The sequence below is a fragment of the Phyllobates terribilis genome, unplaced genomic scaffold (assembly GCF_046119375.1).
Source record: "Phyllobates terribilis strain yellow unplaced genomic scaffold, ASM4611937v1 Scaffold_1__5_contigs__length_1240528914, whole genome shotgun sequence".
Taxonomy (NCBI): domain Eukaryota; kingdom Metazoa; phylum Chordata; class Amphibia; order Anura; family Dendrobatidae; genus Phyllobates; species Phyllobates terribilis.
In genome coordinates this window covers 406,342,048-406,918,763 of record NW_027362761.1, presented here as the reverse complement: position 1 = coordinate 406,918,763, position 576,716 = coordinate 406,342,048, and the positions used below count along the sequence as shown (strand labels likewise).

The 576,716-nt window shown below is 43.6% G+C and overlaps 1 protein-coding gene across 2 annotated transcripts; it reads left to right on the top strand.

The window, feature by feature from the left end:
* The first annotated feature begins 192,105 nt into the window (after positions 1-192,105).
* Positions 192,106-562,131, top strand: HSD17B4 (hydroxysteroid 17-beta dehydrogenase 4). 2 transcript variants are annotated; one of them, XM_073676923.1, is made up of 24 exons: positions 192,106-192,273; positions 202,388-202,441; positions 279,489-279,596; positions 287,093-287,152; positions 290,308-290,329; positions 310,443-310,489; positions 318,998-319,082; positions 327,625-327,812; positions 331,857-331,948; positions 334,174-334,198; positions 336,700-336,828; positions 370,922-371,028; positions 382,080-382,316; positions 384,277-384,328; positions 413,756-413,827; positions 422,143-422,246; positions 445,726-445,791; positions 507,677-507,746; positions 511,379-511,485; positions 516,302-516,388; positions 519,067-519,156; positions 524,638-524,776; positions 554,423-554,550; positions 561,004-562,131. In XM_073676923.1, exons 1-24 carry the CDS (start codon positions 192,219-192,221, stop codon positions 561,091-561,093), a joined length of 2,214 nt encoding a protein of 737 aa, XP_073533024.1. In that variant the 5' UTR covers positions 192,106-192,218; the 3' UTR covers positions 561,094-562,131. The 2 variants fall into 2 exon arrangements, with proteins under 2 accessions (XP_073533024.1, XP_073533021.1); XM_073676920.1 differs by lacking the exon at positions 192,106-192,273 and adding an exon at positions 202,020-202,157.
* The last annotated feature ends 14,585 nt before the right edge of the window (positions 562,132-576,716 follow it).

Sequence of the window (576,716 nt, the reverse complement as noted above, 5' to 3'; positions counted from 1 at the left end):
TTTTGATCAAAAAAAGTATACAAGCCGTCCCACCAGCGGCAAGGTGACCCTAAATTGCTTTACATTTATATATAATTATGGTAGGGTATGAGATATATTTTTGTCTTGCTTCTTTTTTGCTAGTGTGAACATGCCTCTGTTTCTTGTATGTCTGCCGTCTTAGACCTCAGTTCACATTGTCTGGTTTTTTGACTTGTTTGCATTCTGTGCAATTTAAGGGTGTGGCATGCCCTTTGTTGAGCTGATTGGTATATATGTAGCTTACCACGGGCCTAGGTGGTCTGGAGTTGGGACCCGGTCCTATTTGTCTGCCCTTTTATATGCATTACTTCAACTTTGATATACAGTAAGGTTTTTAATATAGGCAGTATAGGTACCGTCCCAATTTAGGGTCACCTTGCCGCTGGTGGGACGGCTTGTATACTTTTTTTGATCAAAAATAGTTCACTAAGTACCCTATATTTATTATGCAACTTTGCTTTACATTTATATATAATTATGGTAGGGTATGAGATATATTTTTGTCTTGCTTCTTTTTTGCTAGTGTGAACATGCCTCTGTTTCTTGTATGTCTGCCGTCTTAGACCTCAGTTCACATTGTCTGGTTTTTTGACTTGTTTGCATTCTGTGCAATTTAAGGGTGTGGCATGCCCTTTGTTGAGCTGATTGGTATATATGTAGCTTACCACGGGCCTAGGTGGTCTGGAGTTGGGACCCGGTCCTATTTGTCTGCCCTTTTATATGCATTACTTCAACTTTGATATACAGTAAGGTTTTTAATATAGGCAGTATAGGTACCGTCCCAATTTAGGGTCACCTTGCCGCTGGTGGGACGGCTTGTATACTTTTTTTGATCAAAAATAGTTCACTAAGTACCCTATATTTATTATGCAACTTTGCTTTACATTTATATATAATTATGGTAGGGTATGAGATATATTTTTGTCTTGCTTCTTTTTTGCTAGTGTGAACATGCCTCTGTTTCTTGTATGTCTGCCGTCTTAGACCTCAGTTCACATTGTCTGGTTTTTTGACTTGTTTGCATTCTGTGCAATTTAAGGGTGTGGCATGCCCTTTGTTGAGCTGATTGGTATATATGTAGCTTACCACGGGCCTAGGTGGTCTGGAGTTGGGACCCGGTCCTATTTGTCTGCCCTTTTATATGCATTACTTCAACTTTGATATACAGTAAGGTTTTTAATATAGGCAGTATAGGTACCGTCCCAATTTAGGGTCACCTTGCCGCTGGTGGGACGGCTTGTATACTTTTTTTGATCAAAAATAGTTCACTAAGTACCCTATATTTATTATGCAACTTTGCTTTACATTTATATATAATTATGGTAGGGTATGAGATATATTTTTGTCTTGCTTCTTTTTTGATAGGCAGAAAGTTGCCAATTAGTGGTGGGGACGGATTTACACAGAATAGGGGGACTACACAGCATGAGACAACTAGTTCTCTAGTGATAATCTCCTGCTGATAAAACTCTTATTTTATTGAAACTACAACAAGCAGCCAAGTAAGTGATATAAAGCTAGAATCAGGGTCTCAGCCCCTATATCATGCTGCTCTCAGATTAAATAGCAAGCAGGATTGATTGTATATCCAAAATTAATGACAATGAAATTACAGTGATACCAAAAATCAAGTTTTTTAACCAAATTAGTGATTTAAAAAAAAAGTATTTTGTGTAAAAAAAATTTAATTGGTTTGTGCTGCCACTGTCCGGGCTGCCATTTTTCCATTGGTGGAGCTGTGAGAGGGCTTGCTTTTTATGTGACAAGATGGTCATTTTATTTATATCATTTTGGGGTACTTCCTATTTTAAAGGTAAATCCTAAATGTCATAAACCTGGACAATCTCTTTAAACCTCAACTGGTGATGTGGGGTTTCCTATGCCCCAGTGTTTAGAAAACTCTTATTTTTACAGAAAATGCAAAGATCACGTTTGTTTTCATCGTTTTCTTATTGGCGATTGATTACACATGAGTATAAGAATTTTTTGACACCCACAAATGGATGGAAGCCAGTGAGACACGTATCCTCATACCAGCATTTTTCAATGAATGGCAGCCGAACAAAAATTCCCTGGGGTGTGGCAAACCCTACCTGACCAGTTGAGGGTTAAATTCAGATCCAGAATAGATCCCAAAATAAATTCAGACCCCAGACCAGATCCCAAATTAATCGAGATTCCAAAATTAATTCAGAATTCAGATCAAATCCCTAAGGTAATTCAGACCCTTGACCAAATCTTTAAATAATCTTTCAAACCATGATATAAAACAGTTTTGATGCTTAATCAGTTCGTACCCCAAGTACATAGCAAGAGGACCAAGCCATAAAAAATAGTTACTAAACAAATTAAACTTTTAAAAAACTATTCTGCTTGTAAAAAATATTCTAATTTCACATAACTACTCTATTAAATTATTACAAAGAATATAACTTCTCTAGAATGGTCATTTATATCATGAAAGCAAGGAACACTGTGTGGATTTGGCCAGGAAATTAACCAAAATTGCTCCCAGCTTCTGGACTCCCGGGCTGTCATTAACACACAGGAGACTGGGAGAGTGCAGCCTCGGTCCTCGGTTACTCACTCTCAATTTGGTTTACTCTCATTGTAAGTACAAATTTGAATATTGTTAATTATTCATTTGATTTACTTCCCACAGAACATCGCCTAACTTAATGAATGCTAGTATCTATTATTAAAGTATAAAGAGAAGCCAAAATATCAGCAATGGAAACTATTTCAGCACATCGTGGAGGTGAAGCCAAATCCTGTGTTTTTACTGGCAGGGTTTATTTCTCTATGATTAGGATGGGACTACAGCTGCAACATATCTGTCATCTAGACAAAATTTGTTCATAATCTGCTATTTACAAAATATATAAAGAGGATTGGTGGAATAAGTACAGCAATAATGTCATGGTTACCAGGTGACCTAGGCCATACAATTGTAGCAGCATTGAACAAGTTATTGCCGGCACTGGATGGATTCCTATACACATCCTAGATCTCTGTGTGGACCATGTTTTCAATGTAAATGATTGTCCTAATTCATCAAGTTTTTCACGCCGGTCTTGATTAGAGGGCATGCTGGAGTGAAACGCACATGATTATGAATTAAATGAGATGTGGCGTTCCGCCCCCACTGCACCTGTGTCCTTCCCCAGCTCCACCTATTTTGTCGGATCTGGGAGAAACTGGCGTGAATACGCCCAAAATCGCAAACAGGAAGAATAGCAGAGAAACAAAATAACACAAAGCTCTAAAAAAAGATCTTCTGAAACTGATATTGCTTCATTTCTGGATTGTGGGCACATACCCTAAGGCAGATTGGACAGTTTTTACTGGAGCACATGTCCCCCCAACATGTTTCACCGTAGATACGGCATCCTCAGGGGATGAGACTATAGGTAGAATGGTGTCCGACCAAAAAATCCTAATATATAGCCTCTGTGCTGCATACTAGAGCCAGTGCGATTCACGTACAGTATCTTATTGCAGGAAGTGACTTACATCAAAAAGTTAATTTATTTCAGTTCTTCAATACAAAAAGTGAAACTCATATATTATATAGAGTCATTGCAAACAGAGTGATCTATTTCAAGTGTTTATTTCTGTTAATGTTGATGATTATGGCTTACAGCCAATGAAAACACAAAAGTCATTATCTCAGTAAATTAAAAAACTTTATAACAACAGCTTGAAAAATGTTTTTACAATCCAAAATGTTGGCCTACTGAAATGTATGTTCAGTAATTGCACTCAATACTTGGTTGGGGCTCCGTTTGCATCAATTACAGCATCAATGTGGCGTGGCATGGAGGCGATCAGCCTGTGGCACTGCTGAGGTGTTATGGAAGCCCAGGTTGCTTTGATAGCAGCCTTCAGCTCGTCTGCATTGTTGGGTCTGGTGTCTCTCATCTTCCTCTTGACAATACCCAATAGATTCTCTATGGGGGTAAGGTCAGGCGAGTTTTCTGGCCAATCAAGCACAGTGATACTGTTGTTTTTAAACCAGGTATTGGTACTGTATTTTTGGCAGTGTGGACAGGTGCCAAGTGCTGCTGGAGAATGAAATTTCCATCTCCAAAAAGCTTGTCGGTAGAGGGAAGCATGAAGTGCTCTAAAATTTCCTGGTAGACGGCTGAGCTGACTTTGGTCTTGATAAAACACAGTGGACCTACACCAGCAGATGACATGGCTCCCCAAACCATCACTGATTGTGGAAACTTCACACTAGACCTCAAGCAGCTTGGATTGTGGCCTCTCCACTCTTCCTCCAGACTCTGGGACCTTGATTTCCAAATGAAATGCAAAATTTACTTTACATTTACTTAGTGTCAATGACTGCCTTCTGAACATCTGTCAAGTCAAGAGTCTTCCCCATGATTGTGGAGCCTACTGAAATAGACAACAGATCTTAGAATAAAAATAAACTCCACTAAAAATAAACTGGATGTGTTTTAAAAAAAAAAAGTTCCTGTGCTGAGATAATCTTATAAATGTGCCCCTGCTGTGTCCAGTGTAATGGCTGTGTCTGACTGTACTGAAACATGGTCTGATCATACCTCAGCTCCTGGCCAGGGGAGGAAGCTAAAGAGTATACAGACATTACAGCATGGGATCACAGCTGATTCTTTCTTTGAGGTAAACTATTATTTAAAAACTGGCAGTGAAATGTTTTACTCACAAAAAGAATCAGCTGTAATCCCATGCTGTAATGTCTGTATCCTCTCCATTGCATTCTCCCCTGCCCAGGAGCTGTGGAATGATCTGACCACTTTCCAGCACAGTAAGACACAGCCGTTACACAATACATACCAGGGCACATTCATAAGATTATCTCAGCATAGGAACATTTTTTCTAAACACATCATGTTCCAATTGTGGAAATTATTTTTATTCTAAGATTTGTTGATGAAAATGTACTTGTTCGTGGCACAACCCCTTTAAACAGAATAAAGGTGCAAAGTATAGCAAAGAAGCAACAAGGTGAAAATCTTTAGCTCAAAGCTCACCGACTGGCACCAAACATCAATACAATGTAAAGAACATCTAAATGAATCTATCAAGAGCAGGAAACACCTACTGTGGGATAAAATATAAAACTGCACCCAAAAGGTAATAGGTGGACAATTGAAAACACCTGTGCTAAGCTTGACAGACTGCAGCTAGAAAACAGAGCCCAAACACCCAGAGAAAAGGTGTGTCTCCTGTGGCTTGGCAGAAAGAGAAGCCAACCACAAAATACAAGCTCAAGAAATCAAATCCATGAACATGACAATTTAAACAACATGGTGGAAGAGTATGTGTCCACATGTTTCCACATACTGAGTGATGCATTTGGCCCATTTAATTTCTGGGTCTCCAAATGGGACACATGGACCGAGCTTACCCTTTACGCCTTGGAGGTGCTGGCCTCCTGTAGCATCGGCGTCTCTGCCTCCTGCCAGGCAGAGACGCCATCCCTCTCACCTTCCCGCTCCCCGCGCGGCGTCCTCCAGCGCTCCTCTTCCTGCAGCGGCCGGCGCGCGCTCTTTCCCTGGCACTGTGCGTAGGGCGCGCGCGCGCTCCCTCTCTCTTAAAGGGGCCGCGCGCGCCGTCCTAAGGAGTCCCCGGCCAATTGCCGGAGGACCTCCCATATATAAGGCACCTCCTCCAAAATGGAGGTGCCCGAGCAAAAGTTGTTGCACAAGTATACTTACCTTTGCTTCAGCCCTCAGGTCTCGTTGCCAGCCTGACTACCAGTCCTGTCTGCCAGCTTGTCTACTCTCCTGCCCGACAGTCTGTCTCCGGTCATCCGCCAGTCTGTCTATGGGCAAGTCCACCTGTTTACCAGGAAGCACCTGCCAGTTACCTGCCTGCTACCTGCCGTGCCTGCTAACCCGCTCACCTGGGAGCGCTCACCTGCTACCCGTCTGTTACCTGCTAGCCTACCTGGAGGCTCTGCCGTCACTTGCCGTGACCACCTGCCTGCTAGCCTAGAGACTTCAGCCTGCTTGGCCATCACTTGCCGTCAGGGCCGGCTCCAGGTTTTTCTGGGCCCCGGGCGAAAGAGTCTCAGTGGGCCCCTTTAACACATACCACGATTCATGATGCAGAGATACAGCGGAGAAATATATATATAGTACAATGCAAAGATTTCACTTCTTACATTACATGAGTGATATCTATTGTAAATTCCACAATAGCTCAGAAACCGGTGAATCGCTCCACACAGAATACTGGCCCCCATACAAGGCTCCATACGGAATACTGGCCCCCATATAACGCTTCATACAGGATACTGGCCCCCATATAACGCTCCACACAGAATACTGGCCCCCATATAAGGCTCCACACAGAATACTGGCCCCCATATAAGGCTCCATACGGAATACTGGCCCCCATATAAGGCTCCATACGGAATACTGGCCCCCATATAACGCTTCATACAGGATACTGGCCCCCATATAACGCTCCACACAGAATACTGGCCCCCATATAACGCTCCATACAGGATACTGGCCCCCATATAACGCTCCACACAGAATACTGGCCCCCATATAAGGCTCCATACGGAATACTGGCCCCCATATAACGCTTCATACGGAATACTGGCCCCCATATAAGGCTCCATACGGAATACTGGCCTCCATATAAGGCTCCATATGGAATACTGGCCCCCATATAAGGCTCCATACAGAATACCGGCCCCCATATAACGCTCCATTCAGGATACTGGTCCCCTTATAAAGCCCCATACAGGATACTGGCCCCCATATAATGCTCCATACAGGATACTGGTCCCCTAATAAAACTCCATACAGGATACTGGCCCCCATATAACGCTCCATACAGGATACCGGTCCCCTATATAACACTCCATACAGGATACCGGTCCCCTTATAACGCTCCATACAGGATACCGGTCCCCTTATAACTCTCCATACAGGATACTGGCCCCCATATAATGCTGCATGCAGGCTGTTACCCCCCACATAATGCCCCATACAGGCCCCCCCCTTTTAAAGCTCCATGCAGGCTGTTACCCCTCACATAATGCCCCATACAGGCCCCCCCCTTTTAATGCTCCATGCAGGCTGTTACCCCCCACATAATGCCCCATACAGGCTGCCCCCCCTTATAATGCTCCATGCAGGCTGCCCCCCCCTTTATAATGCCCCATGCAGGATGTCCCCCCCCCCTTTATAATGCCCCATGCAGGATGCCCCCCCCTTCTCTTTATAATGCCCCATGCAGGCTGTCCCCCCCCTCTATATAATGCTCCATGCAGGATGCCCCCCCCTTCTCTTTATAAAGCCCCATGCAGGCTGTCCCCCCCCCTCTATATAATGCCCCATGCAGGATGTCCCCCCCCCTTTATAATGCCCCATGCAGGATGCCCCCCCCTTCTCTTTATAATGCCCCATGCAGGCTGTCCCCCCCCTCTATATAATGCCCCATGCAGGATGTCCCCCCCCCTTCTCTTTATAATGCCCCATGCAGGCTGTCCCCCCCCTCTATATAATGCCCCATGCAGGCTGTCCCCCCCCTCTATATAATGCCCCATGCAGGATGTCCCCCCCTCTATATAATGCCCCATGCAGGATGCCCCCCCCCTTCTCTTTATAAAGCCCCATGCAGGCTGTCCCCCCCCCTCTATATAATACCCCATGCAGGATGTCCTCCCCCCTTTATAATGCCCCATGCAGGATGCCCCCCCCTTCTCTTTATAATGCCCCATGCAGGCTGTCCCCCCCCTCTATATAATGCCCCATGCAGGATGTCCCCCCCCTCTTTATAATGCCCCATGCAGGATGTCCCCCCCCCTTCTCTTTATAATGCCCCATGCAGGCTGCTCCCCCCCTCTATATAATGCCCCATGCAGGATGTCCCCCCCCTCTATATAATGCCCCATGCAGGCTGTCCCCCCCCCTCTATATAATGCCCCATGCAGGATGCCCCCCCCCTCTTTATAATGTCCCATGCCTCCATACATTAAAAAAAAAATCAAATACTCACCTCCCTCCTCCTCACCTGCTGCCCGCTGCCCGCCGCTCGGCTCCGAACTCCAGCGTTGTCGGTGTCTTCCCGCTCAGCGCTCCCTGTGACGACTCAGGGGAAGGCGCGGTGTAAAGACGTCACCGCGCCCTCTGACCTGAGACGTCACAGGGAGCGCAGAGCAGGAAGACAGCGGATCTGCGGAGGCACGGGGAGAGGTAAGTATCGGGCTGCCGGGGCCCTGAGCAAGCGGGGGGAAGGGCAGGCGCTGACACCGCTCTCCTCCGCCCATAGCCCAGCGGGGTGCGCGACCGCCAGTGGGCCCCTCTGCCTGCTCAGGGCCCCGGCATTTGCCCGGGTGCGCCGGGTGCTGACGCCGGCCCTGCTTGCCGTGACCACCTGTTAGCCTACCTGGAGGCTCCTGCTGTCACTTGCTGTGACCACCTGCCTGGTAAACCTAGAGACTACCACTTGCTCTGCTGTCACGTACCCTGACCACCTGTCAGCTAACCAGAGACTTCTGCCTGCTTGCTGTGTCCATCCGCCATACCGGTCAGTCCCAGCCATCTGACCCGTGGGAGCCACCTGCTCTCTTACAAGGTCGTCCCCAGAGTAGTACCTGGTCCCTCTGCCCGAATCCTCCCTGGTCACGGAGTCGTTAGCCGCCGTCCGACCAGGGTCGGTTCGGGTTGATACTTAGTTACGCCCCTCTGGGTCCCTCCTTGCACCGCAGCACAGAGGTTCCACCACCCGGACCCGTAACAGTTTGCTCGGGCCATGGAACCCGGTGGCACCCAAGCTCCCTCGCTCTCTGACCTATACCACGAAGTCTCCTATCAGAGATCTCAACAGGAATCCATCCTGAACCACCTGCGGAATGTCAACTCCCATCTGTACACACTGACTGCTCCGTCAGTACCCGCCTCTAGTTGCACGACTCGCACCCCGGCATCGCCGCTGCCCATCAATACCATGGTATCCGGCCCCGGTCCCTGGCTTTCTGCTCCGCCTCGTTTTAGTGGAGACCCCGCCTTGGCTCGAGGTTTCATAAACCAGTGCACCCTGCACTTTGAACTCTTGGCACAACAGTTTATCTCCGACCGGGCCAAAGTGGCATTCATCATGTCCCATCTCACTGGGGAGGCACTGGCTTGGCTAAATCCCCTGTGGGAGAGAGGGGATCCCTTGGTGTCCGACCTGTCGTCTTTCCTCACTGCTTTCTGGAAAGTCTTCGATGAACCGGGACGCAAGACTTCATCAGCCTCCTCTCTGCTATGTCTCCGCCAAGGGAGTCTCACCGTGGGCCAATATGTCATACGGTTCCGCACCCTCGCTTCTGAGCTTGCCTGGGATAACGAGGCCCTGGTGTCCGTCTTCTGGGAGGGCCTTTCCGGTCGGATTAAAGACGAGCTCACCGGTCGGGACATTCCTACCACCCTGGATGACCTGGTGTCGCTGGCTACCCGGATTGACATCCGGTTTCAAGAGCGCACCAAGGAGACCACCCGTGAGAGAAGGTTTCCCCGCCTTGCTCCTACTTTCCAGAGACCTGTCTCCTCATCTGTACTCCCCGGGCACACTCACCCGAGCCCATGCAGATCGACCAGACCAAGATGGTCAAATCTCGCCAAGAGTCATGCCGAGCCGAGGGGAGCTGTTTCTATTGTGGCAGTAAGGAGCGCCTGATCCGTTCCTGCCCGGAGAGGCCGGGAAACTCCAGTGTCTAGGACCGCTCGGAGAGGTCGCCCTAGACAAAAGTAAGCCCTCTCCATCCCTGACTTTGTCTGTCTCTATCTCCTGGGGAGAGAACCGTCACTTTGAACTCACCCACCTGGATTCTGGAGCTGCTGGAAACCTCATTTCCCAGTCCCTGGTTTAGAAATACGGTATTCCCACCAAGTCTCTGGCTGAACCATTGTCAGTTGCCTCCGTGGATGGAAGACTCCTTCCGGTGACCATCCTGCTCGTCACGGAACCCATAACCCCGCAGTTGGGAATGCTGCACTCTGAGAAAATCTCCTTCTATGTGCTACCCGGACTCTCTCACTCCCTATTGCTAGGCCTACCTTGGCTCCAGACACATGAACCCGTGTTGAACTTGCAATCCGGTGAAGTACTCCGGTGGGGGGCGGCCTGCCATAAGACCTGCCTGGTGCCGGTTCGTCCACCACCTACCCCAGCTAATTTATCCGGTCTTCCGGCTCCTTACTGGCCCTATGCTGATGTCTTCGGTAAAAAGGAAGCAGAGACATTGCCACCTCATAGGCCATATGATTGCCCGATCGACCTGGTACCTGGCGCCACTCCACCCTGTGGCCGTATTTACCCGTTGTCTGCGGCCGAAACCCGGGCCATGTCTGAGTACATTGAAGAGAATCTGGCTAGGGGATTCATCCGGAAGTCTACCTCCCCGGCTGGAGCCGGATTCTTCTTTGTCAAAAAAAAGGATGGCTCGCTACGCCCCTGTATTGACTACAGAGGACTCAATCAGATCACGGTAAAGAATAAATACCCCCTGCCACTCATGTTTGACCGCCTTAAAGGCGCCAGGAACTTTTCCAAGCTGGATCTACGTGGAGCATATAACCTTGTCCGTATCCGGCAAGGAGACGAGTGGAAGACGGCATTCAATACCCAGGACGGTCACTATGAGTACCGTGTGATGCCCTTCGGTCTCTGCAATGCTCCCGCCGTCTTCCAAGAACTGGTCAACGACATCTTCCGTGATCTTCTTTACTCCTGCTTGGTGGTATACTTGGACGACATCTTGGTCTTCTCTCCGGATCTTCCCACACACCGGAGGGATGTTCGTCAGGTCCTGCTTAGGCTCAGGCAGAACCACCTCTATGCTAAATACGATAAGTGCCTCTTCGAGCAGACCTCTCTTCCATTCCTGGGCTATGTTATCTCCCAGACAGGCTTGCAAATGGATCCCGAGAAACTCTCTGCTGTCCTAAAGTGGCTCCGTCCGGAGGGGTTGAAGGCGATTCAGCGATTCCTGGGCTTCGCCAATTACTATCGTCTCTTCATTCCACACTTCTTGTCTCGGACGGCTCCCATATCTGCGCTCACCCGTAAGGGAGCAAATCCCAAGATATGATTGCCTGAAGCCGAGGAAGCCTTCCTTTCCTTAAAGCAAGCCTTCTCCTCTGCCCCAGTACTGCACCGTCTGGACTGCAATAAACAATTCTACCTGGAGGTTAATGCTTCCTCCTCCGGAGCCGGAGCGGTGCTCACCCAAAAATCTTCTTCCGGGAGAATGGTAACCTGCGGCTTCTTCTCCAAAATCTTCTCCTCGTCTGAGCGCAACTACTCCATAGGAGACCGAGAATTGCTAGCCATCAAATTGGCGCTGGAGGAGTGGCGCTACCTGCTTGAGGGGGCTCTTTACCCGGTGATCATCTATACGGATCACAAAAATCTGGCATATCTCCAGAATGCCCAAAGACTCAATCCGTGTCAGGCCCGGTGGTCTTTGTTCTTTGCCCGCTTCGACTTCATCCTACATTTCCGCCCGGCGGACAAGAATGTCAAAGCCGATGCCTTGTCCCGATCCTTCCTGTCCTCCGATCTAGAGGAGGAGCCTATGCACATCATCGATCCTTCCAAGGTGATGAATGTGGCCCCCTTGGATGTAACTCGTCTTCCACCCGGTAAGACTTTTGTAGCGGTTCCAGACCGTGAGAAGGTTCTTCGCTGGGGTCATTCTTCTAAACTAGCTGGCCATGCTGGCCAAAAGAAGACCTTCCAGCTCATTACCCGGCATTACTGGTGGCCTATCCTGCGTAAGGATGTGGTAGACTTCGTCTCAGCCTGTTCATCTTGTGCCCGCAACAAAGTTCCCAGACATTTACCAGCCGGTCATCTCCTGCCTCTTCCCGTACCTGCTGCCCCGTGGCAACACATTGCTATGGACTTTATTACCAATCTCCCTGTTTCTGCCGGTTGTACAGTCATTTGGGTGGTCGCGGATCGCTTTTCTAAAATGGCCCACTTCATTCCTCTGCCTGGTCTCCCGTCTGCATCTGAGCTAGCTAAGGACTTCTTTCACCATATCTTTCGTCTCCATGGCCTACCCCTCCACATCGTGTCGAATCGAGGGGTTCAGTTCACCTCACGCTTTTGGAGAGCTACCTGTAAGCTGCTGGATGTCACCCTGGATTTCTCCTCCGCTTACCACCCTCAGTCCAATGGTCAAGCAGAGTGGATCAACCAGATCCTTACCAGCTACCTCCGGCACTTTGTCAATGCCCACCATACTGATTGGGTAGACCTCCTATCATGGGCCGAATTCTGTTATAACAATCATGAGAGCGAATCCACTTCCAAGTCCCCGTTCTTTATTGTCTATGGCCAACATCCCCGGATTCCGTTCCCCGTCTCCGCTTCTGTCGACAACCCTGCTGCGGAGTCCCTGGTCAGTGATTTTTCCACTATTTGGGAGAATACTAGGTCTGCACTTCTTCAGTCTTCCGAGCGGATGAAGAGATTTGCTGACAAAAGACGTCTGGATCCGCCTCAATTCCGTCCGGGAGACAAGGTTTGGCTCTCCTCCAAACATGTGCAGCTCAAAATACCCTCCTACAGGCTGGGTCCTCGGTTCATCGGTCCATTTGAGGTCCTTAAACAGATCAATCCAGTGGCCTACAAGTTGAAGCTTCCACCCACCCTACGCATTCCCAACTCCTTCCACGTATCTCTCCTCAAACCTGCTGTCTTTAACTCTTTCTCCAATAATTCAGGTACTCCTCCTGCTCCGGTTGCTGCTGAGGTAGAGAATACTCTGGCCACCAAGAGGGTAAGAGGGAGAACCTTTTTTCTGGTGGATTGGAAGGGGTTTGGCCCAGAGGAGAGAACTTGGGAACCCAGGGAGAACATCCACGCCCCGCTTCTCCTTGAAAAATTTCTTGCCAGCCTAAAAAAGAGGGGGTGTAAAGGGGGGGGTACTGTAGCATCGGCATCTCTGCCTCCTGCCAGGCAGAGACGCCGTCCCTCTCACCTTCCCGCTCCCTGCGCGGCGTCCTCCAGCGCTCCTCTTCCTGCAGCAGCCAGCGCGCGCTCTTTCCCTGGCACTGTGCTTAGGGCGCGCGCTCGCTCGCTCCCTCTCTCTTAAAGGGGCCGCGCATGCCGTCCTAAGGAGTCCCCGGCCAATTGCCGGAGGACCTCCCATATTTAAGGCACCTCCTCCAAAATGGAGGTGCCCGAGCAAAAGTTGTTGCACAAGTATACTTACCTCTGCTTTCAGCCCTCAGGTCCCGTTGCCAGCCTGACTACCAGTCCTGTCTGCCAGCTTGTCTACTCTCCAGCCCGACAGTCTGTCTCCGGTCATCCACCAGTCTGTCTATGGGCAAGTCCACCTGCTTACCAGGAAGCACCTGCCAGTTACCTGCCTGCTACCTGCCGTGCCTGCAAACCCGCTCACCTGGGAGCGCTAGCCTGCTACCCGTCTGTTACCTGCTAGCCTACCTGGAGGCTCTGCCGTCACTTGCCGTGACCACCTGCCTGCTAGCCTAGAGACTTCAGCCTGCTTGGCCGTCACTTGCCGTGACCACCTGTTAGCCTACCTGGAAGCTTCTGCTGTCACTTGCTGTGACCACCTGCCTGGTAAACCTAGAGACTACCACTTGCTCTGCTGTCACGTACCGTGACCACCTGTCAGCTAACCAGAGACTTCTGCCTGCTTGCTGTGTCCATCCGCCATACCGGTCAGTCCCAGCCATCTGACCCGTGGGAGCCACCTGCTCTCTTACAAGGTCATCCCCAGAGTAACATAGTAACATAGTAACATAGTTTATAAAGCCGAATAAAGACTTGCGTCCATCAAGTTCGACCTGTTAGCTCTGTAATTGCTAAAGTTGATCCAGAGGAGGGCAAAAACCTCAAATGATTTAGCCAATCTTCACCTGAGGAAAAATTCCCTCCCGACTCTGAAACCAGCAGTCAGAATAAATCCCTGTATCAACCTACTATTTTATTCTATTTTTAAGTATATGCTGAAATCTGCCTGTTATCTAGAAATGCATCCAGTCCCCGCTTGAAGTGGTGTAGTGAATCCGACATTACCGTCTCCTCACTCAGTGAATTCCATATTCTCACTGCTCTTACCGTAAAGAACCCCTTCCTATGCTGGTGCTGAAACCTTTTCTCTTCCAGTCTTAGTGAGTGCCCTCTTGTTACCGTAATATCCCTCCTTTTGAACAAATCCCGGGCAAGGTCTCTATACTGTCCCCTAACATATTTGTACACATTTATTATGTCCCCCCTCAACCTTATCTTTTCCAGGCTGAATAGTTCTAGTTTTGCCAACCTCTCTGGGTATTGCAGTCCCTCCATTCCCTTTATTAATTTTGTTGCCCTCCTTTGTACCTTTTCAAGCTCATTTATATCCTTTCTATATATTGGGGCCCATAACTGAGCACAGTATTCCAAGTGTGGTCTGACCAGTGCTTTGTACAGTGGAAGAACAATGTTCTCATCCTTTGCAGCTATACCTCTTCTGATACATCCCATTACCCTGTTTGCCCTTACAGCAGCGGCCTGACTTTGGGCACTCCAATTTAGTTTGCTATCAATCAAGATGCCCAAGTCCTTCTCCATCTCTGAATTCCCCAATGATTTCCCATTCAGTGAGTACTGGTGACTTCCATTTTTCCTTCCCATATGTATGACCTTACATTTCTCCTCGTTAAACCTCATTTGCCATTTAATGCTCCACCTACCCAGCTTATCCAAATCCCTCTGTAGGTCTGCACTGTCCTCTTTTGTATTAATTGTTTTACATAACTTTGTGTCATCTGCAAATATTGATATTTTACTATTTATCCCGTTGACTATGTCGTTAATAAAGATATTAAATAACATTGGGCCTAGTACAGACCCCTGTGGTACCCCACTAGTGACGCTTACCCAATCTGAGTATATTCCATTTATAACCACCCTCTGCCTTCTATCTGCCTGGTCCCTCTGCCCGGATCCTCCCTGGTCATGGAGTCGTTAGCCGCCGTCCGACCAGGGTCGGTTCTGGTTGATACTTAGTTACGCCCCTCTGGGTCCCTCCTTGCACCGCGGCTCAGAGGTTCCACTACTCGGACCCGTAACACCTCCCCTGCGGAAAGTGTACTGTCAGAATTTATGTTTAGCACGGCAGGAGGTGTGATCACAGACAGGTGCATACGCCTGTCCACAGCCAATATGGACAAGCTCATATTCATTAAAATGAACCAGGCATGGATCCTACAGGAATTGTCCATACCTTTGGCTGAATAGAGAAGTATACCAGCCGCATCCAGCCATTGTTAGACTGTGCAGCAGTTTATTTGTTCTAATTTCAATTCACAATGTTTTGGGGCCTCCCCAAATTAAAATAAAAAAGAGGCTGTTTTGCTGAGTAGCCCAACAGAGGCTTTTTTCAGTGTACTCAGACAGACACAGGTGCAGGGTATAACTATTTTTAGGCCCCCAACTCGTACAGACACAGCAGCAAAATATAATTATTTTTTAGGTACACTACTTGTACAGAGAGAGCTTCAGAGTACACAGAGGCTTAAGGCTCAGTACTCCCATAGGTAGTGGTGCAGAGTACACACAGAGGCATTTGGCACAGTTCTCCCAGATGCAGGGTTGCAGAGTACACACAGAGGCTTAATGGCAGAGTACTCCCACAGGCAGGGTGGGAGTAGATTTACTCGTATAGACACAGCAGTAGAGTAAAATAATTTTTTTTGGCCCACATATCGCAAAGAGACGGCTGCAGAGTAGATTCATCTTTTAGGTATACTATACGTATAGACACAGCAGTAGAGTAAAATTATTTTTTTTGGCCCACATAAGGCAAAGAGACAGATGCAGAGTAGAATTATTGTTTAGGCACATTACTTGTATAGACACAGCGGTAGAGTCAAATTATTTTTTGGCCCAAAAATGGCAAAAAGACGGCTGAAGAGTCAAATTATTTTTTAGGCACACTACTCGCAAAAAAGATGGCTGCAAAGTAGAATTTTTTTTCAGGCCCAGTACTCGTACAGACACAGCTACAGAGTACACAGAGGCTTTTGCAACAGTACTCCCACCAACAGGGGTGCACAGTACAAATGTAGCGCCCCGAGGGTTTGGTCGCTACAGAGGTATTGCATCTCACCCAGAGGTGTGATATCTCACTTCCAGGTAAGGATGGAGTGTGGCTCAGTATCCTAACACCCACATGCACTACACCACATTTCCGGGGGGCAGGGCGACAATGCTCCCAAGAGTGAGCACAACTGCCCCTGTCCCTGGCTGGAGTGGGGGGAGGGAACACCTAGAAAGGGGGAACCCGGTAGTGTGTGGGTGGGGAGAGTAGATTCTGGGTGCACTGAAAAGTAGGAGTATATAAGGTGGGCACCATCTTGGAGTCAGAGAAGAGAGAGGGGAGAGCAGGGAGAGAAGAAGGCTGGGAGCAGGGGCTCTGCTCCGCAGGCAGGCCAAGTCTCAAGGCCTGAGCCTGGAGAGAGAAAACAGAAAGGAGAGGAACGGAGGAGGCTCCAGGAGTGGAGTGAAGGGACCCCAGGGGTGCGGACCAGCCAGTCGCCACCGTACGCCCGCCGCTACCAGAGTAGGGGGGTCAGGCCAAGAAAGGGAACCGGATCCCTCATCTAGTGGAGGAGAGCAACTACCCTCAGCTAGTAACTGGAGGCCGTGGCACGGCCCCTCACTACACCCATTAGGAAGGCACCTTATAGGACCCAGGGAAACGGAACAAACGTTTGCCCGCCAAGGCCTGAGGCAGCTGGACAGAAACGTGGTCAATTGTGGGGTACAGTTGTGACACCTCTTCTCGGAAGCCCCTATTTACCCTGGGAGATAGGGGACTCTGAGTCTGGTCCTGTGATGGAGAGATGGGGTGCAGCCGTTGCCCGGACCCGCTCCGTGCCCAGGGCCGTCACATTAAAAAGGATGGTATGGGCTTATCTGGGTTGAGTGGCTGGTTACGACTACGCCACCTGTGGCACCTGATGAAGGCCACCAGTGCTGCGACAGTCCGCCGAGGCATGGTGTTATAGCAGCCGACGTTGTTACTACTCTCCACAGGCGGAGCAGGGCCTCAGGGCAGAGGGACAGGATGACGGGGGTAGTAGTCTAGAAAGTCTGCGTAGTGCGGTGTAGCGCAGAATAAAGAGTCCAGAGGCCATAGGGGTGAACTTCCAAGGCTTTACTCACATAAGAGATGGCAGAAGGAAGGCGACTCCCTGCTCCTCGCGGAGTTCTGCGGTCACCAGAGACGAAGGGGGTCCGACAACTTCCGAGTAAGACCAGTGTTCAATCAGGACCCTGCACCAGAATGTTCCTAAACTACAGACCGAGTGCTTTCCTGTCCGTGTGTGTAAATAGGCCGGGTCTCCCTCTGAACTCCTCTCAGAAAAAGGGCACGGGTGGCAGCTCCGCTCCTTCCGATACCCGGTGGGATCCTCAGGGCCTACCGGGCTTCCCCGACCAGGACATGAAGTAGCAAGGTCGGGTGTCGGGGGCCGGTACCCCTCTTGCAGCCGGAATCCCTCTGAATAGATCAGGTTGGCGAGGACAGGTGGCATATACCGCTCCGTCTGCATCCTCCCTGGGATCCATTTGCGGTGGAGCTACACTCCTAAACTCCGGGCCTTCTTGGTCGTGGTCCTTGACCGGGTTGAGACATTCTTTGTCTACAACCTGCCCCTCGACCCAAGGCCAAGGTACGAGGGCTGTGTCTCCATCCGCTGCAGGTCCACACAGGATCCACGCTCGGGGTGGGAGATCACAGTAATTCACAGTTCAAAGACCCGCAACCAAAAATGGCTTTTTATTAAATATGAAATTTTAAAGTGTCACTAAAATGTGAGTCCTCCACCCTCACCCACTAAATGGTTCCCCTAACTCTTGGTTCCCCAGTCTCCCTGTAACCAGGAGGGCAGCACCTAGTGCATTCTAGCCCCCTCTGGTGGAGAAATGTGGTGTTGGATGTGGAGGTTGGGTCCTGACCATCGCACTGTTCTTACCTCAGAGGAGGAACACTACACTCCATTAGAGAAGTGTAGCATCCTTGTGGCGGTCGAACCCTCAGGGGCGCCACAGTACGACGGGCCAGAGAAAGGACACACGAAGGGGGTCCTGAAAAGCATTCCAAAGGTACCTGGGAGTTGGCCGAGCCCCTCACCTGGTGAGCACAGTACGATGTGGGCAGCCATTACCTGCAGAAGTGGCTTGGAGTGTAAAACTGTGAGTAAGGACCCTGGACTGCATCACTGGACTCACTGGACTGAGGCTATACTCCTCCCGTGGGGAGTTATACTACCCTCTGCTGCGCACACAACATCAGCCTCAGCGGTCTGCCTCACAGCGGCGGTTCTCAGTGACCGCAATCCACGGGTGGCGTAGTCGGACATTTAAACATTAAAAAACCTAATAAACAGATCCGCCACTGGTTTGACCACCCTGAGCCATGGGACCGGGTCGCCGCCACGGAGACTACAAACCCCCAGCACTACACAGAGACCCGGCTCCGGGTATTCCCCCACACACGGCCCAGGGGGCGCGTCAACTTTGGCATAGTCGGCAGGATTCAAAACCAACCCGTTATCATCGGGTATTGTGTGCCTAGAGACTGTTTCATTGTATTGAATGTGGCGCCCGCCCCAGAAGAATGGGCGCCATCATGTGAGCCCCAAAAGACAACAAGAAGCCACCTCCCATCGTGGGCCAGGTCCCAGAATGGCGCCAAAGACGGAGCCCACCCCCAACGGCCATGAGTGCGGCTGTAGAGATGTCCATCAACGTGGGGGGGCTGCCCCTGAGAGTGATTGTCAGCAGATTGCCCCGGGACCACCCCCAACAGGGGCGGAAGGGAAAAAAAACCGAAGGGCAGGGCGTGGTTTGGATCAGTCTTGGCAGACCACACCCGGAGATGGCGGGGAGCGCCAGCCCTAGTACCCTTACCAGTGGCCTGCTGCAGGCCGAAGCGGCTCCGTGCAGCCTCGCGGAGCTGATGGCCCAGCTCCCTGGAGAGGACCCTGAATTCCTCCGGGCTGGGCTGGAGGATTTGGACCGGAGGATGGTCCAGGCGCAGCGGGAGGCCATCGCGGGGTGGAAAGAGGAAATGGACCGGCGGGTCGTGACCCGGCAGCAAGTGGCGCTGCCAGCACCCGACAGCGGGCCTGCCCCTGAGGACAGAGAGTGACCACCGGAGGCTGAGAGTAGCGCCACAATGGGAGCAGGTAAGGGGACGCCCCTGCTACAAGCCCTGGCGCCACTAGCCTGACCCTGGACCGCTTCGCGGAGCCGATCGCCCCGGGAGTTGCTGCACCTCCTCCGCTCCCGCCACCTACACCTAGGCCCCAAGCCCCGAGCGCAGCCGCCGGACCACGCCCCACGCCGTGCACCTTGATCCCGGGTACGGCCGGAGGTGACCTGCTCCAGGCCTGGTCGCAAGGCCTGATGCCCCCATGCGCCTCCCACAAACTAGCGCCCCCGGTCCCAACACTACCACTCCTGGGCACGGACTTATATAGTCAAATTACCGGTCCTGATGGAGAGCCGGTCCCTTACTACGAGGATGGGTTCGCCCTTGCCATGGAGGGACCCGTCCGCGGAGGCAAAAGCCCCGCTTCCTCCGCTCCTGCCCGCTCTGCAGCCAATCACCATTCCCCAGCTCCTGGATGAAGAGGTCCAATTTGAGTGGGATCAGACCGGGGAGGACCTGATGGGGTTCTCGCAAGAGACGCAGGCGGACGCAGCCCGCAGGCGAGAATTCTGCCGCCGGGAGATGGCGCAACTGGAAAAGGAGAGGCAGGCGCGGCGCCAAAAACAGGAGCAGCTACAGGCCCGGAGCTTGGAGGAAAAGACCCGGACCCGCCGAGACTCCCAGGCTGCATGCGGTCCCAAAGTCACCGGGATTGTGGTCAGGTTCCACCAGGAGAAGAGGTGGGGGTTCATTCGGGACCCGACGACGAATACAGACCTCTTTGTCAACCGGAGGGATGTGGAGAGTCGTCTGCCCGCGGGTCACCCGAGACGGGATCTGTTCCTGGGGGATCAGGTGTCATACACCCGACACCCAGGCCTGCGGGGGTGGTACGCCCTCAACGTTCAGCGGGTAGAAAAACACCGCTACCCTGAATCCTGCTACACGGAGGACTGAAGAATATGATGAGCAGGAACATCCACAAGGGGGACACCGCTACTAGAGAGCAGCAGCACGAACTGTATATAGTTACCCGTCAAAGTAGAAGAAAGAGAGTTTCCAGTTATGTCCGTTTGGGGATTATAAAAAGTTCACCCGGTTCGGGATTGTTGTCTGTTTATTTGTTAAAGTTACCCGAAAAGGGTCTGTGAACTATCCGGCTGAGGACTGGGAGCAGCCAATCCTTTCTATCCGGCTGAGGACTGGGAGCAGCCAATCCTTTTATACGGCTGAGGACTGGGAGCAGCCAACCCTGGTAAATAGTTGCACTTCTTAAAGTGCCCCCTATTGGTTTTATAAACTCCTACCTCAACAGACACCTGAAGGTGTTTGAAAGTTTGCACTTAGTAAAATTGCACCTTGTTGGGTGACATGGACACCTGGTCGCGGCAAGGACTGTGGCCTGGTAAAGAGACTTCGCCGTTGAAATGTTGCTGATAATGTTTCATATTTTCTACTTAAAAGAATGTTTTATATGTGTATATTGAAAGTCATATCAAGGAAAGAGTAACCGTAAATGAAAGGAATGTTATATATGTTGATAAAAAGAGAAAAGTTTTATGACAAGTAACGTTAAAAAAAAACCAAAAAACTTTAATTCTGCATGTCTTGAAATCAATTGTCTTTTGCTTTGTTCCAGCCCGCGGACGTGCAGAGATTTACCAGGGGGGAATGTAGCGCCCCGAGGGTTCGGTTGCTACAGAGGTATTGCATCTCACCCAGAGGTGTGATATCTCACTTCCAGGTAAGGATGGAGTGTGGCTCAGGACCCTAACACCCACATGCACTACACCACATTTCCGGGGGGCAGGGCGACAATACTCCCAAGAGTGAGCACAACTGCCCCTGTCCCTGGCTGGAGTGGGGGGAGGGAACACCTAGAAAGGGGGAACCCGGTAGTGTGTGGGTGGGGAGTGTAGATTCTGGGTGCACTGAAAAGTAGGAGTATATAAGGTGGGCACCATCTTGGAGTTAGAGAGAAGTGAGGGAGAAGAGAGAGAAGAAGACTGGGAGCAGGGGCTCTGTACGAGCTCTGCTCCACGGGCAGGCCAAGTCACAAGGCCTGGGCCTGGAGGGGAAGAAAGGAGAGGAGAGGAATGGAGGAGGCTCCAGGAGTGGAGTGAAGGGACCCCAGGGGTGCGGACCGGCCAGTCGCCACCGTACGCCCGCCGCTACCAGAGTAGGGGGGTCAGGCCAAGAAAGGGAACTGGATCCCTCATCTAGTGGAGGAGAGCAACTACCCTAAGCTAGTAACCGGAGTCCGTGGCATTGCACGTGTTACAGCCCCTCACTACACCCGTTAGGAAGGCACCATATAGGGCCCAGGGAAACGGAACAAACATTTGCCCGCCAAGGCCCGAGGCAGCTGGACAGAAATGTGGTCAATTGTGGGGTACGACGGGCCAGAGAAAGGACACACGAAGGGGGTCCTGAAAAGCATTCCAAAGGTACCTGGGAGTTGGCCGAGCCCCTCAACTGGTGAGCACAGTACGACGTGGGCAGCCATTACCTGCAGAAATGGCTTGGAGTGTAAAACTGTGAGTAAAGACCCTGGACTGCATCACTGGACTCTGAGTCATTACTGTTGCTCCCGCGCACCATCACCCCCACCATCTGCACTCACTGCCCTGAGGCTATACTCCTCCTGTGGGGAGTTATACTACCCTCTGCTGCGCACACAACATCAGCCTCAGCTGTCTGCCGCGCAGCGGCGGTTCTCAGTGACCGCAATCCACGTGTGGCGTAGTCGGACACTTCAACATTAAAAACCAAGTAAACAGATCCGCCACTGGTTTGACCACCCTGAGCCACGGGACCGGGTCGCCGCCACGGAGACTACAAACCCCCAGCATTACACAGAGACCCGGCTCTGGGTATTCCCCCACACATGGCCCAGGGGGCGCGTCACAAACAGAGTTTTAAATGCACTGTACTAGCACAGGCGAGGTTCCAGAGCACACAGAGGCTTAAAGGCACAGTACTGCCACAGGCGGGGTTGCAGAGTACACACAGAAGCTTAAAGGCACAGTACTGCCACAGGCGGGGTTGCAGAGTACACACAGAAGCTTAAAGGCACAGTACTCCCACAGGCAGGGGTTCAGAATACACACAGAGGCTTAAAGGCACAGTACTCCCACAGGCGGGGGTGCAGAGTACACACAGCGGCTTAAAGGCATAGTACTCCCACAGACGGGGGTGCAGAGTGCACACAGTGGCTTAAAGGCACAGTACTCCCACAGGCAGGGGTTCAGAGTACACACAGAGTCTTAAAGGCACAGTACTCCCACAGACGGGGGTGCAGAGTACGCTCAGCAGCTTTTTGTCACAGTATTCCTACATATATGGGTGCAGAGTACACACAGTGGCTTTTTGGCAAGTAATCCCACTGAGACAGGTGCAGAGTACACAAAGAGGCATTTTTGCAGAGAGTACAGTCTAATTCTGTCCCCCACTCCACCTGCGTCCTGTCCCCACACTCATCGTAGGGACAAAGGTTTCTTGCAACACCCAGGTATGGTACATTTCTGTGCCTCCATTGTCTGCAATGTAATAATATTCTTAAGGGAAATACCATCCATCATCCCTATTCTGGAAAAAGTTATCCCATTAAAGGCTTTTTCACATGTGATTCTGTAGCATCGGCGTCTCTGCCGTCTGCTAGGCAGAGACGCCGTCCCCCTTACCGCCGCGCTCCTGCGTCTTCCGGCCTCCCTGCTGCTGCTGCTGGTGCACGCAGCTTCGCGGGCACTGTGCTTAGGGCGCGCGCATTCCCTCCCTCTTAAAGGGGCCGCGCGCGACGTCCTAAAAAGTCCCCAGCCAATGGCCGGAGGACTCTCCCTATTTAAAGCACCTCCTCCAATATGGAGGTGCCTGTGCAAGGTTGTTGCTTTGTGATGCTTACTTTGCTTCAGTCCTCAGATCCTCTGCAAGTCAGTCTTGTCTGCCAGTCTCATCTTCAGTCCTGTCCGCCAGTCTGACTACTTTCCAGCCCGACAGTCTGCCTTCAGTCCAGTCCGCCAGTCTGTCTATGGGCTCTGCCTGTCTGCTTACCTGGAAGCGCTTGCCTGTTACCTTCCGTGCCTGTCAGCCTGCTTACCTGGAAGTACCTTCAGGAGATCGTGAGTTGCTGGCCATCAAATTGGCGCTGGAGGAGTGCCGCTACCTGCTGGAAGGGGCTCTGCACCCGGTAGTCATCCACACAGACCACAAAAACCTGGCCTGTTTACAAAATGCCCAGAGACTCAATCCACGTCAGGCCCTGTGGTCTCTGTTCTTTGCCTGATTCTGCTTTACTCTACATTACCGCTCTGCGCACAAGAACGCTAAAGCCGACGCTCTGTCCCGATCATTCCTGTCCTCCGACCAAGAGGAGGAGCCTCTGCATATCATCGACCCCTCCAGAATAATGACTCTGGCCCCGTTTGACCTGTCTCGTCTTCCACCCGGTAAGACATTTGTAGCTGTTCCAGATTGTAAGAAGGTTCTTCTCTGGGGTCATTCGTCCAAATTAGCCGGCCATGCTGGCCAGAGGAAGACCTTCCTGCTCATCGCCTGGCATTACTGGTGGCCCTCTCTACGGAAGGATGTTGCGGAATTCGTTGCGATTTGTTCCTCCTGTGCCCGTAACAAAGTTCCCAGGCATCTTCCCGCTGGTCGTCTCCTGCCCTTACCTGTACTTTCCGCCCCGTGGCAACACATAGCTATGGACTCTATTACGGATCTCCCTGTTTCTGCCGGTTGTAGTGTCATTTGGGTGGTCGCTGACCGCTTTTCTAAAATGGCTCACTTCATCCCTCTGCCTGGTCTCCCGTCCGCATCTGAGCTGGCTAAGGACTTCATCCAGCACATCTTTCGTCTCCACGGCCTTCCCCTCCACATTGTGTCTGATCGCGGGGTTCAGTTCACTTCGCGCTTCTGGAGAGCTATGTGTAAGCTGCTGGATGTCACCCTGGACTTCTCTTCTGCTTATCATCCCCAGTTCAATGGTCAAGTGGAACGTATCAACCAGGTCCTCACCAGCTTTCTCCGGCATTTCGTCAATGCTCACCATAACGATTGGGTTGAGCTTCTGCCCTGGGCCGAGTTCTCCTATAACAACCATGAGAATGAGTTTTCTTCCAAATCCCCGTTCTTTGTGGTCCACGCCAACACCCCCGGATTCCATTTCCCGTATCCGCTTCTGTGGACAATCCTGCGCGGGGTCTCTGGTCAGCGAATTTTCTACCATTTGGGAGAACACTAGATCCACACTTCTTCTGTCCTCTGAGCGGATGAAGAAACATGCCGATAAGAGACGTCTAGATCCACCTCAATTCCATCCGGGAGACAGGGTCTGGCTCTCCTCCAAACATGTTCGGCTCAAAATACCATCGTATAAGTTGGGTCCACGGTTCATTGGCCCGTTTGAGGTTCTCAAGCAAATCAATCCCGTGGCTTACAAGCAAAGACTCCCGGCCACATTACGGATTCCCAACTCCTTCCACGTATCTCTCCTCAAACCAGTTGTTCTTAATTCTTTTGCTGACAATCCAGGTACCACCCCAGCTCCGGTCTCCGCCGAGGACGTCTATGAGGTAGAGAACATTTTGGCCACCAAAAGGGTAAGAGGAAAGACCTTTTTTCTGGTGAATTGGAAGGGGTTTGGCCCGGAGGAGAGGTCTTGGGAGCCCAGGGAGAACATCCATGCCCCCCTTCTTCTTAAAGAATTTCTAGCAGGCCTAAAAAAGAGGGGGCATAAAGGGGGGGGTACTGTAGCATCGACGTCTCTGCCCTCTGCTAGGCAGAGACGCCGTCCCCCTTACCGCCGCGCTCCTGCTCCGGCGTCTTCCGGCCTCCCTGCTGCTGCTGGTGCACGCAGCTTCTCGGGCACTGTGCTTAGGGCGCGCGCTCCCTCCCTCTTAAATGGGCCGCGCGCGGCGTCCTAAAAAGTCCACGGCCACTGGCCGGAGGACTCTCCCTATTTAAAGCACCTCCTCCAATATGGAGGTGCCCGTGCAAGGTTGTTGCCTTGTGATACTTACTTTGCTTCAGCCCTCAGGTCCTCTGCAAGTCAGTCTTATCCGCCAGTCTGATCTTCAGTCCAGTCCGCCAGTCTGACTACTTTCCAGCCCGACAGTCTGCCTTCAGTCCAGTCTGCCAGTCTGTCTATGGGCTCTGCCTGCCTGCTTACCTGGAAGCGCCTGCCTGTTACCTGCCGTGCCTGCCAGTCTGCTTACCTGGAAGTACCTGCCTGTTACCTGTCGTGCCTGTCAGCCTGCTTACCTGGAAGCACCTGCCTGTTACCTGCCGTGCCCGCTTGCCTGCCTTTACCTGCCGTGCCCACCTGCCTGCTTACCAGGAAGCACCTGCCTGTTATCTGTTGTGCTCGCCAGCTTGCCTACCCGGAGCACCTGTCTGTCTATCAGCCGAATCAGCCTGCCTGACTACCTGGACCACCTGTCAGCCTGCCTGCCATGCTCTTCCGCTGTACCGGTCAGTTCCTGCCTTCAGACCCGTGGGAGTCACCTCCGCTCATACAAGGTCGGTCCCAGAGTGTCACCTGGTCCCTCTGCTCGGTCCCTCCCTGGTTCATGGAGTCGACTGAGCCGCTGTGCGACCCTGGTCAGGCCGAGTAGATACTTAGTCACGCCCCTCTGGTCCCTCCTTGCACCGCAGAACATAAGTTCCACCACCCGGATCCGTAACAGATCCTACCAATGCCATCTATCTGATCAAATGTCCGTGCGGTCTCTTGTACATTGGGGAGACTACCCAACATAGAAGAGACCGCATATATAAGCACAACTCTACAATTCGGTGCAAGAACCTGATGCTGCCTGTTCCACAACACTTTCATATTGCGGTATCAGGTCATTGAGCAGATTAGCCCGACAAGACAGAGAGGGCACCTTCTTTCAGTGTTAAAAAAAGCAAGAGGCCTACTGGATTCACGAACTCCAAGGACCAAGGGGTCTGAGCAGGGATTATGACCTTCAGGCGTTTATGGTCCACAAATGGCTAAGAGACGGCTGCAGTGTAGATTAATCTTTTAGGTACACTATGCACATAGACACAGCAGTAGAGTAAAATTATTTCTTTTGGCCCACATATGGCAAAGAGACGACTGCAGAGTGGATTCATCTTTTAGGTACACTATGCGTATAGACACAGCAGTAGAGTAAAATTATTTTTTTTGGCCGACATATGGCAAAGAGACAGATGCAGAGTAGAATTATTGTTTTTGTACATTACTTGTATAAACACAGCGGTAGAGTAAAATTATTTTTTGGCCCAAAAATGGCAAAAAGGCGGCTGAAGATTCAAATAATTTTTTAGGCACACTACTCGCAAAAAGATGGCTGCAAAGTAGAATTTTTTTTCAGGCCCAGTACTCGTACAGACACAGCTGCAGAGTACTCAGAGGCTTTTGCAACAGTACTCCCACCAGCAGGGGTGCACAGTACACACAGATTTTTAATTGCACTGTACTAGCACAGGCGAGGTTCCAGAGCACACAGAGGCTTAAAGGCACAGTACTGCCACAGGTGGGTTTGCAGAGTACACACAGAGGCTTAAAGGCACAGTACTCCCACAGGCTGGGTTGTAGAGTACACACAGAGACTTAAAGGCACAGTATTCTTACAGGCAGGGTTGCAGAGTACACATGACGCGCCCCCTGGGACATATTCCTTTTTGAGGGGAATACCCGGCACCGGATCAGATGGGGGGTTGTAGTCTCCGAGCGGCTGTGACCCGGCCCGTGCCCAGGGCGTCAAGCTCAGTGTTATGTGGCAGTCCTACAGATGTTATTAAGAGTTCTTTTGTGTCGACTACGCCACCCGTTGTGATGCGGTCACTGTGGCCGCCGCTGCAGCAGGGTCCGCTGAGGCTGATGGTGGGTGCGCAGCTTGGTGGCATAACCCCCAACGGGAGGGGTATAGCCTCAGGGGGGACAGGTGCAGAGGATGGGGGTTGTGGTGGTGCAGTGCAGACGGCAATGAAGACAGAGTCGGGTTGTGCAGTTAAGGGTGTTTACTTACTGCAGATGTTGTACTGGTCACTCCAGCTTCGAGTGACCACCCGAGCCGTGCTGCGTCCACCAGGTCCTGGATCCAGCCAACCCCCAAACAAGTCCGGAGCGTGGCCCTGAGCTCTCCTTCTGTCCCGTTCTCTGGCCGTCCCCACCAGTGATCCACCTAGGTCCAGCTCCCTCGGGCCTCCTGTTGGGACACCCTTGGCCTTGGGTTCCCTGACCCTTCATGTGGTGTGCCTTCGGGGTGGATGTGATGGGTGACCGTGACAAACGCTGCCCACGGTCTCCGGTCTCTGGCTGGGGTGTGTTTTGCCCCCCACCAGCTTGGGTTCCGGTACCCTGTGCCGACTCTTCACCCGGGGATTTAAGTTGGGATCTTGGAGTCCTTTTCTGCTGTTTCCCCCTCTGGGTCTCTCTCTCTCTTCTCCTCTCTCACTCTGGGTCTTTCTTCTCTGCTCTGCTTGCTGACTTGTTCTCTGCATCTGACCCTGATCTTAGTTGGTGCCCACCTTATATACACCCTCTATGTGTGAGCTCAGGTGACCAGCACCCAATGAGCTCCTATCTTTACCCAGGCTGCTCCCCCTATCTGCCCCTACACTACTTGGGATGTACCACCCCCCTCCCACTCCAGCCAGGAACAGACTCGGTCGTACCTGCACATTTCTAAGTGGGAGTACCGTCGGCCTGTTCCTCGGAAATGGGATGTGTGTAGTGCATGCAGCCTACCGAGCTCAGTTCCACACTCCATCCTTACCCGGGAGTGGAATATCACACCTCTGGGTTGAGGTGCAATACCCCTGTAGCAGCCGAATCCTCAGGGTGCTACATTCCCCCCTGGCAAATCACAGCACGTCCTCGGGCTGTAAGACATAAATAACACCAAAACATACATTTTTTTTTTTTTCATGAACATATAAAACATCATATATTAGCAAATAAAACATTCTCGTCGCCTCTGGCTCCTCCTCCGGTCACTGTGCAACGTGTGACCGGGTAAAGTGCGACAGTCTCTCTGGACAACTGGTTCTCCTATAAAACCAGTAGGGGGCGCTTTAGGAAGCGCAACTATATACAGGGGAAGTTGGCCGCTCTCAGTCCTCGGCCAGGTAAAGGGAAGGGAATGGCTGCTCACAGTCCTCAGCCTGGTATGGATTACGGAATAACGGGTAAAAAGTTCACTCATGCTGGTCCCAACGGGGACTATATATATGTAGCAACAGTTTCTTTAGTACCCGGTCGGGTAACTATTTACATCTACTGCTCTGCCGCACTCAACGGCGTCTTCCTCCTGCTCTTTGCTTGTAGCTGGTTGTAACTTCAGACCCGTCCGGGTCCTCTTGCTCCTCCTCCTCGCACCGCAACTCCTCCTCCGTCAGGCGGTGTACATGGAGGGCGTAAGGTCCTTTGGCACACTTGTGCCGGGTGAAGGTGACCTCGTCTCCGATGTAGAGGTCACGACCTCTGTGCCCCTCCGGCAGATGGGACTCCACGTCTCTGCGCGTGACAAAGACGTCGCCGGGGGTGTTGTTGTCTCGGATGAAACCCCACCCATACTGCTGGTTGAACTTGATCACTGTCCCGATGGTGCGGGGACAATGCGCTGCACGGGGGTCCCTCCTGGTCCGGCTCTTCTGCTCGGCGCTCCTTATTTGGGCCTGTTGTTCCCGGACCCGCCTCTCTCTCCGCTCCCTCGCAAACTCTTCGAGCTGCTGTCGGCAACACTCAGCACGCTCCGCTGCAGCTGCCCTGGTTTCCTGAGTGAACCCCATTAGGTCTTCTCCGGTGGGGTCCCACTCAAATTGGGCCTCTTCAAGCGGGGGCGAGATCCGTGCCACGGGCGTCGGAGCCGGAATCAGGGGTTCATCCAGGGGTCTTAGTTTCTGCTGCCGTTCCAGCTCATGGTATCCTTCGGGCCAGATGAAGGGCCGCCCGTCCGGCCATGTGAGCTGGCTGAACAAGTCCTCCCCCAGGTGTGGCACCCTTGGTTTTACGGGTGCGGGCGCGGTGGTGGTGGCGCCCGGGTTGCCCAGGCCTTGCGGCCAGGCCTGGGGCACCTGGAAGGTGAAGGGCACCGTTAGGACGGCGGCGCCCTGGGCTACCTGGCCTTGCGGCCAGGCCGGAGGCTCCGCGGAGGTAGGGGGCGCTGTTGGTGATGCGGCGCCCGGGGGTACTAGGCCTTGCGACCAGGCTGGTGGTGTTTCCTGCTTTGTCACGCTCCGGGTCGAGGCGCGTGACGTCACAGGGGTCGCTTCGGCGGCTTCCGGTCGGGGCCTAGTCCATAGCGGTGACATGGCGGCTACGGGCACAGCAGGGGGACTTTCGGGCTCTGCGACGGGGAGCTGGGGCAGGTGGGCGGTTTCCCGGCTTGGGGTATAGGCGTCCCCTTTACCTGCCTCCATGCGTTCGGCTCCGTTCTCGGCGTCGTCTCCGGCCTTTGGTCCTCCCGCGCCATCCTCAGAGGCGGTCTGTTTCCTCTTCCAGGGTAGCGTGCTCCGTTGACTGGCCTCAGCTTGCTGGGCCATCTCCCGGCTCCATTCCGCCAATATCTCGCGCTGTACCCGGGCCATCCTCCGTGCGAGGCCCTCCAGGGCAGTCTGTGCACACTCCCGGTCTCGGGGGAGCTGTGCAAGGACCTCCACTAGGCCTAGTGGGGTCGTGGTGTCTAGCAGGCTCCTGACCAACGGGTCGGTGCTGCTCTGCTCTTCTTCCAGCAGGCTCCTGGCCAGCGGGCCGGTGCTGCTCTGCTCTCCTTCCTCGGTCTTTAGCAGACTCCTGGCCAGCGGGCCGGTGCTGTTCTGCTTTCTCTCCATATCCGGGTAAGCTCCTCCGCTACTCCTCGTTAGACTTCTTGCCTCCGGGTGCGCTCGCTCCAGACTGCTCCAGGCGGCACCCATCTTCGTTCTTTTCTTTCGTCTCCTCCCACTTAGAGGGCGGTCCCGGGGCAACTCGGTGACTGTCAGCTCCAGGGGCTGTTCTTTCACGCTGACAGACACCTCCAGCATCACAGTCTCTGTTGGTGGGGGCGGTTTCCACTTTTGGCGCCATTTTCTGTCCTGGCCCACGATGGGAGGTGGCCTCTTGCCCTCCTTTGGCACGCCCATAATGGCGTCCGCTGCTCTTCCAAGGCGGGAAATCTGCGGATTTGGCGGGAAGCGTCGCCCAGTGGCGGGAAACTCTGCAGATGGCGGGAACAAGCTGGAAATGGCGGACAATCGGCGGGAAACGACCTGTGATGGGGTCCGATGGCGTGGACCCTCCGGAACCGGCGGGAGACTTCTTTCTGAGGTAAACTTGCACTTTTCTTCAGGCACGCAGTACCCGGGTGTTGCGGGCACGTAATCCTGCTGACTACGCCAAAGTTGACGCGCCCCCTGGGACATATTCCTTTTTGAGGGGAATACCCGGCACCGGATCAGATGGGGGGTTGTAGTCTCCGAGCGGCTGTGACCCGGCCCGTGCCCAGGGCGTCAAGCTCAGTGTTATGTGGCAGTCCTACAGATGTTATTAAGAGTTCTTTTGTGTCGACTACACCACCCGTTGTGATGCGGTCACTGTGGCCGCCGCTGCAGCAGGGTCCGCTGAGGCTGATGGTGGGTGCGCAGCTTGGTGGGATAACCCCCAACGGGAGGGGTATAGCCTCAGGGGGGACAGGTGCAGAGGATGGGGGTTGTGGTGGTGCAGTGCAGACGGCAATGAAGACAGAGTCGGGTTGTGCAGTTAAGGGTGTTTACTTACTGCAGATGTTGTACTGGTCACTCCAGCTTCGAGTGACCACCCGAGCCGTGCTGCGTCCACCAGGTCCTGGATCCAGCCAACCCCCAAACAAGTCCGGAGCGTGGCCCTGAGCTCTCCTTCTGTCCCGTTCTCTGGCCGTCCCCACCAGTGATCCACCTAGGTCCAGCTCCCTCGGGCCTCCTGTTGGGACACCCTTGGCCTTGGGTTCCCTGACCCTTCATGTGGTGTGCCTTCGGGGTGGATGTGATGGGTGACCGTGACAAACGCTGCCCACGGTCTCCGGTCTCTGGCTGGGGTGTGTTTTGCCCCCCACCAGCTTGGGTTCCGGTACCCTGTGCCGACTCTTCACCCGGGGATTTAAGTTGGGATCTTGGAGTCCTTTTCTGCTGTTTCCCCCTCTGGGTCTCTCTCTCTCTTCTCCTCTCTCACTCTGGGTCTTTCTTCTCTGCTCTGCTTGCTGACTTGTTCTCTGCATCTGACCCTGATCTTAGTTGGTGCCCACCTTATATACACCCTCTATGTGTGAGCTCAGGTGACCAGCACCCAATGAGCTCCTATCTTTACCCAGGCTGCTCCCCCTATCTGCCCCTACACTACTTGGGATGTACCACCCCCCTCCCACTCCAGCCAGGAACAGACTCGGTCGTACCTGCACATTTCTAAGTGGGAGTACCGTCGGCCTGTTCCTCGGAAATGGGATGTGTGTAGTGCATGCAGCCTACCGAGCTCAGTTCCACACTCCATCCTTACCCGGGAGTGGAATATCACACCTCTGGGTTGAGGTGCAATACCCCTGTAGCAGCCGAATCCTCAGGGTGCTACACACACAGAGGCTTAAAGGCACAGTACTCCCACAGGCAGGGGTGCAGAATACACACAGAGGATTAAAGGCATAGTACTCCCACAGATGGGGGTGCAGAGTACACACAGAGGCTTAAAGGCACAGTACTCCCACAGGCGGGGGTGCAGAGTACACACAGAGGCTTAAAGGCACAGTACTCCCACAGGCGGGGGTGTTGAGTACACACAGTGGCTTAAAGGCACAGTACTCCCACAGGCAGGGGTTCAGAGTACACACAGAGTCTTAAAGGCACAGTACTTCCACAGACGGGGGTGCAGAGTACGCTCAGCAGCTTTTTGTCAGTGTTCCCACATATATGGGTGCAGAGTACACACAGTGGCTTTTTGGCAAGTAATCCCACTGAGACAGGTGCAGAGTACACAAAGAGGCTTTTTGCAGAGAGTACAGTCTAATTCTGTCCCCCACTCCACCTGCGTCCTGTCCCCACACTCATCGTAGGGACAAAGGTTTCTTGCAACACCCAGGTATGGTACATTTCTGTGCCTCCATTGTCTGCAATGAAATACCATCCATCATCCCTATTCTGGGAAAAGTTATCCCATTAAAGGCTTTTTCACATGTGATTCTACCAATGTCATTTAGCTGATCAAATGTCGGTGCGATCTCTTGTACATTGGGGAGCCTACCCAACATATAAGAGACCGCATATCTAAGCACAAGTCTACAATTCGGTGCCAGAACCTGATGCTGCCTGTTCCACAACACTTTCATAGTACGGGCCATACAGTAGCCCAATTTAGGTATCAGGTCATTGAGCAGATTAGCCAGACAAGACAGAGAGGGGACCTTCTTTCCAAGTTAAAAAAAGGAAGAGGCCTACAGGATTCACAAACTCCAGGCACTAACACCAAGGGGTCTGAACAGGGATTATGACCTTCAGGCGTTTCTATGCTTCAATTTTTGGATGTATATTCCACCTTCTTCTACCATCTTACCTACCTGACTCCTTAAGTTGCTCTTCTGGGCTCTCTTTTGCTATTTATATATTTCTATTATTATTATTTTTACCCCCCTAGGGGTTCATGGATTTACAGTTGTAAGGTTACACTGGTTATTGTATTACTTTTACAGTGTGACCTTTGACAGGAGTTATTGAACCAGTCAGCAGTCTTAGCCCTGCACGTGGGCTTTCTATAGAGGCCTGTGAGTATTATTAACGGGTGATTTTTCTAGGTCTTATTTTTTCATATGTTTTCTTTTCTTTTTTATTCTTCCATTTATCTCCATAACATCAGTGGGATTATAGATTTCTATTAACCTGCTATAGCGAAATAGGTATCTAACATGTTTTTCTTTCTTTTAAACTCACAACTAGTGATGAGCGAGTATGTTCTGTTAACCCTTTCGCCGAGTATGCTCGGACGAGCACCGAGTAGCTACAGCTGCTCAGTGTTATGTTTGAATCACTCCCGTGTGCATGATTTGCGACTGTTTGACAGCTTTAATACATGTGAGGAATGTCTATTTCTTACACATTCCTCACATGTATTAAAGCTGTCAAACAGTCGCAAATCATGCACACGGGAGTGATTCAAACATAATACCGAGCAGCTGTAACTACTCGGTGCTCGTCCGAGCATACTCGGCGAAAGGGTTAACAAAACATACTCGCTCATCACTACCCACAACCAATGATATCCCAGATCTGACTGTGACTTTGGGCACCAACCTTGAATGAATAACATATTGCTTTTTCTGGATTGCTCATCACTTACACTCCATGTATGTGCATTTGACCAGAACAGGTTCTGGACATTTGAATCTAATCTCTCTCTAATCTCAGCGCATATGCACACTTAGCCTGAGCTGGCCTGATCTTGGCCCACTATGTGTGGCTGCCTCCATAGTGATAATGCATCCTGCGCTGCTCCTGGACCTTGGTCACGCCTCTATAACTACGTCATTCAGCCCATTCTGCTAGTCAACACTCTGGCGCTTAGCTATGCCCCCTTCAGTCGGATTGGTTCACCGCTCTCACGCCTTTTTTTCCCTCGGCCTCTGACCAGACACGCCCACTCACAGCGGACTGGCCGACCAAATACACGCTATTAGCATTCCCGAGTCTTTTAAACCCTGACAGCACGAGCCTCATTAGTGCTTCCTGTCTAAGCGGTGGACACCACAGACGTTTACCTAGCGCTACAGCACACATTATTTCACCATCCAGAGGGTATACACTGTGTGCAGAATTATTAGGAAAGTTGAATTTTAGAGGATTATTTTTATTATTGATCAACAACTATGTTCTCAATCAACCCAAAAGACTCATAAATATCTAAGATTAATATTTTTGGAAGTTGGAGTGTTTTTTTTTTTTAGATTTGGCTATCTTAGGAGGATATCTGTTTGTGCAGGTAACTATTACTGTGCAGAATTATTAGACAACTTAATAAAAACCAAATATAATCCCATCTGCCTTGTTTATTTTCACCAGGTAAACCAATATCAGTGCACAAAAGTTAGAAATAAACATTTCTGACATGCAAATACAAAAACCAAAAAAATTAGTGATCAATATAGCCACCTTTCTTTATGATGACACTCAGCAGCCTCCATCCATAGATTCTGTCAGTTGCTTGATCTGTTTTCGATCAACATTGCGTGCAGCAGCCACCACAGCCTCCCAGACACTGTTCCGAGAGGTGTACTGTTTTCTCTCCCTGTAAATTTCACATTTTATGATGGACCACAGGTTCTCTATGGGGTTCAGATCAGGTGAACAAGGGGGCCATGTCATTATTTTTCCTTCTTTTAGACCTTTACTGGTCAGCCACGCTGTGGAGTAGTTGGATGCATATGATGGAGCATTGTCCTGCATGAAAATCATGTTTTTCTTGAAAGATACCGACTTCTTCCTGTACCACTGCTTGAAGAAGTTGTCTTCCAGAAATTGGCAGTAGGTCTGGGAATTGAGCTTCACTCCATCCTCAAACCGAAAAGGTCCCTCAAGTTCATCTTTGATGATACCAGCCCATACCAGTACCTCACCTCCACCTTGCTGGCGTCTGAGTCGGAATGGAGCTCTCTGCCCTTTACTGATCCAGCCTCTGGCCCATCCATGTGGCCCATCAAGAGTCACCCTCATTTCATCAGTCCATAAAACCTTTGAAAAATCAGTCTTAAGATATTTCTTCGCCCATTCTTGACGTTTTATCTTATGTTTCTTGTTCATAGGTGCTTGTTTTTCAGCCTTCCTTACCTTGGCCATGTCCCTGAGTATCGCACACCTTGTGCTTTTTGATACTTCAGTAACGTTGCAGCTCTGAAATATGGCAAAACAGGTGGTGAATGGCATCTTAGCAGCTTCACGCTTGATTTTCCTCAATTCATGGGCAGTTATTTTGCACCTTTTTTGGCCAACACGCTTCTTGCGACCCTGTTGGCTATTTGCCATGAAATGCTTATTGTTCGGTGATCACGCTTCAAAAGTTTAGAAATTTCAAGACTGCTGCATCCCTCTGCAAGACATCTCACAATTTTGGACTTTTCAGAGCCCATCAAATCTCTCTTCTGACCCATTTTGAAAAAGGAATGGAAGTTGCCTAATAATTAAGCACACCTTATATAGGGTGTTGATGTCATTACTCAACACCCCTCCTCATTACAGAGATGCACATCACCAGATTTACTTAATTGATAGTTGGCTCTCAAGCCTATGCAGCTTGGAGTAGGACAACATGTATAAAATGTATCAAAGTGATCAAAATACTCATTTGCCTAATAATTCTGCACGCGGTGTATATACAGAACCTATGCACTAGTCTCTGTTCATAATTGGATCCAGGGAAAATGTGCGTTTTTCTCCATTATGGCCACATATGTCCTTATGGTTTCATCTACAAGGTTGTTTTGTTCTGGGGGGATTCATATGCACTATGTAATCAATGATGTCATCACTGTTACTCCCTGCACCTGCATCATCTACTAGGTTGTTCTTTTCTGGGGGACTCATATACACTATGTAACAAACGATGCTATCACGGTTACTCCTTGCACCATAATACCATGATATCAAGTCACGTTGCTCATGTCTATCTGTTTCCATGGACTGGGGATCCGGTCACTCGGACTCCTTGAGATTGTATAGGTAATTTTTCCACTCCATATCTTGTGTCTTTTTTCTTTCTTATTTTCTTGGTTATTGCCTTCCTTCCCTCTGTTTTTTCATTTTTTTAATTTTCCCTCTCCCCTTCTTGTTTCATTGTCCATCCTGTCACTCTGAATAGTTGGAAACAATATGATACAATACAAAGGCATTTTCTTTATGCTTGGGCTGGTGGATATTAGTGAATCCTCTCTTGTAAATTCTGTTATATGATGTATACATATGTTTTTCTATTCTGTTTTCATATTTTGTGTTCTTTTATTATTATTTTTTGATAAAAACAATTCATGTTGAATGTATTACATGAGTGCAAAGTGTCTTTTATGATTTAAGAAATGGATTGGGATCCTACTTGTGCCTTGGGTCCAGAAGTGCCTTGCCTTCTTTCATATGCTGTCCCTACACTAATCAGAGCAGAATAGCGGCGGTAACCGTGATTCTGCATTTATACAGCCTGGGTCACGTGGTGCGCTGGCCAATCACAGCCATGCCAATGCTTAGCATGGCCGTGATGGCTCAGGAAGTCACCCACAGCCTAAAAGCTGTGTTGCAGCTTTTCAAATAACTTTATTTGGCATCCAAACCCGTAAACTGGACATTCGGTAAAAAGTCCGTGTACGGATTGGTACCGGACACTAGGTGTCCAGTACATACCCCAAACTTTACAGTTCGGGTTCGCTCATCCCTAGTGCATAGCTCTTATGGACTTTGGCCAAACAATAGAATGTTGCACTTTGTGGGCATTCCAGCTCAAGGAAAGACATTCTCCTTTTTATCTATGAATATTATTCCCAATCATTGTAACAACAGCAAATGTAGGTCCTGTAAAAATGCATCCATAGGAGCTCTGCATAATATCTCATAATAATTCCATTTGGATAAAATATTAAGGCACATTTGCTCATATAATAATCTATTCAGCACCATGATATTGTCCCTTGTGACAGATGGTTTAATAATTATTGACTGATCTATATCAAGCTACAAAAGGAATTGCAAATTTGTCCTGGATAAACTAGAGCCAGCCTGATGTTCAACCCCAATATTACTTAATGAAAGTGGCACTAGTTCTTCAAAAATACCAATATGACTTGTGTCATACACCAGAGAGGCCCTTTGTTTTTGGCTTTTAATCCAGTGAAGGGTCCTTCTCCCATTTCTCCCTTACCTTCTCCGAAAGGTCCTCCAAGATATGGAGATTAGGTATGATGACACAGAATTTAATCTTCATTATCCAGATGTCTATTTTCAGTAGGTCAGAAGACTGTCATATTGTCTTAATGTTGAAACTTGAGTTGATGTTTGTTGTAACTTATTGTCTGTTATCTCTGGAAGACAGGGACGCATGGTCATGGAACAATGGATATTTGCTAAATATGTTGATTACCATTGTATATGTGGCTTGATGAATTGCAGAGCAATTGAGGACAAACTAATTGATTAAAGGCTCAAAAAAGAGATGAGTCCCTGCCACCTCCCCCTTGACCTGCGGATGATGACCTGAGTCATAGACGTAAATAAAAAAAGGGATTTCTATCATTCTGCAAAAAGAATCAGAGTGAATTGCCAGAGAAACAGCTAGGACACATGGCTTCATCAAGAGGGACACAGATTTGGATTCTACAGGAAGCCAGCTTATGGGACCACAGCCCTGGCAGGAGGAATACAGATCTTCTCCATTGACTATCACAGAACCCATGGATACATTTGGGGAAACCAGGTTGGGACCCTGCGCTTACCTGGTCCCATAGAGATGTTTGGGGTAGCCAGATTGAGACCCTCCAGTCACCTGGAACCCATGGATACGCTCGGAGAAAGCCAGGTTGGTACCCTCCGGTCACCTAGCCCCTATGGATATGCTCGGAGAAGCCAGGTTAGGACCCTTGGGTCTCCAGGTTCATGGATATGTTCAGAGAAGCCAGGTTGGGACCCTTAGGTCTCCTGGCCCTGTACCTGAATGAACTGTCAGCTTCCTAAGCTTATCCTTGCTTTCTCTCTGGGTGCCTGCCAAAAGTGGGGTGCCATTGGTGGGGGTAGTTGGCCCTGGAAGCAACGGAGTCACAACTGCTCTAATCCTAGCGAGTCAGTGGAAAGGTGAGACTTTGTAATTTTGCACCATCTTGTGTATTTGCTAGGACTGTTCTATATGTTTATTGTCTGTTTGGTAGTTCAATAAAGTATTGCCATACTGTTTTACCCTCACCCTGGGTTTTCTGAGTAGTATTTTGCCCACGGGAGACCCCTGTGTTTCCACATTAGGTAAATCTTTTTCCTCAATACTAAGATCCCTACATTTATTGCGTTCCATTGGTTTCATAAATATAGCCCAGCAAAGGGCAAAATAAATTTTGATTCTAGTAAATTGTTGCAACTTGCAAGAGATATACCAGAAATTAAGTGACCAGAAGTTAAGAGCTACCACTGTTTATTACCTGTACTTACTTCTTTATCTTCCCACTCTTATTCTTTCACCATGCTTATGACGCGCCCCCTGGGACATATTCCTTTTTGAGGGGAATACCCGGCACCGGATCAGATGGGGGGTTGTAGTCTCCGAGCGGCTGTGACCCGGTCCCGTGCCCAGGGCGTCAAGCTAAGTGTTATGTGGCAGCTTTACAGATGTTACTAAAGTTCTTTTGTGTCGACTACGCCACCCGTTGTGATGCGGTCACTGTGGCCGCCGCTGCAGCAGGGTCCGCTGAGGCTGATGGTGGGTGCGCAGCTTGGTGAGATAACCCCCAACGGGAGGGGTATAGCCTCAGAGGGGACAGGCGCAGAGGATGGGGGTTGTGGTGGTGCGATGCAGCCGGCAATGAAGACAGACTCGGGTTGTGCAGTTAAGGGTGTTTACTTACTGCTGATGTTGTACTGGTCACTCCAGCTGCTAGTGACCACCCGAGCCGTGCTGCGTCCACCAGGTCCTGGATCCGGCCAACCCCCAAACAAGTCCAGAGCGTGGCCCTGAGCTCTCCCTCTGTCCTTTCTTCAGCCGTCCCCACCAGTGATTCACCTAGGTCCAGCTCCCTCGAGCCTTCTGTTGGGACACCCTTGGCCCTGGGTTCCCTGACCCTTCATGTGGTGTGCCTTCGGGGTGAATGTGGTGGGTGACCGTGACAGACACTGCCCACGGTCTCCGGTCTCTGGCTGGGGAATGTCTTTGCCCCCACCAGCTTGGGTTCCAGTACCCTCTTGCTGACTCCTCACCCGGTGCTCTAATTTGGGTTCTTGGGTCCCTTCAGTCTTCCCCCTCTGGGTCTTTCTCTGCTCCACTCTCTCTCTCTCCAGGGCTGCTGTTTCCTTCTCTCTCCTCTCCAACTGACTTGTTCTCAGCGTCTGACCTTGTCCTCTGCAGCTGACTGACCCTGATCTAAGTTGGTGCCCTCCTTATATATCCCTCTATGTGTGAGCTCAGGTGACCAGCACCCAATGAGCTCCTATCACTACCCAGACTGCTCCCCCTATCTGCCCCTACACTACATGGGATGTACCACCCCCCTCCCACTCCAGCCAGGAACAGGCTCGGTTGTACCTGCACATTTCTAAGTGGGAGTACCGTCGGCCTGCTCCTCTGAAATGGGATGTATGCAGTGCATGCAGTCTATCTGAGCTCAGTTCCACACTCCTTCCTTACCCGGGAGTGGAATATCACACCTCTGGGTTGAGGTGCAATACCCCTGTAGCAGCCGAATCCTCAGGGTGCTACATTCCCCCCTGGTAAACCACAGCACGTCCTCGGGCTGTAAAGACATAAATAACACCAAAACATACAAAATTTTTCATATAAACATATAAAACATATAAAACATTATATATATAAAACTTTTCATATAAACATTCTCGTAGACTTCTCTTGTCTCTGGTTCCTCCTCCGGACACTGTGCACCGTGTGTCCGGGAAAAGTGCGACAGTCTCTTAGAAAATCTGGTTTTCTATAAAACCGGTAGGGGGCGCTTTAGGAAGCGCAACTATATACAGGGAAAGTTGGCCGCTCTCAGTCCTCGGCCAGGTAAAGGGAAGGGAATGGCTGCTCACAGTCCTCAGCCTGTAGGATGAAGGGGTTAACGGGTAACAGTTCACTGGTCCCAACGGGGACTATTTTAGCAGCAGCAACAGTTTCTTTGGTACCCGGTCGGGTAACTATTTACATCACTTGCTCTGCCGCACTCAACGGCGTCTTCCTCCTGCTCTTTGCTTATAGCTGGTGGTAACTTCAGACCCGTCCGGCCATGTGAGCTGGCTGAACAAGTCCTCTCCCAGACGCGGCACCCTTGATTTTGCGGGCGCGGGCGCGGTGGTGGTGGCGCCCGGGTTGCCCAGGCCTTGCGGCCAGGCCTGGGGCACCTGGAAGGTGAAGGGCACCGTTAGGACGGCGGCGCCCTGGGCTACCTGGCCTTGTGGCCAGGCCGGAGGCTCCGCGGAGGTAGGGGGCGCTGTTGGTGATGCGGCGCCCGGGGGTACTAGGCCTTGCGACCAGGCTGGTGGTAATTCCTGCTTTGTCACGCTCCGGGTCGGTGCGTGTGACGTCACAGGGGTCGCGGCGGCGGCTTCCGGTCGGGGCCTAGTCCATGGCGGTGACCTGGCGGCTACGGGCACAGCAGGGGGACTTTCGGGCTCTGCGACGGGGAGCTGGGGCAGGTAAGCGGTGTCACGGCTTGGGGTATAGGCGTCCCCTTTACCTGCCTCCATGCGTTCGGCTCCCTCCTCGGCGCCGTCTCCGGCCTTGGGTCCTCCTGCGCCATCCTCAGAGGCGGTCTGCTTCCTCTTCCAGGGTAGCGTGCTCCGTTGACTGGTCTTTGCTTGCTGGGTCATCTCCCGGCCCCACTCCGCCAGTATCTCACGCTGTACCCGGGCCATCCTCCTTGCGAGGCCCTCCAGGGCAGTTTGTGCACACTCCCGGTCTCGGGGGAGCTGCGCTAGGATCTCCGCTAGACCTAGCGGGGTTGTGGACTCTAGCAGGCTCCTGACCATCGGGTCGGTGCTGCTCTGCTCTGCTTCCGGCAGGCTCCTGGCCAGCGGGCCGGTGCTGCTCTGCCCTCCTTCCTCGGTCTCTAGCAGACTCCTGGCCAGCGGGCCGGTGCTGTTCTGCTTTCTCTCCATCTCCGGGTGAGCTTCTCCGCTACTCCTTGTTAGACCTCTTGCCTCCGGGTGCGCTCGCTCCAGACTGCTCCAAGCGACACCCATCTTTGTTCTTCTCTTTCGTCTCCTCCTACTTCGAGGGCGGTCCCGGGGCAACTCGGTGACTGTCAGCTCCAGGGGGAGTTCTTTCACGCTGACAGACACCTCCAGCATCACAGTCTCTGTTGGTGGGGGCGGTTTCCACTTTTGGCGCCATTTTCTGTCCTGGCCAACGATGGGAGGTGGCCTCCTGCCCTCCTTTGGCACGCCCATAATGGCGTCCGCTGCTCTTCCAAGGCGGGAAATCTGCGGTTTTGGCGGGAAGCGTCGCCCAGTGGCGGGAAACTCTGCAGATGGCGGGAACAAGCTGGAAATGGCGGACAATCGGCGGGAAACGACTGGTGATGGAGTCCGATGGCGTGGACCCTCCGGAACCGGCAGGAGTCTTCTTTCTGAGGTAAACTTGCACTTTTCTTCAGGCACGCAGTACCCGGGTGTTGCGGGCACGTAATCCTGCCGACTACGCCAAAGTTGACGCGCCCCCTGGGACATATTCCTTTTTGAGGGGAATACCCGGCACCGGATCAGATGGGGGGTTGTAGTCTCCGAGCGGCTGTGACCCGGTCCCGTGCCCAGGGCGTCAAGCTAAGTGTTATGTGGCAGCTTTACAGATGTTACTAAAGTTCTTTTGTGTCGACTACGCCACCCGTTGTGATGCGGTCACTGTGGCCGCCGCTGCAGCAGGGTCCGCTGAGGCTGATGGTGGGTGCGCAGCTTGGTGAGATAACCCCCAACGGGAGGGGTATAGCCTCAGAGGGGACAGGCGCAGAGGATGGGGGTTGTGGTGGTGCGATGCAGCCGGCAATGAAGACAGACTCGGGTTGTGCAGTTAAGGGTGTTTACTTACTGCTGATGTTGTACTGGTCACTCCAGCTGCTAGTGACCACCCGAGCCGTGCTGCGTCCACCAGGTCCTGGATCCGGCCAACCCCCAAACAAGTCCAGAGCGTGGCCCTGAGCTCTCCCTCTGTCCTTTCTTCAGCCGTCCCCACCAGTGATTCACCTAGGTCCAGCTCCCTCGGGCCTTCTGTTGGGACACCCTTGGCCCTGGGTTCCCTGACCCTTCATGTGGTGTGCCTTCGGGGTGAATGTGGTGGGTGACCGTGACAGACACTGCCCACGGTCTCCGGTCTCTGGCTGGGGAATGTCTTTGCCCCCACCAGCTTGGGTTCCAGTACCCTCTTGCTGACTCCTCACCCGGTGCTCTAATTTGGGTTCTTGGGTCCCTTCAGTCTTCCCCCTCTGGGTCTTTCTCTGCTCCACTCTCTCTCTCTCCAGGGCTGCTGTTTCCTTCTCTCTCCTCTCCAACTGACTTGTTCTCAGCGTCTGACCTTGTCCTCTGCAGCTGACTGACCCTGATCTAAGTTGGTGCCCTCCTTATATATCCCTCTATGTGTGAGCTCAGGTGACCAGCACCCAATGAGCTCCTATCACTACCCAGACTGCTCCCCCTATCTGCCCCTACACTACATGGGATGTACCACCCCCCTCCCACTCCAGCCAGGAACAGGCTCGGTTGTACCTGCACATTTCTAAGTGGGAGTACCGTCGGCCTGCTCCTCTGAAATGGGATGTATGCAGTGCATGCAGTCTATCTGAGCTCAGTTCCACACTCCTTCCTTACCCGGGAGTGGAATATCACACCTCTGGGTTGAGGTGCAATACCCCTGTAGCAGCCGAATCCTCAGGGTGCTACACTTACATATGCCATAACAGTTTTTGCTCCACTAATCCTTACTCTATTTCGCTATCCCAGAACCCAAGCACTCTCCAAACAAATAATTTTCTCACCTTCCCTCTTGCCTCTCCACCTGACCTCATCTGCAGACATGCTCCTCAACTTCACATCCCTTCTACTAAAACACAAAGCAAGCCAGGCACTATCCTTCTCCCACCTCTTCTCCCTCTCTCGGCTTCCCTTCACTACTCCGCTGATCCTTTTTTTCTGGAGCAATTTGGAACTCCCATTCCGTCTGCAAATAGCTCCATGTCATCCACAACCTCTTAGCAATTTATCCTTCCTGGGCATCTTCGAAACAAGGCTGATGTCCATTGACAGGGTCTCACCTGTCACTTTGTGTTACAGTGGCCTTCAATTCATCCACACTCCTCACTTTGGCAATAGACTCGGTGGTGGACTGGGTCTTATCCTTTCTAAAAACTACACCTTCAACCCCATCCCACCTGTGCCCTCCCTCATTCTCCCTTCTTTTGAAGTGTATTCTGTTTGTATCTACTCTCTCTCTAACCTACAAATGGCTGTCATATCCTGACCCCTGGGCCTGGCCACTGCCTTTATTGTCCACTTTTCCACCTGGTTTGTACACTTTCTCTTGGCTGATATTCTCACCATAATCATGGGGGACTTCAACATCCCTACTGACAGTCACCTGTCTGCAGCCTTCAAACTCCAGTCACTTGCTTCATCCTTTGGTCTTACTCAGTGGTCCTCCGCAGCCAACCACACAGACGCACATACATTATACCTTATCTTAACCTACCTTTGCTACCTATCTAACCTTACAACATTACCTCTCCTCCTATCTGACCACAATTTACTCACTTTCTCATCCCTGTGCTCCTCACTTGCCACCCACCTCAAGCAACTAGTGCACCCACAACAGAAACGCACACCTAGACATTTACACACTCTCTGACTCTATAAAACAGCTGTCCTCCATATCTTCTCACCCAGATCTACCTCTCTGGCCCAGATGTCACTTCTCTGCTGTCCAGAATCCCATCATATCTAGCAGCCATATCCTCCTTCTTCTCCTCCCACTTCCTCAATCTTAATGTGGACAAAACTGAACTCATCATCATTTTACCCCCATCTCGCATATTTTCCCCACCTGACCTTTCTGTCACAATAAATGACATCACACTTTCCCTGTACCGGCAATCCGCTGCCTCGGAGTAACCCTTGACTCAGATCTGTCCTTCAAACCCCACATCCAAGCTCTCGCCACCTCCTGTCGCCTCCAGCTCAAAATATTTCCAGAATCCGTGCTTTCCTCAACCCTCAATCTACTAAACTGCTTGTGCATGCCCTCATTATCTCCCGCCTCGACTACTGCAACTTCCTCCTCTGTGGCCTTCCTGCTAACACTCTTGCACCCCACCAGTCTATCCTTAACTCTGTTGCGTGACTAGTTCATCTCTCGCCTCGCTAGCCCTCTGCTATCCCCCTTTGCAAACTCCTTCACTGGCCCCAATTGCCGAGCATATCCAGTTCAAACTACTAACACTGACCTACAAAGCCATTCATAACCTCTCTCCTCCATACATCTCTAAACTAATCTCCCAATACATTTCCTTGCGTAATCTCCTGTCCTCCCAAGACCTCCTTCTCTCCTCCACACTTATTCGTTCCTCGCCCAATCGCCTCCAAGATTTCTCCCGAATATCCCCCATCCTATGGCATTCTGTGCCTCAACACGTCCGATTATCCGCCACACTTGGATCCTTCTGACAGAATCTGAAAATCCATCTCTTCAAACAAGCTTACAGCCTGCCTTGACCTTGCCTGCTGCCACCTCAACAACACCGGAGCTACCGCAACCTCCCAACCTACTGTCTTTTTCCCCATTCCTGTAGAATGTAAGCCCGCAACGAAGGGTCCTCTTCCCTCTGTACCAGTCTATCATTGTTTGTTTACTGTAAGTGATATCTGTATTTGGTATGTAACCCCTCCTTATGTACAGCACCATGAAATCAATGGCGCTATACACATAAATAATAATAATAATAATAAATAATCTTTTCTCCATGGCACAGACAGTGGCACCTTTTTCAACAACTCGACAATCTCTTCAGCTATTGACTAGGTCGCCCCATTCGTGCATGGCAGAGTGCAATGAATCAATAGACGACCTTGACACAACAACCTCACAAAAAAGTTTTGGCAAGTGTCCAGGGTTGCGGTGCGGGACTGAAAGAAAACACACTCACAAGAAGACTTCACAGCATTCAAACAAGCAACTTTCACATTCAAGTCAACATTCACCTTTACTAAACAAGACTACTTCACAACCCTGGTATCCTCTTTATCCCACAACCCCAAACAGTTACTCAACACTTTTAATTTCCTCCTCCGCCCTCCCTCATCTCTGCGAAGACTTTGCCACATATTTAAAAAATAAGATTGACCAAAGAAAAGTCTTTACTGTACAACCATCACAACCCCTACGTTTAACAGACCATTGCCCCTCACCCATAAACTTCCTCCACACCATCACTGAAAGAGAGTTTTCTCATCTCCTCCCCAAATCCTACTTCACCACTTGTGCACTTGACCCCATCTCATCCCATCCCATCTCCTCCCCAATATCACCACCACGCTTATTCCGGCCCCAACCCATCTCCTCAACCTGTCATTAATTTTTAGTACCTTCACTGCTGCTTTCAAACATGCCACAATCACACCGATCCTGAAGAAACCATACATCTACCAGATCTTTACATCCAACTATCGTCTCATGTCGCTGCTTCCATTCGCCTCCAAATTCCTCGAACAACATGTCCATGCTGAACTTTCTTTGCACCTCTCTTTGCACCTCTCTTCCAACTCACTCTTTGACAGCCTACAATCTGGCTTTCATCCCCAACACTCAACAAAAACTACCCTGACCAAAATTACAAATGACTTACTGCCAAAGCTAACAGGCAATTCTCTATATTCCTCCTTCTAGACCTGTCCTCTGCCTTCAACACAGTTGACAACTCCCTCCTACTACAAATCCTCTCTTCCCTTTGCATCAAAGAACTTGCCCTCTCCTGGATCTCCTCATACCTTTCTAAATGCACATTTAGCATCTCCCACTCCCACACCACATCCTCATTCCGTCCGCTGGTGTCCTTCAAAGCTCTGTCATTTGACCCCTACTCTTCTCAATGTATACTTTTGGCCTGGGAAAACTCATGAAGGTCATGGCTATCATTACCACTTTTACGCTGATGACACTCAGATCTACCTGGCAAAGTTGTCACCTTTCAGCAGACCAGAATCCCAGAGTGTCTATCAGCCATATACTCCTTCTTCTCCTCTTGCTTCCTAAAACTCAATGTGGACAAAACTTAACTCATCAACTTTCCTCCATCTCACCTCACCCCCCTAGCCAATCTGTCTGTCATAATAAATTACATCATGCTTTCCTCTGTACTGGAAGTCCACTGCCTCGGAGTAATCCTCGACTCTGCTCTGTCCTTTAAACTGCACATCCAAGCCCTTGCCAGCTACTGCTGCCTCCAACTCAAAAATATTTCCAGAACCTGTTATTTCCTCAATCCTGAACCTATTAAAATGTTAGTGTATGCCCTCGTCATCTCCCGCTCTAGACTACTGCAACATCCTTGTCTGTGGTCTCCCTAGTAGTGATGAGCGAGCACTAAAATGCTCGGGTACTCGTTGTTCGAGTCGAGCAAATTAGAATGCTTGAGTGCTCGGTCCGAGTAATGAGCCCAATGTAAGTCTATGGGAAACTCAAGCATTTTTCCGGCCCCCTCCCAGAGGTCTGCAGAGGGCCTAAAAATTGCCGAAATTAATGGGAACAGTGCTCAAGTAACATGGGAACAGCATGGGGAAGACACCTGGAAGCATCTCTGGGTCCCAGGTCACTGCTGTCAACAATATTGTCAGAGTATTGTACCACTTTTACGGACTCACAATAAAACATACAAAAAGGAAACCAAAACGTTAAAGAACATCCTTTCCAAGGTAATGACTTGTATATAAGGCAAAATAAATAACCAAAAACAAAAATGTTCCTCCACACCTTGGGCTATGTATTTGATGCGTTTTTGCACTTTTGCATTGCTTTCAAAAGTGAAAAATACATTCACTGGTAAATGTCATTTTAACATTTTACTACCTTATCTGGTCATGTGGTGTGTGAGACATGATCAGACACATCCTGTTTCATTTATGAGGGAGGGAGTCTGAAAGTCACAAAGCCTATTTTTATAGGGCCATAGGGGCCCTTACTATTCTTAAAGGGCCAGCAGTCGGCCCTCACTATTGTTAGAGAGCCATCAGCTGGCTATGATTTGTTGTTCCCATTATTAACGAGTGGGTCTCCTATACTGTTATTGCATATGCAGTGACTGCAAGGGCTGCCAAAATTTAGGAAAAACCCAATACCAATTTAAAGACACATAGAGGTGGGCCTCAGTAATGACATGTTCCCATTAGAAAGGAGCGGTTCTGCTATACAGCTATAAGGTATGCAGTGAGTACAACGGCTGCCTAAATTTGGGAAAACCCCAATACCAATTTAAAGACACATAGAGGTGGGCCTTAGTAACGACATGTTCCCACTAGAAAGGAGCGGTTCTGCTTTACAGTTATAGGGTATGCAGTGAGTACAACGGCTGCCAAAATTTAGGAGAAACCCCAATACCAATTTAAAGACACATAGAGGTGGGCCTCAATAACGACATATTCCCAATAGAAAGGGGCGGGTCTCCCATACTGTTCTTGCGTAAGCAGTGATTGCAATTGCAGGCAAAAATTTGGAGGCACTCCAATGCCCCTTGCAAGAGACGTAGAGGAGGGCCTCATGAAAAAAATGTTCCCATTATTATGAAGTGGGTCTCCCATACTGTTTGCCTATGCAGTGAATGCAACGGCTGCCAACAATATGAAGGCACTCCAATGCCCCTTGCAAGAGACATAGATATGGTGATATAGTAGATATAGTGGTGATATGGTGGTGGAGGATGAGGATGAGGAGAAGGAGGAGGACAAAAGCAAATAGACAAACTCAGCATATACCCATGTTTGAGTGTGAAGACAGAGGTGCATGGGAATAGAGTTAGACCTCCCCAAAAAAAAGACAATGTATTTGAGTTTATGTTACGCTGCTATCATTCGGTGGTGTTGAGAAGTCTGGCCCAATCCAGTCCTTGTTCATTTTTATAAGAGTCAGCCTGTCAGCATTTTCAATTGACAGGCGGATGCGCCTATCAGTTATAATTCCCCCGGCGGCACTAAAAACCTGCTCTGACAAAACGCCAGCGGCAGGGCAGGCCAGGACCTCCAAGGCGTAGAGAGCCAGTTCATGCCACGTGTCCAGCTTGCATACCCAATAATTATAAGGCACAGAGAAATCACAGAGGATGTTGGTACGGTTGGAAAGGTACTCCTTCAGCATCTTCCCAAACTTTTCCCTCGTGAGACAACCCCTCGCATCAGGGCCTGTAAGTTAGGAGGGTCTGAGAAAACTGTCCCAGAACTTTGACAGTGTTCCCCGCCTCTGCTGGATTGGATTTGTGTCTCTCTCGCCTGTACTCCTTGGATGTCCAACGAACTGTGACCTCTGCCGCCAGCGTTTTCAGATGGGAATTTTTTTAATAATTCCACAACAAGGGCATTTTGGTACTGACCCATTTTAGCAGACCTGTCGGCCACGGGAATAAGAGATAGAAAGTTCTCCTTGTAGCGTGGGTCTAACAGTGTCACCAACCAGTAATGACTGACACCCAAAATTTGGAGAATGCGAGGGTCACGGGAAAGGCAGCATAACATAAACTTAGCCATGTGTGCCAGACTGCTAAGAGGCAAGACTTCCGTGTCCTCACCAAGAGGATGACTGACCATGCTCTCCTCCTCATCCTCCTCCTCTTCCTCCTTCCTCTCCTCAGGCCATCCACGCTGAACAGATGGTATGACAGTTGTGCGGGTAATACCGTCTATAGCACAGGAAACTAGCTCCTGTTCTTCCGCCTCCTCCTCTTCCTCATTGTCATCCAATCCACATTGGGATGAGATGAGGCTGGGCTGTATGGAATCACCCTGTATGGTTCCTTTCTCCATCTCATCATGATCCACCTGCAATGCCTCCTCTTTAATTGTGAGCAGCGAGTGTTTCAGAAGACAGAGAAGCGGGATGGTGATGCTAATTATGGCATCATCGCCGCTCACCATCTTGGTGGAGTCTTCAAAGTTTTGGAGGATGGCACAGATGTCTGACATCACTCCTGAGGTCTTATGTGTGGAGGCTGACCTGAATACCAAGGCCGTGTTGATGCTGGTAGTCAATAACTGTCCTCTGCTGCTCACAAATCCTTCCCAACATCTGCAATGTAGAGTTACAACTCATGGGGACATCGCACAACAGTCGGTGAGTTGGAAGCTGCAAATGCTGCTGAAAAACGACAAGGGCGGCGGAAGTTGTAGCAGACTTTCTAAAATGGGCACACACGCGGCGTACTTTGATAAGCAGATCAGGCAGAACCGGGTAAGTTTTGACAAACCACTGAACCATGAGGTTAAGCACATGGGCCAGGCATGGTACGTGTGTGAGTTCGCCTCGTTTAGAGCCGCCACCAGGATCCGGCCATTGTCTCCCAGGACCATGCCTGGCTGTAGGTTCAGCGGTGTCAGCCACAGATCTGCCTGCTCTTTCATAGCTGTCCACAACTCTTCAGCGGTATGCGGCTTGTCACCGAAGCATATTAGCTTCAGCACAGCCTGTTGCCGCTTGGCCGAGACAGTGCTGCAGTGCTTCCAGCATGTGACTGATGTGGTAATTTCGGAGATGGTGGCTGAAGAGGAGGAGGAGGTGCAGGAGCTGTAGAATGTGAGGGCAACCCTGATTAACCCAGGGCCCGCAATCCTTGGCATCGGGAGGACGTGTTCCGTCCCAAGGCCCGACTGGGTCCTGGCTTCCACTATATTAACCCAGGGTACCGTCCCAACCCACAAGCACTTGTCCACGTGCCTGTGGGTAGGTGGATTTTCCCAGTAACTGCCTTGTTAAGGGCACGGCTGATGTTGTGGGACACGTGCTTGTGTAATGCAGGGACAGCTGGAGACCGAGTACCAATGGATGGCCGCCATCATCAGGTTGCGGAAAGCTTCCATCTCCATGAGCCTAAAAGGCAACATTTCAAGCGCAAGCATTCGCGAAATGTGTGAATTTAGTAGTGTGGCCTGTGGGCCGTTGGCTGCGTATTTACGCTTGCGTTCCAAGGACTGGGGAAGGGATAACTGAACAATGTGCTGGGACAAGTACATGGCTGCTGATGGTGCTAGTTGAGAGTGTGCAACGACAGGTGCAGAGCGGGAGGCATCTTCGTATGCGCCATGGACAGGGTATTGGCGTGCATGCACAACAGCGGAAGAAACAGTGGTGTCACCCGCAGACACTGTTTCGTGAGCCTGGCATTCGGCCCACCTAGTTGGGTGCTTTGCTGTGCCTGATCATGCTGGTGGTGGTCAGGCTGGTAGTTTTGCTACCCCTGCTGATGCTGGCCTGGCAGATGGTGCAAATGACCTTTTTGGGGTTATCTGCAGAGTCTTTAAAAAAAACAGACTTGAGAAGACCTAACAGTTGTACTGGCAACTTCAGTCGTGTTGATGTTACAGGGAACGCTTGCCCGCCTTGTGTCTGCGGCCAACACACTGCTTGTTCCTGCCTATTGTGGTGCTATGCCTCTCTCCCCCTGTGTGCTGCTGTCCTCACTCTGCATGTCCCCCTGCCAGGTTGGGTCAGTGACTATATCGTCCACCTCCTTGTCTTCCACTTCCGCACCCTGGTCCTCATCCTGACTTTCTGGCAATTGTGTCTCATCATCATCCACCTCTTGCGACAATAATTGCACTTTCCCACCGTTACCTTCATGTGACAGTGGCTGCTCAAATATTTGGGCATTGCTACACGCGTTCTCCTCTTGCCCGAATCTATAAATGAATAAATGAACAGCTCTCCAGAGTGTCCAAGTGTGGGATCAGTTGTCTCCGGGCATTTGGCATGGTGGGAGGAAGGAGGATCAGGGTGAGGAAAATGTGGTCCAGACTCATGGCTACTGAGACTTGACCGTGTGGAAGACAGGGTGGTGGTGGTGGTGGCAAAGTGACTGGAAGCATTATCTGCTATCCAACCAACAACCTTTTGACACTGCTCTGTGTTTAATAGTTGTGTTCTGCAGTCCCCTAGTAAGTGGGACAGGAAGGTCAAGCGGCAAGATGTGGGTGTTTGTTGTGGCACAATTTCAGCTTGCACATGGCATCTGCATGCACCATCACCATCACGTCCACTTCCCCTTCCCTTGCCACGCACCTTGCCCATTTTAAATGGAAGACAATATTTTCCACGTTCACTACAAATGGCTGGATTGTAGCTGCATTTACATGTGGTACGTGTGACGGACAACCACGGTTTTAAATAGCGGCCCTGTAGTTTACTATTCTTCACAGCGAGCATGTGTGAACAGCTTCACTGACACACTGCAACAAACTGTAAATGGAAGACAGAAATGGCTGAATTTGGACCGCAGTTCTATGTGATACGTCTGACGGACAACCACGGTTTTTAAATAGCCGCCCTATAGTTTACTATTCTTCACAGCGACCACGTGTGAATAGCTTCACTGACACACCGCTACAAACTGTAAATAGAGGACAGAAATGGCTTAATTTAGACCGCAGTTATATGTGATACGTCTGACGGACAACCACGGTTTTTAAATAGCCGCCCTATAGTTTACTATTCTTCACAGCGACCACGTGTGAATAGCTCACTGACACACCGCTACAAACTGTAAATAGAGGACAGAAATGGCTTAATTTAGACCGCAGTTATATGTGATACGTCTGACGGACAACAACGTTTTAAATAGCGGCCCTGTAGTTTACTATTCTTCACAGCAACCATGTGTGAATAGCTTCACTGACAAACTGCAACAAACTGTAAATGGAGGCCAATATTTTCCACGTTCACTACAAATTTCTGGATTTTTATAGCTGTAATATGGAAAAGACCTATTCTGTAGTGCTAAAGAGCAAATGGAGCAGAAAAATGGTGTACTCTGGATTGCTTTTTAAGCAAATTATCAGGATTAAGATAAAAAAAATTAGCCCTGGCCCCTGATATCTGGGGCTATGTCTATGGATATCCGTAAGAGCAGCAGCAGCTAGAACGTGCAATGAACACTATTGTGCTGTATAGTGTTCACAAATTTCTCTGCCTGCCTAACTCCTGCTATCACCACTGAATATATGCAGCTGGATTAGGCCTCAGAAGGACTGTTAGTTTAGATGGATATATAGATATCCTGAGGAAGCAAGAACGAAAACGCGCGTTCGGGGTCTGGGTTGGAGGCTTTCTTTGGCACCTGAATATGGGTAATGAAACTATCTATTTCACTAAATGTTAGACACTGCTCTGTTGATCTGTTTGTGGCATTGGTTTCAGTTAATACTACCATACAGCATTTCAGTTCCCTGTGTGCTACCAGGCACTTGTTTATATCTCGTACGTGAGGCTCTATATGCTGGAAGTTTGATACCCCCATGGAGATTGAAACTATTCATATGTAATTAGTGTTCCCTGCATATATGGCCCACTAGGTGGCACGTATGTGACTTTACAATACTGCTGTGTTACCTTGCATTCTGCCCTTTAACTTGCTGTTAACCTTGCTATTAATATACTCCTTGTTGCCAAGTGGATTCCCCTTGCCCATATACTGGGTATTTATACTGTCTAGCTTCATACATATTTCTATTTTTTGTATGTGAGTATGTAATGTTTTTAATATATTACTTAATAAAATATTATTTTTTAATGATGATTATGAACTCAATGTTCTCCGTATTTTGTAAATTGGATTTATAGATATGTTGTGGAATACCTACACTAACTAATAAACCCAACAAATTTCTCTCTGACTCAGCAGCAGCTCTCCCTACTTTGCCTGTCTCCGGGGTAGACTGTGATGAGCCTAGTTTCACTGGGTCTTAAATAGACCCGATGATGCTGTGCGGCAAGTCAATCACTGTAGTTCCACAACTGACATGGCTATGGCATTACAGTGCATGACAGGCAATCCCTGCATATTCATTGGCTCTCTAAAGAGCCATAAACATGCAGGATGGGGACCCGAGTTCTTGCCCGAGCAAGCCTGAAATACTCGCTGAGCTTGTCGAGGACCGTGATTCTCCGGCGAGTACCGAGCAGTGGCGATCATGTTAGCTTATCACTACTCCCTAGTAATACGCTCACACCTCTCCAGTTCATCCTTAACTCTGTTGTCCAACTAATCTACCTCTCCACATGCTATTCTTCTGCTTTTCCCCTCTGCAAATCCCTTCACTGGCTTCCTATTCCATAAACATATAAAGTTCAAACTGCTAACACTGACCTACAAAGACGTCCATAATCTGTCTCCCCCATATATTTCCGAACTAATGTTCTTACAGTATGTCTTCCAAAACGCAACCTCCAAAGACCTCCTGCTCTCCATACTCATACGTTCCGCACCTAATCACCTCCAAGACTTCTCTCTAGTACACTCAATCCTCTGTAATTCTTTGCGGCAACACATCTTATTATCCGCCACACTTGGATCATGTACAGTACCTTAGAATCAATGGTGCTCTAAGAAATAATAATAATTACTATAAAAAAGTAATAATAATAATAATTCTACTACTACTAATAATAATCTTACTAGAGTTAAAAATTCTAGGAGAGTTACTGAGGTGGCTTCTCTCTATACACACCGGGTTTATCCTGCAATTCATTATTGTACACTGCAACAATATGAAAATATTGTTGTGGTTCTATTAATACAGTAATTAAAAAAAAACATAGTGTAAAGGTGATGTCAAAGCAGAAAAAGAGAAGATCTATTTCAATTGAGATGAAAAACACCCACTGCCGGAAAAGAAGAAAGTATACTGACAGAGGACAAAGGAAATGGTGAAGAGGAATTCATTAATTGACGTTGTTCTTCATTTTTGTCTGGATACTCAACAAATATTTATTGGTTATATAACTCGGAAGCACCAACTACTTTCTGACCAGAATGGTTTTATACCAGGGAGAAGAACTGATTCATTTTAGAAGAGTGTTTGCAAAATATGCAAAATATACAAATAGGAGAAGGAGCCCACCGCTCTATTCTGGTATTAGATGCCACAAATGCTTTCAACAGGGTGGAGTGGGAGCTTTATGTGTGCAAGATATTAGAGAAGTTTGGTTTTGGGGAGAATTTTATTAGATGGAACAAACTATTATACCATTCATCACAAGCCAGAGGGACAAGATTTGGAGGCCCCATCTCTCCTCTTCCCACTATATTTTGCTTTGTTTATTGTACTGCTTGCATTTAAAATCAGGAAGCATGAGGAAATTAGGGGCTTTGGCAGCAATGGAGAGGGGAATAAAAAAGTCTCTATGCAGATGATAAACTGCTATGTTTGACAGAGATGCTCATGCACCATAGAGGTGATCAGGTCTTTTAGTGCCTACTCTATCTTAGATATCAACTGTAGTAAATGAGTTTTGTTACAACTTGATGAAATGAGAATTACAGATTTTAGTAAAAAAAATAATGGTTTGGATATTTAAAGATAGTTACCACAGGGGAGGTTCTGTATATCGTTAATTAGGGTAAAAAGATGTTGATGTGGATGATGCTGCTGTTATCTAATGCCTATAGAATATCTCTGATTAAGGTGATGATCTCTCTCCTCTAGTTCTTTATATCCTCAGTGTCTGCCCGGTATGGGTGATTAAGACATTTTTTATGTTAATAGAAACTCTTCTGAACAATCTGATTTGGTGGCAAGAGAGGCTGAGCATAAAAAAGAAAATCTTTGGATTGCAGCATGATGTCTAGCTTTTGAGCTTCTATTTAAGTCCTATTTAAGTGATTTCTTAATAGAGAACAGGTGTGTAAGTAATCAGGCCTACGAGTGGTTAGATAAATAGAACTCAGCTTCCCAAAGATGTGATAAGCCACAATTAATTTATGTTTTAAGGTGGGGAAAAAATCACTTTCACACAGGGCCCTGTAGGTTTGGATTTCTTTTTCCCTTAATACTATAGACCTTTGTTTAAAAACTGCATTTTGTGTTTACTTGCGTTATCTTTGCCTAATATTTAAATTTGTTTTGGGATCTGAAACATTTAAGTGTGACAAACATGCAAAAGAATATGAAATCAGGAAGGGGGCAAACACTTTTTCACACCATTGTATTATACCGAATGGAGAAGAAAGCTGACAATACTTGTAAACTGTGTAAGAAACAAGGGCAGATTTGATACATTTATCAGGGGGTATAAAAATATAGAAGGCAAACTGTGGATTTAGATCTCTATTAAGGTCAATTCAGCAATTGTAAACTGCTGATGGCAGAGATCAAATGAGGAAGAAGAAGAGCTCTAAAGGAGGAATCTTTATATAGCAAGAGTGGATTTAGTTACGAAATGGATAGGTAAAGAATTTAATATTATGGAATATAAGAATTTAATGGATGTAAGACAGTTATAAAAGACGAGAGGGTGTATTTAAAATTTTTAAAATTGGGAGAAAATTTGGAGAACATTAACACTTGAGGAAGAGGGATAAACAACCGCCAATACAACAGTGAGGTTTTTTTTTTTTTTTCATTATTAGTTTATGTACAAAAGATTATATCAACAATTGTAAATGGGCAGGAGTGGGGAAATCAGAACGATTGTTCTTTTTGTCTGATTTCACTTTTTGTATTTGTACAATATGTTTTGTATATTTAAATAAAGTTATAAAAATAACAACAGCAAACAATCAAAGCATTCCACTGACGTCACAAATGACTGGACGATATAGAACACCCCGTCATCCAGAGTTCCGTTGAGGGGTTTTGTAGGCGTTTGTAGAGAGAGGAGCGTTGTGAGTGACTTTTGCTATTATAATGAGAGTAAAGCGCGTTAAGCGTATTGTAGTTCTCTCTGACACCAAGGACAGCAGCGATAATGACTTCCATCAGGTGAGCGACACTTTTATATTTTTAATAATACATTTGGGATAAAAATAACAGAAAACGATGGTGGGATCAAACATATGGCTCCAGAAAGAGGGAATATGGGGGGAGAGTTTGCATCATGTTTGCAGAGTAAAGACTGCCCTCCGTTGTGGTATTTGTGACAATATGTCCATGTACAGGATGAATAATAATATTGTATGAAGACAAGTAAATGTCACCACCATCCCTATACATATCCTAACCATAAGTATCCCATAAACCCGTCATACTCTGCACATGAAATAAGCAAAGCCCAATGGTAACCACATTCATATAGGCGTCTAACTGTAAATCAGGGGAATATGGACCAAGATTATAAATTGGAGATCTTGATGGTTATAAATTCTATCTAACATGTTTGCCATTTTTTCAGTCTCATCCACGAAAGAGGCCAGCACCGAGGTCTCCAAGCCAGGATAACACCAGTGGCTTCAATTCGGGCTCGATTCCGAATATTCCAGGTACTGTGCTCCGATCCAGTTAATGCTCTGATATATTGGGGCTTCATTATAGTCATTGGGCGCAGATCACATGCACATTGTGATCAGGGATTGGATTTATGTCTTTTGAACGACTACAGTAATGAGTTCACATGAAATGTTTCTTTTCAGCATTTGGTCAGGAATATTCCTGCTGCCATTCTAAAGTCAGACAGAAATGGGATTTGGGGATTTCTTCTTATGGTGGCCATACACAGTGCAGGTTACTGTAGCAGAGTATAATCGTCTACCCCATGTACATATAGGGGTAAACTGGATACAATATTAGGGTTTATATCTTTTCTGTTGAGCCTCAGTTGTTGCTATTACAATATTCTAATAAGAGATTTATGTTGTGTTGCCCCCACAGATCTGATATTACCAACTTCAGATAACAATCCGGACAGTACCACCTGGTAAGACACACGTCTCCTCCATTACTAGATATCTGATGGGGATTAATGACCAATGGTGACTCATATTCTGTTACATTTATTTCACAGCTCCGATGAGATCATTTTGATATCTGATGATGATGATTCTAATAGAGCAGGAACGTCCACATCTAATAGTAAGTTATAATTTCTAGATACAATCCAGGCTTATGTTATAGTAGAAAGAACATTGAATTTTCTGTATTGTCTCAGATCAGTTTCCAAATCTAATGATTAAAAACAAATTATAGATGGGTCTGTGCATTTTTAAATTAAAGATACATTAAAAGGGTAATCCTATTTTAGACATGTTTTATTGGTGTGGGTCCATGTCTGAGACACTTCTATATTGGAGAACATTTCTTTTCAGCATTTGGTCAGGAATATTCCTGCACCCGCTCTAAATTCAAGCAGAAATGGGATTTGGGGATTTCTTCTCATGGTGGCCATGCACAGTGCAGGTTACTGTATGTGGATGTGATCTTTTTCCCCATGTACATATCGGGGTACACTGGATACTTTAGTAGGATTTCTTTGATGTTTACCCTCAGTTGTTGCTCTTACAGTATTCTAATATGAGATTTATGTTGTGTTGCCCCCACAGATCTGATTTTACCAACTTCAGATTATGACCCGGACAGTACCACCTGGTAAGACATATGTCTCCTCCATTACTAGATACCTGATGGGAAATATTGACCAATGGTGACTCATATTCTGTTATATTTATGTCACAGGTCCGATGATGATGTCATTATTGATGATGATGATTCCAGTACTGATAGATCTTCCACATATAATGGTAAGTTATCATTTCTAGACACAATCCAGTGTTATGTTGTTGTATTAAGAACAACAACTTTTCTGTACTGTCACAGATCAGTTTTACAATATTCTAATAAGAGATTTATGTTGTGTTGCCCCCACAGACCTGATTCCACCACCTTCAGATCATTATCCGGACAGTACCACCTGGTAAGACCCACGTCTCCTCCATTACTAGATACCTTATGGGGAATAATGACTAATGATGACTCATATTCTGTTACATTTATGTCACAGGTCCGTTGACAACATCATTATTGATGATGATTATTCGAGTACTGATGGGTCTTCCACATATAATAGTAAGTTATCATTTCTAGATACAATCCAGGGTTATGCTGTTGTAGTAAGAACAATGAGTTTTCTGTACGGTCACAGGTCAGTTTCCAAATTTAACAATTAAACACAAATTCTAGATGGGCCTGTGCCTTTAAACCCTTAGGGTCAGGTCAATTTTTAGTTTGTGTGCTTTTGTTTTTTCCTTTTTCTTCCTTGTGACATAACTTTTTATATTTCCATCCACATTGCCGTATGAGGGCTTGTTTTTAGTGTGATGAGATGTTCTTTTTCATATCTAGTAAAAAATCCTATAATCTCAGCTTCCATTTATTTCCTGGCAAGCATTATCAGAATGAGTGAGATTCTCGAGGGTCCACCCTCCGGCCATTAGAGACATGTTCACTTCTGATCTTGTACTACACACATACATCATTAATAAGGATAGATTACCTGAGCAAAAAGTGGGGTAGACGTCTGAGAAAACTCATGGGTCCTGTTGAGGTTGAACCCCATTATAATTTCAGAATCTGTTCCCAGTGGAGGATCCTGGGGATCTCTGGTGGTCTGACCAGCTACGTGTTCTGCTCTGGTCTGATCCCATATTCATAGTGTTATTAGCTCTCTACACTCCATATTTATAGATCCCTCTCTAGTATGGACCTGCATACTGACATGTCTGATTTGAGCCTTATATAAAGCATTTTGACTCTTCCATATTTCTGTACAGATAATTTGCCATCTGATAGTGAGGAGAGCTCCACTACAGAAGAGAGGTGAGTTATGCCGGACACATCTATATCTATATAAAACCAGGACCTCAGTAAGAAATGTTTCCTGTGGATTTATATATGTTTCTTTATCTTCTCCAGAACACAGCTATGTAACATCTCCGGCTTTATCCTGGAAGACATTACTTCTCCTACTTCCATCTACGTTACCCACTTCCAGGTAACAAAGGAGGAGCTGGCGGAGCAACTGTACCAACTAGTCAACAGCACAGTCTTCGAGAATAAGGTATCTTATCATCGGTATCTGGGAAATACATGACTTATCCATTATCTCCACCTTCAAACAGTTATTTCTATTGCTCTAACTTTTTGAAGAGCAATCTAACCCCTTTGTCACGGTTCTGACATTTAGTTATTGAAAATCTCAGGTAAATCTCCCTTAGTTTGGTAAAATTTGTCACCCTCTTGTGATCTGTGGGATGTGTGGAGACCTTACATGATCCACCATGCAGACACAAACAGATTAGAAATTTAGGCTTGAAGGTCACAGGATTTTTACATTTATATCTAAAAACCATTTTGTTGACATATGAACAATTTTGAAAAAGTTTATTTTTGTTCTCACATCTTGGACTTCTCCGAGACCAGTGCTGTAAATCACACATCAGAGTTGGGTACTTTGTTAGATTGAGGTCAGAGAGTTTAGAGATTTAATGGAATTTGTTTCCTTTATTTTAGCTCTCTGAGAAAATGGACATTCTGTGGAATAAGAGGCTGACAACAACAGCCGGTCAATGCCTTCAGCAGATGGAGGAGAACAACCACCGTGCCTCAGTTATTGAGCTTTCTGATAAAGTCTGTGACTCTGCCGGTAGGTTTCACATCACGTCCATCCTGCAGCCTCATAAGAAAACTGCCAATTGGGATGTAATACATCTTATATACTCATCGTACATACTGTCATAAGAAAAACTAAGTACACCCTTTTTGTATTGTAATGTTTTACATATCAAGACAAAGTAAAAAGCATTAGGTCCTCAGAAGGTCTTAAAAGTAGGGAAATACAATCTCAGAAAACAACATGATAAATAATACCGCATCATTATTTAATAAAAATTAGGCAAATATACAAAAGAAGTGTGTGAAAAATTAAGTACACCCTTGCTGCTACTTCAAGTTGTCGCTGCTAAAGATAATTCTAACAGCTAGTGATTCATGGGGTGTACATATTTTTCACTCACTGCTTCTGCATTTTGAAGTAGTTTTTGGTATAAATAATGGTGTGATTTGTCATTTGTGTTGTTCATCTCAGGATGTATTTACCTAATTTGAAGACCTTTTAAGGAACAGATATTTAATATTATGTCCTGATATGTAAAACCAAAGAGTTCAAGCAGGGTGTACTTAGATTTTCTCATGTCTGTGGAAAAATATTTAGATTTGAGAGTCCTCAGTGGTTGATACCTTTAATGGCTAACTGAAAATGTCTGTACAAACTCTTATTTTAGAGCGACTACTATCCACGCTTGTGCACGAGATGTGCCATGCTGCCTGCTGGATAATCGATGGTGAAGCCAGAGACAACCATGGCCCGTTATGGCAGGCTTATGCAAGAAGGGTAAATTATATCCATCCTGAGCTGCCAGAAGTGACAAAGCATCACAGTTATACCATCCACTATAAATACAACTATCAGTGCTCCCAGTGTGATAACAAGTAAGTAGATTTTAGGATTCATCGCGTCATGAAACACAATCACTGTGGAGAGACGTCAGAGCGGTTCTGTTGGTAGAAGGCTTTTATACTTTACTACTATCAGAGCGGACTGACGTCTGGGGCTGTAGGGATAAGGATGCTACATATTATATTTTCTGTGCTGGGATCAGCTCTTAATATATATGTTTCAATTTGTGCTTTTAAACATAACTCATGGTATTAACCAACATTCATTCTAGTCTGGTAACCAATATTCCTCTTGTCTTTGTAGATTCGGACGTTTTCGACAGATTACTCAGGATAAGTTGTATTGCCGTCGCTGTGGAGGCCGATTACAACAGTCCACCAGCTAAACATGTAACTATTCTTCAGAATATTTAGTATCTAATTTTGTTTCTTTATAATTTAAAGTTCAGATTTTTTTTTATATTTTTCCTGAGTAGCCACACAATGAGTATCTGTGCTCATCACCAGCACCAGCAATTAGCAGCAAACATTCAGAATTCATCCTCGTAGGTTACCAGATAAATACTGGTTACATTTTCCATGACTTGCTGGATATGGAATGATTGACAATTCCCATCATATCTACAATGATTTCGAAATTCTCCAATAATTTCAAGCTTAGTTGGATGTAATCATTTTTCATTATATTTTCAGGTTCATTATATGAACATTGACTATATAACTTTTGCCATCTCATCTCCCCGTGATGGAGGTAAGAAAGAATCCTCCATTATTGTCAACTATCAATAATAAGTTATTTTTAAAATATTGAGAATACTGAGTCTCTAATTTAGTCTCTTATTGCCTTATATTATCACAAGGTGCTAAGAGCAAACATTCAGAATCCACCTATTCTGAGACGACGAAGGTTATAAAACTACTGATCAGGAAGAATCGCCAGCACACTATCTGACGGATGAGGTAAGACCCTCAAACATTACATGTTACATAGATCTATTGTGAATACACTCATCATAGTCTTTTGGTTAATATTGCATTTTTCTATCATATCACTAATATTTTCAAATTCCTTTTTCCAATTTCCAAATTGTCCTTTTTTTGTAGACAATTTATAATGCAATATTGTTATAATTTCATGTTCATTTCAACTTCACTGATGTCTAAAAATATAATGTTAAAGTCACCTTTACTTTAGTTTGTTACATTTGACAACCAGTATATAGTGTCAATTGTTTTTAAAAGATATCTTTTAATTGTTTTCAGATTAATGAGAAAGGCGGCGTATTGCTTCTATTCAGGCATGACACATGGCTATCCTGGAAGAAACAGGCGAATACCTGCCCCGGCTGCGCTGAGAACATTATCAGATGCAGTTTCCCGGAGAATCTCTACATGTGTTTTTTTCAAAGCTGCCCAGCAATGAATATGGCGTTGGACATTTGAACATTAGTCGTCATAGATTGCTTTGTTTTTTTTCCACATTTTTCTGAATTAAATATAAAAATCATTAAAAATAAATATATTAATTCTTTATAGCTTTGTATTTTTGTTCTTCAAATCAATAGCTTTTACTAAACATATTACAATCGATTTTGTCTACACGTGTTAACGTGTTATTTCGCCATCATCTGCCTCTAACAGCTGCGGATGGAGAGTAGCTCTGTCTGCGGGCATTAACCTGTTAAATGCCACTTTAAATCAGTGTTTCATGCGTGCCGACAAAGGGGCGCGCCATTCTATGCGCCCATTGGTGCCCCCATGATCGTAGGGTGCTGATAGGTTGCCATTGTGGCCGGGGGTCTGCTGCCGACCCTCTTGCCTGATATGACGCTACTCCTGTGAAAGTATAAAAAAAACTACCGCACTCCTTTAGTGGGTCGGATCACAAGTGGGGTCCAAAGCCAGTAATAAACAGAGAAACCTTGGCACTCATAAGACTCAATCATTTCTATTGAAAGTTTTAATAAGGAGAAAAAGTAAAAAAACACAAACGTTTTGGTCACAGTTGAGCTTCATCAGTGTACAGTATTGTGTAATCGGTGAGCTTGTATAGGACAAGTGCCCAGTTGGTGTGGGAGCTCTAGTGCAATTAGGAGTAGTACAGGTAGTCCTATTAGTTAGAACACTGTTACTTCCTGTTGGCGCACACCGGTTACACAATACTGTACACGGTTGAAGGTCAACAGTGACTAAAACATTTGTGTTTTTGTACTTTTTTTCCCCTTATTATCCCCTTAGCTGCTGGAGAGGGGATAGTAGTGCATTACAGGCTGATTGTCAGGGTTTATAGACTTACGGTTCTTGCTGCAGAAACCTAAAACCCAAATACTCCCTTTCAGGGCTGCATCTATTCTATTCAATATACAGTGGGTACGGAAAGTATTCAGACCCCTTTACATTTTTCACTCTTTGTTTCATTGCAGCCTTTTGGTAAATTTTAAAAAGTTCATTTCTTTTCTCATTAACCCCTTTCTGACGTGTGACCTAATAGTACGTCTTTGTGACCTGGGCCGATTGGACCAATGACGTATTATTAGGTCATGGTCTTTAATGCATTACATTTCCGGCGCCATCTTACCACAGGGTAGATGGCGCCAGCAATTCTGAACAGCCAATCACAACATTCTCACTGTTTCCAGCAATCAGATTGTCGTAAACAACGATGTGCAGCCTAGGATCGATGCTCCGAAGAGCACCGATACTAGCCTGTTGCTAGGAGACCCCAGCCTTGACCCCAAAGTGCTATGATCGGTGCAATCGCCGATCACATCGATCGTACCAATCGTAGCGTGAACGCACGGTGACAGGGCGGTCATGGGCGGTGACCGGCTTGTAACCCACCTGTCACCGCCCCATGACCCTCTGCAATGTGATTAAAGCCCCCAGACTGTTCTGATTGGAGTGATCGATGATAACATCGATCGCTCCAATCAGAGTACCTGAATACAGGTGACCGGGCGGTCACAGGGAGGTGTCACCTCCCGGTGACCCCCTGTGATGCGTGCTCTGCCCCAGCCATGTCTGATTGGTGCAATCAATGTCACCAATCAGATGGCTGGGGCACAGCATACACCACGGGGAGTCACAGGGAGGTGACACCTCCCTGTGACCGCCCTGTCACCTGTATTCAGGTACTCTGATTGGAGCGATCAATGTCATCATCGATCTCACCAATCTGAATACCTCACCGGGAGGTGACTGGGTGGCCCGTCACCACCCTATCACCCCCCTGTGACCGTCCTGCAGACCCTCACACTTGATGAGGATTTCTACAGAGCGGTCACATCTGATCAGTCTGTTGCTGGGCCTTATAGTGCCACAGAATCTACAAGACCGTCTTCTCACCTGCTCCATTTGCTGCTGCTGCTGCTCTGGTCTCTTGGATCTTCTGCTCCGGCGTCCTGGGTCTCCTGCTCCTGACCTGCTGCAGTTCCTTCTCCAGATCCTGCTCCAGATTCTGCTGAAAAAAGAACAGAGAAGACTTTGGTAAGTCCATCTCTGTTCTCCCTTCATCCACCCCAATCCCCTCCACTCCCTTCCCTCCTTTTTTTACCCCCTTTCCCATCAGTTTTCTTTTTTCGTGCATCCTGCAGCGGCCGAGCGCTGACCAGTGACTACGTCACTGATCAACGTCCGTGCTCGCTGCTTTTCAGGATTTTTTTGTTAATTCTCTTGGTTCTGGTCTACAGCTCCACTTTCGGTCCTGGTTTCCTGCTCAAGGCTCCAGTTCCTGCTCCTGGCACCGTCTCCTGCTTTGGGGACCGTCTCCTGCTCCGGGCACCATCTCATGCTCCGGGCATCGTCTCCTGCTTCGGGCACCATCTCCTGCTCAGGGGACCGTCTCCTGCTCCGGGCACCGTCTCCTGCTCCGGGCGCCGACTCCTGCTCCAGACACGGTCTCCTGCTCCGGATACGGTCTCCTGCTCCGGACACGGTCTCCTGCTCCTGGGTCTTCTGCGCCGGTCCTGCTGCTGATCCTGCTCCAGAGTCTGCTGCTGGAAGAAGAACAGAGAAGACTTTGGTAAGTCATCTCTGATCTCTCCTCATCCACCCCAATTCCCCTCTTCCCACTTCCCACACATCCGTACGCACATCCAGCAGCTGCCGAGCGTTGATCGGTGACATAGTTCACCGATCCACACTCGTGCTCGCTGTTTGCACCACATACAGTAGTCCCTTTTTCTTTTTTTTTTTCAGAAAAAAAGTTCACACCTCCTCCTCTTCTTCCTCCTTAAGTGCTGCTGGACCGCCCTGCAGTCGTCCCAGGAAAGAAGACAAACCAGCGCCCCCCACTACTGACCCTATATGGACCTCGCCCCCCGAAAACTATGAGTCACTGATTCCTGATTTCGTGGCGGAATCAGGAATCAAGTTTGACACCACCGGCCTCACAGAAATAGACTTTTTCAAAGTCTTTTTCTCTGAGGATTTTATAAACCTCATGGTTGGCCAAACTAATTTGTACGTTCATCAATTTTTGGAACAAAACCCCTCTTCATCATTTTCTAACTGGTTTCCTGTAGATGCAGTAGAAATGATGAAGTTTTGGGGCATGGTCCTTCATATGGGGATCCTGAAGAAGCCAGAAGTTCGGCAATACTGGAGTGTTGACGTTTTGTATAATACTCCAGTGTTCCGAATGGTCATGACCCGGACACGTTTTGAGGCCATCCACAAGTTCTTGCATTACAACGATAATGCAAGGTGTCCTGCACGCGATGACCCGAACTTTGATCGCCTTTTCAAAGTTCAGCCGGTCATCGAACACTTCAACAACAAGTTTGCTGAAGTGTATGTGCCCCAAAGGGACATCTGTGTGGATGAGTCCTTAATTGCTTTTAAGGGGTGGCTTGGATTCCGGCAGTACCTGCCCAGTAAGAGGGCCAGGTACGGAATCAAGCTGTATAAACTTTGTGAGAGTACCTCAGGGTACACTCACAAGTTTAGAGTTTACGAAGGGAAGGACTCCCGGATTGAACCCCCTGAATGCCCCCCTGTTCTGGGAGTGAGTGGGAAAATTGTGTGGGACTTGGTGCATCCACTGCTGCATAAAGGTTATCACCTGTACGTGGATAACTTTTATACCAGTATCCCTCTCTTCAAGTCCCTCTCTGCGCGACGTACCGCAGCCTGCGGTACTGTCCGCAAAAATCAGAGAGGCCTCCCAAAGACGCTAATTGGGCAGATGCGCAGAAGGGGTGAGAGCAGAGCCCAATGTAGCGACCACCTGCTGGTGGTCAAGTACAAGGACAACAGGGATGTCCTTCTCTTGACCACCATACATGGTGATGGTAGCACCCTCAGCACTGTACGAGGTCCCACTACACAGGTAGGCAAACCAGACTGTGTAGTGGGGTACAACAAGTACATGGGGGAAGTTGATCTCTCTGATCAAGTCCTCCAGCCGTACAGTGCTTTGAGAAAGGCCAAGGTATGGTATAAGAAGTTGGCGGTGCACCTTGTACAGATGGCAATGCACAACACTTTCCTTCTGTCACAATGTGCAGGCCAGACTTCTGCGTCGTGCCTTCACTTCCAAAACACTAGGGGTTCAAAGTTCTCACCACACATCTAAATAAGTTCCTTAAGGGGTCTAGTTTCCAAAATGGGGTCACTTGTGGGGGGTTTCCACTGTCCGCTGTAAATTTCAGCGAGGTATCCGCGTACTCATGAGAAATTGTACAACAACTCTAGGGGTCCAATTTCTCCTAGTACCCTCGTGAAAATAAAAATATTGCGGCTAAAAGATTGTTTTTGTGGAAAAAATGATATATTTTTTTCACGGCTCTACGTCATAAACCTTTGCAAAACACTAGGGGTTCAAAGTTCTCACCACACATCTAAATAAGTTCCTTAAGGGGTCTAGTTTCCAAAATGGGGTCACTTGTAGGGTTTTTCCACTGTTTAGGCACATCAGGGGCTCTCTAAACGCTACATGGGGTCTGCTGTGAATTCCAATGAGTTTGGCATTGAAAACGTCAAATGGCGCTCCTTCCCTTCTGAGCCCTGCCGTGCGCCCAAACAATGGCTTTTGTGGCGCCCCTGAGGGTTCGGTCGCCACAGTGGTACTGCATCTCACCCAGAGATGTGGTATCTCACTCTCAGGTAAGGAAGGAGTACAGCTCGGGACCCTAACACCTGCATCCAACACATACCCGCAGTGGGGGTAGGGTGAGATTGCTCCTAAGGGAGAGCACAGTCCTGGGTCCCTAGCTAGGGGGGCAGGAACTATGTAGTGGGTGTGGGTGGAGGAAGTAGCTTAGGGGAGCACATGAGAGGAAGGTATAAATAGAGAAGCCATCTTGTTTAGAGGAGTTCAGTCAGATCAGAACAGCAGTGAGAGAACAGTCTACAGTGAGTGGAGCAGGGCTCTTCAGGAGAAAGAGGAGAGGGAGCAGGAAGGGCTCCAGGAATGAAAGAAGGGAACCCAGGGGTATGGGCAGTGCGAGAGGCCACCCGTACGCCCGAATCTACCAGGGGGTGGAGGGGTCAGGCCACACAAAGGGGACTGGTCCCTCCACTAGCGGAGAACTTTATGCCTTAACTAGAAACCGGAGGTTGCAGTATTTTATGTCCTGTAGCCAACAGTCCATATCAGTCTTACCAAGAAGGTAGCTATAGAGGACCCAGGGGACGGAACAGACGTCGCCCAACAAGGCCCGCAGGTACCGGATTGGGACACTTGGTATGAGGTGCAGGGAGACGGCCAGAGAAAGGACACAGAAGGGGGTCCCGTTAAGTACTCCGGAGCTATCTGAGGGTTACCCGAACCCCTCACTGAGTAAGCGCAGCAAGACGAGGGAAGTTACACTGGTGTCTGTAACTTGGACTGCAATAACCATGAGTAAAAACCCTGAGGACTGCATTCCATTGTCTCTGTGAGTCTTGCTGCGCCATCAACCCCTGCACTACAACGCCCAGCACGACCTATCCCATCTACACTGCCCTGGGGCTAAGCTCTACCTGTGGAGAGTCACACCATCCCTGCTGCAGTAACATCAGCATCCAGAAGACCTGCACAGCAGCGGCGACTCCACATAGCCGCATACCACAGGTGGCGTCACGAACTTTGCACATAAATCCCCTGTAAATATTCCCCTGTTGAATGACCGCCCTGGGTCACGGACCGGGTCACCGCCACTGTGACATCTTCCCAAACAATGACCGGCCCGGCACCGAGTACCCCACGGCCCAGGGGGCGCGTCACTTTCCCCCACATATGAGGTATCAGCGTACTCAGGAGAAATTGCACAACAACTTTTGGGGTCCAATTTCTCCTAGCACCCTCGTGAAGATAAAAATATTGCTGGCTAAAAGATTACTTTTGTGGAAAAAAAATGATATTTTTTTTCACGGCTCTACGTCATAAACCTTTGCAAAACACTTGGGGGTTCAAAGTGCTCACCACACATCTAAATAAGCTCCATAAGGGGTCTAGTTTCCAAAATAGGGTCACTTGTGGGGGGTTTCCACTGTTTAGGCACATCAGGGGCTCTCTAAACGCGACATGGGGTTCGCTGTGAATTCCAGCGAGTTTGGCATTGAAAAAGTCAAATGGCGCTCCTTCCCTTCCGAGCCCTGCGCCCAAACAATGGCTTTCCCCCACATATGAAGTATCAGCGTACTCAGGAAAAATTGCACAACAACTTTTGGGGTCCAATTTCTCCTGGTACCCTTGTGAAAATAAAAAATTGGGGTCTAAAATAAAATTTTAGTGAAAAAAAGTTAAATGTTCATTTTTTCCTTTCACGTTCAATTAATTGGTGTGAAGCACGTGAAGGGTTAATAAAGTTCTTGAATGTGGTTTTGAGCACCTTGAGGGGTGCAGTTTTTAGAATGGTGTCACTTATGGGTATTTTCTGTCATAAAGACCCCTCAAAGTGACTTCAAATGTGATGTGGTCCCTAAAAAAAATGTTTTTGTAAATTTTGTTGAAAAAATGAGAAATCACTGGTCAACTTTTAACCCTTATAGCTCCCTAACAAAAAAAATTTGGGTTTCAAAATTGTGCTGATGTAAAGTAGACATGTGGGAAATGTTATTAATTAACTATCTTGTGTGATATATCTCTCTGATTTAAGGGCATGAAAATTCAAATTTTGAAAATTGCAAAATTTTCTAAATTTTCGCCAAATTTCCGTTTTTTTCACAAATAAACACAAGTGATATTGAATAAATTTTACCACAATCATGAAGTACAATATGTCATGAGAAAACAGTCTCAGAATCAGTGGGATCCATTGAAGCGTTCCAGAGTAATTATCTCATAAAGTGACAGTGGTCAGAATTGTAAAAATTGGCCTGGTCATTAACGTGCAAACCACCCTCGGGGGTAAAGGGGTTAATGTACACTCTGCACCCCATCTTGACTGAAAAAAAACAGAAATGTAGAAATTTTTGCAAATTTATTAAAAAAGAAAAACTGAAATATCACATGGTCATAAGTTTTCAGACCTTTTGCTCAGTATTGAGTAGAAGCACTCTTTTGAGCTAGTACAGCCATGAGTCTTCTTGGGCATGATGCAACAAGTTTTTCACACCTGGATTTGAGGATCCTCTGCCATTCTTCCTTGCAGATCCTCTCCAGTTCCGTCAGGTTGGATGGTGAACGTTGGTGGACAGCCATTTTCAGGTATCTCCAGAGATGCTCAATTGGGTTTAGGTCAGGGCTCTGGCTGGGTCAGTCAAGAATGGTCACAGAGTTGTTCTGAAGCCACTCCTTTGTTATTTTAGCTGTGTGTCATTGTCTTGTTGGAAGGTGAACCTTCGGCCAAGTCTGAGGTCCAGAGCACTCTGGAAGAGGTTTTCATCCAGGATATCTCTGTACTTGGCCGCATTCATGTTTCCTTCAATTGCAACCAGTCGTCCTGTCCCTGGAGCTGAAAAACACCCCCATAGCATGATACTGCCACCACCATGTTTCACTGTTGGGATTGTATTGGGCAGGTGATGAGCAGTGCCTGGTTTTCTCCACACATACCGCTTAGAATTATCACCCATAAGTTCTATCTTCGTCTCATCAGACCAGAGAATCTTATTTCTCATAGTCTGGGAGTCTTTCATGTGTTTTTGAGCAAACTCTATGTGGGCTTTCATATGTCTTGCACTGAGGAGAGGCTTCTGTCGGCCACTCTGCCATAAAGGCCCGACTGTTGGAGGGCTGCAGTGATAGTTGACTTTGTGGAACTTTCTCCCATCTCCCTACCACATTTCTGGAGCTCAGCCACAGTGATCTTGGAGTTGTTCTTTACCTCTCTCACCAAGGCTCTTCTCCCACAATTGCTCAGTTTGACTGGATGGCCAGGTCTAGGAAGACTTCTGGTGGTCCCAAACTTCTTCCATTTAAGGATTATGGAGGCCACTGTGCTCTTAGGAACTTTGAGTACTGCAGAAATTTTTTTGTAACCTTGGCCAGATCTGTGCCTTGCCACAATTCAGTCTCTGAGCTCCTTGGGCATTTCCTTTGAGCTCATGATTCTCATTTGGTCTGACATGCACTGTGAGCGGTGAGGTCTAATATAGACAGGTGTGTGCCTTTCCAATTCAAGTCATACCAGTTTAATTAAACACAGCTGGACTCCAATGAAGGAGTAGAACCATCTCGAGGATCACAAGGAAATGGACAGCATGCAACTTAAATATGAGTGTCTGAGCAAAGAGTGAAAAATTTAAAGAGGTCTGAATACTTTCCGTACCCACTGTAAATACCGCTGTTAGCGGTAGTGTAGGGATAGCTGCTTTTAGAATGGAAAGTTTACATTACAGGCTGATTGTCAGGGTTTATAACCTTACAGTCGTTGCTGCTGAAACCTATAAACAGATACTACTTTTCAGGGCTACATTTATTCTATTCAATATGAATACCACTGTTAGCTGTAATTAGTGTAGGGATAGCTGCTGGAGAGGGAATAGTAGTGCATTACAGGTCTATAGTCAGGGTTTATAGCCTTACAGTCCTTGCTGCAGAAACCTAAAACCAACAGTCCTTATCAGAGCTACATCTATTCTATTCAATATAAATATCACTGTTAGCTTTTTTAGTGTAGTGTAGGGATAGCTGCTGGAAAAGGGATAGTTTTGCATTAAAAGCTAATAGGCACGGTTTATTGCCTTAAAGTCCTTGCTGCTGAAACGTAAAACCAAAAGTCCTTGACAGGACTACATCCATTCTATTCTCTATTAATCCTGCTGATAGCTGCATTCAGTGTAGGAATATCTGCTGGAGGAGGGATATTTTTCGATTAGAGGCATATAGGCAGGGTTTAGTGCTTTACATGATTTCTATACGTATACTACTACTGCAACCTAACTGCATTGGTCAGGCAACGGGTGATGTTATAGGACAGGTGCTGGTGGTGTAAAGCGGGGACGTCACGCCGGGAAAAATAATGGTGGCTGGGGACTGAGTACTGCAGAAAGTCTCAGTGTCCACACACCTAAACAGTAAAAATTCCAGGCCAGGCTGTCAGGATATACAAGCATGTAGCATCCCTGTGTACTTTTTTCCTACTTCTACACCTGGTCCACATGTAAAGCTTCGTCTTTAATTGTGAGCAGCGAGCGTTTGAGCACATACAGAAGCTCGATGGTTACACTGATTATGGAGTCATGGCTGCTCACCACCTTGGTTGTTTCTTCAATGTTTTGTAGAACCTCACAGATGTCAGACATCAATGCCCACTTGTCAGTTCTTGTGTGCAGAAGCTGACCAGAATACCGATGGGTGTGTTGTAGCTGGTTTTCAAATACTGCCCTCTGCCGCTCTCAAAGCCTTGTCAACATATATAATGTGGAGTTCCAGTGTGTGGTGACGTTGCAAACCAGTCGGTGAGGTGGCACTTGCAAGCACTGCTGCAGCACTGCCAGACCGGCGGCAGCTGTAGCTGACTAGCGGAAATGGGAGAACATGCGGTGTACCTTTACAATTAGCTTAGGCAAATCTGGGTAGCAACACGTCCACTTCCCCGTCCGTTAACGCACGCCTTGCTTATTTTAAATTGGGTATATGATATATGTCTGCTAACTTTCCGGTTTTAATAGAGAAATTAAAATATATAGCTGTGGAAAAAAAATTAGCTTTAATCTCAAATTATCCCTCCTAGATCAACTTTCCCTACACTGAATGCAGTTAACAGTTGTGATGAAAGCCGGCCGGTGGGTGCAGCTCTCTGGCGCCCCCTTACCTCTCAGGTCAGTCAAGGTACTGCACCTAGAGAAAGTAGTGCCAGGTAGCTGCAACCAGCGCAGGGAACACGGTAGTGTGTTATCCCTTCAACGTCACTAAACCGTAACGTCACTACACAGCACAACTCGCTAGCGCCCTCTTAGCCTCAGGTCAGTCAAGGAACTGCACCTAGGATAAGCGGTCGCCAGGGAGACTGTCCTGTAACCTACTGGGTATCGGGGCCCTCTGTAGTGAGGGCGGTATATATATCTTCCTTGGCCGCGCCAGGAATATATATATCTGAACCTCCGACCGTCACTACCAGCCTTCCCCAATCCCCAGTTGGTATGCTGCCACCAGTCCCTATTTTAGATATACGCCCAGTCCGTGAATGGGCCTATATCGGGTCAGGAACCAACCCTGGGTAGCGTTTTGGCTTGAGCCGAGCTCACACGGACGTGCGTTCGTTATGCAGAATAAAAGGCAGGCCCACAATTACTTGAGGTAATTGATTATAATAATACACTAGATACACGATATACAACTAAATATACACAGGTATAAGGTCAGGCTAAACTATACAACAATGGAATACAACACACAGAATCACCACAGCATATCAGTTACCGGTTTCTTGATTTTCTTGTGACGCAGGGAGAGGATTCTGCGGTCGCAGGCACGGTTCTTTGTTACAGGCTGAGGCCTACCACCGCATGGTCAAACTGCTCCTCCCCTTGGTGGCCTCAGCTGGTGCTCAGATGTTCAGCACACCACTCTTGGGTCAAAAACTGACTTGTCTCTTGTCTGTCCTGCTATCTTACCTGCCCCGTCCCGCCCACTGCTGGTGAGGTCAGCTGGCTCAGTCTCCACCCTCAGGTCTAACTTCGATCAGAAGCCCAAATTCTATGGAACCCAATAACTTCTTCTGGGATGGTCTCATGATACCCCCAGGGGTTCCCATGGATTCGGGCCGCCGTAACCGACCTTTTGATATCAATTATGATACCATACGGTCCTCAGGAATGGCTCCGCGCTATATCTTGGCTTCCAGAGCACGTACAAACGTCTACCGCGGAGGCTTGTGTGCGCAATGGCTCCGGGACGCCGTGATATTTTTTTATTGGCCCATCCCACGCAACATGCGTGTACTATTCATGTTTCTATATCTTATGCCTCCATGCTTGTGACAGACAAAGAAACTAGTCCTATGGGACAAATGGTCAGGTACAGATAGACGAAGCACCCCCCCCTGCTGGCTGTGTTTCCTCTCGAAGTCTTTGAAGCTCCTAGCATTCAAGTGTTAAGTAGGCTTCTTATCTTACAGGAGCCTGGATGGGGGGAAACTATCTAGTTGACGTTTTAACAGAAGGTCCCAAGGGTGGGGGCTGCTGAAGTGTGGCCATCCCTGGATATGATTTATCATTACCAAGATGGCGGCTACAGGTTCATCACAACAGTAGTATCACTGGTGGACATAGACAGAAAAAGGCCCCTATGCAAGAACAATATATGGGCCCTTTGCAGCCAAAGAGCTCCTAAAATGCAAAGTGGCACCTGCTTTGGAGATATAAATGGGTCCCCTTACCTCTTGGGCCTCTGTGCGGCCGCACAAATTGCGCAAATGATATGTCCGCCCCTGAGCGGTTTTAAAGCTTTTAGAAGTAAAGCTGAATTTATTCAATGGATAAAAGGCACAAAATATATCTCTTGTGCCCCAGGATGGGTTGAAGAAGTTTCCCCCACAAGGTTCGGGACTTTTCATTCGCAAATGTCTCCCAGGAGATAAATGAAGATATATTTCAACCCCTCCTTCAGTCTATTTGAAGTCTCAGGGTGACCTGATGCCCTGAGGCAGCATAGGAGGAACTGCTACCCATCTTAACTGGAGAATTAGTAAAAAAATAGCCATCTTACGAAAGAACTATGACTTTGCTGGCAGCAAAATCATAGTTCTTTGGACAACCAAGAGGACAGACGAGGGAGACACACAACAGGTTCTAAAGAGGCGGGGGAAGACTTTCCAAGGTCTGGGACAGTTTCATTAGACCCTTCCAGCGCCAAGGCCCTGATCCGCAAGGTACTCTGACAAGGAGGGAAAGGTATCAGAAGATGGAGAAGGAGTACCTAGCCGACCTTACCAGCGTCCTCTGTGATTCCTCTGTGCAGTATAACTATTGGGTGTCCAAGCTAAATATGTGCTGTATAGAGAGCTGCTGGAGAAGGGTTAGTTTAGCATAAGAGGCAAATAGTCAGGGTTTATTGCCTTCGAGTCCTTGCTGCTGCAACCTAACACCAAAACTCCATATCAAGGCTACATCTTTTCTATTCTATTGTATTCTATTCTATTTGATTCTTGTCCCTATTAATACCACCCCATGCATTGGAACTTTACATTGCAAATGTTGGGAAGGATTTGTGAGAATAGGGCAGTTGTTGACTACCAGCATCCACAAGGCCGTCGGTATTCAGGTCAGACTCCACACATAAGATCTCAGGAGTGGACATGGATGTTAGACATATGTACCATCCTCGAAAACTTTGAGGACTCCACCAAGATGGTGAGTGGCGATGACGCCATAAATTAGCGTCACCATCCCGCTTCTCTGTCTTCTGAAACGTTCTCTGCTCACAATTAAAGAGGTTGCATTGCAAGTGGAGCACGATGAGATGGAGCAAGGAACCATACAGGGTGATTCCACACAGCCCAGCCTCATCTCATCCCAATGTCGATTGGGTGACAATGAGGAAGAGGAGGAAGAGGAAGAATAGGAGCTAGTTTCCTGCGCTATAGACGGTACTAAATGCCCAACTGCCATACCGTCTGTTTAAGCGTGGATGGCCTGAGGACAGGGAAGAGGAGGAAGAGGAGGAGGATGAGGAGGGGAACATGGTCGGTCGTCCTCTTGGTGAGGACACAGAAGTCTTGCCTCTTTGCAGTCTGACACAAATGGCTGAGTTTATTAAACGCTGCCTTTCCCATGACCCCCGCGCTTCCCAAATTTTGTGTGACACTTCTAGACCCATGCTACAAGGAGAACTTTCTGTCTCTTATTCCCTTGCAGGACAGGCCTAATAAAATGGTGCAGTACGAAAAGGCCCTTGTTGCAGAATTATTAAAAAAATTCCCATCTGAAAATGCTGGCGGCAGAGGTCACAGTTCGTTGGACAACCAAGAATTACAGGTGAGAGAGACACATATGCAATCGAGCAGAGGCAGAGGAACACTGTCAAAGTTCTGGGACAGTTTTCTCAGATCCTCCCATCGGACAAGCCCTGATGCGCGTGGTACTCGCTCAAGGAGGGAAAAGTTGAGGAAGATGCTGAGGGAGTACTTTGCCGACCGTACCAACGTCCTCCGTGATACCTCTGTGCCTTATAATTATTGGGTATCCAAGTTGGACACGTGGCATGAACTGGCTCTCTCCGCCTTGGAGGACCTTGCCTGCCCTGCCGCTAGCGTTTTGTCAGAGCGGGTTTTTAGTGCCGTCGGTGGAATTATAACCGATAGGCGCATCCACCTGTCAACTGATAATGCTGACAGGCTGACTCTTATAAAGATGAACAGGGGCTGGATTGGGCCAGACTTCTCAACACCACTGAATGATAGCAGCGTAACATAAACTCAAATACAGTGTCTTTTTTTTGGGAGGTCTAACTCTATTCCCATGCACCTCTGTCTTCACACCCAGGCATGGGTATACGCTTCCTGATTTTGTCTATTTGCGCTTGTCCTCTTCTTTCTTCGCATCCTCATCCTCCACCACCATATCACCACCATATGTACCATATCAACATACCTACATCTCTTCAAAGGGACATTGGAGTTCCTCCAAATTTTTGGCAGCCGTTGCTTCACTGCATAGGCAAACAGTATGGGAGACCCACTTCCTAATAATGGGAACATTGTTTTCAGGAGGCCCTCCAACCTCTACATCTCTTGCAAGGGGCATTGGAGTTCCTCAAAATTTTTGGCAGCCGTTGCAGTCACTGCATACGCAATAACAGTATAGGAGATTTACTCATTAATAATGGGAACAGCAGAGCATAGCCGACTGCTGGCCCTTTAAGAATAGTAGGGGCCGCCTGATGGCTCTATAAAAATAGTCTTTGTGACTGTCAGAGTCCCTCCATCATAACTGAAACAGGATGTGTCTGATGATGTGCCACACACCACATGGCCAGATAAGGTAGTAAAATGTTAAAATGACATTTCCTGGTGAATGCATTTGTCTTGTTTGAAAGCAATGCAAAAGTGCAAAAACGCATCAAAAACGCTACTTGTGAACATAGCACAAGGTGTGGAGGAGCATTTTTGTTTTTGGTTTTTATTTTGCCTTATATACAAGTCATTACCCTTGAAAGGATGTTCCTTAACATATTTCCCAGGAAAATCCATTTTGGGTTCGTTTTTGTATGTTTTATTGTGAGTCTGTAAAAGTGGCGTAATACCTCTGACAACGTTGTTGACAGCAGTGACCTGGGGGTCAGAAATGCTTCCAGGGGTCTTCCCCATACTGTTCCCATGTCATTTGAGCACTGTTCCCATCGATTTGGGCAATTTTTAGGCCCTCTACAGACTGCCAGGGGGAGCCGCTGGAAAAATGCTTGAGTTTCCCATAGACTTACATTGGGCTTGTTACTAGGTCCGAGCACTCGAGCATTCCAATTTGTTCGACTCGAACGAGTACCCGAGCATTTTAGTGCTCGCTCATCATTAGTGACGATATAAAGAAAAATATATTGCAAAAGATAGAAAAGCATCAACAAGAGCTGCGTTACGACACTTAAAACATAAATAATAACAGTCTCTCGCCCAGAGGACAAATAGTGTCCTTTTCCCTTTTGGGTTAGCACAACTCTGGTTCCACTGGGTTGATACCCCAGAACAAAGAATCTAAAATATTTTAAACAATGCTTCAACCTGGGTGGGACATCAGGTTTCAACCCCCCCTTTCCTCCCATCAATAGCCCTCTAGCAAGGACACAGTCCATGCAGGGCAAAGTTCATAAAAAGATTGCCCCAATCTCCCCTTGTGGACTTTGCCCAGAGTCCATAGCTGGTTGGACAAAGTCCATTGTGAAGGATGCAAAATCCTCTCATGGCTCAATATCCCTAAATCCAGCAGGGGAATAATAAACAAGGGTAAGGGGCAAACCAAACCTTCGACCATCTGTGGCCAACAACAAGGAGTCTTGGATTCAAGGCCACTCTGGATACAACTGGCACAACAAGTAGCTTCAGCCATCTGACACAAGAGATGCATTTGGGTCCATTTCATCCATTTGATTAGTGCTTTTTTATTTTGATGGTCCAAGCACTTGAGCCAAAACTGAGGCTGTCAGGCGCAGCCACTGCTCCCTCCCTCCTTAAGTTGATTCTGTTTGCAACCTGGACTCAGATGAGGGCAAGATGTCCGACCCACAGATACCAGCCAATTGTTTCTCACAAAGCAACAGTTGTCCTCTTTAATGTAGCCCGTGCCTTGCCTGCATTACTCTGATCTTCCGATGGCAAGGCTTGATCCTGCCATCTTCTCCACAATGATCATGCGGTCTTCGCTCCAAATTTTTAGAAGGTCATCATGCGAACCTCGCTCCAAATTTTTCGACAGTAATCAGGCAGCACTTACTCCTAATTTTTTGAGGGTCATCATATGGCACTTGCTCCAAATTTTTAGAGGGTCATCATGTGGTCCTCATTCCAAATTTTTAGAGGGTCATCAGGCAGCCCTTGCTCTTAATTTTTCTAGGGTGGGTATGATGCCCTCTTTCATCATTTTTACAGAATGTGTATGAGACCTACCACTACAATTCTCCTACATATATATAAAACATTTTTTAGAATAGATTTACCATATTTTGAAAAATAATTATGGCAATAAAGAAGAGGTATGATGTAAAATATGAATCTATACTAATATATAGAAGAAGCTGGGCGAAACACACGTCGGGGCAGAGGGACGCTGTAGCATCGGCGTCTCTGCCTCCTGCTAGGCAGAGACGCTGTCCCTCTCACCTTCCTGTTCAGCGCGCGGCGTCCTCCTGCGCTCCTTCCCTCGCTGCTGCCGGCGCGCGCTCCTTCCCAGGCACTGTGCTTAGGGCGCGCGCGCGCTCACCCTCTCTTAAAGGGGCTGCGCGCGTCGTACTAAGGAGTCCCCGGCCAATTACCAGAGGACTTCCCATATATAAGGCACCTCCTCCAAAATGGAGGTGCCCGAGCAAAGTTGTTTGCACTGTGTCTCACCTGTGTTTCAGCCCTCAGGTTCCGCTGCTAGCCTGACTCCTCGTCCAGCCTGCTAGCCTGTCACCTGCCTTGTCTGTCAGACCGCTCACCTGGGAGAATCCACCACTTACCTGCCTGTTACCTGCCTCGTCTGTCAGACCGCTCACCTGGGAGCGTCCGCCAGTTACCTGCCTGTTACCTGCCTCGTCTGTCTGCCCGCTCACCTGGGAGCACCCGCCTGTTACCTGCTGTGTCCGTTAGCCTGCTCACCTGGGAGCGCCCACCAGTTACCTGCCAGTTACCTGCCTCGTCTGTCTGCCCGCTCACCTGAGAGCACCTGCCTGTTTCCTGCGAGCCTGCCTGGAGACCCTGCCGTCACTTGCTGTCACCATCTTCCTGGCAAACCTAAAGACTGTTACCTGCCCTGCTTTCTCGAACTGTGACCCTGGTCCCTCAGCCCGGATCCTCTCTGGTCACGTTGTCGTTAGCTGCCGTACGACCAGGGTCGGTTCGGGTGGATACTTAGTCACGCCCCTCTGGGTCCCTCCTTGCACCTCGGCACAGAGGTTCCACCACCCGGCCCCGTAACAGACGCCACCATTTACTCTCGATTCATAGTGATAGCTACTGTCAGGTAATGGCCTTCCATATTAATAATTATGGTTATGACTAATCAGGGAAGTTGTGCACTTTCAACATGATTCTGAGTAGGGGACTATTAAGGATAATTGTGTCAATGACTATGCTTTACATAGTCTGCAGTTACCATTCACTCACTCCTCTGCTGAAATAGGAAGTTGAAATATATCCATACAGATATTTGGTGTGCTAATTTCTTTTCATATCTTGCCATGAATTTATTATTGACACTTTTTGTTAGTAAGATCTTTTGAAACACTTTGGGCAACACATGATAAATAATTTGTTGTTGTATCAGATATGTTGAATTTATACATACTTTGCCTTAACCTCATTGCATATATATAATTGGTTTGCGTCCCTCCCTTTCTCTTTTAGTACCCTTCTATTTTTACATGTTTTTATGTTATTTATATTAATAAAGATTCATATTTTACATCATACCTCTGTTTTATTGCCATAATGATTTTTCAAAATACGGTAAATCTTTGCTAAAAAAATTGAAAGTGCATGAAGTGATGACCCATATTTACGGTAGCTGTTTATTAGCTGGACAAATTTGAAATAACCATATACAGTATATACACATGTATACCCCCCAGGGATAATTGTTTTTCAGCCCCTGAACATAGTGCATAGACTTTACAAGTCTAGGAGTCCCACTCCTTAAAAATGGGAAAAAATGTTTAATAAGGCCCTCCTGTACGTCTCCTCCAGGGGATATTGTAGTCCCTCCATCTAATTTTTAGCAGCCCTTGCACTTTGTGCATAGGCTTTATGGCCGTGGGGTACTTGGTAGCCGGGTCGGTCCTTTTCTGGGGTAGTCACGGCGGCAGTGACCCAGTCCGTGGCCCCGGGCTGTCAAATAATTAAAGAAAAAGGGGAATAAAGTTTTTGGGATGATGTTCGTGACGCCACCCATGGTATGCGGCTATATGGGGCCTCCGCTGCGGTGCAGATCCACTGGGGCTGATGGTGACGCAGCTCAGATAGTGCAGCTCTCCACGGGTAGAGCTAAGCCCCAGGGCAGTATGTTAGATGGATGTTGAAGATGTTGCTGATGTAGTGCAAGGCAGGTGATGGCGCAGCAATTATTCAAGGACACAGTGGGGTGCAGTCTTCAGGTTTTACTCACAGTTGTTAAGTTCTCCAGGTTACAGTTACCGGTTTGTAACCGCCCACGTCGTCCTGTGTCCTCCGGGGAAGTGATCCAGCCAACTTTCAGATATTTTGGAAGCACTTGAACGCGACCCCTCTCTTATGTATCTTCCCAGGTCATCTCTCTGCGCTGGCTCTCGCCCTCCTGCCCTGCGCCTCACACACCGTATCCCAAGCCAGTGGCCGCGGACCTTGTTGGGCGACGTCCTCTGAGTCCCCTTGGTCCTATATGGCCACCTTTTCAGCGATTATGTGTGGATTGTGGCTACGGCACTTGAAGATACCGCAACCTCCGGTTTGCTAGCTGAGACTTGAAGTACTCCACTAGTCTGGGGCAGGTCCACTACTGTGGCCTGATCCCTCCACGGTCAGCGTGAACTTGGGCCCACGGGTGGACTCCGCACTCACCGTGCCCATAGGATCCCCTCTATATCTGGAGCCTTTCCCACAGCTCCTGTCCTCTCTCCAACTGGGCCTCTCTCACTGTGCCCACTCCTCAGCTCTCCTGAGCAGGACTGAACTGAACTGCTCCCCTGAGCAGAACTGTCTGCCTTCTAGATCTTTCCACCCTTCTTTTTATACGCTTCTCTCAGTGCTCCCCTGAACTTCTTCCTCTACCTACACCCACTACATGGTTCCCCCTCTCTTGGTTCCCCCCCTTCCAGCCAGGCACAAGGCTCAGCAGTGACCAAGTGCATCTTGCCCCTCCTGCTGGTCTGGAATAATGTAGTGTTGGATGTAGGTGTGTGGGTCCCGGGTAGTGTTCCCTCCTTACCTGAGAGTGGGGTGCCACACCTCTGGCTGAGATGCAGTACCTCTGTGCACACATGTATACATACACATGGTTAGCGATGACTTACAGGGAGGAAATGGGGAGAGCACCTTAGTGTTGTTTTTCATCCTCTAAGCATACTGCATAGGCTTTACCAGTCTAGGAGTTCCACTCCTTACAAATGGGGCAAAAATTTGCGGAACAATAGTAAAGGTACCCATTCACATATATATTTTTCTCCCTCTCAGCACATGCCTATAACACTGACGTCTATCCCCTCATTACACCTTTCTACTGGATTATTTCTATACCTTGGCACCTACTCAAATCCCTGGCATATGCTCATATCTTACCACAAGTAAGGAGAATACCTTCTGGGCTGTCTATGATACTCCCTGACTGTATATGAATGTATATATGTATTCATGTATAAAAAGTATTTCCTGGTTATCTAACCACTGTTTTTCTCTCTTACTTCTCGCTTTCCCCCCATTCCCTTTCTCTCACCCCTCCCCCACCCCTACTTTCTATTCTGTCATGATTTTCCCTTACTTCACATTATTTGGAAAACATTTGTAGTTTTGTATATTTTACTGCTTTTTGTTTTTATTCTGATATCTTATCTCTTTTTGCAGTAGCGATCTAATGAATAAGGCCTATGTAGTGGCCGAAACGTCTACTGTCGCCTTCACGCCTATGGTTTGATTTGTTTTTTCCTGTAAATAAATGTACACTGCAATAGCAATTTATGAGTGAGAGATGAATTAATTTTCTAAGAGGTGGTGGAGGCATTTTTTTTCTTATTTTTATTTCGGCCTTATATACAAGTCATGATTTAGGAAGAATGTTTCGTAGAATTGTTTCCTGTAAAATCCATTTTATCTTCGGTTTTATATGTGTTATTGTGAGTCAGTAAAAGTGGGGTAATACCTCTGACAACATTATTACCAACAGCGACCTAGGAGTCAGAAATGCGTCCAGTTATCTTCCCCATGCTGTTCCTATTTGAGCACTGCTTCCATCTATTTCGGCAATTTTCCTTCACCTCTTCCGGGTAGGGTATTCTGGAAAAATGCTCGAGTTTCCCTTTGACTTTCATTATACTCGTTAATGGATCCTGTCCGAGCGTCCGACCTGCTTGATTCGAGTACTGAGCACTCAAGAATTTTAGTGTTCACTCATCACTAGTAAGCATCTGTCAATGATCAAAATCTGATGTAAATAGACATTTTAAAGCAATCTGCGACCTCTTGAAATAGAGACATATCCACAGTCATGCTTTCCTTGCAATAATTTAACTTTCCAATCGCAAAACTTTCCATATTTAATTTTCAGCTGTATCAGAAACTCAGTTAAATCTCATATAGGACAGAATTGCTTGTCATCAGGAGTTCACCAATGTCCAGCAAACTGAAAAAGCTTGCGCTAGTACCAGACAGTTATTACCAGGGTTGTCGTCACCCTTTCTTCCATCTGTAGAAAGCTCTAAAAGCGACATTTAAGTGGTGAGATCCGATTCTTTAGGGGCATCCCTTTGGGTACACATTAGGTGCTGCCACCTGGTGGCCCTGTGAAGCCCAGCCACAGACTTGGCTTTCTAGTAGATTGTGATGTTTACTATTTACTGCAATACTGAAAAACTGCACCATAGTTCAAGTGTCTTCCCCATGGAGACTAAAAATAAAAAGTGAAAATAAAAAAAGTATGTTTTTAAAAATATAAAAAAATGTAAAAGTTTGAATCCCCCCCTTTTCCCAGTTCAAAATTAAAGTAAAAGTCTAAGAATATGTTGTATTGCCATGTCTGTAAAAGTTTGATCTATCAAAATATAAAATTGTATAACCTATTGTGACGCCTAGCCCTCCCTGGGAAATGGGGTTACTTGGAGCCGGGTCAGTGTAGATGTTGCGGGGATGCAGTCGTGGCCTGGACCCGTTCCGTGAGGTGCAGTTCCCCAGTGGCGACTGAACCCTCAGGGGCGCCACACTATAATATGGCAAACACCGACCCACCCCCGAAGATGCATTACTAAGCAATTAGAACATCATATAGACCCCCTAAATGGTACCAATATTAACTACAGCTTTTAAAATGGAGACATAAACCACTTTTTTTTTTACAGCTCTGAATTTTTAAAATGAATAAAATAATAAAAAATATATAAGTTTGGTATCATCATAATTGTACTGGAATCATGTTGCCAGGTCATTTTTACCGTAAAAACAATGGCGGAGTTGCATTTTTGTCACCATTTTACCTTATATGGATTTTTTTCCCTGTGTTCTAGTACATTATATGGTAAAGTGAGTGGTGTCATTCAAAACTGCAACTCGGACTGTAAGAAAGAAGCCCTAATGCAATGCTTCTTTTAAAAGTTACACAGTGGCTCTTGGTAGAAGAAGCTGCATCCTTAATATCATCAAGAGGATGCAAGAGGGTTGCATTTAATGCAGTTTTCTGGCATATTTTTGGGATGTAAAACTTTCCTTTTAAGTGATAGGGGGAGTGCTCTTACTTATGTCTTTGTGTGAAGAAAATGGAAAAAAGAAAGTTGTGAAGAACAAGATCTGCAAGGAGTTTGTATGTTCTCCCCGTGTTTGCTTGGGTTTCTTCCGGGTTCTCCGGTTTCCTCCCACACCCTAAAAACATACTGATAGTGAGCTTAGATTGTGAGCCCCAATGGGGACAGTGCCAATTATGTCTGTAAAGCGCTATGGAATTAATGGCGCTATATAAGTGAGTAAAATAAAATAAATAAATAAATATCGAACTGTGTCTGCTCTCGCATGGGGTAAGGACAGGTTCATATATTACAGTTTGACATACACATAGTTTTTTCTAAAAAATTCCATAAAAATTGCAGTGTGAACCTAGCCAAATAGATATATACTAATTTCAGTAAGTGCAATACCCAAATATCTCTGCAAACATCATTTAACAGTTATCCAGCTGCAATGCTCACAACTCTCCACAAGATGGCACACTTGAAGTAATGTTCATAAGAGTAAACGGTTGCTTCACAAATAAAGATATGCACATTTTGTACCTGTGCTATGGCAAGCAGGTGGCTTTTGGCACACATTTTATTTATGCCTTCATTGTACAGCACAGATATGAAATGTGGATGTGGTTCCCCCTCATCTGTAGACTTCAAGCTCTCAAGGGGCAGGGTCCTCGCTCCCATTGTACTGTCACTTACTTGTCATGTTTAAAGTTTTTCGTACTTTATTATGTACTTTTAAATGATTGCTATCTATTGAAAACCCAGTTTTCAGATGTACAGCACTCTAGAATTATGGGCACTATAAAATAAATAAAATCATAAAAATAAACATATCTCCTAACATTGAAAGATAAGAAAAAGTGCCCCATACAGCATCGGTTGCGCTATGTGCACTGCGGCAACTTTAATTTTACTCTAAGCCACTACTTTAAGAGTGTTCATTTTTTTTTTATATGAATCCACACAAAAATGTTGCTCCTTGTGAAACCCATTAGTGTTCCCACACAATCCGGTACCCCTTTCATAGCTCCTACAAAGCCCATCACACAATACGGTGCCCCAATAATGCCCCCAATACAGTATAATTCCCCACATAGTATGATGTCCCCAACACTCCCCATCCACTGTATGATGCCCCTAGACTCCCCACACACAATATGATGACCCAAGTGTCCACCACACTTTATAATTTCCTACACAAAGCATCATGCCCCACAGCATAATGTCAGCACACCCACACCCACACAGTCTGATGTTCCACATGAAGAATAATGTCCTACAGCATGATGTCCCCACATCCCACACACAGCATGATTTCCCACACATACATAGTATTCTGTCCCACAGAATGGTGTCCCCACAAATCCTCACAGACAGAGTATGATCCCCCACACACACCCTCACACAGTATGATGAACCCAGTGTACAAGACACAGTATAAAGTCCCACATACAGTGAGGGAAATAATTATTTGATCCCTTGCTGTTTTTGTAAGTTTGCCCACTGACAAAGACATGAACAGTCTATAATTTTAAGGGCAGGTTAATTTTAACATTGAGAGATAGAATATCCCCCCAAAAAATCAATGAAATCACATTGTATAAATTAGATAATTTTTTTTGCATTTTGCAGTGAGAAATAAGTATTTGATCCCCTACAAACCATTATGAGTTCTGGCTCCTACAGACCAGTTAGACGCTCCTAATCAACTCGTTACCTAATATAATAAAAAATGACTGTTAATCGACATCGATCTGGGGCACTATGCAAAATCTCACCTCGTCTGGTGTCCTTGATCATGAGGAAGGTGAGAGATAAGCCTAAAACTACGGGGGGAACTTGTTAATGATCTCCAGGCAGCTGGGACCACAGTCACCAAGAAAACCATTGGCAGCACATTACACCTTAAAGGTTTAAAATCCTGCAGTGTCCGCAAGGTCCCCCTGCTCAAGAAGGCACATGTGCAGGCCCGTCTGAAGTTTACCAATGAACACCTGGATGATTCTGTGAGCTATTGGGAGAAGGTGCTGTCAGATGAGACAAAAATTGAGTTCTTTGGCATTAACTCAACTCGCCGTGAAGCATGGTGGGGGAAACATTATACTTTGGGGGTGCTTTTCTGCAAAGGCAACTGCACCATACTGAAGGGAAGATGGATGGGGTCATGTATCGCGAGAGTTTGGCCAACAACCTCCTTCCCTCAGTAAGAGCATTGAAGATGGGTTGTGGCTGGGTCTTCCAGCAAGACAATGACCCAAAACATACAGCTAAGGCAACAAAGAAGTGGCTCAAAAAGAAGCACAGTAAGGTCATGGAGTGGCCTAGCCAGTCTCCAGACCTTAATCCCATAGAAAACTTATGGAGGGAGTTGAAGCTCTGAGTTGCCAAGTGACAGCCTCAAAATCTTAATGATTTAGAGATGATCTGCAAAAGAGGAGTGGACCAAAATTCCTCCCAACATGTGCGCAAACCTCATCATCAACTACAAAAAACGTCTGACAGCTGTGCTTGCCAACAAGGGTTTTGCCACCAAGTATTAAGTGTTGTTTGCCAGAAGAATCAAATACTTATTTCTCACTGCAAACTGCAAAAAAAAGTATCTAATTTATACAATGTGATTTTCTTGATTTATTTCTTTGGATATTCTATCTCTCAATGTTAAAATTAACATACCCTTAAAATTATAGACTGTTCATGACTTATATAGAGTCATTACTAACAGAGTGATCTATTTCAAGTGTTTATTTCTGTTATGCTGCGTGCCCACTAAGCGTTTTTCAAGCGTTTTTGCCTCAGAATTTCAGCAGCGAAAATGCTTAAAAAACGCTTGGTAATACGTGCCCCATTGTCCCCAATGATAATCCGCATGTGTTGTGCACATGCTGCGGAAATTTCCGCTGCAGATTATCATTGCGGAAAAATCCTCAGCATGTCCATTAATTTTGCGGACACGCATCATAATTTCCGCCATTGACTTACATTGAATTGCTTAAAATCCGCATGACTACATGTGCACATGTGGATATTAAGCAATTCAATGTGCGGATGGTACCCGGTTTCTGATGCTAAAATCACTTGGAAAAGCGCTTGATAACCCGCAGGCAGAAATGCATACAAAAACGCTTGACAAACGCTTCTACCTGGCAAGAAAAACGCTTGTAAAATCTGCATTCATTTTTCCTGCCAGGGAGAAGTGGAAAAAATATGCAGCATTTCTGCATCGTGGGCACATATCCTTAAAATGTTAGTTTATGCCCTCATCATCTACTGCCTGAACTACTGCAATATCCTTGTCTGTGGCCTCCCTGCTAACACTCTCGCGACTCTCCAGTAGAGATGAGCAAACCTTTCAAGGTTCGGTTCAGTTTCAATCGAAGTTTGTCGAACATATCTGAACCCCATTGAATTCAATGGGAGGCAAAATCAAAAGTATAGACAACACCATCAAAGGGGCACAAAAGCTGCCAAAAAGCTCAAATTAGGGGTAGACACAGGGAAAAGTGGATTCAATTGACCCACAGTTGAAATTTTATAATGGCACAGCAGCAGTCAGCCATGGGCCATGCATGAGGTATCAGAGTCTGGGCCAGCATCTACAGCTTTGAATTTAACTTCAAATTAGGAAGAGATGGGTGAGGGTTTGGAGTAGGCCAGCTGTGCTGGGGGCCCTGATACCACATGCAACAGCTCAAGCTGCATTTCTGCTTAGCCACACTCAGGTGGCACAAACATCAGTTTTGTAGACTACTATTGCTAGAAAAATGTAAGGATAGTAACACAGGTAGTTTACTGAAAGTAAGTGCAGGCCTGCCGTTCTGGGAGCCCTACTGCTACAGGCAACACACATGAAGGAGACACAACTTGGAGTCTCCACATTTCAAAAAAATTATTGCCATACATCACTAAAGTGGCATCAATTTCACCAGACTACAAATAGTATAATGGGTCACGGACACCCCTTCCACTACATGGAACACACCAGATGGAGACCCAACCAGGAGACTCCACATTTCAAAAAATTATTGCCATACACCACTAAAGTGGCATCAATTTCACCAGAGTAGAAATAGTATAATGGGGCACTGACACCCCTTCCACTACAAGAAACACACCAGATGGAGACCCAACAAGGAGTCTTCACATTTCTAAAAATTATTGCCACACACCACTAAAGTGGCATCAATTTCACCAGAGCAGAAATAGTATAATGGGGTACTGACACCCCTTCCACTACAGGCAACACACCAGATGGAGACCCAACCGGGAGTCTCCACATTTCAAAAAATTATTGATAACATCAGCAGCAGTAACAAGAGCAGGCACAGAAGACATGACAGAGATGTCACAGACTGCAATAACGCTAGATCAATACAGCAAACTAAAAACTACACCATTGCCTAGTGAGCACAGTCTGCGATTGGGGTGCATAAGTCATTGGAGATACATAACTTATTCATCTTGATGAAAGTTAGGCAGTCTACACTTTCAGGGGACAGCTGGATGCACTTATCCATCAAGAAACCACCAACAGCGCTGAAGACACATTCTGAGAGAACACTGGCTGCCGGGCATGATAAAATCTCCAATATGTGACAGGCGAGCTCAGGCCACTCTTCCAGTTTTGAAGACCAAAATGAAAACTGTTCCAAACACTCCCTGATGGCATTAATATTGAGTTTGAGATTCTTCTACACCATCCTCTCCAGTCATTCACGTGTCAGACTTGTGACTACGTGTCAGACTTGTACTCTGTTTTGCTGGTGCACACGCTGGTCTAAAAATGTGTGAAACGACTCACAGAAATTGCTTCTGCCACTTATATTGTTGCTGCTGCTAAGGTTTTTGCGTTGACGACTCAACATTCCTGGAGTTGGAAGTCTACAACTGCAATGCACACTGTGTGCCTCACTGTTGTCTTGGGGAAAACCACTCTTAAGGTTGTCTGCAAGCATGCACGCGTCCCTTTCCAGGGCCGGAAGTATCTGACAAAATTTACTCTTGTACCATGGATCTAACAGAATGGCAATCCAGTAGTAAGCACTATTTTGAATCCTAACAATACGGGCATCATGGTGCAGATAGTGCAGAAAGAAAGTGCTCATGTGTCGGGCTCTTCCATGAGGTCAAAGTCCATGGTGTGTTGGTGGAGGGATAGCACTGAAGTTTGCTTCCTCCATCCCTTTCTGCCAACCACAGACAACAGAAAGGAGATCATTATCCTCTTCTTCTCCTGACTGTTGCGCGCCCATCACCTCATCCTCCTCATCCTCCTCTTCGCTTCTGCCACAGTCACTGCAACATGTGCATTGTGGAATCCCACCTTGTCGGCACATTGCATATCAACTGGTTAACTGGTAGGTCCAAAGACATCTGTAGCAATGCAAATTGATGACCTGCAGGGTGCGAAGGGCGAAAGTGAGCACACATCAACTGTGCTTTCTTCAGCAGCGCATCCAGGCCCGGATAGTAGTGGAGATATTGCTGGACCACCAAGATGAGGACGTGAGCCATGCAAGGCACGTGTTTTAGGTTGCCTCAGCATTGGGCCTCCACCAGGTTAACACCGTTATCACACATGGCCTTCCCTGGCTCCAGGTTCAGTGGAGACAGCCATTGCTCAAACTCGGCCTGGATAGCTGTTCACAACTCTTGACCAGTGTGACTCCGATCTCTAAGGCATATTCATTTTAACACTGCCTGATTATGGTGAGCCATGGCTGTGCAGTACGGAGGTGGGGGGATTCTCTCTGCACTGTTGGAACACATGTCTCATTAAGGCTCAGGTTGAGGGCGCAAGTGGAGGCCCTAGAGGAGGTGGAGGAGGCAGAAGCTGTGGAGGAAATGTTAGATACAGAGGTTTGTCCCGCAAGCCTTGGGGATTCCAAGACTTGTGGAGCAGTCCCTTTCCCGCCTCCCCCCACAGAAACCAGAGTCACCCAGTGCCCAGTCAGCAAGATGTAACGTCCCTGGCCATGCATGCTCGTCCAGGTGTCTGTGGTGAAATGCACCCTGGCATTGATTTTTTCAAGAAACTGGAGATGTTGTCTACGACATGCTAGTGTAGCGCAGGCACAGCTTTCTTGAAGAAGTAATTGAGATTGAGCAACTGCTACTGGGGACTGCGATGGCCTTCAGCTTTCGGAAACCGTCTGTATCCACCAGGCAGAAAAGCAGCATTTCCGTGGAGAACAGGTTGGAGATGGTGGAGTTTAAGCTCTTAGCTTTAGCATGTGTAGGAGGAAACAGTCTTTTATGTGACCACAACTGCGGGACCGAGGGCTGGCTGCTGTGTTGAGACAGGGTGGAGTAGGGTGAACACGACAAACTGCTGGACTGTGAGTGAAGTGCAGGCTGAGATGTTATGGTGGATTGAGAAATATGTGGTGTGCTCGATGAAACAAAAACAGCAGGCATGTCCACTTCTGTAACAGCTGATGGGCTCTCACTCACCCCGACTGGAGCAGGTAAACAAGTAGGGGTTCTGCGGCCAGAGACCTGTGTGAGAACACTTACTACGGTGACGGAAAAGGAATAAGCAGCAGATGCGGTTGATGGGGCGGCCAATGGTTGGCAAGGCCTGCGTTTTATCGCAGTGAGATTTCCAGACTAGCGCATGTTGATCGCGCATGTGCCGGTTAATGTATATAGTAATCAAATTATTGGAATTATTATTATTATTGCAATTTATATCTGTACTGAGTCATTTTCTACAAAATTGGCAGATAACATGAGTTGGGTCCTCTTTTGCGGTCTCAAAAAAGGCCCAAGCTAGGCAACCCTTGCCATTCCTGTAAACTGCAGACCCATGACCGCTGCCGGACACAGCCACAGTTGTGACTGAGGATGCGGTACTTTTCGTGGTTGCATCACTCAGTGTCCATGAAGGACTCGTCTTCCTCCACCTCCACCTCCTCTACTGAGCTACTCAGCTGCGTGCCTCTGGGTTCAAACCGAGTGGGATCTACAACCTCATCGTCATCCTCTCTGTTCTCCCACTCTTCGGCCTGAGAGTCCTCCTCCTTCTCTTTCAGCACAGTACAGTCAGTGTTCGCCTCAGTTATCTGAGTCTCATCAGTATCACCTCCACCCCCGGGGGGAACCTACTTTGTCCAGCCCCAGATCTAACAGAAAAAAATTTTGGGCATCGGTGCAGATGCTTTCCTCCTTTTGAGTCTGTGAATCTTTGGAGCAGACCTCTGATGCCCATGGCATAGAATGTGTGAACAGCTCTGCAGACTGGCCCATATGTGGTTCCCCACAGTCAGTTGGGCAGTTGAAGAGTTGTGATGTGGGGGGAAACAAGGGGAATTAGGGTGCCACGTCTGAGGACTGTAATGTGTGTAATGTTGAGGTGGAGGAAGAGGAGGAGAAGCCACTTGATGCAGCGCTTGCCATCCAGTGGAGCACATGCTCTTCCTGGCCCTCATCTACAAGGCGTACCACTGTGCGGCTGCCAAAGAAGGGGAGTGGAGTAGCCCATCCAGTAATAGAAGTTATAAACCGATACAAAATGTGGAGACCTTATTCTTAAAAGAATAAATTTTTATTTAGACATTTTAAAAAGACATCATAAAAACAAGTAAAAAACATGGGGTGATACAAAAACAGGCATCAAGTGACACAACCAGGTGTTAGAAAAATGAAAAAAATATTTTAATATTAGAGCATAGAATTTACATACATGGTCACATTAAAATAATCCTCACATCTCCATCACATATGAGGCACCATCACAATAGAGACCCACAGCACACCAGTACATATAATTACCCAGAGAGTGAAAGCCGGTTAGTCACACAGAAACCCCCTTACGCGTGTCTCGCGTGAGCTTCTTCCAGAAGGGTTGAATCTGACTAGAGACGCTACCTAGCTAGACTAGATCTGAGGATTATATTGCCACAGTGGCTGTAAATTTAAACATTAATACTGGATCTCAATACCTGTGATGTTACCTGCACCAAATATTCCTATGCACAAAAGTGGTCTGCTTTCTGTAGCATGGTAGTAGCAGAAAGAATTTAGATTTTCAAATGAGAACCAAAAATGTTTCCAGCACCAAATATTTCTATGCACAAATGTGGCCTTGTTTCAGGGCCACGCTAGTAGCAGAAAGAATTTAGATTTTCAAATACGAACTCCTGCCTGGCCAATAATATTACCAACACAAAATATTTATATGCACAAATAGGGCCTTATTTCAGGACCACGGTGTTAGCAGAAAGAATTTAGAGTTTCAAAAGTGGACTCCTGAACGGAGCACAATATTAGCAGCACAACAGAGTTATATGCTGAAATGTGGCCTTGTATCTCTGGACCACACTATTAGCAAAAAGGATTGATCTGCTAGAAGGTCGATTTCCCAGCCACACAGAGTCCTATGTATCTGACCTAGCTGATTGACAATCAATCTCCTAGTTAGAGAGACATGTGACTTTGGCAGCTAGTGACTGACACAAGCCCTTGTGTCTGGACGTTGTGGATGGTTCCTGCGCCCTGATTGGCTGCACACATTAAGTTAAGAAAAAAAAATTAAGAATTACAGTCCGCTGCTCCTCTGACCTCTCCCCACCACCTCCCCTCATCAAACATGTCTCCCCCACTCATCATACAGCACCACTATCCTAGCCAAAGTCCTAAAAAAAACACTAGTGGAAACGTGATCATTTACTACACTTTGGCCGAATTTTGCCGATTTTGAGTAAAAATGCTCGGGAATCCGAACACGAATCCGAATGTGCAATGTTCGTGCTGACTTTGAGATTGGCGAACATATCCAGCTGATCTACCTCTCCACACGCTACTCCTCTGCTTCTCCCCTCTGCAAATCCCTTCACTTGCTCCCAATTTCTGAACATATGAAGTTCAAACTGCTAACATTGACCTACAAAGACGTCAATAATCTGTCTCCCCCATACATCTCTGAACTAATCTCCATATATCTTACAATATGCAACCTCCGAAGATATCCTGCTCTCCTCCATACTCATGCGTTCCGCTCCCAATTGCCAACAAGACTTCTCCTGAGTACACATCATCCTCTGAAAGTTTATGTGGCAACACATCTGATTATCCACCACACTCGGAACCTTTAGATGGAACTTGAAAACCCATCCTACAGCCTGCAATGACCTGCTACCACCTCAAATCCACCGAAGCTGCCGCAACCGCCGAACCTAATGTGTCCTTCCGCATTATCCTGTAGAATGTAAGCCCATTAGGGCAGGGCCCTCTCCCATCTGTACCAGTCTGTCAGTGTTAGTTTGTTCACTGTAATTTATATTTGTGTTTTGTATATAACCCCTTCTTGTGTACACAGCACCATAGAATCAATGGTGCTCTAAAAAATAATAATAATCTAAAAAAAATAAAATAATATTAATAAAAATAATAATAATCTTACCAGAATCAAAAATTATAGGAGAGTTACTGAGGTGGCTCCTCTCTTTACACCGGCCTTATCCTGCGGTTCATTAATGTACACTGCAACAATTTAGAAATATTGCTGTGGTTCTATTAATACAATTTTGTTTTAAAAAATCATAGTGGAAAGGTGATGTCAAAGCAGAAAAACAGAAGATCTATTTCAATTTATATGGAAAACACCCACTGCCGGAAAAGAAGAGAGTATACTGACAGAGGACAAAGGAAATGGTGGAGAGGAATTCTTTAATTGACGTTGTTCTTCATTTCTATCTGGAGACTCAGTGAAACGCAACAAATATTTATTGGTTATATAACTCTGAAGCACCAACTACTTTCTGACCAGAATGGTTTTATACCAGGGAGAAGAACTGATTCATTTCAGAAGAGTGTTTGCAAATATACAAATAGGAGAAGGAGCCCACCGCTCTATTCTGGTATTAGATGCCACAAATGCTTTCAACAGGGTGGAGTGGAAGCTTATTTATGGAGGATATTGGAGAAGTTTGGTTTTGGGAAGAATTTAATTGATGGATCAAACTAATATACCATTCACCACAAGCCAGAGGGACAAGATTTGGAGGCCACATCTCCCCGCTTCCTGCTTTGTTTATTGTACCGCTTGCACTTAAAATCAGGAAACATGAGGAAATTAGGGGCTTTGGCAGCAATGGAGAGGGGAATAAAAAAGTCTCTATGCAGATGCTAAACTGCTGTGTTTGACAAAAAATGACGAAATCTCGCCCACGCACCATAGAGGTGATCAGGTCTTTTGGAGCCCACTCTATCTGAGATATCAACTGTATTAAATGGGTTTTATTACAACTTGATGAAAAAATCAGACAAACGTGAAGAGAATTACAGATTTTAGTAAAAAAATATAGTTTTGAATATTTAGGAGTAACTAGCACAGGGGAGGTTCCGAGATTTTTATCACTTAGGGGAATATCGTTAATTAGGAAATGAAGACAGAAGATGTCGGTGTGGAAGATGCTGCTGCTATCTAATGTGGATAGAATAGCCCTGATTAAGATGATGGTCTTTCTCCTCTAGTTCTTTATGTCCTCAGTGTCTGCCTGGTATGGGTGATTGAGAGGATTTTTATATTAATAGAAACTCTTCTAACAATAAGATTTGCTGGCGAAAGAGGCTGAGAATAAAAAATAAAAAAATAAAATATCTCCTTTAAAGACAATATAAAATATTAACATGGCAGATGGATGCATCCCATCATGGGATAATATAAATATACATGACCTTGGTAATATACAGGACACAGGGTTCTGGAGGAGAAAAGGGTTTTTTTGGTTAAACATTTAATCCATGATGTTGAGTTGTTGCCATTTAATGTGTTGGAGACACAGTTTAGCTTAAGTAAAGTGCACGATTTTAGATATTGTCAGATGTAAGAAGTGATGAAGAGTATGAAGGAATCAAATAACTTTCACATAGAGGTATGGATTATCAGCTGTTTGGCTGTCATTCAAACAAAAAACTAATATTAATAACTTTGCATATCATATACAATATTCTATAATATAATAAATATAATATTTATAAGCCAACTGTAGATTACTTGTATATTTCATATTTAAGAAGCAGGCCAGTTGTGAAAGTATAGAGTAAATATTATCACTTTTAACTGGTTTTAAACACCTTTTATCTATTTATTTCAAATAAAGCTTAATTAATTTTATTCAATCTACGACTAGTCCTTAGTTACGCCCCCACGTTGGTATCTCCCCAATTTCCCTCTACCCACTACCCAAGCGCGAATTATACCCCTATTTGTATAAATATTACAGAGGCTCAATATATACAAAAAAAAATAATTGGGATCTCAATCAATAAAATCAGAAATTGATCCATTGATTATATTATTTTCATGAAGTATTATACAGAATGGAGAAGAAAGCTGACAATACTTGTAAACTGTGTAAGAAACAAGGGCAGATTTGATACATTTATCAGAGGGTATAAAGATATAGAGGGGAAACTTTTAGATTTCCATTGAGGTCAAGACAGAAATTGCAAACTGCTCTCTGGACGGAAGAGATCAAATAATGAAGAAGAAGAGCTCTAAAGTGGGCGGCTTTATAAAGCAAGAGTGGATTTAGTTAGGAAATGGATAGGGAAAGAATTGAATATTATGGAATGGAGGAATTTAATGGATGTAAAACAGTTATAAAATACAAGAGGGCGTGGTTTTGCTCCTCATGAAATGTTTAAAATTGGGAGAAAATTTGGGAAAAATGTAGTGGAAAACAGTAACACTTGAGGAAGAGGAACAAACAACCGCCAATACAACTGTGAGGTTTATTTAGTTTTTTTTTTCAATATTGGTTTATGTAAAAAAAAATGATCTGAACAATTGGAAATGGGCAGGAGTGGGGAAATTAGAACAATCGTTCTTTTTGTCTGATTTCACTTTTTGTATTTGAACAATATGTTTTGTATATATAAATAAAGTTATTAAAAAACAGCAAACAATCAGAGCATTCCGCTGACGTCACAAATGACTGGACGATATAGAACACCCCGTCATCCAGAGTTCCGTTGAGGGGTTTTGTAGGCGTTTGTAGAGAGAGGAGCGTTGTGAGTGACTTTTGCTATTATAATGAGAGTAAAGCGCGTTAAGCGTATTGTAGTTCTCTCTGACACCGAGGACAGCAGCGATGATGACGACTTCCATCAGGTGAGCGACACTTTTATATTTTTAATAATACCTTTGGGATAAAAATAACAGAAAACGATGGTGGGATCAAACATATGGCTCCAGAAAGCGGGAATATGGGGGGAGAGTTTAGATCATGTTTGCAGAGTAAAGACTGCCCTCTGTTGTGGTATTTGTGACAATATGTCCATGTACAGGATGAATAATAATATTGTATGAAGACAAGTAAATGTCACCACCATCCCTATACATATCCTAACCATAAGTATCCCATAAACCCATCATACTCTGCACATGAAATAAGCAAAGCCCAATGGTAACCACATTCATATAGGCGTCTAACTGTAAATCAGGGGAATATGGACCAAGATAATAAATTGGAGATCTTGATGGTTATAAATTCTATCTAACATGTTTGCCATTTTTTCAGTCTCATCCACGAAAGAGGCCAACACCGAGGTCTCCAAGCCAGGATAACACCAGTGGTTTCAATTCGGGCTCGATTCCGAATATTCCAGGTACTGTGCTCCGATCCAGTTAATGCTCTGATATATAGATGCGTCATTATAGTCATTGGGCGCAGATCACGTGCCCACTGTGGTCAGGGATTGGATTTATGTCTTTTGAACGTCTACAGTAATGAGTTCATATGAAATGTTTCTTTTCAGCATTTGGTCAGGAATATTCCTGCTGCCATTCTAAAGTCAGACAGAAATGGGATTTGGGGATTTCTTCTTATGGTGGCCATACACAGTGCAGGTTACTGTAGCTGAGTATGATCGTCTGCCCCATGTACATATAGGGGTAAACTGGATACAATTTTAGGGTTTATATCTTTTCTGTTGAGCCTCAGTTGTTGCTATTACAATATTCTAATAAGAGATTTATGTTGTGTTGCCCCCACAGATCTGATATTACCAACTTCAGATAAAAATCCGGACAGTACCACCTGGTAAGACACACGTCTCCTCCATTACTAGATATCTGATGGGGATTAATGACCAATGGTGACTCATATTCTGTTACAATTATTTCACAGCTCCGATGAGATCATTTTGATATCTGATGATGATTCTAATAGAGCAGGAACGTCCACATCTAATAGTAAGTTATCATTTCTAGATACAATCCAGGGTTATGTTATAGTAGAAAGAACATTGAATTTTCTGTATTGTCTCAGATCAGTTTCCAAATCTAATGATTAGAAACAAATTATAGATGGGTCTGTGCAATTTTAAATTAAAGATACATTAAAAGGGTAATCCTATTTTAGACATGTTTTATTGGTGTGGGTCCATGTCTGAGACACTTCTATATTGGAGAACATTTCTTTTCAGCATTTGGTCAGGAATATTCCTGCAGCCGCTCTAAATTCAAGCAGAAATGGGATTTGGGGATTTCTTCTCATGGTGGCCATGCACAGTGCAGGTTACTGTATGTGGATGTGATCTTTTTCCCCATGTACATATCGGGGTACACTGGATACTTTAGTAGGATTTCTTAGATGTTTATCCTCAGTTGTTGCTCTTACAGTATTCTAATATGAGATTTATGTTGTGTTGCCCCCACAGATCTGATTTTACCAACTTCAGATTATGACCCGGACAGTACCACCTGGTAAGACACATGTCTCCTCCATTACTAGATACCTGATGGGAAATATTGACCAATGGTGACTCGTATTCTGTTATATTTATGTCACAGCTCCGATGATGATGTCATTATTGATGATGATGATTCCAGTACTGATGGGTCTTCCACATATAATAGTAAGTTATCATTTCTAGATACAATCCAGGGTTATGCTGTTGTAGTAAGAACAATGAGTTTTCTGTACTGTCACAGGTCAGTTTCCAAATTTAACAATTAAACACAAATTCTAGATGGGTCTGTGCCTTTAAACCCTTCAATGTTTAGTTTGTGTGCTTTTGTTTTTTCCTTTTTCTTCTTTGTGACATAACTTTTTATATTTCCATCCACATTGCCGTATGAGGGCTTGTTTTTAGTGTGATGAGATGTTCTTTTTCATATCTAGTAAAAAATCCTATAATCTCAGCTTCCATTTATTTCCTGGCAAGCATTATCAGAATGAGTGAGATTCTCGAGGGTCCACCTTCCGGCCATTAGAGACATGTTCACTTCTGATCTTGTACTACACACATACATCATTAATAAGGATAGATTACCTGAGCAAAAAGTGGGGTACACATCTGAGACAACTCATGGGTCCTGATGAGGTTGAACCCCATTATAATTTCAGAATCTGTTCCCAGTGGAGGATCCTGGGGATCTCTGGTGGTCTGGCCAGCTACGTGTTCTGCTCTGGTCTGATCCCATATTCATAGTGTTATTAGCTCTCTACACTCCATATTTATAGATCCCTCTCTAGTATGGACCTGCATACTGACATGTCTGATTTGAGCCTTATATAAAGCATTTTGACTCTTCCATATTTCTGTACAGATAATTTGCCATCTGATAGTGAGGAGAGCTCCACTACAGAAGAGAGGTGAGTTATGCCGGACACATCTATATCTATATAAAACCAGGACCTCGGTAAGAAATGCTTCCTGTGGATTTATATATGTTTCTTTATCTTCTCCAGAACACAGCTATGTAACATCTCCGGCTTTATCCTGGAAGACATTACTTCTCCTACTTCCATCTACGTTACCCACTTCCAGGTAACAAAGGAGGAGCTGGCAGAGCGACTGTACCAACTAGTCAACAGCACAGTCTTCGAGAATAAGGTATCTTATCATCGGTATCTGGGAAATACATGACTTATCCATTATCTCCACCTTCAAACAGTTATTTCTATCGCTCTAACTTTTTGAAGAGCAATCTAACCCCTTTGTCACGGTTCTCACATTTAGTTATTGAATATCTCAGGTAAATCTCCCTTAGTTTGGCAAATTTTGTCACCCTCTTGTGATCTGTGGGATGTGTGGAGACCTTACATGATCCACCATGCAGACACAAACAGATTAGAAATTTAGGCTTGAAGGTCACAGGATTTTTACATTTATATATAAAAACCATTTTGTTGACATATGAACAATTTTGAAAAAATTTATTTTTGTTCTCACATCTTGGACTTCTCCGAGACCAGTGCTGTAAATCACACATCAGAGTTGGGTACTTTGTTAGATTGAGGTCAGAGAGTTTAGAGATTTAATGGAATTTATTTCCTTTATTTTAGCTCCCAGAGAAAATGGACATTCTGTGGAATAAGAGGCTGACAACAACAGCCGGTCAATGCCTTCAACAGATGGAGGAGAACAACCACCGTGCCTCAGTTATTGAGCTTTCTGATAAAGTCTGTGACTCTGCCGGTAGGTTTCACATCACGTCCAACCTGCAGCCTCATAAGAAAACTGCCACATGGGATATAATACATCTTATATACTCATCGTACATACAGTCATAAGAAAAACTAAGTACACCCTTTTTGTATTGTAATGTTTTACATATCAAGACAAAATAAAAAGCATTAGGTCCTTAGAAGGTCTTAAAAGTAGGGAAATACAATCTCAGAAAACATGATAAATAATACCGCATCATTATTTAATAAAAATTAGGCAAATATGCAAAAGAAGTGTGTGGAAAATTAAGTACACCCATTCTGCTACTTCAAGTTGTCGCTGCAAAACATGATTCTAACAGCTAGTGATTCATGGGGTGTACATATTTTTCACTCACTGCTTCAGCATTTTGAAGAAGTTTTTGGTATAAATAATGGTGTGATTTGTCATTTGTGTTGTTCATCTCAGGATGTATTTACCTAATTTGAAGACCTTTTAAGGAACAGATATTTAATATTATGTCCTGATATGTAAAACCAAAGAGTTCAAGCAGGGTGTACTTAGATTTTCTCATGTCTGTATAAACTCTTATTTTAGAGCGACTACTATCCACGCTTGTGCACGAGATGTGCCATGCCGCCTGCTGGATAATCGATGGTGAAGCCAGAGACAACCATGGCCCGTTATGGCAGGCTTATGCAAGAAGGGTAAATTATATCCATCCTGAGCTGCCAGAAGTGACAAAGCATCACAGTTATACCATCCACTATAAATACAACTATCAGTGCTCCCAGTGTGATAACAAGTAAGTAGATTTTATGATTCATCGCGTCATGAAACACAATCACTGTGGAGAGACGTCAGAGCGGTTCTGCTGGTAGAAGGCTTTTATACTTTACTACTATCAGAGCGGACTGACGTCTGGGGCTGTAGGGATAAGGATGTTACATATTATATTTTCTGTGCTGGGATCAGCTCTTAATATATATGTTTCAATTTGTGCTTTTAAACATAACTCATGGTATTAACCAACATTCATTCCAGTCTGGTAACCAATATTCCTCTTGTCTTTGTAGATTCGGACGTTTTCGACAGATTACTCAGGATAAGTTGTATTGCCGTCACTGTGGAGGCCGATTACAACTGTCCACCAGCTAAACATGTAACTATTCTTCAGAATATTTAGTATCTAATTTTGTTTCTTTATAATTTAAAGTTCAGATAGTTTTATATATTTTTCCTGAGTAGCCACACAATGAGTATCTGTGCTCATCACCAGCACCAGCAATTAGCAACAAACATTCACAATCCATCCTCGTAGGTTACCAGATAAATACTGGTTACATTTTCCATGACTTGCTGGATATGGAATGATTGACAATTCCCATCATATCTACAATGATTTTGAAATTCTCCAATAATTTCAAGCTTAGTTGGATGTAATTATTTTTCATTATATTTTCAGGTTCATTATATGAACATTGACTATATAACTTTCGTCATCTCATCTCCCCGTGATGGAGGTAAGAAAGAATCCTCCATTATTGTCAACTATCAATAATAAGTTATTTTTAAAATATTGAGAATACTGAGTCTCTAATTTAGTCTCTTATTGCCTTATATTATCACAAGGTGCTAAGAGCAAACATTCAGAATCCACCTATTCTGAGACGATGAAGGTTATAAAACTACTGATCAGGAAGAATCGCCAGTTCACTATCTGACGGATGAGGTAAGTCCCTCAAACATTACATGTTACATAGATCTATTGTGAATACACTCATCATAGTCTTATGGTTAATATTGCATTTTTCTATCATATCACTAATATTTTCAAATTCCTTTTTCCAATTTCCAAATTGTCCTTTTTTTGTAGACAATTTATAATGCAATATTGTTATAATTTCATGTTCATTTCAACTTCACTGATGTCTAAAAATATAATGTTAAAGTCACCTTTACTTTAGTTTGTTACATTTGACAACCAGTATATAGTGTCAATTGTTTTTAAAAGATATCTTTTAATTGTTTTCAGATTAATGAGAAAGGTGGCGTATTGCTTCTATTCAGGCATGACACATGGCTATCCTGGAAGAAACAGGCGAATACCTGCCCCGGCTGCGCTGAGAACATTATCACATGCAGTTTCCCGGAGAATCTCTACATGTGTTTTTTTCAAACTGCCCAGCAATGAATATGGCGTTGGACATTTGAACATTAGTCGTCATAGATTGCTTTGTTTTTTTTCCACATTTTTCTGAATTAAATATAAAAATCATTAAAAATAAATATATTAATTCTTTATAGCTTTCTATCTTTGTTCTTCAAATCAATGGCTTTTACTAAACATATTACAATCGATTTTGTCTACACATGTTATTCAGCCATCATCTGCCTCTAACAGCTGCGGATGGAGAGTAGCTCTGTCTGTGGGCGTTAACCTGTTAAATGCTTTAAATCAGTGTTTCATGCGTGCCGACAGGGGGGCGCGCCATTCTATGCGCCCATTGGTGCCCCCATGATCATAGGGTGCTGATAGGTTGCCACTGTGGCCGGGGGTCTGCTGCCGACCCTCTTGCCTGATATGACGTTACTCCTGTGAAAGTATACAAAAAACTATCGCACTCCTGTAGTGGGTCGGATCACAAGTGGGGTCCAAAGCCAGTAATAAACAGAGAAACCTTGGCACTCATAAGACTCAATCATTTCTATTGAAAGTTTTAATAAGGAGAAAAAGTTAAAAAACACAAACGTTTTGGTCACAGTTGAGCTTCATTAGTGTACAGTATTGTGTAATCGGTGAGCTTGTATAGGACAAGTGCCCAGTTGGTGTGGTAGCTCTAGTGCAATTAGGAGTAGTACAGGTAGTCCTATTATTAAGAACACTGTTACTTCCTGTTGGCGCACACCGGTTACACAATACTGTACACTGATGAAGGTCAACTGTGACAAAAACATTTGTGTTTTTGTACTTTTTTCCCCTTATTATCCCCTTAGCTGCTGGAGAGGGGATAGTAGTGCATTACAGGCTGATTGTCAGGGTTTATAGACTTACGGTTCTTGCTGCAGAAACCTAAAACTCAAATACTCCTTTTCAGGGCTGCATCTATTCTACTCAATATACAGTGGGTACGGAAAGTATTCAGACCCCTTTACATTTTTCACTCTTTGTTTCATTGCAGCCATTTGGTAAATTTTAAAAAGTAAATTTTTTTTCTCATTAACCCCTTTCTGACGTGTGACCTAATAGTACGTCATTGTGACCTGGACGAATTGGACCAATGACGTATTATTAGGTCATGGTCTTTAATGCGGTCGCATTAAATTTCCGGCGCCATCTTACCACAGGGTAGATGGCGCCGGCAATTCTGAACAGCCAATCACAACATTCTCACTGTTTCTGGCAATCAGATTGCCGGAAACAGTGATGTGCAGCCTAGGAACGGTGCTCCAAAGAGCACCGATCTTAGCCTGTTGCTAGGAGACCCCAGCCTTGACCCCAAAGCGCTATGATCGGTGCGATCACCGATCACATCGATCGCACCGATCATAGCATGACCGCACAGTGACAGGGTGGTCATGGGGCGGTGACCGGCTTGTGACCCGCCTGTCACCGCCCCATGACCCTCTGGAATGTGATGAAAGCACCCAGACTGTTCTGATTGGAGCGATCGATGATAACATCGATCGCTCCAATCAGAGTACCTGAATACAGGTGAACGGGTGGTCACAGGGAGGTGTCACCTCCCTGTGACCCCCTGTGGTGCGTGACCGGCCCCAGCCATGTCTGATTGGTGCAATCAATGTCACCAATCAGATGGCTGGGGCACAGCATACACCACGGGGGGTCGCAGGGAGGTGACACCTCCCTGTGACCGCCCTGTCACCTGTATTCAGGTACTCCGATTGGAGCGATCAATGTCATCATCGATTTCTCCAATCAGAATACCTCACTGGGAGGTGACTGGGTGGCCCGTCACCACCCTATCACCCCCCTGTGACCGTCCTGCAGACCCTCACACTTGATGAGGATTTCTACAGAGCGGTCACATCTGATCAGTCTGTTGCTGGGCCTTGTAGTGCCACAGAATCTACAAGACCGTCTTCTCACCTGCTCCAGTTGCTGCTGCTGCTGCTCTGGTCTCCTGGATCATCTGCTCTGGCGTCCTGGGTCTCCTGCTCCTGACCTGCTGCGGTTCCTGCTCCAGATCCTGCTGAAAAAAAAACAGAGAAGACTTTGGTAAGTCCATCTCTGTTCTCCCTTCATCCACACCAATCCCCCCCACTTCCTTCCCTCCTTTTTTCGTGCATCCTGCAGCGGCCGAGCGCTGACCAGTGACTACGTCACTGATCAACGTCCGTGCTCGCTGCTTTTCAGGATTTTTTTGTTAATTCTCTTGGTTCTGGTCTCCAGCTCCAGCTTCGGTCCTGGTTTCCAACTCCAGGCTCCAGTTCCTGCTCTGGGCACCGTCTCCTGCTCCGGGGACCGTCTCCTGCTTCGGGCACCATCTCCTGCTCCGGGCACCGTCTCCTGCTCCGGGGACCGTCTCCTGCTTCGGGCACCGTCTCCTGCTCAGGGGACCGTCTCTTGCTTCGGGCACCATCTCCTGCTCAGGGGACCGTTTCCTGCTCCAGGCACCGTCGCCTGCTCCGGGCGCCGACTCCTGCTCCGTACACGGTCTCCTGCTCCGGACACGGTCTCCTGATCCTGGGTCTTCTGCGCCGGTCCTGCTGCTGATCCTGCTCCAGAGTCTGTTGCTGGAAGAAGAACCGAGAAGACTTTGGTAAGTCATCTCTGATCTCTCCTCATCCACCCCAATTCCCCTCCTCCCACTTCCCACACATCTGTGCGCACATCCAGCAGCTGCCGAGCTTTGATTGGTGACATAGTTCACCGATCCACACTCGTGCTCGCTGTTTGCACCACATACAGTAGTCCCTTTTTCTTTTTTCAGAAATAAAGTTCACACCTCCTCCTCTTCTTCCTCCTAAAGTGCTGCTGGACCGCCCCGCAGTCGTCCCAGGAGAGAAGACAAACCAGCACTCTCCACTACTGACCCCATATGGACCTCGCCCCCCAAAAACTATGAGTTACTGATTCCTGATTTCGTGGCAGAATCAGGAATCAAGTTTGACACCACCGGACTCACAGAAATAAACTTTTTCAAAGTCTTTTTCTCTGAGGATTTTATAAACCTCATGGTGGGCCAAACTAATTTGTACATTTTTCAGATTTTGGAACAAAACCCCTCTTCATCATTTTCTAACTGGTCTCCTGTAGATGCAGTAGAAATGATGAAGTTTTGAGGCATGGTCCTTCATATGGGGATCCTGAAGAAGCCAGAAGTTTGGTAATACTGGAGTGTTGACGTTTTGTACAACACTCCAGTGTTCCGAATGGTCATGACCCGGACACGTTTTGAGGCCATCCACAAGTTCTTACATTACAACGATAATGCAAGGTGTCCTGCACGCGATGACCCGAACTTTGATCGCCTTTTCAAAGTTCAGCCGGTCATCGAACACTTCAACAACAAGTTTGCTGAAGTGTATGTGCCCCAAAGGGACATCTGTGTGGATGAGTCCTTAATTACTTTTAAGGGGCGGCTTGGATTCCGGCAGTACCTGCCCAGTAAGAGGGCCAGATACGGAATCAAGCTGTATAAACTTTGTGAGAGTACCTCAGGGTACACTCACAAGTTTAGAGTTTACGAAGGGAAGGACTCCCGGATTGAACTCCCTGAATGCCCCCCTGTTCTGGGAGTGAGAGGGAAAATTGTGTGGGACTTGGTGCACCCACTGCTGCATAAAGGTTATCACCTGTACGTGGATAACTTTTATACCAGTATCCCTCTCTTCAAGTCCCTCTCTGCGCGACGTACCGCAGCCTGCGGTACTGTCCGCAAAAATCAGAGAGGCCTCCCAAAGACGCTAATTGGGCAGATGCGCAGAAGGGGTGAGAGCAGAGCTCAATGTAGCGACCACCTGTTGGTGGTCAAGTACAAGGACAACAGGGATGTCCTTCTCTTGACCACCATACATGGTGATCTCAGCACTGTACGAGGTCCCACTACACAGGTCGGCAAACCAGACTGTGTAGTGGGGTACAACAAGTACATGGGGGGAGTTGATCTCTCTGATCAACTCCTCCAGCCATACAGTGCTTTGAGAAAGGCCAAGGTATGGTATAAGAAGTTGGCGGTGCACCTTGTACAGATGGCAATGCACAACACTTTCCTTCTGTCACAATGTGCAGGCCAGACTTCTGCGTCGTGCCTTCACTTCCAGAAGACAGTTATCAAGGTCCTGATATTTGGCAGTGGTGACGGAGCGGGCCCCAGTACTTCCGGAACTGAAGGACCGAGGATTGTACCAGGCCAGCATTTCCCGGGGCAGATCCCTCAAGTCGCAAAAAAAAGGTAAGTCACAAAAGAGGTGCAGAGTGTGTTATAAAAGGGGAATACGCAAGGACACCATTTATCAATGTGACACCTGCCCCGACAAACCTGGCCTGTGCATGAAAGAATGCTTCAAAAAGTATCATACTTCCATGCACTACTAAATTAATTTCTGACGTATGACAACCTGATGAACACTACACAACTCGCGTAGTGTTCGTCAGGTTGTCATATGTCAGTTCTGTAGTGTTTGTCAGGTTGTCCTACACAACTGACGCTTGACACTACATTATAAAATTAAAAATCAGCTACCACTTCCAAAAAGGGGGAACTTGTTGGGCATTTCCACTGTTTAGGCACATCAGGGGCTCTAAGAACGTGACATGAAGCCCACAGACAATTCCATCAAAGTCTGCATTCCAAAGCGTCACTCCTTCCCTTCCGAGCCCTGACATGCGCCCAAACAGTAGTTTTCTCCAACACATGGGATATCAGCATACTCAGGGGAAACTGAACAACACATTTTATGGACCACTTTACCTTGTTACCCTTGTGAAAATATTTTTTTTAACATTTTTGTGGAAAAAATGTTTTTTTTTTTATTTTCACAAGTCAACATTATGATTTTCTGTGAGGCGCCTGGGGGTTCAAAGTGTTCACCACACATCTAAATAAGTTCCTTAAGGGGTCTAGTTTCCAAACTGGGGTCACTTGTGGGGGTTTCCACTGTTTAGGCACATCAGAGGCTCTCTAAACGCGATATGGGGTCCGCTGTGAATTCTATCGAGTTTGGCATTGAAAACGTCAAATGGCGCTCCTTCCCTTCTGAGCCCTGCCGTGCGCCCAAACAATGGCTTTCCCCCACATATGAGGTATCAGTGTACTCAGGAGAAATTGCACAACAACATTAGGGGTCCAATTTCTCCTAGTACCCTCGTGAAAATAAAAATATTGCGGCTAAAAATTGTTTTTTGGGGAAAAAAAATGATATTTTTTTTTCACGGCTCTACGTCATAAACCTTTGCAAAACACTTGGGGGTTGAAAGTGCTCACCACACATCTAAATAAGTTCCCTGAGGAGTCTAGTTTCCAAAATGGGGTTACTTGTGGGGGGTTTCCACTGTTTAGGCACATCAGGGGCTCTCCAAACGCAACATGGAGTCTGCTGTGAATTCCAGCGAGTTTTGCATTGAAAACGTCAAATGGCGCTCCTTCCCTTCTGAGCTCTGCCGTGCGCCCAAACAATGGCTTTCCCCCACATATGAGGTATCAGCGTACTCAGGAGAAATTGCACAACAACTTTAGGGATCCAATTTCTCCTAGTACCCTCGTGAAAATAAAAATATTGTGGCTAAAAGATAGTTTTTGTGGAAAAAAAATAATTTTGGCTCTACGTCATAAACTTTTGCAAAACACTTGGAGGTTCAAAGTGCTCACCACACATCTAAATAAGTTCCTTAAGGGGTCTAGTTTCCAAAATGGGGTCACTTGTTGGTGGTTTCCACTGTTTAGGCACATCAGGGGCTCTCTAAACGCGACATGGGGTCTGCTGTGAATTCCAGCGAGTTTGGCATTGAAAACGTCAAATGGTGCTCCTTCCCTTCCGAACCCTGCTGTGCGCCCAAACAATGGCTTTCCCCCACATATGAGGTATCAGCGTACACAGGAGAAATTGTACAACAACTTTAGGGGTCCAATTTCTCCTAGTATCCTTGTAAAAATAAAAATATTGCGGCTAAAAATTGCTTTTGTGGAAAAAAAATGATTTTTTATTTCAAGGCTCTACGTCATAAACCTTTGCAAAACACTTGGGGGTTCAAAGTGCTCACCACACATCTAAATAAGTTCCCTGAGGAGTCTAGTTTCCAAAATGGTGTCACTTGTTGTGGGTTTCCACTGTTTAGGCACATCAATGGCTCTCCAATCGCAACATGGGGTTCGCTGTGAATTCCAGCAAGTTTTGCATTGAAAATGTCAAATGGCACTCCTTCCATTCCAAGCCCTGCCATGTGCCCAAACAATGGCTTTCCCCCGCATATAAAGTATCAGCATACTCAGGAAATATTGCACAACAACTTTTGTGGTTCAATTTCTCCTGGTTCCCTTGTGAAAATAAAAAATTGGGGTCTAAAATAAAATTTTAGTGAAAAAAAGTTAAATGTTCATTTTTTCCTTTCACGTTCAATTAAATGGTGTGAAGCACGTGAATGGTTAACAAAGTTCTTGAATGTGGTTTTGAGCACCTTGAGGGGTGCAGTTTTTAGAATGGTGTCACTTTTGGGTATTTTCTGTCATAAAGACCCCTCAAAGTGACTTCAAATGTGATGTGGTCCCTAAAAAAAATGGTTTTGTAAATTTTGTTGTAAAAATGAGAAATCGCTGGTCAACTTTCAACCCTTATAGCTCCCTAACAAAAAAAAATTTTGATTTAAAAATTGTGCTGATGTAAAGTAGACATGTGGTAAATGTTATTAATCAACTATCTTGTGTGACATATCTCTCTGATTTAAGAGCATGAAAATTCAAAGTTTGAAAATTGCAAAATTTTCAAAATTTTCGCCAAATTTCTGTTTTTTTCACAAATAAACGCAAGTGATATCGAATAAGTTTTACCATTATCATGAAGTACAATATGTCACGAAAAAACAATCTCAGAAACAGTGGGATCCGTTGAAGAGTTCCAGAGTAATTACCTCATAAAGTGACAGTGGTCAGAATTGTAAAAATTGGCCCGTTCATTAACGTGCAAACCACCTTCGGGGGTAAAGGGGTTAATGTACAGACTGCACCCCATCTTGACTGAAAAAAAACAGAAATGTAGAAATTTTTGCAAATTTATTAAAAAAGAAAAACTGAAATATCACATGGTCATAAGTTTTCAGACCCTTTGCTCAGTATTGAGTAGAAGCACTCTTTTGAGCTAGTACAGCCATGGGAATTCTTGGGAATGATGCAACAAGCTTTTCACACCTGGATTTGAGGATCCTCTGCCATTCTTCCTTGCAGATCCTCTCCAGTTCCGTCAGGTTGGATGGTGAACGTTGGTGGACAGCCATTTTCAGGTCTCTCCAGAGATGCCCAATTGAGTTTAGGTCAGGGCTCTGGCTGGGCCAGTCAAGAATGGTCACAGAGTTGTTCTGAAGCCACTCCTTTGTTATTTTAGCTGTGTGTCATTGTCTTGTTGGAAGGTGAACCTTCGGCCAAGTCTGAGGTTCAGAGCACTCTGGAAGAGGTTTTCATCCAGGATATCTCTGTACTTGGCCGCATTCATGTTTCCTTCAATTGCAACCAGTCGTCCTGTCCCTGGAGCTGAAAAACACCCCCATAGCATGATACTGCCACCACCATGTTTCACTGTTGGGATTGTATTGGGCAGGTGATGAGCAGTGCCTGCTTTTCTCCACACATACCGCTTAGAATTATCACCAAAAAGTTCTATCTTCGTCTTATCAGACCAGAGAATCTTATTTCTCATAGTCTGGGAGTCCTTCATGTGCAAACTCTATGCGGGCTTTCATATGTCTTGCACTGAGGAGAGGCTTCTGTCGGCCACTCTGCCATAAAGGCCCGACTGGTGGAGGGCTGCAGTGATAGTTGACTTTGTGGAACTATCTCCCATCTCCCTACTGCATTTTTGGAGCTCAGCCACAGTGATCTTGGAGTTCTTCTTTACCACTCTCACCAAGGCTCTTCTCCCACGATTGCTCAGTTTGGCTGGATGGCCAGGTCTAGGAAGACTTCTGGTGGTCCCAAACTTCTTCCATTTAAGGATTATGGAGGCCACTGTGCTCTTAGGAACCTTGAGTACTGCAGAAATTTTTTTGTAACCTTGGCCAGATCTGTGCCTTGCCACAAATCTGTCTCTGGGCTCCTTGGGCAGTTCCTTTGAGCTGATGATTCTCATTTGGTCTGACATGCGCTGTGAGCTGTGAGGTCTAATATAGACAGGTGTGTGCCTTTCCAAATCAAGTCATACCAGTTTAATTAAACACAGCTGGACTCCAATGAAGTAGAACCATCTCAAGGAGGATCACAAGGAAATGGACAGCATGTGACTTAAATATGAGTGTCTGAGGAAAGAGTGAAAAATTTAAAGAGGTCTGAATACTTTCCGTACCCACTGTAAATACCACTGTTAGTGGTATTTAGTGTAGGGATAGCTGCTTTTAGAATGGAAAGTTTACATTACAGGCTGATTGTCAGGGTTTATAACCTTACAGTCGTTGCTGCTGAAACCTATAAACAGATACTACTTTTCAGGGCTACATTTATTCTAATCAATATGAATACCACTGTTAGCTGTAATTAGTGTAGGGATAGCTGCTGGAGAAGGAATAGTAGTGCATTACAGGTCTATAGTCAGGGATTATAGCCTTACAATCCTTGCTGCAGAAACCTAAAACCAACAGTCCTTATCAGAGCTACATCTATTCTATTCAATATAAATATCACTGTTAGCTTTTTTAGTGTAGTGTAGGGATAGCTGCTGGAAAAGGGATAGTTTTGTATTAAAAGCTAATAGGCACGGTTTATTGCCTTAAAGTCCTTGCTGCTGAAACGTAAAACCAAAAGTCCTTGACAGGCCTACATCTATTCTATTCTCTATTAATCCTGCTGATAGCTGCATTCAGTGTAGGAATATCTGCTGGAGGAGGGATATTTTTCGATTAGAGGCATATAGGCAGGGTTTAGTGCTTTACATGCTTTCTATACGTATACTGCTACTGAAACCTAACTGCATTGGTCAGGGAACAGGTGATGTTATAGGACAGGTGCTGGTGGTGTAAAGCGGGGACGTCACGCCGGGAAAAATAGTGGTGGCTGGGGACTGAGTACTGCAGAACGGTTGCCACCATTCTGTTGCAGAAAGCCTCAGTGTCCACACGCCTAAACAGTAAAAATTCCAGGCCAGGCAGTCAGGATATACAAGCATGTAGCATCCCTGTGTACTTTCTTCCTACTTCTACACCTAGTCCACATGTAAAGCTTCGTCTTTAATTGTGAGCAGCGAGAGTTTGAGTACATACAGAAGCTCAATGGTTACGCTGATTATGGAGTCATGGCTGCTCACCTCCTTGGTTGTTTCCTCAATGTTTTGTAGAACCTCACAGATGTCAGACATCAATGCCCACTTGTCAGTTCTTGTGTGCAGAAGCTGACCAGAATACCGATGGGCGTGTTGTAGCTGGTTTTCAACTACTGCCCTCTGCTGCTCACAAAGCCTTGTCAACATATATAATGTGGAGTTCCACTGTGTGGTGACGTTGCAAACCAGTCAGTGAGGTGGCACTTGCAAGCACTGCTGCTGCACTGCCAGACCGGCGGCTGCTGTAGCTGACTAGCGGAAATGGGCAAACATGCGGCATACCTTTACAATTAGCTTAGGCAAATCTGTGTAGCAACACGTCCACTTCCCCTTCCCTTACCGCACGCCTTGCGTATTTTAAATTGGGTATATGATATATGTCTGCTAACTTTCCGGTATTAATAGGGAAATGAAAATATATAGCCCTGGAAAAAAAATTTGCTTTTATTTTTCAGCAGCACTAGACCTTTCAAATGACTGTAAGTCAATCAACCTTGCCTATGTGCCTCTAATCTCAAATTATCCCTCCTAGATCAACTTTCCCTACACTGAATGCAGTTAACAGTAGTATCACTGGTGGACACAGACAGAAAAAGGCCCCTATGCAAGAACAATATATGGGCCCTTTGCAGCCAAAGAGCTCCTAAAATGCAAAGTGGCACCTGCTTTGGAGATATAAATGGGTCCCCTTACATCTTGGGCCTCTGGGCGGCCGAGCAAATTGCACAAATGATATGTCCGCCCCTGAGCGGTTTTAAAGCTTTTACAAGTAAAGCTGAATTTATTCAATGGATGAAAGGCCCAAAATATATCTCTTGTGCCCCAGGATGAGTTGAAGAAGTTTCCCCCACAAGGTTCGGGACTTTTCATTCGCAAATGTCTCCCAGGAGATAAATGAAGATATATTTCAACCCCTCCTTCAGTCTATTTGAAGTCTCAGGGCGACCTGATGCCCTGAGGCAGCATAGGAGCAACTGCTACCCATCTTAGCTGGAGAATTAGTAAAAAAATAGCCATCTTACGAAAGAACTATGACTTTGCTGGCAGCAAAATCATAGTTCTTTGGACAACCAAGAGGAGAGACGAGGGAGACACACAACAGGTTCTAAAGAGGCAGGGGAAGACTTTCCAAGGTCTGGGACAGTTTCATTAGACCCTTCCAGCGCCAAGGCCCTGATCCGCAAGGTACTCTGACAAGGAGGGAAAGGTATCAGAAGATGGAGAAGGAGTACCTAGCCGAACTTACCAGCGTCCTCTGTGATTCCTCTGTGCAGTACAACTATTGGGTGTCCAAGCTAAACATGTGGTGTATAGAGAGCTGCTGGAGTAGGGCTAGTTTAGCATTAGAGGCAAATAGGCAGGGTTTATTGCCTTCGAATCCTTGCTGCTGCAACCTAACACCAAATCTCCATATCAAGGCTACATCTATTCTATTCTATTGTATTCTATTCTATTTGATTCTTGCCCCTATTAATACCACCCCACACGTTGCAACTTTACATTGCAAATGCTGGGAAGGATTTGTGAGCAGAATAGGGCAGTTGTTGACTACCAGCATCAACAAGTTCGTCGGTATTCAGGTCAGACTCCACACATAAGATCTCAGGAGTGGACATGGATGTTAGACATATGTACCATCCAGGGGCGTACATAGAAATCATGGGGCCCCATAGCAAAAGTCCAAATTGCCCCCCCCCCCCCCCCGAAAAAATAAAAAATAAAAAAAATTCTGCGGAGTAAGTGGAATCGTAGTATTTAGGCACTTTCACAAAAGGGCATATCTCTCAACTTTTGAAGACGGAAGTGGACATGTCTTGCGGCATGTACATAGTGAATGTGCCTATACTAAAGCCCTTTAGTGTTCTCACCCCTGTTTATCTCTGTATAGATTTAAATACCCCAAAACATGCATCCAACACACTTTATTATACCCCCACTTCAGTAAATTCACGTATTGTAACCCCCACACGCACAGTATGATGACCCCATAGTCCCCCCAAGCAAAGTATGATGCCCTCACAAACACCCACACAGTATAATGGCACCCCATATACCCACACTGTATGATGGCCCCGCAGCATCCCTCCTCGATCACACAGTATTATGGTTCCCAAAAAGTATGATGATCCCCACAGACCCACATTGTATGATGGCCCTCACAGTCGCCCACACTGTATGATTGCCCCACAGGTCCTCCACTGTATCATGGTCTCTACAGGACCTCCATACAATATGATGAAGGTACCCACAGTATAATAGCCTGCACAGGTACCCCACACACACAGTAATGTTGGCCCCATTGTAGTCCTCACCACAATTTGATGTTCCACACAAGTCCCCTCCACAATATAAGGCCTCACAGCCCCCTACAAGTCCTGACTGATGAAAAAAATATATAAAAATTAATCACCTACCGCTGTTTCCCCAATGAGCTGCTCTATGTGACTCGCCCCCTGGGAAGCGTGGGGAACCCGGAACCGGGCCTTTGGTGGGATGCTGGGGGTTGTAGTCACCGTGGTGATGACCCGGTCCCGTGGCTCAGTGTGGTCAAACCAGTGGCAGTCTATTGATATGGTTTCCATTATTTTCAAATGTCCGACTACGCCACCCGTGGATTGTGGTCAGGATGAACCGCCGCTGCAGGGCAGACCGCTGGGGCTGATGTTGGTGAGCAGCACAGGGATGGTATAACTCCCCACGGGAAGAGTGTAGCCCCACGGTAGTGTAGGTGAATGATGGGGGTGATGGTGCTCGGGAATAATAACTGTAATGCAGTCCTGGATCTTTACTCACAGTTCGTTACTCCACGTTACTCCGGCCGGCTGTAACTTCCCGCGTCGCACCATGTTCACCAGGTGAGGGGGCTTGGCCAACTCTCAGATAATTTTGGAGCGCTTCGCAGGACCCCCTTCTCATGTTCTTCCTCTGGCCTGTCATACCCCACCAGTGACCACGCTTCTGTCCGGCTGCCTCGAGCCTTCTCTGGGTAAACTTCGGCACCAGTTTCCCTGATCCTATGTGGTGCCTTCCTAGTGGGTGTAGCGAGGGGCTGCACCATATAAAATGTCACAGCCTCCGGTTTCTAGTTGAGGGTAGTTCCCCGCCTCCACTAGTTTCGGGGACCGGTCTCCCCCTTGGCCTGACCCCACTACTCAGGTAGATGCGGGCGTATGGTGGCTATCAGCCGGTCCACACCCCTGGGGTCCCTTCTCTCCTCTGTGTTCCTGGAGCCTCCTCCGCTCTTCTTCATCTCTTCTCCCCTACTCTCTCTCTCTCCTTTCAGTGCTGACTGGGCCTCACAGGCTAGACCCGCGTCCGGAGCAGAGCTCCACAGAGTCCTGCTCTGTCACATCTTCTCTCTGACTCCACTGAACCGACTTCGACCCTGAACTAAGATGGTGCCCACCTTTTGTACCTCTCCCTAGGAGTACCCAGGAACTGCTTCCTCCCTGCTCCTGCACTACCGGGTTCCCCCTTTACTAGGTGTTCCCTCCCCCCACTCCAGCCAGGGAAGGGACTGTCGTGCTCTACTTGGAGCATATCGGTCACCCTGCCTCCCCGGACATGTGGTGTAATGCATGCAGGTGTAGGGGTCCTGATCCACACTCCATCCTTACCTGAGAGTGAGATATCGCACGTCTGGAAGAGATGCAATACCTCAGTAGCAACCGAACCCCCAGGGTGCTACATATGCACCGTGTGAACGGAGGCGATGCACAGCCGACGTGACATAGTGACATCATGCTCGGTGCGCTGAGACACAGACTCATGGCTGAACGGTACAGCAGGAAGCCTTTAAGCATCTGGTCTCATAAAGAGCTCAAAAGTGGCCACATGATCTGCCGCTATTAGTGGTATGCCACTGGTACTATAGTAAGAGCTATTTTACACAGTGACATTCTTATGTACATACATATATAGTGAAGTCCATATTACGTATAGAGCTTCACTCATAAAGACAACCTTTGTCCATTTGCCCAAATATCAACATCGTGGATGAAATCCCCTGATCAGAAACTGGGCTAACCTATGTTCACACGTTGCATTTTTCAGCATTTTTTATGCAAAATTTTCTGCTGTGTTTTACAGTACCAGCAAAGTCTGAGATTTCAGGAATCTCATGCACACACATTGGTTTTTGTTCCTGACTGTTTTGTCAAAGAGCTGCGTTTTTGCACACTGCAGCATGTCACTTCTTTCAGCGTATTTCATACATAGAAAGCAATGAGGAAGTGCAAAATAGCAGCACAAAAACGCAGGCATCAGGTTTTGCAGCAAAAACCTGAGGAAGTTGAATCATGTTTTTTTTTATGCACTAAACTTTACGAGCTTGCACATGAGAGAAATATACCCCAACAAAAACACAGGGAAAAAAAATCAGCAAAACCTGCTTTTTTGACGCTGCTTCTTTACTGCCAAGAGAGCAGGTTTTGCCTGCGGAAAAAAATGCAGCAAAAGCACAATGTGTGAACATAGCCTTACGGGTTTGCAACCTGTGAAGATTGTGCAAAGAGCATCTCTCTACACTCCACTATGTTAGCACTCAGCACATCAGCTGGCTGTGAAGAACAGACTGGCCTGCCAAGAATTTATGGTTTATATATGTAAGCGCTGAGATATGCAAACATTGAATATATGACATTTCAACTTCATTACTGGTATATAGAATAATTATAAAATGAAGGGACATAGCGCATAAATTGGCTAATTCATGAGAGCCCACCAGTCATGACAAGCCGTCATAGAAATACTGATCAAAAATACTGATGTGTGAATGAGGCCTAAGGTTGATGGGAGGGGATCAGTCAGATATGGAGACAGTCACCATCTCCAATACTACAATCCCTGGCAAAAATTATGGAATCACCGGGCTCGGAGGATGTTCATTCAGTTGATTAATGTTGTTGAAAAAAAGCAGATCACAGACATGGCACAAAACTAAAGTCATTTCAAATGGCAACTTTATGGCTTTAAGAAACACTAAAAGAAATAAAGGTTAAAAATGTGGTACTCAGTAAGGGTAATTGTTTTCAGACAAAGCAGAGGGAAAAAATTATGGAATCACTCAATTCCGCACCCAGTGATTCCATAATTTTTGCCAGGGGTTGTATATGATCTCCTCCCATCAGCCTAAGGCCTCAATCACACGTGCAATATTCGCCTACGAGTGCTATCCATGGTCTTCAAGGATAGCACTCGTACCTGTGATAGTCTATGGGGCCATTCACATGTCCAGGATTTTTTTTCACAAACAAGTCAATGGGTTTGTGAAAAAAATGGACTGCACTCTGATAACATCTCAGTGCAGTCGATTTTCACCGTCTGTAAGAATAGAGAAGGTGGAGAATTGTTTTATTCTTTTATTTCTCCAGATATGAGAAAAATGGATGACACTCAGGCCACACTCTGATTAAAGTCTGATCAGAATAATCTGATAATTTATCTTGTATGAGGAAAAATGAGTGAGTGAGGTCCAATGCTGTTTTTTTTATTAGTAGTGGATCCTACCTGCCCTTTAAATTTGGTTCAGTCCCAAGAATGGTACATCTTGTCGTTATTGATGGGCTCCCATGAATTGGCAAAATTATGCACCAAGTACCTTCATTTTGCATATATCTGCGACTGTATTCTTTATTATGCAGTCACATGTCATGCTGGGTGTGGGGAAGACTTAGTGCAACACAGAGGGAAAAGGGAAACGGAGCCCAGACACTAGGGAAGGGGGGGGGGGGGTAGTGGAGACCTCCTAGTCTGGTCTAGCATCACCCTGTCTCAACTATCATCCCTATATTGCCTTCTCAGCAATCGCCGCACGCGTGCCTCCCCCTGCTCTCCCTGGCGTAAGGCTACGGCTAGGGATGGAAGGAGATGAGCACTAGTCAACCTCCACTAAACTGTATAGACAACAAGGGTGGATAAAACAGGGGGAAATGGCTTAGCTTTAGATGAACTCCAAATAAGCACATGACCTCAAGCTCCAGAGAGGACAAAGTACTGCTCCTGCTAAGCTTCACAAGTAGAAATGAATATAGCCAGCGACTCCTTCTCAGGCACACTAGGTATATATACACCCAGGCCAGAGAGCTAATTAGCAAGAGAGAGGTAGACATGACATCACAGCAGTGCCTGTTCACATTCATTTTATTCTGTCTGGGGGTGATATACATATATAGACACAGAGGGGTTGTCCAAGTTTGGGATGAAAGTCTGCAATCACTCTATATGACTGTGGTCATCTGAATCTTCACATTGCACGCTGTCAGGATTCTCCGATACCAGTGGCAAGAACAGCCGGTCACGTGGCATATATGTTTTGCATATATGTGGTCACGTGTTGATTAGACGTGCTTGTCAGCCTCACTCAGTTCCCTTGTATTGATTGAGGATGAGCACGTCTAGTCAGAATGTGACTGGAAGCATGCAAATCACATACTTGTGGTGGCATGACCGCCTGCTCTCTCTGCTGCATTGGAGAATCCTGACCATGTGCTGTGAGGATTCAGAAGGCTGCAAATGTGGCGCCCTGCTGCTCATTGGTGCCACAGATCCCAGAGGGGTGCATGGATGGACTTCTCCACAAGAGGCCCTCACACATTCACACACCTCCACCCTACCACCTCAGACCAGCAGAGGGAGCCCGGATAGGGACGTATATATACTGGAGGGTGGAGTTAGGCAGTCAGTTCCTGCTCAGACACAGAAAGAGCTCAGTCAGTGAATCTGTGGAAGCAGTCTAGAACTCAGTAAGCTCAGGTTAGTGAGCTGAGAGCGTGCCGACGCTCTGAGAGCGGCGAAGAGCAGTGTGCCTGCTGCAGTGCTTAGGCAAGTCAAGGCCTATAGCACGTGTGAAGCCTAGTGAGGGCCCCGAGTGTGGCCGAAGGCGAGTGGAGAGAGTAACATAGGGGGCAGAGGAGCTTACCAGGCTCACCCCGACTTATCTATACCGGACACCGGGTCCGCACCTACAGGGCCCTATATCCCCTATAGGGACAACCGGAACCCCTGGAAGACTTCAGGTCCCAGGATCATCCAAAGCTGATACGTACCAGAGCCAGGAGTCACGGAGGCCCCACAACCAGGGAGAGTGATCTCCAACAGAAGGCCCTACCACAAGGTCAGCAGGTGTAAGACAGAGAGCAAGTTAGGCCTAGCTCCAGGCAGGTCAGAAGCTTAGCAATGAAAGGCAAGGAACAGGAGGCCCTACACCCGCTCACTGGGGGGAGTCCTGATATGCACCCTTCACCCTGAAGTACCCTGGACCGTGCCTGAAACACCACCAGTAAAGGTACTGAAGTGAACTCTCGTGTATGTGCCTGTTCTTCTTCTGACCTGGCTGTGTCCCCTCTGTCCTGCATCCCTACACTTACACTGCCCTGAAGCCCCGCTCCACCTGTGGGGAGTCGCACCAACTAAACAGCCCAAACACCGGCCTCTGAGGACTGTCGCAGAACTGGTGATCCTCACCAGACACCACAGGTGGCGTCACGAACATTCATTATCCCATTCAATTTTCCCCCTTTTTAAAAAGAGACACCCAGGGTACGGGCCCGGGAGCCGACTACTAATGTTCAGCTCAACCCTGTGGTCCCAGGTTCAGGATCTCTACCTCATGCCCTGTGGTGACTGACAGACACAAACAGTGGCTCGGTGTGAGGGGCTCTCTGACTATTTTTTCACTGCCCTCTTCCCCAATTACCCAAGATAGTAGAACAATTTCAAACACAACCCCTCCCCCGGCCTTAACACCCGCCGCACATCCAACAGGATACAAGGTAAAAGAAACTGTTTACATTTCACACTCACAGAGCAGCGTGCTATAGAGAGCCAGACAGCGGAGACTCAGCTCCCGCCGTCTCCACAAGGCAGCTCTAATCATGATGACGCTCAGGACAGGCTGCTCAGCCTCAGCTCCTCCGGTGACTGTGCACGCAGCGTAGTGATCTAGAGGGGCGTGTCTATGTACAGGATAGCCGACACCGGGCCCCCTGAATGCTGGGGCCCCATAGCAGTCGCGTGGGATGCCTCTATGGACGGTACGCCACTGGTACCATCCTCGAAAGCTTTGAGGACTCCACCAAGATGGTGAGTGGCGCTGACGCCATAAATTAGCATCACCATCCTGCTTCTCTGTCTTCTGAAACGTTCTCTGCTCACAATTAAAGAGGATGCATTGCAGGCGGAGCACGACGAGATGGAGCGAGGAACCATTCAGGGTGATTCCACACAGCCCAGCCTCATCTCATCCCAATGTGGATTGGGTGACAATGAGGAAGAGGAGGAACAGGAGCTAGTTTCTTGCGCTATAGACGGTACTACATGCACAACTGCCATACCGTCTGTTTAAGCGTGGATGGCCTGAGGACAGGGAGGAGGAGGAACAGGAGGAGGATGAGGAGGGGAGCATGGTCAGTTGTCCTCTTGGTGAGGACACAGAAGTCTTGCCTCTTTGCAGTCTGGCACAAATGGCTGAGTTTATTAAACGCTGCCTTTCCTGTGATCCTCGCGTTCCCCAAATTTTGTGTGACAGTCATTTTTGGTTGGTGACACTTCTAGATCCATGCTACAAGGAGAACTTTCTGTCTCTTATTCCCTTGCAGGACAGGCCTAATAAAATGGTGCAGTACGAAAAAGCCCTTGTTGCGGAATTATTAAAAAAATTCCCATCTCAAAATGCTGGCAGCAGAGGTCACAGTTCGTTGGACAACCAAGAATTACAGGTGAGGGAGACATGCCAAGAGTGTGCAAAGCAGTCATCAAAGCAAAAGGTGGCTACTTTGAAGAACCTAGAATATAAGACATATTTTCACTTGTTTCACACTTTTTGTTAAGTATATAATTCCACATGTGTTAATTTATAGTTGTGATGCCTTCAGTGTGAATGTACAATTTTGTACATGAAATGTACATGAAAATACAGAAAAATCTTTAAATGAGAAGGTGTGTCCAAACTTTTGGTCTGTACTGTATGCAATCGAGCAGAGAGAGGCAGAGGAAAACTGTCAAAGTTCTGGGACAGTTTTCTCAGATCCTCCCATCGGACAAGCCCTGATGCGCGTGGTACTCTCTCAAGGAGGGAAAAGTTGAGGATGATGCTGAGGGAGTACTTTGCCGACCATACCAAAGTCCTCCGTGATACCTCTGTGCCTTATAATTCTTGGGCATCCAAGCTGGACACAAGGCATGAACTGGCTCTCTACGCCTTGGAAGTCCAGGACTGCCCTGCCGCTAGCGTTTTGTCAGAGCGGGTTTTTAGTGCCGTCGGTGGAATTATAACCGATAGGCACATCCGCCTGTCAACTGAAAATGCTGACAGGCTGACTCTTATAAAGATGAACAGGGGCTGGATTGTACTCCTCAACACCACCGAATGATAGCAGCGTAACATAAACTCAAATACAATGTCTTTTTTTGAGGAGGTCTAACTCTATTCCCATGCACCTCTGTCTTCACACCCAGACATGGGTATACGTTTCCTGATTTTGTCTATTTGCGCTTGACCTCCTGTTTCTTCGCATCCTCATCCTCCACCACCATATCACCACCATATGTACCATATCAACATATCTACGTCTCTTGCAGGGGGCATTGGAGTTCCTCCAAATTTTTGGCAGCCATTGCTTCACTGCATAGGCAAACAGTATGGGAGACCCACTTCCTAATAATGGGAACATTGTTTTCAGGAGGCCCTCCGACCTCTACATCTCTTTCAAGGGGCATTGGAGTTCCTCCAAATTTTTGGCAGCCGTTGCAGTCACTGCATACGCAATAACAGTATAGGAGATTTACTCGTTAATAATATTAACAGCAAAGCATAGCCGACGCTGGCCCTCTAAGGATAGTAGGGGCCGCCTGATGGCCCTATAAAAATAGTCTTTGTGACTGTCAGAGTCCCTCCATCATAAATGAAACAGGATGTGTCTGATGATGTGCCACACACCACATGGCCAGATAAGGAAGTAAAATGTTAAAATTACATTTCCTGGTGAATGCATTAGTCTTGGTTGAAAGCAATGCAAAAGTGCAAAAATGCATCAAAAACGCTACTTGTGAACATAGCCTTATATACAAGTTATTACCCTTGAAAGGATGTTTCTTAACATATTTCCTAGGAAAATCCATTTTGTTTTCATTTTTGTATGTTTTATTGTGAGTTCATAAAAGTGGCGTAATACCTCTGACAACGTTGTTGACAGCAGTGACCTGGGAGTCAGAAAAACTTCCAGGGGTCTTCCCCATGCTGTTCCCATGTCATTTGAGCACTGTTCCTATTGATTTGGGCAATTTTTAGGCCCTCTGCAGACTGCCGGGGGGAGCCGCCGGAAAAATGCTTGAGTTTCCCATAGACTTACATTGGGCTTGTTACTCGGTCCGAGCACTCGAGCATTCCAATTTGCTCGACTCGAACAACGAGTACCCGAGCATTTTAGTGCTCGCTCATCACTAGTGACAATATAAAGAAAAATATATTGCAAAAGATAGAAAAGCATCAGCAAGAGCTGCGTTACGACACTTAAAACATAAATAATAACAGTCTCTCGCCCAGAGGACAAATAGTGTCCTTTTCCCTTTTGGGTTAGCACAACTCTGGTTCCACTGGGTTGATACCCCAGAACAAAGAATCTAAAATATTTTAAACAATGCTTCAACCAGGGTGGGACATCAGGTTTCAAACCCCCCTTTCCTCCCATCAATAGCCCTCTAGCAAGCACACAGTCCATGCAGGGCAAAGTTCATAAAAAGATTGCCCCAATCTCCCCTTGTGGACTTTGCCCAGAGTCCATAGCTGGTTGGGCAAAGTCCATTATGAAGGATGTAAAATCCTCTCATGGCTCAATATCCCTAAATCCAGCAGGGGAATAATAAAAAAGGGTAAGGGGCAAACCAAACCTTCGACCATCTGTGGCCAACAACAAGGAGTCTTGGATTCAAGGCCACTGAGGATACAACTGGCACAACAAGGAGCTTCAGCCATCTGAAACAAGAGATGCATTTGGGTCTTTCATCCATTTGATTAGTGCTTTTTTATTTTGATGGTCCAAGCACTTGAGCCAAAACTGAGGCTGTCAGGCGCAGCCACTGCTCCCTCCCTCCTTAAGTTAATTCTGTTTGCAACCTGGACTCAGATGAGGGCAAGATGTCCGACCCACAGATACCAGCCAATTGTTTCCGACAACGCAACAGTTGTCCTCTTTAATGTAGCCCGTGCCTTGCCTGCATTACTCTGATCTTCCGATGGCAAGGCTTGATCCTGCCATGACGCCACCCGTGGTATGCGGCTATATGGGGCCTCCGCTGCGGTGCAGATCCACTGGGGCTGATGGTGATGCAGCTGAGATAGTGCAGCTCTCCATGGGTAGAGCTAAGCCCCAGGGCAGTATGTTAGATGGATGTTGAAGACGTTGCTGATGTAGTGCAAGGCAGGTGATGGCGCAGCAATTATTCAAGGACACAGTGGGGTGCAGTCTTCAGGTTTTACTCACAGTTGTTAAGTTCTCCAGGTTACAGTTACCGGTTTGTAACCGCCCATGTCGTCCTGTGTCCTCCGGGGAAGTGATCCAGCTAACTTTCAGATATTTTGGAAGCACTTGAACGCGACCCCTCTCTTATGTATCTTCCCAGGTCGTCTCTCCTGCCCTGCGCCTCACACACAGTGTCCCAAGACAGTGGCCGCGGGCCTTGTTGGGCGACGTCCTCTGAGTCCCCTTGGTCCTATATGGACACCTTTTCAGCGATTATGTGTGGATTGTGGCTACGGCACTTGAAGATACTGCAACCTCCGGTTTGCTAGCTGAGACTTGAAGTACTCCACTAGTCTGGGGCAGGTCCCCTACAGCGGCCTGATCCCTCCACGGTTAGCGTGCACTTGGGCACACGGGTGGACTCGGCACTCACCGTGCCCCTAGGATCCCCTCTATATCTGGAGCCTTTCCCACAGCTCCTGTCCTCTCTCCAACTGGGCCTCTCTCACTGTGCCCCACTCCTCAGCTCTCCTGAGCAGGACTGAACTGAACTGCTCCCCTGAGCAGAACTGTCTGCCTTCTAGATCTTTCCACCCTTCTTTTTATATGCTTCTCTCAGTGCTCCTCTGAACTTCTTCCTCTACCCACACCCACTACATGGTTCCCCCTCTCTTGGTTCCCCCCCCCCCTTCCAGCCTGGCACAAGGCTAAGCAGTGACCAAGTGCATCTTGCCCCTCCTGCTGGTCTGGAATGGTGTTGTGTTGGATGTAGGTGTGTGGGTCCCGGGTAGTGCTCCCTCCTTACCTGAGAGTGGGGTACCACACCTCTGGCTGAGATGCAGTACCTCTGTGGCAACTGGACCCGCAGGGCGCCACATTTACATGTGTATATGTGTACACATGTATACATACACATAATTAGCGATGACTTACAGGGAGGAAATGGGGAGAGCACCTTAATGTTGTTGTTCATCCTCTAAGCATACTGCATAGGCTTTACCAGTCTAGGAGTTCCACTCCTTACAAATGGGGCAAAAATTAGCGGAACCATAGTAAAGGTACCCATTCACATACTGTATATATTTTTCTCCCTCTCAGCACATGCCTATAACACTGACGTATATCACCTCATTACACCTTTCTACTGGATTATTTCTATACCTTGGCACCTACTCAAATCCCTGGCATATGCTCATATCTTACCACAAGTAAGGAAAATACCATCCGGGCTGTCTATGATACTCCCTGACTGTATATGAATGTATGTATGTATTCATGTATAAAAAGTATTTTCTGGTTATCTAACCACTGTTTTCCTCTTTTACTTCTCGCTTTCCCCCCTTTCCTTTTCTCTCACCCCTCCCCCACCCCTACTTTCTATTCTGTCATGATTTTCCCTTACTCCATATTATTTGGAAAACATTTGTAGTTTTGTATATTTTACTGCCTTTTGTTTTTATTCTGATATCTTATCTCTTTTTGCAGTAGCGACCTAATGAATAAGGCCTATGTAGTGGCCGAAACGTCTACGGTCGCCTTCACGCCTATGGTTTGATTTGTTTTTTCCTGTAAATAAATGTACACTGCAATAGCAATTTATGAGTGAGAGATGAATTAATTTTCTAAGAGGTGGTGGAGGCATTTTTTTTCTTATTTTTATTTTGGCCTTATATACAAGTCATGATTTAGGAAAAAATGTTTCGGAGCATTTTTTCCTGGAAAATCCATTTTATCTTCGGTTTTGTATGTGTTATTGTGAGTCAGTAAAAGTGGGGTAATACCTCTGACAACATTATTACCAACAGCGACCTAGGAGTCAGAAATGCGTCCAGTTATCTTCCCCATGTTGTTCCTATTTGAGCACTGCTTCCATCTATTTCGGCAATTTTTCTTCACCCCTTCCGGGTAGGGTATTCTGGAAAAATGCTCGAGTTTCCCTTTGACTTTCATTATGCTCGTTACTGGATCCTGTCCGAGCGTCCGACCTGCTTGATTCGAGTACTGAGCACTCAAGAATTTTAGTGCTCACTCATCACTAGTAAGCATCTGTCAATGATCAAAATCTGATGTAAATAGACATTTTAAAGCAATCTGCGACCTCTTGAAATAGAGACATATCCACAGTCATGCTTTCCTTGCAATAATTAAACTTTCCAATCGCAAAACTTTCCATATTTAAATTTCAGCTGTATCAGAAACTCAGTTAAATCTCATATAGGACAGAATTGCTTGTCATCAGGAGTTCACCAATGTACAGCAAACTATCTGACAGATCAGTATTCAGTGGCTAAGTAACAATCCAGAAGGAAACTGCTCTACTTGGAGAATACCGAAAAAGCATGAGCTAGTACCAGACAGTTATTACCAGGGTTGTTGTCACCCTTTCTTCTGTCTGGAGAAAACTCTAAAAGCGACATTTATGTGGTGAGATTCGATTCTTTTGGGGCATCCCTTTGGGTACACATTAGGTGCTGCCACCTGGTGGCCCTGTGAAGCCACAGACTTGGCTTTCTAGTAGATTGTGATGTTTACTATTTACTGCAATACTGAAAAACTGCAGCATAGTTCAAGTGTCTTCCCCATGGAGACTAAAAATAAAAAGTGAAAATAAAAAAGTATGTTTTTAAATATATTAAAAAATTTAAAAGTTTGAATCCCCCCCTTTTCCCAGTTCAAAATTAAAGTAAAAGTCTAAGAATATGTTGTATTGCCATGTCTGTAAAAGTTCGATCTAACAAAATATAAAATTGTATAACCTGTAATGTGGCAAACACCGACCCACCCCCCGAAGATGCATTACTAAGCAATCAGAACATCATATATACCCCCTAAATGGTACCAATATAAAAATTCCATAAAAATTGCAGTGTGAACCTAGCCAAATAGATATATACTAATTTCAATAAGTGCAATTCCCAAATATCTCTGCAAACATCATTTAACAGTTATCCAGCTGCAATGGTCACAATTCTCCACAAGATGGCACACTTGAAGTAATGTTCATAAGAGTAAACTTTTACTTCACAAATAAAGATATGCACATTTTGTACCTGTGCTATGGCAAGCAGGTGGCTTTTGGCACACATTTTATTTATGCCTTAATTGTACAGCACAGATATGAAATGTGGATGTGGTTCCCCCTCATCTGTAGACTTCAAGCTCTCAAGGGGCAGGTTCCTCGCTCCCATTGTACTGTCACTTACTTGTCATGTTTAAAGTTTTTCGTACTTTATTATGTACTTTTAAATGATTGCTATCTATTGAAAACCCAGTTTTCAGATGTACAGCACTCTAGAATTATGGGCACTATAAAATAAATAAAATCATAAAAATAGACATATCTCCTAACATTGAAAGATAAGAAAAAGTGCCCCATACAGCATCGGTTGCGCTATGTGCACTGTGGCAACTTTAATTTTACTCTAATCCACTACTTTAAGAGTGTTCATTTTTTTTTTTTATATGAATCCACACAAAAATGTTGCTCCTTGTGAAACCCATTAGTGTTCCCACACAACCCGGTACCCCTTTCATAGCTCCTACAAAGCCCATCACACAATAGGGTGCCCCAATAATGCCCCCAATACAGTATAAAGCCCCACATAATATGATGTCCCCAACACTCCCCATCCACTGTATGATGCCCCTAGACTCCCCACACACAATATGATGACCCAAGTGTCCACCACACTTTATAATTTCCTACACAAAGCATCATGCCTCACAGCATAATGTCAGCACACCCACACCCACACAGTCTGATGTTCCACATGAAGAATAATGTCCTACAGCATGATGTCCCCACATCCCACACACAGCATGATTTCCCACACATACATAGTATTCTGCCCCACAGAATGGTGTCCCCACAAATCCTCACAGACAGAGTATGATCCCCCACACACACCCTCACACAGTATGATGAACCCAGTGTACAAGACACAGTATAAAGTCCCACATACAGTGAGGGAAATAATTATTTGATCCCTTGCTGTTTTTGTAAGTTTGCCCACTGACAAAGACATGAACAGTGTATAATTTTAAGGGCAGGTTAATTTTACCATTGAGAGATAGAATATCCCCCAAAAAAATCAATGAAATCACATTGTATAAATTAGATAATTTTTTTGCATTTTGCAGTGAGAAATAAGTATTTGATCCCCTACAAACCATTATGAGTTCTGGCTCCTACAGACCAGTTAGACGCTCCTAATCAACTCGTTACCTAATATAATAAAAAATGACTGTCAATCGACATCGATCTGGGGCACTATGCAAAATCTCACCTCGTCTGGTGTCCTTGATCATGAGGAAGGTGAGAGATCAGCCCAAAACTACACGAAGGGAACTTGTTAATGATCTCCAGGCAGCTGGGACCACAGTCACCAAGAAAACCATTGGTAGCACATTACACCTTAAAGGTTTAAAATCCTGCAGTGTCCGCAAGGTCCCCCTGCTCAAGAAGGCACATGTGCAGGCCCGTCTGAAGTTTACCAATGAACACCTGGATGATTCTGTGAGCTATTGGGAGAAGGTGCTGTCAGATGAGACAAAAATGGAGTTCTTTGGCATTAACTCAACTCGCCGTGAAGCATGGTGGGGGAAACATTATACTTTGGGGGTGCTTTTCTGCAAAGGAAACTGCACCATACTGAACGGAAGATAGATGGGGTCATGTATCGCGAGAGTTTGGCCAACAACCTCCTTCCCTCAGTAAGAGCATTGAAGATGGGTTGTGGCTGGGTCTTCCTGCAAGACAATGACCCAAAACATACAGCTAAGGCAACAAAGAAGTGGCTCAAAAAGAGGCACAGTAAGGTCATGGAGTGACCTAGCCAGTCTCCAGACCTTAATCTCACAGAAAACTTATGGAGGGAGTTGAAGCTCTGAGTTGCCAAGTGACAGCCTCTAAATCTTAATGATTTAGAGATGATCTGCAAAAGAGGAGTGGACCAAAATTCCTCCCAACATGTGCGCAACCCTCATCATCAACTACAAAAAACGTCTGACTGCTGTGCTTGCCAACAAGGGTTTTGCCACCAAGTATTAAGTGTTGTTTGCCAGAGGGATCGAATACTTATTTCTCACTGCAAACTGCAAAAAAAACTATCTAATTTATACAATGTGATTTTCTTGATTTATTTCTTTGGATATTCTATCTCACAATGTTAAAATTAACATACCCTTAAAATTATAGACTGTTCATGACTTATATAGAGTCATTACTAACAGAGTGATCTATTTCAAGTGTTTATTTCTGTTAGGCTGCGTGCCCACTAAGCGTTTTTCAAGCGTTTTTGCCTCAGAATTTCTGCAGCGAAAATGCTTAAAAAACGCTTGGTAATACGTGCCCCATGGTCCCCAATGATAATCCGCATGTGTTGTGCACATGCTGCGGAAATTTCCGCTGCAGATTATCATTGCGGAAAAATCCTCAGCATGTCCATTAATTTTGCGGACACGCAGCATAATTGCCGCCATTGATTTGCATTGAATTGCTTAAAATCCGCATGACTACATGTGCACATGTGGATATTAAGCAATTCAATGTGCGGATGGTACCCGGTCTGGAGAAGAGGAGACTCTCATCCAGACCCGGGTACCATAGTACCTGTAAAAAAAAGAATTTAAAATAAAAAATAAACATTATACTCACCTTCCGATGTCCCCCGGTCTCCTGTATGATGCGTCCTGGCTCCCCGGTGGCTCGCGATGGTGTAAAAGGACCTTCCATGACATCATTTAGTCATCTGACGTCGGCGGTCGCGTAACCTGTCACATGACTAAAGGGCGTCATGAAAGGTCCTTTTACACCACTGTGAGCCATACAAGAAACCGGACGTACCGGAGAAAAGACCGAAGGCCATCTGAAGGTGAGTATAATGGGGTTTTTTTTTGTTTTTTTTTACCATTTTTATTCTTTTTTTTTTAACTATTAACTTGGTCACACTATATAAATCCATGCCGGTTGCATGGATTTATATAGTGTGACCAAGTTGTCAAGCACTTTTCCAAGTGATGCTAAAATCTCTTGGAAAAGCGCTTGATAACCCGCAGGCAGAAATGCATGCAAAAACGCTTGACAAACGCTTCTACCTGGCAAGAAAAACGCTTGTAAAATCCGCATTCGTTTTTCCTGCCAGGGAGAAGTGGAAAAAATATGCAGCATTTCTGCATCGTGGGCACATATCCTTAAAATGTTAGTGTATGCCCTCATCATCTACCGCCTCAACTACTGCAATATCCTTGTCTGTGGCCTCCCTGCTAACACTCTCGCGACACTCCAGTAGAGATGAGCAAACCTTTCAAGGTTCGGTTCAGTTTCAATCGAAGTTTGTCGAACATATCTGAACCCCATTGAATTCAATGGGAGGCAAAATCAAACGTATAGACAACACCATCAAAGGGGCACAAAAGCTGCCAAACAGCTCAAATTAGGGGTAGACACAGGGAAAAGTGGATTCAATTGACCCACAGTTGAAATTTTATAATGGCACAGCAGCAGTCAGCCATGGGCCATGCATGAGGTATCAGAGTCTGGGCCAGCATCTACAGCTTTGAATTTAACTTCAAATTAGGAAGAGTTGGGTGAGGGTTTGGAGTAGGTCAGCTGTGATGGGGGCCCTGATACCACATGCAACAGCTCAAGCTGCTTTTCTGCTTAGCCACACTCAGGTGGCACAAACATCAGTTTTGTAGACTACTATTGCTAGAAAAATGTAAGGATAGTAACACAGGTAGTTTACTGAAAGTAAGTGCAGGCCTGCCGTTCTGGGAGCCCTACTGCTACAGGCAACACACATGAAGGAGACACAACTTAGAGTCTCCACATTTCAAAAAATTATTGCCATAAATCACTAAAGTGGCATCAATTTCACCAGAGTACAAATAGTATAAAGGGTCACGGACACCACTTCCACTACATGAAACACACCAGATGGAGACCCAACCGGGAGCCTCCACATTTCAAAAAATTATTGTCACACGGCACTAAAGTGGCATCAATTTCACCAGAGTAGAAATAATATAATGGGGCACGGACATCACTTCCACCACAGGAACACACCAGATGGGGACCCAACCAGGAGACTTCACATTTCAAAAAATTATTGTCACACGGCACTAAAGTGGCATCAATTTCACCAGAGTAGAAATAGTATAAAGGGCACTAACACCCCTTCCACTACCGGAAACACACCAGATGGAGACCTAACCAGGATTCTCCACATTTCAAAAAATTATTGCCACACATCACTAAAGTGGCATCAATTTCACCAGAGTAGAAATAATATAATGGGGCACGGACATCACTTCCACCACAGGAACACACCAGATGGGGACCCAACCAGGAGACTTCACATTTCAAAAAATTATTGCCATACACAACTAAAGTGGCATCAATTTCACCAGAGTACAAATAGTATAATGGGGCACTGACACCCCTTCCACTACAAGAAACACACCAGATGGAGACCCAACAAGGAGTCTCCACATTTCTAAAAATTATTGCCACACACCACTAAAGTGGCATCAATTTCACCAGAGCAGAAATAGTATAATGGGGTACTGACACCCCTTCCACTACAGGCAACACACCAGATGGAGACCCAACCGGGAGTCTCCACATTTCAAAAAATTATTGATAACATCAGCAGCAGTAACAAGAGCAGGCACAGAAGCCATGACAGAGATGTCACAGACTGCAATAACGCAAGATCAATACAGCAAACTAAAAACTACACCATTGCCTAGTGAGCACAGTCTGCGATTGGGGTGCATAAGTCATTGGAGATACATAACTTATTCATCTTGATGAAAGTTAGGCAGTCTACACTTTCAGGGGACAGCTGGATGCGCTTATCCGTCAAGACACCACCAACAGCGCTGAAGACACATTCTGAGAGAACACTGGCTGCCGGGCATGATAAAATCTCCAATATGTGACAGGCGAGCTCAGGCCACTCTTCCAGTTTTGAAGACCAAAATGAAAACTGTTCCAAACACTACCTGATGGCATTAATATTGAGTTTGAGATTCTTCTACACCATCCTCTCCAGTCATTCACGTGTCAGACTTGTGACTACGTGTCAGACTTGTACTCTGTTTTGCTGGTGCACAGGCTGGTCTAAAAATGTGTGAAACGACTCACAGAAATTGCTTCTGCCACTTATATTGTTGCTGCTGCTAAGGTTAATGCGTTGATGACTCAACATTACTGGAGTTGGAAGTCTATAACTGCAATACACACTGTGTGCCTCACTGATGTCTTGGCGAAAACCACTCTTAATGTTGTCTGCAAGCATGCACGCGTCCCTTTCCAGGGCCGGAAGTATCTGACAAAATTTACTCTTGTACCATGGATCTAACAGAATGGCAATCCAGTAGTAAGCACTATTTTGAATCCTAACAATACGGGCACCATGGTGCAGATAGTGCAGAAAGAAAGTGCTCATGTGTCGGGCTCTTCCATGAGGTCAAAGTCCATGGTGTGTTGGTGGAGGGAAAGCACTGAAGTTTGCTTCCTCCATCCCCTTCTGCCAACCACAGACAACAGAAAGGGGATCATTATCCTCTTCTTCTCCTGACTGTTGTGCACCCATCACCTCATCCTCCTCATCCTCCTCGTCGCTTCTGCCACAGTCACTGCAACATGTGCATTGCGAAATCCCACCTTGTCGGCACATTGCATATCAACTGGTTAACCGGTAGGTCCAAAGACATCTGTAGCAATGCAAATTGATGACCTGCGGGGTGCGAATGGCGAAAGTGAGCACACATCAACTGTGCTTTCTGCAGCAGCGCATCCAGGCCGGGATAATGGTGGAGATATTGCTGGACCACCAAGATGAGGACGTGAGCCATGCAAAGCTCGTGTTTTAGGTTGCCTCAGCATTGGGCCTCCACCAGGTTAAACTAGAACTACTGATGGAGTCATTTTGACTCCTTTCGTGTTTTATTTCTCTTCTGTGACTACATTTTTCAGAATTCCGGCTTGAAACTCGGTGACTTTTCCTCAAATATGATGTGAAAAAAGATTTTGTGAGAATAAATAATTTTGGTGAAAAATTTGCGCATTTTTTTCAAAATTTACCAAGAACTACTGAAGGGAGTCATTTTGACTCCCTACTATATTTTGAGGTCCTTTTGTCACTAAATGTTGCTATAAAGTTTTGTGCATAATTTTTTCACTCTATCTTATTTACCCTGATGTTCATATAGATGTAGTTCAATTTACATGTCAACTTTTCACATTTTCCTTGTGTTTTACCTGCTTGTATTACTGTGTAATGCTGAACAAACTCTATCTGATGAGGAGCTAGATGCATTCATTGCGATATTCTATGCTCGTGGAATATCTGGCACGAACCGTCACTCGATTAGCAGTATTTGGTGTAATGACTGGGGAATACCGTTTTGCAAAGCGACAATGTCTAGGGACCGCTTTGTTGAAATTATGAGGTTTCTCAGATTTGATGAGAAATCTACTCGATCGGAGAGACTGCAAACGGACAAGTTTGCTCTATTTTCTACTGTGTGGGACAGGTTTATTGAAAATTGTATTGTGTGTTACAAACCTGGCCCATACATAATGGTGGATGAGCAACTTTTCCCAAGCAAAACTAGGTGTCCATTCACGCAGTACATGCCTTCCAAACCAGATAAATATGGCCACAAATATTGGCTAGCTGTTGATAAGAGGAGCAAATATCTGGCAAATGGCTTCCCTTATCTAGGCAAAGATGACACACGCCGTGCTGAGGACCGTTTAGCTGACCATGTGGTAATGAAGTTATTGGACCCGTTTTTGAAAAAAGGTCGCAATGTTACAACCGATAATTATTTTACTTCAGTAAAATTAGCTAAACAGCTAAAAAGCAAAGGAACAACCATCGTGGGAACACTGAACAAGATAAGGCGAGAAGTGCCTAAAGAAATAAAATCCATGAAAGAGGAATTGTACAACACTAAAGTGTTTAGAAATGAAGACAATTTTACACTTACAGTATATCAAGGAAAGCCCAACAAAAATGTTGTCATTTTGAGTTCCGTCCATCCAGATGTTGTTGTTGCGTCTGATTCCGCTAAAAAAACTCCAGAAACGGTAAAGTTTTACAATGAAACAAAATATGGAGTAGATGTAGTGGATCAGATGGCACGAAAATATACCACACGAACATGCACAAGGAGATGGCCTGTTCATGCATTTGAAAATGCCTTAGACTTTGCGGGTATAAATGCATGGATAATATTCAAGGAGATTACCCACCAAAAAATGTCACGCAAGGCATTTTTGCAAACGCTTGTGAGAGAGTTGAGTGGTCCTTATGTCACAGATAGGAAAAAGGGTTCCACGTCCCAAGTTTCTACATGCTCAGAAGTGATGGTTCAAACAAAATTTTGCCAGATCAAAGAAAAGTGCAAGAAAAATAGATCTGTCGGAAATTGTAAGACTTGTGGTAAGTCTTTGTGTGGACAATGTACTGCCATAAATCAAAGGCAATGCCTAAAATGCAAAACACCAAATGTTTAGAAGGTGAATTCTGCGCCATATTTTCATTTTTATGCTCCTCCACCTACATTTTCTCTGCTTTTTGTTCTTCAGTTGTTGTTTATATGTGTGCACTTGAATAAAAAAAAATGTTTGAAAAACGTCTATTATAATTATTGTTATTTTCTGTAGAAAAATAAGAAAAGCAGAAAAAAAACAATCAAAAGCATTACTGTTGGATCTCACAATAATAATACATTACAAAAAATATAATTATTAATAAATAACCACAAATGAAACTCTAAAAATAAACGAAAACAAGCAAGGAGTCAAAATGACTCCTTTCAGTAGTTCTAGGCGGGGTCACGAGTCCAGTAGTCCTAGTGTTAACACCGTTATCGCACATGGCCTTCCCTGGCTCCAGGTTCAGTGGAGACAGCCATTGCTCAAACTCGGCCTGGATAGCTGTTCACAACTCTTGACCAGTGTGACTCCAATCTCTAAGGCATATTAAATTTAACACTGCCTGATTATGGTGAGCCATGGCTGCACAGTACGGAGGTGGGGGGATTCTCTCTGCACTGTTGGAACACATGTCTCATTAAGGCTCAGGTTGAGGGCGCAAGTGGAGGGCCTAGAGGAAGTGGAGGAGGCAGAAGCAGTGGAGGAAGTGTTAGATACAGAGGTTTGTCCTTGGGGATTCCAAGACTTGTGGAGCAGTCCCTTCCCCGCCTCCTCCCACAGAAACCAGAGTCACCCAGTGCCCAGTCAGCGAGATGTAACGTCCCTGGCCATGCATGCTCGTCCAGGTGTCTGTGGTGAAATGCACCCTGGCATTGATTTTTTCAAGAAACTGGAGATGTTGTCTATGACATGCTAGTGTAGCGCAGGCACAGCTTTCTTGAAGAAATAATTGAGATTGAGCAACTGCTACTGGGGGACTGCGATGGCCTTCAGCTTTCGGAAACCGTCTGTATCCACCAGGCGGAAAAGCAGCATTTCCGTGGAGAATAGGTTGGAGATGGTGGAGTTTAAGCTCTTAGCTTTAGCATGTGTAGGAGGAAACAGTCTTTTATGTGACCACAACTGTGGGACCGAGGGCTGGCTACTGTGTTGAGACAGAGTGGAGTAGGGTGAACACGACAAACTGCTGGACTGTGAGTGAGGTGCAGGCTGAGATGTTATGGTGGATTGAGAAATATGTGGTGTGCTCGATGAAGCAAAAACAGCAGGCATGTCCACTTCTGTAACAGCTGATGGGCTCTCACTCACCCCGACTGGAGCAGGTAAACAAGTAGGGGTTCTGCGGCCAGAGACCTGTGTGAGAACACTTACTACGGTGACGGAAAAGGAATAAGCAGCAGATGCGGTTGATGGGGCGGCCAATGGTTGGCAAGGCCTGCGTTTTATCGCAGTGAGATTTCCAGACTAACGCATGTTGATCGCGCATGTGCCGGTTAATGTATATAGTAATCAAATTATTGGAATTATTATTATTATTGCAATTTATATCTGTACTGAGTCATTTTCTACAAAATTGGCAGATAACATGAGTTGGGTCATCTTTTGCGGTCTCAAAAAAGGCCCAAGCTAGGCAACCCTTGCCGTCCCTGCAAACTGCAGACCCATGACCGCTGCCGGACACAGCCACAGTTGTGACTGAGGATGCGGTGCTTTTCGTGGTTGCATCACTCAGTGTCCATGCAGGACTCATCTTCCTCCACCTCCACCTCCTCTACTGAGCTACTCAGCTGCGTGCCTCTGGGTTCAAACAGAGTGGGATCTACAACCTCATCGTCATCCTCTCTGTTCTCCCACTCTTTGGCCTGAGAGTCCTCCTCCTTCTCTTTCAGCACAGTACAGTCAGTGTTCGCCTCAGTTATCTGAGTCTCATCAGTATCACCTCCACCCCCGGGGGGAGCCTACTTTGTCCAGTCCCAGATCTAACAGAAAAAAATTTTGGGCATCGGTGCAGATGCTTTCCTCCTTTTGAGTCTGTGAATCTTTGGAGCAGACCTCTGATGCCCATGGCATAGAATGTGTGAACAGCTCTGCAGACTCGCCCATATGTGGTTCCCCACAGTCAGTTGGGCAGTTGAAGAGTTGTGATGTGGGGGAAACAAGGGGAACTAGGGTGCCACGTCTGAGGACTGTACTGTGTGTAATGTTGAGGTGGAGGAAGAGGAGGAGAAGCCACTTGATGCAGAACTTGCCATCCAGTGGAGCACATGCTCTTCCTGGCCCTCATCTACAAGGCGTACCACTGTGCGGCTGCCAAAGAAGGGGAGTGGAGTAGCCCATCCAGTAATAGAAGTTATAAACCGATACAAAATGTGGAGACCTTATTCTTAAAAGAATTAATTTTTATTTAGACATTATTAAAAAGACATCATAAAAACAAGTAAAAAACATGGGGTGATACAAAAACAGGCATCAAGTGACACAACCAGGTGTTAGAAAAATGAAAAAAATATTTTAATATTAGAGCATAGAATTTACATACATGGTCACATTAAAATAATCCTCACATCTCCACCACATATGAGGCACCATCACAATAGAGACCCACAGCACACCAGTACATATAATTACCCAGAGAGTGAAAGCCGGTCAGTCACACAGAAACCCCCTTACGCGTGTCTCGCGTGAGCTTCTTCCAGAAGGGTTGAATCTGACTAGGGACGCTACCTAGCTAGACTAGATCTGAGGATTATATTGCCACAGTGGCTGTAAAATTAAACATTAATACTGGATCTCAATACCTGTGATGTTACCTGCACCAAATATTCCTATGCACAAAAGTGGTCTGCTTTCTGTAGCATGGTAGTAGCAGAAAGAATTTAGATTTACAAATGAGAACCAAAAATGTTTCCAGCACCAAATATTTCTATGCACAAATGTGGCCTTGTTACAGGGCCACGCTAGTAGCAGAAAGAATTTCGATTTTCAAATACGAACTCCTGCCTGGCCAAAAATATTACCAATACAAAATATTTATATGCACATATAGGGCCTTATTTCAGGACCACGGTGTTAGCAGAAAGAATTTAGAGTTTCAAAAGTGGACTCCTGAACGGAGCACAATATTAGCAGCACAACAGAGTTATATGCTCAAATGTGGCCTTGTATCTCTGGACCACACTATTAGCAAAAAGGATTGATCTGCTAGAATGTCGATTTCCCAGCCACACAGAATCCTATGTATTTGACCTAGCTGATTGACAATCAATCTCCTTGTTAGAGAGACATGTGACTTTGGCAGCTAGTGACTGACACAAGCCCTTGTGTCTGGACGTTGTGGATGGTTCCTGCGCCCTGATTGGCTGCACACATTAAGTTAAGAAAACAAAAATTAAGAATTACAGTCCGCTGCTCCTCTGACCTCTCCCCACCACCTCCCCTCATCAAACATGTCTCCCCCACTCATCATACAGCACCACTATCCTAGCCAAAGTCCTAAAAAAAACACTAGTGGAAACGTGATCATTTACTACACTTTGGCCGAATTTTGCCGATTTTGAGGAAAAATGCTCGGGAATCCGAACACGAATCCGAATGTGCAATGTTCGTGCTGACTTTGAGATTGGCGAACATATCCAGCTCATCTACCTCTCCACACGCTACTCCTCTGCTTCTCCCCTCTGCAAATCCCTTCACTTGCTCCCAATTTCTGAACATATGAAGTTCAAACTGCTAACATTCACCTACAAAGACGTCAATAATCTGTCTCCCCCATACATCTCTGAACTAATCTCCATATATCTTACAACACGCAACCTCCGAAGATATCCTGCTCTCCTCCATACTCATGCGTTCCGCTCCCAATTGCCAACAAGACTTCTCCTGAATACACATCATCCTCTGAAATTTTATGTGGCAACACATCTGATTATCCACCACACTCGGAACCTTTAGATGGAACTTGAGAACCCATCCTACTGCCTGCAATGACCTGCTACCACCTCAAATCCACCGAAGCTGCCGCAACCGCCGAACCTAATGTGTCCTTCCGCATTATCCTGTAGAATGTAAGCCCGTTAGGGCAGGGCCCTCTCCCATCCGTACCAGTCTGTCGGTGTTAGTTTGTTCACTGTAATTTATATTTGTGTTTTGTATATAACCCCTTCTTGTGTACACAGCATCATAGAATCAATGGTGCTCTAAAAAATAATAATAATCTAAAAAAATAAAATAATAATAATAATAATCTTACCAGAATCAAAAATTATAGGAGAGTTACTGAGGTGGCTCCTCTCTATACACCGGCCTTATCCTGCGGTTCATTAATGTACACTGCAACAATTTAGAAATATTGCTGTGGTTCTATTAATACAGTTTTGTTTTAAAAAATCATAGTGGAAAGGTGATGTCAAAGCAGAAAAACAGAAGATCTATTTCAATTTATATGGAAAACACCCACTGCCGGAAAAGAAGAGAGTATACTGACAGAGGACAAAGGAAATGGTGAAGAGGAATTCTTTAATTGACGTTGTTCTTCATTTCTATCTGGAGACTCAGTGAAACGCAACAAATATTTATTGGTTATATAACTCTGAAGCACCAACTACTTTCTGACCAGAATGGTTTTATACCAGGGAGAAGAACTGATTCATTTCAGAAGAGTGTTTGCAAATATACAAATAGGAGAAGGAGCCCACCGCTCTATTCTGGTATTAGATGCCACAAATGCTTTCAACAGGGTGGAGTGGAAGCTTATTTATGGAGGATATTGGAGAAGTTTGGTTTTGGGAAGAATTTAATTGATGGATCAAACTAATATACCATTCACCACAAGCCAGAGGGACAAGATTTGGAGGCCACATCTCCCCGCTTCCTGCTTTGTTTATTGTACCGCTTGCATTTAAAATCAGGAAACATGAGGAAATTAGGGGCTTTGGCAGCAATGGAGAGGGGAATAAAAAAGTCTCTATGCAGATGCTAAACTGCTGTGTTTGACAAAAAATGACGAAATCTCGCCCATGCACCATAGAGGTGATCAGGTCTTTTGGAACCCACTCTATCTGAGATATCAACTGTAGTAAATGGGTTTTATTACAACTTGATGAAAAAATCAGACAAATGTGAAGAGAATTACAGATTTTAGTAAAAAAAGATAGTTTTGAATATTTAGGAGTAACTAGCACAGGGGAGGTTCCGAGATTTGTATCACTTAGGGGAATATCGTTAATTAGGAAATGAAGACAGTAGATGTCGGTGTGGAAGATGCTGCTGCTATCTAATGTGGATAGAATAGCCCTGATTAAGATGATGGTCTTTCTCCTCTAGTTCTTTATGTCCTCAGTGTCTGCCTGGTATGGGTGATTGAGAGGATTTTTATATTAATAGAAACTCTTCTAACAATAAGATTTGGTGGCGAAAGAGGCTGAGAATAAAAAATAAAATATCTCCTTTAAAGACAATATAAAATATTAACATGGCAGATGGATGCATCCCATCATGGGATAATATAAATATACATGACCTTGGTAATATACAGGACACAGGGTTTTGGAGGAGAAAAAGGGTTTTTTTGGTTAAACATTTAATCCATGAAGATGAGTTGTTGCCATTTAATGCGTTGGAGACACAGTTTAGCTTAAGTAAAGTGCACGATTTTAGATATTGTCAGATGTAAGAAGTGATGAAGAGTATGAAGGAATCAAATAACTTTCACATAGAGGTATGGATTATCAGCTGTTTGGCTGTCATTCAAACAAAAAACTAATATTAATAACTTTACATATCATATACAATATTCTATAATATAATAAATATAATATTTATAAGCCAACTGTAGATTACTTGTATATTTCATATTTAAGAAGCAGGCCAGTTGTGAAGGTATAGAGTAAATATTATCACTTTTAACTGGTTTTAAACACCTTTTATCTATTTATTTCAAATAAAGCTTAATTAATTTTATCCAATCTACGACTAGTCCTTAGTTACGCCCCCAAGTTGGTATCTCCCCAATTTCCCTCTACCCACTACCCAAGCGCGAATTATACCCCTATTTGTATAAATATTACAGAGGCTCAATATATACAAAAAAAAATAATTGGGATCTCAATCAATAAAATCAGAAATTGATCCATTGATTATATTATTTTCATGAAGTATTATACAGAATGGAGAAGAAAGCTGACAATACTTGTAAACTGTGTAAGAAACAAGGGCAGATTTGATACATTTATCAGAGGGTATAAAGATATAGAGGGGAAACTTTTAGATTTCCATTGAGGTCAAGACAGAAATTGCAAACTGCTCTCTGGACGGAAGAGATCAAATAATGAAGAAGAAGAGCTCTAAAGTGGGCGGCTTTATAAAGCAAGAGTGGATTTAGTTAGGAAATGGATAGGGAAAGAATTGAATATTATGGAATGGAGGAATTTAATGGATGTAAAACAGTTATAAAATACAAGAGGGCGTGGTTTTGCTCCTCATGAAATGTTTAAAATTGGGAGAAAATTTGGGAAAAATGTAGTGGAAAACAGTAACACTTGAGGAAGAGGAACAAACAACCGCCAATACAACTGTGAGGTTTATTTAGTTTTTTTTTTCAATATTGGTTTATGTAAAAAAAATGATCTGAACAATTGGAAATGGGCAGGAGTGGGGAAATTAGAACAATCGTTCTTTTTGTCTGATTTCACTTTTTGTATTTGAACAATATGTTTTGTATATATAAATAAAGTTATTAAAAAACAGCAAACAATCAGAGCATTCCGCTGACGTCACAAATGACTGGACGATATAGAACACCCCGTCATCCAGAGTTCCGTTGAGGGGTTTTGTAGGCGTTTGTAGAGAGAGGAGCGTTGTGAGTGACTTTTGCTATTATAATGAGAGTAAAGCGCGTTAAGCGTATTGTAGTTCTCTCTGACACAGAGGGCAGCAGCGATGATGACGACTTCCATCAGGTGAGCGACACTTTTATATTTTTAATAATACATTTGGGATAAAAATAACAGAAAATGATCGTGGGATCAAACATATGGCTCCAGAAAGCGGGAATATGGGGGGAGAGTTTAGATCATGTTGGCAGAGTAAAGACTGCCCTCTGTTGTGGTATTTGTGACAATATGTCCATGTACAGGATGAATAATAATATTGTATGAAGACAAGTAAATGTCACCACCATCCCTATCCATATCCTAACCATAAGTATCCCATAAACCCATCATACTCTGCACATGAAATAAGCAAAGCCCAATGGTAACCACATTCATATAGGCGTCTAACTGTAAATCAGGGGAATATGGACCAAGATTATAAATTGGAGATCTTGATGGTTATAGATTCTATCTAACATGTTTGTCATTTTTTCAGTCTCATCCACGAAAGAGGCCAACACCGAGGTCTCCAAGCCAGGATAACACCAGTGGCTTCAATTCGGGCTCGATTCCGAATATTCCAGGTACTGTGCTCCGATCCAGTTAATGCTCTGATATATAGATGCGTCATTATAGTCATTGGGCGTAGATCAAGTGCCCACTGTGGTCAGGGATTGGATTTATGTCTTTTGAACGACTACAGTAATGAGTTCATATGAAATGTTTCTTTTCAGCATTTGGTCAGGAATATTCCTGCTGCCATTCTAAAGTCAGACAGAAATGGGATTTGAGGATTTCTTCTTATGGTGGCCATACACAGTGCAGGTTACTGTAGCAGAGTATAATCGTCTACCCCATGTACATATAGGGGTAAACTGGATACAATATTAGGGTTTATTTCTTTTCTGTTGAGCTTCAGCCATTGATATTACACTATTCTAATAAGAGATTTATGTTATGTTGCCCCCACAGATCTGATATTACCAACTTCAGATAACAATCCGGACAGTACCACCTGGTAATACACACGTCTCCTCCATTACTAGATATCTGATGGGGATTAATGACTAATGGTGGCTCATAGTCTGTTACATTTATTTCACAGCTCCGATAAGATCATTTTGATATCTGATGATGATGATTCTAATAGAGCAGGAACGTCCACATCTAATAGTAAGTTATCATTTCTAGATACAATCCAGGGTTATGTTATAGTAGAAAGAACATTGAATTTTCTGTATTGTCTCAGATCAGTTTCCAAATCTAATGATTAGAAACAAATTATAGATGGGTCTGTGCAATTTTAAATTAAAGATACATTAAAAGGGTAATCCTATTTTAGACATGTTTTATTGGTGTGGGTCCATGTCTGAGACACTTCTATATTGGAGAACATTTCTTTTCAGCATTTGGTCAGGAATATTCCTGTACCCGCTCTAAATTCAAGCAGAAATGGGATTTGGGGATTTCTTCTCATGGTGGCCATGCACAGTGCAGGTTCCTGTATGGGGATGTGATCTTTTTCCCCATGTACATATCGGGGTACACTGGATACTTTAGTAGGATTTCTTTGATATTTACCCTCAGTCGTTGCTCTTACAATATTCTAATATGAGATTTATGTTGTGTTGACCCACACAGATCTGATTTTACCAACTTCAGATTATGACCCGGACAGTACCACCTGGTAAGACACACGTCTCCTCCATTACTAGATACCTGATGGGAAATATTGACCAATGGTGACTCATATTCTGTTATATTTATGTCACAGGTCCGATGATGACGTCATTATTGATGATGATGATTCCAGTACTGATAGATCTTCCACATATAATGGTAAGTTATCATTTCTAGACACAATCCAGTGTTATGTTGTTGTAGTAAGAACAACAAGTTTTCTGTACTGTCACAGATCAGTTTTACAATATTCTAATAAGAGATTTATGTTGTGTTGCCCCCACAGACCTGATTCCACCACCTTCAGATCATTATCCGGACAGTACCACCTGGTAAGACCCACGTCTCCTCCATTACTAGATACCTTATGGGGAATAATGACTAATGGTGACTCATATTCTGTTTCATTTATGTCACAGGTCCGATGACGACATCATTATTGGTGATGATGATTCCAGTACTGATGGATCTTCCACATATAATAGTAAGTTATCATTTCTAGATACAATCCTGGGTTATGCTGTCGTAGTAAGAACAATGAGTTTTCTGTACTGTCACAGGTCAGTTTCCAAATCTAACAATTAAACACAAATTATACATGGGTCTGTGCCTTTAAACCCTTAGGGACAGGTCAGTTTTTAGTTTGTATGGTTTTGTTTTTTCCACATTCCTGTATGAGGGCTTGTTTTTAGTGCAATGAGATGTTATTTTTCATATCTAGTAAAAAATCCTATAATCTCAGCTTCCATTTATTTCCTGACAAGCATTGTCAGAATGAGTGAGATTCTCGAGGGTCCACCCATTAGAGACATGTTCACTTCTGATCTTTACCTGAGCAAAAAGTGGGGTACACATCTGAGACAACTCATGGGTCCTGTTGAGGTTGAACCCCATTATAATTTCAGAATCTGTTCCCAGTGGAGGATCCTGGGGATCTCTGGTGGTCTGGTCAGCTATGTGTTCTGCTCTGGTCTGATCCCATATTCATACCCTTATTAGCTCTCTACACTCCATATTTATAGATCCCTCTCTAGTATGGACCTGCATACTGATATGTCTGATTTGAGCCTTATATAAAGCATTTTGACTCTTCCATATTTCTGAACAGATAATTTGCTATCTGATAGTGAGGAGAGCTCCACTACAGAGGAGAGGTGAGTTATGCCGGACACATCTATCTCTATATAAAACCAGGACCTCGGTAAGAAATGCTTCCTGTGGATTTATATATGTTTTTTTTTATCTTCTCCAGAACACAGCTATGTAACATCTCCGGCTTTATCCTGGAAGACATTACTTCTCCTACTTCCATCTACGTTACCCACTTCCAGGTAACAAAGGAGGAGCTGGCGGAGCGACTGTACCAACTAGTCAACAGGACAGTCTTCGAGAATAAGGTATCTTATCATCGGTATCTGGGAAATACATGGCTTATCCATTATCTCCACCTTCAAACAGTTATTTCTATCATTCTAACTTTTTGAAGAGCAATCTAACCCCTTTGTCACAGTTCTGACATTTGGTTATTGAATATCTCAGGAAAACTCCCCTAGTTTGGTAAATGCTGTTACCTTCTTGTGATCTGTGGGATGTGTGGAGACCTTACATGATCCACCATTCAGACACAAAGATATTAGAAATTTTAGGATTGAAGTTCACAGGATTTTTACATTTTTATATAAAAAACATTTTGTTGACATATGAACAATTTTGAATAAGTTTATTTTCGTTCTCACATCTTGGACTTCTCCGTAGACCCCACGACCCATACGAGGAGACCAGTGCTGTAAATCACACATCAAAGTTGGGTACTTCCTTAGATTGAGGTCAACGAGTTTAGAGATTTAATGGAATTTGTTTCCTTTATTTTAGCTCCCTGAGAAAATGGACATTCTGTGGAATAAGAGGCTGACAACAACAGCCGGTCAATGCCTTCAGCAGATGGAGGAGAACAACCACCGTGCCTCAGTTATTGAGCTTTCTGATAAAGTCTGTGATTCTGCCGGTAGGTTTCACATCACGTCCATCCTGCAGCCTCATAAGAAAACTGCCAATTGGGATGTAATACATCTTATATACTCATCGTACATACTGTCATGAGAAAAACTAAGTACACCCTTTTTGTATTGTAATGTTTTACATATCAAGACAAAATAAAAAGCATTAGGTCCTTAGAGGGTCTTAAAAGTAGGGAAATACAATCTCAGTAAACAACATGATAAATAATACCGCATCATTATTTAACAAAAATTAGGCAAATGTACAAAAGAAGTGTGTGGAAAATTAAGTACACCCTTTCTGCTACTTCAAGTTGTCGCTGCAAAACATGATTCTAACAGCTAGTGATTCATGGGGTGTACATATTTTTCACTCACTGCTTCAGCATTTTGAAGAAGTTTTTGGTATAAATAATGGTGTGATTTGTCATTTGTGTTGTTCATCTCAGGATGTATTTACCTAATTTGAAGACCTTTTAAGGAACAGATATTTAATATTATGTCCTGATATGTAAAACCAAAGAGTTCAAGCAGGGTGTACTTAGATTTTCTCATGTCTGTGTAAACTCTTATTTTAGAGCGACTACTATCCACGCTTGTGCACGAGATGTGCCATGCCGCCTGCTGGATAATCGATGGTGAAGCCAGAGACAACCATGGCCCGTTATGGCAGGCTTATGCCAGAAGGGTAAATTATATCCATCCTGAGCTGCCAGAAGTGACGAAGCATCACAGTTATACCATCCACTATAAATACAACTATCAGTGCTCCCTGTGTGATAACAAGTAAGTAGATTTTATGATTTATCGCGTCATGAAACACAATCACTGTGGAGAGATGTCAGAGCGGTTCTGCTGGTAGAAGGCTTTTATACTTTACTACTATCAGAGCGGACTGACGTCTGGGGCTGTAGGGATAAGGATGCTACATATTATATTTTCTGTGCTGGGATCAGATCTTAATATATATATGTTTCAATTTGTGCTTTTAAACATAACTCATGGTATTAACCAACATTCATTCTAGTCTGGTAACCAATATTCCTCCTGTCTTTGTAGATTCGGACGTTTTCGACAGATTGCTCAGGATAAGTTGTATTGCCATCGCTGTGTAGGCCGGTTACAACTGTCCACCAGCTAAGCATGTAACTATTCTTAAGAATATTTAGTATATAATATTGTTTCTTTATAATTTAAAGTTCAGATAGTTTTATATATTTTTCCTGAGTAGCCACACAATGAGTATCTGTGCTCATCACCAGCACCAGCAATTAGCAGAAAACATTCAGAATCCATCCTCGTAGGTTACCAGATAAATACTGGTTACATTTTCCATGACTTGCTGGATATGGAATGATTGACAATTCCCATCATATCTACAATGATTTTGAAATTCTCTAATAATTTCAAGCTTAGTTGGATGTAATTATTTTTCTTTATATTTTCAGGTTCATTATATGAACATTGACTATATAACTTTCGTCATCTCATCTCACCGTGATGGAGGTAAGAAAGAATCCTCCATTATTGTCAACTATCAATAATAAGTTATTTTTAAAATATTGAGAATACTGAGTCTCTAATTTAGTCTCTTATTGCCTTATATTATCACAAGGTGCTAAGAGCAAACATTCAGAATCCATCTATTCTGAGACGATGAAGGTTATAAGACTAGTGATGAGGAAGTATCGCCAGTTCACTATCTGACTGTTGAGGTAAGACCCTCAAACATTACATGTTACATAGATCTATTGTGAATACACTCATCATAGTCTTATGGTTAATATTGCATTTTTCTATCATATCACTAATATTTTCAATTTCCTTTTTCCAATTTCCAAATTGTCCTTTTTTAGTAGACAATTTATAATGCAATATTGTTATAATTTCATGTTCATTTCAACTTCACTGATGTCTAAAAATATAATGTGAAAGTCTCATTTGCTTTAGTTTGTTACATTTGACAACCAGTATATAGTGTCAATTGTTTTTAAAATATTTCTCTTAATTGTTTTTCAGATTAATAAGAAATGCGGCATACTGCTTCTATTCAGGCATGATATATGGCGAATACCAGCCCCGGCTGCGCTGAGAACATTATCAGATGCAGTTTGCCGGAGAATCTCTACATGTGTTTTTTTCAAAGCTGATGAGCAATGGATATGGCGTTGGACATTTGAACATTAGTCGTCATAGATTGCTTTGTTTTTTTTTCACATTTTTCTGAATTAAACATAAAAACGATTAAAAAATAAATATATTAATTCTTTATAGCTTTGTATTTTTGTTCTTCAAATCAATGGCTTTTACTAAACATATTACAGTCGATTTTGTCTACACGTGTTATTCAGCCACCATCTGCCTCTAACAGCTGCGGATGGAGAGTAGCTCTGTCTGCGGGCGTTAACCTGTTAAATGCCGCTTTAAATCAGTGTTTCATGCGTGCCTAAAGGGGGGCGTGCCATTCTATGCGCCCATTGGTGCCCCCATGATCGTAGGGTGCTGACAGGTTGCCATTATGGCCAGGGGTCTGCTGCCGACCCTCTTGCCTGTCATGACGTTACTCCTGTGAAAGTATACAAAAAACTACCGCACTCCTCTAGTGGGTCGGTGCATAAATGGGGTCTAAAGCCAGTAATAAATAGAGAAACCTTGGCACTCATAAGACTCAATCATTTCTATTGAAAGTTTTAATAAGGAGAAAAAGTAAAAAAACATAAACGTTTTGGTGTTGACCTTCATCAGTGTACAGTATTGTGTAATCGGTGAGCTTGTATAGGACAAGTGCCCAGGTGGTGTGGTAGCTCTAGTGCAATTAGGAGTAGTACAGGTAATCCTATTGGTCAGAACACTGTTTGTTCCTGTTGGCACACACCGGTTACACAATACTGTACACTGATGAAGGTCAACTGTGACCAAAACATTTGTGCTTTTGTACTTTTTTTCCCCTTATTATCCCCTTAGCTGCTGGAGAGGGCATAGTAGTGCATTACAGGCTGATTGTCAGGGTTTATAGACTTACGGTTCTTGCTGCAGAAACCTAAAAACCAAATACTCCTTTTCAGGGCTGCATTTATTCTATTTAATATACAGTGGGTACGGAAAGTATTCAGACCCATTTAAATTTTTCCCTCTTTGTTTCATTGCAGCCATTTGGTAAATTTTAAAAAGTTCATTTTTTTCTCATTAAAGTCCACTCTGCACCCCATCTTGACTGAAAAAAAAATAGAAATGTAGAAATCTTTGCAAATTTATTAAAAAAGAAAAACTGAAATATCACATGGTCATAAGTTTTCAGACCCTTTGCTCAGTATTGAGTAGAAGCACCCTTTTGAGCTAGTACAGCCATGAGTCTTCTTGGGAATGATGCAACAAGTTTTTCACACCTGGATTTGGGGATCTCTGCCATTCTTCCTTGCAGATCCTCTCTAGTTCCGTCAGGTTGGATGGTGAACATTGGTGGACAGCCATTTTCAGGTCTCTCCAGAGATGCTCAATTGGGTTAGGTCAGGGCTCTGGCTGGGCCAGTCAAGAATGCTCACAGAGTTGTTCTGAAGCCACTCCTTTGTTATTTTAGCTGTGTGTCATTGTCTTGTTGGAAGGTGAACCTTCGGCCAAGTCTGAGGTCCAGAGCACTCTGGAAGAGGTTTTCATCCAGGATATCTCTGTACTTGGCCGCATTCATGTTTTCTTCAATTGCAACCAGTCGTCCTGTCCCTGCAGCTGAAAAACAGCCCCATAGCATGATACTGCCACCACCATGTTTCACTGTTGGGATTGTATTGGTCAGGTGATGAGCAGTGCCTGGTTTTCTCCACACATACCGCTTAGAATTATCACCCATAAGTTCTATCTTCGTCTCATCAGACCAGAGAATCTTATTTGTCATAGTCTGGGAGTCCTTCATGTGCCTTTGAGCAAACTGTATGCGAGCTTTCATATGTCTTGCACTGAGGAGAGGCTTCCGTCGGGCTACTCTGCCATAAAGGCCTGACTGGTGGAGGGCTGCAGTGATAGTTGACTTTGTGGAACTTTCTCCCATCTCCCTACTGCATCTCTGGAGCTCAGCCACAGTGATCTTCTCCCACGATTGCTCAGTATGGCTGGATGGCCAGGTCTAGGAAGACTTCTGGTGGACCCAAACTTCTTCCATTTAAGGATTGTGGAGGCCACTGTGCTCTTAGGAACCTTGAGTACTGCAGAAATTTTTTGTAACCTTGGCCAGATCTGTGCCTTGTCACAATTCTGTCTCTGAGCTCCTTGGGCAGTTCCTTTGAGCTCATGATTCTCATTTGGTCTGACATGCGCTGTGAGCTGTGAGGTCTTATATAGACAGGTGTGTGCCTTTCCAAATCAAGTCATACCAGTTTAATTAAACACAGCTGGACACAAATGAAGGAGTAGAACCATCTCAAGGAGAATCACAAGGAAATGGACAGCATGTGACTTAAATATGAGTGTCTGAGCAAAGAGTGAAAAATTTAAAGAGGTCTGAATACTTTCCGTACCCACTGTAAATACCGCTGCTAGCGGTATTTAGTGTAGGGATAGCTGCTTTTAGAATGGAAACTTTACATTACAGGCCGATTGTCAGGGTTTATAACCTTACAGTCATTGCTGCTGAAACCTATAAACAGATACTACTTTTCAGGGCTACATCTTTTCTATTCAATATGAATACCACTGTTAGCTGTAATTAGTGTACGGATAGCTGCTGGAGAGGGGATAGTAGTGCATTACAGGCCTATAGTCAGGGTTTATAGCCTTACAGTCCTTGCTGCAGAAACTTAAAACCAACAGTCCTTATCAGAGCTACATCTATTCTATTCAATATAAATATCACTGTTAGCTTTTTTAGTGTAGTGTAGGGATAGCTGCTGGAAAAGGGATAGTTTTGCATTAAAAGCTAATAGACACGGTTTATTGCCTTAAAGTCCTTGCTGCTGAAACGTAAAACCAAAAGTCCTTGACAGGCCTCCATCTATTCTATTCTCTATTAATCCTGCTGCATTCAGTGTAGGAATATCTGCTGGAGGAGGGATATTTTTCGATTAGAGGCATATAGGCAGGGTTTAGTGCTTTACAGTCTTTTTAGATGTATACTGCTACTGCAACCTAACTGAATTGGTCAGGGAACGGGTGATGTTATGGGACACGTGCAGGTGGTGTAAAGCGGGGACGTCACGCCGGGAAAAATAGTGGTGGCTGGGGATCGAGTACTGCAGAACGCTCGCCACCATGCGGTTGCAGAAAGCCTCAGTGTCCACACGCCTAAGCGGTAAAAATTCCAGGTCAATGCAGTCAGGATATACAAGCATGTAGCATCCCTGTGTACTTTCTTCCTACTTCTACACCTGGTCCACAAGTAAAGCTTCCTCTTTAATTGTGAGCAGCGAGCGTTTGAGTACACACAGAAGCTCGATGGTTAAGCTGATTATGGAGTCATAGCTGTTCACCACCTTGGTTGTTTCCTCAATGTTTTGTAGAACCTCACAGATGTCAGACATCAATGCCCACTTTTCAGTTCTTGTGTGCATAAGCTGACCAGAATACCGATGGGCGCGTTGTAACCGGTTTTCAACTACTGCCCTCTGCTGCTCACAAAGCCTTGCCAACATATATAATGTGGAGTTCCAGTATGTGGTGACGTTGCAAACCAGTCAGTGAAGTGGCACTTGCAAGCACTGCTGCAGCACGGACAGACCGGCGGCAGCTGTAGCTGACTAGCGGAAATGGGCGCACATGCGGCGTACCTTTACAATTAGCTTAGGCAAATCTGGGTCGCAGCATGTCCACTTCCCCGTCCCTTACCACACGCCTTGCGTATTTTAAATTGGGTATATGTCTTCTAACTTTCCAGTATTAATAGGGAATAGGGAAATGAAAATATACAGCCCTGGAAAAAAAATAGTTTCTATTTTTCAGCAGCAGTAGACCTTTCAAATGACTAAGTCAATCAACCTTGCCTATATGCCTCTAATCTCAAATTATCCCTCCTAGATCAACTTTCCCTACACTGAATGCAGTTAACAGTAGTATCACTGATGGACACAGACAGAAAAAGGCCCCTATGCAAGAACAATATATGGGCCCTTTGCAGCCAAAGAGCTCCTAAAATGCAAAGTTGCACCTGCTTTGGAGATAAAAATGGGTCCCCTTACCTCTTGGGCCTCTGTGTGGCTGCACAAATTGCATAAATGATATGTCCGCCCCTGAGCGGTTTTAAAGCTTTTATAAGTAAAGCTGAATTTATTCAATCGATGAAAGGCACAAAATATATCTCTTGTGCCCCAGGATGGGTTGAAGAAGTTTCCCCCACAAGGTTCGGGACTTTTCAGTCGCAAATGTCTCCCAGAGGATAAATGAAGATATATTTCAACCCTTCCTTCAGTCTACTTGAAGTCTCAGGGCGACCTGATGCCCTGAGGCAGCATAGGAGGAACTGCTACCCATCTTAGCTGGAGAATTAGTAAAAAAATAGCCATCTTACCAAAGGACTATGACTTTGCTGGCAGCAAAGTCAAAATTCTTTGGACAACCAAGAGGAGAGACGAGGGAAAGACACAACAGGTTCTAAAGAGGCAGGGCAATACTTTCCAAGGTCTGGGACAGTTTCATTAGACCCTCCCAGTGCCCAGGCCCTGATCCGCGAGGTACTCTGACAAGGAGGGAAAGGTATCAGAAGATGGAGAAGGAGTACCTAGCCGATCTTACCAGCGTCCTCTGTGATTCCTCTGTGCAGTACAACTATTGGGTGTCCAAGCTAAACATGCTGCTGGAGAAGGGCTAGTTTAGCATTAGAAGCAAATAGTCAGGGTTTATTGCCTTCGAGTCCTTTCTGCTGCAACCTGACACCAAATCTTCATATCAAGGCTACATCTATTCTATTCTATTGTATTCTATTCTATTTGATTCTTGTCCCTATTAATACCACCCCACGCGTTGAAACTCTACATTGCAGATGTTTTGAAGGATTTGTGAGCAGAAGAGGGCAGTTGTTGACTATCATCATCAACAAGGCCGTCGGTATTCAGGTCAGACTCCACACATAAGACCTCAGGAGTGGACATGGATGTCAGACATATGTGCCATCCTCGAAAACTTTGAGGACTTCACCAAGATGGTGAGTGGCCATGACGCCATAAATTAGGGTCACCATCCCGCTTCTCTGTCTTCTGAAATGCTCTCTGCTCACAATTAAAGAGGATGCATTGCAGGCGGAGCACGAGGAGATGGAGCAAGGAACCATACAGGGTGATTCCACACAGTCCAGCCTCATCTCATCCCAATGTGGATTGAGTGACAATGAGGAAGAGGAGGAGGAGGAAGAACAGGAGCTAGTTTCATGCGCTATAGATGGTACTACATGCACAACTGTCATACCGTTTGTTTAGCGTGGATGGCCTGAGGACAGGGAGGAGGAGGAAGAGGAGGAGGATGAGGAGGAGAGCATGGTCAGTCGTCGTCTTGGTGAGGACACAGAAGTCTTGCCTCTTTGCAGTCTGGCACACATGGCTGAGTTTATTAAACGCTGCCTTTCCTGTGACCCTCGCGTTGTCCAAATTTTGGGTGACAGTCATTTTTGGTTGATGACCCTTTTAGACCGACACTACAAAGATAACTTTCTGTCTCTTATTCCCTTGCAGGACAGGCCTAATAAAATGGTGCAGTACGAAAAGGCCCTTGTTGCGGAATTATTAAAAAAATTCCCATCTGAAAATGCTGGCGGCAGAGGTCACACTTCGTTGGACAACCAAGGATTACAGGTGAGAGAGACACATATGCAACCGAGCAGAGGGAGAGGAACACTGTCAAAGTTCTGGGACATTTTTCTCAGATCCTCCCATTGCACAAGCCCTGATGCGCATGGTACTCTCTCAAGGAGGGAAAAGTTGCAGAAGATGAAGAGGGAGTACCTTGCCGACCGTACCAACGTCCTCCGTGATACCTCTGTGCCTTATAATTATTGGGTATCCTAGATAGACACGTGGCATGAACTGTCTCTCTACGCCTTGGAGTTCCTGGCCTGCCCTGCCACAAGCGTTTTGTCAGAGCGGGTTTTTAGTGCCGTTGATGGAATTATAACCCATAGGCGCATCCGCCTGTCAACTGATAATGCTGACAGGCTGACTCTTATTAAAATTAACAGGGGCTAGATTGGTCCAGACTTCTCAGCACCACCGGATGATAGCAGCGTAACAAACTCAAATACAGTGTCTTTTATATGGGAGCTCTAACTCTATTCCCATGCACCTCTATCTTCACACCCAGACATGGGTATACGCTTCCTGATTTTGTCTATTTGCCTTTGTCCTCCTCCTTCTCTGCATCCTCATCCTCCACCACCATATCACCACCATATGTGCCATATCAACATATCTACGTCACTTGCAAGGGACATTGGAGTTCCTCCAAATTTTTGGCAGCCGTTTCTTCACTGCATAGGCAAACAGTATGGGAGACCCACTTCCTAATAATGGGAGCATTTTTTGCAGGAGGCCGTCCAACCTCTACGTCTCTTGCAAGGGGCATTGGAGTTCCTCCAAATTTTTGGCAGCCGTTGCAGTCACTGCATACACAATAATAGTATAGGAGACCCACTCGTTAATAATGGGAACAACAAAGCATAGCCAACTGCTGGCCCTTTAAGAAAAGTAAGGACCGCCTGATGGCCCTATAAAAATAGTCTTTGTGACTTTCAGAGTCCCTCCATCATAAATGAAACAGGATGTGTCTGATGATGTGCCACACACCACATGGCCAGAAAAGGTAGTAAAATGTTAAAATGACATTTCCTGGTGAATGCATTTGTCTTGGTTGAAAGCAATGCAAAAGTGCAAAAAAGCATCAAAAACGCTACGTGTAAACATAGCCCAAGGTGTGGAGGAGCATTTTTGTTTTTGGTTATTTATTTTGTCTTATATACAAGTCATTACCCTTGAAAGGATGTTCTTTAACATATTTCACAGGAAAATCCATTTTGGTTTCGTTTTTGTATGTTTTATTGTGAGTCCGTAAAAGTGGCGTAATACCTCTGACAATGTTGTTGACAGCAGTGACCTGAGAGTCAGAAATGCTTCCAGGGGTCTTCCCCATGCTGTTCCCATGTCACTTGAGCACCATTCTCATCGATTTGGGCAATTGTTAGGCCCTCTGCAGACTGCCGGGGGGAGCCGCCGGAAAAATGCTTGAGTTTCCCATAGACTTACATTGGGCTCGTTACTCGGTCCGAGCACTCGAGCATTCCAATTTGCTCGACTCGAACAACGAGTACCCGAGCATTTTAGTGCTCGCTCATCACTAGTGACAATATAAAGAAAAATATATTGCAAAAGATAAAAAAGCATCAACAAGAGCAGCGTTACGACACTTAAAACATAAATAATAAGTCTCTCGCCCAGAGGACAAATAGTGTCCTTTTCCCTTTTAGGTTGGCACAACTCTGGTTCCACTGGGTTGATACCCCGGAAAAAAGAATCTAAAATCTTTTAAACAATGCTTCAACCTGGGTGGGACATCAGGTTTCAACCCCCCCTTTACTCCCATCAATAGCCCTCTAGCAAGGACACAGTCCATGAGGGGCAAAGTTCATAAAAAGAATGCCCCAATGTTCCCTTGTGGACTTTGCCCAAAGTCCATATGCTGGTTGGGCAAAGTCCATTGTGAAGGATGTAAAATCCTCTCATTGCTCAATGTCCCTAAATCCAGCAGGGGAACAATAAACAAGGGTAAGGGGCAAACCAAACCTTTGACCATCTGTGGCCAACAATAAGGAGTCTCGGATTCAAGGCCACTCAGGATACACCTGGCACAACAAGGAGCTTCAGGCATCTGACACAAGAGATGCATTTAGGTCTTTTATCCATTTGATTAGTGATTTTTTATTTTGATGGTCCAAGCACTTGAGCCAAAACTGAGGCTGTCAGGCGCAGCCACTGCTCCCTCTCTCCTTCAGTTGATTCTGTTTGCAACCTGGACTCAGATGAGGGGAAGATGTCTGACCCACAGATACCAGCTAATTGTTTCCGACAACGCAACAGTTGTCCTCTTTAATGTAGTCCGTGCCTTGCCTGCATTACTCTGATCTTCTGATGGCAAGGCTTGATCCTGCCATCTTCTCCACAATGATCATGTGGTCCTCGCTCCATATTTTTAGAAGGTCATCATGCGAACCTCGCTCCAAATTTTTAGAGAGTAATCAGGCAGCCCTTACTCCTAATTTTTAGAGGGTCTTCACGCGGTCCTCATTCCAAATTTTTAAAGGGTCATCAGGCAACCCTTGCTCTTATTTTTTCCAGGGTGTGTATGATGCCCTCCTTCATAATTTTTACAGAATGTGTATGAGACCTACCACTACAATTCTCTTACATATATATAAAACATTTTTTTGAATATATTTACCATATTTTGAAAAATAATTATGGCAATAAAGAAGGGGTATGATGTAAAATATGAATCTTTACTAATATAAAGAAGAAACTGGGCGAAACACACGTCGGGGCAGAGGGACGCCACCATTTACTCTTGGTTCATAGTGATAACTACTGTCAGGTAATGGCCTTCCATATTAATAATTATGGTTTTGACTAATTAGGGAAGTTGTGCACTTTCATCTTGTTTCTGAGTAGGGGACTATTAAGGATAATTGTGTCAATGAGTATGTTTTACATAGTCTGCAGTTACCGTTCACTCACTCCCCTGCTGAAATAGGAAGTTGAAATTTATCCACTCAGATATATAGTGTGCTAATATCTTTTCCTATTTTGCCATGAATTTATTATTGACATTTTTTGTTAGTAAGATCTTTTGAAATACTTTGGGCAACACATGATGAATAATTTGTTGTTGTATCAGATATGTTGAATTTATACATATTTTGCCTTAACCTCATTGCATATACAGGTGCATCTCACTAAATTAGAATATCATCAAAAAGTTAATTTATTTCAGTTCTTCAATACAAAAAGTGAAACTTATATATTATATAGAGTCATTACTAACAGAGTGATCTCTTTCAAGTGTATATTTCTGTTAACGTTGATGAATATGGCTTACAGCCAATGAAAACACAAAAGTCATTATCTCAGTAAATTAGAATACTTTATAACAACAGCTTGAAAAAAGTTTTTAAAATTCGAAATGTTGGTCTACTGAAATGTATGTTCAGTAAATGCACTCAATACTTGGTCGGGGCTCCTTTTGTATCAATTACAGCATCAATGCGGCGTGGCATGGAGGCGATTAGCCTGTGGCACTGCTGAGGTGTTATGGAAGCCCAGGTTGCTTTGATAGCAGCCTTCAGCTCGTCTGCATTGTTGGGTCTGGTGTCTCTCATCTTCCTGTTGACAATACTCCATAGATTATCTATGGGGATAAGGTCAGGCGAGTTTTCTGGCCAATCAAGCACAGTGATACTGTTGTTTTTAAACCAGGTATTGGTACTGTACTTTTGGCAGTGTGGACAGGTGCCAAGTCCTCCTGGAGAATGAAATTTCCATCTCCAAAAAGCTTGTCGGCAGAGGGAAGCATGAAGTGCTCTAAAATTTCCTGGTAGACGGCTGCACTGACTTGTCTTGATAAAACACAATGGATCTACACCAGCAGATGACATGGTTCCCCAAACCATCACTGATTGTGGAAACTTCAGACTAGACCTCGAGCAGCTTGGATTGTGTGCCTCTCCACTATTCCTGCTGACTCTGGGACCTTGATTTCCAAATGAAAATTGGAACTCTGGGACCTTGTGGAGTGCGTCAATGACTGCCTTCTGGACATCTGTCAAATCAGCAGTCTTCCCTATGATTGTGGAGCCTACTAAAACAGACTAAGGGACCTTTTTAAATGCTTAGAAAGCCTTTTTAGGTGTTTTTTTGTTAATTATTTCAATTTACTGAGATAATGACTTTTGTGTTTTCATTGGCTGTAAGCCATATTTGTTATGATCTGCTACAAGCACTAAGGAAAGACAGGAGATCTGTCCCTACAATAGAACTAAACTGGATCCCTCCGATGTAACGGGGAACCTGATCCTGCGATCAGACCCGCTAAAGTCCTCAGCTAGTATGTACGAAGACCTATAGATGCAAGGGAGGGATCCCTACAAGATCTAGGGACTGGGATAAAGTTGGACACCTCCTAGCAGAAATTGTAGCAGTAAAAGACAAACACACAGCATAGAACATAGAGGTCAGAAGACCTATCAAAACTAACAGAGAAAGGTAACAGAGCACCAAGCTAGCTCAAGAGTAGTAATACAATGAAGTACAGTAAGGCCAGGAGGGCGGAGCTGGATTAAATAGGCAAAAAAGGTCATGTGACCAGCAAACTAGAAAAAAACCAACAGGAGAGTTCTAACAGTACGCCCTCTTCTAAGAGGATCCTCCGGATCCCCTAGGCCCGGGCTTATCAGGAAACCTCCTGTGAAACACTCTGACAAGTCTGGAAGCAGAAACATCATCCGCCCTCACCCATGAGTTATCCTCGGGTCCGAAATCCTTACAAGCGACGAGATACTGCAAACTCCCTCTATACCGTCTAGAATTTAGGATGCGGGAAATTTCATATTCCCCGTCCTCCACCACCGGAGGAACAGTGGCAGAGGCGTCACCAACCGACACATCAGCTCTTTTCAACAGAGAAACATGAAACACCGGATTAATCTTCCAGGAGGTAGGAACCTCCAACCTAACAGCAGATTGGTTAACTATCTGAAGCACATTAAAGGGCCCTACAAACTTGGGACCCAATTTTTTAGAAGGAATCCTCAATCGCAGATTCTTAGAGGACAACCAAACCATGTCACCAATAGCAAACGAAACCTCTTGCCGTTTCCTATCAAAGTACCTCTTAGATTTTTTGTTAGCCTCCTGAAGATTATCACGCACATCCGTCCAAACTCTCTCCAAATCACCGGAAAAACTCTCCTCCTCAGGCACAGCCGATACCAATTTGGAGAATGACCCAAAAGACGGATGTCTCCCAGAACAACAAAAAAAAGGCGAACACCCAGCAGAAGAGGATGTATGGTTGTTAAGAGCAAATTCAGCAAGTGGCAGAAACTCAGACCACCCCTCTTGATTGTCTGCCACAAAGCAACGCAAGAACTGCTCAACATCCTGGTTCTTTCTTTCTGTCTGGCCATTAGACTCAGGATGATATCCGGATGAAAACGACAAATGAACTCCCAACCTGTCACAAAAGGCACGCCAAAAACGAGCCACGAACTGAGGTCCCCTATCAGAAACAATGTCAGTAGGAACGCCATGTAGTCTGACAATTTCCTTGACAAAGGCCTTAGCAAGTGTCTTAGCGCAAGGCATTTTGATGAAGGGAACCAAGTGACACATTTTGCTAAAACAGTCCACGACCACCCAGATGACCGTGAAACCTTCAGAGGGGGGAAGGTCAGTAATAAAGTCCATAGCCAGATGTGTCCAAGGTGCACTAGGAACCTCCAGAGGGCAAAGCAACCCCGCAGCAGGAGCATGCGAAGACTTAGATCTAGCACACACAGTACATTGACGCACCCACTTAATGACTTCCTTCTGCCATCCAGGCCACCAAAAACTGCGACCCACAAGTCTCTTGGTCTCAGAATTTCCTGGATGACCTGCCAACCGAGACGCATGACACTCAACAAACAAATCTCTCCTAAAAGTCCTAGGCACAAACAACCTCCCACTCTCCTGAGCTTTAAGAATCTCATCCTCCAAAACGGAGTCCAAAGCAGCAATCACAACACCTTCTTGTAAAATGCTCTCCTCCTCCTCCTCAGCACCGACCATGGGAGAAAAGCTGCGAGACAAAGCATCCGCTTTAACATTCTTGGTACCCGGGATGTAAGTAATGGAAAAATTAAACCGCGAGAAAAAAAAGTGCCCACCTAGCCTGACGGGCATTCAAGCGCTTGGCAGCATCAAGATAGATCAGATTTTTATGATGAGTGAAAACCTGAATGGGAAATTCAGCACCTTCCAAGAGATGACGCCAGTGTTCGAATGCGAGTTTAATAGCCAGCAATTCCCGATTACCAATATCGTAATTAAGTTCAGTCTCAGAAATTTTTTTTGAAAAAAAGGCACAGGGATGTACTCCATCCTTGCTTTCCTGAGACAACACCGCACCGACCCCCACAGAAGAAGCATCAACCTCAACCAAAAACGGCTTAGTCACATCAGGCTGCATAAGGATGGGAGCAGAGGTGAACCTCTCCTTTAGAAACACAAAAGCTTCAATGGCCTCAGAAGTCCACTGAACCGCATTAGCACCTTTCCTGGTGAGATCGGTCAGCGGTTTGACAAAAATAGAAACATTTTTTATGAATTTTCTGTAATAATTGGCGAAACCCAAAAACCTCTGTATCGATTTCAAACCAATAGGCCTAGGCCATTCCTGCACAGCTTGAACTTTAACCGGGTCCATCTCAAAACCTTCACTGGAGATAATGTAACCCAAAAAACTAATTCTCTGTACAGCGAACTCACATTTCTCTATCTTAGCAAAAAGCGAATTGTCCATTAATAACTGTAAAACCTCACGTACGCTCCGCCAATGAGACTCCAGATCCGGCGAATAAATCAAAATGTCATCCAAATACACAACCACATTTTTGCCGATCAAAGGTCTAAGGATGTCATTAATAAGATTCTGAAAAAATGCTGGAGCATTGGTAAGACCAAAAGGCATAACCAGGTTCTCAAAATGACCCACAGGAGTGTTAAAAGCAGTCTTCCATTCATCACCCTCCTTCATGCGCAACAAATTGTATGCCCCCCCGGAGATCAATTTTTGAGAACCACTTGGCCCCCACTAACTGGTTAAACAAATCAGGAATCAATGGCAGTGGGTAAGGATTGCGTACAGTAATTTTATTAATCTCACGAAAGTCCAGACAAGGACGTAAACCGCCATCTTTTTTTTTTACAAAAAAAAATCCAACAGCCACAGGAGACTTGGAAGGTCTAATGTGACCGGCGGCCAAGCTTGTCTGTATGTATTCCTCCAAAGCCTTTCTCTCAGGAATAGTAAGATTAAATAAACGACTTTTAGGAAGAGTCGCTCCAGGGACAAATTCAATGGTACAATCATAGTCTCTATGGGGAGGCAAAATTTGTGACTCCTCCTCAGAAAAAACTCTCCAAAAATCCTGAATAGGTACAGGTAATTCCCCTTTTTTCACCGCAGCAATACGTCCGTTACAACACTTGTCATAACATTTAGGGCTCCAGGACTTAATTTTATTGGTAGACCAATCCAGTACAGGATTGTGCAATTTTAACCAGGGCAACCCCAAAATTACTGGAGAAGGCAAATTATTTAATACTACCAAATCCAAATTCTCTTGATGAATACCATTAATAGTGAGGGGAAATTCACAGACCTTGTGAGTAACACTCTTCAAGGGAGAGCCATCAACAGAAACCACAGCAATAGGGGATGACAAAGGTTTAGGTTTTAATTTAAGTTTTTCCAAGAATCCCCCATCAATCACATTCAGAGTAGAACCACAAACCACAAATACCCGAAATTCAATTAATTCTTTCTGAGCAGCGGTAGTAGCAGATAGGAATACTCCCTTAATATTTAAACAGGCTATACGTGCATGACTGACCATTTTTTTTTCTTTGTTCATACGAAGCACACAGTTCTTAATGAAATGACCAGAATTTCCGCAATAGAAGCACAAACCTCCGGAAAGCCTGCAGTCTTTTTCCTGAGAGCGGGGTGCCATCGCCCCAATCTCCATCGGCTCTCCTTTGTCAGCACAGACCCTCTCAAGACTCGGAGCTGACATGGCAGAGGATTTACTCTCATTAACCCTTGCACGCAGTCTCCTGTCCACCCGTATAGCTAATTGCATTGCCTCCTGCAAGTTTCCAGGTGTGGGATAAGCAATCAGAAAATCCTTAACCCTTTCATCTAGCCCTGCAAGAAACAAACTTTTCAAAGCTGAATCGTTCCACCCCACCTGGGCAGACCACCGACGGAAGTGAGAACAATATTTTTCCACATTACCTGATCCCTGCCTCAGATGTCTCAATTCAGACTCAGCAGATGAGACACGATCAGGATCATCGTACAACAAACCCAAAGCAGAAAAAATACTATCCACTGATCTAAAGCATGGATCACTAGGTTGGAGAGAAAAGGCCCATCCCTGAGGATCTTTGCGCAAAAGTGACATTATGAACCCTATGCGCTGTGATTCATCACCAGAGGATCTGGGCCTTAAACGAAAATACAATAAACAAGCATTTTTAAAAGAAAAAAAATCTTGTTGTTCACCAAAAAATAGATCAGGCAGACGTACCTTTGGCTCCACAAAATGTGCTCCAGAACAGCTACTCACGTGTTGTTGGAGCTCGGCCACCTCCAGAGAGAGTCCCTGCAAGCGTTGAGCCAAATCTTGAACCGAGACCATGATGGAAACTGGAGGTCTTTCCTTAGAGAATTTTTTTTTTTTTTTAGGCTGGACATACTGTTATGATCTGCTACAAGCACTAAGGAAAGACAGGAGATCTGTCCCTACAATAGAACTAAACTGGATCCCTACAATGTAACGGGGAACCTGATCCTGCGATCAGACCCGCTAAAGTCCTCAGCTAGTCTGTACGAAGACCTATAGATGCAAGGGAGGGATCCCTACAAGATCTAGGGACTGGGATAAAGTTGGACACCTCCTAGCAGAAATTGTAGCAGTAAAAGACAAACACACAACATAGAACATAGAGGTCAGAAGACCTAGCAAAACTAACAGAGAAAGGTAACAGAGCACCAAGCTAGCTCAAGAGTAGTAATACAATGAAGTCAAGCAAGGCCAGGAGGGCGGAGCCGGATTAAATAGGCAAAAAAGGTCATGTGACCAGCAAACTAGAAAAAAACCAACAGGAGAGTTCTAACAATAATTATCAACATTAACAGAAATAAACACTTGAAATAGATCACTCTGTTTGTAATGACTCTATATAATATATAAGTTTCACTTTTTGTATTGAAGAACAGAAATAAATTAACGTTTTGATGATATTCTAATTTAGTGAGATGCACCTGTATATAATTGGTTTGCGTCTCTCCCTTTCTCTTTTAGTAACCTTCTATTTTTGCATGTTTTTATGTTATTTATATTAATAAAGATTCATATTTTACATCATACCACTGTTTTATTGCCATAATGATTTTTTAAAATATGGTAAATCTTTGCTAAAAAACTTGAAAGCGCATGAAGTGATGACCCATATTTAGGGTAGTTGTTTATTAGCTGGACAAATTTGATTTAACCATATACAGTATATACACATGTATACCACCCAGGGATAATTGTTTTTCAGCCCCTGAACATAGTGCATAGGCTTTACCAGTCTAGGAGTCCCACTCTTTAAAAAATGGGAAAAATGTTTTACAAGGCCCTCCTCTACATCTCTTCCAGGGGATATTGTAGTCCCTCCTTCTAATTTTTGGCAGCCCTTGCACTTTGTGCATAGGCTTTATGAATCTAGGAGTCCCACTACGTAACATTTTTAAAGGGAATCTGTCACCCCTTGGACTTATATGACTTACTAATATGGGCATACAGGTGATAGAAATGTAAATCTGTTCCTACCTGTATGCCTCATATTAGAGGTCTTGTTGCTGTGAAATTTTATGTTTTATCAATATGGTAATGATCCCTTGAGTGCCCCAGGCCTGTAAGGAAACTCCGCCTCCTGTGATAATTATCATGGCTCTCTCCTCCTCTGCACGTCACAGTGCCCTGTGATGTGCAGTTGTAGCAGCCAAATCCTGCACCTGCGCACTTCACTCTTTACACAAGGCGCACTTCTTCCTCCCATCTATGTGCATTGTACTTCAGGGATCTTATGCGCAGGTGCCATCGAGTCACTGTGACAATATAAAGAAAAATATATTGCAAAAGATAAAAAAGCATCAACAAGAGCTGCGTTACGACACTTAAAGCATAAATAATGACAGTCTCTCGCCCAGAGGACAAATAGTGCCCTTTTCCCTTTTAGGTTGGCGCAACTCTGGTTCCACTGGGCTGATACCCCGGAACAAAGAATCTAAAATCTTTCAAACAATGCTTCAACCTGGGTGGGACATCAGGTTTCAACCCCCCCTTTCCTCCCATCAACAGCCCTCTAGCAAGGACACAGTCCACGAGGGGCAAAGTTCATAAAAAGATTGCCCCAATGTCCCCTTGTGGACTTTGCCCAAAGTCCATAGCTGGTTGGGCAAAGTCCATTGTGAAGGATGTAAAATCCTCTCATGGCTCAATGTCCCTAAATCCAGCAGGGGAATAATAAACAAGGGTAAAGGCCCTGTCACACATAACGAGATCGCTAGCGAGATCGTTATTACGTCACGGTTTTGGGATCGCTGGGGAGATGTCAAACATGCAGAACTTCCCAACGATCTCGGCCGCCCCAGCGATCTAACCAACGATCTCGGCGGTTGTTGGGACGCTTTCACACAGCAACTATTTCAACGATCCACACCTTGATAGGAACTGTACTGTGTCAAATAGGCGTACATAAAATTACTTTTCCGCGCCCCCCTCATCTTCAATTGGAGAACGCTACTACATTCTGATTGGGTGGCCTTGGTTTAACACTGCGTCTCCGGTCAGATGGGATATCCACTTCGTGTCCATTAAAAATGGAAACTCATTTGAGACCCCAAACAATACTTACCTCGCTAAAGATGCCTGATTTCTTCAAAGTAGAGTCACAGCCGTAGAACGCTGGTGGGATCTGAAAAAAACAAGGACGCAGTAGCGACCACCAATCGGAAACGAGGAGCGCAGAAAAGTCCAATTTATGCACGCCTACATGTCTCAGTTCTGAATCGCTAACGAGGTCGTTGATAAGGTGTCAAATACAGCGATGCACACTGCCCTGCTGGAGAGCAACGACCCAGGAATGGTCCAGGAAGCTTTGTAACGATCAGCGATCTCACAGCAGGGGCCTGATCGTTGCTACCTGTCACACATGACGAGATCGCTAGCGAGATCGCTATTGCGTCACCAAAATCGTGACTCATTAGCGATCTCGCAAGCGATCTCGTTATGTGTGACGGGGCCTTAAGGGGAAAACCAAACCTTTGACCATCTGTGGCCAACAATAAGGAGTCTCGGATTCAAGGCCACTCAGGATACAACTGGCACAACAAGGAGCTTCAGGCATCTGACACAAGAGATGCATTTGGGTCTTCATCCATTTGATTAGTGCTTTTTTATTTTGATGGTCCAAGCACTTGAGCCAAAACTGAGGCTGTCAGGTGCAGCCACTGCTCCCTCCCTCCTTCAGTTGATTCTGTTTGCAATCTGGACTCATATGAGGGGAAGATGTCCGACCCATAGATACCAGCCAATTGTTTCCGGCAGCGCAACAGTTGTCCTCTTTAATGTAGCCCGTGCCTTTCCTGCATTACTCTGATCTTCCAATGGCCAGGCTTGATCCTGCCATCTTCTCCACAATGATCATGCGGTCCTCGCTCCAAATTTTTAGAAGGTCATCATGCGATCCTCGCTCCAAATTTTTAGACAGTAATCAGGCAGCACTTACTCCTAATTTTTTGAGGGTCATCATATGGCACTTGCTCCAAATCTTTAGAGGGTTATCATGCGGTCCTCATTCCAAATTTTTAGAGGGTCATCAGGCAGCCCTTGCTCTTAATTTTTCCAGGGTGTGTATGATGCCCTCCTTCATAATTTTTACAGAATGTGTATGAGACTTACTGTAACGGGTCTGGGAGGCGGAACCTCTGAGCTACTATACAAGGGGGCGGTCCTTGTAAGGGAGCGGGTGGCGACCAGGCAGGCAGTCACAGCAGGTGACCGGGACAGTCTCTGGAAGAACGGGCAGGAGATCACGACAAGTGACTGGGGCAGTCTCTGGGTGAACGGGCAGATGGTCACGGCAAGTGACCGGGACAGTCTCTGGAAGAACGGGCAGATGGTCACGGCAAGTGACCGGGGCAGTCTCTGGGTAAAGGGTTGGTACGACCTGTGGCGGCTGATGGTAGACTTGAGCTCCCAGGTGAGCAGGCGAGAGTCTCTGGATAAACGGGTGGTCACAGCATGTGACGGCGGAGCCTCCAGGAAGACCAACAGACAGGCGGCAGATGAGCGCTCCCAGGTGAGCGGGCAGAAGTCTCTGGACAGGCGGGTGGTCACAGCATGTGACGGCAGAGCCTCCAGGTAGGCTAGCAGACAGGCAGCAGATGAGCGCTCCCAGGTGAGCGAGCAGGAGTCACTGGACAGGCAGGTGGTCACAGCATGTGACGGCGGAGCCTCCAGGTAGACTAGCAAGCAGGTAGCAGGTGTGTGCTCCCAGGTGAGCGGGCAAGCTGGTCCATAGACAGACTGACGGGAGTAGGAAGGCAGACCGTCGGACCTCAGGCAAGCAGGCAGGTGGCTGGTGTGCGCTCCCAGGTGAGCGGGCAGGCTGGTCCTTAGACAGACTGACAGGAGTAGTAAGGCAGACCGTCGGACCTCAGACTAGAAGGCAGGTAGCAGATAATCAGGCAGGAATCTGGCAGGTAACTGGCAGGTAACTGGCAGGTAACTGGCAACGGGACCTGAGGGCTGAAGCAGAGTAGTGAACAGTGCAACAACATTGCTCGGGCACCTCCATTTTGGAGGAGGTGCCTTATATATGGTGAAGTCCTCCGGCCATTGGCCGGGGACTCCTTAGGACGGCGCGCGGCCCCTTTAAGAGGGAGGGAGAGCGCGCGCGCGCGCCCTAAGCACAGTGGTCGGGAAGGAGCGCGCGCTGCCAGCAGAGCGGGAGGAGGACGCCGGGCACGGAGCAGGGAGGTGAGGGGAACAGCGTCCCTGCCTAGCAGAGGGCAGGGACACCGGCGCTACAGTACCCCCCCCTTTAGGCCCCCCCTTTTTTAGGCCAGACAGAAATTTAGCAAGGATAAGAGGGGCATGGATGTTCTCCCGGGGCTCCCACGTTCTCTCCTCAGGACCAAACCCCTTCCAATCTACTAGAAAAAAGGTCTTTCCTCTTACCCTTTTGGTGGCAAGAATGTTCTCTACCTCAAACTCGTCCTCAGCAGAAACCGGAGCAGGAGGCGTACCTGTAGACTTGGAAAAAGAGTTAAGTACCACAGGTTTGAGGAGAGATACATGGAAGGAGTTAGGGATCCGTAAGTTGGCCGGGAGTTTCAATTTATAGGCCACCGGGTTGATCTGACTGATGACCTCCAGGGGGCCGATGAACCGAGGCCCTAACTTGTAAGAAGGTATCTTGAGCCGGACATATTTAGATGAGAGCCAGACTTTATCTCCGGGACGAAATTGTGGAGGATCCAGGCGTTTTTTGTCAGCGTGTCTTTTCATCCGTTCGGACGACTGAAGGAGTGCGGATCGGGTACTCTCCCAAATGGAGGAAAATTTGCTAACGAGAGATTCTGCAGCCGTGTTGTCCACAGAGGTGGAGACAGGAAAAGGAATCCGAGGATGCTGACCGAAGACTACAAAAAACGGGGATTTGGAGGAGGATTCGCTCTCGTGATTATTATAAGAGAACTCGGCCCATGGTAGGAGATCCACCCAGTCAGAATGATGGGCATTAACGAAGTGCCGGAGGTAACTGGTCAGGTTCTGATTGATCCGCTCCACTTGACCATTGGACTGTGGGTGGTAAGCGGAAGAGAAGTCCAGGGTGACATCTAGCAGTTTACAAGTGGCTCTCCAGAAGCGTGAGGTGAACTGTACCCCACGATCCGACACGATGTGGAGGGGCAGGCCATGAAGACGAAAGATGTGATGAATAAAGTCTTTAGCTAGCTCGGGTGCAGACGGGAGGCCTGGCAGGGGAACGAAATGAGCCATCTTGGAGAAGCGGTCAGCGACCACCCAAATGACCGTACAACCGGCAGAGACTGGGAGGTCTGTTATAAAGTCCATTGCTATATGCTGCCAGGGGGCAGCAGGTACTGGGAGCGGAAGAAGGCGACCGGCTGGCAGATGTCTCGGAACCTTGTTGCGGGCGCAGGACACACAGGCAGAAACAAAGTCTATTACGTCCTTGTGCAGGGTAGGCCACCAGTAGTGCCGGGTAATAAGCTGGAGGGTCTTTTTCTGACCGGCATGGCCAGCTAGTTTAGACGAGTGACCCCAGTGAAGGATCTTCTCCCGATCAGGTACTGATACGAACGTCTTTCCGGGAGGGAGACGATTTAGACTCACGGGAGCCACCTGCATTACTCTGGCGGGATCGATGATGTGTTTCGGATCTTCCTCGAGATCAGACACCAGAAAGGATCGAGACAAGGCGTCCGCCTTGACGTTTTTGTCAGCCGGGCGAAAATGAAGAACAAAATCAAAGCGAGCAAAAAACAAGGACCACCGGGCTTGGCGCGGGTTAAGTCTCTGGGCATGCTGGAGGTAAGCCAAGTTCTTGTGGTCAGTGTAAATTATTACAGGGTGAAGAGCCCCCTCGAGCAGGTAACGCCACTCCTCCAATGCCAGCTTGATGGCCAATAACTCTCGGTCTCCTATGGAATAATTGCGCTCAGAGGAGGAGAAGAGTTTAGAGAAGAAGCCGCAAGTTACCATCCTCCCGGAAGATGATTTTTGAGTAAGTACCGCTCCGGCTCCAGAGGAGGAGGCGTCAACTTCCAGGAAGAACTGCTTGTTGCCGTCCGGGCGATGCAGCACCGGGGCGGAAGAGAAGGCCTGTTTTAAGGAAAGAAAGGCCTCCTCTGCTTCGGGCGGCCACTCTTTGGGATTAGTACCCTTACGGGTGAGCGCGGAAATTGGGGCAGTCCGGGAAGAGAAATGTGGTATGAAGAGGCGGTAGTAGTTGGCGAAGCCCAGGAACCGCTGAATGGCCTTCAACCCCTCCGGTCGGGGCCATTTCTCGATGGCAGACAGTTTCTCTGGATCCATTCGTAGGCTGGTCTGAGAAATAATATAGCCCAAAAACGGAAGCGAGGTCTGCTCAAAGAGGCACTTCTCGTATTTAGCGAAGAGGTGATTCTGCCTGAGCCTGAGCAGGACCTGACGAACGTCCCTCCGGTGAGTCTGGAGATCCGGAGAGAAGACCAAGATGTCGTCCAGGTACACCACTACGCAGGAGTAGAGAAGGTCCCGGAAGATGTCGTTGACCAACTCTTGAAAGACGGCAGGAGCGTTACAGAGACCAAAGGGCATTACCAGATATTCATAGTGGCCGTCCCGGGTGTTGAATGCCGTCTTCCATTCATCCCCCTGACGGATACGAACCAGGTTGTAAGCCCCACGGAGGTCCAGTTTGGTGAAGATTCTAGCCCCTCTCAGACGATCAAATAACTCCGGAATGAGCGGAAGGGGGTACTTATTTTTCACCGTGATCTGGTTAAGGCCTCTATAGTCTATACAGGGACGGAGAGAGCCGTCCTTCTTTTTTACGAAGAAGAAGCCTGCTCCCTCCGGGGAGGTAGACTTCCGGATGAATCCCCTGGCCAGATTCTCCTCAATATATTCGGACATCGACCGGGTCTCAGCAGCGGATAATGGATAAATACGCCCACGGGGAGGAGTAGTACCGGGTAACAAGTCGATAGGGCAGTCGTATGGTCTATGAGGGGGTAGTGTCTCTGCTTCCTTTTTATTAAAGACATCAGCATAAGACCAATAAGGAATTGGAAGTCCAGGTAGATTAGCTGGGGTAGGAGAAGGACGGACGGGATGGACGGGAACCAGACAGGTCTTATGGCAGTCCTGTCCCCAGCGAAGGACTTCTCCGGTCTGCCAGTCAAGCACGGGTGCATGTCTCTGGAGCCAAGGTAGACCTAGCAGGAGGGCGTGAGAGAGTCCAGGCAGAACATGAAAGGAGATACTCTCAGAATGCAGCATTCCCACCTGCAGAGTAATGGATTCGGTGATGAGTTGGATGGGGCGTGGTAAGAGACCCCCATCCACGGCAGCAACAGACAAGGGTACAGCCAGAGGTTTGGTGGGGATGCGGTACTTCTCTACCAGGGACTGTGAAATAAGATTCCCGGCTGCTCCAGAGTCCAGTTGGGCTAGTTCGAAATAACGGTTCTCCCCGCAGACGATTGAAACTGACAGCAGCAGAGATGGAGAGGATTCATTCTTGTCTAGGTCGACCTCTCTGAGCGAACCTAGACACAGGCGTTTCCCGACCTCTCTGGGCAGGCACGGATCCGGTGCTCCTTACTGCCACAGTAGAAGCAGCTCCCCTCGGCACGGCGTAAGTCCTGACGGGTTTTGACCATCTTGGTCTGGTCGACCTGCATAGGCTCAGGAGAGTGTACCTGGGGAGAGACGGAGGGAGTGACGGGTTTCTGAAAAGTAGGAGCTAGACGTGGAAACCTCCTCTCACGGGTGACCTCTTTGGCACGCTCCTGGAACCGTAGGTCAATCCGGGTGGCAAGAGTTATTAGGTCATCGAGAGTGGTAGGAACGTCCCGACCGGCAAGTTCATCTTTAATACGGCCGGACAGACCCTCCCAGAAGACGGATACCAGAGCGTCGTTATCCCAGGCCAGCTCCGAGGCAAGGGTACGGAACCGTATGGCATATTGGCCCACGGTGAGACTTCCCTGACGGAGGCGTAGCAGAGACGATGCGGATGAGGTCTTCCGTCCGGGTTCGTCGAAGACTTTCCGGAAAGCCGTGAGGAAGGCAGGCAAGTCGGACACCAGGGGGTCTCCTCTCTCCCATAGAGGATTTAGCCAGGCCAGGGCCTCCCCGGTGAGATGGGACATGATGAAGGCAATTTTGGCCCGGTCGGAGTTAAACTGGTGGGACAATAGTTCAAAGTGCAGGGTGCACTGATTAATGAAGCCCCGAGCCTGGGCGGAGTCGCCTCCGAAGCGAGGAGGTGCAGAAAGCCGGGGTCCGGGGTAGGATACCATGGTATTGGTGGGCAGCGGAGCTGCCGGGTTGCGAGTCATGGCACTGGCGGTGGTTGCTGGTGGAGCAGTCAGAGTGTCCAGGCGAGAATTGACATTCCGCAGGTGACCCAGGATGGACTCCTGTTGGGACCTCTGACGGGACAGTTCATGACAGAGGTCCGAGAGCGAGGGAGCTTGGGTGCCACCGGGTTCCATGGCCCGAGCAAACTGTAACGGGTCTGGGAGGCGGAACCTCTGAGCTACTATACAAGGGGGCGGTCCTTGTAAGGGAGCGGGTGGCGACCAGGCAGGCAGTCTCAGCAGGTGACCGGGACAGTCTCTGGAAGAACGGGCAGGAGATCACGACAAGTGACTGGGGCAGTCTCTGGGTGAACGGGCAGATGGTCACGGCAAGTGACCGGGACAGTCTCTGGAAGAACGGGCAGATGGTCACGGCAAGTGACCGGGGCAGTCTCTGGGTAAAGGGTTGGTACGACCTGTGGCGGCTGATGGTAGACTTGAGCTCCCAGGTGAGCAGGCGAGAGTCTCTGGATAAACGGGTGGTCACAGCATGTGACGGCGGAGCCTCCAGGAAGACCAACAGACAGGCGGCAGATGAGCGCTCCCAGGTGAGCGGGCAGAAGTCTCTGGACAGGCGGGTGGTCACAGCACGTGACGGCAGAGCCTCCAGGTAGGCTAGCAGACAGGCAGCAGATGAGCGCTCCCAGGTGAGCGAGCAGGAGTCACTGGACAGGCAGGTGGTCACAGCATGTGACGGCGGAGCCTCCAGGTAGACTAGCAAGCAGGTAGCAGGTGTGTGCTCCCAGGTGAGCGGGCAAGCTGGTCCATAGACAGACTGACGGGAGTAGGAAGGCAGACCGTCGGACCTCAGGCAAGCAGGCAGGTGGCTGGTGTGCGCTCCCAGGTGAGCGGGCAGGCTGGTCCTTAGACAGACTGACAGGAGTAGTAAGGCAGACCGTCGGACCTCAGACTAGCAGGCAGGTAGCAGATAATCAGGCAGGAATCTGGCAGGTAACTGGCAGGTAACTGGCAGGTAACTGGCAACGGGACCTGAGGGCTGAAGCAGAGTAGTGAACAGTGCAACAACATTGCTCGGGCACCTCCATTTTGGAGGAGGTGCCTTATATATGGTGAAGTCCTCCGGCCATTGGCCGGGGACTCCTTAGGACGGCGCGCGCGGCCCCTTTAAGAGGGAGGGAGAGCGCGCGCGCCCTAAGCACAGTGGCCGGGAAGGAGCGCGCGCTGCCAGCAGAGCGGGAGGAGGACGCCGGGCACGGAGCAGGGAGGTGAGGGGAACAGCGTCCCTGCCTAGCAGAGGGCAGGGACGCCGGCGCTACACTTACCACTACAATTCTCTTACATATATATATATAAAACATTTTTTTTTATATATTTCCCATATTTTGAAAAATAGTTATGGCAATAAAGAAGGGGTATGATGTAAAATATGAATCTTTACTAATATAAAGAAGAAGCTGGGCGAAACACACGTCGGGGCAGAGGGACGCCACCATTTACTCTCGGTTCATAGTGATAACTATTGCCTTCCATATTAATAATTATGCTTATGACTAATCAGGGAAGTTGTGCACTTTCATCTTGTTTCTGAGTAGGGGACTATTAACGATAATTGTGTCAATGTGTCTATGTTTTACATAGTCTGCAGTTACCGTTCACTCACTCCCCTGCTGAAATAGGAAGTTGAAATTTATCCACACAGATATTTGGTGTGCTAATTTCTTTTCATATCTTGCCATGAATTTATTATTGTCATTTTTTGTTAGTAAGATCTTTTGAAACACTTTGGGCAACACATGATGAATAATTTGTTGTTGTATCAGATATGTTGAATTTATACATATTTTACCTTAACCTCATTCAGCGCCGGACTGGAGTACCTGGGACCCACCAGGAAAAAATCAATCTTGGGGCCTACCAGCACCATGTAGTTACCATATATAGGAATAACATAAGTCCACAAACTCTTTTAAAATGAATCAACTTTATTAACCAATAAATAACCAATATAATGAATAAATAACAAACTAAAGAAACACTCCTGGCAAAAGAGGAACACTGTTATCTTATTCACATCAGTGTGTGATATAGTGCCATAACAGAACAATAACAATAAATACTTTCAAGGTACATTCTCTTAAAGTATAAGTGCCACAAATTGAACCTGCATATACAGTGCCTACAAGTAGTATTCAACCCCCTGCAGATTTAGCTGGTTTGATAAGATGCAAATAAGTTAGAGCCTTCAAACTGCAAACGAGAGTAGGTTTTATGAACAGAAGCATAAATCTTACAAACCAAAAAGTTATGTTGCTCAGTTGAATTTTATTAATTTTTAAACATAAAAGTGTGGGTCAATTATTATACAACCCCTATGTTTAATATTTTGTGGAATAACCCTTGTTTGCAATTACAGCTAATAATCGTCTTTTATAAGACCTGATCAGGCCGGCACAGGTCTGTGGAGTTATCTTGGCCCACTCCTCCATGCAGATCTTCTCCAAGTTATCTAGGTTCTTTGGGTGTCTCATGTGGACTTTATTCTTGAGCTCCTTCCACAAGTTTTCAATTGGGTTAAGGTCAGGAGACTGACTAGGCCACTCCAACACCTTGACTTTTTCCCTCTTGAACCAAGCCTTGGTTTTCTTGGCTGTGTGCTTTGGGTCGTTGTCTTGTTGGAAGATGAAATTACGACCCATCTTAAGATCCTTGATGGAGGAGCGGAGGTTCTTGGCCAAAATCTCCAGGTAGGCCGTGCTATCCATCTTCCCATGGATGCGGACCAGATGGCCAGGCCCCTTGGCAGAGAAACAGCCCCACAGCATGATGCTGCCACCACCATGCTTGACTGTAGGGATGGTATTCTTGGGGTCGTATGCAGTGCCATCCAGTCTCCAAACGTCACGTGTGTGGTTGGCACCAAAGATCTCGATCTTGGTCTCATCAGACCATAGAACCTTGAACCAGTCTGTCTCAGAGTCCTCCAAGTGATCATGAGCAAACTGTAGACGAGCCTTGACATGACGCTTTGAAAGTAAAGGTACCTTACGGGCTCGTCTGGAACGGAGACCATTGCGGTGGAGTACGTTACTTATGGTATTGACTGAAACCAATGTCCCCACTGCCATGAGATCTTCCCGGAGCTCCTTCCTTGTAGTCCTTGGATTAGCCTTGACTCTTTGGACAAGCCTGGCCTCGGCACGGGAGGACACTTTCAAAGGCTGTCCTGGCCGTGGAAGGCTAACAGTAGTTCCATAAGCCTTCCACTTACAGATGATGCTCCCAACAGTGGAGACAGGTAGGCCCAACTCCTTGGAAAGGGTTTTGTACCCCTTGCCAGCCTTGTGACCCTCCACGATCTTGTCTCTGATGGCCTTGGAATGCTCCTTTGTCTTTCCCATGTTAACCATGTCTGAGTGCTGTTCACAAGTTTGGGGAGGGTCTTAAATAGTCAGAAAAGGCTGGCAAAAGAGATCTTTAATCCACACATGTGAAGCTCATTATTCTTGGTGCCTGAACTACTTCTTAATACTTTTGGGGGACCAAACAGAATTCTTGTGGTTTGAGGGGTTGAATAATAAATGACACTCTGAATTAACTTTTAACGTTTTTTAAAAAAAAAAAAAAAAATTTGCTGCAGTGCATTTCCCACTTCCAGGCTGATCTACAGTACAAAGTCACAATGCCAAGTTAATTCCGCATGTGTCAACCAGCTAAATCTGCAGGGGGTTGAATACTACTTGTAGGCACTGTATCTAGCATCCCAGCAGCCAGCATCATTGTAGGAGCACCAAACTTGGCCCACTGGGAAAACGTAAAGAATTCTGTAAGCATTTTGGAAGTTTGTATTGCACGTTTTCCTCTCCTCTATAATACAGTACCATTCAATTGTTAGTGAAAGGCCCAAAACAACAAATAGACACACACTAACAGTCATTCAGCAGCGAAATTACAAAAGTTTTTTTTTCAGAACAGAAGATGACATTGCATACGTATTAATAATGTCATCATAGTCTAAGTTCCTTGAAATGTCATACTCAATGTTCAACAGAAGGAGTGACTCTAAAAGCCCCTGTCCAATCGAAGACCTCAGATGATTTTTTACAATTTTCAACTTTGAGAACACTCTTTCACATGAAACCTGGGTGCAAGCAAGTGTAAGAAGTGTCTTGTAAACTGCAAAAATGTTTGTGTAAGCAGCAGAATGTAAATTGTAGTCATATAAAAGTCTGTAGCAGCAGGAAAGACAGTTTTTTTGCGGGACGAATTGTACTTTCAGATGCAATCATTTTTTTTACCATATAGTGTAGAGGGAAATGGCAGCAAAAAATTTCAAGTGCAGTAAAATTGCAAAAAAGTGCAATTACACGTTTGTTTGTTTATTGGGTTTTTTAGTCACCATGTTCACTATATGGTAAAACCGACGTGACACTGTGATGCCTCGGGTCAGTACGAGTTCGTAGATACCAAACATGTATACCTTTACTGGTATCTAAGTGGTGAAAATAAATTCACAAGTTTGAAAAAAAAAGTCACACTTTTCGCGCCATGTTCTGCGCACCGTAGTGTTCTAATTTTTTTGGATCTGGGGCTGTGTGACAGCTTATTTTTTGCGTCTTGAGCTGACGTGCATCTCTGCTGCTGTGTAGTAGTCACAACACAGGGAGAGGTTAAACATCCAAGTATTTAATATGTATTGCAAATAAAGAATGTTCCCATTCTTAATATCCAAAAAAAACAAATGACTGACAACAATCCACTATACCTAGACTAATAATACCATATAGAAGAGAGAAATACCACCACACCATGACCAGAACACATACCACCACATAGTGATCAAATACTACCAAGTACAAGGTATATATACTGCCACACCATGAGAAGACCACATATTACCACCACATAGTGACTGTCCGAATAATACCACATACAAGGGACAACTACCGCCACGTCATGACCATGGCACACAATGGCACCAGATAGTGACTGATAATGAAAATGTAAAAAAGCTCTGTATATAGAGTCAGTGTACAGATAATGTAGAGATTATCAGTGACATTATACACAGGAGCTCTGTCTATAGTGTCAGTGTAGAGGTAATACAGTGATCACCAGTGACATTATGCACAGGAGCTCTGTATGTAGTGTCAGTGTATAGGTAATACAGGGATCACCAGTGACATTATGCACAGGAGCTCTGTATATAGTGTCATTGTGTGTGTGTATAGGTAATACACATACTCACCAGTGATGTCTTTAGGTGAAGTTCTTTATCTGCAGACCGATATATCACATCTTCTATGCAGGACTTATCTCTGCAGAAAATAACATAGTTAGCTATAACTGATCACTTCCAGAGCACAATCCACACTTTTCCCAAGATTTCTACACTGCATGAAATGACAAAAAAAGAAACATAGTGCCGCACTACACAGTAACAGTGCCCCAGTGTCATTCTGTGCCTGCTCATCTGTCAGCAGACATATTTGTGACGGCAAAGATGTAGCAGAGCTGAAGACAGAAGACCTATAGATTACGTTGGAATAAGGATTTTTCTTTATTAAAGATGGAGTACCTAAATGTGTTTTATTTTTAATAAAAAAAAAAATCTGTCTTTTTTTTTTTGTTTACTAGAAATTTATGGTGGCTATGTCTAATTTGGCGTGACACCATGAATTTCGGGCTTAGTACCAGTTGATAATACAAAGCGGGCCTGGTACTAACCCTATTATTACCCAGGGTGCCACTCACCACCAGGGCCGCTGGAAGAGCCGGGTAAAGCACCAGGAAATGGTGCTATGATGAATGCGCCATTTTCAGGGGTGGCTGCGGGCTGCGATTTTCAGCGTGGGGGGCCAAGAACGCTTGGGCCTTACCATGCTGCGAATCCCAGCCCCCAGCTGCCTTGTTTTATCTGGCAGGCGATCAACATATGGCGGGAGCTGGGCAATGGGCATGATTATCAAATAATATATACCTGACAAGAGCCCATAGATTCTGCTGCCTCCAATAATATATACCTGACAGAAGCCCATAGATTCTCCTGCCTCCAATAATATATTCATGACAGGAGCCCATACATTCTGCTGGCTCCAATAATATATACCTGACAGGAGCCCATAGATTCTCCTGCCTCCAATAATATATTCATGACAGGAGCCCATACATTCTGCTGGCTCCAATAATATATACCTGACAGGAGCCCATAGATTATCCTGCCTCCAATAATATATTCATGACAGGAGCCCATACATTCTGCTGGCTCCAATAATATATACCTGACAGGAGCCCATACATTCTGCTGCCTCCAATAATATATACCTGACAGGAGCCCATACATTCTCCTGCCTCCAATAATATATACTTGACAGGAGCCCATAGATTCTCCTGCCTCCAATAATATATACCTGACAGGAGCCCATACATTCTGCTGCCTCCAATAATATATACCTGGTAGGAGCCCATACATTCTGCTGCAGCTGCCTGGGGCAACATCGGGTCCGTCCTCCACAGTGCGCACAGGAAGCAGTCCCAGGGCGATGACGGCAGTATCGCGCTGCGCAGAGGAGGCAGAGGGGCACTGCGGCAGCAGGCAGAGCAGGGAGATCGCTCTCCCTGCTTTGCAGCTGCAGAGGGCCCATCACTAATCATATCGGCATTGCTTCCGATATGATTAGCGAACCGGGGGGGCTCTCTGTTCTCTGTACAGGGCCCAGGGGTGAGAGGAGGCAGGGCTTGGGGGCATGGCCATCTGGACCCGGGGCCCACCGGGGGTTTTCCTGATCCTCCGGTGGGCCAGTCCGCCCCTGACCTCACTGCATATACAGATGCATCTCACTAAATTAGAATATCATCAAAAAGTTAATTTATTTCAGTTCTTCAATACAAAAAGTGAAACTTATATATTATACAGAGTCATTACAAACAGAGTGATCTATTTCAAGTGTATATTTCTGTTATATTTCTGTTAATGTTGATGAATATGGCTTACACAAAAGTCATTATCTCAGTAAATTAGAATACTTTATAACAACAGCTTGAAAAAAGTTTTTAAAATTCGAAATGTTGGTCTACTGAAATGTATGTTCAGTAAATGCACTCAATACTTGGTCGGGGCTCCTTTTGCATCAATTACAGCATCAATGTGGCGTGGCATGGAGGCGATTAGCCTGTGGCACTGCTGAGGTGTTATGGAAGCCCAGGTTGCTTTGATAGCAGCCTTCAGCTCGTCTGCATTGTTGGGTCTGGTGTCTCTCATCTTCCTCTTGACAATACTCCATAGATTCACTATGGGGTTAAGTTCAGGCGAGTTTGCTGGCCAATCAAGCACAGTGATACTGTTGTTTTGAAACCAGGTATTGGTACTTTTGGCAGTGTGGACAGGTGCCAAATCCTACTGGAGAATGAAATTTCCATCTCTAAAAAGCTTGTCGGCAGAGAGAAGCATGAAGTGCTTTAAAATTTCCTGGTAGACGGCTGCGCTGACTTTGGTCTTGATAAAACACAATGGATCTACACCAGCAGATGACATGGTTCCCCAAACCATCACTGATTGTGGAAACTTCAGACTAGACCTCGAGCAGCTTGGATTGTGTGCCTCTCCACTCTCCCTGCTGACTCTGGGACCTTGATTTCCAAATGAAAATTGGAACTCTGGGACCTTGTGGAGTTCGTCAATGACTGCCTTTTGGACATCTGTCAAATCAGCAGTCTTCCCTATGATTGTGGAGCCTACTGAAACAGACTAAGGGACCTTTTTAAATGCTTAGGAAGCCTTTGCAGGTGTTTTACTGTTAATTATTTTAATATACTGAGATAATGAATTTTGTGTTTTCACTGGCTGTAAGCCATAATCATCAACATTAACAGAAATAAACACTTGAAATAGACCACTCTGTTTGAAATGACTATATAATACACTGCTCAAAAAAATAAAGGGAACACTTAAACAACAGAATATAACTCCAAGTAAATCAAACTTCTGTGAAATCAAACTGTCCACTTAGGAAGCAACACTGATTGACAATCAATTTCACATGCTGTTGTGCAAATGGAATAGACAATAGAGGGAAATTATTGGCAATTATCAAGACACCCTCAATAAAGGAGTGGTTCTGCAGGTGGGGACCACAGACCACATCTCAGTACCATTGCTTTCTGGCTGATGTTTTGGTCACTTTTGAATGTTGGTTGTGCTTTCACACTCGTGGTAGCATGAGACGGACTCTACAACACACAGAAGTTGCTCAGGTAGTGCAGCTCATCCAGGATGGCACATCAATGCGAGCTGTGGCAAGAAGGTTTGTTGTGTCTGTCAGCGTAGTGTCCAGAGGCTGGAGGCACTACCAGGAGACAGGCCAATACACCAGGAGATGTGGAGGGGGCCGTAGGAGGGCAACAACCCAGCAGCAGGACCGCTACCTTCGCCTTTGTGCAAGGAGGAACAGGAGGAGCACTGCCAGAGCCCTGCAAAATGACCTCCAGCAGGCCACAAATGTGCATCTGTCTGCACAAATGGTTAGAAACCAACTCCATGACGGTGGTATGAGGGCCCGACATCCACAGATGGGGGTTGTGCTCCCAGCCCAAGACAGTGTAGGACGCTTGGCATTTGCCACAGAGCACCAGGATTGGCAAAGTCGCCACCTGCGCCCTGTGCTCTTCACAGATGATAGCAGGTTCACACTGAGCACATGTGACAGACGTGACAGAGTCTGGAGACGCCGTGGAGAGCGATCTGCTGCCTGCAACATCCTTCAGCATGACCGGTTTGGCAGTGGGTCAGTAATGGTGTGGGGTGGTGTGGCGCCCCTGAGGGTTCAGCCCCACAGAGTTATTGCATCTCATCCAGAGATGTGGTACCTCACTCTCAGGTAAGGAAGGAGTATGGCTCAGGACCCTAACACTACATCCACTACACCACATTTCCGGGGGACAGGGCGAGATTGCTCCTACGGGAGAGCACAGTCCCTGATCCCTGGCTGGAGTGGGGAGGAACCACTTAGAGAGGGGGAACTATGTAGTGGATGGGTGGAGGACGTAGATCCTGGGAGCACATGTAGTAGGAGGTATAAAAGTAAGAAACCATCTTAGATCAGAGTTCAGTTCCAGCCAGACAGTCTGAGGAGAAGTGGAAGGAGCAGGGGCTCTGCAGGAGCTCTGCTCCAGAGGCGGGCCTAGCCAGGAGGCCTGAGCCTGAGAGAGGAGAGGGAGGTGGACGGCTCCAGGAATGAGGAGAGAAGGGACCCTAGGGGTACGGGCCGTGCAGCAAGCCACCCGTACGCCCGCCGCTACAAGGAGGTAGGGGGGTCAGGCTAGAAGAAGGGAACTGGTCCCTCAACTAGCACAGAGCTACAAGGCCCAACTAGGAAACTGGAGGCTGCAGCATTTCAAGTACTGCAGGCCACAAGTCCACACCAGTACACTAAGAAGGTAGCCAGATAGGACCCAGGGGATGGAACATACGTCGCCCGCCAAGGCCCGAGGGTACCGGATAGAAGTGGCGCTGGGTGTGAGGTGCAGGAAGAGGCCAGAAGAAGTTACACAGAACGGGGTCCTGATAAGTGTTCTGGAAATACCTGAGGGTGGACTGAACCCCTCACTGAGTACGCACAGCACGACGGGGGAAGATTGCTTGGTACCTGTAATCTGAACTACAACAACAGTGAGTAAAGACCCTGGGACTGCACTATCTTGTCTCTGTGTTCCTTGCGGCACCAGCACTCACAGCACTAGGATGCCCTGCACAATCACCACCATCAGCCAGTCACGCTGCCCTGAAGCTACGCTCCTCCTGTGGGGAGTCATATCACCTTGCTGCACACACCACCAGCTTCAGCGGACTGCTCCGCAGCGGCGGTTACCAATAACCGCATTCCACAGGTGGCGTAGTTGGACATTAACATTTGTACACAGAGACTACCCCCTTGGTTTGACCGCCCTGGGTCACGGACCGGGTCGCCGCCACAGTGACTATAACCCCCAGCATCTACAAGGCCCGGCTCCGGGTATCCCCACGGCCCAGGGGGCGCGTCAGTGGCATTTCTTTGGAGGGCCGCACAGCCCTCCATGTGCTTGCCAGATGTAGCCTGACTGCCATTAGGTACCGAGATGAGATCCTCAGACCCCTTGTGAGACCATATGCTGGTGTAGTTGACCCTGGGTTCCTCCTAATGCAGGACAATGCCAGACCTCATGTGGCTGAAGTGTATCAGCAGTTCCTGCAAGATGAAGGCATTGAAGCTATGGACTGGCCCACCTGTTCCCCAGACCTGAATCCGATTGAGCACATCTGGGACATCATGTCTCGCTCTATCCACCAACGTCACGTTGCACCACAGACTGTCCAGGAGTTGGCGGATGCTTTAGTCCATGTCTGGGAGGAGATCCCACAGGAGACCATCCGCAACCTCATCAGGAGCATGCCCAGGCATTGTAGGGAGGTCATACAGGCACGTGGAGGCCACACACAATACTGAGCCTCATTTTGACTTGTTTTAAGGACATTGCATCAAAGTTGGATCAGCCTATAGTGTGTTTTTCCACTTTAATTTTGGGGGTGACTCCAAATCCAGGCCTCCATTGGTTAATAAATTTGATTTCCATTGATGATTTTTGTGTGATTTTGTTGTCAGCACATTCAACTTTGTACAGAACAAAGTATTCAATGAGAATATTTCATTCATTCAGATCTAGGATGTGTTATTTGAGTGTTCCCTTTATTTTTTGAGCAGTGTATATGAGTTTCACTTTTTGTATTGAAGAACTGAAATAAATTAATGTTTTGATGATATTCTAATTTAGTGAGATGCACCTGTATATAATTGGTTTGTGTCCCTCCCTTTCTCTTTTAGTACCCTTCTATTTTTACATGTTTTTATGTTATTTATATTAATAAAGATTCATATTTTACATCATACCACTGTTTTATTGCCATAATGATTTTTCAAAATATGGTAAATCTTTGCTAAAAAACTTGAAAGTGCATGAAGTGATGACCCATATTTAGGGTAGTTGTTTATTAGCTAGACAATTTTGATATAACCATATACAGTATATACACATGTATGCCCCCCAGGGATAATTGTTTTTCACCCCCTGAACATAGTGCATAGGCTTTACCAGTCTCCCACTCCTTAAAAATGGGAAAAAATGTTTTACGAGGCCCTCCTCTACATCTCTTCCAGGGGATATTGTAGTCCCTCCTTCTAATTTTTGGAAGGCCTTACACTTTGTGCATAGGCTTTATGAATCTAGGAGTCCCACTACGTAACATTTTTAAAGGGAATCTGTCACCCCTTGGACTTATATGACTTACTAATATGGGCATACAGGTGATAGAAATGTAAATCTGTTCCTACCTGTATGCCTCATATTAGAGGTCTTGTTGCTGTGAAATTTTATGTTTTATCAATATGGTAATGATCCCTTGAGAATCCCAGGCCTGTAAGGAATCTCCGCCTCCTGTGATAATTATCATGGCTCTCCCCTCCTCTGCACGTCATAGTGCCCTGTGATGTGCAGTTGTGGCAGCCAAATCCTGCACCTGCGCACTTCACTCTTTACACAGGGAGCACTTCTTCCTCCCATCTATGTGCATTGTACTTCAGGGAACTTATGCGCAGGTGCCATCGAGTCACTGTGACTTCTGCACCAGTGACCTCCGGTGTGCGCAACACTAAGGTGCTCTCCCCACGTCCTCCTTGCATGTCATCGCTGTGGACCATTTGTATATTTGTATACATACACATGGTTAATGATGACTTACAGGGAGGAAATGGGGAGAGCACCTTAGTGTTGTTTTTCATCCTCTAAGCATACTGCATAGGCTTTACCAGTCTAGGAGTTCCACTCCTTACAAATGGGGAAAAAATTAGCGGAACCATAGTAAAGGTACCCATTCACATATATATATTTTTCCCTCTCAGCACATGCCTATAACACTGACGTATATCCCCTCATTACACTTTTCTACTGGATTATTTCTATACCTTGGCACCTACTCAAATCCCTGGCATATGCTCATATCTTACCACAAGTAAGGAAAATACCATCCGGGCTGTCTATGATACTCCCTGACTGTATATGAATGTATGTATGTATTCATGTATAAAATGTATTTCCTGGTTATCTAACCACTGTTTTTCTCTCTTACTTCTCGCTTTCCCCCCTTTCCTTTTCTCTCACCCCTCCCCCACCCCTACTTTCTATTCTGTCATGATTTTCCCTTACTCCATATTATTTGGAAAACATTTGTAATTTTGTATATTTTACTGCTTTTGTTTTTATTCTGATATCTTGTCTCTTTTTGCAGTAGCGACCTAATGAATAAGGCCTATGTAGTGGCCGAAACGTCTACTGTCGCCTTCACGCCTATGGTTTGATTTGTTTTTTTCCTGTAAATAAATGTACACTGCAATAGCAATTTATGAGTGAGCGATGAATTAATTTTCTAAGAGGTGGTGGAGGCATTTTTTTTCTCTTTTTAATTTGGCCTTATATATAAGTCATTATATAGGAAAGAATGTTTTGTAGCATTTTTTCCAGTAAAAGTGGCTTAATACTCTTGAGTCGGTCGACAGGGGTAGGGGTACTCGGATACCGGGATGGATGGGTTGCTTCTGTGGGGATCACGGTTGGTCGGTTCCCGGTTCCGTGCCCTGGACCGTCAGTAAAGGGATGGGGGTGAGGATGATTGTGTCCTGACGCCTCCTGTGGTAACTGGTAAAGTCGGTTACCAGCGCTGTGTATGGTTGCTGAGGTGATCGGCATACGGCTTGTACGAACGCTATAGGCAGTAATGTCAAAGTAGGCACACACACATTAAGTCTTTGTTTCAGTACCTTTCTTTTACTGATGTCCGGTAACAGGTACAGTTCAGGAGGGTAACCAGGTTTTCGGTGCAGGTAGAGATATTCACTCTGGAGATTTGTGAGGCCTCCTCTAACAATGTGTGCGTTGCTTGGGATCAGTCCTGCCTTAAGCTGAACCTGCCACCTTTTACTTTTTTTGGGGTCCTTCTCCACAACAGACAATGAGGACCTTTCCTTGGGGCTACCAATTCTATATCTGGGCCCCTGGTCCTATACTTGGTCAAGTTTTTCGACTCTTTGCCCTTCTTCTTCAGGGGGAGTAGATCCTCCTGATCTGTTCGGGTTTTCTATGCTATTCCTGAATTAATAGCAATCTCGGACTCCGATGTCCGGGTGAGCTAAAGGGATAATAGTTTTATCTCTTTCTTTCTCCTTCTAGCCTCCGTCCCTCTCTCTAGGGTGCTTCACAACACAGACCTGTTTCCTAGTTCAGGGCTTCACTGGTCCTCAGCCAACCGCTCTCTGTGTCTCTCTCCTCCTTCATCCCTCACAAGACTAACTGCCGCTTTGCTGTCTCCCTGGAAACTGACTCCTCCCCTCAGACCTGGGGTGGAAGGTGTTGTGTGTGCCCAAGTGTATATCTCTCCCTGCACCTATGGATCCTACGATAATCCCCCGCAGGGGTGCCACACTCTGACAAGATTATTCCTAGCTGCGACCTAGGAGTCAGAAATGCGTCCAGTTATCTTCCCCATGTTGTTCCTATTTGAGCACTGCTTCCATCTATTTCGGCAATTTTCCTTCACCTCTTCCGGGTAGGGTATTCTGGAAAAATGCTCGAGTTTCCCTTTGACTTTCATTATACTCGTTACTGGATCCTGTCCGAGCGTCCGACCTGCTTGATTCGAGTACTGAGCACTCAAGAATTTTAGTGCTCACTCATCACTAGTAAGCATCTGTCAATGATCAAAATCTGATGTAAATAGACATTTTAAAGCAATCTGCGACCTCTTGAAATAGAGACATATCCACAGTCATGCTTTCCTTGCAATAATTAAACTTTCCAATCGCAAAACTTTCCATATTTAAATTTCAGCTGTATCAGAAACTCAGTTAAATCTCATATAGGACAGAATTGCTTGTCATCAGGAGTTCACCAATGTCCAGCAAACTATCTGACAGATCAGTATTCAGTGGCTAAGTAACAATCCAGAAGGAAACTGCTCTACTTGGAGAATACCGAAAAAGCATGAGCTAGTACCAGACAGTTATTACCAGGGTTGTTGTCACCCTTTCTTCTGTCTGGAGAAAGCTCTAAAAGCGACATTTAAGTGGTGAGATCCGATTCTTTAGGGGCATCCCTTTGGGTACACATTAGGTGCTGCCATCTGGTGGCCCTGTGAAGCCACAGACTTGGCTTTCTAGTAGATTGTGATGTTTACTATTTACTGCAATATTGAAAAACTGCAGCATAGTTCAAGTGTCTTCCCAATGGAGACTAAAAATAAAAAGTGAAAATAAAAAAAGTATGTTTTTAAATATATTAAAAAATGTAAAAGTTTGAATCCCCCCCTTTTCCCAGTTCAAAATAAAGTAAAAATCTAAGAATATGTTGTATTGCCATGTCTGTAAAAGTTCGATCTAACAAAATATAAAATTGTATAACCTATAATGTGGCAAACACCGACCCACCCCCCGAAGATGCATTACTAAGCAATCAGAACATCATATATACCCCCTAAATGGTACCAATATTAACTACAGCTTTTAAAATGGAGACATAAACCACATTTTTTTTACAGCTCTGAATTTTTAAAATGAATAAAATATTAAAAAAATATAAGTTTGGTATCATCATAATTGTACTGGAATCATGTTGCCAGGTCATTTTTACCGTAAAACCAATGGCGGAGTTGCATTTTTGTCACCATTTTACCTTATATGGATTTTTTTCCCTGTGTTCTAGTACATTATATGGTAAAGTGAGTGGTGTCATTCAAAACTGCAACTCGGACTGTAAGAAAGAAGCCCTAATGCAATGCTTCTTTTAAAAGTTACACAGTGGCTCTTGGTAGAAGAAGCTGCATCCTTAACCCCTTTACCCCCGAGGGCGGTTTGCACGTTAATGACCAGGCCAATTTTTACAATTCTGACCACTGTCACTTTATGAGGTAAGAACTCTGGAACGCTGATTCTGAAACTGTTTTTTCGTGACATATTGTACTTCATGATTGTGGTAAAATTTATTCGATATCACTTGCGTTTATTTGTGAAAAAAAAATGGAAATTTGGTGAAAATTTTGAAAATTTCACAGTTTTCAAACTTTGAATTTTCATGCCCTTAAATCAGAGAGATATGTCACACAAAATAGTTAATAAATAACATTTCCCACATGTCTACTTTACATCAGCACAATTTTGGAACCAATATTTCTTTTGTTAGGGAGTTAGAAGGTTAAAAGTTGACCAGCGATTTCTCTTTTTTACAACAAAAGTTACAAAACCACTTTTTTAGGGACAACATCACATTTGAAGTGTCTTTGAGGGATCTATATGAAAGAAAATACCCAAAAGTGACACCATTCTAAAAACTGCACCCCTCAAGGTGCTAAAACCACATTCAAGTTTATTAACCCTTCACATGCTTCACAGCAATTAATTGAACGTGAAAGGAAGTGAGCTCCAGTCCTGTGATGGCTGTCAGTAGGACTCGCATGTGACCAACCCAACTGTCTGGAGCACCCCACTGTAGACTACGAAGCTTCTTCTGGTACGTCTCAGGGGTCAGGTTGTACTGCCGGACCAGAGCCAGCTTGATGTCCTCATAGCTCAGGGTGGTCTCACTGGGCAGGTACCCAAATATTTCCAGGGCCTTACCCCTAAGGTGAAGGGTTAAGAACCGGAACCACTGGTCCTCAGGCAGATGGTACTGATGGCAGGTTCTTTCAAATACCAGCAAGAAAGTGTCCAAGTCCCCCCCTTTGTCCAGCAGGGGGAATTCCTCCGCCTGTAGCTTCGGGACTCGGATCTCAGGGGACTCGCGACTGGTTGGGGCCTGCAGCTGGAGCTGGAGCATTTTCTCATGGTGCTCGTGCTCCCGCTGACGTTCTGCTGCGGCTGCCTCGCGACGTTCCACTGCGATTGTGAAAGCCTCGTAGGTGGCCTTGTCCCAAGCCATGAGACGGGCAAAAGCAGCTTGCACAAGGTCATCCAAGCCTGCCTGCCTTGGCGGAAGGTCAGATGGTGGACGGACCCCTGCGGGGCCGACCGCTGGCGACTCTCTCTCTCTGGAGGGCCTAGGTTGGACTCCCCTTCTCTTAGAGAAACCTCGTCTTCCACCTCCTCAACACCACCGGTAGCATCGGTCACCTCCTTGGTTCTTGTCTGGTGTCACTGGCCATCCTTGCACTCTACGTTCACTGACACCGAACTGCAACCTGATGCACCCACACCGCTTACAGTATTTGCACTCTGACTGTCTAGTGCTGGGCTGATCTTAAGACCTCAGCAGCCAAAGCTACTACTGGCATACCTTAGTGTCTATAAGGATGCGTTCCACACTCACACACACTATTATCTCGATCCCACACTGCTTGCCACCAATGTGATGAAATAGCAACAGGGAGACCCCGCAGAATCTCGCAGTTGCCACCCCTTGGATGCATCCACACCCCGCCACCCGCTTGACGTCGCTATTACGTCAGACGAAGCATGTGGTACGGATCTGCCCTTTGCACCAACGTGACGTTCCACACCCCCCTGAGGGATGCTTAAAGTCAGATTGGTACAGTTATGCGTAGACACCCCCTGTCCACATGGGTACAGGGAGGCACCAGGGAGTGAGAAGAGAAGGCCCACTCAGTCACTGACATGGCACCACACTCGCCCACAACCCTGACAGGCTGAAAGGCTCCTTTCACTAGCTCCAGTGAAGCAGAGCCTAGTCGGCCTGGGAGAGCTGCCACCAGTTTCTATTAGATATAACAGACTTATAAAGGGCTAGAAACCCGTCTGGTAGCGTGTTCGTTGGACTGAGAAAAAAGAACAGCCCAAGGTTAAATTATATATTTAATCGCCTTAGGGGAACACTAAACAATACACTACATACATAAGGGTTATACATACACAGTGGTCAGAGTTGCAAATACAATAGGAGGGGTACAAAAGATATAAAGCAGTTATTAAGAGTCAATTACCGGTTAGATGGACAATCTGGCTTTCAGGGGAAGGGCTGCCACATGGGATGTTTGTGAGGTTTCTCTTTGTTGTTGCAGGACTTTTCCCACACGACTTGAGTGTCTGAGCAAAGTGTCTGAATACTTATGACCATGTGATATTTCAGTTTTTCTTTTTTAATAAATTTGCAAAAATTTCTACATTTCTGTTTTTTTTTCAGTCAAAATGGGGTGCAGAGTGTACATTAATGAGAAAAAAAATGAACTTTTTAGAATTTACCTCAATGGCTGCAATGAAAAAAAGAGTAAAAAATTTAAAGGGGTTTGAATACATTCCGCACCCACTGTAAATGACAGAAAATACCCAAAAGTGACACCATTCTAAAAACTGTTTATTAAACGAATTGCTGGATCTCACGGGCCACCATACCCTGGGATCATCACATGATCTCAGGGTACCATGGTAACCATCGCAGGGGTCCGATGGTTACTAAGGGGGTCTTGCGACCCCCTGGTAAGCACTTAAATACCGCTGTCACGTTTGACAGCGGTATTTAAGGGGTTAATCGGCATGATCGGAATCGAGACCGGCTGGGGCCGATACTGGAGGGTGTCAGCTGTCACACACAGCTGTCACCCGCAGGAAGCTCCGCCGCTGGACGGCGCTATTCACTTATTCCACAGCGACGCATTTTAACAGCGCTGTGGAATAAGTACCTTTAATGACCGTCGTAAAAATGCGTTACGGCAGTCGTTAAGGGGTTAAAAAGGATCACATGGTTACAACGCTGTAACTGAAAAAAGAAAAGAAAACAACTTATAGTAGGTATAAAAGCTAAATAGTACTCACGACATTGCATTGTATTTCATACAGATCAAATGTGTGGTTAAAAAACACACATCATCCCTTTGTTGGGAAATCTGAATTTACCATCAATTCCCTGGAGACAAACCAAATCATATGTACAGTGCCTACAAGTAGTATTCAACCCCCTGCAGATTTAGCTGGTTTGATAAGATGCAAATAAGTTAGAGCCTTCAAACTGCAAACGAGAGTAGGTTTTATGAACAGAAGCATAAATCTTACAAGCCAAAAAGTTATGTTGCTCAGTTGAATTTTATTACATTTTAAACATAAAAGTGTGGGTCAATTATTATACAACCCCTATGTTTCATATTTTGTGCAATAACCCTTGTTTGCGATTACAGCTAATAATCGTCTTTTATAAGACCTGATCAGGCCGGCACCGGTCTGTGGAGTTATCTTGGCCCACTCCTCCATGCAGATCTTCTCCAAGTTATCTAGGTTCTTTGGGTGTCTCATGTGGACTTTATTCTTGAGCTCCTTCCACAAGTTTTCAATTGGGTTAAGGTCAGGAGACTGACTAGGCCACTCCAACACCTTGACTTTTTCCCTCTTGAACCAGGCCTTGGTTTTCTTGGCTGTGTGCTTTGGGTCGTTGTCTTGTTGGAAGATGAAATTACGACCCATCTTAAGATCCTTGATGGAGGAGCGGAGGTTCTTGGCCAAAATCTCCAGGTAGGCCGTGCTATCCATCTTCCCATGGATGCGGACCAGATGGCCAGGCCCCTTGGCAGAGAAACAGCCCCACAGCATGATGCTGCCACCACCATGCTTGACTGTAGGGATGGTATTCTTGGGGTCGTATGCAGTGCCATCCAGTCTCCAAACGTCACGTGTGTGGTTGGCACCAAAGATCTCGATCTTGGTCTCATCAGACCATAGAACCTTGAACCAGTCTGTCTCAGAGTCCTCCAAGTCCTCCAAGTGATCATGAGCAAACTGTAGACGAGCCTTGCATTTCCCACTTCCAGGCTGATCTACAGTACAAATGTCACAATGCCAAGTTAATTCCGCATGTGTCAACCAGCTAAATCTGCAGGGGGTTGAATACTACTTGTAGGCACTGTATGTGCAAATCATCACTGTGCTGTCTAAAAAAATAGTACTGCAGATCGATGGTGACAATGTAAAGAAAAATATATTGCAAAAGATAGAAAAGCATCAACAAGAGCTGCGTTATGACACATAAAACATAAATAATAACAGTCTCTCGCCCGAGGACAAATAGTGTACTTTTCCATTTTGTGTTGGCACAACTCTGGTCCCACTGGGTTGGGACCCCGGAACAAAGAATCCAAAATATTTTAAACAATGCTTCAACCCAGTTGGGACATCTGGTCTCCATCCCCTTTCCCCCCAACAATAGCCCACTAGCAAGGATACAGTCCAGGAAGGGCAAAGTCCATAAAGGGATTGGGACAAAGTCCACAGGGAGAGATTGGGGCAAAGTCCATGGCTGGTTTACAAAGTTCATGGCTGGTTGGGCAAAGTCCATAAAGGGATTGGGACAAAGTCCATGGCTGGTTGGGCAAAGTCCATAAAGGGATTGGGACAAAGTCCATGGCTGATTGGGCAAAGTACATGGCGAAGGGTGTAAAATCATCTCACGACTCAAAGTCCCTAAATCCAGCAGGGGAATAATAAACAAGGGTAAGGGGCAAACCAAACCTTTGGCCATCTGTGTTCAACAACAAGGAGTCTGGATCCAAGACCACTCAGGGTACAACTGGCACAAAAAGGAGCTTCAGTCATCCCACACAAGAGATGTATTCAGGCCATTCATCCATTTGATTAGTGCTGTTTTATTTTGATGGTCCACGCACTTGAGCCAAAACTTAGGCTTGCAGGCCGCAGGCACTGCTCCCTCCCTCTTTAAGTTGATTCTGTTTGCAACCTGGGCTCAGGTGAGGGCAAGATGTCTGACCTACAGATACCCACTGATGGTTTCAGACCACGCAACAGTTGTCATCTTTAATGTAGTAAGTGTCTTCCCCGCATCACTCGGATATTCCATCGACAAGGCTTGATCCTGCCAGCTTCGCTCCAAAATTTTAGAGGGTCATCATGCGATCCTCCTCCAAATATTTAGAGGGTCATCCAGCGGCCGTTGCTCCAAATTTTTAGAGGATCATCAAGCATCAGGCAGCCCTAGCTCTTAATTTTCCCAGGGTGTGTATGATGCCCTCCTTCAAAATTTTTTAAGGATGTGTATGAGGCCAACCTCTACAATTCTCTAACATATATATACACATGTATACCCTCTAGGGATAATTGTTTTTCAGCCCCTGAACATAGTGCATAGGCTTTACCAGTCTAGGAGTCCCACTCTTTAAAAAATGGGAAAAAAATGTTTTCTGAGGCTGCAAGCGTGAGCCGAGTGTCAGTACTCTGGTCCTCTCGCATGAGTGTATCGCAACACTGCAGTGCAGAAGTTGGAGAAATTACTTTCTCCATCTCCTCTTTTGATGGTATCGGCAAGTGATATCCGAGTGCAGTTCGATGTTTCACACGCACCCACAGACTTAATTGCGGATGCAATCACAGCTTGCTGCGATTTTTTCGCATGCAAAATCGGCATGAGAAAATAATCGCAGATGTGAGCTGCACCATAGGGTAACATTGGGGTGATTTTTTATTGGATTGCACTTGTCCGATTGCATCGCAAGTAGGATTAAGCCCTAAAGCTGAGGATGCACAGGTCACATGGCCAAAGTTTGCTGATTGTTGCTGCTACTTCATGGTGCAATACAAGTGAATGGGGTTGCATTGTCACCGCAAAGGTACAAGAAAGTCACAAAAAACTCTAACTAGGTTGGAAATTGTGTGACTTACCTGTCGCGGTACCCTAGGTGTCGCAATACGACCCAATTCACTTGTATTGCGCTAAGATGTAGTAACTACATATAACAAACTTTAGCCACATGACCTTTGTTGTGGTCAAAATCGCCATGTAGTCCTAACCTTATCTGTACCATTTTGGGGTATATTTGATTTTTTTATCACTTTTATTCCATCTTTTGTGAGAAAGCGTGACATAAACACAGAGATTCTGCCTTTTGGGACGTTATGGATGGTATGAATAGTTTATTTGTATTTTATCACTTTTTTATTTACAACAACATACAATAAAAATATTTTATATGTGTGGCTATATTGTAAATGCTGTAACTTTTATTTTATCTATATATTTTTTTTTTTACGACGGAGCCGTGTCAGGGCTTGATTTCTGAGTGATAAATTTGTATTTATTGGTACCAGTTTTTGGGGTTCATGAGACTTTTTGAGTGCTTTTTATTCACATTTTTAAGTAAAAATCATAAAACAGCAATTCTGTTTTTTTTTATTTTTTTTATGGTGTTTACTTGTAGTGATAAAGAGCATCTTCATTCATCGTGTTCACTGGGAGAGATTGTTCCATGCAAGGAAATGCCAAATAGCCATTGTTTTCTTTAGGACCCTTATTATTGTTAAAAAATACATATTTCCATATTTTTACATGATTTATTAAAAAAATATATATATTTTTTTTACTTTGCTGGTGTGGTACACACCTATGCTTACACAGTGACGTGAGGAGGTTACGTATCTCTTTTCTGTGACTTGAGTGTTGGTGGTATTGTACTATTGATGTCAGGGTTTTGTTTGAGACTAGTAGTATTATGAGAATACAGTAAATGGAGAAACCATAAAGTGAGAGGTAGATTTATAATGCTGCCAGAATCCCTGCGGGTAGAACGGTACGAAGCTCATGATGCCATGTGTTCCAGCCTGAGGGCACCATTGCAAAGAATTAAAGTGCAATGCTGATGCATAATGATACACACAGACAGGCCTGCACATACAGGGTACAGAGTCATAATTATTATTATTCTAGTGGAAACCTTCAGGATCACATGATATCATCACAAGATTCGGAGCTTCACCGCTAATAACTGAAGATTAACACACAGTTTAACTTTGTCCCATATTCTGTACTATAATAAGAAAGGCAAAGGTTACTGGTATCGTACAGGGCAGCGTCCTCTGTGCTGCAAGTTTTTATCTGCAGCCTGCAGATACTTGTCTGGGACTAATGTCAACAGATATGTTAATCTGATTGATCCTCATTAGCATGTTGTTTTAACTGTTTTCTTTCCCGAGTACAAAGCTAAGCATATGTTCACACTGCATCTTTCGCCAATATATTTTTGTGCAAATAACACCAGAAAAAGTGCAAAGTGCTAAAAAAAACGGACCTATTAATTTCTATGTAAAAATGTCTTGTTTTTCATATGTATACAAAAGACAAACACACCAAGCGCTAAAAATAAGAAACGTAAAGTTTCTGGCAGTTTCCGGTAGGAGGACTTTACAACATTTTCACTTTAAAAAACGCTAGCGTCTTCTTCATTGGTTAATGCAATTAAAAAAAAATGTCTTAGAATGAGCATATCAAGAAGCCCAAAAAAACATGAAAAAAAGCAGGTAAAAAAGATCAAAAAAAGTTTTCAGGAAACAAAGGACCATAAAAAATAAGAAAGGTGCTTTAGGATTACAAACCTCTAGAGAAAATGAGAGATTCCTGAAGTGTCTTCTGCTTTCAAAATGGTTATTTTTGACCACTTGAAAAAGACACAGTGTGAACATACTCATAGAGGAGGGATGTGAAACTCAAACACACAGAGGGTCAAAATGAAAAACTTGGACAAAGACGTGGGCCAACCAGTATAATGGGCCCTACATAGTCCTCCATACAGAATAATGGGTCCCACATAGTCCTCCATACAGAATAATGGCCCCACATAGTCCTCCATACAGAATAATGGGCCCACATAGTCCTCCATACAGAATAATAGGCCCCACATAGTCCTCCATACAGAATAATGGTCCCACATAGTCCTCCATACAGAATAATAGGCCTCACATAGTCCTCCGTACATAATAATGGGCCACACATAGTCCTCCATACAGAATAACGGGCCTCACATAGTCCTCTATACAGTATAACGGGCCTCACATAGTCCTCTATACAGTATAACGGGCCTCACATAGTCCTCTATACAGTATAATGGCTCCACATAGTCCTCCATACAGTATAATGGCTCCACATAGTCCTCCATACAGAATGGACTCCACATAGTCTTCCATACAGAATAATGGCTCCACATAGTCCTCCATACAGAATAATGAACCCCCACATAGTCCTCCATACAGAATAATGTCCCCACATAGTCCTCCATACAGGATAATGGACCCCACATAGTCCTCCATACAGAATAATGGCCCCACATAGGCCTCCATAAAGAATAATGGCCCCACAAAAGGGATGGTGGCTCTGGTGTCGCGGGCCAAATAACACCAGCTTGTGGGCCAGAGTTTGGCATGTTCAGCTTAGAGGGAAGACAAGTAGCAATTTGTGTGAGAGTGGTGCTGCTCAGTAATGTGGTCCTGAGGCTCCAGCCAGACATAAACACTGAGGCCAGCTCTGGACTTAGCCCGGTCGGTTGGGGAAGTGCTTTTAGAAAGAAGTGGTTACTGAGACATTATTTTTTTAGAGATGGCTTCTGTTGAATACTGTAACCGCCAAGCTCAGTGCCACAGTATTATGTAACCGCTAAACCAGTGCCTTTATTGGGAGGCTGTACCTGTTACGCTGATTTGCTTCCAGATGTTTGTTCACATATTAGTTTTCCAAGGTGATTACAGTAGTAGAGAGCTGCTCTCCTGTATTTAAGGTCAAGACAGTTCAGTTCCCTAACCCTGTGTTTTAATCCTAAAAGTGACCCTCCACCCTGGGTCGGAAAAGGGACGTTACTGTTTACATTTATCATATATAGTCACCCTCTGTTTTCCTCTCGCAGTCTCCTCTGCTCAGATCGGCATTGTGTTTCTACTGCTTCCAAGATGGCAGCCTCAGAGGCATAGAGAGTGCAATGGTACGTCTAAACCATTGGTGGTCAGACAGAGGTGGGCCCCTGTGCAAGAACACTATATGGGCCCTTTGTAGTCCAATAGCTCATCATAATGTACAATCCCACCTGCTTGGGAGATGGAAGTGGTCCCTTATCTATTGGGCTCCTGTGCGGCTGCACCAATATGTCTGCCCCTGGTCTAAACCACACCTTCTCTGTCTTTCCTATCCCATGGCAGGAGAGGCACGGGTGCGACCAGTGTTCCCCAAACTCCAGCCCTCACGGCCTCCCACAGGCCATGTTTTCAGGATTTCCATAGTATTGCACAGGTGAGAGAATTCCTGATGTCTTGATGATACGTCTATCACCTGAGCAATCCATCAGATTCTGTGAAGATGTCTTGTTTTTTCCCCCATCCAAAATTAAGCAATCAGTAATAAAGGTTCCCAACTAAGGCCATGTTCACACGGATATTTTATGTAGACGTTAGAATGTTGCTGTTCACATGAAGAAGTTTTTTGAGTATTTTTATTCTTGAAGAGTTATTGACACGCCTGACTGAAAATAATACCGTGCGTGTGACTTTGAAGCGGATCCTGATGAAAACTTTATCAAGCTAATCAATCTCCAATCAAAAAGCTGCAAAGAACGCGACAGGAAAGAAAGCAAGAGCTCCAAAGCCCAAGACCTCATCAAACCGCTTCAGGAAAGTGACGCCTCAGGAAACACAGGGATTTTTTGAGGCTCTCAGAAATGATGAGTTTTCTAGTGGAAACAGCTCCAGGAAGCGCTGGTTCTGTGGGGAGGTTTTTGTTTCCAGTAGGTGCGTGCACACGGTGGCTTTGAGATGCCGGCAGACTTGCTGTGGTTTTCATAGGTAAAGCCGCTTCACAAAAAAGACAGTTGTCTTGTCCCTGAAGCAGCTGCGCCGACGGTTTTGCAGTTGGTTTGGCAACGGCGTGGCGGCCAGAAGGCTGCACATGTTACATGACATTTTTACATTTTTGGTGCTTGTTCATTTTTAGTGGCGGTTTCGCTGCGCTTTTTCAGGTGAATTCCAGGTGACGTCAGTGTGAAACCAATGTCATGTGCACACACAGTCCCTGAAATCAGTTCAGCATAGTAACCAATCACAGCTCAGCTCTCAGCGTTCAAACTGCACCGGACAAAATTAAACATGGTCTCTGGTTGGTTGCTTTGAAATATTTATTTTCCCAGAGACACCTGTAATACTGAAGAGCTGCGTGTCTGTCACTCCCTTATCTGAACAAGCAGGTAATCATCTCTCACCAGGCTAGAAAGGGTCACAGTGCTGCCTCCGGGTTACACATGATAACGCCCCTTATGCACCAGACAGCCAATCATTATACGTTTCCCTTGTAGCCCCGCCCAGACTCTCAGACCGAGGCTTGGTACGCTCCTCTCCAGCCGCTCTATCCCGGTGACTTTCGCTGTCACAGTTGACGTTTCTGCAGGCGAGATGGCTTCTTTGCGCTTTGATGGTCGGGTGGTGCTGGTGACTGGAGCCGGGGGAGGTGAGCGCAGCTTTACACTTCTATGTGTTGTACGTACTGTTCACAGCGGGCGGTTCTGTCTGTGCAACTTCTGGATTGTCAGTTCTTGTGGAACTACTACTCTCATCATGTTCTGTCAGACTGTACGTGCTGGGCATTGCAGCCTCCTCACTACTGGGGGTCCACGAGCTGCAGACCCCTGATGTAGAGAGACTACCTTGTGTATGAGAGGTGTTGGGGGTAAAGGGCAGGATGGCTGCGGTTATCAGTGCGGGTGATCGGCCAAAGAGCAAACTACAAAGGTGACATGACACAGCCATATAGCTTATTATTTATCACCCCTGGTTATCTAGGGCACTGAGGGGTTAATGGCAGCTCTCCTTGTGCTCTGTTTAATGGGTAACTTGTCACTAGAGTTAAAGGGGTATTATCAAGTTTGGAAGTTACCACGGGATAGGGGATAACTTCCCGATCATTGGCTGGTGGTCTGATCGCTGGGACCTCCACAGATCCCAAAAAAAGGAGCTGTGAATGGAGCAGAGGTCAATCGTGTGCACTGCTGCTCCATTCATTCTTAGGATATGGGCACAGAGCCTAAAAAAAAAAAACATGGCGTAGGCTCCCGCATCATTTTTATAACCAGCAGAGGGAAAGCCGACCGCTGGGGGCTGATATTAGTAGCTGTGGAAGGGGCCATTAGCCAACAATGTTCCCTGGCTAGTAATAGCAGCCCACAGCCTTTACTGGCTAGATTACAGGGGGATCCCAGAAAAAAGTTGACATTGGGTCCCCCTATAAAATCTAACCAGCAAAGGCTAAACTAGACTGCTGCGGGCTGATATTACTAGCCAGGGAAGGGCCATGAATACTAGCCCCCTCCGCAGCTATTATCAACCCTCAGCAGTCCCAGAAATGGCGCATCCATAATGTGACAAATCTGCCGCTTAGCCTTCGCTCTTCCCACTGCCCTGTAGCGGTGGCGAGTGGGGTAATGGGGTTGGGGTTTACGTCAGCCTTGGATTGGCGGCTGACGTGAAGCCCAGGTTAGTAATGGAGGGCGTCTACAAGACGCCCCCATTACTAACTGCGTAGTAAAGTGGTCGCCGCTTTTTTAATAAAAGACACAGCCAGAATAAAGTATTTTAGTGAAATAATAAACACACACTGTTCTACAATTTTTTTTATTACACTCCGTCCGCGAAGCCATCGACCTTCTGACAAAAACGTAAAATAACAAACAACCATATCCCTCACCTGTCTGCCGTCAACGACGTAGTCCACGATCACCGCCAACCAGTGTCCCACGGCGATCTGGGTCACTTCTACAGCAGTGACATCAGCCATCCCTGATGTCACAGCTGTAGAATACAGCAATGTATACTGACAGGGGTGTAAAATCACCCCTGTCGGTATACAGGCTGCAGAAGGTCACTGGGGTTCATCAGCTGATGAGCCCCCGTTAGCTCACCATCGAATGCTCCCTGGAGAGGTCACGTGAGCATCAGCTGATCGCTGACGTCAACCCAGGTCCTGGCAGCTCAGCATACTGCTGGGAGCGAGCCTGGTCTCCACAGTATATCACCGGTTGTCGGGAGCAGCGCATTGCCGCCGGGGACCATGAGGACACTGGGGGGCGCCGGTCAGGTGATCGAGGATTTTTTTTTTTACTTTTTCTTTCTTTTTTTTTTACCGCTGGCACGCAGGCTGGGCAGAGCAGACTACTGCTCCTCCCAGCCACGCCGCTCTCGCTTTTATCAGCGCGAGGGGTGGTGGTCGGATGAGAGGAGTTGTAGTCCTCCTCTCCCGAAACTGTGTACCACCCGCAGCGCGTTTCCGCCGCAAATTCGCAGCCATTGGCTTTAATTAAAACACAGCAAATCCGCAAGTAATAGATATTATACCTGCGGGTTTGCTGCGATTCATTGCAAGTCAATGAGCGCAAATTCGCGGCGGAAACACCCAAACAATGGTCATGCTGCTGTTTTTAACGCAATGCGAATTCGGAGCGGAAATATCCGCATCATGTGCACAGCACATCAGGATTACCATTGCTATACCTGGCAGACCTATTAACAAGCGTTTCTGCGGCGGGAAAACCACCACGAAAACGCATCAAAACCGCTTCGTGTGCACATAGCCTTAGGATATGTTCACACTAGGCATTTTTTCAGCGTTTTTATGCAAATTTTCAGTTGCGTTTTACAGTACCAGCAAACTCCCGAGATTCCAGAAATCTCATGCACACACATTGTTTTTTGTGTCCTCAGTATTTTGTGCTTTGCATGTTTTTTTTTCAGAATAGAGCATGTCACTTCTTTCAGCATTTTTTCAGTGTTTTTCACCCATTGAAAGCAATGGGTGGTGCAAAAAAGCCTAGTATGAACGTTATGCTGTGTTTTTAGTGAAAAAAAGCTAGTACTGCAGTATGTGAAACCCATTATTTTTGTGATTTTTGCCAACTTTACCGTCTTGGTCACCTGAGATGGCAGTTTGGATTAGGAAAGTTTAATTAAATTAGTGATACGTAAACAGTAAACATTGGCCGCCCAAGGTGTGAGATTAAACAATACCTGTGGCACAGGCAGGGAGGTGTGACATTGAACATTGCCTGATCAACCCAATGGCAGACCATAGTGTGAAAGTAAACCGTGTCCTACAAACTGAATTGGTCTGCCAATGTCTTAGGTAAAGTATTCCAGACCAATTCACCTCCCCCCGCTTACATTTGTAATGTGTATGTTTTCATGAACATATGCATTAGCATTGGTGACCTGTGTTCATGCTTCTATGGTGGTAGCAAAGCTGAACTTTGGAATCCTGAAAAACGCACCAAAAACACATCAAAACCTGTGTTTTTGATGCTGCTTCTTTCCTGCCAAGAGATCAAGTTTTGTTGCTGAAGAAACGGCTAGTGTGAACATAGCCTTAGGTGAGTGCCCAAGAGCAGCTCAACAGTGCTTTGACAACCACCGCTCCGTTCAGAGGAAGCGCTCGGAAAGTTCCAATCGCTGGTGGTTCAACTGCTGAGACTCCCATCGATCCCAACAAGCAGGGCTTTACCAGCAGGAGTCAGATCCCAAGCGATCAGTTAGTTATCCCCTATCCCATGAATCCATGATGACTTCCAAACTTGAAATAACACCTTTTAAGAGGCTCTGTCGGCACAGACTGACTGTTCAAACCAAGGGTAGGCCCTCGGTGCATCATAGCGTGGCCAAACATTTTCGTACACCTTCCCACCATTTCCCTTACTCATTCTCACATGGTATGGTTTCACATACTCCTGCACTGGTTAGAAGTATTTCACGATCGTATTAAACATTGCAGGTTTTTTTTCCTTGCTAGCAGTGAAAGGGTTAATCTGTTCAGTAGAAGCTCCTAGAGCATTCCTACTTGGATTGTCTCAGCTGTTCAGTGTTGGCCACTCCCTTCTGCTATATATACTCACCTCTGACACTTAGGGATTGCCAGTGTTAGGTCTTACTTCCCGGTTCAGGAGTGAGGTGTAGTTTGTGGTTGGAATATATAGCGTTTGGAGATTGTTCAAGAGATTTTCTTGGAGTTTTGTCTGTGTGCACATCCTCATCGTCTCTTATTTGGCTTCTCCTTTTTTAATCTCTCCTGTGTCTCACTCTGTTTGGTGTGTGTATTTTGTATGGTTGGTATTTTCATTTATCCCTGGCCATCTTCAATTGTTTGTTTATCTGATTAGTGTGTTCCTATACACTTCAACTTCCCACCTCCCTGGGTGGGGGACACACAGATCAGGGTAAATATAGGAGCATAGCAAGGTTCAAGAAACCGGCGTCTCCACCTTCAGGAGTAATCCGGGGGCCAGGGATAGACTAGGGAGCCCCTTGTTCTAGGGACCTGGTTAGCACCCAAAGTTCCAACACCATCGTGTCAAACACAGTACAGGGCTGATCAGGCAGGGTATATAGCAGGTTCCCTTTAAAGGGAACCTGTCACCATGAAAATGCAGTCCAATCTGCAGGTACCATGTTATAGAGCAGGGGGAGCTGAGCAGATGATATATAGTTTTCCAGGAAACGATTCAGTATAACCTGTGCTTTCATCATTTAAACCTCAGCTCTTTCTGGGATTTCCAGTCCAGTGGGAGGCCTATCAGTGACTGATATCTATTAGTGTAAGCACTCTTATACAAAGAAAACTGTCAGTCACTGGTAGGACCGCCCACTGGACCAAAAATCCCAGAAAGAGCAGAGGATTAAATGATGAAAGCACAGGTTATACTGAATCGTTTCCTGGAAAACGATTCATCTGCTTTATAACATGGTGCCTGTAGAGCTATGATTTAACTCTAGCCTACCCGGCTTTGCTACAAACCCCCCTTTTCCTCTTGGGCCTCTTTTACCTGTTCCTTTAGTTTAGTCCCACAACACAACTGATCATTATTAATAATGTAAAGGAACTAAGTGGCAGGTTAGTTCAAAGAGTGTGACAAAATTTACATAATAAAATAAATCTTTTTATTGAATACAATTAAAAAATATACACCTGTATAAAATAATAACCTACAGCAAGGAATATCATAGAAAATGAATGATGGGTCTTAAATAAATAACACATGAGCTATATAATACAAATAATTGTATGGTAACAGTGTATATACTTCAAAAGACTAGGGTAAATAGATCCCTTCGGGTTTCCATAATAAAGTCAACTGCCAAGTGCCACTAGATATAAGGACCAAGAAAATGCCCAAGCTATACTAAATATCAGAAAGAAATCCCAGCCTATGTAAACTGGGAGGACCAGCCAACGGCATAACAAAAATAAATTAGCATACTCAGCTCAATGTGAACCCATCAGTCGAGCGCCCCAATATATGTTCACTTATCTTCATCAGGAAATGTTGTGATCACAAGTCGTTGACCACTCCCACTTGTTGTGACACAGAACCAGTGTCTGCATATGTCGACCTGGGCCATGTGATAGTTCTTGGCATCTCCATGGATACATGTTACCCTCACACTCTTCCCAGGGACTAGAACATGTGGAAGTGTGGCCCTTGCCAGGGTCACCAAAGCCCCTGAGTCCAGAAGTCCCGTCACTTGGACACTGTTCAGTCACCTGACATTCTTGAGGCCCCTCTTCAGGATGAGGAACATTACTGCAGGCAGGGTAGGTGAAGTAGTAGTAGCGCTGACCCATGCCACAGTCCATCAGCTCCGAGGTCAAGGGACAATTGGCTGATATATGACCAGGGCACGACACCTCCAACAGACAAGATGTACCCCTTTAACCTGGCTATGACCCCTCCTGGGACCTTGGGCCTCTTCTTTTGGGTATCCCTGAAATGTGACCTCAGGCTCCCTTGACTGTTCGGGGAGTTCTCCACAGCCAAGTGTCTTTCCACCAGGCTCCCTAGGTCATCTACATTCTGTGGATCTCCCTGGGCAATCCAGTTTTGTATGGATTTAGGTAGTGAGTGTACAAATATGTCCAGTACCACTGTTTCCACCATTTGTGCCAGAGAGCAGGTCTCAGACTGCAGTCATTTCTGGACTAGGTGTAACAGGTCAAACATCTGGGACCGGTCAGGCTTGTCCCTTTGGTAGTGCCAGAGGTGTTTCTTTTGCCACCTGATAAACTAGGTTACCCCCAAATGTGCCCGAATCTCCGCTTTCAGCTTGCCGTACTCTTTGGCATCCTGCAGGGTAAGGTCATAGTACACTTTCTGCTGTTCTCCAGTAAGGTATTGAACAAGAACCTCTGCCCATTGCTTTAGGGGCAGTTTCTCCCTGTCTGCCACCCTGCAAAGACAGTCAGGAAAGCCTCAAAGTCATCCTCAAGAATCATCTTCTGCAGTGCCTCCCATACTGTTCGACTCACCCGGACAACTTCAGTTTGGCTGTTGGGTGGTGCCATCTCCTTGTCCTGGACCATTTCTGCCAAGAGAGCTATCTGATGCTGAATCTGCTGTAACTGCTGTGTCAGGAGATTGTTGGTTTCCTGTTGGGCCTGCTGCTGCTGGACTTATTGCTTAACAAGCTCCTCCAAGCTTTCAGACTGCTCACAATGCTGTTGCTGCCTTTACCCAGGACATCCAAACTTTACACTGCAATCTCCTATGCTCTCTGGGACTTCACACCTGCATTTCACCCACCAGTTGTAGGGATTCAAGCTCTCAGGAAGGCAGTAGGTAGCGTTCACACAATGTGATGTATATTTTTCACAGGTTGCACAGTACCAAACAAAAACATAAATCCCTAGTCTTTTCCAGGCACTAACTAAACCAGCATAGACCCTGGTTACTCATACACGGCTGTGCTAGTCCCAATCCGGTCAAACACAACAGCAATCTGAGCCTGTAGAGCCAGGATTTAACTCTAGGCTACCTGGCTTTGCTACACCATAATGAAAATTATTAAATAATTAAAAATGCTATTTTTAGCCATATCACCTATCCTCAATTAAAAGGACTTCAGTATTGTCTGACCGTATCCCTTCTTGTTAGGGCACATATAAGTAATTATACCCTAACAACTTGTTTGCTATTAGTGTACAAACTCACGTACTGGCATATAGATTCAACACTACATTATAGTTTAAAATATCAATTCAGACAGAAAAGCAAAAAAAAACACAGCACTTGTTTATATATTGAAAACAAAAAAGTTGTATATAATGCTAAGATATAAATAATCCTGATTAGGTATTATTACTTCAGTAAATAACTAATATACCATATTTTTTGGACTACAAGGCACTCTTGTAGCAAGAAAAAAAAACTTGCTAAAAAGTGTGTGCGTCTCTTTGTCCGGAGGTAGCTTCCTCTGATCGATGAGAACAACACTGACACATCATTTGTGTATGTAGCAGAGTTGTGTGTGTATGTTACATAGCTGGGCTGAGAATGCATGTAGCAGTGTTGTGTATGTGTGTACTGCAGAGAGTGTACATTATGTAAGGCTATGTGCACACTGTGCGTTTTTGCTGTGTTTTTTCCGCTCGGAAATGCACCAAAAACGCTAGGTAGTCCGTCTGCCAGCTAATGCAATGACAATCCTTATGTGCTGAGCACATGATCTGGAATTTTCTCTCAGGATTGTTATTGCTTTTAAATCCGCAGCATGTCCATTATTTGGAGCGTTTCTGCAGCGTTTCCCACCCTTTGAGGTCAATTGAACCACAACAAACCCGCAGGTATAAATATATCTGCGAATTTGCTACGTATTTGACTGACTCACTTCAAGTCAATGAGTCAAAAACGCCGCAAAAGAATGGTACCCGGTACAGACTGCCGCTGATAACAGCGAGAGTAGCGCGGCTGAGGGGAGAAGTAGTCTCCTCAGCCAAGCCGGCGTCTGTGCGCGGTGTTAAAGCAAAATAAATAAAAATCTACATTAAAATAAAAACACCTTATTCTCACCTGTACGCCGTCCTCCCGATGTCCCCCGGCGACCCGATCACCCGGCGGTACACTGACGGGAGCGCGCTCACTCCCTGCAGTGTACATTGCTGCGCTGCCGGCTTAGTTCACTGGAGATCAGCTGACCAGTTCCGGGATCTCACTTTACGGCACCAGTGCTGTGTGGGAATATTCCCACCCAACACTGATGCAGTAAATGAGGTCACCAGAGATGATCAGCTGATCTTCAGCTGATGAACTCAGGTGAACTCAGCCAGCAGCACAGCGATGTACACTGACAGGACTGATTACACTCCTGTCAGTGTACAGTGCTGTCTTCTACAGCAGTCACATCAGTGACTGATGTGGCTGCTGTAGAAGTGACCCGGATCGCTGTGGGGCGTTTAGATTACATCATGAAGGTGGAGAGGTGAGGGATATGGTTGTGTTTTTTTTTTTTTTTTTTTTTTTTTTTTTTTTACAGGAGACTAAGGCTTTGGGGATTAGGCGAATAATAAATTATTAAAACCGTGAGGCCTAGGTCCCAGTAAGTTAGTGTAGGGAGTACAATTGGGTGAGAAAGGTTGAACTTGATGGACCTAGGTCTTTATTCAACCTACGTTACTATGTGTAATTTTATTTCAATGAAATACTTTATTTTGGCCGTGTCTTTATTGTAAAAGCGTTGTAAACCTTACTACGGGGTTAGTAATGGCGGGTGTCTTATAGACCACTATGCTGTAACATCTGGACGCTGCAGGTTTGACGCTGTATAAACATGCAGCAGCTCCTGATCGTGGGCACGTACCCAAACTCACCCGCAGCATGTCAATTTCTGTAGTGGAGACGCCAGTCTCCTCTGCAGATTTTGACCGATTGAAGTGTCGTTACATGTGGTGGATCCGCATGTATTGACAACAAACATGCGGCATTAGAACACAGCGTTTTGGATGCAGCTAAAATATACTGCCTCCAAAGCGCTGCTAGATGCTGATCGTTGGGACAATGCGGCTAAACAAACAGCTGTGAGCTGTTATTAATAGCCAGGGAACATGGTTGCCTAATAGCACCTTCCAAGGCTAAAAATAGCAGCTCTCAGCTGCCCCAGAAATTAAATGAATAGGAATGCTAATGAGATTGGTTTAGCTGACACCTAGCCCTTTTGTTTGGTGATGACAAGATGTCAATCAGAACTTTTCATTTCTAAACATAATTAAAGTAAAGAGTTAAAGTGTTACTTTGTGTGTGTATGTTTATTTATTTGAATTACAACACACACGACACATTATTTAATCTTTTAAATTAACCAATATACTCACCCCAGGTCTGATAGTAATCCAAGGGTTAAAGTGATGTCACACGTTTCTTTTTTCAAATATCTTTATTTAGCTCCAAAAAGCATTCATTGCTGTACAAAAACGCATCAAAATCGCGGCAAAACGCACGTTTTTTTCTGCAACGTTTTCCCTACCAAGAGATTCAGAAACGCTGCAGATATTTCTGCAATCAAAATCTTAACGTGCGCACATTGCCTAAAGCATTGAGTGTAATATGCACATGATGCAGAGACACACTAACAGGAATCTATTACCTCATGCATTAACATTAGTGATATTGACATCTACACTTCTTTACACCACCAAGCAAGTTTTACTTAGTATGAAATGTGTTTTTTTTTTTTCCTTTTTTCTGGTGTCTAAGCCTGGGGTATGTCCTATAGTCTGAAAATATGGTGAATGGTACTTGAGTAATGCTGAAAGAAAAACTAATTTAAAACATTTTTATTCTTACTAAAGAACTCATTTTCCTGGGAATTTTTATTTTCCCCAAGCATGCCCCTTCGTAATTTTTTTATTTTCTGAGTAAACCCGTTCTTTGATTTGGTAACAGGAAAACGATTTGGTGCCTACATTTTTCAGTCTGGGAGGCAACAGTGCCCATTTTTCAAGATTCAGAATGGTTTATCGACAGTATAATTTAAAATTTCTATTTCCCTTTAAAGGGGTATTCTACCTCCAAGATTCTATTCCAACATGTAGTAGGTATAATAATATTAGCAAATACCTCCAATTAGAAATGTAATATAGTTCTTCTGATTTTCTATGTTGCTTACCCCATGTGCAGGGCATTACAGTAGCTTGGGTATCCCTGGTTGCGACCACTCATATAGTGACAGCTGCCTGTTTGTGGTTGTAACTATGGATATCTGGCTATCTAAGCTACTGCAATGCCCTGCACATGGGGTAAGCGACATAGCAAATCGGAATTCTACTACATTTCTAATTGGAGGTATTTGCTAATATTATTTTTACACCTACTACATAACTGGATAGGATCTTAGAGATGGGAATACCCCTTTAAGAGATGGGATAATATTTAATCTGATGATACTAATGTATGTGCACCAGTGTAGAGCAGCAGCTCAGAAAGGGCAAAGTTTTGTTTTTTGGTTTTACAATTTTTTTCTACTTTTTGTTTGTGAAATTGACAGAAAAAACAATGCTGTTGCGGATTGGGAGATTTCCAGCAGGTCTGTAGCTGGACTTTTACACGCACGTGGAAATTTAGAATTTTTTTTCTTTTTTTTTGGAAGCATTTGGGCCTCTCTATGCATTTCTAAACTTACCTATGACAATCAGGGTAACAGCCGAGTGTAAGGAGTTGTAGGAGTTGACAATGTGGTTGCTGAGTTGTCTGCCCGCGTATATTGAATGTCACTTATTACTTTATTCCACTCTAATATGACGGTCTTTCTTTCAGGTTTGGGGAAGGCGTATGCCCTGGCTTTTGCAGAAAGAGGAGCCTCTGTTGTAGGTAGGAATAATGCATATTTCTAGTTGTTTGTCTCTTCTGTGTGACCCTTAATCTGCAGGGACAAGCATGCAGTATGTGCTCGCAGGCAAAGTCCAGCCGGTATCAGACTGTTTGATAAGACTTTATATTGGGATTTTACTTCACTATTGGGTCATAGTGCAATGTCGGCTAAAGTCCATTGTATTACACTCCGCGAGATGGAAGCTAACGCTTAGAATTCTAGTTGTGCCTTTCTTTAGTCTTGAAATGATTCTGGAAAAACAGGTGCTGCTAAGAGGAATGGAAGAAAGCTTTATTAAAGAAGTTGTCCACTACTTGGACAATGCCTTCTCATTCCCCACGCTTGGCCCCCATAAAATAATAAAGCCTATATTCGCCTCCCGTGCCGGCGCGGTTCCCACTGTGTCACACTCGCTCGCCCCGGGACTCCCGTGCGGTTGTGGTGACACGTGACGCCGGCGCCCAATTAGCACTTGCGTCTCTGTCGAATTGCGCATGAAGAGGAAGTCAGAGATGGGCTGCAGCCTGGACTTCCTCTTCATGTTCGATTTGTCCGAAGGCGGGGACAGTGATGCAAGTGCTGATTGGGCACCAGCGTCACTTGTCACAACAACACAGGAGCCCCGGGATCCGCGAGTGCCAACACCGCTGGAATGGTGCCAGCACGAGAGGGGAGTATAGACTTTATTATTTTATTGGGGGCCAAACATTTGAATCAAGAAGGTATTGTCCAAGTAGTGGACAATCCCTTTAATGCCAGGTGTAACTATTGGTTTGCAGTTTGCCTGGCGTAAGGAAACGAAAGGTGTACATCAGTAACTGGACACGGGCATCGGTAAATGGCACAATGCCACAAGTTATACCAGATTATAGATTGAAAAGGAGAGAATGAACAGCTCAGATCTATCCGCACTCACAAAAATGGTGGTAAGAGGGCGAATATCTGCAGCGTTATACTGAGCGAGGGGGGTTTACAAAATCTCAGCCACATTCATGCTTGTAGAGCAGCTTTATGTGACAACATGCCAGTTCCTGTCACCTATGAACATAATTGCTCTGGATTTTCTCAGTTGATATCAATGGTGATAATCCACAATCACATTTGCTGGTAATGTATTATTGAGGATTTTGTTGCTCATCGCCTGAGAATCTGCAACAAAATCCGCAAGTACAAACTAAAAGTAACCATCTAGTTTAAGAACAAAAAACAAACAAACTCTGCTCGGAATGATGTAAAATAATAAGAGAAGTAATGATTACCTTCCTGACCTCATTGTGCTCCCATTTTGATATTTCCCTGGTAATCCATTGCTCAATGTATTTTCTGCTCTCACTACGTTTAGGTGACCACTGCAGTCAATCACTTGCTGTACCTTGCAGCAACACCAATCATGCTGTTCCTGTGCATGCTGCTGCACTCACTGCCCCCCTTGTTATCTGCATGTATACAGCAGGGTGTATATACTTGTACATACATCCAGCTGTAAACCCTCTATTATAGGAATACATATCCATCTATCACCTCTGAACAGAATAAAGCAAGTGTGAACAGCTGCAAGTAGCCATGACTGCATAATATACAAACAAAATAATTCGGCAGCTATCTAAGCGCTACGATATGCAAGCATTGAATATATGAAGTTTGAAATGCATTACTGCCATGTAGAATATAGTTATAAAAATGAAGGTACTTAGTGCACAAATTGGCTAATTGATGAGCGCCCGTCAGCCATGACAAGGCGTATCTTTCTTTGATGGAACCCTAGCCTAATAATTTTTTTTTTTAATCATGCCTCTGCAGGGCTAAAAGCTTACAAATTTCAAGGGCAGGTAGGATCCAGCACCAATTTACCAATGTAAAGAAGGTTGTGACTGCCTCCTTTTCTGACTGCACTCCTCCCATCAGCCGAAGGCTGTTTTAAGTTGGTGCTGGATCCTACCTGCCCTTGAAATTTCTACTCCATATTCTATATGGCAGTAAATTTCATATATTCAATGTTTGCATATGTCTTAGCGCTTATAGAGTGCTGCCGTTTTATTTTGTATCTCTCCGTCCATCCATCCTGGGGAGCAGGGGATAATCTGTATTATGAGGGCTGCTGTTCTGGTGCTTTGTGCATTATAACTATTCCCTGTTACAGTTTCCTGTAGAGGAGATCATGCTGATTCTGTCTGTAAGGCCACGGCCCCACTATCAGTATTTGGTCAGTATTTTTCCTCAGGGGTGGGAGCCAAAACCAGGAGTGGGTGATAAATGCAGAATTGCTGCACTTGTTTCTATTATACCTTTTCTCTGATTGTTCCTCACCTGGTTTTGGCTCCCACTCCTGAGAAAAAATACTGACCAAATACTGATAGTGGGGCCGTGGCCTAATGCTGGGGGAGAAGTGGGAGGTGTTCAGAAGGAGTTACAGAGAGTGTGCTCACTTCTGGCTTGCAGCCCAGCAGAAGGATTGATGGGAAATGTAGTCAGAAGGAAGCAGAGGAAGGTGAAGAAGAAGTGATGACAATGACAGTCGAGCAGCTGCCAATGGACAGGAAACTAAGCAGAAAAGTATAAAACATGAAACTTGGCAAAAACTGCCTATAGGGATCTTTAACCCCTTTACAGCCTGTGCCGTATTTGTACGCACAAGGCTGTAACCCCCGGTTCAGTGAGGGCTCCGGCGCTGAGCCCGGGCACATGTCAGCTGAATATTACAGCTGACATGTGCCCTCAACAGCCGCGGGTGGAATTGCGATCCACCCGCGGCTGTTAACATGTTAAATGCCGCTGTCAATCTCTGACAGCGGCATTTAACTTGCGCAAACCGGATGCACGTCACTTACCCCGTCACATGATCTCGGGTCACAGATGGGTTGGCATGACAACCCTGGGTCTGCAGCAGACTCCAGTGGTTATGAGCTGGTCGCTATGAGCGCCACCTAGTGGTCGGCGCTCATAGCACAGGACCATTTCTGCTGCATAGAGGTGATCTGCTGATCATCTCTATGTAGCAGAGGCGATCAGACAAGTGCTGCTTTTAGTCTCCTATGGAGACTATAGATGCAAGCAAAAAGTGAAAAAAAAGTTTTTAAAAATATTAAAAAAAAATATAATAGTTTAAATCACCCCCCCTTTCGCCCCATTCAAAATAAAATAATAAAAAAAAAACACCACATACACATATTTGGTATCGCCGTATTCAGAATCGCCCGATCTATCAATATAAAAAAGAATTAATCCGATCGGTAAACGGCATAACGAGAAAAAAAAATTCTAAACGCCAGAATTACATTTTTTGGTCGCCGCAACATTGCAATAAAATGCAATAACGGACGATCAAAACATTGGATCTACCCCAAAATGGTATCAATAAATACTTAATCTCGGTGCGCAAAAAATAAGCCCTCACCCAGCCCCAGATCCCGAAAAATGGAGACGCTACAGGTCTTGGAAAATGGCGCCATTTTTTAAATTTATTTATTTATTTTTTTTTTAAGCAAACTTTGGAATTTTTTTTCACCACTTAAATAAAAAAGAACCTATACATGTTTGGTGTCTACGAACTCGTAATGACCTGGAGAATAATAATGGCAGGCCAGTTTTAGCATTCAGTGAACGTGGTAAAAAAAAAATCTGTGGTATTGCACTTTTTTTTGCAATTTCACCACACTTGGAATTTTTTTTCCCGTACACTATATGGTAAAAGTAGTAATGGCGTTGAAAAGTACAACTCGTCCCGCAAAAAAATAAGCCCTCACACGGCCATATTGCCCAAAAAATAAAAACGCTATGGCTCTGGGAACAAGGGGAGCAAAAAACAAAAATGCAAAAACTGAAAATCCCAGGGTTACGAAAGGGTTAAGGGCAGTAATTGCGTTAGGGTAGTGGACAACCTCTTAATCCTTTTGTGAAAAATGGCATGTGCTCCATATGTGGGATCTGGGTGTATGGATCGGGCTCGAGAGCTGAGGTCACTCAATATGTACGGCAGGTACCAGCTATGTTATAGAGCTGCTGTTCAAGTGGTTAGATACAGGGTTTGGGGAAGTCCATTCTGTTTTCCACAAACCCCTTTTGCCCCCTATTCCTGGTGACATAATAGCAGAGTGCCAGTTTGTTGCCATGATAGCCAGAGGCTTACTGAAGAGATTATGACTCAGCCACAGGCCATAGGGACGGTATTATACAACGATCACAAGTCCATTATGGGAACTAAAAACCTACACATCTATAGTTATTTATAATAATTACAAGAGAAAAGTTTAAATCACCTCTTATTCCATTATGGGGACAAAATAAATTAGTATATTTGGCATTGTTGCATCAATAAAAGTTTGATTTTTGAAACAAATTTTTTTGCATACAGAGCAGGGCCCTTAAGTTAAAAATGGCAGAATTTACTTGATATTTTCTCCCCAACCCAAAAAAAAATTGATGAAAAAGCGAACAAAAACTCAAATGTGGTCATATGATGCCAATAAAATACAGCTCACCCTGCAAGCCTTGACACCACTTTATCCATAGAAATATAACACAGAAGCAGAGACCCTTAGAAGATCTTCCCTGCAGAGCGTTGCTCCCAGCCGCCTACCGTGTCCTGGACGTCACCACAGCCCCAGTATCCAGAAATGATTGGTGTTGCAGTTCCCTGAACATCACCTCCGGGACTTTTCTTTTTGGGATCCTAATGATATGCCATAAAGTCATAAAATGGATAACCCCATTAAAGTATAGGGATCCCGATACTCTTGGGTCCCTGCTGTCCTGACTTTCTTTTTATTTCAGTAAAATATTAATAATTTTAGGAGTACAACACTATCTTTGCTGCCATTATAACTTTACAGTTGAAATCTCATGATTGACATAAAACTGATTGACTTTTTTTTGTGTAGTAAAATGCAATTTAAGTAAATTGCGCGGCTGCTTTTAGACATTTACTATGTTAAACGAATCTATGATGAGTGACATGCACTTTACCTGTTCTACAAGCATCAATCATGAGACTCAGTTCTGTGATTAGATTTAGGTCTTGTCAGGTAATGATATGTACAGTTATATCATTTACTCCTCATCTGAGATTTTCCGAATTTCCTGCTTTACAAGAGGAAGAATTGTAACCATCGAGCCAAGGTGATGAAATCTCTTCTGCTGTTATTGGCAGCTGACCTCTTGTCCTAAAATCCCAAATGGCTTGCTTTTCAAAGCCTGATAGTTTAACTGTGTGAGAAAGGCCTCTAGCGCCGACCAGTAATCTTTTAATTCAGGACATTAAATGGAATTTGTCAGCAGGTTTTTGTCATGTAATCTGAGCGTAGCATGATGTAGGGGCTGAGACCCTGATTCCAGCGACACATCACTTGCAGGTCTTCATGCAGTCATTTTGATACAATCAGAAATATCTCTGCTGGAGATCTAGCAGTGCTCTGAATGCTGAGCTCTGTATTACCCTGCCCATACCACTGACTGGCAGCTTTCTGTGTACCCTGTACATTGCTAAAAAAGCTGCTAATTAGTGCTGCGGTGGGGTTACACAAAGAAGTTGATTAGGAAGCATAAGACTCTTAGTCCTCTGATCATCTCCTGCTAATAAAACAGTAAAACGCAGCTTAGTAAGTGAAACATCTCTGGGGTCAGAGCTTCAGCCCCACACCATGCTGCTCTCAGATTACATGGACAAAACCTAAGACAGAAACAAAATGAACATAAAGCCTGCTGTAAGTAAATGAGGAAAATCAATAGTGTATATAAATAATATAGGGTACTTGGTAAATACTATTTTTGAAAAAAAAGCATAAAATCCATCCCACCAACATCAAGGTGTATTGAAATCAGGAGGGTCCTAATCTCTAGTATTAAAACCTTACCATGTGGCAAAGTGACATCAATGTGAATAAAGCCCGAACAGGACCGGGTCCCAAATATGGCTACCTAGCAAATGGGAAGCTATATAAACGGAGTGTCCAGCTCAAAGAAAGGGAGGCCATGTCCGCACCTGCACCTGAAACTTAACCCCCCCCCCCCCAAAAAAAAAGTTTAAGTTTGTACGCATGCAAAATATAGGAGCATGTTCACTTTGCCCATTAAACAAAGCCTAAGATGGAAACCCTTTGAACATATACCCGGCTGTAAGTAAATAAGTAAAAGCAATAGTATATGCAAAAGCATGTAAATAACAGAGTACTTAGTAAACACCGTTTTTGATTTAAAAAAAAAAAAAGCGTCTTTTTTTCGGGTAGTCCTCCATTTCTTTGAGTTGGACTTTGTGTTTTATATAGATCAACACTGCTCTAGGCCCTGAGAAGCCCAGAACAACAAGAAGAGAAAGGGTAATATAGATTAAAATGGTCTTTATTCAAAAATAATAGTTAAAAACATAGATTTAAAACCAAAATAATAAAAGGGAACCAAATCACCCGCACATCCCTAGATCATCAACAGCAAAAATACCAAAAGGCTATCACCTTCAATGTATAGAAATGCCAATATAAATAACATATGTCAGTTCTCAAAATAATGGCTGCACAGTCTCAAGAAAAAAAGTCGCTGTGCAAAAAGGCAATAGAAAATGTGTATAGTATATAGATGTAAACACAATCACTATGGAGTTGTCGAGTAAGGTCTTAAATAAAGTGCGAAGTGCAATAAATTATATAACCGGACATAGACCATAAGTGACTGAGTGCTGCCAAATGATGCGGACCCCCTTAGCCCCGACATCTGATTCTAAGTGTCATTCACCTGCATTAGTTTGATTTCTCTCAGGCTTTTTCATACATGCACCTTATGTGAATGCCCTATGGCTGTACTGTTCCTGTAGTTGGTATCATTTGGCAGCACTCGTTCACTTATCGTCTATGTTGGGTTATATAATTTTTTGCACTTTGCAATAAATAATATTGTCATATCTATACATTGAAGGTGATAGCCTTTGGTATTTTTGCTGTTGATCTAGGGATGTTCGGGTGATTTGTTTCCCCTTTATTATTTTGGTTTAAAATATATGTTTTTAATTTTTTCAATAAAGACTCTATTTTTATCTACATTACCTTTTCTCGTCTTGTTATTCTGGGCTTCTCAGGGCCTAGAGCAGTGTTGATCTATTGCTACTGAAGAGTGGTTTAGCTATTTTTATATTTTGGACATTAGTATTACATTGTGTTTTATATAGCTTCCCATTTGCTGGGTATTCGTATTCGGGACCCGGTCCTGCTCCACCCGATTTGGGTATACCTTGACACTGCTGGGATGACTTTTACGCTTTTTTTTAATCAAAATCGTTGTTTAGTAAGTACCTATTTATATGCGCTATTGTTTTTACTTATTTACAGCAGGGTATATGTTCATTTTGTTTCTGTGTTAGGTTTTGTCTGTTTAATGGCCAATGTGAACCTGCTCCTATGTTGCATGCATACCAATTTATACTCCAGTTAATATTTTTTGGCGAAGTCTCAGATTACATAACAAAAATCTGCTGACAGATTCCCTTTAACAGACTTAAATACACAGTCCATTACATTTTAGTTAAACTCTTCCCGCCATATCAACGTTAAATACACCATCACATTAAAGTACCAGTCTCCCTGTGCCAGGAGCCCATGCGTTTACTTGCTAGGATTGATGGCACTGTGCAATCTTGCACATGGTTCCTTTGTCACACTGACAGTGCTCACGTTCCTGTACTATAACACAAAACAGAAATAATCAGTCCTGGTCACTAAAAGGAGAGCAAATTTAGAGACCACCCCCAGAGCACCTGAGGGAGCAGCACACTGGAGTGAAACCTAATTTCCTCAGCCATAATGGTATATTTTGTGCCTTCTGCCGCTTTTCTTATAGACTGCTGTAGTGGTGATGTCCATCTACAACACGTGCCTGATGAAGCCCATCACTGGCTCCTGCATTACCACCAATTTACTCTGAAGCGTTGCAGTGTGTTAGAGAGGTGGGAACGAGGTGACTAGTCCCAGAGGCCGGTCCCTGCCAGCTTGTCCCCGGCCTCTCCGTGACTTTCACAGGTTTCTACCTATACACACACGTAGGAGGACACCTTTTTTTAATAGACCGCCATCTACATACATTTTTATTTTAGCTGTAATTAAAACATGTTCTTCTTAATACAAAGGCATTCCACAAAAATAAAAACACACTATAAAGAATAACTATTCAGTTTATTACAGTGAGATTTAGTGGGTGTTACATGTACCTGTTTGCAGTTTCAATAGAGCCAAAGTTATATCATTGTAGTAAGATTTGACTATTTCTACCATGTTCATCTTTGTATGGATCCAGCGTCACAATGAGGAGGCAAATGGGGACTGAAAGGGAGTGACGCTATTAGATTGGCATAAATAAACTATCAATGCAAAAAGGAATATTCTGCCGATGGCTAAAAAAAATGCCACGCATGTTAAGTGTTTTCTGTTTTACCCTGCAGTGACTTTTTCTACTTTTTGTTTTGGCTTTTTCTGTTTTAAATGATTATTTTGCAACTGTTTGTTTTGGAATAGGATTAAAGAACGTTTTACATTTGCTTTATATTCTTGTTGGCTGAGTTTCTGGTTGTTTGTTCAGTGAGTATAAATGATCTCATTGAGGAGGCTTAATAATAAGCCCTTTTTTGGCAAGCTGCATAGCCTTCATATTCCTTTAAGAACATGCTGAATAATGTATTGGCCATTTAGGATAGGAACAGTGTGCCAAGTGCTATGCCTGATCTTCTGCCAGCAATAGAAAAAAAAATTTAGATGAGTGTATAAAAAAAAAACAAAAAAAAAACGAGAGATCTCATAAGGAAATGTTGGGAGTAACAGGTAATCCTAAGACTTATAGAGAATCTATAAATTTAGTTGTCAAAAACAGCTCTGTATGCAATTCTGCCTGCCGAACAGTTCGTCATATGCAATGTAAGGTTATGTGCACAAGGAGTTTTTTTGAGGCTGTCAAAAACCATGGGGCCGATTCAAAGCTTTTACGTTGGACAACTGGCGTAAAAGCCTTGAAAGGTGGCAACATTTTTGTGCAATGGGGAGTTGCAAAAAAAATGTTGCAACTTCATTTATTGGCAGTTTGACTCAGCTCTGCTGAAATGGGTGGGACTGGGTCCAGGATGTGGCCACACCCACCTGTCAAATTCCTGAAAAATTCTGGTGCTTTGCCCTGAATTCGGCCCCTTCTATATAAGCAAGACTGGCGTACCACGATTGTGCACTAATCCAGTCTTGATGAATCGGCCCCCATGAGTTTTCAAGCCAACACTTCCATGAACTATCATATTTTGTGGCTTTTTTCTTTTCCTGGATGTTTCCTGTAGCGGTTTTGGAAAGATTTTTTTTCCAGAAGCATTCTTTGCAGCTTTTTGATTGGACAGTGCCTAGTCTGGAGAGCTTTTCTTCAGGATCCTCTTCAATAAACTGACATACACTTTCTTCCACCAAGGGTTTTTTAAACCCTCTTCAGAAAAAAAAGCTTAAAAACACCTTATATAAACCTCAAAGTGAATTTCCCATAGAAATTAATTGGAAGAGTTTTCAGCAAGGAATTTGGAGAGGATCCCCTCAAAGAATCTTTTTGCTTAGTTTTTGTAGCAAAAACTGAGCAGAAACTCCCAAGTTTTTGAGCTGTTTCTCGCTCTCTATTAATAGGAATTGGAGAGTTTCTGCACCTAAAATTCCTCAAAAAACTTGGTGTACACACCATGTCTTTTTCAAAAACAAACAAACTCCAAAACACAAAATGAAAACACGCACAAAAAAGACTTGAAAGCGGCTAAAAAAGATGGCCCAAAAACCATGGGAAATCACCCCAAAAAACTGTTTGCGTTCAAAACCATCAGGAAACTACCAAAACACGACACAAAAGGAACAAAAAAATGCCAACATTTTTTTGAAGCAACTTCTGCTTGAAAAGCTCAGCATGTTTGCCTGAGGTTGACTTATTGCTTTGTGCTCGCTGAGAAACTGAGCAGAGTCTCTCCAAATCTCAAAATTCTCCTGCTCGGAAAATTCTGCAAAACTGTGTGCACATAGCTTTTGGCTATATGAACACGAGTCTTTTTCAAATTAAGCTAGGAGTAAACTCCAAATCCTTCTTAAAAAAATGCCATACTCCTCAAAACCTTGGTGTTTCTCCTCAGAAAAAAGACTCCCATGTGCCCAAAGCCACTGAGAGGAAACTCAAAGTTTTTAAGGAGTTTTGAGATTTGAAGAGATTTCACTCCAGTTTCTGCTCCCAAAACTCTGTGTGAACATAGTCTAAGACCTAAGTGAAGAAGAAGATGCTTTAAAACAGATGGGTAAAGTAAGGGAACTGGAGAGCATGGACAGACATTAATTTCCTCCCGACTTTCATTGTACATGTACAACACAGTGGACAGTACATTCCCTCAAACTGCTATACATGTGTGGCAATGATTCTGCCAGCTCACAACCACAAAAATCACTAGAATATATATATTGGCTGACACCCAGCCGTAACGGCTGCAATCGGTGCTAGCATGGATCACCGCTATTTAGCCCCTCTGATTCCGCTCTCAGTAGTGACAGCAGCAACTATTTTCTTATTTAAAGGGAGGGGGCTCCCTCATTGTCTGAATCTGCGCACCCACTGATTGCGCTGGGCTGATGGTCTCCAGGCTGAGTAATGCCCACGGGCTCATCCAGCTATGGTGTGTGAAAGGGAGCCCAGACACTAGGGAAAGGGGGAAATGGAAACCTCCTATTCTGGTCTAGTGTCACCCTGTCTCAACTACCATCCTATATTGGCTCTGCCCCAATCGCCGCATGCGTGCCTTGCCCTGACTTTCCCTGGCATATGGCTAAGACTAGGGGCGGGAGGAGATGAGCACTAGTCGATCTCCACTAGACTCTATAGACAACGAGGGTAGACAAGCAGGGGGTTTGCTTAGCTTTAGATGACTCCAGACAAATAAGCACACGGCCTCAAGTTCCCGAGAGGATGACATACTGCTCTTGCTAAAGCTTCACAAGTAGTAATGAGTATCACCGACACCTCCCTCTCAAACACACCAGGCATTTATACACCCAGGCAAGAGAGCTAATTAACCAGTGGGAGGTAGCCTCTGGGTCCTAGAGACAGCCTCTTATCTAAGAAAATGTCTGTAATGCCAAACGTAGAGATCTCCTGCAACCAACTGCAGGGCGACTGTCTGTCACCTCTGATACACCCGTGACAGGTGGCCTGTAAGGTCCTGCCATAAAAATTATAGCTCTCACAATATATCTGTGCGAAAGCAAATACATTTTTGTAAATCAGTGTGTTTAGCGTATAAAAGTAGTATATAACCCTAATGTTGCTGTAATCGTACCAAATAATTAAATTGTCTTCTATTTATTGCACAGGGACCAACGTAAAAAACTTGAAGACCATTTCTGAATTACTATTTATTCGTTCATTCTTTTTTCCTCAAATTGGAATTAGAAATTATTTAAAAAGATGTTATGTACTCCCAAAAGGCACCTATAAAGAGCGATGACGTAATCACTCCCCTGCACTGCCCCGTTGACTTGAAGGGAGCGTTTACTCAGAGAATATAACTTAAGGTTTTCATCCTCTTAATATATTGCAGTCACCATATTATATGGCACTGTGTACTTACAATTGCTCATTTTGCCTTTCTACCCAGTTAATTCTTCTCTTTTCTCTGCTCTATTTAGAAACAGGATGTCTCTCTTCCCTGCAAAAATAATTCCTCTCTTCAACTCCTGACCCAGCTGCTCCCTCCTCCCCATCCTTGCCAGGGACTTTTGCTGTGATTTATGATTCGTTCAGGGAAAATTGACCTCCTATTTCTTCATAGAGCTTAGAAGGATTCAGCTAGTCAGTTTTTAATCACGTGATGTCATACACCTAATGGAAAAGAGAATAATTAGCTGGTAGAAAGGAATCAGCAATTGTAAGTACACTGTGCCATATAATATGATGACTTCAATAAAAGGATAAAAAACTTTGATTTGAGTGCTTCTTTAATTCTCTGTATTGCAGTACTTCCAGTCAGCCGACTACACAAGGTTTAACTCTATTTACTTGTAGGTAAATTGCGCTTCTGATGGCGATATGTTTCATTTAAATGGAATCTTTCAGCACAAAATGACTGCTTAAAACAAGCAGCTATGCTCAGTGCACCCTTGGCGTGACCAAACCATTCAGTACACCTGCCAACCTATTTGTTTTGCATCTATCTCCTTCCCAACTCTTCCTTGATTAGCACTGCCAGAGGAGGGAAATCTACACTAAATTGTTTGGCCACTCTGTGGGTGACTCAAGTACCTGTGCTTATTTAATCAGTCTTTTTGTGTTGAAAGGCTTCCATTAAAAGGGGTAATCCGGGATTTTTTTTTTTTCTTAACCTATGGGGCCAAGAACTTACTGGCAGGTAGTTGCTAACTACCTGCTTGTACCCTGCAAAGTGTCCTGGATCAGGCATTTAAGCAGCATGACCTCTGCATTGATGCACAGTTGACAGCAGGTGGGAAGAGAAGGAGCTGCTCTGTCAATGTGACCTCACACGAAGCAGGAGAATCGCTGTCAGGAGCGCTCGAAACCGGAAAAGAGCGCTGCAGGGCAGAACAGGCAGGTAGTTAGCGACTATCTATCGTTAAGTTCTTGGCCTCATAGGGAAAAAAAATAACCCCTGTAAGGATGTATCTATGCAACCACATTGGAGACTGGTTGCATGAGAATTGCAAGTCACACGTGACTACCACTGAAGTGGGTTTCATCCTGGGGTCTAAAATGTATATTTTTTTGAGAAGGTCATTTTTTTTTGTCAGCAGGTCACAACGCACCCCCATTAACTGGTATCAGTGTGACATCAGATCTAGTGATAGTCTGTATGTCAGACACCAATCTTAAATCTATAATATATTGTACTACAATTTGGAATTACTTTTATAACTGTTTTGTTTTTTTAACGTGGGCAAACTTCTTATGGTCTGACAGACAAAAAGAAATGTGTTTTTTTTTTTTTTTTTTTTAAGGCATGGGTTGATTAAAAATAATCATCGGATGCATAGTCGCTTTTAAGCGCTCCTTCTTATCCAGCGTTTGCCCCTCTGGAGGTCTGCGCCGGCTCTAAAAGCAATGTCTGTCCTGTCCAGAAATGAACAAACAAAGTAGCACACTGTAACGCTGAGTATATAAATATGAAGTATGAAATATGAATAGCATTACTGCTGTAGAATATAGAAATAAATGAGAAATCTTAGCGCATAAATTGGCCAATTCATGTGTACCTGTCAGCCGCTATAAGGCGTTTCTCGATGTCAGGACCTAACAATGTGAATACCTCTCTAAGGGACATCCGTCTGCTTATGTGTGGGAAAGTAAGATCCTGTCCAGAGGTCTCAGCATCGCTGCAGCCTGTAATTGGCTGTGGCGATTGGGGGGCGGCTGTGTGACGATGATGTGATTTCCAATCACGGCGGACACTGTTCCTGGAGCAGTCCTAGACATCCTTAGCACATTTTCTGGATCTTGGGGAACACTGGTCAGTGAGTACGATTTATCTCAAATGCATTATTTTTTTATGCCTTAACTCCTATTTTTTTTAATCAGACAACACTTTTTAAATTGAGGTGGCTTTTGCTTAATTATTATAAATGTATGATTTATGTGCACAAGGTAGTGTTGCGTATGATTATGGCACCGGCCCACTTATAGTCTGACTACTGCGTGCTGACAAAAGCCCTGTGTGGCTCAGAAATACTCCTTGTGGACCCAGCCATACACTATTTCTCAATAATTTATTACGTGTTTTTTTTTTTTTTTTTTTTAAAGCAGTTTAGCTAAAAAATTGCTTTCCATGAAGTGTTGACTTTCTATTAACTGCTAGGAGACCTTACATAACATTTAGTAAATGCTTTTGTTGAGCGTTCTGTTAGATTATAGGAACGCTTCAATGCAATCTGCAAAATTGTCCTATTACATCATAGAAATGTGCAGGTTTTTGTGGCCAGTTCCATTGAGACTCTTGGCTGCTATTTCATAATGGTTATCGTTCAGCTCATTAAGTAATCACATCTTATCTGTAGCCCACTCTTTTCCCTGCTTCAAAGTTTCAAGTTCACGTGGTCAGAATCATTAGTTTCGCCTAATGAAGAGACATCTGATGGGATTTTATAAAGCGTGTCGCTATAAAAGTGGATTGCTGTTGAAGATGATTACTCCGCTTGTATAACTTCAGTTAATATAACCGTTATATGCAGTGAGTGTGTATATATGTATATTAGTCTGTGTGCATCCTGATAATGTGTGCTTACTATACTATAGATCTATCAGTAAAAAGCAAACTTTGTTCATTTATTGATCAGCCTTTGTCAGACTATGAATTTTTACAATATACTCCATTACCTATTTTGCTTCCTTTTCTCTCTGCCTAGTTATGCTGTTTTAATACAAGGACTCACTGCCTGAGTGTGGGAGAAGGGAACAGAAAAGCTCACATGGAGAGGGTGTTTGTAAATAGTATTGAGTATCGATTCGTGCTAGAGCAGCAGTTCAAAGCAACTTATAGAAGAGCATTAGCTAGACAATTAAAACAACGCTTTCACCATGGGATTTGAGAGAGGAGGACTCAAATTGCAAACATTCTTAATCAGATTTTCATGATAATTATGGAATGGCAGCTTGACTGATGGCTCATTTAACCTTGCGTCACACAGTATAGAGGCTGTCAGTCAAGCAGGAGGCATTGGTTCTGGATGGGGTATAGAGCTGGAGTGACAGAGGCTTCAGATCTACAGCCTCATTTGCATATTAATTCAAACACTAATTTGTCAGTAATGAAGGAACGGACTGGCCATGTAAAGGTATTGCTTGAATATTCTTTGAAAGAGCTATAGGCACATATAAATAGTTGGAGGGTGTGGGTGACAAAGGTTGAGCAATAATTCAATTTAAAATTTAATTTAAATTCTTGTACTATTGTTTCAGTTACTTACTTTTCTGAATCTTGATTTGCTGTCAGTGAATCACAGCATTATTTTGTATGTCCAGATTCTTAGTGTTCTCAAAATGATGCTTCAGGAGCATGCACTGCTTTTCCAGGGGTGTTTTTTTTTCGCCTGAAGATGGACACAATGCTGGTCCAAACTGAGCGCTGTCCCAGGCTGCTGACACAGGAACCTTTTGCCTCTGCAGCATGGAGGAAGCTCCGAGGGACAGAAGTTGGCTAGATGCATGGTGGATCACTGGTTAGCGCTGGAGTGTGTATGTTCTCCCCGTGTTTGAGGGGGATTTCCTCTGGGTACTCCAGTTTTTTCCCACACTTGTTTAGGATTTGCAGTGCCGATATGCTTTGACTTTTTTTATTTCTTGGCTTTGATTTATGCGGCCCACTGTTCAGATGGCATGACTATAATGACTGGTTCCCTTTGAGCATTACTGCCTGTTATTGTTACACTGAGGGGTAACTTGCTTGTAAGGCTGACCTGAGGGCTGTTATGGTGCCTTAATAAAGCATTGACCCCATGACCTGACAGAGGGAGCCCCCTTTCTTTGTCAAACAGCTTAGATGCTATAGTCGCTGCTGACTTTATCACACCATCTGGTCTCAAAGCAATGCCTGATTCCCTAAACTGATACTGGCAACCCGGGCACTCTGACTTTTTTTTTTTAGCTTGTAGCGCTACAATTTTATTCTGAAGCGTTGCCATAAAAAAGCAGAATATCAGAAGTTCTCTTAAACACGCCATAGGGGGAATATTAAGGGGTAATAGAGGGCGGTCCCAAGTTTATTAGTCAGTGGAGATGAGAAGAGCAACAAAGTCACCAGCCGTGGAGGAGCCAACACGTCCTGGCATTGTTTTAGGGCTGTGGGATGCAGTTGTGACTCTCAAAGAAAGACGGTGAGGGGCGGAACTACCGCCTGTGCAGCCGGTTCATTGAACGGGGGCCCCGAGGGAGAGGGGGCCCCTCCAGCCTCCAGCAGGGCCGCCATCAGGGCATGACTGCCCTGACTCTAGTATGGGGCCCGGCCGGTAGGGGCCCCCTCGGGGGCCCCCCTCTTGTGCGTCTCTCTCCTCATGGGGCCCCCGGCCCCATGCTAAGCGCCGGTCCGGGACATTTCAGCGCTGAGCTGCGCTGTTGCAGCAGCGCCTTCATGATTCCCCTGACTTCCGGTCATGTGACGGTGCCGTCACATGGCCGGAAGTCAGGAGAACCTGCTGTCAGCGATTTGGACGAGCGCCAGGATTCTGCAGGGATCGCATGGGGGTAAGTATAACAAGTTTTATTTTTTTTAAAATACAATTAACTAGGAGTGGAGAGATGGGAGAAGCACATGTGTGTGTGTGTGTGTGTGTGTGTGTGTGTGTGTGTGTGTGTGTGTGTGTGTGTGTGTATGTGTGTGTGGGGGGGGAGATGGGAGATGCACATGTGTGTGTGTGGGGGGGGAGATGGGAGATGCACATGTGTGTGGGGGGGGAGATGGGAGATGCACATGTGTGTGGGGGGGGGAGATGGGAGATGCACATGTATGTGGGGGGGGAGATGGGAGATGCACATGTGTGTGGGGGGGGAGATGGGAGATGCACATGTGTGTGGGGGGGGGAGATGGGAGATGCACATGTGTGTAGGGGGGGAGATGGGAGATGCACATGTGTGTAGGGGGGGGAGATGGGAGATGCACATGTGTGTAGGGGGGGGAGATGGGAGATGCACATGTGTGTGTGGGGGGGATGGGAGATGCACATGTGTGTGTGGGGGGGATGGGAGATGCACATGTGTGTGGGGGGGGGATGGGAGATGCACATGTGTGTGGGGGGATGGGAGATGCACATGTGTGTGGGGGGATGGGAGATGCACATGTGTGTGGGGGGGGGGGATGGGAGATGCACATGTGTGTGTGGGGGGGGGGATGGGAGATGCACATGTGTGTGGGGGGGGGGATGGGAGATGCACATGTGGGGGGGGGGGGGATGGGAGATGCACATGTGGGGGGGGGATGGGAGATGCACGTGTGTGGGGGGGGAGATGGGAGATGCACGTGTGTGGGGGGGGAGATGGGAGATGCACATGTGTGTGGGGGGGAGATGGGAGATGCACATGTGTGTGGGGGGGAGATGGGAGATGCACATGTGTGTGGGGGGGAGATGGGAGATGCACATGTGTGTGGGGGGGAGATGGGAGATGCACATGTGTGTGGGGGGGGAGATGGGAGATGCACATGTGTGTGGGGGGGAGATGGGAGATGCACATGTGTGGGGGGGGGAGATGGGAGATGCACATGTGTGGGGGGGGAGATGGGAGATGCACATGTGTGGGGGGGGAGATGGGAGATGCACATGTGTGGGGGAGGGAGATGGGAGATGCACATGTGTGGGGGGGGAGATGGGAGATGCACATGTGTGGGGGGGGGGGAGATGGGAGATGCACATGTGTGGGGGGGGGAGATGGGAGATGCACATGTGGGGGGGGAGGGGGTGAGAGAGGGGCACATGTGGGGGGGAGGGGGTGAGAGAGGGGCACATGTGGGGGGGAGGGGGTGAGAGAGGGGCACATGGGGGAATTGGGAGTAGGGGGATAATGAGCTGCACATAACGAATGTGGGGTGGGGGAGAGTAAATGATAAATGATGATGGGGTGGGGAGAGCACGGACATGATATAATGAATTGGGGCAGGGGGTGCATGTAAATATTGAATGCGGGGAGCAGGAAGTATAGAGTAGGGGGCGTTGCGGATGCAGGAGTGTGACTGGTAACAAATTGGCAGAAAGAGTAGAGGTTCTAATTAAATTATATATTAAGTGCCTATTTACAGTTAATGGGGGCACAGTGGTGGATTACAATTTATATTTGGAATGGTAGGTTGCCTAATAACTAACCATATATTGATGGTGGATGCACGTCTGTATTCAGCTGCGTAATGTAGAAGTTGGGGAATGTGCTCTAGATAACTGTGTTATTTTATGCAGAGACGAGTCCTGGCTGGAAGACGTGATGGCGGTCTGTGCTGGATGAAGGAGAAAAGCGAAGATGAAGGACTTCACCTAGAGACGTCAGCGGTGAGTCAGTCTATTACATGTACACTGTGTATAATGTCACTGGTGATCACTGTATTACCTGTACACTGACACTATATACAGAGCTCCTGTGTATAATGTCACTGGTGATCACTGTATTACCTGTACACTGACACTATATACAGAGCTCCTGTGTATAATTTCACTGGTGATCACTGTATTACCTGTACACTGACACTATATACAGAGCTCCTGTGTATAATGTCACTGGTGATCCCTGTATTACCTGTACACTGACACTATATACAGAGCTCCTGTGTATAATGTCACTGATGATCACTGTATTACCTGTACACTATATACAGAGCTCCTGTGTATAATGTCACTGTATTACCTGTACACTGACACTATATACAGAGCTCCTGTGTATAATTTCACTGGTGATCACTAGATTACCTGGACACTTACGTTATACATACCATGTATAGAGCTGCCGTGTATAATGACACTTATGGTAATATTAGTAATGTGGTGGTAATATTAGTAATGTAGTGGTAATATGTGGTCTGGTCATGGTGTGGCAGTTTTTCTCCCTTCTGTGTGGTATTATTCGGTTACTGTTGTGGTAATATGTGGTCTGGTCATGGTGTGGCGGTATTCCCTGTATGTGGTATTATTGGTCATTTAAAAAAAAAATGTATATGACACATTCCCTTAAAGAAAACTAAATAAAAATATATCTAAAAAGAGTATTGGATATTTTAAGAAAATTTTAATAGGTTAGAGTAGGGCCCGCCCAGAAGAGTCTCCTTATCGTGGTGGCGGCTTTAAAAATCTTTTGGCCAAAACAAAAGCTGATGGCTATGTATGTGGCGCCGTCACATGGCCGAACGTCAGGAGAACCTGGTGGCAGCGACGTGGACGAGCGCCAGGATTCTGCAGGGATTGCATGGGGGTAAGTATAACAAGTTTTATTTTTTTTAAATACAATTAATTAACTAGGAGTGGGGGGAATCAGAGATGCACGGGGGGGATGAGAGATGCACATGGGGGGGTGAGAGATGCACATGGGGGGGATGAGAGATGCACATGGGGGGGATGAGAGATGCACGGGGGGTGAGAGCTGCACATGGGTGGGATGAGAGCTGCACATGGGGGGGTGAGAGATGCACATGGGGGGTTATGTTTACATAACTTTGTTGCCTTATGAAGGGCAGGGGGGGCCCCCCAAAATTTCTTGCACAGGGGCCCACTACAGTCTGTGTCCGCCCCTGGAAAGACCGGCACTACTTCTCCTGAAGCATACGTGCTCGAAGAAGGGACTGCAGTCCTGACTTCATGTAGACAAAAACCCCAAAATGATGATGAACAAAGATCTTGATGCAATAAGTGAGTATTTTATTTTGATTCGGGAAGAAAAGGTCCAACGTTTCGACCAATATTTCAGTGCTGAATTTTTTCCTACAGCTTTTAGGACTACCGGCCAAAACATACCTGTCTATTTGTACATGAAAATATATAACAGTTTTCAATATGGATTTTCTGGGAAACTGACATGTTCCTTACCCTCTTTACTCTTCTTGTACTGCGATAATACAGTAGCAAAACCCAGAGAAAGGGAAGGATCCAAGAGAAACTTCAGTCTGCAGTCCTTTCGTGAGAGGGGAGATGGTGGAGATGCTGTAGGTGGCGACATACACTTTATCATTTAGTATTTTCTAGTAAAATGCTGCTGATTAGGCTTATCAGGTGAGGTGGATCTGTTAAGGTACGGGTGGACACACGGATCCCGGGCATTGATGCAGCGACCTGGAAGGCACCCGGGAAGCGAGGATTTGACACCCTCAGAAATCTTGAGTAGCAGGACCAATGAGGTGGTACCCAGCAGGGATTGAAGCTAAAGCACGATGTACACGGAAGGTGGAGCACACCAAACGGAAGTCTCAATGGTAAGACAGAGGTGTGTGGCCTAATGAGCCTTAAATAGGATTAGGAAGGTGACGTCACTGAGGCATGCTGGGCAATCTGCAACACGCTGGGCAAGCCGCAAAACCTGACGTGGAGCACAACAGGGGGCAGTGGACAAAGGTGAAAGAAGCAGAACCGGGGATATCTGGGCCAGTTGTGTAACAGTGTCCAGGAGAAATTGGATATAGTAATCCATTTTTTTTGTATACTTCTTGCAAAACTCAAGTCTGTCCCAGGCCAGAAGTTTAGGGATGTTCTTGGATGGGACTGTTGTACCAACTGCAGTGTTGGTAAGTATGGCCATAGAGAAAGCCTGAGAGTCCCACTTCTACTGCTCACATTCAGCTGTTCTTCCAAATCATTAGTAATTGGGGTTGGAAAGGGCTTGCAATTTTTTTTTTCTTCAAGCTCTGTCGGGAACAGCATTTTACATAAGTTTTCTATCATTTTATTCCATACTATTATTTCTTAGCAGAATTTCTCCCCCTGTCCTGCACTTTTCACAGATAATATAGCTTAGGAAACCTAATATGTGACCTTTGTTGAGATATTAAAGAGATTTTCAAGTTCAAAATATTGCATTCCTATCCTCCTGTATAGGTTATAAATATTTGTTTTGTTGGGGTCCCACTGTTTCCAGTGCCTCCACTACCCTCACCATGGTACTTTCTTCTGTTCTAATAACCTGTACGCCATCTAGTGACTGTGTTCAGTATTACAGTAATTCAGTGGACAATGCTACAATGCCCAGTATATCCAGTGTGCAGGTGAAGAACTTCTGATTGGGGTGCTGAGAGTGGGATCCCCACCAATCCAATATAAATTACCTACGCTAATATTAGGCTAGCAATATTCCGATCTCTTATAGGTTACATCCCATGATGAGATTTGGTGAATTTTTGGAGTTGCAGATATTTTTCAGCATTTCTGCACCTATTAGATAAATTGGGATACTCATAAATTTTTCCTGATGTTTCTTATTACATTTTTTTATTTTTTTTTTGCTTTACATGTGTTTTATTGTGTTTCTCCTTGCAGAGAGTGACGTGTTAAGCACGTCAGGTGAGGAGACTTTTAGAACCGCAATGCTCCTCTGGGAAATATGCAAATTGTCTCTTCAGAGAGGAAGAAGACTAGAACTCTAGTGCCACCTACAGGAAGTGGCAATCCTAAAAGTCAGTAGTGACCCTTTAACGAGCCTTATCACCTGACTTAGGATAAAAGCCAACCTGACGTGCTTAACACGTCACTCTCCGCAAGAAGAAGTATTACCCCTAGATACCGGTCTGACGCCTCTCATCCAGCCAAACCAGAACTCACACTTTGCACTGACGAGGGGCAGTACCCCGAAACACAGTGTCTGCAAATTAAGTTTCTGGTATTGGCTTTTTACCCCGAGTCATGTGATAAGGCTCGTTAAAGGGTCACTATTGACTTCTAGGATTGCTACTTCCTGTAGGTAGTACTAGAGTTCTAGTCCTCTTCCTCTCTGAAGAGACAATTTGTATGTCTTTTTAACGCTGCGGTTTTTTACTTTTTTTTTTTTTTTTTTTTTTATATGTCGGTTTAACTAAATCTGCTTTGTTTTTGATACTTTCAGGCATTTTTGTTTTGTCAGAACTTTATTGATCTAGTCATGTGCAGATTTCATGTGTCTTTAGTGAGTTTCTGCAGCGGAAATGAACTAAAATCGCATATGTACTTTTTACTTGCTGATTTTCTGCATCTTATGCAAGTTTATTATTATTATTATTTATTGTTATAGCGCCATTTATTCCATGGCGCTTTACATGTGAAAAGGGGTATTCATAGCAAAAACAAGTACAATAATCTTGAACACAATGTGACAGCGACTGGTACAGGAGGAGCGAGGACCCTGCCCGCAAGGGCTCACAATCTATTAGGGATGGGTGAGGATACATTAGGTGAGGGTAGAGCTGGTCATGCAGCGGTGGTTACTGCAGGTTGTAGGCTTGTCGGAAGAGGTGGGTCTTCAGGCTCCTTTTGAAGGTTTCCACGGTCGACGAGAGTCTGATGTGTTGGGGTAGAGAGTTCCAGAGTAGGGGGGATGCATGGGAGAAATCTTGTATGCGATTGTGGGAGGAGGAGATTAGAGGGGAGTAGAGAAGGAGATCTTGTGAGGATCGGAGGTTGCGTGCGGGTATGTAACGGGAGACTAGGTCAGAGATATATGGATGAGACAGGTTGTGAATGGCTTTGTATGCCATGGTTAGGGTTTTGAACTGGAGTCTCTGAGCAATGGGGAGCCAGTGAAGGGATTGACAGAGGGGAGAGGCCGGGGAATAGCGGGGGGACAGGTGGATTAGTCGGGCAGCAGAGTTTAGGATAGATTGGAGGGGTGCAAGAGTGGTAGAAGGGAGGCCACAGAGCAGGAGGTTGCAGTAGTCGAGGCGGGAGATGATGAGGGCATGCACTAGTGTTTTTGCAGATTCATGGTTGAGGAATGTGCGGATCCGGGAGATATTTTTGAGTTGGAGTCGGCAGGAAGTGGAAAGGGCTTGGATATGTGGTTTGAAGGAGAGTTCAGAGTCCAAGGTTACTCCAAGGCAGCGAGCTTGGGGGACTGGGGAGAGTGGACAGCCATCGACATTGATAGATAGGTCAGTTGGGGGGGGGTGAATGGGATGGCGGAAAGATGATGAATTCTGTTTTGTCCATGTTAAGTTTTAGAAATCTATCAGAGAAGAAGGATGAAATGGCGGACAGACATTGTGGGATTTTGGTTAGTAGGGAGGAGATATCGGGTCCTGAGAGGTAGATCTGTGTGTCATCAGCATAGAGGTGATAATGAAAGCCATGGGACTCTATGAGCTGCCCCAGGCCTAAGATGTAGATGGAGAAGAGCAGAGGTCCTAGGACTGAACCTTGGGGGACACCGACAGATAGGGGGTGAGATGAGGAGGTGGTGCGTGAGTGGGAGACACTGAATGTCCTGTCTGTTAGGTATGAGGAGATCCAGGATAGGGCCAAGTCTGTGATGCCGAGAGATGCGAGAGTCTGTAGTAAGAGGGAATGGTCCACTGTGTCGAAGGCAGATGACAGGTCTAGGAGGAGGAGGACAGAGTAGTGTCGCTTGGATTTGGCGGTTAGTAGGTCGTTGGTGACTTTAGTCAGGGCAGTTTCAGTAGAGTGGTGCGGTCGGAAACCAGATTGTAGGCGGTCGAAGAGGGAGCAGGAGGAGAGGTGGGAGGACAGTTCAGAATGGACGTGTTGTTCCAGTAGTTTTGAGGCATAGGGGAGAAGTGATATGGGGCGATAGCTAGTCAGAGAGGATGGGTCAAGGGAGGGCTTTTTGAGGATGGGTGTGATTGAGGCATGTTTGAACCATGAGGGGAAGACACCAGTTGTTAGTGACAGGTAGAAGAGGTGGGCTAGGGCTGGGATGAAGATAGTGGTAAGGTTTGGGATGAGGTGGGACGGGATTGAGTCAAGTTTACAGGTCGTGAGGTGTGATTTGGAGAGTAAAGAGGAAAGTTGATCTTCAGAAATGGTGGAGAAAGTGGTTTTGGAGGAAGAGGGTTGAGTAGATGTGGGGTGGGGCTGTGGGGGCTTTAGGCAAAAGCTTTGTCTGATGGTGTCAATCTTCTGCTTGAAGAATGAAGCAAAGTCTTCGGCTGAAATAAGAGGAGAGGGAGGAGGCACTGCTTGATGGAGGAGAGAATTGAAGGTGTTGAATAGTTGTTTAGGGTTGTGAGACAGGGAGGATATGAAGGATGCGAAATATGTTTGTTTTGCTGCAGTGAGTGTGGACTTGAAGGTAGTGAGGGATTGTTTGAATGCAATGAAGTGCTCATTGGAGTGGGACTTTTTCCATCTACGCTCGGCAAACCTGGAGGCCCGTCGCAATTCTTTAGTTAGGCTGGTGTGCCAGGGTTGTCTGTTGTTTGTGCGAGCTTTGGTATGTGTGAGGGGGGCGACCGAATCGAGAGCCGCAGCTGTTGTGGTGTTGTATAAAGTGGCAGCAACATCTGCATCATGTAAGGAACTAATGTCTGTAAGAGGGAGGAGGGATTCAGAGAGTGAGTGTAGGTCAAGGTGTTTAAGATTTCTGCGAGGATATGCAAGTTTGTGGGTTGGGGATTGTGGCCCTGGAGAGGAGAGGGTAGAGAATGTAAGTAGGTTGTGGTCAGAGAGAGGGAGAGGTGAGTTAGAGAGGTTAGATGGGGAACAGAGGCGGGTGAAGATGAGGTCCAGCGTGTGGCCGTCTTTGTGGGTGGTTGTGGAAGACCACTGGGTAAGACCGAAGGAGGAAGTGAGGGATAGAAGCTTAGAGGCAGCTGAGAGGGAAGTGTCAATGGGGATGTTAAAGTCACCCATGAGGATAGTGGGGATGTCAACGGAGAGGAAATTAAGTAGCCAAGTGGTGAAGTGGTCAAAGAAAGTGGTGGTTGATCCTGGGGGGCGGTAAATGACAGCCAGTTGTAGGTTGGAGGGGGAGTAGATGCGCAACACCGTACACTTCAAAAGAGGGGAGAGTAATTGAGGGCGGTAGTGGGATATGGGTGAAGGAGCAGTTATCTGAGAGGAGGAAACCTATTCAAGTTTATGGAGACTTCTATGAATCCCAGCCACTTTTCTGAAATTGTAAGACTTCTTTTTTTTTTTTTTTTCTTCAAAAACTCAGGTTATGTTTTTTGAGTCAAAATATTTTTTTCTGAAGGGTTATTACTGATGCAAATTGCTGTCAGCATACAATGCTAAGGCTTGTGGGCACAAGATAATGTGCTGTAATGGGTTCACCTCAGGATGACGGGTATACAAGTATATGCAGATGTCGAGTATAGTTTGATTGCAATTTTCAGAGCTCCTTAGTGTAGGGAATTCTGATTGTATAGAATACACTGTCAGCGCTTTATAAATAATATTACTGCTACTCTGCTCTCATCCTAATAGCCGTACAGTGCTTAGCAGACTTGTCCAAACACCCGAGTCTAATTTCTGGATGTAATCCAGGTGCACCTAGAGTGAACAATGGTCCTGGTCTTACATTAACTGTGTTATCAGAGTAGTCATTGTTGGGTGGTTATTTTTTATTTTTATTTTTTTATGGTCCAACTCTCATTTTGTTCACCTTGTCATTATATTTAAAGAAAGGTCTCTTGTTCATTTATTGAAACAGGAGTTTTCTTCCAGGGTATTGGTGCTTGCGTAAACTTAATGTTCTTCATTAATCCATACGAATTGCTGAACAGGATATTATGAATGAGTAATACACCTTACAGACACATGGGGGAGCTCTAGTGTCACTCAATAACACTTGTGTGCTATAAGGAAAGTTCTCTGCCTTGAGTTTTTATATTCTTGGATTTCTCAACATCTTCCCTTTACAGAGTTCTTGGTTCCTAATATTTTGTGAAGCTGAATTAGCAAATTAAGATAATTTAATGAAACAAAGAGGCGGCAGCAGTATTTTTAGTATCTAAGTGGCGAAAGGTACACTACGGTTCAAAAGTTTGGGGTCACCCAGACAATTTTGTGTTTTCCATGAAAACTCAGACTTTTATTTATCAAATGAGTTGCAAAATGAATAGAAAATATAGTCCAGACATTGACGAGGTTAGAAATAATGATTTTTATTTGAAAGAATAATTTTCTCCTTCAAACTTTGCTTTCGTCAAAGAATGCTCCCTTTGCAGCACTTCCAGCATTGCAGACCTTTGGCATTCTAGCTGTTAATTTGCTGAGGTAATCGTGAGAAATTTCACCCCATGCTTCCTGAAGCCCCTCCCACAAGTTGGATTGGCTTGATGGGCACTTTTTGCGCACCATACGGTCAAGCTGCTCCCACAACAGCTCAATGGGGTTGAGATCTGGTGACTGCGCTGGCCACTCCATTACAGATAGAATACCAGCTGCCTGCTTCTTCCCTAAATAGTTCATGCATAATTTGGAGGTGTCCTTTGGGTCATTGACCTGTTGTAGGATGAAATTGGCTCCAATCAAGCTCTCCACAGGGTATGGCATGGCGTTGCAAAATGGAGTGATAGCCTTCCTTATTCAAAATCCCATTTACCTTGTACAAATCTCCCACTTTACCAGCACCAAAGCAACCTCATACCATCACATTACCTCCACCATGCTTGACAGATGGTGTCAGACACTCTTCCAGCATCTTTTCAGTTGTTCTGCGTCTCACAAATGTTCTTCTGTGTGATACAAACACCTCAAACTTGGATTTGTCTGTCCATAAAACTTTTTTCCAATCTTCCTCTGTCCAATGTCTGTGTTCTTTTGCCCATATTAATCTTTTCCTTTTATTAGCCAGTCTCAGATATGGCTTTTTCTTTGCCACTTTGCCCTGAAGGCCAGCATCCTGGAGTCGCCTCTTCACTGTAGACGTTGACACTGGTGTTTTGCGTGTACTATTTAATGAAGCTGCCAGTTGAGGAGCTGTGAGGCGTCGATTTCTCAAACTAGAGACTCCAATGTACTTGTCTTGTTGCTCAGTTGCGCAGCGGGGTCTCCCACTTCTCTTTCTACTCTGGTTAGAGCCTGTTTGTGCTCTCCTCTGAAGGGAGTAGTACATACTGTTGTAGGAAATCTTCTGTTTCTTGGCAATCTCTTGCATGGAATAGCCTTCATTTCTAAGAACAAGAATAGACTGTCGATTTTCACATGAAAGTTCTCTTTTTCTGGCCATTTTGAGAGTTTCATAGAACAAACAAATGTAATGCTCCAGATTCTCAACTAGCTCGAAGGAAGGTCTATTTTATAGCTTCTCAAATCAGCCAAACCGTTTTCAGCTGGGCTAACATACTTGTGCAAGGGTTTTCTATGGTTTTCTAAACATCCATTAGCCTTCTTACACAGTTAGCAAACACAATGTACCATTAAAACACTGGAGTGGTGGTTGTTGGAAATGGGCCTCTATACACCTATGTAGATATTGCAATAAAAACAAGACGTTTACATCTAGAATAGTCCTTTACCACATTAACAATGTATAGAGTGTATTTCTGATTCAGTTAATGTTAGCTTCATTGAAAAAAAATGTGCTTTTCTTTCAAAAATAATGAAATTTCTAAATGACCCCAAACTTTTGAACGGTAGTGTATTTAGGTTTAAGAATGATCGTTTCTCCTTCTGGAGAGTGCCAAGCTGAAAAAAGTCTTGTATGCCATCAAATTCTCTTCTGAGAATTTTAGAATGTAAATAGCCTCATCTAAAACGAAGACGACTTGAACTATAGTGCCACTTAATAGTTGTAGCAATCATGAAATCAATCTCAACCCTTTATTGAGCCTTGCCACAAAACTTTGCTTAGGCTTCTTATCGTTGCACTCCATTTGCAGACACATGTTTGCCTCTCATCAGTGCAAAGCAAGAGGTCTGATGTTTGCTGGATGAGAGACCTCTGACAAGATTTCTAAGAAGAAATGTTGTCTCTATGGAGCTTGCCAAGCTTTGTCACATGACCTAATAGGTGGCACAAGAGTTTTAGTTCTCTTCCTCTCTGAAGAGGCTATTTGTATATTTAAATTCCCAGTGGAGCATTACATGGCCTGTATTTCTCCTCACCCCGACTTAGCACTCTCCACAAGGAGAAACGTTCCTTCTTGGACCCTTTTCAGAGGCCTATCTCCCAGCCAAATCAGATCTCCTGTTGTGCGCTGATTAGTAGGCAAACATCTTGAAACATGTGTCCGTAAATGGAGTTTCTGGTTTGGCTTCTTATGCGAAGTCATGTTGCATGGCTCGTTAAAGGGTCGATATTTACTATTAGAATTGCTACATCCAATGGTGGCGCTAAAGTTAAAGTCTTCCTCTCTGAAGATGTTATTTGCAAAGGTATGTAGACACATGTGGGCCCCCTGTATATGTTCAAGTGAATAGGGTCATCTGTAGTCTCTTCCATCGCTGTGTAGGGAAAACTTTGAAGGGGTGAATTGGACCCCCCATCTTCTATGGCAGCTCTTAGAGATAAAAATGATCCTTTCCAGAATCATGCTTGTTCACATGAAACTTATTTCTACTTGTGCAGTTGTAACATCTTTTTGCTTACTTGGATAACTTTCCATTAAGTTTTAGTGCATTTTTACGAGTATTTACTTACATCCATTTACATACATCCATTCTACCTCAGCAAGGACTAAATCTCAGTTTGTATCCGAAAGTTAATGCCTGGTTCTTTGCTAGTCATTTAATAGACCTAGGCTAAATTAGAATAGTAAAAAGAGCAATTAAAGAGCAACGAGACAGGTACACATTTTTATTGCAGGACTGTAGTGTGTGTATATGTACGTGTGTATGTGTGTGATATATAGATAGATAGATAGATAGATAGATATATATATTACAGTACAGACCAAAAGTTTGGACACACCTTCTCATTTAAAGATTTTTCTGTATTTTCATGACTATGAAAATTGTACATTCACACTGAAGGCATCAAAACTATGAATTAACACATGTGGAATTATATACTTAACAAAAAAGTGTGAAACAACTGAAAATATGTCTTATATTCTAGGTTCTTCAAAGTAGCCACCTTTTGCTTTGATGACTGCTTTGCACACTCTTGGCATTCTCTTGATGAGCTTCAAGAGGTAGTCACCGGAAATGGTCTTCACTTCACAGGTGTGCCCTGTCAGGTTTAATAAGTGGGATTTCTTGCCTTATAAATGGGGTTGGGACCAACAGTTGTGTTGTGCAGAAGTCTGGTGGATACACAGCTGATAGTCCTACTGAATAGACTGTTAGCTGCTTTTTCTTGCCATAATACCAATTCTAAGTAAAGAAAAACGAGTGGCCATCATTACTTTAAGAAATGAAGGTCAGTCAGTGCGAAAAATTGGGCAAACTTTGAAAGTATCCCCAAGTGCAGTTGCAAAAACCATCAAGCGCTACAAAAAAACTGGCTCACATGAGGACCGCCCGAGGAAAGGAAGACCAAGAGTCACCTCTGATTCTGAGGATGTTTATCCGAGTCACCAGCCTCAGAAATCGCAGGTTAACAGCAGCTCAGATTAGAGTCCAGGTCAATGCCACACAGAGTTCTAGCAGCAGACACATCTCTACAACAACTGTTAAGAGGAGACTTTGTGCAGCAGGCCTTCATGGTAAAATAACTGCTAGGAAACCACTGCTAAGGACAGGCAACAAGCAGAAGATACTTGTTTGGGCTAAAGAACACAAGGAATGGACATTAGACCAGTTGAAATCTGTGCTTTGGTCTGATGAGTCCAAATTTGAGATATTTGGTTCCAACCACCGTGTCTTTGTGCGACGCAGAAAAGGTGAACGGATGGACTCTACATGCCTGGTTCCCACCGTGAAGCATGGAGGAGGTGTGATGGTGTGGGGGTGCTTTGCTGGTGACACTGTTGGGGATTTATTGAAAATTGAAGGCATACTGAACCAGCATGGCTACCACAGCATCTTGCAGCAGCATGCTATTCCATCCGGTTTGCGTTTAGTTGGACCATCATTTATTTTTCAACAGGACAATGACCCCAAACACACCTCCAGGCTGTGTAAGGGTTATTTGACCAAGAAGGAGAGTGATGGGGTGCTACGCCAGATGACCTGGCCCCCACAGTCACCAGACCTGAACCCAATCGAGATGGTGTGGGGTGAGCTGGACAGCAGAGTGAAGGCAAAAGGGCCAACAAGTGCTAAGCATCTCTGGGAACTCCTTCAAGATTGTTGGAAGACCATTTCCTGTGACTACCTCTTGAAGCTCATCAAGAGAATACCAAGAGTGTGCAAAGCAGTCATCAAAGCAAAAGGTGGCTACTTTGAAGAACCTAGAATATAAGACATATTTTCAGTTGTTTCACACTTTTTTGTTAAGTATATAATTCCACATGTGTTAATTCATAGTTTTGATGCCTTCAGTGTGAATGTACAAATTTCAAAGTCATGAAAATACAGAAAAATCTTTAAATGAGAAGGTGTGTCCAAACTTTTGGTCTGTACTGTATATATTATAAAAAAAAATATATATGTGTGTGTGTGTGTGTGTGTGTGTGTGTGTGTGTGTGTGTGTTTTTTTTTATAATATTTTATTTCGAGGGTTTTTCGAAGTTAAACACTGGTTGCATACTGTCCAAATAAGAAAAAAAAATATATGTGCATCCATTTCATCCCCGCTGTTTCAGTGCAGCATTCCCAGACCGGTTTTCATTGTATATTGGCTGCAGTCCTCACAGCTCATATACCCCCATGTGACTGCTGAAGCTAATTACTGATTGGCTGCAGACCTCACCGCCTGTATACCCCATGTGGTGGCTGAAGCCTGTGTGAACAGACAATAAGAGAGATTCTGTGCTGGAGCTGTGCGAATGAAATGGAAGATTATCTATCTATCTATCTATCTAGTTGTGTCGCTGCTGGTGCTGGTGTTGCCATAGAATGTTAGAAATGATCTCCAGAGTCATCGTGTCCAACCCCCTGCTCAATGCCGGATTCACTTAGCCATCTCAGACAGATGTCTGTCCAGCCTCTGAAGTCTTCCATTGAAGGAGAATTCGCCATTCATGATGATGATATTGCAGCCTGTGTGGTGATTTTTAATTTACTTTGACAACCCCTTTTAATGTAATGGTTGTTATGGACAGCTACTAGTACTGTTTCTATCCAGTACGTTTGATTGGGTTGTACAGCATGCCGAGAGAGTCTGTACTGATGTTGTTTGAAATCACTGCATCCAGTACTTTTACCATGAACATCATGGATAGAAATAATGGAGCACTCAAAGGGGTACTTTGTGGAGATAAATGTATTCAGATTAACATAATTTCAAAATCTATAAAGAATTTTGCCATAGTGCTAATTTCAATTGTCAGTGTTTGCTATTTGAAACTTGTTACTGTGACGGACATGCAGCTCCTGAGTGCTGCCCTCTTCCTTTTGGAGTGCTATGTTACAGATTAGGAAGTGTGTCTTGCTACTGTTTTCTAATTCAAGTTAGCCCCCTGATGACTCTTCCTTCCATGCAGTCACAGATTTGATGACTTGCCTTGATGACTACCCCTGTTAACTACTCCTGATTTTTTTTTTTTTTTTTTTACAGCTTGTCTGTGACGGTCTTATCTTCCCTCCACGCTCCTTGACATGCCACATATAAGTTGTACAACCATAGTCTATTCCCCCCCCCCCCTTACCAGCACTGCTCTTCTTCCATACTCAATCGGTAGTTTCCTGCCCCTGCAACCTGTTTGTGCTGCTCTTATCACTCATGCTTCACGTGTCTCCCAAGCCTGAGGAAAGAATTATATGTCTTCTGCGGCATCTATCAGACATAATAAAACGCCACCAGTTCTCCTTAGTATGCCCTATTCCACAGGCTGGAGAGGGAACTTGTGAATGTAAGGGTCATAGCCTGCAGCTGTACAGCTTATCTGTGACATGCCAAGGAGTGAAGAGAAGCTATGATGTCACAGCCAAGTTGTGAAAAATCAGGTATACAGTTGTGCTCAAAAGTTTACATACCCCGGGAGAATTTTTCCTTTCTTGGCCTTGTTTCAGAGAATATGAATGATAACAAAAAACGTTTTCTCCACTCATGGTTATTGGTTGGGTGAAGCCATTTATTGTCAAATTACTGAGTTTTCTCTTTTTAAATCTTAATGACAACCAAAAACATCCAAATGACCCTGATCAAAAGTTCACATACCCCAATTCTTAATACCGTGTATTGCCTCCTCTAACATCAATGACCACTTGATGTCTTTTGTGGTAGTTGTGGATGAGGTTTTTTAATTTCTCAGATGGTAAAGCTGCCCATTCTTCTTGGCAAAAAGCCTCCAGTTCCTGTAAATTCCTGGGCTGTCTAGCATGAACTGCACGCTTGAGATCTCCTCAGAGTGGCTCAATGAGTCAAGAGAGTGAGATGGCCACTCCAGTTCCTTCACTTTGTTCTGCTGTAGCCAATGACAGGTCGTCTAGGTTTGGATTTTGGATCATTGTCATGTTGGAACATCCAAGTACGTCCCATGCGCAGCTTCCGGGCTGATGAGTGCAAATTTGCCTCCAGTATTTTCTATAACGTGCTGCATTCATCTTTCCTTCAACTTTTACCAAGTTTCCTGTGCCTTTTGTAGCTCACACATCCCCAAAACATCAGCGATCCACCTCCATGCTTTACTGTAGGAATGGTGTTCCTTTCACCACAGTCCTTGTTGACCTCTCTCCAAATGTTAAGTTTATGGATGTGGCCAAAAAATTCAATTTTTGTCTCCTCACTCCAAATTACCTTGTTCCAGAAGTTTTGAGGCTTGTCTCTGTGCTGTTTGGCGTATTGTAGGCGAGATACTTTGTGGCATTTGCACAATAATGGCTTTCTTCTGGCGACTCGACCATGCAGCCCATTTTTCTTCAAGTGCCTCCTTATTGTGCATCTTGAAACAGCCACACCGCTAGTTTTCAGAGAGTCCTGAATTTCAGCTGTTGTTGTTTTTGGGTTTTTCTTTGCATCCCGAACAATTTTCATGGCATTTGTGGCTGAAATCTTTGTTGGTCTACCTGACCGTGGTTTGGTTTTTTACAGAGCCCGTGATTTTCCATTTGTTAATCACAGTTTGAACGCTGCTGACTGGCATTATCAATTCCTTGGATATCTTTTTGTATCCCTTTCCTCTGTTTATACAGTTCAACTACCTTTTCCCGTAGGTGAGGATGTTACCTTTTAGTAGGCATCCAAACCCATTTGTGTCAAATTCTGTGCATGTTTTCAGGCCAAAATCACCAGGATATGTGAACTTTTGATCAGGGTAATTTGATGTTTTTGGTTGTCATGAAGATTTAAAAAGAGAAAACACAGTAGTTTGACAATAAATGGCTTCACCCAACCAATAACCATGAGTGGAGAAAAAGTTTTTTTGTTATCATTCATATTCTCTGAAAAGAGGCCAAGAAAGGAAAAATTTCTGCCGGGGTATGTAAACTTTTGAGCACAACTGTATATCACAGGGGTAGTCACCCAGGCAGAGCACAAGTGATGGAATAATTTTACAAACCTGCATGCACGACATCAGGCTTGGTCAGGGAGCTGGCTTGCATTACAAGCCATTTGCAAGCCACACCCGCTTTATTGAAACTGTAAAATGCTGCTTTTTTGATGCAGAGAAAACACGCAGTGTAAAAAATGCACCAAATTCTCATCGTGGGAACGTAGCATTATTGCGGGGGCTGCTGCTTTCATTCGTTCGCATTGTAACAGATGCCTTTGTAGCAACTATCTATTCTGACCTGTAAATGTGAAAAAAAAGCAAAAAACTGTTCTGTATCCATAGACTGTCCTATGAATATTCCAAATCTCTACTTGTTATGTGCGATATGTAGATCATGTGGCCATATCAGGGGAACTGCCGCTGACATTAATATGGATTGTGGTATTCTCTAACCCTCGTGTACGTCTAGTTATACAGCCTGTCTCTGAGGCACCAGCAGTTTATTCTTGCAATTAATTTGTTAGTGTCTATTGTTTTATGGGAATATCGTGTTTGCATAAAAGGCAGATTATGCGGCTCTGAGGAGCCAGGCATAGAGACCTGGATATACTGCAGTAACAATAATAAACTTCATTACCTGTTAAAATGTAAAAAGTATTGGATTGAAATAAACTTTTAAAAAATAATTTAGATGATCTTTAAAGGGTTGTTGAACTACTTTTTATATTGACGACCTTTCCTAGGATCTGATCGCTGGGGGTCCAATGCACCACTATCAGCAGTGATCAGATATTACCTGATGGAGCTGTACACTGCAGCTCTGCAACTGCTGTGTAGTGACCGCTGCCGGGTGCTGCGGGTCTGCTTCATGGTCTACTTTCCACTTTCACATTTTTTCCATCAACCGAGCATTACTAGAGCTTTTTTTTTTTTCAAGACAAACTGTAGTTTTCAGTGGGGCCATTTGAGCTACAGAACTTAAAAAAACAACAAAAAAAAAGCAATTCTGTCCTTTTTTTTTTTTTTTTTTTTTTTTTTTTTTTAATGTTTTTTTGAGCACTTTTTACTATTTATGCTATAAGACAGGGATGTCAAACTCAAATACACAGAGAGGCCAAAATTAAAAGCTTGGATAAATAGAACAATGAACTTTTTCATATTAACACAAACTTAAACTTAAAGTACATTTTAATTAATAGATCTTAGAATAGAATAATATAATGTTATATAAGAGCAGTAAAGAGCATATAGTCTTTATAATAATAGTAATAATAGCCTAATTTAAATATCTAATAACAAGGGAAAACCTTGAATAATACAGATAAAGTATGATGCCAACAAAAGTGTCCCCAAACACAGTAAGATACCCCCACAGTGAATTCCTCTACTCATACGGTATGGTGACCCCATCACAGTATGATTCTCCACACAGCATAATGGCCATAATGTCTTCCTTACAGTATAATGGCCCAACATAGTGCTCCATACAGAATAATGGCCCCACATAGTCCTCCATACAGAATAATGACACCATATAAAAATATAAATGAACTACTCACCTCTGACTGTTCACCAGCTGCTCTTGTGTCTTCAGGTCCTTTGCACATCTCGGTACAGCTGTCGCGTTGTAATGACTTCATCGCGCCGACTGCCCTGAGACATCAAACACAGAGGAGGAATGATGGGAGAGGAAGAGTCAGCTGACGCTCTCTCCTCCTTCATTGCTTTCAACTGTATCGGCATCCAGGATGCCAATTTATAGTTGAAAGTGTGATGCCAGATGGGGGACACACATGACTTTGTGGGCTAAATATACTTGGGGGATTCACCTGACATCACGGGCCAAATATACTCACCCTGTGGGCCAGAGTTTTACATGTGTGCTAAGAGAATGAGTGTTTTTTTTTTTCTATTTAATTTAGAAGTCCTATTTTAAGAGCCATTTACAGGTCTGTGGGTAGGCTTATTTTTTACATAGCAAGCTGTAGTTTTTCTCTTTTTTTTTGATCATATTTTTTTTTTTTTTTACTAATTTTCACCACACAAGAGTAATAACATTTTAAAGTACAGGTTGTTACGGACACAGCAATACAATTTATTTTTTGTGGCTTCTTATTCTCCTTAGATTAAGGTTGTTGTGGTGATTTTTTTTAAAACTGGTATTTGTGGGAGGGGGACACCAACACGCACACACACACACGAGAATGAAGCCGCACAAGCAAAAGTGTGGTTATAGCTGACCACCTACGGGTTGCAATCCACCAACATATGGTACATTAAAAAAAAAAAAAAAAAAAAGGCAGCATAAAAAAAAGTACATAAAAAAAGCAAAGAAAGTAGGCAGCACTCAATGGGAAATCCCATGCAAAAAAGCTGTGTATTTATTGGCCTATGTGAACAGCTGGTAACATTTCTGCTCAAAAGCAAGTTATCCTTTGAAATGTTGCCACCTGTTCACATGGATCAATAAATAAACTAGTTTTTGCATGGAATTTGCTATTGAGTGCTGCCCACTCTCTTTGCATGTATAGTGGGGAAAATAAGTATTTGATACACTGCCGATTTGCAAGTTTTCACACCTACAAAGAATGGAGAGGTGTTTAATTTTTATTGTAGGTACACTTCATCTGTGAGAGACAAAGTCTAAAAATAAAAAACAGAAATTCACATTCTATGATTTTTAAATAATTAAATTGCATTTTATTGCATGAAATAAGCATTTGATCACCTACCAACCAGCAAGAATCCTGGCTCTCACAGACCTATTAGTTTTTATTTAAGAAGCCCTCCTACTCTGCACTCATTACCTGTATTAATTGCACCTGTTTGAACTCGTTCCCTGTATAAAAGACACCAGTCCACACACTCAATCACACTCCAACCTCTCCACAATGGCCAAGACCAAAGAGCTGTCTAAGGACACCAGGGACAAAATTGTAGACCTCCACAAGGCTTGGATGGGCTACAGGACAATAGGCAAGCAGCTTGGTGAAAAGGCAACAACTATTGGCACAATTAATAGAAAATGGAAGAAACACAAGATGACTGTCAATCTTCCTCGGTCTGGGGCTCCATGCAAGATCTCGCCTCTTGGGGTAAGGATGATTATGAGAAAGATCTGGAATCGGCCCAGAACTACACAGGAGAACCAGGTCAATTACCTGAAGACAGCTGGGACCACAGTCTCAAACATTACTGTTAGTAACACACTACGTCGTCATGGATTAAAATCCTGCAGGGCATGCAAGGTCCCCCTGCTCACGCCAGCACATGCCAGGCCCATTTGAAGTTCACCAATGACCATCTGGATGATCCAAAGGAGGCATTGGAGAAGGTCATGTGGTCAGATGAGACCAAAATAGAACTTTTTGGTATCCACTCCACTCGCTGTGTTTGGAGGAAGAAGGATGAGTACAACCCCAAGAACACCGTCCCAACCGTGAAGTATGGTGAGGGAAACATCATACTTTAGGGGTGCATTTCTGCATAGGGGACAGGACGACTGCACTGTATTGAAGGGAGGATGAGTGGGGTCATTTATCGCAAGGTTTTGGCCAAAAACTTCCTTCGCTCAGTAAGAGCATTGAAGATGGGTCGTGACTGGGTCTTCCAGCATGACAATGACCCAAAGCACACTGCCAGGGCAACTAAAGGAGTAGCTCCGTAAGAAGCATTAAAGGTCCTGGAGTGGCCTAGCCAGTCTCCTGACCTGAACCCAATAGAGGGAGCTGAAACTCAATGTTGTCCAGCGACCGCCCCGAAACCTGAAAGATCTGGAGAAGATCTGTATAGATGATTGATCCAAAATCTCTGCTGCAGTGTGTGCAAACTTGGTCAAGAACTACAGGGAAAGTCTGACCTCTGTAATTGCAAACAAAGGTTTCTGTGCTAAATATTAAGTTCTGTTTTTCTATTGAATCAAATACTTATTTCATGCAATAAAATTCAAATTAAAAATCACTCAATGTGATTGTCTGGATTTTTTTTTTTTTAGATTCAGTCTCTCACGCGTGAAGTGTACGTACGATATAAATTAGAGACCTCTCCATTCTTTGTAGGTGGGAAAACTTGAAAAATCTACAGTGTATCAAATACTTATTTTCCCCACTGGATGGATGGATGGATGGATGGATGGATGGACCGGGCAACCCCTTTAACATTACACAACACATATCCAGAATGAGCCTTTGTAGATTAGTGCTGCATGACGGAGATACACATTATGGTGATGGCAGAAATACTGCTTCGGTACCAGTGTCATCAGCTACAGGAGCCCGGCGGATATACATAGCCAGATGGACGCTACAACTGCTAGAACTTGCTGTTCTCACTTATCCTGGCAGTATAACCCTATATATGCCACTGTCAATAGGGACCGCAGCACCTGAGAGGGAAAAGGGAAAGCACTCCCTCTGACAGCCCAGGAAAATATTATTATTAATATATATATTATAGTACAGACCAAAAGTTTGGACACACCTTCTCATTTAAAGATTTTTCTGTATTTTCATGACTATGAAAATTGTACATTCACACTGAAGGCATCAAAACTATGAATTAATTCATGTGGAATTATATACTTAACAAAAAAGTGTGAAACAACTGAAAATATGTCTTATATTCTAGGTTCTTCAAAGTAACCACCTTTTACTTTGATGACTGCTTTGCACACTCTTGGCATTCTCTTGATGAGCTTCAAGAGGTAGTCACCGGAAATGGTTTTCACTTCACAGGTGTGCCCTGTCAGGTTTAATAAGTGGGTTTTCTTGCCTTATAAATGGGGTTGGGACCATCAGTTGTGTTGTGCAGAAGTCTGGTGGGTACACAGCTGATAGTCCTACTGAATAGACTGTTAGCTGCTTTTTTCTTGCCATAATACAAATTCTAAGTAAAGAAAAATGAGTGGCCGTCATTACTTTAAGAAATGAAGGTCAGTCAGTCCGAAAAATTGGGCAAACTTTGAATGTGTCCCCAAGTGCAGTTGCAAAAACCATCAAGCGCTACAAAGAAACTGGCTCACACGAGGACCGCCCCAGGAAAGGAAGACCAAGAGTCACCTCTGCTTCTGAGGATAAGTTTATCCGAGTCACCAGCCTCAGAAATCGCAGGTTAACAGCAGCTCAGATTAGAGACCAGGTCAATGCCACACAGAGTTCTAGCAGCAGACACATCTCTACAACTACTGTTAAGAGGAGACTTTGTGCAGCAGGCCTTCATGGTAAAATAGCTGCTAGGAAACCACTGCTAAGGACAGGCAACAAGCAGAAGAGACTTGTTTGGGCTAAAGAACACAAGGAATGGACATTAGACCGGTGGAAATCTGTGCTTTCGTCTTATGAGTCCAAATTTGAGATCTTTGGTTCCCACCACCGTGTCTTTGTGCGACACAGAAAAGGTGAACGGATGGACTCTACATGCCTGGTTCCCACCGTGAAGCATGGAGGAGGAGGTGTGATGGTGTGGGGGTACTTTGCCGGTGACAATTGAAGGCATACTGAACCAGCATGGCTACCACAGCATCTTGCAGCGGCATGCAATTCCATCCGGTTTGCGTTTAGTTGGACCATCATTTATTTTTCAACAGGACAATGACCCCAAACACACCTCCAGGCTGTGTAAGGGCTATTTGACCAAGAGGGAGAGTGATGGGGTGCTACGCCAGATGACCTGGCCTCCACATCACCAGACCTGAACCCAATCGAGATGGTTTGGGGTGAGCTGGACCGCAGAGTGAAGGCAAAAGGGCCAACAAGTGCTAAGCATCTCTGGGAACTCCTTCAAGATTGTTGGAAGACCATTTCCGGTGACTACCTCTTGAAGCTCATCAAGAGAATGCCAAGAGTGTGCAAAGCAGTCATCAAAGCAAAAGGTGGCTACTTTGAAGAACCTAGAATATAAGACATATTTTCAGTTGTTTCACACTTTTTTGTTAAGTATATAATTCCACATGTGTTAATTCATAGTTTTGATGCCTTCAGTGTGAATGTACAATTTTCATAGTCTTGAAAATACAGAAATTTCTTTAAATGAGAAGGTGTGTCCAAACTTTTGGTGTGTATATTTATATGTATGTGTATATGTATGTATGTATGTATGTATGTATATATATGTATGTGTGTGTATATGTGTGTGTGTGTATATATATATATATATATATATATATATATATATATATATATATATAATATTTACATACATACATATTTTTTTTGTTTTCCTGGGCTGCCAGGATAAGTGAGAACAGCAAGTTGTAGCGTCCATCTGGCTATGTATATCCGCCGGGCTCCTGTAGCTGATGACACTGGTACCGAAGCAGTATTTATGCCATCACCATAATGTGTTTCTCCGTCATGCAGTACTAATCTACAAAGGCTCATCCTGGATATGTGTTGTGTTATGTTAAAGGGGTTGCCTGGTCCAAATTGATAAGTCTGCAGGTACTCTGTGACTGCAGACTTATGAATCCCCGCAGCGTACGCACTGTGTGCCGTGAGGATTTGCCGGTTTCTGAGCCGGGACCGGAGGGTATATGTGATTCATACATACTCCTGGCCAGAACCTGTCTAGTGGGCATGGTCTCACTCCATACACTTGTATTGAGCGAGGCTGCGCCCCGACTAGTGATGCGGCCGTCCAGTGTGTGTGTCCTCGCTGAACACAAGTGTATGGAGTGAGTCCATGCACACTAGACAAGCTCTGGCCAGGAGTATGTATAACTCATAAATACCCTCTGGTCCTTGCTCAGAAACCGGACATTCCCGGCAGCGCACAGTGTGTACGCTGGGGGGATTCATAAGTCTGCAGTCACACAGAGTGACTGCAGATTTATCGATTTGGACCGGAAAACCTCCTTAAGGGCTTGAAGGAAACTAGTGAGCCTGAGAATGCAGTCCAATCTGTAGCTTGATCTAGGCAACAACTGTCAATCACTCAGAAGTACCGCCTACTTGACCCCAAAGTCCCAGAGGTTTAAATAAATTAAGAGCTACACATTTTTTTTTTCCCACTCAAATATATTGCTTTCCAGCCGTCTTTCTCAACCACTTGGTCAATGTGCCTAGAGATCGGACAGTATTTGAAATCTGACTGGTTGCCTTTGATGATTTCAGATGAAACAGAGTTTTCCTACAGACATATTACTTGGTGGTCAGAAGATTCACACAGCGTCCAACAGCTGACATAATCCGAAAGTCCCTGGTGTGGGCGGCGGGAATACTGGCAAAGGGAGGAGCGACAGATGGCCGGAAGAGAATGGCAATTTACTAATTCATGACTCCATTCATCTTGTAGAATAGTTTATTTATAAGCTGTCTGCATATTTCACGGCTCAGTCCGATAGGTCAGGGATGCAATAACCGTTACGTTGGAACATTACCATACTTCACTACACTGTCTGTCTCGGCTTCATACAGCACAAGCCCTGAACAGCGAGCGCGGCCGTCAGGCGTACTACTAGAGCCACCTTGTCAGCTGTGCCCTGGAAAGCCAGTTCTATGCATCTCTATGTAGTCATGTAGCTTTTAATCAGTGACACGTCAGGTTACTGTGACCTTGTTTTACTGGTACATGAAATGTATGATTATTTTTCTTTTTTTCGTTCCGTTTAATGAGCGCTGCATCAGATGTACGCTCCTGTGTTTCTGCAGAGTGAATTGAAGCTTGTCATTGCAGCATCATGAGCATTCAGAGTGCTGTACATCATGGCTGGAAGGCTTCTGTCCGCTCCGATTACTTCCGTCTTATTGTTCGGAGACACAGCATCAGCGTAAGGTTAACATATTGTTTCATGATTATAGCAGTTTTGTCATCCTGGCACTGGAACTTGATTTTATAGGCTTCATTTCCTTCCTTTTCATTTTCCCCGGCTCTTGCCCCCTTTCATTTCTTTAGCAAATAGCCATGCTCATTAACCCCGTGATCCCTTTACACATTTGAATGCTTTTTCTATTGAGTTGTTGAATCACACATCACTCTTGTGCGAATTATAGAATCTAAGCTAAATGTTCATTTCTGCGAATTATGTAGTTAGGGTATATGGATAGAAATGTGCCACACAGGCAGGCACGCACGCTAGATCGCAACAGTTATTCACTGTGGATGGAACAGGCTGGGTTCACACAAGGACGAGAAGTGCCGGCTGAGACGCCCCAGCCATCAGATAGCGAAAAGGGAAAATCCACTTTAGAACTAATGGGTATTTACATGGTGTTGGGGTTTAATCCCCCCCCCCTACATATAGATAAAAAAAAAAAAAGCATTCCTAAATTGAATACACAGAGTTCCTAAAAATTTTTCCTGTCTACCTTGGAGTTATTCACCACAAGCCCACCAGGGATTATAAATATGCATAAAAAAGCAGAGCACACTTTTATGCTAGAACTGTAGAAAAAAGGCATGGATCGCACATTCAAAAATCATACCTTGATCTAATGCTGCTAGGCCAAAAATTACAAAGCTGAACATGAGGTTCTTAGTTTAACTTTGGAGGAGGAGGAAAAAAGGGAGAGAGGAGTTTAATATCCTGGAAAGCATGGTGACTTGTACACTTCCTTCAGTACTAGTTAAACTTTAGCACCAAGATTAAGATCAGGTGAGAGAAGAATATTAAGGGTTGTCCAGTTTAGGGAGCTTATTCTCTAATGCCCTGTAGGATGGGATAGGCCCTCCTTATATTACCCATACAATACATTGATTTGGATAGATGCTGTGTAATGCTCTATTTCCTCTGTTGTGGTGCCCAGTTCATCACTAGTCATCCCACCAGCAGGAAACCTTATGAGCCATGATTTGTTTAAAGCCAGAGACCCTTTTTAAAGGGAATCTGTCAGTAGGAGCAACCCTCCTAAGCAGTCTATATGGGCATGTAGCTCATAGGAAGCTGAATAAAATGATACCTTGAAAACAGCGACGATATCTTATTCCAGAGAAATCCACATTTTTGTACATAAGCTATTAAGATCTATGGACCGGACACTGCACTGCATGAGAATTTACCTCCAGAGCTTGTTTTATATGAAAGGGGACGTTACCAGTGTGAGACATGTAATGACAGTCTCCTCTCCTCATCTACATGTCTCACACAAGTGCAACCCATGTTAATTAAGGATGAACAATCCTGGTATAGAATGCATTAAACTATACACTTTGAGCTTTCCTGATGACTGCTGTCGCCAGAGATAACGCTATTAAACTGCAGATATGGGGTTAATCTGCAGGTTAATAGCGTTATTATGCTGCCCGACGTCTGAATGTAGCCGAATGCAGCGGGGAGAAAATAAATTTTATTCCCCTCCGGCAGCATTCGGTTTCAGTCATGTGGGCGACGCTGGTTTAGTCACTGCTCTGAGAATACTGTAACTGTGCACCCGTCCCTGACTGACTCAGGCTCTTCAGTAGGGCCGGCTGTCAGTCAAGGCCAGGGCGCGGTTACAGCAGCCGTTCTGCATTCTCAGAGCAATGACTGAACCCACGAGGCCCCCGCCCCCATGACTGAAAACAAATGCTGGCGGGAAGAATAAAATGTATTTTCTCCCCGCTGCATTCAGCTGCGTGCAGACGCCGGGCAGCATAATAAAGCTGTTAACCTGAAGATTAACCCCATATCTGCCGGTTAGCAATGTTATTTCTGGTGACAGATTCCTTTTAAACAAGCGTTCATTAGTTTCTTATATTGCTTGGTACTCATTCAGACCATTTATCTGTCCTTAAAAAAAACACTTTAAAGCCACAAATACTATAAAGGCTGCAATTCTTTGTTTGAATCTGAATAAACGCTTTAGTGTATATGATTAGATAATGAACATCAATATTAATGGTCTCAATTTGCATTTTTATTTTTCCCCTCCTCAACAACTGGACCCAGTATAAATGGTTTATGTGCAGAATGAGGTTTCTGTCCTTTTTTTGTTAAATTTCATGGTCTGTCTATTGCTTTGCCTGAGGTAAACTTTAAAACTAAAACAGATCAATAGCAATGCTGCTATTTATATACAGTCTGTATGGTAAAAAGCGATACCCATTAAATAGGCAAAATAAGGAGCCCAAGTTTGCTGTTTATAGCTATCTTAATTACAGAAGTAGTAAACTCCCAGTATATTACATTGACTATTTGTGTCCATAAGTACGGTAACTTGCTAAGTATCGTCTATGGTGGCTACAAATAAATGGCCACTAGGAGAGACATGAAAATATGGTAATGCTTATATAGTATCTTTATGTATCGAAATTATGGCCAAATCCTTTACTGTCTGAAGCGGCATCAGTAGGCAATGATTAAGTGTTTAAATGAAGAGAAGTAGGTCTCCTGTGTTATTTTAAAAGATTTTTTTGTGTTGCGTATATTTTTTTAAACATTTTTTTTCAATTTTTTTTTCCCTCTATATCACTATCTGAATTAAATAAAACTAAATTGGTAATCTTCCAATTTTCACACTGGCCACTGGGGCTTCTTTTAGACGTCTATATGGCCATGTAAGGTCATTGGAAGCTGAATAAAATGATATCTTGATATTTATGATCCGATGTCTTGTTCCAGAGAAATTCTCATTTTTCTCATATATAAATGAGCTGTTCAGGACTATGGGCCGCCACTAGAGATTATTTTAAACTAGATGGTGGCCCGATTCAAACGCATCGGGTATTCTAGAATATGTATGCGGCCGACCGGGTGCAATCAGCAGAGCGGTGTTTAAATTTGGCGCCAATATCGCTGATTGGTCGCAGCAAGGTTCCTTATCAGAGGCAGTATTAGGCTGTGTGCCCACGTAGCATTTTTCAAGCGTATATGCTGCGGAATTTCCGCAGCGTAAACGCTTGAAAAACGCATGTATATCCGCACCCCATGGTCCCCAATGGGATTCCGCAAGTTCTATGCACATGTTGCGGATTTTTCCGCAGCGTTTATGCCGCGTTCAAAAATCCGCAGCATGTCATTTAATTTTGCGTTTCCGCAAGCGGAATTGCCTTAGTCCAATGCATAAAAAACGCAAGGCAATTCCGCATGTGGAAAACGCGTGATAAACGCGCGAAAAATGCGCGATAAACGCGTGCGGAATTCCGCATGCGTTTTTCCGGGAGAGGACTTGCATTTATGCAGCAGAAATTTTCTGCTTCATAAATGCAACGTGGGCACATAGCCTTAGGCTATGTGCCCACGTAGCAGATTTGATGCAGAGCGTTTTTACCTCTCTGGCAGAAAAAAATGCATGCAGATTTACATGCTTTTTTTTCTGCCAGTGAGAAGCGTTCTTTCAGCGTTTTTACATGCGTTTTCGCATGCGTTTTTTCTGCCAGAGAGAAGCGTTTTTTCAGCGTTTTTACATGCGTTTTTTCAAGCAGTTTTCCAAGCGATTTTGAGCATCACTTGGAAAAGTGCTTGACAAGTTGGTCACACAATATAAATCCATGCAACCGGCATGGATTTATATAGTGTGACCAAGTAATAGTTAAAAAAAAGAATAAGAATGGTAAAAAATAAAAAAATAAAGATTATACTCGCCTTCCAGTATCTTCTCGGTGTCATCTCTGCTGCGTCCGGTCTCTTGCAATGCTCGCGGTGGTGTGAAGGACCTGCGGTGACGTCATTGAGTCATGTGATGGGTCACATGACTCAGTGACATCATGGCAGGTCCTTCACAACAGCGCGAGCATTGCAAGAGACCGGACGGTGTGGACAAAACACCGGGAGGACATCGGAAGGGGAGTATAAACTTTATTTTTTATTTTATTCTTTTTTTTACAGATTCTATGGTACCCAGGTCTGGATGAGAGTCTCCTGTCCTCCACACCCGGGTACCATCCGCACATTAGAACGCGCCAATTACGCAAGTACAGATGCAGTCTTGCGGAATTGGCGCGTTCTAATGCAAGTCAATGGCGGCGATTACGCTGCGTGTCCGCAAAATTAATGGACATGCTGCGTATTTTTGAGCGCAACATAAACGCTGCGGAAAAATATGCAGCATGGGCATTGAAAGTGCGGAATTGCATTGGAGACCATGGGGGTCGGATTACCAAGCGTTTCCGCTGCGAAAATTCCGCAGCGTAAACGCTTGAAAAACGCATCGTGGGCACACAGCTTAACATTGACAAGTAACACCTCTGTATTAGCTGATAATACAGGATCCACCAATCACAATAGGTGATTGGTGGAATCATTATTGTGAAGGCTTTACCTGCCTTCACAATGACCTCTTGCAAATTCTCAGTAGATGCTTAAATACAAAGGCTCTGTCTGTAACAGTCTTTAAGGCTGTGTGCCCACGATGGGTTTTTTAAGCGTTTACGTAGTGGCAATTCCGCTGCAGAAATGCTTAAACGCTTGGTAGAAGGTCTGCAATGTTCCCCAATGATAATCCACATGTGCTGTGCACATGCTACGGAAATTTCCGCTGCAGATTATCATTTTGGAAAAAAACGCAGCACTACCAATTATTTTGCGGAAGCGCTGCGTTTTCGCTGCCATTGACTTGCATTGGAACGCATGGATTACGCATCACTGGATCTGTACATGCGGATTACATGCGTTTCAATGTGCGGATGGTACCCGGGTCTAGAGGACAGGAGACTCTCCTCCGGACCCGGGTACCATAGAACCTGTAAAAAAAAAAGAATAAAATAAAAAATAAACATTATACTTACCTTCTGACGGCCCCCGGTGTCTTTTGTCCTGGATTGCCGGCAGATCGTGGTAGACTCAAGGACCTGCCTTGACGTCATTTAGTCATGTGACTGGTCACGCGACCGCTGATGTCGGCAGGTCCTTTCAGTGTACCGCGAGCTGCTGGCAAGCCGAGACGCATCGAATAAAGACTCCGGGGGCCATCAGAAGGTAAGTATAATATTTATTTTTTATGTTTTACCATTCTTTCTGTCACACTATGTAAATCCATGCCGGTTGCATGGATTTATATAGTGTGACCAAGTTGTCAAGCACTTTCCAAGTGATGCTAAAATCGCTTGGAAAGCGTTTGACAACCCGCATGCGGAAATGCATGTGAAGAACGCCTCACATCCGCATGTCCCTGGCAGGAAAAACGCATGTACAATCCGCATGTACAATCCGCATGCGTTTTTTCTGCCTGGGAGATGCAGAAACGCTCAGGAAAAAATCCTGATCATTTCTGTATCATGGGCACATAGTCTTACTGCTAATGTACATGTTGATTTCCTGAAGCAGGAGTCTAAAAAAGCCCCAGTGGCCAGTATGAAAATTGCAAGATTTAGAAGTTTTTATTAGTTATATAGAGTGCAATATGGACATTTTTTTAAATACAAAAAATAAATAAAATCTGATTTAAACAATAGGTAATTTTCTGATAAAACATTCCTTTTAACCACTTAATGACCTGTTATGTACGTTTTCATCTAAAAGGAATTCATGAAACAGGCTCAATCTGACCGCGGCATTCAAATAACATAATTTCTGGTGCACTCGTCGGGCTACCACAGCATCCTGACCTTGAATGGATCTCTAAGGAGCCTGTGGTTTTGGTACTAGACTAAAGTTGTTACATTTTTTTTTTTTGCGGAATGTACATTTTTTATGGACAAAAAAACTCTTTAATCATCACCCATAAAATTTAGAGTGGTTATATAGGCCATGTATAAATATAGCAGAAGAGCGTTGCTTGCTGAATCTTACCACCTGAGCGTGTAATCTAATCACTGTTAGGATTCTCCTCTGTCACACCTCCAGTTGGTCATCACATAACAGCTCCTATGTGATTTGCATACTTTTGATCACATGCTGATGACCACTCTCTTCTGCTTCACTCAATTTAGACTATTAAAGAAGCGCACTCCTCAAAGTTTTATTCTCTAAGCCTTTCTAAATGTGTTTAGTGTAGTTTAATCCTTCTTTAAGTTCTTTTTTCCAAGCTCTTCTCTGGTCTCCTACTCCATAGACTAATATTGTAAAAGCGACTTCCAGTCCGCACATACTCTGGTGTGATCTGGCAAGTCAGAATTGAACGTGCGTCGGAGAAGAGAACAGGCGCAGCACTCTACACAGGGGAGGATTGCAAGCCGTAAGTATTTTAATACAACTATGCAAAACACATTTAGAAAGGTTTAGGGAATAAAAGTTTTGTCGGGAGTGCTTCTTCAATCAGTTGAGAAAGGCGTCATCACATGTATGCAAATTACATATCGGTGGTTATCAGGGCTGTGGAGTCTGAGTCGAAGGTTTGGCTTAGCGACTCCACAGCCCTGGTGGTTATGTGACAACCGCTAACACAGTGAGGACGTTACACACTACAGTATGATGCTAGGATTCAGCATGTTATACATGGCCCGGACAAAACCGTTAATTCTGGCAAAGGTGGAGAACGACCAAATTGCCTCTGTTACAGTTTGCAAAGTTAGTTGTGGTATATTGGTATGTTGTATCACATTCCCTTTTTGATTACTCATTAGATATTTTTAATACCTATTTCCCAGGCTGGCAACTTATTTAAATATGACCTGTGTTCACACTTTCTCCTTTTAATGAAGCTTTTACTGTCCTGTTGGATCCATTTTGCAAATGATCCAAAAGAATCTTGATGGGATCAAGTAGATTTAGGCTATGTTCACACATTGCTGAAAATTTCCACTGTGGATTCCACCCTATTTCATTTACTAAGCATTGAATAGTGTGAAAACCGCAATGAAAATCCACATAATAATGAGCATGGTTCAGATTTTGTGTGGATTGTTTTCCGCATTGTGTGACTGGGTTTTTAAACCCATTTAGTTGTGTTGTACTGTAAACTGCTATGCTCTTGTGCAGAATCCGCACCGCAAATCTGTGACATGTGAACTTGGCCTTAAGATTGGCTTGTTAAGTTTCCGTTCTTGTGTACAACGATCTCAGAAAAAATATATATTTTGCCCATAGCAGTCCATTTATAAACGTTTGTCATATCGAGGTGTCATTTTCTATCATCCATCTTGGCTTGACATATCCCTAGATGAGTGGTGCAAATGACATGCTTTCGAAAATCAAACAGGATTTTGCAAGACTTTGCCGGACGATGTTTATGCTAAATGTGTCTGTATGAACACCTATTGGTTGTAATGTGGATTCCATGACCTTGTCACATTAATGTACTGATTTAGTATTGCGGTACGTTGAATTCAGAATTTGCATCTCTGTAGGTAACAAGGCCACTTTCTATCCAAGAACATTTTGAAACCACAGTCCTGGCAATTTTTTCCAGGTAAAAACAGAAAAACTGACCAGCACATACAAACTAGTGTGTATAGGTGCCAGCTAAGACAATAATTCTAAGGCCACGGCCCCACTATCAGTATTTGGTCAGTATTCAGTCAGTATTTTTTCCCAGGAGTGGGTGATAAATGCAGAATTGGTGACTTGTTTCTATTATATCTTTTCTCTGATTGTTCCTCACCTGGTTTTGGCTCCCATTCCTGAGAAAAAATACTGACCAAATACTGATAGTGGGGCCGTGGCCTAAGAGAAAATATAGCTGCACTCTGAAATGCTAAGAATAGTAAATTTAGAAAATTGAAACCACATTACTGCCATAGAAAATACTGCATTGTGTACATATGGAATATTGGAAAAAATGGAACTGCAATATTTCTAGAGAAAAATTACAGTATAAAGGGACTTTGCGCATTAAATTGGCCAATATATGTGAGCCCAACAGCCATCGCCAGGGTGTACCTCTTTGTTGGGTCCCTGTCCTGATAAGACACCTCTCCTAGATTATAAAAAGCCTACAATTTATGGGGCACGAAGGAACCAGCTAATTAAAACCACCTAAGGCTGATGGGAATAGGAGTGCACATGTCATAGGAGTTTGCTACAAACAGAAAAATTGACCAGCACATCCACACTAGTGTGTACAGGTGCCAGCCAAGACAATAATTCTAAGAGAAAATATAGCTGCACTATGAAATGATAAGAATAATAAATACATTTAGAAAATTGGAACTTCATTGTGGCAGTAATGTAGTTCCAATTTTTTTTTTAATTTATTATTCTTAGCATTTCAGAGTGCAGTTATATTTTTCCAGGTAAAAGGAATGAATAAGAAACTCCAGTCTCGTCAGGGTCCCAGAATACAATGAAGCGATGCTTTTGTGATCGTTTTAACGCTGTACCTCAACAATAATTGAATTAAGTAATAACTAGGACTCCAGGGGATAATGGCTCCTCCACTTAGTGTTACAGTAGTATGTAACAGTGTGAAATAGATGCCATATGTTTGTTTTGGCTCAAAGAATCCGGTAATTGTTCTATTTTCCATGGGCTCTTGGGAAAATGAACTTCGCTGCGCTCAGATCAAACTCTTTACATAGTAGGGCTCACTGAACACCTCATTGTCCTAATGAGATCATCCTCAGCCTGCTTAGAATATGGAGCCGCCGTACGTTCTGTATAAATGTATACAAATTATATAATGATGTGCTCGAGGGGAAGACAACCCCGGCTGTAGAGCGGAGCATGAATATTACTGATGCATTGGCATGAAGTTGTAGAAATCTCATTATACAGTAATGCTTGAGTTCCCGTGAGCTTCTAGTGATGTAAAAAAGTGAATCGTAACTATAGTTAATTATCTTATATTAAAATGGATGTATTTGTGATCCCTATTACTATTTTACATGCATTAAACATGCTGAACTTTTTGCTAAAAGAGGACCTGCCACCAGATCTAAAGTGTCCAGTGTTTGATCTTATTTTATTCCTGCTGATCCCAAGTATTCAGATTTTTTTTTTTTTAAATCTGCCATACAGTTGCAGAGATATGGGTCTTTTTATTTGGTGCTAATTTGTATGTTTATGTATAGGATCCTCTGGGACGTATCCTTAGGCTAATCTGCTTTATTACCCTGTGAGCAACGCCGCCTTTAAAGGACCATAAAAATATTAGGCCATACCTCTGGAACCGTATGTGGGATTTAAAGAAAAAACAAAAACTGGATTACTTGGGAACAGTGAGAAATGAAATAAGAGCTAGCCGATCTAAATAATATAATAAGTGGCAAATTTGGACCTGGTGACAGAACTGCGTTAAATGTGTGCTACAGCGATAAAATAGAAAAAACTTGACCTTCAGCAGAAAGTTTTAAACTAATACTTAAAATATTTCCATTTTTTTTGTACATTTTAAATGGCATAAAATGTTAGTTATTTTTGCATAATTGCTTACATATCCAGTAATAAAAAAATGGTGCAACAGCACCTCAAGTCTGGAAGATAGAAGCAGGTGCACGGAAAAAATGTCTTCATAAGCCATTTACAACATAGTCCATGAAGTGAAAAAGGCCGCCCTCCAAATTACATTAGGTTAGCCATTATTTGAAGTTCACAGGATGTGACGTTTCGGCTTGAAAAGGACTAAATGACAGCTGAAATGTTGCATCCTGTGAACTTCAAATACTGCAAACTGAATGTATTGGAGTGCTTCCGTCTTCATTACTGTATGCTTTTGTTGAAGTAGATCTTTTTACTGCTGCCTACCAAGATTCCTTTGGGTGGCCAAGTTGCTGTTTTTACCTTTGTGATAGAAGTTTTATTTTTCTTCTTGTTAACCCAATGAAGAAGGGTCTGACTATCGAATGGCCATATACAAAATTGACAGACCTGACAAAGTATCCCTGGTGATCAGGTAACTAAATGGCAGCACGGTGGCTTAGTGGTTAGGACTGTATCTTTGCAGCGCTGAGGTCCTGGGTTCAAATCCTACCAAGGACAACATCTGCAAGGAGTTTATATGTTCTCCCCATGTTTGCGTGGGTTTCTTCCCACACTCCAAAGACATACTGATAGGGAATTAAGAAAGTGATGATAAATATGTAAAGCGCTGTGGAATTTGTATAATAAATAATAATAAAGACTGATGTCCATAGACTCAAAAATGAGAATTATTGGAATGTCCTGTCCCACAAAAAGGCTAGCTATTAGTGTTGAGCGAGTAGGTTCTGTCAGAGTATACTCGGGCCGAGCACCGAGTATTTATAGCGGCTCGGTGATAAGGTTGAATCGCTCCCGTGTGCATGATTTGCAACTGTTTGACAGCTTTATTACATGTGAGGAATGTGTAAGAAATAGACATTCCTCACATGTATTAACACTGTCAAACAGTTGCAAATACTAGCTATAAATACTCAGAGCTCGGCCCGAGCATACTTGGCGAAAGGGTTAATAGAACATACTCGCTCAACACTACTAGCTATCAAATGTTTTACAAATATATTCGAAATATATATAATTTTATATCCTATTAGCAGGGAGATGTATATATCTGTATGTGTGTGTGTGTGTGTGTGTATGTATATATATAATATATAAAATAGTATAATATATATATATACAGTGCCTACAAGTAGTATTCAACCACCTGCAGATTTAGCTGGCTTGATAAGATGCAAATAAGTTAGAGCCTTCAAACTGCAAACTAGAGTAGGATTTATGAACAGAAGCATAAATCTTACAAACCAAAAAGTTATGTTGCTCAGTTGAATTTTATTAAATTTTAAACATAAAAGTGTGGGTCAATTATTATACAACCCCTATGTTTAATATTTTGTGGAATAACCCTTGTTTGCAATTACAGCTAATAATCGTCTTTTATAAGACCTGATCAGGCCGGCACAGGTCTGTGGAGTTATCTTGGCCCACTCCTCCATGCAGATCTTCTCCAAGTTATCTAGGTTCTTTGGGTGTCTCATGTGGACTTTATTCTTGAGCTCCTTCCACAAGTTTTCAATTGGGTTAAGGTCAGGAGACTGACTAGGCCACTCCAACACCTTGACTTTTTCCCTCTTGAACCAGGCCTTGGTTTTCTTGGCTGTGTGCTTTGGGTCGTTGTCTTGTTGGAAGATGAAATTACGACCCATCTTAAGATCCTTGATGGAGGAGCGGAGGTTCTTGGCCAAAATCTCCAGGTAGGCCGTGCTATCCATCTTCCCATGGATGCGGACCAGATGGCCAGGCCCCTTGGCAGAGAAACAGCCCCACAGCATGATGCTGCCACCACCATGCTTGACTGTAGGGATGGTATTCTTGGGGTCGTATGCAGTGCCATCCAGTCTCCAAACGTCACGTGTGTGGTTGGCACCAAAGATCTCGATCTTGGTCTCATCAGACCATAGAACCTTGAACCAGTCTGTCTCAGAGTCCTCCAAGTGATCATGAGCAAACTGTAGACGAGCCTTGACATGACGCTTTGAAAGTAAAGGTACCTTACGGGCTCGTCTGGAACGGAGACCATTGCGGTGGAGTACGTTACTTATGGTATTGACTGAAACCAATGTCCCCACTGCCATAAGATCTTCCCGGAGCTCCTTCCTTGTTGTCCTTGGGTTAGCCTTGACTCTTCGGACAAGCCTGGCCTCGGCACGGGAGGACACTTTCAAAGGCTGTCCAGGCCGTGGAGGGCTAACAGTAGTTCCATAAGCCTTCCATTTACGGATGATGCTCCCAACAGTGGAGACAGGTAGGCCCAACTCCTTGGAAAGGGTTTTGTACCCCTTGCCAGCCCTGTGACCCTCCACGATCTTGTCTCTGATGGCCTTGGAATGCTCCTTTGTCTTTCCCATGTTGACCATGTCTGAGTGCTGTTCACAAGTTTGGGGAGGGTCTTAAATAGTCTGAAAAGGCTGGCAAAAGAGATCTTTAATCCACACATGTGAAGCTCATTATTCTTGGTGCCTGAACTACTTCTTAATACTTTTGGGGGACCAAACAGAATTCTTGTGGTTTGAGGGGTTGAATAATAAATGACACTCTGAATTAACTTTTAACGTTTTAAAAAAAACAAAAAAAAACAACAAAAACAATATTTGCTGCAGTGCATTTCCCACTTCCAGGCTGATCTACAGTACAAATGTCACAATGCCAAGTTAATTCCGCATGTGTCAACCAGCTAAATCTGCAAGGGGTTGAATACTACTTGTATGTATGTATGTATGTATGTATGTGTATATATATATATATATATATATATATATATATATATATATATATATATATATATATATATATATATATATATATATGTATATGTATATATATATATATATATATATATATATATATATTATACTATTTTATATATATATATATATTATACTATTTTATATATATATATATATTATACTATTTTATATATATATATATATATATTATACTATTTTATATATATATATATATATATATATATATATATATATATATATATATATATATATATATATATATATATATGAGTACAGACCAAAAGTTTGGACACACCTCATTTAAAGATTTTTTCTGTATTTTCATGACTATGAAAATTGTACATTCACACTGAAGGCATCAAAACTATGAATTAATACATGTGGAATTATATACTTAACAAGAAAGTGTGAAACAACTGAAAATATGTCTTATATTCTAGGTTCTTCAAAGTAGCCACCTTTTTGCTTTGATGACTGCTTTGCACACTCTTGGCATTCTCTTGATGAGCTTCAAGAGGTAGTCACCGGAAATGGTTTTCACTTCACAGGTGTGCCCTGTCAGGTTTAATAAGTGGGATTTCTTGCCTTAGAAATGGGGTTGGGACCATCAGTTGTGTTGTGCAGAAGTCAAGTGGATACACTGCTGATAGTCCTACTGAATAGACTGTTAGAATTTGTATTATGGCAAGAAAAAAGCAGCTAAGTAAAGAAAAACGAGTGTCCATCATTACTTTAAGAAATGAAGGTCAATCAGTGCGAAAAATTGGGCAAACTTTGAATGTGTCCCCAAGTGCAGTTGCAAAAACCATCAAGCGCTACAAAGAAACTGGCTCACATGAGGACCACCCCAGGAAAGGAAGACCAAGAGTCACCTCTGCTTCTGAGGATAAGTTTATCTGAGTCACCAGCCTCAGAAATCACAGGTTAACAGCAGCTCAGATAAGAGACCAAGTCAATGCCACACAGAGTTCTAGCAGCAGACACATCTCTTCAACTACTGTTAAGAGGAGACTTTGTGCAGCAGGCCTTCATGGTAAAATAGCTGCTAGGAAACTACTGCTAAGGACAGGCAACAAGCAGAAGAGACTTGTTTGGGCTAAAGAACACATGGAATGGACATTAGACAAGTGGAAATCTGTGCTTTGGTCTGATGAGTCCAAATTTGAGATCTTTGGTTCCAACCACCGTATCTTTGTGCGACGCAGAAAAGGTGAACGGATGAACTCTACATGCCTGGTTCCCACCGTGAAGCATGGAGGAGGAGGTGTGATGGTGTGGGGGTGCTTTGCTGGTGACACTGTTGGGGATTTATTCAAAATTGAAGGCATACTGAACCAGCATGGCTACCACAGCATCTTGCAGCGGCATGCTATTCCATACGGTTTGCGTTTAGTTGGACCATCATTTATTTTTAAACAGGACAATGACCCCAAACACACATCCAGGCTGTGTAAGGGCTATTTGACCAAGAGGGAGAGTGATGGGGTGCTACACCAGATGACCTGGCCTCCACAGTCACCAGACCTGAACCCAATCTAGATGGTTTGGGGTGAGCTGGACCGCAGAGTGAATGCAAAAGGGCCAACAAGTGTTGAGCATCTCTGGGAACTCCTTCAAGATTGTTGGAAGACCATTTCCGGTGACTACCTCTTGAAGCTCATCAAGAGAATGCCAAGAGTGTGCAAAGCAGTCATCAAAGCAAAAGGTGGCTACTTTGAGGAACTTAGAATATAAGACATATTTTCAGTTGTTTCACACTTTTTTGTTAAGTATATAATTCCACGTGTGTTAATTCATAGTTTTGATGCCCTCAGTGTGAATGTACAATTTTCATAGTCATGAAAATACAGAAAAATCTTTAAATGAGAAGGTGTGTCCAAACTTTTGGTCTTTACTGTGTATATATATATATATATATAATATAAATTTGTGCTGCCCTCATCCAAATCCTGGTATGCGTGGCCCCCCTCACCCACCAATCCTGGTATGCGTGGTGCCCCTCATCCCTTTCACGCTGCACAAATACAAAAAAAACCAAAACACTTATACTCCCCTTTCTTCCCTGTGCTCCAGCGCTGTGGTGTCCTGTTCTGCCGGAGGCCGCGCGTGCCCATACCGCGCTGTCCGGCGACATTTATTTATTGCAAATGTGTCTTCAGTAAAAAGGCGCCGGATAGCGCTATGTGCATACGCCGATTCCCACGCTTTCACTGCGCTCCCGGTCTCCGGCGAGAAGAGAGTTGCTGCGGCAACGCTCCTCCCGGTCAGGTAAGTATGGCGCTGGAGATCGCGGTATGTGTTCAGTATCTGCGCATACTGTGATCTCCGGCGCCATACGCACTCCTCTTACCTGTAACGGCTCCATGCGTGCTTCTGTCTGGAGCCAGACTGCGCAGGCGCACCCTAGTCTGTTTAATGCAGTGTGTCCAAAGATCGCTATATAATCCATGGCATTTGTGCCGAAAAAGTAGTGTAATTACATAGGTTCGTCTCGGGTTCTGCTTCCCTACCTATCATACATTCTCGTAATGTCCTCTCCTGCCCAAATGGCGCCCACCCTGAAACACGTTTTGTTATGTCAGGCGAAGGCCGCCTGGTGTACAGCAGTATCTTTCTATTCCCAATGTTGGATTTGGTGGAAAAGCGGAGCATTAAACAGAGCTTATCCAGAGTGACAAGTGATCAATTGTCCATTGTCCTTCTCTCTGGTGATTCTCTGTTTAAGAGAAACAAACCTATCAAAGTTTTTATGCTTTTAATGTATTGCAGTCACCATATTATATAGCACTGTGTACTTACTTTTTCTCATTTTGCTTTTCTACCCAGTTAATTATAATGTTTTCCATTAGGTCTATGACATGATGTGATTAAAATCTGACTTGCTGAATCCTTCTAAGCTCTATGTAGAAATAGGAGGTAAATTTTCCCTGTTTGACTAGTGAGTCACTGCAAAAGTCCCTGGCAAGGGGGAGCTGGGTCAGGAGTTGAAGAGGGGTTTGATTTTAGCAGGGAAAACGTTCATCCTGTTACTCCAAGGAGCAGAGAAAAGAGAATAATTAGCTGGGTAGAAAGGCAAAATGAGCAATTGTAAGTACACAGTGCTATATAATATGACTGCAGTATATTCCAAGGTTAAAAAGTTTGATGGGTGGAGGAGTGCTTCTTTAAGTGAGAGGGCCACTAGAACATATACACTACCTTTCAAAAGTTTGGGGTCAGACAATTTTGTGTTTTCCATGAAAACTCATACTTTTGCAAAATGAATAGAAACTATAGTCCAGATATTGACAAGGTGAGAAATAATGATTTTTATTTGATGAAAACAAAGCTTGACAGAGAAAATTATTCTTTCAAAGAATGCACCCTTTGCAGCAATTACAGCATTGCAGACCTTTGGCATTCTAGCTGTTAATTTGCTGAGGTAATCTTGCGAAATTTCACCCCGTGCTTCCTGAAGCCCCTTCCACAAGTTGGATTGATTGATGGGCACTTTTTGCGCACCATACGGTCAAGCTGCTCCCACAACCGCTCAATGGGGTTGAGATCTGGTGACTGCGCCGGCCACTCCATTACAGATAGAATACCAGCTGCCTGCTTCTTCCCTAAATAGTTCATGCATAATTTGGAGGTGTCCTTTGGGTCATTGACCTGTTGTAGGATGAAATTGGCTCCAATCAAGCGCTGTCCACATGGTATGGCATGGCGTTGCAAAATGGAGTGATAGCCTTCCTTATTCAAAATCCCATTTACCTTGTACAAATCTCCCATTTTACCAGCACCAAAGCAACCTCATACCATCACATTACCTGCACCATGCTTGACGGATGGCGTCAGGCACTCTTCCAGCATCTTTTCAGATCTCACAAATGTTCTTCTGTGTGATCCAAACACCTCAAACTTTGATTCGTCTGTCCTTAAAACTTTTTCCCAATCTTCTGCTGTCCATTGTCTGTGTTCTTTTGCCCATATTAATCTTTTCCTTTTATTAGCCAGTCTCAGATATTGCTTTTTCTTTGCCACTTTGCCCTAAAGGCCATCATCCCAGAGTCGCCTCTTCACTGTAGACGTTGACACTGGTGTTTTACGTGTACTATTTAATGAAGCTGCCAGTTGAGGAGCTGTGAGGCGTCGATTTCTCAAACTAGAAACTCTTATGTACTTGTCTTGTTGCTCAGTTGTGCAGCGGGGACTCCCACTTCTCTTTCTACTCTGGTTAGAGCCTGTTTGTGCTCTCCTCTGAAGGGAGTAGTACATACTGTTGTAGGAAATCTTCAGTTTCTTGGCAATTTCTCGCATGGAATAGCCTTCATTTCTAAGAACAAGAATAGACTGTCGATTTTCACATGAAAGTTCTCTTTTTCTGGCCATTTTGAGAGTTTCATAGAATAAACAAATGTAATGCTCCAGATTCTCAACTAGCTCAAAGGAAGGTCAATTTTATAGCTTCTCAAATCAGCCAAACCGTTTTCAGCTGGGCTAACATACTTGTGCAAGGGTTTTCTAGGGTTTTCTAAACATCCATTAGCCTTCTTACACAGTTAGCAAACACAATGTACCATTAAAACACTGGAGTGGTGGTTGTTGGAAATGGGCCTCTATACACCTATGTAGATATTGCAAGAAAAACAAGACGTTTGCAGCTAGAATAGTCCTTTACCACATTAACAATGTATGTAGTGTATTTCTGATTGATTTAATCTTTGCTTCATTGAAACAAAAATGTGCTTTTCTTTCAAAAATAATGAAATTTCTAAATGACCTCAAACTTTTGAACGGTAGTGTACATTTCCTTTTTTTTGCCCTTAAGCAATACGGTTGAGACTGAATATGGTTGAGACCTGGGCAAATAATAAAACTTCGGGAACATGCCCACACAAATTGAAATCTACTACTTGAAACCACCCCAAAAATCCACAACCAAGCCTGTTAGGAATCAATATTCGCTACATGTGGATTATGTTGTTAAAGGTGTTTTCCACTTTTAGGAGACTGGACCCCAAATGATTCTTGTAATATAAAATAACGAAGCCAGTTAGTACCCCCCCCCCCCCCACCCCATCCACACCCCAGGTTCAGCACCAGCTCCCTGCACTTCTTCAATTTGTGTTTTGACTGCAATGGTGACACACATTGACGGCACACAGCCAGGGCAGCGAATCACTGATTTCAGCAGCTCTGCCAATGTAGATGCCTTGAGCCAGCTGTTTTATGCACTGTCGACATGTTGTCACCGCTGCAACCAAATCAGAGCTGAGATTGGAGCAGTGGCAGGGAGCTAGCGTGGCCGGGTAAGCGCTATGTGTCTTTGTTAGTTTACATTACATGAATCGTTTGGGGTCCACTTCTCTGAAATTGAAAACCCACATCAATCTTGGAGTTCAATTTGCTAACAAGCAGGGCTGTGGAGTCGGAGTTGGTATAAAATGGACCAACTTGGACTCCTAAAATTTATAATGAATTGGGTTCATTAGTACAATGCAGGATGTGCTGTAAATGTTTTGATAAGAATTTAGGAAAGTTATGAAATGTCCTATAAATGTTCTGTTCCTGATTTAAGGATCTGGGCTTTTAGATGAGATGAGTCTGTGCTGCATTTTATGTACACGCTCAGTATAAGGCCGGGCTGTGGAGTAGGGAGTCAGGGAAATTGAGGAATTGGAGGTTTTGCTTACCGACTTCACAGCCCTGCGTACAAATTTCATTCACTGAGGTATTTTCTGCATCTGTTTTTTTTTTTTTTTTTTTTTTTTTTTTTATATCCGCTGCAGATTTTTAATGCTAAGACTGGGGTAAGCCGAAATCCCATTGCCCTACACTATACTTTTGTTGCAGATTTAGGCACAGATTTTGCAACAAATTTACTACATGTGACTCTACCCATACTAAGAGAAGACTATTCACTTTGGGTAAGGCTGCGTGCCCACTATGCGTTTTTCAATCGTTTTTGCCGCGGAATTTCCACAGCGAAAATGCTTAAACGCTTGGTAATACGTGCCCCATGGTCCCCAATGATAATCCGCATGTGCTGTGCACATGCTGCGGAAATTTCCGCTGCGCATTATCATTGCATAAATCCTCAGCATGTCCATTGATTTTGCGGACACGCAGCGTAATTGCCGCCATTGAATTGCATAATATCCGTATGAGCACATTTGCACAAGCGGATATTATGCGAGTTAATGTGCGGATGGTACCCGGGTCTGGAGAAGAGGAGACTCTCATCCAGACTCGGGTACCATAGAACCTGTTAAAAAAAAGAATTTAAAATAAAAAATAAAGATTATACTTGCCTTCCGATGTCACCTGGCCTTCTCAGCGATGCGTCCGGCCTCTTGTACTGCTTGCGGTGGTGTGAGGACCTGCGATGACGTCATTTAGTCATGTGACAGGTCACGCGACCGCTGACTTCGGCGGTCGCGTGACCTGTCACATGACTCAATGACGTCATCGTAGGTCCTTCACACCACCACGAGCCGCCCAAGACACCGGACGCATCGCCGAGGGGACATCGGAAGGTAAGTATAATCTTTATTTTTTACCATTCTTATTCTTTTTTTTTTTTTTTTAAACTATTACTTGGTCACACTATATAAATCCATGCCGGTTGCATGGATTTATATAGTGTGACCAAGTTGTCAAGCACTTTTCCAAGTGATGCTAAAATCGCTTGGAAAAGCGCTTGATAACCCGCATGCGGAAATGCATGCAAAAACGCTTGACAAACGCTTCTACCTGGCGGGAAAAACGCTTGACAAACGCTTCTACCTGGCGGGAAAAACGCTTGTAAAATCCGCATGCGTTTTTCCTGCCAGGGAGAAGCGGAAAAAATATGCAGCATTTCTGCATCGTGGGCACATATCCTTAGTATACAGGGGACGTTTCCACAGTGGAATTCACAAGTAGATTCGCAGTGACACTGTCTGGTACTGTGCACATTTCCTATTAGTTGGAATGTGACCCATGTTTGATTCTGACCAGTGGTCCGATTGCTTCATCATCTCTCCCACTGGCTTGCACCAGCATATGTTCATACCCGTTGTCAGGTCAGAATGGAGAGCTGCTGCAGAATACCTTTCCCTTAACCCCTTTACCTCCGAGGGTGGTTTGCACGTTAATGACCAGACCAATTTTTACAATTCTGACCACTGTCACTTTATGAGGTAATTACTCTGGAACGCTTTAACGGATCCCCCTGATTCTGAGATTTTTTCCGTGACATAATGTACTTCATGATAGTGGTAACATTTCTTCTATATCACTTGCATTTATTTGTGAAAAAAAATGGAAATTTGGCGAAAATTTGAAAAACTTTGGAACCAAAATTTTTTTTTATTAGGGAGCTATAAGGGTTAAAAGTTGACCAGCTATTTCTCATTTTTACAACAAAATTTACAAAACCATTTTTTTAGGGACCACATCACATTTGAAGTCACTTTGAGGGGCCTTTGACAGAAAATTCCCATAAGTGACACCATTCTAAAAACTGCACCCCTCAAGGTGCTCAAAACCACATTCAAGAAGTTTATTAACCCTTCAGGTGCTTCACAGTAATTTTTGTAACATGGAAGAAAAAAATGAACATTTATATTTTTTCACAAAAATGTTACTTTAGACCCCAATTTTTTTTTCCACAAGGGTATCATTAAAAAAATGGACCCCAAAATTTGTTGTGCAATTCCTCATGAGCACGCAGATACCCCATATGTGGGAGAAAACCACTGTTTGGGCGCACGGCAGGGTCTGGAAGGGAAGGAGCGCCACTTGACTTTTTGAATGTAAAATTTGTTTGAATAATTAGCGGACGCCATGTTGCGTTTGGGGAGCCCCTGATGTGCCTAAACAGTGGAAACTCCCCAGAAGTGACTCCATTTTGGAGACTAGACCTCTCAAGGATTTTATCAAGGGGTATAGTGAACATTTTGAACCCAGAGGTACGACACAGAATTTGATAACATTAGGTCATCATAGTGAATAAGTTGTCATTAGTCTAGAGCGCAAGTACTCGCTACTTGAGTTTGCATCGGGTGCTCGGGTATGCAACGAGTATTGAGGGTGCTCGAGTCGCCGCCCCATATGTTTTGCAGCTGTTATACAGCCAAAAAAACCTAGCGGGGATCGCCTGCCATGCACGAGCGATCTCCTCATGTTTTTTTTTGGGGGTGTCTAATAACCGTGAAACATGCGGGCGGGGACTGGAGCATGTCACTCGAGCACACGCTTAACACTATTCGCCATATTGTCATCATTTTTTTTATTTACTTTTGTAAATATCCCAATCCTAATACAACCCCCTAACACTAGCCCCAACCCTAACCCTAGCACAACCCTAACCCTAGAGTTTATTTTTACGTTGTTCCTCGTGCGGTATAAGTGATTAGATGACTTTATTCTTCGGGTCGGTGCGATTACAGCGATATCAGTTTCATATCGTTTTTTTATGATGGACAGCTGTCACACACTAAAAGACGCTTTTTAATTTAAAAGACTTGGCTTGTTTTTTGCGGGACAATTTAACGTTTTTATTGATACCATTTTCTGCCACGTGAATTTTTTATTTCCGATTTTTGGGAGGCAGAATAAACAAAAACCAACAATTCTGGAATTGTTTTTTTTTTATTCTGTTCTGTGTGGTAAAATTGATAAGGCAGCTTTATTCTTCGGGTCAGTACTTTTACAGCGGTACCACATTTATATAGTTTTTCTATGTTTTGCCGCTTTTACACAATAAAAATTATTTTATAGAAAAAATAATTTTTTTGTATCTCTTTATTCTGAGAGCTATAACTTTTATTTTTTTGGCTGATGGAGATGTATGGCGGCTTGTTTTTTAGCGGTACCATTTTTATTTGCATTTATCTTTTTGATCGCGTTTTATTCCATTTTTTTTTTTTTTTGCTTTGTTTATTTATTTATTTTTACAGTGTTCAGTAAAGGGGTTAACTAGTGGGACAGTTTTATAGGTCAGGTTGTTCCAGGCACGGCGATATGAAATGTGTACTTTTATTGGTTTATTGATTTATTTTTTTATAATAAATAAATATTATGGGAACAATATTTTTATTTTTTGGTAATTATTTTTTTCATTTTTTTAAAAAAAATATTTTTACATTTTTATTTTTTTATTTTTTCTCGCTGTCTGACACTTTTTTTACTTTTTCACTTTGTCCCACCATGGGACTTTCACTTTTTGCAGCCTGATCGGCTGTATAGCATAGAGAGCAGCAGAGCTGCGCATGACCAAAGTAACTTCTTGCTGTCTGGTGATGTTGTCATGACGACACCGGGTCACCATGATGACATCCGGGAACCGCCAGGGGACACCAGCAGAAGAGGTGAGTACCAGCGGGGGTTAATGTGCCAGCAGCGGTGCTGGACCGCTTCTGGCACATAGCATCGGGTGTCAGCTGTGACAATCAGCTGACACCTGGCGGCGATTGGACCGCACCGCTTGTGTGCGGGCGCGATCACCGCGCGCGTAGTAGTACGTAGGTGGTCCATAAGGCCCAGGGCGCAGCTACGTACTATTACTGACAGTCGGAAAGGGGTTAAAGGGTTTTCCCACTAATAAAGTTAATTTTAACCCCTTCGCGACCTTGAGATTTCTAGTTTTTGCATTTTCGTTTTTTGCTCCCCTTGTTCCCAGAGCCATAGCGGTTTTATTTTTTGGTTAATATGGCCATGTGAGGGCTTATTTTTTGCGGGACGAATTGTGCTTTTAAACGACATTGCTAGTTTTACCATATCGTGTACTGGAAAACGGGGGGAAAAAATCCAAGTGCGGTGAAATTGCAAAAAAAAAATGCAATTTCACAGTTTTTTTTTGTTTTTATTTTTTCTTTCCACGTTCACTGGATGCTAAAACTGGCCTGCGATTATTATTCTCCTGGTCATTACGAGTTCGTAGACACCAAACATGTATAGGTTCTTTTTTATTTAAGTGGTGAAAAAAAAATCCAAAGTTTGCTAAAAAAAAAAAAAAAAAAAAAAAAAAAAAAAATATGCCATTTTCTGAGACCCGTAGCGGCCCCATGTTTCGGGATCTGGGGCCGGGTGAGAGCTTATTTTTTGCGTGCCGGGCTGTCGTTTTATTGATACCATTTTGGGGTAGATCCGATGTTTTGATCGCCTGTTATTGCATTTTATTGCAATGTTGTGGCGACCAAAAAGAACGTAATTCTGGCGTTTGGAATTTTTTTCTCGTTACGCTGTTTAGCGATTTGGATTAATTCTTTTTTTATATTGATAGATCGGGCGATTCTGAACGCGGCGATACCAAATTTGTGTATGTGGGGTTTATTTTTTATTATTTTATTTTGAATGGGGCAAAAGGAGGGTGATTTTAAACTTTTTATATTTTTTAATATTTTTAAACATTTTTTTTTTAAACTTTTTTGCATGCTTCTATAGTCTATAGGAGACTAGAAGCAGCAACTGTCCGATCGCCTCTGCTACATAGAGGTGATGATCAGATCACCTCTATGTAGTAGATATTCTCCTGTGCTATGAGCGCCGACCACTAGGTGTCTGGAGTCTGCTGCTGACCCAGGGTTGTCATGCCCACCCATCAGTGACCCACGATCACGTGACAGGGTCACCGATGGGCGGGGTAAGACGCGCTTCCGGCGCGGCGATGTTAAATGCCGCAGTCAGAGATTGACAGCCGCGGGTGGATCGCGATTCCACCCGTGGCTGTCGCGGGTACATGTCAGCTGTAATAATCAGCTGACATGTGCTCGGGTCAGTGTGGGCTCAGCGCCGGAGTCCTCACTGAACTGGGGGTGATGGCCTGGGGCGTACTAACACGCTCCAGGTCAGAAAGGGGTTAATCAATAGATCTTTGAATAATAATAATAAGTTCCACAATTGGATGTGTTTAAATAAAATGTCCCTGTGCTGAGATAATCTTATAAATGTGCCCCTGCTGTGTACTGTGTAATGGCCGTGTCTGACCGTACAGGAACATGGTCTGATCTTACCACATCTCCTGGGCAGGGAAGGAAACAAAAGAGTATACAGACAGGACAGCAGGGGGTCACAGCTGATTCTTTCTTTCAGGTAAAACATCGCTTAAAAACAGACAGTGAAATGTTTTACCTTACAAAAAAAATCAGCTGAGATCCCCTGCTGTAATGTCTGTATACTCTTTTGCTGAAACGCATCAAAAACGCATGCAATCCGCAAAAGACTGTTATTAAAGTTTTGTCAAAGAAAAATACAAGGAAGTAGCAAAAGCCGAGTTATTTAAAACCTGACACACCAATGAGACACAAAAAAACACTGCATCAAAAACGCAAAAACAACGCAGTGAAAAAGACGAGTAACCTAATTTACTTAATCTGTGCAGAAAATCCGCAATATCCAAAGCTCATTGTGGGCCGTTGTCTAAAGGCTTAGGGTATAGAAAACCACAGCAGAAAAAAAATACACACACTTGGTCAGGTCTGGTGCAGTTTTTGGAGTTCGGGTCACGCTAAAGCTTAAATATTAGTAATTATACTCATATTGTGAAACCCAGTAACAGTCTTTATAAGTAATTTAGCTGGATTTTCTGAGTTTTTGCTCATGAACAAATGTGTAACAAAAGCTGCGTACAATTGGATTGAATATGCGGATTATGTTACAAAGTGTAAAATCTGTTGCCAAAATCTGCACCCGTGGTCAATTTCTGCAATGAGTTTTTTGCACCATTTTTGTATGAGATGTAGTAAAATCTCATCCGCTTTGCTGCTGTTACTATAATACGCGGGTTTTTTAAGACCTCAAATCCAGATACATGGGCCACATTGTATACCCCCACCCGCCCCAATGACTATAACTTGTACATATAGCCATTAATCATACATTCAAATAGAGAAACCTGCAGAACCTTTTTGTTCTTTCGATGGATTCAAAACTTCAATCTGCATAATTCCATTTTTCTTTTGCCTTTATGTGCCAATAGGTTTTCGAGGTACAAAATCACAGTCTGTAATCTCACAATGTAGCTTTGATGCATGAGAAACTAATAGATAACACTGGCAAAATGACAACAAGTTTAAATTTCACTTGGCTATTATTTGTGAAGATTGCGGGGCAGAGAATGTTCTGTAAGAACTGTCTTCCAGTTATTGATTTTCGCCTAGCGCTGTCAATCATTTAAATGAGCTTGGAGGTAAAGAGGTTATTCCTATTTCCCCGTCTCGGTGATGCTGTGAAAAATGTATTTCCTGTATTCTAGGTACAATTGAATTTATAGCCTATTCTAAAGAGTGTGTGTGTCTGTCATATGATTGATAGGAAAAATACATAAGATTTGTCTTTTTGCTCATGTGACCAAATTGTGTATGAAAAATTAGTTGTTAACAGCAACGTTTTAAGCAATCTCCTCTTATGTGTGTCATATGCAATAATACTTTACAAGACAATACTGTAATTGTAGGAACAAAAATTAAACCAAAAATGAGTAGTCAATTGTAGTGTAAGCAGGGCCTTAAATACGACCATTCACCAGTTTGAGCATGCTAAACTGACCATCATATAATAGTGGCTGCTTAGCTGAATAAAACTTGAGTTTTTATTTTTTTAATTTCTCCGTTGCATAGCTATTAGCTTGTAAAATGGGTTATCATTTATGTTAAGTTGAAGGGGAATGATGTCTCCAGAGATTTGCCTGTGAGGGCTTGTACTTCTTCCCCTGCATAGTCCTGACCAATCATAAGCAGTTGGCAACATACGGGGGGGAAAGAAAGAACACAGGCCCACATTATCTTAGAGTAGGTTTTCTCCTGTGTGAGACATATAATGTCAGACAGTTTGCTCTGCAGAGCTGTGTGTGATTACAAAGTGCCTGCAGTAGAGATGAGTGTGACTACAAACACCTTTTATCTCAGCCCAGTCAATATGGGAGGAGGAGGATATGTAGCACCCTGAGGATTCGGCTGCTACAGGGGTATTACACCTCAAGCCAGAGGTGTGGTATTCCACTCCCGGGTAAGGATGGAGTGTGGAACTGAGCTAGTAGGCTGCATGCACTACATACATCCCATTTCCGGGGGACAGAACGACGGTACTCCCACCAGTTTATGTGCAGGTACGACAGCGTCTGTCCCTGGCTGGAGTGGGAGGGGGGTGGAACATCCCAGTAGTGTAGGAGCAGATAGGGGGAGCAGTCTGGGTAAGGCTAGGAGCTCATTGGGTGCTGGTCACCTGAGCTCACACATAGAGGGAGTATATAAGGTGGGCACCATCTAGAGACAGGGTCTTTTAGAGAGTCTTTGTAGAGCCAGAGGAGCAGAGCAGAGGAGCTCAGCCAGGAGGGCTGACAGGGAGCTGTGGCTCCGGCTGGGCCCAGCTCCAGAGCCAAGCCTGCAATGAAGCAGAGAGGAGAAAGGAAGGACCCAGAGAGAGAAAGAAGAAGGAACCCCAAGATCCCAGAATAAGGACAGAAGGGTGAGGGGTTGGCGGACAAGGGTACCGGAACCCGAACTGGTGGAGGCCACTAATCCTCAGCCAGAGACCGGAGGTCGTGGGCAGGATCTGCCACGACCCTCACCAAATCCACTAGAAAGGCACACCAAGCATAGGGTCAGGGAACCCAGAGGAGGTTTAACCACTAAGAGACCCGAGGGAGCCGGCCAAAAGTGGATCCCTGGTGGGAACGGCCAGTAGAAAGGGAAAGTCAGAAAGGAGCTCAGAACCACGCTCCAGAATTGCTTGGAAGTTGGCCGAGTCCAGGACCTGGTGGACGCAGCACGGCTCGGGTGGTCACTCAAGGCCAGAGTGACCAACAGAACATCAGTAAGTAAAAACCCTGAACTGCACCTCCCGACTCAGAGTCTCCTTTCTACACCACAACAACCCCCATCATCCACACCTGCTGCCCTGAGGCCATACCCCTCCCGTTGGGGGTTATACCATCCCTGCTGCGCATCCTCATACATCTGGCCTCAGTGGACTGTTCTGCAGCGGCGGCTTCAAAGCCGCACTCAACGGGTGGCGTAGTCGACAATCAAATTAACATCTACTGCCTTAGACTGCCACTTAGTTTGACACCCTGGGCACGGACCGGGTCACCGCCACAAGGACTACTACCCCCATCGAGATCCGGCTCCGGGTATCCCCTACAGCACTGGCCCAGGGGGCGCGTCAACTTTTGGCGTAGTCGGCAGGATCACGTGCCCGCAATCACCGGGTACTGCGTGCCTGAAGAAAAGTTCACATTTACCTCAAAAAGAAGTCTCCCGCCGATTCCAGAGGGTCCCCGCCATCGGACGCCATCACGGATCGTTTCCCGCCGGTTGCCCGCCATCTGCAGCTTTTTCCCGCCATCCACGGAGTTTCCCGCCACTGGGAGACGATTCCCGCCATTTCAGAAGATTTCCCGCCCTGGCAGAGCGGACGCCATTATGGGCGTGCCAGAGGGTGGCAAGAGGCCACCTCCCATCGTGGGCCAGGTCAAGGAATGGCGCCAAAAGCGGAAACCGCCCCCACCAGCAGAGACTGTGATGCTAGAGATGTCTATCAGCGTGGGGGGACTGCCCCTGGGACTGACAATCACTAAGTTGCCCCGGGACCACCCTCAATGTGGGCGGATACAGAACAAAACAGAGAAGATGGGTGCAGCCTGGAGGAGTCTGGAGAGAGCGCACCCGGAGATGAGAAGTCTGGAGAGGAGTCCGGAGAAGTCGCACCCGGAGATGGAGGGAGAGTCAGGCAGCACCGACCCTGTGGTCAGGAGCCTGTTGCAAGCGACAACCTCACTAGGCCTGGTGGAGATCCTGGCACAGCTCCCCCGAGACCGGTAGTGTGCGCAGACGGCGCTGGAGGGCCTCGCACGGAGGATGGCCCAGGTGCAGCGAGAAACGCTGGCGGAGTGGAGCAGAGAGATGGCCCAGCAGGCTGGAACCCGCCAGCGAAGCACGCCACCCGAGACGAGGAGACAGACCGCCTCTGAGGATGGTGCAGGAGGAGTGAAGGCCGGAGACCACGCCGAGGAGGGAGCTGGAGAGACGGAGGCAGGTAAAGGGGACGCTACTACCCCGAGCCGAGAAACCGCGTGCCTGCCCCAGCTTCCCGTCGCAGAGCCCGAAATTCCCCCTGCCGTGCCCGTCGCTGCACCGTCACCGCTCCAGACTAGGCCTCAGACAGAAGCCGCGGCCGCGACCCCTGTGACGTCACGCGCTTCAGTCCTGAGCGCGGCCAAGCAGGAAACACCACCGGCCTGGTCGCAGGGCCGAGTAACCCCGGGCGCCGCCGTTCTTACGGTGCCCTTTACTTTTAGGGTGCCCCAGGCCTGGTCGCAAGGCCTGGTCAATCCGGGCGCCGCTTCCACCACCGCGCCCTCAACATCTAGAGTGCCGCACCTGGGTGAAGACTTGTTTTGCCCAGCACACTTGCCCGGATGGGCAGCCCTTTATATGGCCACCGGAGTATTACCAACTTGAGCTCCAAAAGGAAAGGCCCCTGTGCGAGCCCCTGATTCCGGCTCCGAAGCCCGTCAAGAGGACCCCGCTCTCGTTGGAGGAGACACAGTTTGAGTGGGACCCCACTGGAGGAGATCTCATGGAGTTCACCCAAGAAACTCGGGCGGCCGCAGCTGAGCGTGCGGAGTGCTGCCGGCAGCAATTAGAGGTCTTCGACCGGGAACGGAGAGAGAGGCGGGTCCGTGAGCAGCAGCTGCAGATACAGAGCGCAGAGCAGAAGAGCCGGACCCGGAGGAACCCCCGTGCAGCTCATGGTCCCCGTGCCACCGGGACTGTGATTAAATTCCAAATGCAGCACGGGTGGGGCTTCATAAGAGATCACCACACCCCCGGCGACGTCTTCGTGACCAGAAGAGACGTCGAGTCCCACCTACCGGAGGGACACAGAGGTCGTGACCTATACGTAGGGGATGAGGTCACATTCACCCGGCACAAGTGTGCCAAAGGACCCTACGCCCTCCATGTACACCGGCTGACGGAGGAGGAGCTGCGGTGTGAGGAGGAGCAAGAGGACCCGGACGGGTCTGAAGCCTACTTGCGAGAAGGAGCAGGAGGACGCCGTCATTAGAGTACGGTGTAGTGAAACTGTAAAATAGTTACCCGTCGGGGTACAAGAACTGCTGCCGTTTAAAATATGTTCCCCGTTGGGACAAGTGTAAACTGTTACCCGTATGTCCCTTATTCCCACTGACCGAGGACTGAGAGCGGTCATCCTTTCCTAATATCTGGCCGAGGACTGAGAGCGGCCATTTCCTCTTGTATATAGTTGCGCTTTCTAAGGCGCCCCCTACTGGTTTTATAGGAAAACTGTTTTTCAAGAAGAGACTGTTGCACTTTACCCGGTCACAAGTTGTCCCGTGGCCGGAGGAACAAGAATATTTATTATGCAGCTGATAATGTTTATATGTTTTCTATGGTTATGTTTATGAAAAAAAAATTGTATGTTTGTGGATGTTTTTATTCTTTTACAGCCCGAGGACGTGCTGTGATTTACCAGGGGGGAATGTAGCACCCTGAGGATTCGGCTGCTACAGGGGTATTACACCTCAAGCCAGAGGTGTGGTATTCCACTCCCGGGTAAGGATGGAGTGTGGAACTGAGCTAGTAGGCTGCATGCACTACATACATCCCATTTCCGGGGGACAGAACGACGGTACTCCCACCAGTTTATGTGCAGGTACGACAGCGTCTGTCCCTGGCTGGAGTGGGAGGGGGGTGGAACATCCCAGTAGTGTAGGAGCAGATAGGGGGAGCAGTCTTGGTAAGGCTAGGAGCTCATTGGGTGCTGGTCACCTGAGCTCACACATAGAGGGAGTATATAAGGTGGGCACCATCTAGAGACAGGGTCTTTTAGAGGGTCTTTGTAGAGCCAGAGGAGCAGAGCAGAGGAGCTCAGCCAGGAGGGCTGACAGGGAGCTGTGGCTCCGGCTGGGCCCAGCTCCAGAGCCAAGCCTGCAATGAAGCAGAGAGAAGAGAGGAGAAAGGAAGGACCCAGAGAGAGAAAGAAGAAGGAAATCCAAGATCCCAGAATAAGGACAGAAGGGTGAGGGGTTGGCGGACAAGGGTACCGGAACCCGAACTGGTGGAGGCCACTAATCCTCAGCCAGAGACCGGAGGTCGTGGGCAGGATCTGCCACGACCCTCACCAAATCCACTAGAAAGGCACACCAAGCATAGGGTCAGGGAACCCAGAGGAGGTTTAACCACTAAGAGACCCGAGGGAGCCGGCCAAAAGTGGATCCCTGGTGGGAACGGCCAGTAGAAAGGGAAAGTCAGAAAGGAGCTCAGAACCACGCTCCAGAATTGCTTGGGAGTTGGCCGAGTCCAGGACCTGGTGGACGCAGCACGGCTCGGGTGGTCACTCAAGGCCAGAGTGACCAACAGAACATCAGTAAGTAAAAACCCTGAACTGCACCTCCCGACTCAGAGTCTCCTTTCTACACCACAACAACCCCCATCATCCACACCTGCTGCCCTGAGGCCATACCCCTCCCGTTGGGGGTTATACCATCCCTGCTGCGCATCCTCGTACATCTGGCCTCAGTGGACTGTTCTGCAGCGGCGGCTTCAAAGCCGCACTCAACGGGTGGCGTAGTCGACAATCAAATTAACATCTACTGCCTTAGACTGCCACTTAGTTTGACACCCTGGGCACGGACCGGGTCACCGCCACAAGGACTACTACCCCCATCGAGATCCGGCTCCGGGTATCCCCTACAGCACTGGCCCAGGGGGCGCGTCAGATACATCAGAACTGCAGAGGTGTTTGTAAGGAGACAAAGCTCAGCTCTACTGCCCCTCACCTCACACTCATGGTTGTAATCATACACTGTTCTGTAGTGCGATACATCTAACACCAGAGAAAGCCTATTGTGGGTCGTGATTTTTTATTTTTTTTTTCTTCTTGTAAGTTGCTGCCCGATAATAGAAATGGAAACATTGTAAAAACTCTCTCAAGCATGGATATTTTTTAAATGATACCCGACCCCTATACCTATCAACTGATGTTTTCTCTAGCATCAACTGGATATAAGGTGTGTATGGAACACTGCAGCTCCGTAGATTGCAGGGTTGTGGAGGTGGAGTCGGTATACAATGGACCGACTCTGACTCCTAAAATATATAATAAACTGGGTACAGTAGTACAATGCAGAATGTGCTGAATATTTTTTTCATAAGAATTTTGGAAAGTTATGAAATGTCCTATAAATATCTGTTCTGTTCCTGATGTAAGGATCTGGGCTTTTAGTGGAGATGAATCTGTGCTGCACTTTATGTACATGCTCAGTAGTGAGGCCGGGCTGTGGAGTCTGAAGTCAGGGAAATTGAGGAGTCTGCGTCAGAGGTTTGGCTTACTGACTCCACAGCCCTATTGCTGTTTATCTCCCATTCAGCTATCAGAGAAAATGCTGCTTGTTTGGGGTGGGAAATTACTCCTGAAAATTCTTCTAAACTTATCTTATATGGACATGAGAGCCAAGTTCACACTTGCATTTTTTATTCCTAATAGCATAATAAGCATCAGTGCATCCCTTGCTCTCATATCGCTGCAGAAAAGGTTTGCCATTCAGAGCTCCTCAGTGGTTTGGTTAATAAGGTGGCTTGGCTGCCATGTTGATTGCACCTCCTTTTGCTTTCACAACATTAATAAATCTTTTAGGATAATCTTAATTATACACAACCTAATTACCGTATATTCCGGCGTATAAGACGACCTGGTGTATAAGACGACCCCCCTACTTTCCTGTTAAAATATAGAGTTTAGGATATATTCACGGTATAAGACTACCCCTTTTCCAACGCATACCAAACACCGGTAAAAATTAAAAAAAAACAGATTTGAATTTAACATTGTCCTTTTTTTAATTTAAATTCTTATGACATGCAGGTATATAGCAGGAAAACTGTCACTCATAAACATATTAAAATAGGGGGGACCCCACGTCATTTTTTGGGGGGGTCCCCCATTCTAATAGCTAGTAAAGGCTAGGTATTCAGCTGGGGGCTGATATTAGTAGCCTGGGAAGCTCCGTGGGTATTACCCTCTTCCCAGACTTCAAACATCTGCCCCAGCCGTCTGCTTAACCTCCGCTAGAGACTATAATGATGGTGGATCCCACGCCAATTTTCTTTTTAAAAAATCCTTTATTTTAACACTAAATGACAATTGAGGGGTTAATAAAGATGCAGTCCCTAAATTATTAATTTTGTAATTAATTTTTCCCAAAATGTTGACGTGGGGCTTCGCCATATTTTTGTGTCCAGCCAGGTACAGCAGGCAGGAACGGGCTGCCCCCAACCACCAGCTGCCTATTTGTACCTGGCCGGACACAACAATATAGGGAAGCCCTTTTTTTTTTAAATTATTTCATGAAATAATTTAAAAAAAAAATACGTGGGGCTTCGCCCTATTTTTGTGTCCAGCCAGGTACAACTAGGCAGCTGGGGGCTGGAATCCGCAGCGCAGGGAGGCCCAAGCTTTCTGGGCCCCCCCGCTGCAAATTGCAGTCCGCAGCCACCCCGGAAAATGGCGCGTTCATAGAAGCGCCATCTTCTGGCGCTGTACCCAACTCATCCAGGGCCCTGGTGCGGTGGCTCACTGGGTAATAAAGGGGTTAGGGCCAGCTTGGCATTATCAGCTGGCCCTAAGCCCGAAATTCATGGGGTCACGCCAATATTAGACATGACCACCATGAATTTCTAGTAAAGTAATTAAAAAAAACACAACACCCAGAATAAAGTCCTTTAATTGAAATAAAGACACAATTTTTTAATGTTCTAAATTAAACCATACTTACCATCACGCCCATTCCAGCTGAAGCCAACGATCTCCTGCAATAAAAGTAAAATAATAAAGCAACCTCATCCTTACCTCTCCATGGTTCCCAGGACCGGTCCAGCTCTGCTATATTCACATGACAGGCTGCACCGCAGCAGAACGCTGCCATCCAGCTTGCCATGCGGCAGACACTGAGAAGCGCAGGCATGCTTGTGCTCCTCAGTGTCTGACTGTGACGGCATCCAGATGAGCCGAGGTCATGTCCAATGAACTCGGCTCACCTCATGCACGTCACTGACAGCGTGGGAAAATTCTCCTGCTCCCCGCATGCGCAGTAGAAGTTTCCCACGCTGTCAGTGACGGACGTCCAGGAGGTGAGCTGAGTACATTGTTGGCTCATCTGGATGCCGTCACAGCGAGACACTGAGGAGCGCAAGCATGCCTGCCCTTCTCAGTGTCTGCGGGATGACAGGCTGGATGGCGGCGTTCTGCTGCGGTCCAGCCTGTCATCTCGATGTAGCAGAGCTGGACCCGTCCTGGGAACCATGGAAAGGTAAGGATGAGGTTGCTTTATTATTTTTCTTTTATTGCAGGAGATCGTTGGCTTCAGCTGGAATGGGCGTGATGGTAAGTATGGTTTAATTTAGAACAATAAAGATTTGTGTCTTTATTTCAATTAAAGGACTTTATTCTGGGTGTTTGTGTTTTTTTTAACTTTGACCATGGGGTTAGTAATGGGGGTGTCTTATAGACGCCTCTCCATTACTAACCTGGGCTTGATGTCAGCTGGCATTATAAGCTGACATCAACCCCAGCCCTATTACCCCACTGCCACCGCTACAGGGCAGTGGGAAGAGCGAGGCTAAGTGCCAGAATTGGCGCATCCTATGGATGCGCCATTTCTGGGGCGGCTGACGGCTGGTGTTTCTAGCCTGGGAGGGGGCCAATATTCATGGCTCCCTTCCTGGGCTATTAATATCAGCCTCCAGCTGTCTGCCTAGCCTTTGCTAGCTATTAAAATAGGGGGGACCCCACGTCATTTTTTTGGGATCCCCCATTTTAATAGCTAGTAAAGGCTAGGTATTCAGCTGGGGGCCGATATTAGTAGCCTGGGAAGCTCCGTGGGTATTAACCCCTTCCCAGGCTTCAAACATCTGCCCCAGCCGTCTGCTTAACCTCCGCTAGAGACTAAAATTAAGGGGAACCCCACGCCAATTTTTTTTTTAATAAATCCGTTATTTTAACACTAGATGACAAGTACAGTAACCAGCACTGTCCCTGTACTTCATATATATGTGACTGACATGTTTCTATCTATCTAATCTATGTGTGAAGCTCTATTCTGTCTGTTATAAATTGTCGGGTACCGCTGCTGAATTGCCGGCCGGCTTTTTTAAAGAGACGGTGCATGAAAACACTATTATTTGTTTTAATAAATCCTTTACACTAAATGACAAGTACAGTAACCAACACTGTCACTGTACTTCTTATATATGTGACTGACATGTTTCTATCTATCTAATCTATGTGTGAAGCTCTATTCTTTCTATTCTAAATTGTCGGGTGCCGGCTTATGCCGCTGCTGAATTGCCGGCTTTTCATATATTGTCACAGAAGCGATGCGAACTTCCCTGCTCCGGACACAGCGCAGCGCTTCTGTGACAAGTGAAAGCTGTCGCCACAGAAGCCCTGCGCTGTGTCCGGAGCTGGGAATACGCAGCGATGTGTCCGTTTCAGCAAAGAAGCGCTGACTGTCTGGACCTACCGCCGCCGTATTTTAACTCCCTCCACCTTATATTAACTCCGACATGGCAGGGATACGGCCACGGCAGCTTATTAACACCCCCAGAGTATCCCCGCATGTCAATTTCTGAACGTTCAAAAGCATTACCGGCGTATAAGACGACCCCAGACTAGACAGAAGATTTTTCAGTCTTCAAAAGTCGTCTTATACGCCGGAATATACGGTAAGTGATTTCATCTGTTCATTCAGATGTGCAGGGGAAAGACAGTCTGTGATAAACTATTTTTCCTCCTATGCATTCCTATTGAATTGCCTTTTTTCCCCCCTATAGTGCTTATTTCTGAATATCGGCATGAATAGTGTAAGATTAATTATCAGAACAGATTTTATATTGTATTAGTTTATTATATCACAAACGATGTTGAATATTTTGGCAGCAGATTGTGAGATAGGCAATGTGCTTGTACTGAGCGGATAATGAAGTTAGATAGATTTGTACACAATAAAAAAAAGAAATACAATTATGAGACAGATGATCTAACTGGTTTGGGTGTTATTTTTCTTCTTTTAAAGCAGTTTGTTTAGTGTATAAATTGGAGAGCTGCTGATCTCATGTTGGCGTACAAATGACATAGTATTTGCCATCTAACGACTTTTTAAATTTCATAAAAACTCGAGGAGCCAAATCTTTATACTTCTTGATAACATATTCTGACCCATAATTCCATCCAATGGGCATTATTTTATTTTGGCACTTAATCACTCTTTCCCAAATCTGTTAATCTATTTGTAAAAAAAAAAAGTAAATAAGCGCGCATGCACACACATAAACACGATTTCAATCTATCTGCAAAAATTAGGCTGCGTGCCCACTATGCGTTTTTCAAGCGTTTTTGGCACGGAATTTCCGCAGCGAAAACGCCTGGTAATCCGTGCCCCATGTTCCTCAATGATAATCCGCATGTGCTGTGCACATGCTGCGGAAATTTCCGCTGCGGATTATCATTGCGGAAAAATCCGCAGCATGTCCATTATTTTTGCGGATACGCGGCGTATTTACCGCCATTGACTTGCATTGAATCGCTTAATATCCGCATGACTACATGTGCACATGCGGTTATTAAGTGATTCAATGTGCGGATGGTACCCGGGTCTGGAGAAGAGGAGACTCTCATAGTACCTGTTGAAAAAAAGAATTTAAAATTAAAATATATACATTATGCTCACCTTCTGATGGCCCCCGGTCTCCTGTATGGTGCGTCCTGGCTCCCCGGCGGCTTGCAATGGTGTAAAAGGACCTTCCATGATGTCATTTAGTCATGTGACAGATCACGCGATCACGGACGTCGGCGGTTGCGTGACCTGCCACATGACTAAATGACGGCATGGAAGGTCCTTTTACACCACCGCGAGCAGTGCAAGAGACCGGACGCACAGGAGAGAAGACCGGGGGACATCAGAATTGTGAGTATAATGTTTTTTTTTTTTTAAATTTTTTTACCATTTTTATTCTTTTTTTTAAGTATTAGCTTGGTCACACTATGTAAATCCATGCCGGTTGCATGGATTTATATAGTGTGACCAAGTTGTCAAGCACTTTCCAAGTGATGCTAAAATCGCTTGGAAAAGCGCTTGATAACCCGCAGGCAGAAATGCAAGTGAAGAACGCGGGACAAACGCTTCTACCTGGCAGGAAAAACGCATGTAAAATCAGCATGCGTTTTTCCTGCTAGGGAGATGCAGAAAATCCGGAGCATTTCTGCTTCGTCGGCACTAGGCTTTAATGTATATACAGTTATGTACGTACGTACATACATATACATATTAGAAAAATAATAATGATTACCTCCTTCAGGCCACAAATAAAATGCATACCTAAACTATTTTGATCCACTTTTTTTTCATATTTTAAAGGGAATCTCTCACCAGTTGTTCGCTACCTCATCTGAGAGCAGCATAATGTAAAGGAAGAGAACCTGATTCCAGTGATGTGTCACCTTACTGGGTTGCTTGATGTAGTTTTGATAAATTCAATGTTTTCTCTGCAAGAGATCTACCAGTGCTCTGTATAACCCAGCCTGGCTGCCCACACCACTTATTGGCAGCTGTCTGTGCACTGTGCATAGGCAGGAAGCTTACAATCAGTGGTGGGGACGGGGTTATACAGAGCTCATGAATATGGAGGACTACATGGCAGCAGGTTTACTAGGCCTGTAGTGATCTCTTGTTGATCAAACATGTTTTATCAAAATTACACAAAGCAGCCCAGTAAGTGATGCATCACTGGAATCAGGGTCTCTGTCTCTACATTACACTGCACTCAGATTAGGTGGCAAAAAACTGGTGACAGATTCTGTTTAAAACTCAACTTTATTGTATAATAATACAGAAAGACTGAGCTAAACTGGCAGCATGGGTAAAAACATTGGGCTGGAATTTTAATGTGCGGAACTGCAAAGTAGTGCACCTACATTGTAATAAGTGTATTGCTATGTTGGAATGTTACCGTTATTTCACTTGTATGAATCTTACCTTATTCGGGGGGTCTCGTACTTACATTTATCTGCTTTCTCTTGTTTCCCTTCATTATTTTACAGTTCTGTTCCTACTTTCATTTATTTCAGTCTACAACTTGCATGTTTTCTGCCTTCCCTTCTGTATCTAGACACTCCCAGATGGTTTTCTCCTATTATACCATGAATTTTGTCTGTACCGTGTTTTTGTATACGTTGAAATAACACTGGCTTTCCTAATGATTCTGCAGTAAATGATCTGGGAGGCGACATTAAAGGCGATGGAAAAAGTTCATCAGCTGCCGACAAGGTTGTAGAAGAAATCAGAGCGAAAGGCGGGAAAGCGGTGGCCAATTACGGTAAGAATTGTGTGTTATCACATCTGTGACATCTAATGGTACAGGTTGTCTCTGTAGTACTTGCCAATTATAGTTTGTTATAAATCTTATTAACAACTTACTCTGAGCAGTCAGCGCCTGATAAATCCCCAGTTCTCCTGTTTACACGAGATAATGCAGGTATTTGCAGGCCACCAAGAATTAAATATTCCTTTTATATGTAGATTTGATCTGGCCAAATGAGAACTATGTCCTACGAGGAACGTTTATGGAATCTGGGAATGTTTAGCTTGCAAAAGAGAAGACTGAGAGGAGACTTAATAGCTGTCTACAAATATCTGAAGGGATGTCACACTGGAGGGACATCCTTAGGGTATATGCACACGGTCGGTATTGGCAGCGCTTTGAACGCAGTATACTTTATGCTGTGTCTAAAGCGCTGCACGCAGGTGAATCCGCATGTGTTCATTGAACCATGCGGATCCACCGCATCCTATACATTACAGTGATGTAATTTCTCTTGCGGAGACTTGTGACTGCACAAGAGAAATTGACATGCTGCGGTTTGTAAAGACGCGCCGCATGTCCGTGTCCGCGGGTGATCCGTAGAACGGAGACTCATAGTGGGCATGGGATTTCTTGAAATCCCATCCACTATTCTGTAACATCTGGCCGCTGCGGATCGTGTGCATGTACCCGTATTCTCTTTTGCACATGGAAACACGAGAAGCAATGAAATGAAACTGAGGGGGAGAAGATACAGATTAGATATTATAAAAACAGTGAAGGTGTTCAATGAGTGGAACAGTCTGCCACGAAAAGTGGTGAGTTCTCCTTCAATGGAAATCTTCAAACAGAGGCATCTGTCTAAGATGATTTAGTGAATCCAGTATTGAGCAGAGGGTTGGACCAGATGACCCTAGAGGTCCCATCCAACTCTAACATTCTATGATTCTATGGCCCTAATGGATCACTAGTTGGGCTGGTGAAACTAACAAATGTCCAATCTAAGAGAATCAGACCATTTTGTGTTTTGGGCTAAAGCGCCTCTGCAAACTTATGTGTTTCACAGTTAGACAAGATGCCCTCTGTAGTCTGATCCCATAGTCCTCAGTTACTCCAGCCCATGGCACCCTCTTCTTACTAACTTAGAAACTGCAGTTTGTACTGTCTGCTTATAGGATTGAGGCCTATACTGCATTCGCCATTTATTGTAGAAGGACATTCTAAATCTTCCCCCGACAGATGATCACAGGGAAAATAAGGATGTCACATTGAATTTCAATGGTCAATCTTTTTTTTTTTTTTTTTTTTACCTGAGGGGGAGAAGGCACCACTAGATGTGACTTGCTCTACGTCCCCTCTGGCATGGCACATATTCCTGACCTGCCAGTGTCTCTTCACCTAGATCTAAGGTGGGGCATAAGTCTGCGCCCCCATTCCCGGTTAATATGAAAAAGAAAAAGTCAGTTCACCCTTAGGAGATTCCAGTGAGCAATGATTAAAGACCAGAGGGTCAAAAACAAGTCTGCCCAGTCCCATCCCGTGCTGCCCCCCCACCCCCCACCTGGGGCTGTACCATTTATGCTTATTGTGATCCTTTTTTAAATATCTTCCAATAAATGTTGTCATTTTATGGATTTCCGAAGCTGGATTCTTTTTCTCTGACCCATTCCCGGTTAGTCTGTGTGTTTCGTCACACCTCTATGGACCCAACTTTGTATATCGTCATACTGGATCAGAAAAGCCTACTATTGTCTAGATTTCTTTGAATGCTGTAAAATGAAATTCTATGGATACCTTTTGGGGAACATATATATTTTTTTCATTCTTTTTATTTAAATGCATATATTTTTGGTTAAAATCAATTTTTTTCACTGGGGTTTCATTAAATATTTCTGCCCACTTTGGTTTACTACTAGATGAGTCGCCAATCAAACCTGTCAGACTGTGTTTCAGTGAGTTTGTAAAAACAAAACAATGTAATGAAGCCTCAAGGACTGGAATTCCCTGGAGCGATCTGTTGTATTTTTATTGTGTTATTATTGATTTTCTACCACCGTTATGTACTGTATGAAATATGAGGCGGATTAAATACATGAAATGAAGAAATTATAAAGCTACAAGAATGATAAAAGCTGACCCTGCCCGTGAGGGTTTACAATCTGAGGGAACAGGAGGGCGACTGTAGGTACGGATAGAAGCTGCCCACAAAGTATTGTAGTGGCAACAGGGTTGTTGTATCTTTTGAGTTTTGTTTTTCTTTGGGTTTTTTTTTCGGGAACCTGGCATGGGATTTATGCTGTCCGAATCCCAGGCATCATGGATCAGACACTGGCTCTATTATTTCGGATGTGTATGTTTAACTCCAAAATGCTGCTGTATTTCAGAGGCTAAATACTTTGAAAAGTCACTTGTGGACTGTGCATTTTGGAAGATTAGACGAAGACAGTGGGGTGGCCACTCCCCACCCCACTCCCCTACACTGACAGGTCTTTACCTTACACATACATAAGAAATGACATGTCAGCCATGCGTACCTTCCTTGGATTAGTCATCCGGCTGGAGACTATGTAAGTTTGTTTTCTCTGAAATGTTGCAGCAACATACATAGCTGTAACGAGGCAGCCAGGCCCTGACACACTGACCGTTTTTTAGGCAGCGTGAATCTTATGACCAGTTTAATAGTGGCTACAGTGTGGAATAAAACTTTTTTTTTTTTTTTTAATTTCTCCATCGCGGAGATATTAGCAATCAAAGTATTTAGCACCTAATGAGTTAATCGTTATGCAAAACCTGGACGATAAAGAAACAAGACAGAAGAAGTATTGATGCCTTCGAAATATGGTGTTGGAGAAGGATGTTATCAATACATGACTGCTAAGGGGAACAAATAAATCAATTTTGGAACATGTCTAGTCAGACCTGTCACTTCAAGCAAGGATCACCAAGCTACGACTTGCCTACTTTGTACACATCATGCGAAGAGAGCAATCACTGGAGAAGGACATCATGGTTGGAAGAATAGAAGGAACAAGGGAAGAGGAAGGCCAGCAACCTGATGGCTTGATACTATCAAGACAACAGCAGAGAAGACCCTGCTGGACCTATCTAGGCTTGCTCGAGATCGATCTTCCTATAGATCGTTCATCCATCAAGTTGCCATGTCTCAAGATCGAGTAGAAGGCCGTTAAATAATAATAAATAATAGTAAAAATAGTACCTTGATTGATAGATCCCCACACAATTTACCCCAAGTACTGACTTACCTCAAAAAAAGCCTGCTGTGCTAATACTCAGTCACACTGGCTGAATAGTGGAGGAAGGAGCCGACTGTGTGCTGTTCCACCATTGTATTCAATGGTATCTACATCTTGATAATGGAGATAGCGGTGAAATTAAGAAGTAGAGCGTGGCTGGATTAGGGGCAGTTGACCATCTGATGCGGTGTGACACTTTTTCCAACCCTTTAACTGTTTTGATCCACAGGCTGGACAGGTACAACCAAAGGGCTGGATGTGGCCCGGAGTTCATACTTTGCTTGGGTCTGGTAAGGTCGGAGAGTGTCTCATGTATCGGGGGAGCAAGTTAAACTGAGAAATTTGCAGGAGAAATCTTGGAGATAGTGATGTGAGGAGCAGAGAAAGAGGTCTTGCAGGAACCAGATATGTGTGAGAAGGTGGTGGGAGAGAAGGTGAGAGATGTATGGAGGGACATATTATGGACGTACAGATCATTGTTAGTATTTTATAATTGAATAAGCTCACCAGCAAGTGGCCAGTGAAGGGATTGTCATGAAGTTCTTTGGGACTGTGGGTGCTAACCACGTCCCTAGAACTAGGGGCGCCATTGTCTATCCATTTTTCCCGGATTACTGAAGGTGGAGACGTCAGGTTCACGTGCCTTACAAAGCTCCTAAATTAACATTTATCTGTTGCCCCCCCCCCCCCCCTCCCCCCCAACAGACAAACAAGGGAAGACTGCATTGGACAGTGTTTATTTTTATTTATCCATCATATAAAATACTCTCCCCAAACAGAGCGGAACACAGGGGATTTAATGGAAGGAGAAACCAAATAGAAGAGGAAGGGAATGTGCACACAAACAAAACTCCAAGCAATAATCTCCTGAACAAATCTCCAAACGCCTACTCCAACCATGAACTACACCTCCAACTCCAAACCAGGCATTAAGAACTATCACTGGCAATTCCTAAGTGCCAGAGGCAAGCATATATAGTAGAGACCAACTGAACAGCTGAGACAATCCTGGTAGGAAAGCTCCAGGAGCTTCAACTGAAAAGATTAACCCTTGCACTGCTAGCAAGGAAAAACCTGCACTGTTTAATAACATGGTGAAGTACTTCTGCAGGAGTACATGAAAACAGACGCCGCGGTCTTCTGGCCCCTCTCCTTCTCAGTATCCCCATGACGGGTACATAAAAAAAATAAGACAGGGTGATCTGTGGGAAGGGGTGCGGTCCATGGGCAGCTGCATTGAGGATAGAAGTGAAATTGTAAAGCTCCTGCTGCTCTCTGAAGACCCGTTCGATCAGAAAATTGCTGTTTATTGTTAAGTGCATTACAGAAATGTCGATATATCTTCTATTTGTGGGAGAATGGCTGTATCCTTTCTCTCCTTTCATGTAATATATAATAACTTTGACCTCGGCAGCATTAGTAACATAGTTACCACTTTTACAATTAGCTGTACTTTCAATCTGCTGCCAAATAGTCCTATTCAGGTTGTCAGCTTGTTTTATGTACGAGCAGCACATCTCTTTTTGTAATGCTTGTCTACAACTTGTACTTGATGTTGGCTTTTATTCTGGATTAGTAAAAGCTTGTATTTCACAGAAGTGGATTTATTTTCCATTAAAAAGACACTGCAGTAGGATGCCCTCACTCTCAAGGGTCAGCTTCTCGAGAAGTGTCGACTCACTGCTGTGTGAATGCCATCCTCCGAGTCTGAAATTGGCCACGAAGATTCCTGCTGAGCCCGAGCATTAGGCTTTCCCATTGTCTGCAATTGACGGCCGGCTGTGTAGCGCGCTGCCTTTCTCATATGAGTTGCTATAGATGTTGCGTTACATGAACATTTTATTTGCTGGGACACCTTTTTCCAGCATTCTGAGTGATCTGTATCTATTTCTTCCATCATTTTAAGCTGACGCAATTATGTCTTGTAAGGTGTGCGGCACTAAGCCGTCTATTTTGTCACTCATCTTTCATTGCCCTCTATGATGATTAAGGAGAAATCAAAACCACAGATAAAATACCACTACCTTTCTAATGGTCATTTCTAGATTCCTAAAATGTTTCAACTAGGATATTCTCAAAGGTTATTAAATGGGTTCTTCGGTCATATGATATTGCTGACCTATCCTTAGGATGGGTCATCAACACTTGATCAATAGATCGATTGATGACCTTAGGATAGGTCATCAAGGCCAATAGAGGTCCAGTACCCCCACCAGTACACTGTCATTGTCTCTGGCAGTGGCTGTACATAAATATGAGCTGCAAAACTCCATTCATTGTACTGGCCGCTGTCAATTATTGTACATCAGTGCCTAGTCAAGAGAATAGCAGCTGACCTGCAGTATTTGGCAGCAGATTGAATGGAGCTGTGCAGTGCATATTTATATGTGGGCTCCGCAAGAGCTACGAACAGCTGTCCGGTGGGGGTGCTGGGTGTCAGACCCCCACTGATCTGATATTGATGACCTGTCCTATGATTGGGTAACCCCTTTCCCAATGCCAAGCTGATCGCGTGGTATCCTGCTGCCATGAACCCTAGTAATCCACTGTGATCTCTGGGGAGATTGGTCACTTATTATTGAAATCAGTGAGTTGTCTTAGTAGTGACATGCGAAGTGAGAGAATCGCTATCTAATTGCTCTGCTCTGGCGTATAAATGAGGGCACTGAATGAGGAACTCCCAATTGTTAAAGGGTTGCACACAATTCGTAAATACATGGCTTCTTTCTCCTAAAAAAAAACCAAACAGTGGCACATCTGTCCACACTTTACATGTGATTTTGTAACTGTGTCCCATTTACTTTAAAGAGGATCTGTCATTTGCTAAAAAAAAAAAAAAATTTAGTTAAATACCTTGTGAAAAATCACTGAGCGTCCCTACTTTTTTCTCCGTTGCTGCTCCATTGCGTAGGTATTCACATTTATTGCTTTTGGAGCACAATATGTGAAATCTCTTCTTGCAACTAGAGGTGTGCGCTTTCACTCCTCGCTTCCAGATACTGTCAATCACAGCTCTGCAGCATCTGGAATGGAGGGGTTGAAAGCGCACACCTCCAGAGAAAACTCTGAAGAAACGCCTGGTTGCACTACAAAGCAGAGATTTCATGTGTTGCACTCTAAAAGCAATAAATGTGAATATCTCTGCAATGGAGCGACGCAGCACAAAACAGAAAAAAAAATGCAGAATCAAGGATTTTTAACTGTTTTTTAACTTCATTTTTTTGAGCAAATGACAGGTCCTCTTTCACGGAACCAAGCTGCAATGCCAGACAAGTGGGCCTCTGTTTCTATATTTAAACTGACATTTTTCTTAACCTAGACTGCTGCGTGAACGCAGAATTTTTTGAAAGAGATTTAAAAATGGATTTTTTTAATCAGAAAACCCATTTAAAGAGACTCGGTCAGCACAGAATGACTGTTAATAATCTTTTAATAATAATAATTTTTTTATTTATATAGCGTCAACATATTGCACAGCACTTTAAAATTCCGACAATTTACAGACATTATGGGCACGGTCTCCATTGGGGCTCACAATCTACATTCCCTATCAGTATGTCTTTGGAGTGTGGGAGGAAACTGGAGAACCCAGAGTAAATCCATGCAAAGACGGGGAGAATATACAAACTTCTTGGTGGGATTTGAACCCAGGACCCCAGCGCTGCAAGGCTATAGTGCTAACCACTGAGCCACCGTTCAAACCAAGTACAGGCACTCGTTCCATCACGGCATACATCTTCCCACCTGCTTGGTTTCCATCCATCTCCACCCTTCTCTGGCTTTATGAAGTCAGAACTGTCACTCAAAGAAGAGGGGTGGGGATTGAGGGCAAACAAGCAGGTGGGCAGGTGCACTGAGTGGCCGGACTTAGTTTGAACAGTCATTCTGCACTGACGCAGTCCCTTTTAAGGTATTTGTGTAGTGGTTTTTAGACTTGGGTGATGAAAACCATGAGACACTATCTCTGGATGGCTTAAGATGATTTTATGCTGCAAAAATACTACCCCTTTCATTTACTGCCTGAAAGTAGTTACTTTTAGAACTCCTCTGTCATTGCAGGGATATTTGTCCTCACAATCTGAGGATCCTTGAAACATTCATCATTTCTGATTGTTATTCTGTAGAAATGCAGAGTTCCTTGAACCCAACCAGGGGAAATATGAACATGTCACTATAACATCAATAGGATAGAAAACTCAGCGTCTGCAAAACAAACTGTTATAAACATATTCACTTTTTTTTTTTCTTTTCTTTTAGATTCGGTGGAAGCAGGAGAGAAACTTATTCAATCAGCCCTGGATGCATTTGGTAGAATAGGTAAGAAATATTAATCCTGTATTTGTATTGATTGTCTATCACTAGGCATATAGCTGTACCACAGCATCTAACCCTATTGGTGCCAGGGCAATTGTCATACTTTTTACAGATATTTATTGAATTCTGAAATAAATAAAAATCAGATGCTACTCCCATAGCCATACAATTTGAAAAATCTGACATCTGGTTCATTGTGGAAAAACCCTCATCTAGTTTACATGCAATTCTTAATCAAAACATTTATTTGTATGTGTTTTGATAAAAATAAGTTCTGCTTGTATGATGAGACCTGCCTAAGCAGAATCTGAGAGAAACAACACATCCAATAATATAAAAGTACGAGGTGCACAGAGTTCATATTTGCCATTTATGTCTTTGTCTATATTCACATCATCATCATCATGTATTCACCAGAACTAAAAACTGGATTCAAAGAGTTCATAAATGTCCTGATTAAGGGTACTGTAGTTATATGTGCGACTGCTAAACTTTTGCATCTGCAAGAGAGGGGAGGACCTGTAGTGAAGGCAGACATGGTATATTACTGCCCTTGCCTTCTTGATTGTACTTAGTATGCACAATCTATTCAGCTAAGGAAGAGGCAAGTCAGGATGTTTGTAATAGCTGCTGAATCTGAACAGATCAGCTATTTCGTTTGTCTCAGGCAGCATGATTATCCCTGCAACTTGAGCTAATATGTTGACCACAGTTACTGGAAAAATCAGCAATAATGGAAAATTGTGCAATTAATCTAAAGTTAAAATGCGCCAGAGGCTTTTTTATGACAATGTGTTTAGTACAACGAATGATAAAGAAAGAGAGAGAAATAGTTAACCCCACTCCCGATGGTCCAAAACTACATTGCTCCCTTTTTAAAAATATTTGCATTAAAAAGCTAGCAGATTTGAAAATGTAACAACTGACGCTTTGTACCAAAGGAAAAAAATAAATACATACTGTAGATAATTTTCTATCTATCTATCTACAGGTGCATCTCACAAAATTAGGATATCATCAAAAAGTTAATGTATTTCAATTCTTCAATATGTAAAGTGAAACTCATATTATATATAGTCATTACAGAGTGATCTATTTCAAGTGTTTATTTCTGTTAATGTTGATGATTATGGCTTACAGCCAATGAAGACACAAAAGTCATTATCCCAGTAAATTAGAATAATTAACAAAAAACACCTGCAAAGGCTTCCTAAGCATTTAAAAAGGTCCATTAGTCTGTTTCAGTGGGCTCCACAATCATGGGGAAGACTGCTGACTTGACAGATGTCCAGAAGGCAGTCATTGACACACTCCACAAGATCCCAGAGTTCCAATTTTCATTTGGAAATCAAGGTCCCAGAGTCTGGAGTAAGAGTGGAGAGGCCACAATCCAAACTGCTTGAGGTCTAGTGTGAAGTTTCCACAATCAGTGATGGTTTGGGGAGTCATGTCATCTGCTGGTGTAGGTCCACTGTGTTTTATCAAGACCAAAGTCAGCGCAGCCGTCTACCAGGAAATTTTAGAGCACTTCATGCTTCCCTCTGCCGACAAGCTTTTTGGACATGGAAATTTCATTCTCCAGCAGGACTTGGCACCTGTCCACACTGCCAAAAGTACAGTACCAATACCTGGTTTAAAAACAACAGTATCACTGTGCTTGATTGGCCAGCAAACTCGCCTGACCTTAACCCCATAGAGAATCATTGGAGTATTGTCAAGAGGAAGACGAGAGACACCAGACCCAACAATGCAGACGAGCTGTAGGCTGCTATCAAAGCAACCTGGGCTTCCATAACACCTCAGCAGTGCCACAGGCTGATCGCCTCCATGCCACGCCACATTGATGCAGTAATTGATGCAAAAGGAGCCCCGACCAAGTATTGAGTGCATTTACTGAACATACATTTTAGTAGACCAACATTTCGGATTTTAAAAACATTTTTCAAGCTGTTATAAAGTATTCTAATTTACTGAGATAATGACTTTTGTGTTTTCATTGGCTGTAACAGAAATAAACACTTGAAATAGATCACTCTGTTTGTAATGACTCTATATGAGTTTCACTTTTTGTATTGAAGAACTGAAATTGACTTTTTGGTGATATTTTAATTTAGTGAGATGCACCTGTAATCTATCTATCTAGATGACCTGATACATATGAAGTTTAGGTGTAAAAAAAATAAACATACTAGCCCATACTTGTTAACTACCTAGAAGTTTTTTTCTGACCTTACCTAATTGGTTATGTGAGAGGCAGATGGCTGAATGTATTGTAGTCTGATTATTTGGTGTTGGATCTCTGTAGCCTTTCACCTCACAAAAATGGTTGGAGGTCCTGTCACTTTTGGCTGCTGCCATAGACAGTAAATTGAAGACTATTTTTGGTCTTGTTTTAATTTAGTGCTTATGTGGAAAAAGTTGATTGAGCTGAGTGTACGCACCCCGTTAGGGATGAAAAATTTGTATTACCAAATTACTCAGAGGGTAAATAAGCCCTAATTAAGGGATTCATTAAAACATGACTTTTATTATTTATTTTTAAAAAGTGGTGAATCAAATTAAAATTACGGTACACCAGTGTACTTGTGGTATTTCTATAACAATTATAATCTCTAGGACCTGTATAATTCGCTGATCAGTCTGATTTACATTGCTAATGCTATGCTATCTCCACCATGGCTGCAGTCCATGGATTGGAAACTGCTTAATCAGAGTATCTATTCACTAGGATATACATAGGTTTCACTAGTGCTGACTAAAATAATCATATAGCCACCCCAACACGTTTCGCCATGACAGGCTTCCTCAGGGGACTTCTGGCCTACACTGGTGTAAGATTTCTGGCTTGGTGCACAGAATTGCTCAGCGCTTGTCAGACGTGCAATTCTTCATGAATCAGGAGCGTCAGACTCCTCCACGCCCTCTCATCAAGATTGGCGAGAAAAATTGCTGATCTTGATGAATCAGGGGCGATTGTCCATTGATGTGTATATGGTAGTGGGAGTGACTTGATCCATACTCGTATACAAATTTCACTTCCCTCTTGTATAATGCCTTTTTTCTCTGTAATCTATTTATATTTTTCTTTTACCCATTTAATCCGTAACCATTTCCTTTCTTTGTTTACCCTTGTAATATATTGTCATTTTAATTTCCAGATATTGTCATCAACAATGCAGGGTAAGTAACCTGAGTCGTACATTACTTGTTCCTTCACTGTTCATGTAGGATTGTTCTTTTTGACTAAATGGCTATTATTGTAAATAATGTGCACCCAGCGTTCTCACATGGCTAGCTTAGAATGGTATTATGTAGCTGCCTGTCCCCAGCGTGCACAGATTAGCATCACATCTTGTAGCTTTGTCTCTCATCTTGTTCTTTTGTCATCTTTGTAGTGGCCTAACGGCTAATGATATAGGACAACACCTGTGCAAAACTCTGCGCCCGAATTCTCAAAGAGCAGCGTTTCCATACAAAGATGCCGAGCTCATTATTTTAATGTTTAGTCTGCTGCTTCTTGGGGGTGTCTGGAAGGGATATGATATACATTTTCATTTTGTTTCTGCCTTGTGCAATAAAAAAAAAATGCTTTTTTACGTCCCAAAAGGATGCAGCAAAGTTGGCTGAGAAAATTGCGTTCCTTAATTATCGTAGAATGCTAATGAATTAGAATGTTTTTTTTTGTTAGGACTTTGATTTAACAACCTCTATTTTAACTTCTTCTGGTTATCAGATGTCCAGTCATTATATAAAACTATGTGAGAACATCTCAGATCAGTGATACCATTCCAGTGCTGAAGTAAAACAAATTGCTAAGTTCCTTTCCCCTAGTGTTATACTCACCGTCTTCATCTCTTATCGTTTTTGCTCCAGTCATCTTCTGCAGGTTGTGACCTTCTTGATCTCTCCAGTATTTGCTGGGCAAATCAGAGATCACTACTTTGTCAGCCTACGAGATCCAGAACAATGCTCTCATAGACTTACATTGAGAGCTTGTGACTGTTTCCTCTGATTTCCGGTCAGTGAGAAGATGCAGGACCAGAGTTTCACCAGGTACAGCTAAAGATGGTGGCTAGTGACACCACTCCGGCACTGAGATAAAGCACCACTTCAGGGGGTTTTTAAGGACTCGTTCATATGAGTGCACAAGTGCTATCCATCTGCATCGCAGATCGCACGTGCACCCATTGTAGCCAATATGCCGGTGGACTTGGCTGATCTTCCACATGTACTGATGGTCTATGTGGAGAAAACAAAATCTCAACATGTGCTTTTTTGACCCGTTTTACAGACTAGAATAATGCATGTAATAAAAAGCAGCTCTGACTCCTGTCTGCAATGCGTAGAAGCACATATAGCCAGTCACATATACAAATTGCGATCGTGATTGGCCTGATCCTGGCCTAAGAAGTATGAAGTCTTACTGGCAGTGCTCAATGAGAAAAGCATTCAACTTAACCTTCTCCTGAAAAGATAGAAAACTCTGTCGTGCCACCAGTGGAGGTATCTACTCTGGAGTGCTAGACCCATCACCAATTCTTGCAGCATGACAAGGAATATTAGCAGAGCCAGACACCCATCTACAGTCATGGCCAAAAGTATTGAGAATGAGACAAATAGTAATTTTTCCAAAGTTTACTGCTTCATTTTTTGTAATGGCTATTTGCATATACTCCTGAATGTCAAAGAGTGATCAGCTTAACAGCAATTACTGTACTTGCAAAGTCAATATTTGCACAGAAAATGAACTTTAACCCCCAAAACACATTTCAACATCATTGCAGTCCTGCCTTAAAAGGAGCAGCTAACATCGTTTTAGTGATTGATCCATTAACACAGGTGTGGGTGTTGATGAGGACAGGGCTGGCGATCAATCAGTCATGATTAAGTAAGAATGACATCACTGGACACTTTAAAAGGAGGCTGGTTCTTGGTATCATTGTTTCGCTTCAGTTAACCATGGTTATCTCTAAAGAAACACGTGCAGCCATCATTGCACTGCACAAAAATGGCCTAACAGGAAAGAGTATCGCAGCTACAAAGATTGCACCTCAGTCAACAATCTATCGCATCATCAAGAACTTCAAGGAGAGAGCTTCCATTGTTGTCAAAAAGGCTCCAGGGCGCCCAAGAAAGACCAGCAAGCGCCAGGACCGTATCTTAAAACTGTTTCAGCTGCGGGATTGGACTACCAGCAGTGCCGAGCTTGCTCAGGAATGGCAGCAGGATGGTGTGAGTGCTTCTGCACGCACTGTGAGGTGGAGACTCTTTGAGCAAGGGCTGGTTTCAAGGAGGGCAGCAAAGAAGCCACTTCTCTCCAGAAAAAACATCAGGGACCGACTGATATTCTGCAAAAGGTACAGGGAGTGGACTGCTGAGGACTGGGGCAAAGTCATTTTCTCTGATGAATCCCCTTTTCGATTGTTTGGGACATCTGGAAAACAGCTTATTCGGAGAAGAAGAGGTGAGCGCTACCACCAGTCTTGTCTCATGCCAACTGTAAAGCATCCTGAAACCATTCATGTGTTGGGTTGCTTCTCAGCCAAAGGAATCGGCTCACTCACAGTCTTGCCTAAAAACACAGCCATGAATAAAGAATGGTACCAGAATGTCCTCCAAGAGCAACTTCTCCCAACCGTCCAAGAGCAGTTTGGCGCCCAACAATGCCTTTTCCAGCATGATGGAGCACCTTGCCATAAAGCAAAGGTGATAACTAAATGGCTCATGGAACAAAACATAGAGATTTTGGGTCCATGGCCTTGAAACTCCCCAGATCTTAATCCCATTGAGAACTTGTGGTCAATCATCAAGAGACGGGTGGACAAACAAAAACCAACAAATTCTGGCAAAATGCAAGCATTGATTATGCAAGAATGGACTGCTATCAGTCAGGATTTGGTCCAAAAGTTGGTTGAGAGCATGCCAGGGAGAATTACAGAGGTCTTGAAGAAGAAGGGGCAACACTGCAAATATTGACTTGCTGCATTAACTCATTCTAACTGTCAATATAACCTATTGGTCCTCATAATATGATTGCAATTATATTTCTGTATGTGATATAAACATCAGACAAACACTAATAAAAACCAGAGGCCAGCAGATCATGTGAAAATATAATTTTGGTGTCATTCTCAAAACTTTTGGCCATGACTGTACAGACATGTTCTGGGCTTCTCGTCCCTTATCAGTAGAGAGCAGGATTTGTGTCTGAATGAGATCTAGAGGGCATAATAGCTCTCTATGGAGATCAGCAGAGTATGAAGTCTGGACAGTTATCTAGGAGAAAGACATGCAAATTGGTTCACTTCTAGAAGAAAGAAAATTCTCGCTAGTGCCGCCCTGTAAGTTAATGTTTGACTCTCTAATGAGCCCTGTAATGGACCTCTCTAGTTTAAAAAGTGCTGAGACTCGCTGTTTACACAGTTCAGTAAGTTTTTTAATTTAATATATTTAAACTAAAGACTTAAAACCACATGGAATTATCTTGAACTCTACTACCGTGACCATGCGGGAACCACGGACGCCTGCGATTCTGGGATCATGGCCCTCGGAGAGACCTAAGATACTATTGTGAATCTGCGTGCCACATGTGCAGCCCATGTTGAGAGGTCACAAATCCATGGGTGTTTTGACATTGACTTACAGCATTGCTGCTTTTACTTGATGGCATTAACCAGATATTTTTCGTTCTTTTCAGAAGAGGGCTAATTTGCAGATATACAGTAATGTACAAATGTTTTAGGCAGGTGTGGGAAAAAGGCTGAAATGTGAGAATACTTTTAGAAATAAAGGCGTTAAAAGGAATGTCCACAGAATGTTCACTCCCCCAAACTGTTTAGTTATATGAAAAAGTTTGGGCATCCCTATTAATCTTAAGCTTATTGTTTTATAAAAATTGGTGTTTTTGCAACAGCTATTTCAGTTTTATATATGTAATAACAGTTGGACACAGTAATGTTTCTGCCTTGAAATGAGGTTTATTGTACTAACAGAAAATGTGCAATCTGCATTCAAACAAAATTTGACAGGTGCATAAGTATGGGCACCTCACCAGAAAAGTGACATTAATATTTAGTAGATCCTCCTTTTGCAAAAATAACAGCTTCTAGTCGCTTCCTGTAGCTTTTAATGAGTTCCTGGATCCTGGATGAAGGTATTTTTGACCATTCCTCTTTACAAAACAATTCCAGTTCAGTTAAGTTTGATGGTCGCCAAGCATGGACAGCCCTCTTCAAATGATCCCACAGATGTTCAATGATATTCAGGTCTGGGGACTGGGATGGCCATTCCAGAACTTTGTAATTGTTCCTCTGCATGAATGCCTGAGTAGATTTGGAGCGGTGTTTTGGATCATTGTCTTGCTGAAAGATCCATCCCCTGCGTAACTTCAACTTTATCACTGATTCTTGAACATTATTGTCAAGAATCTGCTGATACTGAGTGGAATCCATGCGTCCCTCAATTTTAACAAGATTCCCGGTGCCGGCATTGGCCACACAGCCCCAAAGCATGATGGAACCTCCACCAAATTTTACTGTGGGTAGCAAGTGTTTTTCTTGGAATGCTGTGTTTTTTTTGCTGCCATGCATAACGCCTTTTTGTATGACGAAACAACTCAATCTTGGTTTCATCAGTCCACAGGACCTTCTTCCAAAAAGAAATTGGCTTCTCCAAATGTGCTTTTGCATACCTCAGCGGTCTCTGTTTGTGGCGTGCTTGCAGAAACGGCTTCTTTCGCATCACTCTCCCATACAGCTTCTCCTTATGCAAAGTGCGTTGTATAGTTGACCGATGCACAGTGACACCATCTGCAGCAAGTTGATGCTGCAGCTCTCTGGAGGTGGTCTGAGGATTGTCCTTGACTGATCTCACCATTCCTCTTCTCTGCCTTTCTGATGTTTTTCTTGGCCTGCCACTTCTGGCCTTAACAAGAACTGTCCCTGTGTTCTTCCATTTCCTTACTATGTTCCTCACAGTGGAAACTGACAGGTTAAATCTCTGAGACAGCTTTTTGTATCCTTCCCCTGAACAACTATGTTGAATAATCTTTGTTTTCAGATCATTTGACAGTTGTTTTGAGGAGCCCATGATGCCACTCTTCAGAGGAGATTCAAACAGGAGAACAACTTGCAAGTGGCCACTTTAAGTAGCGTTTCTCATGATTGCATACACCTGGCTATGAAGTTCAAAGCTCGATGAGGTTACAAAACCAAAAAAAGTGCTTTAGTAAGTCAGTAAAAAGTGGGTAGGAGTATTTAAAACAAGAAAATGATAAGGGTGCCCATACTTATGCACCAGTCAAATTTTGTTTGAATGCAGATTGCACATTTTCTGTTAGTACAATAAACCTCATTTCAAGGCAGAAACATTACTGTGTCCAACAGTTATTACATATATCAAACTGAAATAGCTGTTGCAAAAACACCAATTTTTATAAAACATTAAGCTCAAGATTAATAGGGGTGCCCAAACTTTTTCATATAACTGTATATGTGTATGTAGCTCTAGGCTATGTGTCCACGATGCAGAAATACTCTGGATTTTTCCTGAGCGTTTCTGCATCTCCCTGGCAGAAAAAAACTTGTCATGCATTTTTGCATGCGGGTTATCAAGCGCTTTCCAAGCGATTTTAGCATCACTTGGAGAGTGCTTGTCAACTTGGTCACACTATATAAATCCATGCAACCGGCATGAATTTATATACTGTGACCATAAAAGAATGGTAAAAAAGAAAAAATAAATCTATACTTATCTTCTGATGGCCCCCGGTGTCTTGCTTCGCTCCATCCTGGCTGCCGGCAGATCGCGATACACTGAAGGACCTGCCGACATCAGCGTCGTGTGACCCGCATGCGGAAATGCATGTGAAGAACGCTTCACATCCGCATGTCCCTGGCAGGAAAACGCATGTACAATCCGCATGCATTTTTTCTGCCAGGGAGATGCAGAAACGCTCAGGAAAAATCCGGAGCATTTCTTCATCGTGGGCACATAGCCTTACAAAGACAAGTCCATCCATACTTTGTTAGCTGGTTCACGCATCACTTGGGAGAGTAGAATCTTGGGAAGTGCTTCCATTTGTTGAAAGCACTTCAGCCTCATTTGCATATTGATTTACTCAGTGATTTCTCCGTAACATAGGAATGGACTAGCTAACTTGGCATGGATGGACTTACAAGAGCTACATGTGCATATAAACAAATTGGGGAGGGTCAAACCCTGGTGACAGATTACCTTTAAATAGTTTTATTTTTATCAATAAACAAAATGTGAAGTGAATGAACTAAAGAGAAATCTAATTCTTCTAGGCACATTTGCACACAATTTTTGAAGGCACTCTTCAGGGAGGTTGGTCCAAACATCTTGGAGAACTAACCACAGATCTTCTGAGGATGTAGACTTGCGTAAATCCTTCTCTCTCTTCATGTATTCCCAGACAGACTTGATGATGATGATGATGAGATCAGGTCTGTGGGGACTATCACTTCCAGGACTCAAAGAAACTGAAAATAGTTTTTAATGACATTGTCTGGATGTTTGTGTTTGTTGTACTGCTGAAGAGTAAATTTGGAGCCAAATAGATGCCTCCCTGATTGTATTTCATGATGAATAAGTATCTGCCTGTATTTCTCAGCATTAAAACACCATTAATCTTGACTATATCCCCAATTCCATTTGATGAAATGCAGCCTCAGATTTACAAGGAACCTCCACCATGCTTCATTGATGTCAGCAGACACTCATTGTTCCGCTCTCCTGCCCTTCGGTGAGCAAACTGCTTTCTGTTACAGCCAGATATTTAAAATTTTGACTCATCAGTCCAGAGCACCCTCTGCCATTTTTCTGCACTCCAATTTTTATGTTGATATGTAGGTATGATTTGTGACTGCAATTTTTCCATGAAGACTACTTCTGGCCAGACTTCTCTGAACAGTTGACAGATGTAGCCAGGTCCCACTTTTTGCTGCCAGTTGTGGGCTGATGGCACTCCTGAACTTCTGATTTAGAGGAAATTAAGCATGATGTGGCTTTCATCTCCTGCACTGTTTCCTTGAAACCACAGTCTGCCTTAAAATCTTTGCTAATGCAGTATAACTACCTTTTTGTCGTGTTGCCGTGCTCTGTCTTGCCATGGTGTATGACTTGTGACATGAAGTGGTCTTCCACAACCTCACCTTTGTAGCAGAGTTTGGCCGTTCCTCACATAGTTTAACGCCTTCTACATACGTAGCTGTGTCTGTTTCGGTGAATGACTGTTTCAATCTTCATATGAACATTATCACCTGTTTGTTGTAATTGGTTACTCATATACCTGGCTATGATTCTACAAAATCCCTGACTTTTGTGCAAGTCTACCTTGAAGAGTTGAAACTGTTTTAAGGCAAAGGGCAGACACACACAAAGTTTTAATTTAGTTTTCTCTTTTGTTCATTCACTCTGAATTTTATTAATTGATAAAAAATACATCTTTTTTTTTTTTTAAACATTCTTACTTTGCAGCATTTTTTCAACACCTGCCTAAAACTTTTGCACAGTACTGTGTAACTAGGAACAGGTGGGAGTAAAGAGCATGATTCATTTGTTGCAATGAGGAATCACTTTCTCAAGAACATAGCTGTATAGTTGCTAGAAAACCTCCGCTGTAACGAATTAACTTCTTGTCCAACTGCAAGAAGTAGAAGAAGTCAGGAGCATATTGGGCTGACATTTTAAATAAAATACCACACAGTGACAGAGCGTGAAGAGTTTTAGGACTCTGGTAAACCTCATCTCTTTTTACTCTCCCTGACAATGACTCAGATCAAGAAGATAGCCTTAGCCCTCTGTCTTCTATTCCTGTTTCTATTCTCATATGTTTTTTGACAAGAGGAAAGCCACAAGCAGAGACTAATTTAGAAATGTAACAACCCCATCTATTCACCATAGAAATCAGGTCTAGTACTTGTGTGTTCCAGTTCAAAGTACCATAAAAAAAATAAAATAATGAGAAACGCCCTTTACATTTGCTTGTTGTAAGGACCTTTATGTTCATAAAAAAACTTAGTTTTTTTAAAAAAAAAAAAAGAAAAAAAGGATAAGAATAAAATATTCTTTTACTTATCTCTTCAACTCTTCACTCCCGTGCAATTTTCCATTTTTTGTGCTTTTTTTTTTTTCTTCTTTTTTTTCTTCCCGTCTTCCAAGAGCCATAACTTTTTTATATCTCCAACCAACAGCTATACGAGGGCACTTTTTAGCAAAACAAGTTGTAGTTTTGAATGACACCATTCATTTTACCATACCCGATACCTCCATTGTTTTTTGGAGTTTTCTTTTTAGGTTGAAAAGACAAGATGTTTCTCAATGTCAGTGCAATTACAGTGGTACCAAACATGTAAAAGGTTTTGTATGTTTTTTTTTTTTTTTTTTTGTGAAAGAAAATTTGGAACTTTTGTTACATTTGGTTTGTATCACCATTGTTTGAAACTCTTTTTTCCTTTATTTTTCTGTCGATGTAGCTGTGTGAAGGCTTGTTTTGTGAGTGGTAAGCTGACCTATTTATGGATATCTTTTTTGGATATACTGACTCAGTATAATCCATAGATTACATCCATAGATGTAATGGTAAAATGGGACCAATTTCAAAACAGTCTCTTGAAAAGGGACGTGTCACCCTCATGTTGCGGATTGAAGCATGGCTTCATCACAACTTGGAAAGGCAACAAGAGCTAGTACTCTAAACATCTGACCCACGGTTACTCTATGAACTGGTGATTGAAGTGGGTTATCTGCTGGAGAGCAGACACAAGTCGGGACTCTATGTATACAAGATTCTGTGATGCAACAAATTTATTTCTTGCAGAGAGAAATCTTCCTATATTCAAAAGAACTGCAAGCAGACTCTTTGGAGCTGGACTCCAGTTATGAGTATTGTTTTTTTGTGACAGGCATAGGTCCTGTAGTTATGAGAGAGATATTTTTGGCGAGGTGGCAAACATAACTTGTTTACTTCACTGTGCGGCCTGCCGATCAGCCCAGAATTAATGTCGGCCAGATGGACAAAGTTGGATATGCCATGTCTCCTATCTATGGAAAGCTAAAATCATGATGGGAAATATAACATTAATATCTCCCTCCTGGGTCTTCCAGGTGGGCAGATATCCGGAAGATTGGGGATCCCATAATTTTTTAGGATCTAGCCGCATCTCATTGACCAGCCCCCATCTGAGCTCACCAAGGGGAGGTATGTGGAAGTGACTTTTATCTAATAAAACCAGATTCTGAATTATAATCATTGTTCAATTCTGGAACATACTGGTCGCTGTAGAATTTTTCCATATTTCAACCGGAGCGCTCCCCTATGCTAAGACCTGCGCCATTTCCGTGACACAATTCAATTGGCCTGTACAAACGACCTGAACCCAATCAAGATGGTTTGGGGTGAGCTGGACCGCAGAGTGAAGGCAAAAGGGCCAACAAGTGCTAAGCATCTCTGGGAACTCCTTCAAGATTGTTGGAAGACCATTTCCGGTGACTACCTCTTGAAGCTCATCAAGAGTGTGCAAAGCAGTCATCAAAGCAAAAGGTGGCTACTTTGAAGAACCTAGAATATAAGACATATTTTCAGTTGTTTCACACTTTTTTGTTAAGCATATAATTCCACATGTGTTAATTCATAGTTTTGATGCCTTCAGTGTGAATGTACAATTTTCATGGTCATGAAAATACAGAAACTTCGATATATATACAGACCAAAGGTTTGGACACACCTTCTCATTTAAAGATTTTTCTGTATTTTCATGACTATGAAAATTGTACATTCACACTGAAGGCATCAAAACTATGCATTAACACAAGTGGAATTATATACTTAACAAAAAAGTGTGAAGCAACTGAAAATATGTCTTATATTCTAGGATCTTCAAAGTAACCAGCTTTTGCTTTGATGACTGCTTTGCACACTCTTGCCATTCTCTTGATGAGCTTCAAGAGGTAGTCACCGGAAATGGTCTTCCAACAATCTTGAAGGAGTAACCAGAGATGCTTAGCACTTGTTGACCCTTTTGCCTTCACTCTGCGGTCCAGCTCACCCCAAACCATCTAGATTGGGTTCAGGTCTGGTGACTGTGGAGGCCAGGTCATCTGGCGTAGCACCCCATCACTCTCCCTCTTGGTCAAATAGCCCTTACACAGCATGGAGGTGTGTTTGGGGTCATTGTCCTGTTGAAAAATAAATGATGGTCCAACTAAACGCAAACCGGATGGAATAGCATGCTGCTGCAAGATGCTGTGGTAGCCATGCTGGTTCAGTATGCCTTCAATTTTGAATAAATCCCCAACTGTGTCACCAGCAAGCACCCCACACCATTACACCTCCTCCTCCATTCTTCACGGTGGGAACCAGGCATGTAGAGTCCATCCGTTCACCTTTTCTGCATCGCACAAAGACACAGTGGCTGGAACCAAAGATCTCAAATTTGGACTCATCAGACCAAAGCACAGATTTCCACTGGTCTAATGTCCATTCCTTGTGTTCTTTAGCCCAAACAAGTCTCTTCTGCTTGTTGCCTGTCCTTAGCAGTGGTTTCCTAGCAGCTATTTTACCATGAAGGCCAGCTGCACAAAGTCTCCTCTTAACAGTTGTTGTAGAGATGTGTCTGCTGCTAGAACTCTGTGTGGCATTGACCTGGTCTCTAATCTGAGCTGCTGTTAACCTGCGATTTCTGAGGCTGGTGACTCGGATAAACTTATCCTCAGAAGCAGAGGTGACTCTTGGTCTTCCTTTCCTGGGGCGGTCCTTATGTGAGCCAGTTTCTTTGTAGCGCTTGATGGTTTTTGCAACTGCACTTGGGGACACTTTCAAAGTTTGCCCAAGTTTTCGGACTGACTGACCTTCATTTCTTAAAGTAATGATGGCCACTCATTTTTCTTTACTTAGCTGCTTTTTTCTTGCCATAATACAAATTCTAACAGTCTATTCAGTAGGACTATCAGCAGTGTATCCACCTGACTTCTGCACAACACAACTGATGGTCCCAACCCCATTTATAAGGCAAGAAATCCCACTTATTAAACCTGACAGGGCACACCTGTGAAGTGAAAACCATTTCCGGTGACTACCTCTTGAAGCTCATCAAGAGAATGCCAAGAGTGTGCAAAGCAGGCATCAAAGCAATAGGTGGCTACTTTGAAGAACCTAGAATATAAGACATATTTTCAGTTGTTTCACACTTTTTTGTTAAGTATATAATTCCACATGTGTTAATTCATAGTTTTGATGCCTTCAGTGTGAATGTACAATTTTCAAAGACATGAAAATACAGAAAAATCTTTAAATGAGAAGGTGTGTCCAAACTTTTGGTCTGTACTGTATGTGTATGTATATATAATATATATATATTTTAAAGGAGCCCTCCCATTAATATTTTTTTAATTAAATCTGTGTATGTGCATGTAATGTAGTGTTTGTTAATATACTCCTCTACTGCTGTTTTCTCCAGGATCCAGCACTGTTCTGCTCCTTTTCTTAGTGACATCACCGCTCTTCAGACTCTCTGGGTTACGCTGCACTCTGTATGACCCAGAGAAGTGGCTTTTACTATGTAAGACTATAGAACATCAGAACGAAGGCTTACATTGTAACAGACTACCAGCTCATGTATGGACCATAGTGAGCCCCGTAGTCTGAGTGGTGATGTCACTGAGAAGAGAAGTGGAATGGCGCTGGAGCCCAGAGAAAGCGGCGGTAGGTGAGTATATTAACACACTACACACTACAATACATGCACATGTACACAGAATTAATGAAAGAAAATATTAATGGGATGGCTTCTTTAATTGTTGCGCTTCAGTCCTGTTAGCTTGTACACATTGATATGGTTGGTAGTTTGTATCATTGCATAGTCCCTATGACAACCGTGCCAGAATGCCATATCAAGGCGTTGACATGGAGGGAAGGGGGACCAGAACCGAGGGAGCTGAGTTAGGCCTATTACATAGGTGAGAGTCTAGTTTTAATTACTCTGAAAGGCCTCCTTCACACGTCCCTGTTTACACACATTCATGAAAAACCGGTACTGGTGCCATCAGTGTATTTCATCAGTGTGTCATCCGTGTGTCCGTTTTTACCTTCCGTGTTTTTCTGGTATAGATAAAGAAAGAATTAAGTTACAAAGCTTCTCCTATACTTGATGTTACACGCGTACATGTGCTGTATGTGTTTTACGCGGACCCATAGACTTGTATTGGCCCCTGTCATCCGTGCTGTCGGTAAAAAGCAGACATGTCTCCGTGTGGATTGCACGGGCACACGGTCTGTGTAAAATCATGGAAATGTGAGCAGCCCCATAGGTTATAATGGGTACATGTGGTATCCGTGAAAGAAAACAGATGCCACATGTACCAGAAACGCGGTCATGTGAAGGAGGCCTAACCTATACAGTATCTGGCATCCCACTGTAGACTTTCCATTTAACAGAGATGATCTCTGTTATTAAACTCTGCTGTAAGACATACCTGTGTTTTAGTAATGATATAGGGGAAACGAGAGGAAAGCTGGTGCGACTTTGGCCATGCCGCAGATCGAACTGCTAAAGATTGCTATGTTCCTCAGCTACAATGCTGGTGAATAGGGTGTTACTTGTAGGAGAGTGCAACAACAAGTCACAAAAAGTCAAACCCAGTTGGATTTTTTGAGTTGCTTGTCGTGATGCCCTTAGTGCCGCACGGCTACTCCTTTCACCCTCGTTACCGTGTGATGTAACACTGGCATGTAGCAATCTTTGGCTGTATGACCTGTGACGCAGCCAAAGTTACTCCCAACTGTAGGGATGATCTAAAGCAGGGTTCCCAACTCCAGTCCTCGAGGCCCACCAACAGGTCATGTTTTCAGGGTTTCCCTAGTATTGCACAGGTGATAATTCCATCACCTGTGCAAGACTAAGGAAATCCTGAAAACATGACCTGTTGGTGGGCCTTGAGGACTGAAGTTGGGGAACACTAATCTAAAGAATGTATGAAAAAGGGTTGTCTGGAGCAGCCGTGCCTTGCTGAGATGTCCACAGACCCAAGCTAAGCTCTACACTCTGGCAGGGTGCCTGAAATGATCCCATTTGTACACATAGCACATTTTTCCGTTGCCTAACCTTATCAGCAAAACTTGATTACACAGAAGGCCGTCTTGGATTTACTGCAGGATTGTGCATTGTATTTTTGAGTTTCCTGAAGACTCCGTGTAACTGAGAGATGGAATACAGACGTAGATGGCAATTTTGCTGCTAACAGTTATATTGTAGGTTTCAAAAAAGCTACGGAGACTGTGATCTTTTCAAAAATCCAAGTATGATGTCTTCTGACAGTCTTGCCTTGGGCTAGTATAGTTGTGGATGGTAAAGTATCACACAGTACGGGATAAACCTGTGAGCTCGTAGCACGTAGGGTGCAATGTTGCTTCCAACTACTTCTTTTGACCTCACTCCAGGCTGTTCGAACACCTGATCCACAGATGTGAGCACTGATCTGCCTCTGCGCTCTAGTACGTCAAGCACAAATCTTGTATTAATAGGAATAGGGAAAGGCTTTTCCCTCTTCTTCTTCCTTTTTTTTTTTTTTTTTTTTTTTTTTTAAATCTCATCCTCATCCTTATCATTTCATCCAGTTAAAGCATCTGGGAATGTTTAGCTTGCAAAAGAGAATACTGAGAAGAGACTTAATAGCTGTCTACAAATATCTCAAGGGCTGTCACACTGTAGAGGGATCGTCCTTATTCTTATTGCCACAAAGAAAGACTAGAAGCAATATGATGAAACTGAATGGGAGAAGATACAGATTAGATTTTATAACAAACTTTTTGACAGTTAGGGTGATCAATGAGTGGAACAGGCTGCCACGAGAGGTGGTGAGTTCTCTTCAATGGAAGTCTTCAGAGGCTGGACAGACATTTGTCTGAGATGGTTTAGTGAATCCTGCACTGAGCTTAGGGGGTTGGACACGATTACCCTGAAGGTCCCTTCCAACTCAAGCATTCTATGATTCCCCTTTTGTTTATTTCCCCTGTATCTCCTTTAATTATATCGTGTATTTTTTTTCTTTTTTTTTTTTTTTTATAAAATAACATAAGCCACAGCCTTTAAATTAAAACATCCATATATTTATAAGCACACGGCACACGTTTTTTGGAAATGGTAAAGATGTCACATTGCCCTCAACTTAAAGAAAGTGTTTCTTCTGATCTTTGGCAGAGGACTTGCCGTGGAACAGCAGTAATGCCTGATCTTTATACAGGGCAAAGAAGCTCTAAGTTTCGGTTTTAACTGAGGGGAGCACATCAGGTCCATAAGGGCTACATGCCGCCAGCAGGTCATCAGTAGAGATAACTGTAAATGTATACTACATTTCATCCGGGGTGAACAGGGGTGCAGCCCAAGCCGATTATTCACAAGGAGCCATTTTGATGACAGATGACCTTTTAATAAAATGAATGAGTGGTCTAGACATGACCACTGACCTTTACACAGCACATCAATATATGGTTTTGCTCTATGGGGAAGTCGTCGGGGCACAAAAATTGTAAGTTTTGCAATGTAACGGGCATGAACCACATTAATTGTTCTTGAAATGCAAAGTTTATTGCATAGAAAATGGCATTCTAATAATGTCAAGACATTAACATTGTTTTTAATGCTTGTATCTAATTTACCTCAGTTGAACGGTGTATGTATCCTGTGTGATGAGCCCTTCTGACCACAATACCTTGAGTAAAGGTCAAGCTTGTTACTGTGCACTGACCAGTTAATGAGCGGCTATGGAGGCAAAATTAAGAAGAAAATCTGTAGTGCAAATATCTTCACTTGACTCTTAATTCATCACCTTGCTGCACTAGACACTATATTTTTAACTGTAATTCTTCTTTTAAACCCCCTTTGGTCTTCCCTAGAAGCTTTTAATTGTTTCCATGAGAAAGTTATACTACTCTGGAGAAATCCATTTTAATTTTTACTTCTTAGATTCTGTATAATTCAGCTATTTAATGTTCAGGCTGTTACCACTGATTTCCAAATCTCTTAGAGCTGTAGACTTCTCTTTCTGTAATGTTTCTTATAATTTGGAAGCGCGTTCGGGGAAATAATATCCATGGCCGCAGCACATTCTGGCTATAACAGACACTTTTATTACGGAACCCAAAGGCTCGTGCAGATGTTCGTGCAAATCGGTCTGAGCATGGACTGGTTCTTCCTTACCTGAGCGTCTCGGCCTCAGAGCCATATATTAAGCTGTCAGTCTGGGCTCGGGAGACCTGAGGCCAGTATGTGCATTGCCGTCCGAGGATGGACCAATTTGCCCGGACGTCTGAATGAGCCCTAAGAGTTTGTTCACACAAGCAGATAATCGTGTAAAATGATGAACAATGTGATTTGTGACTCACAACTAGCAAACAATGTCAGACAAGTGTTTACACGGGACGAAACTCGTGCATGAAATGGTTGAATAGATCGTTTCATTGTAACATTGAGCATCGTTCACTGCGTTCACACAGACATAATCTGAAGTGTTGGTGTGCTCAACGCTCAAATCCCATAAATGATTTATTTATATTGAATACATGAATTCATTCAAGTATTGTACTAACGTTTCCGTTGATTCTGTGTAAAGAAAGTGTTGTGGAATTAGTTATAAACCGTTTGTGCGTTGTACAATTGTGTCCACGTTCCTGCTGCTGGACAGTTGCTTCAGAACACAATCCTCCAATCGCAGAAAGCTGCACCTGTTTGGGATTTTTATTTCCACTCCTCTTTTTTGCCAGTCTAATCGTTGAAGGAGCGAACAATGTCCATTTACTGTTCGAAAAATGAACAAGAGTTTTTTAGTTCACATAAACAATTTCATGCACAAAGAATGAGCATTTTTGAGAAAGTCATTAAAGGGAACCCGACAGCCGATAAATGCTGTCCGTGGATCGTGCACTGGCGGTATGATTTCAGTCAGGTACATTTGTCTCTGGAACACTGCAGTGTTTTAGAGAAAAACATACTTTAAAAGCTGCTGGAGATCGATCCACACAGGAGACTAGTCCCCTTATCTCTGCCCCGTACCCTTGTTTGACAAGTCTCTCCCTGCATGCAGTAATTGACAGCGGGCAGGACAAGCTGCTGGGGAACCCACCTGTTCGACTAGTCTCAAGCACTGCTTTGTCCCTGGCGACTTTTAAAGCTGTCGGGTTTCCTTTAAGTCACTTAGCCAATTCACATTACAAAATTATCATGAACAATGGGTTGTTCACCTGGTTTTATTGGATGGAATTTAGAACCTCGGATGACTGTCAAGCCCTCATGGGGGAGAACTGATCTGCGCTCTTTGTGCCTCATTTGGGGAACACTTTTTCATAGGCATTCCCATCCCTGCCCCATCCCCTTTCTCCCCTCTTCCTCTCCTCTTTGTTTTTGGGCTTCTTCTTCTGCTGTTCCTCTTTTCTGTTTGTTTGTTTTTTCTTTGTCTACTTTTACTTTAGGTTTGTTATAATTGGCTTAAAGGGGCTCGCCGGTCCAAATCGATAAGTCTGTAATCACTGCCGACTTATGAATCCCTCCAGCGCATGCACTGTGCCCTGTGGGGATTTGCCGATTTTTGAGCCTGGACCTGGAGGGTATGTATGGGTTAGGCCACTGTCAGTATTTGGTCAGTATTTTTTCTCAGGAGTGGGAGCCAAAACCAGGAGTGGGTGGTAAATGCAGAATTGGTGACTTGTTTCTATTTTACCTTTTCTCTGATTATTCCTCACCTGTTTTTATCTCCCACTCCTGAGAAAAAATACTGACCAAATACTGATAGTGGGGCCGTGGCCTTTTATATGCTGCCAGCCAGAGCCCGTCCAGTGGGCTTGGCTTTGCTCCATACACTTTTAGTCGGCCACACTCACTTGACAGCTGTGTTTCTAGTCGAGGCACGGTCTTGCTGGAGCAAGACTGCGCCCACTAGACAGACCGTGGCCGGGAGTATGTATTACACATACATGCCCTCCGGTCCCGGCATGGTTAGTGCCTCATGACTGTATTTTGTTATGTTTTATCTCCGATTTACTCAATAAGTAATGATGAAGTTTAAAAAACCCCAATGGGTTGTTAATGTTAGGCTGTGTGCCCACTATGCATTTTTTAAGCATTTCCGCAGCGGCACATGCTGTGGAAATTTTCGCTGCGGATTATCATTGTGGAAAAATCCGCAGCACTACCAATTATTTTGCGTAATGTTTTCGCCGCCATTGACTTGCATCGAATCGCTTAATATCCGCATGACTACATGTGCTCATGCGAATATTAAGCGATTCAATGTGCGGATGGTACCCGGGTCTGGAGAAGAGTAGACTCTCCTCCAGAACCGGGTACTATAGTACCTGTAAAAAAGACAAAAAAAACCCATTAAAATAAAAAATACACATTATACTCGCCTTCTGATGGCCCCCAGTCTCCATAGTGATGCGTCCTGGCTCTCCGGCAGCTCGCGATGGTCTAAAAGGACCTGCCATGACGTCATTTAGTCATGTGACAGGTCACGCAACCGCTGACGTCGGCGGTCGCGTGACCTGTCACATGACTAAAGACGTCATTGAAGGTCCTTTCACACGACCGCAAGACACCGGGGAGACCGGACGCATCGGATAAGGAGACCGGGGGCCATCGAAAGGTGAGTATATGTGTTTTTTTTTTTTTTTTAACTAACTTGGACACTATAAAATCCATTCCGGTTGTATGGATTTATATAGTGTGACCAAATTGTCAAGCACTTTCCAAGTGATGCTAAAATCGCTTGGAAATCGCTTGACAACCAGCATGTGAAATCGCATGATCAAAACGCGTTTTTCCTGCCAGGGACAAGCGGAAGTGAAGCATGTACAATCCGCATGCGTTTTTTCTGCCAGGGAGATGCAGAAACGCTCAGGAAAAATCCGGAGCATTTCTGCATCGTGGGCACATAGCCTTAGAATCGGATTATTGACCAGTGTAAATGCAACTTAACTGGTCACGGCTCTTAACTGGTCACGGCTCTTATTAACAGTCTTACCCATATGACTGTCTGACATCCGATTTGGTTATCATTAGCACTGGTGGAGATGAAGGGGTTAATTCCTGCTCTGCCTGACCGGAGAACCATGGATGGATGGAGCCAGAAACTCATGAGACTTGAAATGCGGTTTATTTGTCATTGTGTTTCAAAGTTAAAAATGATTTGCCCTGAAGAAGTTTGTAACTTTGAAACTTGTTGACAAACCACATTTGTCACATGTCATAGCAAGCACACTGCAGCCCTGGAACTGCGAGTGCTGACACCACTGGAACGGCGCCGGCACGGGAGGGGAGTATAGACTTTTTTAATTTTATCGGGGCCTAACATTTAGTTCAAGAAGGGGTTGTCCTAGTAGTGGACAACCCCTTTAAAGGGGTCCTTAATATCTCTTAATGCAACATCATCTGCACCTGATGATGAAGTATCGGGTGCCTGTCAGGATGTGCACATATTAATATTAATAATAATAATAATAATAATAATAATAATAATAATATTTTTTATTTATATAGCGCCAACATATTCCCCAGCACTTTACAATTAAGTAGGGACATATACAGACAATATAAACAATACAATGTATCATATTTCAACAGTTTCAGGAGGAGTGAGGGCCCTGCTCGTAAGCTTACAATCTATATGGAAATGGGGAGACACAATAGGTAGAACATGGTCGTCAGCCAGTATCTGTCTAAGGGCAGTTACCGTGTGCTATTTGGTGAATGGAGGATGTGGAGACAGATGAATAGGCAGGAGCAGATTAAGATGAACATTTAGGCGGGAACAGGGGAGAGTTAGGTTGGTGAGTTGAGGTGATAGGCTTGACTAAACAAATGTTTTTTTAAAGCACGTTTGAAGACATGGGGGCTAGATATCAGTCGGAATTTTTTGGGGCAGTGCATTCCAGAAAACTGGCGCGGCACGAGAGAAGTCTTGGAGCCGGAGGTGTGAGGTTTGGATTAAGGAGGGATGTCCGTTTTAGATCAGTTGCAGAACGGAGGGCACGGGAGGGGTGATGGACAGAAATGAGGGATGAGATATAGGGCGGTGCAGAACTGTGGAGAGCTTTGTGGGTGAGAGATGAGTTTGTATTGTATTCTGTGGTGAATGGGTAACCAGTGCAATGACTGGCACATGCCGGTCATGTATTATACACCTGTACTATTCATTAAAATAAGACCCATGCATGATGGTTGCCGGCTTTGCATGTGTTTTGGCAGGCACCTGTTGACTCCGCATCTTGATACAGAAGTGAGAGACACTGGAGCATGACGGTTGACATTATCAGTCATCCATAAATGAATGTTCTATGCGGTTTCCTAGATCTGTATCCTTCCCCTTCTACAACCCATGGCAAAAATTATGGAATCACCGGGCTCGGAGGATGTTCATTCAGTTGTTTAATGTTGTTGGAAAAAAGCAGATAACAGACATGGCACAAAGCTAAAGTCATTTCAAATGGCAACTTTAGGGCTTTAAGAAACACTAAAAAGAAATCAAGATTAAAAATGTGGTACTCAGTAAGGGTAATTTTTTTCAGACCAAGCAAAGGGAAAAAATTATGGAATCACTCAATTCTGAGGAACAAAATTATTGAATCATGAAAAACAAACACACAAAAGAACACTCCAATACATCACTAGTATTTTGTTGCACCACCTCTGGCTTTAATAACAGCTTGCAGTCTCTGAGGCATAGACTTAATGAGTGACAAACAGTACTCTTCATCAATCTGGCTCCAACTTTCTTTGATTGCTGTTGCTTTTTTTCAACAACATTAAACAACTGAATGAACATCCTCTGAGCCCGGTGATTCCATAATTTTTGCCAGGGGTTGTATATAGCTGTTTATTTTATCTTCTCAACAGTGGATGCTAGGACTTCTTCCTTCTTGCTTTTATGCATCTCCCAGAATCGCCATCAGTGCATTATCTCTGGGCAAAGAGGCCATTGAGGCGCTCAAAGATGTAGCCTGCTGTGCATATTTGCCGACGTGTGGGCATCTACTGTATGCCAGCTTGCTAACGCGGCATCAAAAGAATCACAAGCCATAGTATTTGGGAGTTTCGCATCACAAATGTGGGAAATCTCAGTGGCAACTACATTTCCGCAGGGTTTATTATCGAGCACTTTGAATGTTTAGGAATATGAGGGAGCAGATTTCTGTTTAGCCTCCTGGATGTCCGCCGTCACCCTTTTCTATAGGCAGCTTTTCATCTAACACTTATCAGACTTTCAAAATTGTATTTTTCAGAATTTTGAGGGATCGCTCTTTTGCAAGAATAAGTGACGCAGACTGGGGTGAGTAGAGATCTCTTTCTGGGTGTTGGTGATTGTTCTATGGAAGGTTTTCGCAGATGTAAATAACAGGAGAGCTGATTGAAATCTTGTCTTGCAGCTGTTTTGCCATATGTTCACTTTGTTATAAAATAAAGAATTATTATGCTCTGTAATAGTATATATTCTAGTTATGACTACAGCTTCCACAGACAGCGAAACATAAAGCAGTCATTCTCCATAGCACTGCATTCTGATTGATGTGTATGTTGTTCTGTTATTTCTGTGCACTTTTTTCTTTAGTAGCCTTTATCTCTAATTCAGCTTTTGTTCTGTTACTTCCCACTATACAGGCAGACCACGCACATGTTTTAGTGCTATTCATTATGTATCCCATTCTCCTTAAAGCCTGCCGCCACTACCATAAGAAAATGATTATAGGGCAGGACTCTCCAGTATAATCATTTTTCTAGATCACTCTATTAGCGTGCTGATAACTTGCGGTACTGACCATCCGTAATCTGTGCTGTGGGCGTCACTAAGCTCTGCAGCGTCCTTTTCTTGCCACTAGGGTGGCGTCTTCAGTGCGGGAGCGAGCGTCTCAGGATTTTACACTGCTCATTCCTGCAGTGAAGATGGCAGCGAGGGGTGATGAGCAGTATGCTGCTTGGTTTAGTGTAGCCCTCGGCACAGTCTTTGGGCGGTCCGTACTGCAGGTTACCTGCAGAAATCGCTAATGGAGTGATTTAGAAAAAACTGTTATACTGCAGAGTCATACACTATAATAATTTTCAGATGAAAATGGATTTACATCTTAAGTGAGGATTTTCAGTGGTAAAAATAGTCAATTCTTTCCCATGGGTAGCAGAGCTTGGAGATTCTGAAAACTGGTAGCACCGTTAGTGCTGGTCTTAAAAGACCCATAGTATTATACCTAATCATTTAGCGGCGCCGCTTCGGTCGATCTTCAGCAGTTTGTGACTTGTCGGATTGCTCCAGTTTTTTGTGGGCAATCCAGAAGTCGTGCATTGATTTGACCTTAAAAACTCTCCTCCTTGCATTCCTCTGTAAGGTCTTTGAGAATAAGCTTGAGAGGTTCTGCTAATAGAACTTTTACTTTCCTGAAAAAAATGAGTCCATAAAGGGCTGCACATTACCGCGTTGTGACATCATGTCTCTGTACACATTATATTTAAAGTCAGTTTAACCCAGTGAGTTTGGCATGGCTGCCTTTTTATGTTTGGGGGTTTCTTGCCCAGATCTGCCTCCTCTTGCTGGCTGATGGCTCCTCTTCCTGAAGTCGCACACCATAGAAGCAGTCAGTCAAGCAGGAGGAGGTAGAGCTGGGTGGGGAATAGAGCTGGAGAGACAGAGGCTTCAGATATTCATTCTTATTTGCATATCAATGCAAACACTGATTTCTCCATTGAGAAGAACTGACTGGCTATGTAAAGGTATTGCTGGACTTGTTACATGCACATATAAATAACCTATAAAATAATAGGAGTGTAATGGCCATTATCGAGATAAACTTAGTAAATCTTTATTGATATAAAAAAAACATATAATAAAAGTGAGGACGTTGAACAGAAGAACTAGTCCACAAGATAGCCCCACAAAGCATCTCGTCATATAAACATTAGGCCAGGGGTCTCAAACACGCGGGCCGCATGCGGCCCTTCAGGCTGCTTCATGCGGCCCGCAGGCACCATAGACCTCCAGGATGGGGACCAGGCTGGGGACAGTCCTCCAGGATGGGGACCAGGCTGGGGACAGTCCTCCAAGATGGGGACCAGGCTGGGGACAGTCCTCCAAGATGGGGACCAGGCTGGGGACAGTCCTCCAAGATGGGGACAAAAATGGGGGACATTACAAGATGCACATTACTACAAGATTTTGGCAGAAAAGCTTCAAAACAAAGCATGAAAAAATATTTTGCCACTAAAAATGCTGCTTTATATCTAAACTAAAGTAAACAAAAAAAGTGCATGTTTTATTTTCGCCACATCCATAACGACCCAAGCTATAAAAAATAAAACAGCAAAAATGTTCAAAAGGTGTATAGAAAAAAAAAATGGTATCACTAAAAATGTCACTTTGTCCTGCAAAGAATGCGGCCCCCCAAATTAAATTTTTTTCTGTGTGCAGCCCATATACCCAGCCGAGTTTGAGACCCCTGCATTAGGCACTGAATATCATGCACAAATCATGAATCTCCAATAAGACAATATGTAGCAGGGGACTGTGAAAGTGAAAAGGATATGAAGTTATGGAATATAGGAAGAAGAGGCCAAGTGGCTCATTATACAAGTGCAAGATGAAGATGGACATCTCACTCAGCAAATGATTACCCACAAAAGTGAAAAATGGTAAAATGAAATTAGGCCAAGTGGTTGACTGTAGGCAGATAGAAAATAATAAAGCAATCCCACCAAAAGGCTCAGATAGGGAGAAATTCCCAGTGTATTCCTACAAGAAGACAGCCTAATCAGTGAACAGGCACAATACATCCAGTTCAAAAGAAAAGATCCTATAGGAAAAATAGGTCTATAGAATAGTTTTTACTATATGTATTTTTCCATCAATAAAGATTTACTGATTTTATCTCGATAATGGGGGTTACATTGGTATTATGTTGTAGGTTATTTAGCTCTTTGAGGTGGTCCTTTCACTAATCTGGTCAAGTATAGGTGTTTATGCGCATATCAATAGTTTGGGAGATGAAATCCTGCTAAGTTCCCTTCAATTCATCTAATAAGAGGACTCTGGCAGCAGCTTACCCCCTATCCTTATTAAAAACACATAAACCCTTGGGTAGAGAGAGGCACGTCCATCCAGAATGTAGATAAAATAATGTTTTATTGATCATTTAATTAAAAACCTTTAAAAAGAAACCTCAGTCTTGATGCTTTTCTGGTGCAAATTGCACCCTTAATCATAGAAAGGTTTTTAATTATGTGATGAATAAAACATTATTTTATCTACATTCTGGATGGATGTGTCGACCTATCACCTCCTCTCTCTTCACATATCTGTGTGATGGAGACATGAGAGATGGGTAATGGTGGCACACACTAGTCCTCAAGCAAATGGGGACAATACCGACACATAAGTGATGGTCTTTATTCATCAGTTTGAGGGTAATATGACAATGGTCTGAGCAACAGAATCTGCTTAATGTACAAATCTGTTGTACAGGGTAAATGAATCTATAAATCAGCGTAATGGCAGAAACACCAAGGAGTGTCCAAAATAAACTTTGCTGGCATGAGACAAGCCTGAAGTCCGCAAAAAGCCACCCAGGATGAAATCTAACACTCTACCATCTTAATGCCGAACTTTTACAGTGCAATCATTTAAAAGAATGTTCCTCCATGCAGAGTTCTCGCGCCTCCCCTTTAAGTGAATGTCAGATATCGCCCTCCTCGATGCCTCGACACGCTGAAGCCTGGGGTCTGGCACCTACATGACATGCTGCTTATTTCTTAGCTTTACTAATATATACTTTTATCTTTTTCTCATCAAAACCTTTTACTAAAGTGGTGTTTTTGTTTCCTGCTATATTTGACCTACATTTGCTTTCCACAGCATTAAAAGCTCCATGTTTACTGATGGTTGAAGCATTTAGTCTTAGGAGCAGTGTTCTGCGGGAGAGAGGACTCGTGTCTTTCCCCATTAAGGAGTGCGATATAGGACAGTATAGAATAGGATAAATGTCTAATTCTTTCTAAAATTAAACATGGCTATTTCTATATTTCACCCTAAAGCAGTTATTTGGTAACGGCAGCACCGCATATCTATTTTTCCCTTCAGCTCTTAATAAATTAACTGTGCTAACTTCTGCAGAAACACAGCAGTGCAGCTCTCATATTCTATGGCAGGGATGGGAAACCTCAGTCCCGCAGTCTGTTTACGGCTCTCAAGGACCTTTTTATCTGGCCCCGGGCAGATTCCCGGAGACCGCAGTGCGTGGGCCGGCAGCTGTGTTTTGCCGGCCCATCAGTTTCTTCTTGCTCTGTGTGCACATGTAGTGTTCACTACTGAATGCTGAGGTGCGTGCAGTGAAAGATTACGTCCTACACCAGTGTCTGCGTCAGCACGTACTTTATGGGGGGGGTTAGCGCGTAATTTGTCTGGCCCCCGAAGGATGGTTTAAGTATCCAAATGGCCCCTGGTAGAAAAAAAGATTCCCCTCCCCTGTTTGGCATCTCTCTGCCTCATAGCCTATTTCTTTCACATGTGTGGCTATAAGCAGGGATGTATGGGCAGAGCAAGTGCTTAGGGGGGCAGCACTTAAATTAGTTTTTATTCATTTGCCTAAGTTTTCAAAATTGGAGATGCAGGATAGGGTTTCCTTATTTCTGACCCCCGGTGCATGCAGCAATAGATCATCTTTTTTGCAGTGCTCCATGCTGCTGAGCTTCATTACAGCAGGATCTATTACTTCTCCTGCAGTCAGCAAATCAGCACTTCTGTCATCAGTGAGAAACCCTGGCTATAGGACACAAATCAGGGGGAGTTACCGCAGCTCGACCAATCAGAGCATCTCACCAATACCAGAGCAGTGCTGATTTGCTGAGTGCAGATAGATCTTCCTGTGTCCAGCAGACCCGGAGCACAGGACCGGCTGACATTGCTTTCTGCTGGGTCCTTGGAAAACTCAGAAGATAACAGCTTAAATTTATTCTAACAACAAAGGATTGGAAGGAGAGAGGACTTTGCATGTGATAAATGAGCTATTTGTTGACCATATAATGGATATGTTATAGATATAGAAGAAAATTTTGTTTTTAAAGGGGGTTTCCAGGCTAGGGAAAGTTTTTGGCAAGCACTTTACTAAAATTGTATAATCAGGGCCGCTCCTGTTATGAAGCGAAATGAGCATTTCACCTTAGGTGGCGTTCTGAGCTGCCAGACAAGGGGCGGCAAATTGCTGCTGCTCCTCTCTCCGACTGAGACACAGCGCAAGCCAGAAGAAAGTAGGGCCAGTTGCAGTGTCTTAGGCAGGGGCGTTATGATTGCGGTTTCAGAGGGTGTGACTCGGAGAAGGTTGTAGGAGGCCCCTTCTCGAACACAAATCCAGATGAAAACTTTTGTGGAGCAGAGAGTCGCTGGCTCCCTTCACTGCAATAGCTATGCACGCTCCTGATGTATCAGAGGCCCCCGCAGCAGGTGGTGTCTGGCGTCCTGTTGCTTATGGTGCAATGTTTGGACTCTGTTAATATTCCAAGGGCCTTAATGTAAAATCACTAAGTTACACTACTGTTCAGTTTAATAGGAGCTGAGGTGCAGTTCTCATCAGCAGGCACTGCACAGTGTATGGAGCTGTGCTGCTCACCTACGTAGTCAGTTTACGTCCACCATCAAAGCTGCAAACTACTTATTGGTGTGGGACCCCAACAGCTGTCTGACCTGATCAGATCTGATATTTATCACCTTTCAGAAGGATAAGTCATTAGTAGTGTTGAGCATTCCGATACTGAAATATCGGGTATCGATCGATATTCGCGGTATCTGAGTTCCGATACTGAGTTCCGATACTTTTAGAATATCGAATACCGATAATGCCTGCGCTCTGCAGTGTCTCTGAAGGATGACAAGCTGGATGGCAGCTCTAAGCTTACTGTACTTGTCATTTAGTGTTAAAGGATTTATTAAAAAAATAATAGTGTTTTCATGCACCGTCTCTTTAAAAAAGCCGGCCGACAATTCAGCATCGGTACCCGACAATTTAGAACAGAAAGAATAGAGCATCACACATAGATTAGATAGATAGAAACATGTCAGTCACATATATAAGAAGTACAGTGATAGTGTTGATTACTGTACTTGTCATTTAGTGTTAAAATAAAGGATTTATTAAAAAAAAAAATTGGCGTGGGGATCCCCGTAATTTTAGTCTCTAGCGGAGGTTAAGCAGACGGCTGGGGCAGATGTTTGAAGCCTGGGAAGGGGGTAATACCCACGGAGCTTCCCAGGCTACTAATATCACCCCCCAGCTGAATACCTAGCCTTTACTAGCTATTAAAATGGGGGACGCCCAAAAAAATGAGGTGGGGTCCCCCCTATTTTAATAGATAGCAAAGGCTAGGCAGACAGCTGGGGGCTGATATTAATAGCCCAGGAAGGGTGCCATGAATATTGGCCCCCTCCCAGGCTTGAAACACCAGCCGTCAGCCGCCCCAGAAATGGCGCATCCACTGGATGCGCCAATTCTGGCACTTAGCCTTGCTCTTCCCACTGCCCTGTAGTGGTGGCAGTGGGGTAATAGGGCTGGGGTTGATGTCAGCTTATAATGCCAGCTGACATCAAGCCCAGGTTAGTAATGGAGAGGCGTCTATAAGACACCCCCATTACTAACCCCATAGTCAAAGTTAAAAAAAAAAAACAAACACCCAGAATAAAGTCCTTTAATTAAAATAAACACACAATTCTTTATTGTTCTAAATTAAACCATACTTGCCATCACTCCCATTCCAGCTGAAACCAATGTCTTCTGCAATAAAAGTAAAATAATAAACCAACATCATCCTTACCTTTCCATAGTTCCCAGGACAGCTTCAGCTCTGCTACATTCATATGACAGGCTGGATCGCAGCCGAAAGCTGCCATCCAGCTTGCCATGCCACAGACACTGAGAAGCTAAGGCATGCTTGCGCTCCTCAGTGTCTGGCTGTGACGGCATAAAGATGAGCCGAGGTCATGTCCAATGAACTCAGCTCACCTCATGCACGTCACTGACAGTGTGGGAGAATTCTCCCATGCGGTCAGTGACGTGCATGAGGTGAGCCGAGTTCATTGGACATGACCTTGGCTCATGTTTATGCCGTCACAGCCAGACACTGAAGAGCGCAAGCACCCCTGCACTTCTCAGTGTCTGCGGCATGGCAAGCTGGATGGCAGCTTTCGGCTGCGATCCTGCCTGTCATGTTAATGTAGCAGACGTGAAGGTGTCCTGGGAACCATGGAAATGTAAGGATGATGTTGGTTTATTATTTTACTTTTATTGCAGAAGACATTGGCTTCAGCTGGAATGGGCGTGATGGTAAGTATGGTTTAATTTAGAACAATAAAGAATTGTGTGTTTATTTCAATTAAAGGACTTTATTCTGGGTGTTTGTATTTTTTTTTAACTTTGACTATGGGGTTAGTAATGGGGGTGTCTTTATAGACACTTCTCCATTACTAACCTGGGCTTGATGTCAGCAGGCATTATAAGCTGACATCAACCCCAGCCCTATTACCCCACTGCCACCGCTACAGGGCAGTGGGAAGAGCGAGGCTAAGTGCCAGAATTGGCGCATCCTATTGATGCCCTATTTCAGGGGCAGCTGACGGCTGGTGTTTCTAGCCTGGGAGGGGGACAATATTCATGGCACCCTTCCTGGGCTATTAATGTCAGCCCCCAGCTGTCTGCCTAGCCTTTGCTAGCTATTAAAATAGGGGGGACCCCACGTCATTTTTTTGGGGGTCCCCCATTTTAATAGCTAGTAAAGGCTAGGTATTCAGCTGGGGGCTAATATTAGTAGCCTGGGAAGCTCCGTGGGTATTTCCCCCTTCCCAGGCTTCAAACATCTGCCCCAGCCGTCTGCTTAACCTCCGCTAGAGACTAAAATTACGGGGAACCCCACGCCAATTTTTTTTTTTAATAAATCCTTTATTTTAACACTAAATGACAAGTACAGTAATCAACACTATCACTGTACTTCATATATATATGTGACTGACATGTTTCTATCTATCTAATCTATGTGTGAAGCGCTATTCTTTCTGTTGTAAATTGTCGGGTACCGGTGTATGCCGCTGCTGAATTGCCGGCTTTTCATGTAATACATTCTACATTATTCTTAGTTGTTTTCCTTCATGTAGAATTAACCTACAAGGAAAGAAAGGGTTTATTTTCATTCCGATATTTGTGTCCCATTGACATGCATTGGTTTCCGGTATCGGAATCGGCGATTTCCGATATTTTTTGGGTATCGGTCCGATCCGATATTTCCCGATATCGGAAGGTATCGCTCAACACTAGTCATTAGTATCAAAGTAGTGAACAGCCCCTTTAAGTCCTCAATTTAAGATCTAATTGGGAATGAAACTGGTTCTGGATAGTAGCATAGCTTTGGTGACATCATACTGGGAAGCCAGCAATGACTGGAGCGCCACGACTGGTGAGTGCCTAATGCTACACAAGCTGGAAATACAGCCCAGGCTGTAAGGAGTAGTGTGCAGCTGTTCTATGTAGAAAACCTTAAAAAGACATTTTTATATCCTGATTATTGGGGAGCTTTAATAAATGTAACTAACAGATCTGTTTTAACTACTTGTTATTGTACTCGTCCTCTGAATATTGTCTTATTCCACATCTAAGCATCATACAGGGATTAATATTTGCTGTGATTGCGCAGCTCCTCTGGATTATAAGGGCATTAGGGCAGCTAGAAGCAGGAGAAGCTGTTCTGCATATTTTAGAATACTTGTAAATAGTGGATAACTTAAATCATAACCTTCGGGATATATTTTTTTTCCTTTTAGATATTATTCATAGAGTTCATTTGAGGGGGTCTTTTCTGGTCACTAGAGCGGCATGGAATCACATGAAGAATCAAAAGTTTGGAAGGTATGAAATTACCCTGATATTGTTTTGTTCTTTGCTATGTTATAATAATTCACTTTGGTTATTTCTATTACTATCTTTTTATCTTTCAGTTATATAGTGCAAGTGATGCTTTGAGGAAAAACTATTGTCAGGACTTGCATTGTTCTGAAATAAAAGTTAGTGCTTGCATTGTTTCTGTACAGAAAGTGCTGAAGCTTTGTAATTCTCTTCCTTCTGCAACTTTACCATAGTTCTGGCACAATACTTGTCTGTGCCTGCTTGTTCGTACCCTTTTAGATCTCTTTTGTATCTGTCAGTTTTATGTATTCAGGGAGTCCGACACACTCAACTCCAGCCCAAAATTGTTTGGGAAGTAAATTACAATGGCAAACTGACTATTATCTGAACTTCCCTGTGATCGAAGGTAAAAAGAAAATGGCCTCATAGCAAAAAGCTTGTAGGAGTGATGGTATAAATATATTTAACATCAATCAGAAAATGACCTACTGTTTAAATTTTATGAAAAAATAGTTTTGAAAATGTTTTCTTTATTTTATTTTCCGTGTCATACATAAAAAGTCCTCCCACTTTGGCCACTAAACTTTAGTATTAGGCTTCACGTTCTGTAGCAGTCACTTTTCAGCAGTTACCTCATTATTATCATGGCAGGATTACAATGTCAGGTAACACCAATATACAGATGACACCGGATGATATATATTATAGGTGGTGTTTACAGCTCACCTCCTCCCTCTCTCTGCTCAGTGACCACTGCACAGATCACAGAGCGTGTCCAGAAAGTGCTCACATAGACATCAATGAACATCTCCTCTTTACGGTACATGTGTCTGCTGTAAAGCAGATCTCTGAGTGCTCAGGCAAAACAGGTACTCCATATAATCATGTTCAGAAGATAAAAAAATCAAACTACAAAAATTGTAATAAGAAAATAAAAACAGGTAAAATAAGAGCATTCCACAATCTGCTTTTAATTATTACAAGTAATATTGGTGACACATTCCTTTTACAATGGAAGAATCGCGTAAAAGTACATTAGTGGAAGAAGGTAACAAAAGCTCCAATTGTTACACTTTAGATCTTATCAAAACTAGTACAACGGGTAATAACTAGTGATGAGCGAGTATGCTCGTTACTTGAGATTTCCGAGCATGCTCGGGTGTTTTCCGAGTATCTTTGGCGTGCTCGAATGTTATGTTTGAGTCACTCTGTGTGCATGATTTGCGACTGTTTGACAGCTTTAATACATGTGAGAAATGCCTGTTTGTTAGGCATTCCTCACATGTATTAAAGCCGTCAAACAGTCGCAAATCATGCTCAGTGACTCAAACATAATATTCGAGCACGCCGCAAATACTCGGCGAGCAGCCCAGCATGCTCGCTGAAAGGGTTAGCAGAACACGCTTGCTCATCCCTAGTAAGAACTAGTTCACACTTTTTCTGCAGTACATTTTTGGGTTCTGCCATAATTTCCTTAGGAACGAGATTCATAGTAACTCCTAAAAAGACCATACACCGCAATAACACAAACAGAGTACAAATAAACTGTTTCATCTGAATCACATTGTTAGGGGAATTCAAGCAGAAACACCAGAATGTGCTGCAGAAAAGGCAGTGTGAACAGGGCTGAAGACATATGTCCATATGGCCCTTCTTGAACCTGGTAGTTTTTCAAATTCTTTTGCGATAAAAAAGTTTGTTACTTGCCAGAGGTAGAAATTAAGCGACTCTTGCATTAAAAGACAGATAAGGGCCTCAGACTTTAGGAAAGAATAGTAGTCCAAATTATTTCCATAGAAAGGTTGTAAGATTGTGCTAATTTTAGAGTTTACAGGTCAATTGCTTCCTTTACTAGTAAGAAAATAAAATCCCTTATGTTTACAGCTCTTGTCGGTGACCTTGAGCTCAGAGCTTTTCTTCAATAGAAGAAGCTGCATCTTCACTTGCAAACCTTCTATTTGAAGCCATATTCAAAGAAATGGATAGCTTTGATGTGATATCTGAAATTCTGGCTGTGGCTGCAAGAGAATGGAAATTAACATGACCTTTAATATCTGCTTAGATTACTATAGTCTTTTAGAGTAAAATTCTGTCAACTTTGAACAATGTTTTTCTCCTTTGCCATCATCACTTATAGAGAATTTGTCCAATGGATTTTTGCACCTAATCTAATGATGTAGGGGCAGAGACTAGTGTTGAGCCACCCCCGTAGTGTTCGGGTTCGGTTCGTCGAACATCGGGATGTTCGTCGAACACCGCTAAAACCAATGGCAGGCAAACAAAAACACATAGAAAACACCTTCAAAGGTGTCCAAAAGCTGACAAACTGCTCAGAAGACACTCTTTAAAAAAGCCATCCGGCAATTCAGCATCGGTACCCGACAATTTAGAACAGAAAGAATAGAGCATCACACATAGATTAGATAGATAGAAACATGTCAGTCACATATATATGAAGTACAGTGATAGTGTTGATTACTGTACTTGTCATTTAGTGTTAAAGGATTTATTAAAAAAAAAATTGGCGTGGGGTTCCCCGTAATTTTAGTCTCTAGCGGAGGTTAAGCAGACGGCTGGGGCAGATGTTTGAAGCCTGGGAAGGGGGTAATACCCACGGAGCTTCCCAGGCTACTAATATCCGCCCCCAGCTGAATACCTAGCCTTTACTAGCTATTAAAATGGGGGGCCCAAAATAAAAATGACGTGGGGTCCCCCCTATTTTAATAGCTAGCAAAGGCTAGGCAGAGAGCTGGGGGCTGATATTAGTAGCCTGGGTAGCTCCGTGGGTATTACCCCCTTCCCAGGCTTCAAACATCTGCCCCAGCCGTCTGCTTAACCTCCAGCTAGAGACTAAAATTACGGGGAACCCCACGCCAATTTTTTTTTTTAATAAATCCTTTAACACTAAATGACAAGTACAGTAACCAACACTGTCACTGTACTTCTTATATATGTGACTGACATGTTTCTATCTATCTATCTAATCTATGTGTGATGCTCTATTCTTTCTGTTCTAAATTGTCGGTTACCAATGCTGAATTGCCGGCTGGCAAGAGCCCACACCTCTGTACACAGAAAGCTGCCAGTGATCTGGTTGGGGTTATACAGAGCTCAGCATTTAGAGAACTACAGCAGATAAAGCAGTGATTTTATTGAAAAAAGCCCAGCAAGTGACGCATCGCTGGAATCAGGGTCTCTGCCCCTAAATCATGTTGCTCTGAGGTGGGATTGCAAAAACCTGGTGACAGATTCCCTTCAATGGTTCATTCTCCAATTCTTCAATGGTTGTCACTACAAAATTCTTCTAAAGATAAGCAATTTTGCAATTTCCTTGTTATTTAAAATCTTCTCTGTTCTCAAGATTGGAGGAATTTTTGGTTGTATTCTTTGCTGACTACCGTTGCCTAGATTACCAGCCACTACTGCAGTTTATTAGAGGTGGTCGACTTCCTAAGCAAGTAGCGCAAGTGCTTATAATGCTTTGTGCTCTACATCTTGTAAGCACTGATATGAAGCTGGCTGGATCTGAAGCTTCAGTGTGACAGCACTCCTTTAATGCTACAGAAGACCGCTTCAGAGTGCGCACACTTCAGTAGAGTGCCGCAATCATTCCGCTGTTCCGAACTGTCATTCAAGCAGGGGAGTGGTGCCTTCCTGAAAAGCAATTGGAGACACCCATTTAATGTTTGAAGAACAGACACATAATATTTTTAATATAAGTAAACAGAACTTTACATCTTTACATTAATATTTTACATACAGTTGTAGCTGTAATCCAGGGGTTGGCAACGTCCATCCCGTGGGGCCATAAACGGCCCGCAACATCCTTTTCTCCGGCCCTCTGGCAGATTCCCAGGGAACACAGTGCTTGGGCCGGCAAAACACCAGCCCTTTAATTGCTTTTGACACTACAAGCACGTGCATGCAGCGTTCACCACTGAACGCTGTGGTTAGTGCTATGAAGTATTCACTTTGTGGACGGAGTCTGCTCGCTCTGCGCTCCAGTCCCACAGACGATGACAACTGCAGTGGCAACCCCGGCCCCTCCTGTGATGCATGTGCCCCGGGCCCCTCCTGTATCATGTCACAGCCCGAGTGCTGGTTAAACTCTGCTGTACTGTGTTAGCTCTGCTGTACTGTTTATTAGTTCTGATTCCACCTCAGAGCTGTGTGTGATTATTACAGCAAAGTGTCATTCATTACATATCACACTGGTAACATCCCCTTCATTTCACATAAGCCCAAGACGCAGTGTCACGCTGTGTATGGGGAGAACCCACCGTATAATGACAGGAAAGGGGAAGGGTGCCCTATAAGTAGGGAAAGGGGGAGTGGAGATCCCTAAAAAGCTTAAACGACAAATCCTGACTCCCCTGTGGACCCTATATAGGTTCTGCACTTATGGCTGAGCAGGATGCCTTAGCCATGGCTGACCCTGGAGCTAGGCCCTACGTGGGGAGGGGGAGGGGTGAGCACTAGTTAGCCCCACTGCAAACTAAAGTACTCACAGGGTAAATAAATAGGGGAATACACTTAGCTCCAAGATGACTCTGGAGAGAACGGCAAAAATCCACTAGGACACTCTATCACTAGCTCTCTGGAGAAACTAAGTGTATTTAAGGATACAGCAAGGGCGTGCTAATTAGCAGCAGAAGGTGAGGAACCACCGCTGGGTCCTAAAGGTATAATCCCCAAGCAAGGTGAGGATCACCGCTGGGTCCTAAAGCGAGGGGAATCCTGAAAGGATCAGGAAGATGTTTGCAAGGCCAAACGCAGCAACCTTCTAGAGCCAGACCCCGTATGACTGTCTGTCAAACCTGACACACCCGTGACAGGCAGATTTTCAGGGAGATCAGTGTCCGGCCCATTGATCTTAACAGCTCATTTGCATATAAGAAAAATGTGCACTTTTCTGGCATGCAACATCAGATTGCAGATATCAAGGTATCACTTTATTCAACTTCCCATGACCTGCCTTCCTGTGAAGATTGCTTAAAGCACCACTCCAGCAGTTTTTTTTTTTTTTTTTTTTATTGCCGTGCTGGGTGGTGCTACTAATTTAAGTTTCCTGCCCCTAGTTTCATACTTGACAGCCTCTATCTTCACCTGCTGGATCGCTCCTCCTGTGTTTGCTGGGTGATCTGGAAGTCACAACTCAATTTAAGTCTGAGAACCAGAACGAGGCTCTCATAGACTTACACTGAGAGCTTATCTCTGACTTCCGGTCACTCAGAAGTTGCGGTCACAAGGTTGGTGGTGCAGGACCGGAGCGGTGCCGGGAACAGCTGAAGATAGTGGGCTGGTGAGTATAATACTAGGATCAGGGACCTTAGGTTAGTAGCACCATTCCATTGCTGAAATAAAAAAACAAACAAAGGCTGGAGGTGTGCTTTAAGAGGGTTGCTCATACTGACAGATTCCCTTTAGAATGAAAGACCTAACAGGAAGAAAACTTGGATCGGTCTTCTAATTTGTTAGTGAAGATTAATTGTTCACATCCTGTTATTTAATAGCCACCAAGTTTCCACTTAATCATTTCCCAGTGGCCATTACACTATAAAATGAGCAATATACCGCCTTGTAAACTGCCTTGTGCCATGGGGCTCGTAGAAATGCTGAACAGCACTAGGCGGGATATTGAAATGTGTGTAAGGAAAAATAACATTCTTGTTATTACACTGCTTACTACTTCTTAAAAATATAAATCACCATAGTTAAATTTGTAGGACACATTTCGATTTAGCCTCTGCCACTGCGGACTTAATAATAACCAGTAATGGAAGCACGCGTGCCATGCCAGCAGCTGTGTTGCCAACTGGGCTTTGATAGAAGTGCATACACATCTTACAGCATCTGCTCAGAACTAACTCTGGATAGTTTCCAGCCAGCTTGAACTATTATTGACCTTCGCTATTGTTTTCTCCCTAAAGCGGTGGATGGATTTCACATCTATTTAAGGAATATCTAAATATGTTGATTTTATTTGCTTTGCGGCACATTTGTGATTAGCACATTCATCTGTTGCCTTTTAATTCAGGAATTCCCTTCCTCCCAGAGAATATATTCTATTTTGGCTGCATTTCTTCTTTGTGTTTGGCCAATGTGTTTTTTTTAATATGTTTTCAATATTGTATTTATGTGGTTAATTTTGAAAGAATACAGATCTTTGATTTCTCTATTGTATGGCTGGCCATGGCTTTCCCTGGCAAAATCGTCTGTTAAAGGAAATCTGTCAGCAGGTTTTTGCTACCTCGTGACTGCAGCGTGATATGGGCAAAGAGACCCTGATTCCAACAATGTATCACTTAGATTACTGGGTGGGGCTGTTTTGACACAATCAGGGTTCTTAGATTTAGCAGTACAGCAGAGCTAACCCTGCCCACACCAGGCTTTGTATGTAAAATGTCCATAGACAGTGAACTGCTTATCGTAGATGGTGTGTCAGAATGCCAGGCACTGCTGCTGGCTCCTGTAATTGTTTTAGCACCAGGAGCTTATAATCATTGCAAGTACATTGCTTGATAAGAGGGGCATCACTGAAATCTGGCTTTTAACCCCTACAGCATGCTGTCTTCAGATTACACAGCAAAACCCTACTGACAGATGTTCTTTAAGGTCTGGCTGTCCTCTCACACAACTAACAGCTGATCACTTCTGCAGTCTCTCATGGGACATTCCCTTTATATATTATGTATAGTTAGATATTGAGTTAATGGATCCTGCTGTTCAAGAATTGTTTCTAGACTTGGTGGATTTTCTGACCTTGTAATTCTTTATATCGAAAGATGAATTTGTGCACTTTTTGTCTGACGGTTAAAGTCCATTTACACTGCAAGATTATCATCATATTATCGTTATCCATATTATCATTGTCTTTAGGAACACTCGTTCACGTTGGTCGTGCTGTCTAATCGGCTGCTGATTACTAAGCGAATGTTTGTTGGTGAAATGATCTTTTTGGTTAGCGGATCATCGTTCTCAGTAGCACGTCATCCTGTGTAAAGAGGACATGCGCTGCAGGGAAAAATGTCTTCCTGCCTGCACAGAACATTGTTACTGATCGATCAGTGCACATCTGAACTGTGCCTAAGTGAACAGGCTATTAAACATCCAGCAAACATGATGATTGGCAGGCGTTTAAGACTGTGCCGTGCTTCCCATAGTGTAAAGAGACGGCAAGGTGTAGGCTGGAGCCGGATTACAGAGATCAGTTTTGGGTAATCCTAACAACGTAACAATTATATTCTACGCTTCGTCTATTTGTTCTTGCTGGAATGAAGGTAACCATTAAAGTAAATCAGAAAAAGTAGTGAACTTGTCTGAAATTATTTTTGGTTTTGACTAATAATAATAATAATGACAATAGTAAATCTTTTTTTACGTTTTTCATTCTTTCCGTTTATACACCATAAAACGGCGCTCCATCTTGATGAGTCGATAATCGTTGAACGCACATATGTAGGGACCCGTGTAAACATGCTATCGATTACCCAATAGATGAGCCAAATTCTCGTTTTTTTGGGTGATTGTATCGTTTTTGCTGGCAAAAAAATATCCTTTTTGGCAGCTCATCACCTCATGTAAGGAATGTGCTGCGGTTAACACAATTGCTCTTTTATCATCATCGTTCGTCGGCTTATGTAAACAGGCCGGTGAGCGATCTGAGCGACGTGTTCATGGTTTATTGGTTCTCGTTAATGGGGCATTGACCGGTCTAAACAGTACAAGTGCAAGTCTGCCATGTGTGAACATACCTATGTGCTGTTTGATTTAAACATTGGTGGAAATAACTGATGCATCTGTAAATAATGCTATTATCCTACCATTATGTTTTGCTTCACTTTACCATTATAGAGTTGTAAAATCGCAACTAATGAAAGTGAATGAATATTACGCTCTATACACAATAGCTGGCTGTACCATGGTTTGGCCAATTGTTCCTCTGACATCAGTTTCTCCCGACTCTTCCACACTCGGTATGCCACATCCTCCTATGTTCTCGGAGAGAGCTGCTACCAGACTTCTCCGGCAGTGGCTTATCTCGCTGAGAACAAATGGATCGGCAGTTCGAAATCCGACGTGAAATGATCCGGAGGCTCCCATACACATTACTGTTGACTGAGCTGGCCGATATCGGCGGTTTTGCTGACTTAAGTCTGTGTATAAGGAGCCTTTAGGCTGTGTTCATATCTGTTTCAGAGCCTCCGTCACATCTTGCAACACTTATTATTTTTATCAAAGGGACAGACGCTTTAGTGGAATGGGCCTACTGCCTCTATTATAAATAAATGTAGTCCATCAGATGCCTTCGGGATGCAATTTTTAGCAAACTGACACCATGACGCAGATGTGAACAGAGCATGACAAACAACTAGTACATTCTGTAACAGTATTCACGTGGCATTGTATCAGTTGGAAATGCAAAAGCACTGGCTGTTTTGCTCCATTAGCCTTTACATTAATGTAATGAAATCTCTTTGATTAATTATGTAGTCTAACAAAGAGACATTGTTGTAACTCTACATATTACTTTCCTTATCTATAGGATAATAATGACCTCATCAGCTGCTGGAATCTATGGAAACTTTGGGCAAGGAAACTACAGTGCAGCTAAACTTGGACTTGTGGGTCTGTCCAACACTCTTGCTCTTGAGGGAGTCAAGTACAATGTTTATTGCAATTCAATTGCACCAACTGCAGGTTCCCGACTCACGCAGACTGTCATGCCTCAAGGTATTGTTGTGCAAATGTGTCTACAGATGCTGATAACTTAGGGCCCTTTTGCAATGGAAGATCAATTGATTAAACAAGCGTCAATAAACAACATTGTTAGAATGGGGTCTAAGAGGTAACGTCTCTCCTTGTGGAGAGTGATATACTTGACATGCCTATGTAAGAAGAGATCTAGGCCAGGCAGTGCTCTTCTTGGTAATTAATTATACAAATTGCTTCTGAAGAGAGGAAGCGTACTTGAATTCTAGTGCCACCTACTGGAAGTAGCCAATATTAACTCCTTATTGCGCGTTGCCACATGACTTAGGATAAAAACCAAACCAAAAACTCTATTTGCAGACACATGTTTTGGGGTATTTGCCCCTCTTCAGTGCAATACAGGAGATCTGATTTAGCTGGTTGAGTGACCTCTCACTGGAGCTTACGGGTAAATAGTAGTGATGAGCGAGCGTGCTTGTTTATCCAAGCATGCTCGGGTGCTTACCGAGTAGCTTCGGCATGCTCGTATATTATGTTTAAGTCCCTGCGTCTGCATGATTTACAGCTGTAAGACAGCCTCAACACATGTGAGGATTCCCTAACAAGCAAGCAATCCCCGCATGTGTTTAGGCTGTCTAACAGCCATAAATCGTGCAGACACAGCGACTCGATCATAATATACGAGCACACCGAAGATAGATCGGTAAGCACCCGAGCATGCTTGGTTAAAGGGTTAAACGAGCATGCTCGCTCATCACTTGTAAACAGCTCTCCTTGTGTATAGTGACATGCCACAAGGAAGACTAATAGGCCATGCAATGCTTCCTTGGAAATTAAATATACAAATTGCCTCCAAAGAGAAGAAGAGGATATTTACAGAGGACAAACACCCCGAAACAAGTGTCTGCAAATAGGATAAAAGCCAAACCAAAAACTCTTAAGTCATGTAGCAAGGCTTGTTAAAGTGGCCATTCCAAGTCCCATTGCTTGTGTGTTCGCCTGTTTTCCTACTCTCCTGCTATTTCCATTACTGTTTATATAAATGGATGCCAACCAACTATAAGATTTATAACTGATTGAAACAAGCAAATTGTCACTTTTCGTGCGATCAGTGCACATGTTCACAGTGGACAAGGGGGAGCGTTTGAGCAAATAATTTTTTGCTTAATAATTTCTCACATGAAAGGCCGTTTAACATATTTGATCCAGCCATAGCATATTCTCACACGAAACAGAACAGCATTTTAAAGTCTGTCTCCTCCCAAAGTCATAGCAATATGTAGTATATAGTAAATCTGATTAATGCCCTGTATAAAGGGAGATAAAGGGCCTTTAACTGGAGGAGAGAGATGCTTCTGGTTTGTAGACAAACGGTATAAAAAAAAAAAAATCTGAACCCTCTGATTTGTCCAGCTAACAAAATGAGTGTGACTGCTCTCAGCAAGTAGAATTTGTGACCTAGATTGCGGGAGCGGCGAGTGCCAGCGTGACACTAAATATTTAAACAGACACCTCTACAGCACAGTGCCAGCAAAAGACAGGTTAAATCTTTAAGCAGAGCTGGATGAGAGAGAGGAGGTTTGAAGCTTGCCTGGCTTATCTTGGACTCTGTATGACAAAAACAATAGATATGTAGCCGTTTTATTGTGATTCAGAAACCCTGCAACTGCTACGTGAAAAGATTTCTGAATGAGGTTGATTCAGAACTATAGACCTCTAGGAAATGTCTTTTTTTTTTGCTCAATTTAATTTTTTAGTCTACAAGCTTACAGACTATTAATATATAAAATGAAATAACCTTTTGAACACTGGGCTGCCCCCTCTCCCCAACTTTAAAAGCAAACAGTCTTCTAAGAAGGCTTTCTACAAGATCTGTAGATCTGTGGGAATTTTGGCCCATTTGTTAAGAAGAGCAATTGTGAGATTAGACACTGATGTTGTACAGAGGCCACTGCCTCCTAATCTCCCTTTTGAGTTTGATAGGTCAGGGCTCTGTGAGACCAATCAAGTTCCACCACTCTATAACTCCCCCATTCATGCCTTTATGGACCTTGCTTTGTGCATAGGGGCACAGTCATGCTGGAACAGAAAAGGGCCTTCTCCAAAGTCAGAAGCAAACAATTGTCGAAAATGTCTTGGTATTCTAAAGTATTAACATTTCCCTTACCTGGAAATAAGGGGCCTAGGCCAACTGAAAAACAATTCTCATAGCATTACACCTCCTCCATCAAACTTTTTAATTAGCATGATGCACACAGGAAGGTAACTGTCTTAGGGTAGTTGCCAAATCTAGTCTCAAGCATCAGACTGCCAGATAGATAGAGAAGCTTGAAACATCACTCCACTCCACGTAACACGTTTTCAGTGCTCCAGAGATCAGTGGCTGCGTGCTTTACACCACTTTTGATGCTGATCATTGTGTTTGATGATTTGAGGCTTGATTATGGCAGCTTGGCCTTAGCAGTGGTCAGGCCAGGGAACTTAGTGCAGCAGATGAAAGAGTCATGCTTACTTCTCTTCATAATCAGAAGATGTGCAGCAGTGCCATCAGTTCAGAACTGGCAGCAACCAGTGGATGCCATTAGTCTTCACAAAAGTACTCTACCATAGTTTTATAGTTACACTGACTTGAGACAATCTCCTAAAATACCGACATAGGAACTATCAATGTCACAAAGGCTAGTTGGGAAGTCCTTAAGATCCCTTGGAGCTGACTCTGGGGTACCTGACCTCTGGGGCTTTAAATTCTCTGTATGTGAATGCAGAGGGAGGGATGTCTAACTGCATCCCCTCAGCTGTGAAGACAATGTGACAATTTAGCCTACAGAGGAGATCTCTGCCCAACAAATTACTAAGGCCATGTCCAAGAAGGCCAAAGCAAAGAAATGCAACATTGGTGCTTAACGGGCCAATTTGTACTGGCAGAGTTTTGTTTCTTTAAGAAGTGTTATGTTGCCAGCCAAGCTAATCCCAGGCACCATTGTATCTGTTTTGGAAAGACTGGATGCCAAGTCACTTTGCATTACTGACTGTATCACCCAGATATCAAATAGTCAAGGAAATGGTACCATAATTCATGTAAAAAAATTGTAAGGTTAGTTCATTCACATTCAGTTCAGAGGAGGGAAGTACCGATATAGAGATGGACACCTCAATTCATTAGCTTTCTAATGTGTTCTCTATTGCCCCCAGTAGCATACTCCCTTTTTAAAGTTTTGACTGTTTGGTGCTCTATAATCCCGAAGCAAAATGACTTCTAATTGAAATTGTCTTTGGAGGCCCTATAGTCACAGAAAACAATGGCTGGGACTGCTAACATTAAAACAACGATTTTCATCCCACTTTTACCTTGATGGTTGCACTACCCGGTCTCTGGGGTCTGTGCTTAGAAACTCTGATCAGCCCAAATGCTATTTGCGCTATTCAGATTATACAATTCTGAGTAATAGTGGGACTGCCTGTACCTCCATGTATAACAGATATTCTCATGGGAGCTAAAATGGTAACTCGCCCAGAAAGGCTAAATGCTTCAAGGTCAGCACTCCTTTCTTGCGTGTTTCTTGTACTTGTTGACACCTGGTCCTGGCCAAAACCCCCGGCTAGATACATGGCAGTTCCTGTCGCAAGGCTTCCCTTCAACTTTCTTTGTACTTCTGACTCTCGTCATTTGTAACTTCCATGACTATTCTCTGCTTAAGTCTTTTCTTCATCATCATTTTCTGACTCTTCCTCTCTCTCCATTTGGCTTTCTGATAGACAAGTATGGATGAGCTGCAAGAGGGAAAGGAAGGGGGTTTGTGGGGTGGAAATTCTTCTCTATATCAATGCCTACTGATGGGATCTCCTAACAATTCCTGTACCTGTAATGTGCAATTGTGTTACTTGTAGTGTGTGTGTGCACTTGGATGGTTGTGCAATATATGTATGCATGTGTTATAGATATGTATATCTATCTACATATAGATATTTATCTATATAGATATAGAACATATGTGTATATATAATATGTATATATATATAATATGTGTGTGTGTTTTTTACTAAACCTGCTTGTTTTAATTGTAGACCTTCTGGATGCTCTGAAGCCAGAGTATGTTGCGCCCCTTGTGCTGTGGCTATGTCATGAAAGCTGTCAAGAAAATGGCAGTTTGTTCGAGGTGAGATTTTCTTACATTGTCGAGAGACCAATTAAATTTTTTTAGGGAGAATTTGTCTCCTATTGACACTTTTTTGCTCTTTTACTATGAAAAGTCTGTGTTTAATCGGCCAACTGTGTATAATGCATACTGTGCTATATTTGTTGGACAAAGTAAAGAAATGAAGCAACCTTAGAAAAGTAAAATATAGGCAGGTAACTTGAATGGAAATATAAAGCTTGTCTTGGTCTCATATGTCAGAAGGTCAGATGCGCAGGCTTTTCTGAAATGTTGTCGATTTACAGTATACTTGTGCTATTTTTGTGCTATTTTTATGGGAATCTGATGCATAGTCCTGTTTTTTTTAACTGCAAGATTCACATAATTGTCATGTAATATCGCAATTCCACATTGTTCCTTTCTCTCCTCCTTGTCCAGAAGATCAAAACCATTCTATGCGTAGCCTATAGCCTTGGAGTCAGATAAAATACTGTGTAGTTTAGCCTTTTTCATTGTTAAGAGTACAGGCTCACCTTGATAAGCCAATAGTGGGAAACTGCATACATAGCAGTGATCTAATTACAGCGTTGTTACAATTGTTCCCTCTAGTATCAAGAGTGATACGGCGAAACTGAACAGTCAGCGGCATTTCTAGTCCTTGTGGCTTCCTTCTCATTATGCTGCAGGCTGCTTTCCACAATCACTAACCAATAATCCAATAACTAATATTCTGACCATAAAGTATGAATAATTATAAATCATTATCTTTATTAATATCAATAACAATATCAGAAGATATGAGTCTTCAAACAGATCCCCAATTCAGACCTAAAACCCATAAAAGTCATAACATCAGAGGATTAGTAAGTAACATACCTAGTGATGAGGTCCAAACTTTTGATATTATATAGAACTTCATCAGGCATTAGTCTGCAACTCTTAATGAATCCTAGCCAATCCAGTATACCAGTAGTAGATGTACATTAAAGGACCACTCCAGCTTTTTTGTTTTTTAATGCTGGAGTGGTGATACTAATATAAGTTCCCTGACCCTAGTATTATTCTTAGCTGCTGCCATATTCAGCTGTTCACCACTCCTTGACTGCGCTGCCATCTTACGATCGCAATTTCCGACTGACCGGAAGTCAGACGTGACTATCACAAGTTCTCAGTGTAATTCTGGAAGCCTTGTTCTCGTCTCGTTCTGGCTCTTATAGACTTACATGGGGTTGTGATTTGCGGATCACCCAGCAAACACTTGAGCGATCTGGAAGGTCACAAACTGCACAAGACCGACAGGAGCGGCTCCGAGAACGGAGGACCACAGCGGCTGTTAATGTATGAGACTAGGGGCAATGAACTTAGATTAGTAGTACCACTCCAGCGCTGCAATAAGAAAAAAAAGTGGTGCTTTGTCAGGAGATTGCAAAGTGCACATCAAGGTGTTACTTGCTATAGAGAGGTTATATTATGTGCCATTATGTCATCAATTAATAATTTCCCTAATAATTATGAATAGATGTTGGATCCCTTCTGTTTTAGATGTGCACATAAGATATTACTTTGGAATGGTTTACCTATCGGAGTGATATGTATCGATTAGTTTATAATTCACTAAGTCGCAGACTTGGTATGATTACCTGATGTAGTTATAGACTTTGTCTTTTTTTCAACCTGTGTAACTGTATCTATGTAATATCATGGATTGGACCTTGTTAAGCTTTGTGATTCATTACTTCTCTGATGCTTTTATGTGTTTTTTTTTTTGTTTTTGTTTTTTTTACTGACCTGTGAATCCATTTATCTATTTATTGTTCTGAGATTTTATTCACATTAATAAAGATATCTATTTTCAATTATTGATGTATTGATGCTTTCTTGTGATCAGAATAATGGTTCTGTTTTTTTTTTCCTTCCTGGTTATTCACAGTATTAAATCTGACGGTTCAAATCTGTTGGATTAATGCTTCCCATAATCTGTAGTTTTAGCTCCAGATGAGGCTTCTGACATAAATTTAAACCGAGTCTTACATAGTAGTTCACCATCTTTAGTTAACTTTAATACATTACATTTTACTGTTTTCTAAACGTCTTACAAGAAAGCTGCACACATTTTATTTCAGGAAAAGTTTGTAGCTTTCTATGTTCAAGAACTCAACCCTCAAAAAAACCCCATGAACTTTACTCTAAAGGTTTGACTATTTCAGCAGAATGAATTAATTAATTAATTGTCTTCTGTCTTTCAGGTTGGAGCTGGATGGATTGGAAAGTGTGAGTGCTTTTAATAAGATCTATATACAATTTTACACTGGAGGGGTTTCCCCTCACCCCCATATCTATATTTCCTAATAGGAACTGAATTTTGCAATCAACAAGAGTAAAAGTGTTTCAAGCCAGAACAACATGGTTCTGTATATTTTGTAGCATTCTCTAACGCTGCATTTTATCTCCCGTACATTTGCATAGGGGGTAAGATTTCCATACGGCCACTAAATAATGTACAGAGTTGTGTTCTTTTGACTCTATATATTTTTAAGATCCGACCGCCACAAGGGCAGATAACAGCTCATCAGTGGGGTTGACTAATGTCAGACCCCCACCGATATGACATTGAGGACCTACCCAGAGGATACATCATCAATATGTTAGACCCAGAGAACCGTGGGCATGGCTGACTAGAGGGCGTGACCTCGCTCTATTCTGGTGTATGGAGCGAGGTTGCGCCCACTGGCCAGGGGGTATATATAACGCGTACTTACCCTCGAGTCCCGGGTCAGAAACTGGCAGATCCGCACAGCGCACAGTGCGTGCACTGGGGGGATTCACAAGTCTGCAGTCACACAGAGTGACTGCAGACTTATCGATGTGGACCAGACAGCCCCTTTAATGTGAGTGGTACAAGAACAGAGCACTTGATTTTGCTACAGATCGGCAGTAAAATGCGCATGTTTTGCATGTGGATTTTATTGCAGAGTTTTAATTTTTTTATGAATTTTAACATATGCTTTGCAAAGGGTTAAATCCATTGCGGTAGTCCGCAGAAACAATTTCACATGTGGTGAAAATGTAAACTTCATACTATGGTTGTAGATGAAACCTCATTGACTTTGCTGCTCCTTAGAGTAATACACCAAAATTTAATTTTCCCAAATCTGGGTAGAAAAGCTGCCATTTATACACTGCATGAAAACAAGCCAAAGAGCATTGATTTGTATACAAAGGTTTATTCTCCAATATCTAAACTTCTGCACAAAGACTGCATTAACAGTGGTGCAGGCGGCTATGGGAACATCGCAGCACACCCTTCTTCACATTCTGTATAAAGCCTGGACTGATGATTTGCATTTTAACCCACTGGTGAAATTCGCTCTACGTGTAATACTTGTATCCTGTGGCAGGGCTCCATAAGAGATAGTACTGTACAAGTGACCATAGGTTTAAGTCCCCTAGTGTTAGTAGCGAATAAAAGTGTGAAAAAGTTAAAAATATTTTTAAATAATCTAAAAATAAAATTACAGTTCAAAATTACCCTCCTCTTCCCAAAACATAAAAAAACAACAAAATAATTAGGATATTTTATTTGTTTGGACACTTACTGATTTGCCAATCCCATATATGGGAGTAGAGTTGCTGTTTGTTGTTTACTTTGCCTCCTAATGAAAAAAAGATCAGAAATTTGTATATTCCTGAAAATGGTAACATTTAAAAGCTACAGCTTGTCCCAAAAATAAACCTTTACAAAATACTCTCTGGCTATAAATAAAGTTATTGCTCTCAGGATAAGACAAAGGAAACCAAACCATGTTTAGTAGCCCAACTAAATAAAATGTGTAAATTTGGTATCGCCATTTTTACTGCAAAGTCCTAAAAACAAAACCAATAAAACTATAGCGGAATAGCGTTTTTTTTTTCTATTTTCACCCCACTTTGAATTTTTTCCAAGTTTTTTTCAATACATTTTTTGGTAAAGTGAGTGTTATCATTTAAAACTACAAGTGGTCCCACTTAAAAAAAGCAAAACAAAAAAAAAACCAGACCCTCATATGGGAGAGAATATAAAAAAAAGAAAAAATGTATGGTTCTTTATAGGTGAGGAGGATATAACAAAAAATGTCTGTGTCCACAAGGGGTTAATATCCTTGTAAATTCAAATATTGACTAATTTCCAAATTGTCTCTGCTGTCCTCATCCATATACTATGTTATATAAGGAGACATTCTGTCCCAGTTAGGTGCTTTGCTTTGTGCTTGTGTACTTTACATTTTATGTCTATTCGATTGATCTGAACAGGTGACTGTTCTTTTGAAGACTTTTTTTTAAAATAACCTGGGATTGATCAACTGAACTGAGGTTTACAAATGGCCTGTAACACAGCCTGTTCCTTGGTATTGTTCTCGCTCACGCTGCCTCTCGCTCCTTTGCTGCCGCTGTTTCAGGGGCACGCATTTCTGCATGAAAAGTAATTTCACTTTTTTGGAAGCAGTGTTTGTGCTTGACAAAAGCAAACAAAACCCCTCAGTGACATCAGAAGTTTTCCTTGGAAAGGTCTCTTCCCTCCTGTGCTGGGCAGCTTTGTGGTGCAGGAGAAATGGCGAAAGCCCTTTTTATAAAGCTGCTTGCAAGAAAAGAAAAAAATGCAGTTGCCTTGAGATGGTTCTGAGAATTCTTTAGAAAGTAGCCTTTAGAAGTAAGTTTATATTGTATTGCTTCGTACTCTTTGCCATCACCTTGAGGATTCTGATCAATATTTTCCATTCCCTTCTTGTAATTAGTGCGTTGGGAGAGAACTGTTGGTTCCATTATCAGACAGCAGAATCGCCCAATGACACCAGAAGCTGTTCGTGATGAGTGGTCAAAGATTTGTGATTTTGATAATGTTACTAAGCCACAAACAATTCAAGGTAACCATATTAATCAGAATGTCCTTACAACTAATGAAATGTGTGCTTTTATTTTTTTGTTTAAATCATACCTGTTTTTAGTTTATTAAGAGGAATCTGTCAATAGGTTTTTGCTATGTAATCTGATAGCATCACGGTGTAGGGACAGTAAGTTTAGTTTTCTTTGTGCAGCAGTTGTGATAGAATCACCATTTTCTCTGTTGCAGATTTGGCAGAGCTCTGAATGCTGAGCTCTGTATAACCCCGCCCACACCGCTGATTGGCCGCTTTCCTAGTACAGTGTATATGTCACGCTAGTCACTGTTCATGGACAACCCGTGAGGCAGGATAGTCAAACGTTAAGGGGTTAGATACCAAGAGAGCACATAGTAAACAAAAGGGAAAAGACAAAGGCATAGTTTGGCAACGGTCCGAGGTCAGAATACCAGGAAGAGAGCTGATCAGAGCAAAGAGGCTAGGCACACAGATGGTCAGAACTAGGTGTCAGGCAGAAATAGATTAACAATCAGAACACAGGAATACAAGGCAAATCACTGAACAAATGCTACGATTGGCAGAGATCTGGGGATGACAACTTGGCTAAGTAGCTGGGTAATCATTTAGAACAGGAAACACCTGAAAGAGTCTAAGCACCTCCCAGTCTCCGTTTGGACGGCTGAGCTGTCAATGAAAATACCTACAGCTCAGCAAGCCCATGCACTAGATTAGACTGAGTTGTCACTCACTGTGCCCAAGACACGCTGAGCTGAGGCATCATGACCGTATACTGACAGAAGGCTGCTACTCAGTGCTGGAGGTGTGGTTGGACTAGGAGACACGAGACACCTTGTCCTGTTGATAAACACTGTTTTTATTGAAACCGCAAAATCCTGCCCATTAAGTGGAATCGGGATCTCAGCCCGTACATCATGCTGCGCTCACCAATATTATAATTTATTGTTGTAGTTTTTGCATTTTTATTCTCAGTTGTGTTTAAATGACAGAGACCATCATTCATTCTTTTATTTTATAACCTTCAGACATGAAGGACCTTTTAACTTTCTTGCAAGCATTATACCAGTCATGTTTGTAGAGGATGGTTTAGTAGTACTATCACCAACCATGATTGAACAGGCAGCTATCTTTCCTGACATTTGATTCAAATGTTCATGTGTTCTTTATTGGGAAGGGGGAGACGGAAAGTTGTATTCAGACACCACTGGCACTAGCTCCAGGTGGAGCTAAAGCATCCGATGTTGGAGCTCAACATGCCTGATCGCTTTCTCCTATGGCATAACCTGTTGCGGAAGAGTCAGTCTTGCCACATGGCTTAGGGTAGACAGCCAAACCGGCACCTCCGTTTATAGACAAATGTTTTGGGTTTTTTGCCCCTAATTAGTGCAAAGCAGGAAAACTGGTTGGCTGGGAGAAACTCCTTTCACAGAGAGTCCAAGACTATGTTCCCACAATGAGCTTTTTGAGTTAGATAGGTTACTTGCGTTTTTTCAAAAATACACAGTGTCAAAAACTCATCGTGCGAACGTAAGCTAAGGGGAGAAGTTTGTCCTTGTGGAGAGTGCCAAGTTGGTTTAGGGAGACATATTCACTTGCTGTAGATTTGTTGCAGTAATTTCCCAATCAACTGAATGGGGTTTGCAGGATTTCGTGTCCTTCCTACCAAATCAACTCTATTCAGATGAACAGTAGGGCTTCTACTCAGACTTTTATAATCTCCATTTTAACAGGAAATCTTTTACAGTTATAGAAAATTCTTCCACTCCATAATTGTTAGTGTATGCAGTAATCTTCCCTGTATTTTATCTCTAGAGAGTAAAGTTATGTGGCAAGTTTCCCAACCTCCTTTTTTTTTTTTTTTTGTCAAGTTGTCAAAAAGAAACTGACACTCAAAAGTTTCACAGGCGAATTGGAAAAGAAGAAAATAATCATAAAGATTATACATTAAATATGTCTACTTATATGTATGTTAGCAATGTGTACTGTGAGATTTAGAACTGTCCCTGCCTCTAAATGCACTTGTAAAAGTAGGTTTTAGAATCCCTACCCCCAAATATAGGCAGAAACTGTATGAGCGCAAGGTCTCAAATATGTGAACTTTGCAAGATATTTAGATAAAATTGGCACATAAATAGAATTTTAAGCCATTGAGCTATGATTGCTATTGTGGGAATAACCATTTAATCCCTTCCTGATATGGAACAAACTTGTACATCGTATGTCTAGTACCGATGTATGTAGCAGGCTCAAGAGCCTGCTAAAGACATCTATGGCTTTCATCTTGGTGAATAGGGACATTTCATAGGAGACTCCTATCGTTTCCCTATATACTGCAATACTCGTGTTATGTTATATAGAATAAACTATTACAGGTTCGAGTCCCCAATGAGCACAAGAGTGCTAAAACTGTAGTTTATGAAATCACCCACCCTCTAAAAATAAAAAATTAAAAGCTTTAATACGGTGAACACCGTAAAGCAAAGCAAAAAAATAAGTAAAAAAAAATCAAAACTAGAGGATTGCTGTTTTCTAGTTGCCATGTTTCCCTTAAAAAATTGAATTAAAAGGTACCAAAATGTTGTATGTAACCAAAGATGCTACCAATTTGGTACACTACTTGGACAACCCCTTCTCATTCCCCATGTTTGGCACCCGTTAAAATTAAAATACCTATACTCCCCTCCAGTGTCAGCGGCTTTCCAGTGGTGTCAGCACTCGTGTTCCCGGGGCTCTTGTGCGGTTGTTACGTCACACGAGCCCCGCACCCAATCAGCGCTGGCGTTACTGTCCCCACCTTCGAACAATTCGAACATCAAGAAGAAGTCAGAGATCAGCCACAACCCCGGCTTCCTCTTGATGTTCAAAACTTCCAAAGACGAGGACAGTGACGCCAGCGCTGATTGGGTGCAGGGCTCGTGTGACGTAACAACCTCACATGAGCTCCGGGAACGCCAGCGCCGACACCACTGGAACTTCACCGGAGGGGAGTATAAGTAGTTTTATCTGGGCCAAACATGGGGAATGAGAATCAGCGTCAAAGAATGAAAATGTTGTGGAATTCAGAAAATGACTATACTTTCTTTTTTTTTCTTTTCTATATGAATTTCAAATCTTCTTTTTTTTTACACTACATTAGGTATCAGCATAATTGTGCTGACTTGTAAAGTCATGTTGCCAGAAAATTTCTAGTGCTCAATGAATGGCTTAAAGACAAAACCCAAAAATCAATGGCGATATTGCGATTTTTGCACCTTTTTACCAAACATTTTCCAGCACAGTACATGTTTAAAATAAATGGTATCATTCACAGCTTCACCTTGGCCTGCAAAAAATCAAGCCTTCATATGGCTATGCTGGTGGAAAAATAAAGTTATAGCTCTTGGAAGAGGGAGAATAAAAATGAATGTGCAAAAAAAAAATGGAAAATCGCCCAGTCACGAATGGGATAAAGATGCGTTACTACATTTTTTTTTTAATTGATGAAACTTGTGTGTCCACCAGAAATGCAGAGTAAGACCCGCCGGGGTTTTCATACGCAGTTCTCATCTGAAGCATAACCTTAACTGGATGAGAATAAATGACCCCGAAAATGAAAAACTAAAATCTACAAATAAGATCCAGAAAGCACGAGCTGTTTGCACTTTTCAGCTTTTCTTTAACTGGGCCCAAGGCCTTGGCATGTCCGCTGTGTCCTTGACACGTGTTACTGTGGAGCAGGCTGACGAGGCTGTCATTAACCAGGCTTATGGTGTAGAGGATGAGTGTTTGCTGCAGCATCTTACCAGTGCAAAATGCATGGAAGTCCTAAAGACTATAAACAAGCCACAGTAACGCACTGTAAGATCTTTTTGATCCCAGTGGCACTGTTGAAAATGTATTATGTGTTTTCTCTTTGATGAAAATTCCTTGTTAAAAAAAGATTGAAATCTCTTTCCATAGTTGCACATATCTCCCCCAGGAGAGATTTCACATCCTGACATTTAAGACATAAACAGAGCAATGGACGGCTGAGGAGCGCTCGGTCACTGTGCTCTTGAGTCAGGAGTCTGCTGTAATTGCTTTGACTCTGATTTTTCTTTTTCCTCCTAATTGTATGAAAAGGCTTTTCTATTTAAATTTTGTGTTCATAGGATATGAAATTAAAATTAATAGGATTTCTTTATAATTACGATTGTACTCACTAATGAACAATGTGACATGATTCCCGGTTGGCATGTAGACTCCTTTCCTGATTTTACAGCTTTTTAGCGATGTAATATTCTACCTGTGACATGACCTTTCTACAGCTCTCTAAATACTACTAAGTATATTTCATTTCTTAAAGGAAATCTGTTAGTAGGATCAATCATCCTAAGCAGTCTATATGGGCATGTAGGTCATAGGAAGCTGAATAAAATGATACCTTCATATCTGCAATTAGATGTCTTATTCCAGAGAAATCCACACTTTTATTTTATGTAAATGAGCTGTTAAGATCTATGGGCCGGACACTAATCTACATGAGAAACACTCTCCAGAGGTTATTTTTAATAAAAGGGAGTGTTACCAGTGTGAGACATGGAAGTAACACAGCACAATAGAATAGAACTGAACTTTTTCTCCTTACAAGAACATTTGCATCAGCTCCCACAGCTCTGCTAAAAAAAAAAAAACATTTATCCCCTCCTTCTAGGCCATAGATGTCAAACTCAGGCCCGTTGGCCAAATCTGGCCGGTGGAGTAATTATATTTGGCCTGTGAGACTATACCAAATGTCTACTAGAGCTGGCCTGCCAGTAGACAGCGCATGTACCCTAATACTACAAATCCCGCATTTTCAGTCTCGCACACTCCCTGGTTACTACAAGGCCGTTTACAACACGCCCCGTAGTAATGCGCTTCCCAGCTGTGACGCACCTCCTGACCGACATTTGCCGGAGCCGGAAGTTCCCTTATCTACCTACATCAGCACGCACTCCTCTTGTGCTCTCCCATACATCTCATAGAGCCTACTGTCCTCTATCTTCTCCACAAGATGGGCACAGATATGCTATTGAGCCAGTGTTCTGATGCCATGATTTATTCCATTGCTCTATTTGGCCATTTATTTTCCATTTTTTGTACATTATCCTTTCCCTATTAGTGATGAGTAGTGTTGAGCGATACCTTCCGATATCAGGAAATATCGTATCGGATTGGATCGGACCGATACCCAAAAAGTATCGGATATCGCCGATTCCGATACCGGAAACCAATGCAAGTCAATGGGACACAAATATCGGAATGAAAATAAACCCTTTCTTTCCTTGTAGGTTAATTCTACATGAAGTAAAACAACTAAGAATAATGTAGAATGTATTATGCGAAAAGCCAGCAATTCAGCAGCGGCATACACAGGTACCCGACAATTTACAACAGAAAGAATAGAGCTTCACACACAGATTAGATAGATAGAAACATGTCAGTCACATATATATGAAGTACAGTGACAGTGTTGCTTACTGTACTTGTCATTTAGTGTAAAGGATTTATTTAAAAATATATTAGTGTTTTCATGCACAGTCTCTTTTAAAAAGCCGGCCGGCAATTCAGCATCTGTACCCGACAATTTAGAATAGAAGGAATAGAGAATCATACATAGATTACATAGATAGAAACATGTCAGTCACATATATATGAAGTACAGTGATAGTGTTGATTACTGTACTTGTCATTTAGTGTTAAAATAAAGGATTTATTTAAAAAAAAATTGGCGCGGGGTTCCCCTTAATTTTAGTCTCTAGCGGAGGTTAAGCAGACGGCTGGGGCAGATGTTTGAAGCCTGGGAAGTGGGTAATACCCACGGAGCTTCCCAGACTACTAATATCAGCCCCCAGCTGAATACCTAGCCTTTACTAGCTATTAAAATGGGGGACCCCCCCCCCGAAAAAATGACGTGGGGTACCCCCTATTTAATAGCTAGCAAAGGCTAGGCAGACAGCTGGGGGCTGATATTAATAGCCCAGGAAGGGTGCCATGAATATTGGCCCCCTCCCAGGCTAGAAACACCAGCCATCAGCCGCCCCAGAAATGGCGCATCCATAGGATGCGCCAACTCTGGCACTTAGCCTCGCTCTTCCACGCTGCCCTGGTGCGGTGGCAGGGGGTAATAGGGTTGGGGTTCATGTCAGCGCCAGCTGCCATGAAGCCCAGGTTATAATGATGGGCGTCTATAAGACACCCCCATTACTAACCTACAAAGTGTTAAAAAGAAAAAACACACTACACCCAGAAAAAAATAATTTATTTGAAATAAAACACACAATTTTATTTAATTCTTAGTTTACTAAAAAAAAATAGTTACCTGTCCACGTTCCTGCGCTGATCTCCCATGCACAGCTGTCACATCTGGAGATGGTGACAGCTGTGCATGGCTGCTGTAAGCTCACACTGCCGGGAACACGTCCGCTCCCGGCAGCGGGAGCCACTGACTGAGGTCACCGGAGTGCATTCAGGCAGCGCAGCTCCGGAGACATCCTTTACGGCACTGCTGTACCGTGGGAATTTCTCACGATACAGCAGGGCCGTAAAGGAGCTAACCGGAGCAGCGCTGCCTGAACTCCGGCGAACCCGCTTATGCAATGACGGGGCTGCTTTACGGCCCCATCATTCTAGCGGCGGCAGCGGTTCAGAGCGGTCACATTCTATGTGGCTGCTCTAAACTGGAGATCTTCGTGGGACACTCGTGGACTACTACGGAGGGGTAAGGATAAGGTTGTGGTTTATTATTTTATATTTTATTACAGGAGATCGATGGCTTCGGGGAATTAGGTGTCTAGGTGAGTATAGGTGTAGTTTTTTATTTTTTACTTTATTTTAGGTGGCGATCAGCGGGGACAGGTAATGTATGAACTAATTTATTGTAGGCAACCACTGGCCACCAATGACATGTATTTAAAATTTATTGGGGACACAGTAGGGCAATTTAAATAGCAGGATCAGGCTGATGGGAACTACTGCTCCCATCGAGCTGATGCTGCTGGCACGAGTGGACGGGGGACAGACATAGGCCGATGGGAGTAGTAGTGTCACATCGGCCTATGTCTGCCTGCACGCACACACTCGCAGACATCGCACAGACACCGCACACACTCGCAGACACCGCACAGACACCGCACAGACACCGCACACACTCGCAGACATCGCACAGACACCGCACACACTCGCAGACATCGCACAGACACCGCACACACTCGCAGACATCGCACAGACACCGCACACACTCGCAGACATCGCACAGACACCGCACACACTCGCAGACATCGCACAGACACCGCACACACTCGCAGACATCGCACAGACACCGCACACACTCGCAGACATCGCACAGACACCGCACACACTCGCAGACATCGCACAGACACCGCACACACTCGCAGACATCGCGCAGACACCGCACACACTCGCAGACATCGCGCAGACATCGCACAGACACCGCACACACTCGCAGACATCGCACAGACACCGCACACACTCGCAGACATCGCACAGACACCGCACACACTCGCAGACATCGCACAGACACCGCACACACTCGCAGACATCGCACAGGCACCGCACACACTCGCAGACATCGCACAGGCACCGCACACACTCGCAGACATCGCACAGGCACCGCACACACTCGCAGACATCGCACAGGCACCGCACACACTCGCAGACATCGCACAGGCACCGCACACACTCGCAGACATCGCACAGGCACCGCACACACTCGCAGACATCGCACAGGCACCGCACACACTCGCAGACATCGCACAGGCACCGCACACACTCGCAGACATCGCACAGGCACCGCACACACTCGCAGACATCGCACAGGCACCGCACACACTCGCAGACATCGCACAGGCACCGCACACACTCGCAGACATCGCACAGGCACCGCACACACTCGCAGACATCGCACAGGCACCGCACACACTCGCAGACATCGCACAGGCACCGCACACACTCGCAGACATCGCACAGGCACCGCACACACTCGCAGACATCGCACAGGCACCGCACACACTCGCAGACATCGCACAGGCACCGCACACACACTCGCAGACATCGCACAGGCACCCCGCACACACACTCGCAGACATCGCACAGGCACCCCGCACACACACTCGCAGACACTCGCACAGGCACCCCGCACACACACTCGCAGACACTCGCACAGGCACCCCGCACACACACTCGCAGACACTCGCACAGGCACCCCGCACACACACTCGCAGACACTCGCACAGGCACCCCGCACACACACTCGCAGACACTCGCACAGACACCCCGCACACACACTCGCAGACACTCGCACAGGCACCCCGCACACACACTCGCAGACACTCGCACAGACACCCCGCACACACACTCGCAGACACTCGCACAGACACCCCGCACACACACTCGCAGACACTCGCACAGACACCCCGCACACACACTCGCAGACACTCGCACAGACACCCCGCAGACACTCGCACAGACACCCCGCACAGACACCCCGCAGACACTCGCACAGACACCCCGCACACACACTCGCAGACACTCGCACAGACACCCCGCACACACACTCGCAGACACTCGCACAGACACCCCGCACACACACTCGCAGACACTCGCACAGACACCCCGCACACACACTCGCAGACACTCGCACAGACACCCCGCACACACACTCGCAGACACTCGCACAGACACCCCGCACACACACTCGCAGACACTCGCACAGACACCCCGCACACACACTCGCAGACACTCGCACAGACACCCCGCACACACACTCGCAGACACTCGCACAGACACCCCGCACACACACTCGCAGACACTCGCACAGACACCCCGCACACACACTCGCAGACACTCGCACAGACACCCCGCACACACACTCGCAGACACTCGCACAGACACCCCGCACACACACTCGCAGACACTCGCACAGACACCCCGCACACACACTCGCAGACACTCGCACAGACACCCCGCACACACACTCGCAGACACTCGCACAGACACCCCGCACACACACTCGCAGACACTCGCACAGACACCCCGCACACACACTCGCAGACACACGCACAGACACCCCGCACACACACTCGCAGACACACGCACAGACACCCCGCACACACACTCGCAGACACACGCACAGACACCCCGCACACACACTCGCAGACACACGCACAGACACCCCGCACACACACTCGCAGACACACGCACAGACACCCCGCACACACACTCGCAGACACACGCACAGACACCCCGCACACACACTCGCAGACACACGCACAGACACCCCGCACACACACTCGCAGACACACGCACAGACACCCCGCACACACACTCGCAGACACACGCACAGACACCCCGCACACACACTCGCAGACACACGCACAGACACCCCGCACACACACTCGCAGACACACGCACAGACACCCCGCACACACACTCGCAGACACACGCACAGACACCCCGCACACACACTCGCAGACACACGCACAGACACCCCGCACACACACTCGCAGACACACGCACAGACACCCCGCACACACACTCGCAGACACACACGCACAGACACCCCGCACACACACTCGCAGACACACTCGCACACACACGCACAGACACCCCGCACACACACTCGCGCACACACACGCACAGACACCCCGCACACACACTCGCGCACACACACTCGCGCACACACACGCACAGACACCCCGCACACACACTCGCGCACACACACTCGCGCACACACACGCACAGACACTCCCGCACAGACACCCCGCACAGACACCCCGCACACACACCCGCACACACCAGTCATGACGGGCTGATCGTCTGGGAGGTGTGGCTGACCTGTGCGGCCGTGGGAAAGTTCATGTGAGTTCATGCAATGCAGTCAAGCATGAACTCACGTGAACCCTCTGAGGGCACCGCGGCGACTTCAAATGAACAGCTGATCGGCATCACCTGATACCTCAGCTGTTCATTTGAAATAACCGGCGGGAAAGCGCAGCACAGAACGGGAAAGCCGGCGGTGAAGTCTTTTCACTGCTGGCTTCCCCGCCCGGGTCCTTCGCTCCCCGCTCCTTGGTGCTGCGCTCCCCGCCCGGTCCTAACTTACGATCGGGATGGGAGGTGGCGAGGGGAGCGGAGGATCGGGGTGGGAGGCTGCGGGGAAGCAGTATGGGGCTGTGTGATTGTTTAAAAGCCGGCGGCTTTTCTCCCACGCTGGGATGGAATTCTGATGACAGGCTGGATCTCAGCTGAGCGCTGCCATCCAGCTTGTCATACTTCAGAGACACTGCAGAGCGCAGGCATTATGGGAACTTCCGATTCCGGTATTCGATATTCTAAAAGTATCGGAATTCCGATACCGCGAATATCGGCCGATACCCGATATTTCAGTATCGGAATGCTCAAAACTAGTGATGAGTGAATGTGCTCGGATAACGTGTTTGGGTCCCTGCAGCTGCATGTTTTGTGACTGTTAGGCAATCCCCGCATGTGTTGCAGCTGTTTGTTGTTAGGTAATCCCCGCATGTGTTGCGGCTGTCTTGCAGCTGGAGGGACTCAAGCATATTATCCGAGCACGCCCATGATACTCGGTTAACATCCGAGTGTGCTTGGATAACACGATATCAGAGCACATTTGCCCATCATTATTCCCTATGTATTGAGGTTTTACCCTTTTTGTTTGCTCCCTACCATCTTAACTCTGTGAATATTGTTATTTCAGGGCTGTTTATGTATTTTTGATGTTCTCTACTTCCCTATATTTCCTTCTACTTGAGTCACCAGTGCATTCCCCTATATACTGCTATCTACCATCCCCACAATCTTAATTTCAGCAGTATTGGGGTCCTCCCTACCCTAGGTAGATTCCCCTAACCCATTTTCCCCCTCCACCCTTACTCCCGTTTTTTTCTGTCACGATTAATGTTATTCCTTTACATGTCTTCTTCACGTTTACTTGGATTTCTCCGTTTTATAGTATTAAGCTTTGCTTGTTCCAGATTCAGTGTTTAAGCAAAACTTCAGTTTGTTTCAATATGAAAAGAGTCATCGTTATATCTGTTTTCATTAAGAATTTCTAAAAACTTTGCTGCTGTAGTGTCTGTAAGTCCTTAAAAGGGTTGTCCAGTGCTTTTAAAAATATGCCTTTGTGTTTTATTGATAAATAGAAGCTTCTTTCTAGTTACCTCCCGTAGCTGTTTCTGCCTGTGAGTGGCGCTATCCTTGGCCGCTCATAGGCATCACGTGACCCCCCCGCTGACGTCACGACAAGTGAGGCTTGACTCGGCGGTGGGATCCCCGCGGTGGCTGCTGGGTTGTGGGCGGGGTTACTCCGCGCGTCACACCCAGCATCCACCACGCACTTTCCCGATGAATGAGGAGAGGGAGAGCGCGCCGTGGATGCCGGGTGTGACGCGGGGGTAACCCCACCCACAACCCAGCATCCACCGTGGAACGCAGAAGAGGGACCCTCTGCTGCAGCCGCAACTTGTGACGTCAATGTATGTCAGAGCCGGCTGCTGCCGGGGGTCACGTGATGCCTGTGAGCGGCCAAGGATAGCGCCACTCACAGGCAGAAACAGCTACGGGAGGTAACTAGAAAGAAGCTTCTATTTATCATTAAAACACATTTAATGTGTTTTAATGACAACCCCTTTAATGTTACAAATCCGACAGCGCCCTTGCTGGATTCTGTCGCTCTTTGCTCCCCCTCTCTCCACATACTTGACTGTATTTTCAGTCTGAGATCTGTCCATGAAAAATCTGACATCACACAGAAGCGCTGACCTCGCAAGGACCAAAGTTATTCAGTTGGTCTGTTCAGATGACAGTTTTTTCACACTGATCGAAAGTCCACTTGAAAAATATTGCAGCATTCACTACTCAAATCCATGTTTTGGATAAAACTTGGCTATTTACTGTAAGTCTGTGTACGAAAAAAAATCTGATCCCATACTGATCAACCTTACAGTATCCTATTTGTTGGACACATTGTAAGTCTTAACATTAGAAACTGTATTTGATATTGTAAATTTTATATACTGCTAGTTTATAAAAAAAATGCCATATTGATGTAAAAACGGGCATATGGATAGAATACTGATGACTGTACAAATGAGAAATCATTCTATTTTTCTGAAATTAAAATCTGATTTTTTTTATATGCTCTTGTGAACGTAGCCTTAGAGATAGCCGCAGGAAAGGGGTTGTACATATATCTCAAGAAGGCAGAGCAAACGTACTGTCGAAAAGGTGGGAGCGCTTGGAGAGCAAATGGCAAATAAGAAGCTGTATTGATATTTGGGGCTAATAAAGAAAGCGGCACGCTGGACACGCACAGACCTCACATCCGGCTTTTATTATTGGGGGAAACACTGCTACAGCAGAGCACTTTTTAGTTAATAACCTTGCACTGACATGCTGTATATGAAAAATAATTGTTTTAATGTCTGAAGTGGCCCTTGAATTGGTTCAGTATGGTCGTGTGGCCCTGGGATTGGTTCAGTATGACCGTGTGGCCCTGGGATTGGTTCAGTATGACCGTGTGGCCCTGGGATTGGTTCGGTATGACCGTGTGGCCCTGGGATTGGTTCGGTATGACCGTGTGGCCCTGGGATTGGTTCGGTATGACCGTGTGGCCCTGGGATTGGTTCGGTATGACCGTGTGGCCCTGGGATTGGTTCGGTATGACCGTGTGGCCCTGGGATTGGTTCGGTATGACCGTGTGACCCTGGGATTGGTTCGGTATGACCGTGTGACCCTGGGATTGGTTCGGTATGACCGTGTGACCCTGGGATTGGTTCGGTATGACCGTATGGCCCTGGGATTGGTTCGGTATGACCGTGTGGCCCTGGGATTGGTTCGGTATGACCGTGTGGCCCTGGGATTGGTTCGGTATGACCGTGTGGCCCTGGGATTGGTTCGGTATGACCGTGTGGCCCTGGGATTGGATCGGTATGACCGTGTGGCCCTGGGATTGGTTCGGTATGACCGTGTGGCCCTGGGATTGGTTCGGTATGACAGTGTGGCCCTGGGATTGGTTCGGTATGACAGTGTGGCCCTGGGATTGGTTCGGTATGACAGTGTGGCCCTGGGATTGGTTCGGTATGACAGTGTGGCCCTGGGATTGGTTCGGTATGACAGTGTGGCCCTGGGATTGGTTCGGTATGACAGTGTGGCCCTGGGATTGGTTCGGTATGACAGTGTGGCCCTGGGATTGGTTCGGTATGACAGTGTGACCCTGGGATTGGTTCGGTATGACAGTGTGGCCCTGGGATTGGTTCGGTATGACAGTGTGGCCCTGGGATTGGTTCGGTATGACAGTGTGGCCCTGGGATTGGTTCGGTATGACAGTGTGGCCCTGGGATTGGTTCGGTATGACAGTGTGGCCCTGGGATTGGTTCGGTATGACAGTGTGGCCCTGGGATTGGTTCGGTATGACAGTGTGGCCCTGGGATTGGTTCGGTATGACAGTGTGGCCCTGGGATTGGTTCGGTATGACAGTGTGGCCCTGGGATTGGTTCGGTATGACAGTGTGGCCCTGGGATTGGTTCGGTATGACAATGTGGCCCTGGGATTGGTTCACTATGACCGTGTGGCCCTTGGACCAGAAAAGGTTGTGCTCCCCTGGTTTATGCATTTTTTTGCATAATTCTACCCAGCTTTGGCCACGTCCTATGGCCAGATATTCCCGCCTGTGGGTTATACTGCAAATCTGTATCAAAATCTGCAGGTCACTTTTGATTTAGGTGTATTTCACTTTGCATTGTAAATGGTGAAATCCACAATGAGACTTTGCTTTTACATATCAGTTTACACAGCAATCTGCACTACAGGGCTACTTTCCACTGGATTTTTTGTAGATTTTTTTAGACTGTACAGAGACGAGATTTGGTAAAATCTCTTCCACTTTGCTGGTTCTGTAACACACTGTGGATTATTGTACTATAGTAAATGTTACAGCTTTGTTTTACGGACTCTGGGTTTATCATTTGGACAATTTGCTGGATAGCTTACTGGGTTAGGGCTCATTCAGACGTCTGTTTTTTCTTTTACAGTTTCAGTCTGTGGGGCTGTTCACACATATCCGTGCATTTTTGCTGACTGTGGTCCGTCCAAAATCACTAAGATGTGTCCAATTTTGATCCGAGCCTTAGCTCAATCTCGCCGGTGCAAGTGCAGAGGTCTATGAAAAAAAATCGGATAGCACTCAGATGTTTTTCATGGAGGCGAAGCTTGAGAAACCCCCATCAGTTTTTTTTTTTATTCAGCAAAATCTGCTGAAACTCTGACCGAACTCTGATGGTAAAAATTGCCGCTGCTCCCAAACTCTGATGAAACTCATAAACTCTGATGAAACTCATAAACTCTGATGAAACTCATAAACTCTGATGAAACTCATAAACTCTAATGAAACTCATAAACTCTAATGAAACTCGGATACATTTTTGCAGACTAGAAAAATCAGTGATGTCTGAATGAACCCATATGGTTTCTTTGCATGGCTAAGTACTATCCTTGCATACAAAGGGAGTTGGTTTTTATTAGAATCTGAGCATTCGGGCCAGGATATGAAGACTTGACATCTTTAGGTAAACATTCTGCCAAACAATGAACACCGCGCACGATTTATTAATAATGGTATTCCAGAGGTGTTTGTATTTTCCTTCTTATATTGTGTGTGTCTGCTCTTCCATTGAGCGACATTACGCGGGGCTGGAGCCTTCCTTCATGCGCTGCCTGTTCCCCGTACTCCTGCCCTTGCTTTTCTACTGTGCAACACAATGGAAGTGATTTCATTTCTGCTCATTGCATGCTTTCATTACCTCCTCTTGTCACAGCAGGGTGTGCTGCACATTCAGTTTTTCTCTTTCTGATGATGGTCATGAATTGCAATAATTTGCCAACACAAGTGATTTATTTATGCTGTTATCTGTTAAGAAATAAGATTGGAGGGGAATGATTTAAACTAAGAAAAAAAATCGTGTTGACTCACAACGTCGGCACCTTGCACTCCTGCTGTTTTCAATGCTGGATGTAGCGCTAGCTTTCTGAAAACACTGGCGCATTACACCGCATATGTTCAATATCTCATCTTTGTTATGCAAGTCCTAGCTTTGTCAGCTGCAATAACACTCGAGCTGATAAATCAAATGGGGCTCATAGAATGTAGCGATTTTATTTCCTCTCCCGCCGGTTCGTGCGCACGTGCAATCCGGTAGGAGGTAATGAAATCGTTATATTGGTGGAAGTGCATAGATGGATGTCGATTTGAAAAACACCTTATTACGTTTTAAATGAGAAATCAATTCTGACATTGTATCTACAAGTACGCACACGCTTCGTGAATGACTGCGGTCCAGAGACTGAATGATTCCTCACCCTGCTGCCATTGGCATTAACAAGTTTTGAACAATTTGCTGTCTGAATATACTTTTGCTAGAAGACTGATGTTCTGCTTGAAGGATAAAGATTACAGGAAATTGTACACTGTTTAATTGCTTAATTCCAGACATTGATTGGCTACACAGGCCTGATGGGAATATAGCATTTTGATTTGCAGAATGTTCTATGAAATGTGTAAAAGGCCCCCCTTTTTAAAGATTTTGTGGTTTTCTTCAAGGTTAAGAAAAATTAAGTCAAGGAGAACACATTTACAATTTTGTAGCTTGTTTTATTTTGAATGGAATAAGTAATTGATTTTTCTCTGTTGTGGGTGAAGCTTGGTTTCTTTATAATGGGTGCTAAAAAAAAAAAAAAAAAAAAGGATTAAAACAAAAAAAAAACACAATAGTGATTATAAAAATATGCTCATGCATTATTGAAGGACAAAAGTGATTCATCTTTTTAAAGTAGTATTTCTAAATATGGGTACCACCATGGGGTCTCCTGCCTTCCTGGTTCAGTGGTAGTTGGAGGTTAGAACCAGCAGGTGAATTCTTGGTACTCAGGAAATGGAATGACTTTCTACAATTAACTACATGGCAGGAGAGCTGTGCTAAACCCTCATTCTAACCCAAGCTTTACAAATACTCTGATCTGGGCTAAGGTCATTGTGTAAGAAAGAGTAGGTAAGCTGTGACCATTGCCTATTGTTGATCCTGTGTTATCTACTGTGTATTGAGCGGTTACCGATCATTATAACCTTTGTTTCTGATAATAAAGAGACTGAAAAGTGTATCTAGTATTAGACATTGTCCAGTCTGAAAATTGCCAAATTCCGGATTATTTTTTTTTTTTTTAAGATAGTTATAGAGGAAATCAGGGAAACAAATGTAACAAAAAAAAATCTTTTAACTTAAAGGAAACCTGTCAGTAGGATCAATCGTCCTAGGCCGTCTATATGGGCACGTAGGTCATAGAAAGTTGAATAAAGTGAAACCTTGATATCTGCGATCCGATGTGCGTTTTTCTGAATCCCAAAGTTCAGCTTTGCTTCCACCACAGAAGCATGAACACAGGTCACCAATGCAAGACTTATGTGAAACGAAATTAACCAGAATTTCAAATGTAACAGTGGGGGATGTGAATTGTTCAGGAATAGTTTACCTAAGACACTGGCAGTGCATTGAGTTTGTAGGACACTATTTATTTTCACACTATGGTCTGCTGCTATCTCAGGTGATCGAGACGGTAAAGATGGTAAAATCACAAAAATAAATGAGTTTATACGCATACTGTTGTACTTGCTTCTTTTCACTAAAAACGCAGCAAAACCTGATAGCTATGTTCACACTAGGCGTTTTTTCAGCGGTTTTTCACTACCCATTACTTTTAATGGGTGAAAAACGCAGAAAAAACGCTGAAAGAAGTGACATGCTCTATTCTGTACATAACCATATATAGCACAAAATACTGATCAAACCAAAACCAAGGTGTGTGCATGAGATTTCTGGAATCTCAGACTTTACTGGTACTGTAAAACGTAGCTGAAAATTTGCATAAAAAAAAAGCTGAAAAAACGCATTGTGTGAACATAGCCTTATTCAAGAAGTCCACTTATTTCTTAATATGTAAATGGCCTGTTAAGGTCTATGAGCCAGAGACCAATCTCCCTGAGAATCTGCCTTCAGAGCTTCTTATAAATGAAAGGCTGCGTTACCAGTGTGGGACATGTAATGACTGACAGATTTCTCTCCTGATCTACCCTGATCTACATGTCTCACACTGGTAATGCCTTTTGCATTTAAAATAAGCTCTAGGGGCAGATTCTCTGGGAAATAAAGCACTGATTTTATGATTTAGAAGCACACATCCCAAGTTACATCACTGGAATCAGGCTCTGGACCATCATGCTGCTCTGAGATTGCATAACAAAAACATGCTGACATAAGATGCTACAGGTTCTCTCACCTGCGCATCACTAAGGAAATCCTGAAAACATGATCTGTTGGGGGCTGTGAGGACTAGAGTTTGGGAATCACTGTTCTTAAGTATACGAGCATGCAGTGATCATTGAGATTTGTTCAGTGACATGTATAATGCTGTCAGATGCTCTTTAGCAATAGACAACAAACTGTCAATTTGTCAGTATGGAGCAGCTGTGGGGATTTTAAAGTGAACCTGACAGCTGATACAGGCTGCCCAATCCACTGGTAGCTTGTATCAGGCACTGGCTTCATTATTATTATCCTTATTAATATTATTATGTTTAGTTTAGGTAGCACCATCATATTCAGCAGTGCTTTAGACATTATCATCACTATCTCCATTGGGGCATGTATCAGCTGTCAGGTTCACTTTAAAATGGCTTTGAAATATGGCAGATTTTTATGTAATATTCTAGTTTACTAACCTATTCCATGATACAAAAAAGATACTGATTTACACTGCCTGATATCTGCAAAAATTACCCTCTTTTGGCTTGCTCCTAGTAACTGTAGTTTTACAGTGGCCTGTAAAAGTTTGACCACCCCTGGTCAAAATTACTGTTATTGTGAACAGTTAAGTAAGTTGAAAGTGAAATTATCTCTAAAAGATCTAAAGTTAAAGATGACATATTTCCTTTGTATGTTAGGTAAAAAATTATATATAGTGCAATTTTTTTTTCATTTAAAAAATTACAAAAAGGAAAATTGGCTGATGCAAAAGTTTGTGCCCCTTGGAGATTTGTGTGCTCAGATAACTTTGACCAAGGTTTCAGACCTTAACCTTTTGGGGTTATGGCTTGTTCACTATCTTCATTAGGAAAGGCCAGATGATGCAAATTTTCGAGCTATATAAAAACCCAGCCTCCTCTACCCTTGTGCCAAAAAACAGCAGCCATGGGTTCTTCTAAGCAGCTGCCTAACACTTTGAAAATGATGGAGGCCCACAAAGCAGGAGAAGGCTATAAGAAGATAACAAAGCATTTTACATTTTCCCTTTCCTCAGTTTGAAATGTAATTAAGAATTGGCAGTTACCAGGAACAGTGAAAGATGAGCAACATTTCAGTGAGATCTGCTCTTATGACTGCTAAAGAGGCAAATCAGAACCGCCGCTTGACTGCAAAAGACCTTCAGAAAGATGTAGCAGACTCTGGAGTTGTGGTACATTGTTCTACTGTTCAGAGACACCTGCACAAATATGGCCTTCATGGAAGAGTCATCAGAAGAAAGTCTCTCCTGCGTCCTCACCATAAAATTCTGCGTCAGAAGTGTGCAAAAGAACATCTAAACAAGCCTGATGCATTTTGGAAACAAGTTCTGCGGTTCAATGAGATTAAAATAGAACTCTTTGGCCACAATGATCAAAGATGTGTGGAGAAAAAAGGTCACAATTTTAGGAAAAGAACATCTTGCCAACCATTAAGCATGGGGGTGGATCAATCATGCTTTGGGGTTGTGTTGCAGCTATTGGCATGGGGTAGAGGGAAGAATGGATTCAATGACATTTCAACAAATTCTTAATGCAAACATAACACCATCTGTAAAAAAAAGCTGAAGTTGAAAAGAGGATGGCTTCTACAAATGGATAATGATCCTAAACACACGTCAAAATCCACAATAGACTTCCTCAAAAGACGCAAGCTGAAGGTTTTACAGCAGTCCTCACAGTCCCCTGATCTGAACATCATTGAAAATCTGTGACTAGACCTCAAAATAGCAGTGCACGCAAGACGACCTAGGAATCTCACAGAACTGGAAGAATTTTCCAAGGAAGAAGGGATCAAAATCCCTCAAACACCTGACTGGCTACAAAAAAAAGACTGGACTGTAGACAGACTGTCGGGCTGGAGAGTAGACAAGCTGGCGGACTGGACTTGTAGTCAGGCTGGCGGACTGGCCTTGTAGTCAGGCTGGCGGACTGGCCTTGTAGTCAGGCTGGCGGACTGGCCTTGTAGTCAGGCTGGCGGACTGGCCTTGTAGTCAGGCTGGCGGACTGGCCTTGTAGTCAGGCTGGCGGACTGGCCTTGTAGTCAGGCTGGCGGACTGGCCTTGTAGTCAGGCTGGCGGACTGGCCTTGTAGTCAGGCTGGCGGACTGGCCTTGTAGTCAGGCTGGCGGACTGGCCTTGCAGTCAGGCTGGCGGACTGGCCTTGCAGTCAGGCTGGCGGACTGGCCTTGCAGTCAGGCTGGCGGACTGGCCTTGCAGTCAGGCTGGCGGACTGGCCTTGCAGTCAGGCTGGCGGACTGGCCTTGCAGTCAGGCTGGCGGACTGGCCTTGCAGTCAGGCTGGCGGACTGGCCTTGCAGTCAGGCTGGCGGACTGGCCTTGCAGTCCGGCTGGCGGACTGGCCTTGCAGTCCGGCTGGCGGACTGGCCTTGCAGTCAGGCTGGCGGGCCGGACTGGTAGTCAGGCTGGCGGGCTGGACTGGACTGGTAGTCAGGCTAGCAGCGGGACCTGAGGGCTGAAGCAGAGTATAACACACACAGCTACATCCTTGCACGGGCACTTCCATTTTGGAGGAGGTGCCCTTTATATGAGAGGACCTCCAGCCATTGGCCGGGGACTCCTCAGGACTGCGCGCGTGGCTCCTTTATGAGGGAGGGAGCGCGCGCGCCCTAAGCACGGTGTCCGGGAAGCTGCGGTAGCAACAGAGGCAGGAACGCCAGGCAAGGAGCGCGGCGGTAAGTGGGACTGCGTCTCTGCCTGTCAAGGGGCAGAGACGCAGATACTACAAAAGCGTTTGCAAGCTGTGATACTTTCAAAACAGGGTGCTACTAGGTAATAACCAAACAGGGCGCCCAGACTTTTTCATCTGCCCATTTTCATTTTTGCAATTTTTAACATGTAAAAAATGACTATATATTATTATTATTATTATTATTAATATTTTACCAAAAATAAAGGAAATGTGTCATCTTTAACTTTAGGCCTCTTAGAGATCATTTCATCTTTAACTTAACTCTTCACAATAACAGTAATTTTCACCAGGGGTGCTCAAACTTTTACATTCCACTGTATGTATTCTTTTGTCACATGGAGGTTTTTATAGCTAATATATCGCCAATGTATACTCTAAACGTGATGAAAACAGATTGTTGGTGATAAAAGTACTGTAGACATTTGTCTCTTTTGTTAGACATGTTATATTAATATTATTTGTTTGTGGAAGCCCCATCTCTAAAGAATGCCGCAGGGATACATTTCAGAAGATCTTGTATCCCTTGATTATTAACTCTAGCTGACAGGTAGCAGATTTCACAATTACACAGGCGTCTTGGGGGTCTGACACTTGCTAGAATACCTGTGTTCCTGAATTGAATGTCTTTGGATGTTGGATGTTTTATTGATTCAGCTTCACTGTGATTGCTGCCTGTAGATTTTCTTATGATTATGTTGCTTATTTTTTAGTTCCCTAGTGGTGTGTTAGATCCAACATCAGTACATCTGGACTCATGGAAGTATTAATTGGCTAAAAATTAGAACGGTTTCTTTAGTTACGCCTATCTCATGATACCTGTAGCTAATGGGTAAGCTATAAGCCTGTATAAACATAGTTAGGTCCAGAAATATTTGGACAGTGACCAAAACTTTGTGATTTGGGCTCTGCATGCCACTGTTTTTGTTTTAAAATGAAATAACTGAAACGCAATTGAAGTGTAGACTTTCAAGTTTAATTAAAGGGATTGAACAAAAGTATCCTGTGAAACGTTTAGGAATTCCAACCATTTTTCTACAAACCCTCCTCATTTTAGGGGCTCAAAAGTAATTAGACAAATTAACTATACCATGAATAAAATGTTCATTTTTAATACTTTTTAGTGAATGCTTTGCAGTCAAGGAAATGAATCCAGCACAGGGTTGGACGCGATGACCTTGGAGGTCCCTTCCAACTCTAACATTCTATGATTCTATGACTGCCTGGAGTCTGGAAGCCATGGTCATCACCAAACGCTGTATTTCCTTTTTTGTGATGGTTTACCGGCCTGCACTGCAGCTGACTTAATTTGTTGCTTGTTTGTGGGTCTTTCTGCCTAAAGTTTTGTCTCAAGAATGTGAAATGCTGCTCGATGAGATTGAGATCTGGTGATTGACTCGGCCACTTCTTTGCCTTAAAAAAATCAATGGGTTGCTTTCGCAGCATATTTTGGGTCATTGGCCATCTGTAACTGTGAAGTGTCATCCAATCAACCTTGCTTCGTTTGGTTGAATCTAAGCAGAAATTTTAGCCCTCTACACTTCAGAATTAATCCGGCTGCTTCCGTCTTGAGTCACATAATCAATAAAGACTAGTAATCCAGTGCCATTGGAAGCCATGCATGCCCATGCCATTGCACTGCCTCCATCATGTTTTACAGAAGATGTGGTGTGCTTTGGATCATGAGCCGTCCCAGTCCTTCTTCACACTTTCTTCTGCTCATCATTCTGGTACAGATTGATCTTAGTTTAATCTGTCCAAAGAATGCTTTTCTAGAAGTGGGCAGCTTCTTTAGATTTTTTTTTTGTCAAAGTCTAATCTGGCCTTTCTATTTTTAAGGCTGATTAATGGTTTGCCCCTTGTGGTGAACTCTGTTTTCTCTCATGAAGTTTTCTCTTTATGGTAGACTTAGATACTGAAACACCTTCTTCCTGAAGAGTGTTCTTCACTTGGGTGGATGTTGTGAATGGGTTTTTTTTTCACCATGGAAAGGATTCTGCAGTCATCCATCACTATTGTCTTCCATGTATGTCCAGGCCTTTTTGATTTCCCAAGCTCACCAGTACGCTCTTTTTTGCAGAATGTACCAAACTGTTGATTTGGCTGCTCCTAACATTTCTGCTATCTCTCTGATGGATTTCTTCTTTTGCAGCCTAATAATGGTCTGTTTCTCTTCAATTGAGAGCTCCTATGACCACATATTGTGGATTCACAGCAACAGCTTCCAAATGCAAATGCCACAACTGGAATCGCCTCCAGACCTGCTTAACTGATGATAAATTAATGAGGGAATAACCCATGCAGCCCATTAAAGAACTTTGGAGATAATGGTCCAATTACTTTAATCCCTTTAAAAGGGGGCAGCTGCATATTAAAGAGCTGTAATTCCTAAACCCTTACTCCAATTATGATGTGAATACACTCAAGTTAAAGCGGAGAGTCTACATTTTAAGCCCATATTGATTATATAACTGTATCATGAAAATGCTTTGGTAAGCAGCTAAAATGCCAAAACTTCTGTCACTGTCCAAATATTTTTGAACCTAACTGTAAATTTGTTTCTGTTCTTTTAAATAATCAGTCATTTCAGTAAAATTATTTTTGATAGGCAGTGTACTTAATAGCAGAATTGTAAATAATTTTCTTTACTGAAAATGTGTCTTTCTAAAAATGCTCTAAGGGTCTGGTCACTAGATATCACCTCCTCTGTACCTTGCTGTCCACTGCCTGTTGTCAGGTTAAATCTGGCTCCAGTAACAGAGAAGTAGAGACTGATCACAGGAAGTTGGAGAGGGTCTTTGCTTCTGTTCACAGAGCAGATCTCCCTTTCATTCACAGCTTATACACATTCCCTTTGCTGCCCCTCCTCTCCTCCATCACTGCAGTCCACAACCTTTGCTTCACACGTAGTAATTCGTACAATCCATGTCCTCCATCTCTGCCACCCAGCTCTGCTCCACCATCATAATCAACATTTCTGTCCTGCTTTTCATACAGCTGTAATCTAGTGATGGGTGAGCAGTAAAATGCTCGGGTGCTCGATTCTCGGGTCGAGCAAATTGGAATACTCGGGTGCTCGACCCGAGCAACGAGCCCAATGTAAGTCTATGGGAAACGCAAGCATTTTTCAGGCGGCTCCCCCCGGCGGTCTGCAGAGGGCCTAAAAATTGCCAAAATTGATGGGAACAGTGCTCTAATGGTATGGGGACAGCATAGGGAAGACCCCTGGAAGCATTTTTGACTCCCAGGTCACTTCTGTCAACAACGTTGTCAGAGGTATTACGCCACTTTTACAGACTCAAAATAAAACATACAAAAACAAATTCAAAATGGATTTTACTGGCAAATATGTTAAGGAACATCCTTTCCAGGGTAATGACTTGTATATAAAGCAAAATAAATAACCAAAAACAAAAATGCTCCTCCACACCTTGGGCTATGTTCACACGTAGCATTTTTGATGCGTTTTTTTCACTTTTGCATTGCTTTCAACCGTGACACGTGCATTCAACAGGAAATGTCATTTTAACATTTTACAACCTTATCTGACCATGTGGTGTGTGAGATATCATCAGACACATCGTGTTTGGTTTATGGAGGAGGGACTCTGAAAGTCACAAAGCCTATTTTTATAGGGCCAATAGTCTGCCTTTACTATTCTTAAAGGGCCAGCAGTCGGCCCTCACTATTTTTAGAGAGCCATCAGCCGGCTATGTTTTATTCCCATTACTAAAGAGTGGGTCTCCTATACTGTTATTGCGTATGCAGTTAGTGGCAGGGCTGCCCAAAATTTGAACACACCCCAATACCACTTTGAAAATTTGGATTCACCCAATACCCCTTTGAAGAGACTGTTTTTAGGAGGCCCTCCTCTAAATGTTCCCATTATTAGGAAGTGGGTATCCCATTGTGTTTGCCTATGCAGTGAATGCAAGAGCTGCCAAAAATTGGGAGGCACTCCAATGCCCCTTGGAAGAGACGTGGAGGAGGGCCTCATAAAAAATGTTCCCATTAGAAAGGAGCGGGCCTCCTATACTTGTAATGCCCATGCACTAAGTGTATGGGCTGACAAACATTTACCCCTGGGGGGTATATATGAACATACGTATAAAAAATTTTTTTACGGGCATCATAAACACCCTTTAAAAAATGTATGTGGGTGTTGCATCACGGACCACGGTCACCCTGGTGATATGGTGGTGGGGGATGAGGAGAAGGAGGAGGACAAGAGCAAATAGCCAAAATCAGGAAGCATATACCCATGTGTGGGTGTGAAAAGGTGCATGGAAATACACCTCCCAAGAAAAGACACTGGATTTGAGTTCGTTACCCTGCTATCATTCGGTGATGTTGAGAAGTCTGGCCCAATCCAGCCCTTGTTCATTTATATAAGTCAGCCGGTCAGCATTTTCAGTTGACAGACAGATGCGCTTATCAGTTATAATTCCACCAGCAGCACTAAAAACCCGCTCTGCTAAAACGCTAGTGGCAGGGCAGCCCAGGACCTCCAAGGCATATAGAGCCAGTTCTTTCCACGTATCCATCTTGGATACCCAATAATTATAAGGCACAGAGGAATCACGGTGGACGTTGGTACGGTCGGCAAGGTACTCCCTCAGCATCTTCCCAAACTTTACACTCCTTGTGAGAGTACCCCTCGCCTCAGGGATTGTGCGATGGGAGGGGCTGAGAAAGTTCTCCCAGAACTTTGACAGTGTTCCCCTGCCTCTGCTGGATTAAAGTTCTCTCTCGCCTGTACTCCTTGGTTGTCCAACGAACTGTGACCTCTGCCGCCAGCGTTTTCAGATGGGAATTCATTTAATAGCTCCGCAACAAGGGCCTTCTGGTACTGCCCCATTTTTGTAGACCTGTGTGCCTCAGGAATTAGAGATATAAAGTTCTCCTTGTAGCATGGATCTAGAAGTGTCATCAACCAGTAATCACGGTCACACAAAATTTTGAGAACGCGAGGGTCATGGGAAAGGCAGCGTAACATAAACTCAGCCATGCGTGCCAGAAAACTAACAGGCAAGACTTCCGTGTCCTCACGAAGAGGATGACTGACCATGCTCTCCTCCTCCTCTCTGGCCATCCACACTGAACAGACGGTATGACAGCTGTGCAGGTAGTACTGTCTACAGCGCATGAAACTAGCTCCTGTCCTTCCTCCTCTTCCTCATTGTCCCCCAATCCTCGTTGGGATGAGATGAGGCTGGGTTGTGTGGAATCACCCTGTATGGTTCCTTGCTCCATCTCATCGTGCTCCGTCTGCAATGCATCCTCTTTGATTGTGAACAGAGAGCATTTCAGAAGACCGAGAAGCGGGATGGTGATTCTAATTATGGCGTCATCGTCGCTCACCATCTTGGTGGAGTCCTCAAAGTTTTGGAGGATGGTACATATGTCTGACATCCATGTCCACTCCTGAGGTCTTATGTGTGGAGTCTGAACTGAATACCGACGGCATTGTTGATGCTGGTACTCAACAACTGCCCTCTTCTGCTCACAAATCCTTCCCAACATCTGCAGTGTAGAGTTCCAACGCGTGGGGACATCACATACCAGTCTGTGAGCCGGAAGCTGCAAACGCTGCTGAAACCGGGCAAGGGCGGCGGAAGCTGTAGGTGACTTTCTAAAATGGGCACACAGGCAGCGTACTTCAACAAGCAGATCCGGCAGCTCTGGATAGGATGTGAGAAACTGCTGAACCACGAGGTTAAGCTCATGGGCCAGGCATGGGACGTGTGTGAGCTCGCCTCATAGCTGCCACCAGGTTCCGACCATTGTCACACACGACCACGCCTGGCTGTTGATTCAGCGGTGTGAGCCATAGATCTGCCTGCTCTTTCAGAGCTGTCCACAACTGTTCAGCATTGTGCGGTTTGTCACCTAAGCATATTAGCTTCAGCACAGTCTTTTGGCGCTTGGCCGAGGGAGTGCTTCCAGCTTGTGACTGATGTGGTCATTTCATAGATGGAGGCTGAAGAGGAGGAGGATGAGGTTCAGGAACTGTAGACCGTGGGGGAAACCCTGATTGACCTAGGGCCCGCAGTCCTTGGCGTCGGGAGGAAATGTTCCGTCCCAAGGTCCGACTAAGTCCTGGCTTCCACTATGTTAACCCATTGTGCCGTCAGCGAGATGTACCATCCCTGCCCACAAGCACTTGTCCATGTGTCTGTGGTTAGGTGGACTTTCCCGGTAACTGCGTTGTTGAGTGCACGGCTAATGTTTCGGGACATGTGCTTGTGTAATGCGGGGACGGCACACGGGAGAAATAGTGGCGGCTGGGGACCGAGTACCGAGGGACGGCCGCCGCCATCAGGTTGCGAAATGCTCCACGAGCCTAAAAGGCAACATTTCGAGTGCAAGCAGTCGTGAATTGTGAGAATTTAGTAGTGTGGCTTGGTTGTGTATTTGCACTTGCGTTCCAAGGACTGGGGTATGGACAACTGAACGCTGCGCTGGGACAAGGACTTGGACGTGCTTCCTGGTGCTGCTACTTGAGAATGTGGAACGACAGGTGCAGGGCAGGAGGCATCTTCGCATGCACTATGGACAGGGGATTGGCTTGCATACACAACAGCGGAAGAAGCAATGGTGCCACCCGCAGACACTGTTCCTGGACCCTGGGATTTGGCCCACAAAGTCGGGTGCTTTGCTGCTATGTGCCTGATCATGCTGGTGGTGGTCAGGCTGGTAGTTTTGCAACCCCTGCTGATGCTGGCCTGACAGGTGGTGCAAATGGCCTTTTTGGGGTTATCGGCAGAGTCTTGAAAAAACCACCAGACTCGGGAAGACCTAACAGTTGTACTGGCAACTTCCATCGTGTTGGTGTTACGGAGAACTTTTCCCTGCTTTCTGTCTGCGGCCACTACACTGCTTCTTCCTGCCTTCCTGCCTATTGGGGTGCTCTGCCTCCCTCCCCATGTGTGCTGCTCTCCTCGCTCTGCATGTCCTTCTGCCAGGTTGGGTCAGTTACTATATCATCCACCACCTCGTCTTCCACTTTCGCACCCTGGTCCTCATCCTGACTTTCTGGCAGTTGTTTCATCATCGTCCACCTCTTGTGACACTTTCCTACCGTCGCCTTCGTGTGACCTTGGCTGCTCAAATATTTGGGCATCGCTACATGCGATCTCCTCTTGCCTCGCTTCAAGTGGAGCGGGCGAGAGGCCCGAAACTATAAATGGAAAAGTGAACAGCTCTTCATTGTTTCCAAGTGTGGGATCATTTGTCTCCGGGCACTCGTCATGGTGGGAGGAAGGACGATCAGGGTGAAGAATATGCGGTCCAGACTCACGGCTGCTGACACTTGACCATGTCTAAGACAGGGTGGTGGTGGTGGCTAAGTGACTAGAAGCATTATCCGCTATCCAACCAACAACCTTTTGACACTGCTCTGGGTTCAATAGTGGTGTGCTGCTATGCCCTAGGAATTGGGACAGGAAGGTCGGGCGAGAAGATGTGGGTGTTTGTTGTGGCACGATTTCAGCTTGCCCTCGGCCTCTGCATGCACCATCACCATCACGTCCAGTTCCCCGTCCCTTGCCACGTGCTTTGCCCATTTCAAATGGAGGACAATATCTTCCACGCTCAATACAAGTTTGGAGCGAACTTACAGTTAGGTCCATGTATATTTGGACAGAGACAACATTTTTCTAATTTTGGTTCTAGACATTACCACAATGAATTTTAAACAAAACAATTCAGATGCAGTTGAAGTTCAGACTTTCAGCTTTCATTTGAGGGTATCCACATTAAAATTGGATGAAGGGTTTAGGAGATTAAGCTCCTTAACATGTGCCACCCTGTTTTTAAAGGGTCTTTCTGTTACACTTCACTCGGTTTTTTTAAAGTACAGTTAAGTGGACAGAGCGAGTTTAGTTCAAGGACATCTGCATCAGTTTTCATAAGTTACAACGTTGTTATTTCCAATTAAAATACTTTCTGTATTAGGTAAGGCACATAGCCATACCCCTTTCTTCTAGGGGTGTAATAAAATACTTGTTGCTTGGGATCTGAGGGCAGACAAGAATTGTACACCAAGACACAGGCTGTGTGTTATTTTCTTTCTCCGATGCATCGTATTTATTTATTCTATTTATCTCATTTGAACCAAAAATGGCAGACAGATTTAGAGATAATTTGTTATCTCAATCCAAATTAGCTCTTCTTGGAAGGGCTACCACGAAACTGGGATGCTGTGCAGGATCCCACAACCATCCAAGGTCCCCCTTACTGGCAAATAACAGGATCTCGCAGGTTATCTTCTGCTTTAAACTAAAACAGGGTTGTTACGTTAGTTAAAAACGCGTTGCTGATTGATAACATCAGTCGAAGGTTACCTAGTCTGAGAAGTCTGCCAGGACTAAACATGTTATAAGTTCTTCCCTTACTGCAGTTATCCCTTACGGACAATAAGATGCCAGGCTGAAATAGAAACCCCTCCTTTCCTGTACTCTTGTAGGCCTTGTGAAAGAGAGGAGAGATGGAGCTAGGAAGCAGCAGAGACTCAGGGAGGAGATGAGATGACGGCAGCACAGTGAGTGAACAGAGACACAGCTGCATGGAGAGTTATGGTTTGTTTCCCCAGTATGATCTTGTTCAATTACAATCCCATCTGTATATGTAGGTCCTTCTATATGTTAATAAACATTAGACCTGTTACAGGCAGTAAAATATTCTTTAAGCTATTGCTAAAATAAGTTTACAGTAGTGATGAGCGAGCAAACTTGCAAGTACTTGGTACTCGCCCGAGCATCTAAGTACGCGAGATGCTCGGAGCTCACCGAGTACTTGCGAGATGCTCGGGTCCCCTCTCTGCATGTTTGGCACTCTTTAGAGCGCCAATCAACATGCAGGAATAGCCTGCCAATCATTGTAATGCCGCAGCCATGGTGGTTGTGGCATTACAGTGATTGGCTGGCCGCACAGCGTCATCAGGTCTATATCAGAACTGGCGCCGCTGTGCTCGTCAGTCTACTCCGCAATCAGGCAGTGTAGGGAGAGGTGCTGCTGAGCTAGGGAGAGATTTGGTTGTGCATTAGGTAGTGTAGGGAGAAAACAAGTACATTACACATATCCATCTCAACAAACAGTCCTTCTGAGGACTAATCCATCTGCAAAGATATCAGGCAGGCAGTGTATATAGGCAGGCAGGTAGTGTTTATAGCACAGAGGTCCCCAACCGCCGGTCCGCGGACCAGGACCGGGCCGTTGGGGTTTTTCAGCCGGTCCGCGGGGAGAGGGGGCCCCTCCAGCCTCCAGCAGGGCCGCCATCAGGGCATGACTGCCCTGACTCCAGTATGGGGCCCGGCCGGTAGGAGCCCCCTCGGAGCCCCCCTCTTGTGCGTCTCTCTCCTCATGGGGCCCCCGGCCACATGCTAAGCGCCGGGTCCGGGACATCTTAGCACTGCGCTGCTGCGGCAGCACCTTCATGATTCCCCTGACTTCCGGTCATGTGACGGCGCCGTCACATGGCCGGAAGTCAGGAGAACCTGGTGTCAGCGATTTGGACGAGCGCCAGGATTCTGCAGGGATCGCATGGGGGTAAGTATAACAAGTTTTATTTTTTTTTAAATACAATTAACTAGGAGTGGGGGGAATGGGAGATGCACATGGGGGGAGGGGAGAGAGGAGAGATGCACATGGGGGAGGGGAGAGATGAGAGATCCACATGGGGGGGAGGGGAGAGATGAGAGATGCACATGGGGGAGGGGAGAGATGAGAGATCCACATGGGGGGGAGGGGAGAGATGAGAGATGCACTTGGGGGAGGGGAGAGATGAGAGATCCACATGGGGGGAGGGGAGAGATGAGAGATGCACATGGGGGGAGGGGAGAGATGAGAGATGCACATGGGAGGAGGGGAGAGATGAGAGACGCATGGGGGGGTGAGAGATGCACGGGGGGGTGAGAGATGCACGGGGGGTGGATGAGAGATGCACGGGGGGTGGATGAGAGATGCACGGGGGGTGGATGAGAGATGCACGGGGGGTGGATGAGAGATGCACGGGGGGGGGGTGAGAGATGCACGGGGGGTGAGAGATGCACGGGGGGTGGATGAGAGATGCACGGGGGTGAGCTGCACATGGGGGGGTGAGAGATGCACATGGGGGGGTTATGTTTACATAACTTTGTTGCCTTATGAAGGGCGGGGGGGGGGCCCCCAAAAATTTCTTGCACAGGGGCCCACTACAGTCTGTGTCCGCCCCTGGGATGAAGTAAATGCAGCTGAACAGCAGCTGTCAGGACAGCTGCCCTGTCCTGCTGCAGGGCGTGATGGGGCCTCAGTGATGCGGCTCCTGGCACAGCACATTATGTGGGGCTCCTGGCATAGCTCCTGGCGGGGACCTGGTCTACACTATATGATAAGTATGCACTAAACTCCAAATCCCTCCATTACCCCGCCCCATATGACCAAAGCCCCGCCCACCCCACCCCCTCCTTGCTGGGCCATGGAAAAATGATCTTGCTTCAAGCCGGTCCCTGGTGCAAAAAAGGTTGGGGACCACTGTTATAGCAGACTGCAGTACATATAGCACAAGAGGCTCCATTCCAATTTTGCCTTCTGCTGCAGTTAGACAATTCTAAACAAAGGCCCAGGTCTCAGGGGCCAGGAATAAATTTTTTTGGATCTTTATCCACATTATTTGCTTAAAAAGAAATCCAGAGAACACCGTTTTTCAGCGCCATTTGCTTGTTCGCACTGAAGAATACAGCGATGTCCTTTCCATATTACAGCACTAACAAACCAGCTATGTAAAACCGCGTTTTCTCTGTCACACGGATCACATACGTTTTCAGAAAATACTGCCATTTCTGACATCCATTAAAAATTTGTTTCAATGTGTCAGTGAAGCAATTGACACCAGATTGCTGTTCAAAATAGTTACCTACAGGCCAGGTATTTAAAACTGTGTTTTCTCCGTCACACGGATCACATATACAGTTAGGTCCATATATATTTGGACAGAGACAACATTTTTCTAATTTTGGTTCTAGACATTACCACAATGAATTTTAAACAAAACAATTCAGATGCAGTTGAAGTTCAGAGTTTCAGCTTTCACATTAAAATTGGATGAAGGGTTTAGGAGTTTCAGCCCCTTAACATGTGCCACCCTGTTTTTAAAGGGACCAAAAGTAATTGGACAATTGACTCCAATACTATTTCATGGACAGGTTTGGGCAATCCCTTCGTTATGTCATTCTCAATTAAGCAGATAAAAGGCCTGGAGTTGATTTGAGGTGTGGTGCTTGCATTTGGAAGGTTTTGCCATGAAGTAAACATGCAGTCAAAGGAGCTCTCCATGCAGGTGAAACAAGCCATCCTTAAGCTGCAAAAACAGAAAAAAAAAACATCCGAGAAATTGCTACAATATTAGGAGTGGCAAAATCTACAGTCTGGTACATCCTGAGAAAGAAAGAAAGCACTGGTTATCAATGCAAAAAGGCCTGGGTGACCACGGAAGACAACAGTGGTGGATGATCGCAGAATAACCTCCATGGTGAAGAGAAACTCCTTCACAACAGCCAACCAAGTGAACAACACTCTCCAGGAGGTAGGCGTATCAATATCCAAATCTACCATAAAGAGAAGACTGCATGAAAGTAAATACAGAGGGTTCACTGCCTGGTGCAAGCCACTCATAAGCATCAAGAATAAAAAGGCTAGACTGGACTTTGCTAAAAAAAAACATCTAAAAAAGCCAGCACAGTTCTGGAAGAACATTCTTTGGACAGATGAAACCAAGATCAACCTCTACCAGAATGATGGAAAGAGAAAAGTATGGCGAAGGCGTGGTACATCTCATGATCCAAAGCATACCACATCATCTGTAAAACACGGCAGAGGCAGTGTGATGGCTTGGGCATGCATGGCTGCCAGTGGCACTGGGTCACTAGTGATTATTGATGATGTGACACAGGACAGAAGCAGCCCCGCTAATTGAGTTCAGCTCTGTTCTTAAAGATATGACAGTTAGCGGCTGTACGCAATAGCACGGACACTGCAGCCGCACTCAGTGTCATTGCTGACTCCTGTCTACAGCCGCCGCTCAGTACCATACTGCAGACAGGAGTAGACAGTGGCATTATGTGAGCGCAAATACAGAGCTCAGATGGCGCTCGCCTGAGTGCTGTCAATCGAGATTACACCATGCTCAGTATTTAAATTGAGTGGGTGTAAGGTTGCATTGAGCCCTTTTGCCACGCCAAGGGTGCACCTAAATGCTCCCATTGCATAAGAAATTATTCCCCTACTTACCTGTTTGTGATTTAGTTAGTATTTTGGTTAGACTTTCTTTATAGACATGGTAAAGAGTATATGTACCCATGCCGAGCACTCTAACTACCAGGGAGAATCTGATATAGTGTAAGGTGCAATATTGAAAAGAAAAAAAATAGAAAAATGATGGTGGAGCTCAATAAGTTTACATCACTAAAGGATTAGCTGGATTCTGTTCATTTCCATTAGCATAATCTGTGCTGTTCAGCTGCCATTGCATAGTATTACATGGCATCTGTTCATAGAAACACAGCGGCTCGTCACTCACTATCACATGGAGGCTATACATTTCCCCTTTACGTCAATATCACTACTTGTTCTATATGTGTATGTATGTGTGTGTATACTCATATATAGATAGAACATATATTGAAACAGCACCATTTGACGATTATTCACTAATGGGTGCCAGGCCTCCAGGCAGTCTGTCCAGAAGGCAGCACTCCAAATAATTTTTTAGAAAAAATGGACTTTATTGAGCCCTATTTTCTAAAAAATTATTTGGAGTGCCTTCTGATATACTTTTTAGATAGATAGATAGATACACATACACAGAACAAGTGGTGATATTGACGTAAAGGGTAAATGTATAGCTTCCATGTGATAGTGAGTGACGAGCCGCTGTTTTTGCAAACATTGTGTTTCGGGGTACTGCCCCTAGTCAGTGCAAAGTGTGAGTTCTGGTTTGGCTGGATGAGAGGCGTCAGACCGGTATCTAGGGGTAATATTTCTCCTTGCGGAGAGTGATGTGTTAAGCACGTCAGGTGAGGAGACTTTTAAAGCCACAATGCTCCTCTGGGAGATATGCAAATTGTCAGTAGTAGAAGTCAATAGTGACCCTTTAACGAGCCTTATCTACATACTGGTCTGATGCCTCTCACCCAGCCAAACCAGAACTCACACTTTGCGCTGACGAGGGGCAATACCCCGAGACAGTGTCTGCAAATTGAGTTTCTGGTGTTGGCTTTTTATCCTAAGTCATGTGATAAGGCTCTTTAGAGGGTCACTATTGACTTCTAGGATTGCTACTTCCTGTAGGTGGCACTAGAGTTCTAGTCCTCTTCCTCTCTGAAGAAACAATTTGCATATTTCCCAGAGGAGCACTGTGGCTTTAAAAGTCTCCTCACCGTGACGTGCTGAACACGTCACTCTCTGCAAGGAGAACTATTACCCCTAGATAGACACATACATACACACACACATATACATATAATATACACACACTCTTCTTGGAGGCCTCAGGTTATGCTCTTCCAGTGCTTTCTCAATGTGTGATTGCAGGACATTGGAGGTCATATAGATGTTTGTATTTAATCCCTTCAGCTCCCTCTTGTCATAATGTGGGACCCATCATTGCTCACAGACACGCATTGGTTGAAAGATGAAACTTGGCTGACTTTTCAGAAATCAGTATTATAATATTAGTTTTACCTTAAAAAGAGGTTAATGTCTGAGAATAGAAATGGTTTGATTCAAAAAAGCTCTCTAGATCCTATTAACGAAAGTCTTCCATTGTAGCCGTGTAAATAATTTATTATGGGAGGTTGTCTCCACAGCAACCTGTTAAGAAGTGTTTGGCAGGGAGCTCGCTAATGGTACAGTGATGTCACAAGTTTTCAAACAGTAAATTGCAATCTGCTCACATTCATTGTGGTTTGTTCTACATATAATAATGTTCAAATAAACCTGAAAACATTTAAAACCTGTTTTTTTTTTTCCCCCGATCTTGTTTTAGAGTCCACCGGCACTCTGTATGAAGTCCTGTCATCCATTGACTCTGGTAAAGGCATTTCTATGAAACCCACAAGCCAGCAAACTTCATCTTCTACTACCATTGACCCGGTGAGTCTGGTCATTCAACGTGCTTCTTATTTTTGCATAGTCTCCAGATTTATGCCTAATAGAGATTGACTGTTCAATATGTGTTAAGACTCATCCATATTTTATTTATTAAATGCACATAAGAAAGTGAAAGCATATAAAATGATAGTCCTTAAAAAAAAGCACTCCTAGTTTTTTTTTCTCCTCTATAACTTCACCCCTCACCTGGTTGTTCCTACACACTTTTCATTACTTCAATGTGTTTCATCTTCCTGTCTTCTTCCTATTAGGTCAGGATTGTGCAAGTGTATTTCACTGTCCCTATACTGACCGCAATGCCTGGAGTGACTGCAGCCCTCCTGACCCAAACTTAAAGTCTAATAGACACATATGCAAGATCGGCTATTGCATTCTGTATACAGACTGTGAAACACGCTTTTGTGAACCCTGCCTATGCCGCCATTTTGATTCTAGTTTACATCCTGCTTATCATTCTTTTGTGCTGTGCTATCAATCCTACAATGTGACGCGCCCCCTGGGCCTGTGTTGTGCAGGGGAACCCGGAACCGGACCTGTTGTAGAATGCTGGGGGTTGTAGTCTCCGTGTGGCGGTGACCCGGTCCGTGCCCAGTGTGGTCAAACCAGTGGCAGTCTTAATGTATAGCAAATGTCCAACTACGCCACCCGTGGATTGCGGTCAGTGGGGACCGCCGCCGCCCTGCAGACCGCTGAGGCTGATGTTGTTTGCGCAGCTGAGTATGGGATAACTCCCCACGGGAGAAGTATTGCCTCAGGGCAGCTAATGTGAGAGATGATGGGAGTGATGGTGTGAGCGTCCCAGTGCTAATGGTGCTGGTGCGGCGAGGAACCACAGAGACGTGCGGTTGCAGTTTTCAATGCTTTACTCACAGTTGTTCATGTCAATGCTGCAGGCGATGACTGCCCGAGCCGTGCTGCATCCACCAGGCAAGGGACTCGGTCAACTCCCAGGTAATTCCAGAGTGTGGTTCAGAGCTCCCTTCTCTACCTTTCTCTGGCCGTCCCCACCAGTGACCCACCTTTGTCCAGCTTCCTCGGGCCTTCTGCTGGCGAAACCTCTCCCGGTTTCCCTGACCCTATACGGTATGCCTTTCTGGTGGATGTAGTGAGGGGTCGCACCAAGATGTGGTCACAACCTCCGGTCTTTGGCTGAGGAATCTGTTGCCTCCACCAATTTGGGTTCCGGTACCCTTTTCTGCCAACCCTTCACCCTGTATCTCCTCTGGACATATGGGGTTCCTTCGGTCCTCGTGTCTCTGGGCCTTTCTCTGTGTTCCTTGCTTCCTTTCTCCTCTGTTCCAGTTCCTTTCTTACTTTCCTTTCCGCTCCATCTCCTCTCTCTTTCTGCTGTTTCTGGCCTCCACTCCAGGCCTGCCTCTGGAGCTGGGCCCAGACTGAGCCACAGCTCCCTGTCAGCCCTCTCTGGCTGAACTCCTGTCTTCTTCTCCTCCTCTCTGAACTGGCTGGACTGAACTGGGCCCTGTTCTAAGATGGTGCCTACCTTTTATACCTCCCTCTCTGTGTATGAGCCCAGGTGACTTGCAACCAATGGGCTCCTACTTATGCCCAAAGACCCACCCCTATCTGCTCCTACACCACTGGGTGTACTTTCCCCTCCCCACTCCAGTCAGGGACAGATGCTGTCGTGCCTGCACTTCTATCTTGTGGGAGCACCATTGAGCTGTCCCTCGGAAATGGGGTGTGTGTGGTGCATGCAGCCTACCGAGTCCTGGTCCACACTCCATCCTTACCCGGGAGTGGAATATCACACCTCTGGTCTGAGGTGCAATACCCCTGTAGCAGCCGAGCCCTCGGGGTGCTACATTCCCCCCTGGTAAATCACAGCACGTCCTCGGGCTGGAAAAGAATAAAACTATTTAAAACATACAAATTTTAAAGTGCACTCACATATAAGATATTAACCAGAAACTCATCCCTTTATGGGAGGTACTCTTTTCTTTTTAACATTACTGGTACTCCTTTCCATATAACATCTTACTAATGCCACTGGAACTCTTTTAGCATATAAAACATCATATAAAACATTTGCAGTATTATTCTAGCAGCATATAAAACTTTCCAATATAAGACATTTTCAAATAAAACATTTTCTTCAAAAACACATTCTGGAGCTCTGGCCGCTGTGCAACTTGTGACCAGGTAAAGGTGCAACAGTCCATTTAATTCTGAGGTAGACGTTGCAGTTCTTTTATAAAACCAGTAGGGGGCGCTTTAAGAAGCGCAACTATTTACAAGGGATTGGCCGCTCTCAGTCCTCGGCCAGTGGGGATAGGGGAATGGCTGCTCACAGTCCTCAGCCTGGTTAGGGATTGAGGGGGGTTAACTTGCACACGGGTAACAGTCCTTTAACTATTCCACACTAGTCCCAACGGGGACCACACTTCAATCAGCAGCAGTTCTCATAACAGTTCTTGTAACAGTTCTGGTACCCTGACGGGTAACTATATACAGTTCCACTTTACCGTTTACTGGTAACGGTGTCCTCCTGATGCTCCTTGCTCTTCCGGGTAATCTTCTGGTCCGTCCGGACCCTCAGTGTACTCCGTGTCTGGGCGGTACTGCAGTTCCTCCTCCGTGAGCCGGTGAACGTGGAGGGCGTACAGTCCCTTTGCGCCCTTGTGCCGGGTGTAGGTGACCACGTCACCGGGGTACAGGTCACGGCCGTGATGTCCCTCTGGCAGTTGGCTTTCAACGTCCCTTCTAGTGACGAAGACGTCGGTGTCAGCCTCCAGGTCTCTGATGAAGCCCCAGCCATGCTCTAGCTGGAACTTGACTACGGTCCCGGTGGCTCTGGGACCGCGGATGGCGTGGGTGTCTTGTCGGGCCCTCCTCTTCTGTTCCGCGCTCCTGGCCTGGAGTCGCTCCTCCCTGATGCGCCTCTGCCGCCGCTCTCTTTCATAGGTGGCCAGCTGCTGACGGCAGCAATCCAGACGCTGGGCTGCTTCTGCCCGGGTCTCCTGGGTGAACCCCATGAGACTCTCGCCGGTGGGGTCCCATGCAAACTGGGCATCCTCCAGCGGGGGTGGAGCGATGTTGGCGGGCTCCGGGGCCGGGATCAGAGGCTCGCTCAGGGGTTGTTCTCCCCGGAGACGGGGGTTGTCAAACTCTGGTGGCCCCTCAAAGGGCAGCCCGTCCGGGCTGGTATGTTGGGCGTACAGGTCCGCACCCAGGGGCGGCACCGCAGGCTTCGGACGTGTGGCAGCGCCCAGGGGCACTCGGCCTTGCGACCAGGCCGGTGGTCGCTTGTTGGTCGCGCCCGGGGGTGGCACCGCCAAGGTAGGGGGCGCTGGTGAGGCAGCGGCGCCCGGGTGTGCTGGGCCTTGCGTCCTGGCCTGTGACGTCTCCCGCGTTACGGCGCCCAGGTTCAGAGGGCACAGCGCGGGGCGGGGCGTGATGACGGTTCTCGCTGCCTGAGGCCTAGCTGGCGGCGGTGGAGGCGTGGTGTCAGGTACGGTCCCCTGGGCTTTGGGTCCCGCAACGGAGGGTGAGGGCAGGCTGGTGTTCCCAGGGCTTGGGGTGGTGACGTCCCCATTACCTGCCTCGGTCTCTATGGCCTCCTCCGCGGCGTCGTCTGCAGCTGCCGGTCCTGGCGGGGTCCTCCGCTGGCTGCCTTCGTGCTGCCGGGTCATCTCCTCCTTCCACCCGGCAAACACATCCCGCTGCGCCCGGACCATTCTTCTGTTTAGGTCTTCCAGCACTGCGCGCGCACTGCCCGGGTCTCTAGGCAGCTGGGCCAGCAACTCTGTCAGGCTGCAGGGTGGCTCAGCTTGCAGCAGGCTGCGGGCCAGGGTGCTGGTGGAGTTCTCTGCTCCTTCCATCTCCGGGCGCAGCAGGTCCGGACTGATCCAGGCCGCACCCAGACCCTCAGTTTTCTTTCCTATCCGCCCCCATGGGGGTTGGTCTTGGGGGCATCTGCTGACAATCACCCTCAGGGGCAGCCCCCCCACGTTGATGGACATCTCCACTGCTGCACTCATGGCTGGTGGGGGCGGGCTCCTTCTTTGGCGCCATTCTGGGACCTGGCCCACGATGGGAGGTGGCTTCCTGCTGTCCTTTGGTGCGCACATAATGGCGTCCGCTCTGCCAGGGCGGGAAAAACGGATGAAGACGGCGGGAAACGGTCCAAGATGGCGTCCGATGGCGGGAATCGGCTCGGGATGGCGGGAAACGACTCCGGACGGCGGGAAGCTTCTGGAAATGGCGGGAGACTTCTTTTTAAGGTACATGTGCAGTTTTCTCCAGGCACGCAATACCCGCTTGTGGCGGGTTGGTAATGATCCTGCCGACTACGCCAAAGTTGACGCGCCCCCTGGGCCTGTGTTGTGCAGGGGAACCCGGAACCGGACCTGTTGTAGAATGCTGGGGGTTGTAGTCTCCGAGTGGCGGTGACCCGGTCCGTGCCCAGGGTGGTCAAACCAGTGGCAGTCTTAATGTATAGCAAATGTCCAACTACGCCACCCGTGGATTGCGGTCAGTGGGGACCGCCGCCGCGCTGCAGACCGCTGAGGCTGATGTTGTTTGCGCAGCTGAGTATGGGATAACTCCCCACGGGAGAAGTATTCCCTCAGGGCAGCTAATGTGAGAGATGATGGGAGTGATGGTGTGAGCGTCCCAGTGCTAATGGTGCTGGTGCGGCGAGGAACCACAGAGACGTGCGGTTGCAGTTTTCAATGCTTTACTCACAGTTGTTCATGTCAATGCTGCAGGCGATGACTGCCCGAGCCGTGCTGCATCCACCAGGCAAGGGACTCGGTCAACTCCCAGGTAATTCCAGAGTGTGGTTCAGAGCTCCCTTCTCTACCTTTCTCTGGCCGTCCCCACCAGTGACCCACCTTTGTCCAGCTTCCTCGGGCCTTCTGTTGGCGAAACCTCTCCCGGTTTCCCTGACCCTATACGGTATGCCTTTCTGGTGGATGTAGTGAGGGGTCGCACCAAGATGTGGTCACAACCTCCGGTCTTTGGCTGAGGAATCTGTTGCCTCCACCAATTTGGGTTCCGGTACCCTGTTCTGCCAACCCTTCACCCTGTATCTCCTCTGGGCATATGGGGTTCCTTCGGTCCTCGTGTCTCTGGGCCTTTCTCTGTGTTCCTTGCTTCCTTTCTCCTCTGTTCCAGTTCCTTTCTTACTTTCCTTTCCGCTCCTTCTCCTCTCTCTTTCTGCTGTTTCTGGCCTCCACTCCAGGCCTGCCTCTGGAGCTGGGCCCAGACTGAGCCACAGCTCCCTGTCAGCCCTCTCTGGCTGAACTCCTGTCTTCTTCTCCTCCTCTCTGAACTGGCTGGACTGAACTGGGCCCTGTTCTAAGATGGTGCCTACCTTTTATACCTCCCTCTCTGTGTATGAGCCCAGGTGACTTGCAACCAATGGGCTCCTACTTATGCCCAAAGACCCACCCCTATCTGCTCCTACACCACTGGGTGTACTTTCCCCTCCCCACTCCAGTCAGGGACAGATGCTGTCGTGCCTGCACTTCTATCTTGTGGGAGCACCATTGAGCTGTCCCTCGGAAATGGGGTGTGTGTGGTGCATGCAGCCTACCGAGTCCTGGTCCACACTCCATCCTTACCCGGGAGTGGAATATCACACCTCTGGTCTGAGGTGCAATACCCCTGTAGCAGCCGAGCCCTCGGGGTGCTACAAATGCATCAGTACAGCATCATGTAACCAGCTAGATCCTGTACCATCTGTCTGGTGGGATAACTCTCATTATCCTATTATCTTATTCTAAATAAACCTAATAGATTATCAGTATGCAGTAAGGAAGGCTGAACTGTGATCTTTTACATTATCACTGTGACAGGCACTGTGCAGTCATCATCATTATTTCTGATATCGGTTTCTGTCCCCCTACCTCCCCATGGAGAACTTATGTCTGCTTCACCGAACATAGTCATCTAATTCTCCAGGGGTCACCATGTGATCATGTGACTCTACTGAAATTAAGTACACCATGAATTTTCAGATATAAGGGAACAACCAAATGATGTTATACTATCCAAATTATAAATGGTTGGGCCTGTGAGACAGGAAGAATAAAAAAAGAAAGCAAAACTAAAAAGCCTAAAGTGCTTTTTTAGTGTGAGCATTCACTTTGGACAACCACTGTCTAATAAAGCATATGAACATAGATCGCCCTGCCTCCTTCTTTCTGTCTGCATTAGCTGTAAGAGAGAGCTGCTGCTTTAAAAAGGACTTGATATGATTGATAATTTAAATGTGATCATGCATTTCATGAAATGTTGCTGTGTTTTAATAGTTCCACCAAGAATATGTCAGTGGCTAATGTTCCTGCACCATGATCCTTAGTGATTTTCTGCTGAACCACATTAGCAAATAGGGTTTTCCTTGGTCGCTTTAAAGAGGTTATCCAATAAGAAACTTTAAGATTATTTCAGTCAGATCACCAGATCATAAAAACTTTTCCCCTTTTGCCTCCTTTTTGTCTATATGTGTTTGGGATTCTCCCTGACATTTGTTACTGGCTCCCAACTTTTTAGGTCGTCTTTCATTCAGAGGATGCTAGGCAGAAACTAATTGGCTCATGGAGTTGTCTAATTTGCTAATTTGCTCCTTAAACGTCTTTTGTCCATTCTTGTTATAGAGTTTTACAGAGTAATCTAAAGCTACAGTATGTAATTGCATCAGACACAACTTCTCTATCAGACCATTCCAACATGGCTTCAAGGCAGCTATCCAAAAAGGAATAAGGAATTCTTACTTCCTGTAAGGGTAGGCTTATACGAGCGCATAAAAAATGGTTCAGCGTTTCATCCAGAAAAGTGGGACCATTGTGCTGTCTTTTTTTTTTTTTTCACGGACAGTACTCGGACTGAAAACTGGTCTTGTGAACAAGCCCCAAAACACAGGATCAGTAAAATGTTTATCACATTGTGGAACATGAGGTCTAACACTGTCAGGAAACCCTCCGCGCATACAGCACAGGTTCAGCTTCAGAGAAGGATGTTAATTAGTTTTCATGTTTTCCCTTCCTGTTCTCTAATAGAATGGCATCTTGATAAAGGTCCATTCTGCCCCTGAAGGTTTTAATGTCGAATATGGTAAGAACTCTCACAGTCTAAATAAAGGTGACTCACAACCTCCAAGCAATTTCCTATCCCAGTATGCGTGTCCTGGAAGAATATTTGCCTAATTATTTTGCTCACTGCTACCAGTATATACCGCTGTTCGAGACTTTATCAGACTGCGGCTGGAAATTTACTGAGACGTGTTATAGTGTTGTTTAGTTACTAAATCTTTATTGTGTTTATCATTAGATTGGAAATAAATACAGAGTAAATATAATCCTTTTTATTCTGGGAGGCTACTGTTCATGAATTATGGTCTGTATATATTGATTTATTTTAAAGTGAATTGGTCATGAGATTTTGGCTAAGCTGTCTGACAGCAGCATGTTGTGGGGGCAGAGACCCAGATTACAGCGATGTAGCACTTTCTGGATTGAGTGTTGTATTTTTAATAAAATCCCTGTTTTGTCTGCTGCAGATCCTCTAGTTCTCTGAATCCTTAGTTCTGTGTTACCCTGTTCACACCACTGATTAGCAGCTTCCTGTGTATACTGTGCATTGTCCGAAATCCGCCTATCGGGTGTGTAGGCAGCGTTTTCCCGAACAGGAGGACTAGATGGCACAAGACCACTAGTCCTTTAGTGATAATCTCTTGATTTTATTGAAACAACAACACACAGCTCAGTAAGTGACACATCCTTGGAGTCTTTGCCCCTACATTAAACTGCTTTCAGATTAGGTGGCAAAACACCGGTTAAAGATTTAATACCTGTTCAAAGTACAATTGTGTTGTTTTTAGTACAGAGGTTGATTACCTTTTTTGCACAAATGTGACCTCCTCCCCCTGAAAAAAAGAAGCTTAAATAAATAAAAGTACTCAGTCTGTCATGTGCCATTAAATCTGAAGGGCATAACACACGCCGATGTGGGACTTGTACATTGTGATATAGTCTTACAACAGATGTGGTTGTTGCTTCCTATATTTATTTAAACAGAACCCGTCACCAGCAAAAACGTTATTAACCTGCCGGTATGGGGTTAATAGCGTTACTAACCTGCACAGCTCCTGCACATAGCCGAACACTGCGGGGAGAAGATGAACTTTATTCTCCCGGCAGCATTCGGTTTCAGTCACGGGGCAGCGCCAGCGCTGGTTCAGTCACCGCTCTGAGAATACAGGACGGCTGCTGTGACTGCGGCTCTGGCCCTGACTGACACTGGCTCTGCCTTTAGAACACGTCGTCATTCAAGAGTTTGACTATCCGGACCCACAAAAATGACTTCCTTCAGTTTTGTTACGGACAGTCCCTGAAACTTGGTACACAGGTACTTAAACGTTTCTCGTTCTTTCGGTTTAACTTTCACAAACTGCTTCATCAGTCCAAGCTTAATGCACAGTGTGGCAGGAAAACATTACTGTGATCAACTAAACTTTCCGCAACTATGTTCTTGAGTCCAGGTTGCAAAGATGTTCTCATTGGCCAACTTTTTTGGCTCCAGTGATGAGTTCTATCCCGGCTGTCCCATTCACACAAAAAGCATGGGTACTTCTTTTATCCTCCTTGTTGCCCAAGGAGCAAAGAGAGAACTTTCAGATCACCACATATTGACCATCCTTGATCCTAGTAGTTAAGTTTCGTGAGAATAAAGTCTACATTCTCATAGCTTTCATTCAAGTGCACAGAATGCCCTACAAGCACTGAAGCATACTTGCTGCCATTGTGCAGTAGCAGAGTTTTCAGACATTTTTTGGATGAAACAATAAAGAGTCTCCACTCGCTCACATTGTACTCAATGTTACATTTTTCCATCAGCCCAGGAGTATCACTGCAATACACTAGAGCACCATCTTTAGAAAATTATGGAAGGAATTCTTTTTCTCTGCTTCTGTACCATAAAAAATGGGTACCAGGAGCTACCATGTTTTTTATTTTAGTCTAGAGCCTAAAACTTCTGCAGAATGTTAAGGAAGGTCCGAGTCCCTTACTAAATCATTTAATTCAACTTGTGAAAAAACTGTGATGTCATTTTTTCGATATTTTTAAATATATAATATATATATAAATCTCCTCTTACTTTTTGAACAATTTTACCCTTGCAGACCTGTCATTATTTCAGTTGTCCCTGTTTATAAAGAATACATATATCTGACTTCTAGATGATGACATTGTAATAGATTCAGTATTGAGCGTCTATATAAATAAAATGCCTCCTACTGAAGTTGTATTACTTTTTAGGAAACAAGAAATGTTCTATCTTTTGAAATTTGTCACTGAGGACATCTGCTTCTAGTTTCTCTCTTCCCAGTGATGAACTCCACCATCCTGCTTTCCTATTTCAGCTTAATGCTTGCTGCTTGTCTTCTTCGTTACACAGTGCCCTCCTCTAATCTCTCCATGTCCATCCTCTGTGCCGCAGAACAACCTCATCACCTTTCATTCTGTCATGGCCTCGTACCCAAGTACATGAATGGGCGTGGAACATTTGCAATAGCTGACAGGTTATTGAAGTGTATTCTGTTTACGAGGACATTAAAAACCATTTTGTAGCGGGAAGCGTACCAGACATGAAGGGCTCTGTAGTCACAGATTTTTGATGTCTAGTATGAATCTGCTTAGTGTTTTTCAAAAGATAGTGAGGTTAGAGAGTCAAAGTATTATATACATTTGTCCAGAAATGCTCAGGATTGATACTGTTAAGAATAAATACTTTTGTGATATGCTTGATGTAGTGTATTGGAGCTTAAAGGAAACCAATCAGTCTGATTTACTGGACTAAACCAGGGCATAACACAATGGTAATACAATACTAAATTAGCAATAGTATGATGCATGAAAATAACTTAAAGAACCAGGCGCTCTCCCCTCTTTCCAGGTGGTGCTGCAGCAAGGACTAGTCAGTCTTCTCACTCCTAGCACACCCACTTCACTTTGACGTCACTCCAGTCAAAGCTGAATGGGCGTGAACGCATTGAGGCGACCATGACTTGTCCCCCTTTAGCATCGCTTAGATGGCTGAAATCAGCATTAGGCCACTTTCTCGCGCTCAGTATTTGGTCAGTATTTTACATCAAATTTGTAAGCAGGGCTGTGGAGTCGATAAGCCAAACCACCGACTCCCACTCCGACTTGTCAATTTCCATGACTCCCGACTCAGACTCCCCAGCCCGGCCTTACTACTGAGCGTGTACATAAAGTGCAGCACAGATTCATCTCATCTAAAAGCCCAGATCCTTAGATCAGGAACAGAACAGACATTTATAGGACACTTCATAACTTTCCAAAATTCTTATGAAAACATTTACAGCACATCCTGCATTGTACTACTGTACCCAATTTATTATATATTTTAAAAGTCTGTCTATTTTACACCAACGAAAGTGGACTCTGACTCCACAGCCCTGTTTGTAAGTCAAAACCAGGAGTGGGTGATAAATACAGAAGTGGTGACGAGTTTCTATTATACTTTTCATCTGATTGTTCTTGTCCTGGTTTTGACTTACAAATACTGAAGTAAAATACTGACCAAATACTGTATGTGTGAACGTGGCTCAATAGTATGGCTCATAATCAAAATTGACCAGGTAATTGGGATCGTCAGGTTCCCGCGTGGCATGTCTGTTTTTAGTAAGTACTTGTTTTTTCCATAAAATCTAAGTTCTAAGATGACTATTACTCTGCACTGTGCTGTTCCTCTATTATTTCTACTATAAATGTCTGGGTGTTACTAGTTGGGAGTATGTCATGGACACTGCCAGGGTCAGACTGTACGGACACACCTGTATAAGGGAAAGGTGGTAGATGTGAATATTCTGGAGGGATAATGGAGAAATGGGACAATACAAAGTTCTAAGAAAATGTTTTGGTTTGTTATTTTATGGGAAAGTATTTACCAAAATAGAAATGTCAGGTGGTGACTATTCCGTTAGATCTTTTGTTTCGGACTAATTGTATTGCATTTCGATTACATTCAATTCTTGTTGTTTGCAGGCTCAGGCTATTGGAAAGAAGCTACCTTCCACCGTGTACCAGTACAACCACATTCAGCCTATTCTTTATGCTCTTGGAGTGGGCATGTCCACCAAGGAGCCGGATCACCTGAAGTTCCTTTTTGAAGCAAGTGAAGACTTCAGCTGTTTACCAACATTTGGAGTCATCCTTTCTCAGGCTGCCTTCATGGGTGGAGGACTTGCTTCAGTACCAGGCCTAAACATTGATTTTACACGAGTAAGTTATAGTCCTTACATAAGGTTTGTAGTAAGTCTGATGCTGCATGCGTTGGTATGTCAATTATTTGGTGCTAATCTTTCATTACGTTTTTTTTTTTTCTAAACTGGTTTTGGCTCTAGTCTTGTTTATTGACGTTGGGACATTTTAGCTAAAGGTGCAACTTTGTGTCTGTTTGCTTTTCATATTTGACCATTATTCCAACTTTACTTTTTTTTCTTAAACGTTCCTCTTGTTATTTTTCTAAAATATTTATTGGAGACAGGAGGGTAGGTTATAGCTGTGTGATTGCTCATGGCATGATTTCTCCCTTCTTTACATACCTGACATGGTAATCCATGGTGGATTTTTTTTCTGGACAAATGCACAAGTAAAATCTGCAGCAATTTTGTCTTTTGTGTTTCTCAGGCCCTCAATTCCTTCATATGAAAAAATGTGATCCAGTTCTGAAGCCTTTATCAGGAGCTCAATTTTAGCTACTGTTAAAAGGCAATGGAACAATTTTTTGGTTGAACTTGGTCATGGATGTAATTTATTTTTTTTTTAAATCAAGCTATCAATATGTGCTTTGAATGATTTTGCAGAATAGTGGATGACAACATTGCTAGGTTGAGGATACACTATGATCATGGCTACTGTTGGGGGCATGCACTCAGGAGGTTTATGAATGACTGTGGCAACAGTGGGGATGGACATGTGTCTGCCATAACCCCCCCCACAAAAAAAAAAATATAGATAAATGAACAAGTTAAAAAAAATAAAATAAAGTAAAAAAAAATCTAATGTATATAATTGTCTTATCCCGTATGTCTGTCTGTCTGTCCTTCTGTCCAGGAAATCCCACGTCGCTGATTGGTCCGGCCGCAAACATATTGAAACAGCACCATTTGACGATTACTCACTAATGGGTGCCAGGCCTCCAGGCCGTCTGTCCAAACTGCTGCATATCAAAAAATATATCAGAAGGCAGCACTCCAAATGATTTTTTAGAAAAAATCATTTTTTTTCTGCTTGAAAAAGAACATTGCCTTTTGGGCTCAATAAAGTTCATTTTTTCTAAAAAAAAAAAAAAAAAAAAAAAAATCATTTGGAGTGCTGCCTTCTGATATACTTTTTATATTATATATTATAATATATGTTACTTTCCCCTTAAAACCAAGATGTTTGATCATGGTGAATCTATTGTAATTTATATGGAATGTGCAATTTTCAGAGAGCAGAGAAATCTCGTGCCCTGGGCTACATGTTTAGTTTGACAAATACATTTGTTTTGCAACTAAAGAGCAATTTTCCTGGACCAAACTCCCTGTTGCTAAACTGCCGACATTCTGTAATGTGTAATAGCTAGTCACCGATAGTGCACTTTATGTATTTGTTGTTTTCAGGCAAATATCTGTATGAATCAAAGTTATAAAAGTTTTTTAATATATCTTAAATTGAACAGAAAATGAGAGCATAGTAGCTTCTAAAGCAACGTTGGGTGTTTTAGCTAGCCGTAGACTCTGCGGTGTGAGTAATGTGCATGGCTCTTTGATTGTCTGCACTGCAGCATTTAGTGATGGAAGGAGGCAGTATAGGGCAGGACTGACCGCACAGACTAGAGAGAAGGGAATAGAAGCTGCACCAAGGGGCCAGTACAGATGAGCAGCCAGCTAGTCTTACAAACAGGTATAATGTGTATCATCCCAGTGGAGCGATTAGTGCAAAAGTTACAGATATGAGTTCTGCACACCAAGCTTTGCCTGACCTTTCATATAAGAAGCTAGAGAACTTTGAGAAGAGTACAGGACCTATTCCATCATTGTTTACTGTGCACCAAGACATTTAAGGTTGTTTAATGCTCATTAAGTAACTGATATAAACCCAGACCGATCATCTCGGTCTTAATAAAGTTGTACTAAAGGTGATCATTAGTACATTAGAGTCTATTATATTTCATTATACTTTTTTTTATTCCTAGGTGCTTCATGGAGAGCAGTATCTTGAATTGTATAAACCTATTCCGACATCAGGTAAGTGGCTAGTTTCATAGGGGAATGTTCCATTTACTTCCATTTAGCATCCTAAATAAAGGACTGAACACCGAAAATAACAGAAATAAGACCATGGATAAATGTTGGGGTCTTGCACTGCCTTTAAAGATAATCCACAGGCAGCATATATCAGACACTGGCTGTATGATCTCGGCCAGGTATGTTTGACTCTCAAAGGCCGTTGCGTTAATAGCTGCGCACAGGTGGATCCCCACCCAGTGTCCTGGATTGACGAGTCTTTCCCTGTGTGTGCACGTAGGCAGAGCTCTGTCAATCCAGGGCAGTGGGCAGGAAGAAGCCACCTGGGACCTGCCTGTACGACTAGCTTGCAGCGTGGCTCAGTCCTCAATGGCTATTAAAAGTATGTTTTTCAGTGAAACACCACAGCGTTTCATGGTCGAGCATATCTGGCTGAGATCCTACAGCCTGTGTCTCATACATGCTGCCCATGGATTGGACCTCAAGTGTCAGATATCAGGTTCTCTTTAGCGGCCATTTGAAAGTGGCACTTTAATGTTTTAGGTCACAAACTGGACATTCAAGAGTTAATTTTTTTTTTTTTATTATTATTTTTTTTTTTTTTACACTTTTTATATTTTATTGTCTTTTTAACTGCATGCAAATCGTTGGGTTCTGGGTTCTGAGAACTCACCATGAGATGTGCTTAAAGGAATTGTCCACTACTTTCTAAGAGTCCCCCAATGTATTAACCCTTTGATTATAAAACTTTTTGTAATTAACTTGCTGTGTCTTTACTGCCTGTGAGCGGCCATCTCCTTGGCTGCTCACAGGCATCACGTGACCCCGGCTGCAGCCTGCTCTGACATCCACTGATATCACGTCAAGACTCAGTGCTGCGTTCCATGGTGAGTAATGGGCTGTGGGCGGGGTTACCCGCACGTCACACCCGGCATCCACCGTGCGCTTTCCCTCTCCTCAGTCATTGGGAAAGCGCGCGGTGGATGCTGGGTGTGTCACGCAGGGTAACTTCGCCCGCAGCCCAACATCCACCGCGGGGACCTCATTTGACATGACAACAGCGGGGGGTCACGTTATGCCTGTGAGCGGCCAAGGATAGCGCCGCTCACAGACAATAAAGACACAGCAAGGTAATTACAAAAAATCTTATAATCACAGGGTTAATACATTGGGGGACTCTTAAAAAGTAGTGGACAACTGCTTTAACTAAGGTGCGTGTACACATGGAGCAGAAACCATAGACTTTCTTTTGTGTCCGTACTCTGCTCTCTGTGCACGATCAGGCAGCTGTACCCTCCTGACATCTAGCGTTCCTTCATTTTTGATGTCCGCTGCAGTTGGGCCAAATAAAATATGAATGCTGATCGCTATTGGTTCACATGTATCATAGCAAAACTAGTTTATATTTTAAAAGAAATAATATACTTGTGTTACTATATTTTCAGTATCTCGTAGATCTGATTGTTAAAATGTTATAATTATATATTGACATTGGGTATACCATTTAATCGCATTTTGTAAGAAACTTTACAGTCTATTGCTGTGAATGGAAACTTGTAAGGCTGTACAAAAGGCAAAGGAGCCTACCTGTATAAGTAAGGCCTAATTCAGACATCCATAATAGACTGTATTTGAACCCTTAAAGTTGGCATCCAGTTTTTGTGTTTGCATTTTCATTTTTTTCCCTCTCATTTTTCAAATAGCCATAACTTTTTTTTTTTTTTTTGCACCAACATAGACATACAAAAACTTTTTTGTTTTTAGATTTTGTGGAACATGTTTTAGTATTCAATGATACCATTCATTTTACCATATAGCATAAGGGAGCATGTCAACAAAATTTCAAGTGCAGTAAAATGGTTTAAAAAAAAAAACAACAAAAAAAAACAAACAAATGCAATTCCATCATTTATTGGGTTTTAATTTTACAGCTTTAATTGTGCAGTGAAATTGAGCTTGAAACATGTACAATTATGGAGATTTTTACTATTGTATTGGCGTAAAAAAATTTTTTTACATTTTGCTAAAAAAAAATAATAATTGCCTTGTGTTGCCATTTTCTTAGACCCATAACTTTTTATATCACCATCAATGGAGATGTATAGGGGTTTGTGTTTTTTTTGCGGCAAGTTTTTATACCATTTTGGGGCAGACACTATGCTTTGAGCACCACTTAGTGCATTTGTTGGAATTTTTGGGGCAACCCAAAACAAACCAATTCAGTTTTTTTCGTTTTCTTTTACAACATTTACCGATCGGCTTAAAGGGGTTGTCCACTACTAGTACAACCCTTTCTCGATTTAAATGTTTCGCCCCGATAAAATGAAAAAGCCTATACTCGCTGATTCGACGCCAGGGTCACGTATCACAACAACGGCACGGGAGCCCTGGGGGGAACGAGTGCCAACACTACGGGAATGGGGCCAGCATGGGAAGTGAGTATAAGCTTTTTTATTTTATCGGGGCCAAGCTTTGGGTATGACAAGGAGTTGTCTAAGTAGTGGACAACTTCTTTAAGTAATGTTATATTTTGATAGATCAGTGTTTTCTAGACGCAGTAATACTAAATATATGTTTTTTTTTTGTTTGTTTTTTTTTTTATACATTTCTGGGAGAAATGTCACTATAGAAGAAGTTTTTGATTTTGAATCTTTATTTTACTTTTTATTTTGTTAGCCAATATAGCTTGAACCTGCATCGTGTGTTTGCCTGTACTATATACATCAATAGTGTAGTATTACTGTATGTAATATAAAAATGACAGTTTTCTTTGATGGTCAGCTACAGTCTGGACGTCACATTAGATTACATGATAGGCAAAGGCCCTCCCAGCTGTTATAGCAACCCATCGGCTCCCTGCAATCGCGTTACAGGGAGGGGTAGGCTAGTGGAGCTATGGGCGCCTGACCAAACCTATAATATAGGTAGCATCTACTATGTGTGGAGTGGACTCTGCTTCTGAGCCCGCTTCAATTTCCCAGACACACTCCATGACGTAAATATATCCATCATGGTGTGTGGAGGGTTAAATCACAGTACTGGATCCAATAATCATTGATATTTCATTATAATTTTTTGTTGTCCATGTGTCCATTTTCACCACCAGTATAGTATTTGTTTTTCTCGTCTGAAGAAATAAAAAATTCCCAGCTTCTCCTGTCCATTAATGAGAATCTGTCAGTAGGATCAGCATTCCTAAGCCTTCTATATAGGCATGTAGGTCATAGGAAGCTGAATAAAGTGATGCCTTCATATTTGTGATCTGATGTTTTATTCCAGAGAAATCCATGTTTTTCTTTTTACGTAAATGAGCCGTTAAGATCTATGGACCGGACACTGATCTGCATGAGAATCTGCCTCCAGAGATTATTATAAATAGAAGGGAGAGTTACCAGTGTTATGTGTAACGGCCGCACTCTGCTCTCCTGATCTCACTGCGGAGCTGTGTGTTAATATAACTAATAAAGTATAGTACAACATTGCATGGTTGTCCTCGACTAGTGCTGTCAGCTCCACTGCAGAGCTGAGCCTCACTACACCTTACACTTTAGCTTCCATCTCACAGGCAACCAATGTGGGGGAAGGGCAGTACAGCAGAACTTTATCTCTATAAAAACACATCTGCAGTTGTAGCTCTCCTTTCAGTGCTGTCAGCTTAACTGTACTGCACCTCTACCCACACTGTCTGCCTGATGACAGCTGAAGAGGGTTAGTTGTAATCACACACAGCTCTGCAGTGAGATCAGGAGAGCGGGCTGTCAGTCTCACATTGGAAACGCTACTCCTTCATTTAAAATAAGCTCTCGAGGCAGATTCTCAGGGAGATCTAAGTCTGACTCATAGATCTTAACAACTCATTTACACGATTTGCATACATTAAGAATATCATAGACTTCTCTGGAATAAGACATTGGATTGCAGATATCCAGGTGTCATTTTGTTCAACTTTCTATGACCTGCATGTCCATACTGACAGCTTTGGATGGCACATATTACATCTGAGTGTATTTTTTTTCTTTTACACAAAACCATTCACTTAAATGGGAAATCTTCATCTGCAAATCATATAAAATCTGATATGTACATAACTACAATGGGTACTTGTTACAGCTGGGAAAACTTGAATAGAACAAATGAGTGCAACATGGATGTCTGAATGAGGCTTAACATGTGCAGTATTGTAAGACTGGAATATATGCCTGTGTAAGTATGTGGGTGACTAGAAAACCTGAAAGGTTAGAGGGAACCTGACAGCTGATAGGTACTCCTTGTTCCATGGGCAGCATGTTTTAGGCACTAGCTGTAAGGCCTCCTTCACATGTTCATGCTTGCAGTATGTAGGGCATCTATGAAAAAAAACGGATGCCACACGTACCCATTATAAACTATGCTACTGTGCACATGTCCGTGTTTTTACACGGACCGTGCGTCCATGTAAACCACATGGAGACATGTTCGTTTTTTTTCCAGCAGCACGGATGACACAGGACAATACTAGTCTATGGGTCCGCGTAAAATACGTAGTGCGCACGGATGGCATTCATGTGTCATCCGTGTGCTGTACTTGTTTAACATTGCAAAGTATAGGAGAAACACTTATGGCACACTGATCCAAATCACTGATGACATCAGTGCTATTTTTTCCGATACTGGATTTATATTGACATATAAGGAATACTTTGAAAGTCGCCGGGGACCAAGGCAAACTGGAAACTATTTCAACAGGCTGGTCCCCAGTGGCTTATGCTGCCTCTCCTGCGCCGACCGTGACTGACTGGTCTCTCCCTATACACGCATTCAGGGAGAGACCAGTCACTCAATGGGACTAGGCGGGGAGAAGATTCCTGAGACAGACTTGTCCGACTAGATTTCCGTGTGGCTCAGTCCCTGGTGGCTTTTACAGTATGTTTTTCTCTGAAACGCCGCAATGTTTCAGAGTCAAACATGCCTGGCTGTAATAATGCAGCCAGGCTCCGATGCTTGCTTCTCATGGATCAGGCAACTTGTATCAGCTGTCAGGTTCCCCTTTATATCAACTCTGTAAAATAATCAAGTATCTAGAGGTTAGATGATAACTTGATAATTGCTGGTGGTCAGACTGTAGGGACCTCCACTGATCCTTAGAAGGGGGTGCTGGCTGTATACGAGACTGCCTGAGATAACTAGTTTAGCACTTGACTGTTTCAGCCAATCCTTTAGACGATGAATGAAACACTTCAATAGGAGCTGAGCTCCACTAAACTAAATGGACCAGGGAAAGTACAGCTCTATTCACACTGTTTACATCAGGCTACATCAATATTCCATTTCAAACATAGGAGCTTTAGATCAAAATACAGTGAAAACAGCTTTTATTACTATTTATTTTAAAAGCCAAATACTGAAATAAATGACTAAAAATTTACAACATTACAATTTTAATCGTTACGTTTTCACCGTTGAAAGATACAGCATAACTTGCATAGTATAAGTAACTCACCTTGTGATAAAGGGCACTTACCAAACACCCCAGTGGTACTGTGCGCTTTACCACTTGGTAAGTTACTTATATACTATGGATGTTCCATACTTGCCAAATCCCCCAGTAGTACTGTGCCCTTTACCACTAGGTACTAGGCAAGTTATTAATATAGTATGGATGTTCCATACTTGCCAAATACCCCAGTGGTATTGTGCCCTTTACCACTAAATGAGTTACTCTTATACTGTGGATGTGCCATACTTTCCAAATACCTCAGTGGTACTGTGCCCTTTACTACTAGGTGAGTTACTCCTATATTATGGATGTGCCATACTTGCCAAATATCCCAGTAGTACTATGCCCTTTACCATTAGGTGAGTTACTTGCATATTATGGATGTGCCATTCTTTCCAAATACCCCAGTAGAAATACTATAGGTGTGCCATACTTGCCAAATACCACAGTAGTACTGTGCCTTTTACCACTAGGTGAGTTACTCGTATGCTATGAATCTGCCATACTTGCTAAATACCCCAGTAGTACTGTTCCCTTTACCACTAGGTGAGTTACTCGAATGCTATGAATCTGCCATACTTGCTAAATACCCCAGTAGTACTGTCCCCCTTACCACTAGGTACTAGGCAAGTTATTCATATACTATGGATGTGCCATACTTGCCAAACACTCTGGTAGTACTGTGCCCTTTACCACTAGGTGAGTTACTTGTATGCTGTGAATCTGCCATACTTGCCAAATACCCCGGTAGTACTGTGCCCTTTACCACTAGGTGAGTTACTTGTATGCTGTGAATCTGCCATACTTGCCAAATACCCCGGTAGTACTGTGCCCTTTACCACTAGGTGAGTTACTTGTATACTAAGGATGTTCCATACTTGCCACACACCCCAGTAGTACTGTGCTCTTTACCACTAGGTGAGATAGTCATATGCTATGAAAGTGCCTTGCCAAATACCCCGGTAGTACTGTGCCCTTTGCCACTAGGTGAGTTACACATATACTATGGATGTGTCATACTTGCAAAACATCCCAGTAGTATTGTGCCCTTTACCACTAAATGAGTTACTCATACACTCTGGATGTACCATACTTGCCAAAAACCCCAGAAGTACTGTGGCCTTTACCACTAGGTGAGTTACTCGTATACTACTGTATGTACTGTATGTGCCATACTTGCCAAATATCCCAGTAGTATTGTGCCCTTTACCACAAGGTGAGTTACTCGTTCACTATAGATGTGCCATACTTTTACCTGTTTAGCATATCGTTGATCGCTGCTTTACATCTTTGTGTGTATATATAATATGATGCTGCTTTATATGCAGAATCTAGAATAAACCGTAAAGAGGGCCAAAAATAGTTGATTTCCAGAACTAGGACTGAAGAGTAAGACACTTGTACACAGGTTTTCTTTTCCCTTTTCAGAACATTTAGTAAAATATTTGGATTGTGAGGACGATTTATGGTGATAAACTCCGCACAGTGCTTTCCTCTTGTCCTGAAATGGTCAAGCAATGAAATGTTTTAGTTCGTTCAAGCTGATTCTCTGTGGGCGCTGTGGTGCGCTTACTGTGGGTAAATGGATTTTCTCCACAAGTGTCATAAGGACTTTATATGAGACACAAACTGAATTCATCATCATTTTTTTAAGAAGCCTTTAAAAATAAAATGCATGTAAGTCTCCTGTGAAGAGCCCTACTTTGGAAGCTGTTGGTATTTTATTGCAGGTCTGCAGCAGTTTTCAAGTGCTTCCCAAGTGATGTGTATGTGTTAAATATTCAGCCGGAGAACACCTCAGAGACTCATTTATGTGATCAGCACAATTTCAAGGTTGCACTCTAAAATGTTCTATTTATGACCTTGAAATGGTGGAAAGGGTACAGTTGTAATGCGTTACTCTGCATTTTACATACTTAATGATGGCTGCATATCTTGTGCAAGTTATACTGGAAAAGAAAACGCAAATGAATGCAAATTGCATAGTTGTCACTGTGTCTTAAAGAGATCTTTTCTTTCCCGATAAAAGTCATGTATTATTACACATCGTGGACTTTTAATGTATAATTTTCATTATACTGATCATATTTGATACAGTGTTCTATACCAGTTTGATATTACAATTCTAGTCCAGACACTAAGGTCCTGATTCATTGAGTATGTTCATGCTGATCTTCTTAAGGCCACGTTCACACGTTCAGTATTTGGTCAGTATTTTACATCCGTATTTGTAAGCCAAAGCCAGGAGTGGAACAATCAGAGGAAAAGTATAATAGAAACACGTCACCACTTCTGTATTTATCACCAGCTCCTGGTTTTGTAAAATACTGACCAAATACTGAACTTGTGAACGTGGCCTAAGAGATGAGGCGGTGCTATGTGTGAGGTGCATGCAAAGTGGTGTGCGTGCCTCACCACAAATCTTACTCCAGTCTAGAATAAGTAGACCAGCCTCATCCGGTCCAAAAGATTTATTTAATAATGTATTCCGTTTGTTTTTTTAAATCTGGTGACAGAACGGCTTTATTTTTAGATGCAATGTTTGTTTATTGGAGGTATGTTAACCTCAGATTTGCTGTAGAATATTTTTCAGCTGCAGGGAAATTCACACCATATTAGGATGTTTTTTTTGTTTTGTTTTTTGCATGTGCAGATTTACTTGTTATCAGCTAAAATAAAGAGAAAACCCTATACAGTGCGGAAAAGAAGTATTTGATACACTGCCAATTTTGCAAGTTTTCCCATCTACAAACAATGGAGAGGTCTGTGATTTTTATCGTAGGTACACTTAAACTGACAGAATCTTATAAAAAAAAATCCAGAAAATCACATTGTATGATTTTGAAATAATTAAATTGCATTTTATTGCATGAAATAAGTATTTGATACAATAGATAAACAGAACTTAATATTTGGTACACAAACCTTTGTTTGCAATTACAGAGGTCAGATGTTCCCTGTAGTTCTTGACGAAGTTTGCACACACTGCAGCAGGGATTTTGGTCCACTTATCCATCCTTCTCCAGATCTTTCAGGTTTCGGGGCTGTCGCTGGGCAACATTGAGTTTCAGCTCCAAAGATTTTCTGTTGGGTTCAGGTCTGGAGACTGGCTAGGCCACTCCAGGACCTTAAAATGCTTCTTACAGAGCCATTCCTTAGTTGCCCTGGTTGTGTGTTTTGGTCATTGTCATGCCGAGCCCACCCATGACCCATCTTCAATGCTTTTACTGAGGGAAGGAGGTTGTTGGCCAAAATCTTGCGATACATTACCCCATCTATCCTCCCTTCAATAAGGTGCAGTCATCCTGTCCCCTTTGCAGAAAAGCACCCCAAAAGTATGATGTTTCCCCCACTGTGCTTCATGGTTGGGACGGTGTTCTTGGGGTTGTATTCATCCTTCTTCTTCCTCCAAACACAGCGAGTGGAGTTGATACCAAAAATTTCTATGGCCATTGAGGAACTTCAAATAGGCCTGGACATGTGCTAGCGTGAGCAGGGGGATCTTGTGTGCCCTGCAGGATTGTAATCCATGACGCCATAGTGTGTTCCTAACAGTAATGTTTGAGAATGTGGTCCCAGCTCTCTTCAGATCATTGACCAGGTCCACCCGTGTAGTCCAACAGTTTTTGCCTTCTCACCAAGCTGCTTGCCTATTGTCCTGTAGCCCAACCCAGTCTTGTGCATGTCTATAATTTTGTCCCTGGTGTCCTTAGACAGCTGTTTGGTCTTGGCCATGGTGGAGAGGTTTGAGTGAGAGTGTGTGGACAGGTGTCTTTTTTTTATACAGGTGCAGAGTAGGAGGGCTTCTTAAAGAAAAACTAACAGGTCTGTGACAGCCAGAATTCTTGCTTGTTTGTAGGTGATCAAATACTTATTTCATTCAATAAAATGAAATTTAATTATTTAAAAATCATACAATGTGATTTTCTGTTTTTTCATTTAGATTCTGTCTCTCACAGATGAAGTGTACCTACTATAAAAATTACAGACCTCTCCATTCTTTGTAGGTGTGAAAACTTGCAAAATCGCCCGTGTATCAAATACTTATTTTCCCCACTGTACCTCCCCTGGCTTCTGCATGTTAATGCTAACCCGTTTCTCTATCAATTTTTATGCACTCTGCCTGCAGTGATTATGTGTTGGCACTTATGGATGTTGCTGCCTATGGTTGGCACAAGTGACTTCATGTTATCACTAGTGGCCAGGAGTACTGAGGCAGTCGGGGGACTAGGGAATTGTTGCCAGGGGTGCCCCAAGGGAGGCGAGTGTAGTCACTTTTGAACGTTGAGTAAAACTTTCTTTTAATTGTGAATTGGTAATGATTGCTGTGTACAACAGCTAAATGACCGCAAAATCCACAAAAATGGGTTCAAGGATATTGGCTTACAAATTAATCTTAATAGGGAAAATTCACATGATATATTGAATGCTGTGGATTTAAAGGGGACATTTTTTTTCTTCACTTAATTGCATGCATTTTGGGCTAAAACTAATTTTTGCAATTGAGTTTCATTAAAAATTTTGCACCATTTGGCTTTTACAGTTTTTTTTTGTTTCCCTTCACATTAAACTTTGATTTGATCTGTGATCATAAGTAAGTTGAGAGCTGCTCAGAAAAGGTGGATAAGACATACAAACTCCCTGTCTGGCCAATGTAGTGTGCTGACAGATGGATTCACATTTAACTCATTCTGCTGCCAGAAATAGTGCAACTGCAACACAACCGCTACAGAGGGCAAACTGTGCAAAATGTTCAATGAATATCCCCAATTGCATGCAGTTTAGTTAAAGGGAATCCGTAAGCAGAATTTCAGCATTACTTTAATCTAGACACCCTGTTCCTGCATTACTGAGAAAGCGCAATTTTTAATTGATATGCAAAGGAGGCTGTATATTTGAAGCATCTGCCACTCCAGCTCTATTGCCCAACTAGCGCCACCTCCTCCTGCTTGTCTGAAGGCCTCTATTCTGTGTGACTTAAGGCAAAAGGAGCCGTCAGTCAAGCCAGGAGGACATTGCACTGAGAAGGGAATAGAGCTGGAGTGACAGAGGCTTCAGATCTACAGTCTAATTTGCATATCAATTCAAACGCTGATTTCGCCGTAACTAAGGATCGGACTGGCCATATAAGTGGTATTGCTGCACTTGTCTTTGAAAGAGCTACATGCATATGTAAAGAGCATGAGATGTAAGATCCTGCTGACAGATTCCTTGTAAGTAAGGAAAACAAATAGGGACCAATGGAGAACAACCCCTTTTAAATATCGGCATCACAGGTCCTTTTCTACACATCAAGTAGATGATATGTTTTCAGATCTCAACCACTTCTGCTGTAGTTTGCTGTGGATTTTTTGTCTGAATATCTTTACGTAAAAACCCCTGTAATTCCAGAATGCGTAAATGTAACCTAACATACACTCACTGGGAAGTTACACATCTACAAATGCCTAATATAACATTTAGGGCAACTAAAATCAGAGTTCCCCTTTACAAGTTGGGTTCAATATGAACAGCATTATCATTGAAGGCAACTCGCCATTCCAAACTAGGCATCGCAAAGAACAGTCGAAAGGTGGAATACAGAGGTTTATGTAGACTGCTCAGTACCGCAGTAATATAACCATGGCTGCTCTCGGGTCAGACGTGGATGATCCATGATCCAATAGTTTTCTTCTACTGCTGAGTCCTGATCTATATTTATAGCTGGCCACTATAGGGGTCAGTGCCCTTATCCATTACGCTGCATTGTTTTCTAGACTGATCAAGTTATTAATAAATGGATGTGTTTTCCCAACTGAAAGTAAGTCAGGGTGTTGTAAAGTAGTGATTAACCTTCTGCCACTTTTCTCATTAACTCTTCTCTGGAGTCTGATTCTAGTTAGAAATGGATGTTTTTATTTATTAAGTGTACATTGGATTGTCCTTCCTGCATGTCACTGTTCTCTATCTGTAATTGGTATAAATGACAGAGAACTATTCTTCATGAAAAAGTCGAGCAACTTTGTAACTTTGTTGGTACATTGCATTACTCAGCTTGTATTGATTCGGAGTTACAGTGGCTTGCGAAAGTATTCACCGCTCCTTGGCTTTTTAGCTATTCTGTTATATTACAACCTGTGTTCAAATATTTTTGTAATCCTATTTGTGTGTGATGCATCAGCACTAAATAGTCTAAGTTGGTGAAGTGAGAAAAATATAGGCATAAATTAAATTTATGGGATCAAATAACTAAAAATTGGCACGTGCATATGTATTCACCCCTTTCGCTATGAAGCCCCTTAAAATTTCTGGTGCAAGCAATTACCTTCATAAGTCACATGCTTAGTGAAAGATTGCACACAGGTGGACTTCCTAAGTGTCACATTGTCTGTCCGTATATACACTTTACCTTTTCTGAAAGACCCCAGAGGCTGAAACACCATTAAGCAAGAGGCACCACTAACCAAACAACACCAAGAAGACCAAGGAAATCTCAACAACTTTGTCTCTGACTTGTTTGGAGGAGTACAATTCAGGTTTCGATTATAAAAAAAAAAAAAAAAAAAAAAAAAAAAAAAAAAATAGCCCAATCTCTGATGATCCCCCAGAGCACCATCAAATCCATTATTCTCAAATGGAAAGAACATGGTACCACAACAAACCTGCCAAGAGGGGGCAGCCTGCCAAAACTCTCAGCCCGGGCAAGGAGGGCATTAATCAGAGAGGCAGCACAGAGACCAAAGGAAACCCTGAAGGAGCTGCAGAGTTCCCAAGCAGAGACTGGAGTATCTGTCCATACAGCAACACTAAGCCGTACACTCCATAGAGGTGGCCTTTATGGAAGAGGGGGCAGAAAAAAGCCTTTACTTCCACACACAAATTGTACGGCTCATTTTGAATTTGCCAAAAGACATGTGAGACTACCCAAATATATGAAGGAAGGTGCTGTGCTCAGATGAGACAAAAATGTATCTTTTTGGCCATCAAAGTAAACGCGATGTCTGGCGTCAAACCAACCCAGCTCATCATACCAAGAACATCATCCCCACAGTGAAACTTGGTGGCAGCAGCATGCTGTGGGGATATTTTTCGGCTACAGGGACAGGGAAAAAGGTCTGAGTCGAGGGAATGATGGACGAAATACAGGGATATTCTTGAGCAAAACCTGTTTGTCCGTCACAAGACAAGGCTCACCTTGCAACAAGACAATGACCCAAAGCATAAACACTCAAGTGGTTTATGGGCAAATGTTTTGGATTGGCCTAGTCAAAGCCCAGACCTTAATCCAATTGAGAATCTGTGGTCAGACTTGAAGATTGCTGTTCACCAAAGCAAACAATCTAACTTGAAGGAGCTGGAGCAGTTTTGCCTTGAGGAATGAGCAAAAATCCCGCTGTGAAGATGTGTAAAGCTCATAGAGACTCATCCAATGCAATTTGCAGCTGTGATTGCCGCAAAAAGAGGCTCTACAAAGTACTGACTTTAGGGGGTGAATAGTTATGCACACTGAAGTTTTCAGTTATTTTGTCCTATTTTTTGTTTGCTTTACAATAAAGAAGACCTTATGTTCACAGTTGTAGTCATGTTCGTAGTCATGTTCTTTACATGAACTGATGCAAACCCTCAAAAAAACAACAACAAAAAAACTGTGTAATTCCAGGTTGTGAGGTAGCAAAATACGAGAAATTCCAAGAGGGTGAATACTTTTGCAAGCCATTGTATATTGTGTTATAGGACAGTTCTCCATTCACAATTAGTGTTCCCAGTGGGCAGACCCTCAGCAATCATAAATTTAACATCTAGAAGTGGGTTTTCTACTAAATAAATGTCACCTATCCATGCTATGTTTTTTTTTTGTTTTTTTTGTTCAAGCCCTCCCATGAAGATCTGTGTGCATGTAATGAAGTGTGAGTGTGTGAATATACTCCCCTGCAACCACCTTCTCCAGGATCCAGCGCTGTCCCGCTCCTTCCCGGTGATGTTACAGCTCTTCAGACTCTCTGGGTCACCCTGCGCTATGTGTGACCTGGAAATGGTTTTTACATTATAAGTCTAATGGAGTGTCAGAGCAAGACTTCATAGATTTACATTGTTAAAAAAGACTTCTGGCTCACACACAGAGCGCAGTGTGACCCGGAGAGTCTGTGTGGTGACGTCACTAAGAAGGGGTAGAACAGTGCTGGATTTTGGAAAAGGTATAGGTAAATGAGTATATCCATACACTCACACTACATTACGTGCACAATTAAAATCTTTATGGGAGTGCTTCTTTTAGGCATGTTGATTTCAGAGCCTGTTTTGTAAATCTTTGCATCATTCATTTTTTATCTCTGCTGTCTCAATCGCTGCAAATAACCAGCCTTATCTGCTGCGTGACTACAGGTTGGTGACAGTCTGCAATCTGTGTCTGAAATAATTTCATCTTTCCGTATGTGCTATATTGGATTTCCTGCCAATAGAGCTCATGGTTCCTCAATCTCTTGTGCATTTATTTAATGTTGGCTTGATTTATTAGGTCAATGCTACATGCACGCTGCTAGGTTTAGATAGGGGCGAGAATGGTTTCATGAATTCTTGGAATCTTGGGGGAACCATTACTCAGGGTGACCATATACTACAGTTTCCTTAGGCACAAAGGGGTATTGACCCTCAGGCACAGACTTGTAGATGGATTCACTTGATGACCAGACACACTTGACAAGAGTCCTCATGAACAGTTAAACAGTAGGGTTTTAATGCAACAGCACGGCCAGTCCAACACATTAGTCTCTTAAAGCAACAGGCTTCATAAACAACAACCTCTTCACAAAGGCACAATAATTCACGGTATCTTCTAGTTGCACAGTTCAGCACACCCACGATCAGTCTCTTTGGTCCCACTACTCAGTGCACCCACCAGCAGTCTCTGTCCACAGTGCCACACACTTTACCTTGGAATGCAGTGTGGAGCGGGGTGGGGGAGGGGTTAGAACGGAAGAAAGAGTCCGGTCCTCAGACGTGGTGTTCAATCCTTTCTTCTGCTAACCAACAGTTAACTCCTGCTTCACTTCTTCCTGGTGTAGATACTTCTAGCAACTAGCAGGCAGTCGCAGTAGAGAGTCCCAGAACCCTCATCAGCCTGGTGAAAAGGTCTGCATCCTTCCAGCTTGCTCTCCAGCTCAGAACTGACACTACTCAGTCTCTGAGTCAGGCCTCACCACTCTCCTAAGCTGCACCCTGTTAACCCCTCTAGTTGCTTAACAACATCATGTGCAGTATCTACCCATCACATCAAGAATGAAAACTGTTTTAATTACACTTTAAAGAAGGAAAAATTGCATTGATTTAATAAACAGTTGAATTGAAAAGTATGCGGAACCAGGTTGAACGGCATCTGCTCCTCGACTTCTGTGAAATTGTTGCAATGGACTAGAGTAATAACATTTTACATGTAGCTGCTGCTCTGTTAAGTGTTTCCATTCACGCATATGAGCTGGACATTTGCTGATGAACTGGTATTTACTTTGATTGAAAGAATTAAACTTGATACAGTCTACTGGAAAACCCTTTGTTAATGATCCCAGAGTGCTGCTTCTGTTAAAAGAAAAAAAAATATATACACATAAATACTTTCCTCCCGGTCTATCTGTACAGAAATGAGAAGGCTGTGACCAATCAGCAATCCCTGATTGGCTGCAGCTGACATTTGATATGGTTTGTCAGGAGACCGGTGGCAGACACAGGGGCTGAGAGTGGAGGTACAGTCCCCATCCGAGAGGCAAGTATTGATATATATATATATTTTTTAAGCATTCTGGAGCCATTAATATGGGGTTCTCCATTAGTGGATAACCCGTTTAACTGACAAAACAAGGCAAAATAAATCACCAATAACCGAGCAATACTGTAAGAACACTTGACACTCGTTTTGGTGTATTCAACAGGAATATTTATTGAATGTGGCAAATCCAGAATAAAAAATTAGAGACTGTTAATACAAGACCTTCATCAGTCGTCTGGATAGCAGGGAACTGTGTGCTGCAGCGCCAGGTGGGGGTCTGCGGTATCCACCGCTCAGACTGGAAGCACTGTTGAATACACCAAAACGAGTGTCAAGTGTTCTTACAGTATTACTGATGGATTTGGTATCTTATTTCTGCACCATTTTTTTTTCCAGAAGTGCCTTGTCTTTTTTTTTCGCTTGCAATAACAGAGCAAAACTTGGATGATACTAAATCAATCTGTTATATCCCATGAATGGGAATTTTACAGACTATCCTGAACATTTTACATACTGTATTCCATGTATTCCCGGTTCTTGCTATTCACTAATGTTTACTTTCCTTAAGTTTGTCCCTTCTCTCTCCCTGTCTCCCTCTCATGTGACTGTGTTGTAGCTAACCCCTCCCTTCTTTTTCCTGTCTTTCCTCATTCATCTTGCCACCATTAGGAGCTCATGTGCTCACAGCCTGTCTGAGGAAAAGTTTATTTTTACCTGCTGCTGATGTACGCATTGTCACAGGATTTAGTTAGAAAATAAAGCCTCTTCTGAATTATACACAACGTCCCGGTCTGCAGCCGAGTTAAAGCTATCTGCGACCATCGCCATTGTAAGTAAGGTGAAGAGACACCGTCTCACAGAGCCATATATTTACAGCTCATCCATGGGGACAGAATACAACCCCTGAACTATTGCGTGCATTGCCAATACAAAAGTGTAAGCAAGACCTTATCTGAGACATATCTTAAACATGGCAGACCTCACACTACAACATTCACCTTTGAAGCCACACGTATCTAAACACGTTGCCGAAGTGCTCCACGTTTACCGGAGGTATTCAGGAACAAAACAATTATTTTAAATCCCAACGAGCTGACGGACTCCTCATTCTTGTGGAGTAAAGTCTTTCCATGCAGGTTGTGGGTAATTGATCAGAAGTTGGAGGTCATGACTGAGAAACATCCATTGGTGATGAGAGAGACTTGGTATCAGACTCACAGAGAAAATGAGCATCCGAAGCACAGGTATATTATCCCTCAAGAAAGTTGAACAGGAGGGGAGGCGTTTATAGGACTTGGACTGTTTTCAAAAGCAGCTCTACAGTCTCTTAAGTTGATTGAAATGATGTCTCTGGGTAATGACAGCAGAGACCTTCACTGTGTGAGTAAGTGGGCTGCTCTCTTGTGGGATCTTTCCAGGACACAACTATTCTGCATTGTAATTCTTTGATGGAACGGATTGTCCCATACTAAATTGACACATTAATTTATGGAGGGGTATCAAGAAGAATAATGACACCACTCAAGAATCGCACAAGGACCGCTCGTCCTCACTGTTAAAACAATGATCTTATTCCGTTCCCAATGTAGGTTTTGAGCACATTTGGTTTATCTGCATTGTATAAACCCTGCTTCCTTAGTTTCACTGTGTAATAAATGTGTAATAAATGTTATTTCATTTAGCATTTGGTTGCTATTAGTGTTGAGTGAGCATGCTCGACACTGCTCTGTACTCGCCCGAGCATCTCACTACTCGGGATGTTCAGCGATCACTGAGCATTTCCGGGTTACTCGGGCGGGAGCTGGGGTCTCCGCCCTGCATGTTTGCCGCTCTTTACAGAGCCAATGAACATGCAGGGATTGCCAGCCAGTCACTGTAATGACGCAGCCATGTTGGTTGTGGGCATTACAGTGATTGGCTGGCCGCACAGCGTCACCTTGAGTATTTAAAACCGGGCGCCGCCATCTTGGACACAGTCGCTCCGGATCAGACAGTGTAGGGAGAGTGCTGCTGAGCTAGGGAGAGATTTATACTGCGAAATAGGTAGTGTAGGTTCTCTAAAGCCTGCAAAATCAAACAAACAGTCCTTCTCAGGACTAATATCCATCCCAGATATCAGGCAGGCAGGCTGTATAGGAGACGCAGTGGTTATACCAACAAACACTGCATTACAGTCCTGTGTGCTGCTTTTCAAATTGCTAGACTTAGCCCCAGGTCTCAGGGGCCAGGAAAAATCCTTTTTTTTTTTCCTTCTAAATCCTCTTTTTTTTTTCCCCCTCAGTCAGACTGTACAAATACCCGTCTTATTAACCTTTTGGTATCCCCCCCCCCCCCCAAAAAAATAAAAATAAAAATAAATAAAATTGAGTGTGTATGTGAGTGTTCAGACACAAATATATCTGTTTAAAAGATTCTGGTGTAGGCCAAAGAACTAGAACTGTGGTTTTCCTCTTCCACGGTTCAGATCTCCTTTTTATTACCCATTTGCCATTGATAGTGCGAGTGCAAGCTATTTTACTTAATTTACAATGGGCAAGGCGCGTGGCAAGGGACGTGGAACTGGAAGTTCTGGTGATGGTGCGTGCAGAGGACGGGGCCGTGGCCAAGGTGAAAATGTGCCACAACCAACAGCCACATCTTCTCGTTCCCAGTTCTTGATCGAATTACTAGGGAAGCACAGAACAACACCACTATTGTGAACTGATCAGTGTGAACAGGTTATTAATTGGATAGCAGATAATACTTCCAGTCACCTGGGCACCACCACCTCCGGTCTGTCTTCCACACGGTCAAGTGTTAGTAGCCGTGAGTCTCGACTGCATACTCCTCCTCACCCTAATGCTCCTTCCTCCCACCATGCCAAGTGTCGTCAGACAGCAACTGATCCCACAGTTGGACACTCTGAAGAGCTGTTCATTGGTCCATTTCCATATTTGGGCCCCTCGCCTGCTCCGCTTGAAGTGGTGGAAGAGGAGATCCCATGTAGCGATGGCCAAATATTTGAACAGCCACGGCCACAGGAAGGCGACGCTGGCAATTTGTCACAAGAGGTGGACGATGACGAGACACAATTGCCACGAAGTGAGAAGGACCGTGGTGCGGAAGTGGAAGAGGAGGAGGTGGTGGATGATCTAGTAACTGACCCAATGTGGCAGGAGGACACGCAGAGCGAGGCCAGCAGCACACAGGGGGAGGGAGGCAGAGTACCCCAACTGGCAGGAAGAAGCAGTGTGGTGGCCGCAGACAGAAGGCGGGCCACCGTTCCCTGTAACACCAACACGAGGGACGTTGCCAGTACAACCGGTAGGTCTTCCAGAGTCTGGAATTTTTTTAAAGACTCTGCTGATAAGCCCAAAAAGGCCATTTGTACCACCTGCCATGCCAGCATCAGCAGGGGTGACAAAATTACCAGCCTGACCACCACCAGCATGATCAGGCACATGTCAGCAAAGCACCCGACTTTGTGGGGCGAACCCCAGGGTCCTCGACCAGTGTCAACGGGTGTCACCACTGCTTCTTCCGCTGTTGTGCGTGTAAGAGAACCCCTTGTTGTGTGTACAAGGCAATCCCCTGTCCACACTGCATGCAAAGATGCCCCCTCCTCTGTCTTCACTTGTTATGGCAGTTTCTCAAGAAACAGCATCCACGTCCCACAGGCCACAGTCCTAAATTCGCACATTTCACGACTGCGTTGGAAATGATGCCTTTTAGGCTGGTGGAGACGGAATCCTTCCGCAACCTTATGGCGGTGGCCGTCCCTCGGTACTCGGTCCCCAGCCGACACTATTTTGCCCGGTGTGCCATCCCCGCACTACACAAGCACGTGTCCCAAAACATCTGCCGTGCCCTCAACAACGCATTTACTGGGAGAGTCCACCTGACACAGGACACGTGGACAAGTGCATGTGGCCAGGGACGGTACATCTCCCTGAGGGCACACTGGGTAAACATAGTGGAAGCCGGGACCCAGTCGGACCTTGGGACGGAACACATCCTCCCCACACCGAGGATTGCGGGCCCTATGTCAGTCAGAGTTGCCCCCACAGTGTACAGCTCCTGCGCATCATCCTCCTCCTCCTAATGTTCAGCCTCCATCTCAGATATCACCACATCAGTTACTAGCTGGAAGCACTGCAGTACTGCCTCAGCCAAGCGGCAACAGGCTGTGCTGAAACTCATAAGCTTAGGTGATAAACCTCACACTGCTTGTGAGTTGTGGACAGCTGTGAAAGAGCAGGCAGATCTGTGGCTGAGACCGCTGAACCTACATCCAGGCATGGTCGTGTGTGACAATGGCCGTAACCTGGTGGCGGCTCTGAGGCGAGGCGAGATCACACACGTACCATGCCTGGCTCATGTGCTTAACCTCGTGGTTCAGCGGTTTCTTAAATCGTACCCCGAGTTGCCAGATCTGCTCGTCAAAGTACGCCGCCTGTCAGCTCATTTTCGCAAGTCGGCTACAGCTTCCGCCGCCCTTGCTGTGTTGCAGCAGCGTTTGCAGCTTCCGGCACACCGACTGGTTTGCTTGGAATGCATAGGCAAAGACTATGCAAGACCCACTCCCCAATAATGGGAATAATGTTTTTAATATGCTGTACTGCATGGCTCTTGTAAGGGGCATTAAAATCGTCTTGTTAAGCTACTGTGACCTCCACGTCTCTTCCAAGGGATCATTAAAACCGTCTTGTTAAACCACTCTGAACTCCACGTCTCTTCCAAGGGGCATTAAAACCATCTTGTTAAGCTACTGTGACCTCCACGTCTCTTCCAAGGGGCATTAAAACCATCTTGTTAAACCACTCTGAACTCCACGTCTCTTCCAAGGGGCATTAAAATCGTCTTAAGCTACTGTGATCTCCACGTCTCTTCCAAGGGTCATTGATTTTGGCTTTTTATTCCACTGCGACCTCCACTTCTCTTCCAAGGGGCATTAAAACCGTCTTGTTAAGCTACTGTGACCTCCACGTCTCTTCCAAGGGGCATTAAAACAGTCTTGTTAAGCTACTGTGACCTCCACGTCTCTTCCAAGGGGCATTAAAACCGTCTTGTTAAACCATTCTGAACTCCACAACTCTTCCAAGGGGCATTAAAATGTTGTTTTTAATTACCTCTAACCTCCACGACTCTTCCAACGGGCATTGCATTTCCTCCTAATTTTAGTCCGCTTTTGCTCTTCAATGCATAGGCGAACACTAAGGGAGACCCACTCCCCAATAACGGGTAGAAGGTTTTTAGTACGCTGTAACCCACGTCTGTTTCAAGGGGCATTGCAGTTCCTCATAATTTTTGGAAAGCCTTCCATTCACGGCTTAGGCCAACAGTGTACAGGAGACCCAGTTGCTATAATTGGAAAAAAACGGTTTAATTAAGGCCCTCTGACCTCCATGTCACTTCCAAGGGGGGCATTGGAGTGCCTCGAAATTTTTGGTAGGCATTGCACTCACTGTATGCCCTATAAATGTGTAGCCGAACCGTACCTTCAGAAACATATCCTACAAGACGTGTGGTTGACTGGCCTGATATTGATGTGAATGGTCCCTGTTCCTCCTTTGCCACCACCTCATCCATCATTCATCACCTGAAGCTTTGTTTTAACGGGATTCATAGAACTGGGATAGTAGCAGGAAAACATCCAGCAATCCTCAGAGGAGGTAGGATATGCACCAAAACGCTGACCACCTCCGGCCTAACCGCTACTACATACATGCTCTTGCATTGCAAGTAACAGAAAGTTAAGGAGATGGATGGTCTCATGATCATGAATAATTTACTCATTGTGTAGGAGGCCGACCACTGCTGCTGTCTACCTTCTGAACTTTGTGTTGAAGCCTGATTGACCCAGGACCCGCAATCCTCTATGTCTGGAGGACGTGTTGCATCCCAGTGTCCAACTGTGTCCCGGCTTCCACAATATTAACCCAGTGTGAAGGCTTCAGTGAGATGGACCATCCCTGGCCACATTCACTTGTCCACGTGTTTGTGGTTAGGCTGTCCTTCCCACTAAATGCACTGGGGAGGGCACAGGTTTTGGTATGCGCGCTTGTGAATAAGGCGCACCGGGACAAGTAGGGGCGGCTGGGGACCGTGTGTGGGCACCCGGCCGCTGGGCGGCTGGGGACAGAGTATGGACACCCGGCCGCCCCCTGGCGGCTGGGGGCCAAGCGTGGACACCCGGCCGCCGGGCGGCTGGGGACTGGGTATGGATACCAGGCCGCCGACGCAGCCATGACTTGGTGGCCAGATTCCATCTCCACATGCCTAAAAGGCCCAATTTCAAGTGCAAGCAAGCAGTATGGTATTGCAGCCTGGGGGTGGGTGGGTGGCAGGCTGCATACTTGCGCTTGCATTGCAAGGATTGGGGGAGGTACAATTGAACACTTCCCTGGGGCAAGGACTTGCATGGGGATAGTTGCAAGTCTGCATCTTCTGATGCGGCAAGGATCACTTCTGATGGGCACACTTTTAGGCAGTGACCTGGGTGTCAGAGATGCTTCCAGGGGTCTTCCCCATGCTGTTCCCATGTCTTTTCAGCACTGTATGCATGTGTCACACAGCACATGGCCAGATAAGCTTGTAAAATGTTAAAATGACATTTCCCGGTGAATGCATTTGTCACGGTTGAAAGCAATACAAAAGTGCAAAAACGCATAAAAATTGCTACTTGTGAACATAGCCCAAGGTGTGGAGGAGTATTTTTGTTTTTGGTTATTTATTTTTACCTTATACACAAGTCTTTACCCTGGAAAGGATGTTCCTTAACATATTTCACAGGAAAGCAGTTTGTTTCGTTTTTGAACGTTTTATTGTGAACTCGTAAAAGTGGCTTAATACCTCTGATCACGTTGTTGACAGCAGTGACCTGGGGGTCAGAAATGCTTCCTGGGGCAATCCCCATGCTGTCCCCATGTCATTTGAGCACTGTCACTATCGTTTTGGGCACTTTTTAGACTTTCTACAGACTGCCGGGGGAGCCGCCGCAAAAATGCTCGGGTCTCCCATAGACTAACATTGGGCTCGTTGCTCGAGTCGAGCACCAGAGTATCACGGTGAGCTCGGCCCGAGCTTCGAGCACCCGAGCATTTTAGTGCTCGCTCAACACTAGTTGCTATGATTAAAATTTTGTGTACTTATGAGGAAGGCTGGATGATGAGCCATGCAGTAGGTTTTTGACTCTCATTCTTTTCTAAACCATTTTTCTGTCACTGAACATCACCACAGTTGAAGAATGCAGTGTAGAATCGGTAAACGGAGGACATCAGAAGCGCCAGTCTGTTTCTTCTCAAATTTATGGTTACATTCATTTATGGTCTGTTCTGTCTCATTTGTTGCAGTTGTGTTTATTGTACAGTTTTCTTTAGAATTTCTCTGAGGCTTTGTAATATAGAACTTACAGGATTTGTCCAGGATGAACGTCTGCAGTCATTCTACGTTCCTGCATACATCTGTAACGTCACAGCGCGTTCTCAGAATTCCCTGGTGCTAGCGACCTTTCTCAATTCACTTGTATTGAGCGAGGCCTTCCATGTCTTGTCGGAATGTGGCTGGAAGTGTACAAAAGTGTGAGGATTCAGAAGTTTCATTCTAAAACTGGACAACCCCTTTAAGGAATGACTCCGAACAGGGATGAAAAGTTTATTTTCCCAAGCGGTCACATGAAAGTAACTATTATGGAAAGCTGAACCTTGACTGTACTGGAAAGCTTAACCAACAAGCCAGACTTAATTTTGATATATTATTATTTTAATTTGTATCACTTATTAATGTGCAGAATTAAGTCTGTTGAGTCACTGCTACTGCTAATACATGGTACGGAAGGGCTTATTGTAATATGTAATCGTATCTTTTGAAGCTAATCAAAGCCATATAATTTTTACGGCTTTTTATAAAGTTTGCAAAAAGACTTAAATCATACTGCTTCAGTTACATAGCCCTTTTACCTTGATCAACAGCTCCCCACACAATATGATACAACACCTCCACAGCTGCCTCACAGAGTATGATGCCTCCACAAAGCCTTCCCTAACACATTATGACACCCCCCCCCCCATTACTACCCCCCACGCAGTATGATGTCCCCTCACAGCCCAAACTGTAGTATTTTGATATCCATGCAGTATGATGTCAACACAAAGCCCCTTGTGCATTATGGTGTCCCCACAGATTGCTGTAAGTGCTGACAATTTAAAAAGATATGTGAAATTAAGCTACTCGCCTAACCACATTCCCCCAGTGAGCTGCTTCAGTCTTTGTGCCCATTGTGCCTTCGTACACTGCAATGTAGGAACGTCATCCTCAGACACGCAGGCTCAATGGTGGAAGAGGGAGCTGACAGCTCCCTGTTTCATCATTTGTATTCTCTAGTATCTGTCTCCCGAGGATGCAGATATTATTGAAATTGAGATTCCTAGCAGGGGGTGCCCACATGTCGCGGGATGCCACGGTTTTCAGCTCTTTGGCTGTCCTGGTCCTCAAGCTGCACTTTGCACAAGTCTAATTGAGAAAATATTTGCAGGAGATTATTTTTGTAGAATGACTTGCATGTTGCATTTCATTAAGCAAGTCCCTCCCAATTCAAACAATGTGCGATTCAATTTGATTAAATTGACAAAAAAAATGCCTTTTGACATTTTACACATTGTGGTAGATTACATCACCCATAGAAGGCTTCCATTATCTCAGGCACAACTGCTCGGGATTGCCCCTGATACGAGGCCGCTCTCTATCCACAGAGAGGTGACTGAGACCCTGCCAGCACCAGCACTGTGACTGAAAGAGCGGGCCTGCTGGGGGGAATAAGGTTCAATTCCTTCCGGCAGTGGGGCTCTGTGTGACATCCGCATAGAGTCAGAACTCTATTAACCTGCAGGTTAACCCCATATCTGCAGGTTAACAGCGTTATTTTACATGACCAGTTCCTTTTAACTGTATGTTGGTTTTGCACACCTTTTTTATGAGTCCAATTTGCCTACTATACTCGCCACATCTATACTGCAGCTTTCTGTCAAATTTTGCTTTCTGTAACTACCTACCTAGCATTGCTAGTTATGCTCTTTTGGGCAATGATTGAATAATTTAAAAGATTTTTAAAAATTGAATTATGTGTCAATGGACGTGAATGAGAGAGCCTCTAAGATCAACAGTAGCCCCAACACCACAACAAGCACTAGCCGCCTTGGCAGTTGCACTACCAAACACTGGTCACAATTGACTTTCTTTGCCTCCAGCAAGCATATTTTTGAATATGTGGCACATTACTCTGCACAGAACGATCTGCTTGATCACAAATGGCTAAAATTGATTTTTTTGGACTTTTTTTTTTATTTTTATTTAAAAAAACATAGTCTTGTTGGTGTTCTGTTACAAAATGGGCAGTTGGTTTACCACCTGGGTATTGTCAGTTTATTTTGTGAGATCTTTTAACATTACTATGGCTGTGTTTATGTTAAAGAGCTTACAAGGGGTTAGATACAGTCCTTGGAAACCTCAGAGTGTTACATATGTTTTTTCAGAGTAATTGGAGGTTTTGCAATATTGTGATTCTTGGAAATCAATTTGCTGCAAATTCATTATTTTTAACTCTTCTAACCTGGCATATTAGAATTTTGAGAGATTTGATCATATTTAGCTCTGGCACAAACTGAGGCCCATTATCAATGAAAATCTGTTTAGGATCACCTATACTTGCAAAACCGACAACCACAAAATACATTGTGTGCACTGCTGCGGTAGAGGTCATTTTAATTGCTTCTGAACATTTGAAGCAGATACTGTAAAATATTCTGTTCTCTTGCCACAGTTACCATGGCTTGTAGTTTCACAGGGTACTGGTATAAGCCTTGTAAATGAATTATTTGCCCACAGTTAGCAATACTTGATTTTAAATATTTCAGACTTTTTTGGAAGAACCCTGAGACTGTACTTTCAAATCACTGTAGGACCATGTTAAGATGTCTCACCGGTTGATGTGTCTCACCGGTTGATGTGTCTCACCGGTTGATGTGTCTCACCAGTTTATCTAGTAACACCAGTGTCCTCCAAAAAGCATTATGCCCTTGACCAACTTTGTAATACCAGAGCCATGGATCTTTGCCAGATTGTGGAACAAAAGCAACCCCAAACACTTGTCTGTAAGTTTATGGTACATGGCACCCAGAGGTTAAAGGGGTATTCCCATCTCTTAAGATCCTATCCCAATATGTAGTAGATGTAATAATAATAATATTAGAAAATGCCTCCAATTAGAAATGTAGTATAGTTTTTCTGATTCGCTATGTCTTTATCCTCATATGCAAGCATTGCAGGACCTTAGGTATCCATGGTTACGACCACTGATAGAGTGACAGCTAGTTGCTAGTAGTCGTAACCATGGATACCTAAGGTCTGTTTACCGATCAGATTAATTATTTTTAGATTTTGATAGATCAGGAATTTCTGAACACAGCAATACCAAATATGTGTATTTTTGATTTTTTTATTGTTTTATTTTGAATGGGGCAAAAGAGTGGTGATCTGAACTTTTTATATATTTTTTTAATTTTTTTTTAAATATTTTAAAAACTTTTTTTTACTTTTCACTTGCTTCAATAGTGTCCTAAGGAGACTTGAAGCTGCGATCTTCTGATCGCTTGTGCTTCAGCCCTGCTATGTGTAGCAGAATTGATCATCTGCCACGAGCGCTGGCCATGGGGCGGCGCTCATAGCAGATTGGCAACGACCACCATCGGGGTCTCCTGCAGACCCCGGGTTGTCATGCCAACCCATCGGCGCCCTGCAGTCATGTGACGGGCGTCAATGGGCAGGTCTTATGACGTTCTTCTGGCGCAAGCAAGGTTAAATGCCGCTGTCAGAGATTGACAGCGGGGCAAATGACAGCTGATCAGATCAGCTGTCATGTGCCTGAAAAGATGCTGGCTCAGCGCCGGAGCCCACATCAAAGGGGGAGACACAACGTATGACGTATAGATACGTCATACAGTACAGACCAAAAGTTTGGACACACCTTCTCATTTAAAGATTTTTCTGTATTTTCATGACTAGGAAAATTGTACATTCACACTGAAGGCATCAAAACTATGAATTAACACATGTGGAATTATATACTTAACAAAAAAGTGTGAAACAACTGAAAATATGTTTTATATTCTAGGTTCTTCAAAGTAGCCACCTTTTGCTTTGATGACTGCTTTGCACACTCTTGGCATTCTCTTGATGAGCTTCAAGAGGTAGTCACCGGAAATGGTTTTCACTTCACAGGTGTGCCCTGTCAGGTTTAATAAGTGGGATTTCTTGCCTTATAAATGGGGTTGGGACCATCAGTTGTGTTGTGCAGAAGTCTGGTGGATACACAGCTGATAGTCCTACTGAATAGACTGTTAGAATTTGTATTATGGCAAGAAAAAAGCAGCTAAGTAAAGAAAAACAAGTGACCATCATTACTTTAAGAAATGAAGGTCAGTCAGTCCGAAAAATTGGAAAAACTTTGAAAGTGTCCCCAAGTGCAGTTGCAAAAACCATCAAGCGCTACAAAGAAACTGGCTCACATGAGGACCGCCCCAGGAAAGGAAGACCAAGAGTCTCCTCTGCTTCTGAGGATAAGTTTATCCAAGTCACCAGACTCAGAAATCACAGGTTAACAGCAGCTCAGATTAGAGACTAGGTCAATGCCACACAGAGTTCTAGCAGCAGACACATCCCTTCAACAACTGTTAAGAGGAGACTTTGTGCAGCAGACCTTCATAGTAAAATAGCTGCTAGGAAACCACTGCTAAGGACAGTCAACAAGCAGAAGAGACTTGATTGGGCTAAAGAACACAAGGAATGGACATTAGACCAGTGGAAATCTGTGTTTTGGTCTGATGAGTCCAAAATTGAGATGGCTACTACAGCATCTTGCAGCGGCATGCTATTCCATCCGGTTTGCGTTTAGTTGGACCATCATTTATTTTTCAACAGGACAATGACCCCAAACACACCTCCAGGCTGTGTAAGGGCTATTTGACTAAGGAGAGTGATGGGGTGCTACGCCAGATGACCTGGCCTCCACAGTCAACAGACCTGAATCCAATCGAGATGGTTTGGGGTGAGCTGGACCGCAGAGTGAAGGCAAAAGGGCCAACAAGTGCTAAGCATCTCTGGGAACTCCTTCAAGATTGTTGGAAGACCATTTCCGGTGACTACCTCTTGAAGCTCATCAAGAGAATGCCAAGAGTTTGCAAAGCAGTCATCAAAGCAAAAGGTGGCTACTTTGAAGAACCTAGAATATAAGACATATTTTCAGTTGTTTCACACTTTTTTGTTAAGTATATAATTCCACATGTATTAATTCATAGTTTTGATGCCTTCAGTGTGAATGTACAATTTTCAAAGTCATGAAAATACAGAAAAAGCTTTAAATGAGAAGGTGTGTCCAAACTTTTGGTCTGTACTGTATGTCGTGAAGGGATTAAAGTGTTTTTTCGGGTTGCTAAATTGATAGACTATCCTGTGATTTTGCACACCTAATGATCTGTAATGGTTAATCATGCTGTATCCCAACAGTATCGCGGCAAAATTGACACTTTACAGAATCAATTGGCATTTTCCTTTAATGCACCTGCCAGGTGCTACAGACGTAGATGTGTTGCTTATAGCTGGTTTTCATCATAGTTCATTTGTGTGTGTTTTTGTCCCCCTTCCCAAATTTCTGATAGCATATAAGAATGTCAGTAGCTTGTACTTATCGAATAGCGTCTTCGGAGAGGAAGAGGATGTCAGCTATAGCGCCACCTATTGGATGTAGCAATCCTAAAAGTCATTGTAAACCTTTTTAACGAGCTTTGCGACATGACTTGGGATAACAAGCCAAATCAGACACTCCATTTGCAGACACATATTTTGGGGTGTTTGCCACTCATCAGTACAAATTGGATTTCCTGTTTTGCACCGATCAGTGGCAAAAACACCGTAACACGTGTTTGCAAATGGAGTGTCTGGTTTGGTTTCTTATCCTATCATGTGGCAAGCCTTAATAAAGCGCCAATATTGACTTAGAATTGCTACATTCAGAATGTGGTGCTAGAGTTCCTGTCCTCTTCCTTTCTGAAGAGGCTATTTGCATATTTAAATTTCCAGAGGAGCATTGTGTTACCTATAAGTGTCATTATGCCGGCTTAGCACTTCCCACTAAGAGAAACATTTCTCTTTAGCATGTTGTAGATGATGCCCATTTAGCAGTTTCTGTTGACCTGCAGTAGAAATGTGCACAGATTGATTTTCTTGTATCAGATTTTTTTAAAACTTTATTTTTGGCAAGAATTCAATTTTTGGGGCTGTGCACACAATCCGGAGACGCTGCGGGTTTGACGCTACGTGTTATGCAGCGTCAAATCCGCAGGGGCCAGATGTTACAGCATAATGTACTGGATTTCTAGACATCCCATGTCCACTGTATGTCTCTGTGCACCTACGGATCACCCGCGGAAACTGACATGCGGCGCGTCTTTCCAGACCGCAGCATGTCAGTTTCTCTTGTGGGTCCACATGCTGGCTTTTCCCATAGACCTAACTTCAATGAGGACAGTCCGCACGGCTATTCCGGAGCGTCGGGGGCGCAGGCTGGTACGCATCGTGCGCACATAGCTTTAAGGTCAGGATGAAATTTTGGGGGGTTTCTGCATCCCAACACACCAGATGTAATCCGTTCTCTTATAGTTTTGGATGGGCTGCCTTAAGCTAACCACTTACAATTTTCTGCTAATTTTTAGCTCCTCTATTTTATGTGTGAAATGATTAATAGTAAATGTATCACTCTTTTAAGTGAAATAACTTAGATTCTCGTCATTATTCTTTTCAGTGTTAGTCTTTTCTTTGATTTAGACTTTAAGAGTTATGGTCAATTTTTGGTCTGAATTTATGCAGCGTCAGATTGTACAACAGGCAGAAGTCTTAAATTCGTAATGTCCATCATCACGGCCCGTATAGCAGAACATGTTTTTGATAAGGGCTGAAAACTTTTCTCAACAGACTCACCAGTTACATCAATTTTGTAAAGTAACTTTCCTCCTCCTGTAGAATTTCAGTAAAAGCTTTTATTCCAGGTTTGTAGGCTCAGCAAATCTGGAAAAATATGCCCAGTGCCTTCTAAACTACATAACATTATATTGCCTTTTTTGCCTGCAGTTGTTTCCCCTTTTTTTATATATACGGGATATATATTTTGCTTTATTTATTACAGGAGAGATGCGCTCAGAAGGTACGGTGGCAGATGTACTGGACAAAGGCTCGGGAGCAGTCATTCTACTTGATGGTAGGTAAAGCATCTTATGAATGTGTTGTTAAAGTGGTCAATAAATCCTACTGGGTAATCAAATTGTGCTTCTCACTTATTAGAAACTTGTTAGTTTTATTAGAGTACACATCTCCATATAGTTTGCTTTCATTTTGCCTCCTTAATACAGAACTCTGTCAAAAGCATTTCACACCAAAGCAATTTGCAGTTAGAATTACTAGGGGAGGAGAAGGCATTCACATTTATGATCGTAGTGAAGGTCGTTTCAGGCAGAAAAGAGAACCGTGGCAGAGAATTACTAATGAGGTGCAGAGGCGAGAAGATGTGAGCAGAGGCTGCACCCAGATCACGAGGATGTAATCTGTACATCAGACGTCTTCATATCATCTGCTCTGATACATTCCTAAATGTAGAGAAATTCTAGATCATATTCAATAATGCACTCCAGATTTAAAGGGAAACTCAGTCTGAAGAATTTATGTGCTATGAAGTAGGAAGCCATGAGAGTGCAATTTGCAAAAAAACAAAAACAAACATGCTATATTGTATGCTGGGTTACACAGGTATTTGCCCAAACACGATAGTTTTGGAAGCGTGAGGTGATTGGCTCTCCTTAAAGGATTATTCTCAACTTGTGTCTTCTGCTACCCAACCTTTCACTTTCTTGATACTGGGAGTATGGTGGGGGGCACTCATCTAGTTCAGTGGCTCCATCCTACTACTGAGCCTGCTACTGTGACACATTAAACAATTTATTTTTTTTGTAGGGGCTTGTTCTAAAGTCTGTTATCTCTATACTTGCGTACAATGAGAACAGGGCCATTGAAAAAGGACATTGCTTGGGAAATTTAGAGCCATGATTAGGAGAACTGCTCTGGAAACTGCCCATGGTGGGGAATTGCGATTTTGCAGGAATGATACCAGGTCAAGAGCTAAGAGGGAAAAGAAGGCAGTTGAGCAGAACTGCTGTATAGAAATAAATGGGCTAGAGAGATTTGACTGTGATATTAGTAGTTATCTCATCAGCCTGGAATGTAACTACTGTGCATACTCGACCAGACTGTGGTGATTGATTTCCTTGGAAACCAGCTGAACACTATGTAAGATAAAAGTTCTCATAGCAGGAGAGTGACGGCAGCAGATAGGCAAGTTTGCAACTGACTTTTTTTCTATTTTCAAGCTGACTTAATTAACTATACCCATTTCATAACACGAGCATTCCCCTTTAAGGAAGTCAGCTGAGTATGGAGTTTAATTGGAAACGGATCAAGGAATAACATGGTAATAATTTATCCTGGGGGAGAAAAAAAATCTTGCTGAAGCAATTCTTTGCAGTTAGTGAATGCCTGACCTGCAAGGGATGATAGTCAAGCCAGATGTCTCATTTTCATGATCTTCCCAGGGAACATTGTTCATATTACTCATATTCAGCCAGTCTCCTTAAAGGGTGTCTGTCAGCACAAAGTGACTGTTGAAACCAAGCACAGGTGCTCCATGTGCCATTTATGTGGCCAAACAGTTTGGTGTGCCTTCCCACCTGCAGTGCTTTTTTATCTATATCAACCCTCCCCACCCCTCTTCCTTGAAAGCTCTGTCTTTAAAGGAGCAGAGGGGGGCAGAGATTCAAAACAAATAGGTGGGAAGGTGCATTGAAGGGTTTAAACACTCATTTTGCACTGACAGACTCCCTGTAAAGAGAGACCGTTCTCCCCAAAGCTGCATAATGTATTTTTCATTCAGCCAGCAAAATTCTGCTCAGCAATGGTAAGTTGAAACAGCTGCCCGTAGATAGGTATTTGGTTTGATGAAAATCCCTGGTCATGTTGCACAACTTGATTAGGCTAAGTGCACACTGAGCGTTTATTATGTGTTTTCGCGGCATTTTTTCCTCGCGGAAATGCACCAAAAACACTAGGTAATCCATGTTCCAGCTTATTCAATGACAATCCTGATGTGCTGTGCACATGATGCAAAATTTTCCGCTCAGGATTGTCATTCCGTTTAAATCCGCAGCATGTCCATTCTTTGTAGCATTTCTGCAGCGTTTCCCGCCCACTGACTTGAATTGAACCGCTGCAAACCTGCAGGTATAAATATAGTTGCAGATTTGCTGCCGTTGTTTGTTGCGTATTTGACTGACCCAATTGAAGTTAATGGGCTAAATACGTTGCAAAAACGCAGAAAAGAATGGTACCCCGGTCGGGGAAGAAGACTACTTCTCTCATCATTCGACCGCTGCTCCCACTCATAACAGTGAGAGCGGCACGGCTGAGGGGAGAAGTAGTCTCCTCAGCCGAGCTGGCGGCTGTGCGCGGTGTTAAAAAAAAAAAGTAAAAATCAATATTAAAATAAAAACACCTTTTGTTCTCACCTGTCCGGTGTCCTCCCGATGTCTCCCGGCAACCCGATCATCCCTGCGGCTGACTGTACACTGACGGGAGCGTGCTCACTCCCGCCAGTGTACGTCTCTTCGCTGCCGACTAAGGCCGCATGAGTTTGCGAGCTGGAGATCAGCTGACGAGCTCCAGGACCTCACTTTATGGCATCGGTGCTGCGTGGGAATATTCTCACGAATGTTCCCACGTACCACTGATGCAGTATGAGGTCACCGGGGCTGATCAGCTGATCTTCAAGTCATGAACTCACGTGACCTCAGCCTGCAGCACAGCCATGTACACTGACAGGAGTGATTTTACAGGAGTGTCCACGGGTGGTCCGCAGCCTCGGATGCACGCATAGTGGACATGGGATTTCTAGAAATACCATCCGCTATGCTGTAACATCTGGACGCTGCAAGTTTGACACTGCATAAATATACAGCATCAAACCTGCAGCGGCTCCTGATCGTGGACATGTACCCATCTCACCCGCAGCATGTCAATTTCTGTAGTGAAGATGGCAATTTTCTCTGCAGATTTTGACCGATTGAAGTGTCATTGTATATGGTGGATCCGCAAATATTGACAACAAAAGTTCAGCATTAGAACACGCGTTTTGGACGCAGCTAAAATACTCTGTGTCCAAAGCACTGCCGGTTGCTGATCGGGGGGACATAGCTGCTAAACAAACAGCTGTGAGCTGTTATTAATAGCCAGGGAATATATTTGCCTAATGACACCTTCCTAGGCAGATGAAATTTCTGAGTCCGAAGAGGAGGATTAACAGGATCGCTCTGTTTCTCTTTCTGGTCGCGTAGATGGGCTTATTAAGGACATGCGGGAAGTATTAGAGCTGTCTGAAGAGCCGACAAGACCGTCTAGGTCGGGCCGTCTGTATCAGAAGACGCGCCGTGTTCGTTCTACATTACCTGCGCATGAGGAACTTAACGAAGCAGTGGAGAAGGAGCGTCAGTGTCCGGATAAACGCTTCCGAGGAACTCGTTTTTTTGATGCCCTATATCCCTGTGCCAAGGAGATGGTTACTAATTGGGTTCCCTCTCCTGAGGTGGCTATATCTCTGTCTCAGCTGACCAAGTCTTCCCTGCTTCCTGTTAAAGGGAGAGCCAATCTTCAGGATCCTTTGGACAGAAGATCGGAGTCAGCGGCGAAATCGATCTATGAAGCCGCGGGTCATGGTTTCCGAGCGGCCTTGGGGGCCATGTGGGCCGGTGAGGCTTCTCTGCGGTGTTTGGATCAGCTGCGTGCGGCGTGGCAGGATGGGACTTCGCGTTCAGAAGTGGAAAAGCTTTTTCAGCGAATGGAAGAAGCTATGTGTTATGGCAGAGATGCAGTACTGGACACTGCTTCAATTCTGTCCAGGGCTCAGGCTTCGGGGTGTTGAATATCTCGGCGGACTTCCTCAGTCGCGAGCAAGTGGACCCTGGGGAATGGAATCTCCATCCAGAAGTGTTTTCTCTGCTGTGTTCCCGTTGGGGGACTCCTCAGGTGGACTTGATGGCATCCAGGCTGAACGCCAGGGTTCCGACGTTCATGTCCAGGTACAGGGACCCGGAGGCGGTGGCGGTGGATGATCTAGTGGCCCCGTGGGGTCAATTCAAGCTGATCTATGCGTTTCCGCCGATATCCTTACTACCTCTGGTGATCCGACGAATCAAACTCGAAAGGGTATCAATAATTCTGATAGCACCAGACTGGCCGCGGAGGACATGGTATTCGACGCTGGTGTCTCTTCAGGCGGCACCTCTGTTTCCGCTGCCCCTTCGCCCGGACTTGCTCACTCAGGGGCCCATTCGTCATCCGGACCTGAGGTCCCTTCGTTTGACTGCGTGGCTCTTGAGACCGAGATCTTGACCCGTCGCGGTTTTTCGCCCGAGGTCATTGCTACCTTGCGGGCGGCCCGGAGTCCAGCTACGTCCAGGATTTATCACAGAACTTGGGAGTCTTTCTATTCATGGTGTTCTGGATCCTCAAGAAACCCGAGGGTTTTTTCCATCCCCCAACTTCTTGGCCTTTCTGCAATCTAGTCTGGCCAGGGGTTTGGCAGTTAGTACGGTGCGGGGACAGGTATCTGCTCTTTCCGCACTTTTTAGGAAGGCTATTGCCTCTCGCAGGGATGTGCGCTCTTTTTTTCGCGGAGTCGCACGTCCGTTTCCGCCACGGAGGGCAGTTGTGGCTCCATGGCGGCTTAATCTAGTCCTGGAAGCCCTTCAGCATAGGCCTTTTGAGCCTATGGATTCTGCTAAACTTTCACTACTTTCTTGGAAGGTGGCCTTCTTGGTGGCAGTCACCTCTTTGAGAAGGGTATCGGAATTGGCAGCACTTTCTTGCTCACCTCCTTTTCTGGAATTTTTTCCGGATCGCGTGGTGCTTCGTACTCGTGAAGATTTTTTGCCTAAGGTAGTGTCACAATTCCACATTAATCAGGACATTGTGTTGCCTTCTCTTTGTCCAGGACCTAAGAATCCAAGGGAGCGGGCCTTGCACTCGTTGGACTTAGTGCGGGCATTGAAGTTCTATCTTACGATCACTCAAGGTTTTCGGAAATCGGACTTTCTTTTTATAATTCCGGCAGGTCGTCGGCGTGGACAACGTGCTTCCAAAGACACGATAGCTCGGTGGATCCGTTCAGCTATCCTGGAAGCGTACCGGCTCAAGGGCGAGCCTTGTCCGGTTAAAGTTAAAGCTCATTCCACGAGAGCCATTGGCTCATCGTGGGCTTTTCGTCAGGGGGCCTCGGCAGCGCAGCTCTGCCGGGCGGCCACCTGGCGCTCCGTTCACACCTTTACTAAGTTTTATAAGGTGGACGTAAGTGCTTCAGCCGATGCGGCCCTGGGACGCAGGGTCCTGCAGGCGGCGGTAATTTAAGTTATCCCTTTACTTAGTTTTCCGTTATTTAGCGCGGTTTGCGCTCTTGCCTAAGTTTTGGGGTATGGAAGCTTCTGCCTCTATTTCCCACCCTTAAGTAGGTACTGCTTTAGGACGTCCCACGAAGTAGAGAATCTGTGTCTCCCTTCCTTCCCTTCTGCTGCTGAAAGCCGGATTTTGGTAAGAACTTACCTGTAAAATCCGGCTTTTGTTCTGTTTTGGGATTTGTGGGGGAAAGCGATACAGCCTGGTAGCTCTGCTGATAACCAGGTTACAGTGATAAAATCCTCGTGATATACCACGGCGGATGAGTTGCCATTGTCTGTAATGGTTGGCAATAAAGATATGTAAGAATCTCGTAAAGTCAATATCCCTGAGCTGGAGATCTCCCGGAAAATTTTTGGAACTGCTCAACTCAGGGACTTAACATTGAATGGTACCCTGAAAATGTAAGAGTGGTAAATGTTTCCCAGGATCCAGGAACCAGTGTTCAGTTTTCACATTTGGCCAGGTATAATGATCTGTTGTATCGAGGGGCCAGTTAAAAGAGCGCCTCCTCAAGGCACGATCCAGGGGGGTATAGTCCATTGACAGGGGTGAAACAATTTAAACCTGGGGATCAGGTGCTTGACTTGGTGCAGTAGGCAGCATTCACACAGGCACTGGATTCTTGTCAAAACAATGTGACTTTTATTTCCATAAGTTGCACATCACCAGAAACAAAACCATAAACACAAAATCCCTAGCCTTGTCCAGGCGCTTACTAAGCAAAATAGACCCTGGCTACTCATAAACGGCTGAGCTAGTCCCAGTTTGCTCAAACAAAACGGTTATTGTCCATAGCGACCACTAATACTTGCAGTTAGGTGCACACGGTCCTGTGCAGACTCCTTTCAGAAAGACTCTGGTTTGTCTCTCCCCAGCTCCAACACAACCCACTCTGCTCCACTTTCTCAGTTGACCAGTAAACACATGTCCTGGTTCTTAGTCAAAGCTAGCCAGGTGCTCCTAATCAAGACCTGCAGTGATAGGATTTAACCCAGTCCTACCTGGCTTTCTTATAGTACAAATATGTAGGAACTCTGTTATAAACTTGTAGAAATTATATGTCCAGTGGCTTTAATGTGTTTGTGCACTCAGCCTATTATTATTATTATTATTATTATTATTAATTTACTCTTAGTGCACCATTGATTTCATGCTGATGTGCATATGAAAATGGTGTATATGCTAATTACAGTTATAAATTACAATGAACAAACTAAAAATGACAGATTGAAATAGAGGGGAGAGGGCCCTGCCCTCACAGGCTTACAGTCTACAGGATAATTGAGAAGGAGTTGATAGATTAGGGGGTTGCCTCAGCTTAGGTGGTGGTGTAACAACGGGGTCAATGCAGGCAGTAAACTTTCTTGAAAAGATGGGTTTTCAAGTTCCATCTTAAGGTTCTGAATGTGGTGGATAATTGGACCTGTTGGGGCATGAAATGGGTGATACTTTGGAGAAGTCTTGGAGGTAATTAGGTGAAGATTGTGCAGGTGTGGAGGGAAGGAGGTCTTGAGAGACTGAAGAATATGTGTGGGTAGATATCTGGAGATTAGTTTGAAGATATATGACAGATTATGTACGGACTTGTAGGTCAATTTTAGTAGTTTGAACTGGATTCGCTGGGGAATTGGAAGCCAATGTAGGGATTTGCGGAGGAGTAGCAAGGGGAGAGAGGGTGATTAATCGGGCAGCAGCGTTAAGGACGGACTGGAGAGATGCAAGACTGTTAGCTGGGAGGCCACGGTGAAGGATATTGCAGTAGTCATGGCGGTAGATGATGAAGGCATGTACTAACATTTTGGTAGATCCAGGGTTGAGGAACTGACATCGGGAGCTTTTCCTGTAGGCCCTCATTCAACAGATGAATGCCAATAGTGTGTTCTTTTGGCTTTTCTCTGGCAAGCTGCGCTTTCCTATATAGAGGTCAGCTGCAAAGAGGTATATGTTGTTTGTTTTTACAATGTGCCCCTATGGTGGACAGATAAGTAGGCATCCATCCTGTGGCCACTTTTTTGCGCACATCTTCTGAGTGTATCCGTCCGACAGTGTGCACAGAGCAGGGTACCTAGCCTTACACATCCATGTAGTTTATATATATATATATATATATATGTATATGTATATATGTATATATAATATATGTTTGCATTAAAACAGGTAAAGTAAAAATATCAGGTATCTTAACAACCAGATTTTGATGTCCCTTAAAGGAGAATTTCTTCAGCTCAATAATGTGATTAGAATAGTCAATGACATCATTTTAGTATTCCCTGAATGAAGTCCATAAATCTCCATCACTAATTAGATGTCGGGTGCTGGGATGGCATCTCCCATGATGATTGGAATAATGGCTGCTTTATGTGAAATGTTTTCTTGTATTTAGTGTGCTACGAATAACTGTATTAGCATAAAGACACATTTATACATCTGTTCTTCCCTTCTTGCTGTTTCTTATTGATGGATTTGCTTGAATGAATACCTTTTTTATTTGGTGGCATCTTAGTTTCTAGCTGGACTTTTCAATCTCCAATAAGATATCTCAAATCGAGTGATAAAATATTCCGGTACCGCTTCCCATAATGATTGCATTAATGGGCAACTGTCTGATTTTGCATGTACAAATCCGTTAGATTGATGCATTGCACACATTTTAATTTTTTTTTTTTTATATATTTTACCCTTGTTGCTTACCCCAAAAATTCAGGAAGTCACTGGGGTCCGTTTGGCACCACCTATGTTCCATCACACAATGTATGGGAGGGGGAGCAGAGCCTAAGAAATTTGTGTATATAATACATTATACTAGGATTTCCGCAAGATTCTTATATATTTCCTGATTCTCTCCTGTTTACCTCTGTATAGTGATTTATGAGCTGTATTCACATTGTAGACTGCCTCATATAGGTCTCCGAATTCCTCCGTCCTATCTCTTTACTAGGCTTTGTATGCTTTCTTGTTGTGTTTAGAGTAAAACACATAAACAGAAATTCACTTATATATATTTTTTTCCTCTTTTCCTAGTAAATACCTATTGTGGTAACGAACTCATCTGCTACAACCAGTTCTCTGTGTTTGTGGTTGGTGCCGGTGGATTTGGTGGGAAAAGGTCCTCCTCCAAGGCCAAGGTATGTATAATGTACAATGCTTCTTGTTTGTTCTAGCTCTAAATTATGAATGTGAATGTCTCTTGACAGCACTTGTAACAAGCACATAATGAATTCATACCACTCACTCCAGAAATAATGTGGATGTGGGCTAATTAAAATGTGTATTGAATAGTACGTAACCAAAAGTCACTGAGAGCATTATTAGTGCTGAAATCTAGCTTGCTTGTTTTCTTTTAACTAAAATGCTTGGTCTTCTGTACCTAAAAATGTAAATTTTTACAGCAAAACCTTCACAAGTTTTACTTTTAAAGTGGATCTTTTACACCTTCTATGCAGATTAGGATAGAGGCTTGGAAATATATATTTTTCTGATTTAATGTAATATTTTCATGTTAACAAAATGCCCCCAGGACTCACGGAGAAAGCCTGAGTCAGAGTCCTGCTTCCCCCTACCACACAGAGTGATTGACAGAGCTCCCTCTCTCCAATTTTTTAAGTGAAAGCTGTCAATTACTGTTAGTGCGACGGGAAGCAGGACTCAGAGTTTCTCTAGTCCTTGGAGACATATCCTCAACCTCATTGTATACAGTTCTATCTTAGGCTTCCTTTTGGTAGGGATCCACTCTAATTATATTAAATGGCTTAAACTTTGAAAAAACAACACTTTTTATCTTTGCGCTGCTTTTCAGTTATTTTATGCATCTGCTTTTCCATTGGATGTTCTTGATAATTAACACTATGTTTTCTGACACAATGCACACACTTCGCACTACACTTCAGACACATGACAACCAATTCTTGTGTCAAAATGGTCCTTTAGTGTCTGCAACTCATGATCCAATCAGTACAATGTGAAGGCAGTCTGGATGGCCCTTGACAACCCATCCAATCCCTACTTTCATTGTCCGAAAATGCAATGGAAAAATGAAATCTTGTCCGTTATGACAATATGCTGCAGTTTTTTTACACCTTTACTTTTTTTTTTAATTTAAACAATTCCTTTTATATTTAATGCTGAGCTTATATTCCAGAGATGGCTATTTTAGGAGACCTAGCTGTACAGTGCCTTGAAAAAGTATCAATCTAAAAATTCTGAGGTGCATTTGTATTCACCCCTTGTAGTCTCATACCTCTAAATAAAATCCTGAGTGACCACCTGTGTGTTATTTATTCTTAATATAACTACAGCTGTTCTGTGAATGCCTCAGAGGTTTGTTGGAGAACATTAGGGATGAAACCGCATCATGAAAACCAAGGAACACAAAAGACAGGTTAGGGATAAAGTTGTGGAGAAAAGTAAAGCCGGGTTAGGTTATTAAAAAAAAAAAAGTAGCCCAAGCTCTGAACATCTCACGGAGCACTGTTCAATACATCATCCAAAGATGTTACAATTTGTGTTTTCTATTTTCTCCAGTGAAAATGTAAATTTTGGGGCTAAAGCAATATTTTGATGGAAAGAAAAATGTTACAATTTCACACCCCAGAGTTATTAAATTCTGTAAAGCACCTGTGGGTACGGAAAGCATCTACATTCCTAGATGCTTTACTTGAGGGATGTAGTTTCCAATGTGGGGTCAGATGTGTGGATTTGTGCTATTTGGCTCCTTCGGTGCTCTGCAAATGCAACATAGTGCCGTAGTCTGTTCCATCAAAAATGATGGTCCAAAAGACAATTAGCTGCCCTTCCCCTTCCAAGCCCTGCCGTGTGCCCAAACTGTAGTTTCTGACCACCTGTAGAGTACTGCTGTATTCGGGAGAATTTTTTTCAGGAAAACAAATACCGTATATTCCGGCGTATAAGACGACTTTTGAAGACTGAAAAATCTTCTGTCTAGTCTGGGGTCGTCTTATACGCCGGTAATGCTTTTAAACTTTCAGAAATTGACATGCGGGGATACTCTGGGGGTGTTAATAAGCTGCCGTGGCCGTATCCCTGCCATGTCGGAGTTAATATAAGGTGGAGGGAGTTAAAATACGGCGGCGGTACGTCCAGACAGTCAGCGCTTCTGTGCTGAAACGGACACATCGCTGCGTATTCCCAGCTCCGGACACAGCGCAGGGCTTCTGTGCCGACAGCTTTCACTTGTCACAGAAGCGCTGCGCTGTGTCCGGAGCAGGGAAGTTCGCATCGCTTCTGTGACAATATATGAAAAGCCGGCAATTCAGCAGCGGCATAAGCCGGCACCCGACAATTTAGAATAGAAAGAATAGAGCTTCACACATAGATTAGATAGATAGAAACATGTCAGTCACATATATATGAAGTACAGTGACAGTATTGCTTACTGTACTTGTCATTTAGTGTAAAGGATTTATTAAAAAAAATAATAGTGTTTTCATGCACCGTCTCTTTAAAAAAGCCGGCCGGCAATTCAGCATCTGTACCCGACAATTTATAACAGACAGAATAGAGCTTCACACATAGATTAGATAGATAGAAACATGTCAGCCACATATATAAGAAGTACAGTGACAGTGTTGCTTACTGTACTTGTCATTTAGTGTAAAGGATTTATTTAAAAAAATAATAGTGTTTTCATGCACTGTCTCTTTAAAAAAAGCCGGCCGGCAATTCAGCATCTGTACCCGACAATTTAGAATAGAAGGAATAGAGAATCACACATAGATTAGATAGATAGAAACATGTCAGTCACATATATAATAAGTACAGTGATAGTGTTGGTTACTGTACTTGTCATTTAGTATTAAAATAAAGGATTTATTATTAAAAAAATTGGCGTGGGGTTCCCCTTAATTTTAGTCTCTAGCGGAGGTTAAGCAGACGGCTGGGGCAGATGTTTGAAGCCTGGGAAGGGGGTAATACCCACGGAGCTTCCCAGGCTACTAATATCAGCCCCCAGCTGAATACCTAGTCTTTACTAGCTATTAAAATGGGGGACCCCCCCCAAAAAATGACGTGGGGTCCCCCCTAATTTAATAGCTAGCAAAGGCTAGGCAGACAGCTGGGGGCTGATATTAATAGCCCAGGAAGGGAGCCATGAATATTGGCCCCCTCCCAGGCTAGAAACACCAGCCGTCAGCCGCCCCAGAAATGGCGCATCCATAGGATGCGCCAATTCTGGCACTTAGCCTCGCTCTTCCACGCTGCCCTGTAGCGGTGGCAGGGGGTAATAGGGTTGGGGTTGATGTCAGCTTATAATGCCAGCTGACATCAAGCCCAGGTTAGTAATGGAGAGGCGTCTATAAGACACCCCCATTACTAACCCCATAGTCAAAGTTAAAAAAAACACAAACACCCAGAATAAAGTCCTTTAATTGAAATAAAGACACAATTCTTTATTGTTCTAAATTAAACCATACTTACCGTCACGCCCATTCCAGCTGAAGCCAACGATCTCCTGCAATAAAAGAAAAATAATAAAGCAACCTCATCCTTACCTTTCCATGGCTCCCAGGACCGGTCCAGCTCTGCTACATCGAGATGACAGGCTGGACCGCAGCAGAACGCTGCCATCCAGTCTGTCATCCCGCAGACACTGAGAAGCGCAGGCATGCTTGCGCTCCTCAGTGTCTGACTGTGACGGCATCCAGATGAGCCGACAATGAACTCAGCTCACCTCCTGGACGTCCGTCACTGACAGCGTGGGAAACTTCTACTGCGCATGCGGGGAGCAGGAGAATTTTCCCACGCTGTCAGTGACGTGCATGAGGTGAGCCGAGTTCATTGGACATGATCTCGGCTCATCTGGATGCCGTCACAGTCAGACACTGAGGAGCACAAGCATGCCTGCGCTTCTCAGTGTCTGCCGCATGGCAAGCTGAACGGCAGCGTTCTGCTGCGGTGCAGCCTGTCATGTGAATGTAGCAGAGCTGGACCGGTCCTGGGAACCATGGAGAGGTAAGGATGAGGTTGCTTTATTATTTTACTTTTATTGCAGGAGATCGTTGGCTTCAGCTGGAATGGGCGTGATGGTAAGTATGGTTTAATTTAGAACATTAAAAAATTGTGTCTTTATTTCAATTAAAGGACTTTATTCTGGGTGTTGTGTTTTTTTTAATTACTTTACTAGAAATTCATGGTGGTCATGTCTAATATTGGCGTGACCCCATGAATTTCGGGCTTAGGGCCAGCTGATAATGCCAAGCTGGCCCTAACCCCTTTATTACCCAGTGAGCCACCGCACCAGGGCCCTGGATGAGTTGGGTACAGCGCCAGAAGATGGCGCTTCTATGAACGCGCCATTTTCCGGGGTGGCTGCGGACTGCAATTTGCAGCGGGGGGGGCCCAGAAAGCTTGGGTCTCCCTGCGCTGCAGATTCCAGCCCCCAGCTGCCTAGTTGTACCTGGCTGGACACAAAAATAGGGCGAAGCCCCACGTCTTTTTTTTTTAATTATTTCATGAAATAATTAAAAAAAAAAGGGCTTCCCTATATTGTTGTGTCCGGCCAGGTACAAATAGGCAGCTGGTGGTTGGGTGCAGCCCGTTCCTGCCTGCTGTACCTGGCTGGACACAAAAATATGGCGAAGCCCACGTCAACATTTTTGGGAAAAATTAATTACAAAATTAATAATAATTTAGGGACTGCATCTTTATTAACCCCTCAATTGTCATTTAGTGTTAAAATAAAGGATTTTTTAAAAAGAAAATTGGCGTGGGATCCACCATCATTATAGTCTCTAGCGGAGGTTAAGCAGACGGCTGGGGCAGATGTTTGAAGTCTGGGAAGGGGGTAATACCCACGGAGCTTCCCAGGCTACTAATATCAGCCCCCAGCTGAATACCTAGCCTTTATTAGCTATTAGAATGGGGGACCCCCCCAAAAAATGACGTGGGGTCCCCCCTATTTTAATATGTTTATGAGTGACAGTTTTCCTGCTATATACCTGCATGTCATAAGAATTTAAATTAAAAAAGGACCATGTTAAATTCAAATCTGTTTTTTTTTAATTTTTACCGGTGTTTGGTATGCGTTGGAAAAGGGGTAGTCTTATACGGTGAATATATCCTAAACTCTATATTTTAACAGGAAAGTAGGGGGGTCGTCTTATACACCAGGTCGTCTTATACGCCGGAATATACGGTAGTCAATTTTCTCCAATTAAACATTGTTAAAATGTAAAATTTGGGGTTAAAGTAATATTTTAGTAACATGACATAATTTTTTCATTTTTAGAACTGTATGTTATACATTTCTGTGAATCACCTGTGGTTTCAAAATGCTCACTACATCACTAGATGAATTCCAAAATTGGGTAATTTGTGAGTAGTGTTGCTGTTTGACACCTCAGGGGGTCTTCAAGTGCGACATAGTGTACACAATATACTGTATTCAAAAGTTGTGCTCCAAAATTCATTAGTTCTCCTAGCCTTCCTATTTCTGGCATGTGCTCAAACAGTAGTTTTCAACAGCATATGGGTAATCTGTGTACTCAGGAGGGATTTCAAAAAAAATTATGGAATCCTTTATTTCTTTTCACCCTTGTGAAAATGGAATATTTGGGTCAAAAGCAACATGTTTGTGCAAACAAACATAATTTTTTGTTTTCATGACCAACTGATGTATAACTCTGTGAAACACCAGTGGGTCCAAGATGCTCACCACAAAATGTGGTCACTTATGGGGGATTTCTACTACTTTTGGCGTCTCTGGAGCCCTGCAAATACGATATGGCCTCCACAATCTATTCCAGTCAAATTTGCACTAAAAAAATCAAATAGTGCTCCTTCCCTTCCTCTGTCGTGTGCTCCGATAGTAGTTTGTCACATATGGGGAATTAGCGTACTCCGGTGAAATTGTTCAACATATTTTGGGGTCCATTTTCTCCGGTTACCCTTATGGAAATGGAAAAAAATTGGGCTAAAACAACATTTTAGGAAAATGCTTTCATTACTGCAAAGCACCTTAAGATTTAACAAAATTCCTAATTGTGGTTTTGAATACGTTGAAATGTTCAGTTTTGTTTAGGGGTTTTCTTCCCAGTTTGGAAGCCCCCTCATGTCATCCATATGCTTTAATTGGTTATACAGGTGCATCTCACTAAATTAGAATATCATCAAAAAGTTAATTTATTTCAGTTCTTCAATACAAAAAGTGAAACCCATATATTATATAGAGTCATTACAAACAGAGTTATCTATTTCAAGTGTTTATTTCTGTTAATGTTGATGATTATGGCTTACAGCCAATGAAAACACAAAAGTCATTATCTCAGTAAATTAGAATACTTTCTAACAGCTTGAAAAATTATTTTAAAATCCGAAATGTTGGCCTACTGAAATGTATGTTCAGTAAATGCACTCAATACTTGGTCGGGGTTCCTTTTGCATCAATTACTGCATCAATGCGGCGTGGCATGGAGGCGATCAGCCTGTGGCTCTGCTGAGGTGTTATGGAAGCCCAGGTTGCTTTGATAGCAGCCTACAGCTCGTCTGCATTGTTGGGTCTGGTGTCTCTCATCTTCCTCTTGACAATACCCCATAGATTCTCTATGGGATTAAGGTCAGGTGAGTTTGCTGGCCAATCAAGCACAGCGACACTGTTGTTTTTACACCAGGTATTGGTACTTTTGGCAGTGTGGACAGGTGCCAAGTCCTGCTGGAGAATGCAATTTCCATCTCCATAAAGCTTGTCAGCAGAGGGAAGCATGAAGTGCTCTAAAATTTCCTGGTAGACGGCTGCACTGACTTTGATCTTGATAAAACACAGTGGACCTACACCAGCAGATGACATGGCTCCTCAAACCATCACCGATTGTAGAAACTTCACATTAGACCTCAAGCAGCTTGGATTGTGTGCCTCTCCACTCTTCCTCCAGACTTTGGGACCTTGATTTCCAAATGAAAATTGGAACTCTGGGACCTTGTGGAGTGTGTCAATGACTGCCTTCTGGACATCTGTCAAGTCAGCAGTGTTCCCCATGATTGTGGAGCCTACTGAAACAGTCTAAGGGACCTTTTTAAACACTTGGGAAGCCTTTGCAAGTGTTTTTTGTTAATTATTCTAATTTACTGAGATAATGACTTTTGTGTTTTCATTGACTGACTGTAAGCCATAATCTTCAACAGTAACAGAAATAAACACTTGAAATAGATCACTCTGTTTGTAATGACTCTATATATGAGTTTCACTTTTTGTATTGAAGAACTGAAATAAATTTTTGATATTCTAATTTAGTGAGATGCACCTGTATCTATGGATATCAATAGGACATCCACTTTTTCCTATCACGCATGACAGCACCCACAGCTTGCGTGGATCCGCCCTTCAAGGGCAGAAAACCTACAGAATAAAAGGACGTAGCCTTTCCAACGCATCAGTTGGTTTCCTGTCCTTTAAATTTTAACATAATAAGATTTGTTCACTAATTATCCAATTAATTATTAGTAAAGCATATCTAATGAAAAGTTGCAAGCAAGGAAGCTAGTTGCAATGAATTATTATCTCTGTGACAATAGGACTGCACAGCTAGGATCCTGTTAATGTTCTTTTCCCCTCCTTCATACGGCAAACTTAATTCCTAATGCTGCTACCACAGAGCCGCACAATAAGGGAGCAGAACACCAGACAGATATAAAATATTCAGCTTTTCTGCAGAGACCAGGCAGACTGTAAATAGAATCTGGATTCTCTTGTGGACCTTTGCTTTGTGTATTTCCCCATTGTCATTGTAGGTTTTATTATTAGAAGAATACAGTAATGGTTGGTGTTTCTTTCTTGCTTTACATGTATATTGCTGCGAGCGTATTGAATAAACTCCATTTCTGATTTCAGATGTGAATTATTTCAGGGTTCGAGGGTAAAGTCTCGAAATATGTAACAATATTACTTTGTGAATGGGTATTAAAAAATGACAAGTCATTGGGTTTTAAAAATCAGTTTTGCTTAAAGAAATATTATTTTGTTGTACAGTATCATCTTTTAATTGTATATCCTCATTGTACTAATGCTTTAGTTAAGTCTAAATTCAGAACTTTATGTAGTGTTTTTTGTACATATGAATCAAATGTTAAGGTCCGCACTGTTCCTTTCGGATTAAGTTATAGAAAGCGTGCTCCCCACAGAGGCATTACTTCCAGTGCTCATACTCTGTATTGTGCTGCATAATAAATACTCCCCATACTGAGAAGACTGAATTATGAATTCTAGATCAAGGTTTATGCACATAAATGTTACGATGGCATATTTGCATGCTTCTTAATGAGCACCTTTCCTACATGAACAATTTTCGGTAAAAGAAAAAAAAGACAACAGTACTAAAAGTAAATTATTAGGACAAAATGTACATGCAATTGGAAAGTACAGCGGCATAACTTTGTGGTGTAAGGAGGGGTCACCAGGATTGCCAACATACTATTAAATTTTTCACGAACGGCCCAAAATTCACAGATGTCCTCACATTTTTTGACATACAATGGGAAGAATAAATATTTGATACACTGCCAATTTTTCCAAGTTTTCCCACCTACAAAGAATGGAGAGGCGTTTCATTTTTATTCAGCTATGAGAGACAGAATCTAAAAATAAAAACCAGAAAATTGCTTTGTATGATTTTTAAATAATTAAATTGCATGTTATTGCATGAAATTAGTATTTGATCACCTACCAATCAGCAAGAATTCTGGCTCTCACAGACCTGTTAGTTTTTCTTTATGAAGCCTACTCTGCACTCATTACCTGTATTAATTGTACCCGTTTGAACTCTTTACCTGTATAAAAGTCACCTGTCCATACACTCAATCAATCACATTCCAACCTCTACACCATGGCCAAGACCAAAAAGCTATCTAAGGACATCGGGGACAAAATTGTAGACCTGCACAAGGCTGGGATGGGCTTCAGGACAACAGGCGAGCAGCTTGGTGAGAAGCCAACAACTGTTGGCACAGTGATTAGAAAATGGAAGAAACACAAGATGACTGTCAATCTTCCGTGATCTGGGGCTCCATGCAAGATCTCGCCTCGTGTGGTAAGAATTCTGAGAAAGTTCAGGAATCAGCCCAAAACTACATGGGAGGACCTGGTCAGTGACATGAAGAGAGCTGGGACCACAGTCTCAAACTTTACCGTTAATAACACACTACGTCGTTATGGGTTAAAATCCTGAAGGACACGTAAGGTCCTTCTGCTCTCGCCAGCACATGTCCAGGCCCGTTTGTAGTACACCAATGACAATCTGGATGATCCAGAGGAGGCATCGAGAAGGTCATGTGGTCAGATGAGGCAAAAATATAACTTTTTGGTATCAACTCCACTTGCCATGTTTGGAGGAAGAAGGATGAGTACAATATCAAGAACACTGTCCCAACTGTGAAGCCTGGTGAGGGAAACTTCATGCTTTGGGGGTGTTTTTCTGCAAAGGGGACAGGAAGACTGCACCGTATTGAAGGGAAGATGGATGGGGTCATGTATCGTGAGATTTTGGCCAACAACCTCCTTCCCTCAGTAAGAGCATTGAAGATCGGTCATGGCTGGGTCTTCCAGCATGACAATGACCCAAAGCACGCAGCAAGGGCAACTAAGGAGTGGCTCAGAAAACGGTAATTAGTCTTACCGGTAATTGTATTTCCAGGAGTCCATCCTGACAGCACCATGGAGGAAGTCCTTCTTATCCTTACAGGGACAGGAAACACAGAGAGGTTAAAAGCCCTCCCCTCCCTCCACCCCTCAGTGTTATTTCTAAGTACCACACCAGGATGGTTGCAGCAAACAAAAAATTTTTTATTACAATACTATATAACAATGTTACTTCACACTGTATATTACATGAAAGGGAGGGAACTAACTGTGCTGTCAGGATGAACTCCTGGAAATACAATTTACCGGTAAGACTAATTACCGTTTTCCAGGACGTCCCCCTGACAGCGCCATGGAGAATACCAAAGTATTGATTTTAGGGTGGGACCACTGCATGGAGAACTTTCCTACCAAACGCCATTCTCTGACTGGCTACCACATCTAGCTTGTAATGTCTAGAAAATGTACTTAGGTTAGACCAAGTTGCGGCCGTACAAATCTGCTCCACCGAGGCCCCCCCTCTCTCTGCCCAAGAATTGGCCATTGATCGAGTCGAATGAGCCCTCAATTCAACAGGAGGACACTTTCCTTCTGCCACATAAGCTAGACCTATTGTAGACTTAATCCACCTGGCAATTGTCTTTTTTGACTTTTTTTTTTACCTTTATTTCTACCCCCAAATTAGACAAATAAGTTATGATCCTTTCTCCAACCCTGGGTGGCCTCTAAATAAGTGATGACTGCTTGTCTAACATCCAGGGAATGGAAGAAGACTTCCTTTTGATTTTTAGGATTTTGGCAGAAGGATGGAAGTACCACTTCCTGATTTATATTATGGGTAGAAGCAACCTTGGGTAAAAAGGATGGATCGAATCTAAGAACTATTTTATCCTCATAAATCTGTAAGTACGGGTCCTTTGTGGATCAGGCCTGTATCTCCCCCACCCTTTTAGCTGTTGTAATTGCTACCAGGAAAGCTGTCTTAAAGGTTTGCCTATAGTCAAGTCCTTGGACTGCTCCTATGGATGTTTACAAAGAGCATTAAGTACAAGATTGTTTTCCCAGGGGGCAACAGATCTCTTAACCCATGGTCTCAATCTCTGAACCACCTTGGAAAACCTAGCTATCCAAGGATTCGCTGCCAATTGCGTATCAAAGAATACGCTCAGGGCAGAGACCTGGACTCTTAGAGTACTTGGTTTTAAACCCCTGTTAAACCCGGCCTGCAAAAATCCAAAATCTTAGGGATAATTGGGTTAGAAACATCGATAGCTGAATCTCCCCATTCTGAGCAGAATTTTTTCCAAATTTTACTATATATGGACGAGGTCACCGGTTTACGACTGGCCTGTAGGGTTGTTATTACCTGATCAGAAAGTCCCTTGGACTTCAAGATCTACCTTTCAGTATCCATGCCGTAAGATGCAATCTGTCTACTTCCTGGTAGAACACAGGACCCTGATGGAGAAGGTCCTTCCTCAAGGGAAGCTGGACAGGGTCTTCTAGTGCCATCTTTGCCAATAGAGGAAACCATCTCCTCTTCGGCCAAAAGGGTACTACCAGTATTATCCTTGCCTGGTCTCCCTGCACTTTCCTTAGTACCCTCGGTATCAGAGCTAACGGAGGGAATGCATACAACAGGCCCCTGTTCCATTGCTGGGATCGGGCATCTATTTCTTCCGGATTGTCTAGCGGATTAAGGGAATAGAATCTCCTGACCTTGGTATTTTCTCTGCTTGCGAAGGAGTCTATTTCTGGAGAACCCCAACGATGCGTAAGGTCGAGGAAGACCTGCATATTCAGTTCCCACTCTGTGGGACATATACTTCGTCTGCCCAGGAAGTCTGCTATCTGATTCTGAGCCCCTGCTAAGTGTACAGCTGTTATAGATAGGGCTATTCTTTCTATCCAAAGAAACATCTTTGTAGAAAGGCTCTGCAGTAAGGGGTGTCTTGGGAGTCCCTGATGTCGCAGAAAAGCCACCGCTGTTGTGTTGTCTGACAAGACTTTTATATGTCTTCCCAGAAATAATGGTCTGTTATGGCGGAGAACTTCCCACACGGCTCGTAATTCCCGATAATTTGAGGACCTTGCACGAATTTCTGGGGACCAGGTTCCCTGAAAGAGCTTCCCCTCTACGTGGACGCCCCTCCCTGACTGACTGGCGTCAGTTGTAATTACTATGGCTGGAGAGGGGATCCAAGCTACTTCCACCTGGAGGTTTTTTGGAAGCGTCCACCATACTAGGGACCTTCTTACCACTCTGGAAAGGGGCATTACTTTGTCCAAGGATATCTGCCGCCTGTCCCAGGTCAACAGAACAGCTCTTTGTAGATGTCGGGCATGAAACTGGCTCCATCTGACACATGGAATGCTGGCAGTCATCAGTCCCAGGATCTTCATTGCGCTTCTGATGGAGCAATGATTCCTTGGAAACTGAATAATCTCTCTCCTCAGTGACCTCTGCTTTTCTACAGGTAGAAATGAGGTTCTTAGGCAAGAATCCAGAGTAACTCCCAGAAAGTTTTTTCTTTCCCCAGGATCTAGGTCTGATTTGTCCCAATTTATCAGCCAACCCAATTCTTGGAGGGTGGAAATGGATATCCTTACATGGTCTAGAAGCTCCTGACGAGACCCCCCCACCAAAAGGAAATCGTCGAGGTAAGGGACTATGATTCTCAAACATCTTAAATGGGCTACTACTTCTGTTATCAGCTTTGTAAACACCCGAGTGGCTGAGGCTAGACCAAAGGGGAGACATCTGAATTGAAAATGGTGGATCTGATTTCCCACTTTTATAGCAAATCTCAAAAATTTTTGATCGATGGGATGGATGGGGACATGGTAATACGCTTTCTGGAGGTCTAAGGTACACATCACGGCCCCTCTGTCTATCAGGGGCATAGTAGACCAAACTGACTCCATCTTGAATCGTTTGTATCTCACCCAGTGGTTTAACAGTTTTAGGTTTGTTATTATACTGGTTTTCCCTGAGGGTTTCCTGATGGAAAAGAGTCTTGAGTAGTGTCCCTGGAACCTCTCTACCCGGGGAACCGGACTTATGGCCCCTCTTTTTAAGAGTTTCTGTACTTCCAACCACATGGGTGAAGTACCAGACACTGGCTGGGGATTGGTGAGAATAAACATCTCCAGGGGTAACTGAGCAAATTCGATTTTGTATCCTGAGGATACGGTCTTTAGAATCCAAGGATTCTGTGATATTTTTTGCCAGCCTCTGAAGAACGACATTAGACGTCCCCCAACGCGTATGGCGTCATTGCTTCCTCGAACCGGATGCTGAACTAAAGGGGGGCCCTCTGCCCCTTTTCCCCTTGGGGTAACTCCATCTCCCGGACTTTCCTTTACCCTTATAATCTGGCTTATGTGAGGGGCGGGCTCTCCGAAAGGGCTGGTACCTCTGAGGCTTATCCTCGGGAAACCCTTTGTTTTTATCAGACGCTTTTTCTAAGATGTCGTCTAATACTGGCCCAAATACCCTATCCCCCGAAAAAGGAATGGAGCATAATTTATTCTTTGACTGGTTATCCCCAGACCAGGTTTTCAACCAGTTAGCAAGTCTAGTTGCATTAGATAAGGCGCTGTTTCTGACTGCAAATCTAACGGACTCTGCCCTAGCGTCAGCCATGGCTTTCCCAAATCCTCCATCATGTAGTCTCCAGCACAGCAGGGAAGCCAGACACAAGCAAGCGCTTTTATACTTACCTGTCTGATGTCTTCCCTTCCTTTTGCGTTCCACGCCGACTGCCGCTTTCAAATTTCGCGCTCTGCCTCGAACCCACTCCCATGACGTCACCGGAAGTGCGCACACACGTGGCCGGAACCAGGTGCGGAGGCAGGTGCCGGAGCCGAGAGCCCTCGTCGGAGGGAAGCGGCTCCTGGGTCAGGAGCAGCGCTGCACTGACCAGGCTGAGGAACCCCGCTTTCAGGGGGTGTCAGCCGCAGGCTGCTTCACAGGAGGAAGGAGAAGTTCTGAGCCACCCGATCCCCTGAGGCCGCATGCAGGTACGCACTTCTGCGCACCACACCTCTCCATTCCTTTCCTCACAGGGACAGGAAAAACACTGAGGGGTGGAGGGAAGGGAGGGCTTTTAACCCCTCTGTGTTTCCTGTCCCTGTAAGGATAAGAAGGACGTCCTCCATGGTGCTATCAGGGGGACATCCTGGAAAGAAGCATTTCAAGGTCCTCTAGTGGCCTGGCCAGTCTCCAGACCTGAACCCAATAGAAAATCTTTGGAGGGAGCTGAAACTCAATGTTGCCCAGCGACCGCCCGAAACCTGAAAGATCTGGAGAAGATCTGTATGGAGGAGTGGGCCAAAATCCCTGCTGCAGTGCGTTCAAACTTGGTCAAGAACTACAGGAAAAGCCTGACCTCTGTAATTGCAAACAAAAGTTTCAGTACCAAATATTAAATTCTGTTTTTCTATTGTATCAAATACTTATTTCATGCAATAAAATGAAAATGAATTATGTAAAAATCATACAATGTGATTTTTTTCTGTATGTTTTGGGGATTCTGTCTCTCACAATCCAAATTACAGACCTCTCCAATCTTTGTAGGTGAAAAAACGTGCAAAATCGGCAGTGTATCAAATACTTTTTTTCCCTACTGTGTGTGTGTTTATATGTATGTACACTGCTCAAAAAAATAAAGGGAACACTCAAATAACACATCCTAGATCTGAATGAATGAAATATTCTCATTGAATACTTTGTTCTGTACAAAGTTGAATGTGCTGACAACAAAATCACACAAAAATCATCAATGGAAATCAAATTTATTAACCAATGGAGGCCTGGATTTGGAGTCACCCCCAAAATTAAATTGGAAAAACACACTACAGGCTGATCCAACTTTGATGTATTGTCCTTAAAACAAATCAAAATGAGGCTCAGTATTGTGTGTGGCCTCCACGTGCCTGTATGACCTCCCTACAATGCCTGGGCATGCTCCTGATGAGGTTGCGGATGGTCTCCTATGGGATCTCCTCCCAGACCTGAACTAAAGCATCCGCCAACTCCTGGACAGTCTGTGGTGCAACGTGACGTTGGTGAATGGAGGGATACATGATGTCCCAGATGTACTCAATCGGATTCAGGTCTGGGGAACTGGTGGGCCAGTCCATAGCTTCAATGCCTTGATCTTGCAGGAACTGCTGACATACTCCAGCCACATGAGGTCTGGCATTGTCCTGCATTAGGAGGAACCCAGGGCCAACCGCACCAGCATATGGTCTCACAGGGGGTCTGAGGATCTCATCTCGGTACCTAATGGCAGTCAGGCTGCCTCTGGCGAGCACATGGAGGGCTGTGCGGCCCTCCAAAGAAATACCACCCCACACCATTACTGACCCACTGCCAAACCGGTCATTCTGAAGGATGTTGCAGGCTGCAGATCGCTCTCAACGGCGTCTCCAGACTCTGTCACGTCTTTTAAATGTGCTCAGTGTGAACCTGCTTTCATCTGTGAAGAGCACAGGGCGCCATTGGCGACTTTGCCAATCCCGGTGTTCTGTGGCAAATGCCAAGCGTCCTGCATGGTGTTGGGCTGTGAGCACAACCCCCATCTGTGGACGCTGGGCCCTCATACCACCCTCATAGAGTCGGTTTCTAACCGTTTGTGCAGACACATGCACATTTGTTGCCTGCTGGAGGTCATTTTGCAGTGTTCTAGCAGTGCTCCTCCTGTTCCTCCTTGCACAAAGGTTGAGGTAGCAGTCCTGCTGCTGGGTTGTTGCCCTTCTACAGCCCCCTCCACGTCTCCTGGTGTACTGGCCTGTCTCCTTGTAGCACCTCCAGCCTCTGGACACTACGCTGACAGACACAGCAAACCTTCTTGCCACAGCTCGCATTGATGTGCCATCCTGGAGGAGATCCCACAGGAGACCATCCGCAACCTCCGGAGCATGCCCAGGCATTGTAGGGAGGTCATACTGGCACGTGGAGGCCACACACAATACTGAGCCTCATTTTGACTTGTTTTAAGGACATTACATCAAAGTTGGATCAGCCTGTAGTGTGTTTTTCCACTTTAATTTTGGGGGTGACTCCAAATCCAGGCCTCCATTGGTTAATAAATTTGATTTCCATTGATGATTTTTGTGTGATTTTGTTGTCAGCACATTCAACTATGTACAGAACAAAGTATTCAATGAGAATATTTCATTCATTCAGATCTAGGATGTGTTATTTGACTGTTCCCTTTATTTTTTTGAGCAGTGTATATATGTGTATGTGTTATTAAAGAGAAGCAAAATTTTAATACATTTTTAGAATTCTTAGACCACGTGTATCAAAAACCCCAAAATGCCTGGCCTTGCACAGGTTAATGTATTAATGTAAAAAAGAAATTTATGACTATTTACCAACAATTATATACTTTTTTACAGTCAAATTCGACAACCAATGAATTGTGCAGATTGTAAGAGATGAATGCCTATAGCACCGACACAAATATGAACATCAGCAGCATTTACAGTGACTTGTCTAATGCTTCCCATTCTGCACAAGCTCCACAATCATGGACACAAGTAATGCCAAATGTTCTGTGAATCAAGCCTAATGGTGTAGATGCAATTCTGCTATTGAACTTTCAATATCCCATTCTACAGATGTGTAATTATTTGCGGTTGTAAACTGGGTAATACTGTAATTAGCTGAATGAGTGTAAATATCTTCAGTATATCGCGGTTCTGCAGGTAGTGTTATACGAGACGTCTGCTTTCCATTTCAAATTATGTATTCCCTCTGGGTATATGCAGAACTTAATTTATCAGTTCATGGCCCAAAATTGACCCATTTGCAAGAAATACGCTCCAGCAGGTTTTATTTTCTTGACAAAGAGAATAGCGAAATTTATTTTCCCAACACATCGTGATTTTATGGGCAAATGAGCAATGATTCCCTAATTAAACTTAAACATGTAGTCTTTATTTAAATAGTTTATCTACTCAAGAATGTTATTTTTGCATCTTAAAATTGCGTGCCAAAGTTGTTTCAGATAATTGTCTTTCCATCTGTTATTAATACACCAGTGAATGCTGCTGTTTCCAGGTTATAAAAACATAAAGCATTCTTAGAAATCCATATCCGCTTCATGAGCTTAGAAAAGGGGCCACTTTACTTCCTGGCTCAATTTTCTGGTTACTGCTTCATTTATCTGAGTAAATTGGGTAGTAAAAATGTATAATGTGTCGCTTTGTGTTTTACAACAAGGTTGATGTTTGAAGCAGTGCCATAACCTATTAGCCTGATGCCATTGGAGGTATCCTGGGTGAAAGGTATTGCAAGTGCTGCCTGATAATTAAATGCACGTAGAACATTTCTGTTCTTTGATCTCCAAACGTTGGAAGACATTTGTATATATCAACTATTTGATTTTTTTTTCTTCCCATTTAACTACAATAAACTCCAAACATTACCTGGCCGTCAGCTGTAATAATCAGCTGACATGTGCCCGGTTCCTCGGCGCCGGAGCCTTCACTGAACCGGGGATTACAGCCTGTGCGTACTAATACGGCACAGGCTGTAAAGTGGTTAATCTCTCTACGACATGCACCGTACATGTACTGCGCAAGTCGGAAGTGGGTGTATGGAGTGTGGTCATGGGTTGAACCCACCCCAAGGGTGGGCTGTGTATTACAGCCAGGACCTGCGTCTAAAAATCTCGGGTGGCGCGATTGTTAACCTGTTATATGTCGCTGTCAAACTCTGACAGTGGCATTAACAACACACTGCAAACAATTCATCTTTATTGCTATGGGTACGGGCCCCAACCCGTCGCCAAACTCATCCCAAAGGTGCTCTATAAGGGTATAAATAAGTTGATTGACTTGGTCATTGCAACAGGCAAACATTTTTCTTTGCTAACCAATTTTTGACTAAATGGAAGGTGTGCTTGGGATCATTGTCTTGCTGGAATTTCCATCCCCTGCCTACTTTGGTTTTACCATGTGGCAGCATTACATTCTCCAGTATATCCTTGTACATGGTAGCATTCATATTTCCATCAATTCTATGCAGAGGGCCAATGGCAGAAGCAGAAAAGCAGCCCCATATTTCACTGTAGGTGTTTGGTCCCTTACATCATTGCGTTTTCCAATTGGGCGGTATATATGGTGCTTGCCATCACTACCAAACAGACTGAACTTGTATTCATCCCACCACAACACCTTAGACCAATCTGTCTCTCTCCATTGGATGTGTTCTTTGGCAAACTCAAGTCGGACATTCCGGTTCGTTGCAGAGATGAAAGGCTTCTTGACTGGATCTCATGCATTCAACCCTATTGCTCTTGGCTGTCGCGCCACAGTTTGGTGACTCACTTTAACCCCATATTCTTCATTCATTTTGTGCGAAATCTGTACAGCACTTTTATGTACATCTAACTTTTTCTTAATAATGTGATCAACTCTGGAGGAAGTTTTCCGTGGTCGTCCACTTCTAGGTCAGCTAGACCAGAAGTGGACAGTGTCAGCTGTTCTATAACCTTCTTTTTCTTTCTTTAATATATGTGACACTTCACTCTGAGAATAGTTTAATTCCATAGCTACCTCTTTTTGGCTTTTGCCTGACTTCATTCTCAGAATAATAAGCTTCCTGACATCTGGTGATAAATTTGGTTTTGTCTTTGCCATGTTTTAGCCTAAAAACACACACACAAAATAAATTTTAGGCAAAATTTGACTACCCATGACGAAATATACAAAACGTTTGGCCCAGCAAATGTTGAAAACTAACACATAAAGGGATAAAACAATGTCAAACACAATTTTCGTCCTTATAGCTGACAGACATTTGCTTTCGGTTTACTAAAATCACCAGGAAAATAGCATCACAACAATCAGACAGAAGTAATCACACTTTAAAAAAAGAATGCAAAACTTTTGGTCGCCACTGTAAAAATGAACCTGATTGGTAAACACCATAAGCGGAAAAAATGAAGGAACGCAATAATTATGTTTTTGATTGCGACAATACCACAAAAAACAAGCGATGATCAGAAAGTCATATGTATTCCAAAATGGTATTAATAAAAGCCTTGTCTCACACCGCAAAAAATAAGCCATCACACAACTCCATTGACCAAAAAATGAAAACTTTACGGACTAGGAAAATGGCTACGCAACCCGCCAAACACAGCACTAAGAACAGGGAACCAAACCCTTTTAAAATTCCTATTCATACTCTGTGGTATGTGTGAACCAGGCCTTTACATCTATGGGCTATAGGCTTAAATAATATTAACACATTTAACAAAAATATCATTTTACATATGTTAGTGGTTTTCATGATTTGAAAAGTTTCAAGCTCCAGTAATCAATCCTTAATTTTCAGTACCCTTGATTTGCAGTTTGCAGCCTTCTCCTAATTTTAGACTTTTCTCTTGTGGATGTCTCACTACCAGTAACACATGTGAGGCCTTTGAGTTCAGAATACTCCCGTCTTCACTAGTCCTCGCAAGTTCATTCATGGACTGATTTCTCCTTTAACAGACAATTGAGGATCTCTTCTGTCTTGTACTGACAGACACTGGTGTTGAGGACTGCGATTTTATGCTCACCTTGCAGTTTTCTTCCAGCGTTTGTGTGATCTATCCCTCCCACCTACCCATAAGCTGCATTGTGTGTTCCTCAATATCTAGACAAAAGAATGTAAAGCGGTGTACTTAGAGACTGGGATCACCACAAAATATAATAACGTAATTTTATTAGACAAAAAAGATGAACAGGAACAATTTTAAAACATTTAAAAAGCAACACATTCTATAACAATTTAATTCCAACAGGTGAGTCCATAATAGGGCAAAACACCCCTCCTCCAAAAACCACAGACCATATAATATAAATAGTGACCACAAAGATGTATCAAAGGCAGGTCACATAGAGTAGAAACAAGCCATAATGCAAGAGAATTTGCAAGCCATAGATGAGGTCACATGAACATGGTGGAAAAAGAGCAAATGCAGCCAGGAGGAATACCTGAAATGAAGTAAGGTCAATAGGTGTTTAGGAGTTGGAGACCCCACGCGTATCGCCACCTCTAGTGTGGCTTCATCAGGGAGGGAGACTCAAAAGGAGGTTCACAGGTTCATCATTTATATACAAAGATATTACAAATTTAATTAATTAAGTAAGGTTACCACATGCAGGGATGAAGCATAGGGACGGCGTCATAGGAAGTGAGCAGCAGCCTAGAGGGTATCGATGCGCATGCGCCACAAAATTAGCCTATCAGAGGGCACTTGACAAACACAATAGACTAGAAGAGTATTATTGGCCATGCTCGGTGGAAAAGGGCCAATCAGACACGACGTATCAAAATGTATGAAGACGGCGTTGTATAGAGTATCCGGCAGCGCTAATAATATCAGTGCTCTTGTGCGGCGTGGGAAGCATATCAGGAGGCAAGTACCAAATAATGTTAGCAAGTCAATATACAGACTTTTAAAATTTTAGACTTTTCTCTTGTGGATGTCTCACTACCAGTAACACATGTGAGGCCTTTGAGTTCAGAATACTCCTGTCTTCACTAGTCCTCGCAAGTTCATTCATGGACTGATTTCTCCTTTAACAGACAATTGAGGATCTCTTCTGTCTTGTACTGACAGACACTGGTGTTGAGGACTGTGATTTTGTGCTCACCTTGCAGTTTTCTTCCAGCGTTTGTATGATCTATCCCTCTCACCTACCCATAAGCTGCATTGTGTGTTCCTCAATTTCTACAGCCTGTGTAATCTCTCCCTGCCACCTATCCATAAGCTGCGTTGTGTGTGTTCCTGAATATCTACAGCCTGTGTAATCTCCCCCTGCCACCTATCCATAAGCTGCGTTGTGTGTGTTCCTGAATATCTACAGCCTGTGTAATCTCCCCCTGCCACCTATCCATAAGCTGCGTTGTGTGTGTTCCTGAATATCTACAGCTTGTGTAATCTCCCCCTGCCACCTATCCATAAGCTGCGTTGTGTGTGTGTTCCTGAATATCTACAGCCTGTGTAATCTCCCTCTGCCACCTATCCATAAGCTGCGTTGTGTGTGTGTTCCTGAATATCTACAGCCTGTGTAATCTCCCCCTGCCACCTATCCATAAGCTGCATAGGGTGTGGGTTCCTCAATATCTACAGCCTGTGTGATCTCCCCCGGCCACCTATCCATAAGCTGCATAGGGTGTGTGTTCCTCAATATCTACAGCCTGTGTGATCTCCCCCGGCCACCTATCCATAAGCTGCATAGGGTGTGTGTTCCTGAATATCTACAGCTTGTGTAATCTCCCCCTGCCACCTATCCATAAGCTGCGTTGTGTGTGTGTTCCTGAATATCTACAGCCTGTGTAATCTCCCTCTGCCACCTATCCATAAGCTGCGTTGTGTGTGTTCCTGAATATCTACAGCTTGTGTAATCTCCCCCTGCCACCTATCCATAAGCTGCGTTGTGTGTGTTCCTGAATATCTACAGCTTGTGTAATCTCCCCCTGCCACCTATCCATAAGCTGCGTTGTGTGTGTGTTCCTGAATATCTACAGCCTGTGTAATCTCCCTCTGCCACCTATCCATAAGCTGCGTTGTGTGTGTGTTCCTGAATATCTACAGCCTGTGTAATCTCCCCCTGCCACCTATCCATAAACTGCATAGGGTGTGGGTTCCTCAATATCTGCAGCCTGTGTGATCTCCCCCGGCCACCTATCCATAAGCTGCATAGGGTGTGTGTTCCTCAATATCTACAGCCTGTGTGATTTCCACCTGCCACCTATCCATAAGCTGCATAGGGTGTGGGTTCCTCAATATCTACAGCCTGTGTAATCTCCCCCGGCCACCTATCCATAAGCTGCGTTGTGTGTGTGTGTTCCTCAATATATACAGCCTGTGTGATCTGCCCTTTCTGAAGACAAGAAATCTACCCTGTCTTCACACTCTGATCTTCCATCTTTCTTCCCCCTTCCTGATATTTTCTTTTTTCTTTTAGACTACTGTAATACCAGCACTTTTTTGCATCCATATTACAGACACAACCCTTGGCCTGTCGAGAGTTAATCAGAACCACAGTAACAGCACCATAGACTTCTATTGGGCTCTAACTTTGCTTCTGATGAACTTTGGGAGGTCTGCGTGTTGCTTCCATAGTACAGGCACAAAAAACTCTCTGTGGCAGCTGTCAAGCAAAGAGAGACCGTAAGGAAGAAGCAGAGACCTCTGACACCGCCAGGAGAAGTGTGGTGTTAGATCTGTCAGAAGTAGTAGGCAGCTAGCAAAAGAGAGAATTACACGGACGCAACAGCAGCAATAGTAGAACACTTTTAAAGAAGACTATTAAGAAAAATGGTTAACTTTATTTAATAAAATTGCACAGTATCACTTTGCATTCTTCATTCCTTCATCCATTTTCAGCCCCTGTAATATGTAGTTTTCAGCCTGATCCTACTTTCATATTTTTCTATTATGAGTGTTTCTCCCTGTAATATAGGCTGGATGTGAGCTCTGTTTTCATTGGCATTCATGTATCTGGCCAGCTCCAAAACTGTGCTTTTGTCTCTGTGTTTTACTCCTTTTTTATAGTTCTTTTTCTGTTTTCTCTGAAATATCATCCCCTGTCCATCTGTGTATAACCCCCTCTCATCCGAGAGAATCGGGCTGATTATTCAAATGACACTCTGATCAAACTCTGACTACAGTGTCAGCATAGTGTCATTCGATTCTCTCGGATGAGGGAATCGGAGCACACTGTGAGAAGAAGATGGAGAATGAAATATCTCCATCGTCTCCATTCTGTCAGTCAGTATAAATCAGACTGCACTCAGATGTCATCCGAGTGCAGTCTGATGATTTCCACCATGCATTGACTGTGATCCCATGCTGTGCTATCTCTTTTGCGTCCTCCTCTGCCCAGGAGCTGTAGTATGATCAGACCATGTTCCTGTACGGTCAGATACAGCCTTTGCACGGGACATAGCAGGGGCACATTTATGAGATTATCTCAGCACAGGAACATTTTTTTTAAAACACATCCAATTGTGGAAGTTCTTAATCCAAGATCTATTGATTAAAATGTACTTTGTTCTTGGGAAAACCTCTTTAACTGGAGAATGATTCTTCCTCGAGTGAAATCGTTAGATGTTCTATCCTGACAACTATTAGAGCTATCATATCTGTTTTTAAGATTATGATTACCTACTTAGGGCTTCTGGTGAGAGCAGGACTCCAGAGAACACATTTTCCTGCATTGACACAGGCTCAGAAAACCTCTTGGTATCACAGCATACACTAACCAGTCTAGATTATTGCTTATTTTATTGCAATAGACAAGAAGTTGATAGATTGTTCTTGTACTTATTTTTCCAGAGAACGGTGTACGGATCACACAAAGAGTTATCATATTGAGAATATTGAAAGCTAAGAAATAAGTGGATATTGAAATTCATTCTTGAATGAAGCCCTTCATTAATGTACAGAGTTACAGTGTTTATATTATGTTTAGGATATATGTCATCTGTAATATAAATCCTGTCAGAAGTTTACTTTTTATTTTCTTTAACCAGCCCTGGCATACGTAAAACATTTTCAGGCACATCCATTTTCCCTCTAAGTATCGGGGTCATAATCATTTATTTCTCGCAGTAAAACTCACTGTGCTCTGTCATATTTTTGCAGCTGCCCTCTGAGTTTCTTGAAAAATCCATTTATTTGTTTTTCTATTTTTCATGTTCTAATGTGTATTGCAATCTCTTGTCTGACCATTAAAAAGAAGAGAAATCTCTCTAGGGAAGCTGACATGACAAGGAAGGCTCTTACTGTATTTTCTGTGAATACTGCGAAATTAAAGGGAAGTATAGCAGACGTGCTACTTGCCTTAGATAAGGCTTAATATATTACTTGGTCCAAAATGAATCAATTTTGTACAGAACTAGGAGGACTTCTGCTTGCAACTGAAAGGTTTAATAGTATTTTTCTCCTTTTGCTTTTACCTATATTTTCTGAACTTTACTGATCCTTAATTTTTCTTTACTTTAGGAAACTGCAAACCCACCCAGTCGCCCCCCAGATGCTGTTGCGAGTGATGTCACCTCTGTAGATCAGGTAAATTTATATTATGTGCGTTGATTGTGCCATTTCCTCTCAGTCTTGTAGTAAAATCCATTTTATAAAGTGTCAATTGAATTGTTTTGTGTTTTTTTTTTTTTTTTTTTTTACATAGATTTTACATACATTTTTTTTCTTTTTAATGAACCATCCACTTGCACAGTTAGCAAAAATGTGAAGTTCTCATGAAGATGCTAAAACTCTTGGGATTCCATATGAAAACAAGACAGCATTTTATGGCAGCCGTTCAGAGATTTCATTTTTTATTTTGCAACATGTAGTTGTGAAATGATAGCCCCACGTCCTGTTTGGTTACCTTTTGTCATTGCCTTACTCTGTAAATGAATTTTTGTCTTTAGATATGTTTACTGTCGTATCAAACTTCAAACCAGGGCTGTGGAGTCAGTAAGCCAAACCTCCGACTCCTCAATTTCCCTGACTTCCGACTCCACAGCCCGGCCTTACTACTGAGCGTGTACATAAAGTGCAGCACAGATTCATCTCAACTAAAAGACCAGATCCTTAGATCAGGAACAGAACAGACATTTATAGGACATTTCATAACATTCCCAAATTCTTATGAAAACCTAAACAGCATACCACATCCTAGATATCACTGAATGAAATATTCCAGTTGCAGATCTTTATTCATTACATAGTGGAATGCGTTGAGAACAATAAACCATAAAAAAAATAAAACATAAAAATGATCAATGTAAATCACAATTAATATCCCATGGAGGTCTGGATTTGTAATAATACTCAAAATCTAAGTGGAAAATCAAATTACAGGCTGATCCAACTTCAGTGGTAATGCCTTAAGACAAGGAAATGATACACAGTGGTGTGTGTAGCCTCCATGTGCCTGTATGACCTCCCTACAATGCCTGGGCATGCTCCTGATGAGTTGGCGGATGTTCTTCTGAGGGGGATCTCCTCCCAGACCTGGATTAAAGCATCAGCAACTCCTGGACAGTCTGTGGTGCAACGTGACGTTGGTGGATGGAGTGAGAGATGATGTTCCAGATGTTTTCATTTGGATTCAGGTCTGGGGAATAGGCAGGCCAGTCAAAAGCATCAATGCCTTCATCATGCATGAACTGCTGGCACACGTCAGCCACACGAGGCCTAGCATCATAAGGAACCCAGGGCTCACTGCACCTGCATATGGTCTCACAATGAGGATCTCATCCTGGTACCTAATGGCAGTCAGGGTACCTCTGGCTAGCACATGGAGGACTGTGCGGCCCTCCGAAGAAATGCCTCTCCACACCTTTACTGGTCCACTGCCAAACCAGTCGTTCTGGTGGATGTTGCAGGCAGCAGAACATTCTCCATGGTCTCTCCAGACTCTATCACGTCTGCCACATGTGCTCAGTGTGAACCTCCTCTCATCCGTGAAGAGCACAGGGCGCCAATGTGGAATCTGCCAATCTTGGTGTTTTCTGGCAAATGGCAATCGCCCTGCTTGGTGTTGGGCCGTAAGGCTGTGTCTGACAGTTTGAGTAGACACATGGATGTTAGTGGCCTGCTGGAGGTCATTTTGCTGGGCCACAGCTCCTCCTGTTCCTCCTTGCATAAAGGAGGAGGTAGAGGTTCTGCTGCTGGGTTGTTGCCCTCTTACAGCCCCCTCCACATCTCCTGGTGTACTGGCCTGTCTCCTGGTATCTGCTCCATGCTCTGGACACTGTGCTGACAGACACAGCTACTCTTCTTGCCACAGCTTGCATTGATGTGCCATCCTGGATGAGCTGCACTACCTGAGCAACTTCTGTGGCTTGCAGACCCCACCTTAGGCTACTGTACCTCTAGGAGTGAGAGCAATGACAAAATTCAAAAGTGACCAAAACAGCAGCCAAAAAGGATGAAAACAGAGAAATGGTCTGTGGTCACCACCTGCAGAACCACTCCTTTATAGGGATGGTCTTGCCAATTGCCTATCATTTTTACTGGTTGTCTGTTCCATTTGCACAACAGCAGGAGAAATTAATTCACAATCAGTGTTGCTTCATAACTGGACAGATTAATTTCACAGAAGTGTGATTGACTTGGAGTTACATTGTGTTGTTTAAGTGTTCCCTTTATTTTTTTGATCAGTGTACAAACTCCTTGCAGATGTTGTCCTTGGTGGGATTTGAACCCAGGACTTCAGAGCTGCAAGGCTGCAGTGCTAACAACGGAGCCATCCTGAATGCTAAGTATGCTGGTTTTTGCACTCCCACCGATCTGATATTAATGACCTTTCATAAGGAATAGTCACAAATATCCTGTGATCAAAAAAAGTAATTTTATACTGATTCCAGTTTCCCAAGTTAGCTGGACACTGTCAAATCTGTGCGGACAGTGCCAGACTATTTACAGGGAGATCCTGTTTTTTCTCTCCGTTGCCAGGAATCATAGCTGAGGAATTACACAGTATAGGTGATCCAACTTTATTTCATGGTGAATACAAGCTACCGGACTGACTTAAAGGCAGTCCTTGGTACTACAAACCTGGAAAAAATTATGGAATCACCGGGCTCAGAGGATGTTCATTCAGTTGTTTAATGTTGTTGAAAAAAAGCAGATCACAGACATGGCACAAAACTAAAGTCATTTCAAATGGCAACTTTAGGGCTTTAAGAAACACTAAAAGAAATCAAGATAAAAAATGTGGTACTCAGTAAGGGTAATTTTTTTCAGACCAAGCAGAGGGAAAAAATTTTGGAATCACTCAATTCTGAGGAAAAAAATATGGAATCATGAAAAACAAACACACAAAAGAACACTCCAATACATCACTAGTATTTTGTTGCACCACCTCTGGCTTTAATAACAGCTTGCAGTCTCTGAGGCATGGACTTAATGAGTGACAACCAGTACCCTTCATCAATCTGGCTCCTGCTTTGCAGGTTGGAGCCTGGTCATGGACCATTTTCTTCAACTTCCACCAAAGATTTTCAATTGGATTGAGATCCGGACTATTTGCAGGCCATGACATTGACCTTATGTGTCGTCTTTCAAGGAATTTTTTCACAGTTTTTGCTCTATGGCAGGATGCATTATCCTCTTGAAAAATTATGTCATCATCCCCAAACATCCTTTCAGTTGATGGGATAAGAAAACTGTCCAAAATATCAATGTAAACTTGGGTATTTATTGAAGATGTAATGACAGCCATCTCCCCAGTGCCTTTACCTGACATGCAGCCCCATATCATTAATGACTGTGGAAATTTGCATGTTCTCTTCATGCAGTCATCTTTATAAATCTCATTGGAACGGCACCAAACAAAAGTTCAAGCATCATCACCTTGCCCAATGCAGATTCGTGATTCATCACTGAATATGACTTTCATCCAGTCATCCACAGTCCACAATTGCTTTTCCTTAGCCCATTGTAACCTTGTTTTTTTTCTGTTTAGGTGTTAATGATGGCTTTTGTTTAGCTTTTCTGTATGTAAATCCCATTTCCTTTAGGCGGTTTCTTACAGTTCGGTCACAGACATTGACACCAGTTTCCTCCCATTCGTTCCTCATTTGTTTTGTTGTGCATTTCCTGTTTTGGAGACATATTGCTTTAAGTTTCCGGTCTTGACGCTTTGATGTCTTCCTTGGTCTACCAGTATGTTTGCCTTTAACAACCTTCCCATGTTGTTTGTATTTGGTCCAGATTTTAGACACAGCTGACTGTGAACAACCAGCATATTTTGCAACATTGCGTGATGACTTACCTTCTTTTAAGAGTTTGATAATCTTCTCCTTTGTTTCAATTGACATCTCTCGTGTTGGAGCCATGATTCATGTCAGGCCACTTGGTGCAATAGCTCTCCAAGGTGTGATCACTCCTTTTTAGATGCAGACTAACGAGCAGATCTAATTTGATGCAGGTGTTAGTTTTGGAAATGAAAATTCACAGGGTGATTCCATATTTTTTTTCCCTCTGCTTGGTCTGAAAAAAATTACCCTTACTGAGTACCACATTTTTTATCTTGATTTCTTTTAGTGTTTCTTAAAGCCCTAAAGTTGCCATTTGAAATGACTTTAGTTTTGTGCCATGTCTGTGATCTGCTTTTTTTCAACAACATTAAACAACTGAATGAACATCCTCCGAGCCCGGTGATTCCATAATTTTTGCCAGGGGTTGTACTATGGGGCTCTTGGTGAAGAGAACCCAGTGCTGAAACTGTTCTGCTTCCACTCAGAAGAGCCTTAGCATTTTCCTGTAGACAAAAATAATGGGGGCTTAATCCATAGAGATTTTTACAGCTCACTTTGCGGTCAATAGTAGTTGTCTACATTTACATACAGAGTGTCCCCTACAGATCTCTGCCATTATCAATTTTTAACATTTACCTTGTGAAGGGAAGCAGCAGGTTTTGAACTGTGTAAGAGAGATTTTTGAAAGTTGTCTAGTGGAAACTGATGATGATGATGATGGATTATGATTTATTATTTATTATTATTATTATTGAGCGTCATGATAGTGAGGGACCTGCTCTGCTGTTTCTAACAATAGAGTTGTGTAAATTTGGTATGCCATCAATCATACCAAGTGCTACTTAGTAAAGTACTGAAACAGGTTTGCCCTGGCATAGTATAAGCCACAGTGGTGTATAGCACCCCAATAAATCTATTACATACTGTACAAGGGAGAGATGCTGCCTGATTGATTGCACTTTGAAAGAGAAACTTTGTTATTTCTGATCTTTTACAACATTCAGATGAATGTAATGTAAAGGTTTTTTTCGGACATTGACATTTGATAACCTATCCATGGGCTAGGTCAACAATAGCAGATTGGTTAGGGTTTGACACCCAGCACCTCCACCGGTCAGCTGTTTTCTATTGCAGAGTCCAGCTGTAAATGCTTTGAACAGAGTCGCCAAGTACAGCTACATTCAAAGTGTGACAGCAGTTGCCGGCTACATCACAAGAGAATCATGCTGCTTGAACCACGGGCAGCATGAATCGGACACTGGCTGCGTTATTGTAGTCGTGTATATTTTACCCTGAAACATTATGGCGTTTCAGACATATAGTTTGAAAAGCCGGCCAGAGCCTGTGCATCTCAGAGGGGGTAGTCCAGTAGACAGATCCCCAGGAATATAAAAGCCCAGCTACTGGGAGGAAATTAACTTTATTCCTCCCAGCAGCCTTGTGCTTTCAGTCATGGAGGCATGGCTTCAGTCACCACTCTGTGCACAGTGATCAGCGGCTGTAACCTCTCCCCCAGCACTGACTGACAGCCGGCTCTGCATCTTTTTTCACATGACAGATTCCCTTTGAAATATCTACAGATATTTAAAAATACCCCAGATGGGTATATTTTAACCAAACACACCCCATAAAGCTTTTCTTTCACCGATTGAGTGTCACCACATTTGTAATTTGTTGTGAGTCTTTTTGCAGCTCCGCAGTGTAAAGTACAAGTAATTAGAGAATAATTACTGCAGGATTCAGCGAGGACAGCTTATGTGTAACTCACAAACTGATGTTACGACGGTGTCATTTTCATTCTGCTAGTAAGCTTGAGGCGTTATTCTTGAGAAACATTTATAAAATATCTCACGTTTTGTGATGAAAAGTCACAAATCCAATTTCAGTAGTTAAATACTTGAACATCTTACCAGATGAGTTCCTTACGACAGAACTGTCATTAATCACAACACCATTGAGCGAAGACGTAGAAATGACTACTATTTCTTTTTATAATATTCCTAGGGTTTTGTTTTTCTTTTTTTTTAACAAACCAGGCACCGCAAGTATAAAACATATGGGAAATTGAAGGAGACCTATCATCAGGTCCTCTGTTACCTTTTATTGGCGTTTTATTGAAGACATACTGCAATCAGCAGCCGCTCTCCCTGTAGAGCATCCACCATAACTAATGGCTCATGAACCCAGAAATAGGTCTTCCTAATATCTTGTCAAATACATGCTTGTTATGCTGGAGCGCAGGCTTCCTCTCTGCAGTGGAAAAAGCTGCTTCTCCAGGACCGTATAATATGGTTCAGATGTCGGTGTCTGTCCAGGGAGAGCAGGGATTTGTTGGACTCCATGATGTAGGGAAAAAAATTCCCTCTAGTAACCTGTTATATTAAAAGTAGAAAAACCTTCTTGAAAATGTCACTTTTTATTGTTGATTTTTATTTTGCCTTAAATAAATACACGGATAGTTTTATTTGCGGAGCACTGCTGCCTCCATACAATGTGAATAGAATGTAACTGTAGAAGTGTTTAGAAAATATGTATAAATTGATTGCTTAATGTTAATGAAGACCTATCTTTGTTAAAGCTTGTGTCCTTTTAAAGGTATGTCGTCTCCAACATTCATACCAAAGTCAGCATAGGATCTTTTGGAGAACTTTATAGTTTAAATATCTGATGCATGCTTTTAGAGAAAACATTGTTTGTACAGATGATATTTACAGAGTACAGTGGGCAGAGCTGTGGGGTCTAAAGTAGGGATGAGCGGACCTGTGGAAGTTCAGGTTCTGGTACCAGACCCAAACTTTATTCAAAAGTTCGGTTCGGGTACCAGAACTGTACCCAAACCACATTGAAAATAATGGAGTTCCGAACTTTTGAGCTAAAAAAATATATATTTTTCTCTCCTCTCGTTCTCTCCCCCCTCTCGTTCTCTCCCCCCTCTCGTTCTCTCCCCCCTCTCGTTCTCTCCCCCTCTCGTTCTCTCCCCTCTCGTTCTCTCCCCCCTCTCGTTCTCTCCCCCCTCTCGTTCCCCCCCCCTCGTTCTCCCCCCCCTCTCGTTCCCCCCCCTCTCGTTCTTCCCCCCTCCCTCTCGTTCCCCCCCCCCCACTCTCATTCTCCCCCCTCCCACCCCCCTCTTTCTCTCTCCCCCCCCCCCCCCCTCCTCTTTCTCTTCGGGGAAAGTCTGTTTTCTGTATTTAGCACCAGACAATAATTGTCCGGTATGAACGTCGAACTTGTGAGTTCTAGTTCGCTCAATTCCTTAGTTAGAGCCTTTGCAAAACTCTGTATACCCCCTCTGGTTGCAAGGCTTCCTACAAGGCAAGGGGGAATCCCTTTATCAATCGTTATCAAATTTACTAATAGCCCAGATAAAAACCCTTCTGCTTTCATAATTTAAGTTCCTTCATGGCTCTGTGGTTTCCACCTTGTGGGACCTTACCCTTACATATCCTCCTCCTCCTCCTCCTCCTCCTCCTCTCTCCTCTCTCCTCTCTCCTCTCTCCTCTCTCCTCTCTCCTCTCTCCTCTCTCCTCTCTCCTCCTCCTCCTCCTCCTCTCCCTCCTCCCTCTCCTCCTCCTCTCTCCTCCTCCTCTCTCCTCCTCCTCTCTCCTCCCTCCTCTCTCCTCCTCCTCTCTCCTCTCTCCTCCCTCTCTCTCCTCCCTCCTCTCCTCCTCCCTCCTCTCTCCTCCCTCCTCTCTCCTCCTCCTCTCTCCTCCCTCCTCTCTCTCCCTCCTCTCTCCTCCCTCCTCTCTCCTCCTCCTCTCTCCTCCTCCTCTCTCCTCCCTCCTCTCTCCTCCTCCTCTCTCCTCCTCCTCTCTCCTCCTCCTCTCTCCTCCTCCTCCTCCTCCTCCTCTCTCCTCCTCCTCTCCTCCTCCTCCTCCTCCTCCTCTCTCCTCCTCCTCTCTCCTCCTCCTCTCTCCTCTCTCCTCCTCCTCTCTCCTCTCTCCTCCTCCTCTCTCCTCCTCCTCTCTCCTCCTCCTCCTCCTCCTCTCTCTCCTCCTCCCTCCCCTCCTCCTCCTCCTCTCCTCCTCCCTCCTCCCTCTCTCCTCCTCCTCCTCTCTCCTCCTCCTCTCTCCTCCTCCTCTCTCCTCCTCCTCTCCTCCTCCTCCTCCTCCTCCTCCTCTCTCCTCCTCCTCTCTCCTCCCTCTCTCTCCTCTCCTCTCTCCTCCTCTCTCCTCCTCCTCTCTCTCCTCCTCCTCTCTCCTCCTCCTCCTCCTCCTCCTCTCTCCTCCTCCCCTCCTCTCTCCTCCTCTCTCCTCCTCCCCCTCCTCTCTCCTCCTCCTCCTCCCTCTCTCCTCCTCCTCCTCTCTCTCCTCCTCCTCCTCTCTCTCTCCTCCTCCTCCCTCTCTCCTCCTCCTCCTCCCTCTCCTCCTCCTCCTCCTCCTCTCTCTCCTCCTCCTCCTCCTCCTCTCCTCCTCCTCCCTCTCTCCTCCTCCTCCTCCCTCTCTCCTCCTCCTCCTCCTCTCTCCTCCTCCTCCTCCCTCTCTCCTCCTCCTCCTCCCTCTCTCCTCCTCCTCCTCCCCCCTCCTCTCTCCTCCTCCTCCCCCTCCTCTCTCCTCCTCTCTCCTCCTCCTCTCTCCTCCTCTCTCCTCCTCCCCCTCCTCTCTCCTCCTCCCTCTCTCTCCTCCTCCTCCTGCCTCTCTCCTCCTCCTCCTCTCTCCTCCTCCTCTCTCCTCCTCCTCTCTCCTCCTCCTCCTCCTCCTCTCTCCTCCTCCTCTCTCTCCTCCTCTCTCCTCCTCCTCTCTCCTCCTCCTCTCTCCTCCTCCTCTCTCCTCCTCCCCCTCCTCTCTCCTCCTCCTCCTCCTCCTCCTCCCCTCTCTCCTCCTCCTCCTCCTCCCTCTCTCTCCTCCTCCTCCCCCCTCCTCTCTCCTCCTCCTCCTCCTCCTCCTCCTCCTCCTCCTCTCTCTCCTCCTCCTCCTCCCTCTCTCTCCTCCTCCTCCCTCTCTCTCCTCCTCCTCCCTCTCTCTCCTCCTCCTCTCCCTGCATTTTTCTCACTAGCTTCCCACTCTTTATTCACACAGACTGAAGTGAAAACTGCAAGTGCAGCTCCAATTTTAACCAACTTTGTTTCGAGCTGGAGTAGACCTGGAGCTGCAGTCCTGGTCTTGGATGGTTCCTTGAGCTAGAACTTTCAGTAGGGACTCCCCTCAGCTGACATATTGCAGCCCAAGCTGTGCTTCCTTAATACAATGATGTTCTTTTCCAGTTTGAGTATAGATCTGGAAATGCTTTGGGAGAGGTAGAATTATTAAAAAAATAAAAATGAATATATCCTGTCACATGATGTTTGTATTCTAAAAGTTTTGTGCTCTTCATTTTTACAACTGAAACAGAAAGACACGATACTTTATTGTGCAGACATCCCTGAACAGCAGGGGCTTTGGTAGGTTGTGCCATATTCTTCTCCCCTGCTAATGCTTCCAGCACAACCCCTAGTAAAGGAATGCAAAAATGGGTTTGTTCCACTTTCTTGGTCCGGTCAGTGCAGTGAATCACCGCCACATGTATAGTACTCAATGAACAGAAAAGTGGACTCTAAACTTCCCGAAAACTTTATTGTAGACACCAAAAGCTATGTGTTTTGGCACCAGACAAGCACCTTCATAGTATTGTGGTCTGAGGAAGGCACCACCATGAAACCTCTTTAGATATATCACTATATTGGACATCATACTGAGGTGTAACTGAAGGGTGACTTACTGCTGGTGAACTGGATGAAAGCTGTATATGTCCTATTTATCCTCCTCTTTGGCTCATGATTCAATAATATGACTTCGCTTTCATTTTTTTTGGAAAGCCTTGTTACAATGGTGATACAGGTTAAGCTTTGCCATTTTGTCATTCTCACTTTTCTTCCTTTATTTCAATTTTTTTTTCTATGGTCAAATTTAAGATCTGTGAAAAAATTTCAAAGTTTCCCATTAAAATGACTTGTTCTTACAATTTACATGCTCTGCGTGAAACCGTGTAGCAGCATCTTTCAGGACTAAGCCAGTAAAGCATTCTTGAATTATGAAAAGCTCAGCATTCACGGTGCCAATCCATGTATCTACTCAGTCACTAATTGAGATCACTGAGTCAGTGTTGAATGATCTATCAGTTTCAGATGGAAGTGTTGTTAATTGGCAGCTGCTCTGCGCTACTTCGGCTTGTACTAAGGAGACGTGCGCACTAAATATAAAGCCCATGCTGCATGGAAGTTTGCTAGTTCAGCGATTCAACACCAAACATCTATGAAATATCCTCCTCGCTCTGCAATTAGTTAAGATGTTTTTGCCTACATGTGAAAGCTTGGAAGCCTCACAGACTGTCTAAAATAACAAGAACGTGTATCATATGGATTGTAACCGTTTCACTGTTATGGTGAGAGCTATGGCTACTTAAAGGGGTTGACCAGGTTTATCACCAAAGTCTGCAGTCTGGCTGCAGACTTGTGAATCCTCACACCTCATGGTGCTGGCAGCTATTCAGACCATGCACCCCCATTCAAGTCTATGGGTTCATGTAATATATCAGACTGCACTCGGATGTTCTCCGATTGCAGTCCGATTTACGTGGACAGAGACAAACTCTGACAGAGTGTGATCCAAGTGTCATTAGCATAATCGGCCCGATTCTCTGGCATGAGAGAACATACGGCCGTCGGGCTGCAGCCATAGTTTGAGTTTCTCAGACGTTGACATCTGCTTATGTTAGCACTTGTGATCGACCCTTGTACACTGTCTAATGCTTATGATATGTATCTGACTTTTTGACAGTTTGATAGGGTTATAATAGCTACATGATTTTACTCCTAAAACTTCTGTTTACCTGCAGTACCATGCAACCACTATGGCTCTATTCATCAATGGATGCACTAGAATCACAGAATCCTAGGATGTTAGAGTTGGAGGGGACCTCCAGGGTCTTCTGGTCCAACCCCTTGCTCAATACAGGAATCACTAAACCTTTCCAGACAGCCTCTGAAGACTTCCATTGAAGGAGAACTCACCACTTCTCATGGCAGCCTGTTCCACTCATTGGTCACCCTCACTGTCAAAAAGTTTTTTATAACATCTAATCTGTATCTTCTCCCATTCAGTTTCATTCCACTAAATCAATGTTTCCCAAACTTCAGTTCTCACGGCCCCCTACAGGCCATTTTTTCCGGATCTCCATGACCTGTGGAAGGACTGGAGCTTGGGAAACACTGCACTGAATGAACAGCATCTTAATTGTCAAACCATGTGCCTACTGTCAGTAATTTGAGAACTGTGCGGACAGCATGCTAACCTCACATGTAATAAGGTAGTACAGATCTGATCAGAACACTTATTGTGTTATTGTACTGCTCATTTTATTATTTCCAAGAAATGAATATCTTTAGTGGAGCATGGTCAATGCATGTATGTGTACAGTATTGTGTTCATTCATGGCCTTATATAGGACTGCCATATATTGAGAAAGGGCATGATATCGATACGCAAAAGAAGGAAATGCTGGAAGGGACCTTGAAAGTATGTCATAATCCTTCTCTATATTTCAAGACCATTACTACCTTTGTATAGTAAAATACTTTTATTTATTTGTTGTTGTTTTTTTATAATGTACAGTGTGAAGCTTTGCAAATCACTTTATTAGGGGATCTGTCTCCATACCGTATGCAACCCCTGCTTTTCTCCAGTCTCTTTGCCTGCCTTTAGCTGCATTGATATTAAAATGCACTCATTTGGAGTACAGATGATGACAGTGAAAGGATGAGCTCAGCACCTGTGTCTCAATAAGGGCTCATTCAGACGTCCGATTTTGCTTATGAGTGCTATTTGGGGTTTCCATGGATAGAGACTGTACCTATGATAGTCTATGAGGCCATTCACATGTCTGTGATTTTATGCGGACTCGGCTGTCTGCGGAAAATCACGGAGCCTTGTCCGGTTTTGATCCAAGGGTCGGATCAAAATCTGCAATGCAAGTCTATGGGTCCATGAAAAAATTGGATGACATTCAAGTGCCGTCCGATTTTTATGGACTTTCGGAAATGAGAAGTTGGGGAAACTTTTTTTTCTCTCCACGTACAAGAATAATTGGAAATTATCGGTCAAATTTTTTTCTCGTATGTGAGAAAATCTGATGTCTGAATGAGGCCAAAGTCCTAAACCAGCTACAGGAGATTGTTCAGATGAGCACAAGACTCAGACGGGGGGCACGTGCTGACCACTTAACACAGTTTAGTTACTCTTAAAGTAAATAGGCTTCAAACCTACCTACGGTGAACCCAAATAAATGTACAGTAACTGCCAAGCATCGCCTCAGGTAATGCAATCACAAGATTGTTTAATCTCTTAAGAAGCAGAAACTTTAATCTTATTGAAAAATTCTATTGATTTTTTTCCCTCCCCAGTGGTCCCACATGACTAGATAGAAGCACCATACTCTACAGCTGGCTAAGGATATTTTACTCCACCAGGCTGTCAAATGTGTTTAATCCTTGGCCTTTTTAATGTATTTAATGCTTTTTTTTTATAATGGTATTTATTTTATTAAGCTTAACTAAAATGAATGCTGAATTGGTAGTGTTTGGAAGGATACTGACCAATGTCGCATGGTAAAATCAATGTATCCTTATACTTTTATGGCATGAATATCAAAAATCAAAATATTTCTGTCTTGAAAACAAGTAAGAAGTGTTCTATTCTGTTCAACTGAAATGTTCCATTCCCTGAAAATGTCTGAAGCTACAAATACGTTATCTTCCAAATTAAAAATTTTAAGAAAGAAGATTTTAATGTTTTTATTTTACATTTTAGAAGGCACAATTAGTGGAAATGGAGTACTGCAACTTTTTAAGTCATTTTTGAAAAATAATTTTGATGGTCAGACAAACACTTTAACATCTTTCAAGGGAAACCTTAATTGTCGTTAACTTGACACGCCACTCATTAACAGTAGAGCAACTAAAGCAGCTATAGCCAAGCATTTGCAGTACTTTTTAATTGTAGCTCATGCTGCTCTATATATGCAAAAATAATTAAAAATAGCCAGAGTGCCGTTTTAAGAAAATACATTTTTCTTTGCTTCTTCCCTTGTATTAATTATCTACTGCACACTTTAATAAGCCTTTTAACAGGTTTCTTTTATGAACGCTCCTAAAGGATTCCATTTTCTCATTGAAATATTCATTCATAGACTGAGGTTGATATCCTGACAGTTCTTCTCCTGAGGAGGAGACACTAGTTGTGGTCATCGGAGACTATTTTGGTTTCTTTACTCTTTTGATAAAAACTTACCTTTAAAAGCTGGAGCGTATAATCCTCTGCTTCAGTTCACTATCGAATCGAAATCCAATTCTGTTGAAGCAGATTGACATTGGTCCTTTTTTTTCCCCTCTATGTCCAGGTATGCAGTAAAAAAGGAGTTTTTGCTAAATGTCCTAACTAGTCCATGAAATTATGACCTCACACAGATGCCATATGTGTAGTGTCCTTGTTTTGTGGATGCATTCGCTTGAATAGGCATAAGTCTAAGGCCCCCATACATGTTAGACTAATGTCGGCTGAACCTATTGATATTGAGAGGTTCGGCCGATGGTCTAATGTGTGTGGGGGTACCGGCCAACTGTTGGACCAGAGAGATGACACTCATGTCTGATTTTTGTTCCACCTGACATAAGCTGATGTTAAACCCTGTTTAGGGTTTCTAAAAGGTAACTCAGGAGCGCTCGACCGAGCTTGTACTCCTGTGTATAGGAGTGTTGGCTGAGGTTGTTGTTGGCCAAGCGATTGGCACCAAAACATTGTTCAGCCATCTAATATGCAGCACACATTTCCACTTTTTTAGGTCAACTATCAGTCCATAAAAAAAAATCAGGATGGTCAGTAGCCCCACAGAAAATATATTGCTTGTCTATGTAAAAATAAGCAGCACACGGATGACAAACGCTACTTCTGAATATGATCTAACTGGGCGGCTAATGTAAAGACTCCTCCCATTCGCTGACAGCCGAGAAATTATATTTTGGCTTTATATTAGGAGCTGTGCAAAGGCTGCTCCTCTTTTATTCTGGTGAATGTTACAACCCTATTTTTTCCTATATAGAGATAACTATTGCCGGTGGTATCCGAATGTGATGACAAACCATGTCAGATTTAAAGGGAACTTGTCACACTGTACATGCAGTCTGATTTCTGAACAGCATGTAACAGACGAATAGAAGCTAAGCAGAATATATAGGTTTGTTGGAAAAAAGTCAGTACAACTTGTAAATTTGTTCATTCAAATCCCTGGTATTTACAGTGGGTCAAATAAGTATTGAACACGTCAATTTTCTAATTAAATATATTTATAAAGGTGCTATTGAAATTAAATTCCCACCAGATGTCGGTAGCAACCCATCCAGTCCACACAGACAAAGAAATCAAGCCATAGATATCCATAAATTAAGTTATGTGTAATAATGAGAAATGACACAGGGAAAAAGTATTGAACTCATTAAGAAAGAGAGGTGCAAAAAGCCATGGAAAGTCATGACACCAGCTAAAGTTTATTTGTGATTAGAAATACTATCAGCGGGTTCAACTGATGGCCTATAAAAAGGTGTCTCACTAGCAAGATGCCACAAAAACCTCTCCTGATTTGTAAAATCAGCAATTTTCTCAAGACCGTCACAACCTTATTGTTGTTTATGTACATGTATAAGACTCCATTAGGTGATTTGACAAGTCCTACAAATGATTGACTGCAATCTCTGCATGTACATTCGTACAGGGAAAACTTTTAGGCCAAGTTCACATGTTCAGTATTTTACATTAGTATTTGTAAGGCAAAACCAGTAGTGGGTGATAAATGGCAGAAATGGTGCATGCATAGGCGGATTATAATGAAGGCAATCTGGGCTACCGCTCGGGGCCCTGGGCCTCCAGGGAGCCCGGGGCTCCGGGGTGTCTATGTCCAGATTGCCCTCATTATATGTGCGGTGCCGCGACACATACCGTCAGACAGTGGCGGGGGGGCCCCCGAACGGCTCCCCCAGCAGCGGCGCACGGCCGCTGCTACTTCTTCGTCCGGGCCAGCACTGCAGCTGTTAACTTCCCTGTGCTGGCCCGGCCGCGTCACTGCTAGGAGACACGGCCCTGTGCGCGGCCGTGTCTCCTAGCTGTGACGTCACGCAGTGCGCACCCGGCCTGCACTGCTGCACTGGAGAGGAGCAGGAGGACTGGAGCCAGGGGATTGTGAGTGTGTGTGTGTGTGTGTGTGTGTGTGTGTGTGTGTGTGCAGGGGGCCCGCGCCTTCTAAACTGCCCGGGGCCCTTGCTACTCTTAATCCACCCCTGGGTGCACGTGCTTCTATTATACTTTTTCTCTGATTGATTGTTCCACTCTTGATTTTGGCTTACAAATACTGGCCAAATACTGAATGTCTCCTTAATCACGGAGCAGGACCCGCCTCTGAACTTACAGTATATACATCCAAACACGAGGGATTTCAATGAATAAAATACAAGTTTTAATGCAATTTTTCCCATAAAAATGTATGGTAAATCAGCTCCTCTTGCTCTATAACTGCCTGTAGATCAGCTATAATTTTTAATATGACAATGTCCCTTTAACACTTTTTGTAGAGATTTTTACCTATATTTTTTACTAAATTCTTAAGTAGAAAATCTACTATACATTCCAGCATCAAAGGATCATAAAATCTTCACCTCATAACTAGGTGGATGTATTATTCTTGGGAACATGGAGATTTTGTGGCAAGAAAGAAATGTGGTGTATTTGAACTGGAAAAGAAAATGAGTTTAAAAAAAGCGCAAGATTAAATAAGGAATTTGATTGAATGAATAATATTGATAAAAATGAGGTACAGATATAAGCTAAAAAAGTTTTTTTTTAAATATTAATGTATCCATATAATTTACGATATGATATAGGAACTGCAGTAAACTTACATTTTGACATTTAAAAGTAATCTAATAAAAATATTTTATATTTACTTTTAATTTAGCTATTTATTTCCCAAGTTCATCCAAGTCATATTTTTAACACAGCAGACTGTGCACTAATCGTCATATAAATAAAATTGTGCAATTAACATTAGCAATTGATCCTGGGCATTGCAAATCAGTCTGCATGTTTCTCCGCTTGATCACAGTCATTAAACAAACTACCAGTTTACTTCAAACAGATTCTGATTTTATGTTCACAGAATGATCCAATCTTAATATGCTACCTACTGTTCAGTGGCAAGTGGGAAGCCAGTTAAAAAATGTCAACTCTCAGCAAGAGAAACCTCTACCCACTGTCAGCTGTATGATGCTCTGTATATGGCCAAAAGGAGCTGAATGTCTCCAGATTCAGCAAGAAGGGTTATACACCTGCTGCTGGATTAGTGCTTTTTCTCCTGCCTGTCTTATAGTATATTATAGTGAATGTATTAAACTAGAAAATAATTTGCTCTTGCCAAAAGTTGAGACTAACACAAATTTTGGTTTTCACAAAGTGTGTTGCTTCAGTTTTTATAGTGCCAATTTTGTATTAACTCTAGATTGTTATGAAGAGTGATCAGCTAAATTGCAAAGAAGTTGCAAAGTCATTCCTCGCCATGAAAATTAAATTAATTGCAAAAACCCAATTTTCAAATAAATTGAGCCCGCCCACAAAATTTCCTGCTTACATCATTTCAGTGATCCTTTCTTTATCTCAGGAGAAAGTGTTATTGAGGACAAGGCAGCTGATATCACAAATTGTATTCTGATTAATTTATTAGAGCAGACTGGTTGCTTTAAAAGCATACTCGTACTTGAAATCATTATCTTCGGTTAACCATGGTTAACTCCAAGAAAACACATGCAGTCATTCTTTCTTTGCTTCAAAATGGCTTTACAGGCAAGGACATTGCAGCTTGTAAGATTGCCCCTAAGTCAATCATTTATCTGGATAATCAATAAGTTCAAAGAGAGAAGTTCAATTTCTATGAAGAAGACTTCTAGGTGACTGAGAAAGTCCAGAAAGTGACAGGACTGTTTCCTAAAGAGGATTCTGTTTCACCGTCTGTTCAATACAGGAAAAATATATATTTATTTGTACAATGTTCAAAACCAATGCAGAGCTTATTCAGGAATGGCAGCAGACAGTGTCAGTGCATGCACAATGAGGAGAAGGCTTTTGGAATCTGGCTTGTAAGAAGGACAGTAAAGAAGCCACTTCTCTCCAAGAAAAACCTCAAGTACAGCCTTTTATTCTACAGAGAGTAGAGAGATTGGACTGGGGTAAAGTTATTTTCTCTGATGAAGCCCCTGGGACATCTGGAATAATTGTCTGGAGAATAGGTGAGTGCTACAATGAGTCCTGTGTCATTCCAATAGTAAAGCCTCTTGAGACCATTAATTTGTAGGGCTGCGTTTCATTAAAAGAAAAAGGACTCACTCAAAGTTTTGCCTAATGACACTGCCATGAACTAAGAATGTAAGAAGTTGCTCTTGGAGGATGTTTAGATGCCAGAGATCCAGCAGAACTTTGGTGATGAAACAATGCTGTTTTTTCCAGCCTGATGGAGCACCATGTCACAAGACAAGATTGATAACTATTTGGCTTGGTGAAAAAAACATTGCCTTTTATTGTCCATGGCAAGGAATCTCCCCAGATCTCATTCCCATTGAGAACAAGTTGTCAATCGTCAAAGAGCACGTGGACAAACAAAAACACAGAAATTGTGATAAACTCCAAGCACTGATTAGGCAAGAATTGATTGTCATTAGTCAGATTTTGGACCAGAAGCTCATATTTAGCATGCCAGATTGAATTGCAGAGGTCTTGAAAAATAAGGGTCAACACTGTAGATATTGAGTTTTTGAATAAACCTAACTTATCATAAGTTGAGAAACTCCTCAAATGCTTTTAATTGTATTTCAGTAACCATAGAAACGGCTGATAAAGGAACTAAAAACGTTAAAGCTGGAAATTTTGTGACAACCAAAATTTGTGCCAGTCTCTCTTAATTTTAGCCAGTGTTGGATCACTTAGGTTATGTACAGACCGAAGTCTTTGAGTTGGTCAAAAACATATTTTTTTAAGTGAAAAATGCTTCAGGAAGAATTTTTTTTTTCTTAAAGCATTTTTCACAGCCCGCTGGGTATGTGCACACAACGTGTATTAAACTTAGGTGAACCCGCCAAGATTTTTTTTCAAGCAGAAGTTGCTTCAGGAAACCCTGGCGGTATTTTTCCTGAACTACCTTTTGTTGTGTTTGACAGTGGTTTCCTGTTTTTCCTATGGTCTTGGCTGCCGATGGTTTATTAAAGGGTTTTCCTATAGTTTTTGTGACGTCTTTTTTACTGTTATTTTCTGGTAGTTTTTTCACTCCATTCAATAATGAAGAAACTGCTACATTTTTTTTTTTTTTTTAATGTAACATTTTTAAAAAGACTCCAAAAGATGTACAACCATCCTCAGGGCATCTTTTGAGGTTTCCCATTGACTCGGAAAGTGTCTTAAAATGGAAAATGTCCAAAGAATGGACATGTCACTTCTTTTTAGCCACGTTGTGTTTTTAGAATCATGAAGCAGTTAAAGATGTTTAAAGACATGAACATATGCTCAGCAAGTTGTTTTTACACAGAAATGTATATGTTCATTCTTTTGAGCATTTTCTGCTAGGTTTTTTAGTCAGAATCTGCCTGAAAAAGAGGTCCTGTACGCTGTGGTAAAGCGACTTGCTCGGCTCTCCAGAGGCAGACACAGGACACACGTTTTGGGTTAACTTCCTGCTGGTTTATTCTGTGGAATAAACTCCTGCAGTGTCCCATAAAAATAAACAGACACTCTCAGGGTTAACGGGAAAAACAAAAAGATAAGGTATGACAGAGTCCAATAGTAAGAGAGGCTCTGCCCAAGTCTTCACCGGTGTTTCTCTCTGGTTTCACCCAAACACAGCCTGGAGACATCACTCTCCAGACCACACACTCCAGAGAAACAAAGCTGACTGAGCAGTTAACCCTTCTCAGCCACACCCTGAGGGGAGGTATGGGGAATGGCCTCCCACCCTCTTTGCCAATCCCATATAACCACACCCTTTTAATAGTTAACCCCCCAGCATATAACATGCTAGCAGAAATTCAGTAGGTTTCAGTTCACGCTGGAGTGCATCCTGAGTAATACATACCTCCCCTCGTATATCAGACCAGTGACTCTGTCACAACGCATACCCTTTGATTGGATAGTGTCATTGTTTAGATTGGATTCTGATTCCGTTAGAAGCCGCTTCAAAGTAGTGACATGCTTTTTCTTTTTTTTTTCCTGAAGGCATTTTCAAAGCCTATAGCTAAAATAAATGTTCCAAACACTGTACATATTAACAGTAAAGTGGTTCTACAATAAAAATGTTATAGGAATGTCTTTCAAGCCTTTTTCGTGTATTTTTTGAAGCGGGCCAGCTCCAAAAAAATGCCCTGGCTACACATAGCCTAAAAGTCTATTTTGTGATATATTGCAAAGATGCAAGTGAGCAACAATTTAACAAATGTTAAGTTTACATAGTAACTTCACAGACTGCTTTGATCTCCTTCAAAGTTTGAAACATTTAGAGCTTGTTCACACTTTGCGTTTTTGCAGTGGGAAAAAAGTAATGTTTTACAGTACCAGCATAATGAATGAGATTTCTCTAATCACATGCTGCTTACTTTTCCCTTGCAGATTTGAACCTTTTAAAGTTTTTTTTTCAGATCTGCAGTATGTCAATTCTCTGTGTTTTGCAGCTTGTTTTTACTCCTACAAATGAGGCCACATCAAAAATGAATGTAAAATCGCTCCAAAATGTGCATATATTTTGTACATCTCCTTACCCTGTTTGATATTTTTGCACTACGCAGGTTGCCATGTGCCTGTAAATAATTTTATTGTTATGTTTTTTACATCCGCATGACATGGAGCTTACTCTTGTAGGAGGTAACCAATTGTTCATCCTCCTTTTCAGAATACACATTGGTGCTAGATCCACCAGGTGGAGGTGTGCTCTTTGCATAGAGTTTAGCACTGGTAATAAAAGGATTATGTGAATGCTTTTTAATTTGATAACCTTGTCCTTTGGCTTTGTAAAAAGATTTTTATTCTCTTAAGAAAGATTCTATAGTAATATTAAGTTTATGGGATTATTAAGGCCACAATTCTTTTTTTTTTGATATCTTGATTTTGCCTTATAGTATTTACCATCATAGATATTGTATTAGGATACTAGGTTGGAGAGAAAATAGAACATCTAATCACTTATGAAACTGAAAGAACTAAAAAAAATGAATTTTCATCTCTGCATGTCTATACAATAAGCCTGTAAAAGATGTTCCCCGTTTATATAAGAAAACAGCATATGTACATAGAATCCCTTGAGGCACTGGTCTCATTACAAAAAGCCTTCTCATCCCCTTTGTGCACAGTTCGAAGTTAAGTAAAGTGTAACTGTGTTTGTTTTTGTCCAGGAAATGTCACAATCTTCCGACGCGACATTGCTTTGTCACTTGGGGACATCCACAGTGGGTAGCCAGCTTTGAGCTTCTCCGGTAATACTGCAAATGGCCTTTTCTTTGGTCTGCAGGCATATCTAAAAATTGGCTCAGACACACAGTCTTTCACCCTCCTTTCCTATCTGGCTACATCTCCAAATTGTTAAGAAATATGACTTGACAGTTTGCATTATTAATTGGAGAACAATCAAACCACATTAGAATTGACTTCAGTCATGTCCATAATCAATGGACTCTTCTTTGGATGTCTTTGTATCCTCCGTAAGATCATTTGCTTCTATTTCAACTTCCACCCACTATGTCAGTTCACTTTTGTCATCCTGTACATCAGTTTAGGCATGAATAATTCAGTGATTCTCATTCTTGACTTTTTCAGAACTATGTCCAACATGTTATATGTTCACAGAGCATTTCTGTGAGCAATAGGTATCTTTAGTTAAAATTGAAGAATTGTATTAAAGGGAATCTGTCAACAGGATTTCACACCCCAAACTATTTATATGCGCATGTAGCTCTTTCAGAGCCAAGTCCAGCAATGCCATCACATGGCCATTCTGTTCCTTTGTTACTGAGAAATCTGCATTTGAATTCATATGAAAATGAGACTGAAGAGCTATTGTAGATCTGAAGCCTCTGTCACTCCAGCTCTATTCTGCGCCCAGCGCTATCGCCTCCTGCTTGCTTGACACCTTTCAGGGTACCTGCAGACAAGCGTAGGGAAAATCGTCCAAGTTTCTTCTGGAAAACGCAAAACAATTTTTGATCCATGTGCCTCTGTGTGTCAGTTGTTTTTTTTTTAAGTCCAAGTGACGTCCGTGTGATATCAGTGTGCGATCCATTTTCATACAACTACATTAGAACATTTACATGATCACATACAGATTTCTAGGTTTGTAAGAGAAATCTAGCTTTAAAATTCGGATGCCACTTGGATGGTCCGTGTTATTTGTTCCGATTTTTTTTCTCTCGTAAACCCGTAGACTTGAATGTGTGAATCTCATTCGAGACTCGGATTAAATTAGTGCATATGATTTTTTTTCTCACGGAACCCCAGACCGAGAAAAAAAAATCATTCATCTGAACAGCAGTATTGAATAACACGGGTCATCGGATAGCAAACGTTTGATTTATTTGCTCGTCTGCATGAGCCTTTACTTGAAGTCACACAGACTAGAGGCTGTCATTCTAGCAGGAGGAGGTGGCACTGGGCGGGTAATAGAGCTGGAGTGACAAACTCCCTTTCAAGCCTAGTATCTCAGAAGCTAGATTGTATACGAGATTGTTACCTTATTATATGTTCATAAAGTCTGCTCTGGATGATGACTTTTTGTCTCTTTCATTATAAAGCCTTTACATTTGCAATGATTATTCATTTAAATATTTGCATATTTTATGGTCCACTTATTCAAGCACAAGTATGAATGGATCAAATTTCCTTGCAGTATTTTCCATTGATTATTGGCATAGCCTGCCTCCAATCGCCTATCTTTTTGATACTGAAGAGTTTTTCTGGAATAGAATGTTGACTGCTCATCCTTAAAGGCAAATTATACTTTAAAGTGTTATTTCAGAATAAGCTGTACTGTGTAATCATGAGAAATAACACTATTTCTGATAATTATGACTTAAATCCTGTTTTCATTCTGCAAGCTCTCTTAAAGAGCACTTGTCACTTGACCCCAAAAATTGAGTTAAATCTATATAAATAAAAATGTTCGTTTGTTCAAAATCTTAAATCTCCGAAAGTTCTTCACCGATTGCTTTGAAATTTTGACACAACGTCTATGTACCTAATATGTTTTTATATACCAGCTGTTGGACGTAAAAGCAACAGTGAGAGGGGGGTGTTATGAGCTCAGTACCAGGCTGACTCTCCTTGGCCGCCCGGCATCCCCCCCCCATCCTTAGTGGCATCTCATTCATAAACCCTTCTCCCTCTCCTTCATTCTCCCTAGCCGCTGCCTGTGCTCTGCTCTTTTCGTGTCCTCCATGGGGGTTGAAGGTAAGGGGAATGATGAGACAGTCTGTTCGAGGCCGAAAGATGCTGCTGCTCATCACCACCACCGCCTGAGCGGTGGCCGCCTCTTCTCTCCGGCACCGTTGCTGCTGCGGCTTCTCCGGTAGGTGAGTCTTCTTTCTGACTGCGGCAACAACAAGCGGGGGAGGGAGGGAAGGAGAGAGGGAGGCTGCATGGAGAGAGGCGCAGACCGTGGCCTCCGCTCTGGGCACTGAGCTGGGCCCGAGCTTTGCAGCAGTGGGTGGATAGCGATTGAGTGAAAATCCCACTACGCCAACGGCGGGAGCTGCGCTTTTATCTGGTCGGTAACGGCCCGAGACATGTCAAGCGGATCACACCCTCCTCCTCTGCCGCCTGCCTTCATCTCTGCGCCCCCTCCTGTCACATTCCCTCATTTAATAGGCAACGTCATTGAAGCAACAATCTTGACAGGACCTTTCAAAGGTGAAGATGTCCTCATTCCTCGCATTCCTATGATTCCAACGGATATGCCATTTCAATTTAAGAGATTGCAATTCCCAATTCAATTGGCGTTTGCAATCACCATCAACAAAGCTCAGGGCCAATCTTTAGAATTGTGCGGTTTAAATCTAGACACGGATTGCTTCTCACATGGACAATTATATGTTGCGTGTTCTACAGTCGGCAAACCTGACCATCTCTATCTACACAGACAATGGAGCAACAAAAAATATTGTATACCCACAAGCATTGTGAAATTAAATATTTAAGAAACGTGCGCTTTCTCTTTTCTTTCTTTTCCATTTAACTACACTGTGCAACAGCAACGCGTGGCCGGGTGCAGCTAGTACTATATAAAAATCCCTGAGCTCCCAATTCTGCCACTTTTCTCTGTTTTACGCTGCATCATTCAATAGTGCACTCCAGATGAAATAAAAGTGAGTATGCAAAATCTCTGCTTCTAGTGCAACTGGTCTTTTCTTCAGAGTTTTCTCTGCAGGTGTGCACTCTCACACTTCCCAGACGCTGACGATCACAGCTCAGCAGCTGATCTAGCAGTATATCCGTCTCAGATGCTGCTGAACTGTGATTTGCAGCGTTTGGGAGTGGGGGTGAAAGCGCACTCTCCGAGAGAAGACTTTCATGAAATGTCCAGTTGCATTACAAGCAGAGATTTCACATAGTGCGCTGCAGAAGAAACAAATGTGAATATTTCTTCAATGGAACGACGCAGCACAAAATGAAAAAATAAACAAACGGCATAATCAGGGGAGCTCAGGGATTTTTAAGAGGTATTTAGCTTGTTTTTTTTGAGCAAGTGACGGGTCCTTTTTAATTCTGATCTGAGAGGAGGAGACTACCTTCTCTGATCTCCTATACACAACAAACAAGGAGGGATTCCCCGTCGGTGCATACGTTCGAATCCCATTTTGAAGTGTGTTCAGACATAAGACTCGACGGGGCAACCGAACGGGTGCCTGAACGCAATGTGAAAGCACCCTTAGGTGAGCGCCACACCACATTTCAATGTAAACTGACACAGGTGCGCGCCACACCACATTCAATGTATACTGACACAGAGCTATACATTTTGTAGTGTATATGCATGATACTGCAACTATCTTTACCTCAGTCTTATCCACTTAAATAGCACTGAGCTACGATACAAGGCACAGCCACTACAGAGTGTACTAAGCTGTGACTGGCAAACAATGAAATGGATGTGGCATATGCCGCATCTGAAATCAGCTGATAGGTGGGGCATCAGGAGTCGTAGTCCCATCAATCTTATATTGATGGCCCATGATAATATACCTAAAATGGCAGAATAGCACTGCGTCTGAAATGTGGATGGATTTATGAAGTTTAATTTAAATGGGTAAGTGGTAAGTAAGCTTCACCCCACTAATGGATAGCTGGAAAGTAACCTTTGTTACTGTTAAGAGTAATACAGCATTGTTTTTACCTGTAGGAGTTTGAGTGGTTGCACATAGATATTTATCTGTCCAATGACTTAAGTGATAAAATAATTGTAGAAGACAGAAGCACCTTCTGTCCCAGCACCTTCTTAATAGCCCACATGTTCGCAGTTGGAACATATAAAATAGCTTTGAATGTAAAATGGTGCTTCCATCTTGTTGCTGGTCAAGAAGGAAAACTTAGCAATCTAACAAACTCCCTTCTAGAACTGTCATAATTGGTGTGTTTTGTACATGAGCATTTACCTATTCAAAGGAAAAAATTCTGGAAAATAGTAGGTGTCCCAGCTCCCACCTATGTTTCCCTCCTAACTTGTATAATTGTTTGTTTTCAACACTCTGTTATTAGTTTAATGTCTAGAATTTTTAATGTTTTATAGATTATAGAGCTGAAAAATTGCTTTTGCGCTTTAAAACTTTGTTTAGAAATGAGATGTCAAAAGGGTATTGTGCTCCTACTTGATGGCCCTCATGTTCTCAGTTGTGTGACTGTAAGATAGCTTAATATGTAAAACAGTGTCCCCAACTTCTTTTTTGGTTAAGTAGAAAAACCTAACAATCTTACGAACATCCTTGCGAAAAATGTCATACTTGGTGTATGTTGTGCCCTATTGCCATATATACCGCAAGGTAAAGTTGTCTGTCTTGTGCCAGCTGTCCTGTAAAATTAGCATAGTCCTAGAGGCTGTATTCACGAAAGTGGTAAAGACTGTGCAGTAGTGTACCAGGCAGTATAGGAATAGGATATATAAAGATTTTAGGATCTGCATTTATTCTGCACTTTTCCGAGTAGAGTAATGGATGAAGCAAACTGTGAATACAAATGTCTCCAACATTATGCAGCAGAACACAGTAGATTTACTAATGTTCCTTTTTTAGCTGCTAGAAAATATTGTACTAAAATCTAACTCTTCACTTTACTTGAAAATCGCAGCAAAATAAAGTGGATATTGCCTTAAAATGCTGGCTATATTTCTACAACCGTACTATTCACATCACTTTTAATGTCTTGTTTTAGAACTGACGTCCTGTGTTTGTGTGATCACATCAAGATAGGAATCAGAGAAGTCATTGTATGAAATAGGAGATCCGTATATAAAGAAGAATTGGACTTAAACTGTATTTACACTGATAGATAATCGTGAACAAGCATTCTTAAAAATCTTGTTTCACAATATTTCATTGGAGAGAGTCTGCCCATTGCTTACATATCGCTTTGTCATCGGATGAAATGGTCTTTTGTGAAGCACTAAAATTGTTACTTTAATCTTAATGTGTAATTACATGTCAGTGGCCGTTTAGTGGTCCATGTAAACTGGCCCTTAGTAATTGCTTACTTGTTGCTGACTTGTCATTTTTTGGGGGCACTTACTAGCCGCTTTGGCAAACTTTAGAGAGTCAGCTCACCTGTATTCCCAGTCATATAGTTCAGGCATGTTCTGTGCATGGAAAACTTTGAGCAGAACAAAGTTAGCATATGAGAATAATGGGATCCAGCAATCTGAACCATGCCTTGATAAAATACATCATCTTTATTGTATATCAATTAATACATCTCAGAAACAAAAGTTTTTAAAAATACTAACACTTTTCAGAACACCACCTTTAATGCATAATAGAATGATTAAAAATGTAGTTCTGAAACACGTTTGTGCTTTTTAAAAAGTGGCCTCTGGAGACGGCGCATGCTCAGATTGAGATCTCAATCTGAGCATGCGCTGTCACCGACGGCCGTTTTTCAGGAGTCCTTTGCATAGGAGAGGATGGATGGTGCAGGGCTCCAGCTTCCACAAAATGTTGGCGGAGCCCCTGCACCACCAAACACCTGGAGCAGAGCGTGGCAGACAGCATGGAGCCTGCAGCTGACTCCTGCCTCAGCGAGCAACAACTCTGGGACCCCACTCTACCAACGCTGCCTCCCCTAGTTAAGCTGATTATAACACACATCGGTTTATTAAAAAAAAAAACGTTTTTTTCCTGTTTTCCTCCCCAAAATTTGGGGTGCGTCTTATAAACCAGTGCGTCTTATAATCCCAAAATACGGTAGTTTTTTTTCTTATTTTAAGTAGTGAAATTTTTTTTCAAATTTGAAAAAAATAATAATCTTTTGCCATTTTAAGAGACACTAAACACTTTCAATTTTCTGGATATACCATATTTTTGCCCTCCATATCATATTTAGCATGTGTGATAGCATATTTTTTGCTCCACCGATGCGCCTGTAGAATACGCGACTCCCTCCTGGCGTGTGTTAAATGCCACTGTCAAGAGCGCACATGATGGCTGACTTAATCGCCTGCCTCCAATACCCAAACTTCATACTTTTTGGTGCTTCAGATTTTCGAAGAATGCTCCACTAGTGCTATGTACCCACTCTGTACATACCAAACCCTAAACTCAGATTCTCAACAGAAAAATTAAATCTCTATGGCTTTCAAAAATACCAAGATGACAAACGTAAAAAATATTTATTTCCTTAGGAGGTTAAAGTTGTTGCGTTTTCTCTACTTTGATATGAGTTATCATAGATTTCATACTCCAGTTAGTATTTTTTTTCTTTTTGAAGGGAATGACTTGGTCACCTTCAGTTTGTGCTGTAGAGAACATGTCTCCCACCTTTCTGTTCTGTGCGGTGAGGTGTTTTTATGGAGCTCTCTATTTCCGCTCTGGGGGCTGAGTTACAGCGTTTAACACTCGAGAAACAGCTTGCAGTGTTTTTGCGGTAATCATACCCAGGGCAGCTCTAGCCATGCATTGTCAACCCAATGTACCTTAATGCAAGGTCCTTAAAAACAATACTTCCTGTACAAAAATAACTTTAAAATGCCTTATTTTCAGAAATGTATTACCAGACTATAAAGTTTTTTCCTTGTGGTTTATATCCTATATAAGCCACTGTTCGAATTTTACCTGTGAGTTGATATCCTCTTAACATGTCAGCTGAGACTTCTTAAAAGAATCCCACAGTTACAATCAAGTATTCTCCTTTCCTCCAAACAATGATTAACTTTCTGAGAAAACAATGGTTGCTATGATTACTTGCCATGTGGATCCCAGGTAAATGGCTCATACAGCTGTTTGCCAAAGCCCTTATATTGCCTGAACGTTTGCCAAATGGCTCTTTAGTGGAAGTGTTGCAGAACAAATCTTGATAATATGCTGCCGTATGGAAGCTGGTATGGATTATATGTGTAGATTTCAAGAGTTGCTTGCGAAATATGAAAGCTCTCAAAGATGCAATTCATAACAGGCTCTTGGGTTCTTTTACACTCATACTTAGCTACAGGATATATGTATAGTTGGGTGTTTATTTGCCGTTAAGTAGTTCACAAATGTGTTTCCTTTCAGTCAATGCAGGCATATTGCACAGTATCAAGTTAAAGCTACAAATTCTTGTTCCCAAGTAATGAAGTGCTGTGCCATTATGCATTTTTATTTGTGCCACATACATATCATGCTGGCTTTTGAGAAAGGAGAACGCATACAGTGCTATTATTAATTCCATCTTCTCGGCTTGCATTGATATTCAGTAAGAAATAATGAAACCAGACTGATCCTACAAGTTCCATTAATCTTCCTCCTTGTTTCATTGGACACTTAAATGAATCCTAAATCTAAAGATTATTTTATCCTCTTCTACACATTCCATTGTTCTCTATAAGATACGCTTTTGTTTTGGAAAAAAGCTGACTATATGGGGTTGGAAATCTTATACAAAGTATTATTTTTATTTTTAAAGTGTATGTTAACTGTCGGGCGTTATTTTGTTAGCCTAAAGGTATGTGCCCACATAGCGTTCTTGTAGCGTTTTTACGGCCGCGAAAACGCTTGTAAAACTGTCTGCCATGCAAAGCAATGTGAATTCGGATGTGCTGTGCACATGATGCGCTAATTAGCGCGCCGAATTAGCATTGCGTTGCAAAATGCAGCATGACCATTTCTACCGCAATTATGCTGCAAGTTCGCAGCTATTGAGGAACATTGAAACGCAGCAAACCCGCAGGTATATGTGGATTTGCTGCGTTTCAATTAAATTCAATGGCCACGAATTTGCGGCGTAATCGCGGTGCGTGTGGTACCCAGGATGAAGAGGAGACTAGAACTCCTCTTCATCCCGGCTACCACGCGGTGAAAAAAAGAAATAAAGTTAAAAATAAAAAAAACCTGTATACTCACCTCTCCAGTCTCCTCCCCGCAGCGATCCTCTCTCCTCGGCGTCCCGCGGTGTACTTGCAGGACCTGCGGTGACGTCATTTAATCAGCTGATGGTTACGCGACCGCTGACGTCAGCGGTCAGGTGATGGTCGCATGACCATGAGCTGACTAAATGACGTCACCGCAGGTCCTGCCAGTACACCGCGGGACGCCGAGGAGAGAGGATCGCTGCCGGGAGGAGACTGGAGAGGTGAGTATACAGGGTTTTTTTATTTTTAACTTTTTAATTCTTTTTTTTCTTTTTTTTTTTTTTTTTTTTAACTAAAGATGCAGCATTTAAAGCATCTAAGTTGGTCACACAATATAAATCCATGCCAGTTGCATGGATTTATATTGTGTAACCAACTTGTCAAGCACTTTTCCAAGTGATGCTCAAAATCCCTTGGAAAAGTGCTTGAAAAAACGCACGTAAAAACGCTGAAAAAACTCTTTTCTCTGGCAGAAAGAACGCATGTAAATCTGCATGCGTTTTTTTCTGCCAGAGAGAGGCAAAGACGCTCTTCATCAAATCTGCTACTTGTGCACATAGCCTTAGATAGGTCGAACATTTTGTCCCCAATTATTTTTTAATATATGTTTCTATCAGATGGAGCCCTTTTTATTTTTAAAGCTCCAAATTTGCCATACAGATGTAAATGATGAACCTTGTAAATGAAATCTTGGATTCCTTTGAGCCCTCACTAGTTTCCGTCAAGTCCTTCCTATAGGTGGGCCCTTTGCAGTTACCCATACAAACATATATTATTCCATTTTAGGCCCAAATGTTCATATTGTAATGAAGTATTTTCCCACTATCTTAACAGGCTTTTGTTCATTCTGGTTCTAGTCAATCCTGACTTTATCCCTGGTTTGGTGGACCCAACTGTCTGAACTGATTTTACCATTTCAGAGCTTGTCACTTGCTAGCTAGTCCATAGTGAAAGAGGGTTCAGCCACCCTTTCAAACACAGCTGACCTCCAACCCCTCTGTCATTCTCTCTTCTCACGTGACTCTACTCTCATCTCATTCTCTACCTCAGCCCCAGGCTCATGATTTCCCCTCCACACTATTTGAATCCCTATACACTTTATCTGGACACAACATAAAGTCTTTCTTTCATATACAGGACTCTTCTTATCCCAAACTGAGTTCAAGGTGCTACTTATATCTAAAGTTGGAAAGGGACTTTAATAACCCATTCACCCAACAGAGTTAAAATCCTGCTTCTTTCATCAATCGGCAAAAATGATCTGGCAATTATAGTTCATATGACTCTTTGCAAATACACAAAAATCACTTAGAAATTTATGGAATGGGGCAAAGGCCTGAATTTGACTTGTACGAAAACCTACGATCTACCATTGATGAGCCAGTGACTTAGAGATTAAATAAAATGATGAGTCTGGTAGACCTCACGATTACAACATATGGTCTCACTACCCAGTGTGAGATAACCATCTTTGATTGTACTGCTTTTTATTTATTATATATAGATTATTGTCACTTTTATAATGTTTCTATTTGTAGACAGGTTAAGCAGTGAAGCATAGGTGCAAGGTAAGGGAAGTACTCCCATCTGTTTATACCATCTAAGTACAGAGCAGTGCAATTTATGCTATTGCTTTTCATTCGGCTAAGACTAATGGATATGCATTATCTGAGCTGTCTATTCACGTTCTCTCAGACGAAGAAAAGCTCGATTTTATCGTGTTTGACCTTCACATATGTCTTACTATTATTTTTATTATTGCATTTTCAATGCAATCTTAGTTCTTTTCTCAGTTTCTTGTGTTGGAACACAAAGCGGCTTTCAAACCCCAGTGTAATGTTTTGCGCTCAATTTCATGGCTGACCTTGTATACATACTAATGGCTTAAAAACAATACAGGGAGTTTTCCCCATCTATTTCATATGTGCAATCCGATAGAGCAGAGGTGGTGGCTCACATTTGAGACATTTTTCACAATTCAAAAAGACTTAGTCAGTAGTCTTGTTTTTCATCCTTGAAAAGGCAGACCTTCATTCTCATCTGCACTTAGAAGGCATGTTACCAAATGCTCTCTATCACCATACTGCAAAGCTCTGCTTATTTTTGAGCAAATTGCAATGGTTGTGTGATGCGGTTATTGGAATCATGGTTTTCACAGGTGATGTGTGTTAAGCAAACCGCATCACAAAACCAATCCAATCCATGGTAAAGAATATGCACTTTTGTCGCGTGGTGCACTATGGCCAGTGTGAACCCAGCCTTATACTGCTATAGCTATAGAAGGTCCTGTATGTAGATTAACTCTACTGAGTTGTGAAGCACTTTAGAGCCAACCAGTCCTTAGCCCCCTCTATTGTCCTATATGAGCTAGTATATATGGGCTGACTTTATGATGTGGACGAATTCATTTGGAAATTCTTGATATGCCTGCACCTTATTTGTAATCCGCTAATGAACTTATTCACATGCCAGTGTTTTTGGTCAACTACTGCCTTGTGAAAAAATACCTTTTAAGAGTTAAATAAAAAAGCAAACAGACTCCCAACAAGTAGAAAGGGCTAAATCCTACAAGGAATGTGAATATAAAGACTACAATCAATCAAGAGCATTTGTTAGAAGAAAACCGCATAATGAGAAGCATCACAACATTATCAATAAGAGCAGTGTACCGTAAATGGTTGAAGAGTAGTCATAAATAATTCCCTCTTAATAAAATGGAAAGCGTGAAATGGCCAACACGGCTACAAATAATGGGACAGACGCTGAAGACAAGACATGTAAAAGAGGGAAAAGGATGAGGAATACGGAGAGAAGAAATAGCTTAATTTGTATAATTTGTTCACTGGTTAATAGCTTTCTCTTCCTATCTCTACAATGTTCTCGCATAAAAAAGAATCACTACAAAACGGCTGCTGCATTCCCTCCTTTTGCTTTTATAGAGGCTCTGATAGTTATTGCAAATTGTTCAAATTCGCCAGGTTGAGGAAATTCCTAAAAATTCATGAATTTGAGTTGCATTGAAACAATTTGCTCATCTCTAGTAATAAGTGTAGAACTAGCTGTAAAAGTTAGCACATTCGGGACATGAATATGGAGTCTCCCTTCCCACTGTGTGCATTATTTGATGGTGCCAAAATCTGAAAATTAGTAATATAGTCTAGTTTGCTCATCTATTACAGGGTGGGCGAAACAAGTATAGACTAATGATAGACATGGAATATGAAAAGGAAAATACATCTTATACCAGCATTCAGTGCTTGGCAGCTGATCAGAATAAAATAAGTTGCAACAATCAGTGTACTATGAGGCTGGACCTACATTAATGATATCCCCTAAGACAATATGAAATGACAGTAAAGCATCTCTATATTATTGTCATATTAATATTTATCTTGCGGTTCCTGAATCTAATGGATAGGACAGACCGACATTGATGATGGGAGGAAATAATATTTCCTAGAGACTGGCTATATCCCAACTTGACCTGCAACACTGTATAGTAAATGTTGCTGGATAGACCTGCATTTAGAAATGTTAATAGATACAGTTTGATATTTATTAATAAAGGTTCTTTTTTATCTTGTTAATACACTCTGGTCAGTGATATAGGGAAGATAAATAAAGAATATTAGGGGCTAGGGGGAAAGAACAAAGATGACCTCAAGTAATAGACCAGAAGGTGGCAGGAGGGTACAAATTGCACCCATGGGTGGAGTAATAATAATCTTTAATAATAATCTTTTATTTTTATATAGCGCCAACATATTCCGCAGCACTTCACAGACATTATCATCACTGTCCCCATAGGTGCTCACAATCTACATTCCCTATCTGTATGTCTTTGGAGTGTGGGAGGAAACCAGAGGAAACTCACACAAACAACGTTGAGAACATACAAACTCCTTGCTGATGTTGTCCTTGGTGGGATTTGAACCCAAGACCTCAGTGCTGCAAGACTGCAGTGCTAACCACTGAGCCACTGTGCTGCCCTGGAGTACAATATTTCAGAAAGACCCAAGGTCTTCAGCAAATAGATCCTCAATCTATATAATGTTGTTAACCTCCTGAGCCCACTCATTCATGGTGGAGACCTGCAGTGTAAGGCTATGTTCACACATTGCGATTTTTCAGATTTTTTTTTGCAGCAAAACCTGATCTCTTAGCAGGAGGTGTATTGAGGATATCTCTTGCTTTTTCGCTTGCTTTTTTATGCGTTTTTGGTGCGTTTTTTTCACTGTCCCTTTGTCTCTTTTATGCATGTACATAAAGTTCAGTGAAAAAAAAAATCTCATTCTGATTTTGGCACAAAAAAGAAACCTGACACCTGCGTTTTTTGGTGCTTTTTTTCAGCCTTTTTTTCACCACCCATTACTTCCAATGGGTGAAAAAACGCTGAAAGAAGTAACAAGCTCTATTGTGCAAAAAAAACATGCAAAGCACAAAATACTGATCAAATAAAAACCAATGCGTGTGCGTGAGATTTCTGGAATCTCATAGACTTTGCTGGTACTGTAAAACGCAGCAGAAAATTTGCATAAAAAAACTCATCAAAAAAACGCTGAAAAAACACAATGAGTGAACATAGCCTTAGGGAATCACGACACACGTTGTCAAACACTGACAAAGAATCCAGAGAGTGGAAAAGCTGGACCGATTTGTATGTGCTCCACTTTCAATTCATCTCTTTTTTTTCAGTGAGTTGCTAATACTCCACTGACTTGTAATATGCTTCAGAGACATAGTCCCAAGTGGGTCAGATGTGTACCAGAAGGGTCTCTAGGCTGTACAATATCAGGACACCAATAGGAGAGTAGATTATTATTTCTTTTCTGAAAATCCAAGTCTGCCGCTCTTCTGTATCAATGGGAAAGTATCGAAGGGAATAAAATCAGTCCATAAAAAGTAGACACGCAGCCAGATTATACTTGATGTTTTGTTGCGCATATGTTTTAGTAGTTTAGCATTTTAATGCTTTGTGCAGTTGGTTCATAAATCCTTATTTTAGCTTGTAAGATTTGTGAGATTTTTTTTTTTTAATTCGAAGAATATATTTATATAGCAAATTTAGCCTGATGCATTTAAAACCTTTATGTATGCAGTGTTACCGTCCCACAGTCACTTTGCTAAGTAAAATATTCATAAACCCTTGGCTCTTGTGATAAAGATGATTCTTTCCCTCCGTTATAGAATGTTAATTTGTGTACATTTTTTTCTGTCAGCACCTTCAAGTTGAAGAGGTTTCTTGAGGTTTGCAAAGCTTTGGGGCCAGTGAATGTTGTCACATTTTATATACTTCTTACCAGTTGCCACAAGCTTTGTTTCCTTCAAGTAAATGAGTACAAATGTATAAGGAAAAAAAGTCCTTGGATACATTGTAACATTTAGAACCCAGCTGGGTATATAACACGTTATATATGTGCCTTTAACGCTGTCAAATAAAACTAAAACTTAACTAGATAAATTTTCTTAACAGTTGCGCTCATGCTTTTTTTTTCAATACATTTTAAAGAGCATATTACTGACACACAATAAAGGGCTTATTTTTAAATTGGTAAAGCTAGCCCATTACATCAACACTTAGGCTGCGTGCCCGCTAAGCAGAAATGCTTAAAAAACACTTGGTAATACGTGCCCCATGGTCCCCAATGACAATCCGCATTTGCGGATTAGCATTGCGGAAAAATCCGCAGCACTACCATCAATTTTGCGGAAACGTGGCAAAATCACCGCCATTGATTTGCATTGAATCGCATAATATCCGCATGAGTACATGTACACATGCGGATATTAAGCGATTCAATGCGCGGATGGTACCCGGGTCTGGAGAAGAGGAGACTCTCATCCAGAACCGGGTACTATAGTACCTGTAGTTAAAACAGAATTAAAATAAAAAAAAACATTATACTTGCCTTCCAATGGCCCCCGGTCTCCTCAGCGATGCATCCTGGCTCCGCGGCAGTTCGCGATGGTGTAAAAGGACCTTCCATGACATCATTTAGTCATGTGACAGGTCACGCGACCGCCGACGTTTCCTTGCAGATGTGTCCTTGGTGGGATTTGACCCTATTACACCATCACTGCAATGCAACAGCGCTAATCACTCTCGTGATTCATTATAATTAGACATTGGAACTGTTATTTACTTATACTTATTATAAATATACTTTTACATGATCAAATACTTTACATACAGGTACTTCTCACAAAATTAGAATATCATCAAAAAAGTTAATTTATTTTAGTTCTTCAATACGTAAAGTGAAACTCATATTATAGAGTCATTACAAACAGAGTGATCTATTTCAAGTATTTATTTCTGTTAATGTTGATGATTATGGCTTACAGCCAATGAAAACATAAAAGTCATTATCTCAGTAAATTAGAATACTTTATAACAACTGCTTGTAAAATGTTTTTAAAATTCGAAATGTTGGCCTACTGAAATGTATGTTCAGTAAATGCACTCAATACTTGGTCGGGGCTCCTTTTGCATCAATTATTGCATCAATGCGGCGTGGCATGGAGGTGATCAGCCTGTGGCACTGCTGAGGTGTTATGGAAGCCCAGGTTGCTTTGATAGCAGCCTTCAGCTCGTCTGCATTGTTGTATCTGGTGTCTCTCATCTTCCTCTTGACAATACCCCATAGATTCTCTATGGAGTTAAGGTCAGGCGAGTTTGCTGGCCAATCAAGCACAGTGATACTGTTGTTTGTAAACCAGGTATTGGTACTTTTGGCAGTGTGGACAGGTGCCAAGTCCTGCTGGAGAGTGAAATTTCCATCTCCAAAAAGCTTGTCGGCAGAGGGAAGCATGAAGTGCTCTAAAATTTCCTGGTAGACGGCTGCGCTGACTTTGGTCTTGATAAAACACAGTTGACCTACACCAGCAGATGACATGGCTCCCCAAACCATCACTGATTGTGGAAACTTCACACTAGACCTCAAGCAGCTTGGATTGTGGCCTCTCCGCTCTTCCTCCAGACTCTAGGACTTTGATTTCCAAATGAAAATTGCAACTCTGGGACCTTGTAGAGTGTGTCAATGACTGCCTTCTGGACAACTGTCAAGTCAGCAGTCTTCCCCATGAATGTGAAGCCTACTGAAACAGACTAAGGGACCTTTTTAAACGTTTAGGAAGCCTTTGCAGGTGTTTTTTGTTAATTATTCTAATTTACTGAGATAATGACTTTTGTGTTTTTATTGGCTGTAAACCATAATTATCAACATTAACAGAAATAAACACTTGAAATAGATCACTTTGTTTGTAATGACTCTATAATATGAGTTTCACTTTACGTATTGAAGAATTGAAATAAATTAACTTTTCGATGATATTCTAATTTAGTGAGATGCACCTGTATATTTTACGGTTACATGCCTTATTTCTGCCCCACAGTTCACTTTTCGGTGGATTGTCCAGTTCAGGGGTTCTAGGTCCTATGGACAGATTTCCAAGTGTGTTAGAGGTTGATGAGGCCTAGACTCTTTGCAGTTGAATGGCTTTTACAGGGAATGTATCAACAAGTTTGCTATCCCATCTGCGAGCAGCATGATGTTGGGACAGAGAACCTGATTCCGACAAAGGATAAAGCAGGGATTTTTTGTTGATCTGCTGAAGAAATACCAGTTCTCTGAATGCTGAGCTTTGTATATAACCCTGCCCACACCTTTGATTGGCTGCTGGTTATACAGAGCTCAGGAATATGCTTGACTACCTAGTAGCAGGTTTACTAGTCCTCTAGTGATAATCTCCTGCTTATAAGGCAGCAGTTTTATCAAAACGTCACTAAGCAGCCCATTAGGTGACACTTCGCTGGAATCTGTGTCTCTGCCTCTACCTTATTCTGCTGTCAGATGGGTATAGGTATTATCTTATAGTTGCTTATCTTTTTGGCCTGATATTCAGCAATATACTTTTCTTGTCCATATGCTACTTGCTTTGTATTCTTTTTAGTGTATACAGTCTGGCTCTACTAGTCATCTGTATTCTGTATATGAATTCTAATGGTACTACAGTTAAAGAGGTTTTGCCAAGAACGAAAGTTCATTTTAATCAATACATCTTGGAACAATAATAACGTTCACAATTGGATGTGTGTAGATAAAATGTTCCTGTGCTGAGATAATCATATAAATGTGCCCCTGCTGTGTACTGTGTAATGGCTGTGTCTGAAAGTACAGGAACATGGTCTGATCATACCACAGCTCCTGGGCAGTGGAGGAAGCAAAAGAGTATACAGACATTACAGCAGGGGAACACAGCTGATTCTTACTGTGAGGTAAAACATTACACTGCCTGTTTTTAAACCATGTTTTACTGTAATCCCGTGCTGTAGTGTCTGTATACTCTCTCTTGCTTCCTCCCCTGCCCAGGAGCTGTGGTATGATCAGACCATGTTCCTGCACGGTCAGACACAGCCATTACACAGTACACAGCAGGGGCACATTTATAAGATTATCTCAGCACAGGAACATTTTATTTAAATACATTCGATTGTATAAGTTATTATCATTCCAATATCTATTGATTAAAATTACCTTTTGTTCGTGGAAAAACACCTCAAAGTCAACAGATGGTCTGCCACTTGGTTCTATACACTGTTTTGTTAATAGATTTGTGGGCGAATGAGCCTGCTTTTTGATTAATTCACAATTTGATAAGGACATGGATTAGCCAATGAGCTGTTTGGAATGTTTAAGAATGTGATAAAGATGGGTCCACCCCTCAAATCTCTTCAGTTGCTGTAGTTCTTCGTAGCAACTCACCACTGTGCCTATGGGTGCATTTACACTGGTCTATAATTTATAATGCCTAGGAACGTTTGTTTCCCAATAACCAACCAGTGTGTAGACAGGCTGCAATCACCCGATCAACGAGCAAAACTCTTGTTCGTCGGGTGAAATGATTCCTAAGCTTTCTTAAAAATCATTGTTCGCTGAAGCAAATTGCCCTGTGCATACGGGATATTTTTTGCCGAGAAGAATGACAAGCTATGCTCACATAATGATTGTATTACTAAATCAGACTAAACAGTCTATTAAACGAACAGCGATTCTATGTATCCGATCAGTGCTCATTTAATGGCTGCCATCAGTCAGTGTAAACACACCTTTATGCCTCATTCGGACGTCTGTGAAACCTGGTCTGTGTATGAAATGTAATGCATATGAGGCTGTCAAGTTCTTGTCATGAGACCCATGGCCAGCCTTGTATTCTGGTCTATGCATGTATGGCTAGTGATGAGCGAGTATGTTCAGTTAACCCTTTCAGCGAGTATACTCGGGCGAGTACAGAGTATCTTCAGCGTTCTTGGTGATATGTTTGAATCACTCCCGTGTGCATGATTTGCGACTGTTTGACAGCTTTAATACATGTGAGGAATGTTTGTTTCTTAAGCATTCTTATGGCATGTTACTTATTATACTGTACAAATCCATAGGTTCAAGTGGATACATGCAGTGAAGGAAAAAAGGCTGATAGTATTTGATTAAGTGAATAGTACTATTCTAAGGCCACGGCCCCACTATCAGTATTTGGTCAGTATTTTTTCTCAGGAGTGGGAGCCAAAACCAGGTGAGGAACAATCAGAGAAAAGGTATAATAGAAACAAGTCACCAATTCTGCATTTATCACCCACTCCTGGTCTTGGCTCCCACTCCTGAGAAAAAATACTGACCAAATACTGAGAGTGGGGTTGTGGCCTAAGTGTTGTGTACCTTAGGGTATGTGCATACAACATCTTGGACGCCAGTGCACCCGCTTTGGTTTTCCTAGGAAAAGTCACTTCAGGAAAAAGTCAGCAGTCTTTTTTCCTAAAGTTTCTGTGCTGGAGGTTTTGCCATTGTTTCTGTGCCAATTATTTATAACTAGCCAGAAGCCGCCCAAAGAATGAACATGCTGCTACTTTTAACACTTCATGGTTTCTGAAACCTGAAGCATTTAAAAGAAGTAACAAAAGACTACATGTGCACAGCAATGTCTTTTTTACATTGCTGTGCAGTATGTTCATTTGTTTTGTTGCGGTTTTGCATCAGTTTTTTTGGTGGATTCCGCCTGAAAAAAACATTGTGCTCTAAGGCTATGCGCCCACGTTGCGGAAATTTCTGCTTCATTTCCGCATGTCCTCTCCCGGAAAAATGCATGCGGAATTCCGCAAGCGTTTATCGTGCGTTTATCACGCGTTTTTGACATGCGGAATTGCCTTGCGTTTTTTATTGCATTGCAAAGGCAATTCCGCTTGCAGAAACGCAAAATTAATTGACATGCTGTGGATTTTTGGGCGCATCAAAAACGCTGCGGAAAAATCCGCAGCATGGGCATAGAACTTGCGGATTCCCCTTGGGGACCATGGGGGGAGGATTACCTAGCGTTTCACAAGCGTTTACGCTGCGGAAATTCTGCAGCATATACGCTTGAAAAACGCTACGTGGGCACATACCCTTACTCTTGCACCACAATGCATACAAATGACAAAATGAATGATGAAACAAAGTCACGCTCCAGTTCTGTGTATAATGACCGCTTTTATACTTAATAAATGTCACTGTAATATCGGTTTTCCATAGTAATTTATTTTCAATAACTAGATAAGTTGCAATCGAAAAGAGGTTTTCTTGCATGCTTTGTTTTTAGGTAATGGATACATGGAGACTATGAAAAAGCAGTTTTGCCCATTTAATCAGTTTTCAGATTATATAGCATGTTCGTATTTAGCTTACCGGTGACTCTAAGTGTTGTTACAGTTCCCTTAGGCACATAGTAATTGTTGCACAGAAATAACATGTAAAGCTTTCATTTTAACAGACTAGACAGAATAACAGCATGACGGCAGAGCCACGAGTACTTTGGCTGTCTACTCCTAATACACTGGCAGTAACTAAAGACACCTGACTACAATAATTAGATGGAACATTAAAAAGTTTGATTTGTGTATCTGCGTCTGTTGTTTTTATTTTGCTTTTTTTTCCCCCCAGTTTTGCCATGTAGTCAGATTTTAAATAAAAATGTGTCACGTTCTTATTAAAAATAATGCTGAGCAGTAGTTCATCATCTAATCGGGGTTTGGAAAGCAAAGGTCACAGCTTATTGCTGGTGAATGTTCGACAGGAACAAACGGGGGTAGTTGCTGTAATTGAGCTCTGCAGTTGTATATGACGTGTATTTTATGAACTGAACTTACGATATTTTAATTCTGGACCACCAAACTGACTATAACTATAGAATCCTGTTACATACTTCAGTTCCTTAGTCTCCATGAGTAAGTTCTGAGAACGACCTTCAAGCCGCTGAGAATTTACACTTCTTGCAGCCTGTATTCTGCAGACACTTGCAGGTTTTAAAACATCCTGCATCTGCAACTGTAATGTACAATGCAGAAGGTCTTAAAGGAGTTTTCTGCTTTATTTTATTCTTTTTTATTCTACTGGCATTCTGTGTTTAAAAGGAATCTGTCACCACTTTGGAGTTATCAGACCTCTACTATGGGCATACAGGGTATAGAAAAGTAAATCTATACATATCTGTATGGCCCATAGTAGAGGTCTGATTGCAGAGAAAACCACTTTAATTAATTCTACTTTGTACAGGCTTGGCGCCCGTGGGACGGGAATAAATCACCACCTATGTGCTTATTATTCCCCCAAATCCCCGCCTATATGCTTAACCCTCAACTGGTGAGATGGGGTTTTTGTCACTCAACTGGTGATGTGGGGTTTCCTATGCCCCAGTGTTTAGAAATCTCTTATTTTTACAGAAAATGCAAAGATCACGTTTGTTTTCATCGTTTTCTTATTGGCGATTGATTACACATGAGTATAACAAATTTTTGACACCCACAAATGGATGGAAGCCAGTGAGACACGTATCCTCATACCAGCATTTTTCAAAGAATGGCAGCCGAACAAAAATTCCCTGGGGTGTGTCAAACCCCACCTCGCCAGTTGAGGGTTAATTATCATATCTCCCCCCCCCCCCCCCCTCTCCTGCACGTCACAGGGCCCTGAGATGTGCACTGTGCTCCCTGACTTCCCGGGCATGGGCAAAACGCAGCTCACATACAGAACGTTTTGCTTCCTCCCGGCCCTGAATCTCTGTGCACTGCGGCGCAGGTTTCTATTGCGCAGGCGCTGGGGAGTCACTGTCCCTTCCTATGTAGATCTAAATGTGGGAAACAGAGCGCACAATAGGGTGATACCCTATGGGGGGAGATTAAGAGCGTGCTGGTTACACTCACCTGATGGAGTTGTGACAGGCACAACCCCTATGAAGGCATGAAGAAAACCAGCTGCTGCTGCCCCGTGGCTGGAAGATGAATCCTCCAGGAGATATTGGATCCAGTTGGATAAACACGTAGGTGGGCTGCGCTGCTGAAGTGAATCAATTCTTCAGAGATGATGGTGATGATGATGATGATGAAAAAGGCTTTTTATTAACAACGCGTTTCAACGCCGTACCGGCGTCTTTTTCAAGTAAAAAAACAAACATTTGGTTTTTTTACTTGAAAAAGACGCCGGTACGGCGTTGAAACGCGTTGTTAATAAAAAGCCTTTTTCATCATCAACATCTCTGAAGAATTGATTCACTTCAGCAGCGCAGCCCACCTACATGTTTATCCAACTGGATCCACTGTCACTTCCTGGCACCTGCGCAATAGAACCCTGTAGCGCACAGGCAAACGGGGCCGGGATGAAGCAAAGCGCGCTCTATGTGAGCTCTATCTGAGGGGTGCTTTGCCCATGCCCAGGAAGTCAGAGAGCACAGTGCACATCACAGGGCCCTGTGACGTGCAGGGGAGGGGGGGATATGATAATTAAGCAGAGAGGCGGGGATTTATTCCCGTCCCCCGGACTCCAAGCCTGTACAAAATAGAATTGATTAAAGTGCTTTTCTCTGCAATCAAACCTCTACCATGGGCCATAGAGGTATGTATAGATTTACTTTTCTATACCCTGTATGGCCATAGTAGAGGTCTGATAACTCCAAAGTGGTGACATCCCTTTAAAAAAAGTAACAACATTTGCTGTACTTACTCCCTTCTGCTCCATTGCTGCCTCTACGGAGGTTTTTGTTGACACAGCTGCAGCAGTGACGTCACAACTACAGCACATGACCACTGCAGTCAATCACCTGGCTCAGTGGGGATGCTAGAATAGATGCCCCTGAGTCTAGTGATTGTCTGCTGTGGTCATATGCTGTAGTTGTGACATCACCATTGCGGCCATGTCAACCCCTTAACAACCGGTGACATATTTTCGTCACAGGTCGCTGTGGGGGAATCTCTTGGCAGTAAAGGTTCTGCCTCCAAAAAGCAGGTTTTCCTTGGTTTTTCTTGTTTTTTTGCTGCAACCTGTGTTATTGTAGAGTTTTTTCAGTGTTTTTGTCACTGCCCAGTACTTTCAATGTGTGAAAAACGCTGCAAAACCACTGAAAGAAGTGACATGCTCTATTGTGCAAAAAAACATGCAAAGCACAAAATACTGGTGACCCAAAAAACCAATGTGTGTGCATAAGATTTCTGAAATCTCGTAGACTTTGCTGGTACTGTAAAACGCAGCTGAAAATTTACATTGAAAAAAACACCTAGTGTGAACATGGCCTTACAGAGGCTGCTATAGATAACTCCAATTGCTACTGTTAACCATTTAGATCCCACTGTCCATCACGGACAGTGGCATTTAAATGGCCTATTTTCCAGGATGCTCACACACCAGCTCTTATCTATTCTCACCCTTCCATCCTCCCCCCGGAGACGGAATTGTGGGAATCTAATGGGTTTTCATGGCAACTGTTGGCTGTGTGCACACAGTGCATTTTTGGTGCGTTTTTTGTGCGTTGTTCCCTCGCAGAAATGGGCCAAAAACGCATTGCAAACCTTATCCCATGGTTTCCTATGACATTTTGCAAGTTCTGTACATATGATCAGGATTTTTCCTGACTGAATTTCATGTGCAGAAAAAGAAGCAGCATGTCCATTCTTTGTGCGTTTTTTGCCTGCATTTTTCCTATACAATGCATTTAAAAAAACGCATCAAAAACACTGTGGATTTTCTGCAGCTTTTTTGCTGCCAAGAGGTGCAGAAACGCTGCAGAAATGTTCCTGATTGTGCGCACATAACCTGCTAAAGGCCACCCGTGGCTGCCATCTCATTTCTACTGTGAAGATTAGCCAGAGACTAGGTTTCATAGAGAAACTGCAATTAAATTATATACTTCATTTCTGTAGTATTTTTTGCATATAGAATAAGCAATCAAATAATCTCAGGTTCAAGTCCCATAGGGCGGCTAAAAAATAAGAATTTTAAAAATAGATCTAAAATCAACCCCCTTTTTCCTCATTCAAAAATTAAGAAAGTTAAAAAGGAAAAATTAAAAAAAAAAACAATGTTATATGATGTGTCTGAAAAAGTCTAATCTAAGATTATTCAAGCCGTACGGAAATTGTGGATATGAAAAAAAAATCAAAAAGGTAGAATTGCAGTTTTTTTATCGTTACACTTCACTTAAAAAGTACAGCAGAAATCTATTAAAATGTTGTATATACCCAGAAATGCGATCAGTACAACAACTAAGCACGCAAAAAACAAGCCCTCCCATGAACAGAAAAACAAAAATTTGAAAATGGCAGCACAAACAATTTGTCACGGATTTACCTACGACAAAGGGGCCAGAAGACCGCGGTGCCTGATTCCATGTACTCCTGCACTGATTAAATGCACTTCACCATCATATTAAATGGTGCAGGTTTCTGCTAGCAGTGCAGGGGTTAATCTGTTCAGTTTAGAGTCTCTGAAACTTTCCTGCTTTGATAATCTCAGATGTTCAGTATTGGCCACTTCTCTCTGCTATTGCCTCTGGCAATCATGATTGCCAGTGTTAGTTTCATACTTTATGGTTCTGGAGTTGGAGGTGTTTGATGAGGAGATGTTTGGAGTGTTGATCTGAAGACTGTTGCTTGGTGATTTGTCTGTGTGCATATCCTCTCCTATTTGGATGTTCCTTCCTTCTACTTCCTGGTGTTCCACTCTGTTGTTTGTGAGTGCATATTTATATGATTGGTATTTTCACTATCCCTGTACGTCTTTCCTTGTTAGTCTGGTTTGTGTATTCTCATATACAACTACTCCCCACTTCCCTGGGTGGGGAAGGGGGCAGATGGGGGCTGATTCAGGAGCTCTGCAAGGTACGTGGCCCCGGCATCTTCATCATTAGAAGTAATCCGGGGAGCAGGGATAGCTAGGGCATCCCTAGCTTTAGGGATAGGGATGGAGCTCCTAGCCCCAGGGATATCAAACTACAGTCATGTGACAGAATTTTTTAAAACAATTTCTGAATTATTTTTTTTAATTACCTAAAGGGGACAATCATCAGAAATTGATCTTTTGGTTAAAAAGGCTTTTGTGTTACATGCATTTTTAAATTAAATGCTGGTATTTTTTTTCATATCATGATCTTTATTAAGAAAACAAAATTAATAATTTTGCAATCTTCACACAGGCCACTGGAGCTTTTTTTATACTTCCTGTCCTTTCAAGAAGTGTTTTCAGCAAGGCTCCTTATCAGAGGCAGGATTACATTGAGATGCAACACCTCTATACACATCTTATAACACAGGATCCACCCTTCACAAAATACAATATCATAATTAACCCTGATCCCCCTTCCATTTACAGATATCTTTTCACACGCTCATTAGATGCTTCTATGCAAAGATACGTTTTGAGTCTATTCATTGTGGTTAATGTCGCTGTTTTCTTGAAATAGTCTCAAAAAGCCGGTGTGAAAATTGGAAGACTTTTTTTTTTTTTTTTTTTTTGCTGATAATGATTGTGATACGGAATAAAATAAAAAAAAATAAATAAAACATGCCACATGTTTCATAGTTTTAAGGTTTTATGGTAGACTTAAGTCCATCAAGTTCAACCTATAGCCTTACATGTTGACCCAGAGGAAGGCAAAAACCCTATGGAGCAGACATTGATGGCTCCATATTAGGGGAAAAATTCCTTCCCGACTTCAATCAGACTGGCATTTAACACAGAACCCTGATTTAAGCAATAGGTAGTTTTCTGATGATTTCCTTTAAATTTTAAGAAAAACCTTTTTAAGTTTGGTATCACCATAATTGTACTCACCCGCAGAATATTATGTCAGTTATACCGCACTCTGAATGCCGTGGAAACAAAAACACCAAAACATTGGCAACATTTCATTTTTTTCATTCCCACTTCATCCCGTCTTTCAGTACATTATATGAAAAAAATAACCCCTCATTTGGCTATGATGAAAGAAAAATAAAAAGTTATAAAGCTTGGAAGGAGGAGAGGAAAATGTCTTTAATGAATGTGCCTTTCTGGGGTAAAAATGAAAATATTCCATCCTGAAAAGAATGATTCTGCAATATTTCCAACCCAGCACAGGTAACAAGGTGTGTTGTAAACACTGGACATTAGAGAACAGCAATGTAATGATATTTCTACATATAAAGAAGGGAGATGCTCACAGGGCAATATTCTATTATGAAATGAGCTAGACTCACAATGCTTGTAAGGGAATAGTTGCTTTAAGAAGAGTTTTACTTGATGGCATGAAGTCAATCTTGCAGAGTAATTGATTGAGGACTATAATGAAGTGAGCTTATTGGCTCCAATGCAATAAAGTAAGAAACATGTAATTGATACTGATCGATCAATAACACTGTACATCGCGCTTCTTGTTGCTGCACCTGGAATGAAATCCTACTACTGCCTTTGTAGCTATATATTACTATGTTGAGTAATACAATACAAACCTAAACAGAATCAAAACTTGTAAACGTTAGATATTTTTATTTTCCAAGGTACAAGGATTCTCAAGAGAGTTTTAGATAAAAGGAATCTTTCACCAGGTTTTTGCTATGTAATGTGTAAGCACCATGATGTAGGGCCAGAGACCCGGATTCCAGCAATGTGTCACTTACTAGGCTGGGTTTTGCTTTTTTAATAAAATCCATTGTTTTATCAGCTGGAGATGATCACTACAGGACCATGTGTTTTGTGCCTCCTAGGTTGAACTAGATGGACTTAGTTTTTAAGGTTGAAGGAAGACTATGTTACTATGTAGTCCAACCACGTCCCAACACTGATTAGCAGCTTTCTGTCAATATAGAGTGTGCACAGAAACATTGACATCATTCACACCACTTCTTGTCTGTAGTGGATCTAACAATCTAATTTTTCTACCTTGAACACTCACACTAGGACCAATTTCATATAAAGTTAATTTAACTGTTAGTAGGTTTTTTGTAGTGTGGGGGAAAACAGATTATTTAATGGAAGCCCAGCAGTCTCCGGGAGAAGATACAAAGTCCCCTTAGATGTCGTCCCTGGTCAAAATTGAAGACAGGACCCCAGTGCTGTAAGGCAGCTTGGCTAACATCTGAGCCACAGATCTTACGTTCCTAGATCATTGAAGTATAAAGTTCCTATAAAGACAGTTAATTCATCAAAAACCTTAGGCATATAGAGAGCTAATAGAGTTAAATAGGTTGTTCATGTTAACAAGAAAAAAAAATGGCTGACAGGATTGAGCATATGCTGCCTGCACTGTGCCATATCCTAGGCATAAAATTCAACGTGAAGAATTGCAAATTTATTTTACCTTGTAGTATAATCCATCTGTTGCAACACATGCATTAAGATGGATTATAGATGATGAGGGTAGGTCATTGTCTATTTGCTCCTGCTCTCTAGTCTTGTCAAACTACAGGCACAACTAAAAGGCAAGGTTTTATGTTGTCGGCAGTAGTGTTGAGCCACCCCCGTAGTGTTCGAGTTCGGTTCGTCGAACACCCGTGTGTTCGCCGAACTGTTCGTCGAACACCTTCGAACACCGTTAAAACCAATGGCAGGCAAACAAAAACACATAGAAACACATAGAAAACACCTTCAAAGGTGTCCAAAAGCTGACAAACTGCTCAGAAGACACAACTAACACATGGAAAAGTGACAAGTACATATAGTCATGCGAAAAGAAAAGAGGTGGAGGAGTAAAAGGAGGGGGAGACACAGATATAGGCATGTCATGCCCTTCTAAAATCCAAAAAGTGAGAAGCCGAGACGGCCAGTCCGCTCCTGCCCGTGCCACCTCCGTGTCGCCGGGTTTGTGCCAGAGCCGCGGTGAACCCTGACGGCCAGCCCCCCTCTCCCAATACTGGTGCCTGTCCGCTGGTGGGTCGAGAGAGCCCCCCTGTGGTGGAGGCAGCTCTAAGCTTTTTAATTTAAATTGTCCCTCTAATTTGAATGAATACACTTTAAATCCATTTACAAGGATCTATTGGAGGGCAAGTCTCATGCCAGCAGCCGCGTAATTCCAGCTCCAGTAGCGTCCACTAAAGCTGCTGCAGTTAAAAAGCTTTTATAAGGATCGAGCTCGGCTGTCCACCGCAAGGCATCCTAGTGCCAGTCCCAGCCCCTATGCCTTGGGGTGCCTCCTGATGCTCTTCACTAAGTATCCCGTGGTCCCGAAGCATTTCCTTTGAAAAAATTAAGTGTCCAAACTACAGGTGGTGTAGCTTGCTTAACAGCCGGGATAATCCGCTGACTAGCAGACACTGCTACTAGGCACAAAGTATTTCCTGGGCTAGATGCAGTTAAAAATTTGTAAGTAGATACTCTCGTTGGATGCTGAGAAAGCATTCCATAGAGTCTCCTGGCACGCCATATATGATTCTCTTAAAAAGCTTGGGGTAGGGGTCTAGGGGACCCTTTTATAGCCAAAATCACGGCCCTGTATCACAATACGTCACCTAGGCTGAAGATAAATGGAACTGTAGCACCGAGGGCTCGGTTGCTACAGACGTATTGCACCTCACCCAGAGGTGTGATATCTCACTCTCAGATAAGGATGGAGTGTGGATCAGGACCCGACACCTGCATGCATTACACCACATTGCCGTGGGGCAGGGCGACCAATATGCCCCTGAGATGGGCACGACAGTCCCTGTCCCTGGCTGGAGTGGGGGGAGGGAACACTGAGGAAGGGGAACCCTGCAGTGCAGGAGCAGGGAGGAAGCAGTTCCTGGGTGCATTGAGAAGGGAGTATAAAAGGTGGGCACCATCTTAGTTCAGTGCAGAGAAGTCTGAGCAGAAGTGGCAGGGAGCAGGGGCTCTGCATGAGCTCTGCTCCGGAGGCGGGCCTAGTAACAGAGGCCCAGGCCTGCAAGAGGGAGAAGGAAGGAAGAGGAGCGGAGAAGGCTCCAGGAACGAGGAATGAAGGGATCCCAGGGGTGCGGACGGGCGAGTCACCACCGCACGCCCGAATCCACCTGCGTGGAGGGGTCAGGCCAAAGGGGGAGACGGGTCCCCGAACTAGTGGAGGCAGGAAACGACCCTCAGCTAGAAACCGGAGGCTCTGACATTTTATGTGGCGCAGCCCCTTGCTCCACCCGCTAGGAAGGCACCACATAGGGTCAGGGAAACTGGCGCCAAGTTTACCAAGAGGAGGCCCGAGGCAGCCGGACAGAAGTGTTGGTAAGAAAGGCCAGACAAAGGACACACAAAGGGGGTCCTGTGAAGCGCTCCAAAGTTATCTGGGAGTTGTCTGAGCCCCTCACCTGGTGAGCACAGTACGACGTGGGCAGCCGTTACCTGCAGACGTGGTCTGGATAATAAGAACTGTGAGTAAAGGCCCTGAACTGCATCACTGACTCCGTGTCGTTACTGCTGCTGCCCTGCACCATCACCCCCATCCTCCGCATACACTGCCCTGAGGCTATACTCCTCCCGTGGGGAGTTATGCTACGCTCTGCTGCACCCACAACACCAGCCTTAGCGGTCTGCCCTGTAGCGGCGGTTCACTCTGACCGCAATCCACGGGTGGCGTAGTCGGACATTTAAACATCAAAACCACATAAATAGTTCCGCCACTGGTTTGACCGCCCTGAGCCACGGAACCGGATCGCCGCCACGAAGACTACAACCACCAGCATCCACCAAAAAGGGTCCGGCTCCGGGTGTCCCAAGGCCCAGGGGGTGCGTCAGAACATTTTCATCACCTTTCACAATCACCAATGGGACAAGGCAGGGATGTCCTCTGTCCCCTCTCTTATACATCCTAGTGACGGAGCACCTGCTCTCATCAATTCGCCATAACCCCAATATTAGGTGGATTGAGGTGGGAGGCACCGAGTACAAGTGCTCTCTATTTGCTGATGATGTCCTAGTATATATCACTCAATCACATATATCCAACCCTGCTGTTATGGCTGAAATAGATCACTTTGTTACATGGTAAAATTTTAAAATCAATGCAGCGAAGTCTGAGGCCCTCGATGTCTCCCTCCCTAAATCCATATAGGATTCCATCCAGTCCAACTTTCCCTTTGCCTGGCCCTCACAGGGTATCAAATACTTAGGAATTCCTATTCATAGAGACCTCTCCCATCTATGTTATCTTAATTTTGGGCCCTTTATTGAACAATTCCATACAGACCACGGTTGGCAAGTTAGAACTGTAAGATTCACTACGTGAACCACTGGTGTTTTGTGGAAAAGCACATGTACACCGCGTTCCAAATTATTATGCAAAAAGTGTTTAGGAGTGATAAGGGAAGAATTTGTTTGTTTGTCAGTTAAACTCATTGATGGTGATGTGTGTCAGGGCTCTTTATATCACTGTAAGCAATTGCAGACACCTGTGCTAATTAGTTTGGCAGGTGTGTCCAATGAAAGGCAAGACTACTTAAGAAGGCTCTCTCACATTATTAAGCAGCCTACATTTTCTGCCAAAATGGGAAAGAAAAAGGATGTGTCGGCTGCTGAGAAGCAACAAATTGTGGAGTGTTTAGGTCAAGGCATGACTACAATCAACATTGTGCGATGATCAGGATGAAGTGTCTTGGCAATCAAGAAGTATGTAGCTGATTCACAGTACACACGTCTGCGTGCTGATAAGGGCAAATTGAGGACTCTTTCCTACAGGCAATTACGTCAGGTTGAAAGAGCAGCGGCAAAAAAGCCTTGTCATAGCAGCAGACAAGTTTTTGAAGCTGCTTGTGCCTCCAACGTCCCCCGAACAACAAGATGCAGGGTCCTTCAGAGGTTTGCAGCTGTGCATACGCCATCCTGTCGACCTCCTCTATCCACTTCACACAAGCAGAAACAGCTCCAGTGGGCCAAACATTACATGAAGACTGATTTCAAAACTGTTTTGTTCACGGATGAGTGCCGTGCAGCGCTCGATGGTCCAGATGGATGGAGTGGAGGATGGCTGGTTGATGGACACCCCACGCAAACACGGCTACAGCGCCAACAAGGAGGAGGTGGAGTAATGTTTTGGGCTGGAATCATGGGGAGAGAGATTGTCGGCCCCTTTAGGATCCCTGAAGGCGCTAAAGATGAACTCCATAATGTATGTGGATTTTCTCAAACAGCACTTCCTGCCATGGTTCAAGAAGAAGAACCGTGTATTTCACAGCAAGATCATTTTTCTGCATGATAATGCACCATCTCATGCTGCACATAAAACATCTGCATCTCTGGCTGATATGGGCGTAAAAGGGGACAAACTTATGGTGTGACCCCCATGCTCCCCTGACCTCTACCCCATTCAGAACCTTTGGAGCATCATTAAAAGGAGTGTCTATGATGGCGGGAGGCAGTTCACATCTAAGCAACAGCTCTGGGAGGGTATTCTGTCCTCATGCAAAACAATTGAAGCAGAAACCATCCAAAACCTGACAAATTCAATGGACGAGAGAGTTCAGAAGCTCCTTTCGAACAAGGGGTCCTATGTGAAAATGTAACATCACCTAGAATAAAGTTTTGAGTTGAAAACTGTTTGATTTCAGTTTCTAACAACCTGCTAATGCTTATAATTTCAAAAATGACCATTTTTTTGGTCTTTATTAAAATGAAAAGGTTGATCGAAAAGTTTGGGGGATCTAAGAGTGTGGCAACCCAGTAGTCATGATTACTTCGAATTCTGACAATATGAGGGTCATGCTGCAGGTAGTGCAGCAAGAAGGCACTTATGTGTCTTGCGCATCTCGGAGCCCCAAAATTATTTTCTGGGCTAGATGCAGCTAAAAATTATTTTTAATTTTAAATCTGGTGAAGCTTATTATAGATGGCCTAATAGGATCAGTGCTGCACACTGCTACAAAGCCCAAATTATTTTCCAGTCAAGATACAGATAAACATGATTAGTAATTTGAAAGCTTAAAACGGTTGGTAGGGTGATTTTAACCAATCATCAAGCTTTTACTCTCCCCAGGATGACACAGGGGTAGAAAAGTCGTTTCGGATCCATGATTTGTTCATCTTTATGAACGTGAGTCTGTCTACATTATCAGTGGAGAGCCGCGTGCGCTTATCTGTCAGCACACCACCAGCAGCGCTGAACACACGTTCAGACAGAACGCTGGCTGCGGGGCATGACAAGATCTCCAAGGCGTAAGTGGCTAGCTCCGGCCATTTATCCAGATTGGAAGCCCAAAAAGAGCAAGGGTCCAGTGACAGTCGTGGCTTCAATGTTTACTTGGAGATACTCCTGTACCATCGTCTCTAGGCGTTGACTATGTGTCATACTTCTTGTCTCCTGTGGCCTTGCAAAGGATGGGCTAAAAAAGTGGTGAAATGATTCCGCAAAATTGATGTTACCAGCAGATACTGTGGTTCTGTTACGGTTTGAGTGCTGAACACTTGACGGTCCCACGGTTGGCAAGTTGGAACTGTGAGATTCACTACGTGCACCACTGGTATTTTGTGGAAAAGCACATGTAAGATTCTGCAACAGTCTCTGCTGATACTCCTGCATGCGTGCATCCCTTTCTATGGCAGGAATAATTTCTGCAAATTTACTTTTGTACCGGGGATCTAACAGTGTGGCAACCCAGTAGTCAGGATTATTTCTAATTCTCACAATTCGAGGGTCATGTTGCAGGTAGTGCAGCAAGAAGGCACTCATGTGTGTTGCGCATCCAGGAGCACCAAGTCCCTGTTGTGTTGGTGGCGAGGTAACAATCATGCTTCCTTCCTCTGTCCTCTCCCCCCAATCTCGCACAACAGAAATGTGATCAAGGTCTCCCTCATCTGATGAGTCTTCCATCAGTTCGTCCTCCACTTCTTCCTGGGCTCCTGCACCTTCCTCAGTAGTTTGGCTGCTACCATGCGCCCTGGTAAAACCATCTCCCCCACCCTCACATGCCTGCCGCCTTGGTGCTGCCGACCGTCTGGACCTTGCAGATGTTAGCCCTTCCGCATACAACTCCTCCTCCTCTACTTCCTCCACCTCCTCTTGTGCCACCACCTGACTCCGAATTCTGTTTAACATGTGCTCCAGCATGTAAATCACCGGAATAGTCATGCTGATAATGGCATCGTCAGCACTAAACATCTTCGTCGCCATTTCAAAACTGTGCAGAAGGGTGCATAGGTCCCTGATCTGAGACCACTCCTCCAGCGTGATTTGCCCCACCTCTGAATCTCGTTGGCCCAGGCTATACGTCAGAACGTATTGCACCAGGGCTTGTCGGTGCTGCCACAGTCGCTGCAACATGTGCAGAGTTGAATTCCACCGGGTAGGCACATCGCATTTTAGCCGGTGAAGTGGCAGGCCCAACGACTTCTGTAGAGATGTAAGTCGCTGAGCTGCGGGATGCGAACGGCGGAAGTGAGCACACAGCGACCGTGCCCTCTGCAGAAGGCCATCTAGTCTGGGATAGTGGGCTAAAAATTGCTGGACAACCAGGTTCAACACGTGAGCCATACAAGGCACGTGTGTGACATTGCCCCGGCGAAGGGCCGCACCCAGGTTTGCAGCATTGTCGCACACGGCCTTCCCTGGTTTCAGGTCCAGTCGAGACAACCATTCATGAAATTGGTTCTCCAGAGCTGACCACAACTCCTCAGCTGTGTGACTCACATTTCCCAGACATTTCAATGTAAAAACCGCCTGATGACGTTGAGCCCTACTGCCAGCATAGTAAGGAGGTGTGCAGGATCCCTTCTGCGCAGTTAGAAAGCTTGTGGCATGACCAGACAGGCTTTGGGTGCAGGTGGAAGACCGAGAGGAGGTTGAGGAGGCAGAAGCAGTGGAGGAACTTTGACATAAAGAGGATTGACGCACAACTTGTGGGGACGGCAAGACTTGGACAGCAGCCCCTTGTCCTGCTGTCACCATAGTTACCCAGTGCCCAGTCAGCGACATGTAACGCCCCTGTCCATGCCTACTCGTCCAAGTGTCTGTGGTGAAATGCACCCTGTCACACACAGAGTTTCTCAAAGAAGCGGTGATGTTGTGTGCGACATGCTGGTGGAGCGCAGGCACACCTTTCTTTGAGAAGTAGTGCCGACTGGGCATCTGGTACTGGGGCACTGCGACGGACATAAGGTCTCGAAAATCCTCTGTGTCCACCAAGCGGAAAGGCAGCATTTCTGTAGCCAAGAGCTTGCAGATGGTGAAATTCAACCTCTTAGCTTTCTCATGGCTAGGAGGAAATGGTCTTTTACTTGTCCACATCTGAGGGACCGAGGGCTGGCTATTGTGCTTAGACGGGGTTGATAAGGGTGTCCCCGGCAAACTGCCGGTCTGTGAGGAAGATGCAGGCGGACATGTTAGGTTGCCTTGATCCAAAGGTGGTGCTATCGATGTCGGACAGCGCTCAAGACCAGCTGGTGTTACCACCTCCAAAGAAAATGATGACCTGCCAATCACGCTGGCTGTTGCGGGTAAAGAGGTGGCAGGTCTGCGCCCCAAAACAGGTGTGACTGCTGTCCCCCCAGTCACAGAGGATGAAGAGGCCGCGGATGCACAAGATATGGCAGACGGTGGTTGGCCCGGCCGGCTAGGCCGCATTGTAGCACACTGAGCTTCCCACTGCAACTTATGCTTCATGTCCATGTGCCGGTTCATGCATGAAGTACTCAAACTATGTATTTTTTGGCCTCTACTTAGCTTTTGCTGACAAATGTTACAGATAACACGAGTTGGGTCATCTTTATCGATCTGAAAAAATGCCCAGGCTATGCAAGGCTTAGCACCCATGCGACCTGAAGAGCCACCACGACTTGTGGTGAGAGGCAGAGTTGTGTTTGAGGATGCAGTTGTTGACGTGCTTCCAGTACTACGTCTCTGTCCAGGAAGGCGCAACCTGACCTCGTCGTCACTAGCATCTTCCTCCACCTCCTCTGCTGACCTCATCTCTTGGCTGACTGTGGGTTGACAGTAAGTGGGATCTCCGACCTCATCATCATCACCCTGTGCGTTATCACACCCGTCGTCCTCAGAGCCAACCTGTTCCTGCCCTGACAAAAAACTAAAGTTGTCGCTCCAATCAGGTATTTGAGTCTTATCATCGTCTTCCTCATTGTCTCCACCAACAGGAGTTACAGTTTGGGAATGAGGGTCTACATTATGGTCAGAACCTTCTGCGTCTGGTCCTGGATCCGACTCATAAAGATTCTGGGCATCAGTGCAGATCATTTCCTCGTCTGGATTCACAGAAGCGCTGGAGTCGACCTCTGATTCCCAGGCTATAGTATGAGTAAACAGCTCTGCAGACTCAACCATCTGTTCTACCTCATACTCAGACGGGCAGCTGGAGATTTGGGAGCTGTGAGGAAGCAAGTGCGATTTGGGTGACACCTTTGAGGACTGGAGTATTTGTGATGTTGAAGTTGATGTGGAGGAGAGCCCACTTAAAGGAGCACTTGATATCCGTTGAAGCACCTGCTGTTTTTGTGCCTCATCTGGAATTTGTAGCGATTGGCGTGGCCGTAAGAAAGGGATCTTATCACATTGTCCGCTAAAAGAAGTAGACATTTTAGTTTGGCTGGAAGATGGTCTTTCTTCTGCACCTACCCCACGGACACAACCTTTTTTCCCCTTCCCAACACGCCTATTCCCCTTTCCACCAGCAGCAGGCCTTTTTCCACTCATTTTGGTGGTTAACTAATTCACAACTCTGGAGTTGTTTGCACAAAAAAACAATGGATGGGAACCGAGCAGAGCTGAGTGGCCAAACTGTGGTATTAGGCCAAAACTATTGGCTGGGTTAGATGCAGAAAAAAATTATTTTTAATTTGCAACCTGATGGACTAATAGACCAAGTCCCACACACCGCTAGAAGCCCAAATATTTTTTCAGAGCTAGATGCAGAAAAAAATTATTTTTAATTTGCAACCTGATGGAGGTCAGTATAGATGGACTAATAGACCAAGTCCCACACACCGCTAGAAGCCCAAATATTTTTTCAGAGCTAGATGCAGAAAAAAATTATATTCAATTTGCAACCTGCTGGAGGTCAGTATAGAAGGACTAATAGAACAAGTCCCACACACTGCTAGAAGCCCAAATATTTTTTCAAAGCTAAATGAAGAAAAAAATTATTTTTAATTTGCAACCTGATGGAGGTCAGTATAGATGGACCAATAGACCAAGTCCCACACACTGCTAGAAGCCCAAATATTTTTTCAGAGCTAGATGCAGAAAAAAATTATTTTTAATTTGCAACCTGATGGAGGTCAGTATAGATGGACTAATAGACCAAGTCCCACACACCGCTAGAAGCCCAAATATTTTTTCAGAGCTAGATGCAGAATTTTTTTTTATTCAATTTGCAACCTGATGGAGGTCAGTATAGATGGACTAATAGACCAAGTCCCACACACTGCTAGAAGCCCAAATATTTTTTCAGAGCTAGATGCAGAAAAAAATTATATTCAGTTTGCAACCTGATGGAGGTCAGTATAGATGGACTAATAGAATGATGCTATGCCCAAAAGATTTTACTTCACTAGGTGCAGTAAAAAAATTGGTATTCTATACACAGGTGGTATATCTTGCAACACAGATAGGCTACTCCACTGACTAACACACTCTGCAATAGGCCAAAAAGGATTAGCTTTGCTAGATTCAGCCAAATGCTGTGAAAAAAACTTGCACAGCACTGGCACAGACCTGCCTGGCAAAAACTGATAGGAACTGATGTAACCTAGTCCTGAAAAGGACTCCAATTACAATTAGTCTTTACTCCCACAACCGATCTATTTAAGAGCACAGACCTGCTTGATAAAAGTCGTAGGAAATGCTGTAACCTAGTCCTTAAAAGGACTGCAATCACAACTATTCCCTACTCCCAAGCTATCTGTATATTTGTGCGAAAATTGGCTTGAAATTAACAAGGTATAGCGCACACAGCAACAGCGGTGCCGTCTAACACGCAGCTGCAGCAGTGAGAAAATGGTGGCGACGGGGAAAATGGCTTGGTCTTATAGGGCAAGGACATGTGACATACACTGCCAATCACACATGCCCTTGCTTGTGTGAAAAAAAGCACTTCGCTCCGTGTGTGCGCTGCTGATAGGCTTACAGATTGCACCTCCCCACTGCAAATGCGGGAAAGAGAAAAAAAAATGGAGATCTTCATTGTTCCTGCAGAGATCCATCCCCTGCCCCTCCCCCCGCCCCGCTGTACACTCAAACTGCGTATTAACATTAATTTTCATCATTACTGAGAAAAAATCCAGTTATGATTTTGGTGCACGAACAGTTATCGAACATAACCTCGAACAGCCGAATTTTTCTCAAATTGTTCGTGTTCGCCGACCGGCTCGAACACCGCCCAAAACAGCTCGAATTTGAGATTGGCGAACAGTTCGAGTAGAACAACGCTCATCTCTAGTCGGCAGGCAGGAAATTCAACAATGACGGGCACAGTGCGTGCTTGGAGATGATGGAAAGGAAGATCTAGCTCACATAGTGCTGACAGAATCCTGCTGAACAGAAACTCTAAAAACATAGATGGTAACAAATCTCATATTTTCACTTGTTGTGGGGGACGAGATGCAGAAAATGCTCTTGTTCTTTCTACACTTATTTTAAAGCCTGCTTTAAAGACATGAGTGCCATTGGTAGGCCTAAACACAAGTGTAAGAATTACCTGATCTTTATTGTACTTGGAGCTGTGTTCGCACATCGTGGCCACTGCGTTTTTTGACAATAATTGCGCTACATAAAGTGCAGCTAATCTTCTATTGTATGACTATAAAGCAATGTCATTCTGTAAAGTCACATTGGAGCTTGCTTTCATGGCCACCATGAATGTAGCATGGGTGTCCTGAACAATTGCTTGAAATAGACAATAACATTTTTTCAGCTAGATTTAGTGGCCTGCAAATTTTTTGCTGAAACTTATACATTATAAGTTCATGGGCCTACTTAATGGCTACCAGATGGTAATTATTGCCTTTTTTGCTACTTGTATTAAGAGAGCTGGAAATATTGTAATGCACAGCGCATATCTGTTGTGCTGAAAGTTACTTTTTTTTTAGCTAAACAACTTATGAATGGAAAACCCCCCTTAAACCTCTTATAATGGGGGTACTCTCTCCCAGGCTACATATTGTGCTTAGAATAGAATCTTTTGGCGCACGGCTTTGCATTTTGTTACTTTTGTTCTGACACATCAAGAAGCGTTCTGCTGTTTACTGAACCTAGAGAAGAAAACAAAAATCTTGTATAAAGTCTAATCATCCGCTGAACAGGTTGTAGTTTATTAAATAATCACGACACAACGGGTCCCGCTGTGATGAATTATAAAGGCCAGATCTTATTCAACTTTTATTTAAAAAAAAGAATACATATTAGTTTAATCGTTTGCTAATTAGTCTTACTTTTAACAGAACTGCAAACCCCGTTCGTGTTTTTGTTGTGATTCCTGCTGTGTCTTTCCCTTATCTCTCCAGCCGCAATCATCAAAGTGTCCTCAACAAACCCTAATGATCTCCGATTCCAACTACCAAATTCTGTAAAATTACAATTTTCTCACCTGTAGGTTTGTCTGATTTTCTCCATTTCCATATCAATCGCAATGTTATTCATCAGTTGACATTAAATGGCATATTCCTGGAACTCCTCTGATTGATAAACACGAGCAAAGAGTTTGGTCTCAATTTTTTTTCTTTAAAGGAATGTATTGGGCTATAAAAGTGATCCTTAGAGCCATTTACTTATTATTGAGATATATTGTAAATTCTTTTCTGCTTGGGATATAGGCAGCAATATTGGAAATTCGTTGTAGGCTTGAACTATTGATTTTATCTTTATGCTGTAATTACCGGAATTGCAGCCGATTAGACAGTGTGGAGGCGCTCGCTTTTCAGCCAGCATAGTCTTGGATTTATGGTTAAAGCCACAGAGGCCTAGAAAATACTAAATCATGAGTAATTGTATGTTAATAATGCTAAATTAATGCCAATGTCGCCTGCGAGGCTCCCCAGTATAATGTGTGAAGGATTAATTTAATTTTAGTGAAAAACAAAACCTTTTACCTTTAATTGCTTTACTTTGAAAATGTATTTCTAAGGCATAATTTTCAGTGAGTACTTTACTTTTATTTTTCTATCAGCTCGGTGGTTAGCACTGCAGTCCTGCAGCGTTGGGGTCCTGGTTTCAAATCCCACCAAGGACAACATCTGCAAGGAGTTTGTATGTTCTCCCCGTGTTTCCTTGGGTTTCCTCCAGGTTCTCCGGTTTTCTTCCCACACTCCAAACACTTTTAGAGAATCTAGATTGTGAGCCCCAATAGGGACAGTGATGATGTCTGTAATGTGCAGTGGAATATGATGGCGCTATATAAGTAATTAAAATAAATGAATATCATGTTATAGACATAATGGAGCTACAGCCCAGTTATGGTCACTGTTTTTACAAGCCTGGTAATTAAAATGGATGAGATGTTTAGGCTGGGAATGAAAGTCACTGTATGTGGCTGCTGGCTTCTAAATCTTGACAGTGTACAATGTGCACGCTATCAGGATTCACCAGTATTGCCGGAGCGAACAGCTTGTTACATGTATGTGATTTGCATACTTCCGCTCACATTCCGACTAAACATGCTTGTTCTCTCTTAGTTCTCGTCTATTGAGAGAGGACGAGCATGTCTAGTCTGCACATGACCGCAAGTATCGTATGCTTGCAGTCACGTGACTGCTCGCCTGCACGCTGTCAGGATTCAGAAATACACATATAGTGACTGCAGACTTTAACTCCAAGCCTGGACAACACCTTTAAGATTACACTTTCAACTCATCCCACTCTCCTCTTTGCTGTGAGTACACTAATTCAATGTATGTCGAGGCTATTGGACTCTTTTAAAAGGAATCTGTTATCAAAAATTGATCTATTGTTTAAATACATTTTTTTTGTTAAATGTATTTTTTTTCCGCTATGTTTTTTCCATAGCACAATCTGTATTATCAATAAAAAATTAACACTTTCAATTTTCACGCCGGCCACTGGGGCTATTTTGGACTCTTCCTGTTGATTCAGGAAATCCATGTGTACATCAATAACCCATTGTTTTTCATCGAAGAATCGATTGTGCAAAGATCATTGTGAATGGAGGAAGAGGTGGGGAGAAAGGAGACCTGTGAAATCATCTTTATTATTGGTGGATCCTGTGTTATCAGCTGTGTTAAGAGATATTTACCCGACGTCATCATATGTTGATAATGAGCCTGCTGGAAACTCTTCCTGAAAAGATATGAAGTGTGGGTCTAAAATGGCACCTGTGACCAATGTGAAAAAGGCTAGATTACCGTACTTATTTTGCTTTTTAATACAGATAATGATATTAAAAAAAAAATAAACCATTGCCAATTTACTAAAAATAAAAAAATACATAACAGAAAAACCTAATTTTAAAAAAATGGTCATTTTCTGGTTACACGTTCTGTTTAAACTAGCAAGTTCCCTATGGAGAGACAGCAGGCATATAATTCTCTGTTTGGATTAAATCTTTAAGTTGTTTTAGCCATTTCTCATTTGTATCTGCTTCTGCAGCTGATATCAGAGGGAAGGAAATAAATGGCAATATCTTCTCATACGATGGCTCTTATTGAAAATCGGTGTGTAGCCTGCAAGTGATATATAGGGTTCTTAACATGTTTTCCAGTTATTCCCTAACCACAGAAAAGGGAATATCTTACTGTTTGTGGGTATCTGACTACTAAGAACTCCAATGTGTAGAGCTCCATCTGCGCTGAGTTAAGCATTTGCACCTCTGCTCATTAGCCCCATGAATGCCTATCCATGCATGATCGTCATAGGTCTGACCAATGGAACATCCATTAATCATGAGAATTCACTTGTGTGTTTGTAGCGGTAGTGCACATGTGTGACCACTACTCCATTCACTTTCTGATAAGTGGTCATACATGCACTAAAGCTTTCATAGAAGTTAATAGGGCAGTGATCACACACGACGTGCATCACCACTAAGCCCAGTGATTGGCAGCAATGTTCATGTGTGCTGCAGCCTGTCAACAAAGAGCAGCAGTGGAGGACTGGCTTTGGACCAGGCGTCCGGGAGTATAGTTGGTTTTATTCTTTTATATCTAGAGCAAGCTGTCGGGGATAGAAAAGAATATGCAGAGTAGATTGAAAACCCCTTTAAAGCACCACTTCAACGTTGTTGTTTTTTTATTTCACCTCTGGAGTGGTGCTTAAAATCCAAGTCCCCTGCCCCCCTGTCTGAAACCTTCCAGCGTTATAATCTGTTTTTGCCTCCACTCAGTCTCCAGCAGTTTGTGACCTGCTGGCTGCTCCAGTGTTTCATGGAGCGAGCCGGAGGTCACTAATCAATGTACAGTCCTGCTCATCGTTATTGGCACCCATGAAGTTTAAGTACATAATGTGGAATATCTCCTGAAAAAATTAATCAAGTGAAACAGTTTTTGTGTAGGGCACTTGTTAAATACAAAAGAGCAAATGCTAAACAATAATTTAAAGCCAAAAACAGTGGGAGGGAAAAATAGAAAAACCTAAAGCTTGATGTGTCACTGGTATTTGCACACTTTACATTAATTTAGTATGGAAACACATTTTGACTCTCCTGTGGTAAATCACAAGAGATTCACCTGTGATTAATTGTGACATGAATTAGCCAATGAATGATGAATGACTTCAGTGTTTTAAAAAGCCACATGGTAGGTCCTGTTCCTTTGTCACAATAGAGAAGACAAAGGCGCTGTCTGAGGACATCAGAACTTCTATTATTAGCAAACACAAGACTTCTAAAGGGTATGAGGCCATCTCCAAAGACCTTGGTATCCCAGTTTCAACAGTGCGCAATGTTATTAAGAAGTTTGCCAAACATGGAGCTGTCAAGAACCTCCCTGGATGTGGGGGAAAAAGGAAAATTGACGAGATGTCTTTGAAGGTTGGTGCAAATGGTGGAAAAAAGACCATGTCAAACATCCAAAGACCTGAAGGCCAACCTGGAACAGTCTGGGGTCATAGTTTCAACAAATACCATATGCCACACACTAAACCAAGCAGAGCTTTATGGGCAAAGGCCAAGGTATAAACCATTGCTGAAGAAAAGACTTGAAAAGGAACAACTGATCTTTGCCAAAGAGTACCTTGACAAACCACAATCCTTCTGGGAAAATGTTCTGTGGATAAATGAAAGAAAAATAGCAATGCTAAGCAGCAGTTTGTTTACAGATGACACAATGAAGCGTATAAGGAAAAGAGCACATTACCAACAGTTAAGCATGGTGGAGGATCCATAATGCTGTGGGGTTTCTTTGCTGCGTCTGGTACTGGAGCAAAAGTATTAATTAGGGGTGCCTTTATTGATGCACATGCTGTTTATTCTGTTTCTTCTTTGAAATTGCAACATGGAAGTTGATAAACAATCTTTTATTGATGTATTTCTTTGGACCACTAATTTAAAAATCCTGAGGATATAACCTTGGTACATTTCAATTTATTTCTGAAGATATTGTACAGTCTATGAAAAAAATGAAGGGGTGCCAATAATGATGAGCAGCACTGTAAGTCTATGTGAGCCTCTTTCTGGCTCTCATAGACTTGCATTGAGAGCTTGTGACGTAGCTTCTGACTTCTGGCCACTCAGAGGCTGCGCTCACAAGATGGCGCCGCAGGACCGGACCGGAGCCAAAAAACTGAAGACGCAGGATATTACATTTAAAGCGCTACTCCAGCGGTGAAAAAAAAAAAAAAACTTTGGAGTGGTGCTTTAAGCTGAAGTATACTGAAAGAAAAGTTTTTGCGAGTTTAATTGACTTTTTATATAAATTGAAACTGGGTTGAGGCAAAAACATTTGAAAATGTTTTTTCCTTTTAGCATTTTTTTGTTACATAGTTCTTTTTTATTAAATTAACTTGATGGATATTGAATGGAAAAAAGTGTTACTTTTCCTTTCGGACTGACTTTGATGTGATATTTTTGTTAAAAATGAATTTGGTATGTAAAACCATAAAATAACGCCAGTTTCCACTTCCCTATGTGCACGTAACATAATTTGGCTCTGAAATGCCAGCACGCTTTCCTCTAACCCTACAGTCCTTGCCGGTGCAGCGATGGAGTTAAGATTAACAGACTCCTGCAAATTAGCTTCTGATTAGTGCAGAACATTTCATTTTAATTAAACATAATTAAGTGGATTTAATTAAAAAAGAAACGTGTTGTAACCCTGGTAAGGTAGAAAGTTAGGCACTCTTTTGATTGAATTAGGTCCGGCATTGATTGATGCGTTTGCTCCTTCCTCCCCCAGGCTGCTCTGTACCGCCTCAGTGGTGATTGGAATCCTCTTCACATTGAACCCAGCTTTGCTGCAATGGGAGGTAAGTGAGCCAAATGATTGCACTGGGAGAAGATCCCTTAGGAGTGCACATTTAAGCTGTATTTTCATGATGGTGTTCTGAGATTGTTGTATTGGATCCCAGACATTGTAGGTTCTGACAGCAGAAAAACCACTGTACCATGAGTCTAGTAGGTAAGAGTCCTATCGGTACCATTTATAAGGAACCAGCTGTTTCCTACTATTACATGGCATGTAATGGTCTGAACTAATCAGTTTTATATTTGGCAATAACTGTTAGACACATCAAAGGTGCTCTCTGTCCACAAGTGAGTACACAGGTTGTATAAATGAAATCCCATCTGCTGCTCGTGACTGATACGCAACCGTAGCCAGAGACCTGTCACCCAGGGCAGAGGGCGGGGGGAAGCCGCTGGGGATCCACTGGGCCGACTTATCTGTTCCACGTCACGGTCACCGGCGGCTATTAAAAGTATGTTGTCCCCTGAAAGGACTCAGCATTTGAGTCAAACACACCTGGCCGAGATTGTACAGCCAGTACCTGAGACTTGCTGCCTGTGGATTGAAAAAAGGGATCCGATATCAAGTTCTTTTGGTCTGTACTGTGTGTGTGTGTGTGTGTGTGTGTATATATATATATATATATATATATATATATATATATATATATATATATATATATATATATATATATATATATATATATATATATATATATATATATAGTACAGACCAAAAGTTTGGACACACCTTCTCATTTAAAGAAGTTTCTGTATTTTTATGACTATGAAAATTGTACATTCACACTGAAGGCATCAAAACTATGCATTAACACATGTGGAATTATATACTTAACAAAAAAGTGTGAAACAACTGAAAATATGTCTTATATTCTAGGTTCTTCAAAGTAGCCACCTTTTGCTTTGATGACTGCTTTGCACACTCTTGGCATTCTCTTGATGAGCTTCAAGAGGTAGTCACCGGAAATGGTTTTCACTTCACAGTTGTGCCCTGTCAAGTTTAATAAGTGGGATTTCTTGCCTTATAAATGGGGTTGGGACCATCAGTTGTGTTGTGCAGAAGTCAGGTGGATACACAGCTGATATTCCTACTGAATAGACTGTTAGCTGCTTTTTTCTTGCCATAATACAAATTCTAAGTAAAGAAAAATGAGTGGCCGTCATTACTTTAAGAAATGAAGGTCAGTCAGTCTGAAAAATTGGGAAAACTTTGAAAGTGTCCCCAAGTGCAGTTGCAAAAACCATCAAGCGCTACAAAGAAACTGGCTCACATGAGGACCGCCCCAGGAAAGGAAGACCAAGAGTCACCTCTGCTTCTGAGGATAAGTTTATCCAAGTCACCAGCCTCGGAAATTGCAAGTTAACAGCAGCTCAGATTAGAGACCAGGTCAATGCCACACAGAGTTCTAGCAGCAGACACATCTCTACAACAACTGTTAAGAGGAGACTTTGTGCAGTAGGCCTTCATGGTAAAATAGCTGCTAGGAAACCACTGCTAAGGACAGGCAACAAGTAGAAGAGACTTGTTTGGGCTAAAGAACACAAGGAATGGACATTAGACCAGTGGAAATCTGTGCTTTGGTCTGATGAGTCCAAATTTGAGATCTCTGGTTCCAACCACAGGGTCTTTGTGCGACGCAGAAAAGGTGAACGGATGGACTCTACATCCTGGTTCCCACCGTGAAGCATGGAGGAGGAGGTGTGATGGTGTGGGGGTGCTTTGCTGGTGACACTGTTGGGGATTTATTCAAAATTGAAGGCATACTGAACCAGCATGGCTACCACAGCATCTTGCAGCGGCATGCTATTCCATCCGGTTTGTGTTTAGTTGGACCATCGTTTATTTTTCAACAGGACAATGACCCCAAACACACTTCCAGGCTGTGTAATGGCTATTTGAACAATAAGTAGAGAGATGGGGTGCTACGCCAGATGACCTGGCCTCCAGAGTCACCAGACCTGAACCCAATCAAGATGGTTTGGGGTGAGCTGGACCGCAGAGTGAAGGCAAAAGGGCCAACAAGTGCTAAGCATCTCTGGGAACTCCTTCAAGATTGTTGGAAGACCATTTCCGGTGACTACCTCTTGAAGCTCATCAAGAGAATGCCAAGAGTGTGCAAAGCAGTCATCAAAGCAAAAGGTGGCTACTTTGAAGAACCTAGAATATAAGACATATTCTCAGTTGTAGCCAACACTGTTCAACCTAAAAACAGCGTAGGGGTAATAACTTTTTCAACATTTTGCCTAGTTGGCAACTAGAGCCCTAAACTCAAGCCCTTAAAGCTTAACTTTTATTAAAGTATATAACTCTTCTAAGGATAGTGTGTATTAAAATAATTACAGAAGTACAGGCAGCAGAGTGTGGTCGGATATTGTAATCTGCAATATTGCTTTTTCACTATATAGTTATCCGACCAATTCTCATTATCATGTGTTAGTGGCCGCGGACAACCTATCTCATGTTAACACTGCCTATGCCTTATCATAAAATCCAAAATTAAAGCCTCCCCGACATGTTTCGCCTAACTGGCGTCATCAGGGGACAGAGGCTTAATGGCATTTAAGCCTCTGTCCCCTGATGACGCCAGTTAGGCGAAACATGTCGGGCCACTAACACATGATAATGAGAATTATAATAATGAGAATGATAATAGAAGAGTTATATGCTTTAATAAAAGTTAAGTTTTAAGGGCTTGAGTTTGGGGTTCTAGTTGCCAACTAGGCAAAATGTTGATAAAAATATTCTCAGTTGTTTCACACTTTTTTGTTAAGTATATAATTCCACATGTGTTAATTCATAGTTTTGATGCCTTCAGTGTGAATGTACAATTTTCATAGTCATGAAAATACAGAAAAATCTTTAAATGAGAAGGTGTGTCCAAACTTTTGGTCTGCACTATATATATATATCAATGTATTTGTATGCGTACATAAATATATATATTTGTGTATGTGCGTGAATCTAAAAATAATTGTCAAATGTAAGTAGCAAAAATTAAAAAAATATGTTTAAAAATTACATATTTGGTATTGCTGCTGGTATAATTTCCCAGACTTGTTAACTATAAGAATATTTATCCCATACAGTGTATTCTGAACTTGGAGAAAAATAAGTAATGCCAGAATTGGTGTATTTTTGGTCACTGTAGTTTGCACAAAATTGCAATAAAATCCAATGAAAAAAATCACATGTAACCCAAAATGGTTTAAATAAAATGGACAGCTCTATGTGAAAAAACAAGTCCTTCCAAGGAAAAAACGAAAGCTCAAAAACTAAAACTCCGCTCGTCTATCATTACAGTATGGCACTGACAGGTTCCCTTTATTTCACCGCTGGACATTTTCACGTTTTCATCAGATTATTCTGCCATATTGGGCAGCTGCTCCTCTGTAATAGATAAGTTCTTCAACAAACTTTGAGATCTATTTCATGGCTATGGAGTCCTTCTTGCCTCCAGCCTGGACTGTCCTTATTACATTTTTTTCTTTAAATAATGGTATAGTCAATGAGCGAGGGTAAAGCTCCAGAACAAAATAAATCAGCGTTTATGGCGACGTGAGAACTTTGTTGATATAAATATGATCCAGAATGTTTGAGATGAAGGTTGCGCTCATCTATGGTTCCTCTCCACAGGGTTCAAACGACCAATATTGCACGGTCTGTGCTCTTTTGGATTTTCTGCCCGACATGTTTTGAAGCACTTTGCAAATAATGATGTAACCAAGTTTAAAGCAATAAAGGTACCGTACTTGGCATTTTGTTTCTGAATAGTGAGATCACGTAATTATGTGCTTCAAGAAAAATATCAGGAAATTGAATATATTTGAGATGTGCTTTCACTGGTCAGTCGCATCGCTTTAGAATTGCAGCTTTTTAAAAGTAGGGAAAATATGATGTGGTGGAAGAGCGGGTGATGGGCCTTTAAAGGGAACCTATCACCAGTTTTGTCATATAACGACTAAAACTATGACCTTATTCAGAGCCTGTGCTGCATTCCTTAAATGCGTATATAACCCCCTGCCTCCCCCTGTATACTCCCAAAAACCTTTTTAAGTTCTCCCAGGCTGTATGGAAATCGGATTGGTCCGGTCCAATGGGCGTGATTTCGGGCCTCTCCATCCCTCCCCCCGGCTGCTGCTCTCCGTTCTTCTTTAATTGACGTGGATGCATCTGCGCACTATGCTTTGCCCTACTACGGATGCATGCACACTTATGTTATCAGCTCTGCCCTCAGTAAGGCAAAGCATAGCGTGGAGGCGAAAGTGCAGCAGCAGGAGTGCTACACAGGCGCTGAATAAGGTCATAGTTTTAGTTGTTATATGACTAAACTGGTGACAGGTTCCCTTTAAAGTGGTTCTCTTACTTTATGTACAGTGAGGAAAATTAAGTATTTCGTACCCTGCCTAATTTTTACCACGAACAAAGAATGTAGAGGTCTGTAATTTTTATTGTAGGTACACTTCACCTGTGAGAGACAGAATTTTCAAAATAAAAATCAGAAAATCACATTGTATGATTTTTACATAATTAATTAGCATTTTATTGCATGAAATAAGTACCGTATTTTTCGGACTATAAGATGCACCGGACCATAAGACGCACCTAGGTTTTAAAGGAGGAAAATAGGGAAAAAAATATTTAAGCAAAAAATGTGGTCATGATGCCGTGTTATAGGGGAGGGAGTTTGCTGCTGACAACGGTTTTTCATAATGTCCCCCAATTCTGTTAATATCCTCCATCCTGGTATGTATGGCTCCTCCTTCCTGGTATACGTGGCCCCCATCCCATCTTGGTATACGTGGCCCTCCTCCCCATCCTGGTATGCATGGCACCCCTTGATCCCCCATCCTGGTATGCATGGCATCCCTTAATCCCCCATTCTGGTATGTATGGCTCCCCTTTAGCCCCCATCCAGGTATGCATGGCACCCCTTGATCACACATCCTGGTATGTATGGCCCCCCTCATCCCCATCCTGGTATGCATGGCACCCCCCCTTGATTCCCATATCATGGTATGCATGGCACCCCCCTTATCCCTATCCTGGTTTGTATGGCACCCCTTGAGCCCCCATCCTGGTATGCATGGCACCCCTTGAGCCCCCATTCTGGTATGCATGGCACCCCTCGAGCCCCCATCCTGGTATGCTTGGCACCCCTCGAGCCCCCATCCTGGTATGCTTGGCACCCCTCGAGCCCCCATCCTGGTATGCTTGGCACCCCTTGAGCCCCCATCCTGGTATGCGTGGCACCCCTTGAGCCCCCATCCTGGTATGCGTGGCGCCCCTTGAGCCACCATCCTGGTATGCATGGCGCCCCTTGAGCCCCCATCATGGTAGGCATGGCGCCCCTTGAGCCCCCATCCTAGTATGCATGGCCCCCCTTGATCACCCATCCTGGTATGCATGGCACACTTTGATCACCCATCCTGGTATGCATGGCACCCCTTGAGCCCCCATCCTGGTATGCATGGCACCCCTTGAGCCCCCATCCTGGTATGCATAGCACTCCTTGATCACCCATACTGGTATGCATGGCACCCCTTGAGCCCCCATCATGGTATGATTGGCACCCCTTGAGCCCCCATACTGCTTCCCACAAAAGAAAATAAACAATCATACTCACCTCCTCCAGGGCTGTCACACTCTGCTGCTGACACTCTCACTGTGTGAGCCGCGCATGGCAGGGCGCGCATGGCTTCCCTGCCATGCACCCTCACACAGTGTGAGAGCGCACACACTGTACCGCAGCGTGGCTCCTGCTGCCGCTCTGCGGTCAGTGTGCCTGCTATTAAAGTCCATGGATGTTCACTACAACCCATGGGAGTGGGTTGTAGTGAATATTCATGAGCTTTAATAGCGAGCACACAGACCGCAGAGCGCGGCAGGAGCCGCGTTGCGGTACAGTGTGCCTGCTATTAGAGAAAATTAATATTCCCTGCTCCCCACGCCCATGGGCGTGGGGAGCAGGGAATATTCATTTTCTTTAGTAGCGGGCACAGCGCAGGCTGCAGCAGTCGGCTGCTGCCTTCTGTGCCCCGCTGATCCCCCGCTGCTGCTCCCCCAGACCTCCTACCACGCTGAGCCACAGTATATACAGGGAGATAGTATTCGGACTATAAGACGCACCCCCCACTTTCCTCCAAAATTTTGGAGGAAAAAAGTGCGTCTTATAATCTGAAAAATACGGTATTTGATGCAATAGAAAAACGGAACTTAATATTTCATACAGAAACCTTTGTTAGCAATTACAAAGGTCAGACTTTTCCTGTAATACTTGATCAAGTTTGCACACACTGCAGCAGGGATTTTGGCCCACTCATCTATACAGATCTTCTCCAGGTCTTTTCGGTTCGGGGCTGTCACTGGGCAACATTGAGTTTCTGCTCCCGCCAAAGATTTTTTATTACGTTCAGGTCTGGAGACTGGCTAAGCCACTCCAGGACCTTGAAATGCTTCTTTCAGAGCCACTCCTTAGTTGCCCTGGCTGTGTGTTTCGGGTCATTGTCATGCTGGAAGACCCATCTTCAATGCTCTTACTGAGGGAAGGCGGTTGTTGGCCAAAATCTCGCGATACATGACCCCATCCTCCCTTCAATACAGTGCAGTCGTCCTGTCCCTTTTGCAGAAAAGCACCCCCAAAGCATGATATTTCCTCCACCATGCTTCACGGTTAGGATGGTGTTTTTGGACTTGTAATCATCCTTCTTCTTACTCCAAACACGCTGAGTGGAGTTGATACCAAAAAGTTCTAGTTTGGTCTCCTCTGTCCACATAACCTTCTCCTATGCCTCCTCTGGATCATCCAGATTGTCATTGGCGAACTTCAAACGAGCCTGGACATTGTGCTGGAGTGAGCAGGGGGACCTTGCATGCCCTGCAGGATTTTAGTGCATGACGGAGCAGTGTGTTACTAACAGTAATTTTTGAGACTGTGGTCCCAGCTCTCTTCAGGTCATTGACATGGTCCTGCCGTGTAGTTCGGGGCTGATTCCTGACCTTTCTTAGAATCATCCTTACCCAACGAGGCGAGAACTTGCTTGGAGCCCGGGACCGAGAAAGATTGACAGTCATCTTGTGTTTCTTCCATTTTCTAATAATTGTGCAAACAGTTGGCGCATTTTCGCCAAGCTGCTTGCCTATTGTCCTGTAGCCCATCCCAGCCTTGTACAGGTCTACAATTTTGTCCCTGGTGTCCTTAGACAGCTCTTTGGTCTTGGCCATGGTGGAGAGGTTGGATGTTATTGATTGTGTGGACAGGTGTCTTTTATACAGGTAACAAGTTCAAACTGGTACAATTAATGTAGGTAATGAGTGAAGAGTAGGAGGGCTTCTTAAAGAAAAATTAGCAGGTCTGTGAGAGCCAGAATTCTTGCTGGTTGATAGGTGATCAAAAACTTATTTCATGCAATTTAATTATTTAAAAATAATACAATGTGTTTTTCTGGTTTTTCATTTAGATTCCGTCTTACAGTTGAAGTGTACCTATGATAAAAATTACAGATCTCTCCATTCTTTGTAGGTGGGAAACCTTGGAAAATCGGCAGTGTATCAAACACTTATTTTCCCCACTGTACCTAAAACTAAATGAAGGAAATTGTGTAACATTCTCCTGAGAACATCAGTTGCTAAAGTGCTAAGAGCAGCAGAACCCTTTTAGATCACAGTTTTGCAGTTTTTTGACTCCATTTCTTTTTATCTATCTTCTAATATTCTTTCAGTGGCTCATAATTTTTAATATTTTTGCTTGCTATCAATGGATGGAAATGTTTGAGCCTAAACATATACTGATAAGAATTTAGATTGTGAGCCCCATTGGGGACAGTGATGATCATGTATGTAAAGTGCTGTGAAATATGATGGCGCTATATAAGTGAGTAAATATTCCGAGGATGGAAACCTCATATAGACCTAGCCCTGGTCTTTACTGATTAGTATTTTACAGTCTAGTCATTTGTCTGTAAATTCTGCACATCAGAGACTTTTTGCTCTCCTTAACTGAAGGTTTGCCACAATGTGTCAGTGTAAGACGATTTCCAAGATGAGATATATCAATTGTAGATTCTGGATTTAAATTAGACTATTTTCATTACCCTGATAGCAAGCAGAAATGAAAAAAAATTCAATACAAAAATTGTTTAATGGGGTTTTCCAGTTTTCTGATAAAAGTCTGCAGTCATTTTGTGACTGGAGGCTTCTGAATCCTGACAGCATGCCCAAGATTCACTGGTATTGGCACACTCTCACCGCCAATAACGGTGAATCTTAACAGCGTGTGCAGCGCACACTGTCAGGATTCAGAAGTCTGCAATCACGTAGAGTGACACACTTTAGAGATTAATCATTAATGTCTTTCTCTAGATTATTCCTTTAACTAGGTAGAAGGGAGTGTTATGAACACCTGATGGAAATGGCTAAGGTTTGTCCAAAACCTACACTCAGTTGGCCGTGTAGCCTTGGCATTAAGTGGGATGTGATAACACTTCTATTTATATGTTTTTACTATACATCATATGAAATTGTAACGTTCGTCGACGTTAACTTCCATTATCTCCCAAGGTCCGCTTTGCAAAACCAGTGTTGCCTGGGCAAACGTTGCAAACAGAAATGTGGAAAGAAGGCAACAGAATTCACCTTCAGTCTAAGGTCAGTAGCCCGATTTGTGGTATGACTCTTTTTCTAAGTGCAGATCACCAATCTATGAATATGGGATTTATGTCGAGCTTCAGGCATATTGCAGGTTAGCTGAACAGTGTAGATTTTCCATAACCTTTTGTTCGGTGCTATTACTTTGTCCTACCAGCAAAAGAGATTCTTGATTCAGGCAAATGAATAAAGGAGATTCGTGTAAAACTTTAGCTTCTAATGTGATCCTGCAAACCACAGATACATAAATCTGTATCATTGTTTGGAGCTATTGTGGTGTTCCAGCATAAAGCAGATATTTGCTTCGTATAATGTGAAAGATAAATGCAGCTGGAGGACTCACCGCTTAATCTAATGAATACATCTCCTATACAATGGAGTATTCATTACACTTTGCAAGTGATGAAGCAGGGAAAGAACTGCGAGCCTCTTTTTTAACACACCATAAAGCTAATAATACCTCCCATACAGGGCTGTGGGGTCGGTAAGCCAAACCTTCGACTCCGGCTCCTCAATTTTCATTACACCGACTCCGGCTCCCTCATACATGGCTCATAGTTTAAGTGATAAATTTACTGTAGCACAGATTCATCTCAGCTAAAAGTCTAGACCCTTAGATCAGGAACAGAACAGACATTTATAGGACATTTCATAACTTTCCCAAATTCTTATGAAAAAATATTCCCCACAAACTGCATTGAACTACTGTACCCAATTTATTATATATTTTAGGAGTCTGAGTCTGTCCGTTTTAAGCCGACTCCAACTCCGACTCCACCAAAATGGGCTCCGACTCTACGACTACGACTCCACAGCCCTGCTCCCATACATGCTGAGACATTTAGACAATATTTCAGGGGAATTGCTTCCTTTCTACTTTTTAGCAGAAAGTGTTCTCCTTGTGTACGCGAACATTTTTTCTGACGCATGCCACTGTTTGCCTTACGACTTATTACATCACCCATTGCTTGATTGGTGCAGAGCACTATAGTTTTCTATAGGAAAAGTAAAATAAAGTATATTTATTCATATTACGAAATATACTGTACACTAGACGATCATTCAGTTTCCGGAAGTCGGACCTCTTATACCCTATAGACACATTTATCAGTTGTATTAGGAGCATTGTAAGGTGTAAACACTGAACGTAAGGGAAAATGAGGTCTGAATTTTGGACCTACTGTATTTTGCGGATTGTAAAACGCACCCCAAATTTGGTGGAGGGAAAAAATGTTTTTAAATAAAATGGTGGTGCGTCTTATTGTCTCATTTTACGGTAGCTTACCTGGAGGGGTCAGCGACGGTGGAGCGGGATCACAGGAGGCCGGTGGCGGCAGGAGTGGAGCGATGCTGCGGGCCCCGGGCTGGGAGTAGCTGGTGTCCCGAGGCTGCAGGCCCTGCGCTCTCTTAAGATGTCGGCGCTGAGCGGAGTCCCCTTCCCATTGACTTCCCTGCGGTGGACTGCAGGGAAATGGCCTCCGGAGGCAGCGCATACGCAGATTGAGATCTCGGGACAAGATCTTGTCTCCCGAGATCTCAATCTTTGCATGCAACTCCTCCAGCGGTCATTTTCCCGAAGCCCACCGCAGGGAAATCAATGAGAAGGGGACTCCGGTCAGCGCCGACATCTTAAGAGAGCGCAGGGCCTGCGGCCACACACTGCCGGGACACCCCCTCCTCCAAGCCCGGGGCCCACAGCATCGCCCCACTCCTGCCACTGCCAGCGGACTCCGGTAGCAGCGACCCTCCCTCCTGTGACCCCTCTCCATCGCCGCCAATACCCCGGTAAGCTACCTACGGATTTTAAGATGCACCCCCATTTTCCTCCCAAATTTTGGGGAAAAAAGTGCTTCTTATAATCTGAAAAATACAGTACTTTTTGGTTCTTTGTCTAAAAAAGAAGTCTGAACATAGCCGAAAATTGTAAAAATATTGCAAAAAAAGAAATGGTAATATACAAGCAAATAAACCTAGTCTTAAAGCAAGGTCATCAAAGGTCACTGCAGTATTCCCCAATAAGCTCTTGGTTCCAGAGAATACTACTTAGTATGGAAAACTGAATTATTGGTATACATGGTCAGCTAAGGTGAATTTTAGCAGACTGAAATTGCGGACCATAAAATACATAAATATATATATATATATATATATATGTATATATATGTACGTATCCATGTATGTTTGTGTGTGTGTATATATATATATATATATATATATATATATATATATATATATATATATATATATATATATATATATATATATATATATATATATATATATATATATATATATATATATATATATCTCAGACCGTATTTTATTTTAACATGTTAAATGCCAGTTTGATTCAAGATGGTACATTTCAGACTTGAAGCCCAGAACATCATTTTACACCAAGTCGATCAATGTGTATACACACTTACACATTTAGAGAACAAATCATTAAAGATGTCTCAAAGACATTTGACCTTTTCTACCTCCTGAATGATGTCAGTGTTCTCTTGGCAAGGATAAGGCTTATTGATCTCTGTGAGGATTGGAGCAGACATGTCATGAAATGTCAGAGGAAATGACTGCAGCGAAGATAAAGTGACTCCGAATGCTCTTTTTCTTACTTGAGACACCTTGAGGAAATGCTTGCTTAGAGAGTTACATGTCCACTTCCGTTTTTTCAGGTGAAAGAGACTGGAGAAATTGCCATCGCCGGTGCCTACGTTGACCTTACATCAACTGTTAATAGCTTTGAGTCCAAAGCTACAGTCCAGGTACGGAAACGCCTTAACCCTCGCATAGACTAAAATTCAGAGCTGTAATAAATGCACCTAGGTAGTAAAAGACACAATGGGATACATTTCAGATGATTTCTATAGAGATAATAATGTTTCTGGGAGGTTTCCACACTGTATTTCCGTTTCTTTCTATTCTGGAAAACTCACAATAGACATAGATGCAAGTAAAAAAGGTGCAATTTAATCCTACTTTACCATATTGATTTGTTATTATGTTTACAGGAAAACAGCACATCAATACAGTTGTCACTGGTGTTACATTGCTCTCTGTGACACAATTTATTTAAAAAGAAAATTAGACACGTCCGGTAGAAGTCCCCATTGATTCTTGCCGTGTCCCGGTTATCCCTGCTTCTGATTCGCCTTTTCAGCACAATGTTGCAAGATACTTGGCTAAAAATTCAATAAATCCGCTGCAGCTTTTTCACGATTAACACACAGTAACATGAATGCCAACACTGCACCGTAGATCATCTTTGTGCTTTCATTCTCCCTTATACAAAATATACAGAGGACATTAGTAATTAGTATAAACAGGCTGGTATGCAAACCAGGGGATAAGCCAAGCATTCGTCTACTGCATATATTGTATAGGAAGGAGTTTTTTTGCAGTAAAAGTGATGGCAGTGACTACTCTAAGGGTTTGCAAATGGAAACATCCATCAGTGACTTTACTTGGGCATTTGTGGTCCTAAGTGCTAATGGGTGGTGTAAAGACTTATTTAAATTTTAGATTTTGTTCACCAATCTTAAACTTTAGATTAATTTTGAATAGAGTTGAGCAAAAAGATTTGCAGGATTCTTGTCCACATCTGTTGTCTGTGACCACCAAACTAGAGCCCTGCAAATCACTACTACCTTGCAACATCCTTGGCACTTCTTCTTATGAGTAGGCCAAACACAACGTCTCTACTAGTGATGAGCGAGCGCGCTCATTTAACCCTTTAATCGAGCTTGCTCACGTGCTTACCGAGTATCTTCGGCATGCTCGTGTATTATGTACCAGTCCCTGCGTCTGCATGATTTACAACTGTAAAACAGCCTCAACATGTGAGGATTCCCTAACAAACAGGCAATCCCTGCATGTGTTGAGGTTGTCTAACAGCTGACGCAGGGACTCAAACACAATATACGAGCACGCCAAAGATACTCGGTAAGCACCCGCACATGCTCGATTAACGGGTTAAATGAGCACACTCGCTCATCAGAAGAGGCGACGGAGATGTCGCAAAGTAGTAGGCGGCTCCCAGGGCTCTGGTTTGGTGACCACATACTACTGACATCTTTTTGCTCAATTCTAATTTTAAGTCATTTTCAGAGACTAAAAAAATAAAGCAAATTTACTATTGTTAGTGCAACCCAACTTTGGCGACAGAGTGCACCAAGTTTTGGCACAAAATATTGCATCTAGTTTTATAATGAGTGTAAAACACGAATTGTTGATTACTTTTATAGGAAGCTTGATGTTGCAGACAGAGATAGGCTTCAAAACTTAAAATGTAAAAGTGTGCTCCACATTGTGCCAAAATTAAGCCAACTATGAATTTTTGTAAAGATAGATTTAGTGGATCTTTAAACACTTTGGCTATCATACTTTTGGCGTATATAGACTGTCTAGTCTAGGTTTACTATGTGTCAACTGTGGAGAGGATTAGAAAATCTTCCCTAATGTTTTTGGGGGTTTTTTTGTATTCAGTTTAATCTTCTCCTTGAAAAAACAGCCAGGTCCTTAACCAGTATTGCATATATCTAGGGCAGGGCTTTCTGATCTACTGGTATTGCATATCTCTAGGGGCAGGGCTTTGTGATCTACCGGTGTTGCATATCTCTAGGGCAGGGCATTCTGATCTACTAGTGTTACATATCTCTAGGGCAGGGCATTCTGATCTACCAGTATTGCATATCTCTAGGGCAGGGCTTTGCGATCTACCAGTATTGCATATCTCTAGGGCAGGGCTTTCTGATCTACCAGTATCAGATATCTCTAGGGGCAGGGCTTTCTGATCTACTGGTATTGCGTATCTCTAGGGCAGGGCATTCTGATCTACCAGTATCAGATATCTCTAGGGCAGGGCTTTGTGATCTACCAGTATTGCATATCTCTAGGGCATGGCTTTCTGATCTACCAGTATTGCATATCTCTAGGGCAGGGCTTTCTGATCTACCAGTATTGCATATCTCTAGGGCAGGGCTTTCTGATCTACCAGTATCACATATCTCTAGGGCAGGGCTTTCTGATCTTACTCTATTGGGGCATCACCAGCACAAACATAGTGATGCCTGAGCTTCTCGGGGGCAATACTCACCCTCTCCTTATTCTGTGCGTGATAAAAGCTTTGGAAGTACAGTGATGCAATTTATGTGGCTTAGAAACATCCAGAAAAACTTTAATATTGAGCATGAACTGTAGTAAAAATGTGTCCTATTCCAGACAACCACCACATAATCCAACCAATATTTTTCTGTCTCATTGTAGCCCTGTGTACACATAAGCACCTCTGCCGCCAATATGTATGGCAGCCAGAGGTGCTGGAAAACGTATATCCTGGGAAAGCTGTTGAGTGACCCCACCATTGGGATGGTCTCTGTATGGCACAACATACTGTCCATAAAGTCTTATATGTCCAGGTGGGCAGGGTTCCCTCACCACATGTTGCCCTTGGCCCTATGGACAGCTACTGTATGGTAACATGAGTGTGGAGGATCTAATATAAAAGAGAGACTGATATCTTTTCAGATTGGTCCATGTTCTTTATTATTTCATCAACGATCTGGAAAATCTCTGTAAAAAACTCCTGTCTCATACTTTTCTGTTATAAGGTCTTAAACATGGTAAATGTATATTTTATATAGGACAGAATTACTGGCAAGCAATTCCAGTGTAATCATTCTCATTATGACATTTAATCTTGTCTGCCTTAAGCAATAAATCTCCCGCTCCAATAACAACTGCAGCCAGACAGTATTTTACTGCATGGAATACATTGTATAATTCCGTACTGGGCTATATAGTGTAATAGAATTACTAGGTATGACAGGCTGCTCCATGGTACACGGCATTGATTTGAGGACCATGAATTACTGAGAAAAAGAATTATTATGCCTTGCCATTCACAGCTTCTCTAAAATGAATATTGCTTTCTTATAAGAACAATTAACAGCTACAATTACATTTTATTCATACCACACTCTCTATCAATACTCAAATATTTCTGATCTTACTAATAACCATGACAAGCCAGAGGCTTAAATTATTACCACTCCTCTTTATATGTTGAAATTAATCCGTTAAAGCTCATCTGTAACCAAATTTCACAATTCAAGTGACATACATTATCAAATAGATCTTAGACCTGATGATGCTGGTGTACTTATTTTGAAAGTCATTATCAGAACGGCTTTATAATCTGGATATTTCAGTTAAAAGAGTGCGAGAGCACGTGAGTCCAAATGTACTTAATCTCTCCTGACCCTGCAGTGTGAGATCTCGACGCCCGCAGGGAGGAGGCACACTGCAGAGCTGTCAGTCAGGATAGGTGGACAGAGACTGCTTCTAGATCAATCTGACATGGATTTTCGAAATAGTTACACTAGCCGCATCAAATCAAAGATATCTATTTCATAATGTATGCAGAATGTGTTGTGAAATCTGGTGACAGATCTGCTTTAAATTTTGAGCTGTAAGATGCAATATCTAAGAATCAATTATTTTTTTTGGCTCCAAATGTATAGTTCCTAAAACCCACTTTCTATGCTTCCAAAGTAAATGATGATCTTGACTTCTGAAATTGAATTAAATATTCCTATTCTACCTTGCTAGAGTTATTTTTTTAATTTTTTCATAAACACGTTGCAAATCTGACCTACTTACTGCGATACGTTCTGTACAATTTGACATGTTAGTATAGTTAACACCTAAACTCTATTATCGGTTCTTGGTCGTTCTATCGATCATCTCTCACCAGGCAGTTCTATCCTCGTTGCTTCTTTCAGATCGCCAATGGTCATTCACAGTTTTAGCTTGAATTGGTCCAAGACATCTCCATTGGTGATCCTTGCTGTCCAAGGGATCCGTAGAAGTCTCCTCCATCACTAAAGTTCAAATGCGTCAATTTTCTTCCTGTCGGCATTCTTGAGTGTCCAGGTCTCGCATCCGTATGTTGCTGTTGAGAAGACAATTGCGTTGACCAATCTGCATTTGATAGCGATGGTGATGTCTCTGCTCTTGCAGACCTTGTTCATACTATCCATTGCATCCCATCCAAGTGTCATGCTTCATTTTCTTTCATATGTGCAATCGCCATCCCAGTTGATCTTGGAGCCAAGGAATATGTAATCGTCAACCACTTTGACGTCCTCGTTGTCAACCATGATATCGATGTTAGCAGTTTGCGCTGTTGTCATGATCTTTATTCTTGACGTTCATATACCACCCAAATTATTAGCTCTTTCTTAACCTGCAAAATAAGCTTCACCAAATCCTTCTTGTTCTCTGCCAGCAGGATCGTGTAGCACTTAAACATCGCCTAGTTATTTGGCGCCAAATACTCTGCTCCTCACTGGCATCATACGATAGACTTTAATGTAGCTTTCAATTGGCTTCCCCACTTACTCCTCCTGCATTTTGTAGTCTGGTATATAACTTCAAGCTATCAGATAGTGGCAGGAAAAATAGCTTAATCGAATAGGAAACTTCCTTGAAGGATTAATACACAATATTTTCCAAGAGAAATATGAAATCCCTGTTCTAAACTTTTTCGATACAAACAGATCCAGTTTTCTAGTTTACATGAAGACATGTAATCTAAAAATCAGTGTTCTCCTTCTTTCAACGATCTTGCTTATGTAATCTGAGAAACCTGCATGCTCAAATCTTATAATAAAAAAACCTATGATATATTCCTATGTGAGAACGAGACCTGTCACAATCATTTTTAACTCGTGAATGACAAGATATGGCTTCTAGGAGCACCAAAGTTTAAGCATGTCCCTAAAACATCTCAAGCTTTGATAAATGAGGGATCTCGGAACATGATCACATGCTTATCCCTTCCTTATGAAAGTCATGGCTACTTTGGAGAAGAAAGCTGTAGTCCAGTTAGACCCATTCAGATTTGGATTAATCAATTAATGGCCAGCTATATTTCATCATGCCTGACAAATAGGAATTTTTTTGTAACCATGGTTGGATTACTAAAAGGCAGTCCCATTAATGATCTTCTTACCCCTTCAATAGCCCTCCCCTTTTTTACTTTTTTTTCCCGTCCCCTTCCTTTGGTTACGTTTGTTGAAAGTAAAATGACTGTGTAACTTTACGTGTTGTAGACTTTTCACAATGGTATTTTAAGATATATGCTTTTTTCTGTATGTATTTTTCTTTATTAAATCTAATGGAAATGTTTAATAGTATTTTTATATGTACACAAATATAATCAAGTTGTGATCATGACTTTCTAGGATGTAAGACTGCAGAGTACACTGGTCTTTGAAGAAATCGGCCGTCGTATCAAAGATGTTGGGAGTGAACTGGTTAAAAAAGTAAATGCAGTCTTCCAGTGGGACATCACCAAGGATGGAAAATCTGCTGCACAATGGAGTGAGTCCCATTTCAGTTCTCAGAATCACTGTCAGACTGAACCTGCTGTTTATTTGAATTTAAATAGTTTATTCTGTGTCCAATATTCTTGTTTATTTCTTTCTGAAGTTTATAGACTCCTGGGATTGATTTGGTTCTCCTCTGTCCCAGTATATAGATTTTACTCTGACTTTTCAAAATTTTCCGTACAACGGTCAAAAGTAAAAGCAACACTGGATAATTGTCTTATTTTTCTTTTTCAAAGCATACAGTTTCATTTTGCTGCTCAAAAGTTGTACTTTAAACACTTCAGGTTTCTAGACCAACTTGTCGATGACATTTACTAATTACCTATAAATAAAAAATTTATACAAAAGAATAGCTATTTAAAATAGTATCGAATTTATATATCAATACTACTACTGTGACCATAGAATGGAAAATGAATAGCCTAAAGTAAATGTCCACCTTGAAGAGTAGAGATGTTATTATTTTTTATTTTTGTAAATAGGTGTAAAATATTATGCTAATTACCTCCTTGCTTTCTGTACATACTGCGCATATCAGTAAGAACAACACATTCATCGGCCTGGGAAAGCGTGGGTGACATGTTCCTGCCAGAACAGAGTAGCCAATGATAGAATTTAATGATGAGAGCTGGAGCACTTGACTGGAATGGGGCTAGCCAAATAATTTGCAGAGTTTTCTCTACAGTTCTAAGTCTGTTTGCAACTACGTGGAAATGTTTTATTATGTCTTGGAGTGGTTCTTCAGGAATAGAAAAAAAAAATAAAAGAAATGTCATTAGAAAGAAGTTCCTACATACATTTAATTAGCAAATCCCAATCACTTTGTCAAGGGAGCTAGAAAAATATTTAGATTTGAGAGTCCTCAGCGGTTGATACTATTTAATAGCTAACTGAAAAGATTGTATCAAACTGCAAGATTTCGAGGCTACTAGGGTCTCTTCATCAGGCTTGGAATTATACAAAATCTGAAGAGTCACATATTTATGCACAACAAGACGCAGAAATGATGCAATAGATGAGACAAGTGACGTGAAGCAGAACTATCATTATGGGAGAGGGATAAACCGTTGTGGCTGTAAATATTGAAACAGTTCATAGATAACGAGTGTGAAAGTTTTATTGTCTTGTGATTTAGGTCTGGTCCATGATTGTGATGCCCCCACATGGTCCGTGGAGCACATTCCTTGGTTGATATAGAAAGACAGAAATCCATGTGACGCATTCATTCCTGCACTGAGTGTGTCAAAGGTTGTCATGAGTTTGTACTCCTAGTCTCTCCTGATCTCTCTGAGATTTGAAGTTACACACACTCAGTGCAGGAATGAATGTGTCACATGGATTTATGTCTTTCTATATCAACTAAAGAATGTTCTCCTCAGACCATGTGGGGACATCACAATCCATATTAGATCAGGTAAACAATGTGGACAGCAGTGTGAGCAGCCTCTGCTTACCTCAGCCGCCATGATTATCTGTATTATTAGATCAGATAGACAGGGTGGACAACAATGTCAGCAACATTTCTATTACCTCCACACACGTGATTATCTGCAGTATTAGATCAGACAAGAAGGTAGACCGCAGTGTGATCAGCCTCTTCTTACCTCTGCAGTATTAGATCAGATAGGCAGGATGAACAGCAGTGTGAGCAGCCTCTTCTTACCTCAGCATCCATGACTATCTGTATTATTAGATCAGATAGGCAGGGTAGACAGCAGTGTGAACAGCCTCTTCTTACCTCAACATCCATGATGATCTGTATTATTAGATCAGATAGGCAGGGTAGACAGCAGTGTGAGCAGCCTCTTCTTACCTCAACATCCATGATGATCTGTATTATTAGGTCAGATAGGCAGGGTGCAAAGCAGTGTCAGCAGCCTTTTCTTACCTCAGCTCCTGTGATTATATGCAGTATTAGATCATGTAAGACCAGGTGGACAGCAGTGTGAGCAACCTCTACTTATCTCAGCATCACCGCTCACCCCTTATTTTTATTATTATATCAGAATATCCACAGCATACATATTTTTTACAAACAAAAGGAAGAGAGAGGAGCTGCATACTGCTCATACTCAAAGGCACCTGTGGTAGCCTAAATAAAACAATCCAGGATTTTTAAATGATAAAGTGTCTGCCTGTAGGTACTACAAGAGTGTGCTTAGGAGCTTATTTCATACTGTTCATACGTTGCACTAAAAATACAATTGTATTCAGTAGTGACAGCAAACAGGATTGTATATTTTATTCTGTCCAAGCAGAGGATTTAAAGCTCTTTATTACACAAAGAAAGTTTCGACGTCTGTAAATATATATTAGGAAATTAACCAGCTAAGAATGTTTGACTTACAAACGACTAAAAGCCAACAAACTGCACAGCCAAAAGTGACGCCAATTAGCCATAATGTATTGGTTGTAGTGCTTGTGGTCCCAGACAGTACCCCAAATTGAAGCATATCCTCAAAACCTAGAAAAATGTGCTGATCATAGTTATAGTAGTCTTATGGCATTACTAGAGGCGTCTTTTATACTGGGTTTAGATGTGAGCACCTATAACCATACTTGATCAGCTCTGCTTCCTTTTAGGCAGTCATAACGATATCATCCTTACTTATTTCTGTGTGAGATGTTCAGACTGTGACTGGCGCTTCTGTACATCAAGACCAAATATTTTAAACTATCTGCTTCATTGAGTTTTCATTCTAGCTCAATGTCCGCAATATGACGAGAGCAGAATGAAGAACATTCTGTACCTCTCATACACGTTATCAATTATGTTGTCCCTTTGTCTATCTCACTTTTCGGCAAGTTAACATATTTTCTTTGTGACAACAGAAATGTTGTTTTTAATCTGCTAATGTTGATAGGTTTAGGCTGCTGTTCTGCAGCTTTTCTCCAGGCTTACTTTTTGGATTAAAAACTCCAAGTAAAATTTTAAGCCTCTGAGGCTTTCTCTGTAAGTGTTTATCGTTCTCCTTTGGGCCCCGCTGCTAGGCTTGTTCCATTATTAAATTTGTTACTCCGCTGTGTTTCCTTGTCTTTTAATCTACGACTTGTCATCTCAACCCTTGCTCTGTGAGGATGTTCAAGGCACAGCTACTGACAGCACTAGAAACTGCACAGAGCCTTCAGCTCATTGCTGTCATGGCTGATGAGTCCTCCTTTGGCACACTCTGTGAATGTCCTTGAGCTTGGCGTTGGAGAAGAATGCTAGGAAAAGGAAGGAAGTATTTTTGTGAGATGCTGTATGGTCATTGATTTTTTTTCTTTTTCTCATAACTTCAAAGCTTTTTCATGTCAACATATTACACATACGAATCTTCCATGCTGTAGGGGGAGGAGTACTGGTTCTCCTCAAAAAGACAAACTGTGTATGAAGTCTTAGTGGCATTGCTCCATGGGAGAAAACTATGTAAATTAGTTTAATTCTGCAAGAGAGCTATCTTTTATTTTATGAATAACATTGAGAAGTAGTACCCTAATAGACAAAGTCCTACCCTGTATGGAAACTTGCAGTATGACCAGGTTTAAATAACAAGCCAAAGCCCATCTACAGAAGCCTGTTTCAGGATCCATACCCCTCATTAGTGTAGAGCAGTGTTTCCCAAACCCCATCCTCACGGCCCCCCACAGGTCATGTTTTCAGGATCTCCTTAGTATTACACAGGTGATTGAAGTATCATCAAGGCATCAGGAATTCTCTCACCTGTGCAATACTAAGGAGATCCTGAAAACATGACCTGTGGGGGGCCGTGAGGATGGGGTTTGGGAAACACTGGTGTAGAGCAATAAGAAAAAAAACATACTTGCCTCCTAGAACTGCGGTGTTCGTTCGCTCCAAGTCCAATGTACGCTGGTAATCTCATGACATTGTGGTATTTAACAGGGGTTTACATGGGTGCGTGTATAGACGATATTCTCATGTTAAAGTAGCGGCACTATGGATGAGATTTCATGAACAGTGGATTTGAAATCTGGAATGTCAATTTATGCTCCAGTCTTCATGGATTGTAAGGCCACGTGCACATTGTGAGTTTTTTACATCAGTATTTGAAAGCTGAAACCAGGAGTAGGTGATAAATACAGAAGTGGTGACGTGTTTCTATTATACTCTTCCTCTGATTGTCCCACTCCTGGTTTTGGCTTACACATACTGACGTAAAATACTGACCAAATACTGAACATGTGAGCATGGCCTAAAAGGTGAATCGTGCGGCAAATCTGTAACATCTCCGCAATGCATTGTGCAGCAGGGGAGGTGGGTTGCCGTAATCTTCAGAGTTTCCTCTTTTTTGCATTTTTTTTTACTGATTCTGCTATTGCCATTGGTTCACATCGTCTTGTAAAATAAAAAAAGCCTTCATATTAACACTTTTACAGCATGAAAAGACTGACCATAAACCTTGCTGCAGATACACCCGTGGATTAGTTATCAGTATTACATTACATGGGTTAACGCTCTCCACTCATAAAACAGAATATGCTAAATCTCTCACAATTCCTCACACTTTGAATATATAGAATAATGACGCTTGTGCTTCCCAGATATCAGTTACTTTCCCACTTTTCTTGTTTTGGCTGGAAGTACTGCTTTCGGTGTGGGATATATATGACCGGCACAAACAGTATGCCGTCTCTGGTTGCCAAGCAACATGACGTCGGTGTTCATTGTGAGCCGGACCACAAAGTCAAGGTAAAATGACTGGTAACTCAATCACGGTATGATTCACGTGTGAGCTTTTTTAGTTTATGGGTATGAGTAATGCCGAAGTGGAAAGTTTCACGTTCTGACTACTTATTTTCTCTATGTGACTCCTATATCAGATACAGGGAGGAGAATAAAAATATTTTTCATAAAAGAACAGTAATATTATTTGAGCAGAGCTCCGCTACTTTACAAACAGCACAAATGATACCTAATATATAGGATTATTGGCCTCTACATATACAAAACCATCAAACATGAATTCATCATCTGACAGAAGAAGGAAATGTAAGGGGTCCACGAATTACATTTTTACGTTGAAGGCCTGGTGTTAATGGAACAATTGCAAGTGTGGAAATGCTCTGTCACCAAAGTGGTTGTCTCCCTTTCAGTGTTCAGGTGTGCACAGCTTCCAAGCCTTTCCCGGATTACTGCTTGCCCGGGGACTTTGCACTCTTGATGATTGACAGATTGGGCCAGTGGTATCAGAGCACCCGTGGGCTGAACTGTGCGCTCTCCCAAGCTGATAGCGGAGGTGGCTTTGCCAGTGATCCGGCGAGCTTCAGAGCAGAACTTGTACACTCTGTATACTGAAGAGCTTACAAGTGTGCTCCTTACCTAGGGAAAACCAGCCACCGCTGATAAACTGAAGAGGTGGCCGGTAACCGACACATTGAGCAGTACACGATTAGAATTAAAAATCCCTCCATTCTTGGAGAAGATTTTTAACCAGGTAAATTTCTAAGTTGCTTATTTCTACAAGCACTTTGAAATCTTACCTATTTAAGAAGATAATGAACAGAGCACCCCGTTAAAAATGTTGTTCATCTTCAAAGTAGTAATAGATTTTACTTATTGGGATATAGACTTCTGTGTGTAAATTGAAGTTTCCAATATAGAATTACCATCTGAAACGACTGCTGTTTAAGGTGGTCATTCAGCTTAGATAGTTGTCTGCCAAATGCTTGTTCAGTCGACAGCGAATATGTCCCCTCCCGTTCTTATACCTGCATGTATATATTTGTGTTTTCAATGAGAAGAGAAAAAATAAATCACTGTCCACACATGAGGCTTATCTTCCAGAGATCAAAAGAATCAGGTATATTGAAATCCAACATGTCCTTTCCTTCTTTTTCCTAATGTTTCTTTTTGAGGAAGAGTGGGGACACACCTTTTAGGCCAGGGTCTCATTATCATATAGCATCTGATATGATATGCTAATGACACTCTGCTCAAACTCTGCTGGGAGTGTGATCCGAGTGTCATTTTACTGTGCTCCGATCCTTTCACAGGTGAGAAGGAGAGATTAATCTCTCCATCTTCTCCGTTGTCTGTTTTGGCGTTTATCAGACATCACTCAAATGACATCCGAGTGCAGGCCAATGTTTTGTACGCACCCAGTGACTTGAATGGGTGCGCGCCATGCAAGATATGCTGACAATCGCAGTACGCTGCAATTTTTTTCTCATGCCGCGTCGGCATGAGAAAAAAATCGTAGCTCGGCTCTGCCTCGTTGTACAACATTGGTTAGAGTGCAATGAAAGATTTTTTTGCATTGCACTCCTCCGTATTTTACGCCAGTGTGAGCGAGCCCTTACAGCCAGTCTTCCTAAAATAGCCTGTTAGACCAACATTCATCTGATGTGTTTGACTACTTGTAGCTTAATTCACTTGCAGACTGCACACACTGTTCATTTCCTTGTGGGGAGTAGAAGCAGACCTCAAGTGCAGCCTATTATTTCCTCTCTTTTGAAGGAGAGAGCTAAAATATCTTTTATTATTTATATATTATACTCAAGTGGTATTACAAGCTGAATGTGTATCTCTAGAGCAGTGCTTCATAAACTGTGAGGCACCCTCTAGTTCCTGGTGAGGTACAGTCCTTTATATGGCTGCCGCCATCTGTATCAGAAATAAAATTTAGTAACTTTGTATTATTTTTATGACATGCAAAGTTAGGAGATACAGTGGGTGCGGAAAGTATTCAGACCCCTTTAAATTTTTCACTCTTTGTTTCATTGCAGCCATTTGGTAAATTCTAAAAAGTTCATTTTTTTTCTCAAAGTACACTCTGCACCCCATCTTGACAGAAAAAATAAATGTAGACATTTTTGCTAATTTATTAGAAAAGAAAAACTGAAATATCACATGGTCATAAGTTTTCAGACCCTTTGCACAGTATTGAGTAGAAGCCCCCTTTTGAGCTAGTACAGCCATGAGTCTTCTTGGGAATGATGCAACAAGTTTCTCACACGTGGATTTGGGGAGCCTCTGCCATTCTTCTTTGCAGATCTTCTCCAGTTCCGTCAGGTTGGATGGTAAACGTTGGTGGACAGCCATTTTCAGATCTCTCCAGAGATGCTCAATTGGGCTTAGATCAGGGCTCTGGCTGGACCAGTCAAGAATGGTCACAGATTTGTTCTGAAGCCAATCCTTTGTTATTTTAGCTGTGTGCTTAGGGTCATTGGAAAAGATAGTAGAACTGTATAACACAGGAAAGGGATACAAAAAAATATCCAAGGAATTGATAATGCCAGTCAGCAACGTTCAAACTGTAATTAGCAAATGGAAAATCAGGGGCTCTGTGAAAAACAAACCACGGTCTGGTAGACCAACAAAAATATCGGCCACAACTGCCAAGAAAATTGTTCGGGATGCAAAGAAAAACCCACAAATAACATCAGCTGAAGTTCAGGACTCTCTGAAAGCTAGCGGTGTGGCTGTTTCAAGATGCACAATAAGGAGGCACTTGAAGAAAAATGGGCTGCATGGTCGAGTCCATGGTCGAAAAGAAAGCCATTACCGCGCAAATGCCACAAAGTATCTCGCCTACAATACGCCAAACAGCACAGAAACCAGCCTCAAAACTTCTGGTATAAGGTAATTTGGAATGATGAGACCAAAATTGAACTTTTTGGCCACAACCATAAATGTTACATTTGGAGTGAGGTGACCAAGGCCTATGATGAAGGTACACCATTCCTACAGTAAAGCACGGAGGTGGTGGATCGCTGATGTTTTGGAGATGTGTGAGCTGCAAAGGCACAGGAAACTTGGTAAAAGTTGAAGGAAAGATGAATGCAGCACGTTATCAGCAAATACTGGAGGCAAATCTGCACTAATCAGCCCGGAAGCTGCGCATGGGACATACTTGGATGTTCCAACATGACAGCGAAAACACAAGGCCAAGTCGACCTGTTATTGGCTACAGCAGAACAAAGTGTAGGTTTTGGAGTGGCCATCTCAGTCTCCTGACCTCAATATCATTGAGCCACTCTGGGGAGATCTCAAGCGTGCAGTTCATGCTAGACAGCCCAGGAATTTACAGGAACTGGAGGCTTTTTGGCACGAAGAATGGGCAGCTTTACCATCTGAGAAAATAAAGAACCTCATCTACAACTACTACAAAATACTTCAAGCTGTCATTGATGTTAGAGGGGGCAATACACGGTATTTAGAACTGGGGTATGTGAACTTTTGATCATGGTCATTTGGATGTTTTTGGTTGTCATTAAGATTTAAAAAGAAAAAACTCAGTAGTTTGACAATAAATGGATTCACCCAACCAATAACCATTAGTGGAGTAAAAGTTCTTTTGTTATCATTCATATTCTCTGAAACAAGGCCAAGAAAGGAAAAATTCTGCCGGGGTATGTAAACTTTTGAGCACAACTGTATCTAGTGAGGCCCAGGCATCAGCTTCAGTCTATTTTACTCGGCCCTCGGGGATGTGCACCATATCTACTCAGCTTTTCATGGGCAGGTGTTAAACAAGGTATAGCCCATGCACTTCTCTACTTCCATCTATGTTCAGGCCTGCTAGCAGATAGCGAGGTGATATGTTAGAGGTAGGGACTAGTGTTGAGCGAGTATGTTCTATTAACCCTTTCGCCGAGTATGCTCGGGCCGAGCTCAGAGTATTTACAGCTGCTCGGTGATATGGTTGAATAGCTCCCGTGTGCATGATTTGCAACTGTTAGACATTCCTCACATGTAATAAAACTGTCAATTTCTTACACATTCCTCACATGTAATAAAGTTGTCAAACAGTTGCAAATCATGCGCACGGGAGTGATTCAAGCAAAACACCGAGCAGCTGTAAATACTCGGAGCTCTCCCGAGCATACTCTGAACAGAACATACTCGCTCAACACTAGTAGGGACCTAAGATCAGAAAAACAGCGAAGAGGCACTAAGCCAAGCACTGTTCTCCTAATACAAAAGTAGGGTTCAATACAAATTTTAGGATATTCCTCTTTAGTTCAAACATTTAGAAATTACTGTAAAACCTCCCCAAATACATTAGACAAATGTCGGCCAAACCCGCAGATATCGTCAAGTTTGTCCAACAATCTAATGTGTATGGAAATCTTGGACAATTTATTGCCAGGAAAATTATTGATCTGACATGTCCGACTTTGGAAGGCCGATGGTATTGTCTCCCAGAGATAAGCTGCCACCAGATATGTCTGGTGATGGCTGTCTCATAATGAACACCGGAGCGCTCTGCCGAACGAGCGCTCCTGTGTATGGGAGAGTCTGACTTGATGGCTGCTTGCTAAATGATCGTCCGAAACCATTGTTTGGCCAACAGCCATCTAATGTGTACGGTGGGCTTTACACATCTCATAGAGAAGACAGGAGTGCTCACCTGAGCTGACTGTTCCTGTGTATGAGGGAATCGAGAGAGATGGCTGTCAGCTGAACAAGGAGAAGTCTTAATTCTTTCTTCATTTGTATGAAAGTGACCCTTCAGATTTTGTGTTAAACCATGTCTGATAAGGAAACCTGAGTAGTTTCAACAGCTTGAGTTAGTTATTATCTTTTCTATTCGCTATTAAAAATATCAAATTCTACAAGTCTCTCGCCTATGAAGATACCCTAAAGCTCCCAAGCACACAGTGTTCTCTCTAATGACTGATGGTCCCTTTTCAGATGTCTCTCTCGGGCTTTGGTAACTGAGATGAGGCTTACAAAAAAATACTAATCGAAAACTTAACCTCTTAATAGTTATGCATCAAAAACTCTCAAAATACTCAAAATAGCTGCAGGAAAGATTGAAGATGAGGTGCTATAAAAGTGCCTGACAGCGTTCAGCTTCACCTTAAAACCAGCCTACAGCATGATTGACGTCCATGTACACATTTATCATGCCGTTGCAGCAGCATATCATTTTATTTTATAGTATTGCATGTCGGTATTTAGTCCATTTATTTGTTGAATGCTCTGAAGAATAGGTTGACAAGAAGGGGAATGCATAGAGCTTTGGTGTGTGTCCTTGCTCATTCTTAGGTGACATCAAAGGATTTAGTTTTTCCATTGTTTTACTATTTATGTGACTTCTTAAATATTTGCGCATGGACACAAATGTTTGGTTTCTGTAGGCAAGATACTTTTGTCCATATTGTTTATTAGGACACGCCTCTTAGTCATTAAATTCAAGTTTTTCGTTACGACATATTGTCACAAGGATATCAAATTAAGCAGCTAGACAAGCAGTCTGTATTCAGTAACACTACCCACACCGTGACCGTGGGATATGCTTGTGAATAGAAGTATTTAGAGACCCCAACAAGTCAACCACGAAGTGTCAAACCACGTAGAGTTGCTTTGGCATGAGCCAATGTGCATAATGAAAAAAAGTCACCAATGATCTCCTAACTCAACTGCAAAGATCAGACCTTTTCTGACTTGTACATCAGCACAGAAATTGTGCACCAAGACCTTCAGGGTATGGATATCCATGGCTGAGCAAGCAGCATGCAAGCCTTACATCACCAAGCACAATGTATTGGATGGAGTCGTGGTGACCCCTTCTCTCCACAGCCAATTTTTGTATTTGCATTTTCATTTTTTTGCTCTCCCTTTTTGAATTAGCCATAACTTTTTCTTATTGCATCGATATAGACATATGAGGGCTTGTTTTTTGTGGGACTAGGTCATTTTGAATGACACCATTCACATTACCATATAGAGTAGGGTAAAATGGCAAAAAAATTCCCAGTGCTGTGAATTGGTGTAAAAAGAAAACCTGATTCGTCCATGGTCTTTTAGGTTTGGTTTTGTTGGCCTCTATTGTACAGTAAAAATGACTTGGAAATATGATTCTCCAGGTCTGTAAGATTATCAAGATATCAAACGTATGTTTTTTTTTACAATTCTACTGACCTAAAAAATATTCTGGACATTGTTAAAATAAAATAAAAAGATTTGGTTTGTCTCGCCATTTTCCGTTTTTTTCTTGTATTTTCATCAATGGAGCTGTGAAAGGGCTTGCGTTTTGTGTGACAAGGTGTTTTTATTTATATAAGTTTTAGGGTATATAATATGCTTTGATCTCTTATTGCATTTTTTAGCATTTCTGCCGTGACCAAAGAAATGCAATGTTTTGATTCTTTTTGTCATTACTGTGTTTACCGATCAGCTTAATTAATTTTCTATTTTGATCAGACTTTCCTGGATGCAGTAATATCTAATATAGGTATTTTTTTTTTTTTTTTACATTTCTTTATAAAAAATAAAAAAAAGGAAGGGTTGAATCAATTTTTTTTTTTGTTGCATTTTTAAAAACTTTTTTTTGTTTCTATTTGTTAGTCCCCTTAGGGGACTTGAATCTGCGAGGTGGACGTCAAAGGAAGAGATCACATGACATGTACGGGGCAGTCAGCCTGCCCCTGCTATTGTAGGAACCCACAGGATCCCTGTGATCATGTCCCTAGGGGACGGCAGTGGGCACCCGAATGAATGCCTAAATGTTGCTCTCAGTAATTGACAGTGGCATTTAAGAAGTTAACAGCAGCGATTGACAAGTGTGCCGATCACTGCAGTTAGAGGCAGACGTCAGCAATATAATATAGCCAGCATCTGCCCTGTGTCGAGAGTGGGCTCTGCTTCTGAGCTCGCTCCAAAGTCCCTCACAAGCTCCATGGTACATCTTGGAGCATTAAGCAGTTAAGCTCACTGCCACTGGACACTTGAACGATAGAAAAGTGTTCTGTGGAGTAACAAACCACGCTCCTCCATCTGGCATTCAGCGTTTAGTACACAAAACAAGGTTCATGAAGCCACGTTGTGGAAGAACTTGGCTGGACCACAGAACCCTGAGCTCAAGCTCATAGAACACCTTTAAGATGAACTGGGATGGAGACCAAACCCTCCCGTCCATGTCAATGTCTGACATCACAAATGCTCTTCTGAATGAATGACCAATATTCCCACTGACATTCCAAAATCTTGTATAACTCCTTCCCAGAAGGAAACTGTTTTGGCTCTAATAGGGTTAGTAACTCTGTATTCATACCTATAGATTTAGAGCAGTATGTCATAAAAGCTTCTGCTAGTACAGTATGATATGTAGGTATCCCAATAGATTTGTCTTACAAAGGATCTAAATGAGCCTTTATTGCCATGTCTATGGTATTGGGCATAACGTTTTGAAACTCCTTTTCATTTTTGTATTTTTTTTTTTTAGTTTTAGCTGGAGGACACCTATTTTTGATACCCATTGATATTTTCACATTTGATTTATTATTGTTCATAAAGGGTAAATGCTGTTGTACACTTTCATAGCAACTTGCTTCCCCCCATGTGTGCTACTCTTTTGAGTGTTTTTAATGCCTAACATTTAAAGATTATATGTTATATTGGAAAGATTTTTTTTGTAAGCCCCACATCATGTTGACTTTTTGCTTGTTCCTAAGCTTGAACATTATGCATGCAGTAACTGAGGAGAACCATCTCCGCAATGGCACAGAGAAAGGGATAACCCTGGTAGCGGGAAGTGCGCTGTCTGAACATTGGAAAGAACAATCTTAGAGGGAGAGTGGGTACGAGGCGGACAGGATGTAAGGGGGCCCAATTCCACTTTCTAAGCAGCATTTGACACAGACACATAATGGGCCCATATACTGTTCTTACACAGGGGCCCTCTTCTGTTTGTGTCCGCCACTGAGTGGGTAGTATGTGCCACAATGTTATTTGAGACTTATCACATATCAAAGGGGAGAAAAGAGAAGTAGAGACAAAGAAGGGAAACAGTAGGGATTGCAAGGAAATAAAAGTATAACTGCTATACAACCTGCCCAAAATAAGTTTTAAAGGTGAAGAAACCAAGACAAACTTGCCCCCAGAATCCATCCTGAATTGACAAATTGTATAGAAAACCATTAAAGAGGACCTGTCTGTACGATTTTGCAATGTCAAGGCATTGCTATAATGCTGTTAGACAGATTAATTTGATACCCTTGGTGACAAATCAGCTTTTTTTTTCTTCTTTAATCAGCATTTCAAGTTTTCTTGCAATGACATTTAGGTGCACAGGGGCTGGACTATACATTGGGTCTTCTCTTCCAGCTCTGGCCCCTCTGCCTTCCTTTGGTTTTTGAATGATGGGTCACTGCTTTTACAGTGATCTGCCTCCTGGTTGAATTCAGGCATCACTGAAAAATCCTTGACCCGTCATTCAAGCACCAGAGGCAAGCGGGGGGGTGCTGGGACAGGAAGAGAACACCCCGTGCACAGTCCGGCCCCTGTGCACCTAAATCGCTTTGCAAGAAAATTTTAAATGCTGATTAGTGAAGAAATCTGTTTTATTTTCTTCTTTAAAGTTACCAATTGAATCTGTTTAACAACGGCATAAAGGCCTTACATCGTAAAATCATGCAAACTGGTTCTTTTTAAGGGTGAACAAATCTGCATTGTCATAGCTTCCAGCTTCAAGGGATTTTCTAGTCTTTAATAAAAATAAACAGTTGGATGGGTTGCTACTTAAAGAAACAGAAGATATATTTACACCCAGAATCCACACTCTGCCCAAGTGTTGTTGCTTCGGCCATTTCCACTGGACCAGTAGAAGTGCCATCATGACATCAGTTGACTGACTGCTGAGGCCACTGATTGGCTGCAGGATCAGCGAACTGGTGGTTGGAATGTCATCTCTTCTGGTCGAGCAGAGACGGTGACAAGTAGCACAGCAGCAATGAATGGAAAATTAAGTATGTAGACTTTGTTTCTTTTAGAAATCTATTTTCCCTCTGCTTAATTTTAATAAAGACCAGAAAAACCCTCCAGGGTATGGTAATACAGATGTATCCACCCTCGAAGGGGTTGTCTGGTGAAAACAAGATAAGTATACAATTTGTCATGCTGGCAATTCAATACAAATTCATGACATGGAGTAAAATAGACAAAATCATACATTTACTGTATACTTTTTATGTATTTTTTTTTAACCGAAGATTCTGTGGATGATGAGTGTTTTTTCAGGTTTGATTACCATTTTTCCCATTAAAACTCAGCATATGTTGGGTTGGGTTGTGAGATTAGGGTACTAATAACATTGATGACAGCGGACCACTGGATGAAGTAAAAATTGAACACACATTCCTATATAGACAGGGCAGTGCGGAGAAACTTTGTATATAGTGCTGCTCTCTGTGTCTATGGTGTTCATAGAATCCTATTTGCATCATGTACATTTTATACCCTATTAAGACCTGTATAAATGGAAATAATGTCTGAAATTGATAGAAAGTAAATATATTGAGTATTGTAAGTCATTTTCTTTTTGTGGAAGTATAAAATGTTTTACCATCTGTTTCTCCTTACATATTTTGTCTTCTTGACTTTGAGCAATTTGTTAAATCAAGACTTTTTTTTTTGTTCATTTAAGCTTTTGCTATAAATGGAACACCTGCACCTTAAAATCATTCACGAATCAGTCAGTTGTTTTTAATTTTTTTTTTTTTTGTGGGGGTTTGATTACTAGATTCAAAGAAAGTTATCAGCTGCAAAGATATCTTGTTTAAAAATATTTTAAAGTTAGCATTTTGCAGATCTTTTTTTGGGGTTTCCTTGTGCTTGTCAATAAGGTTATATAGGATAACATTTTCAGGCGAGTCCACTCTGTAACCTGCCTAAAAAAGCAGCCTAAAAATGAAAAAATTCTTAAAAGATTGAACATATGGATTTCTCTTGTCAAAACGACTTGCCAAATGATCAGTCTTCTTTAGGGAAGTTGGCCACAACTCTTTATTATGCCCCCAATATATCCCCCTGGGGCCCATAAGTGTCTTTGTAATTACCTTCTGTTGCAGTTTCTGCCTGTGAGCGGCGCTATCGGTGGCCGCTCACAGGCATCACGTGACCCACCACTGATGTCACGTCAAGTGAGGCGTGACATCAGTGACGCGGTCCCCGCGGTGGCTGCTGGGCTGTGGGCGGGGTTACCCCACTCGTCACACCCAAAATCCACCGCACGCTTTTCCGATGAATGAGGAAAGGGAAAGCGCGCGGTGGATGCCGGGTGTGACGTTAGGGGTAATTCCGCCCACAACCCAGCATCCACCGGTGGAACGCAGAAGACAGAGACCCCCGACTGCATCCGGAATCATGACATGACATCAGCGGATGTCAGAGCCGGCTGCAGCCGGGGGTCACATGATGCCTGTGAGCGGCCAGTGATAGCGTCGCTCACAGACAGTAACTGCAACAGAAGGTAATTACAAAGACACTTATGGGCCCTGGGGGGATACTTTGTGGGGCGAATTATAAGTAGTGGACAACCCCTTTAACTGCTTCTGGTTTCAAAAGATGCAAAGCGGTTAAAAAAAAGTGACCTGACTATTCTGTTTTCTGCTTGGAAGATGCCACAAACAAAATGAAAAAGTCTATGGGGAGCTCAAAAAGACATAAGGAAGTTTTAAAATGCCAAAAATTGGTGTTTTCTGAAGCAGGTTCCGCATAAAAACTTTGCGGGTTTGACCAAGTTTAAAAGACGTTGTACACACATACTATAAGGATTTCAAGTAAAGAAAAAATGCTCAAGAATGAGTTACTAGGAATATTTCTAAATAAATCCCTACAATACAAGTTCACGCACTCTTGACGTCTTCCAAGCTGGAGAGTGTTTAGTTACTTTCATGAATTTCAACAGGAACTGCTCATATCCTGAAAGGAAAAGTAGTAAGCAATAGAAGTCTCACAAACATATTGTGCAACAGTTTTTATTCAGCCCAAACATTATCCATTTAAATAAATCTCTAACTAGATCAGATGCTGTCCATACTCACTGATTTCAAGATAAGCTTGAACATAAGACGTCTACATACTTCTTCAATACAGGTAAAACAGACCTCAAACCCTCTTTCTTATCCTACAAGGTATTTTAGATGTGAGGCTCCTTACATCTGCAATGGAGACCAAGCAAGCTGTACTTTGTCCTTTCATACTTTCCACACTTTCTCAACAGGTGACAGACTTCTGAATTTCAGACAAGACTGTTTGACACTTGCAGAAATTTTTCCAAACTGAGTAAAATGAATCTTGGTTCTGCTTTTTAATTTATTTCTCACCCAAGTCTAAGTTTTGAGCCCTTTAAAGAGTTATTCTCAAGTTGTGTCTTAAGCAGCTCACAGCTCTGCATTCTCCTTACTTACTGGTTGCTGTGGGGGTGGGTGCTCCTCTTCCAGTGACCATACTAGTCATTAGTTTCTCTTGCTACTGTGACACATTAATGGCTGTCATTGTTCTAAAGTGTACATTCTTATCACTATATTTACATGTAAAGATAATGGGGCCTTTGAGCACAATGGAAAGAGCATTGATTAGGAGAACTGCTATGGAAGCTGCCAATGGTCTTGACCGGACTTGATGAGAACTCACGGGTGGGAGGGAGGTGTGTGGAAGGGTTTGGAAGTGAGGCGCTCACTGCTGTATAGAATTAAGTGGTTTGGGAGGAACTGATTGGGACCTGATGAGTTAACTCCTCAGTCTGAAATATAACTACTGGACATACTGGTTGATCTCCTTAAAAACAAGTTATACACTATGTAAGATAAAAGCTACCACAGCAGGAGAATGATAGCAGATAGAAAAAGCAAGTAGTTTGCAAACTTGCTTACTTTCATACTGTCTGAGTAGCTAAAACAATTTGATACCATAAGAATGAGTTAACATAAGAATATCTCTTTAATTTTCATCACCATTTGCTGTTGTCTGTGTTTTAAAGCAAGGAAACAAAACATTCTGGAAACACTGCGTGATGATGTATTTTTATCTTAGTGGGAACGACTCCATGGTGCAGAACTAAGCAATGCAACAATAGAAATAAGGCATCATAGGTATCTTTTATTTTTTTGTGTGCCTTTTTTTTCCCCCTCTGTTATCACTCACAACAGATGAAGGCATCCCTTGGTGTTGTAGCTCCAGCTCTAGACTTCTCTATGCCAATAGCAAATTAATTCTGCAATGTAATGGTATAGACAGGATTCTTTACACTTAGGAAGTCTGTGCTGAGATATTATTTGTAATCTCTACTTTCACAATTTTTTTTTCTCTTATTCATGTAACCATATTTCATTAATATTTCCCAACGGGCCACGTCGTCTCTAATTCAGTCGCTCCAACAAAATGCTTTTTTATCTTTTCTCAAATATCCCTGTGGATAAATTGTATGCAATTTTATCTGTCATTTTAAAATACGTTGCACCCTTTTGTTGTAAGCCCCTCTCTTCAAGCCACTTTGCATGTTCCAGAGGCCTTTTCTTAACTGCCATTAAATGTACTAGAAGGCACATTGTCTTCAAATGTAAGCGACACATTAGTTGTCGTTACCCTCAGTTATTTTGAGGACCCATCAGTGATAGAAACAGGAAATAGCATCATTAAATATCCTGGGAAGGCAATCACCAAAGATGAGATGATTAAATTATCCAGCTTGAAAATATGTGCTATACGGCTAAAAATTGTTTAACGTTAACTGCTCTTCATGACAATGGGTTTTAGTTTGTTTTCAGCATTAAATGGTATTCCCACCTTCGTTGATAGATATTGTTGGATAGGGCTTGGAAAAACTAGCACTTTTGCAATTTACTACTTTTTTTAAATTTGCTGCTATTCTTGAGTTATTAACACTATTTTATTTTGTTTGCAGCTTGTTGCCTAGGAGACCGACCACCATTTCTTTCTAGCTTGTAAGCACTGCATTGAAGCTGGCCAGGATTGCGAGGTAACCGTGCACTCCAGCGATCCTTGCCAGCTTGAAAACCATTCTTAGTGCTGTCTAGTAGTGATGGTCAGTCTAAAAAAAGCAATGAGTTGTAAGCAAAATAACTGATCTCTCAAGAATGGCTGAACATTTTAATAAGCTGTAAATTGCAAAATTGCGCTTTCTGTTTTTCCCTTCATGAAGAAGGGAAAAACTCTTTAAAGAGGACCTGTACTGTGTTTTGACATGGCTATTTTGTCTAGTTTTTACAAGCTGTAAAAAGTCGCAAAATTTGGATTCTCAACATAGCGCACGGAGGCGCACGCCAGTCATCAGACTCTCCAGTTTCATGAAAAGCGCGCACTTCTTCAGGAGGCAGGAGCATCTAACTGCAGCACGCCCCCTCGGATCATGGACCATCAGATCATCATGTTTTTTAGAATCAGAAGACACTTCAGGAGAATGTCAATGGTGTTTTTCCTGCACTGTTTTTTTTTTTTTTTTTTTTGGCGGCTTTGCTGACATCTTTTTTTGAACCCCCTTTTTAAGATGATGGCGGCTTCCAAGCAGAAGATGCTTAAAGAATGGTCAGGTCACTTCTTTCAGCCCCTACACAGCTTTTGAAGCCTGAAGCAGTAAGACAAGTGACAAAAGACAGAACATATGCACAGCAAGTCGTATTTGCATTGCTGTGCATATGTTCACTCTTTTTGGTGTTTTTTAGCGCTTTTTCCGGCTGAATCGACCTGAAAAAAGATCTTGTGCGCACATACCCTTAGATGTCTACATTGTGTCGTTCCCCTAGTATTCACTTTCGAAGTGTACAAATAAATTCTTAACAGGGTTTTGCCGTCCCTCTTGTCAAAATGATGTGTCCCTGCACTGTCTGATAGGATCGGTACCCCCAACTGATAACACAAAGTTGTCACAAATTTATTTAGTTTTTTTCTTATAGAAATAACGGAAAAATGACACTATACAAAGCTTTAAAAGAAGAGCTCCAGAGTTGTTATATTGTGGTGAATACAAAAATTGCTAAAGTAAATGTGTCAGAAGAGCTGACAATTAAAATGTATGAAAAGAAAATGACTGTGCAGACGTGTAGTTGTCCAGGTTTATGTCAACACACAGAATATTTTTAAGGACTTTTTTTTCATTGAAAAGTAAAAAAAATATCACTTTAAATTAACCCCATACCAACATTTATTAGATGGCCTTTTGTCATTGAGTAGCCTAAGGCTATGTTCACTTTTAGCGTGTTTTTGCAGGTTAAACCTTTTACCGTAAAATTATTATTTCTTCTTTTTTTTTTTTTTTTTTTTTTTTTTTTTTTTTTTTTTACAAGCTTTTATCCTAAATCATGGTAAAGTCTGATTTTAAATAGTTTCTTGTATAGTCTAATACATGATATTTCCACCTTTTTGGAAAAACGATGGGAACGCTGATTTATGAGGATCTTAAAACTTTTGTTATCGGACTCCGGCTACGTTCACACTTTACAAAATCACTGGGAAAAAAGGTGAGTTTTTGCAGCAATCTTAGCCAGGGCTGTGCAGTTGGTAAGCCAAACCTTCAACTTTGACTCCGACTCCTCAATTTCCATGACTCTAACTCTGACTCCACGACTCCGACTCCCTCATACATGGCTCATGTTTAAAGGGGTATTCCCATCTCCAAGATCCTATCCCAATATGTAGTCTTTGTAATAATAGTATTAGCAAATACCTCCAATTTTTGATCCGCCATCTCTCTTACCTCATCTGCAGGCATCGCAGAACCTTAGGTATCCATGGTTACGACCACTAGCAACTAGCTAACTGTGACTATCCGTGGACGTAACCATTGATACCTAAGGTCCTGCGATGCCTGCACATGAGGTAAGAGAGATGGTGGATCAAAAATACTATACTACTTTTATGGCACCCCTGCGGGGGATTACCACAGGATCCATAGGTGCAGGGAGAGATATACACTTGGGCACACACAACACCTTCCACCCCAGGTCTGAGGGGAGGAGTCAGTTTCCAGGGAGACAGCAAAGCGGCAGTTAGTCTTGTGAGGGATGAAGGAGGAGAGAGACACAGAGAGCGGTTGGCTGAGGACCAGTGAAGCCCTGAACTAGGAAACAGGTCTGTGTTGTGAAAGTGCCCTAGAGAGAGGGACGGAGGCTAGAAGGAGAAAGAAAGAGATAAAACTATTATCCCTTTAGCTCACCCGGACACCGGAGTCCGAGATTGCTATTAATTCAGGAATAGCATAGAAAACCCGAACAGATCAGGAGGATCTACTCCCCCTGAAGAAGAAGAGGAAAGAGTTGCCAAACTTGACCAAGTATAGGACCAGGGGCCCAGAAAGAGAATTGGTAGCCCCAAGGAAAGGTCCTCATTGTCAGTTGTGGAGAAGGACCCCAAAAAAGTGAAGGTGGCAGGTTCAGCTTAAGGCAGGACTGATCCCAAACAACGCACACATTGTTAGAGGAGGCCTCACAAATCTCCAGAGTGAATATCTCTACCTGCACCGAAAACCTGGTTACCCTCCTGAACTGTACCTGTTACCGGACATCAGTAAAAGAAAGGTACTGAAACAAAGACTTAATGTGTGTGTGCCTACTTTGACATTACTGCTTATAGCGTTAGTACAAACCGTATGCCGATCACCTCCGCAACCATACACAGCGCTGGTAACCGATTTTACCAGTTACCACAGGAGGCGTCAGGACACAATACTCCCATCATCCTCACCCCCATCCCTTTAGTGACGGTCCAGGGCACGGAACCGGGAACCGACCAACCGTGATCCCCACAGAAGTAGCCCATCCATCCTGGTATCCGAGTTCCCCTACCCCTGTCGACCGAATCACATTTCTAATTGGAGGTATTTGCTAATATTATTATTATTACACCTATTACATATTGGGATAGGATCTTGGAGATGGGAATACCCCTTTAAGTGATAAATTTACGGTAGGACACCTTTTTCTCAGCTAAAAGTCTAGACCCTTAGATCAGGAATAGGACATTTCATAACTTTCCCAAATTCTTATGAAAAAATATTGCCCACAAATTGCATTGAACTACTGTACCCAATGTATTATATATTTTATGAGTCGGTCCATTTTATACCAACTCCACCAAAATGGACTCAGACTCCACAGCCCTGATCGTAGCCACAACATATGAATGCAGCTTTATCACTATGCATTTATCATTCTGTTCTGAAAACCGGTCTATTACCTGCTATTTGCTCTATTCAGTCTGGATAGTGCCATTTTCATGCCTCAATTAATGGAAACAATGATACATAAATGTCCACACATTTACTATAAGAATGTATCATACTATTATAGTGTCCTATATACCACACCTTTTTCTTCTCATTTGAGAATATTCTTTTTCTCCGTCCTCATCTGACTACATTCACATACGCTTCCAGTCATGTTGATGGTTTTTATCTTTTTATGTCCAAAGTAATTTGCCCATTTTGTGTCTCGTGATTCCATATTGTAAAAATGCATTAAACCGTACCAGAGCAATTCCATTCTTGAATATGTCTATAGATTTCATTCTGTCTTGGAAATATAGTAGAGGCCGACATTTTACAGTCGAGAATTGATCACTTTGCATTGAAGTTTATTTTCTTTACAGCATATTATGTGGATTTCTCATAAGAATCCTATCATGACGCTTCATTTTCGTAGAAGGAACAACACCGTTCTTGACAGGTTTAGAAATGACGGCAGAAGACGGGTTTATATACAGTACACACATAATGTCCGTTATTATTCCGAGACCATAAATCTGAGATGGAGCTGCGTTTCCTTGCCTTAAACTGCTTGGCACAATATATTTCCTTTGCCCTCTCAGATCGCTGCTTTCTACTTTCCATCACTTGATTGCTGTGAAGCTTTACGTTTCAGCAGTTTATTTGTATATATCGCAGCCCTGGATGTAAATGAAATAATAATGCCGAGAAATTGAAAGGTGCAGGAAAAATGTCTTGAGGCCTAAAAGGTTTAGAAGAGGAAATGTTTTAATAGTTGGCCTGTTCCTGAAGTTAAAAGCATTCTAAATCACTCTGCCATAACATTGGATATGATAATTAGCTGGTCGGTCGTGATGACCTAGGGGAACTAAGAAAAGCAAAACTAAGCAACATTATACAAAGCGATGATATCTGAACATTTTTCTTAGCTTTTTAATGTGAAGATGTCCTTTCACTAGCAATTTCTCATAGTCTCCTGATGTTAATCTTCCTTATAAAGAAATAGCAATAAAATAAAAAATAGTAAATCCTTGATATTTCACCATTTCTTACTTCTGAAATTCTTTAGATCGGGCTTATATCATGTTTTGGCCACACGTCAGTGGCTCCACCACGGCTTCCGTCTAAAACTGTGAAAATGGGATTCTGGCGAATCAATGACGGCCATTGACTTTATTGATGCAGTCACTTCGTGCTGTTTTGATCTAATTTTCGGCAGTGTATGCCTTTTTTAAGGGGGCACAAAAAAAGCAGTTGACCTAGTTTTTATGCCCGCCTGAAAATGAGGTCAAACCGAGCACAAAGCGACTCCGTCTGCTTCATTAAAAAAGCCCTCCCATCAAGGTTTTTATCCTCTTAATATATTGCAGTCATGATTATATGCCACTGTGTACTTAGTTGTTCATTTTGCCTTTCTACACAGCTAATTCTTCTCTTTTCCATTAGCCATTAGGTCTATGACATCACGTGATTAAAAAATCTTTCTAAGCTCTATGTAGAAACAATAATTTTTCCCTGTATGAGTTGTATGAGTCATGAGTCACTGCAAAAGTTAATGACAGGGAGGAGGAGCAAAGCAGCTGGGTCAGGAGTTTAAGCGGGTAATGATAAATGCCGTGACAAGACTTCCTATTTTTACATAAAGCCGAGAAAAGAATAATTTGTTGGGTAGAAAGGCAAAATGAGCAATTGTAAGTACACAGTGCAATATAATATGATGATTGCAGTTTATTAAGAGGATTCACCTGAATCCCATTTCTTAAAGTCGTAAGTCCTTACATAGCTACTGTTGAGTGCCAAAAGCTTGTTCTGAACATAGCCTAAGATGTACTCTCATGCATGAGAACCAAAGATTTGAGGAAACTGTGCTGTAGTTTAGGATTTGTTGTGCTGTAAAATATTATCCTTTACAAAGCTCCTGGGCTCCATGAGAAAATCTCTGCAGTAGACAGTCACCTACCATGTGCTATCTACATGGTTAATTTTTATTTTCAATGGGGCATAGCAGGGTCATTTGAATTTTTGTGGGTTTTATCTTTTTCATATTTTTAAAAACTTTTTTATTCCACTTTTTACTTTATTTAATAGTCCCCTTAGGAGACTTGAAGATGCGATCATTTGATCACCTGTGCTATAGATTGCAGGGCTTCAGCACTGCTATGTATAGCAGAAATCATGATCTCCTATGAACGTATGTTAAATGCCACTGTCAGTGATTGACAGCGGGATTTAACTGCTTAACAACCACGGGCTGAGCACAGCTCCACCTGCGGCTGTTAAAGGCACTCGACAGCTGATTGAATCCGCTGTCATGTGTGGGAAAAGATGCAGGCTCAGATTCGGAGCCTGCATCAAAGTCAGGGATGCGACATATGACGTATAAATATGCCGTGAAGGGCTTAAAGCACCACTTTAGCGTTCTAGTTTTTATTTTACCGCTGGAATTGTGTCACTAATCTTACATAGGTTGAAAAAAGACCTAGGTCCATCAAGTTCAACTTTTCTTCACTAATTATACATTTATTGTCACTAAATTATCCACAATATTAGGTGTACTGAGGAAATCATCCAGCACTTTTTTGAAAGCTGTTCTAGTGTCTGCCATTACTACCTCTTGTGTTAGGGCATTCCACAGTCTGACTGCTCTAACTGTAAAGAACCCTTTCCTATTTAGCTGCCGGAATCGCCTTTCTTCCACCTATAATGAGTGCCCCCTGGTCCTTAGTATGGTCCTTGGAAGGAATAAGTCATGTGCTAGTCCTTTGTACTGACCCCACATATATTTATACATGTAAATGAGATCTCCTCCTAGGTTTCTTTTTTTAAGCTAAACAAGCCCAACTTTTCCAACCTCTCATAATATGAGAGGCCTTCCATCCCTTGTAATAATCTAGTTGCCCACCTTTGAACTGACTCTTAACTTCTGAATATCCTTTTTAAAATGTGGAGCCCAAAACTGGATCCTATATTCTAGATGTATCCCAGTATCCCTCCTTTGGCTCCCACTCCTGAAAAAAAATACTGACTAAATACTGATAGTGGGGCCGTGGCCTAAGACAGTGGTTGGTAAGTATATTTCCAGGGGTCTTACTTTATACCATTTCAGTGGTGAAATAAAAAGAAAAATGCTGGGGTGGTTCTTTAAATCTTTATGCCTGGTATGAGTTAGAGCTGACCGAATTGATCTGGAATATATTCTGCACAATGGAATAAGTTTACTGAGTTTTGCTTTGATTGAAAAAGGACCAACTTCAACTCAATGCGCACAATGATGAGCGGTTTCCTCTTGTTATTGGTCTCAATGTCATTTTTGGTTTATTTGTTTTATATTTTCCATTACTTCTCAATATGACTGACTTTTATTTGGGCATATAAATAGAAAAAAAAAACATTTTGACGATGAAAAGTATATGGTCAAATTGCATAAAAGTTTCCAATTTTGGGGGCACAGCATGATGTGATCAGAAGGGATGGAACTGCAGACTGAGGCTCTGAACAGCAATGTGAACATAGTCCAACCGGAAAATAGTCAGCTTGTATAGACAGCTACTGTATACATATTGGATATACACTCACCTTGACTCATCTTGCACATTACCTGTATAGATGGGGTTTAAGTATGCACCTAGAGAAGGAGAATCTGCTAGAAAGAGCAGCGTAGCCAATGCTCTATCTAACAATGTACAGTACGCTTGTCATGGGCCTTACACATAAGATTCTCAATAGATCCATTAAAATAATGGAATCCGCTCACTGATGGCTTCTATCTTGTAGGCAGGTAAAGCACAATATAAGTTAACAATATTGTATGTTATCGCTGTATTTTCACCAACATCCTTAATGGATAGAATTTATCTGACACATTCTCCGCATTTCTGTTTTACCTCTTAACATCCTCTATTTTTTTCTGTACTTTAAAATGAACATTGTAAGAATAGTTGTTTTCTTTTTTTCTGTTTTAACAATTAATCCAGTATTTGCAGAGCATAGAAGAGAGAATGAAATGTTCCCGTGCTTCAGTGTATGTTTCCTATTATGTGGAGGCAATATGTTATAAAGGAGATGGAGAGAAGCTGTGACAAGCCAGGGCTTTTTTATGTGGCACACATCGGTTGTATGGCTCCTAGTTAAATCTTTCTGGCAGAACATATGACAGAGGAAATATGGCACGAGAAGGCATTGCGGAGTTTACGGCAGCAAAGGATGAAGCCATAGATTCTTTAACAAGCATTTAAAAACCTGTTAGGTTTTTACAAAGTTTTTTTTATGCACTTACAAGTAGAGAAAAGTAAAAGGCTTGTGCAGCGCTGTTACATTCTCATTCTTTACCAATTCATTAACCTTAATTTTATGAAAACTTGAACCTGAGATCTGAGCTGTCTTTTCTTTTTTCTCTTTTTTACCAACTTAGTTCTTAAATGTTGATCTCATTAGCCAGTGCCACTTCCCCCGTTTCTACATACTACAGCCTATGTAACTACAAGTGATTAGTGTGGATGTTAAAACCTTATAAAGATGGAGGGTTTTCCTTAGAATGTGGTGCTCCATTACTAGAGGTAATTTCGATATTGGGCACAATCCATACAGATGGTAAGTGTCGCTTGGCTAGTACATTTTTTTTGCTTCACTAGTTCAGTTCTTTCTTGTTACCTTTCATCTGAAAGAGTTTTGATTGACTCTACAGCACACATGTCAAACCCTAGCCCGTGGGCAAAATCTGACCCACAGGGTGGTTTTATTTGGCTCGCGACACCAGAACCACCACCCCCTGTGTGGGGCCATTATTCTGTATGGAGGACTATGTGGGGCCATTATTCTGTATCGAGGACTAGGTGTTGCCCATAATACTGTATGGAGGACTATGTGGTACCCATTATTCTGTATGGAAGACTTTGTGAGGCCCATTATACTGTACACTGGTTGGCCCGAGACTTTGTCCAAGTTTTTCATTTTGGCCCTCTGTGTGTTTGAGTTTCCATCCCTGGTGTAAACGGTCTGCAATTAATGAGTAATTCCTATATCTAGCTGTGAAATTTCACTCCCTGTTAAGCCTCACCCCTAAAGTACACAACTTTTTTTTTTTTTATGTCTGTTGGTATTTTTGGGTGAAAAGTAACAATTTTTAGTGGAAGTGGTCAACAGAATTTGTTACCAGACACATCTGGAGAGGGAAGGGGGGATGTGTTAGGTGTCCTGTTACCTTCGTCTCTGACTCATTCCTTTGTTTGGGGGTGGGGGGTGCCATTGGCCTCATGTGCCTAGAGCACCAAAATACCTTGTCCTGGCCCTGCTACATCACAGTGTTTCGCAGACGATATGAGTTTATTATTCTGTAATGCACTATTTTTTTTTTTCCAAATAAAATTTATTCTCATTGAAACCAAAGAGTTCTATTGTGGTCTCATCCGTTCACAAAACATTGTTACTGTAGCCTTTTGGCTGGTCCAGAAGATCTTAAGCAAAGTGCAGAAGGCAGCAATGTTATTTTTGGAGAGCATTTCTGCTACTCACACCATTGTTCAGTGTCCTACTGATGGTTGAGTCATGAACATGAACATTAGCTAATGTGAGAGAGGCCTTTAGTTGCTTAGAGGGTACCTTAGTCCACTAGTTCACAAAGGATACTATTATATGCCTTGCTCTTTTAGTGATCTTTGTTTGTTGACCACTTCTAGGGAGGGTAATAATGGCCATTATACTGTATAAAAGACTTTGTGAGGCCATTATTCTGTATGGAGGACTATGTGAGGGCCATTATTATCTATGAAGGACTATGTGGTGCCCATAATACTGTATGGAGGACTATGTGGGGCCCCTTGTACTGTATGGAGGACTATGTGGGGCCCATTGTAGTGTATGGAGGACTATGTGGGGCCCATTATACTGTATGGAGGACTATGTGGGGTCCATTATACTGTATGGAGGACTATGTTGGGCCCATTATACTGTATGGAGGACTATGTGGGGCCCCTTGTACTGTATGGAGGACTATGTGGGGCCCATTGTAGTGTATGGAGGACTATGTTGGGCCCATTATACTGTATAGAGGACTATGTGGGGCCCATTGTACTGTATGGAGGACTATGTGGGGCCCATTGTACTGTATGGAGGACTATGTGGGGCCCATTGTACTGTATGGAGGACTATGTGGGGCCCATTATACTGTATAGAGGACTATGTGGGGCCCATTATACTGTATAGAGGACTATGTGGGGCCCATTATACTGTATGGAGGACTATATTATACTGTATACTGTATGGAGGACTATGTGGGGCCCATTGTACTGTATGGAGGACTATGTGGGGCCCATTGTACTGTATGGAGGACTATGTGGGGCCCATTATACTGTATAGAGGACTATGTGGGGCCCATTATACTGTATGGAGGACTATGTGGGGCCCATTATACTGTATGGAGGACTATGTGGGGCCCATTGTACTGTATGGAGGACTATGTGGGGCCCATTGTACTGTATGGAGGACTATGTGGGGCCCATTGTACTGTATGGAGGACTATGTGGGGCCCATTATGCTGTATACTGGTCGGCCCGCGACTTTGTCCAAGTTTTTAATTTTGGCCCTCTGTGTGTTTGAGTTTGACATCCCTGCTCTTCAGTTATATCCTTGAAGGGGTTGTCAACTTTTGGTTACCATCAGTATTGCATATAATCGACTAGAAAAACGTGGTGTTACAATATGGTTTTTTGTACACTAACATGCACATGGCTGCACGAGACCGAATATAGAATGGCAATGTAAGGAAAGCGCTGTAGTGCTGCATATTTCTACTCTACGGAGACCGCTGCTCTGCTCACTTAATACATTGGATAGGTCATCTACCTTTATGGAAACATACCTCTTCTGCACATGGTACACGTATTAACATGCCACAATGCATTCCTGTGCAAGTACTATGGTAACACAGTAATTACTCTGCCTAGTATGTCTATTTTTTTCCTTTATCATTAGCATATAGTCTATGTTAAGCAGATATATTGGGGTAAATGAACCCATACTGGCCTATCACCGAGTGATAAATTGCAACAGAAATTTAGTGTAGTGTGTGCTCTGCCCCTCTACTAGCCACATGGCAATAGGGGAACACACAGCGGTAAGAAATAGCACCACTCTGCAATACTAAAGATGGCCCTAGAGAAGTGCGGTTTCTATTGAATTTAACCCATTATTCCTAGTTTTAACAGATGCTGCTTTTAGTGAATCATTATAAAGTATGCAGTGTGTTCTGTAAAACCAATGAGTGAAGACTTTGTGTGGGTAAGGACATGAGGCCCTTTAATTAATGGAGCTCACTTAACATTTAGGCCAAGACTACACTGTGATGGCTGCTGCCTGGATATGGATTGTTACACTGCCACAAAATTGGGACACCACCGTGTGTACCAGCAAATTGTTAAATATTAATTATGGATGTTCATTTTATTCTTTATTCTGAATTCTGTACCATACAGATTGCATCAGCCATCGTTTCTAGATGACATGTGCTATTTGTGTGTATATTTTTAGTTCATTACCATATGCAGAATAACCGGGCTATAAAAGCCCATGTTAGAGACAGGGGGGTCTCTTGCCATTCCACAGGACACAGGACGAGGCTCTGTGTGTAAACCAGCTGCTGATGTAGGCCCAAGGAAACACATTCTTTACCCGGACACATGGTGTCATCTGGACACAGACAGACGCAATCTACCATCCAGGATCCCAGGAAAAAATGGGTGAATCTCAACTATTAAGCTAATTATGGACAAATGGACAATTACTCTAACTATTTAACTATTTTATGTACCTTCTGCAATTATTCTTTTTAATGGACAATCCAAGAATAAATAGATACATTTTTTATAAGAATATCGTGATATAGAAGTCCTTGATAGAAAATTATACAGAAAGAAGTATTTTTTTACACAAATGTACAATGTCCTACAGGGGCGTAACGATAATGGGTGCAGGGGTTGCAATCACACCAGTTTGCTGGCGCCAAAGGGGCCACAGAAGTCCCTTTTGGCCTATATGCTTATATGAGAAGACCAATCCTGTTAAAATCTTGGAATAATAGGGGGTCCCGTTGGAGCTTTTGCATTGGGGCCCATGAGCTTTAAGTTACAGCTCTGATATCCTATAACAACATTGTGTCCCAAAGGCATCCCATATCATCTAGCTCCAGGCTAAGAGCTCACATGAAATGTATTTATATTAAATGCAGTTTCTTTTCATTGTACGGAGCATATATATGCACTTTTAGATTGTAGTGTTCTTTATGTCAGAATTTCTTATTTTGGCCTCCTTAATGTAACTGTGCCATGAGGTGATCCGATTAACATGTTGATTATTTTATTTTTTTATTATTAATGGAAAATATAATTACCTAACTATCCTGTCTATTGTACCAATTCATAGGACTGATTCCTAAGCATTATTTTCTTGATCTAGACCCTTAATATCCTGTCTGTTTCATAATACAAGCATTGCATTGAGTGATGGGATAAAAGCTCAAAATGGATGTTTTAACTTTTACTTGTATGTGTGAAGATACCTGAAGATGGCTTGAACTTGTACTGTGCATCTTAATTATATGGCTGTTGTTACATCCAGTGTTGTGATATGATATTGTTATGATAAAATCCTCTTCCAACATAACTAGAAATGACTCATTTTTTTGCTTGTTTTTAAAGCTATTGACTTAAAGAACGGATCTGGAGAAGTTTACCGTGGGAACGTTCGTGGCCGTGCTGATACTTCATTTACTTTGTCAGACCAAGACTTTATGGATCTTGTTCTGGGAAAACTCAATCCACAAAAGGTAAAACTTCCTGCACAATACTTAGCAGCGTTGATGCGGTTTGCTTACTGTAGTAATGCACATGTACCAATGCACAGTGGATAACAGGTGATAATCTTATAGTGCCAGCATATAGTATTGCCCAGTGATTTACAATATAAAGGTACATGTAAAAACAAAATGAAAATTCAAAAAAAGAGCTGTGACGGCAGCTGTAACCCCATTGTGAAAACGGCACCCCTCCCGGTATTCAAAACTGCATTCAGGAGGTTTGTTAACCCTTAAGGTGCTTCACAGGAATAATAGCAAGGTGGAAAAAAATAATGAAAAATTGCACAAATGGACTTGTGGTGCAAAGCAAGAAAGAAAAAATTATTCGCCTGGGAGAAGAAAAGCAGCGCTCACCATTGCCAATTATTGAGTCCTTTATTGCTGTGAGCAAGACGGTGTAAGGCTGAATGAGCAAATCAACAGCAGTTCAAGAATTGGTTTTATTTCTTTCTATTCTTTTTTTTTTTTTTTCTTTTACACCGTTCCTCTCTTGGCATAAATGATAAGACGGCTTTATTCTTCAGGTCACCACGATTACAGCAATACCAGATTTATATTTGTTTTTTTTAGGTTTTACTATCTCTCACTAAAAAAAAAACACTTTTTTGCAAAAACAAAAGTTTTTTTGCATCACCATATTTTGAGAGCTATAATTTTTCTATTTTTCTGCCGACAGAGTCATGTGAGGACTTGTTTTTTTGCGGGAGGAGTTGATGTTTTTATTGGTACCATTTTCGAACACACATTTTTTGATCACTTTCTATTACGATTTTTGGGAGACAGAATTAGCAAAAGAACAGCAGTTTAGGAATTTTTCGTTTCGTTATTCCGTTCACCGTGTGGTAAAAGTGATGAGACATATTTTTTCTTCGGACCAGTGATACCACATTTATATCATATCATTTTTTTATGTTTTACTGCTTTTACACAATAAAAACAATGTTACAGAAAAGTAAAATCAATTTTACGTGGGCTTATTCTGACAGCTATAGTTTTTTTATTTTTCTGCTGACAGAACCAAATGAGGGTTTTTTTTTTCCAAGACAGGATGACATTTTCAAGGATACAATTTATATTTACATATGACTTTTTGATCGCATAATATTCTACATTTTGTTCGGCTGTATGATGAAAAAAACTGGTTTTGCTACATTTTAAAATTTTTTTTACATTATTCATGGAAGAGATGTGGCAGTGTTATAGATCTGGTTGCTCTGGATGCAGCGATACCAAATGTGTACTTTTTAATTTAATTTTGTTTTCACATATATATGCATATTTATTGGCATAGTATTTTTGGACTCTCTCTTTTTTTTGGTTTTGTGTTTTTTTTTATATATATTTTTATTTAAAAATTCTGTTTTTTTATTTAGTTCCTCTATGGGACTTCAACTTTTCATTCTCTGATCATTTCTAATGCATTGCAATACACAAGTACTGCAATGCGTTATAGCTGTCTGTGTTACACTGACAAAACGCCTTTTAGACCATGCTGCTAGCATGGTCTAACAGGCCACTGTAGCTGGCAGACCCAGCCCGCGATTACGTAGCGGGGGACCGATTGGGTGGTTTTCTAAATGCTGCGATCACTATTGATGCAGGCATTGGCTCTGGCTTTGACAACTGGAGCACTTTGGCTGGGCTTCTGACGGCAATCATGTGGGCTCAGCTTATGTACCCACATGATCGCCATGACTTAACTATACGTCGATTTGCGGGAACCCCTTCCCGATCACGATGTACAGTTTACATCGAATGTCGGGAAGGGGTTAAGGGAGTCTCAGCATTTCTGTCATAAACACTTTGATGAATTGATGCCTATGTTTTTCTAATGTAGAAATGTCAAAAGACTGACTTATTCTTTAAGGTCCAAAATAATGTTTGTTTTTAATGTTAATGCTCACTATGCAGATAACACAATCTGGCCAACATGTTCACTTTTTGATTTTTTTCCATTTGTATAAATGAGCTATGTTAGATATTCTCCATTCTGACTAGCTTATATAGTGAAATCCTAACAGTCTAGTTCACTGCCAGAATGCCTCTGGCATCCATCCCTTAAGTGCTTTTATGCTTTCTCTGTAACAGAAGACTTAAATATAATAATGTAAAAGTTTCTCAAATTGTACAACTTCTGAATAGCAAGACGACTTTGGGGGAACTAAAAGCCAAAACAGTCCGCTGCAGTAAAAACCTTTGTTAAATACATGTTCTTGACAAGTCTTGTCTTCACAACATCTCCAACCCATACTTTAAGCTTTATATCATATGCTAATATGATAATATTAAAGCATTAAGATTGGAGAGTTCAACAGTCACAGTGCTGAATTCTGGGTAGGATTTTGTTGCTTGTTGAGCCTCGATTTGCTAGGACAATAATAGACATGACTGCTTTGAGAAACATAATGGCATGGCTTATATGTCTCTCCTTGAGCATAAAGTTGAGTTCTTTCTAATCCGCTATTAAAGAGAACCTGTCAGCACGATTTTGTAAAAATATGGCTATAATGGTGCTGTAATACAGATTACATTGATACCTTCGGTGAAGAAATCTGCTTTATTGTTTAATCACCATTTGAAGTTTTCTGCTAATGAGATTTTGGTGCACAGGGGCCAGACTGTGCACGGGGTCTTCTCCTCCCTGTCTGTGATTCCCCAGCCCCTCCGCTGCCTCCGGTTTGTGAATCTCACCAGTAACCTGTCATTCACAGACACGGAGGAGAAGACATCGTGCACAGTCCAGCCCCTGTGCACCAAAATCTAATTACCAAAAATGTCAAATGTTGATTAAAGAAGAACAACAAAGACTACATTGATACCTTTGGAGAAGAAATCAATCTGTATTACAGCCATGTCTTTACTTTACATTACAAAATCATTCTGACAGGTTCTCTTTAAACAAACAGCGCAATATTTTATGTAGTTTTGCATAATATATTATCTTTGCAGACCTGACAATATAATATACTGACAAAGATTTCCTTTGGGGATTTGGGATTGACTACTTTCCATAAATGAATAATATATACCTTTAAATATTAAACTTCGAGGATGTCTGCAGGAAATGTGTACCTCCTCCCCTCCCCCACCAGAACTGTAAATTGTGCTGCAGATTGGTCTCTGTGGAAATAATTGTGGTGCCTTTATCATCTCTGTATTCACGTAATGGGTAATTATTAGGCCAGGCGCACACAGCCATTTATTCTCTCATACGAGAGAATTGGGCCGATTAATCAAATGACACTCTGCTCAAACTCCGGGGATGAGAGAATTGGCGTACACTGTGAGGAGAAGATGGAGAATAACATTTCTCCATCTTCTCTGTTGTCTTAGTGCGCAGAAATCGGATTGAACTCATGTCATCTGAGTGCAGTCCGATGATTTTAGCACACCCATTGAATTGCATGGCTGAGTGCGAAAACAATATCAGATCAAACTTGGACATGCTGTGACTTTTTCTTGTGACTGGCGTGGTCCAAGGAAAAAAAACTGACGTGTGCTGCACCCATGAATGAATATTGGTCCGAGTGCGATCCGATGTTTTGTCGGATCACACTCTGGCCAAAAATGTGGTTGTGTGAGCCTGACCTTACTTGTCCAGCAGTTATATTTTAATGTGCAGGCAGGGAGCGCTATTCACACATTTAAAAATAATCTGTCACACTATTAAGCTGCAGATATGGGGTTAATCTGCAGGTTAATAGCATTCTGAACCTGCCCGGCTCCCACACTTAATTTCCTCCCTGCAGGGGGAGGTCTAACTTTATTCCTCCCGGCAGCATTTATGTTTTAGTCACGGGAGTGGCATCGGCATGGCTTCAGTCACCGCTCTGTATTAGAGCCTACGGCTGTAACCGCACCTCCGGCACTGACTGAAAGCTCGCTCAGCAATAGGTCCTGCTGTCAATGCCAGGGGCGCAGTTATAGACACCGCTCTCTATACACAGAGCTGTGACTGAAACCACGCTGGTGCCACCCCCATGACTGAAACTCGGACACTGCCGGGGGGAATAAAGTTAATTTCCTCCCTGCAGGGGGAGGTCTAACTTTAATCACCCCGGCAGCATTTGGGTTTTAGTCACGGGAGTGGCATTGGCATGGCTTCAGTCACCGCTCTGTATTAGAGCCTACGGCTGTAACCGCACCCCCGGCACTGACTGAAAGCTCGCTCAGCAATAGGTCCTGCTGTCAATGCCAGGGGCGCAGTTATAGACACCGCTCTCTATACACAGAGCTGTGACTGAAACCACGCTGGTGCCACCCCCATAACTGAAACTCTGACACTGCCGGGGGGAATATAGTTAATTTCCTGTCGGCAGCAGGGCTCAGAGCGTGGGTATCGGGCAGGTTCAGAATGCTATTGACTTGCAGATTAACCCCATATCTGCATGTTAATAGTGTTTTTTCACGTGACAAGTTCCATTTAATTACACTGAGCCCATCAATGTGCCACAGGTTTATATAGTCCCCCGTTAATAATGCACATTAGAGATTATGCAGGGTGCAAACAATTTTTGCAGAGATTCTGTGAGTAAACTATGTAACACTTCATATTTTGTGTCCAACGCTTTTGGAGAAAGTATCTTGAGCTTTTTATTGGCTCCATATGTGTGGCATAAGATTGCCAGCTTTGGAAAAAACAAAATATGGTTTTGTGATACTCTGTCGGGAGTTTTTTACGCTGGATATGGTTGTGCCACCTAGTGTTTGTAATGTGAATGGCTTGGTGCATTAATGTACTGAATTTGCATTATTTGAAATCGTTGTGTTTAATTTGAGGAAACGTTAGGATGGACACATCTGTATGTAATGTAATATGAATAGAGATGGGCGAACCCGAACAGTAAAGTTCAGGGTCCGTACCGAACACCTAGTGTTTGGGCATGGACCCCGAACACGGTCTTCCTCAGGAAGTCAGTGTTGCTGTTTGGGTTCGGCTGTTTCATCTGAGTGACAGCGCGAGAAACAGGGGCTCTGATCAGTGGTAATATAGTTATCGCCGGTCAGAGCACTGTGGGGTCGCGCTGTCAGATGTCAGCGTGAGCCCACAGCCGTGACTGTGACCCGCGGTAAAAACATACTGCGGGTCACAGACGTCGACTGATGAAACTACTACTTCCATCAGGCTACGCCTGCTGTCACTGTTAGCTGCGAGCGCAGGCGCCTCTGATGGAAGTATTCATCAACCACCATGAATACTCCAATGCTAACAGTGATAGCAGGCGTAAGCTGATGGGAGTAGCAGTCTCATCAGCCGATGCCTTTGACCCGCGGTAAGCTTTATACTGCGGGATCACGCTGACAAGGTGATCCCGCAGTGCTCTGACTGGCGGTAACTCTCTTACCACCGATCAGAGACCCTGTTTCACACACTGTTATCTGCGTGACAGCGCACGGGAAACCACTGATGTTCGGGCCCCCCATTCAAATGAATGGGGTTCGGGTACTGTTCTGGTACCCAAACTGTTAATAGCTGTTCAGCCGGACCCGAACATCCAGGGGTCCACCCATCTCTAAATATGAACACATCTTTATTTGGCCTATTTCCAGTTTACTGGACCACGCTTCCTAGATCTTTCCTAGACCATGTGTCAGGAGAATGGGGCACTTCATATAAAGGGTCTTTTGTTCCTAGCTGCTTTACCTCATGTCATACTGATAGAATAACTTTCTCTTGGGTTATATTGGGCCTGTCATCCTCTCTCTTGTTGCTGCTTTTCCACTCCAGTCACAATTCATTTGTAAACTTATGTATAATTCTAGAAAATACTCAGCCCAGTAGAGGATTCACGGCTGCATGACTTTGCAATCTGTTCACAGATCCATACCAATTAAATGTACAAGACATAAAAGAAAAGTACAAGAGAGTCGGGGCATAAAGATATAAAAATGCGATGGCATTATCTTCATCCCACTGACTCAGCAATGAAAGTTAGCTTTGCCTTTAAGGCATAAGTATCATAATAGATTGGAATACTCAGCATTCTTCTAAGCATCATCAAAAAAATCTGATGCTTTATATTTACCACTGTGAAGACCTCTCCTTTCAAGAAAACCGCCATCCCAACACTTGCAATGTGTGCTGTCAACTGTAGCACTTCAGATTTTTTTTGCAAGGCATTTAATTTAGCGCTTTCTTCCTTTTGCCAGAATGTGACTGCAAAATTAAGTGTGCATTTATGTCTTCTGGGAAGAAAAGCTGGAGATTTCAATGTGTTGCTGATTATATTACATTTGAGGTTGTTCATTTTTGATGCCGTACATGTTTTTTTTTTTGTTTTTTTTTAGAATAACTCATCTCAACTCTTTTGGGAAAAGCTGTGCTTTCCAAGGTGGAGTTCTTACAGAAAAATAAATGTAAAGGGAAAGAAAGAGAACAGAACAAGATGTGTGTCTGACGCTTCTTCTTTGTTTTGTACTTAGGCATTCTTTGCTGGCCAGCTGAAAGTGAAAGGTAACATCATGCTGAGCCAGAAACTGGAACTCATCCTAAAAGACTACGCAAAGCTGTGAGCGTCCTCCCGCAGATCCAGCCGATGCCGCCCTGAGCGCCGCGGGTGCTATAGTCAGGCACTAACCGTAATGTCCTAATGAGAAAAGGAATGAAGCTAATCATTGTCATAATTCTTACCTTAGTGGTCGAACAGAACTTATAATTCCTCCTGTATAGGGTCACATAATGGGAAACTAAAAAAAGTAATAATGAAATTACAATACAAGAAAGAGAAGATATATCTAACTCCAAGTCAGCCAAGGTAAAGCAGTTTCCAAATAATAGAAGAAATCACTCGTTCATATAGACAATTGAGTTTTCCTCTCATGTTGGAAAACAAATGGCAGATTATTTACACCAATTTCTGGGATCTCTAATATGGCCACCATTACAGCTTCCCCAAAGGTTGGCAGCCAGAAAATCTATTTAGGTAAAGGGGTTAGTATCACTTACATATTGGGAGATGAGAGGATGTTCCGTTGCAGCATCGTCACTTGCCAGGTGTCGTGCAGGGCAGAAGTGATCTTGCACGTTTCCTATTCTGTACCCTATATCCAGCGTGCAGCTCTCGGTACAATGTCAGCTGCGCTGCTCTCTTCTTCAGATGCGGAAAAGTGACAGATTAATTTTTAAGTGATATGTGAACTCACTGAACTGGCATACTGAAACTCATGAGATATACTTACAGTCCTCTGGAAACTCTGCTCTGCTGCATTGACAAAATCCACATCTGTAAGTGCACACACTGCATAGAACAAGAGTTGCTTTTTGAAAGGCTATGAAATTCAGCATTATTCCCGAGAAAATGCTGAGTGACATGTGAATCTGCAGGAACCATATCGGAAGAGTCTCCTCTAATGATCTCTAAACCTGTCATTGTGTGAGCGCTGGATATTCTTTTTTTTTTTTTCTTTTTTCTTTCCCAAAAAGATGAAGAAAACCTTTTGACTTGCAATGAATCATTATCTTAATGACCTCAGTGGTCCACTGTCACACGCAGTACAATACCTAACATGTATGTAAATATCTGTTTAAATAAAAAGCAATGATTGATTTAAGTCGGTGCTTGAATTGTGTATTTAATGGTCAAATTTGCTCGCACTGGGAGAAAGAAGTCTATTTTCACGCTCCAATGAATCGCTTTATTAGATAATGTTTTTTTTGTTTTTTTTTCTCTTTTTTGCCAAGCAAACCACATCACAAATATGTTCCAGTGCGCCGTGCAAGCTGTTCACTCAAAGCATTGTTGTAATGTTTCATTTATTACTTTTGCTTTGTGTCTTGCATAAAGCCAATAGAGATATTTAATTGTCCTTAAATCATTTGCTTGCCGTATGTAATATGGGATTGGCATAATGTACAGGGATTTCATATGTCATCCAAGGTTACAGAAATGCATTAAATCTTCCCCAGAACGCAGGGCTTGGAAAATGAGGATGAAATCACAGGTGCAGATGTTAAAATAGAGTCCACATGGGTTATTAGAATTCTAGCCTTCTCTTATAAGTTTTGGGCATCGGAGTAAAATATTTTAACTCAAAACAGGATTTAGATATTGTGGCTGTTTGTGCAAAAACCTCTCTTTTAGAACAATAGAATGAAGTAGAACTCTAACATTAAAAATTTTATTTTATTCACATTTATCTGTCCCACCCATCTGTCATCTTTTCAAGATGACTGATGGCAAAATGTTCATACATGCAGATAGAATATACATAGTTTTATTCATCTCTTTTTTTCTCTCTCTCTGTCTTAATTCTCTCTTTTTATTTCTCTGTTTGCCTTTTCTTTTTCGCTTTGTCTTTGTAACAACCCTGGCGGTGTGCTGGCATGGCTTACCATCTCCCACCATGCAAGACCGCCAACTTACCTACCAGTCTAGGCTGTGCACTATACTCCTCTGCTTGCTGTGTGTATGTCTCTTGTCTGCTGGCTTAGGGCAGTGGCGCTGGAGCTTCCTGATTCTTAAAGTTGCAGTGTGTTCAGTCCTAATGCGTCCCCAGCCTATTGCTGTGAGTCACTGGATACTTAAACCTCCTCCACCCAGTGGGAGGTGCCTGAGCAACACTTTCTTACAGTGTGTTCTGTGCAACTGTGAGTTTCCAGATCCTGTCCTGAATCTAGTCTTTCCGCCACCCTGGGGGCTGAGTACCCAGGCCCGTTACCTGTATCTGTGACTTCTAGTCTGTTTCTGCCACCCTGGGGGCTGAGTACCCTGGCCCGTTACCTCTATCTGTGACTTCTAGTCTATATCCGCCACCCTGGGGGCTGAATGCCCAGGCTCGTTCCTGTGTCAGTTCCTGTCTGATTTGTGTCCTAGCCCGTTACCTGTTTGTCTCTATGTCCGATCCTTCCCTTTTCCTGCAGTGTCTGAACCAGTACCTAACTCCTACTCGTCGTCTCTGTACTTCTGTTTGTGAGTTTTGTGTCCCCTCGCTACTTCATAGGAAGTACCTTGTGTGTATCTGGTTCTGCTTGTCCCGTTTCCCTGCCTCCGTACCTACCTCCTGTGTTCTAGTTATTTTCTTCCCGTATTTCCCTGTCTGTTACATGTGAACAGAGCACTGTCCTGTTTGTCTGCTCCGGTGGTACTGCTCTGCTTCGCCTCCCCTCTGCACCTCCGGCTCTGCTCTGCCCTGCTCCCCCTCCCCTCCGCACCTGCGGCTCGGCTCTGCCCTGCCCTGCTTGCGCTCCGCACCTGCGGCTCTGCTTTGCCCTGCTCTGCTTGCCCCCCGCACCTGCGTCTCTGCCCTGCTCCGCTTGCCCCCCGCACCTGCGTCTCTGCCCTGCTCCGCTTGCCCCCCACACTTGTGGCTTGGCTCTGCTCTGCCCTGCTCCTCTTGCCCTCCGCACCTGTGGCTCTGCTCTGCCCTGCTCCGCTTGCCCTCCGCACCTGCCTGCCTGCCAGTACCCGCCTATCTGCATACCAGCCAAACCTGCCCATTCCTGCATTCCCCGGTGTGGGTCAATAGCTGTGACCGGGGTCTGACCTGGAGTAGCAGCTGGGCCACCTCCCACTTCCCTCCTCAGACCACGGAATCGATTAAGCTGCCGTGCGTCCGTGGTCGGATCTGGTGAGGTCCCTTGTCACGCCCCTCCAAGCACTCCTCGGTTCGTGGCCCAGTGGAACCACTAACCACGCTCACGCCAAACAGTCCGGGCGTGGGCGTAGCAGTCTTTTCTTTTTCTCTTTTGTTTCTCTTTTCTTTCTTACTCTCTCTCGCGATCTTTCTCTCTGTCTCCTTATAGGACCTTTCACTTGCTCAAAAAAAAATTAAGTTGAATACCTTGTATCCATGAGCTTCCCTGGTTTTGCTATTCTTTTCTATTTTCCCGGCATCGCTTTATTGTAGAGATATATAAAACTGCGTCCCAAAAGTAACAAATGTGTATGTGAAATCTTTAAAACCTAACAGTCCAACTAGGCATTTCTTCATAATCTCTTGTGGGGGACAGTGCTTTTACTCCTCGGCAGCTGACCTAGCAGTCTATCAGTCTCAGAGGCTTACCAAGCTGTGATTGACAGCATCTGGGAGGGAGATTAAAATCAAATGCCCCCAGAGAAGACTGTGAAGAAATGCCCAGTTGGACTGCAAAAATGAAATTTCACATAGTGTGCTCTAAGAGTAACAAAAGTGAATATCTTTGCAATGGAGCGACACATTGCAAAACTAAGAGCGGCAGAATCATGGGAGCTCAGAGATGTTTACAAAATATTTACATATTTTTGGAGCAAGTGACAGATACTCTTTAGCTATGTAGCATGCTAAGAAAAAAGCACTTTGAATATTTTTTCCCATTGAGCATTGCTTTGAAAAGAAGTCTTCATACTGAGTTGAGTTTCTTCAATGAGAACCAGTGTAGCCCCTAAGCTGCATCTCATTCAGCCAACTGAAACCCTGATCTGTACTAGAGAAGGGTGCAAATTGCCTTTTGTATATTTAATTTTCCATAGAAGCATTGCATAGCCTATAAGTCTCCTTACACTGGCATGTCATGCATGCCACTCTCAACAAATAGAGATGTTATCCCTTAAACCCTAGTGAAGGATAAAACCCTCTTTTGTGGTCATAGAAGCTACACTTTTGGTCAATGCAGATGGTTGGATTGTTTTTCTCATGTAGAAATTAATTAATTTACTAATTTCAATCTCTGCTCTTTCTGTGCTTGGGAGTCAAGGAGGTGGGCCCTAGTTAGCACCAGCTTTCCCTGTATGACTGTGCATTCATGCATTCACAGATGGCTGTCAAATGCAGATTAGGTTCACTCACTGTACTCCTAAATATGAAGCAAAAAAAGTTTTTACTAAATCTTTTGCAAAAATATAATATCAATCTGCTCTGCTCCTCCAATGCAGTACCTTACCGCACAAAGATAGGGCTGTATGTACGTCATGACATTTCCTTTAACAGTCTGATCTGCATGTGTCCAAAATCATCCCCAGAGCATAGCCCATGTGCAGAGGAACTGTAAATATTTGACAGTCCATTCTCGAGATTGGTGGGAGTTCCAGCTTTTTTGATCCGTACAGGAGCCTAAAACACGTCTATGAGCCATATGGTAATATTCACCAGTTGCCTTCTGACAAATGACATTTCCAGATGTAGCTGGCAGAAAGTAGTCATTTCTTCATCTCCATTCTCAATCATAAGTATTCTATGTTGGACACTGAATAAGAGTATCTGTCAGAAAGTGCCCCTACACTAAGGGCTGCAATGCTTAGAGACTAATATATTAGATTTCTGCATTATACTATTGCAAGTATTGCTAGTGGTAGACTGGATTCTACCGCTATATTGGCTATAGAATATGACGGCTCACATGAGTTTTATAAAAACTTGTACTCCTTATGAAGTGATTACTGTGTACCCTGTGTTTGGTCATTCCTGTTTTTCCTGTTAGCAATATATAAGTATTGGGTAATACCATTTCTCTTGTCAGTATGATGTTTCCCTACACAGTCTAACAGTGAGACCAGCCACCTTCCCCAACATTTCACGTGCAGCTAGCCAAAGGACGCACAACTTTCACAATTATCCAGCATTTTGCCCACTGCGAGAGGTGGAGTTTCGGCCACACCCTAAGGCTCCCAGATGCTCCAAAATTGTTACTTTATGGGGGTGGGGGTTAAAAAGTCATTGGTAAAATGCTGGAGGGGAGATATGTTTCCTTGAGGCTATTAGCTTCAGTGAATTAAAATCGTTAAGTTTCCTCCAGCATGTTATTTGCTGAGAGGGGTTAATTCACCATTTTGTAAAAGGGTGAGTTTTTATGAGAACAACCATAGAGCGGGCGGGAGGTTGTTCTCCAAATCTCCACCTCAGGGTGTGGTCTATGGTTTAAATACAAGATCTGCTGAGGCATTAGTTGTTCAGTATATCTGGAGAGGCATACTCCAGGCAGGAGAGGTGTGTTCTGTGCTGAACTGAACCATGTGGAGTTGCTAAAGTCTGAGCAGGCGGACCCCTGCTAACACGAGGACTGTGTTGTGTGTGATCACGTTGTTTTGTTTGTTTTCCCGTTTTGCCCAAAGGGCTGTGTTTAATTTCATGGACTCATTGTTGGTTTATGCCACACTCTAATAAACCAACAACAGATTTAAAGAGACAGCGTACCTGTGTCTACCTCCGTGTGCAGCGGAGTGAGCAATCTACCACAGGGGATAAAAGTATTTACCAAAATAGAAATTTCAAGAGCGCTGTTCTGGTAAAGTAATGTTTCTATTGTTAAGAGTCCCCAAAACTAAAAATAGAAAGCACAAACAAAAAGAAGATACAATTGTGAACCTTTGTAATGTTCGTGAAGCTTTGTTTATCCTTCTGAATATGATTTCTCTTTTTGATCATGAGAGTTCCTTGTTCTGTACTATAACAGTTACTGAACTAATTATATCCATGTTTGTGAATAATTCATTTTAATTACGTTTGTGACCTAAATCTATGTTTGTCAAAAGCTTCTCCAGGGGGATAGAACCAGCTCATGTGCCCATTACTGTATGTTAATTAAAACCAGGTTTCACTTCAGTGGGAAAGTATTGCATCTGAGGCATATTAAATAGCATTTATGGAATAATGAAATTAATCATTGCATCATTTGCATCGGTTCTGAATAATACATGAAAAGGTTGTATTCTTCATATATGTTCACATTAACCTCTTTAGGCTCACCTTCCATGAAGCACATGTAGAAAGTGTGGTGATGAGCTTTAAATCTATGGCACAGTAAATATATGGTGTGCGGTCCTGGGCTTTAATCCTGGGCTGTATATTTACCGTGGCGTGGGATTAAAGCTTCTACTTCTGAAATACAACAGGAGCAGATCGTGTCCTACAGCCAGAGACAGCCAAGGGACCCCCATAAGATAGAAACGGTTAATAACCACTTCTGCCTTCTATTTTCCATTCTACATACTATGAAAGAATGATCAATGGTAAATTACAAAGTACAATGCATCCTTTGCCTCTGTTTTACATTGCCAGCTTCAAAGCAATATCTATATAAGCAGATCTGTAAATGTCATTGTGCAAAGTGTCTGAGTATTTACAAGGTCATGGCTGTTATAAAGAAAAAAAAACCCATGAAACATTATCATTGAAGAAGTCACAAGAAATAAGAACTTTAGTGATACATTATGGGGATATGTCCATTACATTTGCAGTTTAGATTTTATCTACATAACATATTCGCACACAGATACTGAATATGTATATAATATGCAGTGTATTATACTTTTTATTTAAAGTGATGTGTAGCTAATAACAGTATCTGTACACTAGCAGTAGCAGTTGACCGTTCTTTTCGGTGATTGTGTAAAGTGTTGGAGTTTGAGTGAAACGTGATCACACCAGACTCCATCTGCTGAAAGGGGTGAAATACTGTACATTGTGAAGCAGCGTCCCATCAAGAGCAAGTTGATGCATAACATCTTCCATTTCTCTAGAGTAATAAGGGTTTTGCATTATGTAAGTTTGAGTGCAGAGTATTCAGAAATAATATAATATTATATAGATTTCCCAAGCTCATTCGCACATCTGAGTTTCATGTACTTGTGCTATCCATTTTTTATAGAATTGCCAGAAAGCATTAGATTAAGGAATATATTACTTGGTCATAAATGTAATACTTTTTTGCTGTATGTAATCGTGAGGCTCAACACAATCTGTGTCCTGTTAAAGTGGCTCATTACTTACAGTACAAAAGCGAGCCCAAAGCTTTGTGCCTTCATTGTAGTAAGACAATGGGATTGAGCAACACTGGACAACCCCAGCTTATCAGTTCAGGACCATAATTAAAATAAAAACCATGTATACTCCCCTCCTGCAGCGACACTGTTACTGCAATGTCTGCACCGCTGTTGCCAGCACATTGCTGTGTCACATGACTGCTGCAGCCAATGAGCTGCCACTTGTTCCTTTGGATGTCTGCACTGGTGAAATAGTAAAGGTGGCAGCTGACATGCGGCCACTTATTGGCTGCAGGTGGCATGTGATAACACAATTTCACGTCACTGCTATGAGCTTCAGTGCCATAATTGTTGAAATGACACCTCTCCAGGAGGTGAGTGTAAACTGTTTTTATTTTAATTGGGGTCCTGAATTGATTAAGCTGAGGTCGTCCAGTGGTGGGCAACCTCTGTAATGTAGTACTTATTATGCACCATGGTTGCTGAGGATGCTATTGCCCACAGCATCTAAAGCGTTAAATGTTTAGTTTCTGAGCTAGCTCTAATCCCAGCTTTTGCAGTAAAGTGTCAGGTTTAGTCCACATTTACCAACCCAATTTATATGCTTAGTGCTCCGTCTATTTTTTTATAACGAACCGTACATAAATTAGTCTATAGCACTTTTCACATTTGTTTTTTTTGTGGACTGATCATAAAAAGCCAAACACGAAGACATGTTGTTGACCAAACTCTCCCATTATCCCTTAGTGACCGAGACTATTTTCACCTTCCTGACCAGGCCACATTTTACAATTCTGACCACTGTCACTTTATGAGGTAATTACTCTGGAACGCTTCAAGGATCCCCCTGATTCTGAGATAGTTTTTTTCGGGACATATTGTACTTCATGAGTTAGTCATGCTGTACAGAATAATTAATAAATAACATTTCCCATATGTCTAATTTACATCTGCATCATTTTTCAAATGGCATTTTATTTTGTTAGGATGTTAGAGGGGTTAAAAGTTTAGCAGCAATTTCTTATTTTTTTCAACAAATTTAAAAAACCTGTTTCTTTAGGGACCTATTCAGATTTATATGGACCTTGAGGGGCCTATAAATTGGAAACTCCCCAAAAGTGATACCATTTTAAAAACCGTACCCCTCAAGTACTTCAAAACTGTTGTCAGGAAAAAATTGAACCCTTCTGGTGCTACACAGGAATTAATGCAAAGTGGAATGAAAAAAAAAAAAATTTTTAGTTCTAAAATGTTGCTTAAAGGGGTTGTCCACTACTATTGAAACTAGCCCAATGTATTTTTATAATGACAAGAAGCTTCTTTCTAATTACCTCCCGCTGCTGTTTCTGCCTGTGAGCGGCGCTATCCTTGGCCGCTCACAGGCAGCACGTGACCCCCCCCCCGCGCTGACGTCACGTCAAGTGAGGCGTGACTCAGCGCTGGGGTCCCCGCGGTGCTTACTGGGCTGTGGGCGGGGTAACTCCGCTCGTCACACCCAGCATCCACCACGCACTTTCCCAATGAATGAGGAGACTGAGAGAGCACGGTGGATGCTGGGTGTGACGCACGGGGTAACCCAGCAGCCACCGTGGAACGCAGAAGAGGGACCCCCGGCTGCATCCGGAACCATGATGTGACATCAGCGGATGTCAGAGTTGGCTGCCGCCGGGGTTCACGTGATGCCTGTGATCCACCAGTGATAGCGCCGCTCACAGGCAGAAACAGCAGAGGAAGGTATTTTCAAAGAAGCTTCCATTCATCCTAAAAATACATTGGGCTATTTTCAATAGTAGTGGACAACCCCTTTAAAACACAGTTTTTTCACTTTTGCAAGCAGTAACGCCAAAAAGTGGACCCCAAAGTTTGTTACCCACTTTCTTGAGAGCACAGCGATACTCTACATGTAGTCAAAAAGTTCTGTTAGGACAAACTGAAGGGCTCAGAACGGATGGAGCAATTTGTGAATTTTGGAACACAAATTTGGCTGAAAGATTGCGGGCGACATGTCGCATTTGGAGGGCTCCTAAAGTGCCTAAACAGCAGAACATCCCTTTCCCCCACAACTGACTCTATTTTGGAAACTACACTCCTCAAGGATTTTATCCATGTATAGGGTCTATCACAGTAATCAAAAGTCAGGAACCAAGAGGAAAAATCCCTGCGGTTGCCGGGTGCAGGCAGGGAGATCTCAGCGGGCACACAGCCCATGCGCCCGCCATTTTGCTTCATGAAGAGGAGGAGAAGGGCCGGGGCATGGTGTCACTGGTACTGTGGGGGGGTTTGTGGACACCATTTCTCTCTCCTCTCACATGTTAGATCATGTCAGAGGAGAGAGAAATGATTTTTACACCAGATCTTCCTTTTTTTTACATGATCACCGTTATTTGTTGAATAACGGTGAGCACATGATCGAGGACCGAAAAAAACAGCCTGTATCATGTTCTTCAGGATCTCAGCTTCCCCTGGTAGCTCAAATCCCGGAGATTGTCCAACTCTGGGATGCGCTGTTCTCTTATTCCCAATTGCCAGATGACGATGAGAGAATAAGGTCCCTTTACAACCGCCGTTTTTATCAGCGGCCATTAAGGAGTTAAAGAAAAAAAAGGATTGCCATTTGTGTTCTATTCGTGTGCTGTCCATTTTTCACAAACTGGTTGCTAAGAAAAGCTTGAAAAATGTTGTTTTCTTTCACATTAGAATTATTGACACATGGATGTTAAAAATGGACACCTGGTACAAAAATGGATTTAAAAAAGATCCAACATGAGAAAAGAAAGTACTTCTTGGCTTCATGCACTGTATCAATTGATTCCATGCCATCCCTGTGCTATGCCCTGCACCATATGGAAGCTATTTCTCATCTGCACTTTAAATGTGCATGGTTAAGATAACTCTATCTCCGGTGTGCTGCTCTCTGCACGGCTGCACAGCTCTCTGTTTATTGACTCCCTGTTAGCCCATGTTAGATGTGTAAATATATATACGGTATATATAGCAGCTGCAAATGAGCCGTAGCCTGAGCTGATGGTGAGACAGGAGAAGTGTCTTAGCTGCAATGACCAGCTCAGACTCCCTGCGGACACTGTAGCTAAGCTGTAGTCACACATCTCAGCTCCAAGTGTTTTTAAGGTGGAGTGCAAAAGAATAATTTACAGTAGTGGTTGAAAGTTTGTTAAACCTTCAGAATTTTCCATATTTCTGCATAATTTGATCTAGAACTACATCAGTTTGTCAAGTACATGAACCTTTACTTTTTGTATCCTGTGACACCGTTTTGCTACAATAACTGCATCTAAAAGTGTCTAGTAATTGATCACCGTAGTTGTACACATTGGCTTGGAGGAATTTTAGACTATTCCTCCTTGCAAAACGGCTTCAACTCTGGAATGTTGATCGATTTCTCCATGAACTGCTCGCTTCAAGTCCTTCCACAATATTTCTATAGGACTAAGATAAAGACTTTGACTTGGCCATTTCAAAACTTTATTTTTTTTTTAACCATTTTTTGTTGAATGACTTGTGTGCTTTGGGTCATTGTCTTGCTGCATGGCCCACATTCTATTGAGCTCTTGGACAGATGTCCTGACATATTCCTGGTATACTTTAGAAAAGATTGTTCCATCAAAGATGTCAAGCCTTCCTGGTCCATATGCAGAAAAACAGGCCCAAACCATGATACTACCACCTTGGGCTGGGACAATGGGTAGGCAAAGGTTGGTATCCGACTAGAGTGCTACCTCTTGCCTCCCTGAGGGGTGCATAGTTTAAAAACAAAATCACTAAAACTTGCAGTGCTGTGCCGACAGCTGCCCGGCACCTTCCTCTGTCCGCCGGCGTTCACTGACAGCCAGGACGCACGGGAGCAATGTCCGTAAGTCAATAACACTTCTCACCACTGTATTTCAGCCTGCATTCCCTTCCTGCACTCAATTGTATTTAATGTGCAAATACAATTGGGGTGAGCGCTGGAACAGGAGCAGAGGAACTCTAGTCTGCTCCCTGCACTGCCGGTAACTCAAGCAAAATCAGGCTACTGTCAGCCTGTACCCTGTTGGAGGACGGCAGTGACCCAACACAGGGGAGGACATTGGACAGTGTGATGACATCACTGCACCGCACCATCCATTGCTAATCAAGATTGAAGAGGAGACCGCAGTGGACATGGAGCCTGGATTAGGTGTGTATGCGGGTTTTTTTTTAAATATTTTTCCTATATTATTTCACCACTGAGTGTGGAGCTGTGGGGACATCATATTATGTGGGGGACAGTATACTAGTAGTTGTGGGGACACCATATTTTATAGGGAGCTGTGGAGAACATTATTCTGGGGTCTGTGGGGGACTTATCATATGGGGGCCATTATACTTGGGATGGTGGGGACATCATAATATATGGGGAACTGTGGGGGACATTATACTGGTGTCTGTGGTGACTATACTGTATGGGGAATTGTGGTTACATATTATATTGGGGATTGTGGTGACCATACTCTATAGGTAGCTGTGGTGACAATACTACATAAGGGACTGTGAAGACACGGGGTCTTCCGTGAGCGTAACAGTACTCAGACAACACAGGGTGAGGGTAAAACAACTTGGCAATTCTTTATTGAACCACAAAGTGGACAATAAACACATAGAGGAGTCCCAGCAAATACCCAAGATGGTCCAACATTTCACAGTCTCACCTTTCCGCTCTGCCTGTCTATCTGCTAATCCTAAAAGTTCACATACTTTTGCCACTCACAGATATGATATTAGATCATTTTACTCATTAATATATTTGACTCATTTGTTTGATTTGGTCTCTTTATCTACTTTTTCGACTTGTTTAACAACCTGATGTAGTTTTAGGTAAAATTTATTTCACAAATATGGAAACTTCTAAAAGGTTCACAAGCACCACTTTATAATCATATTCATGTGAAACTGATTATTCAACTGGTCTCCGTGATAATGGAGTAAAAACTGCTTCAGCAAATAATGCTTTAGCGTGTAACAAAAAGTTGAACAATTTTCCAATATACTTTCTACTATGTCTACTAGTAATTCTATAATGGGAATGTGAACACATACTGTAGAGAGCGTGAATATCTGTCAGATTCATGTGATAAATGCACAGTTGCCTACCCTATTAGAGCTGCTTTGCTTTTATTAGAGCTGGGCCAACCGCATGTGTATCCATCACTGGACAGATTGCCCTCACAACCATGACAATTCCTATTCAGTGATTACAAGAGGTGGTCATGAAAATTGAGGCATTGATGCAATAAAAATAATAGAAAATTGTATAACTTTTCACTATACAAAAACAACTTTTAGTTTCTGAAACTGGAATATCCCTTTAATTTTTTGTCTATTTTCAAGGGTAGAGCTAAACCTTGCCTTTACTGCAGAGGTATTTTTACTCTAGATTTAGAGACCAATAAATAAAACCTTGAAAACCTCAACTTCAATTTACTAGTGAAAACTGTTTTCGAGGAAGATGTGATGAGTAGAGACTGGCCTGCTAATCCATTGTCACTGGATTATTTTATATGCCCTCAAGGCCCTAAATTGATTACATGTTTTCTCTGATTTTAAGCAAGAGACTTCAAGTGCTTTTCCCTTTTCTTTCTCCAGTGTTGCTTTTACAACATGATGACATTTGTACCTTCAGTTCTCATCCATGCATACCTTATGTACCGCAAGTAAAAACTCTGTTGACAACATATAAAAAAATATATACTGACTCTACACCCCTATAACTAAGGGGGACCTCATTTCTCAGGAATGCTGTTTTGCCTTGTGCTCAGAGCACTAGCGTACAGAAAGAAAGATAGTCGGATCTGTCATGCTGTGACTTGGGAGCCTTGTTCTACTATTTTTGTCATTGTATCTTATGAATTCCATTTACTTTTTAATATAGCCCATCATAAAATTTCATATAACCATTCTTTCCCAAGTACCTCTCATTTAATATCAATATCCAAGCATCTTCCATGCTATGAGTTATGAATTGTGCAGCTTCTTTATTGTTGTTCTTCCTTCTATATAACGAAATTCACCTAATCAAAAGTTTCTTGATGAAAAATAAGAAAGTGTAAGATTTACCTTCCTAACTAAACTGTGAGCTGCAAAGCTTTAAAGAAGTCTTAGGGTATGTTCACACTAGGTGTTTTTTCAGCTTTTTTTTTCTGCAGCAAAACCTGATCTCTTGGCAGTAAAGAAGCTGCGTCAAAAACGCAGATTTTGGTGCTTTTTTTGGTGCATTTTTTGTATGTTTTGGTGTGTTTTTCTGGATCCCAAAGTTCAGCTTTGATTCCACCCCAGAAGCGTGAACATAGGTCACCAATGCAAGACATATGTGAAACCATATTAACCAGAATTTCAAATGTAACAGTGGGGGAAGGTGAAATGTTCACAAATTGTTTACTTAAGACACTGGCAGTGCATTGAGTTTGTAGGACACTTTATTTTCACATTATGTTTTGCCATTGAGTTCCTCAAGGATTGTTCAATTTCACATCCCCGTGGGCCACAGGTATTGTTCAATCTCACACCTAGCTCAGACAATGTTTACATAGTGAACATCACTAATTAAATTAAACTGTCCTAATCCAAACTGCCATCTCAGATGACCAAGACAAGATGGTAAAACCACAAAAATAAATGCATTTCACATACTGTTGTACTTGCTTTTTCTCCCTAAAAACGCAGCAAAACCTGATAGCTATGTTCACACTAGGCGTTTTTCAGCTTTTTTTCACTAACCATTACTTTCTATGGGTGAAAAATTCAGAAAAAAACGCTGAAAAAAGTGACATGCTCTAATGTACAAAAAAACATGCAATGCACAAAATACTGGTGACACAAAAACCAATGTGTGTGCAGGAGATTTCTGAAATCTCATAGACTTTGTTGGTTCTGTAAAACGCTGCTGAAAATTTACATTAAAAAAAAGCATCGAAAAACGCCTAGTGTGAACATGGCCTTAGGGTGTGTTCACATTATTGGACCTTGCTTTTGTTCCTTTTTTTAACTGCAGGAATTGAGCTGAAGTTTGATATTTTTTAAAGCAGGGGTCTCAAACACGTAGGCCACATGCAGCGCTTGAGCGTCCATTCTGCCGCCTGGGTGCCGGAGCTCCCGAGGGCATAATGATTGATGCAACCACGACTGGGATGGAAGGAGGTCTATTGCAGCAAGCGCCTTTTTCAGCTGTGCACTCTCGAACATATGTTCAGTTTAAATGAATTGCGATGCAGACAGCTACCCTGCACCACAACACCTATACAAGCCAACGGCCAATTAGAGGCAGCCCATGATGTCACTGCAATGCGCTGCCCCGACACTTTATGGAGGAGTAAGAGGATGCTACACATTGTGGGAGCGGAGACAGGTGAGAGAAATCATTTTTTTATGTGTATGTGAAGAGCAGCATGATGATGGACATTATTACAGGATAGGCACCAGGAAAGGGAACATTATTGCAGGAAGGGGCCCGGACAGAAGACATTATTACACAGACAAGGGACAGGACAAAGACATTTTTACAGGATGAGGTTTGGATACAGGACATTATTATAGGATGAGAGAAATGATTACAGGATGGGTAACATTATTACACGAAGGGGCCAAGATGGAAGACATTATTACAGACCAGTGGCCAGGATAGAGGACATTTTTAAAGGGTGAGAGACATAATTACAGAATGGAGGATTAGGATGGAGGCCAGGACATAGGACATTATTACTGGAAGGGAAACATTATAACAGGATAAGGGCCATGACAGGACATTATTATGGGATGGGGGCATTATTACAGAATGGGGGTCAGGATGGGGAACAATATTGCAAGATAAGGGCCAGTATGGGTGAATGGGGACATTATTACAGGATGGGGGCTAGTACAGAAGACAAAGGATGGGGGGGGGGATTATTACATGATAGGGGCTAGGAAGGTGGATGTTATTACAGCATCAGGGCCAGGACACTGGACATTATTACAGGATGGGGAACAGAATGGAAATCATACATTATTAGCTTATTGGGGCATGTGGGAGCCATAATTACTGGAACAATATTACTGTGTATGGCCAATTGGGAGTACAAAGAAAAAATGTAAAAAAAAAATCTAAATAAAGTATGAAAAATAAAGGAAAAATATTTTTGCCACTAAAAATGCTGTTTTATGAAAAGATGAAAATAAACCAAAAGAAAGTGCACATTTGGGATCTCTGTGTCCGGGACTAAACAAGCTATAAAACTGTACCATAACCAATACAATGAACACCATAAAAATAAATATAAAAACAAGACAAAAATGTAGCATTTTCATTATACGAACATGAAAAATTTAACATAAAGTGATCAAAAAGCTGTATACAAAAAATATAATTTAAAATGTTATCTCGTCCCGCAAAGATTGCGGCCTATCAACTTTAGAAGTACCGGCTACTAAACCACCAATGGTTTCTCT

Bases quoted from the DNA above. Each gene is read 5' to 3' on its own strand.
- HSD17B4 (XM_073676920.1), top strand. From the start codon at position 202,025: ATGTGCACCAGTGTAGAGCAGCAGCTCAGAAAGGGCAAAGTTTTGTTT. The intron at 279,597-287,092 runs GTAAGAATTGTG...CTTTTCTTTTAG, and splicing joins GAAAGCGGTGGCCAATTACG to ATTCGGTGGAAGCAGGAGAG. The intron at 290,330-310,442 runs GTAAGTAACCTG...TGTATTTTTCAG, and splicing joins ATTGTCATCAACAATGCAGG to AATTTTGAGGGATCGCTCTT.